The sequence below is a fragment of the Ceratotherium simum genome, chromosome 27 (assembly GCF_057802395.1).
Source record: "Ceratotherium simum simum isolate JZ-2026a chromosome 27, ASM5780239v1, whole genome shotgun sequence".
NCBI lineage: Eukaryota > Metazoa > Chordata > Mammalia > Perissodactyla > Rhinocerotidae > Ceratotherium > Ceratotherium simum.
In genome coordinates this window covers 9031348-9608063 of record NC_141926.1, presented here as the reverse complement: position 1 = coordinate 9608063, position 576716 = coordinate 9031348, and the positions used below count along the sequence as shown (strand labels likewise).

Genomic DNA, 576716 nt, shown 5'->3' with positions numbered 1-576716 from the left:
ATCTTCTCCCTGTGTCTCCACATGGTCTTTCCCCTACATGTGTTTGTGTCCAAATTTCCTCTTCTTATAAGTCACCAGTCACATTGGATTAGGGCTCACCCTAATGACCTCATTTTAACTTCATTACCTCTCTAAAGACTCTGTCTCCAAACAGGGTCACATTCTGAAGTACTAGGAGTAAGGGCTTCAACATATGAATTTGGGGGGACATAATTCAGCCCATAACAGTGGAAAATCAATTTGCTCTAAGCTTTCCACAACCAACACCCAAAGGGAAAGCTAGACAATTATACAAGTTCATGTCCATAATCTCAGGAAAAACAGATCTACCTTGTTGCTAGCACTTAGCCCAGACAGGGTTTCCAGGAGCATTCTCATAAAATGTGATGCAACAATGTGCTCAATACTTCTGTTACAGCAGAAACAATGGTAAGTTACACAAGGTGGCTCTTACATCTGTTCTCAGTATCGGCCAGTGGTCCAAGACTGGAGAGAATGGTGATTCGATCAAGTTTTCTCCTGAGGCTTATTAAATGAAGGAGTAGCCACTAGACAAGGTGGCTATCAAACTCTGGACCCATCTTTCCATTAGAATGGTTCAATTTCTTTGGACTTTAAAGGTGTTTTTATTATCAGGAATTTTCCATTAAAATGCAGCACGATGGTTGAGAGCCAATGAAGGTGAGAATGACCTGAGCATGCCTACTGAAGATCCCAGAGGACAAAGGGAGAGAGAAGCTTCTAGACAAGAGATGACATGTGCCAAGGGCCAGTTTCCTCTGTTTCACATTTTAGACGAGATATACCTTAACTCCACAGCATTTTTCTCCTTGTATAGTGGACATGTTTTTGGTGACTTGCTCCCATGGCCACTCCTAAGGGAGGATAACCTTGGAGAGGTCCTCTGTAGACAGTGTCGACATGTCAACAGTGACCCTCCTCTTCCTGGTCTTAGCTGACGGTTGACTGACCCGGAGGCTGTCAACCCATATATCAGCCAGCAACCCATGACATCTGGCTTGGCACAATAAGATGTGCTCAGCCAATCAGATTCTCTCTCTCTCAGAGGAAATGGACCTGAGGCTCGTGGGAGCTGCTGTTGTAAAGTTGGACCAGAGCCCTCAAGTGTTCAAGCAAAGACTGAAATTATGGGGAAGCAGAAGAAGCCATAAGGCATTAAAAATAACAAAGCACACTTCACACCCATTAGGAACAGAAAATACTATCAAAAGAACAGAAAATAAGAAGTGTTTGTGAGGATGTGGAGAAACTGGAGTCCTTGTGCGTTGTAGGAGGAAACGTAAAATGGAGTGGCCGCTGTGGGAAAACAGTATGGTAATTCCTAAAAAAATTAAACACAAAATTACCATGTGATCCAGCAATTCCACTTCTAGGTATATACTAGCCAAAGGAAGTGAAAGCAGGGACTCAAAGAGATACTTGTACACCAACAGCAGCATCATTCACAACAGCCAAGAGGTGGAAGCAGCCCAAATGTCCATTGACAGGTGAATGGGTAAACCAAATGTGGTATATCCATACAATGGAATATCATTCAGCCTTAAAAAGGAATGGAATCCTGACACATGCTACAACATGGATGAACTTCAAGGACACTACGCTGTGACATAAGCCGGGCACCAAAAGGCAAATATGGTATGATTCCACTCGTATGAGGTACCTAGACTAGTCAAATTCATAGAAACAGAAAGTAGAATGGTGGTTTCCCAGGGGCCGGGGGAAGCAGGCCTATGAAGTTAGTGTTTATGGGTACAGAGTTTTTGTTTGGGAAGATGAAAAAGTGCTGGAGATGGGTGCACAACATTGTGAATGTACTTAATGCCACTGAAGTGTACAATTCAAAATGGTTAAAATGGAAAATTCTATGTTATGTATATGTCACCATAAAAAAAAATAACAGAGCAGAGCAGCTGAAAGAAGCAGATTCCAAGGTCCAGACCAGCGAGCTGGGGGGCCATCCCCAAATTTGCCTTTGTGTCTGAACACCTCCAGGGCCACCTCCCTGACTCCAAATTCTCAAAACAAACACCCCGTTCCCTCCAAGGCGTTTGTGTGAAGTTTTTTTGCAGGGACAGTCCGAGAGAGGGAGACCTCTTGTGCTGCGATGGCCTTCCCTGCCTGCACAGCGGCCGCCCTGCTGCTCCACGTGAGCCTCACAACCGCGGAGGAGGGGTTATCATCCCTGGTTACACTGGTCCTCACTCCCGCCACTGGGAAATCACAATCACAGCGTCCACTGGTGGGAAGGTCAGAGAAGTCAGGAGCTCATAAATGGCTGAGAATCTCAGGGTCTGTGTTCAGGCCACAGAGCGTGACATAGTGGCTGAAGTAGCCCCAAAGAAGTAAATATCAAAGAGTAGAGATTTCAGAGGAGTCTGGGGCCGGGGGGGAGGGGGAGGAAAAGCCAGCGATGGGAAGAAAGGCTGAGAAGCAGTCTATAAGAGCAAGGCCTTGGGTGACGGATCCCAGGGAGGTCTGGTCTGTGGGCTGGACGTCTGATCCAGGGGCAGAATGCGGATTGGCATTAGAACCCACAGCACCACTCCCTAGTGTGCAGTCTGCCCGGACAGCACCGATGAGAAGGTGTCGCAGAACAAGCAACAAGCAGACCACAGAGCCCCGAGATATTTTGATAATACAGAAGGAGGCAAAGGGGTAAGTGGGGAGCTTGGTAACAAATCATTGTGGCAAAGACAAAAGGGAGAAAGCATAAAATGAACCCTCCACCCCTCCCTGTTGTCTGGTTTGGGCTGTTCGTTCCTCATTCAGCGAGTATGCCTGAGAGCCTGTGTGTGCCAGGCCCTATTCTAGGCCCAGAGGAACCAAACAGAAGGAGAATCCTGCCCTAGTGGGGGAGACGGACAACCATAAGATAAATGAGTAAACCACAGGGCGGTGTGGACACTGGTACATGCTGAGGAGAAGAATAGCACAGGGAAACAGAATAGGAAGGTCGGATGCTGTTGGACCTTTAGAGAGAATGGTAAGAAAGGCCTCACTGAGAAGGTGGGGTTTAGATAAAGACCTAAAGGAGAGTGGGACCAAGTAGTGAGGGTGCTGGAGGAGGAGCAGTTCAGCCTCAGGGAGCAGCACGTGCAAAGGCCCTGAGGAGAATGTGTCTGGCCTGAGTGTCAGCAAGGAACAGGGTGGCTGGATAAAATACAGGACACTCAGTTAAATCTGAATGTCAGACAAAAATTGAATAATTTTTTAGTATAAGTATGTCCCAAATGTTGCCTGTTGCAGTCTTCTTTGCTGACCCTCTAAGAGAGCTTAGGGAAAGGCATACCTTTTTGCATGTGACACAGCTGAGATACCCCAGCAGTCAGGAGTGATGAGGTCCGTCTCATTCCGGCTGCGTCTGTGCTATTCCAGCCCAGGGAACTGCTCTCCCACCGAAGAGCACTCGGGGGACGGCAGCACCAGGAAACCCGCCTGGCCCGTCTCGCGCAGGCCTCCTCACTTTCCTGCCTAGTTTCCTGTGAGCAGCCTTTGACCTACATTTCCCAGAGTGTTCTCTGAGGAACACTCGGCCCAAAGAACGCTCTGCAAAAAAGGGTTCCATGGGCAGAGTTTATAAAACATTGCATCCTCTATCCTGCCCATTCAAGGCTCTGAGAAGTCCTTCAGGAAAATAAGCCCTGTATAATTCTGCTGAACTCAGCCTTTCCTAAACTCATTTGAGCACAGGACCCTTTTTATTGGGTGGTGCAGCACATTTGCAAACATTCTTCCTACGATGGTTAATTTTATGTCTCAACTTGTCTGAGCCACAGTGCCCAGATATTGGGTCAAACATTATTCTGGATGTTTCTGTGAGGGTGTTTTTGGATGAGATTTATGTTTAAATTGGTGGACTTTGAAAGTAAAGCAGGGGCCGGCCCCGTGGCTTAGCGGTTAAGTGTGCATGCTCCGCTACTGGTGGCCCGGGTTCGGATCCCGGGGGCGCACCTACACGCTGCTTCTCTGGCCATGCTGAGGCCACGTCCCACATACAGCAACTAGAAGGATGTGCAACTATGACATACAACTATCTACTGGGGCTTTGGGGGAAAAAAGGAGGAGGATTGGCAATAGATGTTAGCTCAGAGCCGGTCTTCCTCAGCAAAAAAAAAAAAAAAAGAAAGTAAAGCAAATTGTCCTCCATAATAAGGTGGGCCTCATCCAATCATTTGAAGGCCAGAATTGGCCTCCTCTGGGCAAGAGAGAGTTCTGCCAGCAAACTGCCTTGGGATTAAACTGCAACACTGGCTCTTCCTGAATCTCCAGCCTGCTGGCCCACCCTGCAGATTTTGGATTTGCCAATCTCCATAATTTCTTGAGCCAATTCCTTAAAATTATCTATCTATCTATCTATCTATCTATCTATCTATCTATCTATCTATCTATCATCTATCTATCTATCTGTCTGTCTATATCTATCTGTCTGTCTATCTATCTCTCTATCTATCTATCTATCTATATCTTAAGGAGAGAGAGAGAGTTATTATAGGAATTGGCTCATGAGATTATGGAGGCTGAGAAGTCCCACAGTCTGTCATCTGTAAGCTGGAGGCCCAGGAAGCCAGTGGTGTTCCAGTCCAAGCCCAAAGGCCTGAGAACCAGGGCAGCTGCTGGTGTAAGTCTGATTATGTGTCCGAAGGCCTGAGAACCAGGAGCACCAATGTCCAAGGGCAGAAGAAGATGGATGTCCCAGCTCCAGCAAAGAGCAAATTCGCCCTTCTTCTACCTTTTTGTTTTATTCGGGCCCTCAGTGGATTGGGTGATGCCCACCTGCATTGGTGAGGGCGATCTTCTTTACTCAGCCTACCGATTCATATGTTAGTCTCTTCTGGAAACATCCTCACACATACACCCAGAATAATGTATTAGCAGCTCTCTGGGCATCCCTTAGCCCAGTCAAGTTGACACATAAAATTAACCATCACAATATATAAATACACATCCTATTGGTTCTGTTTCTCTGGAGAACCTTGACTATTACACTCCCAACCAGCATCCACAGAACACAGCTGAGGAACATCAGTGCAATGTCTGTGGTCTCAGTTAGATGAAAGTTCCTGTGGTTGATGTGGTACTAGCCTCCAAGGCCCCGGCAGGCAGGCGATCATGGAACAGAAAGGCTCACAGATCAAGTCAAGTGCTCAAATCATATGGTCTATTAAATCAATTCAAAACATGCAGCAAAAAAAAAAGGGGAGATGGGGCCGGTCCAGTGGCGTAGTGGTTAAGTTCGTGCACACCACTTCGGTGGCCTGGGGTTCACAGGTTCGGATCCTGGGGTGGACCTACACACTACTCATCAAGTCATGCTATGGCAGCATCCTACATATAAAGTAGAGGAAGATGGGCATGAGTGTTAGCCCAGGGCCAATCTTCCTCAGCAAAAAAGAGGAAGATTGGCAACAGATGTTAGCTCAGGGCTAACTTTCCTCACAAAAAAAGAAAAAAGGGGAGAGATCTGGGGTCGGTTGACTTGCCTAGGATCAGGTGCCCAGGGGAGGACCACACCCCTGAATCCTGGGCTGTGCAACATTCACACGTCCCGTCTCTCTTTCTGCCGTGTGAGCCTTCCCCACTGATGGTGTGGTTACTGGGACCAGTCTGATAGTCGAACAAGGAGGCTCAGCAGATGACAGGTGATGGCAGGTGTCCTTGCTCTGTTGACGAATCACAGGAGCAAGTTCACTTGGCCAAGAGATGTGGCTTGCCAGCTAACCTGCTGAGTGGCTGTGGGTTTTATCTACATTTCTTGGGCAGAGCACATGTGAAACCAGAGCGGGTGGTGCCAATAGGTGGCTGAGTTAAGGCTTCGTGAATATCGAGTTCCTCGTGTGTATTTACTTCCGTTCCTTCCAGCTCTGCTCAGCCCACAAACACTCTACCTCCTTGATCCACGGCTAACGGATCCCACAAGCTAATCGCTTCTGTATATGGTTTCATTTATTCTCCTTACTCATTTATCCTATAAGAACAAACGTATATTGCAGATTCAATGAGAGATGTGATGGTGACACTGCTGATTTGCCCAATACTTTAAAAAAGGCTCTATGCAAAGATCATTGTATATTTGTTGCCTCAAGTAAATGCCCTTGATTAGAGACACAGGAAAAGCAAGTGGTTTTTCCTTTCATGAAGGTTAGAATCTGCTGTTTTCAATCTACACCAGAAGTTGTGAATTAAAAAATGAATATCATCTTTTAGCAGAGAGAAGACACTTTAGGAGGTTACACATTTTGATGAGAACAATGGAATGTACTGGGCAAAGGAAGGGAGCGTGCCACAGAGCACAGGTTGGGTGCATTTGCGCTCCACCAAGGACTCACAACGGGCAGGCGGGGCGGATGCAGAGGTGTCATGGGAAGGAGAAGGAGGCAATGCAATAAATTTAAAGAGAGGGACAGATGCATATGTAAGTTATAAATCTCAGAAAAGAGAAATAAAAGATTAAGAGTGAGAAATGGGAAGGCTGAGAGGTGTTGTCTGAATGAATACATTGAAGGAAGGAAAGAATTTCACAATAGGATTAGATAGAAAAATGCAATTTTCCCCTTGAACCAAAGAAGCAAGAACTCGCAGAGGGAATATATCCTGCTTGAGAATGGCCATGGCAATTTTGCAGCAATAGAATCAGACATTTTTTGGGGAGAAACCTAATAAATGGCCTCTATCTCAGTGGTCAGGAAGTAGGATGGAGAACAGATGGCAAAGGCAGGCAACGACTCCCCAGAGGAGAGACGATAAAGCTGAGATGAGAATCAGGCCAGCGCTGGGGGCTGAGGATGCAAATGTCCAAGGTCAGATTCAGCCTGCTACTCTTTGCCTCGCGTCCACACAAGGCCTGGGTTCCACGAGGCAGCTCATCAGCCCGCCAGGGTGTACTATTGTGTCTCCATCCATTCTGGACCCGACACGCACCACTTCGCCTCAAACCAGGAATTTGACACAAGTTCTACCTACGACCAAGTACTACCTGGAAAGGGTCTTAAGTCTCCAGGAACAGAAGCTTCTCGTTACAGTGCATTCCAGTACCTTGAAAATCAAACTTGGTAATGACATAGCAAGACCTGCAGCTCGGGTCTCCTGTCCCCAGTCCTCCGTGATGTCAAGAGTGACAGCAGAGCACTTGGCTAAGGCCTTGAAGGGGCTGTCAGCTCCTCAGCAGCATCTAGAAGGATACCAGGGCATCCTATAATGATTATCCAATGATCCCAAAACCCGACTGGTCCACATGGGGCCTTCCCCTGCAGCCCCTTCCCTGCCCTCATGTGGTGTGGAATTGCTTACAGAGTCTTAGCCAGGTTTTCCTTCCCGCCAAAGGCTGTGCCTGGGAAGAGAGTGGGGGATGCTGGACTTGACATCATGGAGGGCTGGGGAAGGAGATCTGAGCTGTAGGTTTTGTTATGTCATTACCAAGTTTAATTTTCAAAGTAATAGAAGGTACTGTAATGAGAAGCTTCTACACGTGAAATGCAGGGAGAACAACCTCAAGGGTCCTGAACAACCTCTGGGGACCTGCCTGCAACTCTTCACAGCAGCCCAGATCAATTCCAGGTATTTCCACAGACAAATTGCTCCAATCAGGATATGGTTGAGGGACTGGGGAGAGCTGTGAGCATCTAAGAGATGTGGGTTCTCACTAGAGGTTAAGTCAAAGTTCATCCCACTCCCTGCCACCAACCCATACAGGTCCAACGACACAAGATTTTTGCCATTCATTCATCTTCTCTCCATCAAAGACAATCTACCTCCTCCTGCCTTGAGGGGCCCGCATGGGTGGCTACATGCCGGAACTTGCCCTTCTGAAGGCTCCAGGGGAGAATCCTTGCTTGCTTCCTCTAGCTCGAGCTGTTTGCTGGCAATCCTTAGTGATACTTGGCTTACTGCAGCATAACTCCTGTCTGTGCCTTCATCCTCACATGGTGTTCTCCCAGTGTCTCTGTGTCCACATTTTCCTTTTCTTACATGAACACCGGTCATATTGGATTTAGGGCCACCCTAATGCAGGATGCCCTTATCTTAACTTGATCACATCTGCAAAGACCCTATCTCTAAATCAGACCACATTCTGAGGTTCCAGGTGGACATGAATTTTGGAAGGATGCTTCTCAACCCAGTACAGTAACTTAAGGGTAAAGAATGCCAGAACTTCTGACTTTGTAGGGATAGCCAACTTTAATTAGAGTATCCCATTCTCTTCCCCAAAGCACTCTGAAATGACCATGGGATGGGTCTCTCTTTTCCATTCTGTAAACCTGGTCTAACACAGGCAGGGCTCAGCTCACAAACAAAGGAGTTTTCCAGAGCTACTACAGGCAAGATCATGTGTTAGCAGTGTCTGCTGGCCGGGCCAGGCTGGCGGGGGATGGCAGGACTCTGGGAAGCCCCTCAGGACTCCTTCCAAGTGGGGGAGCTCATTAGCATAACTCCTGGTTCTCTCTGCCCATCACTCACTCCTCTTTTCTGATTGGTACGTTTGAAATGGGAAACAGGCCATGAGCAGTGAGGCCCCACTTGTTGGTTTCCTCTCAGGAGTGAGCTGTACCCCCAGGGGTGGGCTCTCCCTGTGGGGTGGCGGTGGGGGCCTGCCCAAGTCCACCACACACCCTTGCCTAAATTTGGGCTTCGGTATTCGGGAGCTTATGTGTCCACAGATATAAGCCATATCCTCCCACCTACACTTTATCAGTTAGGAAGATGATCTTTGGGTCACCTTACTCCCTCATCTCATTTCTCAGCTGGTTCAGAACTTGGGTGGGGAAGAGCATGCCATTTAGTGGGCACCTCAAAGACCTCGGCAACACGCAGGGCTCACTTTTAACACCAACTAACTTCTCAGCACTTGACACACAATCCATTCATGTCAGCCTCATTCCCTTAACACACCAAAAAACATACCTGAGGCTGAAAAGGAGAGTGCCCAACCCAAGGCAAGCTTGAACTTTCCAGAAAAGGCCAGCGAGAGAATTGATTTCTCCTCTGGTATTATTACCCCACCGATAGCCAGTATACATTCCAAATAAGGCAACAAAGGAGCCAGGCCGAGCTGTGGAAAAAAGTCGAAGTGAAAATCTTCCAACACCAAAATCTCAAACGAGAGGAAGTAGCTGGTCACCCCCTTGGCTATGGTTCGTTGTAACAGAGCCTGTTTCTATACAATAGGCTTCCACGATTATTTGCAGAAATGTACAAACACAGCCAGCCTACTCCGTGCCTGTGGACAGACCTGGATCAATACGAGTAACAGAAGAACGAAGAAAAGAGAAAAGAAAAGATTTTATCGAGCCTATTTGCTTTAACGATACCTTAAAGACCTGCACAAACACACCTGGTTCTTCAGCGCAGAGCAAACACCTCTCTCCTTTAAAAGAAATGTGTGGAGAGAGAGACATTGTAGCCGCAAAGCCAGTCACCCCAGGAGGGGTTACATCCCAGCAAGTGAAAGTTCAGCAGCCTAACCTTCAGATCAAAATTTTAAAAAGTGAGCCAGTAATCACTGTATGATCAGGGTTCTGAATTAACCCTACCGCACACTGGGGACAGTGGTGTGCTGCGGAATGTTTAACAACTGGATCATCGGGGGGAAAGAACCCTGATTTGTAGCATCTGCCGATTTCTATGGTGTAAATGCTCCCACAGTAGCTGATTTCAAGCTAACTGTGACTCACCGAGGGGAACTTCGGAAGAGACGTGAAGTAGCATGCCGCGTGATACAATGTTTCCGCTCTACAGATACAAGAGATGCAAACAACGTCCGACCGTAGGTAATAGTAAAATGTACTACAATAGTTAGGAAGAGATGAGTTTTGAGGATTTATTACCTTCGTTTTAAATATAATTTATTTAATTGTAAGTTTATATTTTTAAATTCTTAATAATGACTTTAACGATCAGCTCACAAAATTCCCCCCAATTTAAAAACTGGCTCAAGTCGGAACAAGCTGCTCCAGCCCATACTGCCTGGCGAGCTTTTTAAGAATACCAAAAAACCCCCTCTCTCTTCCCACCCCACAACTGCCTGAGGCCGGCTGAGCCAGAGTCCCCCAGAGCAGGGACCACGAATGCATATTTAAAAAGCTCACCAGGCTGGTTCTAATGGACATCCTCAGATGAGAGATGCTGATGCATCTCACCTCTCCATTGCACAGAAAGGGAAACTGAGGCTCAGAGGTTTAAATATCCTGTCTGTTGGTTAACATTTGCAAGCTGGGGAATGACTACTACCTAGCTTCTTTTTCTCCCCCCAGTTCTTCCCACCCTGGTAATGCTCAACTTTGGATCTATTTTTGAAATATCAAGCCTTGTATTAGGATCCATATAGCAAGACCTCATTCCTTTTTATTTATTTTAACAAGAGCTGCACTAAGTTTACATTTAGACCATCTGTAAAAAAAAAAGGCTTAACATGGAAATTCATAGGTAAGGGAGAGTAAAAGGAGACATCCATGTTCTCAAGAAACTTTTGAAACCAGCTTTGCATCTGTTTTTATATAAACTATTTGTATATTAACGACCAATGACAGGGCACGATCTTCTGAGCGTCCCTCCCAAGCTGCTCCCAGCAGGAGAACTCAGCCTCTAGGTCCCACGGATATGGAAACAGTTCCCACGCAGCAGGTCCCAGGCCTGTCTCTCTCCTACTGTTTGTTGAGAGAACATTCCATGACTAACTGTGAACTCATCCCCCGAAGATAAGAAATCTGAGTTTCAGTGAAAACTGGTCCAGTTAAGCCATGTACAAATAGAACACACCTAAGCTAAGAATGAAGCCTGCTGATTCCAGCATCTTCCTTGTCCTCTCTTGCTGTGTGTTGCTGTGTGTCGGGGCGCTAACAGGGGCTTCGCCTCCCTGACCTGAAGAGAGGCTGCTGGGGACCCCGCTGAGTGCCCTCGTTCACCCCACAGTTAGAAGAACACCCCCATGGGTAGGAGCCAGCTGTAGACCCAGGTCTTGAAGGGGACAACCTTTTCACTAGATCTGTGGTTTCCTGAACAGTCCTCGTGCTCAGGCTCCAAGGAGGGGGTGACAGGGCCGGGAAGCTGAGGGCCTGGGACTCTGGGTGCTGGGCCGGGCTGGAGGCATCTGCCAAGCGTAGGCCTGCACTTTTTCTCTTAGAACAAGGGCACACATCTTACCCTTTTCTCTGCCAAGTGGGCCAGAATCCTCAGTGCAGGAAAACCTGAAAAGAATTTTCTCCTCATACTCTAGGCAGCTTCTGGTTTCTGCAGCCACGCAGACCTTCACCCCTTCTCAGCCTCTCTTGCTAACCCCCAACTCTAAACCAGGCTCTCTCACACTTGGTTCTTCCTGCGAGAAGGCCACGTCAAGCAGGAGCCTGTCCCACCACAACCTTCCATGCCTGACCTTCCCGACACACCTCACCAAGCCCTGGGGTGTGGCGGCTCCCGTAGACTGTCATGGGGAGAGTTGTGTCATTGGCCCCTCTCCTGCCCCTATCAGATGTGTGTCTGGAGGGGAGTCACACGACCACTTAGCACCTCAATGCCCTCACTGGCGAGCTGGGGATAATGATGTCCACCCCATGGATTGGCGTGAGCATTCATGGGGCTGCCGCATATGCAGAACTCTGCAAATGGCAGGGCCACTCCAATGCCAGAAACGGTCTCCAAGTCCCCTCCCTGCAGACTCCTCCCCTGAGTCCCCTCAGTCCCTATGCTGGCCCACCCAACATGTCCCTATGGTCTTCGTATAATCAGTAGGGTTCCAGATAAAATACAGGACATCCAATTAAATTTGAATTTCAAATAAACAGCAAATAATTTGTAGTATAAGTATGTCCCATGCGATATTATATTTGCTAAATCTGGCAACCCTAATTTAATGAGAGAACATGCTTCGTGGGGTTGGACTCCAAACTTGATTCATTTATGCTCGCTGGCCCCTCCTCCTCCCCACCTCGGCACACTCCTGGCACAGAAGTTAGTATCCAATAGACATGTGGTCCTCAACAGGGGCAGTACTGCCCCCTAGGGGCTGTTCTGGAAATTGAACGAGGCATTTTTGATTGGCACGATTAGGGTGGAGTGGCGAGGGGGGGTCCTGGCATCTAGAGGACAGGAGCCAGGGACTTGCCAGACACAGAACAGTAGCTCTCAATGGAAAATTGTCCCTTCTCCCATGTGCCATTCATGTAAGGGAAAACCTGCTTATGAGCGTCTGAGCCTAGAAACTAACGTCATATGAGTAAAGTGAATTTTGCACTGTATTTTCCAGGACTGCAACAACGACTGTGTACATCGAGAGAAGACTGTATTTTGTTTTGTTCATAATCAAGAGATCTTCATTGTGTTGGATATCATTGCATCTGTGGTTTTGAGAGGGTCACTGCGTTTATAGCTGGGTCTCATGGCTGCCCTTGGTGAAAAGCACACACTTCTCTCCTCTTCCCTCTCTTTTCATGAATCTTTATTTCTTCAACTCTGTCCTCTTCGTGCCTCTTCTGTACCTCTCACCTTCCCTTTTCCTCTCGCTTTATCCTCTTTGCCTCCCTCTTCCTTCCCCATCCCATGGCAAAAACACCACCATCTCATCACCCTGATGGTTAGGAGGATTGGTTGAGTTATTTTTTGGTAAAATACTTAGAACAGTGCATGGCACATAGAAATAATACTATGTATAAGGCTTAATTCAATAAATATATAGTTAACTTTTTCGAAGAAAAAGAAATAGAAGAGGGTCTGTAATTACCCAAATAGGAGAAGCATGAGATCAGGGTGTGAGACCGGTATGTGATGCTCTTCTCTGTCGGGGGACCCAGCCCTGGAGGGTCATCAACTCAGTGGTGTGCCCTCCCTCCCTGAGGAGGGCTAGGCTACCCCTGCATCCCTCGCTTTGCCTAAGGGGCCACCTCCTCCTTACCAGGCAGAGGGTGAAACCCTCAGAGACCTCCTGTCAGCTGTGGGTGGAAACTGTCCCGTCAGATACTGAGGCTACTGGACGGACGAGGAGCAGCTTGTTTGCGGATGGCCTGTGGCTGACCTCTCCTGAGACATTGGCACCTAAGAGCCCCGTCTTCTGAGGACCCCCAGGTGACTGGGATTAAAGGGCCACACATTGTAGAGTTTCCGCTGAGACCTGACAGCTCTGAGGGTTCTCTGATGCCGGGTGTCCCTGAGACAGCCCTGTGTCCTTCCTCTTGTAACTCCCACCTCCATCCCGCATGTCCAGGCCAAGTCAGCAACCACACGCAGGCCTCTAAGGGCCCAAGCTTCCTGCAACAGTCCAGCTGGGGAACCTGCGGGGCTCTGTTCTTGGCTTTTTTCCTCTCTGTTTCTATGGAAACGACCTGCCATATTTCTTTTTGTCTGTGCTCCTCAGGTAACCTCACAGCCCAGGAAAATGCCTCATATCTTTCCATTATAGGTGATGCCCCTCTTTACTGCCTATAACAGGTAGTAAATTTTTTCTGCAAAGAGCCAGGCAGTGAATATTTTTGGCTTTGCAGGCTATCTGGGGTCTCTGTTGCAACTGCTTAATACATAAGTGAATGGGTGTGGCTGTGTTCTAATAAAACTTTATTGGCAAAAACACGCAGTGGGCCAGATTTGGCCTGCAGGTCATAGTGTGCCAACCCCTGGCCTACGAGGTTAAGAGCGGAAGCTTTTCTGTTGGAGTCCCTGAAAAACAACACGGGCTCATTTTCTATTTTCCCAGACGAGGCTCTTGGGCTCTTCCTAGCCTCTACACCCCAAGGAAGGCAGCTGGCACTTACACTGCTCTGCTGGTCACAGTGGCCTCCAAGTCTTGAATGCTGGCAAGACTGGCCGTTTCTCATTCCCGGCAAGTTCCTTAGAGCACCACTTTGCTCGTTAAAAATCCAGAACCTCATTGAGGGAATGTGCTCCTCTCTGATGTGCTGTTTATAAATTCTCAGGAACTGGCCCCATTTTGAGAATGTTTTATTACTACCTTTTGCTGAGTGAATGCCAAACCTGTGAAGACGCAGAGAGAAGAGATTCTGTTCATTTTGTTTTATAGAAAAGAACAATGTCTCGCCTGATGAGCTCTTGTGCCCTCCTCCATTCTGGTACATTCTTCAGTGGCCCAATAGAACCAGCTCCAGTGGCTAACCTAACTCCAATGATGAAAAAGGACCTATCTCTGGGAAAGAGACAGGGCATCTGGGGATCTTGTTATGACAGAGGCAATTCCAAATGCAAAGGATCCCTCCGGCTTTATTAATGCATTTTCTGACTGTTAGACAAAACAGCAGTGTCTCAGAACAAAAGAAACAGGGGATCTCTTCCTAGATGATCGATTACGTTTTCAAGAGCGAGAGTTTGGGTCTCGCTTTAATTTATCCAATGAACAAAGTTATGAAGCTGATGTTTTTCCCTCAGAGCAAAGATTCTTTCAGAACAGGATTTTCAAACCCCTTCAAGTGGCTCAGAGAGAGATTTTTCTCTGAGTTAAAGAGTGTATTCAACATTCACTAAAGGTGCTGGGTTTCCTGAGTAGGTGATAGCCAGCCTTGAAGGAGAAGCTGAAAAGTCAGTAAATGATGCTTTCTAAAGGAACTCTGAAAAGATACACAAGGCGGGTAGGGAGTAGGAGGGGAGGAAAGGAAGGCAGGCAGGAGGGAGGTAAGTTTCCACTCCCAACCTTCTTGTATTCTTTTGATTATTGAACTGTGTGACCTTAGTACCCAGACCAAAAACAAAAGTTAATTTAAAAATAAAATATGGGGGCCGGCCCGGTGGTGCAGTGGTTAAGTGTGCACGGTTTGCTTCGGCAGCCCGGGGTTGGCAGGTTCGGATCCTGGGCGTGCACAGACGCACTGCTTGTCAAGCCATCTGTGGTGGCGTCCCAAATAAAGCAGAGGAAGATGGGCGCGGATGTTAGCCCAGGGCCAATCTTCCTCAGCAAAAAAAGAGGAGGATTGGCATTGGATGTTAGCTCAGGGCTGATCTTCCTCACACACACACACAAAAAGATATTTCTAAAAAAAAAATACAAATGATGCTTGTTTATTGCGTCTCCACCCCACCCGGGTTTCGTGGCTACCGACTTGCTTTTCCTCCTCTGCCCTAGCCATGGGGAGACTCTGGTCCTGAAAATACCCACAGGCCTTCATGGGCATCGTGGTGAAGAGCAGTGCCCCCTGGCAGATGAGGTGGGTCCTGCCTCTGGTCTTAAGACACTGCCTGGACCCATCACAATTCCCGTAAAGTGTATCACGGAATTTTCAGAAACATTTGAGCTTACTGATTTATTTGTTAAATGAGTTAAATAGCACAGCTAGAAGAGAAGCCAATAGTTTCAGCAGGGACCATGGGCGTCAAGGGGGTCTTAGAGCCATGCGGACTAGACAAGGAACTAGGAGCTTCTGGGCCTCGGTTCTTCATCCATAAAATGAGGAAAGATCACCAGCCTCGTGGGATGGTGAAGAGTCCCAAACCAGTGTACTAAAGCCCCTAGTAAAGTGGACCATTCTCAGTAAAAGATAGTCAACATGGACAACCATCCTGGGAGGGAAGACCCAGTGGAGGAGCCAGGCCATTGCCACCCCCGCCAACGGCTCCTGCCTCTTTACCTCCTGGGCTTTCCTACTAGAATGGCCAGTGGGCTGCCCCGCTCTACCTCCTCTCGCTCCCCAGGCCATCCTAGACTAGGGGGACAAACTCCCTCCTTCTCTGCTCCCGCTATGACTAGCACTCCATCCACCTCCCCGCCTTCACCAACAGCACCTTGGATTGTTTTTCCTGGGGAACTGCCCTCGCCCACGCAGGCGACCTCAGTTGCTGGTCAGAATGCTCTGCCCAGACCAAGAGCTGGGCACAGGATGGGTTGGAGCTGGCCCATTGGAGTCTATCTGGAAATCTGAATTTTGAGCGGTGGGCTCCAAGATGGAAAATGGTCCCCTTCTCCTTGGCCTTCCCCTTCCACCCATCCAACACAGTTCCCGGCACTCACTGATCCCTTTCCACCTACATGAAGTCTGCACTCGTCCTCCAAGAATGCCCCCTTCCTTGTGAGGAAGATTCCTGTCCTCCACTCTGATACAGCCTGCAGGTTACTTCTTGGGGTGCTGGCTCTGACTCCCCAGGCGGACGGATGCCCCGCTGCACCGTGAAGCACCCCCCAACGCTATTGCTTCTTGTTAGTGTGCACGTCTGCCTCCCACTTCATTCCACGCTCAGGGAGGCCTGGGGCTGTGTGTCAATTATCTTCACGCCCCAGCTTCTAGGACATCGTCTGGCCTGCAGGCCCTAAAAACTGTGCTTTGAATGAGGAGGATTTAATGAGGTGGCCCATTGGCTCACAGGAGGGCCTTCCAGAGCAAACCCACCAAGACCTCACAGCCTGGCAAGCGCGGCATCCATCCCCAGGCAGGAGATCTTCTCTGTGTGGTCGTGACAGAGACAGCTAGTCCCAGGGAATGGAGACTGAGCCCACCGTGCTCGGTTTGCATCTGGAGAGCTCATAGAGGTGAGTGCTAGGGACCCACCATCCTCCCTAGAAAGAAGCATCTCCTGGAGGGAAAGGGGGGACCACCTGCTTCTGATTTGACACACAGATCAGGCGTTAGAGGAAGCTGTGACCCTGGGCGCCCATCCCTCACACCAAGCCCCACAGGCTGTGAGGAAACCCAAATTGCTGCCGGAGGAGGGCCCAGCCTGGCTCCTACCACCCTAGCACCTCAAGGGTCCAGGGACATGGAGAAGGGACACACCTTCCACACATGCCCCCAAGACTTGACTCCTAGGCATGAAGCTGAGCGGCCTCCCAGCCCTCTGTCCTGCAGAATGCTCACCCTCGGAGGCCCCACCTTGGTGTCCCCAGAGCCGGGAGGGACCGAGGAGGTCTGTGTGGGCTCCCAGACCTGCCCACACCACGCCCAGGGCCCTGCAGAGTCCAGGCCGATCTCCAGATGATTCCGGCAGAAACTCAGCCACAGCCAATTGGTGCTTAGGAAACAGAGGGCTTTTGACCTAATTATTCCCAATTGGTTGTCTCCATCGATCACATTCTCTTGATAATTGCCCGACTCCCCAGTTCCAGGCGGGGGTGCAGTTCTCGCGTGGGATAAATGGGGTGTGACGCTGAGAAACGTGCAGGCCCTCACTTTCCACACACTGGGCCTTTGTGGAGGAGGGTTTTGTTTACTGCCATTAAAACGAAAGGAACACCGCCAGGGAGCGTGTGGGGGCTGGTGGGGGGCAGGGGCTGGCTCCTCAGGGAGGGAGCGGGCTGGTGTAAGCTGAGCTTGGGCCCGGCCCCCAGAGGGACCCCCGCCATCTGGCCCAGACCCCGCTCACTCAGTCACTCACTCGGTGTTTGCAAACCCTGATCCTGTGCAGGACCTCCTCATGGTTCCCTCCCTGACTGCATATCAGGACCTCGGCCTCCTGGCCTGGCATTCAAGGCTCCTGCATGTCGCCTCTGCTCTTTCTCTCCATTTCATCTCCCACCAGTCCCCCAAAATGACACGCTGCTCCATCCAAGTTCCACCACCATTTCTGGAAAGGACAATGGGAATTGCCACCTCAGCCCCTTTGCCTGGCCCCTGTGTCCCACCCCGCCCCGGCCTTCCTGTTGTCCTCAGAATGCTCACACTCTCTCCAGCTCTACACAGCCTTCAGGGTTCACCCAGCCCCTGCCTCCTCCAGGGATGCTTGCCCAGCCCCCTCCAGCTTCACTATCACCTCTTCTCCAAACTCCTCCAGTGCCCGCCCTCTGTGCCACTTGATTGCATTTGCAATTCATCAGCTTTCCCCTATTGCTATATCCTGGCTCTGCAGCCAGCCTGTGAACTCCCAGGGGCCTCCTGGTTTGGTCTAGGTCCCAGCACCTAGAGTCACATCATGCTCATACAGAGCTCAGTAGATGCATCTGTTGGTTGATAGAATAATTGGGCAACAGATGCATTCCACTGGTGCTTATCCCACTGGAATCCGCTCCCTTTAAAGAGCAGGGCCAGCCTTCCTTATACTCGTTCCCAGGCCTTCCTCTCTAACCTGCAGGGACCCACCAGGCTCCCATACTCTGAAGCGTGTGGGGCTTCCAAAGCCAGCCTAACCAGAGGCTTCAGCGAACTTGAGCCTCACTCTGACTGGTGTCTGATTCCTCGGTGCCAACAATTACATGGAGGGTTGCACTCTCTGAAAAACAAATGCAAACTAAGTGGGTTGGGACTTATGGGGACGTTTTCATCTAACACATTGGACAACTTGCAAACTGACCTCTCCTTTTTTCTGCCTTTTCCCCACAGTCACCAAAAGCTGAGCTGATTAGACATCCTGGCCATGTCTGTCACTCATGTCAACCTCTCCCAAATGCCCATCCCACCCTTAGAATAGGAGTTGTGAGCTTCGATGAACCTCATAACTTCTGTTATAACTTCTATATTCCCCTAAATCTGTGGTTCTCAAGCGGGGGTGATTTTTACCCTCCAGGGAACATTTGGCAATATCTGGAAACATTTTTGGTTGTCACAACTGAGAAGAGGACATGCTACTGGCACTTAGTGGGTAGAAGCCAGAGGTGCTGATAAACATCCTACAATGCACAGGACAGTCCCCCCGCAATGAAGAATTATCCGACCTAAAGTGTCAATAGCGCTGAGGGTGAGCAGCCTGCTGGGGTTCTGTGGTACATTTAGGAATGTATCATGAAGGGCATCTTCTAGAAGCTGGGTCTACTTGGTTTCAACTGTGAGTTGACGTCTTCTGCTGTTCTTCCTTGTCCAGGGAAGCTGTCAACACCATCCCAGAGGAATGAAGAACTAGAGGAGACTTCTAACTTGGAGAGGAGACAAAGGCACACGACACCCACAGTAAATGAGAGTGAAGGGAAGTGCAGGAGATCCAGGTGCATTTCTGGGAGCCTCCGTTTGAAATTCCAAGTGCTCAGTCAATCCAGCTCACAGGAAGGCTCCAGACGAAAGGTTGTTGAAAGATGCGTAAAGAGAGCACTTTTGTTTCTAAGCATACAAGGAAGGGCGGAGAATTTTTTAACTGAGCCAAACCACACACACCTCTATTGGGCCATGAAAAATGTGCACATCAAAAAGACAACATAATGCATGTGACTCAGCTTTTCATGCTCATCGCACACATGGCTTGCCACATGAAATGGGAAGGCTTGTTTGTTTAGTGGAAATTCTCAAATAATGGCTCTGCCTGTTGCAGCAGGTAAAACGTGTAGTCGAATTGTGCTGGAGTTTTTCAACACAGGATTTCTCGGTTTGACAATATTTGAACAGATGGTGTGTGTGGCAGCACCTATGACGGTGAGATGCCCCAGTGGTTTCCAGCCTGAGACCCGGATCCAAATATCTCCCATTGTTGGCCCATCTGTCTATAGAGCTCAGAGCATTCAGAGACGCCTTCTGCATTACTTAGACTCCACTGGTCTTATTTTGCAGGCACTCCCCCCCACCCCCCCCCCCCGCCCTGCCCAACCACAGTCTATTGATTGTATCAGTTAGGATTGCTTTCAGCTGCAAGTAATGGCAAACCCATCTAAGAGCGGCTTAAGCAACAAAGACAATTGATTGTGTCACGTAACAAGAAGTGAGAAGTAGAAAATTCCAGGGTTGTTCAAGTGTGGCTCAGTGATGTCGCTGAGGGCTCTTACTCTGCTTAGGTCTTCTCAATAAGCTAGATTTTCGTCCTTCAACTCTTCACCTCATGGCCATAAGAGGCTTCTGTATCTGTAGCTGCAGACACAACAACGTCTCAAACAGGAAAGAATGCCTGGGGTCAATGCCTAGGGTGACCAACCAGCCCCCTTTGCCCAGGACTGAAGGGGGGTTTCCTGGAAAGTCACAGGCAGACTGGGACAAGTTGGTCACCCAATGGCCCTCTTTTATTAGGGAAGGACAGCTCCTCCAGAAGCCCCAGCACATTTCCCTTGTGTCTTCTGGACCAGACCTAGGTCATGCCCTCACCACCAGGCCAGTGAGTAGAAAGAGGCCTGGGATGCCTGTCATGATTTATCGCCTGGGGCTGTGGAAGGGCCTCCCCCAGGGCTTGCCCAACACTCAACAGAGCTGCTGTTCTATTAGCCAGGAACCAAACATCTGCCAGAGTGCTCATGGAAAAGTGTTATTTTTCTATTAACCAAATCTCATCAACTGAGCAAAGTCTTAAGGACTGCTCATCCATTCATTTATTCATTCGTTGAACAAATATGTGTCAAACCTTACTATGTCAAGCCCTAGGCTGGGTGCTGGGGTTATAGTCTCTGCTCTCCAAAGCTTCCAACCAAGTGAGGAAGTATCTGCACTGAACGTGTAATTTCACGTGTGATGAGTAGTTCCAAGACTCAGAGTTCTAGGACAACGTAACAGGGGAGCTAACTAGCCAGGGGGATCTTCCTGGAGGAGGTGATCATGAAGAGGAGATCTCAAGGGTGGATAGAATTTGCTAGGAGATGGGGAAGGGAGGGAGGCAGCAGAGGAAGAATAAAGGGAAGACAAGCATCCACTGCAGAAAACAGGGCCATTTCCCTGCTCTGGGTGGGAGGATGGGTGGGCGGGTTTATGTTGGAGGTACCTAGAGGGCACCTGGAGGGAGGCCTGAAGGACACCAGAGAGGGGCCAGGTTAGGTAACTATAACCTAGAGCCCTGGGTGTGGTCTCCTCTGCCTGCCTGGACCTGAAGCAACTTCATTGCTTCCTCTCACTCCCCAGCCTCCTGCAGAACAGGCCTTCCTTCCCCACCCCCCAGGTTTCCTGTGCTCTCACCCCACTCCCCTTCTCCTCTCCCCTGGAGAAGGAGTGAGTTCCCAGAGAAGTTGGCTCCCTCCCTCTCTTCCTCTGAAAAACCTGCGTCCTGTGAGCTAAGTTCTTTTGCGCTGCCAGTGGACACCTTCACCCAGTGCTTCTCAGACTCTAAAGTGCAAATAAATCTCCTGGGGCGCGGGCATTCCTAACAAGCTCCCAGGGATGCTGGTGCTGTGGGTCCTGGGGCTACGCTTTTTATAGCAAGACCGTAGTCTGACAGTAGAAGCTCATTGCTGTTCACATCTGCCCAGCCTTGACCAAGAATAGCCATCTCCAAGATCTCTACTCTCCTATCTTACCTCCTATCTCCTCAATTGCCGTAAAATTTAGGGTAGGACTCTCCTTGAACCCCAACTACCATAAGAAATCAACTTACATTGGAGTATTCATTCATTTAACGAATGAGTCCTTTCTATGGCCACTGAATAATTGGTGGAACTGTGGGACTACACAGGGCCTCTGTGGCCATGAACAACTCGGTGAACAATGAAACAATCCATCTAATGATTGAGTCCTTACTATGTTCTGGGTGTTCTTCCAGGAGCTGGGAATAAAGCCAAAGACAAAAATATCTGCTCACATGAGCTTACACTCTGCTGAAGGAGACAGTCCAAAAAGAGAAAGAATTGGTATGTGCTAAGGAAAAAAATATAAGGATGGGGAGTTGGAATTACATGTAAGGCAGCCAGGGAAGGCTCAGCAAACAATGTAGACTTTACTGCAAATTGTGTGGAAGCGGGGGTGGGGGGGGGGCGGTGTTCAATGTGTCACACAGCACAAACACCCTTTGTGGTCCAGTAAAATCCCCATGTCCCTCCCTGCCAAGCATAGTCCCCAGGGAGGTACAGCTAGGCCATCTGCCTGTCCCCAAGGGACGTTCCCCCAGGCAGGTCAGCCTTGCTCAGTTTCCCTGGAATTCTGAGGAAGACAGTTGTCTCCATTTTGTTGCAAAGAACTATGAGCTTTATCATTAAGGCAATGGAAACTGTTGAGGGTGGTAAGCAAGGGAGAGAGAGAGTCAGATATGTGTCTTAAAGTCATTCTGGCCTCAGTGGGGAGACAATAGTATCTTGCTTTCACGTACCACTTTATGCCCTTGACAAAGCTGCCTTCAAGCCTTTTCAGAACAAGACGGCTATAAAAAAATCACATTTTTTTAAAAGGGCTTTCACACATTATCTTAGTTGAACTTCAAAATAACCTTATAAAGGTGCAAATCCTTGCACTATCTCTTACTAGATGTGTGACTTTGGCAAATTAATTAACGTCTCTGTTCTTCAGTTTTTTCATCAATGAGATGAAAATTACTATACCTATTTCGTAGGATTGTGGTGAGGATGAAATAACACAAATAAAGTTGGGAGAGGTTGCCTAGCACGTAGGAAGTACTCAATAAACATTAGTTATTACTGCTTTTAGTAATTATAAAACAAGGCTGCAAACTTTTTTCACTCCTGCCTTTGCAGGTGTGGGGGATGGGGAGAGCAAGTCTACACCCGCTCTGCCTGAATCTGGGTGGGCTCTTGACTGCCTTGACCACTAGGGTACAGAAAAAGTGTGAATTCCGAGGCTGTGTCATCAAAGGCTGTGCCCCGTCTTCCTTGTTCACAGGGGCCACTTCCTCTGTGAGCCACCATGCAAGTAGATGGACTACCTTGAGACAGGCCATGTGGGGCACTGTGGCCCACAGTCCAGCTGAGCCCAGCCTTCCAGCTATCCCTGCCAAGGTACCAGACACCATGGGCCCTCCAGACCAGCCTAGCTGCTAGCTGAGTGCCAAAGACCTCCATCCATCAACACCATGGGCAACAGAATCGCCTAGTCCAGCCCTGCCTGAATTCACGACTCACAATATCTGGTGCTATAATAAAATGATTATTTTAGGCTGCATAGCGCTGGGGTACTTTGTTATACAGCAACGGACGACTGGAACGTATTAGTAATACTGTCACCACTATTATCAGTATCAGCATTAAAAGATTGATAAGGCAAGTACTATTGTGCCTTCCTAACAGAGCAGGAAATAAAGGATAGAGATTTAAAAGTGTTTCACCAGGCGAGTTATGAACACAACTATTCTCCTGGGTTGGGTGTCCCTCCCACTGTCTGGCATGGCCTCTCCGTGGAGTCTTGTGCTAACCATTTCTGGCTGGTAAACTGCCCTTTCGGAAGCTGCAGAAATATTTCTGTCAACTATTTCTCCTGGACTCAGCCTCCAGGAAAATTATTCGTATGATGTGACCTAGCCCCAAAGAACTCAAACTCTGTATATGCCCATAATCATCATTAAAAATGCTGCAAAATCGCAAGCCAAACCAAATGCCAAACTAATAAGCACTCCTCACTTTTTGAATTAAAATAATATAAAATATAAATTCCTGGTTTCCCCTGAATATAGTAGAGGAACTTTGGCAAATCTGATCCTTGTAATATACCAGCCAAAGGGGAAAGACTCTGATGACCTCATATTCTTTCTATCTTTCAGAGTGAAGGAAAATGACACAGTGCTTTTAATCAATATTTATGTAACACTCACCGCAGCTGCACTTGCTGAAGTAAAATATAACCTTTCTCTCTTTAAACACCTTTTACTTGTTATTCAAATAGGAATTTATTCTTTCAGAATTAGCTACATCTGTCAACCCAGCATTCCTGACTGCCACATGCAAAGTTCTTACCACATCCCACCTTCTCAATAACTTTCTCTTTAGCTTAGATTTTATTTATTTTTGACAACTCCCTGGGGTTTCCTGACAGGAGAAATCTTTAGGACTGGGGTAATATGGTTTTTACATTCAGGGCTCCATTATTTCTTTTTATTAGTGTTTTCACCTCAGAATAAGACAGTGGGACAAATCCACGCCCAGTGTAGTCAGTTTTTTATTAATGTTTCCACAGACCAACATTTATTTTAAGCCTTAATGTTCCAACTTTCTTGTCTCCTTTGTCAATTTAAGTGGTACCTGGTGTGTTTTCAAATGTCTTTTTGTTGGATTGGTGTAGGTTAGAGCGCTTTGAGAGGAAAGCATGGGTTAAGTAGATGAAAACTCGTTGGATTCTATCTTTGCAAAATTCCATGCACTCGCTTCCATTGTTTTCTCATGAATGCATAAATTGATCAGGATGAAACTGTCCTCTTTCCACCATTGATCAAGGCCTATAATTCCTTATCAATGGATGGGTTCTCCAGCTTTAGGCTTTGGCTGAAAAACACACAGATTATTTCCTTCTGCCTTCTGCCCTGTGTCTAACCCAGTACCCATGGCTTTCCCATCTACCGTGGATGCCCCTTCCTCTAATACTGTCACCCAGTGACACAGGATTAGGTTACTTTTACCACTTTCCAACAGAATTTCACCCCTCGGGCAATTTTACCCCTTGGGTGAAGATTTTTTTTTTAACTATTTTTTTTTTGGTGAGGAAGATTAGCCCTGAGCTAATACCTGTTGCCAATCTTCCTCTTTTTGCTGAGGAAGATTGCCCTGGGCTAACATCTGTGCCCATCTTCCTCTACTTTCTATGTGGGATGCCTGCCACAGTATGGCTTGATAAGCAGTGCATAGGTCCGCGCTCAGGATCCGAACCTGCAAACCCCAAGATTTTCTTTATACAGAGGGCCACAGTCTGGCTCTGGTCGAGGGTGGCCCCAGAAAAGGAGGGTGCTCCATTTACAAGAGAATGGATTTGACCGATCAGGCCTCAGAAGCCCTGATGGCTGCTTGCCTGCGGCATTCCATCAGCAGACTCTCTTTGGGGTTTTCTGGATGTCATTTGATCGAAGTGGAAGCCAGGAGTTAGAAACAGAGTTCTCTAAAGACTGAAAGCAAATGAATTGGGTGAAATCTTAACTCTGCTTTTTCCTTTTTTAAAAATTTGCAAACCAGGCTGCCTGCCACACAGACAGAACCATTTCTAGGTTCTCTGTTGAACACCTATGGCGACTCGGGCCCCAACTAGCTGGCTTACTGTGATATATTCCAGATTTAACTTTAAAATATGCATTATTTATTGTACCGTGCCTTGTTCCAGAAAGAGTTTAAGGCAGCTAACTGAAATATATAATCATGAAAAGCTGATTCAACTTCTTCTTCGGTTCAAGACGTCCTGCTGTAAATGGAAAAAAAGTTTTAAAATCCCTTTTTTCTTTATAAAGTGAGTTATTCAAGATGATTACCTTATTTTACAACAAACAGACTTTCCTAGTAATTGAATACAGTTAAGTATCTGTCCAAAAATTTCCTTTTGACCTTGTAAATTATGGCTAATACATAGTGTTTTCATTTCTTCCGAATCACCCGGAACTCTGATGTCATCGTGTAAATTATGCAGAAGAAACGTTTTGCATGAGGAAAGCCGGAAGATCACAAGGTTTGGATCAGCTCTGATGTCAATGGCATGGAAGGTCCTCTGCTCTGATCCCTCTCAGGATGCTTCCTTTTCTTATTTTAGTTTATTTCATTCAACATCACTTTCTAAATTTTTTCCTTCTGCAGGCCATTTGGAATCTCACGTTTCTGGGATTTACTCAAATGTTCAGATGTCATTCTTTTCTTTCGAGTGTCTGCCAGTCTCTTCCCAAACAGCCCTCATCGAAGGACAGATTCTGGAGAAGGAAGGAGAGGAGAAATGCTTTGCCATCTGGCGTGGAGACACCTGCTCCAGCCTTTCTACCTGGGTGCAGATACACGTGGTGCAAACTCCTCCCTCCAAGACCTTCACGCAGGGCAGCAGAGTGGTTCCCTCCAGAGAGGAAGTAGTTCACGTCGGTGTCAATCATTTCTATGCCGGGCATTTCGCAGACCTTGGCTTTTCTTGAGAAAGGCATGCAGAGATATCTGGTGCCTCCAGGAGCCCAGAACACTGCGGTCCTGGCACCTGCCCTGGTCTTCCCGCCACAGCAGCATCTTCTGGGCCAAACCTGGGGAAGCACAGTGACCTCTGATCACAAAGGAAGTTGGAGGATCAAACAGAACCACTGTGGAGATGTGTATTTGGACTACATGGTCCCACTTAGCTGCCGCTTGGTGGCCAGGATACACTGCTCACCAGCCCTCTGGTTGACTTATTGCCTCACTGGCAACACCAAATAAACCAGTTTTAATGATGAGTGTGACTCATGGGGGAGAGGAAGCTCATTCCCCTCAGTGGGTGTCAGGCCGATTGGTGCCAAGGGCAGAAGGGGGGCTTGGAGATTGGTCCTCATTCTCTGTGAGGGGCTGAGGGGGGATTGTGGGGTGGAGCTGAGGCTGAGGCTGAAGAAGAGGTGGGTGTGCCCACATCCGACCACACACAGGCCGCCCTGAGACTACAGGAGCCTGGACTCTGGACCCCATATCCTCCAAGGTTGAGGGGGATATTTATTTTTATTTTTATTTTTATTTATGTTTGTTTAATAAAAGACATAACAGTACATCAGGGAACAAAATGGAAAAAGAGAATGGAATCATAGGAGGTACATTCTTTTTTTTTTTTTTTTTTTTTTGCTGAGGAAGATTCACCCTGAGCTAACATCCATGCCAATCTTCCTCTATTTTTCAGTATGTGGGCTGCCAGCACAGCATGGCCACTAACAGAGTGGTCTAGGTCTGCACCCAGGAACCAAGCCTGGGCTGCTGAAGCGGAGGGAGCTGAACTTAACGACTAGGCCACCGCGGCTGGCCCAGGAGGTACCTTCTTTTAAAAATCACTCCCTATGTTTGAGCTCTGTGGGGCAGGGCATGTGCTGAGTGACATTCACACACAGGATCTCCCTGTGGAGGGGACACTGTCACTCATGTTTTACAGATGAGGAAGCCAAGACTCAGAGAAGACAGGATGTTCTAAAGATGTGCCTGGGATTTGTTTTAATGAGAAATAGTAAGACGTGCAAACCCAGAAATGGCCGTCACGAGGGAAGGAGTTTATACTCACAGCTCCCTAGAAACAGGAAGCACAGAATGCCATGCAGGGCCACATGGGGAAGCACCAGGGTCGGTCAGGGGACAGAGGTCAGGAGAGGGGAAAGCACAGTCACAGCCTTTACTGGGGTTTTTGTGGGAAAGCAAGGCAGGGCAGAGTCAACAGTTTAGATTGGCAGTTTGAATAATTACGTCAGGCTCTGAGCCATAGGGCCTTACTTACTTGTCTGTACCTGGCCTGGGGTGATTTAGGGCAGGGGGGACGTTGACCTGGCACATGAGATAGAGGAGATGGTTAAGGTGTGGGCTCTGGATTGGTCAGTTTGTACATCAAAGACATTCATGCAAGGGAGTTGTTTGCTATCTCGAGGAATGAGCTAGCCCTGGGAGGGGCAGTCTCTGCAGGCTCAAGGCACGAAATGCCAGAGCATCAAGAATACAGAAAATAAGAAAATAGAGTCAATACACAGGAGTTGGCTTAAGTGCATGCAGCTAATAAGGGACTGAGCCAGGCTGCCCAACCCCAAATTCTTCATAGGATTCAACCCTGTGAGATGTTTCTCCCGCTCTCCTACCCACAGCGGTTAACAAGAGCACAAGAGTCAATTAAGGTGGCATCCTGCTCTTGGAGCTTGTTCTGATTAGGGAGTGGAAGACAGACAGAGACTCAGACACCAGGTTAGGATAACCCTCCCCTGGATAAGTCACCACAGCTGATCGAATGGTATTTTAAACGCCTAGGGGACGTTCACGTTCTCAAGGAGCCTTATGATTCATCTTTTCTGTAACTTAACAATCCACTTTTCCTGCTTTCCTACCTCTTCAGACTCACCTGTTTCATGCATCTTTGGGCTGGTTAGTCAAGTTTACTTAGAATACATAGAGTAATAGAATACACACATAGAATAAATATTGGCTAAATAGATGTGCTCTATTTTATGTGTCCGATATTTATGTGCACACCCAAGAGATTTCTGAGCAGATGAAGAAGTGGCTGTCAGAGCTTGAGGTTCCGGAAAGTTCTTGCACATGTTGGAGAACTATTGCCCTGGGTCTCTTCCACACCATCGTGCACAGGCAGGCCCCCCGTGGTGCATTCCCAATACGCCAAATGAGAGGTGCAATGAGAGAAATAAACTCTCATGGTAGATCTAGACCAGCGCTGCCCAATAGAAGTGTAATACACACTACAGAGGTCATTTTAAATTCTCCAGCGGCTACATTAAAAAGATAAAAAGGAGCAGGTGAAAATAACTTTAGTTATCTATTCTATTTAACTCAATATATCCAAAATATTACCATTTCATCCTGCAATCAATACAAAAATTATTAATGAGATATTTTACATTACCTTTTTTCTTACCAAGTCTTTGAAATCAGTGTGTATTTTACATCTACAGTATATCTCAGTTCGCACAGGCCACATTTCAAGTGCTCAGATTTCGCATTTCATGGGGCTGATGGCTACCATCCTGGACAGCACAGATACAGACAGACAACTACGAGGCCATTTGTTCTCCCAGTTTGTATGGGCGGGAAAGGAAAGGATTGTGGTCCATCTGGATATAAAGGACTGTGGTAGACAGCTGGGTTGACTATGAGCGTTAGAACAAAAATGAGACAGAAGAGCAAGAATGAGACAGAAAATGTATTAAAGAGGAAAAAAGAACAGGCAGAAGAAGCACAGAAGAAGAAATGAGATGCAGACACGCTGCATTCATTGCGTTAGTCCGCTGTGTAAACACAGCACCAAGCTCTTATCACATGTCACTCAGGAAGTTCTCATGACCATCTCTTTGTCATCTGAGGAAACTGAGGCTACTGCACACGTACAGCTCACAGCTAGGAAGTCGTGATCACAGGATTCAAATCCTCATTTGTGTGACTGCAATGTTGCCCCAAAGTTTCAGTAACGTGCCATGGGGATCATGTTTGCACCAAGATGGAAAATTTTCTGCCGGAAAGATTTATGAGTAAGTTACTGTGGATCCAAAGTAACTTGCTGTGCGTGGTTTTCACCCCAATATAGACCGGAAAAATAAGGCAGGATGACCTCCTCATTGTAACATGAGGCCAGGAAGCCAAGACATCACTCAGAGGAGACTCTAACGCTCGAAAAAGCTTTTTTTTTTTTTCAGAATAGAAATAGCCTTATTGTTTTATTTTTAAAGGAAGTGCATGTTCATTATAGAATGTCCAAAAACATAAAAAGAATTGCAGCTCTGCAATTCTCCTCCCCACTCGGCAAGAATCAGGGTAGGTGGTTGTGTATAATTAGAATAAAGAGAATCCACGTGGTACGTACCACTGTGAACCTGCTTTTGTCAGTACGCACTGTCTCTCCGAGGTCTTTCTACGACAGCACCTTCCCATGCAGTTTCTTTAGGGCTGGAGAGTGTTCCATCAATGAATGGACCCCGATTTAACAATTCCCCTTTGATGGGCATACAGGTTGTTCCCAATGTCGTGATACATCAACAACCCTGCAACGAGCATTTCCCTAATGCTCGTACATCTTCACGTGTCTTGAAGTATTTGCTCAGGACAGATTTATGGGGCAGGTTTTAAAAGACTTGTGTCACCATGCATGTTATGCTGGGCCATATCCACTGAGGGTTAAAAAGCCACATCCCAGTAACAATACAACCTGCATTCTTGGCTTTGCCCATGCTTGCCATTGGAGTACCCCCAATCCCCCTTGAAGCATCTCTCTAAAGTCTACACCTAGGGAGCGGGACACGGGCCTCTAGGCCATCCTGCAGCTTCCTCCACTTTCCGCCTCTCACCCCTGCACCAATCTTAGGAGATGTCAACAGTCCAGTTCCCTGTGCTGAAGACCTGACTCCCCTCTCTGGTGCTGGAAGCCTCCAGCTGATGGAAGATGGCAAAGCAGTCCCCCAGCTCTGTCACATATGGTCCAAGCTCAGCACTGCCCTGGCTCCCACTATCCCCTTCCACAGACACTAGAGCATAGGCAGGTTGGAAGATTCGAGAACATGCATGCCAGGACTGTATTATTATGCTAAGCTGGACTGGAAGATCTGCTGGCTCTTACATTTGGATGGGTTCTTTCCTAGGGGGCGTCTCAGGCCTCCAGACCACTAGCCTCCTGGGTCAAGCACCCACAGGCTTTGGAAATGCCCAAACCAGTCAAAATCCTGGAGCGAGCAGGCTGAGGTTCTTTTTGTGTCCCCAACAGGCTGTTGACCCTCAGTCTTGGGAGGGTGATGAGGGGCCACTTGGAGACTTTGTGGGGAGGAGTATCATGGGCATCTCACGTGCAGGAGGCTGCTGATGGGGAGACTGGAGGGGACAACTCAGGGCGGTCAGATGCATTTAAGAATGTTGGGGTCTCAGAGCTGAAGGGGACCTGAGCTGGTGTAGTAGTCAGCGTCACTGCAGTAACAAACAGCCCTGAATTCTCAGCGGCTACAACAGCAAGCACATCTATCTCACTATGATACGAAGTCTGCTGCTGTGGCCCCGATCCATATGTCTTCTCACTCTGGGATCCAGGCTCAAGAAGCAGCCCTGTTCTGGCTCTCAAGGCAGAGGAAAAGAGCTGAAGAGTGGGCAGAAGTTCCCACAATGCTTCCTAGATAGAGTTTTTCTCACACGTGGATTAAGTCCAATGCACGCTTGTTCCATTGGCTGAGGCATACCCTGTGGATAAGCCAATAGGGCAGGGCTATATAATCCTTCAACAGGGAATGGGGGGGTGAATAATTGTGAATACCAACTCAACTACTGCAGATGGCACATTCCTAACTCTGTTATACACCTGGAGAAACTGAGGCACAGTGAGGGGAAGTGGCTTGCCCAGGGTCCACAGTCCAGTTAGCAGCAGAATCAGGGCCAGCACTGAATCTCCTGGCAGTCAACCCAATGCTCTTAATTGTAACCCGAGTGTGTCCAGAAATGTGTGGCAAGAGATAATAATGAGAGTTTCTATTTTAAGACATCTCAGAGCCTTTAATGCCATTAAAATTTATGACTCTGCAGGTCAGGGAAGTGGGTTCTAGCTTTTCCTGATTTTTCTGACCACAAAATTCACAGAACCAGCTGAAGTGCAGCTTGTGGAGTTGGTGCTACTGGGAATCCACTTTGGGTAACACAGCAGCACCACACCAGCTAATCCAATTGACTAATTCACCACCAGGAACATGAAACTTCAAGTTTTATGTTGCTATAAGGAATGTTTTAAAATAACATAACCGTCATATAAATTCTTCACAGCTTAGAAATAGACACTGCTTTCATTTTTAGAAAGTTCACATCGCTTTGTAAGGCCATCATTAATTTTGATTATTTTTTTCCACTTTCTTCTCTTTTTCAGCTGCAGCTGAAAATGTAATAAATGTAATGAAACAGATATTCACAAAGTTTTTGGTGGATGGATCATGGGCATCTGGAAAACGTGTTTGCCTCTCTAATACAAGTCTTGTCTTCGTTTTTTTTCCTTTGATAAAAACAACAAACATTACATGTCATTTCTCAACAATAAAAATATGTCTTAACAATATATTTAAAACCTGTGCTTTGGTGTGATCGTGTTATTCTCAAGACATCTCAAAGGGCCATAAATGGCCTCCGGTGGGGGCCATGGAACTATTCTGAAAAAAGCTACAAGAATTGGATAATCTCAGATCATTAGGGCATTTTTTTCCATGATGATCCCTTTGGTCTGTAACATATGTGAAATTAAAATAAACTTCATATGATCTTGGATTTCCCCAAACCTTCCAAAAGTAAAACCCTATTCAAATGGCTCAAAAATAGAACTATGAAATACACTCCAGTCACCTTTCAAAAGGATTTTCTGACAAGCTGGAATAAATCCTAACTGATGCCAGGGGGTCGGCTCCCTTCCAGCGCTCTCAGGCAGGCGGCCCCGCAGACCACTCTGCTCCTGGGTTGGCAGAGGCCTGAAGGCCACCAACCGGCTCATCTAGGGCCTGAGTCTTCTCAGATGTGTCCCTCCAGGTTACCGCACAGGCCACGGGGACAGACTCCTTCCCTGGGATAGGTGGTGTGGTACAAAACTGTCCTATATGTGCAACCAAAACACACTTCCCCGCAATTTCCATCTCTTGGAGAAGCAGGAAATGAGTCTAATTCCTCTGTTCCATGACGGTCCCCTTCAAATATTTCAAGTCCGTCATCCTTCTCTCCTGGAGAGATCTCCTCTCTTCCAGTCCCACATCTGCAGTTCCTGGGCTGTTCCTGGCGTGAACGTTTCTGGGCCCCTTCAGCTGCTGGAGACGGACATTGGCCTAAAGCAGCCACCTGGGCCCATGATACCAAGACTGGGCAGAGACATCCTAGAGCTGCTGTACCCCAGAAAGTGGAGACAAGTGGAGGGCAGGTGGCATCAGAGCCACGTGGGACTGGAGGGCCTCGTCTCCTTCATTGCACCGTGACACCATGACTGTGTCCCACACTGCCAAGACATGGCCTTTCTACCCAGGGCCAAACACTAAGAATTTGGGCTATTTGTTCCTGCAGTAACACTAACTAATACACCACCAGTGTGTGTGTGTATATAGATATAGATAGATAGATCACTTTCATAGATTTGCATAATATTTCTATTGCCATTTCAGGATGAAGTGGCTTGTCATTTTTATTAGTAGTCTGCACTAAATGTGAGATTTCGGGTTGTTTTCCAGATAGCATTGAAAATATATTTAAAATAATATAAACCTTTTAGACGTGGTGTCAAAAGAAAAGTCTACCCAAATTCCTGTTTCACCAGATCACAGACTTCTTCAACTAATACAGGGTTTTTTTTTTCTCCTCAGTGTTCCCTTTCGCATCCCATTTAATCCTGCTTCTGTGACAGGTTGAGAGAAAGAATAAAAATAGTTGGAGAAGTGAGTTTGGTTAGTCCTCTTCACCTCTGTCCGGGCCTGCTCAGGTCACCTGGTGGGTTTTCGTGCTGTGAGCCCAGGGGCCTGGCCTTCCCACAGCCACACCTGAGTGAGCTGGAGGCCTCCCCTAACCGCTGGGGTCTGTCCACTCCTCGCCTCGTTGGGGAACAGTGAGCCATTGTTTTGTGAAGGAGAAAATAATGTTTTAACGAGCACGCACACGCCCTCAGCCTCCTGTGCTCATGGTTTCCTCCTGGAGGACACACTCCTGGGAATGAAATGCAGTTGTGTTGGGCAGCCCCGAGGAGCCCACACACCCCAGGCCACAGCTCTCCCCCACTGTCCCCACTCCTGCAGGTGTTGCCCTCAGATCTCCAGGGGCACCGCCCTCCTGAAATTGGGCTCCACGGGACAGGAGTGCTGGGTGTTTTGAAAGCAACAAGCATAAGCCACTTGCTTTCTCTCACTGCTGGAGGGGAAGCAGCCACAGAGTCTTGCTGGAAGTCACAAAATGCTGCAATACCTTACGGATAATTATCATTATCACAGCAGCTACTGTATCAGCAGAACTCTGAATGCCCCTAAGGTGATGCCCAGGGTGCCATCTGCACGCTCCCGGTCAGCACATCCATTCTGTTTCAGTAACAGCAAAGGATACATAAAGCAAACTGTGCTCAGTGTGGATTTTTCTAAGAGGGCAGTAAGAAAATACTTGCTACCTGAGATATTTCCGTAAGTCAGTGAGGCAAGCAATCCACATGTGGGTTGCATTATCCTCAGAGCTGAGCCTGGCTTTCTAACACACACTCACCAGGCGTCTGCAGGAGGGTGAGTTTAATAAAAACTGCAACTTCCACTAGTGCCTGTAGGCAATAAAGCTCGAGCATCTCAGGTGCTTAAGGAGAGGCTGATTGCTATGTTCCTTTGTCCCTAAAGGAGGGTCGTCCCAAAAGATGAATGCAGGGAGATGAGCACGCTGCCAGCATCCGCCTGGACCAGCCTGGGATGAAGCTTTTGAAGCATCAACACACACGTGTGTGTGGAGGCTCTGAAGCTATGCTCCCGAGGAATGCTTTGTGCAACTCAGGAGGCCCCAACCATCTGCTCGGCTACACCTGGCGATGGTCTCCAGTCCTAAATGGATTTATGTCCCATCCCTTCATGACGCTCGCTTACAAGGAATGGGGTCCCCTACCTGGACCCCAGTAGTTTGGACCTAGAAGAGTTGCTTCAATGTATTCGAGTTTATAGCTATGCCCTTAGATTTTGTGTGTGTGTGTGAGGAAGATCAGCCCTGAGCTAACATCCATGCTAATCCTCCTCTTTTTGCTGAGGAAGACGGGCTCTGAGCTAACATCTATTGCCAATCCTCCTCCTTTTTTTTTTCCCTAAAGCCCCAGTAGATAGTTGTATGTCATAATTGCACATCCTTCTAGTTGCTGTATGTGGGACGCGGCCTCAGCCTGGACAAGCAGTGCGTCGGTGCGCGCCCGGGATCCGAACCCGGGCAGCCAGTAGCAGAGCGCGTGCACTTAACCGCTAAGCCATGGGGCCGGCCCCTTTGCCCTTAGATTTAATTGAGGTCATTATAAGAAGCAACTGGATGAAGATTGCTTCTGTATTTGGGTTGAAATCATTGTCAAGGGCGGGGCTCATTTTGTCACCTGGGCGCCCCAATTGAGGATCCAAGGAAAGTTTTTTTTTTTTAAGAATATAATGCCACAAGGGAAAAGCCCGTTAAAAGATTGCTGGCTGCCCTCTTTCTGATAACGAATATTATGCAACCCAGTGGCTGCTAGGATGTTCAGAGCCGAATTCAAGGGTAAATCTCAATCATGACCCAGGCTCCGCTTACATTATTTGCTTCCTCTTCCTGTGCACGGTCTTGGTTTTTTTGTTGCATTAACATCGCCATATACATTATTTGGCTTGTTTGTAGCAGTTTCCAAGGCTTTTTGGAAAGAGATGAAATATGAATAACTAATGCTAGATATTGCTAGCTCCATAACAAGTTGTGTTCTCTACTGCAAGAATCACCTGTTATCTTCAGGTCCGGAGACACCGGTCCCCACTAAGGAAGGTCTCTAAGACATTTGCAAATCCTAGAAATGTGGGGAGAAGGAATTTCTGTTAACTGAATGCAGGAACTCCCTGATTTTGTGACTGGAGGGCAAACACCAGCAAGTCTTGAGAATGTCAATTTCCCCAGCCAATCCTGAGAAAGGATGGTATAGGCTGCAGTGCTTTCTATAAGAAATCTTTTCTATAAGAGTGCACCCTCACCTCACCCCCTCTCCAGAATATTCATTAAAAAAAAATCCTGGTTAGAAATTCAACATTGTCACTGATTAAGAAGAAAAATGATTTCTAGAAGATAGTTAGCACACTAAAGCGGAACCCTCTCAAAAAGGTGATTAAAATATTGTGGTCTCTCCTATTTTCTGTGACACCACCTAATAACTAACCTATTGTTAACTACACCCAGGGGCTGAGGAGGAGCTTAAAATTAATCCCACCCTAATTTAAGATTTTTCCAGTTAAGGACATGAGGAGGCGGCAAGGACCACATTCTGCATGATGTTAAATTATCCTTGATGTTCTGTTAGCCAAGGATTCTAGTCCCGGCTTTGCCCTTAGAAGCTCTGTGACCATGGGAAAGTCACTTTTCTTCTTGGCCTTGTTTCCTTATCTTTGAAATCAGAGACATGTCTTAGATTATCTTCAAGTCTCCTTTCAATCTGAGCCTACTGCTTCCTCTTAGAACCAACCATTCTTGGAATTGCCAGCACAAGCCTTCCCAAGGGGAAGTAGTCAAAAACGTCCACCAGGGGGCGGCGGACTCGCTGCAAACAGTGGCGGGGGTCCGGACAAACTGTGGACAGGTGGGGTGACCCCAGTTTTCCCATCCAGTCCTGGAAGGATTCCAGACATCGAAGGATGTGAGGTCCTCCTAGGGGTCAGGCTAGAAACGCACTATCTCCTCTACCAACCTGTTTTGCAATTTATTCACACCTCCGAGCAGCTGGTCTGGACATCTCTGTATTTCTGAAATGTCTGGCATTTGGTAGTTTGGGGCCAGCTGCCTACGTGGGAAACGTCTTTTCAGTTCGTTCACTTACAATTCCAGCAGAAGCCAAGAAACTGAGAGCTGTTTGAAGCTGAAAAAAAAAAAGTCTCTGTCTCTTGCCCTCAATCCCTGGATGCTGAGAACTGGCATGGCCAGCATGACCACCGTGAGGGTGGTCAGGGAGAGTCCCGTGTGGTGGGAAGGGGACAAGGACAGAGGGGTGGGGAGGAGTGTGCTGGTGCTATTCTCCCAGGATGTCCTGAATGCCTCTCCTCTTATGGAAGCTCTAGTCAACCATGGATAAAATACGCTGTATCGCCCACTGCTACTTGTTGCTGGGATCTCATGCCAAATAGGCATCCTCTGGGTGTAATTACACTCAGACACCAGATTCCTCTGTGCCTCCAGTGAGGCTTCTTGGATTCTTTGGGGTGCTACGTCTAAGGCTTTTGCAGAACTTCCCGAGCTCTGTAGAACATGTTTGTTATGGGTTATGTGTTGCTTAAAAAATATGTTGAAATTTTAACCATCGGTACCTGCAAATGTGACCTTATTTGGAAATAGGGTCGCTGCAGATGTAATTAGTTAAGACAAAGTCATTGGCGTGGGCCTTAATCCAACATGACTGGTGTCCTTATAAGAAGAGGGGATTAGGACACAGACACAGACACCCAGGGAGAAGCCATGGGATGACAGAGACAGAGATTGGAGTTATGCTCTACAAGCCAAGGGACACCAGAAAGTGCCAGCAACACCGGAAGCTTGGAGAGGCAAGGAAGGATTTTCTCCTGCAGGTGTGAGGTGCTGACACCTTGATTTCAGACTTCTGGCCTCCAGAGCTGTGGGAGAATACATTTCTGTTGTTTTAAGCCATCCAGTTTGTGGTACTTTGTTATAGAAGCCCTGGGAAACGAATTCAATGTTGAAAGTGAAATGGGGGTAGAAGTGTTTACATACAGCATGATGGGGCACCCCGTGTCACCATAATTTTGCAAAAAAAATTTAGCAAATGTTTTGGGTTTTTTCCTCAATCAGTATTGCTTTGCTCTTGCTAAAGCTGGACACAAGGCAGCCTCATCATTTATTCCCAAAATTGCTCCGAGTAAGGATGTGTTCCTCAGTTATCCCCCTCTGCTTCCAACCTCTTCCACCTTTCGTTCTCCTCTCCTTCCTTGGCACTTCCAAACAAAGACTGAAACAGATCGTTAACTTTTATATCTTTTTTTCTCTTCTTTCACTCTCAAAAGTGTCAGTCTATGATGATATTGAGTTGAATTGTGGTCCTACCAAAAGATACGTCCACCTGGAACCTCAGAATGTGACCGTATTTGGAATAAGAATCTTTGCAGATGCAATTAAGGTAAGGATCTCAAGACGAAATCCTGAGATTTCCTGAGCCCTAAACCCAATGACAGGCGTCCTTGAAAGAGTCAGAAAGGAAAAACACATGGAGGAACACAGAGAAGAAGGCCAGGTGTAGACGGAGGCAGAGCTTGGAGCAATGCTGCCACCAGCCAAGGAACGGCAGAGGCCACCAGAAGCTGGAAGAGGAGGGAACAGTCCTCCCCTAGAGCTGTTGGAAGGAGTGCGGCCTGGCCTGCACCTTGATTTTGGACTTCTGGTCTCCACAACCATGCGAGAATAAATTCCTGTTGTTTGAAGCCACCCAGGTTGTGGCAATTTATGCAGCAGCCCCAGGAAGCTGATACAATGGTCCCCATGAGCTGCTCCAAGCTTGGTCACTGTCCCTCCCTAAAATACTCTTCAAACTTGGCTGTGAGGCTCTGTCCCAGTTTTCCTACATTCACTAACTAAACATTTATTAAGCACCTACCGTGTGGCAGGCACACTACCAGGCCCAGGGCTATGACGGAAATGGTCCCTGCCTGGGGTGCTTATGACCTTCTGCTAATTCGTCTCTCCTCTTTCCTTCCTTGTCCCATCAACTGAACGTGGGGTCTCCCAGGTTCCATCACTGCCCATTCTGCCTCTTGAAGCTTCTATCACAGGAACAACCCCCAAATCTCCAACTCCATCCTATACTCGTGTCTCCTCACTTCCAGACCTGCCTTCAGTTGCTGCTCTGCTGTTCTTCCGGGGGCCTCCTGCTACTGCAAATGCCTCCCTCCCTCCAAGCGTCCCTACTCCCATCAATATAACCACAGTTCTCTGGGTAGAGTGCCCCACACGGGCAGTCGCCCTTGATGGCTCCTCTGACTTGGCCAAGCCCAGGCCCGGTCCCCACCTCCTCCCACCCCATTCCCTCCACCTTCTGGCTCTGCTCCTGGACCCCAGGGCTCCTGGCTGCCATTGGCCCATCTCTTATCACCCTGATCTGTCTGTGACACTCTGACATGGATTGGTCATCTGAAGGCCTCAGTTTCACACACACGCCTCACACTGAAAACCCCTGATGGCACTGGCCTGACTCCAGAATAACGTCCAGCTCTGTAGCAGGGCAGCCATAGCCCTCCTTAAGGGGATCCCAGTGCCACGTGCCCCTACAAGTTTCTTGGCTTCTGCCAACCTGGGCCACTCACCATCCTTGAACACACCCCAGCCCCGTCCTCCTTATTTCCTCCCTTACTAACGCCCTGGAGCTTCCCTAATCCAACCCTCCCAACCGTTGGCCCAGCGTCAATCTTGCTTTCCTGGAGAACATGTCCTCTCCTTCTCTGGAATGCTTGCGGGGTTCTGGAGCAGGCTCACACCTGTCAGCTGCACAGCACCCTGCCTCCTGCCTCCCTGTTCTTGGGACCTGAGCCACGGTCCCACCAAGAATGTGGAATCGAGACAGGAGATTTCAGCTCTGGGGGCATATTTTATCCTCCTTCAAGTTAAACATGAATCTCTTTAAGAATAGGTGGAAATGAGGTGACAAGCTCAGCGCGATGAGGAGCAGCTGTCCCCGGGACACGCGCCCCTCCCCTGGTGACCCCTGCTGTCAAAGACCGCCAAGGCTCTCTGCTGCAGGTTCAAGTGTGCCCCTCCCCCAATCTCATATGTCGGAGTCCTAATCCCCAGGACCTCAGAATGTGACCTTATTTGGAAATAGGGTCATTGCAGATGTAACTGGTTAAGATGAGGTCACACTGGAGCAGGGAGGGCCCTAATCCAAAATGACTGGTGTCCTCATAAGCGGGGGACATTTGGACAAAGACATGCAGAGAGGGAAGACAATGTGAAAATGCAGGAGAAGACGGCCATCTACAAGCCAAGGAGAGAGGCCTCAGAAGAAACCAACCCAGCCGACACATTGATCTCAGACTTCCAGCCTCCAGAACTGCAAGACAACACATTTCTGTTATTGAAGCCACTCAGTTTATGGCACTGTGTTATGGCAGCCCCAGCAAACTAATACACCCCATAGAGAAAACCCCTTCTGCCCACCAACTCCTGCTCCTGGGAGTCAGAGGATAGGCTGGGAGGGAGGTGAGGAGGGGAAGGAGGGGCAGGGGGTGGTGAGCACAAGGTTGGCTCTGGGAATTACGTGGCATCAATTTGGTAGGAGCAAAGGATTCCTGAAAGGAGGCGGCAGATCACGTTGGGAAGGAGTTATGGAGGGACACTTACCAAATGCCCTCAGAAATCTCCCGATCCTCTGCCCTAAGGACTGCATTTGCCCCCAGTACCCTCAGCCAGAGAGGTACTTACTTCCCAAAGAGCAGTTACTCAGGTCCAGTGGGGTAATTACTCTACTTTTCATGGATGGGTTGAGGCAGGCTGGTGTGGAAAAGCGCTGTCCCTCTCTTCCTTCTCTTCTCTGCCTTTTTTTCTTCCATTCCTTGGGCATTTCTCTATCCAACCAACACTTCAGGAAGACCTGCCACGGGCAGACACGGTGCTGGCAGCTGGCCCACATGTCCCACTCTGACTTTGAAAGGATTTCAGGGCACCTTCTGAACCTCAGTGTGGCATCCTCACATCTGGCTGGTCAGTGGGGGAGAGCCTCTGGAACCTGAGGTGGGCCCTGGAGTAGCAGTTGCCCGTGAGAACACAGATCTTTCTGGGTGCACAGCATTCAGTATAAATATTCTAATTTCATATTGTTCTTCAAAGGAAAAGAGAAGACCCCTCTTCTTGGGACTTCCAACCCACTGAGGCAAAGAGCGTGCACCATTTTCCCCAAAGAATGAGCTGTGGTTCATCCTAGGTGTGCTCCCGGGGCCATGCAGCTGTTGGCAGCTCTGGTTGAGGGTCTTGAGACTAGACTTGATGTGCAGCTGGACAGGGCCAGGAGGGCTGAGCCCTGTGCCCCAGGCTGGGCAGGTGATGAAGGGCAGACAGGCCCCAGAGCTGGAGAGACAGCCAGCCCGGAAGCAGAGTGTACTGTGCACAGAGCCAGGGATGGGGGCAGTGCAGGCCAGCAGTCAGAAGCCCAGCCCACCGCTGTGCAATACTAGGGAACACTGGTATGAGACCCAGGAGGAGAAGGGAGTCCAGGATCCAGCGAGGCAGGCAGCAGGGCTGGGAGAAGGCCATAGCAGGCTGCAGGCTGCAGGCTGCAGGCTGCAGGCTGCAGACTGCAGATCAGGAAGAAAACATCAGACCTAGGCAGAGCGGGGGGTGACGGTGAGCTAGGCCAGGTCTCCTGAGGATAGATTGGGAGGCTCACCAGCGCAGGGGCAGCTGCCCTGGGAGCACAAACTAGCATCCTGGCCTGGATCCTACAGAAGAATTGCATCTCTGAAAAAGAGAGAGAAGCCCATTTTCAGAAGTGGACTAGCAGAAGGAGCAATTTGAGAAGCCAAGCTGCTGAATGTAGGGCAGGCGCCCGTGCCTGAGGTCAGGACCCAACCAGGATGGGTAGGGGTGCCGGTCTGAAGGGGATGGGGGAGGGGACTGCATGGAGCCGTGGAGGAAGGAGGGCTGGGGCTGAGCCTGGGTAGGGCCACCCCGAGAGCCTTGCTTTTGGGAACCAAGCATTCCAATGGTCTTTTGCACTGTCCCCAAAGCGGTTGACATGCCCAGACACTTCATCGTCTTAACACCAGCTCTCAGATTGCCTTCTTCACCTGGACAACAATCTTCTGAGAACCATGGGGTTTGGAAAACACTCTCTTGCTGCCTACGGATCTCAGATTGGAGAGCTAGCTGGTTGGCAGTCAACCCCTTAGCGAACACAGGGCCGGCCTGGGGGTAAGCCAGCGCAGATAAGGAAGGAGAAGTCTTATTTGGTCTCCATCAGAGTTCTGGGAGAGACGGAAAGGAGTGCGTGGTTGAGCAGCTGACGTTGGAAATTGACCTACGTTGATGTTTGAGTTGCGCAAACCGATTAACAAGAGGGCTAATGTTTAGCTTTCTGCGCCATTGATAAGAGCAGGGAGCTTAGAAAAGTCTCACCTTTTACCATTTCCTAAGCTGGAATAAAAATAGCTCCTTTGTCTCCATCTGTAGACAGACAAATTTGGGGTTTTATCCTTTAGTGAGTTTGATCAACTTGAAAATAGTTCGTCTTTCCCTTTGATTCTAAAACGAACAAACAAAAAGGCCACAATCTGATACCGAAAGGAAACGTGTTGGCAGGAATTGCCTGTGTTTTTGCAATATCTCTCTTCTCCTTCTCCTACTCTCTGCCCACTACTCCATTTTGGAGTAGTACTGGCAGGGGTGACTTCTCGGGATTATAAATTCCGTGGACTCATAGCTCCATAGTCTCAGCAGACAGCACTGAATAGGTGAGTAGATGAATGACTGATTCTTATTAAGTCGGAGTGCCAGAAACATGAGAAAAATGGCCCCTTCTGCTTCTGGAACTGATTGTTTGTGGAACTGGGCAGCCAGGCCGACAGCAGTCATGCCTCACCTTCCCCTCGGCTGCGAAGGCCGGCCCTCTGTGATGACAAACACGTGGAGGATCTAAGACACCTGGTCGCTGCCCTCCTCCGTCAGGTTACCCAAGCAGAGGAGCCCAGGTTGGTTTTGGTCACCTGGGTAATGCAGAAAAAGTTTAGCGTGAGACAGAGACAAGAACAATGAGAGTGTTCTGCTGGGAGTTATCTGAATAATAACTGCATCAGGGCTCTGGGTTGTTTTAAATATTTTTTTCCCGAGAAGGGCAGAAGCTACGGGCAGGGGAGAAGATCCAGGAACCTGACAACGTGGTCCCAGAAGGTAACCCCAGGCAGGAGACTGTGGGAAAAGAACTGCATGGTTATCTCAGGCTGTTCTTGGACTCTTCACCATGGGGGCCTCTGAACCACAGCCTGTGCGGACTGAATGTTCTGGAATAGTGAGAACACTCTTTCCTTCCCAAACCCACTCTGCTGGGAGGCCTGCACCCATCCAGGCTCCACCTGCCACTGGCAGGAGCAGTGAGTCCAGGGCCTTCCTCGCTCTCCTTTCCCACGGCGCTCCCTACAGATGGCGGACAGTGGATGGCGGGCTTCCGCACACTGCACAGTGTGTCTCAATTGAAACCCAACCCAAGGCAGGTCCATGGTGTTGGGAAAGTAAGTTTTTGTCCCAGAGGTGCCGGGAGAAGGGCTGACTTCCTGGCCCACTTCATGGGCCCCAAGCCCTGGCAGAAGATTCTAGGTGGGTTACTGGTGGGGGTGGGCCAGGCTGCTGGGCATGAATGGCTGCAGTTCTCAGCATGTGTCCCCCAATGCCCGTGAGTGCTGTGTGACCCAGCCATGCAGAAAAGGTACCTGCTAGAACAAAACCCTGTGGGGAAGTGGGTGTGGGAAAGAAGGAAGGAAGGGGAAGCCTGTCCTTCCTGGTGGCAACTTAGCGACACCATTCCCAGGAGGTGGCAGCCATGAAGGTTCTGAGCGATAGGGGTGCAGGGCCAGCCACACATATCCCATCAGGAGAACGTGGTCCCTGCTGGCCCTTGGCTCATCCACTCCCACCCCAGGTCTCCTTGGAACCACACGGGGCCGATCTCACCTCACCCCCACACCTCACATCCCACCTGCCCGCCCTGGCCCAGGCTGACCCCAGGAGAGCAGAGGAACCAACCGGTGTTGTACATAGACGGGCCTTGGGAAGGAGGCAGGGGGCAAGTCACTGAATCTCTCTTAATTTCAGCTTCTCCTCCTGCACAATGGGGAACACCAGAGCCACTTATATCATGGTAAACCAAATGCACAAAGCATGTAGGAGTCCTTCTTAGAGTAGGGTACAAATAGAAGGCTTCCCTCTTCAAAGGTGGAAGGGGGTCTTGGCTTCACTGCTTCTTAAAGCTGGGTCCTCCAGGCTTGTCCTCAGAATGCAGAAGATGGCGGGGATAAAAGAATTAGGAGCATCCTCTCTCGGGGTAAATTTTACCCCTTTGTGTTGTTCCGAGCATCCCTGTTGGCAGATGGATATTTCGGGCAGGCCAAAGCAAAGGCAACCAACAGGGCCACATTTTAAATTTTAAATTAAGTTTCAAATGTTAAATCTCACCAGCCCAAGACCACCAGGAACACACTTGCAGTCAGACATAGTTGGGTGTCTCAGCTCGCAAGGGAGAACACGCAGGAAACCGAAGAACACCTCAGGTGGAGGAGTCAGGAAGAGTAAAATTATAGGAACCAGCAGACACTCATCCACGGGCTTGTCATGGGATGGTCTTGGGAGGGTCAGTCAATTTGTAAATAGATGAGTTGCTGGAACAGCGTCATATCTTTAGAACACACGCATCCAAGCAGAGTTACCAGGAGATCAGCATGTCCATGGTCTGGTTGAGAACATATCTGAGCGAGGTTGGTTTGTCACATGTCATGGTTTGGTAAGGCTTATAGTTCAGAAGTCACAGCACAGTTCTGGAAGTTGTGGCCTCTGTTTCAGTTCTGTGTCCTCTTGCAGCCTAGCTGCCCCCGGGTTCATTATTGACTTTATCACATATAATTTTCAAAATGTTGCCACATTAAATTTACAGGACCTTTTCTTGATTTATCAACTTTAGACCAAAATTTTATAATTTATAGCTATGAAAGGTGAATGATTTAGCTTAATTGTAATATCCCCAACACCTCCACCTCCTCCCAATTTTTGGTGTTTTATTTTATTTTTAGTTCTTCTAATGATTATATTTATAACTTTAAACCAGTAGTTCTCAACTGGGGACAATCCTCCTGGGTGTATGTGGGGGGAGGGCATTTGGTAATGCCTGGAGACGTTTTTGGTTGTCACAACTTGAGGGGTGCTATTGACACCTCGTGAGTGGAGGCCAGCCAGGCTGCTAACCATCCTACGATGCACAAGACAGCCCCTACAACAGGGAATTTTCAGCCCAAGCCGTAACAGTGCCAAGGCTGAGAAACAGCACATTAAAATCTCTTGATCCATCAACTTTAGACAATGTTGGATTTTGCATCATCTATGGTGAAGAAATATGGCCTCTTCATTCCATCTCCCCTCTTTTTTAGCCATGTCAAGGTTTCATCATCCACATTCTATTTAGAACAGTAAGTGAGAGTTTGGTCTAAAGATTGGATCTAAAATCCAAAACTCAATAAATACTGTGTACAACACCACAGTTATGTAAATATTGATCTGAATCATGTGATGTAACTCAACCCATGGGGAAGGAAATGTGATCCTCTGCCACCAGTGTGGGCCCCTCCAAGGAGACGGGGCCATGTGTCAGGATCAACTGGATTCCCTCTTCTTATACCTCACCTGTAGCTCCAATCATGCTCCTACTTTGGTTTGCTTCACATTTGAACCATGACATCCTTGTACAGTTTTTTGGTTTTGATGGAGTTTTTTACTTATTTATTTAGTTTTTAGTGAGGAAGATCAACCCTGAGCTAACATCTGTGTCAACCTTCCTCTATTTTGTATATGGGTCACTACCACAGCATGGCTGAGGAGTGGTGTAGGTCCGTGTCGGGATCCGAACCTGCGAACCCAAGCTGGTGAAGTGGAGCATGCCAAACTCAACCACTACACCACAGGCCAGTCCTTGATGGAGTTTTAACTGTCTTTTTAAACGTTTGTTCATGAAAGAAATGTATTCCTTTGCCCCATCATAAGATCATCTAACTTTCTTTTTTTGTTTTTTTTTAAATGAAATACCCCGTGAAGCTTCAGTTCCCTTCTTTTTTTTTTTTTTTTTTGAGGAAGAGTGGCCCTGCACTAACATCTGGTGACAATCTCCCTCTTTTTTCTTTTTCTCCCCAAAGCCCCAGTACATAGTTGTGTGTCATAGTGGTAGAGTTGTAGCTCTTCTATGTGGAACACCACCTCAGCATGGCTTGACGGGTGGTGAGCAGGTCTGTGCCCAGGGTCTGAACCAGCAAACCCTGGGTCTCAAAGCAGAATGTGTGAAATCAACCGCTATGCCAACAGGCCAGCCCCTCATCTCACTTTCTTAATCACACTATTTGTTAAGAGAATCTAGTTTCACCTTAGAGCTGTACTTTCCAAAGCCTGCTCTTCTTGTTCTAATTTGGGATGCTTGTTTCCCAGATCTGCTGAGTAGCTCTCATCCTGGAACACCTTTTCCGTTTTCTCCTGGGTTGGAGTCTCTGCAGCCTTGCCTTCCCTTCCCTTCATTGGATCCTTTCTAGCTCCACGAGGTGATACATCCTGGCGGTTAAGAGCCAGACCGGAGCCAACTCTCGGTGCAGCTCCCAGGGCTGCCACTTAGTAGCTGTATGACAGAAAATTACCTAATCTTTCTACGCCTTTGTGTATACAATGGGGATTATGATGATAAAAATAGTAACCTAACTCTGAGTAGTTGTAAGGGTGAAATTAGTTCTTTTGTACTGTTTAAAACAGTACTTGGCATTTAGAAAGCTCCAATAAGTGCTAGTGATTATTGTCATTATTTTGCTGGAGCTTATCCTTTTCCTTTTTTTTTTTTTTTTTTTGCTGAGGAAGATTAGCCCTGAGCTAACATCTGTTGCCAATCCTTTTTGCTGAGGAAGATTGGCCCTGGGCTAACATCTGTGCCCAACTTCCTCTACTTTATGTGTGGGATGCCACTACAGCATAGCTTGATAAGCGGTGTGTAGGTCCACGCCCAGGATCTGAACCTGCGAACTCCGGGCCACCAAAGCAGAGCCCAAGAACTTAACCACTACGCCACTGGGTGGGCCCTGCTGGAGCTTATCCTTAAGTAATTTTTCCAGACAGAGTATGCAGAAGGTAAAACCTTTTGAGTCACTTCATGTATGAAATGTCTTTAGTTTGCCTTCTCATTTGATTGACATGCTGCTAGATATAAAGTTTTACGTTTAAAATCACTTTCCTTCAGAATTTTGAAGGCATTGTCCTGCTGTTTTCTAACATCCAGTGATGCTGATGAGAAATCCAATGCAAATCTGATTCTTGGCCCTTTGTACATGTCTGTTCTTTGTATTTGTGAGTTTTTAGAATATTCTCTTTATGTTTGGTGTTCGGAAGTTTCACAAGGATGTGTCTAGTTGTGAAACTTGACCTATTCAACTTACCCAACATTTAGCTAAGCCTGTGTTTCTCTTCAGCTCTGATAGACTTTTTAAGCTCTGGTAATTTCATTCATTTTTTGTTTCCTGAATATTTCCTCCTTTCATTTTCCTCTTTTGTATTTTTGGAACTGCCATGTGGTAAAATGCTGGACTCACTGAATTGATCCTCCATGTCACATATATTTTCTTTCATATTTTTCATATTTTTATTCTGGAAGATTGCCTTTACTTTATCTTCCAGGCCTTTTATCAGAGGTTTTATTTTGATAACAATATTTTTAATTTTTAAGAACTCGTCTTTATTCTCTAAGTGCTCCTTTTCTGGAGCAACCATTCTCATTTTATGGATGTAATATCTTCTAAAATTCTTCTAAGATACTTATTAGAGGTTTGGGTAGGAATTTTGTTGAGTTCTTATCTGTTGCCTAATTTTGTTGAGTTCTTATCTGTTGCCTAATTTATCTACGCTTTCTCTGGCATCAATTACTCTGTTTCTCATCTTGGTCCTCTTATTTGGGGGTATTTTTCCTTTTAATGTGTGGTGATCCTTGATTGCCACTCACCTTTATACACCAAAGACAGGACTGATCAACACAGGCAGCTACTTTCTCTGTTATTGTATGGGTCTGACCAACTGCCTAGATGAGCTCGTTGGGGTTATGAAGCATTTGTTCTCTACCATCTCACCTTTTCTCCCTCTCCCCTTCTCCCCACAGAGACCACTCTCTCTTCCCCTCCACAGGATTCTTTCCCCAGGCAATTAGCCCATCCAGCAACTCCAACAAGTCCACACCTACAGCGTGAGCCAGCCTAAAATATCTCTGCAGGAGGTCTGGCAGCAGTGGAGGAAATCCTCAAGTCTACTGCCTCGGTGCCAGGTTTTTGCACTTCCCAGGTGCCCGATACCTGTTGCGTGTCCAAAGTATGTACCAGCTTTTTGTGGACAGGGTGTTAGAAGCCCTGAAATTAATGCACCCAAGCAGCCCAAAGCAGCCTGTACAGTCTGCTCGTGTCTACACATATAACTCATCTGAATATGTGACAACATAACCAACCAAGATAGGTAGTTCATTTAATATGGTGGCCCTGGTGAACCACCACGGCACTGTCAGATTGCTGTAGAGTCACCCACGGATGTCAAAGCAGATCCTGGCTGTTGAGACTTAAGGCTCTGGCTTGGAATTTAACAATATTCCGTAGTCTTCGATTCATGCCTGAAGCAGAAATGCTATTTCCATTTTTTTTCTGCTTTTTGTATATAATGGGATCTCAACAAACTGAAGGCTGGAGATGGACAGAACTGTTCCTGGAAAACAGAAAGCTATTTCCAGCAGCTGACACATTGCTGTGATTAACATGAAAGATTGCTGGATGCATTTTCCACTCTGAGGGGTCTGCAGTGGGGCTTGAGTACGGGTCGTTTACTATCAACTAACCAGTTTACTATCAACTTTAACGTGGAATTACGTTACAGCAGAACCATGAGAATCAAGAGAAAGGATGCTGCTCAAGAGGGATTTTCCAATGAAAGAGTAAAAAAAATTACTTGGGGGGCCAGCCCTGTGGCGTAGTGGTTAAGTTTGGGGAGCTCTGTTTCGGAAGCCTGGGTTCATGGGTTCAGATCCCGGGCACGGACCTACACCACTCCTCAGCCATGCTGTGGCAGCAACCCACACACAAAATAGAGGAAGATGGGCACAGCTGTTAGCTCAGGGCAAATCTTCCTCACAAAAAAAAAAAAAATCAATTGGTTTCAAAGTAAAACTAGAATGTTTTGAACTCTGTGCAACTAAAGAATTCATGGCTGATCTGTGTGCCGTGTCCGGGTTGACCAGTTTTCCAGCTAAACTAGACACGCTGGAGATTGAACCAAAAGTCAGAGCTGTATCTGTGCCTCGCTTAGTTCTTTGTTGTGACTAAAAATACAAACACTTTTATTGACTAATTCGTGGGATCTATTTGACCACTATTGATAAGTTTTACCACTCATTTTTTGAAAGAATAGGTTCAATTTAATTATTCTGGGTTAAATACATTTGGCTCTCAATGTCTTCTAGAAATTGGAAGTTGAAGAATCCTCTTGTTGCTCTTGGTGAATAACTGTATTAGTTTCCTAGAGCTTACATAACAAGCTACCACAAGTGCCTGGCTTAAAACAACAGAAGTGTATTCTCTCCTAGTTCTAGAGGCCAGAGGCCCAAAATTAAAGTGTTGGTGGGCTTGGTTCCCTCTTGGGGGCTCAGAGAGAGAATCTGCTCCATGCCTCTCTCCTACTTTATGGTGGTTCCTGGCAACCCTTGGAGTTCCTTGGCTTGCAATTGCGTAACTCCAATCCCTGCCCCGGTTGTCACATGGCTGTCTTCCCTCTGGGTGTCTGTGCCTTCACATGGTGGTCTGTCTGTGTGTGTGTCTCTGTGTCTATTCTCCTCTTCTTATAACTTACACCTTAATTATATCTGCAAAGATCCTATTTCCATGTAAGGTCACATTCACAGGTACCAGGGGTTAGGACTTGAACATCTCTTTTTGGGGGGGCACAACCCACAGCTACCTACCAAGTCCCACAAACTTTGGTCTGGTATAGTGCAGGAAGTGGGGATCCAGAGCTATCAGACAAAAAATCCTACGTCCTGATCCCAAGTTCTCAGCCTGTGACTACACGTGCTATTTCTAACCATAACATCAAAGGATACTAAAGGTTGTTTGAGTTGAAATATGCCAAAGACCTCTAACCCTAAGACCCAGAGACCCCCGGGAATCGAAGCTCTCAGTCCTGGTCCCCAAAGCAGGCCATCTTCTCTGCCACTAGGATGTGTGGAGACCTGCCCCGATGGTCTCCTTGCCACAGTACCAGCAAGCACAGCCTTCCTCTGCTTGCCTGCAAAGCCATCCGTGGCATATTGCTCTGTTCTGAGTGTCTAACAAAGGGCACGATGTGGCTTTGCATGGTAGTTCAAAATGATCAAGAAAATACATATTTACCAAAATATGAGCTGAATTAGGATGTCCGGTTGCTGAGTGTCAATCCACAATGGATCAGTGTTTAACACCCGGGGCAACAGGCCGTCTGTTTCACAGGGCTAATTTGAATAATGTCTCCAACTGCAGAGGCGATGCAGGAGAAAGTGGTGCACCACTTGGCTTACAGGGAAACATAGAAATGAAGGGGGAAAGAAGAAACCAACCCCAGGGGAAAAAAAGAAAAAAGGCGAAGAGGAAAAATAAATGTACAAGTGTACCTCTTAAGTCCCGCCAATCTGTAGGGATTTGTAACTCAGGAAAACCGTACAGTGAAACACAAATCAGAAAGTGACCAAGAGCCATAATCCACATTCCTAAATAAGTTGTCTTTTCCGGTAATGAAAAAAGAATACGACTGTAAATATACAATATCGCTCTCCGCCATTGCAGCTTCTTTCATTTCTTTCTTAAAATATTACAAAGCAAACAAATCCTGCATTCTAATCCATTATAAACCAGTTCCGTATCTAATCAACTTGAAGCCAAAGCCATATGGACTGTGCAAACATAAAAAAAAGTCATTCTAAGATAAGCAAAACAGGAAATTGGAGGTTGATGATGATGAAACTGATATCTGAATGGTAATCTGAGCTGTAAAGTCACTAAACCCTTCCTGTACCATAAACAGGGTTTCTTGGGATGTGTTTCATTTTCCTTCCCTTGAGATGTGGCAGTAGGCTGCACCAGTTAGTGCAAATCATCGTCTTTCTCTTTCTTATCCCTGTGTCGGCAAACTGTGCACGGGCTGCAGGATCTGAGTGCACCAGGCGTTCCCATCTGCTCCCCTGAGCTCTGGGTGGTCCACCCTTCAGCCGAAGCTGCCACCGAGGGAAAGGGCAGATGGATGCACCTTGTCTTCCCAGTGTCTGCGGCAAAAGCCAGTCTGCCCGTCTAGACGAGAGTTCTCGACCTCTCGCTCCTCACATTTTGGCCCCAATCCGTCTTTGTTGGGTGGGAGTGGGGGGCTGTCCTGTGCCTTGTAGGATGTTAACCGCATCCCTGGCCTGGACGCACTAGATGCCAGTAGCACCCGCTTTAACCGTGATCATCAAAAATGTCTCCAGACATTGCTAAATGTCCCTGGGAGGGGGAGGCAAATTGTCCGTAGCTGAGAACCGCTTATTTGGAAGGAACTTTTGCTGGAAAGAGCTCAAATCGTGCATTTTCAGACTGTGTTATGTCATTAGCCTTCACAGAGGGAATTAGTTATGACACTTTGGACTTGAATGTCCCCTTCTCTGTAAGGGCGCCCCTGGCCACCCTATTTGTACTCTCCTACTATTTCTGGTGTTTATTGATCATGTTTATTGTTTAATATTCTTTCTCCCCTGCTAGAATAGATGCAATTCCGGGCACATAGTAGGTGCTCAAAAAACAATTGTTCAATAAATGAATGGATGAACACCAAACTCCACATGGCATAAGCAATGAAGAGATACATTCTTCACGTAACCAGGGTGCTGGGTGAGGTGGCCCCGGGGTTCGCTGACTCCGCGGGGCCACAGCCACAGGCTCCGGGTCGTCTCCTGCTCTGCTTCTCCCCCGGATGCATCAGTACCCAGCGGGAGAGGAGGTATGGTCTCCCCCCCATCTCTTCAAAAGCAAGGAAGCTTTGCCATAGCCCGTAGGAGTTGCCCCCCCCCCCATATCTCATTGGCCAAACCTGAGTCCCAAGCTCGTGCTTAACTCAGTCCTTTGCAAGGGAAACGGACTGACCTTAATCTGTGCAGAAAAATCGGGTTCACGCCTCAGCTGCAGATGGAGCGCTTTCCCGAAGAGTGGAGACCTGAGCAAAAGCACAGATGTGACAACAAGGAGGAAGAGGGAGGGGTCACCAAGCAAGGTCAGGCTCACTTCCAGGAACAAGGGGACAGAAAAGATCAGTGCTTGTGCACATCATGTGGCCGACAGAGTTTAGTCCTGAGCAGATCTTGTCCGTCTCTGGGCCCTGCCCCCTCTGGCTGCCCTTTCATCTTAGCGCCCATCCTATGTACTCTTCCAGGGCCGGGGAGCCAGCGGTCACTAACCCTGACCCTCAGGTAGCAATGGCTCATGGTGTTACCTTTCCCTGGGGACCTTAGGACTTTCCTGGGAGCCTCAACCTCTTAAAAGTATTTTACATCAAAGGAATTAATCTCTAATGGACAAACATTGAATTAGTGGGTATGATACGCAAGGACAAAAGGATTCTCCAGGTGTCCCTCAAAGCACCCCTCGAAGGCCCAGCCCCCTCTACCACTTCATTAAGTCAGCACAGAGTCCCCGCTCTCTGTGGTCAAGTTCTCTGATGCCTCTCTGGGTCCCATCACTGCCGTGTTCCCACAGCACCCTCAATGCCTGGTCCACAGGACACACTCAGTATCTTGTTGAGTGAACGGACCAACTCTCTTTTCTGGAGTCAAAGCTTTTCTAGTGCAGTACATCATAGGACACGACATATTAATGTTTCCTGCTGTTTCCAGGATGTGTGGTACCTTGCTGGAACCCTCTGGCCCTATGGCTGGAAGGAGACAGGGTCTGATACTTGGGAAAAGTCCAGATCCCTATCACCAAGGCCCTTTCCATCCCTGTAAAAGGGCAGCAGTGACCACGAGGAGGCTGACAACTTGAATCTTTGTCCTGGGGGCTATACATTCCCCTTTCCAGGCACCCCAGACAATCTGGAGAAGATGCTCCTGCTGGAAGATGTGGACAATGACAGAGCCTTGGCCTGGAACCAGTGAGGGCCCATCACCCCGGAGCAAGCAGGCCTGCATTGTTCCAGTTGAAAAAGCACCACAGTCCCCTGGCACATGCTGGGGCCACGTGGTGAAGTAGAGAGGGTTTCCTATGGGGACCCAAGCCCACAAAGTTACAGCTTCCTAACTACCTGGGTGGACTAGGGCTCTCCAGAGAAATAGAACCAATAGGATGAGTGTGTGTGTGTCTATGTGTGTGTGTCTAGATGTGTGAGAGAGAGAGAGAGAGAGAGAGATTATAAGGAACTGGCTCAGGCAGTTATGGAGGCTGAAAAGTCACATGATCTACATTTGGCAACTAGAGATCCAGGACAGCTGATGGTGTAGTTCCACTCTGAGAGCTGGCAGCCTCAAGACCCAAGAAGAGCCTGTGTTTCCATACAAGTGCGAAGCCAGGAAAAGACCCAGCTCAACGCGGTCAGGCAGGAGGAGTTCCCTCTTATTCATGAGAGGGTCAGCCTTTTTGTTCTACTCAGACCTTCAACTGATTGGATGAGGCCCATCCACATTAATGAGGACAATCTGCTTTATTCAGTCTACCTATATCAGACCTTCAACTGATTGGATGAGGCCCATCCACATTAGTGAGGACAATCTGCTTTACTCAGTCTACCTATATTAAATTGTTAATCTCATCCAAAAACACCCTCATAGAAACACCCAGAATAATGTTTGACCAAGTATCTGGGTGCCCAGTGGCCCAGTCAAGTTGACATATAAAATTAACCATCACACTGGGTGACCTTGGGCAAAGGAGCCTCAATTCACTCATCTATAAAGTGGGCATAATGACACCCATTTCAGGGGCTGCTGGGGATTAAATGAGATCATAGGTACACGGTGCCTGGCATCTGAGAGGCATGCAGTAAACACTCTTTCCCTGCCCTGCCCCTGCCCTGCTTTATCCAGATAGAGCATCCACAGGATCTTCTCTGACAGTCTCTCTGCTGTATGGACTCCTTGGGCCCAGGCTGACACTGCTCTGCAGATGGCCCGAGGACTTGATCTTAGCAGCCTCTTCCCAGTTTGCCCTGAGGCCTGGGTTCATGGTAACAGACCCAACCTGCCAGCCCAACCCCTTGGCTGCCGGGTTTGTGAGCTCAGGCCACCTAACCCATGCACAGCTGGACTAGGGGTGGAGCCCCTCCTGCCACCCTCAGACGTCCGAAGGTGCCTGCCTTCTGTGATCCATGTACTTTTGTCTTTCTACAAGCATCTCAGTCTAAGGGAAATTCTAGTATCCAATCTGGTAAACTCCATATGTCGTGCGTGCATGTACTTTCTTAGACCCTTGGAGCTCCGTTGTCCTAGTGCACAGCTTCTCTGTCAGCTGGGGTAAAGGTAAGCCCTTGTGACTTTAGACCGCAGAAGCTTGTCTCTTACAAAGCTTTCCAGGTGGCTCAGGCAGCTCGGCTCCACACGGTCACTCGGGAACCCGGGTTCCTTCTCCTCCGTTGCTCCCCTGTCCTCTCTGGCTTTCTCATTGTCTACATGCCTGAAGGTGAGTTGACACCAAGTCTGAATTCCAGCCAGTAGGAAGGGGAAAGAATATGGAGGACATGAGATCTGTGCAGGGATGCTGATCCCAGACCCAGAAAAAGCACTGATGTCCCCACTCACCCTCCATTAGCAGGAATTTAGTCCCATGGCCACACCTCACTGCAAGGAAGGCTGGGAGGGGCAGGAAAAGGGGAGATGCGATTCTGGTGGCCAGCCAGCCATCTTCACCACCCTTCTTTCACTCGTTTCCTGAGTGCTGGGCCCAAGTAGAAAGAGGGACAGTGCTATGTGGCTTTGTGTTGTGTCCCTAGAGGCAGCTGTGCCTCTAGGGACCTGGGAGGAAGGATAGGCTTGCTTCCTGTCATGTCACAGCCGGTGACATGGTGGCTGTGTGACCAGCACCTTCGTCTAGGGTTTCTCCAGCTGAGAAATAATAATGAGAATACGAAATCATAAATAAATTATTTTCTTAATAAATAAGAAATAATAAAAAAAAATAATGACACCAAACCATTATTTAGTCACGAGACATTTAAATCAACTTCCAATTCCTTAAATCTCTCTCTCTCTCTCCCCCTATATATATATATAGGGAGATATATATATATGTCCTATCGATTCTCTATATATCCTATGTATATCCTGTATCTATCTCTGTATATATCTTATTGGTTCTGTTTCTCTGGAAAACCCTAATACAGATGCCATTTCTATTTCAAAACTTCCCTCCAAATCAAAAACAAAACTGACACGGATTTTTGATGATAAATCGTTGCTACTCATTGATAAACATTTTCTTGTCCTATAAGTTTAAAATATTATCTTTATTTTCTTATGACCCTGAGTTGGCTGCCAATGAACTAAAAATTATTCTCCTCTTATGGCACACTAGAAATTGTTCTCCTAAAACTTCCTTCTAGATTCAAATGCCTGGTAAACTCTGCAGGCACACTCATGTTCCAGTTTAACAAGGAGAATGAATAATATTGCACCCAACTTCCAATGTTTGGTCTAATTCAGTGTGACATCATATGTATATCTGGGTGTCTCCCAAATAAATGTTTTTTTAAAGTTAGCCAGAACTGAATAAACATGGTGAATTCACTTTGAAAAATTCCTCTTTGGCCGTGATACCACAGCTGCGCAATAACTCTGTTCCCTCTGAGACGTACTCTGGCACTGGGAAGGACATTCCATTGACCCTTGATGCCATGTCCCGGGAAGCAGGGAATTGTCTGAGGATGCTCACAGCTGGCCACCCAGCCTCCATCCTCAGGCCTCCAGAAAATTCCAGAGGCTGGACCTAGGCTCTGATCTGGGGGAAAACGGAGAGGAGAGTGGTTGAGGGCTCCTTCTTCCTGTGGGCTCCGGGAATCAGCCTTTTCTAGCTCTTGTGAGCCATCCACGGGATTCCCATCAGGAACACTGTTTGTCACACGGAGACTAATTGTACTGTTTTTTTCCATTTTGGCTTTGGCTTTGCAAAGAATCGGCCTTGTCGCAGGGACACGTCCTTACAGGGGAGGGCCTGTAAGGGGTTACAGAAGGCAACGTGGGGCTCCTTACTCCCTGTTGGGCTGCTGAGCCTGGCCAGACTGACTTCCATCTGCGTGACCCTTCACTTCCCCTGCCCGGCTGGCAGGGCCTACTGCTGGTCAGGTTGAGAATGTCCACCCTCGCCATCCCCACGTGTGAGCAGATGTGAAAGGCTTACAGAGCAAATACCCGGCCTGCTAGAACCAGGACAATACTGAGACAGCCGAGCAGGAAGTAGCGTTCATTCCTCTGTCGGCATTTATTAACTACCTACTGTGTACCAGGACCTGAGCTGGGTGCCGAGCAACCACGGCCCATGCCCTCCAGGCGGGAAGCAGGCATGAATCATGGTTATTTGGGGTAATTTAATAGTCTCAAAGTCTTGTCACAGAGCAAAGATTCAATAAAGATTTTAAACTGTGTGTGAGTGAGTGAGAACAAGAGAGAGAAAGAGGGAGAAAAATAGACAGTCAACTCTTGACGTGCCCAGTAGGAACCATTAAAAAGCAAACCTCCATCATTAGTTTCTCCAACAACCATCTCAAACACTTCATTAGGGAGAAAAAACAACTCATTTTCCTCTCGAGGGTCAGTACAGTATTGTTTTTCAATGTTTCGAATACGTAAACAAACATCCCCATTTATAAAACCCCGTTTTACTCAAGAATCGTCTGTCTCCATCTCAAACGCACATTTATGCTTCTTGGTCAAAAAAAAAGAAAAACACTAAACACACTTTAGTGACCATTTCATCAAACCTGAGAGGACAGAGGGGCTCAGCTTTCAGACTTTATCAATGTTGGAAGTGGTTCCTGCTCCTATGTTATCTGATAGCATCTCCAGAGCACAGGAAACACGGTCAGCTGGGGACAATGCGGGGAAGGCTCATGAAGGAAATTTCGAGCAGGAAAAGTTGAGTAAAATCCTTCATTGTCAAAGTGAAATAGTGGGTTTCATTCAAAGTGAAAAAGTGGATTAATAACAGCCTTACAAGTAGTCCAAAGTGAGGAACCCTCCTTCCCAATGAGAAAGACTATTTATTTACGTAATTCCACACCAGCGAGAGAGTTCCCCAAATAGTTTATTTTAGGAGCACACCCCAAGAACACTAACTGAATTACCTTTCCCCTAACCTGCTCCAAATATATTTCTCTACTGTTTTCTTAACTCTGCAGGGTCAAAACTCCATTCATAGCGATGGACGACCCACAAGTTCAGAATGCCTCCATCACAAGCCTCACTAGCAGCACAATTTTACTCTTGTTCCAAATACACTCTTTGCATGCTGCTGCAGACGTGTCTTGGCAATCTTATTCTTCCCTGTCACAGTTCCAGAGTGTGGGTGGAGGGGAGTTTTGCAGTGGTGCTAAATCACTTCCCATCCAGGGAGCCATCTTTTACTGTGTTCATAAAACCAGCCATAAGACAGCAGCAACAAGACTTCCCGGTCACAGAAAACCAAAGTAACAGAGTCAAAGCAACTTCCTAAAAAAGAAACCACGTACACTCCCTATACACAGAGTGGAATATTATTCAGCCATGAAAAGGAATGAACCTCTGATACATACTACAATATGGATGAACTTTGAAGCTACTGTGCTGAGTGAAAGAAGCCAGACACAAAAGACCACATATTGTATGATTGCACTTATATGAAATATTCATAATAAGCAAATCCATACAGACAGAAAGCAGATTGGTGGTTGCCAGGGGCTGGGAGGAGAGGGGAATGGGGAGCAACTGCTTAATGGGTTTCCTTTTGGGGTGATAGAAGTGTTTGGAAACTAGATAGAGGTGTGGTTGCACAACACTGTGAATGTACTAAATGCCACTGAATTTTTCACTTGAAAATGGTTAATTTTATGTTCTGTGAATTTCACCTCAGTAAACACACACACACTCATTACTTGCAACCTAAGAAGAGGCCATGAGTTTAACCTTCTAATTTCACCCGGATATCTCTTGTAAGTTGTACTTACACCTTAGTGATAAAACTCCTTTCCAATAACAGACAAGACACATTCCTGGATTTTGATAATAATTTTTTTTTTTTAAAAGGGTGTAACATCTAGGGCCGGCCCTGTGGCTTGGTGGTTAAGTGCGCGCGCTGCGATGCTGGTGGCCCGGGTTCGGATCCCGGGTGCGCATCGAGGCACCACTTCTCCGTCCATCCTGAGGCCGAGTCCCACATACAGCAACTAGAAGGATGTGCAGCTATGACATACAACTATCTACTGGGGCTTTGGGGGGAAAAAATAAAATAAATAAAATCTTAAAAAAAAAAAAAAAAAAAAAAAAAAAAAAGGGTGTAACATCTGGTGTAGGGGGCCCAGCTTCTAATTCTCTATGTGTAGTAGAGTCATGCATTGAAAAGTCTTGACGAGGATAATTTGCTTGTGGGGGGAAAATGGCACAATTCAGAACATCTGGATCTAGGAGAAACATCATCAGCTCAGAAATGGGGGTGTTTACGGAAGAACATATACTTTTCAGGTGTTCTCGCCCAGCCTGTGTCCCCGATACACATCCAATGTCCCTTTAGTGGAATGTGACCATAACAACATCCTCCTTGGGAAGCCACGCTCTGCCTGTTGGCTTCCACATCTGTGTTAGAGGTTGAATGACATGTAGTTTCTTGTTTCAGTGCTTGAGGTGTGACATGGGACGTCAGATGTCACAAGGCATTAAATAAAGCCGCACAGAGATGGAAATTGGTGCCGTGTTTATTTGGAAGTGCCAGTGGCTGCTTAATTGCAATTTGTGGAAACAAGCTGTTGGCTGAGAGTTGTTTTTGTCGATCAGGTTTTTTGTTTCTGCCATTTCCAGAGTGAGCCTCAAGTACTGAGACCTGTCCTCTGAGGCTGGCATCATTGCCCAGTCGGGCGTGGGGCTGACGGCATTTGGTGAGGAGCTGAATCACAGGTGGTTCCACCAGGGACCCCGCTTTGCCTCACTGCTGCCCCACAGGCTCCTGCCCTAAGTCACTCCAAAGAAACTCATCACTCAAATCCCCGTGTCACATGAGGGACCACCACCAACTGTCTAGTCTCGATTTTTCCAAAGCAGACTTACCCAGTCTGGGATTAATTCAAGGCTTTTGCTTCCTTTCCCTTCCCCTCTCTCTACTCCCTTTTGGCTTGACAGCATCTCTGCCAGAGGGCTCATGCAGGTCAAAGAAAGGCAGAGAAAACCAAAAGAAGCCCATTTTGCTGCTTTTCCCTCCAGGAATGGGAGGAAATTTGAAGAGGGAGGGAGGCTACATAACTTGTGGGGCCCAGAGCTAAATGACAATGCAGGGACCCTTATTAAAAAATTATTAAGGATTCCAAGATGGGGACAGAAGAGCTTTAAACCAAGTGTGGGGCCTTCTAAGTGCAGGGCCCTGTGAGATTGCGTAGGTCTCAGCCTGTGAGGCTGATTAGGCCATAGGGGGTGGTGGGAAGGTTGAGATACAAGAAACTCTATCCAAGCCCCATCCTGAGTGAAGGGGCCCTAAGTTCTAGGAACAATACTGAAAATTGGATGGGTTCATCTATCTGTGTTGTAAGCCCAGACTTCCACCCCCAAATGGTGAGAGAGGGCAGGTTTGGAGAGGAGCTACTGGGCGGAGAGTGGAATAGGCTGAGCACGAGGCAACTATTGGACATCCCAGTGAAGAAGGCAGCTGTGGGGAACATAGAGCACAATCTGGAGTCACCCAGTAGCCCCAGAGCCCATCCTCCTGGCACAGCAAGTCCAGTAGAAAGAGATAGTCTCCCCAATTATCTGTAGAATGAAACTCCCAAGGGACACTGATGGACGCAATTCCAGTCACACGCCCATCCCTGAACCAATCACTGTGCCAGGGGACAGGATACTGATTGGCCAGATCTGGGTCATGTGCTCCATCTATGTGGCTGGGAGAGGATGAGGCACCTTGATTAACAGCTCTATCACACCACAGGGAACAGGGGCTGGGTCCCAAAGGCAAAGCAGGTGCTGCTAATAGAGGGCAATGGAAAAGTGTGTTGGACACACAACAAACAAAGCAAATAAAGCCAGCTCCAACAATTCAAGCTAAGTTATACAAAAAAGGAAACTTGATTTCATGGAAAATTGGGAATTCCTAGAGCAGAGCTAGCTTCAAAGATTCCAGAGACCCACATGTTATCACCAGATCTCCTATCTATCTGTCTGGCTAACTACTCATCCATCCATCCATCCATCCATTCCTCCATCCATCCATCCGTCCATCTGTCTCTCTCATGGTCCTGCTTCTCTCTGTGTATTGTTAAGGCACAAGACTCTGAAGCCAAACTGTTGGGGGTTCAAGTCTAGATTCCATAACTTATAGCTGTGTGACCTTAGGGAAATTTACTTAAACTCTTTGTGCCTCAGTTTCTCCATTTGCAAAACAGGGAAAATAACCTATCTCATAAGACTGATGTGAGGATTAATTGAGATATTCTTGTAAAGCTCTCAGAACAGCTCCTGGCACCTAGTAATTGCTCCATAAATGTCTGCTCTCACTGTCATTACTGCATAAGGCTGTTTGGGTGTGGTTGGTTTGAGTGGGGATGGGAGAGGGGTGAGGAATAGCCACGGACAGCTCCACCCCTATGCTTTTCCATCTCAGCAAACCTAAAGGACAGAAAGAGCCGCACTCTTCCCAGCATCCATATATAAAACCTCAGGAAAGGACTCTGGTGCCCTGGCCTGGGTCATGTGCCCATGTCTGGGTCACTCGCTGTGGCCAGGGGCTGGGGTACTAGGATTGACCAGGCAGGTATCATGTGTCCATTACTGTGCCCAGGAGTAGGGTATGTGATTGGCAGATTCTCCAGAACCACAACAAGGGGGTGGCTGTTACCAGGAGGCAAGGAGAAAGAATTCTAAGCAGACTAAAGCCACAGACGTCCCCTACACAGGTAAACCTTTTAGGGGGACTTCAGCACCTCTTATAATGTTTGTGTCTTGATGGAGTTATATATGACTGTCATCCTTTTCGGTCAGAAAGAAAATTCATAAATAGCTACAGAGTGGACTGTGATGGGCCATTATTTTAGGTCCATCCTCCAGGTTCCAGAGCCTTCCATACCCTGCGCTGCTTGCATTCTCCCCAGCCCTTGGCACAATGGCTGACACACGATGGGCCCTTCTCCTCACTGACTCTGCTGCTGACCCATGCTTGTGATGTTTCCTCTCAAGTCCTAGAGTTGTTATGATCTTATTTTCATCTGGGATTATTTATTCTGAGGGGATTCTTTGTTGCCTGACCTGTAAATTCTCAGATTAAGAATTACTCGCCACACAACTGAGGTAAATTGCTACTATGAATAGTGTCTGGCTTGGGCTTAAAGTTTTAATTTCTCATAAGATAACTTTTTTCCACCACTCAGAGCCTTGGATGGAAAAAAAACTTTCTTGGCCTCTGAGTCTTCCATTCACAGAGGGCGTTGCCTTTGGAGGGTCTTAACTTTATGCAGGAGGTCTGAGTTCCAGGTCCCCTGTCCTTAAGTAGGTGTTAAAACCAAGTGCAAAGACCTAATTCGGGTGACTCCCCCCTGGGAGCCCCAACTTGAGTGACAGATGGCTCCCTTTTCTTCTGGCTTCCATTTCCCTCTGTTTCTAGCACTGAGATTTTCCCTTTCTTTCAGCTATGACTTTTCAAATGCTTTAGTTATCCAGCTTTTATAAGCATTTGTATCCGGAGGTGTTCCATATCAGCCTGATCCACGATGTTGTCAAAACCAGAAGTCCATTGTAGACACTCAATAAAATATTGTCAACGTTCAGAATAATGGAGAAATGCACCAACGACCCGTCATCTCAGAGAAAATGAGGAGCAATGGCTAGGTTGCCTGCCAGCACTATTGTTCTCCAACTATTTGAAAGACAATATAAAGAATATTACAGGTGCCACTCAGCTTTCTCTTTCCCACTTGGCTAATGAGTGTGCCCTCATCAACTAAGAGATAAGAGTAGCCCAGTGTCACTGTCGTTAGCAACAACAGATTGTCATCCTAGACAACAATTATTCACCATGCACCAGACTGTGGTAAGTGCTTTATATGCATTATTTCATTTGATTTTCATTATCATTCTGTAGGATAGCTGCAGTATCATCGGTCACACTTTACAAATGTTGAACCTGTGTAATCCAGAGAAGCAAACCCACAGCTAGCAAATAGGTGTGCTGGGATTAAACTCAGGTCATTCTGACTTCAAAATCTGCCTATTTCCAGTAAAGAAAAATGAAAGAAAAATGGCAAAGTGGGTGGAAAACACTGGATCTATTCTGACTTACATTTCATTGGCATGCACCGACTCCATGTTGTGAGGACACAGCGCCCTGGTTAATTTAGCTCAGTCCTTCTGCGTCCCACTCCCACCTCCTTCTTCTGGCACAGAACGGCATTAACATTTGTGGATGATTTCCTTAGCTCCCCCTCAACTCTACCTCACCCCTTCTTACCAGCTTCTTTTCCCTGCCTGAGATTCAAGCTTCTGAAGCCCATCATCTCCCATGCTCTGGTTCATGAGTCAACGGTTCATCACTAGAAACTTCACAGGGTGATGAATATCAGCAATGCCTTATTATTTCCCCCAGTCTTCCACCCCCTCCTCCAAGTCCAAGTCTAGCCCAAGAGCCAACCATGGGTTCTTTGTCTGCCCTGGAAGGTAAGTTAGATCTTGTGGTATGCCCTTGCCCTGAGTGCACACATGAGTGGGCCTCTTCCCTTTGGCACAAACACAGAATTAAGTTCGCCTTCCAGAGACCACAGTACCAAGGATAGGCCAATGTCAGAACCAGATTTCACTACCTGCCTTCCCTGGGAGGGGGTGGGCTTTATACTACAGTAGTCGAGAGCCCAGTCAGATCAAGGGAGACCTCACGAGTACCTGTTTGGGAAGTTTTAGGGAGTTGGATAAAGGGGGAAAGAGAGGGGACCCAAAAGGATCTTTGTGCCAAATCATTCCACACATTGACTGGAACCCTATGGGCACACGTCCTTCTGTTGGCCACCGTCATCCCCACCCCCTCTTTTCAGGTGCCCAGTCTTCTCTTTTTCAATAATTTTCCCCTTTCTGGATTTGTTTTCCCCTCCAAAGCTTTATCCCTCACCCCATTGATGTTGCAGATCTGAATCTAGAAGAAAGATGCACAAACATTTCTTCTTCACTTCCGCAGCAGCACCCCTCCCCCAACACACACAGCTAACAACTGACAAAGGTAGGCATCTTTGTTTGTCATTTAGTGGAGACCAATGGCATTTAAAAAGGTTACTTCTCTTACAGTAAACTGTATAACCCAGGGACAGTCCCCTTGTGAGCTTCTTTATTCATGAATCTTCACTCTTCTTCCCAGGATTGATGGGTGACAGCTCCTTGTTCTGAGCCTTTCTTATATATATTTACAGTAGTTTTCGAAGTCATCCTTAATCAAAGGGGCCATGACTCGTTGACACATCTTTGGAATATTACCGAGTAACTCATTAAAATGTTAATAGCTTCTGTCCAGATGTATTGATCGTGATGTCAACTATTCTTGGAATAATAAATAAAGTTGAGTCTTTAAATTTTATCTTTCAACCATGCTGAGTGATAAGCGAGCCAAGGAGTGTCTGAGGGGAAATAAGTTACCTTGGAGTCCTCCAGGTGAACTGGGATCAAATAAAGAGGGATCCATCAAGCTCTGTGATGAAAAATGCCATGGCAGACAGAGTCAAGCTCAAACTCAAATACAGAGTAGGGGAAAATACCCAAAATCCATGCACCATGGTTTTTCCCCAGGATGTTTCTAAGTGAACCAATCAACAAGGATGATTGTGAATCAACAACCTGAAAAATATCTCCTGGCTTCCCCAAGCTTAGCAATGGAGGCATGGGTGACTACCGATTGAGAGGAACCAGCATTCCAGGAGCCATTTTTAGTTTCCCAAGACTAACAGCCAGGGTGGGAGTCCTTGCTCTCTGGCTTCTTCCACACTAAGCTGTCTACCTTTCTGGTCCTTGAACACACCACATTCATAGCTCATTGGCCATTCCAGCTCTTCCAGCCTCAGATGTTCATGAGGCTGTGGAAGGCTGGCTCCTTCATGTCAGTCAGCTTTCAACCTATCTGTCCCTCTTGGAGATGCCTCCTGGACTTCCCATCCTGAAACAGCACCCTCCACCCCCAACCAAAACCCTTCCTAACTTGGACCTGCTTGACTTTCTGTGACCCATCCCTCTCTGAAGTCATCCTTGTTCTTTGTCAACTTGTTTTTTTGTGTCTCCTCCCAGGAGAATAAGCAGGAACCATGTCTATCTTATCCCTCACCACAACCCCAGCATTAGATCTGTGTCAGGCATATAGTAGGCATTCAATAAATATTAGTTGAATAAATGAATGAAAAGTTCCCTAAAACAAGGAAGGGATCCTGGGATGCCCAGAGGGAATTAACCTGCAAGGGTTTTGCTAAGAAAAGCAGAGGAGAGGCTGGGAAAGGACCAATGTGGTAAAATCCCCAGGGTATGTTTCCTGCTCAGAGGATGGGGAGGAGGAAGGGATTTAGTTGAGAGTCACATCTAAAACTCCAATTACTACTTGGAGATCAATTCAAGGCCGAAAATCCTTTACATGGCTCCGTGACTCAGGGCCCGAGTGCCACGGTTTAAGGACTCGCTCAAGCCCTAAGTCAACGTTTCCAGAACAAACACTCGCAACCAGAAGTTGCCACAGTTGTCCACAGCCAGGGCTGTGGACACATCACACCATGCTCTCGGGCCGGGCTGAGTCCTGTTAGGAACATGATTATCATTCCTGACGATCCGCCATCCCGGCCCTGGCTGCTCTGATACCCCATCAATGGGCCCATTCAGATGGAGCCCGTTTTGCATATTATTCTTAATAAACATTCATAGTACAAGCCATAATGGCCCTTTCAAGGCTACTGCTTTGAATGCGTGTTAACAACAGAGTGCCTTTGTGTACTTACATGTAAAAATACACTGGCCATCCTGTTGATATGCGGCATATGTATTTATAAATATTGATCACCGAGTCATGGCTGACATTTTCAAAATGCTGCATTTGAACTAGATCTCTTTTTTTCTGTCTCCCAAGCTGAGAGGCCAGACGAGGTTAATTAATCCAATTTTGCCTAATAATGTGCGGCGTAATGATCTCCATGCCCTGGTTTTATTTGTCAAGGGGGAGGGGGCTCCAAGGAAAGCCCTCTGTGACTCAGAAAGGAGGGGTTTCCTGACTCCAGGCTTGATCTCAAGCCAGCCTGGGGTGATGGAGGCGTGCCCACAGCACCTTCTGGGGAAGCAAGAAAGAGAAGAAACAAGTCTTAAATGAAATCCAAGGTTCTGGGCTTGGGTTATATCCCCAGGGTAGGGGATCAAGTGGTGTAACCAGCTTCTCCACCAATTCCATCCCCCTCTCCTGCCCAAGCCCCTGGAAGACCCTGATGATTCAGAAATGACATTCCAGATGCACTCTGAAGGACTGGGCTGGAACCCCTTGTTCTTAATGCTGTGGTTGATAAAACACTTGCTGCCATGCCTGTGGCAACACAAGTATTGGACCTGATAAGGATTGGCCAACAGAAATACCAGGTCTTTAAAAAAGTGATGAGGTGCGTGATGCAAACACTTTGACTTCTTACATTGGGTTGGTTTCACAAACCACCAAGCACTGAAGATTCCTATGCTAACTTGATCTCTCTTGATTATCCCAACAAGAGCCTCCTGTTGCATTTTGACCCATATTCAGACTCGTCTTCTAACTCTTGAAGCTGGGAGCCATCCAAGCCAGGACAATATTTCGAAAGGAGGTCTTGAAACCATACCTAAATTCTCCGAACCTCGACTTGTCTGTACTCAACTCCAGTTGGGCACTCAGCCTTGCCTCGGTGTTGTGGATATCTCTCTCTTCCCTGCAATGGCTCTGGGTGTCTTAGGAATCTTGTAGCCAGCCCCTGCTCTCCATCCCCATGTGGCCTCCCAGGTCGTAGAACAGACCACACAGATGACTGCTCCAAGCTCATCCTGCCTTGTCACCTCGGGGCTTGTCCCTCTCCAGCTCTATGGGGCCAGGAAGCTTTCCCATCCCTCATGGCCCTCCACCCCACACTCACCTTCACCCTCTTGTCACCTCCATCAAGCAAACCTGGGCTGCCAAATCCCAACACGCCTGTCCTATTTAACACTTATTCAAACAAAATCTAAGGAGGAAAGTGAATCTACTTAAAAAAAAAAAAAAGTCAGATGCAGGCCAGAACCCATTTAGATTTTAAACCATCTGTTCTTCGGATCACCTGTGTGCCATGGAGGCTCATGTTGCAGACCCCTCACTCAATAGACCCGGCTAAATGGCTTGGTTACCAAGTGGGCATCACCCTATCCATGTTCACTTCCTCATACCCTACAGCCAGTAAAACAGCAACGGATTGGAAGTCAGAAACCTGGAACAAAATATCCCAGCTTTGCTGCCTGAAAGCTGCATGACCTTGGGCAAGTAATCTAACCTGTATGATACAGTGGTCATAAGCTTACTCCACAGGGCCATGGTGAATACTGAATGAGACAATTATGAAAGCCCCCAGCATGTTGCCAGGCAATAGTAAGTTCTCAGCAAATCTTTGTTGAGTCAGTGACTGAGAAAGTAAAATCTAGAAATGCCTTTATTTCTGTTACTTAAAATGGGGTTAAATAAAACCCTGATGACTCCAGCAGCTAAGACTTCAAACTCATAAAGCTGATAAGCCCTTGTAAACTTGTGAATGTTGCCAACATTTTAAAAAATGTTCCCCCTCGCCTGGCCCCCGTGACATTTTATTTGTGTTTGTGGGTGTATATCTCATGCCAGGCTGGACTCCCTGGAGGAGACATGTAATTGATGCCCTGGTGTGATGCGTCCTTGTAGGTCCTAAGCCTAGGAGGCGTCAATTACTATTTATTAATCAATATGTGAATGGGCTTGTGCATTGGATACACCTCGTGTGCCCCTCAGATTCTCTCAGCCTCCCTTTCCTCCTAGGCTTCCTAGCTGCATGCTTGGCCTCAGTGGCAAACCAACTTGGGCCCGTGAGGTTCTACTGCCTGAGGTCAACCAGCTCCATGCCCAGAGTCTCCGGCTCCTCCTGAGCCCTATGGACTCACCGAAGAAGGATGCAATCCACACCACAGGGCATGGGGTTTGACTTCTGCCTGACTGGGAAGGAGCTGAATGAGACAATTGATAGGACAGGGGAGTTAACTCCTCAAAGGGTCGACTTGGGGCGAGGGGAAGCAAGAGATTGGAGGAAGCCAGGGAGATAAATGTCTTCTCTCTTTCTCCCTCAGAAGGACTGTTCTTGGACGCAGTGAAGTCCCATGGAGCTGACGAGTACATCTCTCGAGCAACTAGTTCTGTCTTCGTGGCTCGCTGCATCGCTTCCCATCCTTCTTGCCTTGGCTCCCCTTTCCCTCACTCTCTTGCCCTGGGATTGCACCTCCCAAATAAGGCATCAGCACTTAATCCTTGCCTCGGCGCTGTTTTCTAACCTGGACCAAGACAGACCATTTAAAAGATGCACAAGTTGAAGAACAGGGGAAAAGGCTTCTGAATTGAGACCACATACAAGACAGAGGCCAGGATTATTAATAAATCCACTCAGTGGATTTCATTAAACTGCCTGGCTAACATGGCGCTATGGACTGAACGTTTGTGTCCCCCCCCAAAATTCATGTATTGGAATTCTAATCCCCAACGTGATGGTATTTGGAAGTGGGGCCTTTGGGAGGTGATTATGTCATGAGAGTGGAGCCCTTATGAATGGGATTAGTGCACTTTTAAGAAGAGTCACAAGAGAACTTGCTTCCTCTCTCTTTCTGCCGTGGGAGGACACAGCAAGAAGGCAGCTGTCTACAAACCAGGAAATGGACCCTCACCAGGAACCCAATTAGTCAGCACTTCTGGCCTCCAGAACCGTGAGAAATAAATTTCTGTTGTTTAAGCCACCAGTCTCTGGTATTTTGTTATAATAGCCAACTGACTAAGACACGTGGTCAGGCCAGCTGGCCCCTTGGAGCTCAAGTCATCAGAAAAGCAGAGGCACCAGGCTTTTCCATGTAAGTAAGGTGGGCTCCATGTGCCAGCTCACCTTACTGGGCTCTGTGCACCCAGCAGAATAGTCCAGAAAACACTGCTTCCAGTCCCTTTGTGTCTGGGGCTGAATCTTCTGGCTCAAACTCAGCAAAAAAAATTCAATCAAGGGCAGAACATCAGAACATTTTCTCTTCTTCGCCTTGTGTTACTTTAAAATAATTAGTACAGATATGGTCACATAGAAAAGTGTTGTGTTCTCGTGTAATGATGAAAATACGGTCAGACAAACGTAGCTGAGTCAGTTGGGCGAGCAGAAGACCTGCCCTCTGCGCACACCTGCTCTCTCTTTCTCTGAAGTAGGCTGATCCACAGCAAGGATCTCATCTTATTTTTGTTCATGGCAGAGTCCACGAGGGCACAAGCCCAGCTGTGCTCCTTCTTGACCAGGCCCTGCTCACCATCCCACAAAAAGAGGGAAGAGTGTGGCTCCTTTTAAAAGATTCTAATGGAGAGCTTTCATAAGTAAAGTATCAATTAAACCCAGAAGCAAATAATCATTACTTTAATAATAAAAACAGTAAATTAGACATGTAGCATCGTGCCATTTTCAAAATTCTTTTCGAGGTATCCTGCAGTTTGGTGATAACTGCAGAAGCCCCAAACCTCTGTAGCAGCATTATGTTACGGTGAACCACATGAAATTGCCAGTTTTGGAAGTAAAAAATGGTTGAATATCAGTAGTTTCATACAGTTCAAGGTATTCAACAGTGTAAGCCCACAATCTGGAGGAGAAATCAATGTGAGTGAGCAAGAGGCCTCGAGAAGGTAAGGGCTAGAAGAAGAGACACAGAAAGAGTGGAAAGTAAGAGAAATGGGCGTTAAATTAAACTGTACCAACAAAGACCACTTTTCTTAGTAATAAGAGGTCAGTGCGGTTTTGAGGTTGGAAATTCAATCTGTATTCTTTCAACCAAAGAATCTTATTCCTACAATTAACACATTTAAAAGTAGGTATTTAACAAGTATTTGCTGACGGATGAATGGATTCAAAGGTCAACGTAAAGAAGAGAGCTAGCAGCACCCCAAAGTGAAAGAACAAAGAATAAAAACTCGGTTTGTTTGCCTAAGCAATAGTGAAGCTTAAGCAACCGTGGTTTCTAATACGGAATAATTTGTCAGGTGACCTTGAATGAGACTGTTAACCCTCTCTTTGTTGCCATGAGAAAGGAGGATAATATTTATTCCATACAGGGCAGTGCTGAAGGACGGTAAACATGATTGATCGCTGCGAGTTTGGGGAAGGAAGACGGTATAATAAATACTAATTATAATAACCATTCCTGGCTTCTAAGAAAAATGCCTTTTAAAAAACGGAAGGAAGGAAAGAAAAATTTCTCCAAAAGAGGGCCTCATGGGGCAGCCTTGGGGTGTCACAGCCTTCGGCTCGTCTGAATGTATCCAAAGGGAAAAAGGCTTGGGGACAGCTCACGACAGCAAGAGCAGGCAGAAAACCTTATTTAAAAAAAATTCTTCTTACGTAAATTAGTTTCATGTTTCGATTGTCAACTTATCACAATTTCAGATTTATATGCTTGGGACCATCTTGCAGGTAAGTATACATTTCTTCACTTCATTTATGTAAATGGGAAATGTAAACTTTTAAAATGTAAAGGTCTTGGGCCGGCCCTGTGGCTTAGCGGTTAAGTGTGTGCACTCCGCTGCCGGCGGCCCGGGTTCGGATCCCGGGTGCGCACCGACTCACTGCTCCTCCGGCCATGCTGAGGCCACGTCCCACATACAGCAACTAGAAGGATGTGCAGCTATGACAGACAACTATCTACTGGGGCTTTGGGGGAAAAATAAATAAATAAAATCTTTAAAATGTAAAGGTCATAGGTTGTCCCCATATAATAACTCTGATATATATAATGATGGATATTTCATCAGCATCCCTGGGCCCCTAGCAGATGGTTGTATCCTGGAGGGAATTTCTTCAGTTCTCCATGGCTTCATGACTCCAATCCTATGAACTGTAACAGCCCATAGCGCAATCTTGAAACAAATGGGAACAAGTGCCTGAATTTGCAAGATGCATTTTCCAATTCCTTTGTCCTCCCCCCTTGGTTCTCTGTTTCCTCCCTGCTTCTCCCCAACACACACACAATTTACAGTGTTTCCAGCCCAAACAGAACACGCTCCTCGGGGAAAGAGGCTGATTGGTTTAGTTTGCAGGCAGCCCCGTAAGGGGTGGTAATTGACACTTTAACGTATGACATGTTGCATTCCTTCATCTCACAGCAGTAATTGAATACACATGAACCCCCCCTGCACTGGTGACCCCGGAGTGTGCCACACACCTGGAAGTAGTGAGGTTCAATTAATGTGTCACCGCCACTAATAGCGGCTACCAGTGAGAACCACCAGGAGCCGTGGAAAAAAGCAGAGAGCAGAGTGGAGTAAACCCCAGGAGCAGCTGCTCCCCAGCAGAGCTGCCCTGGACCAGCTCTTAAATCTGGTTTTCCCAGGAAAACTATTTGCTTTTAATTACTCCAATTAATTTCACCTAATGGCTTTGCTCATCTCTCACTCAGAGTTATTTTTGTGCTAAAATACCAAAATAGTTAACTGAAAGGAAATGACAATGGCCCAAGTAAATTCTTGTGATAACGCTTTTAAGAAAAAAAACAGATGAGAAATTGAACATGATCTGAAAGGCAGAACTCAAATTAAGGAAATGCAGAATTCATATGATGAATTCCACCTTTTCATTCTTTGGTTCATTCCCTGAGTATTTGCGCAGTGCTTACGACAGCCCAGGGACACTGCAGGGATTAGTGCTAACTGGTCCCCATTGTCCCAGAGCTCAGGACTTGGGGTGAGTCAGTGCAGTGTGTGGGACCGGTGCCAAGAGGCAGAGGAGGGGCAGTATGGCCACGAGGAGCCTTAGCAGTGACCGGCCTCTTGTCTACAGACTCAGGAGGCTCCGGAGGAAGCGGCTTCTAAACTCAAGGAGAACAGGAGTTAACAGGGAAGGCAGAAGGCAGAGGGACGAGTGCTCCAAGCAAAGGTGGGGAGGCCACAGAGAAAGTGAAAGAACTTCTGAGGGTGGTTGTGGAAGAAGGGAGCCAGGCAGGGGGTGGTGAGACCTTTGGAGGAAGAACATGAGAAGGAGGACCCAGCAGAGAACTACCATCTCCCACTCTTCTGGAGAACAGGAGTTTGGAGTTCCGTTCCAGAGTCTAGTTACACTTTTTCCAGAATCAAGAGCCTTTCTCATCATTAAGCACACACACACACACACACACACACACGCATGTACACGCACACGCACATACACACCCACACACACAAGAAAAGGAAGAGAGGAGGAAGCATTAGTATATTAGAATTCACAAAAGGGGTGAGACTACAATTTTGGCATATTCTTGGAGGAAAGAAAGGAAAATTACATCGCGTTTTATATGTGATAAATTCCATTTAATTAATTAACAAAACCTTGCAGCAACGACTGAATGACTGGAAATACACCATAGCTGAAGGGCAACCTTGTTGCACAAAATTTAACCACTTGTTCTGCCTGACCACGCCCAGACCTTATTCTGTCTGACCAGCCTAGATCTTATTCTCTCTGACCACGCCCAGTCCTCGTTGGCCCTGGCCACGCCCCTACTCGTTCTTCCACGTCCACAACCCTGTCATTTTGCCTGCGCCACTGCCTGGCTGTGGGACGCAGGGGATTGCTTTGGTTCTCTGGGCCTCAGGCTCCCCTGTGATACGAGATGGTTGTGACTTAGGTAAGTGTGCATCTTAGCATTTTGATTGGCCTCCAGGGAGAACAGGGGCCCTCCAGGTTCCCCACTGCTCCCTCCCCGATCCACTCCTGGCCCTTAAGTCCCACCCCCCAGGAGGAAGGCTTCCTCCATATAAGAACCAGTCTAAGCTATTTCTAGATATTGAGATCTTGTAGGTGGGCTTCTGGGTAAACTTAGCAGCTGGAACATGCACGTGTTTATCTCTGCACTCTCCTCAAATCCCGCTAAAGAACAAAAGGTCAGGAGAAGAAGCCTCAGAAGAGAAATTAATAATATTTTGAAAGGTGAAAACTTGAGTGGACAAATGGTATCTGATTTAGCAGGAGGGAGAAAGATGAACCCTACCTGTAGGAGGGAGGTGGAGAGAGTGAGATGGTTAAGAAATGTGGAAATTAATAAAAGAAACCTTAACTACATTGGAGTAGGGAAGGCCTGTAGGCGGAGCTCTCACATCCTATCATACATTATCAGTTACTCCAAACAGGAAGAGGGCCAGGCTTGCATCTCTGACAGGAAATACAACTACTTTACTACTGAAGGAAGATTTCTCTCCTCACCTGGCAACAGCCCAGCCAATGAGAAACACTGCAGCTCAGCCAATGAGAAGCTGTTGCCGCCCTGAACTGTTACTTTCCCCCAATGGACTTTCCTTTAGAGCAACCCCTCCCCACTCCCCCCCTTTTCTCTATAAAAGCAGCTCCTTCCTTTGTTTTCTGGATTTGCCTATCACAGGTTCCCCATAGCATGCAGGTTTTGAATTGCAATTCTTTTGGCTATTCCCAAATAAGCTTGTTCTGGGGGTGAAATAACTGGTGAATTTGCCTTTTAAGTTGACAGAAACAAATTATCCATGCTACAGAGCCACAGAAAGTCTCAGGAATTGGGGACGGTGGGTGTTTCTGAAGTCACACTGAAAACAGGAGGACTGGTTGAACCATAGTCCAGGAGTGAGAGGGATCCTCAGCCCCCTCCTCCAGTGCAGGGTTGTTGTTCTGCACTCTGAATGGCGTGCTCCTCACCCTCTCTCAGAATGTCTGCTCCCTGCCCACCCTTCAGAATGCTAGAAGTTTCCTCTCTGACAAGTCCAACCAGAGAGATTCAGGGCACTGGACCCAGCTGAGGGCAAGACAACTGGAAAGCATGCTTTCTGAACAGGGAGACAACCCCATCCCATCTAATGATATTGCAAAGTGGGGTGCAGTCTTGGAGGAGAGAGGCATTCCTAAATTTGCAGCCTGGAATTCATAGTTTGGCCCCTTTCAAACTGGTGAGCTGGATGTTCTTCTCGTGTCGATCTCCATGTGTTAACATGCATGAGAGCCTTTTCTACCCTCTGAGGGAGGGAGGAGCTTTGTGTAGGTGCTTGCGGGACAAAGGAACATGAGAAGGATGAGGAGAGGTGAGGACCCAGCAGAGAACTACCTCTCCCAGTCTTCTGGGCTGGTTTGCATTCCAGTGAAGAGGCTTGTTGAGACTGTAAGACTCAATGTGGGCAGTGTGGCCTGGTTGTGTTATTATTCTAAGTATTTACTGCCCTCACTATTGGAGGATTATACTTCCTCGTCCCATTGACATTCAGCTTGGCCAATGGAACGAGAGTGGAAGTGATGTGCAACACTTCTGAGCTGAAGTTTTAAGAGCCATTGCTTTGTGATACCATTTGCTCCTTCCCTTCTGCCACAGAACCAGCTTGTCCTGGAGGGAAGCTGGGGCATGGATCTTCAGCTAGGGACCCAGGATGAGGACAGCATGGGACAGAATGAACATAGTGTGCATAAGAAGTAAACTTTTATTGTTGTGAGCATCTACAATTGTAGGGGTTGTTTGTTACCACAGCATACCAGTAGCAGAAGCTGACTGCTACAGCCTCAGTGACAATTGCAGCCAGGAGTGGCAGAAGAGGCATTCCCTGTCTCCTGTGTGGAATGAGCATCCTTCCTGGCTCCTCAAAGACAGTGGGAGGCACCCTTGGCCCCAGGTGTGGCCACCTTCGCAGAGGGCACCAGTAGTAGCAGCATAAAGAAGCACCTCCCTCTAGTGGGTGGTGGGCTGCAGATGGCACAAGGAGGCCAGAGTGGGAGGACACAAGTAGAACATCTCCCTCAGGGAATCCCAGCCATGCCCCACAACTTTGCAAGACCTGGAGGTCCTGTGTAGGAAGGTGGAAACAATGAATCACCCAGTAGAAATTGGGTCACCAATTGTGCTAATTATTAAGCTTTTCTCTCTCAGCTCTAAACCTCTCTTTACACTGTGCTTTTTGAATCTGGGACAGGGTTCTGTGGATTCCACTGCTTCTTGGCCATGTGGCTCTGTCATGCTCTGCTAATAGGACACTAAAAGGCACCAAGAAGGATGAGGGACTAGTTCCTTCCTGTTTGCTGTTCCTGACAGCACTGCGTCAGCTCTTCACCCTGGTGACAGCAGTTGGTTCCTGCCTTTTCCATGCTCCCAGGGCCAGCTTCATCATACCCACTCCAGGGGACAGCGTTGGCAGACAAGCACCCGTCCTCAGGGCTCCGAGCTCTTAATTCACGGATCCCTCCTCTAAGCTTCTATTCTCTTATCCCCTCCCTGTCCTGCTTTCCTGACTGGACCCTGCCTGGTACAGTAATGCTGACCCCACCTGTAGCCTCGGCAGGGGAGGCCAGGGAAACCTGAGAAGCATAGATGACCACCTGGAAGGGGACCCTTCTGTCTCAAGCCCTGTGAGCCAGAGGACAGATCCAACAAGCAGTTTTTGAGCACCTGTTACACACCCCAAACAGTACTGGGTGTTGTGAAAGATAGAGGATGTTTAAACTATGGTCCTGCCTGCCAAAGAGTGCAGCTGAGAAGAAAGGCTCTCTGGTGCCACGTGCAGATCCAGGGAAGGGACAGGTTGTGAAGGCCAGAATGGTCACATAGCTCACCAAGACTTCTTTCCCCACAGGCTAATTGGGCTTAAACCAGCAACTCCCGGCATCTTTGGGATAGACAGAGTTGCCAAGTGTAATCTCCTCCATTTCCTGATGGAGACAGAGATACGGGGAGTTCATTCCTTCTCCGAGATCACAGAGCAATTAAAGATGGCTGAGGATTGCGCCATATTTCTAGGAATGGCCAATCTTTTATTCCACAAAGAGAATGGCTAAAATTTAAAGGACTGACAATATCAAGTGTTGTCAAACAGTGGAGCAACCAGAACTCTCACATTGCTGTGGGAGATGTAAATTGTTACAACTATGTTGGAACATGTGTGGCAGTATCTACTCAGGCTAAACCAATGTATAGTCTATACCTTGGCAATTCCACTCCTGGGCATATACCCAGGGGACACAAATGCTTGTGTGAACCAAAATATATGTGCAAGAAGGTTCATAGCAGCTTTATTCACAATAGCCTGAAGCAGGAAACAACCCAAATGTCCATCAATAGTTGAAAGAATTTTTTTAAATTGTCTGATAATGGAATATAACATAGCAGTAAAACATAGCAAACTATTTCTACAGGCAATAACATCTCACAGACATGATGTTGAACAAAAGAAGCCATACCCCAAAGAGTACACATTGAGTGATTCCATTTATATGAAGTTCAAAAGCAGGCAAAGCAGATCTATGGTGATAGAAGTGAGACAAGTAGTTATTTTTCAGGATGTTATTGACAGTGGGGTGGGTGAGTGAGCCTGCTGGGCATTAGAAATGCTCTACAACTTGATCTGAGTGGTAATTAAGAGGGACATATAAATAGAGATATTTATCGAGTTGTTTGCTTAACATTTGTATACTTTGCTATATGTAATTTATACCTCAATTAAAAAAGAGGGAGAAGGGCCAGCCCTGTGGCTTAGCGGTTAAGGGGTTCGGATCCCGGGCGCACACTGATGCACCGCTTCTCTGGCCATGCTGAGGCCACATCCCACATACAGCAACTAGAAGGATGTGCAGCTATGACATACAACTATCTACTGGGGCTTTAGGGGAAAAAATAAACAAATAAATAAAATTATTAAAAAAAAAAGAGGGAGAAAAAAGAAATGGCTCAGACATCCTCTGTCTGGTTTGGGTTCTCCTGGTGGCAGATCCTGAGATGAGGATTGGAGGCACGTGATTTATTATTTCAGAGGTACAAGAGCACTGGAAGGAAATAGAACAGTGACAAGCAAAAAATAAAAGGTGCCCTGTGATGCCAGCTCTCATGGTTGGAGACTGGGCTTCATTCCACAGGGATGCTTGGGGAAATTTGCGGAACACGCACCTCAGAATTATCCCCCGCAACAGGTGAGGGAGCTGGGGTATTAATACACCTGCTTTGGAGAGGCAGAGGTTGAGGGCAGCCAGAGAGGAGTGCAAATGTCCTGGCACTTCTGGCCTGAAGGCTGCTGGGGCCGGGGAACCCTCTGGCAGCTGGAAGTCAGCCAGTCACCCAGAAAGGACACAGGGGGCACTGACAGCATCTGTCACACACTCATATGATACAAGTCATACTTGTATGACTTGTACCAACCAATACTAACCAATGGGTAGCACCCATTGGTTAAGAGAACTTACCATGACAAAAAGTCATCTCTGAATTCCCAAATAGTCTTGAAATAGTGTGTATTTAATTCTGTCACCATCTGCACACATCTGAAAACCAGAGGCATTGATGTGCTTGTGAGCGATATCATTCATGTGGATTCTCAGGGCCCTTGCAATGACCAGGACCCCATGGAGGGTCTCAGTCCCCCATAATCCAGTGTATCAACCACTAGTGCTCTTTCAGTTGTGGAGGGAGCCAGCTGCCCTCCAGGCCCAGAGCTGTTAGGACTGGGGAGTGGGGCCCCCGTTTTGATGGTTTGATGGCTCTGTAAAACCACCTTATTCACCTGAAGATAAAGTCACATTTTGGTATTATCAAAATCTGGATTAAATGGATACCCAATGTGATTAATGCTAGATTGAGGAGGAGAAAAAGTGTTCATTATGTATCCACTTTTGCCCTCATTGGTACAGAACTGTTACCCATTGGCTCCAACAGGACCAGTCTCTGCAAAGGCCACGGCCACCATCCTCACCCACCACTGCTGCCATGCAGGACTTTTTGTGTGGCCGTGTGGATACCCCATCAGCCCTGCTACAGGGCTGTCTCTGAACCACTGTGAAAACCTGAGGACTTCCTCTTGTCTCCCCTGATCTCAGACCCAGCCGACAACCTGCCTGCGAGCAGGGCAGGGCTGCTCCGAAGGGCTATATATGAGGCTTGTGCAGTGAGTATAAGATCCCTGCTGACACCTTGGTTTGGTTTGCAGTGGGGCGTGGGGAGGCAGATTTTCTTTTCTCTATAACTTAAATCAGCTCTCAAGCCCCTGTTTCTGCTGGTGGCAGGATATATTAGTCTTGCCAAGTCAAGGTAAATTTCAGGTATTTGGCACTTAAAACACACTTGCTTTGAAGTAACTCTTCAGATACTTTGGAGTTTTCAGGTCAATTCCAGGCTTAAGCCTGAGGCAATTCCAGGAGCCTCTGCTTCTTGTCTGCCCACTCTGGTCACCCCCTTTCCTGGCATTGGTGATGTCCCCCAACAACACCACCACTGTTCTGACTGAGTCTGGCTTCCAAGCCATCTCACAGCCCATGCCCACGGGGCCCCTCTCCTAAGGGACCTTGTGGCCAGCATTGTGAAAACCTCCCTCCAGGCACCCAGAAATACCCACTCCTCGTCCACACCCTGTTGGGCTGGGGAGGGGACATCTAGGGCCCCATTCAGGCCTGGGTGCAAGGTCCACCTTCTCTTTTGCGCTGCCCCGCATCCCGGGGGCTTCAGTGTTTCGTCTTAAGAGGCCATTCCTTCATCTGGTTTTGTGGACCAAACATGAGACCCCAGGAGGGGCCCCACAGTTAGACTGTATCCACATGGGTTACATATGCATGACATGGATCCATCCTTCATCTAGCAAAATTCAATTTGAAAACTGCTTAAGGTCTTTTCTCTCTAATAAGTGTTTTCTTCTGCTTGTCATGTCCAAAAAGAACAACGTCCCTGGTGCCTATTTTGTCTGTTAAAGAATCTTTTTCTCCTTCCACTTCCCAATTCTCTATCCATGTGCTATAAAACTAAAGGGAATTTCTCTTACTATGTCTAATCAAATGCAGAAATAGGAGAGAAATATTGACCCCAAGGGGGAGCAAGATTGAATATGCAATTAAGTAAGATGGAAGAGAATATATATGCAAACACAGGGACAAAAGAAAAACAGAAAACGCTGCTGTAGCAAATTACCACAGACTGGATGGCTTAAAACAACTGAAACTTATTCTCTCACAGTTCTGGAGGACAGAAGTCTGAGATCAAGGTATTGGCAGGACTGCGTTCCCTCCCTGGGCTCTGAGGGAGAATCCTTCCTTGTCTCTTCTAGCTTCTGGCAGCTACTGGCAATCCTTGGAGTTCCTCAGCTTGTGACTGCATCACTCCCATCTCTGCCTCCATCTTCCCACGGCTTCTCCTCTGTGCACCTACCTAATCTCCCTCTGCCTGTCTTATAAGGAAGCTTGTGATGGCATTTAGGGCCCATCTGGATAATCCAGAATGATCTCCACATCTCAAGATCCTTAACTTAATCATATCTGCAAAGTCCTTTTTCCAAACAAGGTTACATTTACAGGTTCCAGGGATTAGGACATGGACATATCTTTGGGGGACCATTTTTCAACCTACCATCCTATCCTCACTCTCCTGGTTGGAATGTACAGCAGGGAGAGAGAAAGGAAAACAAATCAAATGAAATGCTAACTTCACCACCCAACAGTTCAATGGAGAGAAAAGTGTGGGCAGAAAAAGTGCTGGTGTTTCCATTTCTGGTGCCGTCTGTGGCACAGGACAGATCCCACCTTCAATCTTCATGTCAACACGTGTTATTTCTTCCTTGAGAGAAACAAAAACAAATAACCCAGGATTACTGAGCAGAACAGCTCGCAAGTGGAAAAGCTGGGGCTGGCTGTGCCCCCCTGGCTCGTGGGGATGCGATCTGCCCAGCCAGCCCCTCCCTTGCCTCCCACCAGCTCACTTTGGCTCCTTTGGGCCAAAGGGCCCCCAGCCCAGCCATAGGTGGAGTGAAACTGTCAGTGCCCCCATTTAAAACCCATTTGTGACAGTCTCATAAATCACACCCTCGGAAAACTCACTCCTCATTATAACTCAGCAAAGAACAACTCTTGTTCAAAAATGTAAATCAATGTGAGTGTGCAGTAAGTTGTTTGTTTTTTTCAGCAGGGCGTCATGTGCAAGAGGATTTTGCATCATATTCTTTCAGCTGTTCATATTAATAAAGCCAGGAATAATGATAGACATTTCTCCAAAAGTATTGGTCTCTATTGTTAGATCAAGCAAGTGGCGCTGAACACTTAGTGTGATTTCAGGGGAGCCAGAAAGGCTCAGCATCCCAATACCCCTCCCCTCTGACCCTGCAAAACAACCAGGTCAATGCCACAAATTCTACAATTAGAGCTTCCTTCCTTTGGACCTGCCCCTGGGCAAAATTCTAATATCGCTGGAAGGGGTCGCACTTTAAGCACGGTTTTATTTATACATTTCTCCTAGCATTTTCTCAGAGCAAGTGTTCTGGTGGGAGTGCAAGATAATCCACTGGATGGCATAAGGAGACCCTACTGAGGCTGAAGATGAGTAATCAAAGGCAAGGCTGAGTCCAGGCTATGCCTGAAGAAGGTCTCTGGTGATCCTAATTTACAGGTGAACTAAAATATATGCAGTGCCTACCCTGTGCCCAGGGATGTGTTCTTCCATAAAGATCATTTCATTTAATCCTCACACCATCCCATGAGGTAGGCACCAAAGCTCCTCCATGTATGAGCAGGATGGGATCTAAGAGGCAGTACATAAGTCCATTTGTTCCCATCCAAAGTGACACCAAACAAGTCACCAAAGTGTATATGTCCATGTAAAGTTAAGTTTCACAAAAGAACTGTCTCCCGACCATGAGAAAATAAGTGCCTCGGGGTGGCTTGCTCCACAACAAGATCTCAGACAAGACATATTCCTGGAGGTGGAAGAGGTCTCCAGAGAGGCCACAAAATAGACAGACAGACAGAGGAAAGCTGAGTCTGAGAGAGGCCACAGAAGAAAGAAGGTAGATGGGGGTAACCAGGTTTCTGTGACCAGAAGCTGAGTGGGAATCACCAAAGACTAGAGCAGGAATTCTCAGGAGATGGCTGAAAGGCAGGGACAGGGCCAGAGTAACCAGCAATCTGAGTGGCAGGAACTGGCCTGAACCTATGGCAACAGGGAGGGAGTGGGGCTGCCCTGAGATAGGGTCTCATAGGAGGATCTGAATATGAGATTCTTACTCTAGAAAAAAAATATTTAAAAGATTCTGAGGTGATCTGGTATGGAAGAGAGGGGTCTTCCCCGTCTATTGGCAAAAGCAGATGTAGAACCTCTTTGAAGGAAAGGTTCCCCAAGTTAGTCTGCAAGAATCCCACAAATTAAAATTAAGCATGACCTCACAAACAAAAATCAACAAATATTTGGGAAGGCAAGTCACCCAAGGACCAAAGATGTTTCTATTATAGCAACAGCATGCAGAATTATGAAATATAGAATATCTAAGGAAGAAAGGACACACATATAGTGTATGAATAAACAGCAGGAAACCATTGGGCATGAATTGGTAGAATCGAGGAAAAAACAAACAGAACTTCTAAAAATTAATAAGATAATTGTTGAATAAAAAACTTAATGGATAAGTTAAACAGTAGATTATACTTGAAGAAAGTATTGAAGAGTGTTAGAGAGAGAATTAATGAACTGGAAGATATATCTGAAGAACTTATCCAGAATACAGCAAAGAGAAAGAGATGAAAAGATGAAAAAGTATAAAAGATATGGAGAAAAGAATGAGAAAGTCTAGCACAGGGGTTGGCAAACTATGGCCCATGTGCCAAATCCAGCTGGCTGGCCACCTGTTTTTGTAAATAAAGTTTTATTGGATCACTGCCATGCTCATTTGTTTTTGTATTGCCTATGGCTTCTTTCAAACTACAATAGAGTTGGGTAGTTGTGACAGAGACTGTATGGCCTCCAAAGCCTAATATATTTACTCTCTGTTCTTTTACAGAGAAAAAATTGCCCCTGGTCTAGTATACATATGACTAGGAACCCAGGAGGAAAATATGGAGAAAAAGGAAGAGAGGTAATATTTTAAAAGATAAAGACTAAATTTTCCAGAACTATTTAAGACATGAAGCTGCATATCAAGAGAGTAAAACATATCCCAAGCAAAAAAAATAGAGTTATGCTTGCTGTATGGGTTGAATTGTGCCCCTCAAAAAGATATGTCCAAGTCCTCATCCCCAGGACCTGTGAATGTGACCTTATTTGGAAATAAGGTCTTTGCAAATGTAAGCAAGTTAAGGATGTTGAGTGAGATCATCCTGGATTTAAGGTAGGCCCTAAATTCAATGACTGGGGTCCTTACAAGAAAAAACGGGAAAGAAAGAGAGAAACGGGAAGGATGTCAGTGATACAGAGACACAGGGAAGAAGGCCATGTGGAGACAGGCAGAGACTGGAGTGATGCTGCCACAAGCCAAGGAACGTCTGAGGCCATCAGAAGCTAGAAGAGGCAGGAAGGATTCTTCTCTAGAGCCTTTAGAGGGAGTGCAGCCCTGCTGACACCCTGATTTTGGACTCCTGGCCTCCAGAACAGTGAGAAAATAAATTTCTGTTGTTTTAAGCCACCAAGGTTGTAGTAATTTGTTATGACAGCCCCAGGCAACTAACATAGATTTTGTTTAGTGTGGTAGAACAAAAATGATTCCAAGTTTTTTGTCATTCCCCACAATAAGTGATGTTACTTCCCCCTCCTCTAGAATCTGGGTTGGCCCATGACTGTTTTAACCAAGAGAATATGGCAGAAGTGATGCTGTGCCAGTTCCAGGCCTAAGACTTCAGAAGCCCTGGTAGATTCTGCTTTTACACCTCTGGGAGATTGAGCTGCCCTACGAGAAGTGCAGCTACCCTGATGAAGAGAGCACATGGAGAAGCCATAGGAGAGAGAACGGGGCCCTGGGACTCCATGGAGAAAGACAGAAAGGCCAGGACATCCAGCATTCCAGCCAGTCCAGCCTTCTAGACATCTCTGCCACACAACACTTTGGAGCTGGCTTCCATCCAGCTCTACCTCCCAACTGCCTCATTCCACGGCCTGGTTCTCAGGACTAGAGCCCCCAGTGCCTTCTCAATCCCGGGCACTCCCCCAGAGGCAGCTTAGCCTCGACCAGTCCTGCCCAGGGGGCCCTGTCACATGTGGGTGAGTCATCTTGGATGTCCAGGCCCAGTCGAGCCCACAGATGACTGCAGCCCCAGGCAATAGCATGTGCGGCAGAAGGACCACCCAGCTGATCCCAGTCAACTCACAGAATCATGATCAGGCGAGGTATTGACAAACTTGAGAAAGAAGATGTCCTTACAGATGTAGGCACTGCAGGCAAAACCAGGCAGAAATGAAAGGCTGGTTCTTGCTTCCTGTTCTCAGTAGATGAGCTGACAATAATAAATTCTTTAGACAGGTATGAGTAAGAGATATACAGAGCATCCAGACAAAAGTTGACTCTTAGGTCTTAGGGTCATATGACGCTAAGTGTGTTACCCACATACAAGGAGTGTTGCTGCTGCTTACTATTAATAATTAACACTTCTTTTATACCTACATAAATAAAACTACTAGTCAAATAAAACAAAACATCAAACTAATAAATATTGAATTTAAAAAATCATAAGAACAGGGCCGGCCCCGTGGCTTAGCGGTTGGGTGCGCGCGCTCCGCTGCTGGTGGCCCGGGTTCGGATCCAGGCGTGCACCCACGCGCTGCTTCTCCGGCCATGCTGAGGCCGCGTCCCACATACAGCAACTAGAAGGATGTGCAACTATGATATACAACTATCTACTGGGGCTTTGGGGCAAAAAAAAGGAGGAGGATTGGCAATAGATGTTAGCTCAGAGCTGGTCTTCCTCAGCAAAAAGAGGAGGATTAGCATGGATGTTAGCTCAGGGCTGATCTTCCTCACACACACACACACACAAAAATCGTAAGAACAAACTCATGTGGTTAAATATGTGCCTTAGGGCCAGAAGCTTGACCAGTAGGTAGAAGTGTAAAGGCAAAATGGCATCTCATTTATTGGCAATCATGCACATCTTATCCCATAATCAGCAAGGAAAAACACATCACATCTGAGACAGACAAACTAAAACAGGGTCGGCAAAATACAGGAAATCTTCAACCTTTCCTGTAAGTTACTAACTCCCTAGCAAAAACAACTTTATCCCAGACCTTTGAAATGGTGCTGTTTAGGGATCTGTCAGGACCTTTGTGGATGTGATAATCATGTGATAAATTTGCTGTTTTTCTGCCATGCGCAGACTAACTGTAATCTCAGAGGCTTGGTAATTTTGTGGATTTTTTTTTCCTTTAAATACCTGTCGTACTTTCATTTGGTGACCCAAGTCTTTCCAACCCCTGGATGTTCTTGCAGATCTTTTTCAAGTACACTTCTTTTCTAAACGCTTGTGTCTCAAAATCTTCAGAAGCCATGAACTCAGAGAGAACAGGCAGAATGGAAGGTGGCAGTAGGGCACTGGGTGGAAAATACGAGAATTAAGTGAACGTGTACACACTGAACAGCCATGTTCTCCCAGTCAGCTCCCAGAACACTGGAAATGAGCTGTCTTTTCCCCAGGTGAGAAATTGGAGGATTTGTCCTGCAGAAACTAAATGGCCCCAGTAGAAAGACTTACAGATACTAATAGTTAGGCCCCCAATGAAAAAAACAGATAGCCTTTCAATCTCCCTCCAGGGAAGACCAACTACCCATGTGTCCTACCAAACTCCATAGGGCTTCCAATCAGACTCCTCCTCTGACATGTGCACACCAGGATCTTTCCCTTTTGTTTGTTTACCTGTTTTGTTCTCTGTTCTGTTTTTTATTCTGCTTTATCATATTAGACATCATCCTCTAGCATCATGTTAGAAATCTTTTTTCTAGCATTCTAACATGAGATGACTTCTAGCTGATAGGCAGAAAACAAACAGAAAAAAAGAGACAAATGTGGGCAGCAGAAAACAACTTCAAAAATTATGAGCATAATTCTCAAAGGAAATATAATGTATTCCTGAAACAAGAATAGGATGATAGAAAAAAGGGCACTGTTAGAGAACAAGAGTGAGGTTTGGAAAGTAATGATGCACTAGCTAAAACGAAAATTTCAATAGCCCAGTTGGAAGATGGAGTTGAAAACATATGCCAGAACAAACGTAGAACAAAACGTAGAACAAAATGACAAGGAGATACACAAGAAGGGAAAGTAGGAATGAAAATCAGAAAATCAATGCAGTAGTCAACATCCAACAACAGGAGTTCTATAGAAGAGAGATGATACAGAGGAGAAGATAATACAGAAAAAGAAATTATCAATGAAAGAATACCCAAACAACTGTCACCACCAAAGAGCATGATTTTCCAGATTGAACAGGCCAGAGAGCACCCAGCACAATGAATGGGGGGAAAAGCCCCCATTCAAAGATTTTTAAATTTTTTTTAACTTTCAGAGACGAAAAATAGTTCAGGTTTTTAGAAATTCAAATGACATCAAAATGTCAAAAATTTGACCTCCAATGCATCTTTTCTCAGAAAGCTAATCAAGGATGTTCTTCACCAAATTAGAAACAAACCAAGCAAGATAAAGGGGTGAGAGGGAGAGAACTAACATGGGAGGCACAGTAGGGTTTGATAAGGAACAGGGTATTTACATAGTCTCAAAGCACCTCCCCCACAAAATACCTATTAATTACATAGGGAATAGGATTAATTTACAGTGGAGAAGCCTGATAGGTATCACCTTAATCAAATGATCAAATGCAACATCAACAGTAACGGGGCGATGAATGTTATGTACCATTTGGTAGGATGCAATGAGAACGTGGCGCTAACGCCAGCCATGCATTCATTACCTGGAGCTAATCCTGAGGAACGTCAGGCAGAAGGGCTGAGGAACTGTTTCAGATCAAAGGAAACTAATGAGACATGATGACTAAATGGAACACGTGATCCTGGATTGGATCCCGGCTCCGGGGGAAAAAAGTTATAAAGAACATTATTGGGAAAATTGATGAAATATGAGTATAAACTCTGGATTAAACAATAGTAGTGTTACAACAGTAAATTTCCTAATTTTAATAATTGCACCGAGGTTATATATGAGAATATTCTTGTTCTGGGAAAATACACACTAAAGTATTTGGGGGTTAAGGGGGATGATGACTCCAACTTATTTTCAAATGATTCAGAGAGAGATCAAGAGAATGAATAATCAATGGGAGGAAATGTAAACAATTGGTGAATCTGGGTAAAGGGTATAGAAGAGTTCCTCATCCTATTCTTGCAACATTTCTGTAAGTTTGAAATTATATGAAAATTATAAGTTACAAAAAGCCTCACTCATTTAGTTAAGAGTTCACTTCCATAGAAGTTTGCATTTTGTAGTTTAAAATGTGGTTTTACTAAAGGAAAAAACAAACTAAAAGGCAATGTAACAGAGAGGTTAAAATAACTCACTTTCTTGAGCCTCACTTTCCTCATCTATAAAATAGACTAGTACTAGTACCTATACTATAGGTTTCGAGGATTATATCAGGTGAAATGTGCACCATCCACACCACCTTATCAAAAAGCTCACTTTGAGAAACATACCACTATGGACATAACTGCCCCCTAGCTCTGGTAGCTCAGACCTCAGCGTGCAAAGCTCATATCGTGTGGCTTATTCATGCAGTTTTTCCTTTTATATGCCTGATGTTAAGATTTTGTTAAGGATCGTATGCAGGTAAAAGGTAACAAGAGCCTCATGTAGCTCTGATTTGTCCCACTACTTACCAAGTCCTTTTCCACTATTTCTTTACCTTGCAGAATCGTCCCTGCCCCAAGCAGCCATAGTTACAAAGAATAAAGGTGAGCTTATAGGTGTGTCTCTAAATACAGTAAAAAGGAGAGGGAAAACTAAGAGGCACATCCCTCAGTAACTGGGTTTCCAAAAGCAACGCACCTGAGACATTCACCTGGCGGTCTGGAGACAGGAACCTAGAATCAAAGAAATGCCATATTTGACTTCTATTTCTATTTATGAAGAAGTATCATGGCAAACTTTGTACTAAGAACAACTATAAAAGCTGGATAAAATGCAAAAGACAGCTGCCGAGTGCCTCAGAGAACAACGAAGGCATCCAGGGCGTAATCCTGGAGAGATCCTGGAGTGGAGGGAAGTGCACTGAGATGTACCCCACACTAGCTACTTTTTCCCTTGGAACATTTGCCAATTTGAAGCGCAGGCCATAGAAGACGAGTGAAAGCAGCAGCCTGAAGTTTGCATCAGTCTCATTCAGCTGGGAGGAAAAAAATTTTGAGTTTAGGACTGCCATGCCAGCCAGTACTCAAGGGGCAAAAATCCCAGGAAAAAAAAAAGAAGTGCAGAGATATGAACTCGACATTCTACGAGGCGTTTGCTTGAGTTATTTGCTGCGCAGAGCTGAAATACAAATCAGAAAGTTGCCATAAAGAGATTAAAAATTGAAGCAGAATTTTCAATAGTCTTGTTGTGGGTTGAATTGTGTACCCCCCAAAATTCATGTCTTCCCAGAACCTCAGCAAGTGATCTCAATTGGACATGTAATTAGTTAAATATCTTGAGATGAAATTACCCTGATTCAGAGTGGACCCTAAATCCAACGACTTATAAGAAGAAATGAAGACACAGAGACACACAGGGGAAGACCATGTGACAACCAAGGCAGAGCTTGGAGTGATGCAGCCTCAAGCCAAGGAAGGCCTGGGGTCACCAGAAGACGGAAGAGGCAAGGAAGGATTCTTCCCTAGAGCCTTCAGAGGGAGCGTGGCCCTGATGACGCCTTGCTTTCTGGCCTCCAGAACTGTGACAGAATAAATTTCTGTTGTTTTTAGCCACCAAGTTAGCGGTAATTTGTTATGGCAATCCTAGAAAACTAATACAAGTCTCATGGTTCTAGAGATGCAAAAATTAGAACCCAGGGCCTGCCAGAGAGGAAGAGCCCAGGTAAATATCCCAGGTTTTCAAATGAGACCCCAGAAGGACTGTGCCTAAGAGAAAAGGAAAATCAGATTTTGTCTGAACACCAGACTAAATCTTCTCAAGGATGAAAAGTACAGAAAACTGCATATGTGACATGTGGAACACAATGTAAAGATCTAACATAGGTGTAATTGGAGCAGACAAGAGATGATGGAGAGAATGGGGAGAAGCAATATTTGAAGATGTACTAGCTGAGAATTTTCCCAAACCGACAAAAGACATCAAACTACAGGCTCAAGAAGCTCTATCAACTCAAGCAGGATAAATACAAAGAAATTTATTTCTGGATACATCAGTAATAGTAACAGAAACCAAAGACAAAAAAAAAAAAAATCGTAAAAGCAGCTAGAGAAAAGAAAAAACACATCACATTCAAAGGAGCAACAATTAGACTGCCATCTGACTTTTCAACAGGAACAACGGAAGCCAGAAGATAACAAAATAGGAAGGAACCTGCTTAATCTGGAAGAAGGAGTGTCTATGAAAAACCTTCAGCAAACATATTTAATGGTGAAATATTGAAAGCTTTCTCCTGGAGACCAGGAATGAAGAAAAGATGTCTGCTCTCATCATATCTCCCCCCCCCCCAAAGCCCCATTAGATAGTTGTATGTCATAGCTGCACATCCTTCTAGTTGCTGTATGTGGGACGCGGCCTCAGCATGGCCGGAGAAGCGGTGCGTCGGTGCGCGCCCGGGATCCAAACCCGGGCCGCCAGCAGCGGAGCGCGCGCACTTAACCGATAAGCCACGGGGCCGGCCCTACCATTTCTTTTCAAAATGGCATTGGAGGTCTAGTTAGCACAATAAGGCAACAAATAAATAAAATGAAAGATACAATGATTGTAAAGCATGAAATAAAATTGTAATTATTTGCAGACAACATGGCACGTTCTTCAGGCAACTCAGCGGAAATGCCGTGTCACCCATCCCTGATGTAGATACCAGTGCATCCTGGTGCAGAGGTTATAATTCTTTGGGGGTCGCCCATCGGCCGTGGGTAGGAGAGATGCCTGGCTGGACTCAGCTGCCTCTGGCCACAGCAGTGTGTATTGGTCTGGTGGCTGCAGGAGGGGGAACTGGGCAGCTGGTGGGCTACAAGCAGGTGCATTGAGTCAGGAGGTGGGGCCCTAGAACACCTGTGAGGGTCTGTATTCGCCCTGAAATCATCCTCATGCCCGAGGGAAAGTGACACTAAATAGCACACACACACACACAAAAACCCACAATGACAGGTTGAGAAAGAGACTACAGAAAAAAGGAAAAAGTTTTCTGTTTTGGTACTTCCAATGTCACTTTTTTCCTGCTTTTTGAACAAGAGGCCTCACACTTCTATTTTTCACTGGGCCTTGAAAATTACATAGATGGCCCTGCTTCCCTTTATACCTCAAGGCACAGCTTGGACCAGATAAGGTCTCCATGATTACAGAAGAGAGAGGGAGGAGATGCAAAAGGAAACACACCCCTGAGACTGTCCCCTTGAGGAGGTCAGAAAATAACAGAGCTGGATAAGTCTACTTTGCAAAAATAACGGAGCTGGATAAGTTTACTTGCAGCCCTGGCTTTGTCTATGATGCACTCCTGAAATTGTGCACTGGGGTCAAACATGAGAAGTCAGAACAATAGAAGTACCTTTGGGGAACTAAAAACTCTTATAAGATCCTAACCTACACCTTTTTCTTTAGATACATTTTTTTAATATGTAAATAGTTCAGTATGGACTTCTAAAAGATAAGAACTCTTTTAAAAAATATATTACTACAATATCGTTGTCATACCTAAAAAATTGACACTTATGCTTTGATAGCATCAAATATCCCATCTCGACATTCCCCTGATATTCTCATATATTTTTTACAGGTGATTTGCTTGAATTAAGATGCAAACAAGGTCCCCACTTTGCATATGATTAATATATTTCAGTATCTTTTCATCCACAGGTTCCCTCCCCGCCTCCCTCTTTTTTCCTTGACATTTATTTGTGGAAGAAACTGAGGAGTCTTTCCTACAGTTTCCCACATTCTAGATTTGCTGGTAGTGTTCCCTGATTCATTGAACATACTTCTCTGTCCCTGTATTTCCTGAAAACTGGTAGTTAGAATGTCTAGCTAGGGACTGAATCAGATGCAGAGTCGATGTTTTTGGCAAAACTATTTTATAAGGGGTGTGTACTTCATCAATAGGCATGTAAGGTCTCTGAATTATTCTGGAGATTTCTCTCTCTCTCTCTCTTCCCCCTGCCCCTGAGGTTAGCAGCCATTGATGATCAGATAATCATTGATGAAATCCATAATTTCATCAGAAGTTTACAAAATGATGTATCCTAATTCTATTCTCCCTTCTTTTCTGTTAGTCAGAATACTTCTATAGAGATAAAATTTCCCCTATTAACTATTTGTTTACCCTTAGATGTAATTCTAATGTTGTATTTCCAGCATTTCATACATGTTCTTTACTATTGTTCTTTTCCTTCACAACTGGATCCACAGTTTGGCAGTTTAATTTCCTGGGGTGTCTCGTTGAGTCTAAAGACCCACACGTTCACAACATCCTGTGATTCCTTTCTAATTCTATTGTCTTGCATTCACGAGGTCTACAATTTCCTTTCTTCATTTTCCACTGACTTTTCTAAATTAATTAGAATTAGGAAATTCTAATTATGAAAGGATGCAATAAAATATTTAAAGAATTATGCAAACCTCACCGAACAAACAAAGAACACAATCTGCTGAAGCTGTCCTGTGGGCTAGCGGGGACCACCAACAGGCAGCAGTTCAAATGGTCCTCCATCAGCAGACACACCTGAGGCAGGTGTCATGGGTCATATATAGTGTATGAGTAGACACTGCACACAGTCAAATGCATGAGAGTCAGGGGCTCCCATAATCTGGTCATGTAAGGAGCACAGATCCCCCAAGAAGGTGCACAGATCCTCTTATGCATCCTAAATCTGTGCTCTGATGGAGAGTCCTTCTGTCCCCAGTGACCCCAGGGCAGCTGCAAATGGCAGCTGAGATATTCTTCCCCCTGAAGCACAGGCATCTCCCCTCAGCGTGGAACTTCCTCATTTCCTACCAGAATACAAGGAGGAAAACAGGGTAGACATGGAAACCCCTGCAGATATACACTTCTTAATTCAAGTAATTGATATTCAACCCATGTATCTTTCAACTCAGAATATCTAGGGACATGCAAGTATTTTGTTTATTTTATTGCTATGGCCTTTTAGCATTTGACATGGCAAGTCAAACTCATGTTTAATGCATGAGCTATGGGAAAATTTAACTGATAGGATAGATTGCTAATATTTTTAAAGAATAGCTTACAATGATCAGATTAGACACAAAACAGTGGAAATTTTCTCCAAGTAAATGTGTAAGCAGTAAGTCTCTACAAAATGAAAACACACCAAGTACTCTAGAGAGAAGGAAAGCTCTCCGAGTGAGTAATCTTGGCTTTGGCTCATGCTTCTCCTGACCCACTAAAGAGTACAAGGGCATCGGTCATTGAAAGCTAAAATTAACAATTCATGGGTCTTGCCAGAGAGTTCGGATATCTCCAGTGGGAACTTTCCATGCTCTTGTGACAGACCAACATCCATTGGTGTTGCCATGGGAAAAAAATAAGAATTGAGTTTCCTGTCTTGGTTTTTCCAGCAATTGCCACGTGGGCAGCCTGCTTGGCCTTTGGTGATAACCCCACTCTGGTCACGTTGACTCCACAAATATTTATTGACCATCTGCTATGTGCCTGGTACAAAGCTGGATGCTGGGGGTAGAGAGGTATGTGGGGCAGACAGATCATGTGCCTGGCCTCCTAGACCAGCCCCAATACTCACTGGCCACGTGGTTTGAGGCCAAGTCTCAAAAATCGTGTAGATGCTTGGTACTGGAAGAGTTCCTAGTGAAAGCAGCATGCCACACCAAGTTAGTAAGAAGTGGATTCGATCCCAGCTCTGTCCTTTACCAGCTGTGTGGTATGAACCTGTGGTCATTTAGAAATGGCCAGCAAGGAAAAGCAGAGCTGGAATGGGAGGGTGTAGGGAGATCTCAGGGAAACCACATGGATATAATTTCTTTTTTTCTTTTATTGGGTGTAACTTGCATATAGTTAAGTATAATAACATACACAAGTCTCAAGTATACAAGCTGATGAATTTTTCACATGAATCCCATGTAACCACCACTAGATCAAAATGTAGAACATCTCCAGCACCCCAGTAGATACAGTTTTTAATGTGAAAACACCATACGTCAAATCTCAGGACTTCTGTTAGGTCACCATAATCAGTCCCACTGGCATCAGAGCTGTTTCCTGAGGAGTGGAGATAAATTTATAGTCTCTCTTCCCATCCTTCTGGTGACCAAGATTACCACTTATAGAAAGGTCTGTGGACATAGGGGTACAGATGGAGGCTGTAAATGTGGCTTGGAACAGAATTTTACTGTGTCCTAAGCTAATTGGCCAATCCAAGAACAAAATCTACCATCTTGCCCTCTTTTTAACACCAAACTCAAATGTACTAGTTACTCAAGCCAGATTTTCCTTGTTATAAAACTTACTAAATATTTATCATAAAATTGCTACATGGTCAAAACAAAAGGCAGAGGGACATAGCAGCATTATTCATAATAGCCAAAAAGTGGAAACAACTCAGATGTCCATCAATAAAGGATAAAGAAAATATGGTCTAGCCATACAATGGAATATTGTTTGGCCACAAAAAGAGTGAAGCACTGACACATGCTACAACATGGATGCTACAACCTTGATAATATTATTCTAAGTGAAATAAGCCAGACATCTAAGACCAGATACGATATGATTCTATACATATGACAGTCAAGAACAGGGAAATCCGTAGAGACAGAAAGTAGATTGGTGACTGCTTAGGGCTGGTGGTGGGGGCAAGAGGATAGCGATTTCATAGCTAATGGAATTTCTTTTTGAGGTGATGAAAATGTTCTGAAACTGACAGTGGTGATGGTTGCACATATTTGTGAATATACTAAAAAACACTGAATTATACATTTTAAATGGGTGAATTGTATGGTAGGTGATTATATCTCAATAAAGCTGTTTTTAAAAAATGGAGGAATGAAAAGCAAATTGAAAGATCATTCGCAGTCTTACTGCCCAAAGATACTCACTACCCAACTTTGAGGCATATTCTTCTGCTACTTCTCTCTATATAGTTTTGTTGTTGTTTTACCTAATTGTGGTCATACGATATGTAGAGTTTTATGGTACTGGCATGCTTTCCAACGTACATCAGTCAGCAGTTAGATGCCAATAACAGAAATTGCTGTTTTAAGCAGAAAGAGATTTAACAGAGGGATCTCAGTGCTTACAAAACTATTGGAAGGACTGGAGGAGAGGCTAGAGGATGGCTCTCCAGGGATGGACAACACTGCAGGACTGGCCAGGGGCAGCTGCTAGCATCACCAGTCAGGAAGGTGGGGGACCAGGAAGCTGCCACTGTGACTGCTGAATCCAGCGACGCCCTCGTTAGCTTCAAGCCAGGGTTGGGAAAACCACCACTGAAACTGTTGGCATCATGGCAATGCCATTGGGAACTCTGCTAACTCTGCCACACACACACGCACACACACACACACACACACACACACACCCCGAAAAAGTCCTCATGGATCGTGCCTACCAGCAGAAACCACGAAGGTGGCAGAAATGTGTCTTCCACTTTGCTTCTCAAATAAGTGCATCTAAATGGCCATGCTTAATTCACATCAGCAACCCTAGCTGCAAGGGAGTCTGGGAAATATGATTGCCAGCTCTCCAGGCTGTACTCTAAGAAGGTATTACCATACCAGTTGTCATAAACTTTTACAATCTTTTTAATAGCTGCAAAACTTTTCACTGAATATATATACTAATACTTAATTCATCACCCTCCACCCACTTAGGATAGTTTGTTTCCAGAGTTTAATAATATTAATATTCCAAAGCTTAATATTATAAATAATTCTGTGATACGCCAATAATAACAGCTACAGTTTATTGAATATTTCCTTCTTCCAAGCAGAGTGCTAGGCCCTTTATATTCATTATATTTGTCATTCATTTTTTAGTTAACACTCATATCCTCCTTATGAGGTAGCTATTATCCCCATCATACAGATAACAAAACTGAGGGTTAGAGAGAAGTCAAACCCAGACTTGACACCAAAGCTTGCACCCATAACCATTACCCAAATACTCACAACAAAAGGCTTTTTTCATATTAGAAATGATTTCCATAGGACAAATAATCAGATACAGAATTACTGATTCAAAAGCTGTGAACATATCTGAAGCCCTTGACACACATTAGCAGGCCAGGTTCTCAGTCAAAGTCACTATCAGGCCTCAGAAAGCCTCAATGGTAGGAACTCACTTTTATCACTCGAATGCCTGGCTGAGCACTTGGCACACTGTGGCCACCCCATGAATGCTTCTTGGATGAGTAACAGCACATGTGCAAGTAGGTGTGCGTGAGGACTCCCCAAGTCAAAGAACTACATTCCTTTTGATGCGTGAATTACAAGCTGCTTCTATGTCAGTCCAGCTCTAGACTGCACATGAATAATGTGTGCCCGGAACACGCAACCCTCAATCTGTTGGTTTTAGCCACCTTCACATGCCAGGTGACTCACCACCCAGGCCCATGATTTAGTTGACTGTGAAGAGGTCTAAAATGACCTAATAAGTCATGCCACAGTGCATTTGAGCGACCACGCACAGGGCTGGAAACTGCATTTCTTCTTTTAGGTACGCAAATGGGAGCAATTTTTTAGCAAGTGCAACTTCTTCTGTTTGGATTATTTAATAAATTAACTGCCATTAATTATTAAATGCCAACTCTCCATATAAATATCAGCAACTGACATATATTGTCAGAGTCCACCAATGCCCAAGGTAAGTTAGACTGAAAACCCAGGGCTTCGGAAGCTGCAATAACTGCATAACTGGTGCAGGCCACTAAATTGCCTCAACAAGTCCTGCCCTACTTCTCCACCGGGAATCGGTTTGTACCCACATAACTACCAGCTGAAGAGGTTTGTATTGCTAAAACCTTGAGACCTCAATGTACTTCTTTTCCCTGCAGAGCAAAGTTTGGTGGCAGGATGGTTTGTCCGGGGAATTTCACCACTAAGGGGCCAAAAAACTTGTCGAACATCAGCTGGCCTATGAACAAGTAGGTCTATGTTCCAATGGGTTCATTCTGCTTTTCAGACTATCACATGGAGCTTTCCACAGTCTTTATTTCCCCTAAAAAGGAAAAAAATCCCTAAAGTTATTTAAAGATACTCCCTTTACTGCTTCCTTACCCACCTCTTAGACTGGACTATTCAGGGTCTTTAAAGGGATGGAATTATAACCTGCATTATCAATATAGAAAATAGCTGGAGAAAATCTAGATTTTTTTGGCTCATGTCCCACAGGCTGCTCTCACATCTACGAAGCTGTATCAGGTCCTCTGGGCACAGTCAGAGGAAGCTGGGAGACAGTATTACCCAACCAGAGCTTAATGATTTTATTTATTCCACATGGCCTAAAAAACATATTTGAACATAGCTTGCCATAATTTTTTCTGGTGATTTCTATGAATCACTTTTTAATTATGAATAATGTTTTTGGAGACACTCCTGAGAAATTTTACCCAAGGTTCCCTTGACAACCATCCCATAAAGTATCTGAAGTGGAGCGCCTTCCACGACCAACATAGAAAATCTACTTTAAAGCATGGATTCCTGAAAGATCCATTAGTCATCTTCGCTGAGAAGCAATCTCATGATTCGCACATGCAAACGGTCGCTGAGAAATTCAGATCAACAAACGTAACTGGAAAAACAAATTTATCATCAAATAACATTCAAAGGATTTTTGTACAAATATAAACTTTCTAACTTCACTTGGAGCATGTTTTTCTTGTCTTCTAGCTAGGAATTTTCTCTGTGTGTCTAAATTATTGCCTTTCTATCCTCAGGTGAAGGTTTTCAGCTTTTACAGGATTGACTGTGGCTATGGCAGGAAGGATCCTTGCCTTTTGGCTCAATGCAGGCCACTCAGAAATTAAAATGTTTGTGCAAGGTAATGAGCATGAATTTCCATCTCTGGGATTTACTTTCAGAAAATCCAACTGCTGGATCTCAAACAATCAAGCAGAGTCTAAGCACTCTTAGAAAAGAACAGATGGGAGGGGTTGGCCCTGGAATTCCACCACTTTTTCGCAGGTGCGGCTCTCCCGGCTTCCACTTTCCTTCATTTGTCAGAGTTGACAGCTTCTCCAAGAAACGATGGCGTAGACATCAGGCTAAACAGAAATATAAGTCAATTCGCTTTCAGTGGAGCACCCTTCATGTTGCTTCAACAGGAAGGTATTTTCTGGTCAATTACTTTAAGTAGATTTCAATAAACACTAAAATTACTTGGGCATGCGTAATAATGGCGCTGATCTTTTTCCTCCCTGCTCCCAACTACCCAGGAAGTAAAGCAAATTCACATATGAGCTTTCCAGTACTCAGTACCTTGTCTAAAGTGCTTAAAAAGTGTTTGAGCTTGTCGCTTTCAGTCCAGACAGCGTTGAGAGCTCCGAAACAAGTGGAACACGACGCCTGTCGGCTCGCCAGGAGCAGCCAGCGTCTCTCTGGTCGCTGAAGCGCGTTCCTCCGCGGACGCTCACATCTACGCTTTTCTCCCCCACACCCCGCTTGTATTTATTCAAAAGTTAGATTTCTCAATAAACTATCCACCTCTCCCGTCCCCCAACGCCCAGCCCAGAGTCTAGCAATTGGTAGGTAGGTCTCTCAAACCGCCATAATAAAGCGGTTTAACCGGCTTCGACGTTGGGAACGGAGCAGAAGCCCTTGCACAACTCCATTAAGCCGTGCTCACACTAGCGCCCTGACCACGCTTCCGTCAACAGGAAAGCGCCGAGAACGTTCCCCTGAATGTGAAACTGTGCACCCAGCGAGGAAGGCGCTCCAGGCCTCACCCCTCCTGGTCCAACAGCTTCTGGGAGAGAAGCACAGAGAATTCCGTAGTCAGATTAAATAATGCCTTTGTCTACACCCGCAGGGCGAAAAGAGCGTGGGTGCAATAATCAAGATTATTTTGTTTCTACACTCTAAAAAATGAAGATAGTGCTGGAGTTGTGGCCAAAAATATTCACAAACTGCACAGTTTGAATCTACCCTGTAGTTGATCAGCTCACCTAGATGCTTTTGCCAGGGAAACTATTCTTCAATTGAGAAAAAGTGCTAATCTTAAAAGTCTTTCGTTTTATACGAAAACGTGCTCTGCCCCGTGCCTCCTCCTCGGGGTATTTGCTCTGGCACCTAAACGGAATTCCGTCTCGGGGCACTTACAAGAGGGCAAGGGGCGGCGGAGGGGAGTTGGACCTTCTTCTTCCCCAATCGGGGACCACGCCGGGTCCCCCACGCGAAGGCTGAGCCGCCAGCGCGAGAATTGACTCCGGATCCGGGCTAAGTGCTCGCGAGCTGGGGACGGTTCAGGGGGCTTTGGCGAAGTCAGATGAAAGCAACAGCGTCTAATTCCCAACCAGACATCACTCCATTCACATGCACCGGGTCCCGCCCTCTCCTGCCTGCCCCACTGGCCCCCGCTAGCTCCCTTTGGTCCCTACTTCCCGCTTGAAAAGAAGGGGTGGGGGGAGGGCGCGTTGCAGAGTGGAGGCCGAGCGACTGGAGGGGGAGGTGGAGATGGGAGAGGGGCGCCGTCTTCCAGGGTCAGGCCCGGGACAACGCCCGCACGGCCTCTCGCATCCACGTGAGCGTCACGCACAGCGGCACGCGCCCCAGCACCCCTCCCGCCCGGTGCGTACCAAGACGCTCCAGGGTACACTGGGCTCCCGCCGTGCACATTGAGCGGGCGCGTGATCTTGAGCCTCTCACTCCCTTGTGCCCTGCGCCACCTCCCCTCGAGTGTACTGACATCCCCTCTCCCCCCGTGCTCTGATCTGCTTGCGTTCCCCCTGAGCCCTCCACCCTCCATGCTTGCTGAGCACCTCACGCGGCCGTGCGCATTGCGCCCCCTTCCGCCAAGCTTCCCCGGCCGCGTTTCTAACCACGCGGGCGGTCCCGAGACTGCGCGCGCCGTCTGGAGACTGCGCGCGCTGGAAAGTAAGTCTGAAACAGTCCCCTTCTGAGCCCCCACCCAGCACTGGGAGTAGGAGTCCTGAGTCTTTTCTGCGGAATTAAAAAGACCTCCAGCGACCGGGAAACCTGCCCCTCGGCCCGCTCTGGCCGCTGGTGTCCCCGAGTGTGGCCCTCAGCTCCCAAAGCCGGTTTTCCGCCCAGGGCGGGGACGGCTGGCGAGGGGGCCCAGCCACCGCCTCCAGATGGGTGTGGACCCCACACAAGCGTGGCTCCGCCGCCGCTCAGATCTGAAGTCCGGCTTTGGCGCGCCCGGAACCTCTGATGCGGGACTGTCCTCTGCTGTGGGCGTCGCCTTTTCCTCCCGGCAGGGCAGAGTGTATTCCGGGACATACACCTCTCAGGAAACCCGCCTTTCACGCTGGCCTTTAAAAGAAAAGAAAAAAAATAAAAATCCGCGCGAAGCGGGAAGATACTCATGCCTGGGTTTGGGGCGGCCGCACGAGGGCTGGAGGGGGCCAGTTCGGCCCTCGGCCTTTCTGTGACTTGCTCTACTAAACCTCGAATGAATTAGCGTACCTCTTCCTACGGATTTATTTAGATTATGGAGAGAATTCCCCAATGTTCGCTTTGCTTTGCAAATAGCCTCCTTATAATTAAATGAACCGAGTTTGTGTCTTTAAAGTACTATAATAGCCTTATATTACAGTCAGTCTTATATTAAGAAAATAAGCTCATCACGTTTATGCTTTCTTTGGTGTGCAGAAATATTTGTCTCTGGTGGATAGGTTTTGTGTTTCTATTTTTTTAAGGAAAATTTTGGATGTTTTTGAAAGGCGGTTTCAGCGCCGTCGTTAATGAACTAATTGGTTTTCAGATTTCAAGGCGGTGGTGTATAACTGATACAACCACTGAGGAATTTCAGTGCACACTAGACTATTAAAACTTCTCCAGCTCAAGGGCTTCCAGATGCAATTCCAGGCTCACTTGGAGGCGAAAAGCCGAGCTTTGCCCGGGAGCGGATGGGCTGCCTCTCCTCGAACTGGGATTTGGAGGCGACGTTTCCGTTAAGCCGGGCCGAGAGCCCTCCGGTAGAGGACCGCGGAAGCTCCATGCGGCAGGGTCGTGGACGAGTGGGAGGAGGTCGGCGTGGAACGCTCGGCTCCACACTGCCTCGGCCCCGGATCCCTGGCCGGTCCCTCAGCGCCCATCCTGGGCGCCGGGCGCGGGGTGCTGCCTGCGTTCCTGGGGGATCCCCGCCCTCCCCGGAGGACCCTGGATGTCTGTGTGCATCGGGAGGGGCGCGCCGAGTCCCCGGGCACCTTCTAGAGACGGGGGAGAAAGCGGGGCCGGGCTTGGAAAACCGGGAAGGAAAATGCAGAGGAAAGGCTATCCTCTCACCCCCAGGTAAAATTAGAAAAAAACGCGTGGCCGCCATTTACCCAAACCTGGCGCGCCTTCGATGGCTCCCTGTGGCCCTCGCTCAGGGACCTTGCTAATCACTATAATTAATTACAGTGGCACTGTTTTTGTTCTTTTAAATGCATTGCCTTGAGAGAGAGGAGATAGCAGCTACTCCATTCTTCGGCCAACGCCGGCCCCCTCGAGCCCCCAATCCCAGAACCCGAAGTTGTCCCTGAAAACTAAGTCCGGGAAGGATCGCGCTCTTTTCGGAATCCCAGAGAGCAGAATCAGCCTTAGGCAGGCCTGGATAGGCTCCCGGGAGGTGGGAATAATCCCCCGCTCTGGAGTACTTCCTTCCCTTGCGCCCCAGCCGCCCCCGGGGCACCCCCGCCGAGGGCCGAACGCCCAGGCACGAAGGGGTCCCCGGACCCATTGCAGGAGTGCAGATCTGCCCTAATTCCTGCGATGTAATCAAATAATCAGAGAGACGCTGCCACCCCAAAAGCAAACCCTTTCTCCAAAAGAGTATCTTCCAGTGAAAGAATTGATTGAAAACAAAACAAAAAGAGAAATAAACTTCTCTCCCTCTGCTACTGGGAAACGAGTGAGCGGAGCCGGTTACTGTCTTGACCTCTGGAGGACTGACTCGTTACGAAATTGCTCTGGATACCTGTAATTTCTTTTAAACAATGAGTAGTAATATAGTAATTATCGTCTGATCCTTTCCGGGAGTAACAATGACCCCAGGAAGAGTTGGTGGTATCTCCATGTGGCTTACACAAGGACAGGAGAGAGAAATCGAGGTGCTCGTTTAGATACCTCAGACCCCAAAACCCTCCCAGCCGTGTCATAGTCATATACGTGATACTGGATGCAAGCGGGATTTTCTGTAGTAACCATATGGTGCTAATTGCCTGTGTAGACAAGGGCTTATAAAACGAATAGGTTCGAATCTCTGTAGTCCTGGATTTTCTGTTGCCTTGGCTTGCTCCAGCGGTTGAAGTTCTCCTTAAACACCACTTACAAGGCTCGAAACCCCCTCCCCCCAATCTCGTGCTCAGAATGGGAGAAGTCCTCCCCCCGCCCCCACCTCCTTAGTGACAAAGTCTCAGATCCCCTTCTGCCATCGCTGCAGCGTCTCCGGGAGCCCATCTCAGGTGGAACATCTGCGCGCTTCCCTCTTGATCTCACGCGAAAGTCGGTTTCCGCGGGGGATGGGCCTCAGGTAGGCGCCGGGCGCGGCCGGGGGGAAAAACAGTTGCGGAGCATCTGAAGCGGAAAATCCAAGCAGATGTGGGGCGGCCTGGGCCCGCCCCTTTCCTCTTGGGCCCTCAATTTCTTCCAGATTAGTTTCCTAATGGAAAATTTCTAAGAGGTGGAGGGTATGCGGAGGCGTGCTCGTGCGCCTCGAGGTGCACCCAAGCCCTCCTCCAGGGCCCAAGCTCGCGGCCACACTGCGTCGGACCCCTCTTCCCACCAGTCCTCTTCCTGCCCTCAGCTTCCATTCATTCTAGATTCTACAGGCTCCTTCCCCGGGCCAGGAGGGGAATCGCCATTTCTGGTGATGCCCTGACCAGGGGTCATTCGTTGCGTCTGTGCCTCTCCCTTGGGTCCCAAAAGGCCGGTGTCGATGCTGTGTGAGGTGCTGGGCTTTAGGCCCAAACCTTTGCCAAGGAGGTACTCCTCGCACCAAGAGACCAAGATCGAGGGACATGCAGCAGGTGTTCCAACCCGGGACCACGTGTTTAGTGCTTTTTCCAGTTCACACAGAGCTTCTAGCCTGTGAGTGTCGTCCTAAATGTCCTGTTCCGAGGGAACCGGCCTTTCCCTCCTGTAGGGAAAGCCCTGGTACGGCCATCACCAGGCGCAGGGGTTCTTACTTCACTATTCCACAAGACACCACTATCCTTCCCACCTGGGAAATTTCGAGGTCTGCGCCCAAGTACTTAGTGTACTTTTAGTGGTGCAGTCGGAGAGCCCAGGCTCATCGCCGTGTGTGTGTGTGTGTGTGTGTGTGTGTGTGTGTGTGTGTGTTGAATGAATGTGTTGGGGTGGGTATACAATGACCGCTTGGCATCTGCTGGGACAGGCTTTGGGCCTGAAAGTGTCCCACACCCACACATCTTCTAGTCTTTAAACACTTTGTTATGGTACCTCTCAAACCACGCGAGTCGAACCTGTCTGGCCGATGGGAGAACAGCGGCTGCAACTATGAAGACCTGGTAGCGAGATCTCAAGTACGCTTTCCCGAAAGTCCGGGGAATTTGGTTTGAAGAAAGTTTCTGTTCTTGTTACTTGTCGGGTTTCTCCGACTTTCACTTAACCATGTTTCTGCGATCTGGGTAATCCCTTCAAGCCCAGGAGGAATTCTCCTGGGTCTATAATTGAGGATCGGAAATTTTGGGGGTGAGGGAAGCGTTAAATCCTCCGCAAGCCAGGGAGGTGCGGCAGCGCACTCGGGGGCGGCCTGCGCAAGCTGCGGTGGGGCCTAGCCGGCAGCCCCTTCCCCCTTGGCGTCCCTTCTCCGGGAAGCCCCGAGACGACAACTGTCGGCGCAGCCGGGCGCGGGATTCCAGGCGGGGAAGCGGGCCAGGCGCGCTGCGTTTGGGCACTGCGTAACGTTCTGCAGAAAACAGGAAAGCGCTCCTGTATCCGAAACCCCAAGGGAAAGTGCCGGTTCCTTGGTGCTCCAGGCGTTTGGTGGGGGAGCACCGACTCCAAAGCTCGAGCGGCTTCGTGGTTTCAGAGCACCAGCCCAGCGAGACAAGGCCAGGGCTGTAGGTTCGGCAGGGCTTGGGGGCAAGTGGGGGTCGAGCCGGGGTCTGCGGACACTGTCCTGCCCACCGAGGGAGCTACGACGACGCCAATCGCCGTCATACTTATGATCGTCAAAGGGGTCCTTGAAAAACGTTAGGAGCACCAGCTGCAGACAAGGTGGTCGTAGGCCAGGCCCTCCAGGCGCTGGGGAAGGAGGCGGGTACCGGGTCTTCGTCACACAGTGAGTGTGGGGAGCAGCAGGCTCCTCCCGGGCGGGGAACAGAGGTGGCACCAAAAACCTAGATCCTAGCTCTAGGCCCCGCGGCTCTGGCGTCTCACCTCCCCGCGCCCACCTCCAAATGAGGCGCCCCACGGCCTTACAGCCTGCGGCACACCGCCGAGGGACCCACAGGACTCCTTGCCCTGCGTCCACTGCGGCTGCTCTCTGACCCCGCGCGCCTGGGAAGCTGGCGTCCTCCCAGCGCACGAGTCTGCACCGCATCTGGAGAGTTCAGACTCCTAGAACGGGTTGGGGTTTGTGCCACTGCCCCGGCCGGTTGTAAGGGGGACCCTCCGAGACTGCAGGAGCGGGGAGTGGGGGAGGGGTACGACGGGACGGACAAGAGGACTCTTGCGGTCCAGAGTGGCCCTGAGGCACGCCGGACGCCCTACCGCCGCGTCTCCAACTGCGCCTCCCTCTCCAACTGCTTCCTGCCCTGTTACCTCGGCTCGCACCAGCGCTCGCCCGATGACCCCCGCCCAGAAGCGCCCACCCCGGCCGCGATTCCCCGAAATGCCGACTACGCTAGGTAGGGGTGCGAGACCCGGGGCTGTTGGGTCCTGTTCCCGCTGCCGCCCTGAGCGAGGCCTCGCCGCTAGGCTTGGCACTCTGGCCCCCTCCCTCCGTCCGGCCCGCGCGTCCCCGCGGCCTCCGGCCCCTCCGGGTAAGGCGCCAATCTCCTTTCGCTCTCGTGTTTCGAGGAGCGAAAGGGCAGAAGGGTCACTTCCGAGCCTCTCTCGCGCCGTTTCCCGAGAGGAGGGTCTTCCCTTCTGGCCTCCCCCTTTCGGCTTTCTGACCTGCGAAGAGGGGACGGTGAGGGCGCGGCAGCAGCGCGGGCTCGGAGGACTCGGTCCTCCCGGCAGGGCACTTGGCCGGCGGGTCGCACCGCCTCCCCTCGGCTGCGCCCGCCCGCGACCTGCCCTGGAGCCACGGAGGAGGTCTTGGCATCCCTCCCTCCCTCCTCCTCGCCCCTCCCCGCCGCCGTTCCCAGCGCCCGGGACCCGCGACCCGCTCGCCGGAGCCGGGCCCCCCGGCGCACCGTGTGCACTCACCGCGACTTTCTCGAGCCCGGGAGCGCGCGGGTCCCTCCTGGGAGAGTCGGAGGCAGCGACGCGGAGGCGCGCCCGTGACTCCGGGGCCGCGGCGGGGTCGGGAGGCGAGATTCGCCGCCCCCGCCCCCGCCGCGGTCCCTCCCCCCTCCCGCCCCCCCTCCCCGGGCCGCGGCGGCCGAGTGCTCCGCCCGAAGGCGGGTCCGCCATAAACAAACGCCGCTCGGTCGCACGTGGAGCGCGGAGCTGCTGAGCCTCGCGACAGATCGCGGGCTCCGGGCGCCGCGTCTTCAGGCACAGGGAACCGCCAGGGAGGGCAGGAGAGCGCGCCCGGGCCCGGCCCCAGCCGCCTCCGCCCCAGCTCCCCTCCGCTCCCCTCCCGCTCCATGGCTCCGCGGCCGCCGCCGCCCATGCCGCCCTCCAGGCCGGAGGGGCCTCGCGGCAGCGGGTACGAACACTTGGTCAAGGACTAAACTGCATCGCCGGCCCCTCTCCGCCCTCTAAGGAGAGCCAAGGCGCGGGAGACAGGAGGGAGAAAGGAAGAGCCAGCAGAAGCGAGCGGGAAGTCGGGGCTCTCGTCGCCGCGGGACAGTCCAGCCCGGCGGAGGCTGCGTCCCGGGCGGCGCGGCTGGGTTGCGCCGAGCTCCGGGCCCGCGGCTGCAGAGAGGCGTCTCAGTGCCCCAGGGCGGCCCCGCGCACCTGCCGGCGGCCGGGCCCCAGACTCACCTGGCCCCCGGCGCCCCTTCCCCATCGCCACCGCTGCAGCCGGAGCGGGGCTCCGCGGGCCTGGAGCACGGCCGGGTCTAATATGCCCGGAGCCGAGGCGCGATGAAGGAGAAGTCCAAGAATGCGGCCAAAACCAGGAGGGAGAAGGAAAATGGCGAGTTTTATGAGCTGGCCAAGCTACTCCCGCTGCCGTCGGCCATCACCTCGCAGCTGGACAAGGCGTCCATCATCCGACTTACCACCAGCTACCTGAAGATGCGCGCCGTCTTTCCCGAAGGTGAGGCCATAGGTGGGCGGCGGGGAGCGCTGGGGAGCCCGGCGAACTTGGCCCCAGCGGGGAGCTGGAGCCAGACCCGGAGGGGCCGCCTCAGCCGCCCGGCCAGTGCCAGGCCGTCTCGGGGAGGCCGCGCCAGGGGCTTTGGCTCCTGCTCGAGAGAGAGAGAGGCCAGGGCCTTGGCAACCCGGCGACCAGACCATTTCCCGGCCCAGCGCTGGGCTGGGGCGAACCAAGAATTGTTCTATGTTCATGCTAGTCCATTCTGGTCTAACTTTCTTTTCATTTCTTTAATTCCCCCTTTCATTTTTTCCTTCCTTCGTTCCTACCTCTCTTTCCGTAGAGGCGAAGTGTGTGCACGCCCGCAGAGGTGAAGGCCGCTCCCGGCTGGGAGAGAGTGGAGTGCCCCGGGAGGCCCAGGCCCTACAGGCCCCGCCGCGGAGCAGAGCACTTGTGTGGAGCTCAGGCCCCAGACTCGGCCTCTCAGGTCGCCTTTTCTCCGCTCGCCTGCCTTAGGGCTCAGGTGTGGGCAGTCAGGGTAGGAGAGAGGGTGAGTTGGTGAGGCCAGACCCGGCAGGAGAGAAAGGGAGATTAGTTAAGAAATGGCAGGCAGGCCTGAGCATAGTCTTCTTTTCCGGATTGGAATTATAAACCCGGAGGGGCAGGTGTCATGGTGGGCAAAGGTCACCGGGACCCACCAATCCAGCAGACCGCAGTGCTCAGATATGGTAGCACACTGGGCGGGCATTCCCTGCCAGCACAGGGCCTGTGGGTGACCCTGGCTGCCAGACCAGGCACCTCTGAGCAGCAGAGCTGGGGGAGGCCAGGTCACCACTGGGTTTGCTTTTGGTGTCCCTGTGGTTCTGAACTGATCGCCTTCCAGTGTTTCTGTCCCCTGCTGGAGTCGCTGGGGCCTGGCACCAGAGATTCTGACACTTGGCCTGATTTGTGCCGGAAGACCTCCAGGCTGAGGAGCCACAGGGCTTCGTCGGCCTCTGGAGCCCCAGAAGCCCGTGTGGGAGTAGAGAGACAACTTCAGCTCCAGGGCTGAAGGTCCTGGAGGGTCGCTGCAATGTGGCGATGGCAGGGCACCTCACTTAAGGCAGTCCCCTGCCTGGTGATCCACCCAAGGTCCCTAAGCTTGACCTTTTGTGGTCAGTGGCCCTAAGCCTGTTATTTGTAACCGTCTCTGGGTCTGGAGCTGCACTTCACACCGCCTCCCGGGTGGAGCGGGGAGGGCCTGTCCACCAGCTCGACATCTGGCTCTGCAGCACTGCTAGTGGGAGAGCCAAGCGCCGGAGGACAGGGGGTTCTGGACGTAGTGGCGGGGTCTCTCAGGGGGCCTCCCAGCTGGGCTGTACAGCCCCCAGGGAGCTTTCCTCCCGGGCATGAGAGCCCGTGGCCTGCCCTCTGGAGCCCAGCCCGAGTTCTTTCTCTTTCCAGCCTGGATCAACCAAGGTCCCCTCTTCAGCCCCTCCCACTGTGAGTTTCAGCCCAGTGGTCCCTATTTGTCTGTCCACGGGTGATCTCTCCACCAGAGAAGAAGAGATGATTACTCGTCAGCTGAAGTTTCAGCGAAAAAAGAGAATTAGGTTTTATAAGGGCCAAGTCTCCTTCTCACCTGGGGAGGGGTGGTGGTCACTGGTTTGTTCGGAGGAGCTGTTTCTTAATCCCCAAGCTACAAAGCAGGCGTGGAAACCCAACAGTACACCTGCCTCCTCTCCCCTCAACATTGGAAATAGAAACAAATGAAGAAATGATCAGAAAATTAAATGGTGTGTTACCCATGATTTCAAATAAGCCAGAAATTAGAAAGGGAAATCTGGAGCAACAGGGTTAATTGTAGGCCATTTGGTGTGGGGGGGATTTCTAGGAAAGCCTGAGAAAAGTTCTGCAGATATTTAAACTGGGTCTGTGCATTTTAGCTCTGGAAAGCCTGTCTGCAGGCCTTTGGGCCCTGAATTGCTTGGCCCTGAGCCCGTGGCAGGGGTGGGCTGGCTGGAGGTCCAAGGACCATTGAGCACCATGCTCGGGGTCTTTGTTTGGTAGTAGCCTGGTTGAGGGGCGGCCTTTGCATCTCTGGGAGCTGACCATCCGGGTTGGAACTCTGGTAGGGGACAGGAGGGAGCTGTTTGGCCCTAGAGTCTGGGAAATGGCCCTGAACCTGTGGGATCCCCATCGATCCGGATGGGCAGGAGGCAGTGGGCTTGTCCTGGCACTCCTGCAGCGCTGGAGCGGGAGCGGCAGGCACTGGCCTGGAGCGATGGACACGCAGCCTGTGGACTTGTCCCTGCGCTGAGAGGCCTTCGGCCTGCAGGTCTGGGTGGCAGCACCGTTCCCCTCAAGTCGGTCTGGGGCTGAGGAGTTGAGAAGCTGGGCGCCTGGGGCAGAGGGAAAAAATGCATTTAGAAAGACCTGAATTATGCAGAATAACTTGCTGGCCCCTCCGGGGAGCTCCCAAGGGCGGGGGCACGGAAGTGGCACCTTAATTGACTTAACCTGTTCTGGGGGACTCGGATCTGCTCGAGGGATGTGGTGCGGGATTGGGATGGGGCCTGGCGGAGCCGCTGGGGTCAGGGAGGTTTTAAGGCGAAGGCAGTGCCGGGCGGCGGCGGGAGCTCCCGGATCTGCTCCGGCTCTTGGCTGCGGACGGAAAGAGACCGGGCGGAGCCGACGTGCCAAGTGCGGTCTCGCCGTTCGATCACCCCGGAGCGAGCGGGATCCCTAGGTGAAGAAGGATCTAGAAATCAAGTTAGGACTTTGGGAGTCAGAAAATGAATAGCACAGTACGAAGGGGCCACAGGAATCACCAGACTAACGCTTCATACCTGAAAAAATTGAGGCTAGAGAGGGGCGGACCTTTCCCAAGGTCCCACAGGCGGGGCAAGCGCAAGCCCTCGCGGCGGCGGCAGGCTAGTGGGCCGCCTGGTCTCCAGCTGCGCAGGAGAGGCCGCTGGCCTCGGCTCCTTTCATCTGCGAGACTTCCCTGGGCGGGAGGAGAGAAAGCAGCTCTGAGGAGTCGCTGCGCAGGAGCAGAGAAAGGCGACCAGAGCCGAGGTGGACGCTCCGCAGGGAGGCCGGTCCGCCGGCTTGGGGATGCTGGCAATTTTTACAGCCGGTTCAAAACTCGGCTCAAGCTGTCCCGGTGGGCCTCGGTCTCATTGTCTGTTAAATGGACCCATTAGCAACTCGGCCACTGCACAAGGTTCCTGGGATCAAGAGAGAGGAACCAGGCGGTGGAGGTAGAACTCTAACATGTTCTTACTCCAGTCACTCCTTTTTGTGAGCTCACCACGTTTCTTGGGCCAGATGTGGCTTCAATAGCTGAGTGCCCCACTCAGTGGACCTCTGGGGACTTACTGCTGGGAGCTGGAAGACTGGCTGTTTTCTGGGTCCCCACTTGCTGAAACTTGGGAGACACAGAAGCAGAGGTGGGGAGGTGAGGGGGCCGACTCTGCTGCTCTCCGGCCACAGCTGCAGGGTGACCACACCAGGCAGGAAGAAGGGCAAGTTCCGCCGTACTGTGATCAACACTGGGTCTCAGGAAGCCACAGTCAGAGCTGCAGGAGCTCCATGGCCAGCCTCGCTGGGACTCGTGCGCCCAGTGGTGGGGCAGAGGGGGGCTTCCTTTCCCTGCCCTTGCATGCACACAGCTGGCAGGAGAGACTGGCACGAGGTCTGAGCTCCGAAATGGAGTTGGAAACTGAGTCTGACCGTGGAAAAAACAGAGCCTCTCCCTCCCTTTCTCCCAGACCTGAAGACTCAAGACAGGTGTAGGTGAAAGAGGGGAAAGGGACCAGTGACATTTATCACAATCCTTACTTAAAAGAAGTGAAAACGTCATTCATACACAAAAATAAGTGGGATTGGAGGCCTGAATTATTCCAGTGTCCGGATTTGTGTGGCTTTAGATTCTGGCAGGGACCCCCAAACACGCACACACCTGAGTACCAGGAGAAGGGGGGCTGTTCTAGAAATTGTCGGGAACGGAAACGCTTTGATTTAGAGGGTTCGATGAGGAGGAACTCGCCCTAAACCGACATGGGATCACAGATCTGAGGTCTTTCTCTATCGAAGCCCGAAATGTAGATTTTTTAAAAAAATAGACTTATTTTTTAGAACAATGTGGATTTTTACAATCCTTTCGCCATCTCGACTTGGGAGCCTGACGCGCTGTGCGCCTGGGGTCCAGGGGAAAGCCCACAGTCGCTGAGCAGGAAGCTCCGGGCAGCGGTGAAGGGAACTCCCCCGGGGCCTGGCGGTTGCAGGCGAGGAACCAGAGCGCGCGCGTGTCGCAGCTTCAGCCCCGGGGAGCCAGCGCCCGGGACCTGGCCCTGGGCGCGCGGCGCGCTCATTAGTGCGGCCCTGGCCGTGGCTCCATCCCATCCTACAAGGTCTAAACACTAGGCGTTGGGGTCGTGGGGACTTCTATCTGTGGTCGGAGCACGTACAACGCCGGCGCGCGGCCAGGCAGGGCCAGGCTGGAAGACCCCTCCGCTCGCCCGCCCCGTCGGGCCGAGCCAGGTCTTCTTGGGGCGTCCCTCCCTACCACCACCTTCCCAGCCCTTCCCCAGCTCGCTGTGCGAGCACTGGTTTAGAACAGGGGCTAAGGGCTGGGCCTTTCAGGGACCCCGGAGAGAACGAAGCATTCCAAGGCCGGAAAAGGGCTGTAGTGCGCGGAGGAGCCCCAAAACCGTGACAATTTCTTGGGGTCCAGGGGTCCAGAGAGGAGGCTTATTAGAGGCGCAGGCTATGGGCTCACCTAGAACAGCGAGGCAGGGGCTCGGCCCCAAGCTCCCCCCATTACAACCTTGCACTGGCTCCTGGAGCCCGGTAGCCCCGAAGGGAGCCCCTGAGCCTGCGCCCGCGCGGGTGGTTGTGCTCTGAATTCCGTGTTGTAAACGCCGTGGTGACGGGCATTGGACTCTGGCTCCGCAGTGGGCCCATTCGGGACGTGCGCCTTGTGTGGGGAGAGGAAAGCTCGGTGGGGAGAGAGCTGAGTAGCCCATCCTTACTCTCCCCACCCCCACGCCCCACCCCCACCCCTACCCCTACCCCTTCTTAGTTTTGGAGTGTTTTGCAATCAGCAGGCGTGACCTGTGTCCTCAAATGGCCCACGATGCACAAGCGGCCACGCTTCGCAGTAACACGCCCCCTCCCCGGGCGCGGGGGTAGTTATTGGCGGAGGGGAGGCGGAGGAGAGAGCTAGAGGCAGAGAAGGAGGGGTAGGGCAAGAGAAGCTGGACCAAGGTGGTGGCAGCCTGGGCAAACCCGGAGGCCTCCTGCTGGACCGAACTCTTTGCTCAGCGCCCCGGAGTTTAGCTCCTTGAATCCTCCAAACAACCCCATTTTAGAGATAGGAAGTAATGGTGAGCAGTCAGGGCACTTGCTGGAGATCAGACCATCCAGACTGGCCCAGCTGGCATCTTAAACGTGGGAGGTGGAGGCAGGAGGAGGTGAGACCCTGCATGTCCTCTCAGGGGCTCCAGACCAGTCTGTCCTGGGTTTTTCTCAATCCCAGGTCCAATTCTTCGTGGAGGGGTGGTGGCAGGGTCAGGCGGTCCCCTCTTATTAATTAACCTCACTTAATTTTCACAAGATCCCTTTGAGGAGTCTTTTTGTCATCAGTTTAGATACCCAAAGTTGCCCTCAGGGAAGTATGATATCCACCATCCATCCTGTGTGTTCTTTTCAAAGTCCAGACTCTTTCTCCAGAGTGGGACCCATCCGTCACTGGCCCTATGAAAGTCCTGCTCCCAGGTCCAGGAGAAGCAAACTCCTTTAGGTCTCAACTCCTGTGTCCCCTCATCTGAGAGGGGTGACCCTACCTCACAGTGAGGGAACTCCTCCACCATCTCCCCTTTGATGGGAAATCATCTTATTTGTGTGGGTCTATGACCTGCATCTGGAGGGTGAGGCCCTGGGCACAGCAGGCACTCAAGAGCTGTTTGTTGACTGACTGAGCAGCCACAGAGGAGGGACCGTATTTAGATAGCTTCTGTGGCAGGCAGGGTCTGGCAGGGTTTAAACTACACAGCCAGCTGAGTGTGGATACCAAGGCGCAGGCGCCCACAAATCCTCAGAGGCAGAGAGGGAGAAGGAGATACCGGGCTCCCTTTCGCTCTGACCTAGTGGCTGACTCCCACGCCCACGACCTACCTGGCCATCTGGATTCCCAGTAGCAGGGGGTCCCCATCAGATTCCCCTGCTGACACGTGAAGGACCAGCTGGACCCCAAACCCCTGCAGGAAGCCACAGGCTGGGCTTGGGACTCCAGGGTGTTCCCCCAAAGTGGGGGGTGGCTTGCAGGATCGGGTGAGACAGACCACCAACGGCTGATAACCTTGGAGGAGCTCAGCCCAGTCTTATACTCCTCTTATTTTTCAAACAAATAAAGCACTTTGTTAGGTCCAGATAAGGGCCACATGCCCAGCGCCTCACTTCTTCAGGAGTATATATGGCTTTACAGTACCTAGACGATTGTTTTTTGTTACAAATCTTACCTTTTTTGGTCTCTGCGTTCAGCCCAAAGTAGATTTTTATGGGCTGAGTGAAAAAACCTCACCCACAGTGGTTTCTAATGGAAGAGCTGGCAGCACCATCGCCCTGGGATGAGGTGGCATGGGGGCAGGGATGCTGGAGGGGAACCTCCCCCAACCTGCCACCTCCACCAGGTCCAGAAGGGGCTTTCAGACCAAATCTCTGCCCCAAAAGTGGAGGCTTTGGGAAATTATAGGAAAAACTACAATGATATAAGGGAACAAGGCTCTCCTGAAGTATCCGGGTATTTGAATTATATGGAAAATTGTCCTGTGTACCTAATGCACTTTTGCATGCGAGGCAGGAGCCTGAGACAAAGCTTTTGGGAGAGCCGGCCAGGAGACTGGTCTGGGGGTCATTACCGAAGGTGTAGATTTCCCCAGGTCACTCAGCCCTAGACTCTTCTAGAAGCCAAGGCACTGTTGGCACTGAGGCAAGGATGGCTTGGCCCAACTGGGAGAAGGACCCAGGAGCAAAGTAAGGACAGTGACCAGGCGCATTTGTCCATTTTCAGAAATCAGAATTCCTGGGTCCTTATTAAATTCTTTCTTCATTCAACCCCTGGGGCTTTTAAATTTTGGTTCTTGCCATCTCTGGTTAAATGGATTCAACTCAGCCACCGCCAGGCCGGCTGCCTGGGTGTCTGGGAAGCAAGGACCCATGGGTGAGAGCCAATGGCTGGCTACTGTGGTCACTGTGGTCATCCTGGGGCGTGGGAGTGGGGCGGCCAGTGACTTCCTGGGGTTAAAGCGACACCACGGTTCACGTGGTGGAGGCTGAGGGGCTGCGATCATATTTGGGGGATGGGGATATGTGGGAATTAGCCACTTCCTTATGGGGAGACCGGGATAAGCTCCTAATTCCTAGAGCCCAGGAGGAGAATTAAAGGTCGTCCCTCTTTTAGCCGCCGAACAGTTTGCCTGGAAGTGTCTCCAAAGCCTCTGGGGGATGGTCCTGGGCCCCGAAGTGCTCTGGGCCGGGGCGGTTTCCTCGCACTAGAGGTGCGTTTTCCGCCTCCTGGGTTCGAGGCCTCCAGAAGCCAGGATGCCCCGGGCGCCCGCAGGGACAGTAGGGGACCCAGGGTGCCTATGCGACAACTCTCCCGGAACCCACTCGCCGCCTCCCGCTTGGAGGGGCTTTGCGGTCCTGGGAATAGTCCCCGAAATTCGCCGAGGCTGGGCAAGGTTCCCGGCCCCTCGCGTCCGGTTCTGGCCTCTGGTCCCGCACTCCCGGCGCAGCGGGCAGGGGACCACTCTGGCCTGCAGTTCTGGGCGGAGGAGAGGCGAACACGCCAGCGGGGCCGCAGCTCACAGGGTTGCAGCCCGGGGTGGGAGATGCACGAGTGGGCCTGGAGCCGGGGGCGCGTTCCCCACGGGGGAGGGGGGGGAATGGGGCGCAGGCTGAGACAGCGGTCACCGGCCTTTGCCACCTCGCGCCGGGAGAGTTGCGATCCAGGTCCCCAGCGGAAGGACTCCAGGCAGCGGTGGGAGGTTCTCCCAGCTGACGCTAAGCGCCTAGCGCTGAAACCTTACTCGGCTTTCTAGCTTCCTCCCTAGTGTGCAGAGAAAAGCCTGGGATCTCTCGGGTCACAACAGTTGAGCCGAGGGCGCAGGAGAGGGAGGTCTGCTGGGCAGGGCCGCCTTTCCCCTGGTGCGCTTTCTGCAACACTGCTGGCCTTCGGGGAGGTGGTGGGGAGCAATAGGAGGCCTGGGGAGGGGCCAGTTAAGCGGAGGGGCTGGGGGACCCCAATTAAGTGACGACAGATACTACCCAGTTACCGCCGAGTATATACGCGGCTCTGACCGCCTTCGGCCCATCCCCCGCCCCGCCGCTGGCTCGTTTGGAGTTTGCCCTCGGGAAGCCCCCAGGTAAACTCTTCCCAGGCTATAGCTCTCGGATTGGATGAGGGTCGGCGCTCCCGGGGCACCTGTGAGGGCTGGGGAGTCCGAGAGATTACGTGAGGTTGAAAAAAGATCTTTTTTTTGCGCCAGAAAAGCTGCCTCCTGGACGGCGAGGGCTTTTCTTCTGTGGTCGCCTTTGGGGAAATGCATGGTTGCCGGCGACGCGGGTAAGGGAGGGTTGGAGTGAGGTGCTTGGGGAATATCTACGGGTCAAATCGATATCCCCGTTTGGCTGCGAGGAAGGCCGATTTCAAAGCAGATTAGATTACTTTGTGGCATTTCAAAGAAAACAGCAATTTCAGAGCCGTGAGCACGTGGGCGACCCACGAGAGCCTGGCAGCCTCAGTGCCCGCCACGGCGCCTGGACCCGAGGCTTCGGCGGGAATTTCTCCTCTGGCCTTTTTCTTTTTAATCGAGGGCAAAGGAGCGACGGTGAGGGTATATACAGACGGTGGCCTTCGGGGCCCGGGAGGCGGCGGGGGGAACGCTCGGGACTCGGGGGCGGCCGGGTCGCCGGGTGCGGAGGTTCCGCGCGCCCTGCCCGGCGCCCCGGCCTCTGGCTGAGCGCTGCCGTTCACCGATTTGCTTTATTCCCACGTCCAGGTTTAGGAGACGCGTGGGGACAGCCGAGCCGCGCCGGGCCCCTGGACAGCGTCGCCAAGGAACTGGGATCGCACTTGCTTCAGGTAGAACCGCTGAGCCGGGGGAGGAGCGCCGCCGCCGCCAACCGCCCTGGCCCGCGCCTGGGTGGGGGCTCCTTTCCGACCCCGCCACCCCAGTCTCCAGGTGTCCCTCCCCACGGAGCTCCGGGCGGATCCATAGGCCGCTCCAGGCTGCAGCGGTCATCCCGAAGCGAGAGGCACCGCCCGGACCTCGGGGCAAGAGGCTCCCCCACCCCGCTCGGAGGGCCAGACCTTAGTGTGCACTCAGTTCAACCAGTGCAACCTCGGGCCAGCCCCAACCCCTATCCCCCCACCCCACAGCCCCAGGGCTCTCTAGCCCCCGAGATCTAGGCCAAAGGGCGCCCCAGGGCGTGGTTAAGTCCTTTCCAACTTTACTTCCCTCAGCAAACTTGTATGGAGAGCTTGCTCCGTGCCAGACGCTTCGCCAGTCGCTGGAGCCAGAGAAGGATCAGGACGCTCCGAGCCAGAGCGCCGCAGCTCTAAAGCGATTGACACTTGTGTGTGTTTGGAGGGCTTGCAATAAAGGAGAGACAGCGTCAATAATAGAATATTACCAGTTGTAATTTATTGAGAGTTTACCAGGGGCCAGATTCTGTTCTAAATCTCACTGTATCTTCCGGCTTCATCATCCACCTAGAGTGGATTTTATTTTTAGCTCCATTTTTTTTCAGAGGAGAAAGCTGAGGCACAGAGAGGTTAAGCAATATGCCTGAGGTCACACAGCAAGTGGTGGAGCCGGGTTCAACCCAAGTGGTTCAGTTCTTGAATGGTCAAGCTTATGTCGTGGTGTGGCCTCTGGGGTCACCTGGCTTAGGGAGGGTACCCTTGCTTGGTTTGTGGTCCGCCTCTTTAGCGCCCCAGCCCAGAGCCATTCAGTCCGCCGTTGGTAAACCGCCCCTGACCTCGGATTTCCCCCGCAGTGTTTGGGGCGCGGGCCGGGTAACCGTGCGCACGAGTGGCCACTTCCAAGTTGGCGGCTGGCGCGAGGCGGATACAGCAAAACCTCGTGCCTCGGAATCTTTCAAATGCCCCTTACAGAGCCTCATCAACGACCCGATTCATTCCGCCCCTCCCGTCATTTGTCTCTGCCATCGAAAAATGCCTACCGAGAGCTATTTTGCATTTCCTCCTTCTATTTTGTGTTTTCTTTAAAAGAAAAAAAAATTTGGCTGCGGGACGCTGTGACTTGGGTCAGGGAGTCGGCCTTGAGCTCCGCATTTCGAAAAAGCAAATCTTTTCAAAACCTTTTGCCCCAAATGCCCTAGTGTGGTTTATTTTTTTTTTTTTAATGCATGCGCTGGGGAAAAGAAGATCCCGGGGAATGTTTGAAACCCGAAGCTTTACAGCATAAAGCGAGCGGTGTGGGAGCCGGGCCGGGTAATGGCGCTCTTGGAGTCTTTCCCGCGCGCCCTGCGCTCTCCCCCAACCCTGGCTTCCAGCCCCGCGCGGTATTCTGCATGTTTGATACTCTTACATATTGTAAGTGACACTAATATCAGGGACCACTAAGTGCCTGGGAACTCCAGTGAAAACCTGGTGGGCAAAGTCAACACCCCTAAGTTTCTCCCACTGTACATTTAATTAATTCTGGAGTGGTTGGTGTGTGGATGGGCGTCTTTGCAGTTAATATACATGCAAGCGCATTAGGTAATTTGAAGCTATGAGGCATACCCAACATTTTCCATTAAGAATATTATTTTTTTAGCTACTGCCGGCAACTTTCAGAATTTAATTATGATAATTTTTTTCTCTTTTACTCATATGGCTAGCTGTCAGATAGTGTTTCATTAAATGTATCTCTTTAATGACTTGGGAGTTAAGCAAGAATACAAAATGTGCCAAAACGTTTATAACTTTAGAAATTGCTGTATCGTTTATATTTTTGAAACGGAATTTAGTTGGGAAAATATTTTGTAACTGACTTAGAAACGTGAAAGTAAGGCTTATAATCAAGATGTTTAATTTCAATCTCGGCATAGGGAAAGCTAATGATAATTTAGTTGGCAAAGAATTTTTGCAGCAAAACTGTTTGAGACAAGAGAGTGTAAGGGTATCTTTCAAGTTTCATTTCTACTACATTCTTTTTAGGCCCCCCTCCAAAAAGGGGGTGGATTTAGAAAAACCCAAAGGTAATCTGGTTTCAATTACATGCTGTAAAAATAGAATTTGTGGCCAGAAATTAATTTGGAATATTTTTTATGGGGGTAGCATTGTGGGTTGTATGGGTCTTTCACCAACTTTATTGCTTTTCTTTGGTTCTGGATCTAAAATATGAATGGGTAAATAAAATGCAGTTTCCTTTTTCAAAAAATAATTTAGTCTTTTTATCCTTGCCACACATAAATATAATCATTACTTTTTTACTTGTCTTAATTACCTCTTATGATTTTACTTTATTTTTTTGAGGGCTAGGCAACTTAGGCAAAATCAGAATATCATTTAGGTTGTTTTAATTTTTCAGAAATTGATACTTTTTCCCCTTGACTTTTGCAAAGGTTATTTGGTCTCTGGCAAATTCTAAATAATTAATTCTGTAGCCATAGTCAGTTAAAATAACCGGGTATTTTATTTTCTGGGGAGTGGTAGTGTTCAGAATTTATTATTCGAATGGTACTTAGGGGTAACTAGCAAGTTGTGGCAAATAAAGCTTATGTCCTAGTGGTACGAACGACGGCCAATTATGACATAAAGTGGGCTGTGTAGTGGTAGATTTTCCCCTAAGTACCATAGAACTCCGGATTTGTGCTAAGTGCTAAAATAACCCCAAACAATAAAGCTACTACATTTAAACTGGGCATGATAGGAATTCTCAAACGTTTTGCATGGTTTTTGTGATGTGGATGTAAGACTGTTTTTAAAGTGCTTTAAAAGCATTTGAGAGCCTGGCCCCGGGAACTCAGCCTTGAGTATTGTAACCTACAATCCTTCCCGTGGCCCTGGGCTCCTTTTTTGCATTTAACATTTTTGCATTTAACAAATACGTGTTGATGATAATATTTTATACATTCCTCCATCCCGATGACAGTACGACTATCAGATTTAGCTCTAATGTGTAACTATCATCTCTTACCCTGATACTTTTTCTTTTACAGACTTTGGATGGATTCGTTTTCGTGGTGGCATCTGATGGCAAAATTATGTATATATCGGAAACAGCTTCTGTACATTTAGGCTTGTCCCAGGTAGGTATTGCCTAATTTTACATACAACCAAAATATTAAATTAAGTGTTGGTGGATCTTGACAGGCTTACCCAACTTGGAAGTGAGTCTGTTCAAGCATCTGCTTTTGTGTATGCACATAATCCAAAATCGCAAAATCATCTTCTCAGGCCATCCCTCGGGGCTTCTCTTCTCCGTGTTACATTTCACTTTTTTCCTTTCTTATTCCTTTGGGATTAATGACCAGTATATCCTTGCAACAGTCAGCCTTGTTCTAAGATTCTATCTGATTGCCTGGATTCTGCTTATAGGGTAACACTGTCTGCCACTAACAAGAGCTTCACAAAGGAGATTTCTCAGTCCACACTTGATGGTCTGCATGTGGTATTGTGAGTTGCTGTGAAAGTGAGGGGAACGCTGGTGCAGAACATGGATTTTATGCAGAATGGGCTTTGGGGAGAGAGAAGTGGGGTAGATTTATGAGTGTTCACATGGAATTCAGGGTAATTTTTCCTGAGTTTTTCCAGTTCAGTGGTTGTTTCAGTAAAGCATTTTATATGCTTGTGATAGAAACTCATAAAACTCAGTTTACTACTGTTTTGCACAGCAAGGTCCTGGTTTCTTCAGAACATTTAAATATTACCGATTTTTCTGGAACGCTCTTCTAAAAGGAGTTCGTCCCTTAGAGGCAAGTGGTGCACTCAGCTTTTTCTCTCCCCATCATGCTGAGGGTTTGGTGGAGCATTTAGCTTCTGTCTGGGCCCATCCCGATGGGGGGCATCTGACTGTTGCCATTCACATTTCTGATTTAACGAGCACGGATCATAGTTCTAAAAGTCTCATTTTTTATACTTATAGGGACTAAATGTTTCTTTACGTTGTGAATTATCAGAGTGCTTTTTTTCATCACAACTGAAGACATACTAGAATTAATTAGATACAGGAAGTGGGCTCCTGGGAGGCACATGAATAATCTGTGTTGCACCAGCCTCCTTCAGAAGTTAAGCCAAAATAAAACATGCCAACTAACATGGCTTGGGTTTTCTCATTGAAAAACTGAATTACCAATTTGGAAACCTGCATCTGATCTACTCCTTTTCTTTTTCTGCCAATATGTTTTTTTAAAGTTGCCATTTATTTATAACCTTCTCTTCCAATGCGTGTATATCCTTACGCATGTCCAAGTAGGTTTCTGTGCCTATGTGTTTCTTATGCAAAGTTCTTTAAAGTGAATCTCATATTAAAATTGTTTGGTGTTTTCTTTTTTCTTCCTCTTCTCTTTCTTAATGAAACCAGGTCTCCCAGATAACATTTACTAAAGCTTGGCTCTTACATCTATGTGATTCACAGGATTAGAGTACTTGTAGAATGGGAAATGCTGTTGGGAACATAACATTTACTATTTTTATATTTCCAAAGTTATTATTCTCTGAATTTCCACCTTGCCCTATTTAGAATTATATAACCCCTTTAGTTGTACCCAGCCTGGTTTCTACTCGACTTGATCTGTGGCTGAGTAACCTTAACCAGACTACTTAACTTTTTCCATCGTAAGTTATAAAACCTTGATTAGTCTGATAATAATGTCACAAACAAAACAAAATATTTCACATATTTTTAAAATGGCTGGTGAAACATATTTTAAAATAGGTACAGGGCCGGCCCCATGGCTTAGCGATTAAGTGCGTGTGCTCCGCTACTGGCGGCCCAGGTTCGGATCCCTGGTGCGCACCGACGCACCACTTCTCCGGCCATGCTGAGGCTGCATCCCACATACAGCAACTAGAAGGATGTGCTACTATGACATACAACTATCTAATGGGGCTTTGGGGGAACAAAGGAGGAGGATTGGCAATAGATGTTAGCTCAGAGCCGGTCTTCCTCAGCAAAAAGAGGAGGATTAGCATGGATGTTAGCTCAGGGCTGATCTTCCTCACACACACACAAAAAAAAGCACAGTCACTGTCATCAAATATTAAATTTATATATGAGCTCCCTAGCAGTCAAAGCAAAAAGGGAAATGAATTCAGTTATATGGTTTTCATTGTCTGATAGGGAATGGTAACCTCCATGAACCATAACTCAAATAATAATGCCTCCTCTACCCCTCTTTCAGGATCATGGTAAGAAACATATCAAAGTGCCCATTTTATGTGATTTATAAACTAGAGAGAGCTACACGAAAGCCAGGCATCACCACCGTTTCATTAGAACTGTACTTCAAATAGCATCCGTTGGTGGGCACATATTAGGGCTATGTAGACATTTGGAATGTCCTGGCACATCATAAGGCACTGTACATGTACCAGGACATTCCAGCTCATTCAGTCAAGCTGCTCAATCTAGCATCCTATGTCTCTCAGTCATTTTTCTCTTTTTATGTGGGAAATAAAATTGTTTATGAACATGATAATTAAAAACAACCAAAATATTGGATAGGTGAAAGATATGCCTCCTGTTCATGATTAACTCCACAAAAGGAAATCTAAGCAGAATCACAACGAAAATGATATCTCCTTTTGGTTGTAATGCAGAAATAAAACTTTGTGTCATAATTTTGAAAGGGGAGGGAGTTATACACTATCATTTTTTAAGAAAGTTGTACAGATGCCTTCTATCTATATGTTGCCAGGTGAAGTGTCAGTTTAAATAAAGATAAGTCTGGGGCCGGCCCCGTGGCTTAGAGGTTGAGTGTGCGTGCTCCGCTACTGGCGGCGGGGTTTGGATACCGGGCACGCACCGGCGCCCCACTTCTCCGGCCGTGGCCATGCTGAGGCCGCGTCCCACATACAGCAACTAGAAGGATGTGCAGCTATGACATACAACTATCTACTGGGGCTTTGGGGAAAAAAAGGAGGAGGATTGGCAATAGATGTTTGCTCAGAGCCAGTCTTCCTCAGCAAAAAGAGGAGGATTAGCATGAATGTTAGCTCAGGGCTGATCTTCCTCACACAAAAAAAGATAAGTCGGACTGGCCGTCAGTGTAGAGCAACAGATTTTGTTCTGATCTCTTGGCGGGACTGTCTTAGTGTCAGTCTCCAGCTACGAAAACACGTTAATGCAGACGTGAGTTCTCGTTAGTGTCTGGGGAGTGTTCCACGGTGAACTGTTTAAATAAGCAACAGCAGTCTTTCCTCTCGAATCTGCCTCCTGTTCACCATTAACTCTGCAGAAGGAAATCTAGGCAGAATCACAATGTGTATTTTTTTCTGTCTTCTTTACTTAAATAGTAAAATGAAGTATTGAATAGGATGTCAAATACCCGACTTCTCTTTTCTTAAAAAAAAATTTTGCACCTTTTAGATTATTTTTATTAGTAGTAAAAAGTCAAGCAAATATGTCAAACACAAAAACTTTATTAAAATAGGCTTAAAGATATTTTTTTAAATCACCAGAAATAAAAGTGTTAGTAAAATTTTACCCAGTAGTCAGAATAACCCTTTAAACAAGTTTTCTGGTGAATAATGATAGGAGTAATAGCTTATATTTACAAAGCACTCTTCCGTGTTCCAAGAACTTTCAATTACCCTCAATAACTATCTCATTAAGTAACAATATCTTTCACATTAATTCGGGGTTAAACTCTATGTTAGTAGCTCCTAAGGAACATAAGCTCCTAGGTTTGCTGTAATTGTGTGATAATTCACATCGAAGTGGTATTTTTTTTTTAAATCTGCATTGTCTAAATAACTACCTGAATTATCTGAGAGTATAAAAATGATTCTTTGTGCATTATAAGGTCATCCCAATGCAAAGCCTTTTATTGCACTTTTTTTTTAAACAAATGTTGGATTAAGAAATCTACTTCATATGGGAGAGTTTATTAGTTTATTTTTGCTTTTAAATTAGTAAACGCAGAGATCCTTGCTGTACCAAAAAGTGAGAGAGACAGCACCAAAATGCAAGTTGTATCCTCAGCCTACAGTCTGAGTGTTGGGAACTAAAGTAAAGCTTCTGGCTTGAAAATTCTATTTGGTGTATGCACTCAGAAATAATACATAATAATTCGTATAGTCAAATTTATATCTATTTGGAAGGGATAGAGTTGGGAAAGCACTCTTTAGCCACACAAGTTTATTAAATGACTTAGTTCCAGGGTTAATGTAATTGACTGACTTATATTTGGAAGAAAGCCCTATGTGTGTCTGCTGTGTATTTCCGCAGACATTTTTAAGTATCCTTGTAGTTTAAATTTCCTTACCAAAGTTGCATACATTATATAGCATCTAGGTAACTGATATACATTTTCAAATAAATATTTGTATGAAATAGCTGTTTATGAGACACATCAAGGAAAATGTAATATTCGAGATTATGGCCGGAAGCTCGCCCGTAAAAATAGCCGTGGCGTTGTTCGGGCCTTAAGACCTAATCCTTTCACTTTTGAAATAAAGAGAAAGGAGAACGTTTTATGTTTGTTGACATAACTTGAACCCTGAAACTCAAACCATTTTATTTTAAATGCTTAATTTACCACAGTCAGCAAAACACCCAAAGCAGAATGCTGTGCATTTTCAGAGTTCTTGGTGACTTTCTCCTTCCGACGACCCAGAATATATCCATTTAGTGTTGTATTTATCATATGTAGTTTTCTTGGCAGGAAGAAAAACTATTCAGCAAAACATTAAAAAGCTCTTAGCAGGAAAGCAATTCATTTTGTAGTTAGCGGGGTTTTATAAATACTAAAATATCACATTGAGGGTCTGTTTTAATAAGGTTGATGTATGAGACCTGGGGAGTTTTAAGCAACAACCGTAATTTTTTTTTTTTTTTTTTTGGTGAGGTAGTCACATTTCTTTCATCATTCAAAAGCACGAATAGATATGTAAATACAGGAAACACCATGTCAACCATAATTTTGAGTCAAGGTCAACACTGTTTTATCATTCCAAAGTTTGTTCTTTAAAAACATTTCCGTTATTTGAAGACTGTTTCACTTCCTAGACAGCCTTAGAGTTTTATAATTGACCCGAGTATTCAGAAAATCAAGCCTTTTAATTCATAGACCTTCACTCTTATTCTTCAAACACACGTGATGAGAATGGGATCTTTGAAAGGAGATGAAGCTACTTTGGGATTAAAACAAGAACTGAATCCCTACAAGCACAGATGCGAGTCTTTTGGCAAGAATATGATGTTTCTCTAAAAAGACATCATTTTTTTCTAAATAAGAACTTGGAGGTAATCAGAATTATCATTTTTCCCTAAAAACGCGGGTCAAGGAGAAATGATAGGCCAACACACACACGATTCTATTTTGTTATTTTTTCATTTTAAAAATAAGCCGTTGAAATAGTGAATCAATGAAAAATATGCTGCCTTATCTATTAGCCTCTGTCGCCCGCCACATGACAGAGCCTCAGAAGGAATGCCTATGGTGCCCTCAGGGAAAAGGAGATTGTCCTGTCCCAAATGGCTGACTTAAATGTCGCTGGTTTATTTAAACGTTTTAAGGATTAACAGGAATGACTTGAATGAAGAATGTCTAGTTTTTATTCTTTATTTTTTTTTACATGAAATCTGGTAATAACTTTATTCATAGGTGAATATCCATTTGGGTCTTTAGGAAAGTGCCAGGTTTGGGAGGTGACTGTTAAGTAGGGAGGTAGGGAGGGTTTCCGTAATAGGATTCCCTCCGTTGCTCCGTTTGCATAATATTGGAAAGAAACGTTCCACGAATAATGCAGAAAATGGAACGGTGAAAGCCATATTAGGGACAAGATTACTTAGCAGGCCCGAAACATAATTTGTTCTGAATAAAAAGACAAGTCACACATCTTAACAAATTGGAAGAACTGGCTGAGAGGAGTGGGATGAATTACTTCACCTCTCGATGGCCCCTTGGTCCCAAGTAAAGAGCTGATGGCCTTGATGCTAATTTGGAATGGTGGCTCCCAGGAGAACTTCTCCATTAAACCACCTGGCTGGGGTTGTCCTGCTGCACGAGGTGGCATGGTCAGGGCTGCCCCTTGACAGAAGATGGTGTTGTCTCTGCTCTGATTGAGAGGAATGGGCCTCCCAAAGAAACAGGCAGTGCCACACACTTAAAACTAACGGGGAGGTGGTTAGGGACAAGGCACTCGCAAGCCTGTCTTTGCTCTCTTAGCTTGCCCTCTCCCCTTGGGGTAGGTCTGAGAAAGAGTTCTGCAGACCCGCCCAAAGGTCTTTGCCATCTAAGGACAGTTTCTCATGCATTTTGAGTTTCTTCCCACACTGGGCTCTGGGGCTCCTACTGGCTGTGATGGAAGTACCATCACTGCCCCGGGGCCCCCTGGTCAATACTGGATCACTGACTCATTGTCCTTGTCTGCAGTATTATATCTCTAAAATAGGATCCATCCACCCCTGCTCAAAAGGCTGCTCTGATGGTGGTAGTTTCTGGAACATTCTATACCGTTGGCCATCTTAAGATGGGTGAGAGGGCTCAGGTCTTGAGAATCCCTATCATCTCCTATCATGGCATTTGTGTTTGGGAGAACAACAGAAAGGTTCTCCAGGTATTGAGTCACTGGCGTCCAGGCATTGAGTCACCGGGGTCCAGGCATTGAGTCACTGGGGACCTCTCTGTAAAGATCATAACTATGGTGTTTTCTCAGAGGCCCCATCCCTGCAAAGCAGGGTCCTGTCCAACATGGACGTGACCTGTAGGCCTGCCATGGTGTCCTCTGTGGGGTGTGTCTGGAAGTAGGTGGTGTCTGAGTGTCAGGGTGGCCACCTCAGGAAATCACCCCATGTCACGTGGCTATCTGGAGTGGGCCCAAACCTTCCTGCAGGTCATGCAGCCACCCTGCCACACCTGTGGGTGGGAACCATGGGGTTAACACAGTCATCCTGGACTAGGAAGGCCAGAGACACGTTTCTGGCAATGTGAAAGAGGCCTGGCAGTGCCTGAGAGGCACAGCTCAGAGCTGATGGAGAAAGGTCAGGGTTCGAGTCCTCCTCAAGCTCACTGGAGCCGCCGTGGCTCCGGCCCTCAGCCTCTGAGTGGATGAGGCTCTCGCAGGGACCACACTCCAGACATGGCAGCTGGTCTCCCGGCTGGCCAGCCCCCTCAGGCAGCACTCGAGCATGGGCAAAGGACCTGAGGCCCCGGCTCGGGTCTGATTTAAGCTGTCTCCTTTATGAAGGATGCTGCCCAGGCCATTAGGGTCCCCCACCTCCATGGCACACCTTTTTCCTCCTTCCCTTTCCAGTTCCTCCTGCTCGAACACTCTTGGCTTTCAGCTCGAGCCTCCACTCTCTGGCCTTGTTGGAAAGTGTGGGAGACAATTCAGAGCGCTGCTTGCAAAAAGACTAATGTTTCTGTGTGTGGAGAAGGTGTGGATTGGAAGCAGAGGTCTAAGTCCTGCCCCTGGCGGGTGCATACCTGTGATACACACACCTTCCCCCCAGGTAATCCTGGAGAGGATGTCTGACCCTTTCCTTCCCTCTGCGGCAGGTGGAGCTCACAGGCAACAGTATTTATGAGTACATCCATCCTTCTGACCACGACGAGATGACGGCCGTCCTCGCGGCCCACCAGCCTCTTCACCATCACCTGCTCCAAGGTATTTCCTCCAGACGAAAAGAAAACAAGATGATGCTCTTCACTGTGACCTGAGGTCACATTTGCTTCCCGCGCTGCCAAGGGGAATCGTCACTAGGGCTGCCCAGCCAGGCCTTTCCAGCAAACACGCGGCATCCACCAAGGGGGATTTGCTTTTATGCCTCTGTCCTTTACAGCAACACTGTTGATCCCCTTTCATGTTCCAAAGACTGGGATAGGTGCTGGGTAGGAGATAAAGAAAAGTCAAGACTTCTTCCCTAATGTGCTCTGGCTTCAGAATTCCAGCAACACAGGTCTACACCTGGGCTTCTTAACCAAAGGGTCCAAGGATAGAACTCAGGGGGTCCGTGAAACTGCATGGGGAAACTTACATCTTTATTCTCTCTCGTTGAAATTTATCATTCCCTTTGCTTATAGGTTGTAGTCAATAAGCCATCTTACTATCAGTAGTACCTGTGACTTGGCCAACAAGGGAAATCATAGACATTTTTTTACCACATTACAGTTGTTGCAGGTATTTAAACATACGGTTTGTGCTACTTCGAAATTTGAGGAGTTATCAGGCCTGCTCTTGGATCTTGTTATTCAGTGTGTTAGTAAAGCAGCACGTTTGTAACCACATCACCACTTGTTTTAATATTTTGATAACTGGTTTTCAATACAGTTGGTTCCATGTGTAATCTCATATATTTTATTTTATGCACTTAAAAAGGTTATCCTGAGCAGGGATCTGTAGGATTTGTGGCCTGGCACAAACCGGTTAAGAAGCCCTGGTCTAGACAGAGGCAGGTCCCTCCCACTAGCCTGGCTCCATCCGGGGACACGAGCCTCTTCCTGACGGTCCCATCATTTAACACATATTGATTGAGTCCCTACTGTGGTGTTAGGGCAGGTGTGGTGTGACTGTCGGTGGAGGATGTGGAGCACATCATTACACAAATGACTCTAAATTGCAATTTCGATACACGCTAGGAAGACACAGAAGAACTTATTCCAGGGGCCCTGGCCTTGGAACTCCCTCTGACAGTCCGATAAGACTAACTAGCATGTTGACCAATGGGTCTCTTGTCTACTTTGGATTATGGTATCCCAACTTGGCCAAAATTCCCCAGTGGGACAAAATGCAAAAGAAGAAACTTCAAGAGTGATGAGAATGGGGTAGCCAACCAGAGAAAAAATTGAGTTCCACTCTTACTGCTTCCTCCCGGGAAGGGTCAGTCTAAGGGTAGGAGGAGCGAATACAGAACAGCACGCTCAGTTTTAAACCCCTTGCAGATACAGCTCTGTGGCCCCTGAGTTCTAGCTCCAGAAATAGTCACTGTGAGTCTAATTGTTCCTTCCCAAGGAGAGAGACTGGTAGGTTGGTTTCTGAGATGACATGGGGGGCTTAGCTGGTGCTAAGGTCTGTGGTTCCTAAGTCTTTGGAAATGGTCTGGCTGCATAAATGAAGATGAATAAGACTCTGAAGAAGAAATTTCTAGCAAAATGAGGGCTAGGAGAGAACACTGCATCTGAATCTAATTCTTTAACTGCAGGGTTGTTTAAAGCTGGACCAAGACAGCAGGAGTCTTAGAGAATTCCTCAGAACATTGTGGTGTTATTGTTTTAAAAAATTACACAGTGTGGTAATTGCATGAGACTAGGCTTTCTCCCATTATCTCTGGTTTTATTTTACCGTTCCATGTCATAGCCCTAAAAAGAGTGTTTAGGGGCCGGCCCGGTGGGGTAGCGGTTAAGTGTGCGTGCTCCGCTTTGGCGGCCCGAGGGTTCGCAGGTTCGGATCCCGGGCGCGTACTGACGCACCGCTTGGCAAGCCATGCTGTGGCGGCGTCCCATATAAAGTGGAAGAAGATGGGCACAGATGTTAGCCCAGGCCCAGTCTTCCTCAGCAAAAAAAAAAAAAAAGAAAAAAGAGGAGGATTGGCATTGGATGTTAGCTCAGGGCTGATCTTCCTTACAAAAAAAAAGAAGTGTTTAGAAAAATGACAGCAAATGAATCGTGAGAATATCATGAGACCCTTCCATCCCCGGTTTCTGTGGGGTTCAAGTCTGAGGTGTAGCGACAGGACAAGAGGAGAAGTAAAAAGATCTAGGAGAGTTGGGGTCGCCCGCTGAGTCATCTCCACAGCCAACCGAGTGTGCAGGGTTTGAGGGTCACAGGTGCTCGGTTTTTTCCCCAATTTCTCATCTGCAGAGTTGGTTTTCTGTGTCTGAACTGGTCCCATTGTTTTATAGTAATTGTGTGAGAAATGGGCTCTCCCCAAAACTGGATGGTTAGTTACCAGGGATGTTTTTTAGACCTGAGTGCTTATCTGGAAGCGGGGCGGGTAGGCAGCCATGTTAACGGGAAGCCCTATGCCCCACAGACCCCAGCCTGCTGCAGAGGAATTGTGGGTAAACATGGCAGCTTGCCCAACTGGGGGAAGCGGGGGCCTCGGAGGCGATTCCCTGGCTTTCACCAGGCAGGGCCCTCAGGGAGGGGTGGAAGGCCTTGCCTCCATTCCTAGTGGTAACCTTCCTTTAAAAATTAATTTATTAACCACCATCAAATGGCTGTTTATATAGGGTGGAGTGACCTCACCCTCACCCGGGGGTGCAGACACTTTGCCATTCCTGCCTCAGAGAGCTGGTGTGCGCTCACTGAAGAGAGGGTTTCCTTAGGGGACTTGTGAGGAGACTGAGTGGGGAGGGTGAGAGCCCCTGAGAGAGGAGAGGGTGGTCCGTCCAGGGCTAGGAGAGTGAAAGCCATGATCTGGCTGAGTAGATCTGTTGGGTTCTGTTCCCCATTCCACATTGCTAGGCAGTCTCGGTGCCCACGGGCACAGCTGGCAGGAGATGCCCTGGGGCTGGCTCCCTCTGCTGGAGAAAGCGGCTGCCCTGGTGACTTTTACTCAGAATCTACCACCTGAGGGAAATCAGATGCTTCTGGGCCTTCCTGGCAGGCTCGGCCACCTGCTCCAGGGCTGGCCAAGGCGATTCTCCTGGCACGAGGCCTCTCTGTGGCCGCCACGAGGGGACCAGGGCAGGTCGTGCACAGATTGGCATATCCCAAGTCCTTGCTCTGGCCGTGTTTCCGGCTGCCTTCCTCTGGAGCACGTGGCAGCCAGGCCAGGACCGGGCCAGTGTCCCCGCCCCACCCCGGCCCTGGCCACAGGCGGAAGCTCTCTGGGTCAGGGTCTGGGCACGCTGGGACGAGGCCTCTGGCTGCCTGATCTGGTCCTCAGAGTTTGTGGATGCTGTTGGGATCAAGATGGGAACATCATGGGGCAGTTTGCCAATCTAACCTCACTCCTGCTTTCAGAGTATGAGATAGAGAGGTCCTTCTTTCTTCGAATGAAGTGTGTCTTGGCGAAAAGAAACGCGGGCCTGACATGCAGCGGATACAAGGTACAAGGAGCGGAGGGCGGGTGGGAGAGAAGGAGAAGGCGGCGGCGGGTCTCACTGTGTTTTATATTTTGCTTCACACTCAAGAACATCAGCAGACAGGAGGGCACGGGTACCCAAACATGTCACACCACCTACTGTAGAACTTTCTATTAATGCTGCTCGCAAGGCAAGTGTGAGAGCTGGTGTTTGACAAGGGTATTCCAGGCAGACAGGATTTCATCATATGAGACCAGGAATAAATGTGGCTCAGGGTAGAATTTTACCTTGGCAGCTACAGGTTCTACTGTGCACACAGGTCAGTCCCACGGGAACAGCCGTCCCTAGAGTTTACTGAGAATCCATATTCCAGGGCGGGATCCTGGGGGCGGCAGTGAGTATTCAGAGCGCAGAAATGTCGCTCTTGCCTTCGGAAGGTGCGGCCAAATCCAGTGATGATGACGATGATGTGCGTGACAGTAATAATAGAGCCCACTCTGAGCGCAAAGTAGGGTTTCATCTGGAGCCTCTTGTTTAGTTTAATCAATAGTCATAGCAGCCCTCTGAGGGGAGTATTATGGCTCCATTCTTAATCAGGGACACGAGCTGAGAAGGAGAAGGACCAGCAGAAAGGCACACAGGCCAAGGGGCAGAGCTGGACCTCCGAGCCCGGCCCTCGCTGCTCCTAGCTGCATTTCTCTGCCAGACACGCTGCTTGCTCTGGCTAACTCCAGAATCTAGGAGTGGGTCACCTAAAGACCCATGGACCACCCTGTGACTCAGCATCAGTCAGTCGCACCCAGACCCCAGATGGAGGGGCAGGTTGGGGGAAGTCCACGCTGAGTACCCCTTTCAACGCTTCCCACCCCTCTCTGAAGCTCCCCACCCTTCTCCCAGGACTCTGCGCTTTGCTGTTTCTCCCGCCTCAGAGGAAAGAGGTCATGTGTCCATCACTCTGGAGCTGGAGACTGGAGGCAAATGGGAGCCTTTGTGCAGTAGTATTTGCCTGTTAGAGAAGTGGGGCGGGTTGGGTGAAGAGGCGTGACAGTTTTGAGCCTCTGTACCTTTGTCCTCTCTGGAATGCCCCTCCCCTCCCCCCCATCCCAGGGGCTGCCTTCCCCTCAGCCTCCTCCCCATCCCAGGCTCTGCCTTCCCCTCAGCCTCCTCCCCATCCCAGGCTCTGCCTTCCCCTCAGCCTCCTCCCCATCCCAGGCTCTGCCTTCCCCTCAGCCTCCTCCCCATCCCAGGCTCTGCCTTCCCCTCAGCCTCCTCCCCATCCCAGGCTCTGCCTTCCCCTCAGCCTCCTCCCCATCCCAGGCTCTGCCTTCCCCTCAGCCTCCTCCCCATCCCAGGCTCTGCCTTCCCCTCAGCCTCCTCCCCATCTCTAGGGTTTGCCTTCCCTCAGCCTCTCCTCAGTCCCCTCCTTTGAGCCCCACTCTGAGCTCTTCTCTTTGACTTTACCTCACTGTTTTATAGTTTAGGGGATTCCTTTCTTATTGCTGTCCCAGACTCTAAGCCTCTTTGGGACAGGGTTGGGGAACCCCAGCACCATCCTGCACCCAGTAGACATTCTTCAGGAGACTTGGGTCCTGAGTTGTTTCTGCCACTTATTAACTTGTCTGTCTAATCTTAAGGAAAACACATCACCTACCTTGTCCTCAGTTTCCTCATCAGTAGAGGAAAAATCCTCAATAGACTAGAAGGATTTTAAGATTTGATCCAGCTCTAAAGACTGTGAACACATTCAGAAATCCTAGAGAAAAGTTTTTGGAAAGTGAATTTAAGACTTTGGCTCTTCATCACGGCTGTTATAAAGATCATGATCCTTTCAAGATTTTAGTGACTGTAACTTGTGGAAATGCTTCAGATATTGAGGCTCAAGGCTGTACAAATCGTCCTGTTTGACATTTGGAACATTATCCATTCTCTCCTCTATGGCGTTTGGCTATGATAATTAGAAGTGTTTCTACAGAGCCACTTTGGCTTATTGTTTATTACAAAGGGATAAAATCTTGAATTGTAAATAAAATTAAAATACATTAACAACAAAGACTTTTATTTGATTCAACTGAAAGAATTCTTAATTTACTGGAGTGATATAGCTTGTCAAGTGATATAGGTCAAGTTAACAGATGTCAAATTCAATCCCATTGGAAGATGATGTGCACTGTGGTTGCTGAAGTGAGCATTATGGAACGATGGTCAGCTCCCCAAAATGCCTTTGCTGTGCCAACTAATTGCAACTTGGCAGTGAGTTAATTATGTATAAATCCATCATATATTAGAGACCCTTAACTTGTGGAGTTAGTGGAATATAGTCAATCGGATATGACAACCCTTATATTTTATTACGATACTGTTTCCTAAGAAAGAAGCACAGCTTCATTTCTTCTGAGCAATGAATAACGCATTTGGGCACACAGCTCAGAGGAGGGTGGGCTGGAGAATATTCCAGCACATTCAAGAACATGAGCAGGCCGAGAGCCGGGAGGAGCGGGTGCCAGTCTAACACCTGCGTCGCCAGTGGCTGACCCTGCCCTCTGCTTTCCCAGGTCATCCACTGCAGCGGTTACTTGAAGATCAGGCAGTATATGCTGGACATGTCCCTATACGACTCCTGTTACCAGATCGTGGGGCTGGTGGCCGTGGGCCAGTCGCTGCCGCCCAGCGCCATCACGGAGATCAAGCTTCACAGCAACATGTTCATGTTCAGGGCCAGCCTCGACCTGAAGCTGATATTCCTGGATTCCAGGTGAGTTTGCACCTGCTGCTGCTGCAGAGTTCCGGAAGATACCGATGGTGGAAAGTGGCCCTTGAAATCCACACAATTAAGGTAAAACGTAACAAAGAATGAGTCGTCCTAGGAATGCGAATTAGAAAGGGATTTAGAGAAACCAAGTCATGAACTGAAAGAATTAATGTCAGCCTTAGTACTTACGGAGTAGGCAGCTTCTCTAGCTTATGGGTATTTGTTTCATTTATTTATATTTTCATCATCTCACTGGAGTTTGAACTGGAAATATGTTGGGAGCACAAGTTAGCCTCTTTGGAAAGCCCACAATGTCAGGCTTCTCCCTCGTATCTCTGTCAAGTTGGTAGGACTTTAAAACACATGGAAGGTTTCCACACTGAGGAGTGTCTGTGGCGGGGAGGCCTTCCACCTTGGGCTGGTGGGAAGCCATTCAAGCTGTGACAGCCACGGCAGGGCTGAGGCTGGAGCAGAGAAGTGGCCTTTCCTGGGGAAGCTATGACCACAAGCTCAGCAGGTGCCCTGTCTGGGTCTGGGCTGGGAGGGTGAGGCTGCACTGTCCCCAGAACCGCCTCTCCCAACCGTCCTTTCCTCTCCTACTTGGGGATTCTCGCCAACTTGAGATTCTCTTCAGAGAGAGAAGGGAGATCAGATGAGGCAGAAGCGCTGATTCCTTGTTACCTAGGCCTGGCGAAGCCAGCTTGGGAGGGGAGGTTTGTGCTGGAGCTGCCCTGGCCCATCCTCCAGGGCAGGCCCCGCCCGCTCTGGAACCACAGGGCTGTCAGGAAAGATGACATTAGGTCATAGATGTGAAGCATTTGTAAAAGTAAAAAGCCCGATATGCCTGCAATGTGAGTCCCTTTGCCTCTTGGCCCCTTAGAAGTTTCCTCAGCTGTACAGACAAGAATAAGCATTCAGAGACGCCAGTCCTGACTTTTGGTGTGTGTGGCTGACCTTTCTTTGAGAAAGGATAGAGATATGTATTTGTTTTTTTTTTTTTTTTTTTAAAGATTTTATTTATTTTATTTTTTCCCCCCAAAGCCCCAGTAGACAGTTGTATGTCATAGCTGCACATCCTTCTAGTTGCTGTATGTGGGACTCGGCCTCAGGATGGACGGAGAAGTGGTACCTCGATGCGCACCCGGGATCCGAACCCGGGCCACCAGCATCGCAGCGCGTGCACTTAACCACCAAGCCACAGGGCCGGCCCTAGATATGTATTTGTTTTCTGTATGTTCCAAAGCTAGGATTTATTGATTCTCTTTTTTTTTTTTCAATTTTTCATTGTGGTAAAATATACATAACATAAAATTGAGCATTTTAACTGTTTATTGGAGAAAAACAAAGACACAAGTTAGTCTAGTTCATCATTCATGTACCTTAGAACCAGCCAAAGGTAGAGAAATGACAAAAGTTGGTATCACAGAGTTGCCATTATGCTCCCAGAAACTCCAAGCAAAGAGTTAATATAACTCTTCAGGGGAAGGATGCCAGCTCCTCTTGGGATGGCCAAACGCTGCCGAGTGCCATTTGCCCACAGTGACAATGGGGTGACCTGCAGGGAGAGGAGCCCTGGGCTAGCCTGCTGCCTCGAAGCCTGGGGCGGGTGCGGTGATGAGAAGTGATGGCACACCATCAGAGGAGTTCTTTCCAGATTCAGGAGCCACTTCTAAAAGTAGACTGAAAGAAAACCTGCTGTCCAAGTTCATTATTTTAGAAATTTAGGAGGATATGACTGGTTTCTGCTGTGTTTTCCCTCCTAGTTTTTCTTTGGCTATTCTAGCAAAACCCCCTAAGACCTGGTGAATTCTTTAGAGGAGGAAAGAGGGGTTCTCCCCAGAGGACAGATTTCAGGTCTTCTCAAGTTGTTCAATCCCCACAGCTTTGAAACGCGAGGGGCAGATGGAGGGCTTTACAGAAGAGGGTACATGAAGTTAGATCAGAGGCCAGACTGCTCCTGAAGGGAGCCTCAGACATGGGCTTTCTCAAATGCCAACATTCCTCTACTTCAGGGTGTCAGGGCCGTGCCTCTGAAGTGAGTAGAAAAGAAAGATGGTGATCTTGAGGAAGACTTCCTGTCTCCAGAGAATACTCTGCAGTTCTTCCTGCTAAGTACCAGGAAGAAGCTTCTAGCAAAGACTTGAGCTTTCTGAGCTCCAGTCATCTAGGAGGTGCTTGAGGGGGTCAGAATTGCGCTGGAGAATTCTTCACTCTGGTCTTTGGTCTGTTGCAGCTCTATGGTCTTTGAAAGGTCACCCGGCTGGCCCAGCACTGGGAGGTCAGCAGAATGACCCGGCGGGGTGGGAGATGTCAGCTCCTACATTTGAACCCAGGAGCCATGGCGTAGGGTTGGCCTGAAGCCCAGCAGCCCCAAAGTCACGGGGCTGGGATGGCAGGCCTTGCACCATCAGGACCTCACAGCTCAGTGTAATCCCAGACACAGCTGAACTCGGCATAACCTGAAATTTGGTTCACAGGGGTTTTGTGGTATTTCACTTTGAAACCGTAGCTGGTTCCTTTGCTAAGGATGGGTGAACCGAGCGATGTTTGGGGTTTGGCAAATCCCTCTGACAGGTCTTCAGACACTAGAGGGTTAGAAAAAACAGGGAGAGCATGCTGCCAAACCCTTCTCTTCCCCTTTAATTTTTAAAGCCAGTGTGTACTTTGATGAGAAACTTAATACATGTGTTTCTGATTCATTTACACGTTGGGGGCTGCTGTTCTGTAACTTTACATCCAGAGGGTCTGGGAAGCCTCTTTCATCCCCCCACCGTAGAGATGCCTGGTTTTCTTTTGAGGGGAAGCCAGACATCTCAGTTTTCCTGCCACACAGAGTCAGACTCTGATGGGGCCTGAAGTTCTAGGTGGCCTTTAGACAAGTCCCCCGAGCCCTGAAAGGCTCTGGCCTGCACGAGTTCACTTTCCACCCACCTTGAGCCCCCTCTCCTTCCTGCCCTGGAGGAACACCATGGAAATGTGTACACCAAATAGTGAGCGATTCCAGGGAAATATGAGGCTCTCAGAGATTTACGACCCGAAGCCCCTGAAGAACTCAACTGAAAGGGGAGCGGGTTAAGGAATGAAAGTGAGGTCAAGTTTCCCCTTTTAATTTACAGCTAACGTTTCAGATCCGGGCCAGCAGGGCCCCTGGTCCGGGCCGTCCTCTGTCCCCACCCCTCGCCCCCTAGCACTGACTTCTCACCATAGCCTCACCTCCTTTGGAATCCCTTCTTGTCCCCCTCTTTCATCTGTTCTTGCACATCTGTCACCAACACGTTTGGGCCACCTCCTCCAAGGGCATGGTTCCCAGCCCAGTTGCCCAAGGCCTGGGAACTGATACCATTGCCACATGCAGTTTTCACCTACGGACGGAGTGATCCAAATGCTGGTGATGATGTGGTCTTGGGTGTTGAGAGCCACTTTTCTTCAAAGAGCTGAAGTGGGAAATTAATATGCCTGGGGCTTGATGAGAATAAAGGGGGAGTAATGTCATGTAAGCACTGGGAACATGCTTCCATTTCCATAGCGAGCTTAAGGTTTACTTTCTAGTCACAATATTTTGGGGTATTATTATACTATTGTCTGGGGGCTCTAAAACAATCCTCCACTGATATGAGGCTTAAACGTCTCCAGTTATTCCATAATTCCCATCAGTAGGAATCGCCCAACCAGAGCATCATGCCGAGACCAACCGTGCCAATTAACAGTGTCCAGTGTGGAATGGAGACGTAAAGGCTCACACGCTCAATAGCCAGGATGTAGAAACAACGCAAGTGTCCATCAGAGGATGAATGGATAAACAAAATGTGCTATCTACATAGAATATTATTCAGCCATAAAAAGGAATGATGTTCTGACACATGCTACGGCACGGATGAACCTTGAAGACATTATGCTAAGTAAGAGAAGCCAGACCCAAAGGGACAAATATTGTATGATTGCACTTAGATGAAACATCTGGAATAGACAAATTCATAGAGACAGACAGTGGAATGGTGGTTGCCAGGGGCTGGAGGGAGGGGGAAATGGGGTTATCATTTAATGGGGAGAGAGTTTCTGTTTGGGATGATGAAAAAGTTCTGGAAATGGAAGTGGTGATGGTTACATAACATTGTGAAGGTAGTTATTGCCACTGAATTGTACTCTTGAAAATGGTTAAAATGGGGGCCGGCCTGGTGGCCTAGTGATTAAGTTTGCATGCTCCACTTCGGCAGCCCAGGGTTCAGAGGTTCAGATCCTGGGTGCAGACCAACGCAGCATTCATCAAGCCATGCTATGGTGGCGTCCCACATATAAAGTAGAGGAAGATGGGCACAGATGTTAGCCCAGGGCAAATCTTCCTCAGCAAAAAGAGAAGGATTGGAAATGGATGTTAGCTTAGGGCTAATCTTCCTCATACACACACACAAAAATGGTTAAAATGGTAAAGTTTATGTTATGCATATTTTACCACAATAATTTAAAAAAAAATTCACACGGGACTGTCCTCCCCAAACCCCCAGAGAATGGGTTCTTTCTTGCCTTGGCAGCTTTCTCCCACTATAGGTATCAAAGTTCACTCTCAAGCATCCTCAGATAAGCTTCACCTTGAAAAGGGATAAAATTTGCAGCCATCGCAAACATTCTTCTAGCCAGTGGTTTCAGAAGAACATTCCTGCTTATGAATAGTGCTACATCCTGCCCTGCGCTACAGTTCAAAGACTTTTTTCTTGTAAAAAAGATCACTCTCAGTTTCCAAAATCAACATGGATTTAAAAGCCTTTTAGAAAAGGCTGCCCCCAGCCTTTTAGCTCTTGATTAGTTGGCAAGACCGATATTAATTTAAAGGAAAGGCAATCTGCAGAGCAGTGTAATTCACAGAGCCGCCCTGCTCCCCCAGGGTGACAGAGCTGACTGGGTACGAGCCGCAGGACCTGATCGAGAAGACCCTCTACCATCACGTCCACGGCTGCGACATGTTCCACCTCCGCTATGCACACCACCTCTGTGAGTACCACGCTCACCCGGGGGGTGGGGGGAGCGTCCCTTTTGTGGCACAATAATCGCCCACAGTGTACACACGAGTCTTAAACCTCAAGTGTGACCCTGTCCGCCCCTTGCTTAAGGACAGCTACTTGCTGTCATTCCTCAAACATTCAAGCTCACGCTCCCAATGAAACGCTGGCAGGTGCGGGATGGCGCAGAAGTTGCTGGATTCTAGATTGTGGATTTGGAACCTAAATTTCTGTCTGACATCTGGACGCCAGTGGCAAATAACGGCAACAGCAGTAGAAGAACCCACACTTACAGAGCCCTTACCACTGCCAGGCGCTAGTTTAAGTGATTGAATATATTACCAACACAGTGAGGGAGAGTCTCTTGTTCATGACGCTCCTTTTGCTGTTGAGGATGCTGAGGTTCAGAGAGGTGAAGCCACTTGCCCATAGTCACACAGCGAGGCGGCGGCAGAACTGGGAGCCAAACCCAAGTAGCATCCAGCCTCCGACCACTGTCCACCATCTGGGAAACTCAGGGGAGACCCCAGGTTCCCACGTTGGGAGAAGTCAGCATGGAAAGAGTGAACAAACAGTATTCGATTTGCCAACAGAGGCAATTTGGGGAACATCTGGATTGGGGGGGTTCTAGTCACCGAAATGTTTAAAAGAAGTGACGCTTTTCTTCTAGAATCCAAATTGAGGCAATGAATAATTGGGTTGGAGTGGAATAGCTCATCCTCCCACCATCTAGCCCCGCCATGCCCATGGCTGGTCCAGCGTGCTTGTTAAGGTGGTGCAGATGGTGGGAGGAGCCGGATGGCATGTCCTCTGTTCGTGCTCTGCTGTGCGCTGACCAAGAGGCACTAGAGGACAAGCTGCTGGTGTCGAGTTGGAGGTGGACGGTGGGTCCAGGGGCTGCTCGATCCTCGGCCACGTTGTCTGCTTGGCAGTTCAGTGTTGACTGGGACCCAGTGAGCACGGCAGTTACTAGGGCACAGCTGTCCTGTTCTCCCGAGTCACTACGGGCAGCGACTGTGACAACCAGGACACGGGCTGGGCAGACGCGGACGGCTTCTTCCTGCTCCCTTTTAATTCGCAACAGTGTGGAAATGTCTCTGTGCATGGAGAGACTCAGAGTTGTGATCAGCCTTTTTATTTCTTTTTTTAAAGATAGCCAAGTCATGATCTCATACAACCATCCCTGTCCTTCTCAAAACCAACCTTGGTAGGGGAGCAACCGCCTAGCATTTGGATGGGAGCTGCAGGTCAGCGTCTCTGATCTGGGAGCTAGAACTTCTTCTTGTGCCAACAGAGTGGAAAGTGTCGATTATAGAATTAGATCTTTGGGAGACTGGGATGGGCAGGTGATGAGAGGGGAAGGTGTGCTCTGAAGCCATGAGAGAGGTCGGGAGATCGGGAGTCTGCTTCCAGAGTATGGAGTAGCACTGTGCACCACAGAAGTCTGGAAGGGAGAGCAGTGGGAATGGAGAGCCGATGTGAGGGTTCACACCTTCATACGTCCCAGAGGGCCGTTCTCTGCCACTGTCAGGGTAGAGAGGGCTGCTCTGAGAGACCCAGCCCTGGGGGTGCCCAGCCCCCTTCGTGGAGGCAGGACCATGTTTGGGAGTTTCTAGTTGAAAGGAAACCTCTGAAGTCCACGAAGCAAGAGTTGTTCAAAGCAGGGCTGCAATGTGGGAAATTAGGCCTCAAAGCACGGAGAAAGAAAACATAGGGAATTAAGTCTTCATTTTAGATAGCATTTCTTCTCTCTCACACTGCCTGGCTAACAGAGGGTAGCAGGGATTTTTTTCAGAGGCAATAAATACAGTTTGTGTTTTGAAAATGTAATGAGGGCCACAGTGATGACCAGTCGGAGGCTCCTGTCCCCCAACATGGACTGGATACTTTTCATGTGTCCACTCTGACCGTTTGTCAGTGCAGGGAGCTGGGCTGCTCTGTGTGCATCTCCCAGGTGAGCGAAGCGAGGCTCAGAGGTGGGGTGACGTGTGGGAGGGCAGTAGCCAGGGTAGGCAGGACTAGAGCAGTTCCCGCCACACGATGGGTCTTAAATGTGGAGATGTGGGCCAATCTTTGTCCACCGGGAGCCCCAATCTTCCCCAGCTCATCTGGCTTATGAAACCTACAAGGAAATTTGATTTGAGAGGTCTCTTGCAACTTTTATGATAAATTTGCCTTATCTCACTTGGAATTTTGAATTCCAGACATTTCCATTATCTGAGGGAACGCTGAAAGGCATACACAGTCTTCCAAGGGACACACAGAAAGGGCAGAGTGTTTAGAAACCAGAGGGAGCACGGCTTTCTTTTCCAAATGGACTAGAATTGGTAAATCAAAGAAACAGAAAACAGTGATATTGACAATGATTGCTCCTATGCCGTGACTCTGACCTTAACTATAGTCGAGAAGCCACCGCAGGGACAAGAGGCACAGAGCACACCCCGGCCAGGCTGGAGGAGGCCAGCGTGGCCTCAGCATCCCCCATGAGCCCCCAAGTCTGCCTGAGTCTCCCCTCTGCCAGCTTTCCCAGATATAAGGCGAGAGTGACCCCAAGAAACAGCTGAGGCTCTGATACACGCAGAGTTAGTCTCCCAGAGCTCAGACTTCAGCTCCAGTGTTGGACGTCCCCCTCAGGGCAGCCATGACATTAACCTGGATGTCACTTTCTCCTCCAAAGCTGGAACTTTCAGATGAAGACAGTCAACAACCAGAGCATGGTTTGGGGAGGCGGGGTCTTCATGGTGTGGAGCTGGGGCAATTTTGAAACCTCTCCATTGTGTGGTACCTGAGGCCTCACGCTCCTTCCTGGGCACAGAACTGGGGCCAGAGGGGCCAACTCCAGAAGCTGACCCTGAGCCTGGAGTTCAAGTGCAGGAGTTTATTTGGACAGTGACTGAACCATGGATGGGGAGAGAAGTGGGCCCTGGAAGGGAAGGAGCCATAAGAGGGGGGTTGTCTGGCTGGCTATTGCGGTGGGTGATCTACCCTCAATCCACCTGGGGACTCTGGGAGCCAGTGCAGGACCCCTGCCTCAGTTCTGGTGCCAAGGGGAAAGTGAGCTGAGGTATTTATACACCCGTGCCACCGGTCATCAGCTGAGGGCTGCTCTCAGCTGTGTTAATTCCTCTGCTTACCCTGCATCTGTCAGAGTGGGCTCTGCTGAAGAAAGGCCTCAGGAGGGAAATGGGGTGCACTCTGTGGTGGGGGGGTGCTGTGAGGAGGCACCGACCAGAGAGAAGCCCCTGCTCTCCACAGCCTCTCCTCAGCTCCCTCCCCTCCTTGGCCTCCAGGCTGCATGAAGGCATTCTCCAGCCAGCCCTCCCTCCACAAGCTGCTCCTCGGCCCCAGCCCAGTCTGTCGTCTTTGCCTTGCACACATGGGTCACCTCTCTGGTGGGCCCTGTCACCCTCACTGCCCAGGGTCCCTGTTGGCTGGCCAGAGTGTCCCCCAGACCCAAGCTCCTGCCTTGTGGGGGCTGAGGAAAGCCTCCCCCATGCTCTCCAGTTCTGTTTCCACTCCCGGCTTGATGCCAATGGCTACTGCTTCTCCTCCTGGTGAGGATGGTGTCCAGCTGCAGCTCAGCCCCTCCCAGCCCCACCCAAGGACCTAAGTTCTTGTGTCGGGACAAGGCTTCACCTCATGCTGTTCAGATAGACCCGTGTGGGGACGATGTTAGCCCTCTTGGGCTGCCATAACAAAATACCACAGACTTGGTGGCTTACACAACAGAAATGTGTTCTCTCACAGTTCTGGAGGCTGGAAGTCAGAGATCAAGGTGTCAGCAGGGCTGGTTTCTTCTGATGCCTCTCTCCTTGGCTTGTGGATGGCCCTCTTCTCCCTGGTCATCCCTCTGTGCATGTCTGTGTCCTAATCTCCTCTTCTTATAAGGACACCAGTCGTATGAGATTAGGGCCCACCCCTATGACTCCATTTTACCTTAATCACCTCTTTAAAGGCCCTATCTCCAGATACAGTCACATTCTGAGGTACTGGGGATTAGGACTCTAGCATAAGAATTTTGGGGGGACACAATTCAGCCCAGAACAGGGACTTTCTTTACTATGTCTGTGTCCTCACCCAAGTAGTGGGCACAGGCCCTTTCCCACATTTTAGCTGGACAGGCTGGCTTGGGGAGGACAGGTGAGCAGTCTGTGAAGGCAAGATGCATATTTGAAATGTGACTTTTCAGTCCTATCACATAGTGCTTCGGTGACTAATGGCAGGGCTCAGGGGCCTGGCCCAAGGGAGGGCAGTGGGGCCGGGGCTTCCTCTTCCAGCCTCCTGCCCTCCAGGCTCCGCCCGGATCCCCAAAGTGGCCACTGCTGACCTGGGACTCAAGTCTTTCAATTCGATCACAACTGGAGCTGGCCTGGGGGTTGTCCCAGGAGTGTGGGCCCACAGGGCGGCCTTTGCTGCTTCCCTTCCATCTGCCACAACTGAATGCTGCTGGAGGTGGCCAGCGGCTCTGGTGACCACCCATCTGGGCCCCTCAGGACTCCAGGGCCACGGAGGAGCCTCGCCTCCTCTCACAGCGAGATGTACAGAGGGGTCTGTCTTTGCAATTGATGAGGTAACCGAGCGCAGGAACAAAGCAAACAATGGCCAACACCCGGGACCAAAGGGAGGTCACTGGACTATCTTCCAAGGCCAAGCTTTCTCCACACTAGTGTCCAAAACCAAGGAATCCCTGGAGATGGGATGAAGGGCTCTGCCAGAGGCCTAATTGGATGCAAGAAAGTGGTGATTCTGGAGAACCAAAGTCAGCCAAATGGTTTTCACACATTCTTCAAAATATTATCCTAACCGAGAGCAGGAGTCCACAGGGTCCGAAGAAAGCAGAGCCCCTAAAGAAAGAGAATTCAACACCTTCCAGGTCAGCTTCATGAGGAGACGCAGGGCCAAGCAGTCCGGTCTTTGGAGAGCACAGGCTTCCAGAGGTCGGCAAGATGGGGGCTGGGGCGGCCCTGGTACCTCGACCTCTGGGTTGGTGTGGGCCTGGGCATTTCCAGGTGAGCTCTCTGAGTCAGACTGTGCCAGGGCTTTCCCCAGAACCTTCTGTAAGGAAAAGCGAACACGGATCCTCTAGGGAATGCCTTTGACCCTCCCAGCCCGTTCCCCACTCATGGCCTTGTGGGCTGAGGGCAGGCCCGGCAGCCCTGCCAAGTGGGCGCCAGCGCATGATACAGTCACGTGGCCTCACGGAAAGGGGGCCCCGGCTGGGGCCTGCTTCCGTAGTCTCTCTGCTCTCCTTGTGAAGTGTTTGGGACACTCTTTCTTGTATGTGGGGAGCCAGCAGAGGGTCCTGAGGGTGGGCAGGGGGCAGCCTGATGCACAGGTGGGGAAGGGATCAATATCGGTAGACTTGACCATTTGTGTTGAGGACACTGGGCAGATTTCTTGAGGATGTGATGTTTTGGAAGAACCGTGGTATCCATGTGGCCAATCGTCCAAGGTAGTAGAGAATTTCACCCTACTCTCTGGGTAGGCCCGACTCCAGAGTGGGCCAAGCCCAGATCCCAAAGAAAACACAGGCCGTGTCCAACTATCAAAACATTTCAATGTCACAGAAAGGCTTCAAAGCCTGAATATGTGGTCTACAAATTTCAAGCCATAACGGTTATAACAAAATTATAGGACAGCTGGTATAGACCCATGGAGAACACACTCTAAATGACATGCAAGAGTCACAAACTCAAAATCTTAAGGGGCCAGGCATATAACATGAATGTATGAATGGGCTAGTGTAGGGCAATAGGGAGTGGTAGAGCCTGTGGCTAACAGGAGACCACATGACCCATCCAAAGGCATTCCGAGTACAACAATATGCCACCCACAAAGCATGTCTGTGGACATATGTGGTACATGGGATACCAGTTTGCAACCACTCTATAGCACCACTATGGAACAGGGACAATGGTCTTGAAATAGAAGTCAATTTGAAAGGAGTTTTAATTGACATTACAGGGGATGCTAGCTTCCACAGCTGGCCTTGCTTGCCTCTGGACTGGAAATGGATGATGGGGTTTAATTCATACACAGATCCTTTTTGGATGCTGCCCTCCAAGCAGAGTCTGGAGGTAAAGGCAGCTAGAAGTGGCTTTGTCTTGCTGACAGAGGTGTGAGGAGCCGGCACATTAAGGGGGAACCATGAGCAATGACACAGTAAATAATCCAGACAGTATAGTTCGATCTACACATTGTCCTGATCCCTGGAAGCATTCTTGGACATTTATAGATGTAGATTGTTCCCTCTGCTCAGTGCTCAAGGGGACTTGATGGGTTGGGCTCAGCCCATCTTCCATGGTCAGTGTCCCTTTGGAGACATTCCACAATGTGGCCCTTGTGGAAATTCTCCCCTAAGGTGCTTCTCTCTTTCCCAGCGCTTTCCACGTCTTACCAACCAAACTGCTTCCGGCAGCAGGTGTAGAGCGTGGGGGTGGGGGTTTGTGTTGAGGATGTGCAGGCATACTGAGATCTGCTCCCCAGAGGGGCACATGGCTTGTCTTCAATCTCACCCACTGCTCTTCCCCAAGGCCCCACCTGGCAGAGAAGACGAGAGCCAAGGGGAGCACAGGGATTGCATTTGCCATTTATCCCCATGGGGGATAGATTAGTCCTGTGGCTACCATAACAAAATACCACAAACTGCGTGGCTTCAAACAACAGAAATTTCTTCTCTCACAGTTCTGGGGGCCAGGATTCCAAAACCAAGGTGTTGGCAGGCCATGCTTCCTCTGGGGGCTCTAGGGGAGATTCTGTTCCTTGCCTCATCCAGCTTCTAGCGGCTGCTGGCATTCCTTGGTTTGTGGCTGCATCCTCCAGTGTCTGGCTCCGTCTCCCTCTGTGTCTGTGTCTTCTCTTCTGTCTCTTATAGTGACACTTGTTATTAGATTTAGGGCCCAGCCTAATCCAGCGTGATCTCATCTTGAGATCCTTAACTTAATTACATCTGCAAAGACTCTCTTCCCAAATACAGTCACATTCACAGGTTCTGAGGGTTAGGACAGGGAACAGATCTTTTTGGGGGCCACTATTCAACCCATGACAGGCATTTTTGGCGTCATTTTCAGCTCTCAAAATTCAAAACAGAAATAGAAATTATGCTCGAGGCCAAGGTTTACTTTCCTCCTAGAGGCTGGCTCGTAGCCATGGCTATGCCTCCAGGAGGAATTCCAGAGGAACCAGGAAGGCCACCTACTCCTCTGGATAGCATATTGATGGAATTAGAATTTCCATCCCAAGAGGCCTTGGGAAACCATGGCCACTGTCTTGCAGCTAGGCACGGGGCACCCTAGTTTCAGAACAGCCTTAGTCCATGATGTTGGAGATGCCACAGCATAAAGGTGCAAGGGGCAGGGCCTCTGCCCCCAGGATCTTACAGCTTAGGGGACATCTCCTCCCTCCCCTGGCATCACCACCATATGCAGAGCCTTACTTGACAGCGCTCTGGCCTGGGGTCATTTCAGGCAGCTAATTAAGAACGACAGACTGGAAGGGGAGCTAGAGCAAACCGGAGAGCATTGTGACTAAGTCTCTAGGATTTCAGCTTGGATCCATACGTTGACCATCGCCATGGGTCATAGAAAAAGCAAAGAAAAAAAAAATTCCATGTCCATATTTGTTTGGTCTCTATATCTAAGCCTCATCATTGCAGAGTCAGGGAGGGTCGGAGAAAATAAAATCTCTACCACTTCTGCCATTTGAGTCTAATATAAAATATTTGGAATAAACTGGCTTCACTGTAGCCAGATTTAAGAGGATTACAGATGGGTTTTAGGAATGTTATAAGAAATAAGAGGAAGTATAAAACACAAGATAAGAAAAAGGAGAAGTATGCGGTCTTATTCCTAGGGGCTTTACAGACGCTGCTAGGCATAGCTTTCAAAGTTGAAGAGATGAACAGCCTTTCTCTCGAAGAAAGAAGGGACCTCTTGGGAAATCCACAGGTGGGACCTCAGTTTGATCATATTGCATCTCTTTTGGGGCCATAAGCAAATTGGTTAACTGAGTCTCCCCTGAACGTTGGCCCACCTCCACTCCCATATGCAGCTGCACCCAGAGAACCTTCTGGAGGCTGCTGCCCCCTCCTCTCACAGTGGCCACGCTGAGCAATAGGAGACAGAACACCTGAGCTTGGGCCCCAGCTGAGCTCTCAAGATCTGTTTGCCCCACTTTCCCGCCGATGTCGACCTCCCACGGTTGTCGTGGGGGTAAAACGAGGCAACGTATGTGAAAAGGAGCTGGAAATAGAAACCGTGTATGTTTTCTTAAAAAGGCAAACCGCCGAAGGAGAAGCATCGTAAAGCCTGTCTCTTTCCTGCTACCTTTGTCCACGCTCTGTAGCATGGGGTCTTGTTCCTGCCAAGTGAGTCTGCTGAGGTGTAGATGTTAAGCCAGGGCGGAAAAGAGCTGCTCTCTGCACTGTCCCAGAGAGACCCTCCCCGCCCCCCTAGGTGGGATGGTTGTTGGGGGGCAGCTTCGTCCCTGGCTTCATCCCTAGGGGGTGTGGGGCCTGATGTCCGTTGCATTCCCACTTCCCAACCCCCATATGTACTGAGTGCCCAGGGAAAAATGAACTAATTTCTCATTCTGATTATAAAACTAATACCTCCTCATTGTTGGAAAGTTAGAAAATCAAGAAAAGAAAATGAAAATGACCTGTAACTGTATCAGTGTGATAATGAGAGTTAATATGCACTGAGCTGGTCACGCACATCTGCCACTGTTCTAAATCTTCACATGGGTTATCCTCACGACAACCGGGTGATGTAGAGACTATGATTAGTCTCTTGTTGTAAATGGGGAAACTGAGGCATGGGGGATTAGGAGCTTGTCCGAGATCACACAGTGAGTTGAGGTGTGTGTGTGTGTGTGTGTGTGTGTGCGCACACGCACTTTTTCCTCATTAGGATTATACTCTTTGCAGTTCTGAATCTTGCCTTTTGTTCATTTAACATTATATCACACACATTCCCCATAATATTACACATTCTTATTAATCCTCATGTTAATGGCTGCATAGTACTCCATAATTTATTTGCCCTTTTCCCTATTTTGGACAGTTAAGTCTCCCCTCCCTTTTCTCCTGAATTATAAGCAGGACTGCGATGAATCTCTTTGTACATGAGTCTTTGTTTGCGTTACTCATAATTCCCAGAGGATCCATGGGTACAAGCTGTCAAACTGCTTTCCAGAAGGACCACACCAATTCATGCTTCCATCAGCACGACAATGCCTCTCACCATAGATGAGCCAGCATCGCCTGTTGTCATTTCATTATTTTTTGAGATAAAACTCACCATTTTCAGTGGTTTTTAGTATATTTACAATGTTGTGCAACTGTCGCCTTTACCTAATCCCAGAACATTTTCTTCATTCCAAGAAGAAGCCTGGTACCCATTAGCAGTCACTCCCGGCCCCTCTCATCCTCCAGCCCCAAGCAACCACTAATCTGCTTTCTGTCTCTATGGATGTGCCTCTTCTGGACATTTCACATAAATGCAATCATGCAATATTTGTTTCTTTTTTAACATCTGCTGATTTGATGGATGGTATCTAGCTTTGAGTTCAACAAACAAGTTCAACATTGTTAATCATTTATGTTTATTCTTTGGTGAGCTGTTTGTTCATGTCTTTTGCCCGTATTGCTTTTAGGGTCTTAGTGTTTTTATCAATCTACATGAACTCTTTATATATTAAGGCTAATAACTCCTTGACTATCACATTGGCAGCAGTTTGTCTTCTGCACCAGACTATTTTGCTGCAGGTGTTAAAGTGGATGATAAAGAGGCACCCTGAACGTGAAAAGAAGCCACAAAAGGCGATGCAGAGCCCAGGGAGGGTTTGGATGGAGAGCAAGGAGGCTCTGCCTAGTGGTACATGATGGGGGCTGATTTTCTGTGTCTATGAGCCTCCAGTGCCAGCTAGTGCAGTCACAGACTCGGCCTCCTCCCCAAATCCTTGCTCAGGCAGCTGCTAGTTAGGGCCCTGGGGCCAGCTCTGCCTTGAGAAGCAGGAATGTTCTGTAGCTGCAGCTGGGCATCCAGGGGTGCCTTTTTAGACTTTCTCTAGCCTTCCCTCCCTGGAGAAGGTTAACTCGGGCTTTCTCCTCGCTGCTGCCCACCCCAAGCTTCTGGCACTTTTCTCACCCTCCAGCTTTCCCCCACTGCTCCCCTGCAGGCCCTGAGCGGGTATCAGTGTGGTTTATGGGCACACGGAGGCTTTGGGGGCGAGCTGCTGGGTCGCCCAGAGTTTGCACCCATGCGTAGAAGATGGGCCCATAGGCCTAATTTTCAGGAACTACACAGTTAAGCAGAGGTTTTTCCTACATGAGCAACAGAGGAAATTAATGGGCTCAAAGAAAACTGGGGTTAATGAGCAGAAAATATTAACGGCAATAGAGTAACAAACAGGTTCACTGTGAATACACACATGTTCCAGGGAACAGCAAATATAGGCAACAATTTGACGCTTAGTTGAATGCACTTAACTTACTATTTTGTTTAAATAAGTACATCACTCCCCCCGCCTTCCGCCTCCGCCTATTAAGGGTTTGGGGGATAATAACATAATAGTGGCATTTTGGAAACTTAAAAAGCAAATCCAAATTGATCACTCTGCCAGGTGCAAATGTTGTTCAGGGGCTAATTGTTTCCCCCAGTGAAAGCAGTGACTATTAAATTAGAGTTCTTAACGGAGGAGGGAGGGATTGCTCTGTGGACCCCTCGAAAGGCTTGACAAACATCTTATCTTGCATGCGCGTGCGTGCGTGTCTGTGCGCAGGCACGCACCTCGCGCAAGAATGCACCTTCCTGCGGGGAAAGCACACTTGCTTTGTCAAGTTCTCCAAGGTGTCATTGACCCCAGAAAGGTCCAGAACCAGGGCTATAGTTCATCAATGGGGGCAGCGTCGCCAAAGGTGGGGCCTGCTAATTGTCCCTCGGGATTCGTGTCACCTTGTGCTTGCAGTGCTGGTGAAGGGTCAGGTCACCACCAAGTACTACCGGCTGCTGTCCAAGCTGGGCGGCTGGGTGTGGGTGCAGAGCTACGCCACCGTCGTGCACAACAGCCGCTCGTCCCGGCCCCACTGCATCGTGAGTGTCAATTATGTCCTCACGTAAGTCAGACGTATTTGTTTCTCTCCTTCTCCCCTGTCCCTCCTCAGATGGCTCAGATAAGCTCCATCACGCTCTCTCTTTCTGGAACTGTTCATTTGTCTCCTGTTTTGGTTTTATTTGAACAGTCTGGTCGTTTGGGAAGGTCCAGACTGTTTCTGTGCTGACATTGAGGGCCAGGTGCTAGGCTGCGGTGGGAACACAGGAAGAGAGGGGCATAGCTTAGGATTGGATTGGACAGCCCAGGTGAGGGGTGTGGGTGGGCAGAGGGCGAGCGGGGCCTGCCCCCCACCTTGAGCAGGTAGAAATGGGATACATGGCTCCGACTAGGAATACAAACTTATGCTCTCCCACAAACATTTGGGTCATCTTGTGTACTCCATTTGGGACAGCGGATATCTCCCATTTTTTCCCTTGTCTTCCTATATAGCCTCTTGCAAATGATGGTGACTGTTTGGCCCCTTTAAAACCCCAGAAGGTCAATTTCAGTCGCAAATACTTTTAAGACCAATAGAAGCAACAGGACCTAAGTCTACCTGGGACCATATATTACTCTCCACCCACCATGGCTATTGTATGTTAAATCACCTTGCACCCAGCTCTGGCCCTCAACTTGAGATCCTTGCACTTCCCCCACCCCCACCCTGAACAGGTTCTCATGTGCCTTCTACTGCAGTGAGAATTTAGGCTCTCAGTTCTTTCACAGAATGATTGCCAGGACTCTGGCTTTTGTTTTTAGAAGTGGAGTGATTTTAACAAAACTGTAGGGGAGAAAGCATTTTAGCTTTCTTAATGATTCTTCCTGAGCAAACAGGTGTGGGCTGGTACTTTGGGTGACTTCCCCTCCCATGAATGTGACCCTGCCTAGTTGGCTCTTTAGGGCAGAAATGAGCCCCTAGAAGCCAGGCTCTTGGACCCTCAAAAGTTCTCCCACCCACGCTGGATGCTAAATAGAGAAGCAGCCAGGCCACAGATACTCATTGATCAATAGTGTGTCTTTCCTTTTTGCCCTGACACCCTTCCTGTGGCCCATGGCATCCCCAGGAAGTGTGTTTGGGGCCTTATGGGACCGGAGAGAGCTGCCCCAGCCTCCCTCGATCCTGCCAAATAGCACTCACCTAACTCAGCATTTCCTGAGGTCTCTGAGCCCCGGGGCTGTGGAGTGGCTTTTATGATGAGGGTGAGCCGTCCTTTTCTCAAACCCCACCCACATCCGAGCTCCGTGAAATGATACACTGAACGAACCCGCTCAGGGGATGGTGCCAGGGAAGCCAGTCTCCACCACAGCCCGCTGGACATGACTTGTCCCACTCTTGCTTCTCAGGGATATTGAATACAAGGAACTACAGTTGTCCCTGGACCAGGTGTCCACATCCAAGTCCCAGGACTCCTGGAGGACCGCCTTGTCTACCTCACAAGAAACTAGGAAATTAGCTAAACCCAAAAATACGAAGATGAAGACAAAGCTGAGAACAAACCCTTACCCCCCACAGGTAACACACATGTCCTGCAGGGGCGGGCGTGGCTGACATCTGTCCGGGGGTTCAGGACGCCCGGGCACTTTAAGGAATGACGAGCCTCTGATTGCCTAGCAGGGGTCTCCCTGCCTGGAAGATTCCCTGTGGAGTGAAGCAAAGTCCCTCTGGCATGTCTTACCCACGCGACATCCGGGCATAGCTGACATCGGGGTGGACCAGTCGGATTTAGGAAAAAGAAGACTAAATTGGGAAAGCTAAAGTCCATATAAATGCGGATCAGAACACCGGTGCATTGTGTTTCTACAGCACTTTTTTTTAAATGAAAACCTTCCCTGTTTTTTTTCTTCTTTTTTTAAGTAGTTTGCAAGCTCTCAGAAATAGGAAGTGGCTACGTCTATCTGGTGTGTTGTGAGCTTGGGGTGGAGAGATCTCTTTCCACCCAGGGTGTGGGTCACTGGGGTACCGTTTGCCATGCACCTGTCCCCAGTGGGACCTCGCAGTGGTGCCCGGGGTGGGTCCAGCCCTGGGATGCGGTTGGGCACCATAGGATCAGATCTTGTGAGCCTGGAAGGCAGTTTACCACGGGCCCCTTCACCCGTCTTCTCTGCCCTGCAGCAGTACAGCTCGTTCCAAATGGACAAACTGGAATGCGGCCAGCTCGGAAACTGGAGAGCCAGCCCCCCGGCGAGCGCTCCGGCTCCCCCAGAACAGCAGCTCCATTCAGAAGGCGGCGACCTTCTGTACGCTCCGTCCTACAGCCTGCCCTTCTCCTACCATTATGGACACTTCCCTCTAGACTCTCACGTCTTCAGCAGCAAAAAGCCCATGTTGCCGGCCAAATTCGGGCAGCCCCAAGGATCCCCGTGTGAGGTGGCACGCTTTTTCCTGAGCACGCTACCAACCAGCGGCGAATGCCAGTGGCATTATGCCAACCCCCTAGTGCCTAGCAGCCCGTCTCCAGCTAAAAGTCTTTCTGAGCCGCCGGTGAACACTGCTCGGCACAGCCTCGTGCCAAACTACGAAGGTGGGTCATGTTTGCACGGGGGGAGGAGGCAGGACTGTGAACAGCGGTGGTGGCGGCGGTGGGTGGCAGATGGAAAAAGGATCCTCACGCTTTGGGCAAACTTTTCCTTTTTCTACTTCTAAGTAGGAATTGCTATACTTTCCTGCTCTCAGTGCGAGTGCTTCAGCAGACTGATTCAAGTTGGTTGACCGAGTCCGTGTGCCTCGTGGGCACTGGTGACAGTATAAAGGGCAGAGGAAATGGGTGTTCGCCACCCTCCATAAAAATCCTGGCCTTGCTTGCTCCCCAAAAGGCAGACAAAGTGGTTTTCAAAACCAGCTCCCAGGTACTGAGAATGCCCCGGCTGCATTTATTTCACAAGATTACTTTCACTCCACCCGAAAATGAATATGGGAGGCTATTGGTTTTCTTCCCACGCCAGTTTTCAAAGTGGGGAGAACTGTGGTGGAAATTCATGGGCTCAGGGACAGAAATGCCACTCACCCACCCAGGCAAATAACATATCCTCCCAGGACTCAGTTTCTTCATCTGTCAAATGGAGTCATAAGCCATGGGCTAGGCCTACCCCAGGGCTTGGCACACCGTAGGTGCCTGCCCATTACATGCTAGTTCAACAGAGACAGGAAGGGCCCCTCAGCCAGCTCTTTCTGGTGGCAGGCAAGCAGAGGTCCTCTGTGGAGGTGCCACCAGCTGCCCCAGGCCCAGACAGACCCCTGTTTGCTCACTGGACCAACCCCAGGCAGAAGGTGTGGGTTGAGGGTTAGCTGCAAGAGGTGTATTCCTGTTTTACCCAGACCTAACTCCTGCTCAGAGTGTAGATCAAGATGGTGCAAATGTCCTGCAGGGGCCACCAAATGCCAGGTAAATGTTACGTGCCCCAGAAAAGAGTCACCCACTTAAAGAAGAGAGCTGCCTGGAGTCTCCCCTTCCCGCCTCTTTCTTTCTCTCTTTGGAGGCAGGTAGGGCTCTACTCCTCCTCAGGCTGCTTTGGGAATCTCTTGCTCTATGCTGTGACCCAGTCTTTACAAGGCTGTGAGATACATTTTGTCTCCAAATATGAGTAGAGGGATAGAGCATGGGGGAAATCTAACCCTCTCGGAGATTGCCAGGACATGTTTCTCAAAAGCAGCTAACTTAAGACAAGAGCAGACCAGGGGCCCCAGCAGTGCAGCCCTGCCCTTTGGCCTGGATCTGTCCCAGCAGCCACTGATTCCTCAGATTTGGATTCCCAACACCCATAGTGCAATGGATCCCTCAAATAACCAAGGAATGAATTTCCCCAAACAGCCAAGGAAAGACAAAAGGTTTTGATAACGCTGAAAACATTATCCACTTAAGATTGACTTGAAACATTTATTTTTCTTTGTGTCTGGAAGTTAGCCAATGATATAACACACGGTATTTGATTTTTTTTTTAATTGCCATTTTGAAAGTGAAAGAGGTTAATAACACCTCCTTAGTCACACACGGGGAAAAATGGACCCAAGGTGCTAATCTGGGGCAATTTGTGATCCACTTCTTTAGTCTTTTTGGTATTAAAGGAAGACAAAGGTCTTAAGGTAAAAAAACCATAGGGAGCTAATTGATTGCAGGCATCTAATTAGTGAGGGTGGTTATTACTTTCATTATGACAATACTAAAGGGGCAGGGTGATTATACTCCACCCAAAATAGATCAGGGCCGACTGTGGCCACCTAACACTACGCCCGTGGAAGCCTCTAGACCAACGCTGTCCAGTATGGTAGCCACTAGCCAGGTGTGGCTATTGAGCACTGAAATGTGGCTAGTGCGATGAGATGTCCTTTAAGTGCCTGCACTGCATTTCGAAGAAACAAGGAACAAAATATCTCAATAATTTTAAAATATTGATTACACACTGAAATAATATTTTGGACATGTTGCATTCAATTAAGTGTATTATTCACATCACTTCCACCTGTTCCTCTTCACTCTTTAATGCGGCTACTAGAACATTCCAAATTGCATCTTGCCATTGGACAGCGCGGGCCTGGGACGCACGAGGGGCAGGGGGATGGCGGCTCCGTGGGTGGAGCGCGCGGGCGGCGCAGGTTGCTGGGGGCCGAAGGGTGGTGGCGGTTCCCAGGCCCCCCGGGTTGGTGTGGCGTTGGGCATGTCCCCTTCCTGCCCCGCGCGCGGGCGTCTAACCTGTCGCCTGTCCCCGCAGCGCCCGCCGCCGCCGCGCGCAGGTTCGGCGAGGACACCGCGCCGCCGCCGCCGCCGCCGCCGAGCTTCCCGAGCTGCGGCCACTACCGCGAGGAGCCCGCGCTGGGCCCGGCCAAGGCCGCCCGCCAGGCCGCCCGGGACGGGGCGCGGCTGGCGCTGGCCCGCGCGGCGCCCGAGTGCTGCGCGCCGCCGGCCCCGAGCCCCGGGCGCGCCGGCGCAGCTGCCCTTCGTGCTGCTCAACTACCACCGCGTGCTGGCCCGGCGCGGGCCGCTGGGGCGCCGCGCCCGCCGCGCCCGCCCTCGCCCGCGGCCCCGCCGGCGTCCCCGAGGCGGCGGCCGGCGCGCTGCGGCCCCGGCCCCCCGGCCCCGCCGCCGCCTCGCCGCCGGGCGCGCCCCTCCCGCACTACCTGGGCGCCTCGGTCATCATCACCAACGGCAGGTGACCCGCCGGGGCCGGACCGCGGGGTCCCGGGGCCGTCCCGCCGCGCGCAGGGCTGCCCGCACGGAGAAGCCATAGGCCAGGCCTCTTGGGCTCCTGTTTTCCCAAGTCCAGCCGACTGGAGAGGGGCGAGCTGTATATGCACGATTTAAATTAATTTATACAGAGACAACTATTTTAATAGAACTCCGAAGCCAACGTTTAGATTTTTACCGTAGAAACCATAAACGCCGCTGTGGAGGGCTGAGACACGGCGATGCTGGGGGACACGACCGCCAGACCTTTGTTCTCCAAGAGCCAGGTTTCTGAAAGGGCAGAGCTGGGCGTCCCCCACTTCCCACGTGTGACCTCAGACTACCCCGTCTTTGGGATAGTTTCCTCACCTTGAAATCAGGCTCGCGCCCCTTGCCTTGTCCCCGATGCTCAGTAACAGGCCTACCGGGGGATTGAAGGGGTTTCCACTCCACAAATATCCTCCACTTGAAGGAGGGAACCCCACCCTGAAGTAGTCAGCTATGCCAGGGGGATGGCAGACCTCCTGGATTGAGCGCCCTTTTAGATTCTGAAGTCAAGGCAGATGTGATGAGTTACGTCCCATGAACAGACAACTCCCCTGTCTTTAAAAGTCATTCATGAATCTCATTAAAAGTTGTTTTTAATTTAACCCTTTCTTCAATACAGAAAACAAGCCAAGACCAAGGGGGTGGACGTGGTTGTGCTTCACAAGTACATTTACAAGCTCTTACTTCCTCCTAACCTATGAACTCTTGATAACACCAAAAATAGCACCTTCAGAATATATTGAATAGGCATTAAATGCAAAAAATATATATATAGCCAGATATTTTATGAAAATGATGTGGATGAGTTAGGCGCCCAATGCGATTGGCTACCCCTGTCAAGTTTGATTACAAGGCAAAATTCCCCTGGCCCACACAGACCTGTAATTCTCTAGGCTCGTGTTTGCTACAAGTAGTGCTAATAAGTTAGTTAAAATGCATGTGCAATATGGAAAATTGTCAATGGACTGCGCCTCGTGGAAGAAAACCTGCTAAAGGGATGTAATGAAAATGATGTGTACATTTTCTTCAGCATTTTCTGCATTTTATACCTAGCAAGAAAACTCCGTATGAACGTGTCATGTGTGTAACAGGTAAACAGATCTTTTTATAAAGCGCCAGCAGTGTTTTAAAAATAAACCTCCATTAATTTTTATTTTTATATTTTTGCCTCAAGATTTCACCATTTGAAAATCCTATCATGGCTCTGAAGCGGATCGATGCATGGCACCACCGTCTTTCAATTTGCTCCACACTATAAACACTCCATCATTCTGCCGCTTTTTCAAAAATGGTTTACTTTCAGGAAGCTCCACCTTTCTGAGTGGAAAGGCTTTTCACAAATGTTTTTAACTCATCGTTCTAGAATCAAAGTGCACCTACATCGACTGTTCTCAAAATGTGAAACGATCCGTTGCCAAGCCAGTGTCATATGAGGACCTGACCCGTGCCCTCGCGTGGTATCAGTTGCCTTATGGTACAATTTGCAAATTTAGGCACATGCGCCGTGCAGCGAAGGGGCTGGGTCATAAGAATCGGATGCATACACCTCTATACTGCACATAGCTATACCTCATTAGCAGCTGTTTGAATGTGTACACACAAAATAAGCCTGGGGTATTATTTTTTATGCTCACGAGTCTCGCAATTAAACCATGATTTCTGGAAAGTGCAGGTTTCATGAGCAGGAGATATCGACTGTCGTTTTTCAATAAAGTACCGCAAAATGCTTTTGTGTCTACCTTGTTATTAACCATTAAGGGCCGTATTCAGTAAATACAAATCCAGAAGGCTTTCAGAGCAGTTTAAGATCCAAGGTTACCGTGTTTACCGTTATAAATTTACAAATGATAACGTAACTAGGCTTAACACGAGTGTGTATGTACTGGCAAAATGTGTACTAGAGAAAACTTCCTTGTTTAAAAAAAAATCACAGTTTTCATAGCCTAGAACGTGAAGGAAGATTCCTACACAAGCCGGCTTCCAGACGGCCAGCCGCTCAATGCAAAGTTAACAGGAGTTACTATGGTAACCTAATATTGTTACCTCCATCTTTAAGACGCTGCACATTCAAGCTGGGGACGTCGTTTCTCGACTTCTGTGAGGCTCTGGCAGGGGAAGAGGTAGCATTTTTAATAAATATGCCTCCCTTTCACAAAAAAAGAAGAAAAAAATTGTAGTGAGTCCTAACATGTTGACAAAAATGCCAGATCAAATGGATTTGAGAAATAAGCCCAGTTCAAGACTGGCTAGGCCTTCCATGGGGCCTCCCAGGGAAAGGAATTCCTTTATGTTCACGGAAGCCCTTTCTAGAAAAGCCATTCCATTCATACCTTTGTAGAGAAGTGAACAGGGTGTGAAGGGCTGTTCAGAGCCCACTCCCTGAACCCCCACCTCTTTTGTCCTTTTAAAGTCCTATGGGCCACCCCTTCCTCCCTTGCACCCTAACCCTAAGGGTGGGAGAGGTTTATACGGTCAATCCTGTATAAAGTCCACCTGAAGTTGTAATTGATTGTAAGACAGTTAAGGTAGACTGTGGGGCTGCCATGGATAAAATGCAATAAAAAGAACATCTTCAAATTAACGCCAGAAAATTACAGTAGCTTAAAATTGTAGTGAATCGTAGCCTGTGGGTTATCAAATGCATTATTCAAGCTGTTCCTAAACTTAAGTGTGATATCTAAGGTTAAAGTCTTGGGGGAAAAACTGTTGAGACAAAAGTCAAGCAGTTTTCACAAAAGAATAGGAAAAATTCTACAAGAACAAAAATCTGTTCTTATATTAAATTTGTTGTTACATTAAATTTATTTTCAAATTTAAAAACACATTAAATTATGATTAAATTTATTTCTCACTTCAGTTAAAAGGTTTTTTTTTTTTTACTTTTGGGTTTTGCTAACTTTCATTCTTTGGAGTAATACGATTTCTCTTTTGTATGATGCATAATACATTTGTCAAAAATACATCAAAAAGGAAAAAAAAAAGCACCCGGCTTCTTAATACTTAGAAATACATACATATTCCTTACTATGTAAAACTATTTATTTTGTAAAAATGTTTAAATATGAATAAAAATACTGTAACCAAAAGTAGTTGCCTATTTTTAAAAATGAAATTTGCGGTAAAAATAAGGAGGAGCCCAAACTATATAGAAAGTCTTAAAGTTTATTTTGGTAGACCTGCTTTTTATAGGCATTGGCTTAAAGCAACTGCTTTTCAGAGATGAATCTTTGAAAAGCTAAAAATGCAAAGGTTTACACTTTCTTTTATTTCAAATATGCATAGTAATTACCCAGGAATAAGGTTTCTCAGTTTTCTCCCTGTTAAAAGCAAACAAATCTACAGAATAAGCCTAAAATGCCTCCCTTTTGCATTCTCAAAGTGTTGGGCAAGGCTGGCTTCTCTCTCATTCCCAGACTCTAGGGTGGGGGGTGACTACGTAGGCCTTCCCGTGTCCCCATGTGTATATCTGGGGGGTGGGGGGTTGCAGGCTGCAGGCTTCCCCCACCTGGGCCTGTGCACCCACCCCTCGTCCGGCCACTTGCTCCCATGTCAGGCAGTCACAGTGCTGGACCAGCGAACCCCACCGACCACTTTACACCAAACACAAATCCTTCCTACTTTGCCCACGCCCTGAGAACACAGCCAGGATGCCCAGTGCCAAGGAGCACTGCTCTGGTGGGGAGCCACCGGAAGCCCAGCTGTTGCCGTGTCCTGTTTTAGGGGGCATTTTTCCAAGAGTTCCTCTGAAATCTGCTATCAGCCCAGAAGGGAGGATGTCTTGCCCCTTACATAACCTGATAGATGCTCAATGCACAGCCTCTAAACTGGGGGATAATTCAACATCCTGAAAGCACACGCCAATCTTGTGCTTAGTTTAGTTTAGTTGCTGTGTTTTAAAGACTAAGAAGAAAATGCAAGGTTTTCCATTAAGACTTGAAAGCTCCTTCAGATCACAGATTGCTGGGTGCATAAACTCCAAATCCAGGAGTGTAGTGTAGCAAGGAGATAGGTTTCCCTAATGCTAACAGCTGTAAGTAAAATGCCTTGATTCAGCTGTTCTATCCGAAGCAGAATTTCAAGTCTTTGGCAAAATCAGGTTTGTGAAAAATGCAGCATCTGCTTCTAGTCCATTCTGTCTCCCTTAAGACAACTGGATGTCAGCACAAGTAAGAACAGTCTTAAAAGCACAGAGGCAAAGCGATCCGCCCGGAACATCTCCATCTGCTTTGACATGGCCACACGTCATTAGTTTTAATTTACAGAAAGGAAATTAAATGATAACATTTTTTTCCCAAAGCAGAACTGTCTAGAATAGGACTTCAGCTTAAAACAAAACATGTTTTTCATTAAATAACCCCCCAAAGAAATTCAGAAAGTCTTGATGGCAGCTCTGAGAGATGACTTGCCTTATATTACAAAGTTTGAGAAATGAAACTTGCAACATTAGCCTGGAGATTTTTCTTCTCGATGATATTTTGCAGATGCCCTCTCAAGGGTGAGTCCATTTTGTAATTTTGGGGTGGTGTGGACTTTTATTTAAACTTGTCACTAATTCCACAGGAAGATTTAGGCATTTTGGAGGGTGATTTTTTTTTTTTTTTTTAGAAAAATAATTCTAATTGAAGGCTTATTTGCAAAAATTACTTTTGAAGTTCTTTTAAAGTTACATTTCCAAAAAACACATATTGGGTTGGTGTACTTAACTAAACACGTTATTTTTTTCCTTCCTATGGGGCTGCCTGTGCCTGGCTAAAGGTAGACAGATTTTATACTGAAAACCACAAGTTTCTAGAATTAGCCTGACTGGGTAAGAACTGGATAAAGATGGTGCTGGTGTACAATGAGGGGATTTTGTTCAAAGCTGAGAGCTCCATCAAGTTTTCTTTCCACTCATTTCAGTTGGGACTGGCAGGAAGAGAGAAAAGTGGACAAAAATGGGCCTTTTGAGGCTGAAAAGTAATGTCTATGATTCACAAGTTCAATAGAGATAGGAGTTACATGGAAAAAGCATGGAGTCCATCTGGAAATAGCAAGTGTGTATCAAAAGGCTTCCTTTCTTTTGTTTTTCCTCGGAGACAGGGCATCAGAGTTTGAACATCTTTTAAAACTTCATACACACACTCACTCACACACACACACACACACACACACACACACACACACACCCTCCCTCTTAAATGATCGCATTCAGTATCAACATTTTCTTTCTTGGCAATATAGGGAAAAGGGGCAAAAAATTAAGACTTACAAATAAAATGCCATGTACTTCTATATTCTGTGTACCGCACAGTCTGGCAGGAATGCTCCACATTTCAAAGCGAGCCTTAAACTGGCTTAAAAGCTCTAAATCCTCCCTTGCGTGTGGTGTGAGAGCGAGGCTTCATCTCCAGCTGTTAGAGCCAGATCATCCACCCCCACATCCAAGCAATGCCTAATCAACGCTTTAAGGATCTTGAACTTGATCCCATCACTTCAGAGTATGCAGTAAATTTAAACTTATGAAAGGAGAGCTCATAAATTAATGTCAAAGTAATTAACTGATTTCCTTGACAAAATCATTGTAAGCCGTACCAGCTAGACGCATCTCTGTAGCCATTCAGATGTTGTTATTGGACCACAAACCAGGCCGAGAGTAACTCTTAAGAGGTCTACCTTCTCTTTTCTTTGTTAACAAAAAAATAAAATGACGACTAAGTGCCGATGTAGGTTCCTGTAGGAAAACACCTCCCTGGATGCTTATAAACAGTGTTACCAAACCTCTAATTCACCACTAGCCTAGGCTGGAGAGCTTTTTTTGATTTCTTTTTTAATAGTCTAGGGATAAAGGTCTCCACTACTGGGAAAACATTTGAATTATTCCCTTGCTGTTTCCATGTGAAAACTTTTTTTTTTTTGGCCAATAAACACACATCTAAGCTCAAGAGGCAAGAACAATTTTACACCTATGGTGGGGCTTTACCTGAACTAAATCTTCCACTTGTCAACCCTCCACTCCAGAACATCTTCAAACACCAAATAAAATGACAGCAGACAGAACAAAATTAAAGAATTAAACAGATGAATTGGAGAGAGAAAAAATTTGCCTACAACTCTAAATTGGTTTTCCAAATCCATGGGCTAGGAAAGGTGGCAGGAATTGAACTGGAATGCTTCTGCACTTCCGTCAGCCCCAAGTCATCTCAGCTGCTGATCCCTATCCCACAGCCCAAGCATTGGGCCCAGGGAGCGAGGACCGCAGGCCCCAGGCTGTCTTCCCGGCGACAGGGCTACCGCTGTGTGGGGATGATGAGGTTTCTCAGCATGTCAAAGGAGTTGCCATCCGGATGCACAGTCACCACCTCGCCGCCCTCCTGGTGAACCAGAAGGAACCCAGAATCATCTAGGCCGACTATCGACACCATTGGCCCCTCAGTGCCTCCCAGCCGGACTTGCTGAGCGCTGAAAATGAAGAACAGCATACGGTCACTGGGAAATGGAATGCAGTGGCCCGAGACGATCAATTAAGTAATTATCCACTATGCAAAGGGATTTGGGGATTTGGGAGAGGGCTGGGGCTAGATGTGGTTAAAATGCTCTAACTTGCACTGCTCCTGCATGAATGGTTTTGAAAACCACTAGAATAACTAGGATGATGGAAAGTCCAATAGGGAGTTAGGAATTTCTTCTCTTATAAACGATGTTACTCCTCCTAATTCTGATCATCTGGGATGGTGATCTGACCACTTCCTCACCTTCTAGCACTTTTAAGAAACACCATACAACTCTCTTGGCTGAGACTGGGGAAAAAGAAGCTGACTTGAAAAGACAAGTTTTATTTTATAAAATAAAGTTGGGTAGCATCAACTATAAGTTAAACTCATTCTAATACTACTTCTTTTGAATATTTTCCAGCTGTGCTTCTTGAGTTACATCCTAGTTAACAATTTTTAAAGTACAGAACTCCCACCCCCCAAAATTTTTATTTTGAAGAATTTCAAGCTTACAGAAAAGTTGAAAAAATAGTACAATGAACCTCATATTCCCTTCAGTTATATTCACATCAACTGATAACATCTTCCATACTTGCTTTCTCTCTTCACACACACATACACACATATACACACACATGCATGCTTTTTTACTGACATTTAAAAATAAGGTGCAGGCAATCGTGACACTTCATACTTAAATACTTCAGTATGTATCTCCTAAGAATAAGAACAATCTCCTACAAAACCAGAATGCCATTATCACCCTCAAGAAATCTAATCTTGGGGCTGGCCCAGTGGCGTAGTGCTTAAGTTCATGTGCTCCGCTTCAGCGACCAGGGGTTCATGGGTTCAGATCCTGGGCGTGGACCTACACACTGCATATCAAGCCATGCTGTGGCAGGCATCCCACATATAAAGTAGAGGAAGATGGGCACAGATGTTAGCCTAGGTCCAATCTTCCTCAGCAAAAAAAAAAAAGGAGGACTGGCAACAGATATTAGCTCAGGGCTAATCTTCCTCACCAAAAAAAAAAAAAAAAGAAAAGAAAGAAATCTAATCTTGATACAATAACATTATCTAATTTACAGTCCATGTTCAAATTCCCCCACTGTCCCATTAATATCCTTTGTCACTACTTCCTCCCATCTAGGATCTAATTATGAATCACATACTGTATTTAACTGTCATGCCTCTTAAGTCTTCCTTAATCTCACACAATTCTCCCACCTTCTTTTCATTTTTTGTTTTTTAAGATATTATGAAGGGTAGAGGCCTCTGGGTATATGTTAGTGCTTCTCAAACTTTCCGTGCCAGAGAATACTCTGGAGCATTTGTTGAAACATGAACTGGGCCCCAGCCTCCGAGTTTTTGATTTAGGAGGTCCAGAGTCAGACTCAAGAATCTGCATTTCTAACAAATTCCCAAGTGAGGCTGCTGCTGCTGCCGCCTGGGGATCTCACTTTGAAAACCGTCGTTATCTAGAATGTTCTACAATTTACATCGTCTGTTTCCTCACATTAGATTCAGCTTAAACATACTGGGCAGGAAAACTCTCCAGTGATGCTGTGTCCTTCCCACTGCATCCCCCCAGCAGGCACAGGATGCCAGTCCCTCCCGGTACCCGTGATGTTAACTTGCTCAAGGTGGTGTCCCCCACCAGGCTTCTCCATCAGAAAGGTAAAAAATAATTATCTAGACTGGTGCTTAGTTTCTCGTTATAAGACACTGAACTATTAACATAATAAGGAATGTTAAAAGAGCGAAGATGAGCCAGCACTGACCTGTGTACCCAGTATTTATAATAAAGGGGAAGAATGCCATTGGGCCCTTTGTCCTGAAATGTATCAATCAGTTTCTCCAGCACGGTCACAGTTCTAGCGATGAGACAATCAGCTCTTAAGGGCTTCAGGTCTGCCCCGTGTTGCTTGTTGTACTCTGCGATGAGATCGTTGATGCATATGGTAGGGTTACTATTAGTCACGTTAAATCCACAGCCTGGACAAAAACCAACAAATAATTGAAAAACATGAGCAGTTCCACCTATTGATAGCAGCACACATTCCTCTCAACCACGGGGAAAAAGTTACAGCTTTTACTTTCAACTTCCGGCTTCCTCTTCCTCGTTCCAAATTGATTGTCTTGGCCATGAAAAGCGTGATATAGCTTTGAGACATCTTCCTTTTCATCTTTCATTTATTATCCTTGTCTGAGCTAGAACCATCCCAACCTTACCGCAAATAAGTTGGAAAAAGCAAGCCACGTGGGATTCAATGAAACAGAAGCTATGAATGGGACAAAACCTCTTAGAGTCGCTTCTGAAACGATGACGCCAAGAATTGTAACTCCACACTGAGCCCAATATAAAATAAAATCTCTTCTTTCTTTTCCTACTTGAATAACAGAACACATGCTTGAAGATAGAGAATTTTATTCAGGTCTTAAGGAGTAAACTCTGGATTCAGAGATTTCAAACCTTGCTGAAGGCGTAACCCAAGAACACATCTTTTAATATTTTATCCTTGGAAGTCTTCGGTGCTAGGGTTACGCTGTTGGCAAGGGGCCAACCCATGTTCAGTGGTTCTTTTACGGGCTCCTAAACCAAGGCTTCAGGAGAGTGAGTTAGCAGCAGTGGGGTCTGAATAGGCTTATCTCTGCTGTTACTTAACACCACCATCCTCTCTGGGAGAGGCTAGAGTATTCAGAGAAGCCAAACCTCAGTTTTCAGCAGGGCCCTGAATCAACCTCAAAGAAGTCTTCAATAAGAAATGAAACACTGCAAGAACTAGGCAGTAAGACTATTGTATCTTTAGTGCCTCTGAGAAAAAAAATTCCCCAAATACTCGCCTCAGATGGAACGATGACATTCACAATAACGGTATTCTTTTTTAAATGCTCTGAGCCATTTTCAGGGTGAAGGGAGGGACTGATTGGCCTCAGATTTTTTTTCCCCCAATATACTGGCTATTAAAATACAAAGCAATGTAAATTACATCTGGAAAAAAACAAGTAACTATAGCAACAGGGGCTATAGTTGTCCATTTGTTCATTCACTTGACAACATACACAATAGCTGAAGGACCTATGGAGTGTAAGGCATTAAATTACGTGTACATAGCGCTGAAAAATCTCCCTTGTATTGAGAAAATGCAATGTCTTGGGGAAAATAGCAACACTGACTACTGTCAACTTAGGCTGTGTCTTTCCAAGGACCAGAGAGCACTCCTGCAGGTGACTCAATCTTTCCCCAAAGATGCCCCATCACCCCCTACCACCTCCCATGGCCTTAAAAATTTAATAAAAGTTACGGATACTCCCCACAGGAAAATGTTTATTTCCCCTACACTGACAGAATTCCCTAGCTCCCTGAAGCCATCCCTAGGCCTTCTCAGTATCTGTGGGCCCTACTTAGAAATCTCTGCATCTGGCACAATTACTCATTTAAAGATGGGAAACAGAGCTCTGAGGATATGAAGCAGCTTGCCCAGAATAATATTGCCAGTGGGTTGCAGACCTGGAACATAAGCCTTGTGTTCTTTGGCTGGCACTTCCAACACACGGTTGCATGTTTTCAGTCTATTACTGATTTTTGAACACCAATCAAGTCCTCCTGGGCATTAGGGAAAAGCTGACGCTTGGATGCCCAGGGGCCTAAGAACTTCTGAAACTGCTCTGAATCCATTTCCTCGCCTGATACGGATGTGCTGAGATGAAACGGCCATTCTCTCTACCCTACCTTGACCAGCCTGGAGCTTCTTCTGAAGGTTAAAAAGAAGGCAACTCTTTCATGGCCTGGGAAGGTCAAATGAAGAATGCAGGACCAGCAGGAGACTCATCCTTGAAATTAACTTCCTTTTCTTATTACAAATTGGTACATTAAATGTTTATTTTCACCACTTCTAATTCAGTGAGAAGCAGGAGTGTGGAGAGGTATAAGAAAACGCCTATTTGATGTGAAACCTATTTGGTGGTTTCCATGGCCATAGATAGAATGCCAAACCCCTCGAAGTGCTTTTACCCAATCTGGCCTGTTTTGCATACATATTCTGTTCTATAACTCAAGACTCACAGAAAAAGTAATCCCAAATGATAATCCACTTCCCCCCATGTAGCCATGTATAAACCATTTTTATTTTTATTAATCTAAAAATGCTGGGGAAAAGGCTTTAAAAACTTACCAATAAGTATATAAAACGTTTCTCCCATAAGCGTAGAGTTAACCAGAACTCCACCAAGCTTCATAAGGTCACTGTAATAAATATCGTTGGGCCACTTCACTCGTAAGTTGATATCCTAAAGGAAAATCTGCATATTAATCAATCACAGGACACAGAGAGACCAGGTGAGGTCATCTAGGCAGAAGGAAGATGTGCAGAATACTCTCGAAACTAATGGAACATGAGGGCTCATCCTCTCTTCTCTTTCAGACAGCTGATCACTTCTTTGGGACAAGCCAGGTTGAAGTACCTCTTGGGGCTAGAAGGAGAGAGACCTAAAGAACATATGCGGCATAAATCCCAGCATTTTTCCCACCCCCATCATCATCAAAAACACTTTCTAAAGATGCCTATCTTGTGGATTAAGTCCATTACCTCACATCAAAACAACCGTCACCATGGAGAGTACCTATCACCTCATGGAGTACCCCTAGTGGGCAGGGAGAGACTAATACTCTCAGGGTTCTTTTCCCTTAAGGAGCTCATGCTTGAAAGACAAGATGGCCCTGAATTAACCTTTCATAAAAGGCAGGTAGAAATGTCCAGAGTAGAATGCTATGGAGATACAGGGGAGGAACTCGTTTAACTGAGTGATCAGAGAAGGCCTCGAAGAACTGCCAACAGTCAGCTTGGGTAACAGAAGTGGACTTGTCCTGGAGCCCACTGCCTCTCCATCCTGAAGGGTGTGCCCCAGTCACAGTGGAATGATCCAAGGGTGGACACTGCCTTGAGCTGGGCCACCCACACCCCATCTCTCGCCATGACTCTGAAGTTGGGACACACAGACTAGGGGAGACCCAGTAGGCACCAGAACTGGCAGGCCTCCTGGGTGTGGGGCTGGCAGCCAGGTGTGGGTAGAGGAAGCCCATCTGGACTCATGAGGCTGGAAGGAGACACTTAGCAAGATAAAACGGAGACCAGAGATGAGCTGATGGCCTCCGAGTCCCATGGGGCTGGCACGGCATGCAGCCCGGACTCAGCACTGGTCTGTATGTTACTTATACCACACCCGTGTGTTGGTGCTGGTGTCATCCCCATGTAACAAGAAGAAACTGCAGCTTAAAGACACTGCCTGGCTTGCCTGAGGTTACACCACTGGGAAGCGGCAGAGCTGGGATTCAAATCCAGGGCTTTCTGACACCAAGCCCCTGGGTGCTTAATACTATGCTGTGTAGCCTGCAGCTTCCCTGAAATCCCCTCGCTCCCGCCAACAGGCCTTCTTTGCACCCGGGCCAGTTAGAATACGTTTCTGTTCTTTAGAAGCTCACCGGCCCCGGCACAGCGTTCTGGGCTGAGAGAAGAAATGCAGGAGGACAGAAGAACAAAAGTTCAAATAAAACATGGGGGGTTCACCATGACCTGATCTGATAGGCTCCCTGGGTCTAGAATAGGGTTCTCAGTGAGGGGTGGCTTTTTGCCCCCCAGGGGACATCTGGCGATATTGGGCGACATTTCTGGTTGTCACAGCGTGAGGAAGTCCTACTGGCGTCTAGTGGGGAGAGGCCAGAGATGCTGCTCCACATCCTTTAATGCACAGGATGACCCTCCAGCCAAGATGTGGGGGCCCAGACGTCAATAGTGCTGAGGTTGAGAAATGCTGGTCCAGAAAAGCTGGACTTGGAGACTTTGGTCTTGGTCACTCTCCCAATTCCCCTCCTTTCTCCTCTCTTGCCTTCCCGTGTCCCACTGTGCCCAGCAGCAGCCCTGCCGGAGCTCAGAAGCAGCTCCTCCCCCACGGGGGCAGCCGCTGACTTCTGCGCTGGCCCTGCTCTCCGTTTCACTTCACGTTGTCAGAGCTGGTTAGTCCACGTTGCAGCTGATGCAATTCTGGGTTCTCAAGCAGGTAAACAAGGACATTTATTCCAAGACGAAGAGAAAGGCTACATGCTTATTTTTCATTGTCTCAATCATGTATTCAAACAGCTGCTGTGGGCCTCCCATGTAGAAAGCACTGTGCTAGGCTCTCTGGGGACCAAAATAAAACCGATTGTGCATTTAAAGAGCTGGTTCTTTTGTAGGAGATAGGACAGGAGCACACATAACTCTGCTTCTGAGCAATCCCTGGGAGACACCATCAAAGAGGCTTAGACATTTAAAATACCTTAACGTGTTATAGGAGGGAGAGTTTGTGGCTAGAAGGTTCCGGGAATGGCATTTGAGCTGGGCCTCCCAGGGCAAAGAGGACTTCAAGGTGCAGAGAAGGGAGCAGAAGCAGGAGTGTGTGGGTAGGAAGAGGGCTACAGGAGGCCAGCAGGACCTCGCAGACAGAAGACGCAGCAGGAAGAAGAGCAGGCAGCCCACCGGGGGTTCTGGAAGGAATGGCGAGTATTCTAGTGATGCTGCCTCTGGTCCAGGAGACTGGGAATGATTTGTGCACTGGCGGTGACATCTGGGCAAGGACAAGTCAGGGCCCAAGTGAAGGACATAAGAAAGGCGAACTCTATGCAACTGGGGCCTATTTCACCGATCCTATAGTTGTACTTGTACGCTAATTGGACTTTGTTAAAAATAGAGAGACTATGAGTTCTCCTAAAAGTTCTCAACACAGGGAAAAAAAAATTTTTTTTGTAACTATATGAGGCGATAGATGTTAACTAAACTTATTGTGGCAATCATTTCGCGGTATATGGAAGTCATTATGCTGTCCATCTTAAACTTATACTGTACTGTATAACTGTATCTCAGTAAAATAAAATAAGAATAAAACCAAAGTCATATCACACAAGTGAGGCTGAGCTGGACAACTGTGGAAACAGGATAGGAATTTTGCTGGGAGCCTATTAAGGAGAACGGGGGACACATGGCCTCGGGTGCACTTCTGGGGGCAAGCTTCCCACCTCCCATCCTGCTGCCCCCAGCGCCTTGTGCAGCCTTCACACACAGCGGGCACTCAAAGAATGCTCGCTAAATTACCAGGTCAAAATCAAAGCCATGAAAAAGCTAAGAAGACTAATTTTAATTTTAAATTTAAATTTATTTTCCTAAGACGAATTAACCTGTTGCTAGGGTTAGAAATCTTTTCCCCCATGACAGAACTTTATCTTCTCCATCGCCTTCTACAAAGCCAAATGCCCAGCTCAGGGGCTGCAGGCCAGGCCTGTGAAGGTCTGTGACAGTCCGATGCCCAAGCCCATCAGACACGGCCAGGATGCTGAGTGCCTGGTAATAAATGTCACATTTCAGCGTGCCAGCCGGTAACTTGACATCACACGGAAACACGTCCCCCAGTCCTATACACAGTGACTATGAGCATGTGGACGCGTTGGAGGGGCCTTACGGGGCAGTGGAGAGGCTGCTTCTGTGTTTAAACACTGATGATAGGCCTCCTTTAAGAGTCATGATCTTAGCATCTGGTTTCAGGAATTAATACAACAACTGTTTTTAGCCTGACAAAAGAGCTATAGGTGGGGGAGGCGGGGAGGAACCCCCTCTTTATAGCCATGTGAAATTCTTCCAGGAAAACTGAGGAGGGGGATATGGGAAGTGGAGGCCGGGTATGGGAGAAAAGGCTTCAGCCACTCTGTTAATCGCTCTCTCTTCTTTGTCTTCTTCATAACGGACACCAAAGCACCCGACAGCAACAATGAAGCAGGCACATGTCCCTACAGCCGGGACGGATGGCTCCAAACGAGCCTGCACGTTGAACTCGGACAGCTGCAGACAAAGGATGGCTCTGCTGAGCACGGACTGTGGTAAATGAAGGTAGGAGGTGAGAAGGCTTTTTGAGTCTATAAAATAAGCCTTTTCACCAGAAAACACAGACAAATAGCCCCACCATCCAGGCCAATGTGCTTCAATTAAAAAAAAAAAGGCTTGCCCTTATTAGGATGTTTGAGAAATCTGACGACAGGACAGAAAGGGAATTCTGGGGAATAAACGCATTCCAGCGAGGCTGAAGCAGCTAGAAAACCTGACGGTGCTTTTCAAACTCCAGGAGCACTCTGCTGCCAGCTTTGCAAAGAGCAGCCTGAGGCTCTCCACACAGCAAGCATTCAGAGGGGTACTACAGACAAACCTGAGCTGAGGTGTGCACGCACAGTGGGGACGTAATGGTGACGAAACTGCACATACCTGATACTCAGGAATGGACCTGACCGCCTCCACGACAGCCAGGGACATCAGATGCTGGACAAATGGAATCCTCTGTCCCAGCTGGGATCTCAGCGGGATGGAGATGAGCAGGGTAGAAAGAGCGCATCCCACGGGGCTCAGCCAAGCGTTCCTTCCCCGCCCTGGAACACAGGCCCCGTCAGGAAACCCCCACTTTGCCACATGGACGGACTCAGATTCACGCTGTGCCAGAAAACGTGCTGAGGACTCAGCACCACACACTGAAGACAAGACGTGTCCCACTTGAATAAACCTGGACTGATAAGGACGCTCGGATATTCTGGGGTTAACTCGGTGAAGCTTTTAAAATCTGAAGCTCTGATGTTGAACAAGTCTCTGATAATTAGCATAATGTTCTGCCTCTTTGAGCATAATTTATGCGCTGATGATTCAAAGTCTTACAGTGTCTGAACATCACTCTTGGCTTAATTCTCACCATATGGTAATGCAGGCAAAAGCAGAGACAGTGGGAAAACTGGACCGAATCTATACTGGTCCAGGAGGGGTCCTGGAAGCCACTTGTTAGAAGTGATCCCTATTGTGGTGATGGTCCCACAACCCTGAAAATATATTAAAAGCCACAGGATCGTACACTTGAAATGGGGGAACTGTGTGGTATGTGAACTATATCTCACTGTTATAAAAAGAAAGAAAAGGAAGCAAAATTTAAAAAGTGATCCCTGATATTAACTCTTTGAGTTATTTTTCTTAAAATAGAAGTCAAGAAAATAAAACAATCAAAAGGAGAGGTATAATCAAAGTTCTTCTATGTCTTTTTTTAACCACCATATTGACCCCCACAGCTGTGGATAAAATGAGTTTTTTTTCCTCTTTATGTTCAAAAGACACGTTACAGAGAAAGAAGTGGAAAACAGTTGATGTGTGATTTCGTTGCTTTGTCTGAGGAAGGCCTAAGAGCCTCTGAGAGGTAAAGCGTGTTTGGGTCGGCCTGGCACCGGCTGGGGGTGGGGAGGGGCAGGGGCCTAGTGCCTCCTGCACCACCACCAAGCACAGAAGCTGCTCTGGCCAGACCCCAAGTGGATTCTGGGAGGATGCAGGCTCTGGCCTCTGAGGGTCAGCAGGTGGTGGAAGCTCTGAGCAGCCCTAGGCCATTCTGTGGTTACGTTGTGAATGAGCATTGACCACTGATTGAGTGCCCACGCCATGCAAATTCCACTGCCACCTGGGGTGGGGGGTAGCATATGAAAAGCCCCTCCATGTGACATTCAGTGTAGACACAGAAGTCACCTCAGAGAGAACCTTCAGGAAAATAAATGTCTCTGTAACACAGTTAGGATTCACACACTACAATGCCTAGAACGCGTCAGAAAGTAGAATTTACAGGATGTAGGTAACCGAATCTTACCACCATCACAAGCGAATGTCAAGTGATTAATAAACATCTCAGTTTGAGAGACTGCTTTAATTCTACTAAGGCTCAGTCTTCTGATCAACTTCCCTCCCTCTTCCTCTGTTTTAGGGGGTGTGACAACAAACGACTTCTAACTCGAGGCGTCTCAGCGATTGGCACACACACTCGGCTCTCTGGCCATGAGAGTCACAGATTTCAGAAAACAAAAACAACAGAAACAATAACAAAAGATGACTGACCTTTGCCCTGCGTTTGGCGGGCTGCGATGGCTATTAACCCCATTTCCTGCGGCATCTCAAACATCAACCTGTGAACGGTGGGAAAGACTGGTCAGCCAGAACAGAGACGGACATGAGAACCAACAGCTCAAAATGAGGGACATTGTTTGTACTCATTTGTGACTGTGTGGGTAAGGAAGGGCCACCTTCCGGTTTCAAGGGATACTGACCCCATTCCCAGCCTCTGTGGTGAGAATGACAGAAAAGGGACAAGAAAACACCATTTAATATCAAAAAAGATTGGGCTGGGTGGAGGTGGGGAGGGGCATGTGTACCTGCCTGAGCTGTTAGTTCATTTAAGACGTTGCTAGATTATATTTCTTTGGAATATCCTATCAAGTTCTTTATTCCCCCTCTGATGTGGTGTCCCTTCTTCGAGTGACAACTAGCAGTTCCTCACATTTGTTTCTACTTACGGTGTGTTTCTGTCCGAACACTAGAACATAATCATAACAGAAGTTTCTGATTATTCACAAAACCAATATGGTGGCAATAAAGCCGTTTAAAAGATACACTGTCCCCTGAGAACTAATTATGTTTTAACTGGAGTAAATAAATCTACACCTTCTGAGAACTCAGGAGAACCTGGGTCGTTTTAGGCTTGAGTTCTGCTTTTAAAATGGTTTCATTTAAAAGAATACAAACTTCCCTTTGGGGGATAGTGAGAAAAGGGCACTATATCTCCACCCAGCGAGTCAACATTTTTTTCAGAAAAGGAAAGGAAAAAAGTCCCGCACTCTGAGAATTTCCTCCCTGCTACGTTCTACATATTTTTACTCCGAGTGAGGAAGGTTTTCCTCTGCATGCCCGGGTGGTGCTGATACGGGACTCAGCAGGCATAGCTCGTGGCAGGATTTACTAAATAAAGCAAAAGTCAGGCTTGCCCACTGTCAGTGCAGCTGCTGGGGCCTCTCTGCAATACTTTTTTGGGGAGGGAAGTGACAAGCACAGGGATGATGGAGAGATGGTATTTTGTATAAACATCAAGTTTCCAAGAATAGTTTCTAGGGTTCCGCAGCACCCCTGTGCTGAGAAGAAAGGACTCACAAGTCCATGCTCTGAAAGCTCTTCATCCCCTCCTCCGGGCTCAGGGAACAGGGAGGAACTTATACAAATGGGAAGAGAAGAGAAATACTTAAAAGCCGAGAAAAACAGCCAGTGTCTCTGTGCACCAGTGGCTCTCAGAGCTCTGCACCGGTGTGTGTGTGTAGACCCCAGTAAGGAGGGGCCCAGAAGACCCTTTCCTTGCTGAGAAGAGCCAGGCCATGTTGGGCAGGGGGCTGGGCTGGGTCTGACGGGCACAGGGCACTCCCAGCGAGCAGGCTGCCCTACTGCCCGGGTGCCAAGCCCACTTCCATCTCACATGAAATACAACTCCAGAAGTATTTCTCTTGGACACCATGAATAACCCATTGAGATCGACTGTGCCTATACGCTGTTGGGCTCTAAGAATAAAGCGTCCTTTTCCTGTGTTGGACCAGCAGAAAATCCTAAGAAGGAATCTTTGTCCGTGCAGGGAAGTACCATTGTCTTCTAGGAACCTCTTGCTTTCCAGAGAGCTGCGGCAACCCTTCACCTGGGCTCCTAAGGCCGCGGGCTCAGGCTCAGGGTGGGGGGGACAGCTAACAAACTTTTCCATGGGAAGCGGGGGACGATTTAGCACGTTGTGAGCAGATTGTGAAGGCTCTCTTGATGGCAGGCAATCTAGGATGTTCTTTAAATAAACACGTAGATGGTAGATAGTCATGTCTATAGCCAGCGATGGTGATGGTGGAATTAGGCTGGGGAGGGGGGGTGAGGTTCAGAAACCAAACACAGACTTCTAGAACAAAGAGAAATGATTAAGGGAACATATGCACTAAAGTGCTGGAGGTTTGGCAGCAGTTAACAAGGCATATTGATGAGAAGACTGAGTTTGTGCTGCTGAAGGCCAAGAGGAAATTCTGCAAGGAGGGAGACAACGGGGGGAAGGAGGTACTGCTTAGTTGGAGACAACTGGAAGCCGCCAGATTTATTTGTGCTATCTGAGATAACTCTGGGGGCCAAACCACACCACTCACGGTCAACAAAGAAGCATTTAGAACTTCGTGCATTTTGCATTTCTGAAAATGAAGTCGCTAGAGTTTGCTTGAGCAGAACGGAGACACTGTAAGTGCATTTCCATCCTGAGTTGATGATGTTCTCACAAAAGGAAACAGAAAAAGAAAAAAAAGGAGGGCGTTCCATAATGATTACCTCCCTGCCTCTGTATATTTTCTTTCCACATTGGCAAAGGCTGTGGAATAAAAGGTTTCTGTGAGTGGCAGCCGAGTGCGTTGACTGTAGTACCAACAGGGCACAGAAGAAAAGTGTTCTGTTTTTGTCTGAAACATCCAGAGCTCCATATGGGTCACTTTGCAAACGGGACAGCAATCTGACCACTTTGGTTACTAAGGACATCATAGCAGCTACCGGGTGCTCAGCCAATGGGAACGTCCTGAATTTCATGTGGTCATTGGAATAAAGCTTCAACAATTAAGACAAATCTAGAAGACAGGGCAGTGTGAATTAGTGAAAATTCTGAATGAACAAAAATTTTAATTCAGCCCAGTCATTTACTTTGGGGATTCAAACCTAAGGAAACAGTCCACATTCACCACGGAGCTATAAAAGTAAAAATTCGGAAATAACCTAAGTGTTCAGTAAGGGAATGGGTAAGTAAATTATGGTACATGAAGTCAAAGGAATAATTTGTAGTCATTAAAAATAATAGTTATGAAGACTATAGCAACATGGAAGAAATCCTTGCAATAGAACATTAAGTTTAAAAAGCAGGATACAAAAACTACATCCATTTTTATTCCAACTACGTCAAATTCATAGAAAATGGAGGGAGATTTGAGAAAACAATAATGGTGATATTTTTTCTTTATTTTTCAACTTTAAGATGATTGGTTACCTTTAATTTTAAAATTATTTTGAAAAATTTAGGGGAAAAAGAATGGCTTTTATGTTCAGATATATTTGTAATTAACTATTCATAAATATTTCTAAGAATAGGACAAAAAGATCTGCTTTAAAAATAAATAAGAAAATAACGATTATCTGCAGCACCCATTTTATGATAACCAAGGAGCAAGAACTTATTTGAGAGTAATTAATGAAATTCTTAAAACCAGCCTGTTCATATGCAATGAGAGCTTTAAAAATTTTATACCTTCTGATTCAGTGACTGTACTTGTAAGATTGAATCCTAAGGAGTATTCAGACAGGGAAACAAACTAATTCAGTGGCACAACTATTCATCACAGCATTACACTGCAAAAAGTCAGAAACAATACAAATAGTCCATAATAGAGGAATGAAAGAAAATCACAGCATCCCTACAGGAAAGAATATCACGTAGCCATCGGTGATACAGGCAAATGCCCACTGGACACCAAGAGGAGATTTAATCAGGATGCAAAAGTCTATATACAGCATGATTCCCATGATGTTTTAAGATATACTTTAAAAATTTTTAGGAAATATAACAAAATATTAGCTGTGGTTATTTTGAGTGTAATTATTTGAAAAACATAGAAAATAAGCCATCCACATAAGTCTTTCTTCTTACTAAAAGTGTATATCCGTTTAGACTTTTTCCCCATTAAAAAAATACACATAGGGGCTGGCCCCGTGGCATAGTGGTTAAGTGCGCGCGCTCCGCTGCTGGCGGCCCGGGTTCGGATCCTGGGCGCGCACCAACGCACCGCTTGTCAAGCCATGCTGTGGTGGTGTCCCATATAAAGTGGAGAAAGATAGACACGGATGTTAGCCCAGGGCCAGTCTTCCTCAGCCAAAAAAGAGGAGGATTGGCATGGATGTTAGCTCAGGGCTGATCTTCCTTGCAAGAAAAAAAAAAAAATACACATAGATATATTTTACAAAATACGTTTATGACGACTAGAAAAATTCCTTATTTTGGAGCTATTGAAATGATGTTGTAGATGTATAGTTATGGAAGTTCTTATTATGTTGATAATTAAAAAGTAAGGCTTAAAAACAGCATTATTGATCCCATTTATGTAGGCTACGTATTCCTGTGTGCATTTATAGAAGAATACAGGACACCTATTAACAGTGCTTATCTCCAGAAGGTGGAGGCAGAATTATATGACGATTTTACTGTCTTCTTTATGTTGTTCTATGTAATCTCTGGATGTTAAGATTTCAAGTAGTTTTTATTTTCCTCTTTATATTTTTCTGAATTTTCCAATATTTCTAGACTTGAAGTACATTGATTTTATGATCAAGGAAAATGCTATTTAAAAAAAGATGTATTTAAACCCAACTTTTCTTTAAGTAGGTTAAGCATGCCCCCGCCAGCTCACACGTTGGTAAACAATCTCCCCCTCTCCGAGAGATCACAGACTCACAATGCAACGGCAGCCAACTGTCTGAGCTTCACCAGGCTTGCTGTATGAATTCTCCCTGTAACTCACACAACACACGTATGGCTACGCTTGTCCCTCATACTCGTCCCCTGGTGGAGCATGTGGCCTGTGAGACAGTGGCAGGCAGGGTCCCGGTTCTGGTCCTCACAGAGACTGCCTCTGGGCTGGGGAGACGGCAGGCACTGGCTGCCAGCATCCTTGGGGTCTCCATCCCGGGGGCACAGACAAGCTTCACCAACTCACGTTCTGGGTGCGCATGCTGTATCTTTTCTTTGATGTCTTCTCCCCCCAATTTTCTCAGTTTTGACTTCTCCCTTTTCTTAGCTTTCAGAAAGACATTCTCAGATGGCCCCCTCATGTTTTCTGTATGTGAAAAAGAAACCTAATAAGGGGGTAGGGGTGAGGCAGGAGGAGGACGACCCAGGAAGTCAGATTTTAAGGCTAACTACTTATTTCTGATTTTTAAAAACTTTCCTGGAAGATGAATTCTCACTATTCATAACCCTGTTGACTTCTGTGTAGTTCAAAGGGAACAGCGCTGAATTTCATTTCAAAAACTATATTTTTAAATGTATTACATTTGAACACAACCATTATTTTTGGGTGGCACTTTTTAAAAAGTTAAAAAGCTAAATATTAAGATATTTTATTTTTTAAAAAGTATCACTCAGAGCAATATTTCTTTTAAAAAACTATCTTCTGTGCAAGAATGTATAGTATTTTTTGAAAGAAAATGAGTAGTGGTTTCTGCTGACAACAACACATAAAATGGAGCAAGGAGCGTGGGAGGGCCCTGTAATGCATGGGGACATGGTCTTGGGTGGAATGTGCTGGACTCTGGCCAGTGACTTCTGAACAGGCAGCTAGGCGTGTGGGCGCAAAGATGAGGCTGATCGTCCCCATGAAACACAGAGCTATCCAGGGACTCTGGGGCTATTGCTCCTGGCAGGAAAGGCAAGTTCCTGAGGAACTTTAGAAACATCATGGTGGAGCAGAGACTCAGACAGGGAATCAGACAGACCTGAATTCAAATCCCAGTGTTGATATGAATTAACCTCGAGCACGGGGCTCCATGTCTCTAAATCTCTTCAGTCACCTATGAAATGGAACTTGGTGCATTTTTGGTAAGAATAAAAGTTGCAACACATAAAGTGGTCCAACATAGGGTAGGTGCTTAGATATAGCACTTTCTTCTTGTTGTATAGATCCTAGAATTTCTTTCTGCCAGAAGACAGGAAAGGCCTCCCATGACGTCCTCCTGGGGATAAGGAAGGTGGTCAGGGAGAGGGAGGGAAGAACAGTGGTGGAACACATGTGTGTTAGGACTCTTCAAAAAGTCTAGAGGTAATGCCTCTTCTCTGTACCTCTCCCCCATCTCTCCTCTATCTCTCTTACCTACACACCCGCTAACGTGATCAGAACCTGGACCTAAAAAGCTTTTAGATTAACCCTAGTCATTGGGGTTGCAAAATCTTTGCTTCCAGTTCTAGGCTCTCTGAACCCACTAGGCAAAGCTATAAATAGTTGGTTGAACTAGATTTTGGTTGACTTTTTAAAGATGGCGCTTTCTTTAGGTTATTGCTTACAGATAATTTTGGTCACTGATGCACACAGGCACATAATACAATAGTTTTATTAATATGTTCTTCCATTATCTTCTGGATTTGACATTTAGAGCTGGAACGACCTATCATCCATCCATCCTGTCGGGATGCTGTTGGACAAGAAAGCTTTAGATCATATTCCCTTCTTCCTCTTCTGTTGTATAACAAGATGAATATTTCAATTAGGGGCAAAATGGGAATGTGGAATGCTCAAAAGCAGAGCCATCACAACTCTCCCCCTCAGTGTTCACAGAAGCAGAGGCCCCACCTGTACTTCTGTTTTGAAGGATGCCTGTGGTGGGACCCTCTGTTAAAGATGCCTGTTTTATTTCCATATCTCCTAGCACACAACCTATTCATAGGTTTTCAGCTAATCCTTCCCATCTCCAACATCATAATAGCATCTACACTACTGCTAAATCATTTCATTGGTCATGGGGAAGGAGTCCTGTGGATTCACTTTCAGAATGAGGTACCTTCCTAGTAGATCAAGCATTTATTGATGTTAGTCTGTATTATTCAATCAAGATGAACACAAACCACTGTTTCTAACCCCTGACACTACACCATAAACATTGTATGCCTGAACATCACCTCCTTCTACCTTAGACCAGCGCAGTTACAGAATTCGCAGATGCACAACTAAACTTGTGTAGATTGAAACAGTCATGGCACCCACAGCTACCTCTGTGGCCATGCCTCACTGACAGTCCTGATCCTAGATCTTTGCCTTCTGGAGGTGAGCCTTAACTATACCACCACCTACGGGAACTCAGACCATGTCCTAACCCCTCCACTAGGAGTCCCCAGATCACAGGGTCTTCTCAACCCACCTCTCAAGCTGATCGGAGTCCATCATCTTCAACTGGGTGTGGAGGGGCTCCCTATGGAGAGTGTTCTACTGCCATCCCCACGAGTCACCTACCCCAACAGAGGGCCTTCTGTTGGGAAATGCGGCTGCCATTTTGGAAGATGGACACTGACTCATCGTGACCACAGGGCGAGCAGACATCTGGGAACCATTTTCCTGCAGGCACTGGGTAGACGTTTCAACTGGTCACTTGGAATTGATGCCGATTTTTTGTGCTACAAGTGCACTTTACGTGCATTATCTCATCCAAGTTTTACAAGTCAGACGGGGACTCAGTCTTGGAAAGGTGAAACCACTTCAATAAGGCCATAGAGCCAGGAAACCAGGAATTCAAATCAAGTTCTGGTTGTTTCTAAGGCCCATGCTATTTTGTTTTTAACCTTTTACTATAAAATCATCAGACTTACAGAAAAGTTGCAAGGATAGTATAAAGAATTCCCTCACGCCCTTCACCCAGCACCCAGATTTCCCAAATGTTAACTTTTTACCACATAGGCTATTCCATCTATCTGTCTCTCTGCCTGTCCATCCATAATTTTTTTTCTGAACCATGTGAGAGTAAGTTGCAGCCATAATGTCTCTTTATCCATATATACTTTGGTGTATCTTTCCTAAAAATGAAGGGTATTGTTTTACATAATCAGAGTACAATTATCAAAATCAGGAACTTAACACTGATACAACACTATTTTCCAAGCTGGGAGTCAGCAAACTTTTTCTGTAAAAGGCCAGATAGTGACTATTTTAGTCTTTGTGAACTATATGGTCTCCGTTGCAACTATTCAACCTGCCGTCCCAGTGCGACAGCAGCCGGAGACAATACGCAAACGCACAAGTGTGGCTGCATTTCAACAAAACTTTATGGACACAGAAATTTGAATTTCATATAATATTCATGTGTCGCAATAAGGTACATTTTTTAAATTAATAGACTTTTATTTTTTGAGCTGCTTTAGGTTTATAGAAAAACTGAACAGAGTTCCCATACGCCCACAAAGTTTCCTTATTATTAACATCTTATATTAGCGTGGTGTATTTGTTATAATTGATGAACCAATATTAATACATTATTATTAACTAAAGCCCATAGTTTAATATTAGGGTTTACCCTTTTTATTGTATAGTTTTATGGGTTTTGACAAATGTATAAAGACATACATCCACCATTACAGTATCACACAGAGTAGTTTCACTGCCCTAAAAATCCCCCATGCTCCACCCATGTATCCTTCTTTTCCTCCCCTCGACTGCTGGCAACCACTAATCTTTTTACTGTCTCTATAGTTTTGCCTTTTCTAGAATGTCATATAGCTTTGGTTCTTTTTGAATTTTTTTCCAATCATTAAAAAATGTAAAACACATTCTGAGCTTTTAAGCAGTACAAAAACTGGCAGCAAGCCAGATTTGGCCCGAAGGCTTAAGTTTGCCAATCCCTGATCTCACTTTTAGAATTTATTCAGATTTCACTCACTGTCCTAATAATGCCCTTGACAGCAAAATACAATCTTCTTTCTAGTTTACGCTCTAATCCAGGATCATTTGTTGCATTTAGTTGTCATGTCTCCTTAGTCTCCTTTAAGCTGGTTCAATTCTTTAGTCTTACTGTCTTCCATGATCTAGACTTTTTTTGAAGAGTGTATTACAGTTATTTTGTAAAGTGTCCCTCACTTTAGATGGTCTGAAATCTCCTCGTGATTAGGCTCAGGTTAGCATTTTTGGCAGGAATACACATTAGTGAGGCTGTATCCTTCTCAGTGCATCGTATCAGGAGGCACATGGTGTTGCCTTGTCCCAGTATGGGTGAGTTAACTTTGATCCACTTGGTTAAGGTGTTGTGTGCCAGCTTTTTCCACTGTAAAGTTACTGTTTTCCCATTGTAATTAATAAGTACTTGTGGGAAGATAAATATCATGTTTCTCATAAAATTTAATCTACTAGTTTTAGCATCCATGGATGATTCTTGCTTGAATCAGTTATTTATTTGTTAGTTGCCAAATAGTGATTTTCTGATTCCATCATTTCTTCCATGTTTACTTGTTGGGATGCTCCTATAAGGAAGAGCTTTTTCTTCTCCCCCATGTATTTATCTTTTTATTTATTTATTTATTTATATCAAAGTGAAGTTATATATTCTTATTTTATTCAATAGATGTATACACTTCCCTATCGTTATTTATTTTGATGTACAGATTGCCCCAGATTTGGAAGTGAAAGCTCCTTCAAGCTGGTTCCTGTGTCCTACTGACATGTCCCTGTCATCTTTCAGCTCTTCCTTACTTTCTGGCATAACAAGAGGTTCCAGGCTCATCTTGAACTTTCTCAGCCTCAGCCCTGGAATCAGCCTTTTCTCCAAGGAGCTCTGGTTCCTTTTAGTGGAGAATGTTATTTATAAAACAAATCTGGGTGCTAGGAAAGAGCTAGGAAGTATGTGTTTCCTTCCTTCCTTCCCTCCCTCTCTTCCTTCCACCCATCTATCCATCCATCTACCTTAAAAACCATGGGGAATAAAGTCAATAATATTGTAATAACTTGGTGTGGTGACAGATGGTAGCTGGACTTATCATGATGATTAGTTTGTAATGGATAAAAATATCGAGTCACTGTGTTGTACACCTGAAACTAATATAGTTATTGTATGTCAATTATAATTAAAAAAAAAAAAACAAACAAACCACGAGTTCACTAAAAACTTCAATTCCAATTCAGCACCACAAAGTTCATTCTATTCTCCCCCTTTCCATATTTGTAACTTCCTTCTCCAATAATGAGAAATCTGGCTCCCATTATCTCAAATATATTTACTTATTGGCTCAATACTGTAATAAATAGAAAGTAGTTTCAGAATTGCTGACCCATGCTACCATGAAAACAAACTTACTAACTAGGGTTCAATATTTGTCTACAGTTCTTTCTGTCTTTCGCCTGAGGGTATATAGTCAAATATTGGTTTAAAAGTTCCTTGGGCTCGTTCTTTTTTGCTTTCACTTTAGTGTGGTTATGTGATTCATCTGAAACAACGTTAGGCTTAATTGTGCTTCTGTATTCCATTATAGGGTCCTCCTCCAATCTTTGTTTCTTTTTTATTTTTTAACTTGATTCCAGGAGTCAGAACTGTACGGAAAAGGATACTCTGAAAAGTGTCACGCTCCCCACCCATCCCTTCTACCTGGATCTCCCCCTCTAATTCCTTTCTGTGAATAACAATTCAACTAATCTCACTAGTTTCTGGTTTATTCTCCCCATGTTTCTTTCTGCACAAATGAAAAGATACATGCACATTTTCTTATTTCCCTTTCTTCCTTACAGAGAGTTTCCGTTTTGTCGATACCCCTTTGCCCTTTGTTTTTTTCACTTAACATAACCAGGAAACACTCTTTATAAGTTCATAGAGCTCTTCCTCATTCTTCTCGAAAGCTGAGTTGCACCCCATTGTGTGGCACAGCTTATTCAAGCACTCTCCTATGCGTAGGCATTTAGGTAGTTTCCAAAATGACAGTCTGATGAATACCCTTGTTCACATGTTGCTTTTGTATTGCTGGAGGTGTATCTTCAGGGTCATTTCCTAGAAGTGGGATGTGGGGTTAGAAGGAAGATGCACATGTAGCTTTGTTAGATACTGTGAGACTGCCCTCCATTACTAATGAACCAGCCAGGTATGGGATACCTGTTCCCCATAGCCTAACCAATAGAGCGTGATGGCACACTTTTTAGTTTTTGCCAATCTGATATGTGAGAGATGGTATTTCAATGCAGTTATAATTTGCTTTTCTCTTATATGTGAAGTTTTCATATGTTTAATGGCCATTTATATTATATATATAGTGTGTGTGAATTACCTGTTCATGTCTTTTGCCTATTTTTAAGAGTTCCTTATATATCAAGGACTATTAGTGCTTTATCTGTGTCATCTTGCCAATATTTTCTCCCAGTTTGTTGTTTGTCTTTCAATTTTGCTTATGGTGTTTTTTACCATGTAAAAATTTTTGATTTTTTATTTTTATGTAGTCAATTGTATCAATCTTTTCTTTTATTGCCTCTTGTTTGTGTGTCATCAGAGCCTTTCCCTACACCCAGGTTATACAGGAATTCTATTTATTTCTAGTACTTAGAGTTTCACTTTTTAGATTTAGATCCCTGACCCATGTGGAGTTTATTTTTATGTATGGTGAAAGGTATGGATCAGATTTTATCTTTTTTCCCAAACGTCTATCAAATTGTCCCAGGACCATTTGTTAAAAAGTCGACCTTTGGCCTAGGAATTTCAGATGCCACTTTTATTATACACTAAATTTCTATATGTACTTGGGTCTATTTCTGGACTTGCTATTCCTTTCTGTTGTCTCTCCATTTATTCATGTGCCAATATCACACTGTTTTAATTATAGAGGCTTGATAGTGTGTTTTAACATCTAGCAAGGCTAGTACTATCCCATGGCTTTTCTTTTTCATTGTTTTCCTGGCTATTCTTGCATATTTATTTTTCCAAACAAACTTTAGCATCTAGCTTAATGGTAAAAAAACAAACAAACAAAAAAACAACTTAATGGTATTTTCAGTCCAAGTGCATTAAATTGGGGAGAACTGACATCTTTGTGATGTTGAGTTGTCTATCCATGGGCAAGGGATGTCTTACATTTGTTCAAGTATACTTGTGTGTCTCTCAGACACATTTTAAAGTTATCTCATGTAAAATGTGCACATTTCTTGTTAATTTCATTCTTAGGTATTTTACCTTATTTGTTACGGTATGCAATACCATAATATCCTTTACCGGTTACTATTTGTGTATATAAAGACTACTGATTTCTGTACGTTAATTTTATATCCTCCTCCCTTACTGAATTCTTTTGTTACTTGAGTAAGAGAATCATTGATTCTCTAAGGTTTCCTATATCATCTGCAAATGGAGACGGTTTTTCTTCTTTTGTTATTATGTCTCTAATTGACTTCTCTTCTCTATTTGTATTGGCTAATACCTTCAGTACAATGTTAAGTACAAGTGGAGATAGTGGGCATCTTTGCCTTGTTTCTGATCTTAATGGAACCCCTAGTTTCAAGGGTTTCTCCACTGAGGAATATGCTATCTTTAGGACTCATGTACACACACACACACACACACACAATCATATTAAGAAAATATCCATTGATTCCTATTTTTGGAATGTATTTATCAAGATAGGATGTTGGGGGTCAGGCTCGGTGGCTTAGTGGTTAAGTGAGCACGCTCCGCTACTGGCGGCCCGGGTTCGGATCCGGGCGCACACCGACGCACCGCCTCTCCGGCCATGCTGAGGCCGCGTCCCACATACAGCAACTAGAAGGATGTGCAACTATGACATACAACTATCTACTGAGGCTTTGGGGAGAAAGGGGGGGAAAAAAAAGGAGGAGGATTGGCAATAGATGTTAGCTCAGGGCCGGTCTTCCTCAGCAAAAAGAGGAGGATTAGCATGGATGTTAGCTCAGGGCTGATCTTCCTCACAAAAAAAACAAAAAAAGACAGGATGTTGAATTTTATAAAATGCTTTTTAAGAATCTATGGAGATAACCATATGCTTTTTCTCCTTCAATCTATTAATATACTAATGAACTAATATATCTATAAATATATTAATTTTTTTCTATTATTGAACGAACCTTGCATTCCTGAAAAAAAATATTTGATCATAGTATTTTATTTTCTTAATGTGGTGTTGGATTCTATTTGTGGATATTTATTATTTCTGCATTGATGCTATAAGTAATATTGGTCCGTAATTTTTTTGTATTGTAACAAATTTAAGTATCAACATCATTAACTTCATTAAAAAGAGTCTGAATTTTTTCCTTCACTTCCTGTGAGCCCATGCTCTTTCTACTGAAGTACTACCTCCCAACAAGACTAAAATAAGTTTCAGCCACTGATCCTGTAGGACAATTCCAAGGGAAACCTTTTTGATTTCTTCTCGAAATAGCTTTAGTATCCCTGGTCTGCATCAAGTCTCTGCACCTGCACCTCTGTGTGAGTTATTTACAACATGTGGGGAACAAGGCAATGAGTCCAATTAACATGGACTGGGTTAAGGAATTTATGCCTAAGAACTTGAACTGAGGCTGCACCTTCACCCCAGACAGTAGACTGGATGGACATCAGACTTTCTCAAGAGGGGCTAGACCAGGTCTGATAGAGATCAGCCCAAAATGACCAGGTCTCTTCACATTCCAAAAAGCATTGCTCATGTTTAACAAGATGGGGGTCACAAAGGAAGCCGTTTTAAGACTCTCCTCAATCATCTCCATGAAAACTTCAGAAAAAAATGAGAACATAGTTAGATATTTTACGCCGTACTTTTCACTCAATTTTAACAGATGACTCACTCTTGGCTACAAACTACCAAGCTCAATAAATGTGAGTTCCTGACCACAGAATCAAGGCCACAGAATCAGAGCTGACTCTAGGGCAAGGTTCTCTAACAAATCTGTGCATCAGAACCACCTGTGGAGTTTTAAAAAACAAACAAAACAAATAGATGCTAAGGCCCTATCTTAGACCTACTGAATCCCATTCTCCAGAGCCAGAGCTTGGGTATGTTCTAGGGACTAGAATGCAGCTGCTCCAAAGGCTGGTGTTCTGAAACCATTGCACCAAAAGCTATTTCTCAATGCCTTTTTTTTTTTTTTTATAAATTTTTATTTATTTATTTTATTTTTATTTCCCCCAAAGCCCCAGTAGATAGTTGTATGTCATAGTTACACATCCTTCTAGTTGCTGTATGTGGGATGCGGCCTCAGCATGGCCGGAGAAGCGGTGCGTCGGTGCGCGCCCGGGATCCGAACCCGGGCCGCCAGCAGCGGAGAGCGCGCACTTAACTGCTAAGCCATGGGGCCGGCCCTCAATGCCTTTTAAAAAAACTATATTTCTTGAAAAATCTTGAGAGCTACAACATCAAGGAGTCAATAATTCTCCTTTGGCCACCACAACTACTGAAATAAAGTATTGCATTCTTTTTATGTCTTCTAGAATAATACAGAAACAGTCCCACAAATGAAGAGATTTTATTTTCTAGAGCTAAGGTGGTGATTGGAAAAGGGAAAAGGGGAGAAAGAAATACGGTATTGGCAGCTGAACAGAAAGTGTATACCAGAGAGCGCCACTGTATACAAGATGGTGACTTGGTAATGTTTAATGTCAGAGTTCCCTCTTAGTGTTCTGTTCCCCTACAGTGGCTTCATTCATAGTCACCAGTGTCAGGCCTGAGTAGTTTAGCCCCATGCAGCATGTCAAGGGCTGGGTTGCGCGCGCGTGCTCGCTCTCTCTCTCTCTCTCTCTCTCTCTCTCTCTCTCTCTCACACACACACACACACACACACACACACACACACACACAGCTCTACTTCAATATCACAGGCTTCCCACAGTGAGTACACCAACCAACACAGCACCACTTTTCCACTCACTTTAAGATTTCTCCAAGGACTTGTGAACTCATTAATGAGCCATGTATCTTCAACAACAGGTAAAGAATGGGATCTTTGGGTCCTCAGTAAGTACCATAGGGTTCTAGACTGCATATAACCCAATGGTACCATTTACTGAGCACCCAACCATGTGCTGGGCCCTTGCTATGAGCAATTTTCTCACTTCAACACTCCAGGAACTCTTGTGATGGTCATTGCCATGTGGTCTCATTTTACTGATGAGGAAGTGGAGGCTACTTGCATTAAACGGCCTGATGAGGTTCCAGAACATTTAACCAGGTTTGCCTGGCTCAGAGGCCCACTCTGAGTCACTACCAAAGCATCTCTTCCTTTATCAAAACAAAATCTGAAGGTAGAAATGCCACCAGTCTCTCAAAATGCATTTTCTAGTTGTGTAAGTTTGACGGTCCTGGGAGTTTTACATTTTTCTGGAAAGTTATAAAAATTTATACCCAAAGAATAACATTAAAATGGGGTTCTTGCCTTTTTTTGGAATTGAAATCGAGTCATCTTAAATTTTTAAAAATTAAATACCACCACACTTGTGCCAAAGTTCAACAGCTCGGCCTTGCTTGTCTGAGGAGGTGTTTTCCCTGCTCTACAGACGTTCTGTTTCAAATATGCTGATCTGTCCTCACCAAATTTACATAAAATGCCATAATAAGCAGTTTCTTTACCTACAGAGCCAAGAAACGTCTGGGCAGACAAAGCATGAAGGTAATGGATTTCTTCCTCTAGAAAGGGAAGCTCCACCCTGCCACCCAGGCCCTCACTGGGCCCTTTTTCCCTCCCCAATGCCGTCGCTGCTTCAAGGGTAATTATGACGAAGAATTTCCTGCCCCTGCCAGCTGGCCTCAAAACCACTGCTTCTTTCACCACCTTGCTGCCCTGGGTATCACCCTTCCTCTTTGCCTCTCACAGCTCAGACCTCTCTCCAGAGCCTTCTTTGCGCCCCACCCTGCTAGAGATCAAGCAACATGCCAGAGCTTGCTCGACCAGGAAGCTTAGCACCAGCTTAACTCTTCACTCAGTGGGACAAGGGGCCTCTTTCTTTAATGCAGGGCTTTGCTCCATGCTATGCTGGGTTTATGGCCCCCAGGAACTAAACCTCGTTCAGAATCCAATTCTATAACAGATTTTTGTTCAAATGGTTATTTTCCAATCCCCCTCCCCAATCCCATTTTTTACCCCACTCTGTTGACCCCTTGAGGCTGGCTTTTGGTGGGGCTTCATGCTGGCAGGACATTTTCTATCCTACTCCCTTACTGAATTCTTCTATTGTTCAGTTAGTTTTATCACTGATTCGCTAAGGTTTCCCAGGCATACTACCATATCAACTTTAAAGAGAGATGGTTTTACTTCTTTTTCAATGTGTAGGCCTCTAATTGACTACTCTTGTCTATTTGAAATGGCTGATATCTCTGGGATGATGTTAAACAGAAGTCGAGATAGTGGACATCCTGGCCTTATTCCAGGTCTTCATGAAAACGCTCTTAGGGTTTCCCCATTAAGTGGGACAACAGCTTTAGGACTCAGTGGGTCTTCCTCAATCTCTCCCAACATTGAGCCTCGGTCTCTACTCTCACGGACTCTCCAAGGGGCTCTGGAAAATACTACATCCTTCCTTGCCTCTTCAAGCCCAGGGGTGGCAAAGGATTCCCCCTGTGGCTGGTCTCTGTAGACACCCCCATTGTGTGTAGGGTCCTATCACCCTGCCTTCACCTCTGTAGGCTTTCCCTTTATCTCAGCTGGATTCTGTCTGTGGCTCTGATGGCTGCAGGTACCAACCACGTGCCCAGTGCAGTTGGAAGTGTGGTACCCTCGCCCTATTTCAACAGGACACTTGTGTGTGGAGAGCAGGATGAGCACAGATGAAGAGTCAGCTTTTCTGGGGTTTCCTAAAACACTTCTCTCCTGGTATCTTTGTCTTCCCCCAGCCTTCTTCTGCCTCTTTTAAAAAGAAAGTGCTTCCCATTTGTTAATTTTTGAGTTTTTACTGCCCTTTTATTTTGCCGGACATTTTATAATCAATCTGCTGTATATGTTTATATATGCTTTTCTATTTAAACTTTTTTTTTTTCCAAATCTAAAAAACATAGTACCATACCGCCGAAGGTGTCAGGAAACACGCTCAAATAAGGACAGGCTCCAAAGACTGCCCTGCCAGCAAAATGCCAGTAAAATCTGAAACCCGGGTTCAGACACACTGGGAATGTTCCAAAATTTAAAACTTAAAGAACTTCTTTATTCCAGTAAATCAGCTTCCCTGCGAATACCATCAAAATCCTACGCTTTAATGAGTGAGGGAATATCAGAGGAAGGGGTGGAGAAGGAAAGGATTTGGACGAGTACGAAATTTAATTTAAAAACTATTATGAGAAGTTTAATTTCCCCCTCCCCCAACCAAATACATAAATCTTTTCCATGCGTTTTCTTTGTTTCATTTTTCTTAAAAAAAACTTTTTTAAAAGGCATCCTGAACCATCTGAAACAATGACAGAGTAAGTCAATGGGGTGGAATTTTTAATAACAAATATTTATTTACTGGATTCCTATTAATTAAAATGCCATGTTAGATATATGGGAGAATGCAAAGAAATCTTAAGCAAAGTTGCCCGTCTCATTGGATGTTTAATCAAATGCGGAAAAAAAATACATGGACAGGATAGATAATCAGCAATACCAGGCCATGTGGCCACTTAGGACGAAGGGACAATAAGAGGTATCAGAGTTCAGGGGGAGACGGCTCACTTCACGGAGGAGGCGGGGGTCGAGGTCAAGGCACAACAAATGCTGAATTGCATTTAAAGATGTGAACGCATGTGAAAATAAGCTCGCCTTTGTAGTTAATAATTTCATCTACATATAGCATGCATTCAGCCATTTTTCAAAGCTGGAACTTATCAGGGCCAAGAAATACTTAACAAATCACAAGAATACGGATTTCTCAGATTTTTCAGTTGAGGGTGTGTGTGCAAGCGCATGTGTATACACATGTTGGTTTGCTTTGGACACTTTCACTTCCACTCCAAGTCCTGGTGTAACCTAGTTTTGGATGCTTTTCCAAGAGCGTCCCCCAGGGCCACAGTGGGATGAGGTACCACTTTCATCTTACCAGGAAATTGGCAACCAAGTGCCTATCTTTTGGAGAGGGCTGGGCCATTACAACAACCACTCAGCAGCCACTTGCTCCATCCAGACTGAAGGGTTGGTGGTTCAGGGAGCCTCTGCCACAGCTGGGGTCGCAGAACACCCAGTAGAGGTGCTTTCCTGGGAGCGCCTGTGGGAGGGGTCACCCGCCTATGTGGAGCCCCAGTCTCCTTGTAGATAAGACTGGACCCTACCCCTTAACTCACAAGGCCTCGTGGAACAAATGTGTCACCCTGGACAGGCACCCTGAGGTGCCTCTGCCCTAGTTCCCTCTCCATGCTCAAACTAACATGATGGAAGGCTCCTTGGCGGTATCTCTTCTAGAAGAGGAGGCAGCTCCTACATTCCAGAATAGGCCATTTACAACAGGGCACACTTCACTCTGGTCTGAGGTGCTCTATCACAAGGATATTCTGGAAAAAGAGGAATCACCTTGTCCCCCCATCCTACCTCACACGACTGTTGGGAAGATTAAGAGAAAAGGTGAAAACACCTGATACAGCCACCAAGCGCTCTGTTAATACTGATGGTTGTTACTGTGGTTGAGAAATGCCCGGTTCGTTTCTGCTGATAACCAGGCTGGAAGCTGCCTCGCCACTGGCCTATCCACCGGATTGTCAGGGCTCCTTGGGGACACATCACTGCCTCGTGCTTATTTCCTTTGCTTGTCATCATCCCTTGGGTTGGCTCGAGTTTGATCACAGGTTTATTCCGTTTCCATTTTGCTAGATTCGCTCAACAACCTCAAGCTTCTAGTAAACTGTTCATGACCACTCCCCGGAAAAGATAAAACTGTGGCAATTCCTGGAGATGGCACTTGGTCTTCCTGAAGCTGTACTGTGCACGTGTCCCCTTTGCCCCCATGCTAAACGCCTGGTGAAACGTCCTGCAGAATGTCCCTGAGGGGCACAGCTAACTCCCATGCAGGACGTGCTGGGTTCACGCTGCAGCTGGGAGGCACACACGTGCGCAGAGCCAAAGCGACACAGCACAGCCACCCTTTGTCAACAGGGGGACCTGGGTGGATTCTCGGGGAGAATGTGGGTACGGACACACCTCTAGACCTACTGCTAAACGCTGTCCCAGTGAATGACCCTCATGAAGCCAAAGACAGTAAACAGAGCTTAACAGTCTAATGAAATCGAGATCGCTGGGTGTGCTTTCACAAAATGAAACTGCCTGGAACTTCTCATAACGCTTTTTACGATAAGTATTAAAATGCACAGAGGAAGATGAAAGTTCCTGCTACAGACCAGGTCTATAATGAGGGAGGGAGGGAGGACGTGTGGGCGGGGACTGTAAGAGAGGTTTATGCGCTGGACTACAGTTGGAGATTATTATATAAAACGAGTGTGTTATTAAAAGGATCCTGAAGCTATAAAAACTCAAAGGAATTTTTAGCGAGGATGAATAACTTCTTTGGTAAAAATGAATAACGCATATTATAATACTCTGGAGCATGGGGGAGCCCTGAGAGCAGTCACTCCATTTCCTATAGACTGGGGTACTTTCATTGCCAGTACTAGTTGGGTTTTGTTGTTTTTCTAAGGTGCTTTTTTTTTTTTTTGAAAGATCAGAACACATTCTTTGATTAAGAAAGTTCTAGTGTATAAGGAGAGTGCCTCCAGTTAGCAAATGAGTACCGTGATTATCTTATTAGAAAAAGGCAACAGAAGACCCATCTCCCATACCCACGCAAGCCACCCGACACAATTTGTTCTTACGACTTCTTAAACAATACATACCACCTCATCCATTCAGTGTCACAAAGACAGTGAAATCACTGAGTCAGACAACTGTACTCGGACAGTGGTGAAAAAAATTTTTTAATGCTTTTCTACTTCTTTCAAATGCACTCAGATAATTAAAATTATGCTAAAGTACGACTTGCGGCTTGAACTACTCAAGTAATTTAAACATTTGCCCTACATTTTCTCTGTGCCCATAAACAAAGGAAATTCCCATTTAATCTCTGTCTGGATAATCATAAATTCTAAATGAGTGGAGGCTAAATTAATGTTTTCCTTTACTATGGTCAGAAAATGTAGGATACTTTATTTATGAAAGTAATCATACTATACTTTGGAAAACAAATGAAAGATTTAATCATTCCTCCTAACACAACCATTACCACTTTTCCATATTTTCTAGTCCTTTTTCAGATACATGTTTTAAGATTTTAATCTACTATTAATTTAACCTGCTTTTTAATTAATCTAAGTATTTCTCTATATTGTTAGTCTTTCTGTTGATGGATAATATTACATCAAGTGACTGCATACAATGCATTTAGTTATAAATCTTCATGAGTATGGGTTTTCCCATATATCTTATTATTTCTTAAGAGTAAATTACTAGAAGTAGGATTATTGGGTCAAAGGATATGAACTTCTTATGATTCCTAATGCCTACTGCCAAATTGCTTTTCAAACATTCCAATTTACATCCCACCAAGGCTTAAACAAGGTTTAAGAGTACCTGTTTCATTATATCCTTGCCTATCTTGGATAGTATCACTAAAAAAACATGTTTTTTGGCTAATTTAGTGGGCGAAATAGTGCACAACGAATTGTGAAGGATTATGAAGTAGGGTCCTATGAAGTTATCTTGGCCTTCATATTCAGAGTAAAGACATAAAAATAATCATAAAGACATATTCTGTATTTGGCTGCCTCTCTGAGTCTTATGTTTCTGCTCATCCACAGAGAAAGACCCAGAAGCCAGCAGGAATGCTCCAATCCGGTCTGTCAAGACTCAGACAGCAAGGGGGGGCTGTCTGCACTGGAAGGCGGGTGGGGCGCCGCCATATAACCGTTCTGGCAGGGTGTCATTTCACTCAGCCTGCAGACCACTTGAGTCTCCGGAAGTAGGAGATGGTAGAATTTTGGTGTTCTCTCCATTTAAAAAAAATTACGAAGTCAGCAAAATTTTCTTAAGTCATTCCTTTTGCCATCATTGCCCATCTGTGTTGATCTGGCACCCGTGTGGCCTCTGATTCTTTTTAAAGCAAGGAATTCGGGTGTTGAACAATGTGCTTTGTAAATAGAATGAAATGAAATAATAAATTAAGGCGTGCCTTAGTTTGAGCTTGCTTGTATTTACAGTGGGTTAAATATGACTTATCGAAGATCTTCTGGAACATGAATCATTATAGAACAAGATTTCACGAGGGGAAAAAACAGCAGTGCGTGGGCTTGTCCAAAACAAAATCTATACACACCTCCCTGTGCCTTGGGTAACCCTAAAAAGCACTCCTGATTATAAAAAATTTCAACCATACAGCAAGCAGCAAGATTCGTGGAAGGAACCCTCCCATGCAGTATCAGTGTCAACAAGCAGTAAGCCCTTTGATACACGCAGACTGGGATGCAGCGGCCCCACCACCCACCAGCTCTCCTTGCCCACGCAGCCAGTGACTCCCAGCAAGGCAGCTTTTAGCATTTGCGAGAAGCGCGCAGCCAACTGCCAAATTCCTGCTGGGTCGGCCAAGAGGTATGAACCAAAAATGAAAAAACATGAAGGATTCGTTTTTTAAAAGCAATACATCAAACATAAAAAGAGCCCTTTTGTGTGAACGTTCGGTGTGGGAGCCAGAGAGGAGAAAATCATTCTGCCTCCTGGGAGGAAGCAGCGTGACCTCACCTGTGACCTTTCTCTTACGGTGTGGATTTTTCTCACCCCATTAAATGTAACCTACTCTAGGTGGGTTTGTACCGTAGGAGAGAAATAGAGAGTGATGGGGAACACGTGATAGGCAGGCTGGGGCTGAGACCAGCACCGAGTGCCCTGGAAGGCAGGCCCTCATGAGCCACATAAGTTGGGGCCACAGGGCCAGAATGGGGGGGTTAGGGGTGGGCAGGCCTATGTGGAATGAGGCTGTTTCAAAGTGGCCTGTTTGCTAGACCACAAGGATTAAGTTTCTACGGTTTCAGAAAGTTTGGGGAGGCACCCCAAAACACACTCTTTGCAAAGGGAAAAGAAAGAGGAAAAAAAGAAAAAAGATGAAATACCAGGTTAGAATGGGGCGTCCTCTCACTACATAAGATACGGGCTGGTAGCGATGAGCAGGGCAGGTTTCACACTGTGAACCCCAAAGGAAAAGCCAAGGAATAAAACCAGTGTTCTAACAGGCCTGGGCCAGCCACAGAAACGGGAGTTCACGCGCCTTAAAAACCCAGGCGGGGGATGCGCTGCCTGTCGTCAAGGCACCAGGCCTCTGCTGCACAGAACAGGAAAAGACAGTCGCGGCACCAGGTCCCTAAATCCCCATCCCATTAACCAGGTGCCGGGAGTGAAACCTATAAGAGGACCCTGGTTAAATCACCTGGTGGCCGCTCAGCAGGCTCCCAGTGCTAATCCCTGGGGACAGGCAGCCTTTTCTTCTGTCACCCGGCAGGAGAACCAGCTCACTTTGGCATCTGTGTGACCAGGGACAGTTGCCATGTGCTTACAAACGGTTCGTTGTCCTAGCGTCAGAGCAGAAGTGTCGGGAGGAACAAGATGAAGTGGCCGACATCCCAGGGTTTCAGACCTGCACACATGGCACCTGCGATTCCAGCTGAGGAGAAGCATCGTCAGCTGATTTATGACGTCACCCCGTGGGAGCTGCTGCTTGGGATTCCACTTACTCCTTGGGACAGTGCTCCAAGCAGGGGACTGTGACAACCCCATTTGTAGATGAAGCTTCGACTGAAGTTACTTGTCCAGGGTCCCACAGCCGGTAAGGGGCGTGCCCAGACCCGCGACTCACGACTGCTCCCAAATAACACAACCAACAGCCAATGTCTTATCTCAGAACCACGGAGCTGTTGAGATGTGTGGTGCCTCCCAGAACTGCAGCCAAGAGCAGGCAAAGGAAGATGCGGGAGAGACCCTGGGGAGAGAAGGTGGTGCCGTGCCAGCCCCCCAGCCCTTTCAGAATGACTTAGACCCACAACGCTCTCTACACCTGAACTATGACAGTCATTCTGTCAGCTTGCTTTCATTCTCGTTTATTTCCTTTCGAAGTAACATGCTAAACGTCCTTCCTGGTAACTGCCTGTCATTATCCAGAACGTGGGTCCGCTTACCAACACTAGACGTTGGGGGGCAACGTGTAGCAGTCCCTCTCCATTCCACCATTACTGAACTTTGCACTCACTTCCAGGCCCTTGTAGAAACGTCTACAGTCGGACTTGAATGTCTAAGGTACTTTTATCTCTGATTAAATGACCTATTCACGGGCTCAGTAGGTTTCTACAAAGAGGAGAAACCTTTACACAAACAAAAGGTGAAAGTTGGTGAGACCTTTAAGTCAATTAATTACCCTTTCTAAGGTTCCGTTCACTTCTGGACATTTCCTTAGGTACAACTACGTTTCCCTAGAGCCCCTGCTTCTCACACGAGCTTTCAGAACATCCAGAGGCTTGCCCATCCGAGGGCTCAAGAAACACAGGATAACAGTGCATTCTCACTAGAGCATCAATTTCACTCGGAGAAGCAAAAAAGCTAAGTAAGCTGATAGGTTAAAATATTATTTTTATATTAAAACCAATACGCGTGAGAATTATGGGGTGGAAATTATGCACAATTTGCAAGAATGTTAAAGATAAATCAGACGTCAAAGAAATGTGCCTGTAGCCAGAAGCTACTGCTAGAACAAGATGGTCTGTTTCTCTCGTCTCCAACATATTCCAGCCGAGAACTTTGGGCAAGTTACTTAACCTCTCTGAGCCTTAGGTTCTTCATCTATCAAATGGGGATAATTCACTGTCTCATTCACGGGGTTGCTATGAGGGTCCACTGAGTTAGGACCTACATGGAGAGCTGCTTAGAGGCCCCTACTGCCCCTGTGAAAGGCAGGATGCTTCTCCACGGAGTATGTGCGGACTCTCCCTGGACTCTCAGCTTCGGCGAAAGGGGTGTGAACTGAGCCATGCAGCCTGGACTCCTGCGAGCAAATTTCCCAAGGGACAATCTCTTTAAGTTCCTTGGAACATGTCAGCCAGGTTACAGATAATTCAGTGAACGTGTGCGCTATGTGCTAGGCCCTCATCTAGGCTCTGGGGTTGTTACAGTCAAAATGCTCTGTGTCTTTGCCCCCAGGGAGCTGGCACTGTAGTGTGGCAGGGGTTGGGGGGCAGATAAACAGGTGAATACATGAGGTGTCAATGCAGTGAAAACAAAATAAAGCAGAGTAAGGGGGATAGAGAGGGACAAGGAATGGGTGTGGATTTTGTGTTGAGCAGTCAGGGAGTCTGTCCTTGGTAGGACATTTATTCAGAGAGCAGAAGGAAGGGAGAGAGTATTCCAGGAGGTATCTGAGACAGGAGTGTTCCAGGCAGTGGGAACAGCAAGGCCAAAGCCCTGAATGGATTTGGGGAAGAACAAGGTGACCAAGGAGGCTGAGTACCTTGTGTGTGTGGGGAGGGCTAAAGGAATGTGGGTTGAGGGGGCAGATTTAGGGCACTGAAGGTCTGGATTCTGGGTTTTATACTGAATGAAATAAGAAGCAATGCTGGCCCATTCTAAGCAGAGAGATGATACAACCTGACCTGCATTTTAAAAAGGATTCACCTGGGCTGCTACGTGGACAACAGCCTGGGGGGCGGTGGTCAGAGGGGGACCAGATGGAGGCTCTGCACTGATGCAGGTGAGAGGCGAGGCTGCATGGCTGAGGTGGGAGTGCCTGAAGCTGGGGGAGTGGATGCGCTCTAGACGCTCTGAAAATGGAACCAATGGGATTTGATGATGGATTGGGTTCCTAAAAGAGACAGGAGTCAGAGGGAAGTCCAAGATTTCTGGCCTCCACAATTGGAAAAAAAGGATGTGCCATTTGCTGAAGGGAGGAAGCCAGGAGCTGAGCAGGTGGAGGGTGGCATCAGATGCTGGGTTTGGACGTGGCAGTATGAGATGCCTACTCTGCGCAGTAGTCTGGAGTCGAAGGGGGAGGTCTGGGGAGGCTATGCATTTGGGAACCCTTAACCTGGAGGTGGTACTTAGAGCCCTGGGACCAGGTAAGGTCACCTAGGGAATGAAACGGACTACAGAGGGAAGATGCCTGATTAACTTTACTTTGCCCTCCGGCAAAGGCATCAGGTTAAGAATTCAGAAACCCTCACCTCCCGATTTCTTTTTCAGAAACACGGAGCAGGGTGACCATGCCATGTCATTACACCTGAGCTGCAAACACTGAGAAAAGGCAGAAATGCACCTCCTCCTCTTCTAAGAGACACGGATGGTGCTCATTAACAAGCACTCGAGTGTGCAGAGCAGGGCAGGAGGGACATGGGAATAGAAGGGTCCCCTCCTGAGAAGCTCATGCCTTCAAACGCTTTTTTAATATATTCAATATGGGAGTAAATGATGACAATACGCATCTTCCAAAATGCTGACGACCTTTGACACAAACTACTAGAATCGATTTCACAGTTTCTGTGCACACACATTGCCTAGCATATAGATGGTACTTTATAAATATTTGATGAATGATTATGTATATTTCTTATTGAAACTAGAAAATCTGGGACTGTGATTCCTTTACAGCTCAACAAATATGCAAAATTACTATTCCGGGAAAGAGAAATGTCTGAAGGTCCCAAGTGGTCCAACCCCTTCCTTTCATAGAATGAGACATGCTTTCTTAGGAGAACAAGCTCTGTTTCCCTTCTGGAAGAAATGAGGGAAGGACTCGTGCCATTCATTTCTCCCCCAGTGCCTGCGTTAACACCCTCTCCAGAGCAAATGCCCAATAAATCTAAATGAATGTCAAATGAATGAGTGAATAAATATTCATTAAAAATTAACTGGACAGTTAATTCAGGTCACTCACTGGAAAAAAGAAAAACAGTGAAACTAGAAAAGTATCTTTTTAATTTAAAAGGTTAATTAAGGACAAGGTTTAAAAAAAATATTTTGGTGGCTTACGTAAACCAAACACAACTGGGGTTCTAAACAGCTGCAATTTTTAACTGAAAACATTCCATTATGTTCCACAAATTAGAAGAAGAGGAAAACTCATCTGACGTGTTTCATGATTCTAGTATCATCTCAATTCTGAGTATGCAAGAAAACAAAATAATAGGCCCTCTTCACTTATAAACATAGATGTGAAAATCCTAAGTGAAATGCTAGCTAACTGAATTCAATCGTGCTTCTTATGTATAATACATTATAATCAAGTAGTGTTTATCCTGAAATGCAAGGATGGTTTAACATTAGAAAAACATATCAAGGTAATGCATCACATGACTGGGCAAAATGAGGAAAATCACGTGATTGTCTCAATAGCGGCAGAAAAGACATACGATAAATGTCAGTGGATCTAAGTCAGTTCTCCAAATGACCTAGTAGTCAGATGATCAATTTCATGAATTTACAAAATTTTCTGATTCCTAAAAGCATGTTTCTTTATACTATTTAAAATATTACAGCACTTTATATTAAATGTACTGGCAGGGCCTGTGAGAGCTGCAGGGAACCAGGACTCAAATCATCTGGGACACTGGAAAATGAAAAAGCCACCCCTCTCCAAAACCAGGAAATAATCCGCAAGCACATTTTATCCCTTCAGTCTTCCCACAGAACCCATCAACCTGACCGGGGCCACTTACAAGGAGGGAAGAAAAACCACTCCAAGCGTCATCTCCCCCTTTGACTCTTTCTCTGGAGGATAAGTGCTGGGTCCGTGCTAACAAGCAGTAACTTCCAGAAGGAAGAATTCAGGAATGGGGGAAAGAAGTAATGCAGCATCTACAGAAAAGATCATCAGACCTAAATCAACAAGTTTATTACATAAAGGTGACTTCTGATCACAATCTCTCTTAACACTGTCCCTACATAATTTATGGCTGTGCCATCCAAAGACAGTATTTTGTGCTAAGTCTAAAATCTTCCCATCTGGCAGTAAAACAAACAAATCTTCAGCAACAGAAGAGAGTGATAATGTCAGTAAACAGTACTGGTTCACAGTTATTTTAACAGCATTTAAGTCCAATATCTTATAAATACTATTAGAATTATTTTCTATTAGTTTTGCCTTATATTTTTGTTTTTATAATGGGGGGGTGAGAAGGACTAATAAATAATCAGTGTGCTATACATCATTTGAGAAGTTTTCTGTGTAAAAAGTTCTATTTTAATACCTTTGAAAAACGTTGAGGATTTCCCAGCTAATCTATTTGAATATACTAAGTGAGGTATTAAATGCATCTGCACTCATTCCTGGTGTGCATTTCACCAGTTTTTGAGAAACGGAGTCAGCGCCTATTTAGCACATGAATGAATGAGAAGGCAAAGGGGAAAGCTGCTAACACGGAATGCGATGGTATCTTTACAAGGCACACGCGATCTGAAGTTTCATCCTATCCTCCTGCTTGCATTCCTAATTTTGTACGTTCACATATTTACTTAACAGTGATTTAGTGAGCACTTATTATGTAACACTATTCCAAGGACCAAGAAATATAGCAGTAAACAAAGCAGGCTCACATTCTGGCCAGAGGAGGCAGATAGCAAACAAAAATACAAATACATACATTATATATTAGGTAAGGGTGTTAGGGAGGGAGTAGTGGATGCTGTTCTGTATTTTGTAAAGGATGGTTAGGGAAGGCCTCTCTAATATGCTGACTTGTGAGCAGAGACCTGAAGGAAGTGAGAGCAGGAAAGGTATCTGGGGGAGGAATGGTTCAGGCAAGGGGAGAGCAAGTGCAAAGGATGTGAGGTAGGGAGTACGTGCTTGATGTGTCTGAGGCCCGACACCCAGGCGTGTGTGCATGCATGTGTGTGTGTGTATAGGTCTGTGAGAGAGGAAGAGGGGGACAATCATGTAGGGCTTCCAGTAAGAACCACTGATTTTCACTTAGCATAGTTTTCTGAAACCTACCCATGATCACAGGCATTAATACTTTGCTCCTTTATAGTGCTGAGTAGTATTCCAGCCATTTGTTTATCCATTTACCAATTGATGAATATCTGGGTTGTTTCCAATTTGGGGCTATTATAAATAAAGCTGCTATGAACATCTGCATACAAGTCTTTGTGTTAACATATTTTCATTTATCTTGGGTAAATCCCTAGGAGTAGCATTGCTGGGCTGTATAGTAAGTGTAATTTTTTTTTGGTGAGGAAGATTCACTCTGCACTAACATCTGTTGTCAATCTTCCTCTTTTTTTGCTTGAGGGAGATTAGCCCCGAGCTAACATCTGTGCCAATCTTCCTCTATTTTGTACAGGGGTTGCAGCCACAGCATGGTTTGATGAACGATGTAGGTCCGCGCCTGGGATCCGTACACAAGAACCCAGGCTGCCAAAGTAGAGCATGCCAGACTTAGCCACCATGCCACAGGGCCAGCCCCTAGTGAATGTACATTTAATTTCATATGATATCACCAGACTGTTTTCAGAAGAGGCTGTACCATTTTGCATTCCCACCAGCGATATACGAGAGTTCCAGGTTCTTTGCATCCTTGCCAACATGTGGAATTGTCAGTCACTAAGTTAGCCCTACTAATGGATGTGTTGTGGTATCTGGTTGTAGTTTTAACTTGCATTTCCCTGAAGACTAGTGATATCAAGCATCTTCCCATGTGCTTTCTGGCATTCATATGTTTTCTTTGATGAAGTGTCTTTTCAAATCTTTTGCCTTTTTTTTAATTGGGTTGTCTTCTTAATATTGAGTTGCAGGGTTCTTTATATATTCTGGCTACAAGCCTCAGTTCTGGAATTTGGAAAAATGGCAATTCAGCATCTAGCCAAAATCACAGGGCTGTTTGTGAGCAACTAACAGTGAAATGTAGACCTTTAGAAATAGCCTCATGAGGACAATCCAGCCATCTTTCTTTCTACTGAGGGGTGTCTGAGTTTCATACAATTCATTTCCATATTTATTAACTGTGCTTAATATCAGCTGCAGAGAACATTTGCTAACAATTTCTGGACAGGTCATCTTGACCCAAATGACCCCACAGACTCTGAGTCCAGCTTGACCCCATCGCTACATCATCAGAGGATCAGGGTGAGTGCCCGAAGACTCTGTGCTGATGTGGCAGAGGGCAGCACAGCAGAGTGCTGCCTACTGAAAGCAGACAATATGGATGTGGACATACTTGAAGTACACTCCTTGCACACTGTCCAGCACACAGCAGGTGCTTCATAAATACCTGGTGCACAGAGAGAGACACACCAAAACAATAGACATTTGTACAGTAAGCTGAGAAAACAGAGGACCTGTAATCAAGCTTTCCAGTGAAGTGAAAACCGACATTACACATGGAACAGATGCGGCCATAGCCACGCCAATGACGAGAGCAGTGGGGTGCTTATTCCCTGTGGGGATTCATACGAAATGACTCACTAATCTTATGAGGTAGTGCTATTATTAACAACATGTTACTCATGAGGAAACAGAGGCCGAAAAGGGACTATAATTACTCCCACCCTACAGATAAGGAAGCTAAGGCCAGGGCTGTACCTGAACCCATGTGATCTGGCTGTGGGGTTTCCCAGCCACCATGCTCGTCTTCAGAGCGTTTCCTTCACCTCAAGTATCAGACAGTATCTGAAAATTCCTTTTGCATCATTTGCTATCTTAAAACAACCTAACTCACACAATTTCAGAACACGAGCCCAGTTATTATGGAACCCACCAAGAATAGTGAGTTCAGCACTGGTGCTATTTCTTTACCTTGGGGTGTGAATTCTGTCCACTCAGGTTTAGGGGTGGAGAGTGGTGCTGAAGGAAAGAGATAAAATTACAAACCTGAAGTCAAGTCATCATAAAGCATTTGTGGCTGCTAGGACCTTATCATCAATGGCAGTATTTGCCTTGGTGGACACTATATTGTGGATATAACTCTCGGATACTTAACGCAGATGGATGAAACATGCAGGAAACCGTATCTTGCTGGACAGATTTACGTAGGCCAACTACACAACAGACTGGTAAATCACTGGTAAGCCACAAATGTCCCCGAATAGTTATTCTTGTTATTCACACCCACCAAAACACACCCAGTTCACAACAGAGACACATGTCATTTTTCAACCTGCAACAGTCCAACTGCCAGAAACTGATTTTAGTGGTTGCCTGCCCTATGACATTTAGAGATCAGGTTCTCATACATAATTAGCTCCCCGGCTCAATTCATCTGTGCCACATCCTCTTATAACAATGGGGCAGGGGTATGACAAACTAGAAAAAAACAAGCTTTGTCTCAGAATTCAATTTTAACAGGTATAAAAATAACTTGAAAGAAAAAACCAAATATCTCATTTCAGACACATGCCTATCACATATGCAAAGTTCTTAGCACAGTAGGTCTGGCATGTGGCAAGTGCTTCATCAATGGCAGTTAATCTTCTTTTATTATTGTTAATGTTTCTAGCAGGAACTCATCTCTTAGTGAGTCTATTAACTTTCCTTTTTGGTCAAGATATGAACAAAAACTTAGTAAAACTTAAGATAGGGATTTGCTTCATTGTGAGCAATTATGTCCTATTTATAAAGATTGCAAATAGGTTGATTTTCATTTGCACTTTCATTGTATATAACATGATATAAATAGCCTTAAACAACAGTAGGTTGTATTTATGATGTATATAATGTAATGCATTTACTTAATATACTAACAGTAGCAAACAATATCCTTTTCCAAAAATGTGATTCAGCAGGATAGGCTAACATTAGGTGAAGTAACCCCAAGGGTAGTGGCCCAAGTCCACAGCTAGTCAGTCGGCTCTCCTCCAAGTCGTGACTCAAGGACAGGCCTCTTCCAACATGTGACCCAACCATTTTCCCACATGACCTCCAAGATGGCAATGGAAGTGGAAGGGTGAGCAGGCGAAGCTCATGGGCCAGGCTTGGAAGATGCCTACTTCACGTCCATCCTGTCCGTTGGCCATCCATGCAACACCAGGCCAGCTGAAAGGGGGGCTGTGTGCCAAGGAGGAAAATGAAGCGGCATGGGGAATCATATGATAGGTTCCTCTTTACGTATACAGTTAACATTTGCCTTGTATCTTACAAATGTTTGCACAGCACTTTTCATTATGTCTTATTTATTCATTACTAGAAAAAGTTAAAAAGTTGCTATTGTTATTGCCATTCTCCAGACGAAGAAACTGAGGCTTGGAGGAGTCATTTAGTGTCCAATTAGGCACATTAATTCCAATTAGGAATCAATATGGCAACGATCCCCAAATCCAAACTCTAATAATTCTGGAGGTCAAAGACATAGCTATAGATGCAGGTAAGTATGGTTAAATTGAAAATTAATGATGTGAAAAAAGAACTCTGCGCAATCAGGGTCAAGTTCCTAACCCTATACCCTTAACTGAAAGTGAACCACTGTGTAACACTGGTTGTCATGGTGACAGTGAGATGGATGGAGCTTGAAGACGGGTCAGCACACACTGCTAGGAACTCAAGGTATCCCAAGCTGGCCACGGGAGTAGCTGTTGGGCATACCCTCCATCAACAAGATGGCCTTGTGGATAGGAAGAGATTCAAAGCACAATCTTAGCTAGGGCCGCACTTGCTGGCCAGGAACAGGGCAGATCCCAGCTTCCTTCCCCATGTTCTCTCTCTAGCATCAATATTTCCATGTTCAGGATGGAACAGACTCACCTAACATTTAAAGTAATGATTTTCTCCTTTCAAAACAAGGAGGAATGTGCACTATTAAATCTGGGTTCCAGAAACCCTGGCATAGGGTGACCTTGTGTCCAGAAGTTTATTGCCAAGGTTCCAGTTTATGCCCACGAGACCTGGAGCGAGGTTCCAGATGTGGCAGCAGCTTCTGGCTCCGACCGATTTTGGCTGCAAGAACTATCCAGTAACTGATTTACTCCTCAATTTCAATTCTTTTCTCTCCATCAAAATAATTCTACATGAATCACTTCCATGTTTCCACAGCAAAAGTAGAAAAAAAACAAAAGCCTGCAAACAGGGCTGGATTTGCTATCCAACATCCATTTCAGAAGACCATCAGGTGGAATCAGGCAATGTAATGGGCAATTTGGTCTCGACTTCCCCATCAGGAACAACGCCTGCGCGAACACATATACACATCCATTCCCAGGTGATCCCCCGCACCAGACCATGAGCTTCTAGTAAGACCGAATTCCCCAACAGAGGGCAGTTTCCTTTTTGCTATACCAACATAATGCTTCATTACACCAAGACATAGCACTCTCAATCTGCCAGGCAAAAAAAGAGCGAAGGTTAAAATTTACAGTAAGCTTTAAAATGCTAAGCATTTCCACCTTAAATGAATGTGCTCTACCAATCCCTTCCTGGCCTGCATGCGACTCTTCCCGTGGCTGAGGCTCCACCGGCCTTCCACGAGGCCCATTAGTTCCTCCTGGCTGGTCCCCTGTTCAATGCAATGCTCCAGCAGGAGCTATAACTCCCCTCATTTATCCCCTCAAGTTACACTCTGCCTCACTGACAGGGCATGGGGAGCTGCCTCCACTTCTGTTTGGTGGGCTATTTGATCACCAGAAAGAATTTCAAGCTACTTGCGGTAAGCAAATCCAGTTCTTCATCTGGGTCAGGGAAGATGCCCGGTTTGTCATGTGCCATCAGAAGCCGTGCTCGCCCAGAGATAACCCAGGGGTCTGCTCTAGGACTCCGTGGTGGACCCAAAATTACCCGCCATGGACTAGGGAACTGACAAAATGACACAACCTACCTTCAGTTTCCCCCAGTGAATGGTGCCTGGAGGGTCTCATGACCAAGCCAGATGTCACACTGAGCTAAGAAACTCTCTCCCTTCCTCCTCCTACCATACTGATCCCTCTGTCTGCCATTGTCCCCTACATGCATTGGAGTCACTTGGCCAGAACTTGACGAAGTGCTTATAATTATTTGCTATTTATTAAATAGCATTTCTAATAAAGTATAAAACATCTACAAAGAACGCCAGGTTTTGGTGCTCTCTCTCTGTGACCATTAAAATACACACCTACCTTGGCTATAATGAATGAGTCAACTAAAAGCAGTAACATCATCTCAGATTTGTGTAATGTGTGACAGTTTATGAACTGTTTCTATATTTGATCTTCATACCAGCTCTGCCAGGTAGGCAGGGCAAGACCATCACCTCCATTTTGCAAACCATTTGAACAAACTGCACGTGGAGAGATGAAGCAAGGCCTCAAAGCTAGCGAGGGATTCTGCCTGTCCACCACACTGGGCTGTCTCAATACACACTGTTAGCACCAAGAGATGCCAGAAACGGGACAACATGATATTGTTTTAATAGCAAAGAAAGCAAGCCAGTATGATGTCCAGCTTGGGAAACGTGAAGTCGGCAAAGACAAAAGATGCTTCCAAATCTTTAAGGGGAAACAAAAGAATCTCTCGGTTGACCCTCACCCCTCTGTCAAAAATAAAAGCAACATTTGGGTATCCCCTGGACATGTGTTGGCCCTGGATCTGCACTGTCTTCCTTGTCCTGGGCCACATGGACGTCCGAGCCTAGCTGTGGGCCCCGTGTTTATGAGAGGGCGGCAGCAAGGACATGACCACCTCAGCCCCGGGGCGGGTTAAGCAGCCTGATTGAACGTTGCTGCTAATTAAGGGCCCCTCTTGTCTGGCAGGACCACCGGGGTACCTTCTGTACTTGTTCATGACCACAGCATCTCACTCAGAAATTAACTCTTGATGAGTGCAGACAGGGGCCCAGCTGGTGCTCCTGAGTCCTCCCAAGTAGATAAATGAAGTGTAATAAGAATGCCGCTGACTGCCAAGGGAAGAGGGGCTCTCCGTGACCTCTCGGTAAAATCCAGAGTATACTTTTACTGGGACTTAATTCTCTTCACTGGGGATACTTAATGCAGCCAGGAATGGTGTGAATAGGCCGACGGCCACAGGGACAGCATTGAGAAGTCCATCACCAAATGTCCACTTTATTAAGTATGAGCTAAAAGAATAAGGAGGCAATGTATGAGAAACTAATTTTCAATTGGCAAATATTTTCATTAGGTGAGATGTGCTATTTTTCCCCATAACTCTTCGCGGGTCTAGGGACAACGGTGGCTTCTATTATAGTCTGCAAATTGTACAATCATTCTGCTCAGGTTTAAAATATTAAACGCTCTTTTTCTATCACTTATAGAGGAAATATTTCCCTAAAATTCTGTTTAAGAAGAGGAAAATAGGGGTTATTATTGTTCGGGCCTTCCAGATATAGAAATTAGATAGAAAGACCTGGTTTAGATAGAAAGAGCTTTTCTGGTTCTCACAGCAAAGCTGCAGCTGAGATGGGACTAGAATCCAGGGGTCTCGATACTCAGTTGAGTGCACTCTAGGTCAGAGAATTTTCCTCCATTCTGTCTCAGTTGGTCAACATGCAGTGGATGGGGAGGGCTTAGAGCTGGGAGACTGTACACCATGCAGGGTCAGAGGGCATCTTGTTGCACTGGCCCACAGTGAACAACTCGAGTGTGGCTTCTGCGTAGGATGTCCTCCTTGAGATGTGACAGAGGGACAAAAAGCAGCCATCAAACCACTGCTCTGGGCTCTGGTCACAATGAAGCCACATCTTTCTATGACTTTTGAAAGGAACAAGGGAAGTGTCCAAAGAAACAGATTAAATGACAGCAAAAGCCAGTTTGTTATCTTTTGTTAACATGGCAAAAAGTGGTGACTGGGCTGGAAGCAAGATGGAAAGATGAAGAAATGGGCAAGAAAGGCATTTGAGGCCTTGATGAAAAATTTAAAAAATTAAAGAGTGCCATGGAGAAACTGCAACAATTCCCCAAGGACAAATGGTGGGAGGGATGGGGTGAGGCGGGAAAAGTTAGTAAAGATACCCAATTGCTCAAGAGAGTGTATTAGTCACCTACAGCTGCATAACAAATTAACCCAAAACTTAGCAGCTTAAGTCAGCACATTTATTATCTCATAGGTTCTGTGGGTTAGAAGCTGGGTATGGCTCAGCTGGGTGCTTTTGGCTCAGGGTCTCCCACAGGTTGCAATCAAGGTGTCAGCTGGGGCTGTGCTCATCCCAAGTCTTGACTGGGAGAGGGTCCACTTCCAAGTTCACTCACACGGCTGCCGGCAGGCCTCAGCTCCTCATGGAAATGAACGTCAGTTTCCTGCCGTATGGGCCTCACAGCACACAGGGCTATTCACAGCATGTCAGCTTGCTCCTCCCAGAGCAATGGCTCCAAAAGAGAGAGTAAGAAAAGGCAAGCAAGACAGAAGTCACAGTCTTTTTATGACCTAATCTCAGAAGTGACATGCCATTACTTTGCCATGTTCTATTTGTCAGAATTGAGCCAACAGGTCCAGCCCACACTCAAGGGAAGGGGCTTACAGAAGAGCATGAATATCCAAAGGCAGAGATCACTGGGACCATCTCAAAGGCTGTTTACTGGAGAGATTCCATATTCCTTGGATAAACCTGGAGATTGATCTTCCATAGTGAGCCTCTTCAAACTACAGAACTGGGCTATGTATCAGCATTATCATCTTCACATTCATCATTTATTCTCACATAAGGATAACATCTTCCTCTAAGGTATGGAGTTTTAAATATTAGGAAAACCTATAACACACATGCCTGACTGATGTCATTTTTAGGTACAGCTGCCCAGAACTGGCCCCCCTGAGGGCTGACTGTTCGTGGCTCCTCCTTCCGTGTGATCTGCCCATAGACTAGTGTAGCTTTGCCCAGGGCTCAGCTCTGCACACTTCCAGAAGAAAAATAGGTTCTAAGATACATCCTGGATACATCTTCACAGTAATAACCACTAACATCTGTTGAGGGCGCATGATGGCTAAGTACTGAGTCAAGATTTTACATCCATCATCACATTAATCCTTACAATGAGCCTGCTCTATAGATGAGGAAGCAGGGATGTACCCAGGAGGTGTAATTCCCTATTGTTTGGGATCCACTGATTAGTGAGATGAGTGCCATTAGCTCCTGGGGATTCTCTGTTGCATTAACTAGGCAGTCAGACATTAAAAGATCTCACGACTGAATGGTTATATTATGTGCACATCATGACTATATGTCTAGAAAATCTAAAGGAATCAGAGAAAAGCAATTAGAATAAAAATATACCTAGTGAAGTACACAAAATGAAAATACAGAAAAACTGTTATTGTATGACTATATACTAGCAATAGCTAAAAAATAAATTTTGTGATAACTCATGTTCATTGTAGAAAAGTAATACTAAGACATTAAGTCACCTATGATTCCAGTAAAAATGTCCTTCAAATGCCACCAAAAGGCATTTTGGTTTATATCCTTTAACCTTTTTTTCCCATACTGTGTGGGTATGTGAATATATCATCCTATTCTTTTTTTTTTAAAGATTTTATTTATTCAGTTTTTTCCCCCCAAAGCCCCAGTAGATAGTTGTATGTCATAGGTTCACATCCTTCTAGTTGCTGTACGTGGGACTCGGCCTCGCATTGGACGGAGAAGTGGTGCCTCGGGGCGCTCCCGGGATCCGAACCCGGGCCGCCAGCATCAGAGCGCGCGCACTTAACCGCTAAGCCACGGAGCCGGCCCTATCATCCTATTCTTAAAAAATTCTCACACTACAGTGGCTGAGTGTCCTGCTTTCTGGCCTTAACATGACATTGGCAGTGTTTTTCCCATGTTAATAAATGTTCTTCAAAAAACTCAGCTTTAAATGGCTACCATCGTATTACTACAACCTAATTTTAAAAAACTGTTTCCTTTTCCTCATTTAAAGAGTCAAAAGCAGTCAATATTTTGTTCCTCTGTTCCTCATTTCCTGCCTTAAAAAAATTATTTGAATATCCATTTCAATTCTTCTATTGCCTTTTCAGCTATGTTTCTTTGCATTTTTAAGTGGCTGCACCAGGGATTACAATATATGTCAAAACTTTTCATAGTCTACCTACAGTCAAAATTGTACCACTTCCAAATACAGAAATCTTGCAACAATAGAGGTCCATATCTACCTTTTCGTTACAGTTATTATATGTACTGTATCTATAAATCTTATAAGCCCCACAAGACAGTTATAATTTTTGCTTTAAATAGTTATATGGTTAATAAAGAAATCGAGAGAGAAAAGCACAAAGAAAAAAGTAGTAGTTTGCATTTACCCAAACATTTTCCAGTTCCAATGTTCTTCATTCTTTTTCAAGGATCTGAGTTCCCACCTGGTATCATTTCTTTTCAGCTTTAAGAAATTCCTTTAGCATTTCTTGAAGTGCAGGTCTGGTGGTGATGAATGCTCTTAATTTCCTATATCTGAAAATGTCCTTAGTTTTCCTTCATTCTCTTAAAAACATCTCTTTTTCATTGTGGTAAAATAAACATAACAAAATTTACCATTTTATCCATTTTCAAAGGTACAATTCAGTGGATTAAGGATATTCACATTGTTGTACAACCATGACCACCATCCATCTCTCAACCTTTTCCTCATCCCACTCCCTTCATTCTTGAAGGACATTTTTACTGGACATAGAACTCTGAGTTGAAAACTGTTTTCTTTCAGCACCTTTAAGATGTTCTATTCTCTTCTGGCCTCCATGGCTTCTGAAGTCAGCCATTAATTGGATTATGGTTCCTTTGTATTATTTCTCTCTTGTTGCTTTCAAGGTTTGCTCTTCACCTTTGCTTTTCACTGGTTTGAAGGACTCAGCAAGGGCTTCTTTGTATTTACTCTGCTTGAAGTTCCTCCACCACCTTGTATCTGTAAATTTCTGTTTTTCATAGAATTTGGAACATTTTTAGCTATTATTTCTTCTAACATTGTTTCTGCCCCATTTTCTCTCTCTATCGTCATTTCATTTTGACCGTGAAGTCCACCCGGTGAATTTTTTATTTCAGGTGTTGTATTTTGCCCTCTAGAATTTTCCTCTGGTTCTTTGTTTACCATTTCTATTTCTCTGCTGAGATATCCTATGTTTCCCTTCACTGTGAGCACACACTGTTTTACTTCATTGTGATAGCTATAACAGCCACGGCAAAATCCTCTTCTGTTCCTTCTAATACCCGCTTCATCTTGGGGTTGTGATTTTCCTTTTTCCTGAGAGAGTGTTCTATTCCTTGGTTCTTCAAATGTTGGGTATTTTAGCTGTGTACCCTAGACACGATGAATGTTAAATTGGACAGATTCTGGATTTTGATATTTTTCTTCAATGAGTGTTGGTTCTTCTGTTCTGGTTAGCAGTTATGTTGGCTGAACTGAACTGCAAACTCTGTTCCTTTGGGCAGCAGCTTCCGTCTCAGTTCACATCTTCTGGCATCATCTGAGGTGCATTTAGTCCATTCCCTGCACATGTGGTTTGGTGGTCCAAGTTTTGTGTAGATGGAATTTGGGGATCCCCTCTCTGGCCCTTTCCCTCCCGGGATTCCCCCTCACTGCACGGAGCTCACTCTGTACAGCTCCTGTCCTACCCCTTCCAGGGAGGACTCCCCCCAGAGCCTGCCTGCCTCTGTTCATTCTGGCTACTTCAGGTAACTGCTTTTTGCATTATGCTCAGTTTTCATAGATATTTTCAGGGGAGGGGGAAAAGTCTGGTCAGCTCTCGGTCCACCATTCTCAGAGGAATTTAAGGATCTTGGTTTTTAAAAATCCTTCTCCACTAAAAGGAACCAGAGTTCCTTGTAAAAATGTAAAATGTAAAAACGGCCAATTCTAGAACCTGGTGCAAGGTGTGCCTGGGATCTTGTCGGGCCAGAGAATAAGGAAGCACTCGAAGACAAATGAGGGGACACAGGACTCTAAAGGACATGCGAGCCCGCTTGAAAGGGCTCTCATTGACCAAATATGGGACAATTTAGCAGAGAATAAGGACTGTAATTGATTATAAAATAATAATGCATAAGCCCAAAGTGCTGGCTGAGAGAGAAAGAGAAGTAAATCAATCATTTGCTGCTTCTGGAGTGACTATGACATCAACTTCGACTCTGATCCTTTACCGAATAATACGAGCTAATAAATCCATTAGGAAAACCAGATAAGAAAATTCACCATTTTGCAAACCTTAGAGAATTGATTCAGGCAAGGATCACAAAGGTTACTAGAGAAAAGAATATTGCCTGGTGCCAGAGTAACACTCCATAGATTATTCACAGAAAAAGACAGCCCTTCACAATGGAGAGAGCAGGCAGTTAGCATCTCACCAAGTGATCAAACTTACTAAGAATGGTACCATATGATGTGATACAGTATGAAGTAGACAGTATCACCTAGGAAGCTTTCTTGCCCAAAATATTTAACCTGAATCAAATCAAGTTTTTAGCACTAACTTCCAGTTTACAAGAAATCCAGGGGCCAGAGGGACAAAAATGTCACCACGAGGAACGGTCAAATCCAGAATGTGGGGCATTCTTTAAGAGAACTGGCCTGGTCTCTCCAAAAACTTAATATCATTTTTTTTTAAAAAGAGATGAAAGAAACATAACAAGTACAATGCACAACTGTGACTGGATGCTGGTTGAAAATGAACAGCAACACAAGACATTTTTATGCATTTGAGGAAATCTGAATATGAACTGGATATTACTGAATTAAAGTTTATATAAGAAATACTAGTATTGTCCTTATGTGCTTACCAGAATCTTTACTGGTAAGAGATGCATGTTGATGCCTTTAGAGGTGACGTGTAAAGATGTCTACAACTTACTTTCAAATGTTCCATCTAAAAAAAAAAAGGAAAGGACGAAAGAAAAAAAAGGACAAAATACAAACAACTGCTAAATCCAGGTGTGGGACATATTGGTACTCATTGTGCTGTTTTTTCAACTTTCCGGTATATTTAAATTTTTTCACAATAAAAATTTTGGAGAAAAATTTTAGTCCACTCTTTTGGATGGTTTTGACTCCAAACCAGGGATAAAATTCAGATGAAAGTAATTTTTGTGGTCAATCTTGTAATGGTATCTAGGTGACAGGCTAACCACTGCCACACTCCACTCTGAAAGTGGCTTAGAGGAGAAGAGTGGTTGGTAGGTACTACCTGTCCCTCCATGGTCAATAATTTGTTGACCCAAGACATTGGGAAAATCAAATACAGCACCTCTGAGAATAAGGTTGGCTGGGAACACGGGATAAAAGTGAGGTTTCAATGCTATTAATTCACATATTCACAATATTCACATATTGGCCTACAATAGGCCAGATGCTAGGATAAGCAAAGAGGATATACCCCAGCCTTCAAGGAACTACAGTCTAGTCAGAGAGGGAGAAGAAAACAGGCCATTACAAATCAGTGGAATAAATAGGATGAAGAGTCAAGTAGAGTATTGTGGAGTACAAAAATAGAAGGGGCAGGGGAAAAAAAGGGAACACTGTAGTGGCCACGAGGAGGCACCACTCAGACCTCCTTCAAGAGAACCTGACAGCCTCCAGTCTCACTGCCGGGATACAGTACAGTTCCAGGGCCTTATATTAGGTGCAGTCAGTGTTTAGTAAACAAATAAATGAATCTCCATTATCCATGCTCTCCCTGGTCCCCACCAGCACTTCAGATAACTGTGATGCTCACATAGGTCTGGTTCTGGTTATCTAGTGCTCCATAACAAACCACCCCAAAAGTTAATGGCTTGAACAAGCCCATCGTTTATTTTGCTCACAGATCTGCAATTTGGGCAGATTTGAGTAGTAGTGTCAGCTGGGGCAGCTCCACTGGGTGGAGAGGATCTAATTCCAAGATGGCACAGGCACACAGCTGGCAGGTTGGTGCCAGCTGGGAATTCAGCTGAAGCTGGACCAGTGGCTTAGTTATTCTCCATAGAGCTGCATGGGCTTCTTCACAGCATGATAATTGGGTTCAAGAGCAAGTTTTCCAAGAGATAGGAAGTAGAAGCCACCAATCATAAGGCCTGGTTCCAGAAACCAGCAGTAGCACTTCCAGCATATTCTATTGGTCAAAGCAGTCACAGACCCCACTCAGACCCAAGGAGAGGAACACGGAGTCCACCAACCCATGGAAAGATCAATCCTAGCCACATTCTCTCATTTTGAAATAGGCTGTTTAAGAACTGAAAGGGTAGATGTACCTCAAACCACAGTACACACACACACACACACACACACACACACACACACCCACCAATATCCATTATGTACGACATTTGTTAGCTGGAGCTTGGTAGCAAATCATGGGGTCTCCTTACCAAGTCAAAGAAAGCTTTGGAAAAGAATGTACATTGTCTTACAGTGTAAGAACAAAACTGACAAAAATCTCCTTAACTAAATCCTATGTTGATTCATTTATTCAACATTTATTGAGCAATTACTATATGTTGTCTTGGGAGCTGCAGGGAATACAAAGATTAACCAAATATGGTCATCATTTTCAAATTGCTCACCATCTAGCTGGGAGCCAAATACATATACAATTAACTCTGATGGGATAGAATTCAAGGATGCCAATAACGAGCAAAGCTCAAGGAGCCAAGAAGAGAAGGGAAGGAAAGGTAGAGGGGATAAACATTACTCACACTCACCCTAACAGGTGTCTACTTACATCCTCATTTCTCTCTGTATCTCCAGGTGGGCTCCCAGCCCAATGCTCTAGCCACATAGAGTTCCAAACTCCAAACATATTCAACACAGGACCCCTTTAAATTATACATCCCTAATTAAGTCAATATAATTTGAAAAATGACTATTAATTTTATACAGTAGTCAAATTTAAAAAAATCTATTGGCTAAAACAATACACGCATGCATGAAGTATAAACCCCACCCCATGCCTTCAGAATAGTAGCTCTGGCCTTTTCCAGTTCCTCATCCTGGTCTCGTCACCTTCCAATTACAGACCTGAAACCAGCTCAGAGTGTTAACATCTGACCGCCAGCCCCTAAATTACATTTGGCTCAAATACCAAAATAACACCCAACTAGAAATTGACATTCATGTGTTTCTGAGAAGACCGCTTACTACCCAGGAACTTTGGTTGATTTCAGGAATCAATGAGAAGAGCAATATCCTAAAAATCATGATTACTATCATCAGGAGAGGTCAAAAAGCCTAAAGATTTTACTCCTGAAGATTTTAAGTACTTTATTTTTGTGACTAACCTTAATCTTATCTCTCTATAAGACCTCCATCCACTCCTTCTGTCATTTAAAATGTTTAAAAGCTTTGTTGCAGATTAAGGATGGCCAGAGATTCCTTGACACTCCTCCCATCAAGAGGTGGGGGGTCTATATCCCCTCCCTTTGAACCAGTGAACGCTCTGACCAATAGAATACAGTGGAACAATCTCCCACCCAGCCCTGAAGAGATTGACAGCTCTCACTACCTGTTTGTTGGAACACTCTGGGAATCCTGAGCTGCCATGTAAAAGTTTGAGAACCCTGAGACCACCATGCTGGAGAGGCCAACAGTTCCACCTGACCACAGCCTTCCAGCTGCCCCACCAAGGTGACAGACATGTGAGTACCGCCATCTCAGTCCCTCCAGACCAGCCCACCCACCACGAGCATCACCACATGACCTCAGCTGACACTACACGCAGCAGAATAACCCAGTTGAGTCTTGACCAAATTTCTCACCCAGAAAATCACAGCATATAATACCACTGTTGTTGTTATATGCCAATAAGGTTTGGGGTGGTTTGAGTTGCAGCAATAGATAAGTGGAACAAATTTTAATTTTGACACTAATCACTTCGGTTAAATGTATGCAAAACACAATAATGTAATCACACTGGGACTATGAACTGAATATTATTCTCACAGCTGAGCCTGGTAGCCAGGGCGCACAGGTTAGCTCCTGTTTAAGAAAGCTTGTGACAGATTCTAAAATAATACATTTCATAGACTCTGCAATGTAACTGCATTATATTTTAATAAATTATCGCTTTAAATGCCATTCATAATGTTTTCTAGTTTTCACACTTTTAACCACCAAACATCTAGTCCCTGATTTATTGGATTCCACCCAGAAAGAGCATACTTTCACTCTTTTAATGGTATAACTGCCATGCCCTTTAAAATTTTATTCTAGTCTATCATAGCTTAGGCTAGTAGTGACCTGCTTATCTTTCAGATACATGAACAGTGTGCATCTCTTCATTTTTAGAAAGTGATCTTCAAAACTATAACCCATTGCAGGACAGGTGAGACCAGAGAGGCAGAAACCTCTGCCTTCAGTGGGTTGGATCTGTGTCTCAAGGATTGAGGAGCAAGGAGAGCCCAACCACTGCATTGTTACTGAGTCAGAACACCCTTCCTACTGCCACTATAATAAACTAATCATCTAGAGTGTTAGGAGAACGAGAGTCTCAGCTTTACAGTCTGGACACTGGGAGACAACATGGTTTGCCTCTTATAAAACTGAGTATGAAAATAAGATTCATTTAGTAGAGGTCCTTAGAGAAGTGTGGTTGAAAGCCAAATAATTTACAGAGACCTCTTTCCCACTTATGACACCAATATATCAATATATTAGTAATAATTAATATCTAAACTTTCAAAATGCCTGTTTTCTGTGCTCCACATGCTACTGAACATTATGCCTGAAGAAGGCCAGCAGCATGAGATGGTGTGAGAGAGTGAAAAGGGCACAGGACCAGGAGTTGGGAGCCACAGCAGCTAATGTGGACCGGCTGTTAACCAGGTGAGTAATTGGAGAGAGATGACTACACACCACTGAGTCTTGGTTTTTTAACTTGTAAAACCAGAGGGTTGGGGAAGAGCTTGCTAAGGTCTCTTCCTTATCTGACATTCTGTGATTCTATATTGTTCTATGACTGGCTGGGGCACCTAGAACACCGGACAGCTCCTTCCACCCCACTACGATCATTCTGTTTAAGTAGGAAACAGCAGGAGACACAAACTAGCCTCATGAACACAAGAAAAGTTGTCCTTCTACAAAGGACAAGGTGTTTGTATAGCCAGGTCAAGGTGAAAACTACTGAGATTTTACGGAATCAGCTGCGCATCTAAACTCTACTTAGTAGGTATTTCCTCCCTCTAACCTTCTTAGGAGGTAATGGATTCCCAATGGATTTCATGGAGAGAGAAGAAAATATCGACCTCCTGTGGTATTATTTATAATTTTTATAACACACAGATCATGCTAACTAACAACATTTTAAAGTTCCATACCCTTTATATCATTCATGCTATACTTTATCCTTTGATTTCTGATCAACTGTTAGTTGCAGGATAAGATTGCCTAATATGGAACTCTACCAATTATGTTTTAGAATTTTAATTTTTCAAATAAATTTAAACATAATTGTTATAGGAGACTCCATAAGCCCCCAAATGTAGCTCTCATTATTTTGACTTCAATTGTTTATTTAAATTTCTAGGAAAGTTATTTCCTCAACAAACAAATACTATTCATTAAATTTAGTAAGTGAAAAACAAGAAATTATATATCAAAGGCCAAGCCACAGACCATGTACAGAAAATATAGAGAAAGAAAAAATATTAAATTTTTCATCTCTGATTTTTCTTCCCCTCAAAAAAAAATCAAACATACAAGGAGTCTTGAATTCCTGTTTTCTGGCAATATTATGCTATACATATATGCAAATACATAAACAACATGGATGATTTTGCTGCAACTAGGAATATTTCTTTACCAGATTATAAATTTTGTCAGCATGCCTCTGTACAACCTACTTTATGAAACTAAGCAACGCAAACACACTGCCAAACAACCAATGTTTTAATATTCTAACTTCCATTTCTTCCACCACATAATTTCCTGTAATAATCTCGTTCATGCCTGAGGTCCACAGACATTCTTATATATGCTTTCAGGTCAGTATGCCAATAGCAAGAAGACCTGTTCTTGAAAGGTTGAGCTTTTCAAATGAGTCCTGAAAGAATTCTACCACCATCGCATATTTCCCGAATAGGGAATAAGGTAAGAAAGCAAATTTTAAGAAAATCGTTCTAATGTCATTTTCAGTTAAAAGCAATGGGAGATTTACAATAATCAAGTAATATGCCAATTTCTTTCAAATGTTGCCAACATTTGATGCCAACACAATTACAAGTTGGAAAAATGTGTAATGAATAAGGCAGCTCATAATTTCCCTTAGAATATGTATGTACAACTTATTAAGAGGCATTAAAAGCTAAGAGTCATGGCAAATGTTGAAACCTTAAATCTGAGTTTCATTGCTTTGGGGCATTTGAGTCAAACTCCATCATCTGGAAGTACCTAACAATAAGAAATATTAGGTCACAAGCTGTTCTAGAAACACCTGCAATACCTTCATCTAATGAGGTGAATAAATGAGAGCTTCATGTTCTCATCAAACAAGAAAATTTAATAGTTAAATCTGACATAATAAGCCCCAACTTGAACCCTGTATAAATGAAAATACTCACATGGAGGGCATTTTCTAGTCCAAACTTTGCTGTTCAACTTTGCCAGCTCCCTTACCTAAAGCCACCTGGTGGAAAAAAAGTGCCCCCAATTCTAGGTCAGTATGGGTTTTTCCATTGATGGCTTAATTCATTTGATAGTCTTTGCAGGCTCATAAAGAATATAGTTTTCTCTTGATGTCCCTGTCCTCTTCTTCCCCCCCAAACACAACCCACACCCACAACCTAGGTCAGGAGAAAGATGACACTGATATCTCATTCAAAACCCCAAATCCCATCCCTTTCAAAGCACTAGCCAGGCCACAGGTAGGAAGGTGAATGGAGGACTCTCCAGGCTTCCCCTTTTAAAATTGCTTGTTTAAGTGTTGGAGAGGATGTAGAGAAAAGGGAACTCTCATACACTGCTGGTAGAGTGCAAACTGGTGCAGCCACTATGGAAAACAGCATGGAGATTCCTCAAAAATTTAAGAATAGAAATATCATATGATCCAGCTATTCCACTGCTAGGTATTTATCCAAAGAACACAAAAACACAAACGTGTCAAGACATATGCACCCCTGTGTTCATTGCAGCATTATTCACCAGCCTAGACTTGGAAACAACCTAACTGCCCATGAAGGGATGAATGGATAAAGAAGATGTGGTATATATACACAATGGAATACTACTCAGCTATAAAAAAAGATGAAATCTTGCCATTTGCAACAACACGGATGGACCCTGAGGGTATTATGCTAAGTGAAATAAGTCAGATGGAGAAAGTCAAATACTATATGATCTCACTCATAAGTAGAAGATAAAAACAACAACGACAATAACAAACACATAGACACAGAGATTAGATTGGTGGTTACCAGAGGGGAAGGGGGAGGGAGAAGGGTAATAGGGGTGACCGGGAAAATGTGTATGATGATGGATGTTAATTAGTCTGGGTAGTGAACATGATGTAGTCTACACAGAAATCAAAATATAATGATGTACACCTGAAATTTACATAATGTTATAACCAATATTAACTCAATAAAAATAAATAAATAAAATCACTTACCTTTTATACTATCACTTTCTCCCCAAAAGGGTTATACTTTCATTTTCTTCCAACTAGGGTTGCCAGATTTTGCAAATAAAAATACAGAATGCCCAATTAAATGTGAATTTCAAATAAACAACAGGTAATTTATTACAGTATGTGCCAAATATTGCACAGGATGTCCTTATACAGAAAAATTATCTCATTCATCTGAAACTCAAATTTAACAGGGGGTATTCCTATATTCTCTGTGGCAAATCTCTACAGAATATTCATAATATCGAGAAAGAAATTAACATCTTTTCCTCTTTCTGACAGTCCAAGAAGTAGAGAAAAGGCAGCCACGAGAAGGAGCAGGGAGTAGAGGTGAGGGAAGGGAAAATGTAAAGAGGAAATAAGGGCTTTAGTAGACTTCCACGTGGTGCTTCTCCAACTTTAACGTGCATACAAATCACCCAGGGATCTTGTTAAGTCAACATGTGGACTCTGGTTTGGCAGGGCAGGGGACCTGGAAGTCTCCGTTTCTAATCCCATCCCAGGTAACAGTGATGCTGCTGGTGCAAAGACCACACTTTCTGATGCCCTGCTAGACCACGTGCGGCACATGCAAATGGAGCAGATATGTGGTTGGTGAGGAAGAAAGGGACCAGCAATTAATGAAGCTTTTCTAGCAGTGAAGGTTAAATACAAAGATCTGGTTTCTTCTGAATTTCCTTCTAATGCCCCACTGTGAGAAATAACCATTATCATCATACATACTAGGAAACAGGTTTTAAGCAAAAAAAAAAAAGAAAACACAACAAAAGTGTCAAACCATTTTAGACATGCATGCTTCTCATATTACTGTTGAGAAACAGCAGCACATTTAAGATTCCCGCACAAAAGCCTTGCCACATTTAGACAACTCAGTAAAAGTAGGGTATAAATTGTGCAGAATCCATCAAATCGGTGCTCTTAAAAACTGACTTGAGACCTCAGGTTCTGGCCATCGTTTGGCCCTTATGGGAAGGCCTCTGGGGGCTGCCTGGAAAGCCATCTGAGTCTCTCTTTGCACATAACTTGATGCACATACCACCACCCACCTCTCCTTTGCCTCCTGGAAGACAGGTGAGGCCTGGCTCTCCAGGGAACATCTTGCGCCCCCGACAGCAACGAGCCTGCTTTGTGTCTGTTCTGGACTGCACTGTACCGATATGAGCTCTCAGGAGGCAAGGACTCCGTGCCCCGTCCTCTGGCCACCCAGAGCCATGGCCATGTATGAATGCATGAATCAGTGCACACATACAAGTGGCCAGAAAAGACGCAGACATTCTCTAAATCCTCCTTATGTCTTTTTTTTTTTTTTGAGGAAGATCAGCCCTGAGCTGATCCTCCTCTTTTTTTTTGCTGAGGAAGACTGGCCCTGAGCTAACATCTATTGCCAATCCTCCTCCTTTTTTTCCCCTTTTTCTCCCCAAAGCCCCAGTAGATAGTTGTATGTCATAGTTGCATATCCTTCTAGTTGCTGTACGTGGGACACCGCCTCAGCATGGCCAGACAAGCAGTGCATTGGTGCTCACCCAGGATCCGAACTCGGGCCGCCAGTAGCGGAGCGCACGCATTCAACCGCTAAGCCACAGGGCCGGCCCCAGTCCTCCTTATGTCTTAATTAGGAAAAATGCCCCAACATGTAAACTTCTGATGGTGTAACTAGGCAAAGGTGAGCGTTTTATCCACACTAGGTCTTTTTGCAGATCTGGGCATTGTTCAAAAATGTTTGTATTTATTTGGCTTCCTGGGGGTGAGGGAGTAGGGCTGCTGCTGTTTTGGAGGCAATAACCAGAGACTAGGGAAGATCAGATGTGCCAGGACTGTTAGGACATGCACAGAGGCAAGAGCGTATACACACCAACATGAGCACACACGTGACTTTCCAAGAGCCATTTGGAGAAAAGATTTTCTTTCAGTCCGGGGGCTTATTATGCTGGCCAGGGGTGGACAACAAAGGCTCCAGGGGCATATATGTATGTGATTCTTACAGTGTCCCTGATGCCTTTGACTCAAGACAGAAAAAAAGCCACTGGGAAGCTGGAGAAACATCAGAAATCATTCTGGTCATCCACAGAAGGCCACAACTTCCCTACCCCCAAATTAAACTACTCAATTCATTGTTTGCAATGAATAGGATGTTTCTATTAGTCATCCATCTGAACTGGGACACTTGTCTGGGGTTTTAAGTTTTTGGCAACTGTTTTTCCTTAACTCAAAGGGCTCAAAAATGCGATGGTCAAGAATACCAGGGTCACAATGCTGTTCTAAACCCTGGCTCCAACACTCACCAGTTGTACCCAGGTTACACAGCGCTCTTAGACTCAGTTTCCACATCTGTCAGTGGGTTGCCGTGAGGGATAAATTGAAGAAAAAGGAACCAAGTGCTTAGCACAGTATCTAGGAATAGTTCAATAACCTCCTCTGTTATTATACTAGCATTACTATTGTTGTAGTCATTGTTGTTTTGGTACTTTGCGTGAAGTTCTGAATCGCTAAATAGTATCCTGAAACCATGGACTGGTCACCTAAGATTACGTCCTCCCATTTAGCCCGTCCAGCGAGAAAGCCAAGTCTCCAGCTGGGTCCAAGGACGTACAGTTTTATATGTAAGTTGATGCAGCTGGCGAAACGTGTTGACAGACAGAAATAATGATCTATCTCAACTATTTATTCTGAGAAGTGGAGCTACACAGCTCTGGTTGGTACACACAGAGTCCTGGTTCAATAAACCCTAAATGCAGACACATACATTTATTTTATTATAAACAGCCTGTTTTTCCACACATTAGAATTCAATGTTCCAGAAGCAACTGATGACCCAGCTAACTGATTTCAGAAACAAGTATTATTTTATCCAGATGATGGAGAGCTCTGTCACTAGCACATAAGAGATTATGTCCCAAGAAGAAAAGATGGCAAGAAGCACAATTAAACTTGGTTTATCATTAATCACCCCCACAAAGAAGAGAAGCAAAGCAGTGCTTCCCAAAGTTCCCGTCCTTAGAGACTACAGTGATGTAAGAGACAACACCAGGACCTTAGCTGACCCCAGATGAGGGTCAGCACATTACTGCTTTCTCGTGTCCTGCAATGATGTTGCCAAAGTTGGGAAGGCCACAGCCACCAGTAATCTAAGGACTCCCCACTCCCCACTTTTTGCTTTATACCCACAGATGTGAGAGAAATAGGTGGTACTATTTCCTTTTCCATGGCTAGTAACCTTTAAAAAAAAAAAAGCCTGACGATGATACTAATTACTTAAGCCAAGGATCAGAGAAATCAGCTGTTGCCACTGCTCAGCTCCTGGTAAGACTTCCATTAGCAAAAATTAAAGTTGGTTTTCCTCTTTCCTGGCAATCACTCGGAGCAACTTTGTTTGGCTGCAATACACCATGGCTGTTGTAGGAACTTTCCAGAGCAAAGAGTAAGCATTCGATAAAGATTAAGATTAGATTAAAATGAGATTAAGCATTAGATAATAGGATGCATTACATATGCATGACATATATTTTCAAAAAGAAAAAACACTAATGTGGAATCCTCCAATGTAAAGGCAGATGATAAACATTGATACCATCCTTTTTACTTGCATTTGGAATTACTCTGGTCTTACCATTTGTGTCTTTGCTCAGTCTGGACTTAATTGGTTTCTCTGCCCTTCCCTATAAAATTGAGCCATTTCGCCAACTGATCTCGCCTTTGCCTTAGTTTGATTTTCTGGGTTTACAGTGTTTTCATCTTCTAAAAACCATTACTTATCTTGTGGCACAGTTGTGATCAGTTCTCCAACATTTGTTGGACTATGGCTCAAGATTTAAAAATTTAAAGAGAAAAGAAGAACTTAAATCTCTTAATTCTCAGACACCAATTCTGCACCCACAGGGTACTTCTCTCCCTCACCCCACTCCTCCACCTCCCTCCCCACCCACCGCACTGGGGCTGCTTGTCTTTGACATCCTGCAATTCCCTGAATAAAGGAGACTGGAGTTTTGTTACCAGTGAGACGAACTTTACGTTAGAGATATCCAAATTGTGTGGATTTGGTATAAGCTTCTTTCAAAAAGTACTATTCCATTATTGGGAATGTTTATGCCTAAAAAGAAGATTCTGTGTTCTATTGTGTCAGAAGCTTTCAAAGTGCAATTGTTCAATTTGCAAACTGCAATTGGTTAACCAAGCTAAACTTAATTAGTCCACCGATCCTCTAGCCCACATCAAACCCCACTGTTTGATGTATTCTGCGAGGTGTCCAAGCCGCCTACAGCTGTCTAAGTGGCACAATGAAAAGGCAGCCAGGCTTAGGTCTGGGGACTGAAATGAGCTGTTCTAAGTGGAGCTTTTCTTCCATTTTCTGAGGCTGCACCGCTCTGACCTTCTCCAAATCAATCCTTTGCGGATTAACATGTAAAGCAGTGTCGAATTAATTTCAGAAAGGGAATATGAGATCAGCCTAGGATCATACAAAACATCTAACTCCTAAATACACTAATGCTTCGAGCCATTCAATGAGAAGCTGTCAATAAAGGGAAAAAAGTCGGGGAGGGGGGCGGCCAGAAGGATTTGAAGGTTGGAGCAATCTATCAGACTAGTTAGCACATTGCCTGCTTCTGTGGCATGGCTAATGCATTCCTCTAGAAGTTAATCCTATTTCTAAAGACCCTCCCGCCAGGAGCACATAGGCCGTGATGAATGAGAACTAAAATGCATTAAAATTCTCAACAACTTCACCAAAAGGCACACTATTAGATTCTGAGTGTCTACAATAAGACGGTTCATTAAAAGTGCAGGTCTTAAAGAACCCGCTTTTGTCCCTACACGCTGGGGAGAGAGGGTCCAGTGTGTCACTTGTGACACCTGCAGCCAAAATATTTTTACATTAGGTTGTCCAAGGGATCACACGAGAAACGCGACATGAAACGGCCAGGGAAGGCCCTTTTTCACAAGCTAGCTTAAAGACTGTTATTATGGGCCGACACTCAGGGGAAGATGTGTGTTTCCATGGCATTAGCCACACAACAGTGTCATTAAACCCACTTTTAAAAAATCAGACATGAAAGAGCGCTTATTCAATTTCCCTTGAAGAAGCTGCAGTGTTTGAACACTTCTCCTTTTCTCCCATTGTATTTTGCTTGTACTCAATTAAGAGATAATTGAGCCATTTATCAAGATGTAGTTGGGGCTGAGCATTTATACAGGCATTCGGTACAGCTTGTCTTACAGGCGAAAATCTGTAACTATCTCTAGAAGACAGTTAATAGTGGTGGGCCTAATATTGACTGGAAATTACATCTTGAAGAATTAGTTTTTAGTCCCTGTCAAAGGCACGGGGAAAGGCTGGACTACTCTCAAGAATGACTGTGACAAATTATAAAGCAATGTCGATTCTAACAACAGAAATGCCGAGAAGGAAACACTTGAGACGCTATGGAACTGGCGGGAAGCAGCAGATGAGGAGCCTCCGAAAGAAAAAAAATACACAGGAGGGAAGCGCATCTAGGAATGGGGGGGACTCCATGCAGAGTATTTGTTAAATGAATGAATTAAGGAAAGAATGAACGGAGTCGGATTTGGCCGATGGGCTCATGTTTTACAAAAGTTCATTCTCAACGGGAAACACAAGGCTCAGCAGAGCAGGTCCCTGGGGAGGGGGATGGGCGAGAGGAGGGGGATGGGGGATGGGAGAAAGCGTAGACGGAGGTGTGATCATGCCCACTTTGTTTCTGTCCTTCATAACTTACATTTGTGCTGCATTTATTCTTTTGTATGAATCAAATATTACACTGAAAAAATTTGAAGATAATATTCATTCCCTCTGACCTTTCATTTCTACATCAGCATCTATCACTTCTTTGTGATTTAATCAAACCCACTCTAAATCATTTATCAGTCTAAACTATGTTGCATCTGAACATAATAGTAATCACAGTAATGATACTAACTGTACCATTTATGGAGAGCTTCTAATATAGCATCTATTTTATATATATTATCTCTAATCCTCACAATCCTTCAGGTAGGTGGCATCTTTGTTTTACAGATGAAACACCTGAAGCTCAGAGAGGGCAAGTCCGCTGTGAAAGGTCACAACGCTAGCAGGCAACAGAGAGAGGATTGAAGTGGCATCTGTCAGATTCCAAAATCCAAGCTCTTTCTACTTCTCTATAAAGAAAAGACCTGTCCGTTGTAGAAAAATAAAATACGGAGTAACAGAATGTTTTAAAATCACTGGTAATTCTACGACCTCACATAAGGATTTGAGTGGAACTAGACTGAATCCCTCACCCCAAAATATCTGCCATCCACCATGTCTTAGATTCCACTCCCAGACTTCCACTTCTTGGGTCTCAGCAGCTTTTGTCTTTTCGATGACCCTGAGATACCCAGGGAGAAGGCAGCCAAAGCAATGAGGAACCAGAAGCAGCCTTGCAGGGCGCTGCCCAGAGGAGGAGGAGGGACAGGAGAAACATTCACCAGAAAGTGGGATGATGAGGGAAGAACTGGGAGGCGACATCACGGCTGGACCACGGCCAGCACTGGTGCCTGGGACGTGAGGGTGCTCCAGCAAGTGTGTGTAAAAAGCAAACCAATCAGCACTCATGGAGGCATGATCCCCATGTGAGAAAGGGTGAAATGAACCACACAGTCACTTAACAGCACAAAGGATTGTGAACTGGGACACAGTCCACTTGGCTGTTAGTTTTATTTCCCTCTGCTCTTACATCACCTTGGGAAGGTGGGCACTGTGAGGGGCAAGCTGGACACTGCACCCAGTAGAATTTTTCCTTTGGCAGATTTGCCTTAATTTCCATCTGTCTTTTGTGTATAGTAAGAGCACATGAGGATTAGGAAGAACAGAGAAAACCACTGTATTTCAATGGTTTTGTTGAACCACTGCCAAGCAGACTTATAGAAGTCAGTTGATTTAAATTGCCAGAACATACATTCAGGCATTCATTCATTCGTTCAGTTAACTGGCATCCCCAGCTAAGAAGATCACTGTTCACACTCACCAAAAAAGAACGACCAGGAGATCTGGCCTTTGCCAGCTCTGCAGAACCCTCCTCTCCAGATCCCATATTTTGCACTTTGCTCTAGTGCGACCTTGATGTTACGATTTTAAAACAAGGTTTCAGTATTTCTCTAACTTGAATGTTCACCTTGTCACCTCCTGGCCACCTCATTAATGGCTTATATGATATGTAAGCATTTGTTTAAAGAAAAAAACCTCAAGAATTTAATCTGAATAGATTGAAGACCTGTTGCTGAGTTTTCAGTACAAAAATAGTCAGTGATTATCCTTCTAAGATAGGCTTAGAAGAAGGCTATAAAAAGAAGCGAGAAGAATTAAAATATATTTTTAAAAATGAGGATGTGACCAAAATGAAGAAAGGGAAGAGAAGGGAGGAGAGAGGAAGAAGAGGAGGAGAAGAGATTGGAGGAGGGGGTGGGAGGAGGGGATGCAGAGGAGAATCTGACAGCTGGGTGCAGGATCCCACACAAGAACCATCAGGCAGCCCTGATGAGAACAGAGAGCTGAAGCTAGTTGTCCTCACCTCCTACGTCCACCAAGGAGCACTGTCAGGCCACGTGCAAGTAATGTGAATTACTGCGGCTATCTTTCTTGTAAGTACTATGTCCTGATAAAGGGTCCTGCCTCATCTAACGGATGAAGCACAGACTGCACAAAGCATACCCATCTGATCTGATGGGTTTTTTTAAATAAACTTCTGATTTTGGAATAATTTCACATTTACACTGTTTCTTAATGCCATGGCAACCACAGTGGTTTTCTCTGTGATGAGCTTAGCGCGTGTAATGCCTACCAGCACTATACACATGCCCTCCCAAATCAATCAATCAATGACTTTTTTGGGGACAGACAGATAGAGACGCAGATATAAACGTAGTATCTAGATAATCCTTACCATGAATTTTACCTCTTGTGGTCTTTCAAAAATATGGCTATTATGGAGGCCATTATCCACGCCTGGAAAATGCTCAGAAAATGGAAGAACAAGAACAAAACAAGATCTAGCTGTTTGTGTTGAGTCATAGCAGGATAATGATTTTAAAAGAAGTCTAACTATTAAAAAAAAACTAATAATAAAAATAGTATTTAATTCAGAGTAAGGTTAAAAGAAATGAAAACACCTGTGTATAAGTTAATATATCACTCACTGGACTAACCTATTCTGTAAGGTCAGGGCATAACCACTCAGGTTTTCTTGAGCTGTGAGCCCGGACTTCTCCGCTACTTTTTTTTTTTAAGCACTGCCAAATACAATAATGACTAACAGCTTTTTTATCTAATCTAAGACACCAACGATCGTAGTACGCATGCCAGTTTCAGAAGTGTTAAAATGTATTTCTGAACTGATGAAAGAGTAATCAAATTAAGCCCAAGCCAACCAAAACTACACTTCCTATTTATTTGGATAATGGTGCACAACGCCAGGCAGAGAGTGGGAACTAGGTAAATACTGACTGAATCAATGGACGGCCTAGGAGGTGATATCCATCTGTTAATACGGAATTACTTGCAGTTTGCTGAACACCATCTTCTCTCCCCTCTGCACTTGCCTACACCCAGAGACACCCCTCTCCCAACTCCTTCATTGTAAGGAACAATCATTACAGATGCCTCTTCACTATACGTGATAATTTCCATGTAAACTAGAAATACTAACTTGTTAACCTCCTTCAAACTTTCAAGAAGACTCATCGAATCCTTTCACGTCCTCCGGACTTGCAAATATGTGTATGTGTGAACTTGGTCTACGATAAGACTAACAGCAGTCTGTTTACCAGCTTCAGACATACAGGATGTGTGTGCGCTCATCTTCTGCCTCTGCCTTTCTCCGTTTCTGCATGGGTCAGGGAGACGGTGTGTGTGCAAGGACGCACAAATGGGCTTCAGGGCAAGGCATGTGCTATGTAGTTTACTTTATAGGTCTCCTACCACCAGATGCACAGAGTCAGGGTCACCTGCGTTAATTAGACCCAACTGGGTTTTTGAGTTTGCATTATCTAGATAAATATTTTTCTGCATTTGAACCACGTAGGCCAGGCCTGTTGAGCTATCTCCCCCTCCCACCCGTGGAGGACAAAACTTAACTTACTGTCCTCAGAGGTTCTCTGTGTACCTAACACTATGACATTAAGAGAAACGAGAGTGCTGATGCCATGCTTGCCAGAACACCAACAAGGAGGGTAGAGGACAACGAACAGAATTAGTACCAAAATAATGTCAATTATCAATAGAAACAACAGAGAAAAAATCAGGGGATTAGAAACTCATTAACACAGGTAGCGCAGGTGGAGAAATCTTCTATAGTATAACCATGCAAACCATAAATTATCGATGAAAGCTCATTAACAAGGCATCAAAGAAGTATCTCTGCAAACAACCCATGGACTGTTTACCCTCTTCCCTCCTCACCAGGCTTCCCTGCCACGCTGTAGGATGCCACCCAGTGTGGTCAAGGCCAAATCTGACATCACCTCTGCTATCTCAAGCAGAATTTCTGCTTCTTCTAGGTTTTCTTCTGCCCATGCTCTGTGGAGACTGCCTACACCAGGAGACTTTATGAGAACCAGAACCAAAGGCCAAACCCAGGTGAGAGGTACAAACACTGCAAACAGAATGAAAACACATGCTCAACCCTCCTAACCACGAAACACAAATTGTTATTAAAACAATAAAGGATGCCACATTTTTCTTCTATTCAAGGGGCCAGATTTAAATCACTGAAGAGACAGCGGTGGGATGGTTACACTCACATGTTGGTGCTGCTCTAAGTTAACGCAGCCCTTTAGGGAAGTGAGTTGGCAGTAATGATCTACAGCCTGTCATGAACAGGTTTATAGTCTTTAACTCGGTGACCTTACTCCTTGAGGTTGTCCTAAAACTTCTTTTTAAAAGAAAGAAAAGACTATGGCATAAAAATATTCAATATAATTGCTTCAGAACCACAGAAATTTGAAATTACCTAAAAATCCAACAGCACGGAGATCACTAAGGAGATCATAGTGTGAACAACTTAGAGGGCCACTCTGCCAACTGTTTCAGCTGCAGCCCTCCCCAGAAAGGATCCTGAGGAAGGGCTTCAGCGCAGGTGGTTTATTTTGGAAAGTGAAGATGAGTTGGAACTGGGACGACTCTTCTGAGGAGCTGTCTAGAACACGCCTCAGACTCTTGTGCTCAAGGATCAGAGAAAGAGAACGTTTACCTCCCATCGCTACTGGTCAAGGCACGCCCAATGGCAACTCTCTTCCCAGGCACGCCTGTATGAATGCCAGGTGGGCTCCAGCAGGGTCCCACGTTACTGGAGTTTGAGAAGCAGCAGGGCACAAAGCAAGCTGTGGGAGGTGCAGTCAGGTCACACCTGGGCAAAGCTGGCCACCACAGCAATGGCCTGAGGAGAGGTGGGCACAAGAGGAGTCCAATACACCTTTGCTGTAATTTTTAACTTTGAAGGCGATGTGCCAACACTGAAACATGTTTCTAGTATAAAATATGGTGAAAAATAAGCAACACAAAATTCTGATCACATTAAAATTCTAACACCATAAACTGATTTTTGCCTATGGACTTGGCCTGGAAGAGCTTTTGGAAAAATGAAAATAACTGATGTATTAACTTGGTGTGATAATGGAATTTTTTCTTTTATGTTATTTTCATTACAATATAGTTTGTACAATAAAGATGAAACATTAAAAATTTAATCAACAGGGATCTCTAAGGACTGGTCTAGCTCAATGATTCTGAAATTTTACAGATCCTGGAAGGTTTCCGAAATGAGTGTTTCTGATAATCTCTCAACAATTTTAATAGTAACTGACATCACTATTAATCATCATTACTGCCAACATTTATTGAATAATCAGCTGTGTTCAGGCTGTGCTGGGTGAGTACTGTGTCTGCATTATTACATTTAATCCTCATTTCAAATGAGGTAAGTACTATTATACCTTTATTTGTCAGATAAGATGACCGTGGTGTAGAATCAATAACTTACAGCTAATAAACAGAGGTACTTCCACTTGAATACTGGTTATGTGGTTTCGTTAAAAGCTCTTAACCATTCTATTATGTAACCCGCGGTGGGTGGGGGGACTATCTGGTTAACACTGAGCTTAGACTGGCTTTGTAAGAGCAGAGGGTAGCGAGGCATGGTGCATATACCATGGTGCTGTGCAGGACAATCTAAAATGACACGAGAACTTTTGAAGACCAGCTGTCAAAGACCACCAGGAACCCATCTGAAGTCAGAGTGGAGATTGTTCAACTTGCCGAAGGGACTGCAGAGAAGAACTGTGAAACATCCCCATAAGAGGGAGTTGGGAGCCACCGACCACAGAATTTAGGCTTGTGTGACTGAGTCCCTGGGGCAGTGATGGGTAGAGCTGTGTCCCCCTCCCCAAAAACACATGTTAGAGTCCTACTCCCAGTACCTCAGAAATGTGACCTTATTTGGAAGTAGGGTCTTTACAGAAATGAGTTAAAATGAAGTGATTAGGGTAGACTTGAATCCAATACAACTGGTGTCCTTATAAAAAGGGGACATTTGGACGCAGAGACAGACACACACAGAGGGAAGATGAAGTGAAGAAGAGGGAGAAGAGGTCATGTGACTAGAGGGACGCAGCTATAAGCCAAGGAACACCAAGGATTGCCAGCAACCACCAGAAGCTGGAAGAGGCAGGAAGGATTCTCCCCTCCAGCCTTCAGAGGGTATGTGGCCCTGTCGATGCCTTGATTTCAAACGTCTAGCCTCCAGAACTATGACACAATAAATTTCTGTGGTTTTAAGACAAAAAAAATTAATCAGCCATTATAAAATTCTGAAAATGATACTGCCTAGATTTCAAATTCCTTTAGTTTGTATTAAAAATAATTTTAAAAAATAGTAAAATATCTATTATTATTAATCTTAAAAAAATAATAATAATTACAGCCTCCGTGTCAGGGAATTCTTCAGATTGGTTTGGTTCTGATGTATGTGTGTGTGTGTGTACGCACATATGCATATATATTGTTCTAAGTGATTTTTAAAAGATGAGCATCATTTGTTTTCCATATCAGTTAGACTTATTGATTAAATTAAAATGCAGCAGGTGGTTCTGGCTCTATCAGTGTTGCTTGGGATCTGTTGGAGTATCCAGGTCCCTACCAGCCCCAGGACTCCATCATTCTATGAGCAGAACTAGAGAAACTGAGAGCACAGACCTGTGATCCTGATTGTCATCTGCAGGCTGCATCTGTAACATCTGTGATGCTGCAGTACCACTCTGGGGATTAGGCTACTAGAGAACAAGTGGCAAGCTGGGAATCAGAACTATTTCAAGGATAATAGAGGCCTGCTGATGAAACATGCCTTTAAACGATAAAGACAGAACCAGAAATCTGGCAGGCTGCCAACCCTGGCCTCCGAGCGCAGAGGGAACGAGGAGCACAGAGGGACATCCTCTCCAAACTGAGGACTGGAAATACCTGGAAGGGAGAGGGAGCTTTTCCACCCAGGACAAGGAGTTAGTATAAAAAGTGATATAAAAATATTAGGAAAAATGAAAGAATCCTACCAACTTCCATTATGTAGACTATGATTTTAATATAAGAGGGATAATGATGGGAAATTGACCAAAAACCACAATTTTGCCTTACAGTGCACACCTCATGAAATGATTCTTGACCAGCCTGGATGAATTTCACTACTTATATGCCAATATTTAAAATACATAATCGCCTTTTACTACTATTGATTTAAGTACTTTTTCCAATGAATGAACCTTTTAATCTTCTTCTCCCCCTCTCCCAGCCCATTCTTTATTTTCTCATGTGCTTAGAGTTCCAGGAGTTGAGATTTCCCCAAAGAGGGGCTGGCCACAAGACAGAAAGAGCCTCTCCGATTATCACATAGTGGGTTTTTTTTACTTCTTGATCTTTAAGATTTGGTGTCTGTCTTTGTACTTAATTCCTCTATTTTCCATTCTACTATGTTGCTGGTGGGTTAGTTTTTTCCAAATACCTTAAAGGCATGTGCCAAGCACCAATTTTAACTTTTTAAGGGACAAACAAATCAATCCTATGCAAGTTTATTTATAGTTTAGCATGAAAATATTCACTAAAATATAACTGAAAAAAATAAGTAAAATGGAGTGTAACCCTTACTGACTGTGATACAGAGGGAACACTGGTGCTGGGGGGGAAGCTTCCCCAGGAGAGGGGTTTCAGGAGCTGCAAAGGCTGTCCAGTGGGCTGATGAGGAAGGAGCATTCCAGGCACGTGAGGATGCTGTTTTACGGAGAACACACAGGCAACAGCAAGCAGGCACAGGAAAGAGGCAGTAAGTGGTCGAGCCTGAGATGAAAGGAAAAGCTGGGCTCATTTTGCAAAGGAAGAAACACAGGAAGTGACAGATCTCCAGTGCCTACGTGAGGGGTCTTTAAAAACAAAAAGAGGAGCTTGGATGTGGTCCAGGGTTTGACGGACGATCTCTGTGGTACTTGACAGAGAAACGAGCTCAGAAGGGTTGAGGATGAAAGTGAGGGTTCTAGAGTTAAGAGGCCAACAGGAGGGGCCTCTTCTGAAGACGAACTCTGGAGCCAGAGAAGCCGGAAGAGGAAGGACTTGATCACCAAATGACATGGAGAGAAACAGGATGGGCTAAGTAGAGACAATCTACAATATGTCCCATTGATCCAAATCCTGTTTATCCCCAAAGACCAAGCCAAAGCCCTCCTTCTCTAAGAAGCCTTTGCTGACCCCCTGGGCACCCTAAATCCTTCCAACTTCCTTCTAGGGTGACTTCCTGTCTTGCAGAGGCTGAAAAAATTTAAAAATGGCATTCCCAGACTCCCTACAGGTAAGGCTTTAGAGGGAACTGACATATGTTTGCCAATTCAATGCACTCACATGAGATTTAGAAGAAGGAAGAGGGGCAGAGACCCTCTCCTGCCACTCAGGCTGCTGTGTGTCCAGTCTCCAGCTTGGTGGGAGCAGCCAGATCGAGTATCTCAAGGCCACAAGCTTGCAGGCTGTTGCAAGCAGCTGCAGCAGCAGTGAGGACCTGACCCCTGGTCTCAGCTACAGGGTGTGCTCCTGAAGTCAGCAGTCCCATTGGCTCCCCTGATCCCCTTCCTCAGCTGAGGGCCACTTCAAGGGCTGTTCTCTAGGTCATTCTCGGAGCTAGCCCAGAGTCAGCGCCTCCAGCCCTCTCATTGATCTCCCAAGTACCCAATCACCTGAATTCAATCCCTTTCTGCTCAAAAGACCTGGAACCAAGCCCTGACCACCATGCCCATAATGTGTTCTCCCTCATCTCCAACTCATACTAGAAAAACAGTAATGTTCTATCGCATGGGATTTACTAGAATGGCTACATCAAGTTGCACATCATGCCATGTACTGTTAGTGAATTTTTCACAACACCATGAATGAAATATGTAATATCATTACTGCCATTTTACAGATGAGGAAGTTTGTCCAAGTTTACAGTTAGTAGCAGAATTGGGATTCCATTCTGCTATACTGCCTCCCAGTAAAAGTTTCCAGAGTGAACACAAAACAAATATTTAAATGAGAGAAACGGGGGAAATGGAGGCAATAGAGAGTCCAGTGTTGGTTTAAGAAGTATTAAGATGATCTGGGCATGTTTCTAGGCAAAAGGAATAAAGAAGAGCAAAAAACAAATAGTCAAATGTGTGACTAAAGAGAGTGCTAACAGTAGATCTAATGACTAAGACAAGTGGGAGGGAGTGTTATGGACAGCAGGGATGGTGCACTAAGCAGACCTATGAGATGCAGGAAAAACAGATGTCTGCTGGCAGGTTGTGAAATGGAGGTGCCTTGTAGAATCCATGAGGAACTTACATCTGAAGTCTGTTTTGAGGGATGAGGGGCAGAAAGTTAAGAAAAGTACTCAAGGTCACCAAGGGTTCTTCAATGAACGTAACTGCGAAGCGAAAAATTTTGCCTTGCTGGAAGAGACGAGCATATAATTCCCATGGCAGAAAGAAACTCAGGGATGAGTATTTTTCTCAGTTCTTCCATGTTCTGAGAACTGGAGAAAGGACATCAAATTTTGCTGTGGGTGCAGGTTGAGGTCTGATTCAGCAGGTTCAGAAGGATTGAATAAAACCAGGTACCAGGGGAGAGCATACCAACAAGAGTGGAACATTAGTAATAGGCCTGAATTTCTTGAGAGAATATTCATACTTGTATCTCGAAAGAGTTCAGTACTTGGTACACTGATGGTACTGAGAAGTTTGTGGGATGAATGAATGGTTATGTTTCACACAGAGTAAGCAGGATCAACATGCTGGAAATGTTAAAGGATGTGCTGAATGGGACTCTGCTCAAGGGGAGGGCTTTCCTTCCTCCATTCTCCTTTTTTACAAAAGGGTAATGGCCTATTCAGCAATTCTTTTTTTTTTTTTCCTGACCATCACAGACAACATAATACCATATTTTCACTAACAGCAAAAACAATTCATATTAGAAGGGGTTCTTCCATCCACCAGAGTTAATTTTTTAAGTGGATAAGCAATTAAAGAAGCCAAGTAGATTAAAATTGATCCCTAGCATAAGAGTTGTGATCAATAAAAAACAATCTGTAAATTTGATTGCATAAATCCTTTTACTTAAGTCCACCATAAGCATAATTTTCAGGATCACTCTTTTGATCTCACTTACTGAGAAAGAAAATGTAATAAAAATATTGCTGCGGAACTTAGTTTTCAGAAGATGGCAAAATAACTATTTTAAAATTTTGAACCACTCATGGAAGACAAATGTGCCATTATCGCGCCATACTGCTAATCACAGAAAACATGTGATTAAAAAGCCCCTTGGGATCCAGCCAAGCTCCTGAACTAGTACAAAAAATGCTCTCAAAAATGCACCATGCTTTATTTAACTGGTTCCAACAGCCCCTTACTGGCTTTCGTGATTTGGCAACTTTATCCATTGTCTTTGGCTTCCTGTGATGAGGATTCAAATCACCTACCATCCATCTCTTGTCCCCCTCACTTAGACATCATTGCCAGTTCTTCTACTGAACTCCTGTGAAACTTCAGATAACATACCAAAAACCCCACTTAATGTTTTACCTACTGGACAGTATGTCTTGCTGCTCAGTTTGTGAGAGGAGCACGTCAATGTTCAACTTTTTTTTTTTTTTGGTGAGGAAGATTCGCCCTGAGCTAACATCTGTTGCCAATCCTTCTCTTTTTGCTGAGGAAGATTGGCCCTGGGCTAACATCCACACCCATCTTCCTCTACTTTCTATTTGGGACACCTGCCACAGCATGGCTTGGTAAGTGGTGTGTAGGTCTGCACCCGGGATCTGAACCTGTGAACCCCGGGCTGAGAAGTGGAGCGTGCAAACTTAACCATTACGCCACCGGGAGGGCCCCAGTGTTCAACTTTTCACAGCACTTCTCATCTGCTTCCTCTCCCTCCTCTGTCATCCATTACATTATCATATCTAAGGACATTTATACGTGGTTCAGTAGCAACTGTGTTATCTTTTGTTATCTGTCAATAGGTTCATTCTAAAAGCTGATACACACCAACTTTTATGTTATGACACAAAATTTACATTATTAACTATATAGGTATCATTTGTTATGGACCCAAATAGTAAGCTAGGATTACATTTCCTTCTCAATGGGTTCACTGTGCTATCCCCAACGGAGAATGTTTCTAGTAGCAAAATTACAAAGATACTCTTTTTTTCTATTCTATCAGATACCGTTACGTAGTGGATTGAATGGTGGCCCCCCAAAAGATATGTGCATGTCCTAATCGCTGGAATCCGTGAATGTTACCTTACTTGGGAAAACATTATTTGCAAACATAATTAAATTAAGGATCTTGAGATGAGATCGTCCAGAATTACGTAGGTGTGCCTTATATCCAACAACAAGTGTTCTTATAAGAGAAAGAAGAAAAGACACAGAGACACAGAGAAAGATGAAAGTAGAGACTGGAGTGATGCGGAAGCCTAGGAAGCCAGCAACTACCAGAAGCTGGAAGAGGCAAAGATCAGGTTTTCTCCCTAGAGCCTCCAGAGGGAGCACAGCCCTGACGACACCCTTGATTTCAGACTTCTGGACTCTGAGAACTGTGAGAGTATAAATTTCTGTTATTTTAAGATACCCAGTTTGTGGTAATTTGTTACAGTAGCCTTAGGAAATTAATAAACATATCCAGGTTTACTAAACTCTCAATCACAGTACACACACCAGCAATTTCCTTTTTCTTCCAGAGACTTTCCTCCTGGAGGGCACTGTCCTATTCCACTCTGAATGGGTTAATCTAGGCCTCTTTTCTAATTGTCTTCCCAGGACTTCCTTAATTGTTTTTATGGGTTGCACCTACTGTTTCTTGGATCCCATGTTTTCATCTTTCTTGGTTTCTTTTCTTGTTTTGCTAGAGTGTATCCTCAAGTAACTTCCTAAGAAAGGATATGCATGAAGCTAACTTTCTGAGTCTTGAGGGTCCCCAAATCTTTTTATCTGTCTTCAAATTTGATTAATTGTTTGGGTAGAAACATAATTCTAGACTTAAAATCATCTTCCCTCAAAACTTTAGCACTACTAATTCTTACACCCTTGCAGATATCTGTATTTATCCCTCTCTGGAAGTTTTCAGAATATTCCCTTTATCCTTGGTTCCCTGAAATCTCACAATGATATGTCTAGGCATACGTTTTTAAAATTCACTCTGCTTGGCTCTATGTAGGGCCTTTTGACATGAAGAGTAATATCTTTGTGTACTATTTATCTGAAAACTCCCTCCCTTTTGCTCTACTCTCTCTTTAACCCTTACTGGTTTCCAAGGCTATCCAACAGAACTTGCTGTAATGATTGAAATTTTCTATAAATCTGTACTGTCCAATACTGTAACCACTAGCCACAGATGGCTATTGGGCAACTGAAATGAGACTAGTGTCACTAAGAAACTGAATTTTTAATTTCATTTAAGTTAAATTTAAATTTAAATGGCCACATTCAGCTAGTGGCTACTGTATTAGATAGTGCAGTCAGACCTTTAGGACTTATCTTCTGTCTCTCCTATTTTCTCCCATAGTCCCCATCTTTTTATATTTTTAGCCCTTATCTAGAATATTTTCTTGACTGTATCTTTACTCTAGCCTCTTTATTGATTTTTTAAATTTGGCAATCATTATACATTTCCAAAACTGTAACTCTTTAATAGAATCTTATTCTTGTTTTAAAGATGAAATATTCTTGACTGCAGATCCATACCCTAACTAGATGTTTTTAAATTCTGTTCATTTCATTGAATTAGCTCTTTTTCCTCAGTAGTCATTTTTCCTGTTTATCTTGGCCTTTTTCACTGTAAGTTTTAATAACATGCTTGGTAATCCTTGGTTTTCCACTCATATTCAAACTTCAGCAATAAAGAGACTGTTGGGTGTTGGGAAACAATTCTCCAGGAGTATTTTCACGTTTTTGCACAGTCCAGGCATTCATAGCAAAGAGCCCTGGCCAATGTGATTAAAGGATGACTGAATAAAACATATGCATTGGGGGCTGGCCCGGTGGTGTAGTGGTTAAGTTCAGCACTCTCCGCTTCAGCGGCCCGGGGGATCGCAGGTTCAGGTCCTGGGTGCGGACCTACACACACTCATCAAGCCATGCTGTGGCGGCATCCCACATAAAAAATAGAGGAAGATAGGCACAAGATGTTAGCTCAGGGCCACTCTTCCTCAAGCAAAAAGAGGAAGATTGGCAACAGGTGTTAGCTCAGGGCCACTCTTCCTCACACACACAAAAAATGCCTTGGAAACTAGAGCTAGTATATTGCTCCAGAGAGATTTAGAAGTATCTCCCCTGGAGCCATCTGTTTACACTTCAGGTTAGTAAAACCCTAGTGACTTTCCTCTCTTCTCCTCTGCTGTCCCCTTCTCCCCCCTCCCCAGAGAGGACTTGCTTATATTCCAGAGTCAAGTGTCTTTCTCTTTCTCCCCAGAGGGGAGGAGGGGCAGATGCGCCAGCCACCCTGTATAAGCCCCAAGTCTCATAGTTCAGGAAGTCTTCCTCTATGGTACAACCCAGTTGCACACGCAGGGTGTTACGGCTGAATTGTGTCCCCTTCCCTGCCAAATCCATATGTTGAAGTCCTAACACCTAGTACCTTAGAATGCAATTATATTTGGAGATGGGGTCTCTACAGAGATGATTAAGTTAAAATGAGGTCATAGAGTGGGCCTTAATCCAATATGACTGGTGTCCTTATATGAAGAGAAAATTTGGACACACACATACAGAGGGAAGGCGATGTGAAGACACGGGGAGAAGATGGCCATCCACAAGCCAAGGAGAGAGGCCTTCCCTCATGACCCTCAGAAAGAACCAACCTTGCCAACACCCAGATCTCAAACTCCCAGCCTCCAGAACTGTGAGAAAACAAATTTCTGTTGTTTAAGCCTCGTAGTCAGTGGTACTTTGTTATAGCAGCCCTAGGAAACTAATACACAGAGTCACATCAGCCTCTTACTGCGTCATCCCATGGGGATTGGAGCAGTAAGAAGCTCCATGAGTAACATAAGGTCTGTTCCCTGATTCAGAAATTGCGTGTTTCTCATCAGAATATATCGATATCTATATATATGCTTCTCTGAGGTACCAATACCATACTAACTGCCCTCATTATCACCAGAAAGTCATTCAATTTCTTTAAAGATAAGAATCAGATGAATATTTTACTTGGGGTAAAACTACCTACCATTCGGAAGTGGGGGCAGAAGAGAGGGGTATTGACAACTGATATTTCCAGCCCTCCGCAGTAGACACATCCCAAGGTTGGAGCTCGTGAGGACTCTGCTGGGACTCCCTCCACAGCCGCAGATCTCCACGTGTACCCTAGTCTCCACCAGCCATCATCCTTCCATCTTCTAGAAAACGGTTTACATCTCACCTGCTGATAACTGCCTCTTATTTTATTTGATGTTGTAGATGTTGCAACTTTTACTCTCACACAGTTGCTTTAATGGGGGCTCAAGAAGGAGACAAGATAAACACACGTGCAGATTGTCATCTCTAACTAAAAGTGCCAATAGTTTCTCTTAAATATTGTTTCCTGATATTAAACCAAATAAGAGACTCAGAGTTATTTTAACTACAACTAACATTCTCAAAGAACTAAATGAACACATAAGTTATACAAAACAATTTTTTCAAGCTCTATTGAAAATTTTCAAGGAAAATTGGAGAAACAGACATCTTTGAGGGTAGCCCAAGGGAAGGAAAGAAGTTAAAAGTTTCAGAATATAGAAATAAAGTTCTTGTATCAAAAGAGCTATTTTGTCTGGAAACTGAAAAATATTATGATATTTAGGCACTGAGTTTTTTAGCCTCAGGTGTTCTTTGTAGGTAGAAGGGAATATATTTTAAACTTTTTAAAAATATAGTTTCTCATATTCTCATTTCCAGAACTGGTTTCTGAATCACCGATTCTCAGGAATTTCACTAGTAATGCTCCCAGATGACCTGCCCTCATCTAATAGCATCGAGATAATTGATTAGACATTAAGACAAGCAGCTCAAAATACAGGACATAACCAAGCTTTTACAGCTCGGATTTTCAGCCTTTCTACAACCATAGTGGAAGGGAAAAAACTCCTCTTGATTCCTGGAGGGATGTGGTCTTGCACAGAAATTGGCATTTAGGCTCAATTAGAAACCAAAGACCTGGACCTTTAAAGCCAAGCGAGAAAGTCCCAGCCAGGCAGGTTACTGCTACTATCCACGCATCAGCACCTCTCACCTCTGTCCTGTCTGCTACTTGGCGAGGGGCCTTCTAGCTTTTATGTGCTCAGAGCTATAACCTAATGAAGGGCAAAAGGGTGAAAGAAATGTCTGATGAGGAGGAAGAGGATGGGAAGAGAACACAGCACCTGCCATACTGTCTCCTTGCCTGGAACCCCAGCAGGCAGACTATCACACTGGAGAATCTCAATGAAGTATCCAACGTAGATCACACAACTGGGAAACTTTTCTCCTTAACAGATGACTCAATGTCTGAAGAGAACTGGTTAAAAACGAAACTGTAAAGCAAGTGAGGGCCACAGCTCCCTGACCTCACTTGCAACCTAGACAAGGATTCCTGGGGCCATAGGTAGATTACCACGTGCCAGGCACGATTATGAGCACCTTACAGCCATTGCTCATTTAATACTCACAGCACATTATCCTCGCTTTACAGATAAGGAGAATGAGGCACAGAGAGGTTAGGTAACTTGCCCAAAGTCACAAAGCTAATAAGCGGCAGAGCCTCAGACCTAACATTGACAGTTGTTCCCTAACTCCTTGTTCTTTGCCAAAACATTGCCTTGAAATTGCTTTCTCTCATTGAACAAATGAATATCACGCTAACTCAAGAGTCAGCAAAATGTGTCCTCAAAGGTAGGTAGGAAAAAAACATGTTCCCTCAAAAATAGCATGAACTTTGAAGACTCCCAGGTCGACAGCCGCCTCCTTTTAGCGCCTGACTTTGGATGACTAAGGGGAGTACAGGAATTTGCTCTTTATTTTCCAGTTTCTGGAAGAGCCAAAAAAGTGAACTTTCTCCCTCGGAGGAGGATACCATGAGACACAGAGGGAGCAAAGAACCCAAAAAGTAGGAAACCTTTTGACAAACCTTTGGAAACAAACATACATAAACATTTGATTTGGATGCTGATTCTATAAGGAGATTTCAATACTCAGTAAAGGCAGAATATGATACAGAAATAGCTGGTATAAAAAGAAGGGAATAAGGCGGTCGCCAAGCCAGAGGGAAAAACCAGATTAAACAAAGGGGAAAGTTTCAAAATAAGAAAAAAAGTGATACAGGATCTGCAGACTCCCATACCAAAATTATCACTGAGATAACTGCAGCTTGGAAATATTTCCAGTGACAAAAATTAGCCCACAAACTGTGGACTTAAAGAGAAGACTCTCCTTCACGTGTTTGTCCAGATTGAAGGGAGTCTGCTCGTATTTAGTATTTGTCACCAGACACATTGTGGCTCTTCATTAACACTTGGCAGTCACATTATTTCTCCACATCGAGGTTCTGATTCCAAATGTGGAAGTGAATTTTCTTCTCTAATTGCGAGCTGGTGTAGATGAGAGAAAAAAAGAGAAAGCACTGAGCATGCGCATTGCCAAGCATGAGCTCACCGAGTATCACCGAGGCCACGGGCCAGAGAGTGACTCAGAGAGGGAGCGCCAGAGCAACCAAGAGTGAGTGTGACCCGTCGCGAGAAAGACCAAGTGTGAGTGACCTATTGCGAGAATGACCATGTGCAAGCGTGACCTCTTGCAAGAGTACCCACGGCCAAGGGCGAGCGAGACCTAGTATGAGCACGTCTTAGAGCTGATGGTCCAGCAGATTGAACTAAGTATGAAAGGGTCTTCCAGCAAATACTTCTAAGGCTTCATATTCTGAATTCAAAAACAAATTTTCAGGGGCCAGCCTGGTGGCCTAGTGGTTAAGTTCGCGCATTCCAGTTCGGTGGCCCGGGGTTCAAGGGTTCAGATCCCAGGCACGGATCTACTCACCACTCATCAAGCCACGCTGAGGTGGTGTCCCATACACAAAATAGAGGAAGACTGAGACAGATGTTAGCTCAGGGACAGTCTTCCTCAAAAAAATTAATTAATTAAAAAAATAGATTTTCAGATTGAGAAACAAGAACAAGTTCTTAAGAAAACAGCAATTATCAGACAGGAATTGCACGGGGTCAGAAACAGGCAGAGCGCTGCCTGGCCCACTGAAGTCTTCTCAAGGAGACCGCTCTGGATGCCCGGATAAAGGTCTTCAGCCTCGTCTCACCCATCCCCAGTGTCCGGGCCTCAGGGAACCCCATAGGGAACCCAAGGGTTGGGAAGAGCCATTTCCAACAGAGCAGGCAACAGCTTCCAAAATTTAAAGCCAGGGGATTTCAAGGCGTTAGACTCAGATTATCAGCAAAGCAACTTACAGTTTTGTCTTTCCTACACACTATGACAAAGACTTTAATTTCATATTATGTCAAGAGTTTTATGGCACCAAGAAGCATTCCAGGACTGAATACTCCTATATGAGTCCCACAGAAACCGGGCGGCAAAAGCAGCAGTCATAACTATCACCTTTTGGGTCAAAATTTTGATTAAAACCAACTGTCAACTAAAACGTATTTTATTAGCAGTAAGATTAAATCCAGAGCATGTGTCAAAACTGTAATATGAAGTCACAACTTCTCCAGATTACAGTTGGAAGCAGTAATTTTATAACTCAGCAGCTCTCTAGCCCATAAATCCAAATGGAGTTCAGATAGCCACTCTGCACTGCAGGGCGAAATCCCACTCAGAGCAAGACCCAGGGGAGGCACTCTGCTCTCTAGGCCCTCATTCCCCCAGCAGGGCCACCCGGGCTCCCTGCTCTCCGTGTTTATGGACCTGGGCGTGTCTCCCAATCCAGGGCTGGGACCAGGCGTAACCAGAGCACGGTGTCCTGCACACCCTGGATCAGCTGTCCCCAGACAGACATGCCACCAGAGTGGTCTAATTAGCCACTATAAAGATGTCATGTTTTGCCAGCCATAAAGTACCAGGACATTTTTAGACCCGAAAATATCCCTTAAGGCATGTCGAGGTGGTGCTCTCTTTCTGTAGCTTTCTGTGGGCCTCTCCGTGCTTCAATCACAGCCGCAAAGAGGTGACTGCCTTTTTTTCAATCCAACCAGGAGTCACTTGGTTTATATTCATCCTCTAGCCAGCCCTGCCCACACCTAACTCATCTTCTTACTCAATAGTGTCATGCAGACATGCCCATGAGCCAGCCTTGGTGGCCGAGTGGTTAAGATTTGGCGCTCTCACTGCTGCGGCCTGGGTTTGTGTCCTGGTCAGGGAACCACACCACCTGTCTGTCGGCTGTCATACTGTGGTGGCTGTGTGTTGCTGTGATGCTGAAAGCTATGCCACAGGTATGCCGCAGGGTCACCCATGGTGGACAGGTTTCAGCAGAGCTTCCAGACTAAGACAGACTAGGAAGAAGGACCTGGCCACCCACTTCCGAAAAAACTGGCCATGAAAACCCTATGAATAGCGCCAGAGCACTGCCTGACATAGCGCTGGAAAGTGAGAGGATGGTGAAAAAGACCGGGCAGAGTTCTGCTCTGCTCTACACAGGGGTGCTAGGAGTCAGAATCGACTTGACAGCACTAACAACAACAAATATGCCCATGGCCTCTTCCCTACTCCTATCTCCAATGCCACTGTCTAAATTCTCATCTGTATCATAGTTTGCTTGCATTAGTGGAGATAGTCTCCAAAAGCTTCCCCTGAGTCAATCCACCACTGTCAAAGATTGTTCTGGAACACAGCTCTGCTTATGTAGCTCCATGCTAGGAAAAGCCAACAGTCCTCCACGGTCAACCCTCCTATCCAGGCAGATTAATCTGCTTCTCCCATTGTAAAACAGAAACAAGAACCACGCTCACCCCGAGGCTATAAGAGGACTACGATTTTGCTTACCACTATAGTGAAAATCCTGATGTAAAAGGAAAAAAAGGCATAAGTGTCAAGGAATGATCTAGGCTTCTTTCTCATGTAGTAAGAACTGCACCAAAAATGTCTGCTGAATGATGATAAACACACACAAACTGGATGGCCCTGGATGTTCTCAGTATTGGGATCTGACCTGCTTATCGTTCAGAAAGCTATTTAGAAAGGTTTTGTGACGAGACAGAGCATTACAAAAACTGTGCAGTGTTATATAGGTTTATATATATATATACACACATATATATATAACCTGAAGATCCTTTTAAATAGAAACCTTTACTAATAGGCAATTCGAAATCCCCCCAAATACACACTGTGTATCTTGGCAACATCCATGCCAAGGAAAAGTCCAAACAGAATGAAACTGGCTGAATTATAAGTCCCAGCCAAAAAACTTTATTAATCGAGAGAGAATTAATGTTTAACTTATCTAGTGGGTACTATTATCACTACCCCTTAATATCAAGCTCACAAAATTATCAGCAGGAATAAAATGATACTTGTTTTTTTTAAAAAGAAAAGATTCTTTTCCCAGTAAGGTTAGTCCATAGAAGGATAAACCTAAGTAAGATCCACAGTGGTCAAATGTGAAGAAATGAGTGGTAATTTTCACACACTGGAAGACCTGGTTTTTCATATAAGTATAATTTTAGAGAAATGTGCAAGTCAGTTCCAATCACGAACCTTGTATCAAGCTCAGCAATGAAAGCCACTTTTGTCTTGGTGGGCTCAGTACAGCCCAGTCCCCGTTGAAACCCTGATATGCTGTCCAGCTAACCAACTTCTTACACTGGGGGGTGGCGAGGGGTGCAGAACAAAACAGAAATTGAAAACAAAACGAATAAGTTTCCTGAAACAAAGCCAAAATCTGAATAATCCTTAGGTAACGACCATTTATGCAGTTGATCGTTTCTCAAATTTTTCTTTCCCCACTTCTTAAGTAACATAGGAATCTGGGCCAATTTTAAAGCCAGAGAATACTTAGGAACTATTTTTAGGTCATTTGATCCCATTTTTAGTTGACTGGTGTAACTTAGGTGGCAGTTTGATTTCAAAGCAGCAAAGGAAGGCATGCGTGGACTCTCCCTGTGCCCAGCGCCAAGGGGCAAGCCTCCACCCTCCCAGGACACTGGCCAGTGATAGTCCATCACCATTCCTGCCATCAGCTTCTTACTAATGTGAGTCTTCTTTTCTTCTGTAGTGGGTTGAATGGTGACACACCCTCTCCCTGCAAATATATGTCCATGTCTTGATACCCAGACCCTGTGAATCTTTCTTATTTGGAAAAAGGGTCTTTGCAGATGTAATTAAAGATCATAAAGTAAAATCATCCTGAATCCCATGGGCTCCAAATCCAATGACGTATGTCCTTACAAGAGACAGAAGAGAAGACACAGACACACGGAGGAGAAGGCCACATGAAGACTAAGGTGGAGATTGGAATGATGATTCTACAAGCCATAGAATGCCAAAAACCAGAAGCTGGAAGATGCAAAGAACAGATCCTCCCTAGAGCCTCCAGAGGGAGGGTGGCCCTGCCAAAACATTGATTTCAGACTTCTGGCCTCCAGAACTATGAGAGAATAATTCCCTGTTGTTTTAAGCCACCCAGTTTGTGGTAATTTGTTTCAGCAGCCTCAAGAAACTAATACATTCCAGATACACAGATATACTATTCTCATTTCTAAGCAGCAAAGAAACATCACTTAAACAGTAACAAGGACCAACTTCTCGTCTTTAGAGCAATCTAAGCATCTGGTCTCTACCATTAGATTAAATGGGATTGAACACGGGCACTGCTTCACATATTCATTGCTGTGCAAATACCCATGGTTGAAAAGACAGAGAGGTCAGGGCCGGCCCAGTGGCCCAGCGGTTAAGTTCGCACGCTCTACTTCAGCGGCCCAGGTTCGGATCCCGGGCGCGGACCGACGCACCACTTGTCAAGCCATGCAGTGGAGTGTCCCATATAAAGTAGAGGAAGATGGGCACAGATGTTAGCCCAGGGCCGATCTTCCTCAGCTAAAAAGAGGAAGATTGGCAACAGATGTTAGCTCAGGGCTAATCTTCCTCAAAAAAAAAAGACACAAGAGGTCGATGGACAGCATTAGCATGTCCACTTCAAAAAAAATGACACATTCCAGTGTTGCTTTAGTAACTACTAGATTGAAAGGCAGAAGGTTGTTTCAGTCAAATGTGGATGGCTATCTTTCAGAAATGAATCTGCCCATCTTCCTTAGACTCACATGTTAGGAAGTAGGCTGGGAAGACGCCCGACTCTAAAATCTCTCTCACACACATTTTAATGACTCACTATTTTGTGAGAATTTGCTTTGCTTTGTATAAACAAAAACAACCACATTTCAGCTATCCTCGAAAGGAGGTAGACGAGATAGGTAGCTGCCCAGGGAAGAAAGGACTGTGGGAGAAGAAAAGGTAGCAGGGGACCCCTGAATGCCTGAGAAGTTGAGATGGACGTGACAAGATGGAAGAACTTCAAAGCCAATGCTCAAAATACGGGCACAGGAAACTAACAGGCACATCACAGAAGAGATTCAAACGGTCAAAGTTCACAGGAAGATGGTCCAGCTCACTATTAATATCTTACATGCATTTTTTTTAAAAATTTACAATGTTTAAGATACAGGGAGCCTCCTCAAACCCAAATACGGATCTGTAATGATGTTATACCTGTGTTTTCCAACCCAACTACATTAACACAAGTAAAACTCAAGACGGTAGCACAATCCTGCCTACTAACTTGAATGATAAATTCTAAAGTTAACATTTATTTCACTGGATGCCAAAACTACTGAATAACAAAAGTATTACTTAGCTTATAAATGGTCCACTTGTAATTTACTAGCACAGCTTGAGAAATGCTTTCCAAGAGGGGGAAAAAAACTCAAAATATAAACAAACTCTAATCTTTACTAAGACTCCATTCCTCATAATAGAGGTTAAGGATGTATCTTAAATAGCTCATAAACAGAAAAAGTATGCATGGACTGATTTAAGAAACTTTTAACATCTTATAGATTTACTTATCCTATTAGGAATTTCATCACTAATTTTTACATAATCATAGAACTGAGATAGGCTATTGCCTAATAATTAAATTTGGTTTAAGGCAAAAATTACTAGTCCTAAATATAAAAATAACCTATTTCTAGAAAAAGTGAGTAGGTTTTTTTTTTTTTAATTCAGTCTACCTTAACAGTTGAAGTAGTATTGCTTTCACAACTATTGATGGGAACTCAACAATACCCTCCATGGAAAAATAATCAAATATCTAAAAAACAGAGTCATCTGAATCTTAATAATATATTCAGATATTATTGGTTAATAATTACATATTAATGATTTCCTTTGAAGTATTTTTAGATTCCTTATAGTGAAATTATGACATGTAAAAATGATAAATATCTCTCATATTTTAAAATTAAAACTAAGTAGTGACTTGTTGTCATGGTAAAGATAGGAGGAGATTATAAAATAACATTCCTAAATGATGAGAAGGAAATAAAGGCTAAATTACAACACTTAGATTAAATTTTTAATCTTCATTAAAAATTTCCGTTAAGATTTTCATTTTTCACAGAGGGATGGGGAAGAAATATGAAGATAAAACTGTATGGAAAGGGTGAATTTTATAGTATGTGAATTATATCTCAGTAAAAAAATGAGACAGGCTTAGGCACACACATACAAAAAGTGTTTTGGGGGCATTTATATATTTTCCATCTTACTTCCATAAATTAAAGGTGTTTCTTATTTTGCCAAAAATATTTAAACTCAGTTGACTTATACTTAAGTGTTAATGGATTGAATGTGTCAACCAAGGGTATTCTTTTGGCTTTGGAGGTAACTGTTCCATCTGCAAACAAAACAAACAAAATAACCATTGTCCAAATATTAGGAACAATTTTCAACACGTGTGAACATCTAGAGTTCCTAAAATTTGATAATAAATAGCCTCGAACCATTAGCACATTCTTTACTCTTACTACAGTAAAGCAAAATGGTATGTACATTTGAGGCCTGAATAAAAGATAAAGATAATGACCTCCCTGTGTTATCTAGAAGTCACATAATCCAACTTCTCTGGAAGGCAAGAGGATTTAATCAGCCCTTGAATATGGCAAAGGCAAGGGCTGTGCAATATGGCAGCTAAGAGCACAGAGGAGTCAACAGCTTAGGCTGGGATTTGGGTCTGTCCTTAGTAGTCTTATGCTGAACAAATTATATCATCTTAATTGTAGTCTTCTCATCTGTAAAAGGGCAGGGGGGAATACAATTTATGATTCTTGTGAACTAATGCATGTAAAAGCACCAGGCACAATGCTGGGCCCATTGTGGGCAATTACAAATGTCAGCTGTGTCCCTTAGTTGGCCTGGCTCTGTTCCACAGCCACAGGTTAGGCTGGGCATCCTAGAAATGCTTCTTGTTGATAACATGGGGTGATCAAGTAAGAATGCTAGCGTTGACTTTGAACTCTCATATGTGGCTGGCTGGAAAACCATTTGGCAGGTTAAGTAGAAAACTACTCAGGCTGATATGTGCACACCTCACAACCCAGCAATCCTACTCCTAGGTATACACTCAACAGAAATGATTACGTATGTTCACCAAAAGAACCAGATTGTTCATAACAGCACTATTCATAAAAGCCCCAAACCAGAAATGACCCAAATGCCCACCAATAGTAAAATGAATACACAAATTGTGGAATATGCACTCAGTGGAGTATTTGACAGCAGCGAAGATGGACAAACTAAGCATATATGACAATATGGATGAACACAAAAGAGTCTGTGGCATATGTTTCCATGTACACAAAGTACAAAACCAGGTGTCAGAAGTCAGAAGAGTGCCCCTCAGAGAGGGACAGGACTGGAAGGGACCATGATGGGTGTGTCCAGGGTGCTACACCACCCCATTGCTTGATCTGGTTACATGCATGAGTTTAGTTTGTAAAAACTCAAATGTTGCACCCTTAGGATATGTGGACTTTTCTGTATGCATATTACACTTGAATAAAACAGGTTTTTGGGTTTTTATTTGCTGAGGAAGATTCTCCCTGAGCCAACATCTGTGCCAGTCTTCCTCTATTTTGTATGTGGGTCCCCACCATAGCATGGCTGCCGACGAGTGTTGTAGGTCCACGGTCAGGGAACTGAACTTGGTCTGCCAAAGCAGAGCACACCGAACTTAACCACTAGGCTACCGGGGCTGGCCCCCATAAAACATTTTTTAAAAATCCACCTCCACAGCTGATAAAAACAAAAAGTCTGTGCCCTGCTCAGGGCCATGTGCCCAGGGCAACCCACACCACTCTACTCCCGGCCCTGAATACCCCAGGCTTACACCAGCCTCACCACCTGTCAGGAGGGGAGACAGGCCACACGTAACGCCTTCTCTCACCCACGATCTCTTCACTCATTTCTAAGCCTGGCATCTCTCTGTTGCTGTTCACATTTGAACCCGGGCACTTTTCCTGTCCTATTTCTTCTCTTTTAGACTTCAGCTCTCATCTGTATGGAAGGAATCTTCAGGTAAAAGACACACCTCAGGATACAGGGCTGAAATGAACCTATTGATACCCAAACTCTTCCAAGCCAACACATCTGACCTCAGGCAAGTCATTTAAAACAAGTATCCACAATAAAGATACAATTTTAAAGAAATAATCCTTAAAAGAATAATTTATTTGTAAGCAATTGAAATGAATGCTAGCACTTTATAGAATTTTCTAATTATTATGTGTACATCATACCACATCAATGTTAGTCAAATTTGTAAGGTATATGCAATGTTATTTTAGAATATGAAAGCAGGTGAAAAAATTAAGTTCTCTGAAATTTTGTACATTCAATTCTAAAACATCAAAATGACTATTTCCTTGGACCACTATGCATAAGAAACAATTTCTTTTTAAAGTAAACACATCCTCACATAAGAATATTTCAATCAGTAATGGTCCCTCTCATAGGCAGAGCATAGAGGATTTTTAGGGCAGTGAAACTATTCCATTTGATACTGTGATGATGGATACATGTCATTATACATTTGTCCAAACCCACATAATATACAACGCAAAGAGTGAACCCTAATGTAAAGGATGGACTTACAATTAATAAACAATGTATCAATACAGGTTCATCAATTGCAACACGTGTACCACACTAAGACAAGATGTTAATAACAAGGGAGCGGCCAGGGGGAGGAAAGGGAATATAGGGGTTCTCTATACTTTCTGTTCAATTTTTCTATAAACCTAAAATTGCTCTAAGAAATGAAGTCTATTCATTGAAAAAATAAAATAAAATAATACTCCCTCTCAGCTTTTAAGACTTCCACATCCCACTTTGCTGCTTTTGCGGGAAGTGCCTATTCACAGCACAAAAGCAGCAGCAAAGAACAACAGCTTTCACACATTTTCAAGGGTTGACAATTGTGCACGCAAGCATTTCTCACCCACTGCTAGTGATAACACAGACATGATTTTAAAAATTCACTATGGAGAATAACTATCTTGAGTTTTTTTGTACTGGGCTGGCATCCTGTTCTTCTGTATGAGAAAATATAATGCAAAATGTGTTCAAATAAAAGCAAGAATGAGCGCTGACTTGAATACCTCCGGGAGAAATCCGATCGATTGGGTCCATAAGGAAAGATGTATGCATTAGGCGCTCCCTAATTATGACTGCTTTGGTGGGCAGCAGCGTTGGTGAAACAGATGTTGCAGACCTATTAAAGAAGGGGTTTCAAACATCTGCTTACAATTTCAAGGCAATTGTAAATACAGCGGAGAAGGTCAATTGGGCCAATTAAGGCCGATGTGCAAATCCACCAGTGCAGGTTTCTTTTCAAGCTTACATGGACTTGATTTTTTTATGCTTCTACTTTCTTGAACCATAATTTTTTTTAAAACACAGGAAATGAGTTTAATAACAACTTTTGTCCATTTTGATTGTGATTTTTTTCAAACAGCAACACACTTGCTGCTCAAGGCATTAACTGCACACCATTTCCTCCACGACGACTCGTTTTCCCTCCCGTCCCCCTTCCACCTTCAGAGGCTGCTGCTCAGCTCCTGTGGAGGGGGGGGGTCTGCTGTCCCAAGTTACCAGGGAGGTGAGGGATAACCAGAACGAACAAGAGTCAGCGTCACCTCCAGAAAAGTCAGTACTGTGACATCAACTGAACAGAGCTCTTAGCTGCCGCTGAAGCTGGGAACATCTGCTATTTCTACCATAGGCATCTTCATGAGCCTTAATTGAAAAATCATGAAGTTTATGACCAGTAAAAAAGTGGCAAACGTGACTCTCCCTAATCTAAGTATGCAAAAACTAAAATTGTCCCACGCTACGAAAAGCTCACGCACGTCAGAGCTAACAGTGGGAACTCGCTCCTAGGAAACTCTAGGCAGTGCTCCCAGGACCAAGACCCCTTTGCTGCTCAACAGCTGGCGCTGGGGATGGAGTGAGACTCAGAGGGAGGCGCGGGGTCAGTGAAAAGGCGGAGGTGTCCACCCCAAATATTACTGGGTAATTTTTCTTAAAGCTGAAAGTTTAATAGTTTGATTTTTAGGGTCACTAAGTACGTATCAATGTCCCAAGTATCCCAGGCATCAAAATGGCCTGCTTGACGGGGTAAGAAATAAGCCTGACCTACCTTCTTTCCCAAAAGCAATGGCCACTGGGGGGTATTTTGCCTTTTTCTGGTGGCCCAAACCACTGAACTATTCTCTTTATAGAGAGGGAAAAAAGCAAGGCTAGACAGACCTAGATTCAAATTCAAATTCTGCACATTCTAGCTGAGTGACTTCAAAGTGTGTTTCACCATCTATAAAATGGAAATATTGCCACCTTCTAGAGCTTTAAAAGTTGATATACAGTAGGCACTCAATAAATGTTGGTTTCCCAAAATTGTACACAGTAGGCACTCAATAAATGTTGGGTTTCTGTCCTCCTTCTGAGACCCTCAGGACTTCCACCAGACACTTCTAAAGAGCCTGAACTCATGTTCCTGACCAAAGGGGGACAATTCTCTTGAGTTTGTATTTGTCTGTTTATTTTGAGGGGAAGCTCTACTCAGTTTTTGTGTTGTTGATGCTGCTGTTGTTATTATTTGCTTTGTTTTCCGTGAAACAAAAAAGAGACTGGGTAATGAAAGTACGTATTAGGTTCTAAAAAAAGAATCCTTCAGGCAGCAGGGTGGGAAGAAATAGCATTACAAACAAAGAAAATTCTGAACAAAGTCAATATAACACAGAGAAATCTAAGTTGAGAAAGAACTTTTTCTTCTTATGTTCCCTTTTTACTTTTCAACCTTGAGGCTCAGCTCGCTCAGGTCTGAGCAAGAATAAAGAGTCCTGCTTGTCTAAACAACCGCTAAATCTGAGAGCAAACAGCTCAACTCCATGTGGTTCTTCAGCAGCATTCCTGTCAATACACCCTGTCTTTGCTCAATTGGTCCAACAATGCCAGACTTAGAGCCGTCCGCTCATCCTTCATCCTGCAGGCAAGGGGATTTTCAAAAGGCCATTCCAAGAACAGCTCTCGCAATTTTTGTAGCCTTTTCAAAAACACAAAAATCTAATTCATTTGGCTCACTGTTTCGGCGATCCAGCTTAAACTAATTTTAAAATCCCCCCTTTTGTCAATAGTGATGTTTGGAACACCACCGTTGCCACAATATAAAATGATTGTATTTTTCTCTTTTACAACAAATTACCATAGTTTTATAACTGAAAAGTTTCAGGCAGAAACTGTAGGGAATGGCAAAACTACCCGGGGTTCAGAATACCCAAATGGCACCGGATGATGGGAATGCCTTTAATACTGAAACGAAAGTTTGGAGGGCAAAATTTCCTTCTTTTAAAGTCAAGTTTAGCATATGACCTGGTATAAAAAGTGACAATAAATAAGAGCTGGTAGTCACAGCAGCCAGTAAACTCAAGATCATCTGAGTTCTAGTACAGGCTCATTTCTGCAAATCATTTAAAAGGAATTTCACAGTGCCAACAGCATCAGCACAGAAAGTTATAGTAAGCGTTAATGGTAAACATAAATATCTCTATATATTTTTTATACTTTATATAGCAGCTATAAATAGCATCTATTTACTATCATATTAATTGGTCTCAATTTGTTAGAATTGCATATAAGCTAAGGAACTGATATTCAACGTACCTCAATAAAAAAATTCTCAAAAGTAATTTTTATTTAAAATACTGCATATGGTAAATTGTAAAAACAAAATAACATTTGGGTCAAAACTCCAGAGTTGGGATATCACAGAGCTAGAAAAGAAAAGAACAGCATAAAGAGAATCCTCTTCCTAATGTTCCATACGCCAAAAACATTGACACTCTATTGCTTTCAATAGGATTTACAGTTTTTTTCTTCCTGTTTTACAGCAGGAATACATAGTCCCAGAAGAAACTTTAGAAAGTTCAGAAAATCACAAAGAAGGAGGAAAAAAGTCCCCCATAATTCTATCCCCCCAAAAAACTGCCTTTAATGTATTCTGGTCAACTTTTCTCATCCTCTTTCAATGCATGCACAAACCTTTTTATTTCTTTACTTTTTTAAAACAAAAATTGGGTCATACTGTGGATATTGTTTTTTGATCTTTTATAGTTTTATGGTTTTTAACAGCTATACTAACAGTTATCAAATGGATATAAAATTTGACTTCCTATTATTAGACACACTGAGACTGTCTCTGTCTTTTTATATTATAAACAGTGGAGCAGTGAACACATAGACATATATATTTCTTTGTGCCTACTTCCACTTCTTGGGTTAAACTCCTGCAAACTGAACCGTTGACTCAAAATATATGCATATTTTAAGGTGTGTGTTACATAAGACACACCAGAAAGGCTGTATTAATTCTGCACCAACAGTGTGAAAATACCCTTTTCTCCACACTTTTGCCCAAATAATATTTTCATCTTCACAATTTAGCATGCAAAAAATTATATTTTTCTATTTTTATTAATAATGATATTCAGATATTTTTCCACATTTTTACTGGCCACCTGATTGCTTCCATTGGGAACTGACTGCTCACTTCCTTTACTCATTCTTCAATTGTAAAACTTTTTTGTGTACTGAAAACATTAACCCTTGCATTACTATTTATGTTCCAAGTATTTTTTTCTCCATTGGTCACCTGACTATTTCATAGCATTGCTTGACATAAGAAATTTATTACTATAGAGAAGCCTATCTTTTTCTTTTATCATTTTTCCTTGGATTTTTAAGCTTAGAAGGGCCTTTCCTATCCCGAGAGCAAATAAACAATCTTTTTTTTTTTATGCAATTTACCATATGCAATATGTTTTACATATTGAACTAATATTGGGAGGGCACTGATTTTGATTGCAATGATTGAGAGGGCAAAACATAGTTAAGGAAAGAAAGAAGTAGTCCCGAAGGAACAAGAGAGAGGTGAGAAGGCTTCTAAAAATAACATTTGGCAGACATCGGCCAAATGCAACTCTAATTTGCTTCTTAGCTAATGAAGGAGAAAATGGAGATGGGGAAGGAATAAAAGGTCCATTCTAGAACGGTTATAATAAAATCCCCTCTGAAGACAATAACAACATTCTTGTTATACACGGGAAATCTAACCCTAAAATAATAAAGAATATATTGATATAACAGCACTGTGAATAAATTCCATTTAAGCTATGTTATTTTAACAATGACCCAGAAAATGTTGAACTAAAGTAGTTTGTTACACGCCCAGTTTGGGGAGGATAAAACCCACTTAGAGAACCACAGGTTCTCAGTAACATACCCGGAAAAGGCCTTTTTGTGTGCAATCAATTAATCAATAATTGTGTGCCAGTAGGCTAACTTGTATATTGTTTCCAAACAGATTATCTACAAATATATGCGGATATACATATAAATTTTACTTATTTCAAAAGGCAAAAAAAAATCTATTAAATTTGGTCCATTTTTCCAGCCATTAGACATAATCATAATCTCATCAGAGTCCAACAGAAAAGCAGGGCTTTGGCAGCTCTTGGCCAAGCCCCGGCACCTCCTTCCTGTGGGTGGAGATGGAGCCCCTGGGAGCGTCTGGGTGGGAGGAGGCCACAGAGGCGGAGACTTGCTCGCCCAGACCCCAGGTGCTGGAGAGTCTAGAATCCCTGCTGGGGGGAGGGGGCAGGAGTGCCCAGCAGCATCGTCCCCAGACCCCACCAGAGCTGCTACAATCCTGGCTCTGCCTGCCTTCACTTTCTAACTTGTTTTCCCAGCCTCATCCCCCAACTTTCCCCTTAATCTTGCGAGCTACCCAACATCCAGCCTCCAAGACATTTCTTTTCTGCTCAAGTTACCCTAGTTGATTTCTGTTGCTTGCAATCATGAACCTTGAGTTGTACAAACTCTTAGTAGTTTCCGACACAAAGTGAGAGCTCATTTTGACGCAAAATGCCCTCAGCCCTGAAGTACGCATACTCTATTTAAAAGCTGCCTTGGGGCCGGCCCCGCGGCTTAGCGGTTAAGTGCGAGCCCTCCGCTACTGGCAGCCGAGGTTCGGATCCAGGCGCGCACCGACTCACCGCTTGTCCCTCCATGCTGAGGCCACGTCCCACATACAGCACCTGGAAGGATGTGCAACTACGACATACAACTATCTACTGGGGCTTTGGGGAGAAAAAGGGGAAAAAAGGAGGAGGATTGGCAATAGATGTTAGCTCAGGGCCGGCCCTCCTCAGCAAAAAAAAACCCAAAAAAACAAAAAAGAGGAGGATTGGCATGGACGTTAGCTCAGGGCTGATCTTCCTCACACACACATACACAAAAAGCCACCTTGTTCCATCGCTTTCTTTCCCTGTACATCTCACAGGGTCTTACTCTTGATTTTGTTCCTTTCACTTTCTTATCTTCATGCTCAACTGCCCTCCCTAAAATGGGTCTGGTGGGAGAGGAGAGGGGAGAGGGCAGAGGAGACAGAAAATGGGAAAGTTGGTCACTTTTCAGAAAATATCTGTATGGAGGCAGCAGCTTTTCCTGGAGCTATCACTGTTAGAGGCTTAAGGTTTTTTTTCCACCTTAACATTACTGTTGAGGTTTCAATACCTGTGTATTCTCTCTCAGTGCAATGAACGGACTTGGAGGAGGCAATGGGCAAAGAGATGACGTGGCAGGGACCCCGGGGCAGCCCACCCCTCTGGCCTCATTACCCCTGTGTGGGGTTTCCTTTTAGAATGGAGCAGGCTGTGAAACAGGTGGATGCTCAGTGCTGTGGGACCCCCACCCTGGTTGGGGAGCTGGGAAAATAGAGAAGACCACCCTCTGCCCTGCAGCTTGGAGCTCTCAACCCTCCCCAGGTCCGCGGGGGCATCCCAGGAAGCCCCTGCCACATGCTACACAGAGGGGACACATGCACACCCCTCTCCTCAGCACCCTGACCATTTAGGCCCCGGCTCCTCCCAGCTCCCTTCCTCATAGAACAGCGCAGGGAAGGGAGAGATGCCCTCAGAGTGGGTTTTGTCTGTGGCCATCTCCGGAGATTCTGGGACCAGGGGACAGTGGGGTGGTGTTGATCGACAAGTATTCAAGTCCTGGTTGAATTCCTGCCCTCAAATGTCCTTGCTGCATTTTCTGTGTCCCTTTGTCCCCCAGCTCCAATGAGGAGTCCCCCATCCCAGGGTAGTTAGATTCTCCAGGCTGGCCAGGAACCAGGGGAAGGAGGAGAAGGTGACTCCCTAGGACACCCCTCCCTGCACGTTTGGGTGTTGGCAGCTCCCCCCACCCCGTGAAGATGTGGGGATGTGCCGGAGCTGAGGGGTGCGCTTCTATGGCCACGGGGTGACGGGTGGGCAGGGAACCATACAGTCCCAAACTGATTGTATTTTCTCTCAGCTAAAGCTTTTCTGTACCACCCCGTCCCCTGACCCTCCTCAAAACCAAGGTTGTGGAGTAAAGCAAGATATTTCAGCAGTTAGGTTAAGAGCCTTCTACATTTCAAAAAACACATATGTGAAAAGTAAAAATTAGAAAAAGTGGAACTAAATTTACCACATTTTTTTGGTATTGATTCCTAAGTAAACTGTAAGGAGTTTTTTCCACCTAACAGATTATACACTACAGTGCCACCCTGTGAAACTTGTGATTGTTCCTACTGTAAAGATGCTTCTGAGGACGCTATTCACTCTCATACAGCATTCTTTTATGAAGATCCAGAAGAAATTCCTGTCTGGTCTCACCTCTAAGAATAATGCTATTTTTTCTAAGTGTTTCTCTGTTTTTAATCTGTGACTTATTTAAGGGACCAGATTTTACCCTTTACATTGGCTGTTAATAAATTAAAAGAAAAAATGTATAACTGTGGTAAGTAGGATTATTGGAAAATTACCCATGAGCTCCCTCTGGGCTATCTGGACTATAAACCACATGGGACAGGGGTTCCTCCCTTCTCTCATCTTCCTATGAGACCAGAGGTCTCCTCTCCCAGCAGAAAGGGCTGCCCCCAGCCTCCTGTGGGCCTACAAGTTCCCACGTGTAAGGCAGCTGGATTTCCTAGACAACTCCTGCAAACAGCCAACACCCTAGGTCCTGCGGCCTGGTACCAGCACATCTGCTGACCCTCTGACTAGGGGGCTCTCACTTGTCCTATATGAAGTGAGAGCAAGAGGGGAACAGAGTCCTTCCCCAGAATGTATACCCACTTCATTCCTGCACAGTGCCCAGGGACCCGATCCTTGGCTGGTAGGTTTCCCTCTACAGCCTGTTTCCTAAGCTATACCCTGTAGCCTTGAGACCCCTTCCAAGTCCTGGTGCACAACAGGTGCCTTCTGCAAAGGGACCGCCATACCTGACAATAACCCTTGAGTACAGAGACCTAAGTCTTTATTCTGTGCATCATTTTTATTCATTCCTCCCATTGCTTTAGGTATTTTCCCCACCCCTGTGTCTCTACCGTTGCTTCTCCCTTTGTCCCTCCCAATTTTAATTCAGGATCTGATCGATTCTAACATCCTTATAAATTGCCTTAAATAATTTCTGGGACAGAGCAGGGCAGAAGGAGGAGAGGGAAAGAAGGGAAGAGAGAGGAAAAACACGAATTCTCTAACTTTCAAACACAAGCACATCATTCTTACACATTCTCTGGCTTTCTAGGACTCAGTGCACACCATCGCTACAAGACGCTCACAATTCATGAGGATTGAAAACGTCCTGAAATACAGCCATCTTCAAACTGGGGCAAAACGTCTTTCCAAGAGGACAGGCAGGAACAAATAGTTTTAAGGGAAAAAAGTCACAGAGCCTCAACTTTCCATATGCAAGTCTATTTCAGGATGGGCTTGGAGTCCAGGCACACACAAGCTCTACTCTACCTCCCTTATATAACTGCCTTCCTCCACGTGACAAGGAAAGGAACACCTCTCACCCTGCCCAGGTCTAACTGTGAGCACAGCCCGGGATGTAAAAACCTCCCATGGGGTACCAAAGGGGTAATGCAAAATGCCGCTGACAGCAAAAACGATCCTTTCATCCAACACCATGAACCAGAGATTGTTCCTCATCCTAGACACATTTTGATAATGCAAAGGGTGGCACTTAGAATGAGGTATTTTGATCCATGCTGCATCATTCTTGATTGAGATGTATTCTAGGGGCGGACAGAAGGAATGCAGACAACTTTCATTTAACAATCTTACCTCTTCCATGACCCAGCTGCTCTTCAAGAATGCTTCACTCCCAGAGAAACACCAAAGAGAACTATTTAAGATGGGGCACCTTATTTCATCCAGGAGACAAACTGCATGCCTCATTTATCCATCTCAAATTGGAATGAAGAAGTGAGATACGGTCACTGGGGCATAAATACTAACACGTCTGTTTGAACTGAAAAAGGAAGGTGGACTTTCTAACAGAAAGTCTGATTTGGCTACTCGGTTTGCCAGTGAGGATTGGCTTTGCCAATTAGATTACATGGCAGGTACTTTCCAAACACTGGAAGAGCTAAATCTGCAGCTTCAAGGTTTATATGAAAGTATACTTAAAACATGGGATAAAAGTATTTTGTTTAAAAAATGTATTGTTTTGATGAGGATTATTAAAATTAACTATTTCAATTTTCTCAACTATTTTTAAGTAGATTAAACTAAGTGTCTCTAAATAAAGCATTAATCGGTATAATTACAACAATTTGATAAGTCATAGTAAGGTCTCTTAGGTATCCTTCAGATATTAATAAAGTGAATGACTCTAATGACTAGTAACAAAGCCGTTCATAAATCAGGTGGTTTCTAGTTCTTTGCAATCAACAAAATTGAAGGAGGACCTAATTGATTGGTAAAAATAATTATTGATGAGGGAGAAATGTAATTCTTAGCATATAACTTGAAAACATTTCAAAAAACTGAGTGATAATGCTATATAAGAAGAGGAATAAACTCCTTTCATTCCCATCTACTTTTCTTTGTGAACAAAGTTTCTCATTGGTTACATATATAAAAAAGACACTTCATGCTGAACTGCCTCATTCTGTCAATAAGTCATGTTCATCCACAGATAAACGAACTAATTGAAACAAATGACCCCATCCATCTCATTCAGAGGTATATTTCCAATAAAAAATTAGTTATGTTTAATAAGCATCTGTCAAAATTTACAACGTATTTGTTTTGGTATATTGTATACTGTTGATAATTATAAGAAGAACTCAATTCCAAAGAATTTTTTTTATGCTTAGAGCCTTATGTTCACAGAAAATTACATGTTTTTGTTGCAGAGAAATATCCTAGGGTGATCAATAAGAGACTTTCAAGCATAAAAATGGATTACATTAGTATAAACTTCTATGGGGCAAGTGGGATGGAAATATGAGTTCAAGAAGATAAAATAACATAAAATTTGACTATTAAAGAAGAGCTTCATATAATTTTTAATGGGTGATGGTAGGCCTAAAATAAGTATGGCATTTAGATTCACTGGATAAGTTTTAGAAAGAGATGCTACTCTTTTGAACATCAATATTTATCATATCTTGAAAATTACATCCTTTGCAATTATCTAAACTTTTTTGTGTGTGTGAGGAAGATCAGCCCTGAGCTCACATCCATGCCAATCCTCCTCTTTTTGCTGAGGAAGACTGGCCCTGAGCTAACATCTGTGCTGATCTTCCTCCACTTTATGTGGGACGCCACCACAGCATGGCGTAACAAGCAGTGCGTCGGTGCACGTCCGGGATCCGAACCCAGGCCGCCAGCAGCCGAGCACTTAACTGCTATGCCACGGGCCGGCCCCACGATTATTTAAACTTTTGATGAAAATTGCGAGATGTCAGCTTAAACATGAGTAAGGAGATTTATAGATTTTCAAAATTATTTTAGGGTACACAAGTGAGAAAGTTTAAAAACCACTGTTATAACAGCATCCCATTACACTCCCATGGAGACAAATGCTCACTGGGTTCCCACCCAAGCCAGGCACACCTCATGGGCTCAGTGAGGAATCTTTAGGATGATGTCCATCCATATCCAAAGATAATTTATAACCTGGAGGATGTCCACATCAAAAGACAATTTAAGGGCCGGCCTGGTGGCATAGTAGTTAAGCTCATGTGCTCTGCTTCGGCGGCCTGGGGTTTGCAGGTTTGGATCCCAGGCGCGGACCTACGCACCATTTATCAAACCATGCTGTGGCAGGCATCCCACATACAAAGTAAAGGAAGATGGGCACGGATGTTAGCCCAGGGCTAATCTTCCTCAGCAAAAAGAGGAGGATTGGCATGGATGTGAGCTCAGGGCAAATCTTCTTCACCAAAAAAAAAAAAGACAAAAAAAGATAATTTATAACATGCAACAGTCACAGCAAGCATCAAAAGGAGATGCAGACTGTACGGATCCTCAGAGCTCTGCAGGAGTGACTTCTTAGGATTGGTCTGATGTCGCAACATTTCAGAACAGAAGGGGAACTTAAGCGGGACCTTTGGGAATGGACGGGCAGGGAGAATCAGATAAGAGTACTTCCTTTTCACCAGGCCTGAAGAAGGTATAAGCTTTCCTCCTGTTTATGAGAGTATGGCCAATAATTTGAACAGTTCAAGGAGAAAAAGAAAGCTTAAGTAATCAGAGACACTGCATTGATGAAGCGATGTCACAAGGTAAACCTCAGAGGAGACGTCCTCTATGAGTGCAGGACTGCCCACTAGGGGACATTTCAGAACTCTATTTTTTTGGTTGTCACAATGACTAGAATTCAGTGCTTAGGGGGCCCAGGGACACAGGTTGTCCCACATCACACAAGTCAGCCCTGGACAACCAGGCTCTCCCTGCTATCAAAACAAACTTTTTCATGTCCTGCTGGTCACTCATATAGATGAAAAATCTGTTCATAATTATCTGACGTGAGAACCTGATTTTATTTTTTACCTGTAAACAAAAAGTACTTTCTGTGCAGTTTTAGTATACTCTTAATTTTCCAAGGATGTTGCCCACCATATAAATCAAGAGAAGATGGGTCATGTCTAAACAAAGCACAGAGTTGTTTCCCATTATGTAAAATCACGTCATCTACGGCAGCACCATTCGTGGCATCTGAATCACCCAATGCAATACATCTTTACGAGTCTGTCTGGCAGCTGTCACATTCATGATTTTATATACAGGTGCAAGCATCTAACTCATTCATTGTGAATCCCTGAACAGTCGGATATGAGCACATATTAAGATGCGTGTTATTTTACTTTAACTACTTTCTTTTTATTTCTGTTTTATTATGTTTAGAATATATTGATTTTTTTAAATTATGTGTGTCAATCGGTTATATAGTCTATGAATTTAACTTCAAGAGGTTAAAGACGACAATACAAAATATTTGTTATAAAAAGAGGTATGGACAAGAATGAACCTTTCACTTATGCTAAGCGAAAGAAGCCAGACACAAAAGGCCACATGTTGTATGATTTCATTTATAGGAAACATCCAGATTAGGCAAATCGATAGAGACAGAAAGTAGACAGCAGTCGCTCAGGGCTGGGACGGGGAAGCGGACGGGGGGATGGGAACTGACTACTAATGGGTATAGGGTTTCTCTTTGGGATGATGAAAACGTTGTAAATTTGATTGTGGTGATTGGTTGCACTAGAGTGAATATACTAAAAACCACTGAATTAACTGTACACTTTAAGTCGCTGAAGTGTATAGGATGTGAATTCTATCTCAAAAGAGCTGTTTAAAAAAAATAGCATGGGTCTCCTTTGGTTGGAAACCACTACTCAATTTAGTGTTACTCACATGGAGGAGAGCCGCTGGAGAAAAGGCAGGCCAGAACATCCTGGTGGGATTCCTGCAGAGTTAAAACCAGCTTGAAGTGACAGAGCACTTTTGGTATTTAGATTGTGGACGGCTTTAGTTTTAAAGGACATACAAATGGCAATAATCGTAGGTGAGACTTTCTAAAATAGAATCGGTCTCAGATTACAAGTAAATACCATGGCTTCCACGGGTCAGAAAGACATAAATAACACATACCATACCAAGAGTCGTCCTTTGAAACCCTCCAGACCCAGTTAACACACTGAAAAAGCATTAAAACGTCACCCATTCTAGGAAGTATATCATCAGGCAATGTAACACAGTCCCCAGAGGAACAAAAAGAAAAAGAGAAGGAAAAAAATACATGAATGCCCAAATAGCACCCTCCACCAATAATCACCTAGTTAAGAGAAAACCACATCTAGGGATCGTGTTCCCTCACTCTCGTTATGAGGTGGGTATGAGCTACAGCATGAAATGGCTAATGTATTTTGAAATCAGAAAACCAGCGCAAAGGAACTAAGATTTACTAGCATGTGAAACCACACATACACACACACGCGCACGTGCACGCGCGCCATGTACTTTTCCTAGGTGGTGTCAACCTTTGATGACCTTAAATTTATTTATTTATCAACAGGAGCAGTTCTCACTTCGCATGGTTCCACGAACTGAAACTCACGCGTATGGGAACGATGTCCTCTCAAACCACGCAGAGCAAGGTCACTGTTCTGACATGCACGGGTTTCAGTTACCACGGTGCCATGCAAAGCAAGGAATGCCTGTACTGAAAATAGGTCAAATGATGTTGTTAAAAGTCTTCATAAATATGGGAATTCGCTTAAAAACCCGTCTCAGGGTGGCTTCTCTCTTGTTCCTGCCGCCACTTCCTACCCGAGGTCACAAGGTATTCCAGTTCTATGCTCAATGCTTCAGCGTCACTCCCAAACAAGATGAACAAACCTCTAGATCCTTCCTTTAACCTGTCTTTCTGTCTGACCCTATCCCTAAGCTGGAGATGGGAAGGCAGAGGGCAGGAGGAGGGTAAGAGAAAGAGAGAACCCTTGTCTCCTTCTTATGCCCTCCCACCACTAGCCCTGTTCCCAAGAAGCCCATAATGATCTGTGTATCCCTGAGGGGGTCTAGCCACGTATCAATGAGACCAGCCAGTCTGGAGAAGGCCTTGGAAAAACGGTGAGCTGTAGTGTCAAGGCCCTGGCATCAACCCTCCTTGCTCACCCACCCCAAACCTCCAGGGCCCTCCCTGGGGCTCCCTGGCTTCTCAGAGCTCCCACTCCAGGTTGGCATCTCAGGGGCCCACCCACGTTCTGGTTGCTTCATACAAGCTCCCCTAGTCAAAGCAGAGTGGCCCTGTTTTCTCCACAAAACCCCAGTTCTTAGCTGGCTGTCATTTAGTCTGGGGCCCTGTTTATTTATTTATTTTATTTATTATTATATTTTAAACATTTTCATTAAATATTTGAAGTCATTAACAGTTTCTATAAAAATCTCCTTCATTGCCCTTCAACTTAAAAAGTCTTACCTCATCATAAGCATGGCTAAATATCCATTTATGGTCTTCTGCTTTCTCATGTTTTTATATTTAATTCTCTAATTCATCTGGAATCTATTTTGATCCATCTCCAAAAGATAGAAAATTCCAAAAGTAGTTGCTAGCTAAGCATAGCTTGAAATATAAAATCAGGACTCTCTCTCTAACCACCAAGCCTCGTTTCTAAGAGGAACCACGACTGGTAAAACTGAGGTTGGAAAGATCAATGTCCGATAAAACAAAACAAAACAAAAACAAAGGTTTCAGGGAAACCATCAAAACAGCCCTGACTGTGTTTTCAAAATGTGTCCACTCATTGAACAAGCATTTACTGAGCCCCTCCCTCGCCCAGGCTCGGGGGACACAGCAGTAAACAAGTTCCCGACCTCGTGAGGGTTAGGTTTGAGAGGGAGAGAGACAGTCAACAGGGTAGGAGGCCAGGAAGAAGCGTGGACAGAGGGTGCCTGGGGTGAGGCGGCGCCTGCTGTCATCAGGATGGTAGCAGCCGGACCCCCATGGGGACATCCGAGCAGAGGCCCTCAGGAGACAGAGAGCAGGCCATGCACGTGTGTGGAGCAGAGGCTTTCAGCGAATGGACAGATGTGCACTGCACACCACAGGTCTAAATGACACCCATCTCCCCAGTGAACCTGCTCTGGAAGCCTCCTCTTGGACGACCCTCTCTGGATTCAGAACACCTGCCAAGGGCTGTGATCTGCCAGGGCCAGTTTCCCACTAGGTTTGTAATCAACTATCGCCCTTAAGTCACCCAGCGTTTGGCTTGAACTTGATTGTCTCTTGTTCTCGCATTCTCCCGAATCTGACTTTGTTTGCCAACATCTCAGCAAAACATTCATGAAACTCTCTGGCCTCTCTGGCTTCTGGGTCTGGCTTTGCATCCACAGCTCTCCCCTTGGGAACCCCACGGACACCCACATGGTCCACAAAAGGAGGAAGACCGGGCAACAGCTTCCATCTTGTTCTTTTGCTTAAATGGATTTAAACTTCGCAAAAGCAGAAAGATTGAGGATTTTAATCTCAAAAGTTTGTCTCAAAACCGTAGATGGAAGGGCATTACTGCAACGACTTCTCTGTGTAACGGCCCTTGGCATTTTATTAACTGCCTTTAGTACAGGCTGTCTTGTGTTTAAAGAGCATCCAACTACAAAGCCAACATTATCCCTCAACCTTTTGAATACAGTTTAAATTGAAATTGTAAAGATTTTGAATAAGGAATATGAGTGGTCTCAAAGTGGGATTCATGAACCACCTGTCCCAGATGTGCTCGTGGGGAAGCCTCCAGCAGCAACACTGCTCAGAAGCCAGCGTTCCAGTACAGTGACAATGAGACAGGGAAGATGGTCTAGCAACCCTCAGTCACGCCATGGAGGCTGGTGGCTGCCTGAGGACGAGGCTGATGCTGACCCCATCCTAGAATTGTTCCTTGTAGGCCACATATTTATTCAACTAATATTCCTCCAGAACTCACTGTATGGCAGGTTTCAGGTCAGAATTAGCAGGACAAGAATGCACGAGTATCTTTGCATGTGTGCACACATGTGCCCTACATGTAGCACTGTCAGGGGAGGGGTTAATTTTCATTGAGCACCTGCTTTGTCCCTGTATCAAATTTAATGGTTGATTTCATCTTATTCTGAGTAGCTATTATTATCCCTGTTTTTTCATACAAGGAAACTACGCAGAGAGAGGTCATATAACCTCCCCAAGGTCACGCAGGTAGTAAGTAGCTGAGTAAGCCAGGTAGTAAGCCACACCCCTCTGGGAAGCCACGCCCCCTGGGGAGTCATGCTCCTTCCCCGAACTGGCTACCTAAGAAACAGTTTGAATTAATGAAATGGGAAGGACCAGTCAGGCCACTGTGCAGGGAAAGCTGCTGATGTTTCATTGTTAATAGACCCCAAATCCAAGTTTTATTTGGAGATACTCAATTTTTAATTTTAAGCTATTTTTAATTGAGAAAAATACGCTATAATGCTCCTATTAATTTTTGCGTACGTCAAATAAACTAAGCCAAATTACAACTCTAGCTTTATTTTAGAAGGAAACGAGGCTGAAGAAACAGGCAATAAATAAAAAGGAAAAATTATTTCTCTTAGAAATTCACCTGATATGGGGATTACTGCATTTTTTAAACCATGTCTAGTTTACACATGGCACATCTGGTGTGACAGATGTTGTGTATGAATGGAAACAAGTTTAGAGTAATAAATGTTTCCCAGTGTTAAAATAAACACCTCAGTGGTTCAGACTGTGGCCAGGCAATTTCTCCACAGTAGGGGGCACTTATCTACTTTCACACTTTGCTACTTAGAAATTATCACTCAATCAATTACCATCCACATGGGTTTATTTTTACAGAGAGCTTCAATAAAATGAGTGTGAAAATAAGTTAAACACATTCTATTCATTTTCTCAATTTTTCACTTCTCCCAGTGGTGGATATGTTGACAGAAAAATTACCTCATTTTATTTCAAGAGACATTTATGGAATGCTGACCAGGTTCTGTGCTAAGGGCTCAGAGACAGGATATGACAAAGAGGAATGAAATGTGGTCCCCCATCGTTAAGGAGCACATATAACCTACCTTATATAACGGGCCATGTCTCTACAGTCCAAATGAAAGCAAATACAAGGAAATTCTGGGCCCGGCAATCTCAACAGCCCCCCATTCTCCCCTCAACCTAAAACCCTCTGCAGTTTGCCCAGATAATTTACCTGAGTGGTTATTCTATGTGGGTTGTCAAGCTACTCTCAGCTGCTTCCAGATGTGGAAATACTTTTTCATCAAGAGATGTTTATTACATTTTATTTTTAAAGAGTTTTTCTGACATATGCTTCTGAATTTCTATGCTACCTATTTTTTTTTAACTAACAGCTTTATTGAGATATAATTCACATACCATAAATTGATCCTTTTAAAGTATAAGATTTAGTGGTCTTAGTAATATATTCACGGAGTTGTACAACCATCACCACTGTCTAATTTCAGAACATTTTCATCACCACAAAAAGAAACCCCTTACCTATCAGTAGTCGCTCCCTATTCCCCCATCCCATCCCCTGGCAACCACTTATTTATTTTGAATCTCTATGGATTTGTCTGTTCTGGGCATTTCATATGAATGAAAACACACAATATGTGGTCTTTTGTGTCTGGCTTCTTCCACTTTGCATAACATTTTCATGGTTCACCCATGTTCTATCAGGTTTCAGTACTTCATTCCTTTTTACGGCTGACTAATACTCCATTGTATGGAAAGACTACATTTTATTGATCCATTCACCCATTGATGCACATTTGGGTTGTTTGGCTATTGTGAATAGTGATGTGAGTGCACAAGTTTTTGTGTGGACATACGTTTCATTTCTCTTGAGTAGATATCTAGGAGTGGACTTGCTGAATCATACGGTAACTCCAAGTTTAACCTTTTGAGACTGCAGACTGTTTTCCAAAGTGGTTGCAACATTTTACATTCCCACCAGCACGGTACAAGGGTTCCAATTTCTCCACATCCTCACCAACATTTCTCATCATCCGTCTTTCTTGTTTTAGCCCCCCCCGGTGAGGCTGAAGTGGCATCTCCCTGTGGGTCTTTAAAGCAGTCAATATCATCATGTCCTGCTGCACTGGAGAAAGGAAGGTCTGTCTTACTGGAGGATGAGAGGTCTTCCTCCAAGCTCCAAAAGCTCGTGCCCAGCCTCCCGATTCTGATCGATTACTTTTCCACCAAAGCAACTCTGTCTCTGCTTGGATGAAGGAATAAAGACATGCATATGTATAGATAGGTACTTAAAGTAATTTGAAATATTGGTTGTGATCCTCCCATGAGATAAAGATTATATTTCTTCTCCACGGTGCCTTCTACATAATCTTAAACTGAGCACGCACAGTGTGCCAGGCCTTGTTCTGGAATTGTACGTAGCTCATTTAACCCTTATGACAATTGCAAATTAGGTATTCTTTCTCTAATTTACAAACAAGAAGACTGAAGCACAGAGAAGTTAGATACTCCCCCATCCTGCCCCGGTCACACAGGGAGTGACCCAGGCTGCAGTGCTGGGCAGCCCAACGCCACAGCCCCAAGGAATGGATGAGCCATCGACTCCTACTGCTAATTCCAGGGGGCAGATGCAACCGTGCTGTTAAAGAGCTGGAAACAGGGACAAGCAAGAGGGAACACGCAGGATGCACAGAGTGGGATCACTCTCCAACCCTTTCTCGGCCTCCAAAAAGCTCATCTTGTTTTGGATTTGCTTCAAAAAACTACAGGATGGAGGCTGGAAATAATGTTAGAATACAGATGAAATAAGATTAGCCACCAGCTGGTAACTGTTGATGGCAAGTGATACATACATGGGTGTTCACTACGATATTCTGTCTACTTTGGTATATATTTGAGATTTTCTATGCAAAAAAAGTAAATTATGGTCTCAAAATACCTCCCTCAAAAAATTTATTAATTACGAAGGGAAAAATAGTAAGGTTATGGTGGAGAATCCTGGCAGACACCACCCTGGCCGTGTGGTCAATGTTAATATCATGTAAGAGATAGACATCACGTACCCCTGAGATGATACACTGAGAAGAGTCTATCACCTCTGCGGTGTTCATCCCAAAAGTGCACAAGCTCAATCTAATCATGAGAAAACATCAGACAGACCCCAACTGAGGGATATTCTACAAAATACCTGACCAGTACACTTCAAATGTGTCAAGGTCATGAAAGACAAGGAAAGATAGAGGAACTGTCACAGATTGGAAGAGATCAAGGAAACATGACAAAGAAATGCAAGGTGACATCCTTGATTGGAGGTGGAACAGAAAAAGGACATTAGTGGACAGACGAGTAAAACCCAAATAAGTTCTACAACTTTGGTTAATAGTTGTGCAGAAAAGAGTTAACATAGCAGGCCTTATGCTACCCTTAGAAAGGCTTGCTTGCTTACTGTGCCTACACTGTCTGTTCAAACAACACGGTGTATGCTGATTATCTGCTTTCCTCTGGGAGTCTAAAACTTTGGCATGAGCTAGGCAGAGGGTGCCTACATGACCATCCCCAATAAAAACCCTGGGCACCGAGTCTCTAACGAGCTTCCCTGGTAGACGGCATGTATATCAGTTGTCACTGCTCACTGCCGGGGGAATTAAGTGTGTCCTGTGTGACTCCACGGGGAGAAGACTCTCGGAAGCTTGCCCCTGGTTTCCTCCAGGCTTTGCCCAGGTGCGTTTTCCCTGGGCTGATTTTGCTTTGTATCCTTTCGTTGCAATAATTCACGGCGATGAGTACATGTCCTATGGGTCTTCCTAGTGAATCAGTGTACCTGGGAGTGGTCTTGGGAACCCCCAATACAGTAATTGTACCCAGGTTAATTTCTTGCTTTTGATAAATGTACTGTGGTTGTGGCAAATCTTAACATTAAGGGAAGCCGGGCGAAAGTTTTACAGGAATTCTATTTTGGCTTAATCCATAGTTACCTCAAAAAAATTGTTAAAAAAAAGTGAATTACAGGGCCGGCCCCGTAGCGTAGTGGCTAAAGTCGGTGCACTCCACTTTGGCAGCCCAGGTTTGCGGGGTCAGATCATGGGTACAGACCTATACCACTCACCAAGCCATGTTGTGGAGGCATCCCACATACAAAATAGAGGAAGATAGGCACAGATGTTAGCTCAGAAACAATCTTCCTCAAGCAGAAAAAGAGGAAGATTGGCAACAGATGTTAGCTCAGAGCAAATCTTCCTCACCCAAAAAAAAAAAAAAAGTTAATTACACTTTTTCTTACTCTGCACGTAATTCACGTCTATGGTACAAAATTTGGAGAGCACAAAGGATAAACTAAAAATTCCTAGGACTCCTCCCTTCACAAGAAAAAGTCAATTATAAAAACAACAACAACTCTTCTCCCTAATAGACTTCTCACCCATTAATCGCTTTCCCCAAAAGTCCATGGAGAAATAGTTTGGGATAATACTGCAGTAATGGCTGTGGGGAAGCAGGTTTCAGAAAAGTTATGTCGGACTTGAAGGGTCTCACTAGCTGCAATCGTCACACTTCAGCTGTGGATAACAAAATTTTTGTTTGATGGAAAAATGAAATGTAAACCAACAGAGCATATAAAGATGCTACAGCATACTGGGATAGGGAGTACCATAAAATAAGACAACTTATTTTTAAACAGGGATTGATTCTTCTTGTGCCAGAAAACAAGGAACGATTCAAGAAATGGTGCAGCTCTGTCAAAAGGACACAGGAATTACCTAGAAGGGGCTGCCATTGGGCAGATCTGGGACACTTTGAGCACCAAAGTGAATAATGACATCTAATGCATTATAATCCATTGAATAAAATAAAAATCCACGTGTTTGTACTGACCTAAATAAATAAAGAACGAGAAAAGCCTACTTCTTACAAAGAATGTCAACAACTAAATGTCAAAGGAATAAAAGAGTTAGAAGCTTGCCATTTTGTCACCTGATTCAAATAAGAATCATAACAAAACTATTGGGTGAAAGTTTGAGACTAGCCTCAAAGCATCTCCCCATAGATTACTTATTTATTACTAAAGCAAAACGGTGATCTGTGTATGCCACCTTCACCAAGTGATGGAAATTCACCTCACCGGTGCGGGACGACTGGCGTCCTGTACCTCCTGATGTGCTGCTCCAAGGACACAACACCACACGTGTTGTGTTCCTGCTCAAAATGGCCTGAATCGAATCCTGTATTCTTCAAGGAAGGCTAGGGTAATGCTCCAGATTAAAGGAGACTCCAGAGACATGGCAACTAAATGCAATCAGTGGTCCTGGAATAGGGGGAAATGACCCCAAAAGACATGATTGGGACGACTGGCAACATGAATACATATTACTGGATAACAGCCTTGTACCAATGTTAAATCTGCTGAATTTTATAATTGTGCTGTAGTTACATAAGAGAAGGTGGTGTTCTTAGCATTTAGGGGTAAGGGGCACGATGGCTGCAACTAAGTCTCAAATGGCTCAGGATACATAGGTACATATACATACACACACACACACACACACACACACGTGTGTATGTATCTATTTATTCATTGAGTAAAAGACAGAAAGCAAATGTAGCAAAATGTTAGCCACTGGTGAATCTTTATACCTGTCTTTATTGCAAAACAAAAAGGATCGCTATAACTATTGCAAAATGGAAATGGAAAGTGGAAGGCAATGAGGTCCTCAAGAAGATCGCCGCGCTGTCCAGAGAGCCTCAGACTCTAGTCATACTAACAGCAGCTCCCTGCACGGGAGCAAAAGCAAGATGGAACACTGGTGAAGAGAGCGCTTGCCGAAGACCAGATGGGGTCAGAGCAGTGGGTACAACATGGAGACACAGGATGGAGAATTAAGAGAGTCAAAGACAAAAGGGAGGAGGAAGCATGAGGCTGCTACCCGGAGAGACCAGCACCAGCTGCTACAGAAAGCCACGGGGGCCATCCCAGAGAAGGCGTGAGCCACCCACCAACCCTGGCAGAAGAGGAGAATGGCAGGGATGGCGTTCCACCAGGTCAGCGGAGAGGCCCAGATCTGGAAACGCCTGTGACTGAGACTTGCATCGCTGGAAGGGCTCTGTGCCCTGGGGCAGGAGGGTAGAAACTGGGGAAGCATAATTATTAATTGTAAGAGATGAAGCTACTTAACTTCTCTGGCTTCATTTTCCTCACCAGCACAACAAGGGGGAAACAGGAGGCATGAGAAAGCCCCTTAGTACATCCAAGTGTTCAATAAACATCTCTTAACTGGCTGACTCCTGCAAAACTAGGGAGGATGCCAAAAAGGAGTATGCCATGGGATGCACGAAAGAGGGGACACAACAGAAGAGACAGCAAAGTATTGTCCCAGGACAGTGGCAAAGGGGATGGCTCCAAGTGACAACGGTGGAGCAGGCGTAGAGGAAGAAAGTTGCAGGAAAGGAAAACTGGAACCAATAAACGCATTTAAGCATTTGGAAAATGACATTGATTAGTTCATGTGGGTGTATGTGTGCATGTGTGTACATATACACACACAATCCAGTGGTTTCTTGTATATTTTCAAAGTTGTACAACCATCATCACTATCTAATTCCAAAACATTTTTATCAACTCCTCCCAAAATAACCCCATACCCATTAGTGGTCAATCCCTGTTTCCCCCAACTGCCAACCCTGGCAACTACTAATCTTACTTTCTGTCTCTATGGATTAGCCGATTCTGGGCACTTCATATAAATGGAATCATACAATATGCAGTCTTTTGTGGCTGGCTTCTTTCACATAAACATTTCATTTATCCATTCATCTACTGATGGGCATTGGTTGTTTCCACCTTTTGGCTACTATGAAAATGCTGCTGTAAATATCCACGTACAAGTTTTTATGTGGACATACAGTTCATTTCTCTTGGATAGATCCCTAGGAGTAGAAATGCTGGTCCTGTGGTAACTCTATGTTTAATCTTTTGAGGAACCACCAGACTGTTTTCCAAAGCTGCTGTACAATTTTACATTCCCAGGAGGGTTCCAATTTCTCCACTTCCTCGCTGACACTTGTTCCTGTGTGTCTTTTTCATTGTAGCCATCTTAGTGGGCGTGAGGTTGTACCTCGTTGTGGTTTTGATCGGCATTTCCCTGATGGCTAACGACGGTGGGCATCTTTCCATGTGCTTATGAACAGATCTGTTTTCCCTCACAAAATTTTCTAAGATTTTATGTATTCTTTCAAATTTCATATTTTGCCCCACCAGTTCAGAAACACTCAGCATCCGCTCCTCTCACCCACCTGTTCTCTGTGATGTGCTTGCCTGCCTCATAGTCAGGGCCAGTGAACCCTTCAGAGCCTATGGTCTCAGCTTTCAGACCTGGAAGAGGATGAAAGAACCTCTAATCAAGCACTTACACTTTTGACAGGCCCGGGAAGGAAGCAGAGGCAAGGCTGGGTGACTCGCAAAAGCAAAAGCAATTCACTGATGGCTGAGATGGAGCCCCAAGGGCTTCTAGACTCTTCTTTCCATCAAGCCATGCCACGCCTATAATTCAACACTTGACACTTCTTAACTGCCACAAATTCCCCAAATCCCATGAGCCAAAACTGTACACACAATCATAAATATCAGTGCCCATTATTCTCCCAGGCCCGATGTGGTACAAGCGGATCACTAACTCTGCCCCTGGGTGTGCACAGTGGGGAGACATGGCATATGGCACCAGAGTAATGCAGACACGTACAGGTTCTAAGGAGGGAGCTACTGACTCAACCTGGAGACATGAACAAGGCATCCAGAGTGGAGAACTGACCGAGATTGTCCAGTGGGAATGAATCAGATGGAAAATGGTGGGGAAAGTATTCAGGCAGCGGGAACAGCACATTCAAACATCTAGCTTCAGGAAATAGCAGATGTTTAGTGAAACTGAAACAAAAAGTCTCATGGTTATGGGTAGGGTCACGGGCAGGGAGGGTCACAGGTAGGGTCATGGGCAGACCCGAGGCTGGAAAGAAAGGTTGGAGCCGAGTCGTTGAGTCTCCCCTGGCATGTGAAGGTTGGGATTTTGTAGTTAGGAAATGTAAAGCCAGAGAGTTTTTGAGAAAGGAAGGGACATGATCAGATTTGCACTTAAAGAGCCCACTCAACCGACAGTGTCCCTGATCATCGTACAGATAGATTTTTTCAGCAAAGTTATGAAAACTGAAAATTACTGTGAAACAACACCAAAACTTATCCAAGACTCTCTTTGTATTATTTCCTCTTGGACAAGTCTTGCTGCTCAAGACCAAACAGCCCATCTCAACCCCCTATCATGGAGGTAAGAAACGCTCCAATGCTGTGTGGACCTCTGCTATAGTGCCCCAAACCAGTGGTCTTCAAACCTTTGGTTTGCATATCCTCTAAAAGAATTACAGGGCCAGCCCCGTGGCTTAGCGGATAAGTGTGCGCGCTCCGCTACTGGCGGCCCGGGTTCGGATCCCGGGCGCGTACCAACGCACCGCTTCTCCGGCCATGCTGAGGCTGCGTCCCACATACAGCAACTGGAAGGATGTGCAACTATGACATACAACTATCTACTGGGGCTTTGGGGGAAAAAAAGGAGGAGGATTGGCAATAGACGTTAGCTCAAAGCCAGTCTTCCTCAGCAAAAAGAGGAGGATTAGCATGGATGTTAGCTCAGGACTGATCTTCCTCACAAAAAAAAAAAAAAAAGAATTACAAAAAAGCTATGAAAGCCTTGTGTATTTTTAAGTTGATATAAAGTTTTTCAAGTTAAGTTTGGATAGTTGCAAAGGACAGAATTTCTGGCTTAGGGTAGACATTGATATTTTAAATAAAACTATTACATCACTCTTGTAAATGTATTCAAAGGAATCAAAATACCATAGAAATGTGTTATCCACCATTATCTATTTAAAAAGTAGATGAACAGGGGGCCAGCCCGGTGGTGTATTGGTTAAGTTTGCATGCTCCACTTTGGCGGCCCAGGGTTTGAGGATTTGGATCCCAGGCGCGGACCTACACACCACTCATCAAGCCACGCTGTAGCGGCGTCCTACATACAAAATAGAGGAAGACTGGCACGGATGTTCGCTCAGGGCCAATCTTCCTCACCAAAAAAAAAAAAAAAAAGATAAAAAGTACATGAACAGACTTCTTTAGTCAGAAATTTTCATTCCTTTTTTTCCATCAACAAAATTCCACTTCACCCCTGGAATTTCATCCTAATAAAATCATTTTACACTTAAAAGTCTTAACCTCCCTGTGTTATTTGTCTACAATAAAACTTTGTATGTCAAAATTGAAGTTTTATTTCCTGTGACCATAAAGCTCTAAGTATTAAAATTTCTTTATTGTGAGTTGATTTATAGTTATAATTATCAATAGCACAGAATTGGTCAAAATATAAATGTTTCAAATCCTGATAAAAATATTAGACATGAAAGCTTGAAAACCATTGGAGATTCATCTCCTAATGAGATGAATGGGTCTTTTTTCTTGTATCCAAGGAGGAATTATGGCTAGAATGAGACAGCAGTCAACATCAATTCCATTCCTACCTTCCATTTTTATAGATGCAAACACTGAGAAACCTTGTTCACGTACATAAGTACAGGAAAAGAAACGGAGTTTTATTATAGCAATGTCACTCAATTCTTTAAACTCCTTCCAGCATAAGTGCCAAAATCACACCCTTATGTATCATCGAAAAGTCTTTTTTAAATGATCCATCAGCTGACAGATTGGTTAGGTCCTCCTTCAATTTCACCTAAAGAACTGGAAACTACCTGAGGGGCAAAAGGAATTGCTACCCAGTGTCATTCGCTTCCTCACACCCATCTTTCACACTGTCCTTTTGTGTGCCAGCCCAGAGGTTGCTCCATCTCAGACAAGGCTCCATCCATAATGAGATTATGGTTTGGTGCAAGGGGCATTTTTTTTTTTTTTTGCCGGGAAAGATTTGCCCTGAGCTAACATCTGTTGCCAATCTTCCTCTCCCCCCACCCCACCCCCCGCAAAGCCCCAGTACATAGTTGTATGTTCTTGCTGTAAGTCCTTCTAGTTCTATGTGAGCTGCTGCCACAGCATGGCTACTGACAGACGAGTGGTGTGGTTCTGCGCCCGGGAACCGAACCCGGGTGGCCAAAGAGGAGCACGCCGAACTTTAACCACTAGGCCATCAGGGCTGGATTAAAGGGGCAATTATGAAGGGGTGGCGGAGGGTGAAATAAAACAGGCTGATGTCCCATCCCATGCATTTGCTGGGGCAATCAGTTTCAGGAAAGAGTCCACATGGAGGTGAAGTGTCTGAAAACAAAACCCTCCCCACATTTGTACCCCAGAAGGCGCCCCCAGTTTAAAGACCATTGTTCCAAGGCACATGTATGCAGACCCCCGGGTCTACCACTTTGGTTAAACCTTGAAATGGAGGCTTGTTCCTATTAACCCCGAGATAGGACGGGGAAGCAGGAACAAAGCAAAGATGGAAAAGGATGAAAAGATAAAAAGAACAGCTTTAAAAAAAAACAGAGAAAAGCTCTACCAATCAGAATCCTGCTGCTTGCCCTATACACAGACCATGAAATTAAGGCGTTTCCCTTCTTCAGCTCTCCCCTTCCCCTTCTTCCTGCTTCCCCCTAAATGCATTCACAGCATCTCTTCAGACTTTGCACATGGTTTTTTCTCTTGTTGTTTTGAAAGCAAAAGGTCATTATTTCAAGCCTAGTTTTTCCAAACAAACAGTAAAACATGACAGAAAATTCTGACCATTTCACCACCAGTGATCCTTACTATTCTGATATGGTCTAATAACTCAAAATTATTCCCTATCATATGCACTTTATATGACATCAGCTACCACACAAGTTTTTAATACACAGTAAGCAGGTGGCCCCAGCAATTTCTCTTACATCTCACATCTGGTATTGTACTCCATACAGGGTGCTGAGTCCGATTTTTTAATAAAAACATGGCCTGAGCTTGTAAAAGTTCAAGTAAAATATACCTCTAAAACTGCTGTATTTCATTTCCAGTCATGAAAGTCTAAAATTATTGTAAAATAATACTCAACCTTTTTCATAGATCCGTTCAATGAAGCTTAAAACTACTTTCCTTTCAGAAAGGAAAAGAGCTTCATAACTAACAGCTTCTTGAATTCACATGTGCTATCTTACTTTTGGGGGCCTGAACTGTATAAATTTTATAACCTTTCAATCTGGACAAAATTAGTTTGGTTCGTAGTGCAAACTAATAATGCATTTACGTTTCTGGTTGGGGGAAGGGAATAGTAAGGGAAAGGGCAGAAATGCTGAAAATTAAATCAATAACTCGAAACTTGGAGAAATTCATCTTTTTTTTCAAAAATGAAATTTAAGATTTAAAAGGAAGGTGCACACTAGGAAAGAAAGATGCCAACAAATGCATGAATGATTATAAACATTATCTTACAATTAAAGAAATAACCATTTCAACCATGTTGTTACACTTTATATGAGGTTGGTGTAAAAGTGTGTCTACAAGAATGATCCAGATTTCTGCAAGGTCAAACCTATAATCATGTATATCTGCCTGGATATACATTGCTGCATTAGCACTACCTCTTCCCCTCTGGTCTATGGGAGGCGGAGTCCCTCTAATTTAGATGACAATTTTCATGATTTGAGCAAATCCATAGCGGAAAGACAGGGATCACATTCCTTCGATCATAAATTCCTCAAAAGTAATCTTGCTCTAAGGCAGCTGGTTCTAAATCAAAAGGTAACTTTCATTTCCTTTAAGTAACTCGGTTTCATCTTGAACTATCATCTTCAACCACAGATTTTTATATTGTTACTAAATTGGGTAACTAAGTAGAAATAAATTAGTATTAGATGCTGGCTATAAAACAAAGCCAAGAACTTGAGTGGTTTTTAAAAAAGCATTCTCCTCTAATGAATATACTCAATAATAAATATTTCTCCAAAGAATTTTCATACTAGTGTTTCATTTTTCTTTTGGGGGACTGGGGGAGGGGAGTGGTTAATCTCGCTTGTTGTCAGAATTAAAATGCAAGAATCAGCCTACAGATTGTTGTAGGGAAACAGGTTCTCTCAAATCCCAGGGGCTGAAGTGTAAACTGGTATATCCACTCAGTTTGACAGGCAGTTTAACAAAAAGCATCCAAACTAAAGACACATCCCTGATGACCCAGTTCCCACAGGAGAGAAACATCGCACCTGTCCATAACAATCAGTGTGCCACAACAGGCACAACACTGATTCTACCAGCAAATGTGGAAACCAGCCACCTATCCATTAAGAAGGAAATGGCTAAACGGAGTGGGATGTTCTTGCCGTGGAATATTACGCAGCAGTTAAAAGGAATGAGCTACACTGATATGCTGTAATAGGTAAGTCTTCAAGATGCATGGTTGAATGAGAGAATAATGCAGTAGCAAAGATAGAGAGCAGTCACCCAAAACTATCCTCCCATCTTCCTGGCTGCACCGTGCATCTCCTTGCCTCCCTCCTTTTACCCGGGCTGGCCAGGACCAGGCTCTTGCCAGAGGAAGGTGAGTGTGTGCCACTGCAGCCTCACTTGTTTATTAAGAGGAAATCTCTGCCCTCTATCTCTACCTTTTGCCCCTCCTGCTGCTGAAATAATGACCAGATTAATCTAGGAAGCCACATGTTAAAGACGCAGAGCCACTGTCAGCCTGGGTTCCCGAATGACTACATGGAACACGGCAGCCCAAGGACCTAGACCCTCACACGAGGCAAAACTAAATGCCTTTCTTTTAAAGCCAAATTACAGTTGGGTCTCTGGCAATATAGCAACTCAATCTTTTACCCCAATATAGACACATACAGTAAGACATCTTGTATATAATACTATATAGAAAAGTCCTTGAAAAAGACAGATCAAACTCCCAACAGAGATTACAGAGGTGGGAATGAGGGATGGGAAGGGCAGGGGCAAAGGAAAGAAACAGGATTGGGGTGAAATTTAACATTAGTTGCAATTTTTAATTTTATGAAAGGAAAATATATTCATGTATTACCTGTACAATTGAGAGCTGACAATCACCTTTAGGATTTTATGATTTGGAGGACCAGTTCCATTTTTCCTCTAAATTTCACATTGAGATTGTATTTTGATTCTAATGTAACTCTGGTAAATACATCTTTCCACAAAGTAGAAAGAAAATGACAACCAAAATAAAAATTGTAACAGAAACCAAGAGAACATTGATTGCCCACCACCCACACCCTCCAAAAGGGGACAAAACAATTGTGCAGCACAACCAGAGAACTTCGTCTCGATGGAATGCAGTCCTGTACACGTGTCCTTCCTCCAGCCTACCATATGAGCCTTGACAGTGCCCTCCACTTCAGCATCTCCAGAACCGGGAAGCAGCTCACTCCCCTAGGCCAGGAGAGCACTGGACTTGGCCAGGATTTGGGGTGAAAGACCAACAGTGCCCTGCCTCTGCCTCCTGCGAGTGGCGAGCAGCCCTTCCCCGCTCCGAGCTGCACTTTCTGACCATGAAAAATGGAGAGACTGGATGGGCTTTGTCTGAGCTCTAACTCCTCTCATTCAAGCCTCACCCGAAATGTTCTGAGAGGAAAATCACAACTTTTCTTTTTTAACGACTTGAGTCAATTTTTAAAGACGTTTAATTTTAGATGAGTTTCTTCCAGCCATCTCATGATGTGCCAGAAAAGAGATTTTCATGTTCAAATCTCATTTCTTTCCTAAGGATTACCCATGCGAACCGCATTTTGAGTTTTCAAAACGTCCTTTGCTTTTCAAAAAGCACTGTGGCAAGACATGCTTAAGAAGTTTCATGGTACCCAAAAGAAAAAAATTCTACCTTCAATAATTCTCATCTTTACCAGGTTCACTTAGCCTTATTCAATTATCCACCCCATAATAAGGTTTCTTTCTGATACTATATCCTAATTTTGTTAATCCTTCACTTTCAATTTGCTGACATCCTTAATCTTGTGTTTATATCAGCTGAGTTAAAACCCCAGACCCTCAGAACTTCAGCTCTACCTCAGGGATCAAATCCAATGCACTTAATTTAAAAAAAAAGGATGGGGGCCAGCCCGGTGGCATAGTGGTTAAGTTTGGCACGCTCCACTTCAGCAGCCCAGGGTTCACAGGTTCAGATCCCAGGCAGGGACCTATACCACTCATCTATGCTGTGGTGGCATCCCACAGACAAAATAGAGGAAGATGGGCACAAATGTTAGCTCAGGACCACTCTTCCTCACCAAAAAAAAAAAAAAAAAAAGGAATGGAGGTCTTCCCACCTAGAATCATTTCATGAACAATAAGGGAACTTAATTTCTGGAGAAACCCTAGATTGCTGCTTTGGAATCTTTTAGGAGTGGCACAGGTATAGGAACAGCAGAGAACCACCTCCAAAATAAAACCTGTGAGCCCTAGTTAGCACACCCTCAAACTGCAAAGAACCCGAAGAGTCAAAGCTGCTTGCCATGATTCTAAAATTAATTCCACGCCAAAGCATGTGTGCTTTTCATTTAAGAGACTTCAGAAATTGATACTGCAAGACCGTCAGTGGCGTGCCTGGCTGCTTTCGTTCTCCACCCCTGAACTTCAGGTAGGAGCACAGCCTCCGGCCGCCCCCAGCCTGCACCCAAACCCAGGGGCCCCTCCCAGGAGCCACGCATCTGGACCACTGCATCTCCTCGGGACCCCCTTAGGGCTTCTTATTACCACAGGGGGCATGGGGAGGAGTAAAAGAGAATATACGGAAAGTTCTTATCAGCAGGCCTCATACGCAGTCTGAGCAAACAGGCACTCTCATGCTCGTTAGCTACTAACTCATATTTTTATTAGTTATTACTCGCAATGATTTTCACCTACAGGAGCACACTTCTTCCCATTTCTTAAAATATCCTCCCAAATAACAGTTCATTATTAATTTAGGAACTAGATTATCAATACATAGAAAAAAGCTGCATTACTACCTACGTGATCATTCCATCATTTATTGGTAAATTTGCTAAATTTGGAGATAGGAGAATTTTCATCTCAGTCCTGCTACCAGAGGTCATGGCTAAGGAATTCAGTTGAAAGTGTCCTTTAAAGTAAAAGGGAAGTTGTAAAGGGGGGATTCAGGACAAAATATCACATTAGGAAAAATATCTCAATGACTGGTTAACAAGAAGAATTTTCAAAAAAATTATGAGCTAGAAATATCAAAGACTAAAATCCAAACACTAAGAGAAGAAAGCTAACTCCTCACGGGTCCAGTCTGTTTTAAAGGACCTGGGCAGAAAGAAGGATCTGGAAAACAGTATCTCAGGAGGAAGAGAATTTGGCACCTACCCCCTCATCCTACCTCCAGCTAGGACCTTGGAGAGACTCTGAGCAATTATGGAGTAAAATTACATCAGAATATACATTAATGAGAATATTTTAAATAATAAGAAGCTGCTAATTATATCTTTTTTTAACTCGAGGTCCAACACTTTACAGCAACCCTGAGACCCGCCGGGTGCCCAGCAGGGAGCCTCCTATTCCGCACACACTTGTAAAGGCCAGGACAGCGGGCTGGATGATATGAGGTGTGAGAAATGAAAACTTTATGTGCAGACAAATTTAGATTTTTAAAATATTTTCACTAGGGGCATAAATAAAGAGAAATTGGGCCATTGGGATTTCGGAAAACGAAAATACAGACTGTGATTTTTGTTTTACATTTTAGTACTCAGAATACCCAATACCTAAGGAGTAAATAATCCAGCAAGTCACCAAAAGTAACACTTCAGCTGTAACTCCACACTTTTCATATACTTTGAGGTATTTTGTCCAAGGAAGGAGAGAAAATTGTGTGCATTTAAGCAACAGAAAGAAGGGAGAAAAATGGATGAACGTGGGAAACACCATACGTTTCCTTTTATGATGCAGCCTTCATGTACATATACAACTGGGGGTACCAAAAGACTTTACTTTTTATTTTTATTTTTTTGGATTTTACAAAAAAAACCCAAATCCAAAAGTCTAAGTTTTGTAAATTTATTTTAAATATACTATCATAGCTATTTTTAAAAATCTTCCACAGTGATTTACATATTATAAAAATATTGACACGCTACAGCAAAGATGGGTGTTAATACCCACCACCTAGATCCTACCATTAATGTTTATTATATTCGCTTTAGCGCATATCTACGGGCCCATCTATCCATCCACTCATTACTGTATGCTTTCCAATGCATAGTGCAGATACGTGCCCCCTTAATACTTAAGCCTGAATACCATTTAACTAGAGTTCAATATTTTAGTTTTTATGTAAAATTTACCTGCAGTTAATATCCTAAGATCTGCTGGGTTTTGACATACGTATATATCCGTGTAACCAAAACCCCCATCAAAATAAGAAACATTAACACACAGATTATTCCTCATGGCCCTTTCCAGTAGATCTCCACCCCCATCCCCCAGAGACAACCACTCTTCTGATTTCCTCCCACCATACATTAGATATACCTGTTCTAAAATTCATAAAATGGAATCATACAGTATGCACTCTTTTGTGGAAGGTTTCTTTACCATGCATCAAGTTTTTGAGATTCGTGCAAGCTGACACATGTATCAGTAGTCCATTCTGTTTTATTGAGTGCTGTTCAACCATATGAATATGCTACAGTGTATCCATTCATCTGTTGATGGACATTTGGGTTGTTTCCAAGTTTTGGCTATTACAAGTAAAGCTGCTATGAACAATGATGTACAAGTCTTTGTGTAGACACATATTTTAATTTATCTTGGGTAAATAACCAGGAATAAGACTGTTGGGTCAGAAGAAGGTACATATTTACTTTTATAAGAAATTGCCATGCCGTTTTTTTCAAAGTGGTGTACCATTTTATACTCCTTCCAATGATGTGATGTTTGCAAACTGTGGTTGTTCCACATCCTCACCAATATTTGGTGTGGTCAGTCTTTTTATTTTTAGCTACTCCAGTGGGTGTGTAGTGGTATCTAAATGTGGTTTTAATTTGCATTTTCCTGAAGACAAAAAACGTTAAAGATCTTTTCACGTGCATCTTTGGCTGCTGACATCCTTACTTTGTGAACTGTTGTTCAATGGTCTGTTTGTCATTTTATGATTGAGTTAAGTTTTTTACATATCGTAGATATCAGTTTTTGTCAGATATATGTTTTGCAAATACTTTCTCCCAGTGTGTGATCTGTCTATTCATTCTTTATGAGTATCTTTTGATGAGCAAAATACTTCAATTTTTATGAAGTCTAATTTATCAATTTTTTTCTTTTATGGTTATAGCTTTCTGTAATCAGTTTAGGAAACCTTTGCCTATTCCCAAGTCATGAAGATATTCTATTTTCCTTTAGAAGCTTTATAATTGTAGCTTTTGTATTAAGGTCCATGATCCATCTCAAATCAATTTTAGTATATGACGTGAGGCAGGGGTCAAGATTCAGCTATTTTCCTAGATGGAGCATATATCTAATTATTCCAGCACCATTTCTTGAAAAGACTTTCCTTTCTCTGTTGGATTGCTTTGACACCTGTCTCAAAAATCAATGGCCAATTAAGGGCAAGTCTATTTCTGGGGTATTGTTCTATTATCTATTTTTTGTTAATGCCAAAACCACACAGCTTGGATAATCATAGTTTTATAGTGGTCTTAACGTCAGGTAATATTCCTTCTCCAACTTTGTTCTTGTTCAAAATTATTTTCTGTACAGTAGGACCCTTGCATTCTTATGTAATTAATATGTAAATTTTAGAATCAGCTTATATATTTCTACTAAAGCTCTTGCAGTTGATTTTGATTAAACTTGCATTGAACTCATAAATCAATTTAAAGCAACCTGGCGTCTTAACAATATTGAGTATTCTGATCCATGATCACAGTATCTCTATTTATTTAGATATTCTTTAATTTCAAAGGATTTTCTAATTTCTCTTGTGATTTCTTCCTTGACCCATGGATTATTTAGATGTGTGCTGTTTAATTCTGAAATATTTGTGATATTCCTAGATACATTTTTGTTATTGATTTCTTAATAATTCCATCATGGACAGAGAATGTACTCTACATGATTCCAATCACCTTACGTTTATGGAGACTTGAGTTATGGCCCAGCATACAGTCTACCTTGGTGAATATACCATGTGCACATGAAAAGAACGTGCGTTCAGCTGGATGCAGTGTTCTATAAACATCAATCAGGTGAAAATGGCTAATAGTGTTATTTGGATCCTCTATGCCTTTCATGGGTTTTGCTTAGTTCTTCCATCACCTGTTAAGAGAGTGCTGTTAAAATCTCCAGCTGTGATTCTGGACCTGTCTATTTTTCTCTTTACTTCTGTCAATTTTTGCTTCATGTATTGTGAAGCTCTGCTGTTAGCTAAATACACATCTATGATTGTTATGTCTTCTCAATGAACTGACCCTTTTATCATTATGAAGCATCCCTCTTTACCTTTTATAATGCTTTGTCTTGAAGTCTGTTTTATTGGATGTTAATAAAGTCACTCCAGCCTTCTTAAGGTTACCATTTGCATTGTATATCTTTTTCCATCCTTTTACTTTTAACCTATCTGTGTCTTTATAATTAAAGAGTGTCTTAAAGAGAACATATACTCAGGTCTTGATTTTTTTTTTTAATCCATTCTGACATTCTCTGCCTGTTACTGCAGTGCTTAGTTCATTATCATTTAATATAATTCTTAATAAGGCTGAACCAGGTCTGCTATTCTGTTCATTTTTGTTTGTTTTTTCCTTCTATTTTTTGTTTCTCTATTCCTTTTGTTTCCTGCTTTCTTTTGGATTATTTGGATATTTTAATTTATCTATTGACTTTTTAGCTATATTTCTTTGCTTTATGTTTTTAGTGGTTACTCTAGGGATTATGGTACACATGCTTCATTTATATATCTACCGAGTTTATATTGTACCATTTCAGGTTAGATGGTAGAGATGTTGCAATCACACAGGTCCATTTCCCACCCCTCCACTGTCCTTCATGCTAGAGTCGTCGTATGTATTACATCAACATACGCAAGATTATGAAAAATGATATTCTAACTTTTGCTTTAAACATTCATATATATTTCAAAGAAATTAAGTGGTAAAATATATTTTAAATTTCCTCAGATATTTACCATTTCGTTCCTTCCTAAAGATCCAAGTTTCCAGGTGTATTTCCCTTCACCCTTTGGAACTCCCTTTGGCATTTCTTTCCAGCAGATCTGCACCATGACAAATTGTCTTAGTGTTCTTTTATCTGAAAATGTATTTTTTTTACTTTCATTGTTGAAGTATATTTTTGCTGGGTACAGAATTCGAGGTTGACAGGTTTTTCTTCTTTGGGCCCTTTAAAAATATTGTTCCACTCTCTTCTGGCCTCCATAAATTCTGATGAGAAATCTGTGGCCATTCAATTCATCCTTCCTCTGTATGTAAAGTGTAATTTTCCTCAAGTTGCTTTCCGTGTTTTCCCGTTATCTTTGGTCTTAGCAGTTTGACTATGATTTGTCTAGGTCTATTTTCATATTTATCCTGCTGGGGGTTTGCTGAACTTCTTGAGCCTGTCAATTTATGCCTTTCACCAAATTAGGGGATCATTTGGCCATTATTTCCTCAAATAGTTTTTTCTGCCCCATTCTCTCTTCTCCTGGGAGTCCAATTATACACATATTATTCATTTTGATATCATCACACAGGTTCCCGAGGTTCAGTTTATTTTTTTTAATCTTTTGGTTTCTTCTTCAAACTGGATAATTATTATTGTTTTATTTTCAAGTTCATAGAACTTGAGAACATGAGGAAATATAATTAAATTCGTTATGGTTGGTCTTTGAAGCGTTATCATAAACTAGACGAGCTAAAAGAAATATATCATTCTAATTTTCAAAGTAAAATGTACTAACTAGAGATGTCCTATCCCCACCGAAATTCAAGGACATAAGGAAAGCACTACTATTGAGCGTCAACACAGAACAGGAGCTATACTGGCAGTTTCATAGATACCCTACTATTTAATCCAGATCACAACCCACTAATATAAGTATTATCATCCATATTTTACAGACAATCGTACAGAGGGACAAACAAGTGAAGTAACTTGTCCCACTAGGAAGCTCAAGAACTGGGACTTTAACTTAGAACTCCCATTATAGCTCTTTCCAGCACACAGCTTATTTAAAAAATTAAGAAAATCACCAAGAACTAGACATGTCAGCTAACCTTTTGTGACAAGATTAGTATATACATGGATGTTGCAAGTATGGGGGATATAGTGTATTAGGATTCCAGCAAAGCATCTTTTTATAGTACTAGGGGCTAAGAATTAAGCCTCTTGAGAGAAAGAAATCTTTTTTTTTTTTTTGTGAGGAAGATCAGTCCTGAGCTAACATCCACCCCAATCCTCCTCTTTTTTGTTGAGGAAGACTACCTGAGCTAACATCTGTGCCCGTCTTCCTCCACTTTATCTGGGACGCCACCACAGCATGGCCTGACAAAAGGTGTGTCGGTGCATGCCCGGGATCCGAACCCAGGCCGCCAGCAGCGGAGCGCATGCACTTAACCGCTGCGCCACGGGGCCTGCCTGTGAGAAACAAATCTTTTAAATGTGGCTTCCATCATTTAAGTCTTTACGTGTCTCTGGTCAAACCATATTCAAGCGATAGCTCCTTCACCTCTTAATATGGGAACTATAATGCTACCTATCTCACAGGGTTTGGTAAAGACTGAAGGGGAAAAATGCACATAATGCACAGTACCTGGCACATAGTAAATGCCAAATTAGTATTAACTGTTATTATTAAGGCATGACATTTCTGTGGACAAAAGATGAAATAATGTGAAATAATTATATAATAGTGATGAAATGATACAAAATACTGTAAACAAATATTAGCCTCATCCTGTTCAACTTGTATCAATGTTTGCTTTTGTGTTATAATTTTCCAATTATCTTTTGGAAAAGAAATATTTTAATGGGGTCACTAAAGAATTATACAGAACTACTAGCTCAAAAAGAAATATGCTTATTATTTATAATAGGAAAACAGTGGAAATGACAGGAATGCATTCATAGGAGAACACTTAAATAAATTATGGTCATACAATATGCACCCAATAAAAGACATGTTTTTAGCAGACCATTTGATTGCATGGGAAATGGTTATCTCATATACAATATAATCACAATTTTACAGATGTTGTGTAAGAGGAACAAAGACTAGGAGGAAAGACACCAAAAGATTAACATGATCTTTTATATGTGGTGGGGTTATAGATGATTTTCATTTCCTTATTATTCATTACTGTACTTCCAAATTTTCTATAAGGAACAAGAAATCCTTTTATAATTGAAAAATATTTTGAGAAAAGTAAATTTGAATAGTTTTATGTACACTGATTAACTTTATATTCAAGTTTTCGGTCCTTCAGACTTAAAGTTTTGATCTCCCACATAGGGATATGAAGAAATGTTTATTACTGGACATGCTTAGAGAAAAGATGATATGGGGATAAAGGAGGCCATAATAACTATCTTCAAATATCTGAAACTATCTTAACTAATTAACAAATATCTTAACTATCATTTGGGAGAAAGTCAAATTTTCTCTATTTGGATCCATGGCTAGATTTCCTTTTTGGAATGGGGTGGGTATAAAACGATCCATCCTGGCAAAGAGAGCTATCCAAAGACAACTGGAATAAGCTGCCTCAAGTTACAAGAGCTCAATAGATATTTGTCAACTGAACAAAAGGCCGGAAGCTGCTCGCCACCAGAGTGCTCAGACCCATCCACAACACTGCGGAGGGCATTTGGGCAGCAGAGGGGGACTGGCCCTTCAGGCAGCTCCCAGATCTAAGAGGCTATGAGAGTTTTGGTATACACTGCTGGTCTGATTTCCAGTTTAGTAGATGTCAAATCCTTCATTCGATCCCAGTTACGACAACAATGTGCTGGAAAATTTTGGTCTGTTGTGTGACAGTTTTCTAGGTGCCACGGTAAAAAAGTAGAATTGCCTGTAATTTAATAACGGTGCTCTATCTCCATTGACCTGCAGAAAGCTCCAAGAAGGTCTCTGCGGACCTTCAACAGGTGGGAAGCACTTATACTCTCCATCAAAAAGAAGACAGGAGAAGGGAAGGCAAGGCAAGAGAATGGAAGGAACAGAAACTAAACCAAAAGCTACAGGAGGCATTTTAATTGAGCTTCTAAACAAAACAAATTCTTGTAAGACAAGCTCCACATCAGAGATCCACAACTCTGGTTGGCAACATCCAAGTTTCTTGTATTACCTCCACAGATATCACAGAATGTTAAAAATCAAATTACATTTCATTTTGTTTACGTTTAAAAAAGGGAAGCTGCCAAAGGATATTTTCAGAAGTTGGAAGGATACTGAAAGATTACAAATAAAAATTCTAGGAGAGGAGAGAGAAATCTACAATTTGTATAAATCCTCCACCTCAAATTCTCCACCCTTGTTCAAGCATACGCAACCCATATTTCGATTCCAGGGCAAATTCTGCATTTTTTGTGTCAATGAGCCAAGAAGATTGAATGAAATTTCAGAATCTAAAATGTTGGCCAAGACCTCATATAAGACAAGTACATACCAGCCCAAACTCCCCCTCAACTGCCACCACTGCCTCTCCACCCACTTTACCCTCCCAGCGCACTCCTAAGGGTTCTGTGAATTGAGGGGCATTCTCCACCCAAGCTGAGTTCTTTATCCATGGTATCGTCCCCTCTCAGATGCTGGGTGTTTGGACTGGAAGCAATTCCAGCAGAGATTATTCCTCTCAGACATCACCCATCTCTAATTGGAGACATTTGAATAACCACCTGGAAAATCACTTCCGAGACAACAGCTGCTTAGCTTAACAAGAGCATGGAACCCATACAGGTTTCCCTGGGTTCCAGAAGAGAACCACAGTTACTCAGTCATCATTATCATTAGTCTGAACAAGTCACAAAACTCTGAATGATGTTGAGTTTTATGAATAATATGCATATAGCTTTGACATGACATACAACAGCCAAAGAAACACACCGTATTCCATTTTGATTGTGTGGCACCTACAGGAGGCAGAAAGAACTTACCTTGTAACAGATCAACTTAAATCCCTATTGCTTTAAATCTTTTGGAACAAGGCAGAGTATATAAAGAAATAATCCAGCCAGTCAGTCAGACAGACATTAAAATATAAGAACTGGCCCTAGTCAGCTGGGCCTGAGTGTCTGAGTTGGAAGGACCATGGCTACCTTCTTGGCCAATGGTCTTGACATCCACATCCTGAGGAACTGGGCTCTGAGAAGCCTCTGCAGCCCTATTTGTAGAGTGGGATTTTGTTTACTACTTCACTTGAAAAGGGGCTTTCTTGCTTTAAAAATAAATTTTAAGCCATGGATCTAGTACAACCCTCTTATTTTACTGATGAGGCAACAGATCCTGAAAGTTTGGGTGATTCACCCAACATCACAGCTGGTGTGTCAAAATGACACAAGGTAAAGTTACAGCCTAAGTTTCCAGGCTCACTGACACCACCACCCCTCCACGCAGTTTCACCTTTAGGTAAATTCTATACACTCATATCATCCAGTTTTAAACTGTGAAAACTACATTAGCATCCAGGTGACCTCGGGAACCAAAAGACAGGAAAAGAGGTAGGTATAGACCTCACCATAATTCCTACCTCTTCTCTTGTCTCCTCTACCCTTCCCACATCCCAAGAAAATACTTCTCTGCCAGGCAATGACTTCATCATTTTCCTTCTCGCTAATTTGAATACTCTTGTGGGAGAGTCAAACAAAAAATGAAAATGATGAATGACTCCTTGTGCAATGCAAAAAAAATGTGGCATTTGGGATCTCAAAGTGACGGAATACCCCTCATGCAGAAACAGAACATGCTTCTTTCCAAAACAAAAAGCAGAAACAAGGATAGTTCAGAGCACGAATATGTTTGGCCAAATGGTAGGTGTGTAAAAGACTGTAAAGGGGCAGATGAAAGCAAATCAACCCTCACCTCCAAAGCAGGTAAGTGTTTTAGTTGAAAGAAAAACAGAAGTTTTTCTAAGTGAGTCACAAAGCTAAGTCAGGGGAGAAATGGAAATGGAGGAGAGGGATGGCTAAAGAGGGAGAAGGAAAAATATCCACTTGATCATCCAACACATTTACAGATTTTTACTAAAACACATTTTTTTAACCCAGAGCTCAGCCTCTGTCTCCTCACCACATGTATACAGGTGAGTGGCCATACTTGAATTATCAGGAACACCAAATTCTAAGAATATTTTAAAATTTTCCACATAGAAACTAATGTTAATTCATAAACCAAGTGTTGGCAATGCTGTTCTCTTACCATATATTTCTTACTGCATCAGAACCTTGGAACACATTCTCAGTCTTCATTTTTGCAGTTTCCAAGTAGGTGGCTAGCTCCTGCCTCCATTTGGGGAGAGCACTCATCGTAGTTGGCAGGCAGAGGAGATTAAATCAGCACTTACTGACCACCCGCTCCCCGTCAGAGACTATGCGATGGGCTTTACATTTCTTTACTCTCTTTGATCCTCAAGACATGAGTGACATTCCTATGAGCAGGCATCACTACAGTCTGTCCACTCTATGATGAGAAGTCACAGAATTCACCCCATACCAGTAGCCAATGAAGCTCCAAGGCCTGTGTGCTGTCAGTGTGCCATGCTGCCTCACCCAGTGTAAGCCAGATTTCTAGTAAACTCACTCCCGGTACTCCCAGGTCATTTACATGGCCCTGCTGCTAAGAAATAGCTCCCTTGCACTCTATAACTAGAGCGAAAACATTCCCAACCACCAGAGGACTCAACTCCCTTCGAGACTACAGTTAATAATCTTGGCTTTCTCTCTAACATAAATCTGAACTAGGGGAAAAAACATTTACAGAATTCCTTGTCACCATCTTTATTGATTGTCCTTTCTAGCCCCAAACCTTGCTTTATTACGTTTTGTAGTCTTTCACGACTTGTTTAAATATAACAGAGGCATTTGACATAATGAGTATCAAATATAGTATACAATTGAGCAATTCAGCAGAGTAATAAATATCTGAGATGCTTAAAGAAATTCAAGAGAATGAAGCAATATCGAACCCATGCATTCTGACTGGCACAAAAGGTTTAGGGGTCTCAGGGAAGATGTGGGTAATGCACGAGGCATATCCACGGGACTGATGAAAACGTTCAAATCGTTGAAGACTTGGCTCTTTCACACTGACTGTTGTTACCCAGGAAAATGATGGATAAAGTGTTACAATTTAAATAGAGAGTAACTTTGATGAAAAGAGAATTGGCTCCATATATTCTAAGGGAAACATGAACATGGATAATGACTATGTTTTCTCATTTTTCAAGAATAGCTGGACTCAACACATTTTTGGCAAAATAGTAACCACTGACGAGCCATCGTGTTTCTAGGATGACGAGAAAAAACTGTCAAAATCTTCAACAAAAACTCCAGCCCAAGACAACACATATCACGATCCCAGGCAAAGACAAGGCACTTGTCTTTTTTGTTTCACGGACATTCATAGCACTGCCCTTGAAGAACGCACTGTGAAGGTCGAAAAGAAAAAAAGAATCACATCCAAACTTTAAAGAATAATGAGAGTTCGATAAACATGAGCCATGTACTAAGAGCTTTGCAGATATATTTCAATACACCCTCACCCTATCCTGGGGTGGGATGCAGATCCTTACTGGGTCCCAGAGCCTAGTACAGTCTGGCACAGGGCTGGTGCTGAAGAGAAATTAGCCAAGTGATTGAACTTGAAAAAGAAGAAGAAAAAAAGGCAGAGACTATTACCAGCTACATCATACAGATAAGGAAATAGAGGCTTGAAAGGCGACTGATGTGCCCAAGGTTACTCACGTAGTAAAAAGCGGAACTGGGTTCCAACCCAGGGCAGCAATACCCCCTCCCAAGAGCTAAGCCCTTAGGTCAAAGCAAGATATTCGATCCTCAGTAATGCGAAATGAATGAACCGTGGGGAACTGTGCACAGTTCTGCAAATAACTCCCACAATGGATACCCATAGTATCTAGTTGTTTTTTTTTTTCTAAAAGTCTAGTATATCTTCAAAAGATTAACACCGCCACCACTGAGAACATGCAAAAGACTGTGCTGTGGGTTTGGAAGAAGACTGCAGAGGAAGAGCTTCCACTGTGTTTTGAGCACAGCAGAACAACCGCCATGGCTGGGTGGCTGGTCCCACGTTCCCCTGAAGCAGATGGTGCCCATCGCTCCCACGGCATTGGCTTGATGGTTACATTCCCTCTCTCTCCTCTGTCCAGTAAAAATGGGACCTTTCGAGTTGTCCACTAGTTAAATGTTGTTCAGCGTTGAGAGAGAGACAGAGAACATGGTCCATTCTAATGAAAATGCCATCTAAATAGAACACACTGTAACCATCATAAAATGGCAAACATCACAATAAATTTACCCTACTTTAAAAAATCCGTTACAAAATGTAAAAATAAACATCCTTGAACACGAAAGATTAATGTGGAGGCCTCTCTGGAAAATAACAGGCCACTACATAAATTCAATTCCAGGAGCCTAGCATGTAAAAGGTTAACTTATTCAGGTGTTGAATTGGGACAAAAAAAGCATTTGATGGAGAATTTGCCAGAATAACCCTTCAGTCATGACTGCCAGAGTCAAAGGCTGAAGTTATATTCTAAACCTTAATTTAGAAGTAAACATTAAAATGAAGGTTTCTTCAAAATTCTCCCATAATTTTCACTTTAAACGTACCAAATTGGCCCATAAAAAAAAAGCTGACGCTAATTATTCCAAAGCAATCAACTTCTTAAAAACCCTTTATTTCACAATTACGCTAACATCCCATTAATTTGGGACACTTACCGATGTATTTATTCTTTGCTCATTACCTGTATGCACATTAAGAGTACCCCAATAACACAATACAGGCATTAATATGTAAAACATCAACAAAAGCCATCTGGAAAGCTAATGAATAATCAAGGGATTTCAAATTAAACTACAGAATTTTCCCTTAGAATCTTTAGGACAACACTGTCAAGTTCAATCTATTCACTTCGCCTCCAGAATCAATTTTTCAAACTTTATGACAGGTCTAATCGCTTCCACCTGTGTCTCTAGCTTGACTCTTGACTGGCATGCTACCAGCCAGGGTGGAAATGTAGACAAAGACCCCTATTAGGATCCGGCTGTTTCTCTACTGTGAGGTCACTCAGCCATTAAATTAGTTCCAGCCCAATTTCTGTCCTCTCAGGCCTCGACTCCAGGGGAGGAGGGTGCGCAGTAGAGCACGTTAGGGGAGCAGAATCAGAAGAAAGGGGAAGAGATGTTTTTTGGGACTGACTAGCCACACACGCAGAGAGGTGAAAAAGCTGGAATTGGCCCCAAAAATTGTGAAACAAAAATACTATCTTTCTTAAATGATGCTGGCTATTTTCCCCAATGCAATCTCCCCCAAAATTTTTTAAAAAGCGATTTAATGGGATTGTTTTTCCTCTTCTTTCCCTTTGCTTGTAGAACATCAACGGTCTTTCATACAAGGTTTCCTCAACTAACGTGAGGCTAATTCATAAAACTATTTCAGCCATCTAAAAGCTTCAAGGTTACTGAGAGACAGAAAGGCTGGCTGGGTATAAGATTCTGATCATTCGATCAAAGGAGTTGAGTTGAAGGTGCCTGGAGAGCATCTAGAGCCCCAGATCTCACAGCTGAGGAAAGCAAGGCCCACGGGGGTGATACGGCCCAGGTTACAGAGCTGGTTAGTGATCAAATCTTCAGTTCAGCATTTTCTCTACCAGACTGTGAGCTTTACAGTGTCAGGAACGATGCCTGATAAATAGTAACTGCTCAAAAGAAGAAATCACTGACTAGTCTACCTCTCTCCCTGCTTCATGTTATCCACCGCGCCCACCTCTCCTTTCTGCCTGAACTCCCAGTGCTCAGACCAAGAAGGGTGCACAAAACTGTATGAACTGAATGTGCCCTGGGATCTGCTTCCTCCAATGCATTGTAAGGCAAGCACAGTACCTTCTCCATCATTATCTCTCCAGTGCTAACACAGTGCCTGGCATATAGGAGGAACTCCATAAATGCTTATTCCATGAATGACCAAGGCAAACTTGAGCCTGATTGAGGCCTGGCTTTCTGTAGCTTGAGAGGTAGACCTTGAATCCATTAGGAGCTGTATCATCATAGGAAATAGCTCTGAAAATTCAAAATGTCAGTGTTTGTCAGTCCTTCTTGACACTCTTCATTGAAAGAATGCCAACTACTAGAGCTGCCCAGTCTCAAGACAGTGAAAAGAATACAGATTTGGTGAGAGATGGGCTCTCTGTGGGCAACCAGTAATCTAAGTGGGAGCCTGTGGGGCTGGCCCTGCAGGGACAGATGCTTCACCACAGACAGTCCAGGAGCCTTGTGCCAAAGATGTGATTAAGGGCCCAGCCTTTCACCCAAGCCCACTGTTTCATTCGGCCCAAGGGAGCCGCCACCAAATTGAGAGAGAAGAGGATGGGCAGAGCATCGAGGTCTTTAAAAGACCAGAGTCTTGGGTGGAAAAACTCTCCGGATAAGATCTTTGATGGTTATTCCCATGGAACCATCAGAAGCAAACAGGTTATGGGTCTACTAAAGCTTTGAGAGACTTCTCTCTCCATAGAAACCATAAGGCTGACCTACAAAAGGCCGTGATAGTTCACCCTCCAAACAATAGCTAGACCTCAAACCCTCAGAGGGAGCGGACCTCAAAAGCCCATCCTCTCTGATGCCCATCTCAGATGTGGTACAGTTAAGACCCTCCCAAAAGGCAAAGCCATGACCCCAAAGGACACTGGGCAAGAGAGCTCTTCCTGGAGAGGAGAACTTAGGCTGCCAGATGCACAACCAGGGAACTTAGCTACCACCAGCACTGGGAGTCTTTCCTCTCCCTGCCCAATGGTATCCCATGGTTCCCACCTCAATCACAGCGGCAGTACACAGGGGCGCTGGGGGCAGAGAGTGTATCTGTTTTAACTAAGAGATTGCCAGACCTCAATGAGCCACATCCAGGCCTGAGAGAGAAGACTGTGCATCCCCAGAGATCCTGAATCTGATCGAGAGGAAGTAAAGGAATAGGATATGAGGCTGTCTTCCTGGAGGAGGCAGTGAGAGTTTTGTACGGAGGGAAAGAAAGATGCAACACAGATATTTGCGACTTTGGCAGAAACTGAAGATTGTTCCCCACTATGGACTTTCCCCTCCTTTCTCTGGAAGAGAACTCCCAATTTTTAGCTGCTACAAGTCCCAAGGGGCGAGAAGACAGAGAAAAAAAATTTTAGAAACCTTATAATAAAGATCTATATTTAATTTAAGTTTCACTTCTCTTCCAGTCCTTTAGGTTTTGAAAATTCTTCTTGCCCTGCCTAGTTGACCCATTGATGTGACGTACCATATAATTATTATAAACATTCAGAAACAGAAACAATTACACATACAGAAAATTCTGCTACCTAGCATTCTACACAGCAGTGTGACACTAGAGTTTGACTTCGTTCCAATCATGACCCTAGGCACTAAAAGATGATGTATGAAATTGGTCAACATGTGTAAAGTACATAAAAGCAGTGTCCAGAAGATAAAAGCTTTCAATACATGTTAGCTATTATTATTGTTGTTTTTACCACAACAGTAGATTATGTTTCCGGTAGAATAGCTCATGTAGCATCAAATATAATATTAGCTGTAGAAACGCTTTTGGTCTTACTCTTGGAAAGTAATACACCACATATTTCATTTATCTATCTCATGGTCCCGTTGTGGACAATTTTGGGTCCTTTTGGCATCAAGGTGACCTCTTCAAGCTCCTTCTTCTAAAAAAGGTTATAGCCCAGGAACTTCTCACCAGGCTCGCTGACTCCCTAGGCTGCAGTAAGTGACTCTATCTCTTAGTGTTAGGAGGGAACCCACACGCGCAGCGGAAGAGCACATCTAGGATCAGGTATGATGAGCAACAACTACTGATTCAAAATCTGCGCTGTGCCAAGCAGAGGGATGAAACATTAATCCTCAAAGCCACTTCACTCTCTGCATTCTGCAGAGACCAGACAAAAAGAGAAACAAAGAAGATTCCTAAACGCTCTTGGAAAAGCTAAAATATTTCTCTCTCTTGTAAAAGTAAAAACTCTTCATCCTACACAAGGTTCTGACTCCACTATCATCAAGGTCAGCTACACGTATCAGCTTCAATATCTCTAACATGCTTTTACAGATCCAAGTTGCTTAAGACAGAATTTTTATTTTTTTTTAAAAGTTAAATATCAAAAAGGAACTTACTGATACTCAAGGCTACAAAAGGAGTATATTTACATGGCATTTTTTTTTCATCTTAAAACACATCCGAAAACACTTTTTTTTATCATCCTGGCTGGGCTCACCAGGGTATAAGGAAACCCAACTATCTGATTACACAAGAGCCTCAGTCTGTCCTCTCTAGAGGGCTCCAGCCTCTTGGTAATGCACCACCCACCCCACAAGCTCAGAGACCCTAACTCCAATGTTTCAAGATCGTCCCAACACAAAACATTCTTCACTATTGTCCACAGAAACAACGAAATGGTCTGGGAATGCCGATATTTTTCTATCTGACTTTCACCTCCCAAATCTTTTGTTAAATATCATATCTGATTTTTTATTCAGAAAATATAATTATAATGGGTCACCCTTCAGATATAATATAGTGTTTACTGAGTAACAAAGGATTATCACAGAGTTTATACAAGCAAGTAATGATTGTTCCATCTATAGGAACAGGCTTTCTCCTTCTTTACTGGGGATCGAGGGATTGTGAGTGGGAAGCGAGTGGAGGCAGGAGAGGCCGGGAACATTGGAAAAAACTACCAATGACAACACAAAATAACTTAGTAAATAAGAATTGGTCATTACCATGGCTCATATTCCCCTTCCCGGTCTGATTCCTTACTCTGCCAATTCCCCTACAACTAATGCTCTTTCTACATCCTCTACATACACAAAACTGCCATTTCCATGACTTTGAGTATGAGAGTCAAGAAAATCCTAAAGTTATCTCATCATTTTAAATCAACATATTATCAAATTCCAGGAGTTATTATTAAGAAAAGCCAAAATACTTCCATTATGTTGAATTACACATCTAATTTTGCAATCCCACAGATGAAAATGTCTAGAAACTGTGAATCTAGGTTTTTTTTGGAGTTTTATATCCCTTAAATTTTAGTCCCAGGTTGAGGGAAGATGCTTTTCTTATTCACTCGCTCCGTAACTCTATTTTTTAAACTATCTCCACATAATATAAGAGTGTTAATTAATAGTGACTAATTTGGGAGTTAAAAAGTTCCTTTCATCTGTTTTCCATTTTTTAACCTTTAATCAAAGTCCATAAAACAGAAGGAATAAAAAGGAAAACTTGCCATAAGAGTAAATTTTGAACATCCAAATGGGATTACAGAGTGCTTAAAAAATGTGTTGGAGAGGAACACACCAAAACAGATTTTCAAAATACAAAGCTCCAATTTATTCCAATTTAACACAGCTTACGTGTCATTCAAATTTGCTATCCGAATGCCCCTGTGAAATATCTTAAACTAAATGTTTAACACTGGTTATAACAACACGAAAGTAAAATGATAACTTGAACAATAATACCACCTGTTAAACATGTTTTTTCATAACATTCTTTTTTCCAAGAACATTCTGAAAGGCCTGATTAAAGGAAGGGAGTCAAAAGGCACAAAAATCCCCCATTCTTTAAAACACACATCTTTGATCAAAGAACTTTAATTTCTCTTCCTACATTTTAACTCTTCTAGGACAAGGGTACTCCCACCTTGCCAATGGGTTTATTAAGATTCTTGTTCTGTATCTCTATCCCTTCTCCCCCAGTGCTAGTTAGAGAGAACTATCAACATAACTGGATTCCTCCAGGCAGGTACAGAAGGAGGCCTGGCCAGAACTTACCCATCCAGGAGGTCCATCGTGGTGGGTGTCACTTCGGCAAACAGAATTACTTTTCCAAGTTGCTTTGTCTGCAAATTTTGTCGGTAGATCTCTAAGCTAAAATTTTCTGATGAGAAGCCCTCCGTGTCAGTCACCACAGGTATGGCAGATGGGGTGATCTCTATTTCAGATGTGCACGATGAAACAAACTTAAGGGAGAGCTTGCTGGATTGTATTACTCCTTCAGGATTCACATGTTTCCTCAGCCACTGCATAAGAGGATCCCGGATTTCCTGTGTCATAAAGAAAGAAGTGGAAAGGTCGTAATTTGGCATTACGTTAGATGATGGTAGCTTTTCCTTAAAATGCCATTTTGGTAATACAAGTACTTCCTAATTCATGACCAATAAAAGCTAGATTAACATATTCCATATATTTGAACTATTGTACAATAGAGAAGAAATATACGAAGTATGCTTATACTTCGTATAAACCATGCAGAAACCAGGATCCAAGGAAATAAGTACAATTCATTCTTGTACTTTCTATCCTACATTATATCCTAAATTCTTGAAATCTTCCTCTAGCTCTAGAGTTCATCAGTAATTCTCTAGTCCTCTGTGCATTTCACAGAAAACTTATAGCTCTATGCCTTTGCGCCACATGGAAATTCATTATCCTATCTGGGGGGAAGAAACCTAGGTGAAAGAAGTCACAGAACACAAAGCAAATCTTACTTATTATAAGATAATACAGCACTCAGTCTCGGCCTCTGGAGGACCTCCACCTCATCTTGCAGACAAAGTAAACACCACCAGCCACTGACGGGTCACCAACAGGGGAGAATTTTCACACAGGGAAAATAACGGGGCACCCAAAAGCTGCTTTCTTTTTGCGCCAAATGTAGGTCCAGTAAGGGGAAGGCAGAGCCTACATAACCTAGAGCAAAGGTCTCTACTCCACCCTTGAAACTACAAGGAGTCTCGGAACCTCCCAGGAGGCTGCAACTTCCTCTCAAACCCCGGAGGGCCCAGGGGCCACTCTCTGGGGTGGGGCATCGAGGCCCTGCGGGGTCGGGGGAGTCATCATCCAGAGCACAAAACGTATTAAAATCTGTCAGTCACAGTAAACACAGATTCAGGCTCTTAGTCACCTTCATGCAAATGCCAGGCCTTTCAAAAGAGAAAACACGTCCCTCTGTTAACATTAGAGGTTTGTATGTCCCAAAGCTCCATGTGGTTACAGAGAAGCAGAGTCAAAGACAAAATTTCATTTAACTAAATTCAATTAATGAAACTTTAAAACTCACTTCCAATTTGCAGGAAACACAGAGGATAGAGGAACAAGTTAAAGGACTTCACAAGGAAGCAATCAGAAGAAATCCAGAAGGTGAGACACTTTACAGCACAGGCATCTTCACAAAGACAATGTCACAGGGGAACAAGGCAGATGGGGGTGGGAGGGGGAGATCCAGTCTAGATGAGAAGGGACTTAAGAGATATAATCAAACACAGTGAGTGGCCCTTTATTGGATTCTGGGTTGAAAAAACTAGCTGGAAAAGACATTTTGAGAGAATTAGGAAATATGAACATGGACAGTATATATTAGACAACAAAAAGAACGACTGTCAGTTTTCATAGGCATGATAATGGTACTGTGGAGATATAGGAAAATGTCCTTAATGTTGGAAATGTATATATGTCATGATATCTATCATTTACTCCCAAAATAGATGGAGCAGATAAGGCAAAATGCTAACAATCATTAAATTTACTCAATGGGTATTTGGAGTATTTATTACGCTAGTCTCTCTAATTCTTCTCTATGTTTGAAAATTGTCATAATTAAAAGTGGAGGAAAAAACATAAAAAAGGTAAAATAAACATTAGCTATTATGAAAACAATAGATTCAAACTAAAATATTTGGGCAACCTGTTCCTTCAACAAATATTATGGGGTGCCTATGTGGGGAATCAGAATTGGCCACCTCAAAACATGTCTCTTTGGGGACGGCCCGGTGGTGTAGCGGTTAAGTTCACATGTTCTACTTCGGCAGCCCAGGGTTCACTGGTTCAGATCCCAGGTGCGGACCTACTCACTGCTCTTCAAGCCATGCTAAGGCGGTGTCCCACATAGAAGAACTAGAAGGACGTACAACTAGGATATACAACTATGTACTGGGGCTTTGGGGAGAAAAAAAGAAAAAAAAAGGAAGAAAATTGGCAACAGATGTTAGCTGAGGGCCAATCTTCCTCAAAAAAAAGAAAGATGGCATTTAGGAATACAAATTAATACACCATTCTCTCACTCTTTCACCTTTAAAAAATAAATAAATAAATAAATAAGTCTTTTTTCCTTGATTATTTTCAAGAACAAACGACTCTGAAGGAAACTTCAACCTCCCCCCCACTAACTGCCTAAAAGAAATTTAAGATAGGTCTTCACCACAGATAACTCTGGGTATCAATAGACTGGGAGGGTCCTTGCTAAGCCCATTCTTATCAAAGTTCTGTTTACCAAACATTTGCTTTCCCATCTCCATGTGAATTGCCTTCCTCCCCTTTGAAGTCCCAAACCACTACCCCCAACATCCTCCTCTGTCTTTAGCTGAAGATGCTATTTAAGATGAGAACCTCCACCATTTTGTTAAGTTACCCAGTTTTTCCTGGGTCTCTCCCATGCATACATGTTATAAAGCTTTGTTTGATTTTCTCCTGTTATTCTGTTTCATGGCAATTTAATTCGTGCCCCAGCCAGAAGGACCCAGAGGGTAGAGTATTTGTCTTCCTCCCCTACACATACCATACAGCAGACATTCTTGTGGGCTCTGAGGATTCAGTAGTGAACAAAAGGGCCAAAGTCTCCATCCTCAAAAGGTTTATATTCTAGCATGGGAGGTAGATAATAAAAAAGTACCTAAGCACAAGACATAGACTGTTAGACAGTCACAAGTGCCAAGGAGAAAAAAGTAAGCAGACAAGAGAGATAGAATTGGTGGAGGCAAGCCATTTTAGGTAGGGCAGACAAAGACCTTACTGAGCAGGTGATGTTTAAGGAAAGATCTGCAGGAAGGAGGGAGGGTGCTATAATATAATTTGTATAAACATATCACTTAGGGCCGGCCCCATGGCTTAGCGGTTAAGTGTGCGCGCTCCGCTGCTGGTAGCCTGGGTTCGGATCCCAGGCATGCACCGACGCACTGCTTCTCCAGCCATGCTGAGGCCGTGTCCCACGTACAGCAACTGGAAGGATGTGCAGCTATGATGTACAACTATCTACTGGGGCTTTGGGGGGAACATAAATAAATAAATAAAAATCTTTAAACATATCACTTAGATTTATTTATATAGAGGGATCCCAGGAAGAGCAAGGGCAGAGGCTCCAAGGGAGCAAGATGAAGGAAGTGTCAGGAACACAGAGTGAGCCAGGAGGAGGACAAGGAGTGACACGGGCAGAGAGGTGGAGCAGGCCGTGGTGCCCACACCATGTAGGGCCTTGAAGGCCACAGTGAGGACTGGGGCTTTCACTCTGGGAATGACAGGGAGCCCTGGGGAGTTCTGAGGAGGGGAGTGAAGTAACCTGACTCTGTTAGGATCACTCCACTCTGAGGGCCATACTGAGAGCAGATTAAAGGGGGGCACACTAGTGGAAGCAGAGACCAGTTACAATGCCACTTAAATTACCCGGGAGGGAGGTAATAATGATGCCTGGACTGGCGTGACTGGCATGGTGAGAAGGGATGGGATTCTGAACATGCAGTCATACGTCACTTAACGACGGGGATACTTTCTGAGAAATGCGTCCTTACGTGATTTTCTCGTTTTGCAAACATCACAGAGTGATGCTTTTACACAAACCTAGATGGTACAGCCTACTACACACCTAGGCTACATGGGACTAATCTTAACGGGACCACCATCATGTATGTGGTCCGTCCTTGACCCAAACATCATTATTGGCATGTGACTGTACTCTGAAGTACAGGCTACAAGATTTGCTGACAGATCATATCTGAGATGTTAGAGGAAATGGGGAGTCAAAAATGAGCCCAAGATTTCTGGCGTAAGCACCCGGAGGGATGGAGTTGCCGTTGGGAACATCGTGGGAAGAGGAGGTTTGGAGAGGAGGAACAGGTGTTCAGCTCTGAGCGGGTCACGTTGGAGACAGTGATTAGAAATCCATGGAAACAACAGGCAGTAGGACACGTGAGTCATGAGTTTAGAGGAGAGGTCCATGCCACAGACATCACCAGACCACAGATGATAATTTGAAGCCAGGAGACAGGATGAGAGCAATAAGGGAGTGACTGTAGATAAAAAGAGAGGTTGTGCTGGTTTCCTGGGGCTGCCATAACAAAGTGCCACAAACTGTGTGGCTTAGAACAACAGAAATTTATTCTCACACAGTTCTGGAAGCATCTGAAATTAAGGTGTCAGCAGGGCCACAGTCCCTCAGTAGGCTCTCAAGGAGAATCTGTTCTAGGCCTCTCTCCTAGCTTCTGGTGTTGCTGGCAATCCTTGGTGCTCCTTGGCCGCCATCGTGTCACATGGCCATCTCCCCTCTGTGTGTCTGTGTCTTTTGTCTTCTTCTTACAAGGAGACCAATCATATTGGATTAGGGCCCACCCTAATGACCTCATCTTAACTTGACTACACCTGCAAAGACCCAATTTCCAAGCAAGGTCACATTCACAAGTTCTGGGGATTACGACTTCAGTGTATCTTTTTAGTGGACAAAATTCAACCCACAACAGGTGTGAATGCTTAGATGTCGGGGAGAAGAGGAAGAGTCTGCAAAGGAGACTGAGAAGGAAAAGAAAATCAAGTATATATGTATGTGTAAGTGTGTAAGGTGGGGGAAGTGTCCTGGGAGCCCTGGGAGTCCAGTTTTGCAGGCGGCGAGAAGGTGGCTAGATAACAGAACAGTAAGAAGAGGGCTGATAAGTAACCGCTGGGCTCATCACAGCAGAGCCTGTCTGGTGGAGGCAAAGCCCGACAGGAATGTGGAAGAAGAGAAACTCTGACAAGGAGTTTCCTCTAATGGGAAAAAGAAGAATGGCGCAGTGGCTACAGAGGAACAGGGTCAAAACAGGTTTCATTTGGTTTGTTTTAAACAAGAGAAATAATGTCATGTTTTTTATGGTGATGTGAATGGTCCTATCCAGAAATGAAAACTGGTGAACAGGTGTGGGGAACCTAACGCTCAAACAGAGAGTCGGCTTTGGGAGCAGAGCTGCTCACCCATCGGGATGGATGGGGCTCACATCCCTTCTGAGGACACCCAGTCCTGCTTCCACACTGGGTCACAGCCCTCCCTCCCCCTTTACTGGCCACACAGCCCTCCAGGACAGCCCTGGGAACTGACCTACGCTGCCACCCCTCCACTCCAGGCGGGGAGGTGGGAGTCCTAGTGCTGGAGGTTGGTGATGTCATCTTCTGATTCCTTCTATTTTCTCGGTAAATAGGAAGCAAGAGCATCAGCTAAGAGTGAAAAGGAGGAAGGAGGTGTTGGAGGTTTGAGAAGGGGGAGAAAATGAAGGAAGCAGGGAAAATAACTGGAAATAACTGGAAACATTCAGCGTCCACTTAACGTTAGTGATTCTGAAATCAGAGTAAGCAGTCGGCACGATTTTCTGTTTTTATGCAGCCACGTTCAGCTCTGCAGCTGTGGTGGCCAGGCAGAGAGGAAGCTGAGGGGGGATATAAAGCAGCGCTGTGACTGACCTACGACAGATGAGGCACCGATGGAGACATAAAGAGAAATACTGGGATAGTCCTGGCCTAGGAGTTCACAACTCAGTGGGGAGCAGAGAGAGAGGAGCACCCCAGGACAAAAGAGGACAGAAGAGGTCAAGCTGAAGGGAGCTACCAGAAGCCATGGCGCCAACTTTCCATCTTTGCACAAAGAACCAAGACACATTTTAAATGGAATATTCCCTGTTCACCAGCATTTCTTTGATATACACTCTACTGGAAGAAGAAGACAGAATGAATAAATAACATACAAAGGTAGCCCCCCGTTATGGTCTGAATGTTTCTGTCGCCTCAAAATTCATGTTGAAACCCTAATCTCCAAGGTGATGGTGTTAGGAGGTGGGGCCTTTAGGGGTCATTAGGTCATGAGAGTGGAGCCCTCATGAATGGGATTAGTGCCCTTGTAAAAGTGACCCCAGAGAGACCCCTCGTGCTCTCCGCCAAGTGAGGACACAGCAAAACAGCCGTCTACAACCTGGTCAAGGGCCCGCCCCAGAACCAACCATGCTGGCACCCTGACCTCAGACTTCCAGCCTCCAGAAGTGTGAGAAACAAATATCTGTTGTTTATAAGCCGCTCAGGCTATGCTATTCTGTTTAGTAGCCTGAATTTACTAAGACACCCCCAAAGCTCAAATCTGGCCATTAGTTACAACCTACTCTGCTCCTAACTTTAGTCAATTCCCTTGAGGCACAAAGTGAACAGATCTGAATTTCTTTCATCACAGTCTCCAGGGCTGTTGGAGATCTCACAAGGGTACCAAACATGCTAAAGATACATATCGGTGAAGAGCTTAAATCACAAAAGCAGAGAGGTAAAATAATCTAGATGACTAATGTTTCTCAACTAACTCAGTTTCATCAACTCGAGCAGAGAGTTAAGTGGCTATTCAGCAGGTGTGGGCAATGTAATCCCCCGTTCAAAGTCACTGAAAACCAGGATGAAACCAAAAAGAAACAGCCAGTGCCAGGTAGAACTTTCAGAATGGGAATAAGGCAGGGACTCTCCTCCAGAGTGAATTACCCGACTGGCCTTCTATACACCATTCATCTAAAAAACATGTATGGAGCACCTGCTGTGTCTCAAAAATAGTACCAGAGTCAAGAGAGGAGGAAAGACAGACAGGCATACATACACACAACTACAACAGCGTATGACGAGTGCTAAGAAAATTCACTCCAGCTATTCAAATATACACTTCCCTTTGGCAGAGGGGTCAACCTGACTTGCCAAAATTAATCATCTATTCTTATTTGCATACAAGATGGGAGCCAAATTCTCAAGGAATTACATTATCACTGTTATGTCTACTAATTACTAAATATTCCAAATTATTTGTTTTTGAAAGCAATACTTAGAGATGCACAAATATGCAAAATAAATTAAAATTGATGAATGCAATGCACCTGGGTTTTTTTCTTATACCTCTTCCACATAACCTTTCAGGACCTACTCAGAGCCAAGTAAATTATGCAGAACAAAGAGAATCTAAAAGATATAAAATGATATATAGAAAACCCTAAAGAATCCACCAGAAAACTTTTAGAAGTAATAAACGAATATGGTAAAGTTGCAGGATACAAAATCAACATACAAAAATCAGTTGCATTTCTGTACACTAACAACGAAGTAGCAGAAAGAGAAATTAAGAATACCATCCCATTTACAATTGCAACAAAAAGAATAAAATACCTAGGAATAAACTTAACCAAAGAGGTGAAAGATCTGTACACCGAAAACTATAAAACATTTCTGAAAGAAATTGAAGAAGACACAAAGAAATGGAAAGATATTCCGTGCTCTTGGATTGGAAGAACTAACATAGTTAAGATGTCCATACTTCCTAAAGCCATCTATAGATTCAATGCAATCCCTATCAAAGTTCCAACAACATTTTTCACAGAAATAGAACAAAGAATCCTAAAATTTATATGGAACAACAAAAGACCCCGAATAGCTAAAGGAATCCTGAGAAAAAGAACAAAGCTGGAGGTATCACACTCCCTGATTTCAAAATATACTACAAAGCTATAGTAACCAAAACAGCATGGTACTGGCACAAAAACAGACACACAGATCAATGGAATAGAATCGAAAGCCCAGAAATAAACCCACACATCTATGGACAGCTAATCTTTGACAAAGGAGCCAAGAACATACAATGGAGAAAAGAAAGTCTCTTCAACAAATGGTGTTGGGAAAACTGGATAGCCATATGCAAAAAAATGAAAGTAGACCCTTACCTTACACCATACACAAAAATTAACTCCAAATGGATTAAAGACTTGAATGTAAGACCTGAAACTGTGAAACTTCTAGAAGAAAACATAGGCAGTACGCTCTTCGACATCGGTCTTAGCAACATCTTTTCAAACACCATGTCTGACCGGGCAAGAGAAACAATAGAAAAAATAAACAAATGGGACTACATCAAACTAAAAAGCTTCTGTACAGCAAAGGAAACCATCAACAAAATGAAAAGACAACCTAACAATTGGGAGAAGATATTTGCAAACCATACTTCTGATAAGGGCTTAATCTCCAAAATATATAAAGAACTCATGCATCTCAACAACAAAAAAACTACCAACCCAATTAAAAAATGGGCAAAAGACCTGAACAGACATTTCTCCAAAGAAGATATACAGATGGCCAACAGACACATGAAAAGATGTTCAAAATCACTAACTATCAGGGAAATGCAAATCAAAACTACAATGAGAGATCACCTCACACCCGTCAGAATGGCTATAATTAACAAGACAGGAAACAACATGTGTTGGAGAGGATGTGGAGAGAAGGGAACTCTCATACACTGCTGGTGGGAGTGCAAACTGATGCAGCCACTATGGAAAACAGTATGGAGATTCCTCAAAAAATCAAGGATAGAACTACCATATGATCCAGCTATTCCGCTGCTGGGTATTTATCTAAAGAACTTGAAAATGCCAATGTGTAAAGATACATGCACCCCTGTGTTCATTGCAGCGTTATTCACAATAGCCAAGACTTGGAAGCAACCTAAGTGCCCACCAAGGGACGAATGGATAAAGAAGATGTGGTATATATACACAATGGAATACTACTCAGCCATAAGAAACGATGAAATCCAGGAATTTGTGACAATATGGATGGACACTGAGGGTATAATGCAAAGTGAAATAAGTCAGAGGGAGAAGGTCAAATACCATATGATTTCCTTCATTAAGTAGTAGATAATAACAACAATAAACAAACACATAGGGACAGAGATTGGATTGGTGGTTACCAGAGGGGAAGGGGGGAGGGAGGAGGGTGAAAGGGATAATTCGGTACATGTGTGTGGTGATGGGTTGTAATTAGTATTTTGGTGGTGAACATGATGTAATCTATGCAGAAATAGAAGTACAATGATGTACACCTGAAATTTTTACAATGTTATAAACCAATGTTACTGCAATAAACAAAAAATTAAAAAAAAAAAAAGATATAAAATGAGACCTGGAACCTCTTAAGAAATATAGCTGTATACAACCTATAATTCTCCTAAATGTTTATATTCACTACAGTCGAAGGCAACTTTACGCCATCAAGTAAAACTGAGCACACACAGGAAGCCCTTAGCCTCCTCCTCATCCCACCCCCATTATCCCTGGACAGGAGAATAAAATTCTGGTTGCAAGACATATCAAAATTACTACCTGTTTGATGCAAATCTGCCTGATATGTCCTCTCAAATGCACTCAAGGTATAATGACTTAAGAGCTGCAGAAGTTGGGCCGGCCCCGTGGCTTAGTGGTTAAGTGCTTGTGCTCCGCTGCTGGCGGCCCGGGTTCGGATCCCAGGCGCGCACCCATGCACCGCTTCTCCGGCCATGCTGAGGCCGTGTCCCACGTACAGCAACTAGAAGGATGTGCAGCTATGACATACAACTATCTACTGGGGCTTTGGGGGAAAAAATAAATAAATAAATAAAATTAAAAAAAAAAAAAAAGAGCTGCCGAAGTAGCTGCTAACACATGCAGGGAAGAGGAATTAATTCATGATTCTTGGCTTAACTCCACTAATGACCACTAAGGCGGTGTGGAAACGCTATTGAAGAAAGAAGTTTGGATCACCTATATCAAGGCAAATGGGCTGACATAAGTAGTATACCCACCCCCCACCCCCAAATCTCTCTAACTCTCTGAACTCAACTACCAGAGTGTAGCAGAAATGTCACTTCCTTAGGGAAAACTTCTCTGACCCACAGTCCCTCCCAATCTAGGTAAGGATTCTCTTTCACAAGTGACTAGTGACTTCATAGCACTTATCAAATTGTAATTCCATAACTTGCATGACCATTTATTCAATGTCCCACTGTCTTGCTAGAATGTAGTCTCCATAAAGTCAGCATTTGTATGTTTCCGTCTTGCTCCCAACTATATCCATGGCACCCAGTACCAAGTCTGGCAACTAGTGCAGCTTATTAAGCATTCACCGTATAAATGCACATTAAATTCCTCACCAAGAAAAACACAAGTAACAGATGGTCAACTTAAAAAGCAAATTTAACCTGCTATTTTATCTCAAAGTGAGTTTATTTGGGAATAGCCAAAAGAATTGCAATTCAGAATGTGCACACTATGGTAAACCATAGGCAAACCCAGCAAACAAAGGGGAGCTGCTTTTACAGAGAAAAAGGGGAAATAGGGAGGGGCTGTTCTAAACAAAAGTTCATGGGGAGAAACTAACAGTTCAGGGTGGCAACAGCTTCTCATTGGCTGAGCTGCAGCATTTCTCATTGGCTGGGCTGTTGCCATGTAAGGAAAGAAATCTTCCTTCAGTAATAAAGTAGTTTTACTTCCTGTTAGAGATGCAAGCCTCCTCTCCTCTCGTTCAGTGTAACTGAGGATGTATGATAGGGTGTGAGAGCTCCCCCTACAGGCCTTCTCTACTCTAATTTAGTTAAGGTTTCTTTTATTAATTTCCACAAGATACATAGGTATATCAAGAGGTTAAGCCCAAAAACGGCAATGATAAGAGATAGTCTTGATATGAATCCATAAGCATCAAAAAGAAATCGGAAATCTTTGAAAGCCAAATCATTGGAAACAAAACACTACTATCAAATTACACCACGATGAAATTCATAAAAACCTTCTAATTAATGTTATTTTTTTAAACTCTGAACTTCAAGGATTTAATATTTACCTTTCTCTGAGATTGCAGGCTAATTAAACACAATTTAGGCGAAACCAAAAACTGAATGTTTTATAGCCACATAAATGCCCCTTTTGAATTAGCCACAGCACTAGTGAAATACTAGCCATTCTCAACAAAGGTAAATGTGTGTTTGTTTCTTATTGGGACATGTTGTACATAACATGAAAACCCCAAGGAATCTACAAAAAAAGTACCTGACTAATAAGTGAGTTTAGCAAGGTTGCAAAATACAAGGTCAATGTACAAAAACTAGGTGTATTTCTGGGCCGGCCCTGTGGCTTAGTGGTTAAGTGCACGCGATCCGCTACTGGCGGCCTGGGTTCGGATCCCGGGCGCGCACCGACGCACCGCTTCTCCGGCCACGCTGAGGCCGCGTCCCACATACAGCAACTAGAAGGATGTGCAACTACGACATACAACCATCTACTGGGGCTTTGGGGGACAAAAAGGAGGAGGATTGGCAATAGATGTTAGCTCAGAGCCGGTCTTCCTCAGCAAAAAGAGGAGGATTAGCACGGATGTTAGCTCAGGGCTGATCTTCCTCACACACACAAAAAAATCTCTAAAAAAACTAGGCGTATTTCTATATATTAGCAATGAATATTTGGAGTCTGAAATTTTTTTAAATACCATTTTCAATGGCATCAATAGATCTGAAACATTTAGGGATAAATTAAACAAAATACATGCCTGACTTGTACACTGAAAACTACAAAACATTACTGAATTAAAAATTAAAGAAGCCCTAAATAATTAAGTGATATACCATGTTCATGGATCAGAAGACTCAATACTGTTAAAATGTCAATTCTGGAGCTGGCCCAGTGGTGTAGCAGTTAAGTTCTCGCGTACCGCTTTTGTGGACCGGGGTTCAGCAGTTCGGATCCTGGGTGCAGACCTACTCACTGCTCATCAAGCCACGCTGAGGCAGCGTCCCACATAGAGCAACTAGAAGGATGTACAACTATGACATACAACTACGTACTTGGGCTTTGGGGAGAAAAAAGAAAAAGAGGAAGATTGGCAACAGATGTTAGCACAGGGCCAATCTTCCTCAAAAAAAAAAAAAGTCAATTCTCCAAATTGATCTACAGATTCAATGCAATCCCAATCAAAATCCCAGCAGGCATTTTTTATAGAAATTGATAACCTGATTCTAAAATTTATACAAAAATGGAAAGGACCTAGAAGAGCCAAAACAATTTGGTGAAAAAAAGAGTTGGAAGTCTTACACTACCTGATTTCAAGACTTATTATAAAGCTCTAGCAATCAAGACAGTAGGGTATTGGCATACAGACAAGACATACAGATTACTGCAACAAAATACAGTCTAGAAATAGGGCCACACATATATATTTAATTGATTTTTGACAAAAGCACCAAAGTAATTCACTTGAAAAAGGATCATCTTTTAATACATCATGGTAAAACAACTGGACATCCATATGCAAAAAAAAAAAAAAAATCTTGACCCTTACCTTGCATGTATAAACCTAAATTGAAATGAATCATAGACCTAAATGTAAAACTATGAAACTTTCACAATAAAATATAGGAAAAATACTTCCTGACTTTGGTCAGGAACAGGTAAAGCTTTTCTCAGATAGAATAAAAGAAGCATGAACCACAAAAGAAAAAAACTGATAAACTGGACTGCATGAAAAAGAACTGCTGCTCTTCAAGAGATAATGTTAAAAAAAATGAAAAAACAAACAACAGACTGAGAGAAACTACTCTCAAAACATATATCTGACAAAAGACTTGTATCCAGAGTATAAAAAGAACTCTTAAAACAGAATTATAAGAAAACAAACAATTCCACTCAGAACATCAATGAAAAGATTCGAATAGACATTGTCCAAAAGAAAACATCAGATGGCCAATAAGCACACGAAAGAATGTTCAGCATCATTTGTCATCGGGAAATGCAAATTAAAACCGCAACGAGATACCACTACACACCTACTAGAATGGTTAAAACTTTAAATTCTGACAATATCTAGTGTTGACAGAGATGTGAAGTAACTGGAACTCGCAAACATTGCTGGTGGAAATATAAAACAGCGCAATGATTTTGGAAAACAGTTTAGCAATTTCCTAGCAAATTAAACATACAGTTCTCATATGACCCAGAAATTCCATTCCTAGGTATTTAACCAAAAGAATGAAAACACATGCCCACACAAACACTCGTACATGAACAGTCATAGCAACTTTACTCATAATACTCAAAAAATGCAAACAACCCAAATGTCCACTAACGGATGAATGGATAAATAAGTTATGGCATATCCATACAATGGAACACCACTTGGCAATAAAAAGGAATGAACTACTCATATATGCAACAACATGGATGAATCTCAAAAACATAATGCTGATTTTAAAAAAAGAAAGAAAGAAAAGACACAGAAGAGTATATACTGTATGATTCCATTTAGATGAAACTTCAGAAAAGACCAATCTAATCTATAATGATAGGAAGCACATCAGTGACCGCCCGAGGCTGGGCATGGGGGTGGGAGAGTGGACGAGGATTGACTGAGAAAGAGAACAAGGGAATCTCGTGGGATACTGGAAACGTTCTGTATCTCGACAGTAATGGTGGTTACTGGTGCGTATACATTTATCAAACTTTACACGGAAATGAGTGTATTTTCTTGAATATTAATCATACCTAAAGTTGATTTTTTTTTATTTTGAAGTAGCACTGGTTTATAACATTATATAAATTTCAGGTGTGCATCATTATATTTCAACTTCTGTTGGCTGCATCGTGTTCACCACCAAAAGTCTAGTTGCCATCTGTCACTGCACACGTGCCCCTCTATCCCTTTCACCCTGCCCCCCATCCCCTTCCCAAAAGTTGATTTTTTTAAATGCAAATAGCAACAAGCTCACGCAAAACTAAACAATAACTAAAGTCCATGAGACTCTATATTCCCTAATGTCCAAAAGAACACCAGTATCCCAACTTCTGAAGAAAAGAATGCCTGAAATTATGTTTAGTGCAAAAACACAGAAGTGGCTACTCTACTGTTAGTTAACATACTGTAACATCTGCTACAGAGCGTGCAGCTGAGATCAGAGACCTACAGCACAGTGTCCTGTCACGTTAGAGCCATTCCACCCTGTCACTTGTCTTATCTGCTAAATTTAACCCATCTAACAAGATTCCCTGGGTGAAACATAGCCATACCTCTAATTCAGCATTGGATTCAAAATTTTTGTTACCACCTGTTTGTGTTTTGGTGCTCCTTTTCTCAAGAAACACCAAATAACTGATCTTAACCTATAAAGGTTTTCTCTCTCAGAGACACATTTGCCTCATTGTAAATAATCAGATTAGCTGTGCTTCAATCATAACATTGTAAGTTGCTAGGCAACCAAAAGTGGGTAAATCAGAAAACGAATCCACAAAGACACGGAACACAAGCTCTTTTTATGGGTGTCTCATTCTCAGTGAAACATTCTCAAAGAAACAGGAGCAGACATTCTTCTACTCTCATGGAATTTACATGAAACAACCCAATTCTTACTTTTAGTATTTTAGAAACAAAATATTCACAGCCAATTTCACACAACATTGAAGACTCAGCATCTTTACACACATGATGAAGGCACACAGCATAGCAGATCTTTTTAATCAAAGATGACTGGTTTTGGTCCTGACCTGATTTAAGGCAGGGATTGCTCATGTGGCAACCCTTCGGGTGGACTTTTATTCAGAGCAACAGAACCAAGCAGAGCAAAGTGTCGGGCAGGGTTTGAGACGTGTCTGTTCCTCCTCACCTGAATGGTCCTCTATGCAGATGCGTCTGTCCCAGCCCCACTGGGCCCCCTGCAGTCTGACCAACCCTTTCCTCACTTCTCCAGATTCCTCCTTGGACGGTACAGCATCCCAGCTTGGGTCCCCAAGGCCCCTACATTTCTGCTTCCCCTAATATGCTCAGCCACTGATCCCAAGCACCGTCACCACAGAATGAATGGACCTGGAGGGGTTTCCAGCTTCAGTGACACACTTTACTGAAACCAGTCCATCCCCACAGACATCCGGGTCAACCATCACCAACAGACATCTACGGGCCAAAATGAACCCAGGACGTGTTTTATTTGGCCCACTCATTTTGAACTAGCTGCTAACACTTAAAAATTATGACATTTCACCTCAAATTTTCTGCTCCTTTTGAAGAAATGAAAACTCTTTCCCCACAGGCCAATAACTGGCTGGGGCCAAGTAGCACTGCCCTCATTGCCTGGGGACACATCACACTCTCCAGGTGGACTCTTGTGTGCCACGTCTTCCGCCCCGTGGGCATCTGGGCTGGAGATCACTCATCTTGGCCCTGGTATCAAGGCTGGGACCAATCCAGCAAGATCTCCCATGGGGCCTTTGATGATATTTCTTTCTAGTTATCTCCATCATAATTCATCAGAGCGAGTCTAGTGATGCTGACTCTCAAAAACAGAAGGGGTCCAGTGTGGTAGTTCCTCAAAAAGTTAAACAGAGGATTAACATATGACCCAGCAATTCCACTCCCAAGTATATATCCAAAAGAACTGAAGGCAGGGACTCAAACAGATACTTGAACAGTAACGTTCACATCAACATTATTCACAATAGCCAAAGGTGGAAATAACCCAAGTGTCAACAGATGAATCAACAGAGAAGAGGACAGAGAAAATATGGTTATGTACCTACAATGGACTGTTATTCAACCATCAAAAGGAATGACATTCTGATATATGCTACGATGACATGAATGGACCTTGAAAATACTATGCTAAGTGAAATAAGCCAGACACAAAAAGACAAATATTGTATGATTCCACTTACAGGAGATATCTAGAATAGGCAAATTCATAGAAACAGAGAGTAGAATAGAGGTTACCAGGAGTTAAGGGGAAAGAGAAATGGATAGTTAATGATTAATGGGTACACAGTGTCTGTTTGGGATGATGAAAAAGTTCTGGAAATAGATAGCGGGGATGCTCGCACAATAAAATATAAAATTTGCTATTTTAACCATTTTTAAGTGTACACTTCAGCTGCATGTATTTTACCATAACAAAAAAAGAGAGAGAGAAAGGGAGAAGGGGTCAAGGCCTCAACTCCTTTACTCCCCAGAAGCTCCCAGTCCTCTCTGCGATCGGCCCACTGCTCCCCATCGATTGGCCCTGCATACACAGAGGAAATGGAGGGGCAGCCTGTGTAGCCCCCCAGGGGCCTTCCGATGCTTTCCTCAGGGTTCCTCCCTGACCTATCCACACATCACCAAGAGGGACCACTCAAGTGACTTCTGAGAATAAGTCTTTTCCCAAGTGACTTTCCACCTAGACAGAGAAGTGATTGGCAATGCCTCTTGCTAAACAATGTTAAGCTCTGCTCCGTCAGGCACCTGACTATAGCCACGGTATGAAAGCTACCATTTGCTGCACACCCACTCCACATGGAGCACTGTGCCAGGCGTCTCAGACCCAGGACCCCAATCCTCATCAAGCAACACCTCTGCAATACAGCACCATCCACAGAAGAGGAAATGGAGGCCCAGACAGCATTAACGATGCCTACACCACACAGTCACAGAGCTGGAATTTGAACCCACGACACCAAATCTGCTGGCTCCCAAATCCTTGCTCTAATTCCTATCAGACAGTCCTCAGCAGGAGGACGTAACCCAAAAGGAAGCAACATAGACAATGTCTATCTACTGTCATCAAAATGCCAAAGGCACCACAAAGAAAGATATTAATAAAATGGATGTGTGTGGCTTGAGCTGCAGTGGGGTGAGAGGGAGAAGGGTCAAGGGCAGGGGAAGGAGTAGGATGTTTGGTAAGAGAAACTTAAATCTGAAGCTTGGGTCTACCATTAACTAACTGTGTCTGCTTAGGCAAGCCCAGATGAGGACAATTCACAAAGAAACAAAGTTTTTATCATTTAAGTGAGTTACCACTCACCACTCTCTGGTTAAAGCCAGAAAGAGAGGGCGTACTCAAAGGGGTTCAACAGAAGGACTACTTACAGAACTGTGGGCAGGGACAAGGGAATCAAAGAGCAGCGATGAAGCAGCAGCTGGACCAGCGACAGGCCTGAAGGAGCAAGAGGACGGAGCCGCCCGCAGGGGCTGTACGCCATGAGGGCACAGAGGAAACCATCCACCTCTCACCTCCTGCCCGTCAACCTCGTGCCCACACAACCTTGTGGCTGAGAGCAACCAGAGCCCGGGAAGAGGCAGAGAACAAGGGGACAGGGTACACTGGGCAGCAAGCAACACCAGCCGAGAGGGAACCCAAAGCTGCTCGGGGCCAGCAGGGGAGGCTCGCTCTGAAGTGACCACCCCTCACATACCAGCCCTGAGGCACAACTTGGGCCCAGCAACGGATGAATTTCTACACATCCCCACCCTCCACTAGTGATGGACCAGACCTGGAATGGTAACTCTGCAACTCCAACAGATTTACGACAGATGGCATCAGATATCTAAGTCCTAGGAATAGGAGTCCCTCATGAGCTGAACTTGTCATAGTCATTTCTAGGTCCCCAATGCCTGGGACACAGTAGGCACTCAATAAATGTCTGTTAAACTGTACTTATTATGTAAAGGTATGGCTCAGGCTCAGGCTCTGAAAGGCCACGGATTTACTGCATTTTTTCTTACCTGCCAACTAGTGAAGACCACAAAGGGCTGGGGTGGACCAGTAAAACGGAGGTAATGAATAAGTCATTTCTAATAAGGCTGGTTTTACAGGCATCACACCTCCGCTGGGCCAAACGGGCTCATTTTAGAGGTGAAATCTATTCTGCAAATGCGGAGACCAAAAGAAAGCCACGGACGGCCCTAAAAGAGAGGGAGGCTTTACGGGTCCGAGCTCAACCACAGCTTCTACTCGAGAGGCGCTAACTTCCACCGACGGGGCTCGTGGGTTTGGGTTCAACATCCGTAGGAGTCTCCAGGGCCTTCGTTAAGCCTGCCTGTGTAAAACGCCCGCCATTTGTCTCAGGCCAACACAAACAGGCTTCTGACAGAGCGGGGACGTGGGGTAGGAGGCCAAGAAAGCTGTGTGTTGTGAGCCCAGGGTGTGAGTGGGCACGCCTGTGGGCGGCCCTGCCCAGCCCGCCCTGAGGTGGCACGTCCTGGCTCACACACACACGCTCACACTCATGCACACGCACCCACACGCAGATGTCAACGTCCACACGTCCACAATGCCGAGCGAGCAGCAGGCCTGGACCTCCAGGCACAGGATGGATTTTGAGTACATCGCAAGGTCCCATCCATCCTAAACTATTTGCCCATCACCTGTGGGCCTGGCCTCGACCTCCCTGGAGCGCTGCGCGTGGAGGCAGGAGACCCCAGCACAGAACGGGGTCAACAGCTCTGCTACCGACCAGCTGGGAGGCACTGAGAGGCCCTGCCTGTTCTGGGCCTCAGTTCTTTCATTTCTAAAACGAGAAAACTAGAACATTCCTTTCAGCTTCCACATTCAAGATGCAGCTTCAAGATTTATTGTTTAGCCCCAAATATTTAATGCTCAGTTAAAATTATAACATCATCTCTAGGATTCCAAAATTAAAATATACATGTTACCTGAAAAGAGAGAAGTGGCTACTAGGAGCAGGATTCAGAGAAGGCCAAGAGCTTTCTTTTCTAGTCCACTTATTTTAGCAAAGGTTCATCTGTTCAAGTGGCTGTCACCATGACACTCAGGAAAGTTCAGAGAATCTCAGGGAACACCCTGTTTCCCTAGCAGGGCGGCAGGGAGGGGCATAGGACACTGTACAAGGAGAGGGTAGATCCACATGCAGTCATTCAAAGGAGATAGTCTAAGAAGTCTGTGTTCCAGAAAGTACTACTAGTTTACGGGAAGGAGCAGCTGATGACCAGCGTGTATTTGGTGTCGTTTCTAAACTGGAAAGCATGTTAATAACGGATAAAACTATTCCAACTTTCTCCTGAAGCTCCATCTTGTCAGTCCGCCTCCGGCACATCAACAGCTGACTCTTAAACTGTTTAACATGGTTGTTTACAAAATACCCGTTATACCTGAATAAAAGGTGACAGACCTAAACTGGACTGGGCAGCCAGTCCAAGCTGGGTGGGCTGTTTACTGCATACCTGTCCCCCAAGGCCCCTCGGGTCCCCCAGACACAGGAGCAGAGGAAGTGTTTCACAACACATTAGCGGGAAAAGCCAAAACGCTTTTTAAGTGTTCCAACAAGACGCACTTACTAAATGCCTACTATAGGAAAATACTGGAAAAGAGATACAAAGATTAACAACATATGGTCCTTGCCTTCAAATGCTCTTGTATTACAGTTTAGTGGGGCAGAGAGACACTCACATAAATAATTCAACGGCATTTGTACACTATTACAGTGTACCAAAAAAAACTCTTATGGAAGCCAGCAATCAGACCTAAGCTTCCAAGTCACCACGCTTGAGTTAGAAAGTTGAAAGAAAAATTGTAAATCCTATACTCACGACGTGGTCATTGGTGGAATTTTCCTAGATCGGGGATAGAATCCCTTTTTTGGGCATAAAAGATCAACTGGTTGTGGCACTAGGATGTTTTATGTTCCATAACTTAGGACTTTTAAAATATGTTATATCGTAAGAATTTTATACACACTGGACCATGTGAAGATGGGATGTGCCCATAGCCCAGTAGGGTGAAGACCAGACATCCAGAACCATTATGAACCAGGAGGGCTACTGGTTTTACTTCAAATAACAAGCCCAGGGCCAAGTGGAAACAAGTGCCACTCTCTTGCCAACTCCTAGAAGCAAAAATGCCGAAGCCTCACGCTCTCGTAAACAACTTAGGATAATTTCTGTGGTTTGTGTTTTACTTAAAGGCAGTAACATATGCATCTTTCAAAAAACCAAACCTTCTTTATCAAAATGTGGCAAAATATTAACCAGGGGTGAATGCAGGTGAAGGCTCCATGGGATCTGTGTACTATTCTTTCACCTTTTCTTAGGTTTTAAATGTTTTTTTAATAAAAACATGGGGAAAAACAAAGGGATTGGCTCCAGAAACTCTCTCTAAGGCCCCTGCCAGCTCCAACATTTGCTGTATATCTTTGTTCTGCTGTTAATCCTGGAATCATCAAAGACACAGCTTTTGTAAAAGAAAAAAAAAAAATCAAAAAACTAGCACCCACCAAGAACCCCTTTAGTGTTTCACATCTGGTTGGGTCAGCACGACCCTTCGGGCTGTCTGCATCCGGGCAGGGTTGCTAAGGCCATTTCAGGCAAGAACACCTTCCTGAAAAACCAGACTTCGATCGCCATGGATTGTTCCTCCGGAGGCCCGGATCTTGAACAGTCCAACGGCAGGCCGTACTTTCCCCGAGCACAAACCCCAGTGCGCTCCATGAAGCTTTTCAGTATATGTGCAATCGGTGTATTACTAACAGCTTATTGGCACTGAATGAAAAACACACAAGTCTTAATCTTCAGTCTTGAATTGAGTCCAGGTTCTACGTAATACCTGGCTGGAAGGGATACGGCCGTAAGCATGCTTGGTGACTGGAGGCTGTGTAGTGAGACCTGAGTTTTGAAACCAGGTTTGGTAGCTTAACAAAATTTACTGGTTGTAGAAAAAGTAAACTTGCCTCTGGGGAGGTGAGCTCAGCCACACCATTCTGACAGCAGCCCCTGGTGGCCAGTTTAGTAAAAAGTGTTGGCTCTGATGCTGGAAGTTCTGACCTTGCCTTAATGAAGGTCTTGGCGAGCAGACAGGCCATTCTAGGTAACAGCTGGGGGGGTGATTAGATAAGCAGCAAAAATTCAAACTAAGGTGTGCCTTTGAGTCACATAAATTACCAAGTCATTAGGATCCCTGTCACTTGCATTAAAAAAAAAAGGCAGTACTGTCTTTCAAAAGTAGAAAAAAATATGAGAATTTACTTTAAAAGGGCAAGATAATAATACAAGATAATACTTACCTTAGTTTGAAAGTTACCTCCTTTCTTAATTGTGTAGAAAACCTTTAAATATTCAAGGCACATGGATTCTTACACAAAATAAAGCATGTTCTGTCTACTTTCCTATACAACACCACCCGGCACACTAATTTCCACATACATATAAGGAATTACTCCATACGGCAGAAACTTCTAGAAAATGCTGGTATCATTCGTTCAGAGAATAAAATAAGACAGTCAAGATGGTAAGTGAGGCCTGATTTCTGGTGGCACAGATTCACACCACTTCACTGGATATAAATAGAAGAATGTTCAGAGGCTGACAGCCGGCTTCAAAGGCAGGGCGCCATAGGAAGGAGAAGCCGCAAGCCGACTTCTTTGTAAGGTGCACTCTGTCCTGGGCCATGAGAGAACAATCTGGAAACAATCTGCTGGGCAGCTGCTCTCATCAACAAACTGTTTATTGTAAGAAAGTGGTTGGGTCAAAGGCTAAACATCAACCCGAACCAAAGCATACAGAGCAAAAATCAATACCGTCCCTGCTCAAGAAACCAGGACTTCGCCTGCAGAAAAGAGAGGGCGGGAAACTCACGGCCAGTTCTGAAAGGGCGAGTCGGAACAAACCTCCCGTATTTCAGTGTGCAGGGTTGTACTGTATATTATTACAACTGGTTATTTGCTGCCATTTTCAGAATGGCCTGATAACACGAGCTAACATACGGCACTCAAAACAAGCACAGAAATCACCTTTCTAAATCACTTGCCCAAAAAAGTTACAACGGTTTATATCTCGGTGCCTCCTTCTCGCCTTAGTTTTATAAAGGGACCGAAATGCTTATACACAATGCATGGATAATACAGCCCATCTTTAAATATGTCCAGTTAGAAACTGGAACACTGACTGGATAAGAGATTATACGAAGGAATTGTTTTATTTTAGGTGTGACCATGGTATTTCGGTGACGTTTTTAAACAGAATTCTTATCGTTTAGAGACAAATACTAAAATATTTACAGATGAGAAATTGGATACAATACCTGGGATTTGCTTCAAAATAATACTGGAGGAGCAGTGGGTGGGAATAGATAAGAGTGGCCAGAACGGAAAACCATGAAGCAGAGTGATGAGTACACAGGGGTTCATTACGTTATTCTGTTTATTTTTGTATATTTGTAATTTTCTATGAAACAAATTCTTTACTTGTATGTACAGTTCAACAGTTACTACAAAAAAGAAAAAAAATGTTTTCTTAAATATAAGAAAAATATTAACCCACCAACACAAATTAATTAATTCCCCATAAGGACACATATATACACCACGGTATTACTAGGTGCCCCACATGACTGTGTTGGAGCAACATCTGAAAATGAGCTGTTAAATTCTGAGTCGAACACTGGAGAAGTAGAAAGAGATGCTCAGCATGTTCCCACTGCGTCTGTGATCCACCAAGCCACAATCTGTCAGAAACGGTACCACAACACGGCATTCCATGGTTTAATTGTATTATGGAGCATGAGGACATATAGGAGCTGGTAAGAAAACCCAACTGGCAAAAATAACAGGGACCAGGCTTTTAAAACAATTTAGCACTCAAACTTTGAAAACACAACTTGTTTGTAAATTTGAGGCTCCTATATATCACATTGATAATTTTTAAATTAAAAAACTTGAGTTAAAAAAAAACTTGAGAAAGAGCCTGAAATAAATAAAGCAGAAAGCAAAACATTCTTTCATGGTGCTTAAATTAACTATGTAAAGGTACCTATCAATGATTTCAAATTGTTCCAGTATAAACAGGAAAACGGTAACAATCACAAATTCTTACAAAAGAATGCATCCAGAGGAACTGCTTAAAAAGTTAAAAAAAAATTTTTTTTTGAATCTCATTGCTTTGCTGGGACCAGCATAAATACAACAGAGTCCTACAAAGGATGTGACAAGTTTCTCATTTACCCTCTCCCAACAGAATAGAGAAGGTCTGGTCATGAGAATTCAGTAACAGTGGGCTGTCCTTTAAAAAGCCATCTTCTGTGACAAACTCATTCATCTAATCTGAGGCACCACACCTAACCCGATCACATGGAAGGAAAATACACACAGAGAGGAGAATCTTCAAAATTACAGACCTTTGACCCTTAAAGCATTTTGCAGACTGAAAAAACAGAGAAAAACTTAAATCATCACATAGATCAAGGCTGCCTATGGAAAGCAACAATCTAGAATAACAATCTAGGCAATTCTAGGCAGAGAGAGTCTGGAATTCCCCACTCCCCAAAATAATGAATCATCATTTTTTAATTTATGAAACCACGGCTTGATATTTTCTTTTAAGAGCTATATTTCCTTTTTACTGAGATTAAAAATGGAAAGGGAGATTAGTGGTGCCATTATTCAATTACTCTCTAATAATTGCTGTACGTGGAATTCATTTTTGCTCAAAGACAAGAAAACAACTTGTCAAATCTTTCCTATGGCATAGAAAAGCAAACCTCTACAAGTTTTCTTAGAAGAATATTCACTTTCAATTTTAATTATTTTTCAAACTTTTACTTTGCCTGCAGGAGGCAAGGAGGTTTACACTCAAAGTTTTTACAGCTCAGCGCTCAGGAAAGACGAGTGGTTTGCGACACAGACAAACAGTCCGGCGATGCGTCTGCTAGGAATCGGGCAACCCAGCTGACTGGTGATGATGCCAGTCCACTTTTGCAAGAGATTCTATTTAGAATTTGAATTTAAATCTCAGAGGTGCAAGAGCCAAGTGCTAACGCAATCCTTCTCTTCACCCATAACCCCTATCTCCCCACACTCAGACACACACACAGGAGAACTTCCACCTCCACAACAAAATTATGTTGTAAATCTCCATGTGTCAATGGGAAAGTACACTTCCTTTTTAGCAAAAATCTCTAGATATTATAACCTAAGTCTTCTCTCATCCTCAGGGGTAAATGGGAAAAACACCGCTCCACGAAGAGAGATTCTATTTCAGCAATCTTACAGCGTTTTCCTGAAGTTTTAGTTAAAGCAAACATATGAATGTGTGTGTGTATATATATAATTCGTGTTAAAATTATAAACACTCGGGGCCGGCCCGTGGCTTAGCGGTTAAGTGTGCGCACTCCGCTGCTGGCGGCCCGGGTTCGGATCCCGGGCGCGCACGGACGCACCGCTTGTCTGGCCATGCTGAGGCCGTGTCCCACATACAGCAACTAGAAGGCTGTGCAACTATGACATACAACTATCTACTGGGGCTTTGGGGGAAAAAAATAAATAAATAAAAATTATAAAAAAAAAAATTATAAACACTCAAATACCACTAAAAAAATCAATCAAAACAAATATTCTAAAGACTCTAAGTTGTTTTCATTTAAAGCCATGTTCCTCAATTGATCAAACGGGGTCTGATCTCCAGAATTTTTTTATGAGGTATAGTATCTCCAACATTGAATAAGAACCAAAATTATAATCTGTACTCCAATATTTCTTCCATGGATTATATTATTAACCAAAGCCTGAAAATATTTTAAGGAAGAAAAATACAACACAAGCAGAAGGATAATGTAGAATTGTTCTAGAAACATCTAGTACCTGGAAGGCTGTGTAGCCAAACTAGGCACAGCAATGCCTGGAAAGATGCATCCACTCACAGGCAGCCCCAGGGGCCAAAACAAGAACAAAACTAAGGAAGCAACTAGCATTCTCTTCTTATGTCTAAGAGAAAGAGACTGATGGACAGACAGACAGACTAACCTTGGCTGAGTTTTCCCGCCGCCAAGCTGGCCTGCTTTCACGAGGAAGCCTAAGAAAGCTTCGCCTCGTCCTGACCCAGCCTCACTGTTGAGCTACAACACAGCAACACCACCAGCCTGGCACCCCGGCTTGTCTCTAACCTTCCCGCTTGGGCAGGGGAAACGGAGGATTAAGGACCATTCAGGTCCACAAGTTGAATGTGAGTTTTGAAACCCAGAAGCACTATAAACGTTTTTTCAAGACAGCACAATTCTCGGAGCCACGTTCTCAATTAGCATGAACGGAAACAAAATGTGCTCCCGAACTATCACATCCCCCAAAACTGAAGTATAACATTTATCAAATGGCCTTCAGGTCTCAGACCCCAACATTCCTGAGCTGACACGACAGCTCCACAGTTGGGAGAACCACGCTCCAAATGATTCTGCTGTCATCACGGGGCGCCTCGCCGCCGTGCCCACCTCAGTCCCGGCCCTCGGCTCTGCCCCCATCACGAGGGCCCTTTGATCGTGCCCTCTAACCTGGCACCAGCGTGGACGTAGTCCCTGGGATGTATTTTTCGGACTTGGGAGACAAAAATCTGCTCTTAAGAACGTTGTAAGACTTCCTCGAGACAGCTTCAATCGACTTCCCTAGGAAGTAACGCCATAATCCATACCCGCTCACACATGGCAGCTATTAGGGAGCCGGTGCAGAAGACAAAAAGCATTTGGTCTTAGAGGATTTTTTATTCCAAAAGAGCCTGGTTCCCATCCACAAATCTGTGACTGCATAAGCGATGGATATAAATAGTCTAAGGAAATAAAACCACCCTTCCTAGATAGTGTGCTACCCCAGAAGGACACTGCTGGGAAAGATGCTCCCTCTTGCTGGAGACACACTTACCCTTCCCCAGCCAGCAAGAGCTGCAACAGAGATAAAACCAAAATCATAACACCACCAATTAGAAGTGGAAAACAACCAAAGTCGTGTCTGTTTTTCCCAAGCATATTATCAGTTTCTGCCTCTGTTGTCATCCAGAAGTACCTACTCTGAAGGAGTCACTTTGAAATATTCTTGTGGCAACAAGATTCAAATAAAAATACACTACATACAGTAGCTGAAAAGCCTCTCCTCCCCCAAAATAGGATAAAACAAAGGCAGCTAAGGAAAACACCCCAAGTATTATTTCTTTTGCATTTCAATGTCAAAACTCATCATGTCACCATGGCCATAGGTATTATGTTTGATAACAGGAAGTCAGTTAAAATGAACAAAAAATTTCCAGTTTAGGTGAAGGGTAAAGGAAGAAAGAAAGGAGAGAAAGAGGCATATGAAAGACCCTTAAAAACATTCATAGCTATAAAAGCTTTTAAATGTTTGCTTTAATCTGCCAGCTGCTCCGTAGCTGGTGTGGTATTGTAAAATACCCCCACAACACCATGTCAGCCACATGTCAAAAGCTATTCAGGGCGCACCTGGAATTCTGAGTTTCTCTCTAATTTGGATCTCTAAAAATTATTTTTTAAGTTGTATCTTAGAGTAACACTAGAAGTTTCTCTCTCACCGTACATTCAAGATTCAGAACTAGGAGTAAAGGTGGAGGGAGGGAGGATTCTGTGCCAAAAAGAAGCTAAAAAAAGGGAAAGCGAAGATTTTTTTTTTAATTAGAGAATTCTAATTAACTCAGAAAACTACATGAGACTCTCCACTGCTCCACAACCCTGTGCTCTTCTGAGGGGTGAGGACCCCTCCCCCGCCTTCCCCTCCCATCAGGGCCACTGCGAGATCCAGATGACATCTTGACACCTAGGAAGGCACCTGGTTAACTAGAAAGCATGCTACAAAGATGAGAAATTATCTCTTGCTTTCCAGAAACTTCCGCAGCAAGGTCTCACACTTAGTAGGCGCTTGGGTGTAGGATAATGAAGTGTTCAGTTAGAGGACGAGGAGTAAGAGCCATGTGGTATGATTTTGCCCAAGTTTCTTCATAAAGCAATCACACCCAAAAAGTAATTCCCTGAGTGGAAGGGACTATACGGGAGTTTTTTGACACGTTTACGAATACCAAAATTATCCTTACCAAGGATACCTGTTGGAGGAGGGAAAAAAAAAGTCTCATGGAAAATATTTGGGGTTGAATCAAAATGAAATGTTATACTAGTCTTTGTTTTTACCCTTCCCACAACTCCCACACTACCAAAATTATACACGCACAACATGGTGATTTTTGCCCCACTGTTTTAATAACAAACCCAGTTGTCACTTCTTGTTATGGTTACATCTTGACCCTGAGGCAAAGGAACCGCAGACCCTCTCGCAGGACTCCTGCCAACGTCCTGCCTGGGACGTTGCTTCTTTCAGGTCACCCGTGCGTCATTAGCTACCAGCCGCAAGGAACGCCCGACAGAATCCCAGCTTTGGAGTTTCGGAAAGAACCTCGTGCTCTGCAGGCAGGAGCGGTGATGTCCCAGGGTAAGGGAGCACGCTGGGCGGGTTGTGCACAGTCCCACCCTCTTCCTCCTCCTCCAGTCGGGCTCGGGGCATCAATAGGGACCCGCCGGCAGCCTGCTCTGCAGGGGTGGGGTGGGGGCTGAGGCTCCGTCCTTACATTCAGGTACCCGTCCAGTCCGTCCAAATGAACCAGCTGCCCCGCTCAGTGCAAAGCCCTCATGGCTCAGCCGCACGCCCTCTTCCTTTCTCCACTTCTCTGACCGAGATAAAAACGGACACAGAGCCCAGAGAAACATAAACAGGAGGATGAGTTTCTCATTTGGACTTTAGGTTCTGCAAGGGAAAGAACTGTGGTTTTTCTATAAAATCAGCGTCACTCACAGTAAAGACATATTCCTGCTAAGGTCCCACACCACCAATGGTGGGAGGTCAATGTGGTGGCCATCCAGCAATCTCGCTCCACAGAACCCAGCGGTCAACCGTGTAACACGCTCATGAGCCTCTCGCTCCACCCACGCCTCCAGAAAGGAAGTTATCTGTCTGAAAGGGCTCACCGTGTAGACGTATGTGGTCCTCTTAGAGAAACAGTCCAAGGGGATCCATCAAAACACCGCCACATCCAAGCGGGGGCGGGGGCACGGGCACTCCAATTATGAGCTTCCACCAGGAGTACCTTCCACCCACAGGAGCAAGTGGATGGCTGCGGCCCTGAGGCACCCACATACTAACACGAGAGCCACAAATAAACCTAATAGTCGGAGCTATAACTGGTCCTTCACCAGAGTAAAGTCATTGACTAACAAAGCCAACGCTTTTTAAATAATATGGATGTCGAATATCAAATAAACTATTAATGTCTACACGAGAGTGCTTTTTCACATTCAAGTTTTGCCCATTTATGGGATGGCTTCAAAGTCCAACGACATAGAGTAATTTGTTTTTTTAATTTTTAATAACCGGTTTTGCTCACTATAAAAATAACACGTGTGCATTACAGAAAATTTGGAAAATACAAAGAAAGTTTTAAAAGTTTACTAAAATCACCCTTATGCCCACCACCTAGAAATATACCTTATATGGACTGTATTTCCTTCCAGTCTTTTTTCTATGGGCAAACACCTGTGGTATACGTGTGCTCGCATTGTTTTATGGTTTGCTTTAACATGTGGTAATTTTGTGGAGGCTCGAAATTCAATCCTGCCCCTGGGAGGTGTGATTGCATGGGAAGACCCTCTGGTGAGAGAAGTCCAGCTCAGCCACCCAGAGCATGCACCTCAGCTGAGTCTTGCTCCCTCATGGTGTCATGCACAGTGACACTCATGAAGTCATATGCGACTGGATTTTATAGTGGAAATCACGTGCCACTGTGGTGTTTGGGTGTCGAGGAAGGTCTCAGAACACATCCCTGGCAAACGCCAAGGGTCAACTGACTCTGTGTGAGTGTTTTCTTCTACTTGGATCACTGTACTATTCTATTCCATTTATATCGCAGTAACACGGCAGCGCATAGGTGCCTCATAAATCTTCTGTGCTATTTGCTATAAAGAGCGAGTGTCTAGGCACCAAACTGTATAAACACAGCTGCTACGCTGTAGAACTATTTAGATAACTAGTGTGTTTATTTTGTTCTTTCATATTCCATCCTATAACAGTACCTAGTACACAGTAAATGTTTAATGAAAGATGAATATTAGTAACTGTGACACTGAAATAACTTCTACAGGCCCAGAAGAAAGTGCCACCAATATACCGGAAAACTCCTAAATTGTACTATGTGAAACTGATGTAGAGAGGAAAAATTAAATCTCTGAAGAACTGCTTTGTAGTTCCAGGGCGTCTGTTCTCCGGGCAGCCTAGCTCAGCAGCGACACCGTGTGGGGAGATCTTTAATTCACAACAGCCCGGAGTATCTTACAGGAAGCAGGGAGCAGAGCCAGGGCAGGCAGCTGATCCATAACATAGGTGATGAATCTAAAGATGGGCCATGTATAACTGATGACGGATGCCGGGAGGCCAAGATCCTCTCCTCGTAACTTAATTCCATGGGGATCAATGAGATCTATTAAGAAGGCTGCAGGAAACAAAACTAAAAAGAAAGTATGACCCAATTCTATTCCCAATCTGTCATCTCTATCTATAACAACTGAGCCACCAGCACAACGGCTAGAAGGTGTTCCAAAATGTCTCGGCCTCGGCATCAGGAGAAGAGCAGGAGGAACTGCCCAGCTGCCTCCAGAAAGACCACCACAATCAGTGAGCAGCTACCTTCACACTCATTTGCACGCTAATTTTTCAGAGAATCCATATTCCAAGAAAACGTCCTCTAAAACTCTGAATTTTTACATTTCCTTCTACAGCAGATTCAAGGTCTTCTAAAAGAAGGTAATAAACAGCAAGAAATGAGCATCCACACAACAATCATACACTCACTCAGTTCCTTGGGCTCCCAAAGTAAAATGGAATTCAGAGAGAAACAGTTGGGAGGAAAAAGTCATCCACAGTATAGATGGACCAAATGGAGGACCCGAAATGAGACGTGAGCATTGCCAAAAATTACTCTTTTCCAAAGTTATTATGTCATAAGGGGCTTGGCAGTCTTGGAGTCTGTGTAGAGTGTTTGTGTATGTGTACATAGAACAAATATTTGCTTACATCTTGTTCAAGCACTTCATTCCCATGGTTTGTAAATGGGGGTTGCCAATCAGGAGGGGAAAATGTATGCCCCCACCTCCAGGCAGTTTACAGAACCGGAAGGAGAAAATATGAAGCATCTACTGTGTGTGTTAATATAAGCAGACACAATACAAAGCCCCTGCTTAGGTATTCCAGGTTATGCCCGTCCTAAAGAAGACACAGGAAAAGCCCAGAGTTCAGACCTCTGCTCACAGGAGAGTAACCTGGGGTCCTCTTTCCTCTCCATTGCTACGTTCAAGAGTCAAGAGGTGCATGTCCCAAGACCAGTGTGGCCAGAAGAACTCTCGAGAAAGGTCAAGGAGCACTGCCAAGGGCAAGCCTGGGTCCGTCTCGCTCCCTGACCTTGGGAGCGAGGCTGAGACATGTCCAGCCTCAGCCTTCCACGCTCAGGAAAGGAGGGAGAGAGCAGGTCTAGGAGAGTGACAGTCACATCTCCCCTGGGGACCAGAAACCCTTACCCACATGGCTCTGCCCATCCCTCCAAGGAGGGAGGTCTAGAGGTGGGTCGTCTATAAATGTTGAGGCTCTGAGAACCAGCTTTATTTTGATGCTTTTTCATAAGTCACAAGACAGAGCTGATGCTTTTCCTTCTATTAACTGAACACATAAAACAGAGATAAATGACATGGAGCTTCGAGTTCCTGAGACGAAGGTGCAAACAAGAGTCATACCATTGAGTCCCAAGAGCACCCATTAAAGAGAGTGCAAACTGGCCAAAAACTGTGTACTGAAAATGCAACAAAAGAATGTTTCCTAAATGAAAAAAAAATCATCCATTGCAATATTATTAACTTTTCAAATTAAAAACATTACCTGTGGTCTTTTCAGACTAGGCACCAGGAACTTGTTAGTCACAGTAGACACCTGTAACTTATTCAAACTCTCAGTAATCTAATAATAATAATAATAATTGCACTATCTTTTAAATAATACAGTTAACACAGACCTTTCACATCTATTATTTCATCTAGTCCTCAAATAATCCTATAAGGTATCGTAATCCTAAATGTTCTCAGATTTTATATCTGCCTTCTCCAAGTGAGCACATCCCACCCAGAGAGCTCACAGCTCTGCTCTTCTCTGAAAACTAAGTTTGCCAAGGGACAGGGTATAACCCAAAAGAGAACTCCTCCTCTTTTAAAAATGCTGGGTGGGAGGTATAATTTGTTATTTTCAAGGGAAAGCAGGTAAGTTTGGTGTTCAGAGTCAATCGGACTATTAGGTATTTGCTGAAACTGCAGTTCCGTCCCTATACTCACAAATGTCCCTGTTTGGGGGTGACACCAGAAATAGGCCCACAAAATAATCTACCATAATTAATAAGAAATTGACAGCTCAGCAAAGCAGAGATTAGCGAGAAACACACCTGGAGAATCTGGCAACCTGCCCAAAGCAGGTATCAACCAGAGGCATCAAAGGCAGACACAAGGCCAGGAAAATTCCTGAATACATTCCCAACTGCACGGGCATTTTCCTTTTGGATACAACTACAAGATGCAAACTGAAATCCAGAGCCCCTTTGCCGCAAGACGGCAGACGTCAGCACAAAGGAAACAAAGCTGGTGGTTCTCCCTTCCGAAGATGCGCTGAGAAAGGCCCAAATCAAAACAAGGTTTTTAATCCCAAATGAATAAACCGTGGTTTCCAAATATACGCTTGACACATAAAACAGTGACCTTTGCCCCCTAAAGTGGAAAGAACCATAACCTTAAGACTTAACATCTTCTGAACTCCATTCTCTCCCTCTCTTACATGCAAACACCAAAAAAATTAGTTCTACTCGGATATCTTTAAACCAGAAATCAAAATCGAAACCCACGGCAACGGAACGATTGAAGAAAAGGGTTAGTTTTGAAGAAGGGCACCCGAGGTGCTCCCCTCCTGCTGAGCGCACCCACTCACCTCAGCCGTGGACAGTAAGTAGAGAGGCGTTAAGGCAGGAACTTGTTTGACGTCACAGCTGAGGCCAAGGGTTCTCAGGATCTCCTTAAGGACTTCGTATCTTCTCATATTGCTCGATTTGAGCAGATTAAAATCTTCTTGAGTTTGCACTAGTGAAGAGCTGGGAGGTAGTTCTAAGTGTACCTGGGGGAAAAAGACACCACTTTATAAACCGGGACACTTAGCAATATTAAGAAAAAAAGTGTCTCTACCAGTTTTTCTGAAAACTTGAACATGAATCCTTCTAATTATCAACAGCATACGAACTCTGAACTTGAATATTTGGAAAGTAATGACAAGCAGGAAAAAGATTCAAAGGAGCAGATTAAAATTGTGGCTGTCAGGCTGAGGGGTCGTGGCGGAAAGGACCTTGGAGAGTAATCGAATTCTTTCCGGTTCCCAGCTCTTATCACTAACCAGTCATTACCTTGGGCAAGTCACTTAACTTGATTATACAACTAAAACATTTAGAAATATGGTCGTGCTGAGAACCAACTAAAGTCACTACTGAACTCGGGCAGACACAATGGGTCATGCTTGAAACTCCTGTTCTCCCTATTAGTCATAACCACCGGGCAGCAGAGGAGCCTTACTCACCGTTTTAAGTGTTTGCAGGAATTCAAACAGATGAGTGGGGTTTGGGGGACCCCAGAAAGGCCTGCCTCCCCCCCCATTCACATGATTGAATTTTAAGATTTGGAACTTCATGCATTTAGTTCAGGCTTTGTTGTCCAGTTAAAATTAATAGCCCCACCTATCACTAAACAGTCTGTATCTTAGTATGAAAGAACATACTAGAATGTCTAGCTCCCTTGAGCTAGAACTTTCCAATCAGCGGTGTGTGTCTTGGTATAAAGGAATGTACTAGAACTTCTAGCTCTCTTGAGATCAGATTTTAACTGTGAGTTACAGCCTAGAGAGTGCCAGAACACTGAGTACCGAGAAAAGCAACCTGAGCATGCTTGCTTTATTTTATTTTGCTTTTGCCACAGGTCAGCTGTGGGCTTCTGTTGTATGTAGAGCTCCTGACCTGATGTTATAGGAGCATTATGAAAATAAGAAGCATGGTACCAGCCTCCAGGCAACTCAAAATCCCTGACGGTATCTGAATCCTACAGAAACTCCTATCCCATTCTTACCCTAAATGTGTGCCTCTCCCCTGCAGGGGACAAAGCACCGCAGCAGGTCACGTTTAATGCACGTGGCTATCCTGGCGATGACCCCCGACAGGTGGCAGAAACGAAATGAGTGAAGTTCTAACCCCACCCGGGCCCAGAGGAGAGGGGGCAAGCGTGATCAATGGCACGTGTCCCCCATGGACTGAGTGAACACACAGAAGACCCAAGAAGCACACACAGGGAGGTGCACTGAACCTGCCACCACACATGAGCGACGCCGAGGAGGAAAGGCGTGCTCGCCCCACGAGCAGGCCTCCGGAGTTCCAAGAGGCGAGGGAAAGGACGGCTACAGACACTGCTAGGAGAGCTCGTGTCGGTGCCAAGATTAGGTGCTTCTACAGCGGAAGCGAGGAGAGAGGCCACCTCTGGCTCTGCACTTTGATTCAAGGACAGAAGGGCAGGCCAGAGCGTGTGTGCTGGATTTGCACTCCTGGTCCTCTGTGGTATCCGACACATGTCTCATCCTCTGGGCTGTAAGGTGTTACCATAGTGATGGGCCCATTTCTGTAACTTGGCTTCTTCTAAAATTAAGGCTTTTTGACTAGACTGAAAGCCAGAACTAAAAATGCGTCCAGTCACCAACAGGGGGAGGGGAGCGCTAGTGGCCTCTAGTGGGTAGTGCTAACACCCCATTACAATGCACAGGACGACCCCACAACAAAGATGGATCCAGCCCAAAATGTCCACAGTGCTGTGGTTAAGAAAGTCTACTATAGAAGCAGAACCATTTCTGCCAGATGCTAAGTAAGAAAGCAAAATATTGGGCCGGCCCTGTGGCTTAGCGGTTAGGTGTGCACGCTCCACTGCTGGCGGCCAGGGTTCGGATCCCGGGCGCGCACCAATGCACTGCTTCTCCGGCCATGCTGAGGCCGCGTCCCACATACAGCAACTAGAAGGATGTGCAGCTATGACATACAACTATCTACTGGGGCTTTGGGGGAAAAAATAAATAAATAAATAAAATTAAAACAAAAAAAAAAGAAAGCAAAATATTTTTAAATCCCTTTTAGAGACTTTATTTGGACAACTTCATGCCAAACTCCTGGTCTATTTGATAACCAAAAGTCAGCATTAATGCATAGCCTGAAATTTTCCCTGCAAACCTGATCGGTACAGCAAGTACACCAAAATTTCCTTTTTCTTTATTTTGATAAATGGCCAAGGCACCAATAGGCAGCTCCTTGGCCGTGAGACCACCACCTACTGTGCAGCTGTGGTTTGCCATTGAAGTACTTCGTCTCCTCTTACTGAGTTACATCATTACTCGATTTACTACAAAGACAAAGACTATGAAATTGAACAGGGAAAGAGGAAACTAACCAGCCTGTGATAATATTTATTGGTTGATCTCCGCGGCGAAGTATTGTAGAGACACAGGCCTGAGGGGAAAACAGTCACCCTGTCACCGAGACTGGAAGTCATTTAAAATCAAAAATGACATTCTAATCCTCTGAATCTGATTTTTGAAGCTGCATCATATTGCCTTTTTTTCTAGGGCGATGCACGCAGTATCAAATTTTACGACAGTTATGGGGTCAATTTAAACGGTGCAGCAAGCAGATTTGCTGTGTAACTCAGAGAAATGGATCGCGACAATGCCGAATCAATTTTCTAGTACAAGTCTGTGCATTGGGGTGGTAAAATTCGCTATTCAAAACTGAAATACAGCTCTAGGAAGTCACATTTTCAAGTGGATTTTCTGAGAATGCACAGTTCCTATAGTTACCGTATTTGCAGACAAAAAGATAAGAGGAATATTTATTAGGCCTCCAAAAACTAATTCGTGTGGTTTGCAGCCTACATGAAACCTGCTTGGGTTGTACATGGTCGCGGGTCCTGATGTCCAGATTTCTTCATTGTATGCATCTTTGCCTCAGTATCAGCTTAAGAACAAACAAGTGGGCTTTAGATAGTAAAGAAACAAATTTATACCCCCTCGAAGAATATTTGGTCAGAAAACCCAAGAGACTTAGCTTCTAGGAGGGCTGGAAAGAGGCACAGCATAAGAAATGAAAAGAAACAATAACAAAAAAAGGAAACAGTTCTCTAAGTCATTAAAAAGATCCCTATAATAAAACAAAATCTGTTACACTCATCCCGGGAACTATTCTGGGCAAAACACCTACATCTACTTAGTTTTCTCATTAGATCATCAAATCCTGAAGGATCAGTGTTCACCTAACAAAAAACTTTTGCCCTCAGATATTAAAAGCTTTGCTGTAAATGATCAGAAATTCTGAAATAGTCTATTCCGCTACCATTTGCTTCAACAAACAAAAAGCTAAAAGAAAAAAAAGGTGGGAAAAAACCCAACAGATGAGCCAAAGGCCCCCCTAAGGATGGGAAGGGAAGTTGCATGTTCCTGTCATCTCTTTCCAGTTTTTTCTTACCTATGTATTAATATGCCATAAATCTAAATCGCTTCAATATTCCCTTATTTGCAATTTTTCTCAGCACTTAGATTTTACGAGTGACAAATCATAAAGGAATGGAGGATTTGGAGATGTTTTCAACACTCACCACCCCAGCAGTTGGTGAGCATTCACACAAATCCTGGACATCAACTACAATACTTTCACGTCATGGTCACTAACGTTTGGTTACTAACATACGCACTCAACCCCCTACATTAAATAAAGGTTCGATTACACTAACCAGAGTGTGCTTTGAGGCAAGAGAGTAGAATAATGTATTGTAGAAAGATTATTACCAGCATAGATCAAAACAAGAAAAAATTTTCTGACTAATCCTTGGCTAACCAGCCATCTTTAATTAGCCATAACACCTTCTGCTTCATTCCTCCATCACAAGTATTTTGGTGAAACTGGATATTCATGTGACAGGAAAGCCCTGATCTAAACCTTCAACTCACCATCTGCAAAAATTCCCAGCTGAAGGCCAAAAGTACCACAGCACACAGAACCTTTCAATGTACAGCCTTCAAGAGTGTATTCCTGGTCAAAGATACACAAAGATCATTGCATGGATGCCAACCTCTGTACCTGGCAAAGAACAGCTTCTCCTCCACATGTTCCAAAAGGCACTTGCACAATCAGCCTATCCTTGTCCTCATTCTCCAGGCGGCCCTGGAGCTTGCCCAGGCTGAGCTGCTCCCCAGGGCCCTCCTCGTAAACGTAGCCACTGCTCAGGACGCTGAGTTCCACCTGGCTCTGGTCAGCCCCGGAGAAAACCAAGTTCTGGACTGTCTCCTGCAGTGTGCCCTTGCTCATCACCTGGAAGCCAGCAAATGTGAAGGATGAAGACAGGCCCAACACCTTCCCTCCCTGAGAAAGATAGGCCATGAATTTCCGGGACAGGTCCTCGGGAATAGACTCCCTGGTGGCAATGACCAGCAACAGACAGTTGTCTGACCACGGGTCTCTGAGAGCACTGTCCTCTGGCAGGTGGTAAAGGGTGTAACTGTCAGTGTCCACACAGTCGGCCAGAACGTCCCGGACCTGCTGGAACCTGCCCTGGGCTTCTGGGGAGTCGGAGCCCACATAGAGGAGGATGTTGGGTGCCTTTCCCGTGATGTTGACTCTCCTCCCTTCTCTCTCAGGGCAGACGTCATCAGCAATACTCTCCAAACTGCCACTGTAATCGTATGGAAGATCTGGAATGTTCTCTGCAGATGCAAACTTGACGGATTCAATGGTGCTGTTCTCAAGCTCTAAACACTCGTGGCAACTAGACAGATGGAGGTGACAGAGCTCAATGGAGCCCACTCCTCTGTCACCCTCCCCGGCAGCCTCGCTCCCAGAGGCACCGCCTCTCCCCTGTGTGGGTTCTGCACCGAAAACCTTCAGGTCATCTTGGCCAACGTGCTCCATGATGTCCAGCTCAGGCTTACTCTCAACAGAAGACTCAGGGTTCGGCTGTAGGATTTGGGCTTGCTTGTTTAAGGCCTGATCCTTAAGTTCCTTCAGAGTAGAGTCCTGCAAGTGTACCGCTAAGGCATGAGCAGAAAAGACAGTCAATTAATTCTTCTGCTTTGTCATGCAGCTCAGCTCAAAGCCCCAGGGCACTCTCCATACTCCATGACGTACAGTCCATGGCAGCCTACCTGCACAGCTCTCAACCGCATCCCCACCTCAATCTGAGGCACCCTTCAGATCCATATAATCGCTCCCACCTCCTAGGAGGGTGCCCCTGACGGTCCCTAGTGGAACTCCAAGTTTCCACAACACCTTTCCCATACGAATTGGAAAACCTCAGATCCCCTTACAGACTGGTGAAGAAAGTAAGATTCAGGGATGTGATTTTGCCTACTTACTTATAGATTCAATTTTTTGGGTGTCAATCTCCTATATAAAATGAAACTAAGAAACAAAAAAGGCACATAGCTAGAGTCTATCCAAGCACACCCCAGGAAAAACTCGTTCTCTGGACACTTCATAGGATGAACCGGGGAGAAGGGTCTTTCCATTATCTTGTCTCAGGACTGGAATATAAGTGTACAATCACTGATGCAAAAAACATTTATTGAACATTTGCCATGCATCTGACATGGTTATTAGGCACAGGCACACGGCAGATGGAGAACTTAAGTGGTTTACACAAATTTCCAGACCTGGTGACACTCATTTGCTTGAGATACAAATGAAGACTTTCATGACAGAGAGAGCCTGCTTTTAAGCCTAATTAAGGAAGAACATCTTGCGTGTTTCCTGAAAAAAGATGTGTCCCAAAATATTGTGGTACGTATATTTTAAGTAAAAACCTGTTAGATTTAGAACTTTGTAGTAACGCTGGCTATGCTTTCCATTCAATCAAACTATAGTCTAGAAACTAGTTCTACTGTATTAGATTGTGTGAAATAAACATTATATGGGTTCTAAATTTGCATGCCATCTCATGGACAATGCAATTATGGGAAATCCTTGTTTAAGAATTTAAAAAGCACTAACGATATACTCAGGAATAAGCACCTCAAAAAAACATGACGTGCGTGAATTTTATACTATTATGGCTATATCCAACCTGTTGATTGAATTAAACTGAAAATAAGCATTGCTGTGAAGTCATACCAAATAGGAGGGCTCAACAGTCCTTAAGCTAATAACCTGCGGCATCCTGCTGCGATGGAAACACTTTCTAAAGTTACTCACAAACGATCCTTTGGGGGATCAGTCCATTAGCGATCTGGAGCCTGTCTTCCATGAACGCCACCCCCAGCTTGCTGAAGTCGTCCACACTCGCTTCGGCGATTAACTGATATGGATCCCCAGGTCTGCAAGCCAAGGGCAAACAACAGTCTGACCACTTCACGATCTGCGGAGAAGCGGGCGAGGGAGGAGGAAGAAAGAGAGGGTGAGACTTTTCTTCTCTAAAATAACCAGATACCTTATTTCTCCCTTCAGCTCCCCACCACGACCTTCTGGTCAAACATAACGAATTAGTGGACACCACATTTTATTAACCGCAAAGTTGCTCCGGCTCGAACACTCATTTCTACCTGACAACAGGGCTTACAAAGCACTAAACACAACCCTCTCATTTAAAAGTAATTGAAGTCTCAACCGCTTTTCGAGGAACTAAAGGGGGAAAAGGCCATTCCCCACACACTGGAAACACATTAAACTGGCCCTTTAGTAACAGGAAAAGGAGAAAACAGCAAGTCCACAATATCCGGTAATTGACAATGTAAGCAGCAGAGCAGCTTTCCTCAAAGTGGGGTCCAAGTCCAATTGCAGCAGAAGTCCCGGGGAGCACAGGAAAACCGCAAGCTCCCGGGCGCTCCTCTCCACCTGGTGCTTCGGACTCTCTGGAGCTTCAAGTTTAAACACACTTCCCTGGTGACTCCTGAAATGTGAGAACCACGGGCGAGACTCACCCGGGAGCTCCCACCTGTGCAGTTCCCACTGCCACCACAAGGGGGACAGCGAAAATGAGAGCAGACAGAACTCGGCGCTTTAAGCCTGCCAGGGGTCACACAATAAGAATTTGAAACTGGGACAACAAGGGGAGCCCCCTGGGGGTGAGGGCCTGGAAGGTGAGGACCCGAGTCTGGGTCAAGCTCAGCTGGTCACCGCTGTGTGTCCCTAGGCAATCTTGAACCTTCTCAAGTCCCAACTTCCTCATTTGCAAAACAGGAATAATGATAATATTAACACCCGTCATCTCACAGGTTTGTCGTGTTAATGAAATCAGAGAGTACACGTAACGCTTGGGACAGAAAAAGTGCTCACTTCAAGAAAGCTGCTGTTATTAATTATTACAAATCTGGCTTTAAAAGCAATAGTGAATATAGAGGTCTTTTTTTAAGATGCCATGAATAATTTCCCTACTTCCCAAAAGAAATCTTCTCAGGGATATACGGGCCTGAATTTCATAATCAGAGGTATATACTTCTGAATTCCGGTTTTTATATTGGTGGGCCAGGTTTTTAGAACTAACTCTTGCTGAAAACAATGAAAAATGCTGGATAAAGTTTTTTTAAATCATCTTAAAAAAAATAAATAAAACATCATCTTAAAAACGTCACTGAAAGGCCGGCCCCGTGGCTTAGCGGTTAAGTGCGCATGCTCTGCTACGGGCGGCCCAGGTTCGGATCCCGGGCGCGCACGGACGCACCGCTTGTCCGGCCATGCTGAGGCCGCATCCCACATACAGCAACTAGAAGGATGTGCAGCTATGACATACAACTATCTACTGGGGCTTTGGGGGAAAAGTAAATAAATAAAATTATTAAAAAAAAAAAAATCACTGAAGAACTAACTAGATAATGAAGAACTGTCAGGCCACACGCTGGGGTAAATCCTGGACCTACAGAGGTAAGTAAGGGGAATTCCCACAAACCAAGCCACTTCTGCCCTGAGCGTACCTGCTCGTCCAGGAAAGTTGGGGTTCAAAAGTCAAGGTCCATTTGGCATAAGGATAGACATACAGATCAATGGGATAGAACTGAGAGTACAGAAACAAACACATACATTTATAGACTACTGATTTTGGACAAGGTTGCCAAGACAATCCAATGGGGAAAGAATAATGTTTCAACAAATGGTGCTGGTACAACTGGATATCCACATGCCAAAGGATGAAGATGGACCTCTCCCTCATACCACACACTAGGTGCAAATATTGACTCAAACTGGATCAAATCCTCAACATAAGAGCTAAAGCTACAAAACTTAGAAGAAAACATAGGCATAAATCGTCATGACCTTGGATCAGGCAATGGTTTCTCAAGACACCAAAAGTACCAACAACAACAACAATAAAATAGATAAAGTGGACTTCAAAAATTTTTGTGCTTCAAAGAACACTTCCAAGAAAGCGAAAAGACAATCCACAAAATGGGAGAAAATATTTGCAAATCATGTATCTGATAAGAGACTTGTATCCACAATATACAAAGAACTCCTACAATTCAACAATAAAAAGACAAATACCCAATTTAAAAATGGGCACAGGATCTGAACAGACATTTCGCCAAAGAAAATATACAAGTGGCAATAAGCACTTGAAAAGATGCTCAGTGTCATTAGTCATTAGGGAAACACAAGCCAAAACCACAATGAGATCCTTCACCGCTACTAGGAGGGCTATAAACAAAAATATGGACAATAATAAGTATTGTTGAGGATCTTGAGAAATCAGAACCCTAATACATTGCTGGTAGAAATGTAAAATAGTGCAGCCTCTTTGGAAAAGAATTGACAGTTCCTCAAAAAGGTAAACACAGAGTTTCCAAATGACCCAGCAATTCCCCTCCTAGGAATATACCTAAGAGAACTAAAAACATATGTCCACACACAAAACTCATACACAAGTGTTCACAGCAGCATTATTCATAATAGCCAAAGAGTAGAAGCAACCCAATTGTCCATCAACAGATGAAGGGATAAATAAAATGTGTATATCCATACAATGGAATATTATTCAGCCAGGAAAAGGAAAGAAGTACTGATATATGTTACAACGTAGATAAAACCTGAATACATTATGTTAAGTGAAGGAAGCCAATAACTAAAGGTCACTTATTATATGATTCTACTTATATGAAATATCCAAAACAGACAAATCTAGAGAATTAGGAAGTAGATTAGTGATTGCCAGGGGCCAGGGACAAGGGGAATGGAAAGTGACTGATAATGGGTATGTGTTTCTTTTTGGGGCAATGAAAATGTTCTGGAATTAGATAGTGGTGATGATTGCACGACTACTGAATTGTAATTGTACACTTTAAAAGGATGAAGTTTATGGTACGTGAATTACAGTTCAATCTTAAAAAGAAAAGAAAGTTAAGGCAGTTTTCCAGGATAGCCTAGATAATAAGAGGACTCCAGAATCCGACTTTCCAACTTGAATCCTGGCTCCTCTGGCTAATAGCTGTGTGACCCGAGGAAGTCACTCAACTCTTCTGTGCTTGGCTTTCCTCCCTGCAAGGTGGAGACGATCAGAGCACCTACCTGGGAAGGTTACTGGGAGAGCTAAACGGGGTAATGCAAAAAGCACCTGTCCATAGGGGGCACTCTTATTATTCCAAAACAGGGAGTCCGTAGAGCAAGTATTCTCAGCAGCAACCATATCACCCCCAAATGGGCAAAAATTGGTTCTCAGGGAAGGGGAGAGGGTGAAAAAAGTTCTAGATATTACAACAGTTTGTAGCCCTCCAAGGCTCACCCCTACCCCACAAAATCTTATTCCTTAGTATTTCATTTCTCTCCTTAGAGAAAGGTCAAATTGATTTTCATTTTTCTCCTTAGGGAAACAGTAATTTTAAAAGCTGAGAAACACTGTCTTGGAGGGAAAAATAATAAATGCAAGTCTTTATACAGTCAAAAAATTGAAACTCACTAATCAGTCTAGAATATTTGGATAAAAATAAACCTCAGAATTTTCTTTCAGTGCTCCTTTTTCCTCTACTTTATCGCCTTCTTCTCCCACTTCCTCCCACACACCCAGCCAGAGGGAGGAGGATTCATCTGGAGGGTCGGGCCTGACCAACGTTCTGCTAGGACTCCTTCGCAAACACATCTTTGGTCCAGGATGAGAGCTGAAGCTTACAATGCAGACAAATATTTAGTTGATTTCCAGCTCTGAGGAAGGATGTCAGCTCAGGAGGATGAGAAGATAAACTATCATCCCGGCAAGAGCTGACTCTTCAGATGAGGGTGCACGGGAAACGTGAAAAGGACCAGCGTAGCCTCCTGCACGAAGCTAAAAGCATCTTTGTTCTCAGCGCCATCGCTGGCCATCAAAGAATGAGGAGAAAGACTCAGCCAACAGAGACCAGCCCAGAATTTAGCTGCTCAAACGTTCATTTACCACCCTGCTGGACGTATGCCTCAGAGTGAGCACTCAGTGTAACAGGAGCCAATAATTAAATCCTCACACCCGTCTGAAGGGGAGAGACGCAGGAGGTAAACAAAGCAAGGAGAAGGGCAGGAAGCGGCCAGAGAGCAACATACACACGTCCCTGATCAAGTTTCTCAACCCCGCCAGCTGTTTCCTCACCTAGGTGCATTTCCTTTTTCTAGGAACGTGGTCCATGAGCCACAGACCGTGCAAACTTCCTCCAAGCGGCTGTGCGCTCCGATCAAAGCAGAGCCTCACCGTCACCGATACTCGTCCAGGGGTGTTGGCCGTCCTAAAAGCAAACAGGGCACTTCCAATGTGCACTTCCAGATAAAAACAAAGGGGTCGAGAAAGAAAGGGGAAGTCAAGCGAAAAGCTCACTCCCAAAGATCAAAGCGAAGGAAGCCCAGGTCAGCCCTAAACAAAGGGATTTCCTCCTAAAAGCAGTGTGCAGAAATCCCTTCCTTCACCAAAGCTCCTGACTTGAGATTGCACTGATTGCAGCAGGCAGTGATGTATCTGCTCCACTCAACTCAAAAGGCACTAGATTAAATCGACAGGGTGGCTCTTCAATGAACTGCCCTTCCCAAGGCTGCCTGCGGCATGTGGGGAGCTGAAGTTCTGCAGCAAATGGGGAACAGAAGTCTCAACAACCAGTTGAGTCATGGTCAATCTTATGTGTCAATTCGGGTAGGCCATGGTACCTAGATATTTGGCCAAACGTTAGTCCAGATGTGACTGTGAAGATATTTTTTAGAAACGATTAACATTTAAATCAGTAGACTTCGAGTAAAGCAGATGATCCTCCATAACGTGGTGAGCCTCATCGAATCAGTTGAAGGCTTTATGAGAAAAAGACTGAGGTCCTCCAAGAAAGAGGGAATTCTGCCTCCAGACTGCTTTCGGACTTGAGCTGCAACATCCACTCTTCCCTGGGTGTCCAGCCTCCTGGACTGCCCTGCAGATTTTGGACTTGCTAGCCTCCACAATCACATGAGCCAATTCCTTAAAATAAATTTTCTTTCTCTCTTTCCATCTCTCTCTCTCTCTCTCTCTCTCTCTCTCTCTCTATACGGTCATGTGCCACATGTTTCATTCAATGACAAACTGCATATATGATGGTAGTCCCATAAGATTAATACCATGTAGCCTAGGTGTGTAGTAGGCTATACCATCTAGGCTTGTGCACTCTATGTCTAAGTGCACTCTAGAGTCTAAGTGCACTCTATGAGTTTGCACAGTGACGAAATCATCTAACACATTTCTCTGAACGTATCCCTGTCATTAAGCAACATGACTGTATATATACACACACATATATATGTATATGCGTACACATACACACACACACACTCATCTTATTGGTTCTGTTTCTCTGGAGAACCCAGACGAGAAAAAGTTACAATCGGTTACCAAGTCAGATTATTGATGTTGCTAATTTTTCTGGCTCTTGCTTCTCCTCTTACAAATCAGGTTAATTTCATGTTAGGTTTTTTTAAACTTCTAGTAATGAACTGGATGGAGGGCCAAGCACACAGAGATGTGAAGAATATGAAAGTACGAGAGTAAAGGGAGGAGTTTATTTTTGACGTTCAATCGTCCTCGCTGCCTTTCAGGTTTGGAAACAGAGAGGATAAAGGAGCACCACAAAATTCATTTCCAGTCTCTATTACCTAAAAAGACAATATGCCCTACGGCACCTTTAAGAGAAGGGTATTGGAAAACCGAGTGACCGTGTAAGGAATATCACATGTCCATAGCAAGCAACAGCTGAAACAATAAACTGGGTCAGGTGACATTTAAAACCATGACTGAGGAGCCGGCCTGGTGGCAAAGCGGTTAAGTTCTCCCACTCCGCTTCGGCATCCCGGGGTTCACTGGTTCAGATCCTGGGCGCGGACCTACTCACCACTCATCAAGCCATGCTGAGGCGGCGTCCCACACAGCAGAGCTACAACTCTACAGCTATGTACTGGGGCTTTGGGGAGAAAAAAAGAAAAAGAGGAAGATTGGCCACAGATGTTAGCGCAGGGCCAATCTTCCTTAAAAAAACAAAACAAAACAAAAAACCATGACTGACCAGACACTCAAGGAAAAGTGTGGTCTAGGTATTTTAATTTTCTGAATAACCGACTGTTAACCAGAAAATAATAAAAATACCCTTGTTATCACAAACTCTTTTATATTATTTGTGTTCTTTAGATGCCCCATGAGCACCTGAGGCCCACGGTCTAAAGTACACTATATTGGCACCTGCAATTGTTCACTGCCCACTTTGTACGCCGACTACACTGACGTTGGTAAGCTGAGGAAGAGAGAAGTTTTAACAGACATCTCAAGTGTTTTGGTTATCCATCACTGTGTAACAAACCACCCCAAAATGTCACGGCTTAAACTAATCATTTATTTTGCTCACAAATCACAATTTGGGCAGGGCCTGGCAGGGCCAGCTCAACTCTGCTCCACATGGCATCAGCTAGGGTGGCTCAAGAGGGCCTGGATGACCCACTTCCAAGAAGGTGCCCTCACCCAGCTGGCAAGTTGGAGCTGTCTGTTGGCTGCGAACTCAGCTAGGACTGTCCACTGAGGGCCTCAGGTCTTCTTCACGTGGACCTTGCCACAAAGCAGCATGAGCTTTCTCACATGGGAGCTGGGTTCCAAGGCAGAAGTTGCAAGATCTCTTATGACCTATGAGTCCCAGTTCTTATGAATCCCAGAATGTTACTTTCACCACATCCTACTGGACAAACAAATCAATCTACTGAACTGAGTTTCTGCCCGCTCTCTCACTCCTCCCCTCTGCATGAGATGTCCAGAGGTGGACATGCTCCTTCAGCCTGCACGAGAAAGATGCACGGAGCAGGGGCCAGGGCAGAGTCACGGCTTGAAAGAGCAGGAGCCAACCTGCTGAGCCTACATGCTACACGAACAAGAAACAAAGATTTGTTAGAAGACACTGAGATTCTGAGGTCGTCTGTTATTTCAGCAAAGCTGACTAAAACGATGTGCAAAACTATGCTCCTTACCTTGGCCCCCTCCACCAGCCCTTCCTGCCACATTCTCATCTCCACAAAGGATCCACCATCCACCTGAACCCCTCATCATCTTCCAAAAGCCTCGTACATCTGTCTCCAGCTCACCCTTCCTACCAGTACTCTTCAGGCCTTTCTCATTTCCCATGTGGAGAACAATCTGTTCCAGGTTTGCTTTCCTCCGACCCACTCGCTCCAATCTGCCTGATCCTGATTTTTCAAAAGCACAAATCTGATCATTCGGCTTTAAAAAGAAAAAAGGAGTTTTGGCCTACTGCCCCTAGGATAAAGTCCAAATCCCTAATCAGTGCATATAAACCTTATTCGATCTGTGTATTATGTGTATTTGTCATACTATTAAAGAATATTCAATTCTACTACATAGGAAGCAAAAACAGCATGGATGAAACTCATCAGATACATTAAGTTGGTAACTAGTAAGACATGCTCAAGACAGATGAAATAAATGGAACGTGTGTGTGTTGAACAGAAAAGGACAGAACAAAAGAGAGTATTACTCCTAGGCAGAAAGTCATGGACAGACCAAATAAACTGTAAATATTAGGAAGACACAAATCACGCCACCTCCAGACTGACAGTTATGCCGTCCCTAAGTCGGCCACCCATTAGGGCCCCACGTATATTCTGCCTAGAAACAGATAAAAAGCACTGCTTCTGAACAGACCAGTGGGAAGCCACAGATCTCCCAGGCACACGTGTCCCAAGTGTCTCCAAGAGAGCAAGTGTGCCGGCAACGGGCACCCTCCATCTGCCGAGCCCGTGTTTACCCTCAACTCTGGTCCTTATAACCACACCCTTGCCAGGGAAGGCTGACACAGCAGAGGCAGGACATGTGAACACTGCATAGCCCAGGACTCAGGGGTGTGGTCCTTGCATCCCTCAGGCACCCCATCCTAAGCATTAACCTACCCCAGAGCTCTCCACTTGTTTCTTGCTGGTGTTTTGAATTGATTTAATAAATGGTGCGATTTGAGCATCTTCGCTTGGTCTGCGAGCCTCTCTCTTCTGTGACGGCTTGGATGGCCTGGCTGGTCATGTTCCTGGAAGCTACCACTGCATCAAGGTCATTTCCCACACAATACTCCAGCCCCATCTTTCCCCTCTGGCCTTACCTCGGGCCATTCCCCCAACTCATGTTAACGTAGACACTAATTGTACCAACCATGTACAGTTCCCAGGTGCAAACACTCTGTACCTGGGAAGCCCCTTCCTCCCTCTTCATCTAATTCCTGTTTTTCCTTTAAAACTCAGATTATTACCTCCCCCTGGAAAGTCCCTCCTGACCTCACCCTATCTAGATGGGTTCGCCACCACTCCCTCTCTGTGCCTTCCCAGGGCACTTGTCATGGTGAACTTTAATGGTTCATTTACTTAGCTGTCTTCTCTCCCACACTGTGAGCTCCTTGAGATGACAGGGACTGTCATCTCTGAACACATCTTTCATCTCCATATGACATGTACCTCCAGCCCTAGCACACGACCCAGCATATAACGGCACACAGTAAACCTTGGATGAACGCATGAATGCCTTGATAGAGTACAAGGAACATAAGTGAACTTTCTACAACAAAAGAATTGTGTAAGTTCTTTGGGTCATCAATTCTTACTAAACAGGACTGCTACTATCAGTACCAAAGATTTTGAAAACTGAGCTGAAGCTGTATTCAACTGAGCTGAACTGGTATTTATTATGGCACCTAGCAAAACAACTGGAACACAGCAGATATTTAATAAATATCTGTTAATAAATGAATAAGTAAAAATATGAATATGTGAATGCTACATTTTTTTTAACTGAATTCCTAAGATTCATTTATTTGTTGTTGGTATCTGTAGAGTGATCACTAATGAAAGCCATTTGAGATATTCAAAATTCAAAAGATATCACTTTAAATATCTGTACGAGTTCCAGTCTAAAGACATGAAAGAATATAAGATCTCATCAAGTTCGAAAGTCTTCCTTACATATGTATTTTCTACTTAATATCTTAGGATCCTGTTAAACTCAAATGACTTCAGAGTTAGGTGAAAAATACATACATAGATTCAGAAGAGCCCCACAAAATGCAAATGTTAACTCATTTATCATAAATAAAATGAGTTAACCAGATAGTAGCTGTCTTCCTTGGTGGGTAGGCATCTTTCTACCCCAGAAAATTAAGAATTCAGTAATTGCTATTAAGCAAGATCTTGATTAACTTTTCCTTAGAACATAAGTTAAATGAGATAACTGTGGCAGAGATGTTCATTAGCCCCCAATATCTAATCTTGTCTTTCTCCCGTATAGTAAGAGAACTTCAGGTTTTCGCTGACCCCACAGGTTTTCGCTGACCCCACAGCTGTCCAGCTATGGACTACATTTCTCAACCTCCCCTGCAGCTAAAGTGATGGGAGCACAGTGTGAGCCACAAACCCAAGCCAAAGGTGGTTTTGAATTTTCTAGCAGCCACATTAAAAAAGAAAAAAGAAAAAAGAAAAAAATCTCTTTCAGAGGTTAAAAAAAAGAGGGAATACTTCCCAGCTCATGTTATGAGTTTCTGTATCCTTGATAATAAGACAAGGACAGCACAATAAAGTAATATTTTTATAGGCCAATCCCACTAGAGAATTTAAATATAAGTCTAATCACAAAAAAAAGTAAAAAGAAACAGGTGAAAGTAATTTTACTAATATTTTTTTTATTCCAAAACATCCAAAAAAGAAGGGGAGTCGGAGTCACAAAGGCTGGGAAAGAGCACTCATAAAAAACAAATTCAGTTTTGATTAAGACACGGTTTCCTTATGGTACACAAGTGAAAAACATGTTACTCACAGTTTCTGAAGAGGAAGATGGTCTCTGTAAATTCTCACCTTGCACCCAAATGCTCTCTGTCACAAATGCTATGTGTTCGGCCTCAAGTATAAAAGGAGAAACAAGAAATAGGGCCCATTTGTTCAAGTCATCAATGGACTGGATAGAGGGAAAGAAACAACAAAAAAGGATTCAATACCACTCCTAACCACAACTGACACTTATATCAACACCCTGGACATCCCCTCCTCTGTAATTCCAGGCAGGATCTAAATAAGGTTATCTGACTCACTCCCATAGAGCACGTTAACCCTGTGTTTCTTACTGAGCTGGAACTATTGCAACAGCTGCAACATCCCCTCCATGACTCAAGAAAGTTTTAACATCTCTAGATATTTGTCATCAAGCAATGAATTCTGAAACTTGGCTTATCCTCCCCAGCCCTCACTGCTCAGAGTACGTAAGAGCTTTCCAAATTACAACTGGGAAGCACACTTAAAGATGAGGAGGCTCAGAAGGGCATACTGGTTGACAGAAGCCTGACTAACAGAAGCCTGAAGAGCTGTTCTTCCATTTCCTCTGGCCATTATAGCATCGAGATGGTTAGCAGACTGGATATGTCCATTTATCTCAGCTCTCCTTGCTGAAATCTCTCTAAAATGACAGTAATTCTAAAAGGCTTTAACCCACTAAAAACAAGGCACAGTCAGAGCAGAAAAAGCTGAAATCTAAGGCTGTGGGGGCCATGCCTTATCACCACCAACAAAAAAAAAAAGGCATTTGGGTCAGGCTCCATAGTGTTGCTGATCAGTTCAAATCTGCCCTTGCTGGGAAGATCACAAGCTGTTTTCACCAGGCCTAGTAACCCCGCACATGGTAGATGCTTAACAAGTATCTGTGGGAATAATGAATGAATGAAAATTTGGAGAAGAAAAAACTCCTCTCCATGGGTAAACATAATTAACAATATAGTAGTTAAAAACAAAAAACAAATTGTCCACGTAAACCGAAAATATATATATATTAAACAAAAAGATTAAAATTTCCAGTTTGTTTCAACTATTTTTAGTTACACTTATCAATCATTGTGGGACCTTCAATTATATAAACATACACGTTCAGTACTTACGCATCTGATTTTAAATATGTAAAATATGGAGACAACAAAGGCTTAAGATTCAGTTTTGTAAAGTTCCTTCAGTCCAGGTAGACTGGTAACAAGGTACCCACTGACCCAAATCAGCAGCCCCATGATATTTTACATTTTAAAATAACAGCAGCTAATCACAAATAAATTGTCAAGCTTTCCAATTGTAGGCCTTAAACATCAGAGTTTAAACCCAACAACCACTAAACACTCCTTCATTCACTGAAATGCTGAGCAACTATTACAGGTCAAGCTGCTGAGCTAAAGAGACCCAGTTCCAGGGGAGAAAAAGATAAAGACTGGAAATCTGAGCTGTGATTTAAAGTCTATGAGGACACAGAGCAGGGCGGTCCCCTCTAGTCTGGAGACCGAGGGAAAAATCTCTGTGAGAGTGATGTCTGGGCAAAGATCTAGGGTGAGGCAAAGAACTTCGCAAAGAGCCAGAGCACAGAGCCTTACAGAACCCCTGAAAGCCAGGTTTGGCCAGGGTGCCCCCGAACCAGGCTGGAGTGAAGCATCAGTTATGGTTAACAGAAGACCAATCAAGTCATGGAGATGCTCAACTTCCAAGAAAATGAAAGGCATTTACATCTCAGTATTTTTGAAAGTTCAAAATTTCTACGCTAATCTAAACCTTAGAGGCTATCTTTTAAGTAAATGCACCCAGTTTGGAAACCACTGCAATAGAAAAACCCACCCCGCCATTTCTCCTTACTTTGTTATCTTTCTCAATCAGGGTTCCTTGAGAGAATTAAGCCCTCCTGCCCTCAGGCTCCACTGTATGTAATGAATGAACGGCTTCCCCTTGCGTCTGGGTGGTACTAGAGACGCACTCTCTCAGAAGTGAGAAAACAGTTACTCATTTCCTGTTTGTGATTGTATACTAGCAAGTAAGGGTATTTCTGATTTGCTGGCAGCACAGTATAATCCCATACCTGAGCATAACCTCAACAAAATATTCAAACCAGAGATAAGATTTTAATTCCCACACGGGCGTTATGGTTTTACACACACAGAAAAATCTCACTTTAACGCTAAAAGTGAGCCAACTTTCCAGAAGGAAGAGGAAAGGGCAAGAAACCGATCGAAAGCAAAACACTAAAACGTTAACGAAAATATTAGTGATGTCGATGGAAATTTGCACAAAACAGCACTGTGAAGTCAAGTCCATTTCCAATAGCTGAATGGAAAGAACTGTTGTTCCCTTTTACAGAAAGAGAGCAGAGGTTTTGCAGGGGTTAAACGATCGGCCCAAGCGACACTGTGGGTGACACAGCCGGCTGAACTTGAGCCACCAGGCTAAATACTGGGCCAAAAAACAAAGCCTGTGCGCAAACCGAAATAAAAAAGATGCAAAGGCAATCAGTGGGGTGCCCTGGGTGGTAAATGTCCCACTGACACAGGAGAGGGGGACAAGGCAGTTTCTGTCACCCCGGAGATATGTGCCAGAAAGCTGAGGATTTAAGTTTCTCTGAATTCAGCCAAACTCCAGCCCACAGCGGAGGCGAGGATGTCAGGAAAGGGACTCTGGGTGGGCACCGCACTGGAGTTCAGGCGCTAATCGCCATCGCCCAGGCACACAGGTACACGCCCATGTGGAATGCCAGGAGCCACGCGTCTATACACTCGCCATGGAGAGGCGACCCGGTCGCCGGTCGGTTTCGAATCTCTGGTCCCCTCCTCCGGGCTCCCGTGGAAGTCGCGCGCGGGGGAGCCCGACCCTCCCGGGACCCCACGCCCGCGGCCCGGACAGCCCGGGGCGGAGCCGCGGTGCCGGCGGGCGCTTCCGGCTCGCCCCCCGCCCGAGGCCGCGCCCCCCGCCGGCCCCGCCCCGCCCGCGCCCCGCGCCCGCCCACCTGGCTCTCGCCGACGCAGAAGACGCGGCCGCCGCGGCTCAGGCACACGCGGGCGCCCCGGGGCCGCGCGGCCGCGCCGCAGAAGGTGAAGGAGCAGCGCGAGGCGCGCAGCCGCTGCACCGTGGTGCGCACGAGCGCGGCCGGCCGGCGCCCCCAGCGCGCCCACAGGTACAGGTAGCACAGCGTGATGAGCATGGCCGGCCGGCCGGCGGCGGCGGGCGCGGGCCCGGGACGCTCGCACCACCGACCCGGCCCCGCCCCCGGCGCCCGGCGCCGCCCTGCCGCCCGTCCCCGCCCTCCCGCCGGCCGGAAGAGGCCGCGCCGCCGGGGAGAGGCCGCGGGGAGGCGGGCGACGGAGGGAGAAGGGAGGCTGCGGGGGCTGATGGATGGAGAAGGGAGGCCACGCCGAGGGAATGGGGGCGTGATACAGGGAGAAGGGAGGCCGCGCAGGGGGAGGAGAGTGGCAGGGGACAGGGAGAGGCTCCCCGGGGTGGGGGTGGGGGGATAATGTGATGGGGGGAGAAGGCAGGCGATATGGGGGGGGTGACAGGTTAGGGACCGGGGTGGGTAGGCCAAATGGCTGCCTGGCCTGTTTAAGCCAGAGTCCAGCCTCCCTTCCTTGAGGAGTGGGAGGCAGATTGAGGAAGGGGCTGTGTCTATGTTTATAACACTAATTAACCAGCACCATACCTGGAGTCAGTGGCCTAACACACACAGCCTCTCCCAGGTCCACTTGGGAAAATAAGATGAAGCTGTTTTCATTAGATGATACTAGGCCTTCATGCAAAAAGGATTTTAAGATAAATTCATACAATGCAATAATATATATATTTCTAGACTCAATATATTTTAAAATAAGGGCAGGAAACAAGTTGAAGACAGATCATCACTAAAAAGGCTGCCTGTTCTTGTACATGTGGGTCACCAATTTGACGGTGAGCATCCTAAGACCAGTAGAAAAAGGGAAACATCAATTATGATTCACAGTATTCTTGTCCCCTAAGAGAAGCTTAATTATTCCTCATGCCGACATGAGATCTCTCCCGTGAAACCTCATTTTTTTCCAAAGGCAGTATGTAAAGAACAATGCCCTCGTCAACTCTGAAGCAGAGCAAAGATTTTCACTGAGTTGCTTCCTATACTGGCCTTTGCTGTGAGTGAGTGGCATAATGCAGTCAGAGCAATCAGGTACATCACTCCCAAGTCTTATTTAATTCAAGGACAGATTTTTAAAGTACCCTGACATTTATGCATCTGCTTTAAGATGGCAGTACAGAAAACCCACTTCAGAACCTCAGACTTCTTGTCAGATGACATAATAAATTCTCCCCCTTGCACATAGCAATGATAGATTTAAAAAGAGAGAGAATCCAAAAGAAATAATTGGGCTCAAAAACAAAGTAAGTATCACAGTGGACCAGAAAGAGAAGAAGGACCAGAAGCAATGAGCAGAGCTGAAGCCATATCCTACACTTCCCTACAGGACAGTGGCGGTTGGGAAGTGGGTTCCTGCATGGTAACAAGACTTAAAATTGTGTCACTGGAGAAATGAGGGAGTCCCCTCGGGGCTCAGCCCCTCCCTGATAACACTGGGCTACAAGTCAGGAATTAGATGATGAACAAACTTAACAAAATGATAATCCCTATTGTTTTACTGGACAAACCCTTCAGGTAGCATTCTTGGAGTTTGCTAAATTATTGCTCTAAAGAACGAGTCTCTCCACCCCTGCTAGGTATGGAGAGGTCATCTCTTTACTTGAAGGTCACAAGCATCTCCAGTTTTTCCAAGTCCCTTAAGAGCTTTGCAACCTCACCTTCCCACAGACACCACAACTCCATCTCGCCAGGATGGGAACTTTCCATGTTGGCCCTTAGATGCTTCAAGATGGCATAGTCTCAGAAGACATGGGAAAATGTGGGAGTCAATCCTGTACACCAGTTCTGGGTTGTAAAGAATGGGGACCACAGTGCATCAGCATGAACTGAGAAGGGGGTGAGGTCCCTTCCTGACCCTTGGATTGAGGAGCACTGATACCATTCACACCCGGAGAGAATATGGGAAGGCAGATAGAAGGGGAGGAGTAAGAGAAGTTAAACAGTCACATGACAGGCTGTTTATGATCCTACCTAAAATGATGAAGGCTCAAGGATGGAGCTTAGCTTCATCCCCAGACAGCAAAGGAAAAGGGGAAGGATGCAAAAATAAGACATGAGGAGATCTTACTGTGTGTGACCTGATTCACATCCTGTAGTCCCTCGCTACTTAAAGTGTGGTCCTTGGACCAGCAGCGTGGGCATCACTTGGGAGCTTGCAAGAAACGCAGAATCCCAGGCATCACCCCAGACCCACTGAATCAGCATCTGCAGTTTAACAAAACCTCCAGGTAATTCACAAACACAAAGTTTGAGAAGCACTGCTAAAGACCTGTCATTCCCTGGGTCTGGGATGCTCTAGACTGTTAACAAGACTCTTCCAAATTGTTGTGGAGAATAAGACCACAGACTAGGAATTTAAAAGCAAGACTTCAGGGGCCGGCCCCGTGGCTTGGCGGTTGGGTGTGCAGGCTCCGCCCGGGTTCGGGTCCCCGGCGCGCATCGGCGCACCGCTTCTCCGGCCGTGCTGAGGCCGCGTCCCGCATACAGCGGCTGGAAGGATGTGCAGCTGTGACATGCAACTATCTGCTGGGGTTTTGGGGGAAAAAATAAATATAAAATTAAAAAATAATAAAATAAAAAAAATAAAACCAAGACTTCATTATTTATAAGAAAGTCAATTCAGGAAGGAAGGAGCAGTCACCAGCCAGCCACTGAAAACCACCTTATTACCCCATCAAAATGACTGGCTCTTTCCAGGAAAAGCCTTCCCTGACTCACAGTCTCTAGTCTCCCGCCCGTAGGAGGTATGGCCTGGAAATGATGATTTGGGCACAAGGCGGTGTTAACCAAAAGAGTATCACTCCCCTAGTGGAAGCTGTCCTGCCCCCCATCAGATGAATGACTGCTCTTCCCCAGAAGAAGCTTAATACTGACATTAGTTCTGTCTGAACGTGGAAAGTATTCCGCACGCTAATCTAATGGTCAGAGCTGGGAAGGACAGTTTGTTTTTGAAACAAAGAATCCCAGTCTAGTAGGAAGCATTGAGTAGATGCTGAAATTTAAATAGCTGTAACTGTAAACAGTTCACTTTTAGCAGTTAAAGTATATAGTCTCTGTTTTACAGATAAAAGAATTTATTCACTCTACAACAGTGTTGGAATGTTAAAAACAAATGATATTCAGAGATCCCAGGGTCTCAAGAATGACCGTCTGTTTGAAAAAGTGCCCGATGAAAAAATAATTTAAATAGATACTTAATTGAAATCATGAGGCTTTTGTTGGTAAAAAATATAAAATGTAAAGAGCTTTTCTTTGAATATTTGATTGTCTGTGGTATGTGTGTTTATTAGCCAGAAAGTGTCAGTGTGATTATCTGCATATGTAGTTAAAAGTTAAGTGAGTTAAACTATTTTAAACCAATAATTTTTTTTTTATTATTTGTTTAAACTCAAAAAGAAAAATGCAGTTTTGGACTGATGGAAGCAAACTATGAGAGAAAGAATAGATTAGAGGCTTGGGCACTAATCAGGGCCTCAAAGGGGGAAAAAGTTGTCATTTTAAATCTTGCTGACTAGCAAATGCCCAGGCCGTATAAAAGTAGGGATGAAGCCAACCACCACTACCCTCGGTCAAAGATTAATTTTGGAATCCCAATTTTTTGTGTGTGTGTGAGGAAGATTAGCCCTGAGCTAACATCTGTTGCCAATCCTCCTCTTTTTTGCTGAGGAAGATTGGCCCTGGGCTAACATCTGTGCCCATCTTCCTCTACTTTATATGGGACGCCGCCACAGCATGGCTTGATAAGCGGTGCGTCGGTCCCCACCCCAGATCCGAACACGCGAACACCGGGCCACTGAAGAAGTGCACGAACTTAACCGCTACGCCACCAGGCCGGCCCCTGGAATCCCAATTTTTAAAAGCATTTATTCCAAATGGGAAAATTTTATATTAAATTTTTTATTTAATTGCATTTTATTTTGATAAACTTTGGTTATTTTTCTATTATTGCTTTTGGAAGTTTTATATTTATCAAAAGGACTCTGAGTTCTACACCAGAGTTGTCTGTAATTAAAAATATGGATTATAGTAAAGGCAAGATGGGAATTTTGACCCAAAAATTAAAAGATGCTTTCGCATAAAACCTTCAGAGCCTATATGTAATGTGTCATTATTTCTTAATTATATGGAATGCCAAAATAATAGCTAGCTCCCTGATCTCCCTGCAGTAAAAGTAAACGTCGACTCGTCAAGATAATGCTAACTGAGAGAAATGTTTGAATGTATTCACTATAAATCTTGGTATAACAATATGTAACATACTATATTAAATTGTTAAGAGACTGTTACAGGGGCCGGCCCCGTGGCTTAGTGGTTAAGTGCGCACGCTTCACTACTGGCAGCCCGGCTTCAGATCCCGGGCGCGGACGGATGCACCGCTTCTCCCGCCATGCTGAGGCCGCGTCCCACGTACAGCAACTAGAAGGATGTGCAGCTATGACATACAACTATCTACTGGGGCTTTGGGGGAAAAATAAATAAATAAAATTATAAAAAAAAAAAAGAGACTGTTACATATATTTTTAAAGATCTAGGTTTTTGTTTTTTTAAGATTTTTTTTTATAATTAACTTGCTTAACTGCAATTTTTATTTATTTATTTTTTCCCTTTGTCTCCCCAAAGCCCCAGTAGATAGTTGTATGTCATAGTTGCACATCTTTCTAGTTGCTGTATGTGGGACGCCGCCTCAGCACGGCCAGACAAGCGGTGCGTCGGTGCGCGCCCGGGATCTGAACCCAGGCTGCCAGTAGCGGAGTGCGTGCACTTAACCACTAAGCCATGGGGCCAGCCCTAGATCTAGGTTTTAAGACTGGATTGAGTATAGTTAAAATATATTTACCAACTGTGTAAAATGTGTGCATTCTAATATCAGAAATTAAATAATAGGCAGAACCAGTCTGGCTAGAGATCACACATATATGACTCTTTTAACCATGTTTTAAGTGACAGTAGATGGACGCAGTAGTGATGAAATAAAACTTTTACAGAATGTTGTAAAATGGCTGATTTTAAAACGGAATGGCAAGACGGACCCTCCTCTCCCCTCCTGCCGTAATTCAGCATCTGAAGGGGTCTGGGGACTGCTTGCTAAATTCTACCACCTTCTAAGGACTTAAAACTATCTGCTATTATAATACCACCAGTACCCTCAAGTTGAAAGCAAAATGAAACTATGGAACTGAACTCTCCATCAGATAAATATTTGAAGAGCTGCACTGAATGAGAGATGATGAATTACTATATCCTTACTGGGACACTGAGAACCAAAGGAACTGGGCAGAAAACCTGGATCTCTACTGAGTAGCTTTAATGATCATATTAATATCACATTGTTTTAGAACAATCATATTGTCAAATCAAGCAAAAAGCAATTTTATTATTCAACATAAAGAGAAGATAAAATGAGAGGATCAAGAGAATTTTAAGTTAGAACACCTCAAACTATTGAAAATAGTTCATGTGAACTCATGTCTTAAAGAGAAAAAGAAATAGCTTTTCTAGTTTTGTTCACTGAGGTGGCCTCAGAGTAACTTTACCCCAAAATGCACCCTAGTGCTCAGATCCTGGTATGCATGCTATTTTTTTCCACTAAAAAAGAACCAGAGATCCTTGGAGAAATGGCCAATTCAGGTGTTAGGGGAGGTGCCTGATAAGCCGGGACACCTCATGCTAGAAATCAGGAAAGCTTCAAAGAAAAATAGGGTCATGTCAAAAGGATACTGGACCCAACCCAAAGGAACCCCCACTCGCCAAATGAGGATAATCTGAGTACCAAATTGAAATGCATCAAATTTATGAAGAGCCGTGAGTCCATGATGAGCCACAATAAAAGTTTAAGTATTGTCCAAGAATGTAGAATAAAATATCTTATGGTTGAGTCTTATTATCTGGTTACGTTTGTATTATTGACTCATTTATTATATTGGTGAAGATTAGTAAATTGTAAATTCTTCCTTTAGAAGGCTGTTTCTGACCCAAAGGAGCACCAGTACAAAGACACCATAAGCTGTGTGCCAAAGCAGAGAGAGCCATGTGACATAACCGGAATTCAGTCAGATCTCGTTTTAAGGCTGCTGAAGAACTAGATGGTCCTAACACTGTGAGAAAGTACAAGATGTCATGAGGTCCAGAGATCTTAAAAATTCAATGTATCTTGAGAATTGATCAGCCTGTGTGGGAGCTGCAGGCTGCTCTGAGCAGGCAGAAATAAGTAATGCTGGGACCTGAATCCTGAGAGGGGCTAAGTGATCATGCTTTTTGAGATTACACGGTCACTGACATATTGACAGTAGGTGGCAATTCAGTGTCTCATTAATGACTCAGCAAAAATCTCCAATGATAAATGATCTCAGTCAACTGGGACAGTAACCGTTTTCTTAAGGAACAGCCAGGGGCCAGCCCAGTGGCATAGCGGTTAAGTTCAAGCACTCCGCTTTGGTGGCGCAGAGTTTGCAGTTTCGGATCCCAGGCACGAACCTACACACCACTCATCAAGCCATGCTATGGCGGCAACCCACATACAAAATAGAGGAAGATGGGCACAGATGTTAACTCAGGGACAATCTTCCTCAGCAAAAAGAGGAGGATTAGCTCAGGGCTAATCTTCCTCACCAAAAAAAAAAAAATAAAGCATCCATCTCCTAATCCAATAAAATTTTGAGTTAAGTATAGAAAGGCTTGGAAGAGCCAAAACCATAGATTTACATTTCTGGATTAATAAGGTATCTATGAGTGTTTGGTATTTATACACCTGAAATGTGTTAGAGAATGTGGCTGTTTTAGACAGCCTTGTAACTTATTTGAAACAGGTACTTGCTTTTAAACTGAAATCTTACTAAGTTTCTGAACAGTATTGAAACATCTAAGAGAAGATCAGGTTTGCCATACTGATAAGTTTAATTTGCTAGGTTTATAGGAATTCTTTAATCAGGCAATTGAAGTACCTGGAAAGGAAATTTAATTTAAGAACAACTTGTGGTCTGGCCCGGGTGCTGAATATCCACTGCAGGAGGACCCTTCCCACCTCTCACCCCGGTCCATCCCTCTTCTAATGAAGGAGAGCAGTTATAGACTCTGGAAAAGCGTATCTATGAATAGACAGATGTAAGTGTGAGGGTGTTGTGTCCACAGAGGAGGAGGAAATTTGTCCCTCCATATAAGACAGTACTACGTGTCAGTCATTAGAGAAAGGAAAACGCTCCAGAAAATGACAGATCCTAAATGTTTTTCTGGGCAAACACTATGACCGCTTTCAGATAGCCTATTGAAGTCTCATGACCACAAGATCTACCTTTCCCTCCCTACTGTGCATCATGAGGTCCCCTCTCCCTTACCTGTGTCACAAGGTGCCCCTCCTTCCCTGCTGGGCCCCTCCTGGAGAGAGGTGAGGCCACAGTCGTGTGCAAAGAACACCTGTGAGGTTGACGTGTTCAAGATCTGGGGTGTGCTAAACGCAAACCCCTCCTTCCCTCCTACAGAGTAGTTTTTGCTTTTAAATCAGATGTGTAGTTTATTTTCCACAATAACCCAAAATACCAAACGTAATCAATACAAATTGAAACCTAGATTCTGCAGAGTGGAACTAAAGACTACCAAGGAAAGAGTCACTCTCCAAAGTTACCTGAGAAAGAAGACAGATTACTTCCCAAGTTAGAGCAGTTGGAGAGAAGACAGTGGAATAATAGCTTCAAAATACTGAGAGAAAGTAACTCAGCCTAGAACTGTGTATCTGCCCAGACTATCATTCAAGTTGAGGACCAAAAAGAAGAAGATGTTTTTAGAAATATAATGACTTCAGAGAGTTTACCACATGCAGATCCTCACTAAAGGATGCACTTTAGGAGGAAGAAAAGTTAAAAAAAGGAAAAAGGAAAGAGATGGGGAAGGTGTGGCATACAAGAATCGAAAAAGTCCAGGAATTGGTTTTGCTTTGTTTTTTAACAGTGAATTGACTTTGTTCCCTTTATTTCAAAAAATCTTGTGGGGCCGGCCCAGTGGCATAGCAGTTAAGTGCACGCACTCCACTTCGGCAGCCCGGGGTTCGCAGGTTCAGATCCCAGGCACGCACCAAAGCACTGCTTGTCAAGCCATGCTGTGGCGGTGTCCCATGTAAAGTAGAGGAAGATGGGCATGGATGTTAGCCCAGGGCAAATCTTCCTCAGCAAAAAAAAAAAAAAAATCTTGTGACTAAAAAACAAAAAACTATAAAGTTTTTTAGAATATAGAATCTTTGTGATCTCAAAATAAGGAAAGACTAGTTAATCAAGATACTAAGAACACTGATTTTAAAGGAAAAGACACATTAAAATTAAGAACCTCTGTTAAGAGACACTATAAAAAAGACAAGTTCTGGGCCTAGCCCCGTGGCGTAGCGGTTAAGTGCGCACGCTCCGCTGCTGGCAGCCCGGGGTTCGGATCCTGGGTGCACACTGATGCACCGCTTATCAGGCCATGCTGTGGCGGCGTCCCATATAAAGTGGAGGAAGATGGGCATGGATGTTAGCTCAGGGCCGGTCTTCCTCAGCAAAAAGAGGAGGATTGGCATGGATGTTAGCTCAGGGCTGATCTTCCTCACAAAAAAAAAGAAAAAGACAAGTCTGGAAGGAGAACAGATAACATGATACATGAGAAGGCATGGAATGAGAACATGAGGACAGATAACCTTTATGAGATAACACAAATAATTGATAACAGATCCATATCTAGAATACAGTATATAAAGAACTCCAAATCAATAAGAAAAGTCAGAAAAAAAGAGTGGGTGCTAACGACTTGAATAAGCACTTCAAAAACAGTATACCCCTTTTGCCGATAAACATGAAACGATGCCCAATCTCAAAAGTATGTACCAATTAAAACCTTAGAATTGGTATAAACCCATCAGATTGACACAGATCCCCTTCTTCATCCCTAGAATTGTAGCTTCTACCCTCATTGCTCCAAGATCTATGTCCAGTTTTCATCCTTCCATCTTTCCGCAGCATTTGCCTTCCTGGCCGTGGTGTCTCCAGCAGTCAGGGAAACAGAAACCACTCTAGATGTTCAAACAGGGGATTTAATATTGAGAAGTGGCTACAGACATGATGAAGAGGCTCACACACCCAACACTGGACAGCGAAGTAGCGGAAAGCCACTACGCACAGCAAGGAGGTGGAGCGACCTCAGCCTAGGAGCCAGGGTCAGCTGGTGGAAGCCGCAACCTCACAGGTCTGTCCTGTGGGAGATGGAGCCACAGGGCAAACAGCTCCTGCTGAGCCCTGGCCAGAGCTGGAGAGAAGGGGGAAATTCCCCTGGCTTCTCCATTCCTCTGGCCTTCTACCACCCCCTTGGCTGAACCTCACTGGAAGACAAACAGCAGAGGATCCTCAAAGAGCCTCCTTCCTTGTGAATCAGGAAAAAGGAAGAGGCAGTGGGTGAGTGGATCTGAGAAAAAAACAGGCCAGGAGCCAGCCCCTGTCCTTTCTGAAACTCTTCCCTTGGGTTCTTTCAAAATTCATTATCTGTTTCTATTCCTGAGTTATGGGCTGAATTGTGTACCCCCTCCCAAAATTCTATTATTGACATCCTAACCCTCAGTACCTCAAAATGTGACTGTATTTGGAGATAGGGCCTTGACATTGGTGATTAAGGTACAACAAGGTCACATGGGACAGGCCCTAAGCCAGTCTGACTGGTGTCCTTATAAGAGATGAGGACACAGAGGGATGACCATGTAAAGACACAGGGAGAAGACGGCCATCTACAAGCCAAGGAGAGAGGCCTCAGGAGAAACCAACCCTGCTGACCCTTGATCTTGGACTTCTGGCCCAGACCGTGAGGAAATAAATTTCTGTTATCTAAGCCCCCAAGTCTGTGGTACTTTGTTATGGCAGCCAGAGCTGACTAATGCATCCTAGTTCTCAGTAGCCCTTCTCTGTCTCTGTGACCCTTCTTTGAACCCCTGGGCATGAGTGAGTCTTTGGCCCCAACTTCTGGCCTCACCCATGTTCTCTCCCTTGGTGGTTCCATGTACCCTCTCGGTTTCAGTGGCCACCCTTCTGGGCGTGATGCTCAGATTCTCATCGCCAGCTCTGGCCTCTCCCAGGCTCCAGTGCCACAATCATCGCTTCTACTTGGGTATATCTGTTGGTATCTCAAATGCAACATGAATAAAACCAAATACATTTTCTTCCACAAATTACCTCTATCCTGATTTCTCTCTCTGCTGTTAATGACATCACAGTCTCCTTTTCACCTGGACCTAGAATTTAGTCATCGTGGAGTCCCTACTTCTCTGCATCCTGCATCCTGTTTAGTCCTGTATCAGAGGATGGCACCTCCACACGGTCTCTCGAGAGCCTTACTTTTCCATCACCACCCCTCCAGTCCAGGCCCCCATTCTGCTCTCGTCAGACCTAACATGATAGCCCCCCGTTTCCCACTGCTCTGCTTAATCTAGCACACCTCTACACTTGACTTGATAAAGTGCAGCTCTGATCCCATCACTCCCCTTCTCAGACCCTTCAGTGTCTGCCCCTGCCCACCAGGAAGTGCAGGGGGTCTTGCCTGGCATTCAAGACCTTCCATTGTACCTCCCTAGCCTAGTCTCCCCTTAGTGCCATCCATCCATCCATCCAACCAGTCATTCCCCATCTGCACACCAAGCTCTGTGTACCTTCTTTCATTTAACCCTCTCAGTGACTCTGCAGGGTGGCTATTGTCCCCATATTGCAGAGGAAGAAATTGAATTTTACAGCCACTGGGAGACTTGGTCAAGGTCCCACAACTAGATGGGGAAGCTGGGGGCTGAATTTATGTCTTTCCGGCTCCAAAGTCCTTTACTAGATAAACGAGGCACCTGTGAGCAAAGAATGCTCTAGGCACAACAGTAATACATTGAAATGAGACTCAGGATCCAAGGGGAACAGGAGCAGAAGGTTCCGGGTGTGCCAATGCCAGCCCCGGGACAGCCTTCCGTATCCAGATCAGACAGGCTGGGATCGTCCGGAACTTGGACACACCCAAAACGCTGCAAGTGAGATCTCATGGAGATCACCCCGGCAAGCAGCTGGCTCTGAAAATGCACAAAGCATACTGGAGAAGACAAAAGAGGCTTGTGATACACTGTATAACAGCTGAATGTCACCATTCGTTACTATTTTAAGGAATCTCAAGAATAGGAAAACCCAACGTTAAAAACTACATGTAGGGTCTAAATGAAAATGTGGTATCTTGGATTGGATCCTAGAACAGAAAAAGGACTTCAGTGGAAAAAGTGGGGAAATGTGAAGTCTGTGGCTTAATCAGTATTGCACTAATCCATGGTTGTGTAAGATGTGAACATTGGAGGACGCTGAGTGAAGAACTCTGCACTATTTTTGCAATTGTATTTCACTGTTTTTTTTCTATGTCCTTAACCAGCACATCTCAAGCACATCATTTCATTTCTCTGGATCCCCGGTTTTCAACTGTTTAAAAAAAGAAGGAGGGACACAAACCAGATGATCTCTAACTTCCCCCTCAAGCTCTAACATTCTGGGATCCTAATACATTTACACGTGATTCCATTTACAAGGATGTGATTCGCAGTGATCTCTGACTCACCTGCATATCTCTGGTATTAGGCAGTGTGCCAGCACATCACAGGTGCTCCAAGTTTTTGAAACTAAACTGGCTCATACCTCCATTTGTAAAATGAGGTAAAATGTTGTCTCTTTCACCCAGTTGGCCACTAGGGAGCGAAGTGGTCATAAAATTTTCTCCATTGAAAGCAAACTTATCTCCCTCCAGCAGAGGGGAGTGGTCCTTTACCGCCCAGGCGTGTAAAAATTCCTTCCTGGTAGGGGGAGGGGAGGCACCCTCTGTGAGCAGTTTCCTGCCCATCAGACAGGACCTCTAGTTGTGGCAATCAGTACCGTAAGCTTCCAGAAGATCAGACAACGACACACACACACACACACACACACACGAAGCACTCAGCAGCCTCAAAAGACTAAACCACCTCAATGGATCAGAGACTGAACTGCAAACTGGTGAGCCCCTGTCCCTCCGAGTACATGGAGTGCATCATTGTTTGTCTTCCTAACCATCCGGTCGCATTTCCCAAAGGTATCACGTTTAAAGGGCGGATTATGGAGGTCAAATGAATGAATAGGGAAATTGACTAAAACCTTTACAACCAAAATGAGAAAAAAGCATTAGCAGCACATCCCTGCAGCAGCTCAGGGCTGAGCCTGTGAGCTGCAGTTTGTATAGTGAAACTATAGAGGCCACAGTCTGGAGGCAGGCATTCAGGGTTCAAACATTGCCCCAGACCCCCAACTCCCTGCACAGACACATGAATGCATTCAGTGGCCATGTGACCCTGGGCAAGGGCCTCCATTTCCACAGCTCTACTGTGGGAATAACAGCATCCACAAGGATGTGGCTGTGTGAATGAAGAGAAAGGATGGGCAAATGGCTGGGGAGTAACTGCTCTGATCAAGGAACAGCCCACCTGGACCCAGTCAATAGGAAGGGAATAGATGGCAGGGTGCTTTCCTTCTATCCTCGTGAGAACTCTGTGGGGTAGATATTACCACCTGCTTTTAACAGAGCAGGAAACTTGGGCTCTGAGGTCTACACAAAGTGAGGCTCCTTTCCCGTAGACCCCATTGCCTTTCTCAGGAACAGAAAAGCGTGTTTACCTAAAAATTGCCCTCCACAATCACAGTGCCTGACGTCCCTACCACTTGAACCACTCCTTCAGGTTAAGTCATTGCATCTCCCAAAGGAATGAGATTTAAACTGAAGTCCACGTCCAGTCCTGGGCTGCTGCTTTAAATAGTTTCCATCACATTAAGTTAGAAAATTCAGAGTAGGATCCCCCAGGGTGTAGGACGGAGGACAGAAACATTTTCATAGAACTGTAGCCTGATGATCTGCTGGGTGGGATTGTGGACAGCACATATCTGAGCCCGGAGAAGGAGGCAAAAAAGACCACAGCGACAAGCAGAGGGGCATCAAGAGACAACTGGGACAGTAAAGGGACGGAGGGGTCAAAAGCTGACAGGGCCCTCAGGCAGAGTGCCCTGGGAGTGTGGAATCACCCAAAGCACAGATGACAATACTATCAACAAGGGGACTCAGCCTGAAATTACAGACACTGCGGTAACACCCAGCACAGATGCATCCTCGAAAGTGCCGTGACAAGGGGCTGATGAATCACATCATAACTGAACTTTCTCTTCGCCCACTGCCAACTTGCACATTTTTTCCTAGGAACTGAGGCTTCTGTGCTTAGGGAAAGCCAATCACTGCTTAAAAGGAAAAAAAAAAGTCGGCTGTATTATATACCTTTAGTACTGGAAATTACATGGGTCTGGAAAGGGAAGTTGGTGGCAAGAATCGCTGGGTGAACGGGAGCATTGCATACAGCCCCTTACATTCCCAGCCCATGGCTTTGCTTCCTTGTTTTCACCTAATTATGTTTCCCTAGAGGCACCAGTATCGTCTCCAGGAAGGGGTGCATTGAAGCTGCAATGCCCCTTGTTGATGTCCTGGCTCTGCAAGTCAACCTGTGATTTTTACAGTGCGTTTATGCAAACCCTGCTGCTTAGCTGCAAAAGCATTGCAGGCAGTTTATAATAAAATAACAGTAAATCTGGTGGAATAAAAACAGAAATTCAGACTGTGTAAAAGGAAGAAGCAACTCTGTTGTAACCACAGGGCCAGCACGGTCCGTGTGTATGAAATGGTAAATAGCCCTTTCGTGGAGAAGCCAAGAGCGGATGATGCAGCTGAATTGGAACTCTGCGTTATGCAGCCCGCTTTGAACAAGATTTCAGCCCTGGAAGGGTGACTGCATCCAGCCCCCAGTCAGTCATCTTGAATAAGAAAAAAGCGAAACCAGAAGAGCAAGCCGTGATTAAACTATTCGTTTCTATAAAAAACTCCCCCTAGGGGGATAAACAGGATCAAAGCAGGAAACCCGAGCTGGAGAATCCGGCCCACCCACCAGCGTGTGCCTGGAGCCGCAGCCGGGGCGCCCGGACCCCTTACCTGGAAGACGGAGCCCCGGGAATCGGCGACGCAAGCGCCGGTGGGCCGAGCCGGGACCCCGCGGCCGCGCTCCCGGCCTCCGGGCCCGCACCTGCGCCCCGCGCCGCACCGCGGTCAACCGAGTAGGCGGTCGCCGCCGAAATGCACCCGAGGGGCGGGGGCGTCGCCGCCCAGGACGGAGCAGCGGGCAGCGGGCACGTGGGAAACAGTGGATGGGAAAGGCCAGGTCAGGATACCCCTCCGTGGGGCCCCGCTGCCGCGGCGCACCCCCAAATCCTGACCGCGCTCCAGTCCGCTCCGGCCACCGCTGGCCACACTGGCCCGGGCTTCTGGCTCGTCCAGAGCGCCCTTCTCGCTGCCCTCCTCCACTTGGCTGCCCGGAACACTGCCTCGCCTGCCCCAACATGCGCCTACCTGTGCTTTAGGTCTTGCCTTAAATGTCAGAATGTCACCTCCTGGGGATGGGGCTCCCCGACCCCTAGGCTAAGAGAGGCCCCCTCCCAGCCTCCCTCCCCTGCAATAACACTCACCCACTCTGTAAGTGCTTGTACCCTGTGTGTCTGCTTCCCTTGGAGACTGGAAACCCTCGGGGGCAGAGACGGGCTCTGTCTTTATTCCTGGCACAGAGTGAAGATGGCTGAAGGTTTTGCTGAGTAAGTGAGGGAAAAGTCGCCAAATTGGGCTACTCTTGATAGGATGTTTGGTCAAGGAGGTGCAGAGTGTGGGCTTCGGTTGTTTACAAAGTGGATGTCTTTCCCCAGTGTTACTCCTTCCCTCAGTACAAGGGTAACTGAGATCTGGACTTAACTCTTACTCGTCCTTTACTAAGGGCACCACCCGATTTCCACGGCTACCCTAAGGGTGGATGGATGGAGTCTTAATTCTGCCATCTGAACCCTGAAGCCTTCAGTTTCTGCACAGCAATTTCAAGCAAGGACTTGAGGCTTCTCCCTCGGTTTTGGGAAATAGGGAATTCATTATTCTGTAGTGGGACCCAGACTGACCCACAGTGTTATTACAATACTCCCCCACAAAGAGGGGGAAATAAACAGAAAGACTAAGCATTTGGGGGAAAGAATCATGTCTGATCTCTGGGGAAGTGCTTATGGATGGTCTCCAGATTAACTCCAGGTCAGAGAAAATCGCGAGTTGAGATTTCCTATCACTGCTGAGGTTTCTGGTAAATAGGAGAGCTGAAATCCAGCAGTGACTGGAATTGACATCTTCAATAACATGATTTCTGGCAGCTACAAAATATTCCACTTTTGATTGTTCCCTAATTTGTTTTGCCATTCTTCTGTTGTTGGAAGACTGTTGTTTTTTTCCCCCAAGTGTTTGCTGTCATAATGCTGAAGAGAATAGTCCTATACAAAACTTCCTAGCCACCTTTCTGGTAATTGCTTAGGATATATTCCTAAGCTCCTGTGAATGAGGTTAATGGGTGAAAGTACATGAACCTTTCTAAGACTATTAAAACATGAGGCCAAACTTCTTACCTCAAATGTTGTACAATTTTATCTTCTAGACTGAGGGCTTCTAAAAGACTGAGATTTTAGCACACCCTTGTCAACATCAAGTGCTATAATACAAATTTTTTTAAATCTTTGCTATTTTAATTAAGGAAAAATAGTCTCTCTTTAAAAGATAAGTTTTTCTTTCCTTTTGACTTATTAGAAAAATTTATTTTTTCCAGTTGTTTTACTGATCATTTGCATTTCTTCATCTATGAATTATCCCTTCATATCCATTGCCGTTTCTCGATTTTGGTGTTAGCATTTTTCTTATTGATTTATATGGGTTCTTCATATATTAAGGATATTAATTCGTAGGCTGTCATATTTGTGGCATATTTTTATCCCAGTTTATCATTTGCCTTTTAATTTCATTTTATATGATTTTGGTGCACCATTTTAAAATTTTAATTAAATAAAACCTCTCAATTTCTCTGTCATGACTTTTTCCATTGATTTTATATTTAGAAAGTCTTCCCCAATTTCCCAAACTATAAATATTCCTTAGTACTTATGATTTTTAAATGGTTAAATTTCAGATTAGGTCTCATCTTAAAGTCCTCTTCCAGTTCTAAATTTTATGGTTTTCTGATTTTATCTACATTGCTGTTTTCAAATGCAACATACAGAAACAGTAGATACCAGTGATTTTTTAAAATTTAACATATTATTCAATACATTCAATAGAATTCCTGTAACCTGTGAGATACGAACTCTAGTAATAAAATACCCCGGACATAGAAGTAGAATACTGCCAAGTGAGTTTGACAGCTTATTGAACTTGCATTCATAAAAAATTGTAAAGACTTTCCTTTTTCTAAAAATCACTAAATCTTATTCTATAATTGTGCTGCTGGTATTTAAAACCAATGTGCGATATTTTTATTCCTGTAAATTGCATCCTGTTGACTGTACCCCTTGGGTGCAGCCAGCTGAGATCTGGCATCCTAAGTATTAAATAACCAGAATGTTGCAAGTACTTCTTGTCTGTCCCATCCCCCTGGCTCCTCATCTTCAGTTTTACATTTATCATTCTCTTGCTTTAAAAAATAAATCTTAAATACAAATGAATATTATCCCTACAAAGTACACTGTTTTGTTGTTTAGCTTTATAAAAATACTGTTATTCTGGGGCCAGCCGGGTGGTGCAAGCAGTTAAGTGCCTGAGCTCCGATGCGGCGGCCTGAGGTTCACCGGTTCGGATCCCGGGTGCACACCGACGCACTGCTTGTCAAGCCATGCTGTGGCAGCGTCCCATATAAAGTGGAGGAAGATGGCCACGGATGTTAGCCCAGGACCAGTCTTCCTCAGCAAAAAGAGGAGGGGCAGATGTTAGCTCTGGGCTGATCTTCCTCACAAAAAAAAAAAAAATACTATTATTCATTAAGCAGACTTCTGAGCCTTGCATTTTTTCCACCCAGTGTTTCTAAGATTCACACATATACAATTGGGCATAGCTGCACTTTATTCATTTCCACTGCTGTATAGTATTCAATTGTATGATTCTACCATCATTTGTTTAGCCATTGTTCTGCTGGACATTGAGTTATTTCCAGTTTGTTTGCTCTGGCAAACAATGCTCTGAACATCCCCTTACTTGTCTCCGGGGCCGTGGGCAAGTATTTCTCTGGGTTTGGACCTAGAAGAGGAATACTGGTTGAGCTAATGTTCAGTATTAAAAGATAATGCTGGGGGCCGGCCCCGTGGCTTGGCAGTTAAGTGCGTGTGCTTCGCTACTGGTGGCCCAGGTTCGGATCCTGGGCGCGCACCGACGCACCGCTTCTCCAGCCATGCTGAGGCGGTGGCCCACATACAGCAACTAGAAGGATGTGCAACTATGACGTACAACTATCTACTGGGGCTTTGGGGGAAAAAAAAAGGAGGAGGATTGGCAATAGATGTTAGCTCAGAGCCGGTCTTCCTCAGCAAAAAAAGAGGAGGATTAGCACGGATGTTAGCTCAGGGCTGATCTTCCTTACAAAAAAAAAATAAATAAAATAATGCTGGGGCCAGCCCAGTGGCGCAAGTGGTTAAGTGCACGCTCTCCACTGCAGCGGCCCAGGGTTCGCCGGTTTGGATCCCAGGCATGCACCAACGCACCACTTGGCAAGCCATGCTGTGGCGGCAAACCATATAAAGTGGAGGAAGGTGGGCACGGATGTTAGCCTAGGGCCAGTCTTTCTCAGCAAAAAAAGAGAGGATTGGCAGATGTTAGCACAGGGCTGATCTTCCTCACAAAAAATAAAAATAAATAAATAAATAAAGATAATGCTAAACTGTTTCCAAAAGTAGTTATACCAATTTATACTCCCATTACCAGTGGTTTTTCTTTGTTTTCAACTCAGTATCTTTTAGGCCAAATACTTTTTCTTTTCAATTTTAGATTGAAATTTTCACAACTGCCTTGGAGAATTAGGGGGTTCTCGAACACAAAACACATTGTGGTTCTTAGGAGAATCCTCTAGAGGCAACGAGCCAGCTAACCACAAATCTCTATTGTCCAACATCTAAATTTAGGCCACAGTGGTTTGGATTAGACCCCTGGGTCCTAGGACAATGGCAGGGGTGTTAGCAACCTAAAAAGTCTGCTGTAAGCTTAGTGTGGGAGTTCTTCTAACTCGAGAGTCCTTTGCACAATAGCGTGAGCAGCTGCTTTCAGATCGCCTGCTATTTGTAGCTCTCTGCTCTCACCTCCCGTTTTACATACAACCTTCTATTTAAATCAACCCCCTCTTGGCATCTTGAATTACTACTCTCTTCTTAAAGGCCATAAAAACATTGACACTCTTTGATTTGGTATTCATCATTCTGGGCATTTATCCTAAAAATGGTAACAAAAGAAGAAAGAAATTGTATTTGTAAAAATGTTATTAGCAACATTGTAAGAGTGATTTTTGATTTTTTATTTATTTATTTACTTTTTTGTGTATGAGGAAGATCAGCCCTGAGCTAACATCCAATGCCAATCCTCCTCGTTTTTGTTTTGCTGAGGAAGACTGGCCCTGGGCTAAACATCCATGCCCATCTTCCTCTACTTTATATGGGATGCCGCCACAGTATGGCTTGACAAGCCGTGCGTCGGTGCACGCCCCGGATCCAAACCTGGGAACCCCAGGCCGCTGAAGCCAAGTGTGAGCACTTAACCGCTTGCGCCACCGGGCCAGCCCCATAAGAGTGATTTTTTAAACTGAAATGTTTAAATATTCAACAACAGGGAACATATTATGCAAGTTGTGGTATATCTACTCAGCAGTATAAGGTATAACACAGACTTTTTTTCTTTCCTGAACTGTTTCAGATTAAGTTGCAGAATTCATGACTCTTCACCCCTAAGTACTTCAGGCTATATTTCCTAAGAACAAGAACATTCTCTTGCGTAACCACAGTGCAGTGATCAAATTCAGAAAATTTAACATTGATCCAACGCTATTATCTACTATTCAGTCCATATTCACATTTTGCCAGTTGTCCCGATAACCTCCTTTATAGCAATATTATTTTTTCTAATTCAAAGTCACACGTTTCATGTAGTTGTCATGTCTCTTTATTCCCCTTTAATCTGGAACAGTTCCTTAGTCTTTGTCTTTCGTGACTTTGACATTTTTTAAGAGTCAGGCCCACGATTTTGTAGCTCGTCCCTCAATTTGAGTTTGTCTGATGTTTCCTAGGATCCAATTCAGGTTATGGGTATTTGGCACCTGACCCCTTATTGGTGATGCTGACTTTGATCATATGGTTCAGGTGGTACCCACTGGATTTTTCCACTTCCTTCTTTACCTTCGTAATTAATCATCTGTGGAGTAATACTTTGAGACTGTGGAATATGTTATTCCCCAACAGGCTTCCACCCAGCGGTTTTTGCATCCATCTATGATTCCTGCCTGAATCAGTTATTGCTGTAATAGTTGCAATGCGGCAACTTTTCTCACTCTGTTCAATCAACGTGTATTAGTTGGCATTCTACTGTAAAGAAGAGCTGTCCCTTTCACCTCCATTTGTTTGTAAGTGTATTTGCTTTTTAGTATCACTCTGGACTCATAGATTCTTTTCTTCCAATGTGAGAGTTCATTATTGTCCTTACTCATTTTGATGCTCAAATTGCTCCCAGTTTGGCCACCGGAAGCCCCCTCAGGCTGGCCCCTGTGTTCTCCTGCCCTATCTCCATCATTCTTTGAGTGCCACCTTGCTTTCAGCTGGCACAAGCTGTTCGTGGCCCATCTTCCACTTTCCCTGCCCCTCCCTGAATGAGCCCTTTCTCCAAGGAGCTCTGACTTCTTTTAATGGAGAATGGTATTTAGAGACCAAGATATGGACACAGGAATGCTCATGGCTGTTGGGGTGCCCTGCTCCCGAAGCTGTTCCAGCAGACAGATCTAGGAAGTGGATGCCAATCCACAAAGCTCTTCCTTGCCTTCCCTTTCTGCATCTCTGTATCACCCTTCTCCAATAGTGAGAATCCTGCCTCCTACCGATATCATTCTATTTACTAATTTGCTTAATCCCACAATACACAGAACATATTTTCAGAATTGCTATACCAGATCACTAACAAGTAAGTGAAGCTCAAAATGTCTTTGTAGTTTTGTTTGCTTATTTACACACAGAAGGTATATAGTTAAAGAGCTGTGTTCAGAAGTAACTTGATTTTCTTTCGCGTAGTTACTTTACTATACAGTTTAGTTCATTTGTTTACTTCTGTCTGTATTCAATTTTAGGTCTCTTTTCCCCCATCTTGGTTGACTTAATTTTATTTTTTTTTAATATTAAAACATTCATGTTTCCAAAAGTTGGAACTACTAAAAAAAGTTATGCTCAAATAAGTGTCATTTCCTCTTAGCCTTTCACACCATTCCCACCCACCCACTGTAAGCAACCAATATATTAGTTTCTAGTTTAGTCATCCTGAGGTGTTTTTTTTTGTGCAAAAATAAGCAGATACTTGAATATTTTACTATTTCCCATTTTACACAAAAAGTAGTATAATATATGTACCCTTTTGTAGTTAGCTTTTTTCACTTCTCAATATATGCTAGATGGGCTGGCCCCGTGGCTTAGCGGTTGGGTGCGCACACTCCGCGACTGGCGGCCCGGGTTTGGATCCCGGGCACGCAGCGAGGCACTGCTTGTCTGGCCATGCTGAGGTGGCATCCCACATACAGCAACTGGAAGGATGTGCAACTATGACATACAACTATCTACTGGGGCTTTGGGGAGAAAAAGGGAAAAAAAGGAGGATTGGCAATAGATGTTAGCTCAGGGCCGGTCTTCCTCAGCAAAAAGAGGAGGATTGGCATGGATGTTAGCTCAGGGCTGATCTTCCTCACACACACACACACACAAAAAATATATATATATATGCTAGAAATCACTCCATATCAGTTCACAGAGGTCTTCCTCACTCTTTAACAACTGCATAGTACTCCATTGTGTCCACGTACCAGAGTTTATTCACCCAATTGCAGATGTATTGGACTGAGATTGTCTCTAAAATTTTGTGGTTGCAAACAATGCTGCAATAAGTAACCTTGAACATATATATACTTTCATATTGGTGTAGGTGTTTCTTGAGGGTGAGTCCCTAGCTGTGAAATTGCTGGGTCAAAGGGTAAATACATACCAAGTTTTATTACATATTGCCAAATTCCCCTCTATTATAGGATTATACCATCTTGCGTTCCCACCCCCAATGTTTCAGAGTGCCTGCTTCCCCAGAGGCATTTGCATTTTTTTTGCAAATCGTATTGGTTAGCAGTGGTATCTCAGATAACACTTTTGTGCATTTCTCCTATTATGAGAGGAAATGAACATCTTTTCATTTGTGTAAGGGCCAGCTTTATATCATTTTTTGCATATTGTCCATTCATGTCTTTGCCTTTTCTTAAATTGGATTTTTGGTCTTCGGTTTTCTCAGTCTTTAAGAGTTATTTATATTTTTGGAATATTAACTCTATCTGTGAAATATGTTGGCAGTCTTATATTTACAGTAGGCTTTTGTTTGTGTGTGTGTTTGGCTGTACGGTTTTTGTTTTTCAATGTTGCCAAACGTAGCAATCTTTTTTTTCTTGCATCTGGACTTTGGGTTATTAGAAAGCCTTTGCCCACACGCAGGTTATAGGGTGCTTTCTGGCGCGGCTGGGCGGGTCCTGCTCTTTGCCCCTAACACTGGCATCTGGGAAACCAGCGCCCGGGACGGTGCCAGGAGCCGCGCGGAGGCGGGCAGGCCGCTGGCACCGAGGCGCTCAGCGGGCAGCGGACCGCGCGTGCGCACTGGCAAGCAGGCCGAACCAGCGGGGACCCAGCGGGGAGGAGCGCGAGGGCGGCGGCGCTGTCCGGTCCCCGAATCCCCTTCGCGGCCCTTCGGAAACCCCGCCCCCTTCTCACCGGCTGGAGCGGGTCTCCCAGCCTTGCCCGTTGCAACCCCGCAACTCTGACCGACGATGCGGCCCGGCCCGTCCAACCCCGACCCCCGCCCGGACACGCGGCGCCGCGACCTACTGCGGAGGCGAGGCCGGCGGCCCCTCCGCCGGGGGGTGGGCCGCGTGTCCCCGCCGCGCGCTGCGCCCCCTGGCGGCCGGTCCAGCCTCCGCGCAGGCTGGGCTGGACGGGGGCCGCGGGCAGGGCTTGCACTCACTGGGGCTGCTGGGCGCCCGGAGGCTCCTCCAGCCTGAGACGCTGGACCACACTGTTAGGGGAGACAGACAGCCCTTCGATGCTTCTCTTCTCTCCCCCGCGTGGCCCCCTGTAGACCCATTTGTTTTTCTTTACCCTCCTTCATGCAGCCCTTCAGTCTCTCAGGCCCTTATTACTCCAGACTTATAGATCCATATGTCAAGATGCTCAGCAAAAATGGGGGCCCTCCCCTCCCCCTCTGGTCTTCCTCCCAGAGAGGTTTCTTCCTCCTGATACGAAACACATGGTGTCTTTTCCACCACCAACAACCGATTCTCTGCCCCCTTTTTAGACACCAGACGCAAAAGGGGTGCCCAGGCTACCCACGTTTCTGCCCAGCCAGCTACATATTCATGGGTTCCCGCAACCTACCCCTCAGGTTTGAGAATTCCCTAGAATAACTCAAAAGAACTCAGGAAAGCGCTTTACTTCCTATGACCGGTTTCCTGTAAAGCGTACAACTCAGGAACAGCCCAATGGAAGAGATGCATAGAAGAAGTGGGGGCTGCAAAGCTTCCACTCCCTCTCCAGGGGTCCCACCCTGACAGCACCTCGCTCTAAACCCCTTTGTTTATGGGTTTTTATGGAAGTGTCATTTACCTACGTGGAAGGGAGAGGCAGCGGAAAATTCCAACTCTCTAATCACTTGGTTGGTTCCTCTGGTTACCAGCCCCCATCCCAAAACCAACCAGGAGCACACCAATTATCACTTCATTAGCGTAAGCTCAGATATGATTGAAAGGGGCTCATTATGAATAACAAAGAGCTCTTATCAGGAAATTCCAAGGGTCTTAGGAGCTTTGTGCCAGGAACTGGGGACAAAGACCACATATATTTTTTATAATACCCCACTCCCCCAAACCCATAACCCCATCAAATCGTGAGAAAAGTATCAGACAAATTCCAGTAGAGGAATGTTCTACAAAATACCTGGATTCTCAAAACTGTCAAAGTCATCCAAAAGAAGGAGAATCTGAGAAACTGTCACAGCCAAGAGGAGCTTAAGGAGATGGTTAAGTGTCACGTGGTGTGAGGATGGGCTTGTGGAACAGAAAAAGGACATTGGGGAAAAAAAGGACGTTAGAGGAAATATGAATAAAGTATGAACTGTAGTTAATAATAATGTAGCAATATGGGCTTATTAATTGTAACAAATATACCATACTGATGTAAGATATTAATAATGGGAAACTGGTTTAGGGGAACTCTGTACTATCTTGCAAAGTTTCTGTAAATCTAAAACTATTCTAAAAATAAAATTTATTTTTAAAAAAACTAAAAAAAAGGTCCTTCAGTTCAGGACCCACCTTCTTGAAAAGGCAGAGAGAGCAAGCCAGCCCTGATGGCCTACCGGTTAAAATTCCACGTGCTCCACTTTGGCGGCCCGGGTTCAGTTCTTGGGGGCAGAACCACACCACCCGTCTGTCAGTAGCCATACTGTGGCAGCGGCTCACATAGAAGAACCAGAAGAACTTACAACTGTACACAACCATGTACTGGGGCTTTTGGGGGGAAAAAGAAGAAGAAAGGAGGATTGGTAGCAGATGTTAGCTTAGGGCGAATCTTCCCCCCACCCCAAAAAAAAAGGCAGAGAGAGAGAATTTGTAAATGACTACCTTGTTGCTGTATTTATGGTCAGTGTGCTGGCAGGTGGGAAGAGAATACTAGAATGGGAATATTGAGCTCCCATACTGAAGCATATGTATCATATACAAAGGGATGTGTAGAGGAGGTAATGCTGACCTGGTCCCTCAGTGCCTCAATCAGAACAAGAACATACAAGGGGTCAGAGTGTGGAGAGAAGGGTAGGGGTGAGATTTCTTTGGGGACAGGACTGGTCTTGCTGTGAGATTTCATCTCCTGACCCCTCTATCCCCCAGGAGAAACCCACAGAGATTGTTAGCATGTGTCCCGCAGTCAGGGGACCCCTCCCTGGACACAAGTCTGACGTCACCTGGGAAATCCAGAGAAGAGATGAGCTGACCGATTGCTTTGGTGGCAAGGCTAGGAGCACGCTGCCGCCTGCACTCCTTGAATCAGATGTGCGCCACCGGGGAGGAAAGGGGAGGCACACAATGGATCGTTGAGGGTCCTGTCCAAAACGGATGCCTGGGGCAGAGGGAGGAAAGCTGGATTTCTAGGGCTGAAGAAGAAATTACAAGTTAATTCCCAAAACCAAGTTGCATTTGCCAGAATCAGGAGATCCACAGCCAAGAAGTCTCCAAGATGGAAAACTCCAAAGAAACCCCCAAAAAACCCATAAGAAGAAAAGAACAGTTGTTTTTTTTTCGGGAGTCAAGATGGCGGCGTAAGCAGACTCGGAACTCACCTCCTCCCGTGGACACAGCCAATTTACAACTACTCGTGGAAAAATTACGCCTGAGACAGAACTGAAAACTGGATAAGAGGAACTCCTGCAACAACAGACAATCCTAACTGAGGTGGAAGAGGCAGAGACTCCCTTCTGGAGAGGAAAAAACGCCGCCTTCACAAGCCGCCAGCGTCACGGCCGCCGGGAGCAGCGCACAGGTACGCAGCCTCCCTGGAGGCGCGGGGCCCTGAGCCGGGAGCGCCCCCGCTGTGGGCATTTTGTGGACCCAGCACAATCGAGACCAGCGGCATAATATCTGACTGTGCCTGCTACTAAAACACTGGGGAGCACCCCCAGAAAACCCGCTTCACAAAGAAACTAAAACTGGCTCTTAAAGGGCCCGCACGCAAACTCACCCATTTCAGAAAGCATCCTAAAATCACAAGAAAGGTGCACAGTGCTTCGGTGACAAGAGACTCACCTAATAGGCCCTGAGTGCATCTCGGTGAGAGGTGAGATCTCTCCAGGGACTGGGACATTGGCGGCGGCCATTGTTGTGGCCTGGTGTGGGCGTGCTGACACAGACGCCATTGGAGTTCTCCCTGAGACCTGCTAGCCCAGGGTCTGCTCCACCTGCTAGAGCACCAATTTAATCCAGCTCAGCCAGGGCAGGCAGCCCACCCTAGAGACTGGCCCCACCCAACAACAAGCCCTCAGGCAACTTGTGGGCCTGCATAGATTGGTGACTGGATTCTCTGCAGCCTGGCAACTGAGCCGACTTGAGCGGGGCAGGGTGTGCACAAGGAGCGGGTGGAGAGTGTGGGGCAGTAGTGGACTGTGTGGGGCTCCCGCCGTGGAGAGTGTGGGTCCGCTTGGAGAGGTCGGGGCGCTCACACGGGGCAGGACTGTGTTGACTGTGTGTGTGGACCTGTGGGTGGCAGGGCTTGTCAGCTGCAGAAGACTTGTGCTTCTCAAAGACCCACATAGGAGGTTTGCTCCACCTTCCAAAGCCTGAAACAATTGGGTGCTCCTGTGCCTGAGGCCAGCCCCACCCAGCTGCAATCCTCAGAGAGCTGACAAGAGACCTAATAGGCTAGAGGCTTATAGCAATTGTAAGGCCCTGAGCCTAACAACCTGCCACGCTGGGGGCCTACTCACTTAAAAGAAATACTGCAACACAAATGTGGTATTAGAACTTGCAGCCAACTGTGCTGGGGCTCCCCACACCTGATAAAGAGACTGAAGGGCCCACAACAACTACAAGCAGCTGAGCATTACAACAGCTGGCCAGGAGCATAACTTGGCCTCCCTGGGTGCCTACAGGGAGAGCAAACAGGCCACAACAGAAGGACACACGTAGCCCACATAGGGGTCACCCCTGGAACATTGAGAACTGAGGGAAGCACACTGGAAGCCTCCTAAGCCATCACTTACATAAGGTCACCTATCCAAGAGCAGGAGACGTAGCTGACCTACCTAATACATAGACACAAGCACAGGGAAAGAGGCAAAATGAGGAGGCAAAGGAATACATTCCAAGTAAGGGAACAGGACAAAACCCCAGAAAAGGAACTAAGTGAAACAGAAATGAGCAACCTACCTGACAGGGAGTTCAAAGTAAGAGTGTTAAGGATGCTCACTGATCTGGGGAGAAGAATAGATGAACTCAGTGAGAATGTCAACAAAGAAATGGAAGATATAAAAAAGAACCAATCAGAAATGAAGAATACAATACTGGAAACGAAAAATTCATTAGAGGGACTCAAAAGCAGAGTAGAGGATACAGAAGAACAGATCTGCGAGCTGGAAGAAAGACTAGAAGAAATTACCCAAGGTGAACAGGTAAAAGAGAAAAGAATTAAAAAGCGTGAGGACAGTCTAAGGGACCTCTGGGACAACATCAAGCGCACTAACATGCGTGTTATAGGTGTCCTGGAAGGAGAAGAGCGAGACAAGGGGGCAGAGAATCTATTTCAAGAAATAATAGATGAAAACTTCCCTAACCTAAGGAAGGAAACAGACATCCAGGTACAGGAATCACAGAGAGCCCCAAACAAGATAAACCCAAAGAGGCCCACACCAAGACACATCATAATCAAAATGTCCAGAATTAAAGATAAAGAGAGAATCCTAAAAGCCGCAAGAGAATGTCAAGTTACATACAAAGGAAACCCCATAAAGCTATCAGCTGACTTCTCAGCAGAAACCTTACAGGCTAGAAGAGAATGGCATGATATATTTAAAGTGCTAAAAGGAAAAAACTTACAGCCAAGAATACTCTACCCAGCAAGGTTATCATTCAAAATGGAAGGAGAGATCAAAATTTTCCCAGATAAGCAAAAATTAAAGGAGTTTGTCACCAAGAAACCAGTGCTACAAGAAATGTTAAAGGGACTGATTTAAGGGGAAACGAGAAGATCACAAATAGGAAAAATTATCTATTTCCATGATTAGAACGTAATGGATACAAATACACAAAAAGGTTAGATATGATATCAAAAACATAAAAGGAGGGAGGAGGGGAGTTAAGAGTACAGCTTTCAGACAGAGGTCAAACTAAAGTGACCATCAATTCTGTATAGAAGAAGAAAGGAACAGAGAAGGACTACTAAAACACTGAGAAAAAAAAAGTTAAAAAATGGCAGTAAGTACATACTTACCAATAGCTACTTTAAATGTCAATGGACTAAATGCTTCAATTAAAAGGCATAGGGTGGCTGACTGGATAAAAACAAGACCCACATATATGCTGCATACAAGAGACACACTTCAGACCTAAAGACACTCACAAACTGAAAGTGAAGGGATGGAAAAAGATACTCCACGCAAATGGCAATGAAAAGAAAGCTGGGGTAGCAGTACTCATATCAGACAAAATAGACTTTAAAACAAAAACTGTAAAAAGAGACAAAGAAGGGCATTACATAATGATCAAGGGAACAATCCAACAAGAGGATATAACACTTGTAAATATCTACGCACCCAATGTAGGTGCACCTAAATATATAAAGCAATTATTAACAGACATAAAAACAGAAATAGACAGTAACAATAATAGTAGGGGACTTTAACACTCCACTTACACCAACGGATAGATCATCCAAACAGAAGATCAATAAGGAAACATTGGCCTTAAATGACACACTAGAACAGATGGACCTAGTAGATATATACAGAGCATTCCATCCAAAAACTGAAGAATACACGTTCTTTTCAAATGCACATGGAACATTCTCCAGGATTGCTCACATATTATGCCACAAAACAAGTCTCCATAAATTTAAGAAGATTGAAATAATACCAAGCATCTTTTCTGACCACAACGGTATAAAACTAGAAATCAACTATAGGAAGAAAATCAGAAAAGCCACAAATACGTGGAGATTAAACAAAATGCTACTGAACAACAACTGGGTTAACGAAGAAATCAAAGAAGAAATCAAAAAATACCTGGAGACAAATGAAAATGAAAAAACGACATGCCAGAATTTATGGGATACAGCAAAAGCAGTTCTAAGAGGGAAGTTTATAGCGATACAGGCCTATCTCAACAAACAAGAAAAATCTCAAATAAACAATCTAACAATGCACCTAAAGGAACTGGAAAAAGAAGAACAAACAAAGCCCAAAATCAGTAGAAGAAGGGAAATAATAAAAATCAGAGCAGAAAGAAAAGAAAGAGAGACCAAAAAAAAATAGAAAAAATTAATAAAACCAAGAGCTGGTTCTTTGAAAAGATCAACAAAATTGACACATCTTTAGCTAGACTCACCAAGAAAAAAAGAGAGAAGGCACAAATAAGTAAAATCAGAAATGAAAGAGGAGAGGTTACAACAGACACCTCGGAAATACAAAAGATTATAAGAGAATACTATGAAAAGCTATATGCCAACCAATTCGACAATCTGGAAGAAATGGAGAAATTCTTAGAATCATACAACCTTCCAAAACTGGATCAAGAAGAAGTAGAGAGTTTGAATAGACCAATCACCAGTAAGGAGATCGAAACAGTAATCACAAACCTCCCCAAAAATAAAAGTCCAGGACCAGACGGCTTCCCTGGTGAATTCTGCCAAACATTCAAAGAAGACTTAATACCTATCCTTCTCAAACTCTTCCAAAAAATTGAGGAGGGGGGGAAGCTCCCTAACTCATTCTACGAAGCTGACATTACCCGGATACCAAAACCAGACAAGAACAACACAAAAAAAGAAAATTACAGGCCAATATCACTGATGAACATCGATGCAAATATCCTCAACAAAATACTAGCAAATAGCATACAACAATATGTTAAAAAGATTATAAACCATGATCAAGTGGGATTTATTCCAGGGATGCAGGGATGGTTTAACATTCGCAAATCAATCAACGTGATACACCACATTAATAAAATGAAGAATAAAAATCACATGATCATCTCAATAGATGCAGAGAAAGCGTTTGACAAGATACAGCATCCATTTATGATAAAAACTCTGAATAAAATGGGTATAGAAGGAAAGTACCTCAACATAATAAAGACCATATATGAGAAACCCACAGCTAATATCATCCTCAATGGTGAAAAACCGAAAGCCATCCCCCTAAGAACAGGAACCAGACAAGGATGCCCACTGTCACCACTCCTATTTAACATAGTACTGGAAGTCCTAGCCAGAGCAATCAGGCAAGAGAAAGAAATAAAAGGGATCCAAATTGGAAAGGAAGAAGTGAAACTGTCACTATTTGCAGATGACATGATTTTATATATAGAAAACCCTAAAGAATCCACCAGAAAACTTTTAGAAGTAATAAACGAATATGGTAAAGTTGCAGGATACAAAATCAACATACAAAAATCAGTTGCATTTCTGTACACTAACAACGAAGTAGCAGAAAGAGAAATTAAGAATACCATCCCATTTACAATTGCAACAAAAAGAATAAAATACCTAGGAATAAACTTAACCAAAGAGGTGAAAGATCTGTACACTGAAAACTATAAAACATTCCTGAAAGAAATTGAAGACCCAAAGAAATGGAAAGATATTCCGTGCTCTTGATTGGAAGAATTAACATAGTTAAGATGTCCATACTTCCTAAAGCCATCTATAGATTCAATGCAATCCCTATCAAAGTTCCAACAACATTTTTCACAGAAATAGAACAAAGAATCCTAAAATTTATATGGAACAACAAAAGACCCCGAATAGCTAAAGGAATCCTGAGAAAAAAGAACAAAGCTGGAGGTATCACACTCCCTGATTTCAAAATATACTACAAAGCTATAGTAACCAAAACAGCATGGTACTGGCACAAAAACAGACACACAGATCAATGGAATAGAATCGAAAGCCCAGAAATAAACCCACACATCTATGGACAGCTAATCTTTGACAAAGGAGCCAAGAACATACAATGGGGAAAAGAAAGTCACTTCAACAAATGGTGTTGGGAAAACTGGATAGCCATATGCAAAAAAATGAAAGTAGACCCTTACCTTACACCATACACAAAAATTAACTCCAAATGGATTAAAGACTTGAATGTAAGACCTGAAACTGTGAAACTTCTAGAAGAAAACATAGGCAGTACGCTCTTCGACATCGGTCTTAGCAATATCTTTTCAAACACCACGTCTGACCGAGCAAGAGAAACAATAGAAAAAATAAACAAATGGGACTACATCAAACTAAAAAGCTTCTGCACAACAAAGGAAACCATCAACAAAATGAAAAGACAACCTAAGAATTGGGAGAAGATATTTTCAAACCATACTTCTGATAAGGGCTTAATCTCCAAAATATATAAAGAACTCATGCATCTCAACAACAAAAAAACTACCAACTCAATTAAAAAATGGGCAAAAGACCTGAACAGATATTTCTCCAAGGAAGATATACAGATGGCCAACAGACACATGAAAAGATGTTCAAAATCACTAACTATCAGGGAAATGCAAATCAAAACTACAATGAGATATCACCTCACGCCCGTCAGAATGGCTATAATTAACAAGACAGGAAACAACATGTGTTGGAGAGGATGTGGAGGGAAGGGAACTCTCATACACTGCTGGTGGGAGTGCAAACTGGTGCAGCCACTATGGAAAACAGTATGGAGATTCCTCAAAAAATCAAGGATAGAACTACCATATGATCCAGCTATTCCACTGTTGGGTATTTATCCAAAGAACTTGAAAACACCAATTTGTAAAGGTACATGCACCCCTGTGTTCATTGCAGCGTTATTCACAATAGCCAAGACTTGGAAGCAACCTAGGTGCCCATCAAGGGACGAATGGATAAAGAAGCTGTGGTATATATACACAATGGAATACTACTCAGCCATAAGAAACGATGAAATCCAGCCATTTGTGACAACATGGATGGACATTGAGGGTATAATGCAAAGTGAAATAAGTCAGAGGGAGAAGGTCAAATACCGTATGATTTCCTTCATTAAGTAGTAGATAATAACAACAATAAACAAACACATAGGGACAGAGATTGGATTGGTGGTTACCAGAGGGGAAGGGGGGAGGGAGGAGGGTGAAAGGGATAATTCAGTACATGTGTGTGGTGATGGGTTGTAACTAGTATTTTGGTGGTGAACATGATGTAATCTATGCAGAAATAGAAGTACAATGATGTACACCTGAAATTTTTACAATGTCATAAACCAATGTTACTCAATAAACAAAAAATTAAAAAAAAAAAAAAAAAGAACAAAAGAACAACAATAATGGTCCCTGAGAGCATGGAGCCTCCCAGCAGATCAGACCTGTCTCCTCCATCCTCCTACCTCTCCCACTCTGGAAGGAGACGGAGCCCGTGGTGGGGTTGGAGGTCAATGTGCAGGGCACCAGGGAGGTCAGTGGAGAACGGAAACCTCCAACCACACCCCCTTCCTGCAGCAGGCAGCTGCCAACCCTTGACCGTAGTTGGCCTTGCAATGGAACTTGAAGGACTGATTCATATCTAGGACTGGACAATCTAGTTTCTGAATTGAGAAGGAGCTTCTGAATTAAAATGACCCTAACATTGTCTCCTACCTAAAGGGAGCAGAGAAGTTTTGGGCCTATGTTATGGGTTGAATTGTGTCCCCCCCCAAAATAGATATTTTGAAGTCCTTACCACCAGGACTTTAGAATATACCTTATTTGGAAACGGGGTCATTGCAGATGTAATTAGTTCGGATGCAGTCACACTGGTGTGGAGTGGATCCTAATGCAATATGACTGGTGTCTTTATAAGAAGAAGGCCATGTGAAGACAGAGACACATAGAGAGAACACCATGTGATGGTGAAGGCAGAGATGAGAGTGATGCAGCACACTACCAAAGCTAGGAGGGGCAAGGAAGGGTTCCCCTACAGGGTTTAGAGGAAGCATTGCCATGCCCACACCTTGATTTTGGACTTCGAACCTCCAGAACTGTGAGATAATAAAATTCTCTTTTAATCCAGGTTGTGGTACTTTGTTATGGAAGTCCTGGGAAGTTATATAGCCTATTAGAGTTTTCATCTGGGGAAGGTGAAGATAATTTCCACTGGAGATATATATATATATATATTTTTTTTTTTTTTTTGCTGAGTAAGATTCACCCTGAGCTAACATCTGTTGCCACTCTTTCTGTTTTTTTTCCTTGAGGAAGATTAGCCCTGAGCTAACATCTGTGCCAGTCCTCCTCTATTTTGTATATGGGTCACTGCCACAGCATGGCTGACGAGTGGTGTAGGTCTGTGCCCAGCATCCGAACCCATGAACCTGGCTGCTGAAGCAGAGTATGTGGAACTTAACCACTATGCCTCAGGGCCAGCCCCTGGATATATTTTTAAAAGATGGTAGAAGATAAAGTTGCATTCATTATGTCCCATGAGTCATGCATACAACATACCAGTTATTCCAACTGTCCTGTGGAGTAAATCTCTCCGAGGGACCAAGGGAGTGGGACAGGCCCCTGGCACAGAGGCATAGGCCCTTTGGTGGTACCAAAGAAAGGGAACCTGGCATAGTGGTGAAAAATTCAGGCACCACTTCCAGGAACTTACACTGCAGATAGAGTCATGTATATGCAAAATGGTATGTGTACAGATAAGGTTATTCATTGAGGCGTTGTTTGTAATAACAGAAGATTGGAAACCACCTAAGGGTCCATCAGGTAGGGACAGTTACAGAAATGTTAGTACTTCAAGTACTGGAACATTGCACAGTTCTTAAAAAAAAAAAAAAGGAAGGAAAAAGCGAAAGGAGGATAAGGAAACTTTCTGTGTATTGATATAGAAATAGAAATATCAGAATATAGTAATCTACCTTTTGTATAAAAGGCAGGGTGGCTGATAAACAAATATAACTATTTTATTTATATTTTCATAAAGAACCCTGAAGCGTGCACAAGAAGCTTTGAAGAGTGGGGACAGGGGATGGAGTGGAGGGGAGGCAGGGTGGGAAGGAGACTTTTCACTCTGTCGCTTTTTATGTTGTGTTATTTTTGAGCCATGTGAATACATGATCTGCTAATAAAATGAATAAGGAGAACATCCAGACAGCAGGTTTTCTAGAGTCAGGGATGGATTGGATATATTGAATAGCAAGTGACTGTGGAAATCCTAGATGCTAAGAGGTTAGGAACTGATCAGAGAATCATCCAATGTTTTGAAGTAGGACACAGAATCAGGAAAAATCATCTCAAGGCAGTGTGTGGTGTAGATGAGAGGGAGGAGAGACCCAGATGGGGAAGATGTGGCACCATCCAGGAGTGAAATGATGAGAGCTGGACCAGTGGTGGCAATGGGACTGAAGATAGAGGATTTCAGGAAAGATCTAAAAAGAGACATTCCAGCTGAACTTCTTGCATATCAAATATTGCTTGAAATAAATGGGTCCTAGTCATCCTAGTCATAGAAGTTATTTTCATCATATGAGTGTATTTACTCTAATTGTTTTTGGCATATAAAATACTGCTGAAGGCTGCGTACGTTTTAGACTTTTATTTTGATCTGGATTTGGAATTTACAATGACACCATAATGTATATTTCACCTTCGCTCAGTTTCTGCTAGCTAGTTTGAAGTTTTTTCTCTATGTCCTTATGTTTAGGTACAACTTTCTTGAGTTGTTTCCTCAGGTCACAAAATCTAACAATATTTTCTGTTGTATTCAGTGAAAATCTTTGGCTCTATATATGGTAAATATTCCAACTTACATTAATAGAAAGTTACATGTTTCAGGTGTATTTTTAAAATTAAAGATCTTCATCACGCCCTGGAACATTACTATTATTACATTCATATATTCTTAGTTGATAATATTTCACGAATTCAGCAAATATTTATTGAGCATCTGTTATGAGACGTGGGATGACAAAGATTTCTAGCTGTCTCTTAGTATCCATTCTCTTCGTCCTCCATAATAGAATTTTTAGGTGGATGAACAGTAGTCCAGAATAATGACTGTACTGTACTTCCCAGCCTCCCTTGCACTTGTGTGGCTACATGACCAAGTTCACCATGGGATGTGAGCAAAAGTGATGTGTGCAACATTTGAGTCTTATCCCAAAAGGGGAGAGAATGCCCTTCCCCTCCCTGTCTCCATCTTGCTACTTGGAATGTGGACATGGTGACAAGCCACCTTGGATCATGAAGATGATGGCAGCACTTGAGGAAGATGGAGTAACAAGACAGAAGGATCCTGGACCCTACACAACCTCACTGTGTTGAACCACCTACCAGCTCCCGGCCACCTCCCTCCGGACTATTATGTGAGAAATAAATTTCTATCTCGTGTAAGTCACTGTTATTTCGGGTCTCTGAAGCGCAGCTAAACTTATATCCACACTAATACACAGAGATTGTTCTGGGTTCTGGTAATACAAAGCGAATAATACAGTTCCATCCTACTTGAGAAGATAAATGCTTTAAAGTATAATACAATTTGTTCGTTTAAAAGACGTTTATTGAGTGACAATTATGTACCAGCCACTTGTTTTAGGAGCATCCAGCCAGGGGTGAAATAATGCCATGGGCTAGAAATGAGCAAGGTCATTTACCAAGGATGTAAGGGGCAGCAGATGTGCAATGGTTCAGGACAAATGGCTCCAGAGGAGACAGGGACAAGGAAAGACGCCAAAAGCCCTGTTTGCTAGGTTTGCCATCACAAGTACTGCAGACTGGATGACTTAAGTAACAGGAATTTATTTCCTCACAGTTCTGGAGGCTAGAGGTCTGAGATTAAGGTGTTGGCAGGGCTGGTTTCTTCCGAGGCCTATACTCCTTGGCTTGTAGATGGCTATCATCACCTTGTGTCCTCACTTGGTCTTCCCTCTGTGTGTATCTGTGTCCTGATCTCCTCTTCTTATAAGGGCACTCATACTGGATTAGGGCCCACCCTAGTGACCTCTTTTGACATTAATTACTTCTTGAAAAACGCTATGTCCAAATACAGTTGTTTTCTGAGGTACTGGGGCTTAGGACTTCAACATATGAATTTGGAGGGGACACAGTTCAGCCCATAAAAAGCCCCCCTCCTTTTTTTGTGTGAAGAAGATTGGCCCTAAGCTAACATCCATTGCCAGTCTTCCTCTTTTTGCTGAGGAAGATTAGCCCTGAGATAACATATGTGCTCATCTTCCTCTATTTTGTATGTGGGACACTGCCACAGCATGGCTTGATAAGTGGTGCATAGGTCCATGCCAGGGATCCAAACCTGTGAACCCTGGGCTGCGGAAGCAGAGCTGGCAAACTTAACCACCATGCCACCAGGCTGGGCCCTAAGAAACCCCTTTTTATGGGGTGCTGGTTGCATAGCACAGGGTCATGGCTGACACCCCATACAGATGGGACAAGAAGAGGCCATTAAGGTGGGCTCGGGGGAGCTGTGAAGACTCTCAAGCATCATGTGTACAGTCCTCCTCCTGGAGAGCCAGGCCAGGTCCAGGTGGCACATAGCTGGTTTCATTGTGGAATCTGGGGGCTGGAGACATGTGGGGTGGGCAAGTTCCTAGAGCCACCACGTGGAGACTTAGCCCAGGGGCGAATGTATGACAGTGTCCTCAGGAGAGAACAACAGGAGCAAAGCGAAGGTGCCAAGTCAGTCAGATCAGAGGAGCAGGACCAGAACAGGCAATGGGGACATCAGAAAGGACTGGGGCCAGGGATACAGTCTTCATTCAGGTTGCATCCACGTCAACAGAAAAATAAGCCTTCAGGTACAATCAGCTCGTGTCATGGAGTCCTATGATGATCTCAGGTCACGTCCTTCGGGACAGAGCCCCATCTTCCTGTGCACCTATAGGCACATCAGTCCTTGGGGTGGCCATCTCCCTGACCACGTGCCTGAGCTCTTGCGTGCTGGGACAACAATGAATGGACTGGTGCCTGTTCCAGGTGCAAACCCTGACTCGCCTAACTGAGCTGAGCAGCGGAGACCACTCCGAGGGTTGCAAACACTTAGTTGAAAGGCTATGCCCAGTCTCTGGACTGCCTCCTCGCTCTTCAGCAGAGGGAATGGGCAGTGAGCAGGGCAAGCTTACTCGTCTCTCTTTCAAAGGTTAGAAAAAAATTACTGTCCATTTCCAGGAGCCCCAGATGCCTAAGATTGTCTTGCTTTTTCCTCCTCATTTTCCCCATTCCTCTCCTAGCTCCATTAAAATATATATACACACAGAAAAGTGTTTTCACTTTCAACATCATAAAAACCCAGAGGGACAGAGGAAACAGGGAGGGTCTGAATTTCAACTTCTCAGACTAGAAGCAGAATTTCAGCCTAACCCAGAGCCTGGATGGTTTCATTTGAGAATGACCAGAATGAGCTATACAGGTCTTGCTGCCATCGGCCATTCACCTTCCCAACACAATTTATCTTCACAAGGGTAGCGCCCTAGAGAGCCGGTGTGGCTGTAAGGTGAGATCAGTTCTAACAGGTGACTGACAGGTGACAGGAGTGCTGTCTTCCACAGAGCACGCTTGCTAAGCCCCAGACGCTGGAGGGAGCCTGCCTGGGCTCGTGTCCTAGCCCGACTTTCAGGGTGATCTTAAAGTAATGATTTAACGTCTCTGTGACTTGGTTTCTGCAAAATATGGCTAATGTTCCTCTCTCCCTTACACATTTGTGAGGACTGAGTGAACTAATATCCGCAAACCGTAGTGCCTGATACATAATAAATGGTCAATAAATGTTAGCTAACATTATTGTTATTACATTAGTTATTATCAGCGTAGTAGGCAAGTCACTTCCTGAGCTTCTGTTATCGCATCTGTGAAATGGAGGGGAGCCAGGAATGACACTGATGGTCACTTCTAGCTCTGGGATCCGGGGTTCTGGCTTCTCTGATATTGGTTGGTCCATTTCTTTTTTTTTTCCAGACAACATTGCAAACAACTAGCTGATTAAAATCCTAATAGGAGTTATCTTGTCCTCCTTTAGATACAACTAGAAGAGTGAATCTCATTACAGGATAAACTCAGGGACCAGTTTAGATACAACTATAGCGGGTGGATTAGTTCCCTGTGGCTGCCGTAACAAATTACCACAAACTGGATGGCTTAAAATAACAGAAAATTATTCTCTTGCAGTTCTGGAGACCGAAAGTCTGAAATTAAGGTGTCTGCAGGGTTGTTTCCTCCTGGAGGCTCATCCATTGCATGCCTCTCTCCCAACTTCTGAAGGCTGTGGCAGTCCTGAGCATTCCTTGTCTTGTAGATGTATTATTCCAGTCTCTGCCTCTGTCTTCACATCTCCTTCTTCTCCGTGTGTCTCTGTGTTTCAAATCTCCCTCTGCTTTTCTCTTATAATTTCTCTCATAAGGATACCTGTCCTTATAAGGTATAATTGGATTTAAAGTTCACTCTAAATCCAGAACAATCTCCTCTGGATTTAAGGAAATCCTTAACTTAAAAACATCTGCAAAGGCCCTTTTTCTAAGTAAGGTCACATTCACAGGTTCTGGGGGTTAGGACCTGGACATATGCTTTTAGGGGCCACTCTTCAACCCCCTCCTCTGCAGGTGGACTACCACCCTGCTTACTTTGGGGACAGCCTGAAGTGAGAGCCTGTTACTTATCACGTGCCACATGTGGATAAAACATTCCGCTTTCCATATTCTCTCATTTGGGGTGTTAAATCAAAGTACATAAGTAAGTTGGACAACTCAAAAATACTTCTTCATTTTCTTCTGAAGCTAACCGTGGTCACAGCTACACACTCTCCAACACCTACTGGGCACCTACCATGTGTAGATGCTGTTCTAGGCACCAGGATACATCAGTGAACCAAAACAGACGAAAGCCCTGTGCCCATGGGGCTGACATCCTAGTGGGAAAGGCAGACAGTAAATGAAATAAACAGATAAAAAATATAGTATGTTAAACGTGATAGACACTTTAAACAAGTGTCCAGGGAAGGCATCATCCTTAGGGGACACTTAAGTAAAGAGACCTGAAGAAGGTAAGGGGACAAGCTATGCAGATACCTGGAAGGACAGTGTTTCGGGCAGAGGCCCCAAGAGAGACGACTGTGTCTGGGATGATCCTGGTCCACAAACAATCCAGAGGCCAGGGGCTCTAGGGGGAAGGATGGACGGGAGAGCAGGAGATGAGATCCCAGAGGTGAAGGGGGTGGGAGGGAGATCAGGGAGGTCATTGCTATGGTCCTGGCTTTAACACGGGGAGTGTCTGTAGATGGTTCCAGTGTCCAGATGACAGTCATCATGGGGTTAAGCTATGGACATCTGCAGTCAGAGAGAAGCTTGGTTATGAAACATACACAATTTCTCCATCTTTCACACCTTGAATATAACATTCAGGTTAAAATTTTTTTTTTTCCCAAAAACAAACTCAAGCTTTAAAATAATTTTTCAAAACCAAATATATTTAATCTAGTTCATGGCTGAGTATATACCCAAAAGAATTGAAAGCAGGACTCATATGAGTGCTTTTCATAGCAGTATTATTCACAATAGCCCAAAGGCGGAAGTAACACAAGTGTCCATCCACCAGGATGGATGACTGGATAAACAAAAGTAGTCTATCTATACAACGGAATATTATTCAGCCTTAAAAAGGTAGGAAATTCTGGCACCTGCCACAACATGCATGAACCTTGAGTACATTATGCTAAGTGAAATAAGCCAGTCAACAAAAAGACAGGGGCTGGTCCAGTGGCATAGTGGTTAAGTTTGGTGCACTTCACTTTGGTGGCCTGGGTTCATGGGTTTGGATACCTGGCATGGACCTATACCACTCGCCAGCCAGGCTGTGGCAGTATGCCACATATGAAAACAGGAAGATTGGGCACAGATGTTAGCTCAGGGCCAATCTTCCTCACACACACAAAAAAAAAACCACAAAGGAAAAACACTGCATGATTCCACTTATACAATGAACCTAGAAGAATGAAACTCATAGAACAGAAAGTAGAATAGAGGTCAGCAGGGCCAGAGGGAGGGGGAAATGGGAGTCATTGTTTAATGGGTCCAGAGCTTCAACTGGGATGATGAAAACATTCTGGAGACGGATGGTGGTGATGGCTGCACAATAATGTGAATGTACTTAATGCCACTCAACCATACACTTAAAAATGGTTAGAATGATAAATTTTGTAGTATTTGTATCTTACCACAATTTTTAAAAATAAAATTAATTAGTTATAAAAAACCCAAAAAACAAATATCTCTTATTCCCATGGAACAAATGCACTTTTTTTTTTTTTTGTCTCCAAAAATTCTTTCAGAAAATGACCACCTCAACAGCAGCAACATCTCGGTATCTCCTGACTCAGCTTTCAAAGCTGCAGAGCGCTTTGTGGCGTGATCACAGGAAATAGGGTCTGCCCAACAGAAGGAAAGGAAGTGGTCATTTCCCTGCTTGTCTTCAGCACTGTTTATGTAAAAATATTCTGCCCTCTGAGATGTTTTGACTTTTGGTATCCTCCTCCTAGGCAAGCCGGAAACCCTGAGGGTTAACATCTTTACTCTTTGTTTCTAAGCAATGACAGAAAGTCAACTTTTGAAAAAGAAATTTTTAATGAAAGAGAGCAGAGCAAGAAATAGCACTGCAGTTTTATCCGCCTCCCTCACCACCTCCTTGGCAGGAATTAACACACTTGAAGTTATGCAATTTTTTCCCATTTATAAACCATGGGCGTCATTAAGTTTCTTAAGATTTCTATACCCTTCACCAAATTACTTCCTGTATCATAAAAATCTTCCTTGGACCCAAAAAAGTTTACGAAATAATTATAACATACGTGGTAACACAAAAGGCCTTTGAATTCCTAACTATCTCAATAGCAGTTTATTTCTTTTCCTGTTTTTTAATTCATCTACCTGCAGAAAGAACTTTAAAAACATCTTTGTTCTGTGTTGCCAATTAATTTATTTTTCATTAAATACATTTGCACCAAAAACATGCATAACTATTGATTTCATTAATGGTTTGTGGAGTGATACTTAACCTCCTCAAAGATGGAGTGTCTACATAAATTTGGAATTCTTCAGTTAAGGAGACTTGCCTCTTCGCATTTATTCACTTATTCTACATTTATTGATATCAGTATGAGCTCACTGATATTTATTTTATACTTTGGGTTATAATCCAATACTACTTTATTATTATTATTATTATTATTACTATTATTATTATTTTGGTGAGAAAAATTAGCCCTGAGCTAACATCTGTTGCCAATCCTCCTCTTTTTGCTGAGGAAGATTAGCCCTGGGCTAACATCCGTGCCCATCCTCCTGTATTTTATGTGGGACCTGCCACAGCACGGTTTGATGAGTGGTGCGTAAGTCTGTGCCTGGGATCCGAACCTGCAAACCCTGGGCCTCTGAAGCGGAGCGCACGAACTTAACCACTATGCCACCTGTCCTGCCCCAATACTACTTTATTTTGTTGCTCAAATTGTCTGAGCTTTGGCTATGTGGTCTTACGTGTGCTTGGCAGAAGGAAAAACAAAACAAAGACAAAACTGAGTGTCTACTGTGTGTGGTGTTGTGTTGGGTCCTTTCACTCTTTAAATTTATTTTTAGTGGCATTCAGTTTCCAAAGCCCACGTACAGCCTCAGGAACACAAGTCCTGGCTCTCAACCAGATGGTGACTTTGCACCAGTTACTTAATCTCGCTGAACCCCAGTTTCTTAATCTGTAAAATGAAGATAATGCCTATTTGCAGGGTTGGGGTGGATTAAATGGATAGCTTATAAAGTTAATATATGCATAAAAAGACAAATTGTCACCGATTAATTGCCCCAAGTAACTCAAAGGAGGCTTCAGAAGCACTTAACTGTTTTTTCAAAATGATTTTTTTAGGGGCCAGCCCAGTGGTGTAGTGGTTAAGTTCGCCCACTCCACTTAGGCAGCCTGGGTTCCCAGGTTCCGATCCTGGTGCGGACCTACACACCACTCATCAAGCCGTGCTGTGGCAGCGTCCCACATGCAAAAATAGAGGAAGATTGGCACAGATGTTAGCTCAGGGCCAATCTTCCTCACCAAGAGAAAAAAAAATTCTTTTTTTAGTTATGTTAAGAGATGTAATCACCAACTGCTCTGAACTGGTCCAAACCCCACCTCAAGAGTGACACCTGCGCAGACCAACAGAGAAGTGCCCAAGGGATTACCTTTGCTTCATTTTAATGTTAAGATCTCCACCCCAGGAGGAGCCTAGGCCTTATTACCATAACATGCGACGCATGTGGAAGCATATTTTCCCACCGCACCTGCGTGAGCGAAAACTCACCTCTGCATGTGATGGCAAAACCTCCCTTTTGAATATTCATTTCCCATCTGAAATAAAAGGTCCCTGCTTTCCCTTGTTGTGAGAGCCACAGCTTTGGACATAATTCCCTGTGGGTTCCTTATTTGCTGCAAATAGATCTTACTTTGTGTGACACCTACTTTTGGTGAAGACTTTGATTTCAACTCACCAAGTAGTAAACCCACTTTGGTTTGGTAACAAAATCATTCCAATTATATGAGGTGTCTAGAACAGTCAAATCAATAGAGACAGAAGGTAGAATGGTGGTTACTCAGGGTTGGGGAAGGAGGAAAGGTGAATTAGTGTTTCATGGGTACAGAATTTCAGTTCTGGATGATGAAAAAGTAGTGGAGATGGGTGGTGGTGATGGTTGCACAACAATGTGGGTGTATTTTTTTTTTAATAATTTTATTTATTCATTTATTTATTTATTTTCCCCCAAAGCCCCAGTAGATAGTTGTATGTCACACCTGCACATCCTTCTAGTTGCTGTACGTGGGACACGGCCTCAGCATGGCCAGAGAAGCAGTACGTTGGTGCGCGCCCGGGATCCGAACCCCGGGTCGCCAACAGCGGAGCGCGCGCACTTAACCGCTAAGCCACGGGGCCGGCCCAATGTGAGTGTACTTAATACCACCGAATTGTATTTGAAAATGGTTAAAACAGTAAATATTATGTTATGTATATTTTACCACAATTTTTAAAAAAGTAATATATACTCGAAAATTCAGAAAACATTTAAAAAATGTTTTAAATACTTAATAACCTCAGTATCAGGGGTCACTTCTGCTTTGTCATTTGTAGCCTCTGTGTACAGGTTGAATCCTACTCATACAATTTTGTCCTTTTCACATTATATCATGAGTATTTTCCCATGCTGTTCAAAACTCAGTAAACATTTTTATTAGCTGCATGATATTCCGCCCTCATTTATTTAATCATTGCCATATTTTTAGACCTATTTTTCAACATTATAAATAACACTATAATGAACATCTCTCTGTGATTAAATATATCTTCATTCCCATTTCGAAATACATCTTCAGTACAGACATGGAACTAGAATGGGCCAAGAGGTGAACCTTTTTTTTTTTTTTTTTTCCGGTGAGGAAGTTTGGCCCTGAGCTAACATCTGTTGCTAATCTTCCTCTTTTTGCTTGAGGAAGATTAGCCCTGAGCTAACATCTGTGCCCACCTACCTCTGTTTTGCGTGTGGGATGCCACTACAGCATGGCTTGATGAAGGGTGTGTACGTCCACCCCCAGGATCCAAACGCAGGAATCCCAGGCCACCGCAGGGGAGCGCGCGAACTTAACCACTACACCACATGGCCCGGCCTCGAGGTGGACATTTTAAGGCAAGTGATATAAGTTGTTATACTTTCTCAGAAAGGTGCCCTGATTACATTGCCACAGGCTACCTGGAAGACACCCATTTTAAGACACCCACACCAGTTGCCTACTATTCCTTCATAAAATCCCCTCTACTTGGTAGCTTAAATACGGTATCTTGTTGCAATGTTGTCTGTTAATGTTCTTTGCCTTCCCCTACCCCACCTTTATACTTAGCGTCTTTTTAAATCATTTGTAGGAAATTTTATATAGTAAGGTTATTTATAAATTTCTCCCCTCTTTGCCTTTAATTGGGTTTAATTATTGTCCAAATCTGTTGCTCTTAAAGAGGGTGGAAACATTTTAATCTCTGAAGTTCTTTGATTTTTTTTGTTTTTTATCCATTAATTTAAATTACGTCAAGTAAGCTCCAGTCTCAACCGCAGCGTCAGCGGGGAACTGAGGAGCAGATCCTGTTTAAGAGAGGGGCCCGAGTCCAGGCCCGCGGCCACCAGCGGTGTCGCCCTGCGTTCCTCCCGCTCTGACCCTGAGCCGGGGACGGTGGCAGCCGCGCCCCGGGGCCCTCCGCCAGCCCTGCGGCCGGGGGAAGCGAACCCGGGCCGGGCACCGGCGCGGTCGCGGCTCAAGGCGCCTTCTAAGCGGGGCGGGGGGCTCACCAAAGGAAAACCCCACCCACCTCCATAAAGAGCCACATTCTTTTCCACGGCCCCCGCTGGGGGGAGGGGGGGAAGGGTGCCCTTGTCTCGCGCTCCTCTCCGCAGCCTTCCACCGGCTGGAAGCGTCGCTGTCGGGGCGTCCTGGGCGCCCGCGGTCCAGCACGGAAGGCAGGGCGGGTCCCCGGACTTCTGTAGCCGCCCCCCTAAACCGCGCGGCCCTTTTAGCGAGGTGGACGTGAGAGTCTCCGGAAATCGGGAGACCTAGATGCTCGCGCTGGAACCAGAACCCCGAGGGCTGTGGGGGACCCCTCCTCTCCCGCATCCCCAACCCGGAGGGAGCGCGCCCTACGGAAACGCCCACGCCCCTTGCCCCCACGTGTCCCCTTCTCCGGGCTTCCCGTGTCACTTCCCGCCGTCCCCTCCCCGAGCTTCCTCGCCGCCGCCCCAGCGACCCTCCCAGGGTTTCCTTTGTCCCCTCCACACCCTTGCCCTGGGCTTCCCGAGTCCCCTCCTGGACATCGCCCTCCCCATCCCACCCCACCCCTCACGCTCCCTCCTGGAGAATTTCTTGTCCCCTCCCCCTCCCCGGTTTCCCGTGTCCCCTCCCCGCCCCGCCCCCGTTTTTAAACCTGGCGCCGAGCGCACTGGTAGGTGAGCGCCCTCGCCCAGCGGTTAAAGGCGCGGCCGAGTCGCTGGCGCAGCTGGAGGGGCGCGGGCTCCGCGGGCACCATGAGACCCGAGGCGGCTGCCGGAGCCCGGGAGGCGCGGGAGCGCGTCTGTCACTGTCCCGGGAACGGTCCCCGGGAACCACCGCCGCCGCGCGGGCCCGAGAGGTGAGGGTGTCCCCGCGGCCCCGCTGGACGCGTCGAGAGGCGCGCGGTGCGGCGGTGCGGGGAGCGCAGAGCGAGATGCTCCGGCTCCGCTGAGCCTCCGAGCCCGACGGCGACACGGAGCAAGTTCCTTAGCCAGAGACAGGGGCGCAGAGTCCTCTCGGTTCCAACGCACAGTTCTGAAGTGCGGAGGTCCAGGAGGTGCCCGCCAAGGAAGTGGGCCAACGCTTCAGTTTACAGATCTGAAATTCACCCGGGTGGGAACGTTGAAGTCTCGGGGCTCCGTCGCGAGCTTTGCAGGGGGATCCCCTCAAATTGGCTGTCACACTTTTGGTGACAGTCTTTGTTTGCCCCGTGCTTTGGGCTCAGCGTTCGCTGTCCCCGGGCACCAGCCCTTTGTCAGGTAGTCAGGTTAAAATGGAATTAGCCGGGGAGGCGTGGAAGGGGCAGCCAGAGAGGAGGAATGGATTCCCCCTTTTTGCATGGTAGAACTCTAGAACCCTCTCTGTAGAGTCTAGATCCTTCAATAATTGACGTGGGTGCTGTTGAAATCGCTGAGCGACAAAGTAGCCACCGACAGTGGGGAATCTGGATTGAAGGACCCAGCCAGGCTGGGAGACGAATCCCTCAACTAATGTGTCCCCTGATAATTGTATCAGATGAGGGACTTCCCAAAGCCCAGTGAAGGCAGAGAACTGGGGATGTGGCAGGAGCAGAAAACACAAATGGCACTGGGTTTATCCAGAGACTGAGAATTTGAGAGGACATCCTGGATGTCCAGTGACTTTCTCAGGCAGACTTTAGAAATTATGAGTGATAACTCTTATGATATAATTTTAAAAGACAGCAGAAAATGCCGAGGTTCACTCTTGGTTCCTGCCATTCCAGCCCCACACCCTGGAGACCTTGGATCCTGACACCCCAAGATGCTGAGCCGAACAGAACTGGAAGCCGGGTAAGGTTAAGGTAGGCATTGTAGGTGTCAACAGTTCAGCCAGAAAGTGATACCATCTCTAAAATAAAGGGACCAGGAAAGGCCTCCCCGGCCTGTCCCTCCCTTAGTTATCTAATGCAGAAGTGCCTCCGGGTCTGGGAGTAGGAGCCTATGTGAGCAAGGTGTTGATCAGATCTGAGTCACATGTAGATTGGGTTCCTGTTTGCTTGTCCTTTCTTGAGAAGCAAAGCCACCTTGGCAGAGCTGTTTCATGGGCATTGTAAGAGATTTCTTCCATGTTGAGTTTTTTTCCTGCAAACCAGCCGGTAGAGAGAGGAGGGGAGAAGGCAGCCTCTGTCCCCCTCACCTTAGAGAAAAGCTGAGTGCACCATTAGTTCTGGGCTGGTGCCACAGAGCAAATACCGGCAGAGCCCTATCTGGGGTGCCCAGAGGTGCCGTTAAAAGCCCCCACCCCCTTCTGACCCTTTCTGAAGCACTTTCGGCCCTGTCTGCAAGCACTCCTGGGGTAACTCATGTTGTCTGAGCAAATACACTCCAGCCGAGGGCTTTGTGGGCAAAGATTAATCGCCACCACTATTCTTTTGTCTCCTGCATTGGTAACCGCATTGCTTTATACTTACTGAAGTAATGACTTGCTTTCAGAAAAGTTACCTTTCCTTTGTTTATTTTAAAATGTAAATTGATGACTTTTAAAATGCTGAAGTTAATCAGGCTGGGAAGGACCGTGTATTTACTTTACATAACATTTGAGGCATATAGCTTAGTGTGTACTTATTTGTAATGTGATAAGAAACTCAGGTGCAGGAAAGCAGACTTTCACGGTATTTTTGTATTGAGACTACTTTATTTAATTAGTCTGATAAATGGGTTTTAATTCAGTGACTATTTTTTACTTTAAGAGTGAGGCAAATAAAATCTAGATCAGATTAACGAGGGATATGGTTTATTAGCCCACATTATTCTTACATGCAATGTCTAAATAATGGAAAATAATTCCTTCTTTTGCATTCAAACTTTAGTTCTCAAACCTAAGACTTAAAGGTGCTTGGGGGAGAGAATATGCAGAAGTTTACAATTATCCAATTTTCTTTTAAATGAAATGTATGTGGAACCTATCAGTTGTTTGCAAGTATAAAAATACTATAGCCTACTTGCTAATGTAAGGCAGGTGTTTTTTTCCTATTATGATGAGAAGGCCATTTGTGAGAAAAATGGAGTGCTTGCAGAAAAATGTTCTAGTGGATCGTCAGCACGGCACACTGGAAGAAGCAGATGTGTCCGTGGATTTTTTTAGCGGGGAGGGCGGGTGTTCCGTGGGGCCTGTAGAGCTCGCGAGCTCGCTGCCCCGCTCTCCCTGGGCCAGCTCCTCGGAGAGCCCGGGTGGCTGGACAGAGAGGTCCACGGCCGGCGACTGCAGGCCCCGCGCACCGCGCACGGTCCCCGGGAGCCCCCGCGGGTTGAGCGCCACTCTGCGCGGGGAGGTACCGCTTCTTGCTCAACAGCCCCCTCTCCCGACAAAGCGGGAGAATTCCTCGGCTCCAGAGCCCTGCTGAGTATTTCTCAAGAAGTGTCATTGGCGGGGAGCGGAGGGGGATGAGGAGGGGATACTGCCTGGTGACCTGTGCCAGGACGGCCGGCAGGAAGAGAAAAATTAGAATAAAATCTCAATGCGAGGGAAGGCCTCACGGCCCTGTGTCTTGAGCAGCGGGGTCACCCTCATCCATTTGGTGCCCTGACCACCCCTGGGAGCTGTCTGCCTCCCCTGCCTGGGAAAAATGAACGACAGCCTAAACCTCTGTTGACCTCTGTTCCTTTTCCCTCCTGGCCACTTGCCGGCCCTGGAAGGGAGGGGATTTCCTGGAAAGAGGTGTCAGGGACTGTGTTCTCCTTGGCACCTCCCTTCTTCCAGGCTTCCCACATCTTAGCTTTAGGGACGGCAGGCATGCACAGAGGGGAGAAGGCGAGACCCTCACGAAAGACTGTTTGTGCCTGTTCTCTCGCTCTCGAGAACACACACACACACACACCTTAAACGCAGTGCTTAACTTGTATACGTTTTTGTTCCCCTTGCATTATCAATTGTGAACATTTAGACATTTGCATCATCAGAAAAGGATCTTTTATTAATAAGAGGATATTTTGTAGCATAAAGTTTGTGTATGTTTGTGGGGTAACGTTTTTAAAGTTTATAAAGGTGTGCCGTGGGGCCAGCCTGGTGGCCTAGCAGTTAAGTTCACGCACTCTACTTCGGCAGCCCGGGGTTCGCAGGTTCTGACCCCCGGCACGGACACGATGCACCGCTTGTCAAGCCATGCTGTGGCAGCATCCCACATAAGGTAGCGGAAGATGGGCATGGATGTTAGCCCAGGGCCAATCTTTCTCAGCAAAAAGAGGAGGATTGGCGACAGACAGTAGCTCAGGGCTAATCTTCTTCACACACACAAAAAAAAGATGTGCTGTATGTTTCACAGAGTCTGGTTAGAACTAATCACTTTAAGGAAGCTATTCTTTGTACCACCGAACACTGCCTTTTGGTGCCCACTGAAGTTTGCATTGTTGCTTTAGACCCTCTCCCATCACAGGGTGTGAGATCACCCCTGGCAGCACAGGATTGCTTATAGTTGTAGGCTGAACCTCGTCAATTTGGGGTGTTTTATAATTACAAACGGAGCTAACACAGAAGTGAAACCTGGAGCCCCCAAAGAGTGAACCTCATTATGGAAAAGATTTTGTTCCAAAGAGCTTCATTTTAACTCCCTTAGCCCCTCGCAAGGTATTACAAAAATATGGCTGGTAAAAAGGGGATGACATTTGCTCACAAAGGTCACACACAGAAACACACCAAGGTCCCCTACAGGATGGAATGGCATGGTGATCGTTGGTGACAATCATTGGAATCCTTCCGTGTCATGCCCTCGCAGGTTTTGTCCCATTCCCCATCTGGTTCCTACTAAATTCCATGGAACCCAAGGGCTTGGGTTTCTGATCCCTTGCCCCAGTCCATTTCAGCTCTCTTTCAAGTTGTCCCCGATGGTCCATCCCAAGGCATCCCCCTCCGCACTTTCCACAGTAACTAAAGCTCTCTGAGATCTGAGATCCAATGACGGTTTCTGGCTCCTCAGCCCCTCGGGTGACTTAGCCACTCTTCAAGCCAATTCCTTTCAGGTCCAGCACCTCAGGAGTTTGGGCAGAATGGAATCAACCCTGGACAGGCAGAATGTGACTGTCCCTTCGCCTCCCTCATGCTCACGCCGGTCACAGTTAGCACAGACAAGCCTGGCTCTCTCTCTGCTTGTGTCTTGTCTCCATCCGTCAATGTTGTCCTTAGTCGCCTGGCACTCAGACTACCTTCCCTCTCTACGTTTTTTTTTCGGTGATTTCCTTTGCTGTACAGAAGCTTTTTGGTTTGATGTAGTCCCACTTGTTTATCTTTGCTTTTGTTGCTTTTGCTTGTGGTGTCAAATCTGAAAAATCGTTGCCAAGACTGATGTGAAGGAGCTTACTGTATCTGTTTTCTTCTAGGAGTTTTATTGTTTCAGGTCTTATGCTCAGGTCTCTAATTCAGACTGAGTTGATTTTTGTGTGTGATGTAAGACTGGGGTCCAGTTTCATTCTTTTGCATGTGTTCAGTTTTCCCAAAACCATTTATTGAAGAGACCGTCCTTTCCCCATTGTATATTCTTGGCTCCTTTGTTGTAAATTAATTGACCATATATGCATGGGTTTATTTCTGAGCTCTCTTCCGTTCCATGGATCTATGTGTCTGTATTTATGCCAGTACCATACAGTTTTGATTACTATAGCTCTGTAATATAGTTTGAAATCAGGAAGTGTGACGCCTCCAGCTTTGTTCTTGTTTCTCAAGTTTGCTTTGGCTATTGGGGGCCCTCTCCTCCACTCTTGATCTTCAAGTGGTCTTGGGCCTTGGGAGGCTAGTGAAGCGTCCTTGGAATCCATCTTTCCTTTCCCTCTGGTCACTGGTACTTGAGCTCAAATCTTGATCACCTCTTGCCAGGTGCCTCCAAGCCTTCACCTCGCCAATCTAGGCCATGTGCTGCTCCCAGCGGCCACCGTTATCCTTAAAACACAGATCCGATTGTTGAACTCCCAGCTCAAAAAACAGTAATGGTGTTAATGCCTGTCTCCAGAATGAAACTCAGACTCAATAGTGGGTACTTAAGGTGTTCTGTAATCGGTACTCAGCTTCCCATTGGAGCCCTTTTGCCAACACAGCCTCTCATTCGTTCCACCCTGGGCTCCACACCCTTCTCCGCCTGTGCTCTCTGTTTTCCTGCCTCTCAGGATTTGATGCTCACCTCCTCCAAGAGTGGTTTCCACTTGGCACACCCAAGTGCCACTGATGCCTCTGCCAGGCCCTCCAGGAACCTTTCCCCATCCTCCTCCCTGCTTAGGGTCGCTAGCATCTTACTGTACGATGCTCTGTCGTGTAGTTATTTGCCTACATTGGTCTCTCCGTGTTAAGCTTAAAACACCTGAGCTGAGCAGCTGGGCTGGACTCATCTTTCCATCTTTGAATCCCTCACAGTGCCGACAACAGTAACAGGAAGAAGGGCTTATCAAATATTGCTAAAATCGGTACTGATACCGACAAGTGCAGACGACTTCAATTTTATTTTTTTATGATTATTATTTTTTTTTTTGCTGAGGAAGATTAGCCCTGAGCTAACACCTGTTGCCAATCCTCCTCTTTTTGCTGAAGAAGATTGGCCCTGGGCTAACATCCGTGCCCATCTTCCTCTACTTTATATGTGGGACGCCTGCCACAGCATGGCTTGATAAGCCATGCACAGTTCCGCACCCAGGATCCAAACCTGCAAACCCTGGACCACCAAAGCAGAGCGCGTGAACCCAACCACTATGCCACCGGGCCAGCCCCTTGATTTTATTTTTAAAAACTTCGAGATGCTGTGTTAGAGGTTCCTTGACTGTATCTGTGTTTGTATATATCTGTCTTTACAGCCTGAGCCTGGGGGTGACCAACAAACTTCTGGATCAAAGGGAGCCTTTGGGTTCCAGCATCCTGTAAGGTAATATATGACTTCACAGGAAGAAATATGTCATTTCCTTTTAATATAAGCATTAATATACTTAGTGTCTTCAACTGTATGCATTTTCAACAAAGTGGAAAATAAGGTAGTCTATTCTCCAATATTATTGAGTTATTATTATCCCGAGGAACTTCAAGGGTATTTTGTTAGATTTCTGGGATCCATTCATTAATTCTGTTTTAATTCCAAGTTGGAATTGGCTTCTCTTTTCTTTATACCTTTTGTTTATACGTCTCATTGCATATTATGCCTTGTGTTAAATTTAATTGCATATTAATTGTATATACATATATACTTAACTTAGATATTTAGATACATTTCTGTTTTTCTCCAAGCGTATAAGTTAGTATGTTGCTTACTGCAAAGTAGACCTCCAAAACATGTGTGTTGAATAAATGAGTGAGTGGATGGATGCTCCAGCCTCTCTCAGTAGTGTTTTCATGGTCCTGCTGGTGATCAGGACCCTCACTGCTTATCCCTCATTTCGGCCATTTTAGGCAGGTGGCTCATGCTTAGGATTTTCGTCTGTCTCCCTGTCTCCATCTGTCTCCTATTTCTCTCAGTCTGTTTCCCTCTCTCTCTCATTTCTTTCAGCAAAAGGAACCAACCTATGCTGCCACCTCTCAGCAGGGTATTTTTGCCCTGGCTATCCTGGAAGACTGGAAGCCTTAATGAAACCCAAAGATACTAATTGCTAGAGGTGAAATTTAGAGCCCCTCAGGCTGGTCAAAGAGTGATTTTTGGAAAAGGGAAGCTTTCCCGGCATCCCTTACATCATGGTCCTCAATCCTCATAGGATCCCTGGAGAAGCTTTAACAACACAGACTCTGCGTGGCTCCTCTGGAGGTTCTGACACACTTTTCTGGGGAAAGGCCTAGGTATCCGTATTTTTATAGGCTTCCCAGGTGATCCTAACCTGCAGCCAGGATTCAGAGCCACCACCCTCTCATGCCCTGTAAGCATTCGCCTGCACCACCTCCCCCAGGCCTGCCCTGCACAGACTCTCTGCTGTGCACCCCAATTTTTTTTCCGGCGGGGAAGATTGTCCCTGAGCTAACATCTGTTGCCAATCTTACTCTTTTTGCTGAGGAAGATTGTCCCTGAGCTAACATCTGTGCCCGTCTTCTTCTATTTTGTATATGGGAGGCCACCACAGCATGGCTTGATGAGTGGTGTATAGGTACGCGCCCAGGATCCAAACCTGCAAACCCCCGGCACTGAAGCAGAGTGAGCGAACTTAACCGCTATGCCACTGGGCCAGCCCCACTCCCCAATTTTTGATTTACTGAAACTGTGGCGACTGGGGAGGTATGAGCTGCATCTGTGTAACTGTGTATTGCAAACTGAATACACAATTTTATTTTATCTTTTTATTGCAGAAAATTTCCAACACACACAGGAATGGAGAGAATAGTACAATGAACCCCCATGTGCCCGTCACCAGCCTCGATAATGATCAATTTTCTTCAGATCTGTTCATGTTTATCACTCTCTCTAAATCATTTTTTGTTGTTGTTGTTAGAATATTTTTAAAGCAAATCTCAGACATCCTACAAATTTGCCTATAAATACCTCAATATAACACCTAATTTTTAACATTTTAAACTCTGCCTATATTTCTGTCTTAGACATATATCCCTTCTGTCTGTTGCAGAGTTTCTCAACCTCAGCACTATTGACACTTGGGACTGGAGGATTCTTATTGTGGGGACTGTCCTGGGCATTATAGGAGGGTTAGCAGTGTCCCTGGCCTCTACCCACTAAATGCCAGTAGCTTCCCCTCAGTTACAACAACCAAAATTGTCCCCGGACATGGCCAGATGTCCCCTGGGGTTGAGAACCATGGGTCTATCGGCAATCGTAGCAAGTTTGAAATTGTGATGCATTATTTATAGCAGGGTGTTTTCTCTCTCCTATCCAAAAAGGGGAGAAATTGAAATCAGCTTTGCAAATAAGCAGATCAATTGATAATCCCTTTCAGTTCCTCAGAATACCTCAGGGAACAATGCAAACAAATTAGTGAGTAAAAGGTACAAGGATAAGAGATTAAGGGGAGGGTGGGCAGTATTTTTAATACTTTCCATGTATAACTGGAATCCTAAATTCACAAAACCTGGATTTAGAGGTTCCAAATTTTATATATTAGTTATTTTTCTTTCCTTCTTTTTTTCCTTCCTTCCCTCTCTCTCTTTCTTTCTTTCTCTATCTCCCTCCCTCCTTCTTTCTATCTTTCCTTCCTTCCTTGCAGACAAACAGCCAGGGTTGCCATTTTCTGTTCTGGCAAAGTGATGGACCAACCCCTACAGCTTCTCTACAGCAACATCCAGAAAGATTAGCCACTCAGGGTATCAGAGTCAAGTTTCCTCCAGAGGCCAAAGGGTCACAACATTCCCCATGCTTGGGGGTGTTGGGGGGTGGGGCCTAACCTAAATACAGTCATGCACCACATATATGACAGTGGTCCCATAAGATTAGTACTATAGAGCCTAGGTGTGTAGGAGGCTGTACCACCTAGGTTTGTATAAGTACTGTAGGGGAGGAAGAAATTTTCCTCTACCCTTCTAGGTTCTTCTGGCTGATCTAAGAATTAAATTGACATGAGACAGATTAACAGGAGAAAAACAAACAAAAATTTAACAACATGTATACATGGGCGAAACCCAGGAAAATCAAGAAACTTGCCAAAATGGCCAAAGCCCTCACTTTAAATACCATCCTCAGCTAAAGACAAAAGATGTTGGGAATGGGGAGAGTCAGGCACTTCAACAGGAAGTCAGGCAATTCACAGGTAGATGAAAAGGAGCAAACATTTGGAAAACAAGTGTTTGGCCACACAGAAACAGAAGAACACAGAGGGGAGCCCAACAAACAGGCTTTTCTAACTTCCTCTTTGTCCGCCACCTAGTTCAGGTTATGTTAAGGAGATAGCTTGCCTCCTGAGACAGACTTTTTTCATTTTTTGATTTATTTATTTTTGTGAGGAAGATCAGCCCTGAGCTAACATCCGATGCCAATCCTCCTCTTTTTTTGCTGAGGAAGGTTGGCCCTGAGCTAACATCCGTGCCCATCTTCCTCCACCTAACTGCTTGCGCCACAGGGCCGGCCCCTGAGACAGACTTTTTTATCCGAATTCTTTTAGGCAGTTAAGGGAGAGGTAACAAGAAAAACTTTCTGAATCTTTTCTTTCTTAAAAATAATCAGCCTAGGGGCCTGCCCGGTGGCGTAGCGGTTAAGTGCGCACGCTCCACTTCGGCGGCCTGGGGTTCGCAGGTTCGGATCCGGGCGCACACTGACATACCGCTTGTCACGCCATGCTGTGGCGGCGTCCCATATAAAGTAGAGGAAGATGGACACGATGTTAGCCCAGGGCCAAACTTCCTCAGCAAAAAGAGGAGGATTGGCATCGGATGTTAGCTCAGGGCCAGTCTTCCTCACACACACACAAAAATAATCAGCCTAAAATAATCCTCCTGTTAATGAGACAGTTGTGGTGGCAAATTTTGTTCCCCCTTCAATACACTCTATGATGTTCACACAAGGATGAAATTGCCTAAGGAATCATTTCTCAGAACATATCCCTGATATGAAGGATGCGTGACTGTAGGACATTTATTATCTGGGATGAACCAGGTCCTCCATTCGATCAGAGTGAGCCTCTTAACCTTGAAACTCTGTTTTAATTTCCTTTTACCTTCATGGAAGCCCACCCTTTTTCCTGTTTTGGTCTAAATGGAGTTGCTCACTCCGATTATAGCTCATTTCTGAGCCAGTGTGGCCAGGTTCCTCCATCTGCCCACAGTTTTGTGTTCTGGTAACTTAAAAAAACTGCTGTGTGCAGCGAAGGCAAAATCAGAGACAGAGATTGGGAATTAGCTGCTTCAGGGAAAAGGATCCTCTAGATGGAGTTTAGAACTATTTTCAAGTTGATTAATGGTGTATTTGTTTCTTAAATGTTAGACTTTATTTACCCATTTCTAAGAGTCAAGAATATCTGCAGAGTTCCGGGGAAAAAGTGCTGGCCAGTTTCCCAGTGCAAGCCACGATTCACTTCTACAACGATGAATCCGATTCAGATGAGGAGGAGCAAGAGGAAGAAGCCCAGCCCCCCGACCTTCAGTGCCAGGGGACAGAAGGTCCGGTGGAAAACGGCCCAGGGGGGAAGGGCAGAGACCGACTGACAAACCCAGGATGCAGATCCGGAGGATGTGGTGGCCTCGGTGGTAAGGGTCCACTCCCCCACCGTTATTCTCCAGGGGGTGCTGAGTGCTCCTCATTCAAATAAATCAGGTCTCTCTCCCTTGCCAGACTCACCTCACATACACTCTTGGGTTCAGCCGTTCCAGGACACTTTGCATTTCTGCTGTGTCTAGGGAGTTGTGGCTGTTTTGAGTATCTCTGGTCAGCGTTCCACTCATGGCAAGAACTCAGTTTTCACTTTTCCTGGTCCTGGTGATTCTTCAAGGCACTCACGAATTGAGAAAGGATTCTAGGACCAAGAGAAGGTTTGTGTCAACACGGGTTGTTGTTGGGTAGGGCCAACTTTCAAAGCACATTGGGCATTACTCTCTGCCGATCAAATCATTATTCCAACACAGATTAATAACCCACCCATGCCTCTCACTTAACCTGAGACTCATTATTTGGCTATTTCTGCTTTTGTAAAAATGATTTAAATAATCCCCAAGGGTTGATGTGGTTGCTCTGTGGCATTCTGAAAAACTTTATTTATGAAAAACAAACAAAGCAATGAATAATTTCCATAAGAGTAACAGAAATAAAAAGATATGAATTTTTAGGGAACAGTTCTGGATAAAAACTTATATGAATCTTGTCTAAGGGCCGTGTGTATGAATAGAGAGAGAGGGGAGCCATAATCCCTAGTTGGGAACAGCTTTGGGCTTGTTACTTGAATAGAATAACACTTTTCAATCGAAGTATCAAATGTAAAATTATTTTCAGTTTTTTATATTTTGATGACCAAATGAGTGTATTCCTCGAGGTTTTTTACTTAACTATCTTACATGTGGTTCTCTTCCCAGTTTCCCCTTGAAATAAATGTTTTGAAAGAAAAAATGTTTGATAATCACCTTTTTTGTTTAAGACATTTTTAGATTTAATTCATTCTTTAAAGTTTTAAAAAGTTTGTCAGGATGTTTTTATATTTAACTCTTTCAATGATATTTATCGTCTTTAAGAATGTAGAAAAAGTATAAAAAATAAAACAAAATGGCCTATGACCTCAATGCCCAAATAATCCATTAACCTTAAAAAATAGGAGTAACACATGCAAACATTTTAACAATCCAAACAGTATAGAAAAGTACACATTGCAAAGAAAAGTCATCCTCACCCGTCCTCCTCTTTTTCTGTCCAAACGTAGCTAACATCAATTGTTTTTTTATTGTTCCACCCCTTTAAAAAATAACTTTTTTTTCTTTTTTTTTTTTCTTTTTTTTTGTCTCTTTCTTGTTAAAATTTTTTGTGGCAGGGATGGCCCCGTGGCTTAGCGGTTAAGTGCGCGCGCTCCGCTACTGGCAGCCCGGGTTCGGATCCAGGGCGCACACCGACGCACCACTTCTCCGGCCATGCTGAGGCCATGTCCCACATACAGCAACTAGAAGGATGTGCAGCTATGACATACAACCATCTACTGGGGCTTTGGGGGAAAAAAAAAGGAGGAGGATTGGCAATAGATGTTAGCTCAGAGCCGGTCTTCCTCAGCAAAAAGAGGAGGATTAGCATGGATGTTAGCTCAGGGCTGATCTTCCTCACCAAAAAAAAAAGAAAAGAAAAAAACCACAAAAATTTTTTTTTGGTGAAGGAAGATCAGCCCTGAGCTAACGTCTGTGCCCATCTTACTCTATTTTGTATGTGGGACGCTGCCACACATGGCTTGATGAGCAGCGTGTATGTCCGTGCCCAGGATTCGAACCTGTGAACCCCAGGCTGCCGAAGTGGAGCACGTGCAGTTAACCACTACACCACCAGGCCGACCTCTTATTTTTCTTTTTTTAATCTTTTAAAATTATTTTATTGTTTCTTTTACTTATTTAAAGTACCTTTTTTTTTTTTTTAACTGTTTTTACAATTTTATCCGGCCTTATTTCGGAAAGGATTTAAGATGGGCTCCTATTTTGCTGAGTTTTAACAGGAAAATTCTAGAAGTTTTACCCTTGCTCTCCCTTCATGTGATGCTTGGATTGAAGCTTAAGCCATCACATTTGGCTTTGTTTAGTTTTATTACTAAATCAATTTTACTGAGAAAAAAGATCTGGCCCAATAGCCACTTTACCATTGAGAAACCAACTCCAGTCCACGTGCTGATGGCACCAGAACTTTAAATGTGCTGCGTGGTATGCTTTCCTTAAATTACTTAGAATTTGGCCAGCTTAGTGCAAATTCAGGAAACAGGACGCTTCAGCCATGGCCAGCGACAGAATCGCAGGTACTGCGAGTCGAGCATTTGTGACGGGGAGACCGTGAGCTTGGGGCTCCTCGCCCCTCACTGGTTATTGTGGTTGCATGGATTGGCTTTATAAAAGCCCAAACCCGTGCAAGCTCCACGCTTTTGATCATGTCTCCCTATCATTAAAAAAAACCTGAGCCTGGGCCGACCCAGTGGCATAGTAGTTAAGTTCACATGCTCTTCTTCGGTGGCCTGGGGTTCATAGGTTCGAATCCCGAGTGTGGACCTAAACACTCACTCATTAAGCCATGCTGTGGTGGCGTCCCATATACAAAATAGAGGAAGATGGGCATAGATATTAGCTCAGGGCTAATCTTCCTCACCAAAAGAAAAAAAAAAAAGAGGAAGATTGGCAAGGGATGTTAGCTCAGGGCTGATCTTCCTCACCAAAAAAAAAAAACCCAACGCACCAAAAAACTAAACCTGAGCCTGCACCCTAACATATATTCACTTATAAACTATACCTTATGTTGAACCATTTGAAATTGCTGATGTTCGGTTGTTTTGACCCACAAAAACGGCAATTTCATATGACCAACCTACGGGTACTATGGGGCTAATATGTCATGCACATTATAAAATATACACACGCTGTGGATTTTAAAGGATAATACAAATATCAAATAACCATTTTAAACATAATTTGAATTAACAGCTTTAGAATCCTTTTGCTTTCATTGTTTGTGTATAATTTAATAATATTTAAGCTATCTCACAGAGAAGCATAGATTCAAATGAAAGAAGCACATCATGCATTTATTAAATCACAATCTTTGTTTTCAGTCCCATCCACCAATTTTGCAGAAGTTCTTGTTGAAATCTGATGAGTAAATTTCCATCTTCTCATGTCAATTCACTGTTTTGTTTTGTTTTGTTTTGTTTTTTAAAGATTTTATTTATTTTATTTTTCCCCCCAAAGCCCCAGTGGATAGTTGTGTGTCGTAGCTGCACATCCTTCTAGTTGCTGTATGTGGGACTCGGCCTCAGGATGAACGGAGAAGTGGTGCCTCGATGCGCACCCAGGATCCGAACCCGGGCCACCAGCATCGCAGCGCGCGCACTTAACCACCAAGCCACAGGGCCGGCCCACTGTTTTTTGAACCAACTGGGAGATGTTGGATTTTGTGTTTTTATTTAGCTATGCAGTATATTTATGTATTAGACGAAGGATTCAAAAATGCACTGAAACTTCTGAATATTTTTAAACAGTTTAAATGTTTTTGTTTTAAGGTATATAGACTCGGTGGGTTTTTTTAAGGTAACATATCAGTTTCAGCAAGAAAAATCACCCAATGATAGAAAAAATTCCAGACATCCACTTTCACAAGGCTCTTCATAGCATGAGTTTCTTTTGATTCAACACTTACTTTTCCACTCACTCTTAAGAATATCATCTTAGCATTGAAGAAACAAAGGTTTTTTTCATGTATATCTATTTTAAATTTTTAAATATTTGCTAACTGGCATATTTCTAACAATCACTTAGCCCAAAGAAGGTCAGAAAAATGTAAAAAACTTTTAAGTTTGACATGCTTAAGTACTTTGCCAAATGACAGCTGGCTGCCTTCTGTTTAGTTCGAAAGACTCTGTGGTCACTCATGTGACGACAAAAGCTTGCAAAATTTCCCTACTTTAAAGGTCTTATTTTTATAAAATGAACCACACTGTCCAACCTTTCTGAAGGAGTCGGGGGGCTACCACTGGCTTATGCTCATCCTACAGTAAAAAGAAGTGAAGAGAGAGAGAAAAGTCTTCAAAAGACTCGTTTTATTTTCCTATCACATGAGCTTTACAAATCAGGAAATTTCTCTTTAAAAATCTGCGTCTCTGGCAATGCTTGCCTGTGTTCCCACATGGAACCAATCAGCTAGAGCTGAGTAGAGGCTGCTTCATTAAACAACCTTACACTCTTCAGTTCTCCACAGTCTCCACCATTCCCTATCGCTCATACCTTTTATTTCCATTCATTTACAAAAAGAAAAAAAATCACTTTGATAATATTTTCTAAAACCTACATTTCTCCTTCAATTTATTTTCTGCAATAGCTTGCCTAATAATGATGCAATAAATGGATTTCACATGTGGTGCCATGTCTATACCTTTTCTCTAGAGTCTTGAAAATTCTCATCAAAGCAGCCACTCCAACAATGGTTACACTTAATCATAAAATATATTATTTTGAATAAGTAATTCATGCTTGAGGCTGACTTCTCTGACACATCTTTCTTTTAGTGGCTCACAAAAAGTAGCACCAAATGAATTTGGTTATTGAAACAGAATCTTTCAAATCCCACAAGCTGAAACATGCTAGAAACATTTGTACTTTCACCCAGGTGCATTGCACACCTCCCACACTGCCTAATTTGTTGTAATATTTGTTTCTCCAAGTCTCCCATTTTCGTTGAGTCTTCCGACAGATTTGCTAATAAAAGAATGCATTTCAATTTATTGCTGTAGTGTTTCCTTGCTATTTTAACCGGTTTTACTGTGGTAGGAAGGAAAAGCGTTCTGCCAGTAGTGTGTTTCTTTTTGAATTTTAGTTTTAAACGAGAAATTGCAAAACAGTCCGCTAAACGATTATCAAGTTTGGTGAAATTTTGTAAAATACTATATTTAGGATCACATGATATTAAGCATGTTGTCAATAATATCTGAGGTATAATATATGCTTTGCTTGGGATTCAATGACAATATGTTAATAATTCAATTATTTTTCTTGATAATTTCAATTGTGTCTTGCTAACTTCCCATCAGATCTTTTTTACTTTGTTTTGTGGCTGATGACAAGCTTGTAATAAAAGCAGAGATTTCAGCCTCACCATTTTCTTGTGGTTTTCTTGTGCTTGCATTACCTGTGTTATTTTCAATCCAGTTTCTTGGGCAGAGATTGTTTTTATTGCACTATAATTCCCATCCTATAAAATTCACCTTTAAAAGTGTACACTTCAGCAGTTTTTAGTATAGTCACAGAGTTGCACCATCACCACTATCTAATTCCAGAATATTGTCATCACTCCAAAAAGAAGCTCTGTACCCATTAGCAGTCACTCCCTCTTCCCCCTCCCCCCAGCCTCTGTCAACAACTAATCTGCTTCCTGTCTGTCTGGATTTTCCTATTCTGGACATGTCATATAAAAGGAATCATATAATGTGGCCTTTTGAATCTGGCTCCTTTCACTTAGCGTAAGGTTTCCAAGGTTCATCCATGTTGTTGTATATCAGTACTTCATTCCTTTTTATGGCTGAATAATATTTCATTGTACGGATAGAACACATTTTATTTATCCATTCCTCCGTTGGTGGACATTTGGGTTGTTTTCACTTTTTGGTTTTTATGAATAATAGTCCTACGAACGTTTGTGTGTACATTTTTGTGTGGAGGTATGTTTTCATTTCTCTTAGGAATATATGCGGGCGTGGGATTGCTGGTTCAAATGGTAACTTTATGTTTAACTTGTCAAGGGACTATCAGACTATTTTCCAAGGTGGCTGCACCATTTTACATTCCCACCAGCAAAGTATGAAGGTTTTAATTTTTCCACATCCTTGATAACACCTGTTATTGTCTGTCGTTCTGATTATAGCCATCCTGGGGGGTCTGAAGTGGTATCTCACCGTGGTTTTGATACTGGCCCTGATATCAGTTCCCCTACATTAAGCCCAGAATATATGGGGTTAAAACCAAAAGCACTCATCCTCTTTCCCTGCTTCTCTAAGTTATATTCATGTGTAAATAAATATCGTTTTTTTTAAACCTTTGTATCTCTGAACTTCACAAGGCAGACAGAAGATACAAATTGTCCACCATCCACCACAGAGATGGTTGAAGGACACCCACCTGCAATTCCCTTATCTCGCCGTACTCCTCTCTGCCAGCAGCCTCACAAGGCCAAACGCAGGCTGTTGGGAAAGTGCCGACCAGCAAGGCCACCGGCTCCCCCTCCCTACAAGCAGCCACATTCCTCACAATGTTTAAAACCCCTTGCCTCCCATCTTTCAGAGAGACAGGACAAATTTGAGAGCTCTGGTCTCCCGGCTGATGTCACCTGAAATGAAAACTCTTTCCTTGCCATAAACCTGGCTTTCCAGTTTTATTTGGCCCCTCTTGTATGGCGCGTAAAGAACCTGGGTGTGTGTCTGGTAACAAAAGGAGACATTTAATCCCTTAAGATCCCGGAGAAGAAAGTCTAAGAACTCTTTTTTTGCAGGTTCCAAGAAGTTTCCAGGAACTTACTAAGGTTTCAACCAAGCTCTTGAACTCATCTCATCCCTTTACATACAGAGAAAATCCAATTACAGAAAGAGTCAAATCTGAGAAGGGAACCGACATCCCACAAGACGCCCTCTTCCCAGCACTGAACCTGGGCCCCTTCCCCGCCTCCCGCCCCTGTAACTGGGCAGCTTTGATCATGGGAATTATTCACACCGACCACGGGCAACACGTCTCTTCTCTCGACTGTTTCTGTTGCACATCCCCACTCTGCTAATTATATCGACTCTACTAAGATTTTTCCATCATTTTATTTTGGACCCTGAACAATGAACTGAAGTCACAGAGAGTTTTTGTTTGTTTGTTCTAGAGGTTTATTTTTATCACCTATTTTTCTGTGATAAGAAGATGACAAATCTAAGCAAGAGAAAAACTGCCCTGTACAGAAACACCAGAGGGAGAATTTAACAGTTTCCTGTTGGGCATGAATTGTCTCTGCCTGACTCACTTTTACAGAATTGCCGGTGAAAGACCAATGTATAAATAGGTACTTTTTATGATGATCAAGAAAATGATGGATGTTTATAAAAATAATTTCAACTGGCTTAGAGGTTGCTGGGCAAATCTAAAATACAATATTATTTTGATATTCTATTGTATTATTACATAGTAATCCTTACAAGCAGATTTTATTTTATAGTTTCAAATATTTAAAAAACATGCTTGACAGATTGATTGTTGATCAACTGATCGTTAAAGAAATGCAAATTAAAACCACAGTGAGATACCGTCACACATCTGCTAGAATGGTCACAATTTTAAAAAGAAAGATAATAACACATATTGGCCGAGATGTGGAGAAACTGGAATCCTCATACATCATGGTGGGAATGTAAAATGATTAAAGTTTGGAAAACAGTTTGACGGTTTCATTAAAAAGTTAAACATAAATTTACCATACAACCCAGAAATTCCACTCCTAGGAATCTACTCAGGAGAAATGAAAACATTTGTCCACACAAAGACATGCACGCAAATGTTCCTGGCAGCTTTATTCATAATAATCCCAAACTGAAAACAATCTAAGTGTACAACAGCTGGTGAATGGATAAATAAAATGTGGTTTATCCATGCCACAGAATATTATTCAGCAATAAAAAGGGATGAAATGAAATATTAATACATACTAAAACATGAATGGACCTTGAAAACTATGCTAAGAGAAAAAAGCCAGACGCCACAGACTACACTGTATGATTCCATTTATACGAAATGTCAAGAAAACGCAAAGTTCTAGTGACAGAGTACTTAGTGCTGGGAGTGGGGGCATTCTCACCATAGGGATTAACTGGAAATGGGCACAAAGAAACTTTTTGGGGTGATGGAAACATTCTAAAACTGGATTATGGTGATTGTTGCACAATTCTATAAATTTACGAAAATTTTGAATCATACGGTGCCAGTGGGTGAATATATAGTATACAAATTACAGTCCAATAAAGCTGTTAAGAAAGTTTAGACTCTTCTATTAAAAAAATATTGTATCTTTTCCTTTAGCCACTGAGTCATTAAGAGAATAATGCAATCTTTTCTTGGCATGACAAAATTTAAATTTCTAAAAGTAACTCAAAGGGAAAAATTCTAAAGAAATCCTTTGGGTTCTTCCCTGACACTCTTACTTTTTGACTCTCCTGAGTTTATCAAGGTCTGGTCTTCTGCAGACTTGCAGTGACCTCTGAGCATCCATCATATAAAGGTGAGGAGGTCCCAGGTATACTTCTAGGATGATGGCTTCAATTCCAAAGTAAGACATGAAGGGAAACCCAACTTCAGAGATCCAGGTCATCATTAGACTAGATCTCTCTGTGGGTATCTTAAAGTACTTTAAACTCCAAGATTATGTTCTCAAACAATGTGGTAGGGCTGATATCCAGATTTAAGTTGGACATAAGACTTGGGGCTTCAGTTATCAACAATAATGGTCACACTGTCGTAATCTGAGCTCTCTCCAGGTACATCAAACACTCTACCTGCAAATTCAGAAGGTTTACATAGTTTTCTACAACAACATACTGGCCCTTTGCAATAGTTACAGCTACCATATAGACAATTAAGAGGTTTTTTTTTTTTTTTTTTGGTGAGGACGATTAGCCCTGAGCTAACATCTGTTGCCAATCCTTCTCTTTTTGCTGAGGAAGATTGGCCCTGGGCTAACATCCGTGCCCATCTTCCTCTACTTTATATGGGATGCCACCACAGCATGGCTTGATTAGTAGTGTGTAGGTCCACACCCGGGATCTGAACCTGCAAACCCTGGGCCGCCGAAGCAGACTGCGCAAACTTAACCACTATGCCACTGGGCTGGCCTCAATATATTTTTAAAGATTGATTTTAAAATACATTTCTTATTGACATACAACAGATATAAGAATGTGAGCAAATAATAAGTGTTTGATGAATTTTAAAAGATAATACACCCTTTAAAATACCAGTCAGGTTCAGAAACAGAAGATTATCATCACCCCAGAAGCCCCTCTTATGCCCCCTCCCAGCTACCACCCTTACTCTCCTCCCCAAGGATAATCTCTATTCTAACTTTTCTCGATTTTGAACTTTATACAAGTGGAATCATACAGTATGTGCTCACTTGTGTCTGGTTTCTTTTACTCAACATTGTGTACATAAGAGTCAGCCATTGTTTATGGTATTCTGTTGTAGGAATATAGCACTATTCATTTAACCATTCTCCTGTGAATGGTCATTTGGATTGCTTCCAGGTTTTCGGCTATTATGAATAATGCTGTGAACTTTTTTGAATATGCTTTTTGTGCATATATGTGTACCTTTCCTTTGAGTACATATCTAGGAGTGGTTTCTGAGTCATCGGGTATGTGTGTGGTTAGCTTTAGTAGAGATCATTTTATTTTGCTAAAATCTAGAAAGCCACTTGAAGTGATTTAAGAGTAAACATACCTAAATGCAGAAATTTTCTAAATATAAATACACATTCATTCTTCTTCAGAGCTGACCTGAGCAAACACTGACGTAGGCAGGACAATTGAATATCAGTCACGAAGTTACTGGAGTGTGGTGTCTCACAAACACGACTTCTGAAGACACCATCTCCTGGGGGTTTCAGCCCCCCGGGAAATGAGCCCGATGTGAACTTTCCGGCATTTCTGCAAGCTCCTGGGGTGAAGTCTGGGTGAGCGTGCCTTGTATCTCTGCCTTGGCTTTGATCCAAAAGAAAGCATTAAGTTTGTTCAATTTCCCCCTACAGTCTGGAAATCTATTTATTTATTACAGTCCGAGGTAATTATTAGCACAGGATACCAGGCTGAGTCTTTCTGTTCCTAGACGGCACTTCTCTGCTGTTTCTGGAGCTCTGTGGCTACCTTCCGGGAGGGCTGCATGCTCTTGCCTATAACCAGTTCTTCTGGGGTGGCTGTGACTCATAAACTACCCCATATCATAGCCCATCCCTGACCTGCCACCTTGATATTTGAATTCAAGCCAGGAAGCCCCAATTCATGCACAGTGCCTCCAGGGGGAGGTTTTCATGACATAGGTTAATCTTAGCAATCCAGAGGAAACTACCCAGGGAGTGTCTACATCAGTTTCACTTCCTGGTCTCTGGACTGGGTGTCCAGCCAGGTTTGGGGAAAACTTTCTCTGAAAACAAGGGACCCTCTGGCTTGCTGTCTGCCCTTGGGAAGTTGAGGGGCTCATCAGAATTCCCAGGCCTCGGGGGGTTTTTACACCCTAGAGGACCAGGCTGAAGGGAAGTCTCAATTTTGTTTTCTTTCAACTTTCTTCCTCTTTTTATTTGGCATCCTTCTGTCATTGCTTGATCTTCTCCAAGTCTCTGAGGTACTTAGTATATAGAAGGAGCAGCTTCTTGCATGGTGACCATTATGTCTTTGTGTTTAGATGGTAAGCGGTGACTACATCCTTCATTTTTTTCCGCCATACCCTAGTGTCCCAAAGAGAGCAGCTGTGACCCTAGCTTGTAGCATTAAGAGAAGTTACCATATGTTCTTAACTATCTTTTATTTGCTTTAAAAATTGCCACAATTTTTGTCATTCTCATTTGCCATCGGCAGAGCAGAAATTATATTCTCCAAGCTCAGATGGGCTTCCTGAATTCAGTCACACTTTTCACGTTTTGATAAACTGTGGTCGTGTTCTAAAGTTCTACACAGGACATGTTTTGTGAAAAACTTGTTATTTGAAAAACAGCAAATATTCACTACAAAGGGGTATAGGACAACTAATCACCTACTTGCTTAGGTTTATGAAATGGAAAGAAATTACTTTGGAACCCGTATTTTGGGATGACATAACATTTTAAAAGAATTATATGTCGCATAAGATGCAATACAATGAATACAAATTCAGTCAGCATTAGAATTCTAGTTTGGCAATATAAGAGTTTGGAAAGGCTTTATCAAGAGACCAACCCAGTCAACTAACGCTTCTCAGTTTTTCATATGTTTGGAATCACCTAAATATGGATGACTTAGACAGCTTTTTTTTTTCAACCAGTTTTCATCCATCCATCCATTCATTTTTGTGTGTGTGTGTGTGTGAGGAAGATCAGCCCTGAGCTAACATCCATGCTAATCCTCCTCTTTTTGCTGAGGAAGACCGGCTCTGAGCTAACATCTATTGCCAATCCTCCTCCTTTTTTTTTTCCCCCAAAGCCCCAGTAGATAGTTGTATGTCATAGTTGCACATCCTTCTAGTTGCTGTATGTGGGACGCGGCCTCAGCATGGCCGGAGAAGCAGTGCGTCAGTGCATGCCCGGGATCCGAACCAGGGCCACCAGTAGCAGATCCCATGCACTTAACCGCTAAGCCATAGGGCTGGCCCCATCCATTCATTTTTTAAAGCAGCTTTATTGAGATAGAATTCACATACACTATAATTCACCCATTTAAAGTGTACAATTCAGTGGTTTTAACATATTCACAGATACATGCAACTGTCACCACAGTCAATTTTAGAATATTTCATCATTTCAAAAAGAAACCCCATACTCTTTAGTTATCGACCCCCTCTTCTCCCACCCTAGCCCTAAGCAACCACAAATCCACTTTTGGTCTCTATAAGTTTCCTTATTCCAGACTTTCACATGAATGGAATCACATAGTATGTGGACTTTTGTGACTGGCTTCTTTCACTTAGCATAATGTTTTCAAGGTTCATCCATGCAGTAGCATGTATCAGAACTTCATTCCTTTTTTATGGCTGAATAATATTCCATTTCATGGATAGACCATATTTTGTTTATCCATTTTTTTGTTCATGGACATCTGGGTTGTTTCTCTAGATAGCTTCTTAAAGTGCATCTTAGCCTAGCGATCCTGTTATTCTTAAACATGAGACCATTCTTTCCAAGAGTGGCATGGATTTAGCAAGAAAATTGTAAACAGAGTCGATGATTGTATGCTTATTTGGCTTTTGCCAAAGAAAAGCATTCTGGCCCAACACTAGATGCTCATGTGTATTCCTTTTCTAATTGTTGAATCGTAAATAGAAACAAATGACACTTGCTCCCTTATTTAAATGAATCCCTAAAACCGTTAACCCTTTCTCCTCTTCTAAATGCTGCTAGCTCTTCTAAATGAAAATAAAATAGGAGAAGCAGGGAAGATTTCCTTAATCAACCATGAAAATGAGCACAATTATTATTTTTTTTTATGATTTTTTTTGTGTGTGTGATTTCTTTTTTTTTTTTTAAAGATTTTATTTATTTATTTTTCCCCCAATGCCCCAGTAGATAGTTGTATGTCATAGCTGCACATCCCTCCAGCTGCTGTATGTGAGACACGACCTCAGCACGGCCGGAGAAGCGGTGCGTCGGTGTGCGCCCGGGATCCGAACCCAGGCTGCCAGCAGCGGAGCGCGCGCACTTAACCGCTAAGCCACGGGGCCAGCCCTGTGTGTGTGTGTGATTTCGATGGTAGTCTTTATTGATGTTTTAATAGTTTTTAACATTGTGAAATTTTGGGTTGTACATTTTTGTTTGTCCATCACCATATATATGTCTCCCTTCACCCCTTGTGCCCACTCCCCACCCTCACTGCCCCTGGTAACCACAATACAGTTTTCTCTGTCCATGTGTTGGTTTATATTCCACACATGAGTGAGATCATACAGTGTTTGTCTTTCTCTGTCTGGCTTACTTCACTTAACATAATACCCTCCAGCCCCATCCATGTTGCTGTAAATGGGACGATTTTGTCTTTTTTTATGGCTGAGTAGTATTCCATTGTATATATATACCACATTTTCTTAATGCAATCGGCAGTCGAGGGACACTTAGGTTGCTTCCACATCTTGGCTATGGTGAATAATGCTGCAATGAACACAGGGGTGCATAAGCCTCTTTGGATTGTTGATTTCAGGTTCATTGGATAGATTCCCAGTAGTGGGATAGCTAGATCATAGGGTATTTCTATTTTTAATTCTTTGAGGAATCTCCATACCGTTTTCCATAGAGGCTGCACCAGTTTGCATTCCCACCAGCTGTGTATGAGGGTTCCTGTTTCTCCACATCCTCTCCAACATTAGCTGTTTTTTGTCTTGGTGATTACAGCCATTCTAACGGGCGTGAGGTGGTATCTTAGTGTTGTTTTGATTTGCATGGCCCTGATGATTAGTGATGTTGAACATCTTTTCGTGGAGCACAATTATTTTTCTGCACACAAGGGAAGGCCACAAAGCTCATCTTCATAGCTGTTTCATTTGTCAGTTATTTTAATTACCCCAAGTGCTTTCCAGCCTGGTTTGAACTTCCCCAAGCACGTCACCTCAGAAAAACTGTCACGATGGTCTTTATCATCTTTATCTCATACATTCCACAAAATATTTGAAATATAACAGGAAGATAACATTAGAAACAGGAAAAGTAACATAAAAAATTTCAAAATAGGAGCCGGCCCAGTGGCGTAGTGGTTAAGTTCACGTGCTCCACTTCGGCCACCCAGGGTTCGCAGGTTTAGATCCCGGGCGTGGACCTACGCACTGCTTATCAAGCCACGCTGTGGCGGGTGTTCCACATATAAAGTAGAGAAGGATGGACACGGATATTAGCCCAGGGCCAATCTTCCTCAGCAAAAAGAGGAGGATTGGCAACAGATGCTCGCTCAGGGCTAATCTTCCACACCAAAAAAAAAAAAAAATTCAAAATAGCTTCTAAGTCGTCAAGCCTCCAGAGATTAGGGTTGTGTCTTCTCTTTATCACAGTCTGCCCTGGTTGTTATTTGGAGAGCAATCTCTTCAAAATTTAGGTCCAAATAAAAGAAAACATTGTTTTGTATTAGTCAAAGAGGTACCTTGATTTAATTCTACTGGTAGTGATGTCCAAGCTCACAACAGTTTTTTGCTTTTGCAACCTCTCCAGAAAGGACAGAAATTCAACCGTCAACAGTTTTTTGCTTTTGCAACCTCTCCAGAAAGGACACTAATTCAACCATCATTTTGACATCAGTGTGCAAGGAATTCCTATTAATGCTCTCTTTTATCTTATAGCAGACACCTTTGGGGGGATACGCCCAGCTCAGAATTATTTCCCTCTTCTTTGGGGACCATCCCCCAGTTCACAAGGGAAGCCAGCCTAGGAACATGGGGGATGGTCCATAACATGAGCATTTAAGAGCTGCAGGTGGACACGCCACGTGGATTGCAGAGTAGAGAGGGTTGATTTGCAGAGAGACACAAGATGAAACAGATGGGGTTGAAGGAACAGGGACCGGCAGCCGAGAGACCTGGTGGTTAGCTAGTCCTTTGTTCCACTGCATTCCTGATACGCAGTTTCATTTCTGCCCCGAGTTGCATGAGAAACTCTGTGTCTTTTCAACAGTGACAATAATAATACTATAATTATATAACACTGATTGAATCCTTACTATGTGCCAGGTGCTGTTCTAAGAATTTCACTTATTTCATTCTCACAAGGATGCTATGATGTAGCTACCGTTACTAGCCCCACTTGACAGCTAAGGAAACTGAAGTGTAAGAGATTAATCACATATTCGGTTCTCATAGGGGACACTTGGGGGCCAGCATCTGAGTCCCTGAGGCTCTGCTGGTGGTGTGCAGGAGAGATGGCCCTGACAGAGGATGCTGAGGGAGGAGCAGGGACTCCGCAGCTGTGGATCAGCCTGAGGGAGGACCCCAAAGGTGGGACGAGAGCACGTTCTTTCGTCTCCAGGTGAACGAGTGTGTCCCCAAGTCAGCTTTAGCATCACTGTTCTCTCCCACTGCCACCCACCGTCCTGACATCAGTGGGGAGGAAAGGGAAGATCTGGAGCCAGAAAGGGAGGTGAGATCACAGCTTCTCCCATGTCAGGCTGGGGTGAGGGCCTACTGGCATGGGGAATGGGGCCGAGGGTGCTGTCCCTCGGACAGCCGGCCCCTTCCCACTGACACTCTGCTGGCAGGCCTCTGCAGACGGAACGGCAGGCGGTTCTGGGGCAGTGAGAGTGGGCATTCCATTTTCCAGCGGTGCTGAGGGTGGTTGTTTCCACTTTACACAGTGGCAGGAGTGGGCAGCCTCATCACACTCTGAGAGGTTGGACATTTAGTGTTGGGCTGCCCAGGGACATCAGAGTGGGGAAAAAGTGACTCACTAATCTGATTAAAACCAATACAGACTTACATGTCATAGACTACAGACATTGCACTGGTGGCTAAGTTTACACTGCTGTGTTCACAGTCCAGTCACATGGGCCACTTCGAGCCCGGTACCCTCCTGAGAGTGGACTGAGGACACCTGGAGGCTTAGCCCGGAGACCCTCCTCCTGCCAGAGAAGACCCTGTCCCTTTGCTCTTCTGTGCCCCCCTCCTTGTCACCGTCCCTTTCCTCTCTGCTCTGGGGTTACAGTTGCTTTCCCTCTTTGTTGCTGCCATCGCCATTCTGGTCCTGGGGCGGGCTCTACTCCACACCCGGGACTGGTTGAGGAAGAAGTTCGTCTCCTAGCTCCCCTCTGCTTTCTGTCCCGGACCCACCACATGAGGTGGAACCACGTGAAACAGCCGGTATTCGACCATTTTTGACTTACAAAAAGGGCACTTTCACATTGGTCAACCTAAATGTTGGCTTTCTTTATTTGGAACATCTTACTGCTAATTGTGTTGGGCAAATAATCAGAAAGAAGAAAATGAAAATATTGGGCTCGTAGATTCCCTAGAGATTGCACAGGACGGTTTTCCTGGCTGAGTTGGACTTTCCCTGGGCCCTTTACTGACAGTGAATTTTAAGGATGTCTCCCAATGTTTCCACACAGTCTGACTTGGATGTGGGACCAGACGGCCCAGCCTCGGGGAATTCCCAGTGCCTTTCCACCCTGAACCCTCACATCTCGGCTCCTCTTCTCTCTTCTTCCCGCTGTGCTCTCATTCTGCAGCTGCCTGTTGGTCCCACCCTGGTGCCTACCCCGCCATGAGAGAGAGGCTGGCTGCTCAGGCTTCCTGTCTGACCTCTCCATCACCTCCTCCTCCTGTTCCGAGGCCCCTGGGTCCAGCCCCCTCCCCTTACCCATTTCTCTCTGTCCGGTGTGTTTTGCCCACAACATTTCTCCTGGCCAGGCTGATAAGTCCAGAAGAGTTCAGTTTCCTTATCTACATGGTGGGTTTATATCTCAGCCTACTCTCTCTTGAAGTCCTGTGTCCCTAAAGAGCAGAGGCCAACCTTTGGAAGCCCACCAGGCTTGACTCAGCCGCCTCCAGTCCCCCTCCTGCCCCCAGTCCCTGCAGATTCTGTCTCTCTTTCAGGCCTGAGTCCCTGCCTGCCTGCCCACCCCTGGGACCCTATGTCCAGGCTGCGCATTGCTTTGGCGCCTACTCACAAGCAGAGGGCTGATGACCGCCAACCGATCCCACCTAAACCTGACTCCCCAGGGTCTCTCTGAATCTCCCCTCAGGTAGCTCTCCACCCACCCAGGTCACGTCAACAGACCTTGAATGGAATTTCCACCTGGTGTCCTCACAGGGAATCTGGTCAGAGATCAGAGGGGCCACCAGTCAAAGCGTGGGGGGCAGGCTGAGCCGAGCTGTTCTGGGATAAATCATGGCTGTTGCATTGGCAACGGCCGCTGCCCCAGGCCTCTCCTGACCTCCACGGGCCTGGGCAGTGAAAATGCTGCCAAGTCACCCCTGGGCCCCTGCTGGTCCCCCATGATGGTTGCAGACTTCACCACGTATACCCAGCCAAACCCCCCAGTGGAACCCTTTTTGCAACACACCCTCCCCTATCAGTGACTGGTTGTTTGTTCAAGCACTCAAGTCATTCAATAAGAACGTACTGAACACCTACTCACATGCTAGGTACCCTTCTAGGCCTTAGGGATAGGTGGTGACTAAGACAGATGAGTCTAGTGGAGATGAACCAATGATTCTCACAGTGGGGTCCCACAACCTGTGTGTTACCAGGCTGAGACAAGGTAGCACAGCAGTTGAGAGAAATGTTTAGAAACTTCTATAGTGATTTGACAGAGTAATTTTATGTTTGTTGAGTCTGGTAAAAAAAAAAAAAAAGTGAGGCTTCTGTTGTTTGTCTTTTTTTCCATCTAGTTTTTCTATTAATTCACTTTTATTCTATTTTATAAAAGTATAGATCTGTAATGGACTGGAAATTTAGAAAAATTCATCCTACACCCCAGAAAGTTTGGGAAGCGTTATTCTAACCTACAAATTGCAATTGCCGCCAGGAAAAACATGATGGAGGATAATGGGGGAAAACCTGGTCTAAGGAGGGTGGCATTTGATGCAACCTCAAGGGTGAGGAGGAACCAGCCAAGCAAAGAGCTGGGGAAGGAGCTTTCCAGGCACGGGAACAGCCTGTGCAAAGGCCCTGAGGTAAGCAAGAACCTGGAGGGCTGAAACAAAAAGGAAACCAGTGGAGTTGGAGCAGAAGGAGCGAGAGGAGGTGGGCAGGCAGGCATAGGCCCCATCATGTGCATACAAAGGGCAAGGAGAAGATACTGAAGTGCTTTAAGTGGACACATGTGGCATTGGCACTTCCTACCTGGCCCTTTCCAGTAACCCGTGCAAAGTAAAGAGCAGCGTCGTTCTCCATCGGGAGGGCTTACTTGTCAGATCCAGAAGGGCATCATGACAGCAGTATCTCAACTAAAGTCCGATACAGAGACAGGAGTTTTCAGAACAACTTCCTTCTAGGGTCTAGCATGCAATCTCTTTTAAAGAAACTTCTTGTGCCTTGGGCACTTACTGATTGAGACAAGGCATTGCCAAGATGGAACTGGATTTAAAGAAGGATTTCCTCTAAACTGTCTTTGGCAACTAGGAAAAAAAAAGCTAAAGAATGGAAAAGAGAATTCAAATTCATAATTTCTCTGAGAGATGAGAGTAGGGACTGAGTAAGAAAGCTGGTTGATCTGGCCTTCTGTCAATTGATGTTTGTGTGCTTCAACAACTGAGTGACAATGGGTGCCCCTGACAATGATGCTCAGGCTCTAAAATTTTCTAAAGTCTCTTGTAAATCCTCAAAAGGAAAATGACACGATTTAAGCATAATTTTAGAATTGTGGTTTCTGTATTCTCTTTTTAACCATGTGGTAAGCTGTGGTTGAGACCTATTTAACAGGACAGTCTGTAAGTCTTTAATAATTTGCTTATGTCTATAGTCAGATCACTGTATTTCTTCTCTTTGCATTCTGTTACTTCAACAGAGAAGAGTTTGCTAGGCCACTTTCATTGAGGCTGAAGGTCTTTGTATATTACAGAAAGTTGCTGCAAATTGTTTACGAAAGTTGCTTTAGGCAGGTTTAAACTTTGAACCAGCCCATAACCATTTTTATTCTTACAAAATAATTATTTTGGGGCCGGCCCCATGGCTTAGCGGTTAAGTGCGTGCGCTCCACTGCTGGCGACCCGGGTTCGGATCCCGGGCGCGCACCAATGCACCGCTTCTCTGGCCATGCTGAGGCCGCGTCCCACATACAGCAACTGGAAGGATGTGCGGCTATGACAGACAACTATCTACTGGGGCTTTGGGGGAAAAATAAATAAATAAAATCTTTAAAAAATAATAATAATTCTTATCATTTTGTATGTGAAGGGAATTTTCTAAATTAGTTTCAAAGTTTAACTCATGCCATAAAAGAAGCGATTTCTGCCTCCTGGGCCTGCCAGGAAGCTCTTAATACAAATTTGCTTATTAAATAAGTCTAAGTAAATTCCTAAGAAACCAGGGCCTGTCAACTCTCCAAACCACACTTTGTAACTTTGAACTTATTACATTATTCTGAAAATAATTATAGAAGACCTACTATCATTTTCTTGAATAATTAAAGCTTAAAATACATATTAAATAAATAAATTGGTCATTAATACAAGCTTTACTGGCAATTGAGGCTACCTTCCTGGCAATTTGGCAATAGGTAATAAGAACCTTTAGAAATTTTATACGCCTTACCTTTCTATAAATATTTCCTAAGGATATAATTAGAGACAAGGACAAATATTTTTATACTGTATTTGGTATATAAGGCTATAAGAATAAATATATAAGGATATTTGTTATAATAATCTTTATAAAAATGAAAACTTAGAATCATCCCAAAAGTCCAATAATAGAGAATTTGTGAAATAAAATATGGCGTGTCCATATGACACAATATTATGTAGTCGTTAAGTGTTCACAATATAATGTTATTTGAAAAATGAGGCAAAATTATATTTACAGTGTGATCTTTTTTTTTTGTTAAACACACACACACTTCCTTAGAAGGGCTTATACAAGACTATTAAGAGTAATTATCTTTGGGTGATGAATTATGGGTGATTTTAACATTTTTTATTGTTTTCTATAGTTTTAAAATTCTCTGCAATGCATATGTACTACTTTAAAATTAAGTGGTACTTACTAGAAACAATGAAAATATTTAAAACATCAGCCATTAGATACCATTCCATATTCATTACTTATGCAGATTTAAAATTCTATAATCATGAAATTACCTTAGCCAAAATCTTGCAGACTTTTAATCAGGAGTATTTCTGATATAGTCTATTGATTCATAGAATGTGTGGTTGATGGCCTCATCAGTATCTTTCAATCACATAAGTTATTTGGCTCATGGCATTTTCATGATTAATCCAACAGGAAAAGTCTGATTTAGCCCAATGCACTACCTACCACTAATCTTATTGGTGACAAGAGGCTCCGGATAAGGATGGGTTAGAGAGGTGAAAACAAGGGCAAGTTTTGGGATTTAACTTCACTGGAACCGTTTTCTTTGAGAGATTGGATATCTGATCTGATTTTGTTTACTTCAGATCTTTGAACAAATCACTACACAGGTATGTTTGGGAGGGAAGGAGTTAAGTCCAGAAGCAGTGTATGATTTAGGATTTGTTTTGGAATCACTTATCTATTGGGTTGCTGACAGCGATAAACATTTTCTAAATACCTAGAGGAATGAAAGTGGATGGTCTTCCAGTAAGAAAGTGGCAGATGAAACTTGGTTATTCTTCCATATTCATTCAGATGAATGTTTGAACAACAAAAAAAAAACCCCAAACCAAAACAAAACAGATAAAAGTTACCTTTTCAATTCGTCACGCGTCTGTACACGGTGTGTGGCCCACTCTAACTCCCAAGATGGCCTGTGAAAGATATTTATTTTGTAAAATAAAGTTCAAAAAGGCAAGGATATCATCGACTGAGACCAAACATTCAATAGCTCCTGCAAATGGATTGCCAATAGCCCCTGACACACATTCCTTATTTTAGCCAGGAAGGGGTAGCGTTATTCTCAAGGTTAAGTAAAGGTCATCTCTCTCTGCCAACTGCCGCTCAGCAGTGATGGAAAAGCAAAGGCTGAAGTTGGGTGCCTGGAAATTTCACTTAAGAAACAAATGGCCCCAGTCTGTCTGTTCACTCAGGTCATTTCTGTTAGCTTTCCCATAATTGTACTAGATCAGTAGTCAAGCGAAACAACAGATTCATCACTGATAGAATCTCTGTCCTGGGTTGACAATTCTTTAATTTGTGTGCTTTCATGGTCAGAGCCCATTATCTCTAATTGCCTTTTCATCCTGCAGCAGTTCATCTATCTTTCACACACATTAAATTTAATCTTCACGCTACATAATGACGGGGAATTTGGTCAGAAGTATCTATCGGACTAGTTTCATAAACTTGAGTAACTTCAGAAAAAAAATCTTAATGGACTCATCAAAATTTGAAAGTAGTAAGCAAATAATGATGGCTTTCTAGTAATTTAAGGTTGTTACAAGATCTCCACATTGATAATTCTAAATATTTGAGTCCTCAAATTATTTGACTCCTTAAAATACGAAAAAAGGTTACACCTCTCTCATTGTACTCTCAAAACAATGTGTGACACTTCTGATGATTCCATATAGAAACCTCTGAACTTTTTCATTGCATTCAATGACCATTTACTTAGCTCCTCTATGCTAGGGACTGGGGACCCAAGATGAATCAGACAAGTCCTCAAGAAGAAGAGTAAAAACCACGCAGTATGTGTGCCGACCAGTGTGCAGCATGGAGGACATCCAGAGAGAGATGGAAGCACATCTGGGGTGCCTGATGGGGTGGGGAACACTTAGGGAGCAGCAGCGAGAACCATGGGCTAGGCTCTGTGATTCTCAGGGCTTCACCCACTCCACCGGATTCAATCCTCAGGATGATCTCTAGGGAGGTGCACCCATCTGACAGATGAGAAAACAGAGATTTAGGGGGTGAACGCTCCAAGGCTTCCCAAACCGAGTAGGAGGTGAAGCCAGGACTTGAGAACTGCATCCAGATCTGCTCTGATTCAAAGCCCAAACTCTTAACCACACTGGCTCTGTTCCTGAGGAGAGGGGCAAAGTTGGAAAGGGCCCCAATGGATGAGGTAGTCCAGCCCAACAGGGGCGACAGGGGAGCAGGTGGGGGCAGGAAGAGAGAGGGCAGGGGAGAGACAGGGCAGGGACAGAGAGGGCAGGATTTGTTGTGTATAAGCATGTTGGGCTCTCTCTCTGTTTCACAAGAGGGATTTATCATCTAACACAGTCCAACTATGGCACTGGGTTTCTCCAGGTTTGGGGTACTCAGTGGTGTAACTTTGCTGATGAGGACACAGGGCTTCCTTCTTTGTGCTGTACCATCCTTAGCATATTGGCTTTTGTTTTGTTTTTCTGAGATGAATTTTAAGCCATACTTTAATATATAAGGATTGGAATAAGGCTGAATAATGGCCCCCAAAGATATCAGGTCCTAATCCCCGGAATCTGTAAATGCTGCCCTGTAAGAAAAAAGAGTCTTTGAAGATGTGATTAACTTCAGGATCTTGATGTGGGGAGATTATCCTCGATTATCCAGGTGGGCCCTAAATCCAATCACAAGTGTCCTTATAAGAGAGAGGCTGCAGGAGATATGATATACACTTAGAAGAGAATACCACATCTTAGTCCGTTTGGGCTGCTATAACAGAATACCATGGACCGGGTGGCTTAAACAGCAAACATCTATTTCTCACAGTTCGGGAGGCTGGGAAGTCCAAGGTCAAGGCGCTGGCACATTCAGTGTCTGGTCATCTGGCCATAAATGGCCATCTTCTCCCTGTGTCTTCACATGGTGGAAGGGGCAAGAGAGCTCTCTGGGGTCTCTTTTCTAAGGGCACTAATCCCTTTCTTGAGGGCTCCACCCTCATGACCTCATCACCTCCCAAAGGCCCTATCCCCTGATGCCATCACCTTGGGGATTAGGATTTTAACGTATGAATTTTCAGGGACACAAACATTCAGTCCATAACACCATGTGACCATTGAGGCAGGGACTGGAGTGACGTGGTCACAAGCCAAGGAATGCCGGCAGCCACCAGAAGCTGGACAAGGCGAGGGACAGATTATCCTACAGAGCCTCAGCGGGGAGCTCAGCCCTGCCGACACCTTGATTTCGGCCCAGTAAAACTGTTTTCAGTGAGAGAATAAATTTCTATTGATTTAAGCCACTAAGTCTGATGTAATTTGTTACAGCAGCCACAGGTAACTAATATAATGGTGATGAGAATTGGAGGAGATGAAGCACAGATTCTAGGGCAGTGATCACCATGAGCAAAAGTGTGAGATATAATAATGATTAGCATTACCTAAGGGCCTACTGTGTGCCGGGTACAGCTTTAAGTGTTTTATATACTCCATGTTTCCCTATACCCTATAAAATGGGTATTGTTTTACAGATGAAGAAACTGAGGCTCAGAGAGATCAAGTAACCTGTCCAAGGTCACAATGGCAGGAAGTGGCAGAGCTAGGATTTGAATTCAGGTATGACCAATACCAAAGCCCATGTCTTTTTATCTTTGCTTCTTGGAAGTTGACCATTTTAATGTATATTTATTCACTATTTGTATAAAATATTAAGCCTTATTAGTATTCAAATTTGCAAATTAAAACTGCATGCCGTTCCTTTACTTACTATATTAGCCAAAGTGGGACAAGCGGGGATTACTGGAATCTTGCTCATTTTTTGCTGCTACAGATTAACCAAGGAAAAAATGCAGTGTCTTCCTTTCCACCTCAGGAAGGACAGACCAGCCCAGGGTCGAGGTTTTTTTGATGGGGATGGTGTGCGTGTTTGTGTGCGTGTGTGTGTCTCAGGGGAGGTAGCGTGGAGGGAGGACAGTAAAAAAACTTTTCATGCAGAAAGAGGAGACTTTGTAGCCTGGAGACCATCCCTCCCCAGGCTTTTGGTTTCAAAGGCCCACTATCTCTCAACATGTGGTCCACAGCCTATCCCCATCAGAGTCTCCAAGGACGCCTGTTAAAAAAAGCTATAGTAATCAAAACAGCATGGTATTGGCATAAAAACAGACACATAGATCAATGGAACAGAATAGAAAGCACAGAAATAAACCCACATATGTATGGTCAATAAATTTATGACAAAGGAGTCAAGAGTATACAATGGGGAAAGGACAGTCTCTTCAATAAATGGTGGTGGGAAAACTGGACAGCCACATGCAAAAGAATAAAACTAGATTGCTATCTTATACCATACACAAAAATTAACTCCAAATGGCTTAAAGACTTGAATGTAAGATCTGAAACCATAAAACTCCTAGAAAAAATATAGGCAGTAAGCTCACTGACATCAGTCGTGGTGATGATTTCTTGGATAAGACATCAAAAGCAAAGGCAACAGAAGCAAAAATAAACAAGTGGGACTACATCAAATTAAAAAGCTTCTGCACAGCAAAGGAAACCATCAACAAAATGAAAAGGCAACCTACTGAATGAGAGAAAACATTTGCACATCATATATCTGATAAGGGGTTAATATCCAAAATATATAAAGAACTCATACAACTCAATAGCAAAAAACCAAACAATCCAATTAAAAAATGAGCAGAGGAGGGGCCGGCCCAGTGGCACAGCAGTTAAGTTTGCACGCTCTGCTTCGGTGGCCTGGGGTTCACTGGTTCAGATCCTGGGAGCGGACCTACGCACTGCTCGTCAAGCCATGCTGAGGAGGCGTCCCACATAGAGCAACTAGAAGGATGTACAACTATGACACTATCTACTGGGGCTTTGGGGAGAAAAAAGAAAAAAAAGGAGGAAGATTGGCAACAGATGTTAGCTCAGGGCCAATCTTCCTCAAAAAAAGCACAAAAACAAAAACAAAAAAACAAAACAAAACAAAAATGAGCAGAGGATCTGAAGTGACATTTTTCCAAAGACATACAGGTGGCCAACAGGCACATGAACAGATGCTTAACATCACTAATCATCAGAGAAATAGAAATCGAAACTATAACGAGATATTACTTCACACCTGTTTAGAATGGCGATCATCAAAAAGACAAGAAAAAGCAAGTGCCGGTGAGGACGTGGAGAAAAGGGAACCTTGTGCACTGTTGTGGAAATGTAAATTGGTGCAGCCACTACGGAAAACAGTATGGAGGTTCCTCAAAAAATTAAAAATAAAACTCCCATATGATCCAGAAATTCTACTTCTAGGTATTTATCCAAAGAAATGAAAATACTACTTCGAAAAGATATACGCACCCCTATGTTCATTGCAGCATTATTTACAGTAGCCAAGATATGGAAACAACCTGAGTGTCCATCGATGGATGAATGGACAAAGATGTGGTATATATACACAATGGAATATTCCTAAGCAATAAAAAAGAATGGAATTTTGCCATTTGTGACAACATGGATGGACCTTGAGGACATTATACTAAGTGAAACAAGTCAGACAGAGAAAGACAAACACCATATGATCTCACCTATATGTGGAATCTAAAAGACAAAACAAACAAACAAAACTAAACAGAAATCTAAGGTCATAGATACAGAGAACAGAGTGGTGGTTGCCAAAGGGGGTGGGGGTGGGGACCAAATGAGTGAAAGGGGTCAAAAGGTACAAACTTCCAGTTATAAAATAAATAAGTCATGGAGATGTAATGTACAGCATGGTGACTATAGTTAATAATACTGTGTTGCACACTTGAAAGTTGCTAAGAGAGTAAGTCTTAAAGTCCTCGTCAAAAGAAAAAAAATTTTTTGTAACTATGTATGGTGACAGATATTAACTAGACTTATTGTGGTGATCATTTGCAGTGTATACAAATACTGAATCATTATGCTGTACACCTAAAACTAATATAATATGTCAATTATACCTCAATAAAAATGCAGATTCCAGGGCCTTTTGGACTTACTAGAGATGGGAACCTGCATTTTAATAACTCCTCAGGTAGTTCTTGGCCACATCAAAGGTTGAGAATAGACATCCAAGCCCACTCTGGCAATTAGCAGGATTATCCCAGAAGGGCACAGATGACCACAGATGACGTCTTGGTGCCTGGACACTGAAGGGAAGTGTGTTGTTAGGCTTAGGTTTGGCTGTGATTGGACAATCCAAAATAATAACAATGGCTGAAACAAGACAGAAGGAAATTTCTCTGTCATGTCCACATCTAGACGTAGCCCATCCAGGGCTGGTATGATGTCAGGATTCGGGCTCTTTCTATCTTTTGTTCTGCTGCTGTGTGATTTCTATTCCTAAGGTCACTTCATGGTCCAAGGGGGCATCTCGATTTCCAGTCATTAAATCTGCACATCAGGCAACAGGAATGAGGAGGGCTGAGGAGGGGCGTGCTCCTTCCTTGAAAGACATTTTATAAAAGTTACATGCACTCCTTCCCCTTCCATCCAATGCATGGCTCAGAAGAGACTGAGGTCATACTGCTTTGCTGCAAGGGAGAGGGAGCTTTATTCTGGGTCACCACGTGCTTCATTAAAAGTGAGGAGCCATTTCAAAAGAAGCCAGGGAGCAGAACACTGGGGGGTGCAGAAGCCTCTGCCACAGGGTGGGTGCCCAACCCCAGCAGTGATGCCTGGGTGTCGTGAGATGGGGTCAGAGGCACGGAGGTCTGAGAGTTGGTGTGTGGGCCTGTGGCAGTCTGGGGAGTGGGGGGAAGAGGTGGAACATTGGGCCGTATGGAAAAAGCACAATGGCAGCAGCAGCAAACACCATGGACTGACAGCTAGTATTCTCTCCCGTTTTCTTGGAGAGAGTAAGCATCAACAGCCCATGGGGGGGTGAGGTAGCCCCCAAATAAATGATTGTGAAATTCTTGTCAACAATGGACAGTGGGAAATCAAAACCTATTTAGTAAGATTTAGAAAAAGGGAACACTGTGACTCTCATATGCTCCAAATGTGAGGAACACTTCCTACCCAGCTGTATTAGCGCTCTCCAGAGAAACAGAACCGATAGGATATATAGATATATAAAAGGAGATTTGTTTTGGGAATTGGCTCACGTGATGATGGGGGCTGAGATATGCCATGATCTGCTGTCTGCAAGCTGGAGAACCAGGTGGTATAAATCAATCCAAGTCCCAAGGTCTGAGAATCTGGAGCTCCGATGTCCGAGGGCAGGAGAAGATGGATGTCCCAGCTCAAGAAGAGACAGAGAGGGGCCGGCTCCGTGGCGCAGCGGTTAAGTGTGCACACTCTGCTGCTGGCAGCCCGGGTTCGGATCTCAGGTATGCACCGATACACCCTTGCCCGGCCATGCTGTGGTGGCGTCCCATATAAAGTGGAGGAAGATGGGCACGGATGTTAGCTCAGGGCCAGTCTTCCTCAGCAAAAAAAGGAGGATTGGCATAGATGTTAGCTCAGGGCTGATCTTCCTCACAAAAAAAAAAAAGAGAGAGAGAATTCGCTCTTCCTCTGCATTTTAGTTCTATTCAGGGCCCTCAAGGGGTTAGATGCCAGCCCACAATGGGGAGGGAGGATCTTCTTTACCCAGTCTATTGATTCAAACGCTACTCTTTTCTGGAAACACTCTCACACACACACCCAGAAATGGTTTATCAGCTGTCTGGGCATCCCTCAGCCCAGTCAAGTGGACATAAAACTAACCAACACACCAGTATAAGGTGAGCTACATAGTACCCAACGTTAGTGAGCTACAGGGAGTGTGTTAATTGATATAACCTTTTTGAAGATCAGTCTGATATCATATATCAAGTGTTTTAAATGTTAAGCCCTTTGACCCTGTAATAATTCCAATGTCAGGAACCTAGCCCAAGGACACAATTTCACAAAGCTTATCCACAAAGATGTTTGTTGTATTGATCGTTTAAAAATAGGGGAAAACAGGAGACAACCTAAGTGCCCAGTGTAGGGGAACCATCGTCTTTCTCCTGTTTCTGCCTCAGAGATTGAAACACTTCTGCCTTGAGGAAGGATCGGAGAAGACTCTCCTGCCATTCTCTCTTACCCCATCCTCCCTAACACTCATGGGGAGTGGTGTAACTTATCTGATGGGTGGAAATGGGCAAAGGTGACTGCACACGAGTTGTCTGCCATCTGCTTGGACCTCCCAGGTTGCAGATGGTTGGGCCAAGTCTTTAGATCTCCAGGCCCAGCCCTCCTCACATCAGATTTAAGGAAGAAGGCTTGGTTTTGGCTTCAGATTTATGCAGCACTTGAAAATATGGCTCCATCTGTAATAAATACTGCATTTTAATTCCTGTCGGGTGCTTGTCCATCACAGAATGGTGCCGAAGAGTGATTGTGCTTCCCCCAGAGCATGCCAACCCATGGCGCCTTAACTGAGAACGGTCAGAAGAGGGAGTGCCAGAAACCAAAGAGAATAGGATGGAACCTCTGGAAGCGGCCACAGCAGCTGATGCAGGCTGACTCACAGCTGTTCCTAATATGCGGGGGCCACGTACAGGCTTGACACAAGCGGGCCATTCTGGCAGACTATGGCGTGACTGGAGTGTGGCATTTGAGTCACCATGAGGCTTTGGCTGGTGTCATTCAGCCCTGGCCATGTGACCCTCTGTGACTGTGACCTACACAAGCAGAGCTTGGGCACTCCGGATTTGCAGAAATAGCCTGAGACAGGTATTGAATTATTGGAGAGGGTTTTCCCTCTTTATCATGTGAAACAGATATAAATCTTGGCCCATAAACGCACTTGTTCAAGAATTACGCCATCATTTCTGTGGGTCCCTTGGTCTCTGAGGTTTCCATCCCATCTCTGGCACACTGGGACTTACGTGGTGACAAGGCGTGGAGGGAGAGAGAACATTTGGTCTTCGGTCATGAGTCCAAACAAGTGACCACTGAGACATCAGCTGTCCCTATCTACGTGTCCACATTCAGATTTGTGATTTGGTGGCTATTTCAAAGTGCTATTCTTTGAAAAATGAACCTTTGTTGTGTTTTGACTTAGACTATCCTGACTAGAAAAGGTGGGTAAGTCAATTTCTGCCCATTCCGAAGTAGTAAATGGTGCCACAGCTAACCCCATTGAATTTTACACCGAGGGACTGAGAATCTTGACAACTGCCTCAGGCTGACCTGCATTCTGGAAAGACAAATCAAGAAGAATCTCTCTTTCCTCTGGATCTTTCCTTTTCTGCCTCCCTTTCCCCACATTCCATCCAGTCTGCACCACAGTGATTGGCTAGTAGGGGGTCTGTAGTGTCCAACATAGCAGGTTCTGGGACAACGGCTGTAGCAGTTGACTTAGTTGGGTTTTCTCTGTTCAGTGGGCATGGGGCTGGTAATATGACATTGTGTGTCCCACTGAGTCTTTGAAAAAGTGGGACATACAAGAAATTTTGGATTGGATCAATTTGCCTAAGGAGTGACACCCATTCTAACGAGAGCCTAGGCAGCAGCCTGAGGAAACCCAGGCACTTGATTGAGATCCTCCTGACTAAACCAGGGCAGGTCAAGAAATTAGGGAGGGCAGAATTTTGGATTTGAATTCTGTTGGCTTATTTCATATACGTGATTTCACATTTGGACTTTTAATTCTCACTGAAAATCTAATTACTGGAGGTTTTGTTAAAATTGGAACATTTTTATATTACTGACATTTTTTATTTAGACTATTTTATGCTATTAGTTGGGCTTATTGCAAAACACAGTGTTTTTCAAACTTTTTTCTTAATTTACGACAGGCAGTAGTGAAATGCAGTATACATCATGGCCCTATAATTGAAATACAACGTACAAAATAAAAACGTCTCAGCCTGGGTTCCCCTGGAAGCAGAGCCTGTGACAAAGGCTTGTGTGTAGGCAGTTTATTTGGAAAGTGACACTAGGGAGCAGGAGTGGGAAGCAAGAGGAGCGAAACAGGACAGACGAGCCAACACAGCGTGCGTCAGAGTTCACCATTGCCATGGTGACGGCGCTCCATCTCACAGGACCGCCTGAGCAGCTCACGAAATGAAGCTCAGAACCATCTCCTTGGGGGATTGACGCCTGCCCCACTCTGGGCTCCACCGTGTCCTATGGGTGTTAACTCCCCCTCCTCCCAGGGTGCACCATCATGTGGCCCCTGTGTGGACTTGCTCAAAGCAGCAGGAATAAGAGGTGGAACAGGAGGACCTGAAGTGGCCACAAGGCGGGTTTAATTAAGGTGTTTACCCTTACCAAGTGCCATGCACTCTGTATATTGTATTCTACTCTAGTTCACACACACACATACACACAAACACACACACACAAGCTAGTTGAGGCCCACTAGCCAGTGGTTCTCAAAGTGTGGGCTGGAGACCCTGTTTCAGGGGGTCTGTGAGGTCAAAACCATTTTCATAATAATACTGAGATGCTATTTGTCTTTTTCACTCTCATTCTCTCATGAGCATGCAGTGGAGTTTTCCAGAGGCTTTGTGACATGTGGTACCAGAACAGACTGAATGCAGAAGCAGATATGAGAACCCAGCTGTCTTCCATTAAGCCAGATGTTTAAGAGATCTGCAAAAACGTAAAACTCTACTCGTCTCACTAAATTTGTTCTGAAAGTTATTTTTCATAAATATCTTAAATATATCAAAATGTAATAGGTTATCATTTATAAACAAATATTTAAAAAATTTCTATTTTAATGTCTAAATATAATCTGCATACACAAAAGCTCTTTCAGGCTCGCACTCTTTATGAGTATAAAGGAGCCCTGACATTAAAAAAAAAAAAGGTGAGAATCGCTGCACTAAACTGATCACGACCCTCAAAAGAATTGCAGCACATAGTCTGAAAAACAGCGGCTTCACCTCTTACGAGCTATCAGGACAACACGGCTGGGAAGCAGAATGAAAAGTTAATTTGAGGTTTAAAGTGCAGTGCAGTACTGGAGTTAATTAAGGTCCTTTTGCGACCCACTTCAAAACCTTCTTGGGCCCATGACTGGCCCTAGGGGAATACAAAGGGATAACGTTGATCCAGGCAGGAGTCTCACAGAGGTAGGAAGAGGACTGCTTTGACAACTGCCACCTTCTCCAAAGTGAACCACCAGTCCCCTGGGTGACCACAGACTCAGTTAAGTCCGATCGATTAAGGCAGAAGTTCTCACCCCTGCCTGTATGTTATGTGTCTGGGAGACATTAAAAATTCCCCTGCCTGGACCCCACTCCAGACCAATGAATCAAAATTTCTTGGGGTGGGGCACAGGTGCTATTCTTTTCACTGATGTATAACTTACATCAAGAGCACAAATCTTAATGATATAACTCTTATTTTTTCAAACATGTTATACCCAGGTGACCACCACCCAGATCAAGATATAGGGCATTTCCAATGCACCAGCAGGCTCCCTCATGCCACCTTCTAGTTAATACCACTATTCTAATATTTATCACCACAGATTAATTTTTCCTTATTTTGAACTTCATATAAATGGAATCATACAGTACATATTCTTTTATGTCTGGTTTTTTTTTGCCCAACATTACGTCTGTGATAGTCATTCGTGTTGTTAGGTAGAAGAGTAATTCATTCTTGTTTGCATGGCTGTGTGGTTTTCCATTGTATACACAGATCACAATTTATTTACCTTCTACACTTGATGGAGTTGGCTGGTCCCCTCAAACTGCTCTTAAATGAGGTGACATGTCATGCTCTTACCTTAAAAAATACAGGAACTGGGACAAACAAGGGAACAGGAACAGCAGATTTGTGTCATCCATCTCACGCTTACGGGGCAGGGATATGGGGATTGAAATGGAAGTCCTAGTTTTCCCAACTATCTAAAATTATTAGTTTCTTTTTCTTTTTTTTTTGTTTACAGAAGGTATAGTTAAATTTGCATAAGTTAAAATGTGTGGCTTCACTCCTGTGTAGAGATTTTGGGTGTCAAAAGTTAGAAGGCCTTGAATGCTAGATGAGCTTGGCTTTGGTTCCACTGGTGAACTGTGAGTATACTCTTGCTAAGTTACATATGTTTGTTTTTTCATACTTCTATTTAAACTTCTTAATCCTACATGAAACACACGCAGATATTAATAAGGCAAAGTCATTCAAACTAATTAATATACCAAATCCTCCAGCCCTCTCAACTGCCTTCCCAAATACTCTCTGATTCAGTAAAAGGCATAACCCTCCAACCTAGGAATGACCCTTGATCACAGCCTCTCTCAGTAGCCCGCCTGCCCTGCACAACCAGATCCATCTACCCAGTCAGCTGTGTCTCCAACAAACGCTGCAAAGCCACTCACTCCTCCCCAGCTCCACTGCTACCGCTCTGCTCTCCACGGCAGGCACTTCCTGCCCGGACGAATGCGATAGCCTCCTCACTGGTCTCCTTACTTCCATTCTCACCCCAACCTCAACCCCCCCCCCCAATCCTTCCTCCACCCACCAGCCAGTGGCTTTTTAAAAACATAAATCAGGCCATGTCATGCTTTTCCTTAAAGTCTCCCAATAGCTCAGTATCTAAAGTTCCTCAGACTCATCACACTGACACTTAAATTCAGACTTCCTACACCGGCCCACAAGCTCACCCCAGGTCACAACCACACACCACACACCCAGTATGCTCTAGGCCCCCTGCTGGCCTTCTGTCTTTAGGACACACCAAGCTCCTTCCCACCTGCAGGTCTCGGCCCTACCTGCTTCATACCTGGAAGCTCTCCCCACCTCCAATCTTTATATGACTGGCTGCTGTTTTGCTGATCAAATCTCAACCTCAACTGCTTCTCTGTGAGCAGTCTTCCCTGACCACTCAATCTAAAGCAGTCATCTCTCTACTTTCTAGAATACTATACCATCTTAACTCTCTGCATAGCACTCATCACAAATAATATTTTCTTGTTTATTTGCTTAGTCTGTCTCAATCTGCCTTTAAAATGTAGGCTCTTTGAGAGAGAATCTTATCATTGCTACATCCCCAGTGCCCGGTACACTGTAAGTACTCAATAAATACTTGTTCGTGTCTTAGACATGAATCTGATGGCAAGGACACACACAATAAACACACCCTTCTCCCAAATCTAAGAGGTGGAACTCTGGGGCTCTGAGAACCAACAGCAGGAAGGACACAATTGCACTTTGAAAATTACAACATGAATGCCTCTCTGAAGGCACTTCTTGCTTCTTCTGATACTTATTTTTTAAAAAGTCTGCTATATGGTAACACAATATTTTATTTATTCTGTCCCTTAATAATTAATATTTGAGAACATTTACAATATTAATGAAACAATATAAGAGAATTTCAATGTACATCTTTTTACATTTCAATACCAGGTATTAATAAGAGAGGTAGTCAAAATAATTATGGTCAAAATTATGGTCAAAAACTTATAATAAATGTTTGGTGTTAGTCCACACACAATTCAGTTTTTGGTGTAAAGTTCTTTGCCTGCAAGAAAGAACATTTGGTTTACTTCACTAATAGGAATATCTCTTAACGCTGGGATGGCCTCTTCTTGGTATTTCTTCTGCTGTTGATTTTTAGCATAGTTATCTGTAAGAAGACAAAAGGCTCTTTTTACTCAAGCAATTTCTTCTATGGTCTCTGTGGTTTATGGAGAACCAACACATAGTTTACTAGGCTAACGTTTGGATAATGACAAATACCATGTTTAACATAATTAAAAGACTACTTAAGTTCTCTCTTTAGAAGAAATGTCCCAACTAGAATAAAAATCAGCAAAGTACTTTTTCCATCTCTAACTTGGATAAGAAAGTAATATTTCTTTCAACTGTATAATGATGATTAAAGTTACATTTGCACATTTCTCATCAGGACAGAATTATACGTAGGCTTAGAAAATATATTTAAATCAACACCCCAAAACTATTAAACCATTTGGTACAATCATTTATGCAAACTTAACGATTTCCTCTCTTTGCACAAATTGTTTATTTGCTGTAATTCCAGTCAAGAATGCAGGGGATACAGAAGACTATCAGAGAATAAATATAAAAATACTATAATTGATTTTCAAAATACATTGTATGGGCTCACAAAAAAAGCCTCTGAAAAGTTAAAAAATCATACCAGGGAACTTAAAAAGTCCTTCGCTTCCTAGAATCTAAGCAACCTCCGGAATCTAATTTATTTTAATCTTTAGACTTGAAATAAAAGTCAAGTAGTTTTGTAGTTCTTACTTAAAAAAAAGTAAAACTACAAAAACATGCTGTGACTCGTCTATCCACTTAATTGGGGTCAGGTGTACACAGTGATCCCGCGGATGATACACGCCCCCAAATCCCTCTCCTAGACAAGGTCTGCATGGACCTATTTGCCATCCCTTGATCAACACCGCCTGTTTAAGAGAAGTTTTTCTCAGGCAAAGTTGCCGAAGAACATATTCCACCTGTGGTTTTTAATGGGAAAATACACCTGTTAACCAGTGCTACAAATAGCATATTCATCAGAACCTATTTCTGCCATGTAAACATTTCCACTGTTATAACTTTGTATTTATTTCCCCTAGTGCCAATGTGTGTCACCTAGTGCAGCCTATTCTTGGTTGCTTTTCTTGATAAAAGTGCTGATACCTCACTCCTCCATCCCCCAGCACTTCCTTTTACATACATTTACCTGTGATTGTGTGAATGGAGTTGAGTGGAGAGGTACTCATCATGTTTATTCCGAATAAGAGTACATAACCGATGACTATAGTAATGAGGAGGTAGACAGGCAACGCAACCGCCCAGTATCTGCAGAAGAGAATATTAAAGTAAGTAACAGACTTCCTAAAAAGTTGTAATTCTCAAGAGTCCATCACCAAGTTAACACACTTTTAAAATTTCATTTTCATTTTTATTAAAGTAATACATGCACATAAAAGACAGTCAGATAGTTCTACAAGGCCTATAATGAAAAGCTGCAATCATGTAATCCCACCTGTCCCGACCCTGGAGTCTTACTCTCCAAAAGGAAACACTTCTAGCACCTGAGCTGTTTCTTCTGGTATTTACTTCTGCATTTCTATACAATGTACTCATATTATTATTTCTTAATTCTTTTCAATTTCAGACATTTTCTGTGGACTACCTAATACGGAGATGAGGAATTTGCTCTTTTACACCCTGCCCTCTCACCTTCTTCCTATCCTCTTACTATACTTACATTACAATTTCTGGTCTTTGCAGTAGTTTTTAAAAATTATTGACTATATAAATAATGTGCACCTTGGTATATTATTATTACTATGTTTCCTTGTACAATTTTTTGCTTTCTTGGATTTAGTAATTACATCCTTTTGTCTGTTTGCTTGGTTTCCCATGTACCTATCAATACTCAGTCCTCAAATTCTCTGACAAGACTCTATCTAATACGCCTCCCAGTACAGTTAAGCACATCAAGTGCTCTATGCTGGATGTTTTACTGGGTGCGTTGTTTCTTTAATAATTTCCTCCTTACTGTTTTCTCTTTCTGGAACTTTTAAGAGTTATATTTTTTGCCTTGTTATACTTTCCTCATCTTTTCTCTATTTGCCATTTTGTTGTCTTTTGTTCTACTTTTTTTTTTTGCTGCAGAAGACTCGCCCTGAGCTAACACCTGCTGCTAATCTTCCTCTTTTTTTTTTTTTTTTCCCGTATGTGAGCCGCTGCCACAGCATGACCACTGACAGATGAGTGGTGTAGGTCTGTGCCCAGGAACTGAACCCAGGCTGCTGAAGCGGAGCGCATTGAACTTAACCACTAGGCCACTGGGGCTGGCCCTGTTCTACTTTCTGGAGATTACCTTTGGTTTATCTTCTAACCCTTCATTAAAATTTTCATTTTGGCTATCATACTTATAATTTCTAAATACAGTAATTCTCTGAACGTTCCTCTTTTTATAGCATTCTGTTGTTTCATAGTTATAATCTTTTCTTATCTAAGGATTTTATTTTAAAATTTTATTCTGTTCCTTGCATTATCTTCATTTCCTTCAAGTTCCCTTTTTTGCTTTTCTCTTTTGTATTCCATTTTAGAGGCTTTCTTTTAATGTCTGGTAAGTTATGGCTGTCCATTCATATTTTAAAAATGAAGTGCTTAACAAGCTAATTGGAAGCATTGTGTACACGTGGGCAGGATGGCCAAGTGGTGAGCCGCACTGTCGGAGGCCATTCACTGGAGGACCTCCCAATGTCAGAAATTAGAGAGCCTTTCTCTTGGGCTGGCCAACGTCCTCAGGGAGGAACCTCTCTCTTTCGCTGGGAGAAGTAGGTATAAGCCTGGCAACCACAAGTCTGAGAGCCCAGCAAGGGAAGGTGTTTGGGGGGAATCCTATCATTCAGCAGATCTGTACTTACTCCCATTTTCAGTAAGGTGCCTCATTTCCACACTCATTTAGACCTAGTGTCCCCAGGCTAGAGACTCTCCTTCAACCTTTCCAGAGAGTAAAACGCTTGTCTTCTACAGGGGAGAGCTGGTCTCCTAGTTTTGAGGGCTGAGCAGGGGGATTTTAGTCTAATGCTCTTTTTTTTTTTTTTAAAGATTCTATTTATTTATTTTTCCCCCAAAGCCCCGTACATAGTTGTATGTCATAGCTGCACATCCTTCTAGCTGCTGTATGCGGGACGCGGCCTCAGCATGGCCAGAGAAGTGGTGCGTCGGTGCGCGCCCGGGATCCAAACCCGGACCGCCAGCAGCGGAGCTCACGCACTTAACCGCCAAGCCACGGGGCCGGCCCTAGTCTAATGCTCTTTAAACACTGTTTTCAGCCCAACCCAGAATTACCATGTTACAGAGGTACCTCCAATATCTGAGCCTTTCTGGAATACTAGGGCACAAATATTCTTGTTGGCTTCTCTCCTTTAGCAATGCGGAAAAGGGGGAAACTAAGTCAGTCACCTCTCACCTGTCTGCAATCCACTTTCCAAAATGTTGTTGACACTTCTTATCTACAATTCCATTATTTGTTCCCGTGGGTTTACACATTTTTTTCTGTGGTGTCATTTTAGCAAGATGTTGGAAGGAAATGGAGATAAAGATGTGTGTTCACCCCACTATCTTTAATTAAGAGGTATATCAGTAATGATCTTTAAAAAGCTTTAAATTTCTATATGGTTATTTATGGATCTTAAAAGAATAAATATTTAAAATTTGGGTAGTCTTAAGGAAAAATCTGATCCTTCAAAGCAGCATTAATATACTCTTATTTTATTTAAGAAATCCATTAAACTTACTTTTGAGGCCAATAGGTTAAGCCTAAGGAGTTTAGCCAAGATTCAGGAACAAAAGCCCACACAAGGTATAGTACTATAGAAGACAGGGAAAAAAAAAAAAGAAAAAAGTCAGTAAGGCATACGTTTAATCTATCAAGGTTCAGATAAAACAAAAAAGCTTCTTTGAGGATTCCCTTATTCAGAAATGATTTTTCCATCCTTTCCGTTCTTCTAGCTCCTTATTTGTATCATTCTTGTAATACTTATCACAATTATTTTATATTAGTTATCTTTTTATTGTGGTAAAAAAATAAAATTTAACCATTTTTTAGTGTACAGTTCAGTAATATTAAGTATATTTGCATTGCTGTGAAACAAATCTTCAGAATTTTTTCATCTTGCAAATCTGAAATTCTATACCCATTAAATAACAACTCCCCTTTTTCTCCATTAGTCATTTTTTTAAATGTCTTAACTTATACTGTATTTTAAGCATTGAAAGGCAGAAACTGTGCCTTAGCAATTGTTGTAATCCTGATAGCACCTAGCAATTTGCTTTACGCATAGTAGGAGTTCAACACTTCATCCCCACAGGGTTGAAATAATTATAGACATTTAGTTGCTTACAGGTGAATTTATTAGCCCTTGTTCTGATCTACCACATGGTGGGCTTCTGCCTTATCTCTCAGAGCATAATCTTATTTCCTTCAATCCAAGTCTTTGGGGCATCCTTTACCATTGTCCCTATGTAGAAAAAACAGCTAACCTCTGAGCACTCACTGTGGGGTAAGCACACTTCAAAGCACTTTACATGCATTATTTCATGTAATCCTCAAAACAGTCCTATGAGTTATTATGTCATTTTTACAGATGAGGAAACAGAGTCTTAGAAATGTTACATCATCTACCCTAGGTAAGTGGCAGAGACAAATTTCAAACTACTTATATCAGTGATGATGATGAAGGATTAACATTTTTCTCAACAAATATGTATTATAGAATTCTGTATGTCAGGAGCATGAGATACAACAGTGAACCCAAAAGAGAAGGCCTCTGCCCTCCCTCAGCTTAAAATCTAGTGAGGAGTAGAGACAAGTAAATTGATATTTTCACTACAGTGTGATAAGTGCTAATGAGCGAGTAATAAAAGATGATATAGGAGCAAAAAGATGATGTAGGAGCACCACTGGTGGTGATGGAGGCAGTGTTAATTGTCAGGAAAGATTTCCTGGAGGAAAGTTGGGACCTAAAGGATGAGCAGGAGGTTAGCCAAGGCAGTAAGGGGCCCCACCAGATTCGGTGGCAAGAGTGGATGAACGAGTTAGGGGGAGTTTTCAGAGTGGGTGTCTAGTAATTTCAACCTGGAAGAAAGAAAATACTTGAGCAGTCATTCTCCACACAGCATTGAGTGACCTTCCAAAAATATAAATCTGACCATATCACTTGCCTGTTTGAATTCTTCAATGCCCTTAGAATAAAATCCAAACTCCTTACCAGGGCCTGCAAGGACTTAAATGACATGGCTCCCTCACACCTCTCCAATGTCTAGTGGTCACGCACTACGCTCCAGCTCCAGACAGTGTCTCAGGGCTACTGCACTTGTAGTGAGTGCCGGCGCTCACTTGGCTCTTTCTTCCCTTGGCTCTTTCAATGGATGGTTCCTTCTCTTCCTTCCTGTCTTAGCTCAAACGTCACCTTCTTAAGAGAGGCTTTCCCTATCACTTGCTATTCCAACTGTGGCCCGTGCACCACATCCTCATCACTCTCTATCATTTCCCTTTATTTCCTTCAAAGTTATTTTCACAAGCTGTAATCACTGTTATGGACTGAATGTTTGTGTTCCCCCTCAAATTCATATGTTGAAGCCCTAATCCCCAATGTGGCAGTATTTGGAGGTGGGGCCTTTGGGAGGTAGTTAGGTTTAGAAGAGGTCATGAGGGTGGAGCCCCCATGATGGGATTAGTACCCTCATAAGAAAAGGAAGAGACCAGAGCTTGTGTGCGCAATTTCTCTACTACGTGAGAACACAGCAAGAAGGCGGCTGTCTGCAGCCAGAAGACGTTCACCAAGAACCCTGATCTTGCATTTCCCAGTTTCCAGAACTGAGAAATAAACATCTACTGTTTAAGCCACCCTGTCTATGGTATTTTGTTATAGCAGCCTGAGCAGACTAACACAATTACCTGGTTTTTAAATCACTAAATATCTCAATGTACAGAGAATCATGCAACCCTCCTGTACCCACCACCTGGTTCTACGTACTGGCCTGGCCTCCTCTATCCTAGTACTTTCTGCCTCACTTCCTCAAGCTTCAACCTTACTGACATCCACCTGTTTCTTGAACCTACAGGCATGCTTCTTCCTAAGGGTTTCTGTACTGGCTCTTCTCCTCTGGAAGGCTCTTTCCCCAGACTGCCATATGGCTTTCACTTCTCACGTTTGTGCTTAAACCTCATCTCTCACTGAGGCACTTCCAGACTGCTGGATTTAAAACAGCAACCTCCTCCCACTCCTTATTCTCCATTTTTGCTTAATTTCTCTCCATGGTACATGTTATCATCCAACATTGTACATGTGTTACTTATTTAATTTGTCCATTGGCTATCTCCCCCCACAAGAATTAAAACTCTATGAAAGCAGGAAGTTTTTGGCTATTTTGCTTCTCCTTTGCCTATAACAGTGCCTGGCAGGTGGTAAGCACTCAAAAAGTTTTGGCTGTGGGTATTAGTGGATTTAAGTCTTAAAGTCATTGCTTTTATTTATTTGTATAGTTTCTAATCCTTCATACTCTATAAAACAAGGATTTACAAAAATGATGTTGATGATGATAACTACAGCACTAACATTTAAGTACTATTGTTCCTATGCATTTTTTTAAGTGTTTTGCATAAATTACTGTAATTAATCCTCACCACAGCCACAAGAGGCAATAGAGTGAAGTCAACCCAGTGTCTGGGTTCAAATTCTAGCTCCTTCATTTACTGGCTGTGTGACTTCGGGCACGCTGCTTAAACCTCGTGTGCCTCAGTATTCTCATCTGTAAAATGAAGACGCAACAATATCTACCTCACAAGACTGCCTTGTGCCTAATAAGCATTCAAGAAACATCACCCTTTTACAGAGGAAGAATCTGAAGGCTCAAAGAGGTTAAGTAACTGGCCCCAGATCACACAGCTAATCTGTGGAGGAGTCAGGATTCGAACTCAAGTTGTAACTGGTTCACTCCACAGACTCCCCTGGCTAACAGCCTGGCTGGCTACACCGATGCACTTAGGGTTTAGAAGCACTACCACTCCCCTGCGTCCCCCTCCCCGATTTCCACAAAATTCCACAAAGTTGGACCGTGGGTACCCAATTTTCTCCTTCTCATTTCCCTCATAATTCTCAAATCCTTTTGAGGAGAGACGTGGGGCCTGCTGTGTGACTCCGGGCATCTTAGTGTCTCAGTGAGCATCAGTTTCCTTATCCGTAAGACGGGATCTTACGGAGACTGAGCAAGATCTGGGATGTAAAGGCCACCTGACTTCTCCAGCCTAATTCCCTTCACTCCCTGGCTCCCGCAGGCTGCACTGGAGCCATACCAAATTACCCACTTCCAAACCAAATTACCCACTTCCAAACCCTTCACTCAGGGCCTTCCTACTTCTGCCTTCCCATTGTTGGGGGGAAAACTAACTCTGATTTCCCAGCTTGATTTCACATCTCTTCACTGGGCTCCCATGGCACTTGTCACACTGAGCGTTAACTGCAGATTTACCTGTCTCACCCACAAGACCATGTCCACAGGGACCAGGTTTTATTCACTTTGCAATCCTGCCTGGTGCTGCAGAAATATTTGTTGAGACTAAATCTCTTAAGCTAGTGTCTGGCACATAAAACCCTCAGGTTTCCTAAACACAGGCTCCCTTCAGGTTCTCTTAAAAAGAGACATAGATACAAGGAATCACAGTGCACGTGTGCACGCTCCAACAACAAACGCAGTAATTTCCTTGTTCTCGAACGCCAGACAAAGGCCCTGGCCATCCCTCAGCAAAGTACTTACTGAAGCCAAACTGGGAGCTTAGGAAAAGAACAAAGCCATAAATCGCTCTTTCTGGCAATGGCGACGGTGAATTTTCCACCATTTTCCCTGTGGCTTTAGACAATCTGTGGGCAAGAAACACAATCTGCCGTCAGTGCTTTACTCCCCGTCACCATTGGTCTGTGACAACCTCATCGCTTTGCTATGGGCACAGCCTCTGCAGTGTTTTCCCACCCCAAACCACTGCGAACTGCCATCCTGCGCGCACACCTCCAACACACACCCGCTGCCACGCGCGCACACCAGCCCCCCCCCCCAGCATGCGCGCGCACACCCCGCAGCGGAGGGGAGAGGGCAGGTGGGGGACGGCCGCCGCTGTATTCTGCAGGCTTCGCTTCCCTTCGGGAAGGGCAGGGACCTACCCAGGCCGGGGCCGCGGCCCTGCCCTCTCGTGGGGGCTTCTGTTTCTCGCTCGAGGGCGGGTGGGGAAGCCCTCAACCTTGTGTCCTTCATGCGCCCACGGGGGCCCCTCCCGACCGCTCGCCCACCTCAGGGCTGAACCCCCAGCGCAAGCGCCGACTAGTGAGCCGCAGGAAGCGAGAGACAAAAACCTGAAGGAAAGTTCTAGTCGAGAAGGCGCCCACCCACCAGGGCGCAGGCGCACCGCGACCCCCGTCGGGCTGGAGCGCGCAAGCGCGGGACCGGTGGGATCGTTCCGCTCGCCGCCGCGGAGCGGGGGCGGGGCGGCGCGACCGCGCACGTGCGCTGCGGCCCACGTGACGCATCTGCCGCCCCGGCGCCGCCCGCTCGCGTCCGCCCGCTGGATGACGTGGAGGGCCCCAGGCGGCGGCGGCGGCGGCGGCGGCGGCGGCGGCGGGCAGCGTCCGAGGCTCGCGGGCGGCGGGCCCCGGTGAGTGCACACCTGGCGCGCGGCAGGGCTCCCGGATGTGTCACCTTGTCCCGCTGCAGCCGAGATGCCCGGGGAGAGGGGCCCTCCACACCCCCTCCGTGGGTGTGTGGTGAGTGTGTGCGCGTCGCCCCGCGTCGCTCGCTGTGGTGCCTGCGGTGTGTCTGCGTGGGGTGCGGGTGCGCTGGGGGGTGTGGCCGCCTTTGTCGGCCCCAGTGGGTGTGACCTCTTTGTCTGGTGTCCCCCTTCTGCAAGCCCGGACCCCTCAGGGTGTCGGTGCGGGTGAGGGTGCAGGCGCCCCTTTGTGTGCGCATCTCCCTGCCGCCCGCGCATACTCTCCCGGGTCCGGGCGACGGTGACATCCCTGCTAGGCGAGGGGTCCCCCGGCGTGATCGCGCGGGCCCGCGCCCCCGTGTACCCTCCTGGCCCCTTTGTGTCCCCGCCAGTTCTTCCCAGCGACGGCGTGGGCGCCCCGGCTGTGTGGGTGGCTCCCCTTTGTGTCACTGCTCCCTCGGGGGGGGTGTGCGTCCCCCGCGCTCCGTGCCTCCTTCAGTCGTGACCCGGCCCCCCCCCCCGGAGCATCGCCCGCCCGCTGTGCGTCCTCGCGTGTCCCGCGCGCGTGCCGCGCCTGGGTCCTGTCGAGTGCCTGATCTCGGTGGTGCGGGTTCTCGTTCGGGAGTGTTCGTGAACATTCGTGCACGCCCCGTCCTCTGTGTTTTGTGTTCCCTGTGTCTGCGCCACCTGTTTTCGTGAGCATGGCGGCCGAGTCGGGGCCGGCCCCTCCCCAAGGAGGGGACCAGGAGGTGGGGAAATCAGCCCAGCGCTCCCCCCGCCGCTGCGCCCCTTCGGAGCATCCTCCCTCCCCCGGCGCTTCAGAAACCCGGGACAGCAGCGGGTCTGGCCAGCTGCTCCGCAGTTTTACGATGTCTTGTGTTGCCTGTCGAGCCAGCCTGTTCTGGGGACGGAATTAGGGGGGACAAGGGCCAAAAATGGAGCCAAGGCGTAGGTACCAGTGCGGCGAGCGTTTTTCAGAGGCGCCCTAGATGCCCCAAACCCTTCAATTACAGAATTCCTTCTAAAATACATGCACACGCCAACTGGGCAAATACATGCTAGCCGACCCTGGGCGTTCTTGGTAATACTTAATACTTGGTATACAGTATTCATATAGTGTTTTATGGCGTTCAGATAAATTATTTCTTTTGATTCTGCCCTGCATCCTGGCGGGAAGCGAGGTACACGTCTCAGATTTCACTCGTCCTCCCCTGGGAGTGGTTTTCTCGTAGTTACAGCTCTAGTTAGGACTTTTTTATTGCAAGAAATTGCATTTTATCCTAACGGAAATGGAATTTCTTATAAGGATACAAAGAGAGAAATTTCAAACCCTTTAGGAACCCAGCTGCTCCTCCTCTTGCTCAAAGGTTGGTGCTCTGCGCTCAAGGGCTGCATTTTGGTGTCTTCTCTCTGTTCATTTGCTCGATTTTCTTACTCTTGCCTAATTTTCCTTTTTAATTTTTTGAGTGTTTCAAATATAAAATACAGAGCGGGATCTAACCAGTCCGTGACTCAGATTTACAGATGTAATTATTTGTCAAATTTACTTCAGATCCTCTTTTTTTTTTTTTATGAGGTAAAATTGCAGGTATTGGAGGTACTCTCAGTTCCTCCCCCTCCTTCCCTACAGGTAGCCACTGTGTTCAGGTTTGTGTATATCCTTCTCGTGCATATTTTATACTTGGATCACAGTGAATCCATAAACGATATATAGTGTTGTGTGTTTCAAACTTTAATGGTACTAAACAATATATGTCTTTCTGCCACTTTTTTCCGATCAGCATCACATTTTTGAGATTTATATACGAATAAATTGGATAATTGTGTTATCTTTGGTTCATTCATTTTAATTGCCGATATAGAATTCCATTGTATGAATATACCATAATTTATCCATTTCCTTATTGATGGACTTTGAGGTTGTTTCTGGTTTTTTACTCTAAAAACAATTCTGCAATAAACATCTTTGTACTCATTTGCTTGTGCACACATTTGGAAGTTTCTCTAGGAAGTACACCTAGTAGTAGATTTGCTGGGTAGTAGGGTATGTACATCTTCAACATGACCAGATATCACAGAAGCTCTCCAAATGGTTGTGCTAATTTTCACTCTCACTGGTATTGAGTGAGGACACCCATTTCCTCACATCCTTGCTAACACTTTGCTATCAGACATATACATGTTTGTCGTCTCTTCACTAACCGGCTTCCTTATAACTTTAGCTTGCAGCCACCTCGGCTTCTGCTCTAGCCCTGTGTCAGCCTATGGGTTCATCTCTCACAGCTAACTGGCTCAGTCTATCTCATTTGGTCCTCATAAGATTAATTCCAACAAACATTTATTTTGTTTATAATAATAAACATTAGTTTATAACTAATGTATGTCAGTTCCTATGGTTGGTGTAAAGATAGTAATTTCCATGGTATGTTATATGTACCTGTCTAGAGGCAGGTGAGGTGATTTAATTAAATGCTTTTTTTCATATAATGATGGTTTTTTAAAATATTTTTTCTTTTTTACTTAATGTAATATTTGGTACATTCAGAATATATGTAACATATATGCAGGTTGTGAAGCAAAACAATAAAATGAAAACCTGTCAATCCACCACTCAATCCAAGAATCAAAATGACCAATACTGAATGTGCTCACCTCCAGAGTGACTATCCTGAATTGTGTGTCATTCCTTGCTTTTTAAAAATAATTTTATCAGGTATGTATACATCTCTTAACAGTGTATTGTATGGTTTCTGTTGTTTTTGCGTTTTTTAAAAAAGGAATACTGGACACAGTTTTCTGAGGCTTGCTTATTTCTCTCAATGTTATGTTTCTAAGTCACTGTTAGTGAGTATAGATGTCAGTCATTAATTTTCACTGCTGTGTAGTATTCCATGGGTGAATATAACAGTGTATGCATTCTTCTGTTGATGGACATTTTGGTTGTTTCTAGGTTTTGCTATTATGAAGATTCTTGTACGTATCTTCTGGTACAGAGTTGCAAGAATTTCTCTAATTTTCAGCCTGGGGTATATGAACCCTAGGGGAGTAATGAAGGATTTCTGAGTATTTGGGTACAGGTGATATTAATGAATCAATTTCTAGATCATTAAATTCCATGTGTACTCTTTCCTAAAATTGGCAATGCCTGAGGCTTATGCTAGTGGCTTCCTGCTGGTTCTACTTTCCCACCTTCCCTTTGACAGTATCGCTTCAACCTTAGGTAAGGAAGGCATACCACTCATCCATATGGAATCTTACTAGGGCAATGCCCCAAGTGGAAAAACTCCTCAAGGAAAACAAAGAGATAATTTAAAATACGGTGTATAGTGTTAGGGAAAGCCTCTTTTAGTCCAGGTACTTCCCATCTCCTCAAGAGCTGCATTTCCAATAAAATTTCAATTTTTATGTTTAATTATCAGCATATATGGTTATTTTTTGATCAACTTTATACTATAATAATTATGACATAATTTAAACCAAGGTTATGTCAGTTTTATTTTAAAATGTCACTGTGATACTCCAGAAATTCATCCTTTGCAATTGTTTAAACTTAGGCTGAAATTTTTTAGATGTTATCTTAAAAAGTGAAGAGTATGTCATTTTTAAAAGCATTTTTGTTGTTTGAGTAAAAAAATGGTTGGAATACCACTGTGGTAAGCTTTTTGCTAGAAGTAGAATCGGTGGGTCATGGGGTATGAATGTTCAACTTTACAAAATGATACCAAATTGTTTTTCGAAGTGGTTGTAACAGTTTATGTTTTGGTTAGCAGTTTTGTCAATACTTTGATCAGCAGTGTATAAGAGTTATAGTTGATCTATATCCTCTCCAACACTTCTCACTGTCAGACTTCTTAATATTAGCCAATCAATTGGGTATGAAATAATGTGTCATTGTGGTTTTAATTTGCATTTCTTTGATTATTAATGAGTTTGAGCATCTTTTCGTATGCTTATGAACCATCTGTTGCCGTTTTGTGAAATATCTGGTCATATCTTTTACCCATTTTTCTATTGGGTTGTCTTTTAAAACTAGTAAACTGGTTACACCAATCTTTTTATTGATTATACGCATTGTAAATATCTTCTTCCAGTTTGTGGACTGTTCTTTCACTCTTTATGGTGTATTTGGTGAACAGAGTTCTTAATTTTAATGTAATCTAATTGGAAACTTTTCCTGCTCTGGGGTTATAAAGACATTCTCCTGTGTTTCTTTTTAGAAGTTTTAAAGTGATGCCTTTCACATGTAAGTTCATAATCCATTTGGTATTGATTTTTGTGTACAGTGTGAGGCAGTGATCCACATTCATTTTTCTCCGATGTGGTGACAGTTGTCCCCATACCGTATATTGAATTGGCCCTCTGTTCACCGTCCATCTGCTGAACCACCTCTTTGACATGTTTAGTTTCTATATGCATGGGTGTGTTTCTGGCTCATCTTCCTGTGCCACTTGTCCACTTGTCTGTCTCTGTGTTGATACCACACTGTTGTAATTATTAATGCTATAGCTTTGCCAGAAATCTTGATAGCTATGGGGGACTCGAGTCTCAGCTGTTCTTGGACCTTTGTTCTTGTTTTAAGAATAAGGTTGTCACGTGACATGAAAAACTCTTTGGGAATTAATTGGAATTGATTGAATCAGTTTGGGGGAGAATTGAAATCTTTAAGATTTTGAGCCTCCTGTCTGAGAACATGGTACGTATTTCCATTTATTTAGGTATTTAATGTCTTTTAATATACTTTTGTAACTTTGTCCATACAGATCTAACACTTTAAATGTTGATTCCAATGTTTCTGGTAGTTGTCTTGCTATTATAAATGGTGTTTTTTTTAAGATTTCTATTTTCTGACTGTTTATTGTTAGTAAATAGAAATGTAATGGATTTTTTTACATTGATCTTTAGCATCCGCTTGATAAACTCCTATTATTTCTAATGTATTTTCTGTAATTCTTTTGGGTTTTCTATGTGGATAATTATATCATTTGCAAATAGTGACACTTTTGGTTCTTTCTTTTCAATTTTCCCTTTAAATTTTTTTTTTTGTCCTAATATGCTGGCACACTTTTAGATCTATGCTCAATGGAAGTTATTATGGTTGTTTACTAGAAGTGGTTATAGTGGGCATACATGTCTTGTTCCTGATTTTAAAGGGAATGTGTCTGCATTAAAAATAATGTTTGTTATGAGTTTTTGTAAAGTTGGGGAAGTCTTTGTTTGCAATTTTGTCACATGCTTTTCTGCATCTGTTGAGAATATCATGTGGTTTTTCTCCTTTGATCTGTTAAATATAATGGATTCCAATTTATACATTTTAAAATTCTTAATTCTCTCTTAAATTTTTTAAGATAAACCCAAATTGATTTTGATGGATTGTCTTTTTATGAACTACTGGATCTTGCTGGTATTTTATTTAGGATTTTTGTTATCTATGAACGACATCACCTATCATTTTTCTTTATGGACTTTCTTGTCTGATTTTTTTTTTTTTTTTTTTTTGTGAGGAAGATCAGCCCTGAGCTAACATCCATGCTAATCCTTCTCTTTTTGCTGAGGAAGACCGGCTCTGAGCTGACATCTATTGCCAATCCTCCTCCTTTTTTTTTCCCCCCCTTTTTCTCCCCAAAACCCCAGTAGATAGTTGTACGTCACAGTTGCACGTCCTTCTAGTTGCTGTATTTGGAACACGGTCTCAGCACGGCCGGAGAAGCGGTGCCTCGGTGTGCGCCCGGGATCCGAACCCCGGGCCACCAGTAGCAGAGTGCGAGCACTTAACTGCTAAGCCACCGGGCCGGCCCCTCTTGTCTGATTTTGATGTTAAGGTTACACTGGCCTTATACCAATTAGAGAGTAGTTCTTGTTTTTCTGCTCCCTGGGAGACTTTGGATTGGAATGATTTATTTCTTAAAAGTTTGGTGGAATTTACCTGTAAGATCATTTGGATCTAATGTTTTCTTTGTGGAAGGATTGTAAATTGTTAATAATTTAGTAGTAATTAGCAACTGAATAGTGATAGAACTTCAGGTTTTCTATTTATCTTAGTCAGTTTTGGTCAGTTTTAGAAATTTGTCCTTTCAACAAAAGTTTTAAGTTTTTTGGCATCGAGTTTGTGGTGTTAATTCCCTTTTTAATCTCTGTTTTATCTGTACTTAAGTTCCCTTTCCTTATGTTGAATATTATTGGTGTACAACTTCTCTTTTTCTCTTGATTAATCTTGCCAAAAGTTTGTCTATTTTATTAGTCTTGGCAAAAAATTAATTTTTGGCCTAATTAGTCCTCTCTACTATATTTTTGGGTTTTAGTTCATTGATTTTTTTTCTCTTTAATTATTTCCTTTTAGGTTTATTCTTATATTATTTTTCTAACTTATATTGCATGCTTAACTTGTTAATTTTCAGCCATTCCTATTTCCTAATATAAGCGCACAGGGCTATAAATTTCTTCAAAGTTCATTTTTGCTTTATTTAAGTTTAATTTATAGCGTTTTTGTTAGCTTTCAAATCTAAGTATTTTTAAATTTTCATTTTGATTTCCTCTATGACTTATGTTTTTAAATTTTCTTTAAAGTGTCTTTTAAAATTTTCACGTGTATCATCTACATTGTTTTTTTCTTTTTGTTATTCATTTTTTAATTGTGTTGTCAGAGAATGTGTACTTGTGAAAAGTATATATTCTCTAATTGTTATGTAGCCATTAGATCAAGCTTGTAAATTGTGTTGTTCAGACTATATTAATTTTTGTTTGTTTGACCTATCAATTGAGAGATGAGTCGCAATCTCCCACTATTACCTTCTAACAGACTTCCTTTAGTTCTAACAGTTTTTCTTTTTATGTATTTTGAGACTATTTGATTAGATAATACAAATTTAACATTATTTTCCCGGTGTATTGAAACTTTTCTATTATGTCGTAATCCTCTCCATGCTTAATTTTGCTTTTGTCTTAGAATCTGTTTTGTCTATCTCACCTTTCTTTTTGTGGTAATTTACTTGGAATATCCTTTTTCTTCATTTTACTGTCACTTTTTTTATGTCCTTAAACTTTTGATGTCTCTTATAAAGAACATATTAATGGATTTTTCTTTTAATCCAAACAATTTATGTCTTTTTTTTTTTTTTTTAATTTTTATTTATTTATTTATTTTTCCCCCAAAGCCCCAGTAGATAGCTGTATGTCACAGCTGCACATCCTTCCAGCTGCTGCACGTGGGACGTGGCCCCAGCATAGCCGGAGAAGCGGCGCGTCGGTGCGCGCCCAGGATCCGAACCCGGGCCGCCAGCAGCGGAGCGCGCGCACTTAACCGCTAAGCCATGGGGCCGGCCCCAATTTATGTCTTTTAATTGGTATTTTTAGAAGATAGTTCAGGTCTCTTGGTGGATGACTCAGTTTTTATCTAAAATTATTTTAATTTTACTCTTGTTCTTGAGAGATAATTTTGATGGGTATGTAGTTCTAGGTTGATAGTTTATTTTCTCTCCACATGGTGAAGATATTATTCTGCATGCAAAGTCTGCTACCAGTTTTATTTATGCTTCTTGAAGAAAATATTCTTTTTCTTTTGGCTGCATTGGATTTTCTGTCTTTGATGTTATGTCGTTTCACTTCTAAGTTTAGATGGAGATTACTTTTTCTTTATCCCCTTTGGATATGCATGTGTCCTGATTCTGAATTTTGTGTTTCACGACATCTAGAAGATTCTGAGCCCTGTGTTTTGTTTTGTTTTGTTTTCATATTTTATTTTATTTTATTTTTATTTTTATATTTTTTGTGAGGAAGATCAGCCCTGAGCTAACATCCATGCTAATCCTCCTCTTTTTGCTGAGGAAGACCAGCTCTGAGCTAACATCTATTGCCAATCCTCCTCCTTTTTTTTCCCTGAAGCCCCAGTAGATAGTTGTATGTCATAGTTGCACATCCTTCTAGTTGCTGTATGTGGAACTTGGCCTCAGCATGGCCGGAGAAGCGGTGCGTCGGTGCGCGCCCGGGATCTGAACCCAGGCTGCCGGTAGCAGAGCACGCGCACTTAACCGCTAAGCCACGGGGCCCCCGAGCCCTGTGTTTTTTAAATATTGTCTCTCTTTGACTTTATCTGTTCTGTCCATCTGGAAGTTTAACTGGATATATATGTATTAGACTGTTTCCAGATTGCTTAATTTTCATCTTTCATGTTTTTCATTTCCTTATCTCTTTACCAGAATTTACAGTGCTGGGTGATGTCATCAGGTGCATGTTCTAGTTCATCAGTTTTTTTCTTCAGCTGTGCCTAATCTTCTCTTTAACCTGTCATTTTTTTTCTTTTACTTTTAGCAGTTATATTTTTAATTTCTAAAAGTTCCGCTTGGTTCTTTTTTAGATATTCTCATTTTTTATAGTCTCATATTGCTTGCTCATTTCTTTGAATCCATGGCTATTCTGTAGACTGTGTCTGGCAATCTTAATGTCTAATGTCCTTAGGGGTCTAAATTTATTGCTTGTTTTTTCTGTTGTCTCTTCCTTATGATGGGTTGTCACCTCCTGTGCTTGGTGATCTTTGATTATGAACTCTTATTTGATCTTTCTTTGTGGAAATCTTGAGAGTCTGATTTGGGGATGCTTTTCTTCTGATAGGATTTGTATCAGATTTGGTTGGGGACCAGGGGGTTTCGTGGGACCACTTTTCAGTTCCCTCACTTTGCTTCTGGCCCAGGGCCCAGAGTCCTGCTGCTCTTAGCATGACTACTTATAGCTCTTGACTGTCAGAAGTTTGTTGCTTTTTGGGGAAAAGAGTGACTTTAAATGTTCCCTATTTCTATGAGCTCAGCAAAATTTTTAAATTTTTGTAATCTGGGATCCACTTTGTTTTGGAGTGATAGAGTCCCCCATTAGTTCATCCTAACTGATGGGATCACAAGTCCTTTACTTTAATATTTAATTTTAGTAGTATATTTGTTTTAGTTTGTGTTAGGAAAAAAAAAATCTGCCCTACCAAATGTAAGATTTCTTGGTGATACCAGATTTTCTATTAAAATAAATTTACATCTAAGTTAAAAGTTGAGTTATCCTAAAGAAAAATATTAAATAAATAACAATATAGGTGGCAAATGGATTTGGCAAAGTTTTCTACTTTGGGGAATGGGAATGAAAAATAGGGGAAATGCTGAGCTAGGGAACCAAGGTGAGTAGGGCACAATGTACCCTCTGGACCCATGATGAACCTACAGAGATAAACCTATGATGACCGATCAGTGTGGAAACTACTGTCAAAAAGGTATGGACAGGGTGCTTTGGGCTTACAGAGAAGAGGTGCAGAAATCAACTTGGTGGTAGTGAGAAGATCAAGAAATGCTCCCTGGAATTGATTATTAAGGATTGGTAGGCATTAGGTGGTTGCAGAATAAGGTTTGTTTAGGAATGACAAGCAGTTGGGTATGACTGGCTTCTAAGTTGGTTTTCATGGAGTGACTGGAGATAAAAGCAGGAATAGGATTTCAAAAGGCCTTCTATGCTATAGTAGGAAGTTTGGACTTCATTCTGAAGATGTAGGGAAGCTATTGAATAACTTTAAGCAGTAAAATGTTATGATCAGAGTTTTAGAGGATGTCAAGATTGAAGGCAAGTCACCAGTTAGGAGACTGCTTGTTAAGTTCAGAGGAGAAAAGATGAAGCTACAACTAAGGCCGTGGCACTGGGCATGAAGAGGTGTATGTGTGCTAATTTTAGATATCTTAGGGGAGTAGAAATGACAAGACTTTGTGGTCAGTTGGATAGGAATGTTGACAGATACTGGGGAGTCTAGATTGACCCCCAGATTTCTACTTTAGGTAACCAGGTGGCATGTAGAGTAATTAACTGATAGCATACAGAAAGAGGCAAGAACTTGGTTTTATTTGTGTTTTGAGGAAAAAGATGTTTGTTTTTGAGCTTACTGAATCTGAGAGGCTTGTGGGACATCTTGATTAAGATCCAGTAGCAGTTGACAGGGAGGGTCTGGAAGTCACGAGACACAACCCAGCCAGGAGAGATTCGAGAGTCTTCAGCATTCCGACTTCTCAGCTATTGTTTGCTATGGTGCAGTATGAGATAATTTAAAGTGGTACATAGATAAACACTTGAAAGTTTTTTAATAGTGAGAAATTTGATGTGTATGGAAAACATAAGTTGTACGTTAGACCTATGATATCATGGATATTATCACTTAGGCCAAGTGAGCCCAATAAAAGAGAAATATTAAGTAAGTAAAAATACATGTGATATGTGGAAATGGGAAAAATCATGGTGAAACTATGCAAATGATGGAAGTTCAGAAAGTGCTATTTTAAGCCATAAGTATGGTGGATAAGGTCACCCAAAGAGAGAGTAAGTGTGAAAAGAAAAGAGAGTTGACATTTGGGTGGCGGGGAATGGAGAAGAAGAACCCATGGAGACTGAGGAAGAGCAGCCAGAAGAATAGGAGGAGAACCAGGAGAAGATGGTCTTTGGAGCCCAAATGAAGAGTTCTGAGGAGGAGGAAGTGGTCAACAGCGTCAAGTAAGTTGTAAGCTGAAAAGTACTCTTTGGACTTGGCAGTTAAGGTAGCCATTTAGCTAGAAGCATCCAAACCAGGTGGATTTTTAAAAATACTCATCTGATATTGTTAGTGATAGCTGATATTTATAGCATTTCCTATATACCCATGTCTTATTCTAAGCACTTTAAATGTGTTAACTGGTTAATCAGTAGGTAGTATTGCTATCCCATATGATATGAAAGGAAACTGAAGCACAGAGAGATTAAATAACTTGCCCAAGATCACACACTCAGGAAATGGGAGAGCCAGGATTCAAGCCCAGGCAGTCTAGTTTTGGAGTCCATGCTGTTAACCGTTATGCCACATCGCCTCCCTGGTTAAAACCAAATAGAAAATAAAGATTACACCACTGTCGTAATTACAATACAGTTGGTGTAGGATGTGGGATCAGTGAGATCTGCCGGGCTGTGAATGACCCATGTCACGGTGACTCGGTCTGCTTGGTATGAGCACGTTAATCATACGCCATGATGGTGATGTGTGGGCTGTGACAGACAGTTCTTGGCTCTTTCTGGATTTATGTACAAAAAACGTTTGTAAGACCAATGAGCTTAAAACTGTATATATTTCCGAGGACAGCATATGTCTCATATTACGTGCCATACTTTGGGTGCTAAAATGTCTTTTTATTTTTTCCATTTAACTTTTCACTTTTGGACTTAAATTCTAAACTCTGGAGATATTGTTCATCCAGAGCGGGTCAGGTCCCAGACACAATAGATAACCAATCTATTGTAGAAGTTCACTAACGACCTTATTGAGAGTGGTTTCCTTTGAATGGTAGAAGTGGAAACCCAATTGTAGGAAAGTGAAAATGAATGAGAATGGAGGCTTTGAATTGGAGAAAAGGGAAGAATTCTTGATGAGGTTGAAGAATGTCTGTGGTAGGAGATAGGGGAGACGTGGGCCATAATGACTCTTGGCTGTGGTCAGAGAGGAGCTAATCAGAGGTGAAGATTTAAAAACTGATGTAGAGGTGAGCAGTGATCTGAGGTGTGGCCTTGGGAAGGAAGAATCTAGATGAGGTGGGCAGTGAAGTTCATTTTAGTTGAGGAGGTAAACTGCAAGGCTAGGGTCTTGAAGGGGTAGTCCGTATGGGCCTTGATGTGGCTGGGATGATGATAGAATTTGGAGGAGAGAGAGGAGAACACTGAACTGGTTACCAGTGTACCGGTATTCTTAAACGTGACAGCAGCCAAGAGGTAACTAGGTGGCAGTCACAAGGGAAAGTAGATACTATAGTGAAATACAGTGTTTGAGAGTAGAGACTATGGAATCAGAGGACCTAGGTTTGAATCCTTCTTAGTGTGGTGACCTTGAGCAAATTACTTAGTTTTACCAAGAATATTTCCCATCCATGCAGTGGAGATGATGATAATCGGACCTGAGAAGAATAGCTGTGAGGATTCATGAGATGATGCATGTGAAATATTTGGTATGATATGTGACAAATAATACACATAGTTTGCTAGGAAGATTGTTATTGTTCTTCTGATATTTTGAGGTTTTCATACAGCAAATTGGACATGATAAGAAGGATTAATTAAAGAAACAGATTTGTATTTCAAGGGCTGATGGTGGTCTTGCTTAGGAACAAAGAAGCTTGGTTTGTCCTGACAATAGTGGTGAAGTGAAAACATGTAAAAAATGATGTTAATGAAGGTGCTGGTGATGATAGGAAAAGAAAGCCGTTGCTTGGGCAAGAGTTAGAAGTAATAAAATGCTGCATTTTTCAGTGATATTTAGGTTTTGTAGTTATTCTCTGATAGCTGTAAATCTTAATTATTGAACTTTCCTCAGGGAAAAAACTTTAGTCTGAAACTCCAGCCCTACTTCCCTTTCTCTTCCATTGAAATAATTATTTTTAAAACATAGTCGTTGATAACGTGAGGGTTTTTGCCCACCTTTGCAATCTAGCAGTACTGACTGTGTGTCATAGTAGTTGTGAGAGTGTTGAGGGCAGCGATCGTTAGGAGGATGGAAGGTCTGGATGCGGCTCTGGGGAATTGGGAGATTGACAGACTCACCCTGTACCACTTCAGCTCTGTCCCTTTGCCCAAGACAGAAACACACACTGAGGGATAGGTAGGAGAATATGAGCAGCTGATAGGAAACCGTTTCCTCGGTGGAGTCAGGGTTTAGTTGCAGCCGGGAGGGTGAGGATGTAGTCGAGTTTGTGTGTGGTGAAATGGCATATTTCACAGGATGCGGGAAAAGCAGATGGGGTAAAAGGGCAGCAGTGGAAAGTTGTCTTTTGTTCATTCAGCAAACTCTTGTTTGAGGGCTTACCATGTACAGGGCACATACAGGTGAATAAGATGCTCTTAATTATCTTCCATCTGAAGGAGACATGTAAATAGATCAATTCAGAGCAGAGATGGTGACTGTGTGAACCTAATGAAAAGAAGTAGATTAAACTGGTATTTGAAGAGACTCAGGGGAAAGAAGAGCAGAATGAGGATGAGAGTCTTCCAGTGTTCAGTGTTCTTATTGGAGTTATTTCCCTGAGGCATAAGTTCCAAGTATTTTTCTAATATATCACAGAAGCCAGGAAAACTGCTCCTTGTATCATCCCAAATGATTTAATTACTTATTTGGGTTTGTGTTGTTGTCTTAGGATGGTGCACCATGGATGATTTTGCCCTGGGAGATTTCACTGTAGCAGATTATGGCCTGTTAGAAGATTGCCCTTATGTGGACGATTGTGTCTTTGCTCCTAAATTTATGTCCAGTGATTATGTTCGTGTGACTGAACTTTACTGCGATGGGGTGGTAAGTAGATTTGTTAACTTTTTTTTTTTTTTGGTTTGTTAACTTTTTGTTTTTGACACTGTCTTCTTAAAGGTTTTTTAAAATTTATTATTTATTTTTTGAATTGTCTTTTTAATTTATTTTTTATTCAGATAACATTGGTTTATAACATTATAAATTTCAGATGTGCATCGTTATATTTCGACTTCTGTATAGACTACAGTGTGTTCACCACCAAAAGTCTAGTTGCCATCTGTCACTGTACATGTGCCCCTTTACCCCTTTCATCCCCCCGCTCACTTCTCCCCCAACCTTGTAACCACCAATCTATTCTCTGTATCTATGCATTTGTTTATTTTCCACATATAAGTGAAATCATACTGTATTTGTCTTTCTGTGTCTGACTTATTTTGCTTAGGATAATACCCTCAAGTTCCATCCATGTTGTCGCAGATGGCAAGATTTCATCTTTTTATGGCTAAGAAGTATTTTGTTGTGTGTGTGTGTGTATGTATACCACATCTTCTTTATCCATTCATACATCTTTGGGCACTTAGGTTGTTTCTAAGACTTGGCTATTGTGAATAATGCTGCAGTGAACATAGGGGTGTATATATCTTTTTGAATTAGTGTTTTCATGTTCTTTGGATAAATACCCAGAAGTGGAATAGCTGGATCATATGGTATTTCTATTTTTAATTTTTTGAGGAATCTCCATATTGTTTTCCATAGTGGCTTGCACCAGTTTGCATTCCCAACAGCAGTGTATGAGGGTTTCCTTTTCTCTACATCCTCTCCAACACTTGTTATTTCTTGTGTTTTTAATAATAGCCATTCTGACAGGCATGAGGTGATATCTTATTGTGGTTTTGATTTGCATTTCCCTAATAATTAGTGATGTCGAACATCTTTTCATGTGCCTATTGGCCATGTGTATATCTTCTTCGGAAAAATGTCTATTTAGATCCTCTGCCTGTTTTTTGATCAGGTTGTTCATTTTTTTGTTGTTGAGTTATATGAGTTCTTTATATATGAGTTATTTTGGATATTAACCCCTTATCAGATACATGATTTGCAAATATCTTCTCCCAATTGGTAGGTTGTTGTTTCGTTTTATTCATGGTTTCCTTTGCCATGCAACAGCTTTTCTGTTTGATGTAGTCACGTTTGTTTATTTTTTCTTTTGTTTCCCTTGCCTGAAGAGACATGATATTCAAAAAAATACCTCCAAGACTGATATCAGAGAGTGTACTGCCTATATTTTCTTCTAGTAGGTTTATGGTTTCAGGTCTTACATTCAAGTCTTTAATCCATTTTGAGTTAATTTTTGTGTATGGTGTAAGATAATGGTCTACATTCATTCTTTTGCATGTGGCTGTCCAGTTTTCCCAGCACCGTTTATTGAAGAGACGAGACTTTCTCCATTGTATGTTCTTGGCTCCTTTGTTTGAAATTAGCTGTCCACAGATATGTGGGTTTAATTCTGGACTCTCAGTTCTGTTCCATTTCCTCTGTGTGTTTTTTTCTGCCAGAAAGGTTTTTTTTTTTTTAATTGAGATATGGTTGACATGTAACAATATATTAGTTTCCAGTGTACAACATAATGATTTCATATAGGTATGTATTGTGAAATCACCACAATAAATCTAGTTAATATCCATCACCACATATAGTTACAGTTTTTTTTCTTGTGATAAGAACTTTTAAGATTTACTTCTTAAAGATTTTTAGATTTAGAGCTGAGTAAAGATGTTTTTGTGCTATGTGAGGTTTTACGAGGAGGTAGGTGCTTTTGAAGAGGTGATTTCAGAAGGGAAAGTAGGCAGTGCATCAACAACAAGAATGTGCAGTGCCGGAGAATGAGTGATGGTGAAGGTTTTCTGACTGGAGATTAGAAGAGCCCTCAGGGAGAGCCATAGAAACAGACTCAGGGGTGGGCTGGCCCCCTGGCTTAGCGGTTAAGTGCGTGCGCTCCGCTACTGGCGGCCCGGGTTCGGATCCTGGGCGTGCACCGACGCACTGCTTCTCCGGCTACGCTGAGGCCGCGAGAAGCATACATACAGCATGCTGTATGCTCCCACATACAGCAACTAGAAGGATGTGCAGCTATGACATACAACTATCTATTGGGGCTTTGGGGAAAAAAACGGAGGAGAATTGGCAATAGATGTGAGCTCAGAGCCGGTCTTCCTCAGCAAAAAGAGGAGGATTAGCATGGATGTTAGCTCAGGGCTGATCTTCCTCACAAAAAAAAAAAAAAAAAGAAAGAAAAGAGACTCAGGGGAAACACTATGAAAAAGGCCTAAAGCCTCATTTGTTGAAGATGTATTCAAAGTGTATAAGTAAATGTGCACTGAAAGTTTTTAGTTTAGTACTGACAATTTTTACATTAAAAATCAAGAACTGTACTGTGCATTTTACCAGATACAAATCAGAATAATTTTTTTTTTTTTAGGGTAGACAGTATAAAGATTATACCCAAAGTGAGAGAAACTTAGGTGAGTACATTGGTATTTTAATTTTAATTTGTTGAAAGACTGTGGAGAGGTTCATCCATTCATATCAACGTTAACAGACTTAGATATTTTTAAAAAATCGATTCTTACTATTCTTTTTCACTAGAAACCAAAACCTTTCTTTGTTAAAATAGAGTTTTAACTAACACTGAAATATGCTTACCATCTAATGGGTTAAAATATTTCATCTATTCATTTCTTATCTTCCCATATCCATTTTTGCCTTTTCTCTATTAACAGAGTTGATTCATTCCAAAATGAGGCACATAATATTAATTTAAAACTTTTTTTTTAATTAAGAATTTGACATCTGCAACATGTGGTGTAGTAAACCAATTTCTGTCCTGCAAGATTACTGTGATGCCATTAAAATACATGTCTTCTGGCCACTTCTGTTTCAACGTCAGCATAGTTCTGTAATATCACGGCTGCACCCCTGTGTGGAGGCCACGTAAGTTACTACATGTTACTCATTTAGTATGAACAGTGGTAAGCATGTTGCCCAGTACTGAGGAATGTCAAGTATAATGGAAGGCTTATGTCTCCTTCTTGTATGCTCTTCAACTTTACTCTTGTTTAATAGGGTGGAAAAAGTTAATACTTGCGATTTGGGTATGAATGAATAATCATGGTAACATTTAATGAATGAAATTCTGAAGAGCGTTAGATGGTAAATTTGAAGCTGAGTAAGGAAAAATTAATATGCTCGTTTATAAATATTAGCATTGTGGTACAGAAGAAAGGAAAAAGTGCAGTATTTTATCCACTTAACAACTTATTGTTACCTAGAGTAATGAAATAGAGAAAATTTTTTTCAAATAGTTTAAATTGAGGTATAACATATAGTTAAGTATAAAGCTTAATGAATTTTTATGTATGAGAACCCACTCTTAAAAAATAAATTTGTCTTTAAGCACTTCTCATACTTCTGAGATAAGTTTGAAGAAATTACAACATGTTGAGTTGATGGAAGATATTGTGGATTTGGCAAAGAAAGTTGTGGTAAGTGGTTTTTTCCCGCCCTCTATTTAAACAATATAAATATTTATATGGTGTCAGGCTCACATTACTAATTTTTAGTGGTTGACAGGTAATGGTTTTAGTTTTAGTTAACCTAAGATTATTCTACTGTCCATGGTTTGTGCTGTGTATTTGAGAGATCAGGGAGATGGCTGTTTTCATGGTCCTGGCATGACGATGAGAACCAGGACTCCTTATCATTAAGGTTAGAAATTGGAATTTGTCATGTAGTGTACTCCTGGTTCACAGAAACCTCTGTCACAAGTTCTGAAAGTGATGGGTTCTATCTTGTAAAATAAAACCAGGCTACTGTCACCACCACCACAACAAATATTTTTTCTTTGAGGTAAACTTCATCATGTGAAATTTGAGGAGGTGTACTTGTACTACAGAGGGTTTTTCTTTTTTCTTTTAAAGCCATTTGATAATCTTTCTTATTTAGTTGGTTATGGATCCAAATGTTTTTCTTGGTACTATTCTAATTGCAAACTTAAATTTAGAAAGGGCATTCTGATGTTTATTTCCTGCAAGTAATCCTTTGTGGTAACTTACATTAGCCAAAGCACTTTTATAAAAAAATCTAGGTGTAATGAACTTCAAAATCCATACATCTAAAAGTTACACTAAATCATTTATTATTAGAACCCTTTGTAAGACTATTTCTGAATTCTTGTTTTAGGGTCCTTAAGAGGTAAATTGAGCATGAAAGTGCTTGTGGGAAGTGGACTACTATGTACATATAGTACTATTTCTAAAATGTAGAATTTTTTTCCACTGGGAAATTCAAGTATAATTGACTGAATAAGGAAAAAAAATGTTTTTGTTCTTTTTTTGTTTTGCAGAATGATTCATTCTTTATTGGAGGCTTATTGAGAATTGGTTATAAAATAGAAAACGTAAGTGTTAATGTGGAAACTCAGCGCAACCACTGTGAATAAATGACAGTCCTCTCACTGCTCGTTGCCCCGTGTACTGAGTCCACATAGTCAGTGTTTTATCTCTACTATTTGGTAGTATTGACTTCCATCTTTTGCTTAAGCAATCTCCTTATTCTGGGGGTTTGCATCATTTTCATTTTTTCCCATATATATAGCGTAACTTTGAGCCTCTTTTACAAGTTGATTCTTTTTTCTCTTTTAGAGTATTTATGTGGCATATGTTCTCCCAAATGAAATTATTAGGTCCCTGGTATGAACATTTTTTGATATATAATTACTAGGTAATCTCCAGATACAATGATAAGCCAATTTTTAATGCTACTGTTAACATAAACATCAACATATTTCCCTTAAGCCTGACACTAGCATTGGTAACTCCACTATTTAATTTCTGAAGTCATTTCAGACACTAGAAGTACGGATAACATTTCTGTGAACTCTTGACTCTTCATGAAGATCACTGCACTGAGTGCTCATTTGCCCAGCCACGCTCTCCTCGTGGTGTTTATCTCCTTATTCTTTGATTTGCCACAGGCCATTTAAAATACATTGTCCCATTGGTGAACCTTAGTCTATACCTTTAACCTTGAGCTGTGGGTAGAAGCCCTAGTTGAGATGGAATCTGATGAAATCTTGAGATGAACCCCTCGTTCACCTTGTATTATTGCACTCTCCTGCTACCCAGGGCAGCTTCTGGCCAGGTTTTAGACCTCAACTTCCAGGTCTGTAATCCTTGCAGTAGCATCCTGAGCTCTGAGAGTAGCCTGAGGTTGCCTGAAGATGTAACATATGTGAGTTTATGGTATCTGTTAACTTGTATGTTGGGTCCAGCTATTCCAGCATGCTGGAGTAATGAAAATATGAGGTTGTACAAGTTTTGTATTAAGAATCTAAAATACTGTATAAGATAAATTTATAATGCCACGTGTAAATTTAGAATTAGTACCTGAATCACATTCTTCGTCCCTCTTTTTGAAACAGAAAATCTTGGCAATGGAAGAAGCTTTGAATTGGGTGAAATACACAGGAGATGTAACAATTCTACCTAAATTAGGAGCGGTTGACAATTGTTGGCCTATGTTGAGTATTTTCTTTACTGAATGTAAGTATAAATGCTTTAAATTGTTACTTGACTCAGTTTTTAAAGGTATTATTTGGGAAATGGAATGTGTAGTTACGTAATTTCGTAGGATTTTAAAAAATGTTTTTCTCTTGCAAGTAAGAGAAAAGCCTGAATAAGAGAATTTTAACATCGTAGTTAGTTTTACTCTGTATTTCCTGTCTTAATGATTTTTATGACGTTATACTTTTTAAAATCCTACCAAACACCAGAGAAAGAGACCACACCTGGGGCTCGTGTATTCTCATTCATAAGAGAAATAAGTAACAGAGCTAAGATTATAATTTTCATTTCCCTGATGAATCTGTCATTCTTATGTATGATGAAACTACCTTATATATTTTTTTACTCTGGAAATATTTTTCCCTAAAGCATTTGGATGTTAGTAGTATTTTTATAGTATAATTATAGGAATCTTGAAACAGGAAATATTTGACTCTTTAGCTGATGATGACCAATAATAATTTGGCATCTTCCCTGAGAAGAAGGCAAATTTGGTACTATTGACCTAAGTATTAGAGAGAAATTAAGCTTAAACACAAAGACAGGTTTTTCTGATAGGTTTATTAGATGCTGGGCTATATTACACCCATAGAAGCGGTTCTCTTCGTTGTTCTGTTTTAATTATAGGCTAGATTTTATGATAGAAGTAGAGGACCGATATCATGTATTGGGCACCCATGTGGGCTCGTTTTTGACTCTCTCTCTCTTCTTTATAATAGCCCTGCAGGGTAGCTATTGTTCCTAATTTGGAAATGAGCAAACTAAGGCTTTGAGAGGTTAAGTGATATTTCTACAGTCTAGTAAGTAGTAGAATCTAGATGAGAAGTCAGGTCTCTCTGATCTCAAAGCCCAGGTTTTCATCCTGTAATCTTGTTCTGTCTCTTAGTATTACTTTTAATTTATTTGGTGACCTTCTCAAATCCTTTCTTGAATCTTACATTTTAGGTACTTCTTTTGCCTTGGAAATGAATGTGTTTGGCTAGAGTTGTAACTATAGTTTTGTTAATTATTTAACAAAATAAAATTATTTACCACGTAAAAAAAAAAACCTTTTTTATACAACAGCTTAAAATTCAGAAAATGAGGTCTGATAAACTTTTAACATAAATTTTGGTTATTACCTACCACATTTTAATTAGTTTATTTTTATAAGAATAGCATTTCAAATAACATCTCATTTTAACATTTCATTCATGAGAGTCAAAATGTTAAATTAAGAGGCCAGCCCCAGTGGCCTACTGGTTAAGTTCTGTTCAGTGAGCTTTGCTTCAGTGGCCCAGGTTCAGTTCCCTGGCCTGAACCTACACCACTTGTCGGGGGCCATGCAGTGGTGGTGACCCATATACAAAATAGAAGAGGATTGGCACAGATGTTAGCTCAGGGCAAATCTTCCTCAAGCAAAAAAAAAAAAAAAAAAACAAATGTCAAATTAAGACATTTTAATTTCCTCATTTGTTATATTAGATACACTTCAGAAAGTAGTTTTCCTGAATTTTGTTTTCAGACATTTTTATTGAACATTGTGCCTGGTACCCCTTGGTGCCCAATAATGTTTGTTGAATTGAGTTGAGTCATTATGCGGCCTGTTTGGAATGTATGACAGAGCGTTTGTTGTAACTACAATTAGAACTAATGTAATAGTAAACAAGTATTTTTTTAATGCTAGAAATAAAACTTAGATTCATAGCAAGCAATGAATCTAATGTTTTCTGAAACATTTTATTATTTATTTTAAATTATTATTTGATTCACATAAAAGATTATAAGAAACATGTTATTTAGAAAGTATAGCAATATAGTGAACTTTGTGGACTTACCTACCTAACCTAGGAATTAGAACATTAACAATATCAGTTTGTTTTTTTTTTAAACAAATGTTTTCTCACTCTCTCCTAAAAATGAAATTTAGACAAATATCACATAACTAAAGTTGTAACAGAAAACTGCAATTTGCTTGAAGAATTTAAAACTCAAAATTGTGCGGAGTGTATAGAGGTGAGAATAAATATTTACTTGTAAGTATGTTTTAAGATTTGATTGTTAGAAGTTTTATTAACACTCAGGAATTTTAATAAAACTGCTGACAGCATACAAGGAACTGTAAAATTCTGTTACGTTTGAGGGAAAATTTTAATAAATTTTGATTGGAATATTTTTTTTTTTTGGAAGAGGAATACAACATCTTGATCAGAATTCTCTAATGTTACAGATTTTGAAAGAGTTAATTGAAAATTGAAATTTGATTGTTTTTTTAAACTAAAAGGCTTTTAATTGAGGAAATGATGTTCTTTGGTAACAACTTTATTGAGTTGTAACTCACATGCCATACAATTCACTCATGGGAAATACGATTTTAACTAAATTTTTAAAAAAAGATCTAGGAAAGTATTTAATGTTCCATTTAATTCTCTTACTAAAGCCATTGATATGATCCAGTGTATTTTAGTTAATTTGTTTATTTTGAAAATTTGAGTGACGTGAAAAGTTTCAGTTATATCTGTAGCATCTTTGATTTCATTCTTGCTAACTTTGTTGCCTCATTTTTTGGGGGACAGTTAACCTAATCAACGTTGCGTATGTGTTATTGATTTATATATTGTTTTTTAAGCACTCAGGTTTATTAAATAATATCACATTTTCTAACCTAAAATTAAAATTCTACCTTACATCTATTTTTTTCCCCTCCATATGGCAGCCTTCATAAGGCATATTTAAAAATGGCCTGTGAAATACCGTACACAAGGGGATAAATTGTTAGTAATTATTCATAATGCGATGGTTTTATTTACTTTTTAATATTTCTTTAACAGAGCTTTGAGTCATTAGAGACAGTTTTACCAAAATATTGGATATTGCATTCTCATTTTCTACATAAATAATCCCCCAGGTTACTTCTGATATCAAAGATAGGAACCTAGAACCATTTTTCCTAGGTGTGGGGGTTCTTGATTGTTTTTTGATTTGTCTTCTTTCACCTTGGTTTCTCAGCAAGGAGAACTAATGAAAATGAAAGGAAATGAAGAGTTTTCCAAAGAAAGATTTGATATAGCTATTATTTATTACACCAGAGCCATTGAATACAGGTAAGAGCAAAATAGAACAATGAAATACTTTTTATGTAGCAGATCAAGTTAGAATGCTAGTCAGGAGAAATAAAAGCAAGATGAGGAATTGGAGAATATCTTCAACTTGCTATGCAGGATAGATTTTCTCACCCTCAGGCAGTAGAAGCGTTAATGATGGCCTGAGGAGATGAACTGAACCAAGTGTATAACTGAAGCAAGTCAGGCAAAATTGTGAATTTGGTTCGACCCTGCCCTATTTTCTTGCATGGTTTCCAGTGCAGAGTCAAATGTTCTTTCTTGTTCTCATTTTGCCTTCAACTGACTCCTTCCAAATTATTAACTGATCAAAAAGAGTTAGTTACTAATACTTAAGATGTCATCCATTCAGGGATTTTTTTCTTTCTAAGAGGGGACCTTTAAAGGATAATAGTTGGAATTGTTGAGAGAATTGTTGAGAGAATGCATGTATTCTCTCTACTTTGTCTTCTGTTTGCTCAGCTGCTAGAATTTTGTAGCATTCCCGCAAGTGTGCCGCAGACTTGGCTCTTACTGACCTTTTAGCTGGGCCACCTGATAATTGCTGGCTTTCTAATGTGTCTGATTTGATCCTCTCATCTCCTTGTGATCTAGGCAGAAAAAGTAGAATTATCTTCATTTTGAAGACAGGGAAGTTTAGGTTGATTTGAACAAAGTTACTCAAGTAGGAAGTGAAGGAACCAGGACTTAGCCAGTGAGGACTCCAAATCCTGTTCTTTCTGCTCTGCTGCACAGATGTAAAGTTTTTGTAAATTTTTTCATGCCTTGTCTTTTCTGTGTGATTTTTGTTTGTTTCATATGTAATATGCTTTGCCGACTAAATATTATTTTTTTTGAAGACCTGAAAATCACCTCCTTTATGGTAACCGAGCTCTTTGTTTTCTTCGCACTGGACAGTTTAGGTAAGTTGGTTAGAGTACCCTAATCACTGAACTGTTATGCTAAATACTCATTTTTGAGAAATATTTCTGTTTTGCAGGTATGCAAGAAAATCCTTCAATAGTTCTTTGGCAGAAATAGTTAAATGGTTAAAAGAGGGCTCTGTAGGCTTTATGTGTAACGACGACGACAGCAGCAGCTTACTCTGAGGGATAACATACGTTATGCATTATTTTAAGTATTTTACATGTTGTTTAAGTCTCACAACACACCTAATAGGCAGGTAATGTTATTCTCCCCATTTACATTTGGACAAACTCATACCATTAGTAAGTAGTGACGCCAAGGTTTGAACACAGATCTTATCTGATGATGTCAGAGACTGTGTTTATAACACTTATATTACCTCTGTTTGCTATTAATTAATCTATATAGTTCTGGAAGAAGAATTTTTGCTGTATTGGTTTATCTTGGTATAAAAAAATTAAGTAAATGTCCTTCACAAGTGAAAGAAAGAAAAGACATTTAATGGTTTAACTATGGGAGTGAAATCGTAATTAATTCTTAGTTCCTTATGTTGAACTAAGCTTTTATTTGTTAGTTGAGAAAGATTGTTGACACTGTACCATGATTTTGTTGTCCATAAGTTTAAAATTTTTAGGACATAAATTATAAGCATTAATATTGAGCACTGTAGACTGTTAGATTTAATTCTGTCCTGCCTCGCTGTAAGAAGGGTACAGGGTAGCTTCAAGAATATTTGGCTTCTTCAGTCAGTAGAAGAATATTAAAAACAAAACAAACTAAAAAAACCAAGTTATAGCTTGGGATCCTTAGAATAAAGCTGCATAGACATAAGGTCCTGCTTAGTTATTAGCTATAATTCATATTTGCATCTGACCTTTCTGTTGCCCAAAATAAAAAGAGAAAAACCTGACAAGTTACTTAATTCTGTCTGTGAAGAAAGAGGATACCAGTTGCTCAGGTGAAACAGTGTTTTCCTGGTGTTTAGTTGTGGAAGAAATTTCTTAGATGGCTTAAAAATAACATGAATTGAGTGATGGAAGAACCTCAGCAACCTCAGAAGTTTTCTCGTGAAAGCAGAGTCTGATGTCAGTTGTTTTTCAGTGAAAGCACTTATGTTGGGCTGTGGGAGAGTGGGAGTGGGGAAGATCGTATATTCCCAGTATGTAGCTTTTAAAAATAACACTTATGTTTTTCTTTTATTATAAACAGAACACATTCTCATGGTAGAAAATTTGGAAAATACGAGAGTTTAAAAAGAAGAAAATAAAAATCACCAGTAATCCAACCACCTCGGAGAATACCGCTGTATTAACGTTATGCAGCTTTTAGATGGCTTAAGCCGTGGATAGACCGAGGCTATCTAGACTAGAGGAATGGATGGGCTTGACAGTCTTCCATCAATACCACTGTCCTCAACTGATTCTGACAAGAAATGAGCTGCAAATGTCTTTAGGTTATTGCCTCTGGCTAGGTCCAGAATTGCAGATATCCTATGTTGTTTGAAGGTGAATCTGTATGCTTTCAAGATGAATAGGTTGGCAGCTTGGCTAGCCTCTTGTGAAAACTGAGGCACCCACCTGAAACCTTGATTGGGCGGAAGGTCATCCACTCTGCATAGGGGAGCTCCGAGAGCTGAGAGGCAAACCAGGGTGTTTCTGCCCTCTTTCACGAGTGTTGAATGCTAGACACTCAAGGAGGATCCTCCTGAAACTCTGCTGCAAAGGAGATGCATCAAAATAGAAATACAGAAGCCAGGTAGCCTGGTGAGGTAAAGGTCAAGAGCAGGGTTGTACATCTGTGCTTGTACCTCGTTCCTCATCTAGTTTGTGGTTCAGCACCATCGAAGTTTTCACTACAGGCAGGTCAGCAGCATGTCCTTCTTGGGCAAGCACCGATATGTGTTGGATGCCTGTGTAATGTCAGAAGCGTTATGCCACACTGGTTTTGCTGGTGTTTCCCAACTTCTCTCACATTGTTTATATGACTTGCTCAGTAATGTAGGGATAATGTTTTCTGAGTTTCCATGGTACATATAACTCCTGATCAAGTGAGTAGGTGATGTGACTTCAGAAAAGAACCCATTGCCAGTGATTCAGACATGCCATTGGCACAGGAGGACCCATGCCCTTTAGCTGAATTACCAAGGTTGAGATGTTTTGAAGCTCTCACATCTGAGGGTTGGTAGATGTGTCATGGGAATCTGGCTGAGCAGCTGTGGGGACAGCTGGGGGTAAAGCATCCAGCCTTCCTGGCGCTGTTCTGAGCACTTTACATGTATTAACTCATAAAACCCTCATAACCCTGTGAGGTAGGTGCTGCTGTCTCTCTATAGATGAGGCAACTGAGGCATGAGGAGGTCAAGCAAAATGTCCTCGGACACTAGGTGGGCGTGATGGAGCCAGAATTTGAACCCAGGCAGCCTGGATGCAGAGTCTGTACTATCAGTCACCACGGAAAGGTGATGATAGATATATCAAAGGGTAATGTGAAAGTTGAAAAAAATTAAAAATTAAAGATATGGTCCAAATAGTCAATAAACATCATTATTCTTGCAGGACATGCAGATTCAAAACTATGAGTCTCTCTTTTATATTCATCAGATTGGCAAAAATTAAAAAACCTAATAGTACCAAGTGTTTGAGAGGATATGGAACACAGGAAACTTTCATACTCAGCTGGAGAAAGTGTAAATTGGTGCAATCACTTTGGAGAGCAATTTGGCAAGGTGAAGACGTGCGTACTCAGCAGCTCACTTCTAGGCTCATACCCTCCCAACTCAAATGTGTACCCAAGAAGATACGTACAAGCCTTCATAACAGCATTGTTTGTAAAAGTAAAGAAATGGAAACAACCTAAATGTCCATCAGTAGGAGAATGGATAAATAAATTATGGTATATTCATACAATGGAATTCTACACAGCAGTTAAAATGAATGCAATGTTGAGTGAAAAAGCAAGTTGCAGAATGACTTGTGTGGTGTGATGCCTTTATATAATGTTAAAAAATATGCAAAATGATATGCATATACATAATTAATACATAGTATGTATTAAAAATGTTTTAAAAATGCATGGGCATGTTAAATACCAGGGGGAGTGACTATCTCTGGGGAGGGAAGGAGGGAAAAAGATTGGAAATGGGAAAGATGGTACACAGTGGATGTCAACTGTAACAAACTTATGCAAAAAGATATGAAGTAAATACAGCAAAATGTTAAGATCTTGCTAAGCTGGTTACATGGGTGTTGATTATGTTAATGTTATTCTCTGTACTTTTATGTATACTTGAAATATTTGAAAAAAAGTAACAGTGTAATTAAAGATGCACATGATAGGATGAAAAAAAGAAACAATGATCACTAACATCGAGCATAAAATAAGTGAAAAATAGTCTTGAAAGGAGAGATATAAATATTTTAAGACCAGTGGCGGGGAGCTTGAGGTGAGGTATGTGTGGGGAAAATGCTTCATTCAGAAATGGTCAAGGTGGTGGTTGTGGTGGTGGTTTTAATGCCAAATAGTCACACAGTTTGTAAATCAGACCACCTTTCGGTGGATATAGGTGAGGCCAGAAGCCAATCAGAACTCTTATCATTCGTCAGCGGTGTGCACCTGCAGGCCTGCAGGTGTTGCACTTGGGAAGTACCCAGCATGGGGTTGGAGTGAGGGAAGGGTGGGTGGAAATACACTGCCTCCTGCTGCAGCTTCTCCCTACCGAATCTTTCAGGCTGAGGAATGTGTGCAGTGTATCCCAGAATGCCTGGTTTGGATGAGATTTGTCCTTTTTATTCTGGTCTTCCAGAAGTTCGCTCTTCAAATACAATTTGGTAGTAATAGGACATTTTAGAGTAATAGTTTTAATTGAAATAATTAGAAATTTTCAGTTTAGAGGAGAATCTAGAAAAATCAATCAGGCATATCTATAGCTTCTGTAGTTACAACTGGATATTTACTTTGACTTTTTGGTATTTAACTGCTTGCCCATCATATGATGATATTTCTTCTATTAGATTTCAACCTGTGATTAAGAGCAGGCAGAGAGACTTTAAATGACTTCTCTTTTTTTTTTTCCTGAATTTCTCTGAGGCCAGAGGTATAAATCAAGTCAATTTTATGTTTCTGTGAGAATTTAAAAAATCTTTGTGTGTTTAGCTTTTGTGTGAGTGTGTTGGTTTGGTGAGTTGTTCCTCACTCTGCTCTGACTTGTGTGATGTCTTTATTTTTACTTATAAGCTGCTGAATTTGCTTTTGAGGAAAGTATTTATTTTTTCAATCTTCTTTAGGGTGCACCCCCCTCCCTTTTTGTATTTTGTGAGGAAGATCAGCCCTGAGCTAACATCTGATGCCAGTACTCTTTTGCTGAGGAAGATTGGCCCTGGGCTAACATCCTTGCCCATCTTCCTCTACTTTATGTGGGACGCTGCCACAGCATGGCTTGACAAGCGGTGCATTAGTATGTGCCCAGGATCCAAACCTGCAAACCCCAGGCCACTGAAGTGGAGCACGTGCACTTAACCACTGCACCACCGGGCCGGACACCCCCCTTTTTAAAAAGCAGTAACAAATGCACATCATGGAAAGTTAAGAGTACAAAAGAATAAACTCAAAACTCTTGCTTGGCTCAGACCCCTGCCTTAATTCCTCTTGTCAGAGCCTAAGGTATTTCTATTATTTATGCTGATACAAGCATTTATAAAGTTGAACCAAATGGAATTGCCATTTTTATAAGTCAGAATATAGGCAAATTCATTTGGTTCAGTGTAATGTATACATCTTATTTTTTCTTAACATGGGTAGGAGCATACTATACACTGTTGTACATCTTGCTTTTTTCTTTTTTGGCTGAGGAAGATTAGCCCTGAGCTAACATCTGTGTCAGTCTTCCTCTATTTTGTGTGTGGGTTGCCACCACAGCATGGCTGATGGGTGGTGTAGGTCTGCACCCGGGATCCAAACCCACAAACCTGGGCCACTAAACCAGAGCATGTGCACCGAACTTAACCACTAGGCCATGGGGCTGTCCCCACATCTTGGTTTTTTTTTAATATTTAAGTCTGAAACTTGTTGCATATCAGTGTATACAGATATCTACCCTTGTTCTTATTCATGGCTCCGTAGTCTTTTACTCAATGGATTACTCATGCTTTAGTTAGTTTGTATTAGAATATAGATTATTTCCGGTTTAAAAAATTAGCTACAGCTCTGTAATGATTATCCTTTTTCTTATGTTCTACTCTGAGGTGCAAGTATATCTGTAGGATAAATTCTTAATAAATTTCTTTTACTTGGATGAAATAAATTATATATAAAATTGTATAATTTTAATTCCAGACACTCTTGATTTAAAATGTGTGTGTGTGTTCAGTCAGTGGTTATTAGTTACTGTATATTTGGCGGTGAGTGACCATTACATCTGAATCCTGCTTTTGTTGCTTCATTGAGATCTAGAAACTTGGGGAGGAGTAGTAGTATTTCTTTGTTGGTCTGGTCAGGCCCTGAAAGTGATGATTTACAATGGGGGAGAAAAAGTGATAACCCTTTTATGGCTTGCAAAGTTCTTACATACTTAATTTGTGGTTTGCAAGAGTCAATAAATAGCATCTTCTTCCCCTCCCAAGTCTAGAATCAGTTAAGAGATGGAAACAGAAGACAGGCAATTGGCAATCCAGTCTTGCCTCCATTACTGATACAGTTGTTGGAGAACAGAGCCTTAAGTCTGATAGCCAAGGGACTTGGTATTAGTTCACCCGTGGTCACAGAACCAGGCAACAGGGGCCCTTGTGAACTTTAAGCTTGGAGGAAAAGGGAATCGGGAGTTATGTTGGTGTTTAAGATAACATCCCAACCAGTGAGAAAAAGAAGAGGCTGAGCCACATAAATGATTAGGGCCCCTCCCCCACCATTAGGTAAGTTATTATTCATCCCCCTGGGAAAAGTTAGGGGTGGGGAGAGGAGAGAGCTCAGGAGTGATTAATCTAGCAAATCCACATGGAGGCTAGAGGAGGCAGATAAGTGTTCTTTCCTAACATATTTTAGGGTAAAATGTAGCTTATTGTATATGAGGAAATAGGTGGGTGGGGGTAGGGGGTGGAAAAATAAAACACCTTGCCGTGTAACATGTAATAAGTTGGAGAACTAGGCTGGAACTCGTATTTCTTTCCCTCCATTCAGTACTGTCACGATTATGTCACATAGTTTTCAAGAGTAAATAACCATTTGTATCTCTTGAGTTTTCCCATTTTCATAGATGTATTGTGCGGGGTATTGCTTCTGCTAACGTCATACCTGCTCTCCAGAGTATTTAGACCCCAGGCTGCAGTAGTTTGGATGGGCAGTAACACCATGAAATTTACTACACCCACTTTTTTTTAGTAGTAGTATGTGGTCATATGCTAGTAAATGTGAAAATATGTTAATATACACATATATTAATATTGTGATATTTATAATGTGATTGTAACAATATAATACTATGTGTTACAGATATTATAATAGTATTGCATATTATAATGAATATTAATTATAATGTTCAATATTCAACAAATATTATTGGGGTTCTTTTTATAGATATGTCAGAAATGAGCAAAAACAAGACATAGTCCTGGTATTCTAGACAGTGGGCCAGCAGTGTGAACGTCTGTGGTGGGAAGGAGCGTGTTGCATTCATGGAATTAATAGTGTGCCAGGTGACCTGAATACAGAAAAGGAGGGGGAGAAGTGGTCAAGGGCTAGACCAAAGAGGGTCTTCTAGGCTACATTAAGGCTGTTGGCCTTTGAGAGCATGGAGAAGAGAGTCAAGGATTTTATTTTTTATTTTTTATTTATTTTTTTTTTTGTGAGGAGGTCAGCCCTGTGCTAACATCTGCCAATCCTCCTCTTTTTTTGCTGAGGAAGACGGCCCTGGGCTAACATCTGTGCCCATCTTCCTCCACTTTATATGGGACGCCGCCACAGCATGGCTTGCCAAGCAGTGCGTCGGTGCCCGCCCGGGATCCGAACCAGCGAACCCCGGGCCGCCGCAGCGGAGCGCGCGCACTTAACCGCTTGCGCCACTGGGCCGGCCCTGAGAGTCAAGGATTTTAAACTGAGGGGACAGCACGATTAGTACCTTAAAAAGATCAATCTAGTTGCAGTGAGGAGAAGAGGTTTGGAGGGGATGCAACATGAATGGGGTTAGGAGGCTGTTGCGGTACCTAGGTCAGATGATGGTGGCTTGGAGCAGAGTAATGACGGTGGAAGTGGCGATGTGGAGGGATTCGAGATTGTTACAGGTAAAATTGACAGAAGTTGCTTATGGTTTGGTGTTGGAAAGCGAGGGAGAAGGTGGTGTTTGGAACTATTCTGAGGTTTCTGCCTTCAGCAGCTTCATGGATTATAGGACCACTCCTTGACACTGGGATCACTGGAAGGGAGCAATTTATAGGAAGTAGAACTTGACTTCACTCTTGAACATACTGAGTTGAAGTGCTCTTGAAGGATCCCAGTTGGAATGTTGTGTAGGCAGTGAGTTACTGTGTCTGGGACCCAGTAAAAGAGGTTTGGGCAAGAAACAAATATTTGGAATAGTTAACCTAGATGATTTAAAGTTGTGGGTGGGATTGCCTAGGGAAGTGTTTCTCAGCTCCTACTGCATGTTGGAATCACTTGAGCTTTGAAGAAATACGCCCGAACCCAGAGATTCTGTTTTAATTGATTGGACGTTGGGTTTTTATAAGCCCTCTAGGTAGTACTAATTTGCAGTCGAGGTTGAGATCCACTGGTCTGGAGAGAGCATGAGCCGAGATTAGAAGAGGAGCTAGAACTCAAGGAGGGACACAAATAGTGGCCAATTAGGGAAGTATGAACCTGCATGGGAGACTGTTAAGAGATGGCCAGAGAGGTAGGAGGAAAGCTGGTAAGTGTGGTATCGTGGAAGTAAGAGAAAGAGTGGCCAGCAGTGCCTGTTGCTGCTGAGAAGCCAAATGGGATTTGGATTGAGCAGTATGGACATCATTTAGTTACCATAGAGAGAGCTGTCAGTGGGAAGCTTGGAACAGATGCTGGATTGGAGTGGGTTGAGAAATGAGTGAGGAAATGGAGATAGCTCGCATAGGCAGCTGTAAAAGGTATTTGGGGAGAAAGGCAGTGAGGAGCAGAAGTGTGCCATTGTATTAGGATGTTTTGGCTGCAAATAACAGAAAACCAGTCTGATTCAACTGGTTTAAATGGTGAAGAAAACTTATTCAAGAGTTTCATAAGAAGTTGACTTTAGGGTTGTGAATTTAGTGGCTCAACAAATGTCATCCGAGCCCTAGGTTTTTTCTGGCCCCACTGTGTGACTTGGACCTCAGGCTGCCCCCTCAGGATGGCAGGACTGCTGCTGTAATTCAGACATCAAGCTGGATGTTACAATCTCCAGCAGAAGGATTTTTCTCTTGTAATCTTAAAAAAAAAAAAAAAAAAATTAACACATATACTGAAAAGTGTATAATTCATAAGTGTATGGGTTGAATTTTCAGAAAGCAAACAACTGTGGCCAGCACCCAGATCACAACCCTTGTACCCCAGAAGTCCCCCTTGTTCCTCCTTCCAGTCACTACCCACCTCCACCCCCGGATAACTGCTATCCTGTCTTCCAACACCATAGGTTTTGCGCTTTTGTGCAATGTAAACAGAATCATACGGTATGTGCTCTTTTATGTTTGGCTTTCAGCCTTCTTTTTTGAGATCCATATTGCATGTAGTTGTAAGTGTTCATCTGTTGCATGAATATACCACATTTTATCCATTCTGTTGTTGATGGGCATTTGGGTAGTTTCTAGTATTTGGTTTTACTGATAGCGTCATTGTGAACATGTATATTCATTTCTGTTGAGTATATAATCAAGGGGTGGAGTTGCTGGGACAGAGGGCATGCTTATATTCAGCTTAGGGCATAATTTCCAATGTGGTTGTATCATTTTACACTCCTACCAGCAGTGTATGAGAGTTTCAGTTCCATGTCCTCACACTTCATTATTTTGTATCATTTCATTCAGACATTCTGGTGGGTGTGTAGTGACATAGTGCGTGATTTTAATTTGCATTTCCTTTAGTTGATTAAGGATATTTAAGTTGAGCATCTTTTCATATGCTTATTGGCCACTTGGATATTCTCTTTTGTGAAGTGCCTGTTTGATGAATCTTTTAATATTTTTTTTTTCTTTTGAGTTGAATGCCTTATTTATTAGTAGGAGGTTTTTTTTAAAAAAAAGTCTGGATATAAAGTTATTGGTCAAATATATGTATTACAAATATCTTCTCACACTCCGTGGCTTGCCTTTTCACTCTTGATGTTTTCACGAACAGAAGTTACTGGTGTTAATATAGTACACATTATAAATTTTTTCCGTTATGGTAAGCACTTTTTGTGTTCTGTTTATAATCTTTGCCTGCTCTAAGGTCACCAAAATGTTCTGTTTATTCTAAAAGCTTGATTGTTTAACTTTGATATTTAGATCAGTAGTCCATCTGGAGTTGGTTTTTGTATTTAGTTTGAGGTAGGGTTCAGGATTCATATGAATGTCCACTTGACCTAACACCATTTCGTAAGAGTGTATTTTCTACATGCACTGCAGTGTCACCTTTGTCTTACAGATCAGGTGACTATATATGTAGGGGTCTGTTTTTTATTTCTACATCCTATTCTGTTGGTCAGATCATCTATCTTTAGATAGCTTTTTTTTTTTTAATATATATATAGCTTTTTAGTTGCTATCTGATAGTATAAATTACCTCGTTTTGTTCTTTGCGATTTCTTTTTAAGAGTGATGAGTCCCCCTCAGGTCTCATTGGCCAGCACTGGGGCACATGACTACCCGTAAACCAGTCAGTGGAAAGGAGCGTGGGATTGCCATGATTGGCTTAAACTAATCAGGAGTTACCTCTATATCTTGTACTAGTGAGGTAGACCCTCACAACAAAAGTCTAGTAACCAGGTAGAGGAGGGGGATAGCCGTTGGGTAGGCTACCAACAGTGTTTGCTTAGGGTTTAAGATATATTTATTTTATTTTTTTTTTGAAAATGAGTGAGATCTGAGTATATTAAAAGTTGATGGGAGGTTGCACAACAGTGTGAATGTACTTAATGCCACTGAACTGTTCATTTGAAATGGTTCAAATGGTAAATTGTTATGTATATTTTACCACAATTAAAAAAACTGATGGGATAGAATCTTGAGAGGGAATGGTTGATTTTACAGACAAGAGAAGGGATAATTGATACTGTAAGGATGGAGGAATTATATGGCATGGGTGGAGAAACTGGCTGTATAAGGAAGAGGAGGAATATCTTTATTGTAACAGTAAAGGAGGAAAGGGAGGGCTGGATGTGGGTTTGTCTTTGTGTTTGGTAGTAGGAGATTGAGAGTTCTCTTTGATGTCTCCACTTGACTCATTGAACTGGGAGCAGAGGTCATCTGCTGAGAGAGACGGGGGTTGGAAGTTTGAGGAAAGGACACAAGATTTGAAATGATCATTTTACAAAGTTAGAGAATAATTTGATCTAGAATGATTGCTTAACAATGTTGAAAGCCCCTTTGGGTTGTAATTGTGAATAGTGGTGCTACCCATATGCTCTGCTGTGTAATTTTCTCCAGCAGTACTTGGCTCTCTTGATACAGGCATGGAGAAAGCAGAAAGGAGGGTGGATACAGAGTTGGGGTTGTGCCATAGAGCGAGACATAAATGTAGGGACAAAGAATCATAAAGACCTAGTATGCATGTGAGTGTGAAATGGTGAACCAGCGAATCTTAAGCTAGGTAAATAAGGAAGTAAAAAAAAAAAGAGGGTGGGCCGGCCCTGTGGCTTGGTGGTTAAGTGTGCGCGCTGCGATGCTGGTGGCCCGGGTTCGGATCCCGGGTGCGCATCGAGGCACCACTTCTCCGTTCATCCTGAGGCCGAGTCCCACATACAGCAACTAGAAGGATGTGCAGCTACGACACACAACTATCCACTGGGGCTTTGGGGGGAAAAAATAAAATAAATAAAATCTTAAAAAAAAAAGAGGGTAAGTCAGTGAGTTGGGCACCCTGAGGATATGGTAGGAATAGTTGAACAAGTAAGGTGGAAGGAGCTAGGTTATAGGGGGAGAGTGGGATGCCTGAATTAGTGATTTTGGTGTTTGAACAATTTTGAGTGGTGATAAGTTCTTTGGGGAGGGCAGTGGTGGGTGGCTGAGCTGGGGTCGGGGAGGAAGTCACTGATGGTAAGGAAGCCAGGAACCTGGGAGACTAAGTGTTGGATCTGTTAGTACTTGACAGTTTATAAAGTACTGTTTTAATGTAGTATCTAACTTAGTATCTACCTCAAAACAGAAAGGGCAGAATTATTATCCTTATTTTACAGATGAGAAAGCGGGCCCAGGGAGGTTAATAAAACTTCCTGACAGCCCCACAGAGAGTTAGTGATTGAGTGGACTTAAGCCTTGTCTCATGTCTTGTCTCTTGTCCCAACTTTCCCTGCTCTGTCCACTAGAACTTAGCTGATGTGTTGTGTGAAAGATCTGGGAGTTATATTTTTGGAGATCAGAAGTCTTGCTGACGTGCAAAAATAGTGCAAAAAAAACCATACAGATAATAACAAGAAATTAGGCATACCTAGATAAGGTGTAGAGAAGACGTGCAGGAAATACTCTAGAAATATTAAAAGTAGTTATTCCTGGGTAGTTGTGATTGTGACTCTCGGTGACTTTTTCCCTTTGTTTTACTTTTCTGTATTTTCCAAATTTCCTATAATGGATATATATTATATGGATTTTTAAAAATTAAAAAAAAATGTTTTTTAACTAGGTTATATATGGAAAATTCAAAAAGTACAAATAGATAGCAATATATGATGCCTTTATTAAAAAATAAAAATGCTTGAATGTTTTATTTCTTGTTTTTTTTTTAGAAATGCACTCGGTGATGGAAAGAGAGCCATTATTCTGAAGAATAATTGGACAAAGGTAGGTTTCTTTTATATTTTACACTGGGCAAATAGTGCCGTACAACTTTGTGAAAAATCTGTCACGGGATGTAAATTTGTACATAAAAATGCTGGATAAAATTATGCAAAGCTCAAGAATGACAGGTTGAATCTTCAGTTCCACAATCAGAAAGGAGACAGCACAGCACTGAGAGGCTGTATGTGTCTGAGGAGGTTGAGCAACCGTGGGAGTCTTGAGGCAGTTTAGCGACTGAGGTGTAAGCCTTACATTCTGGATGGATTAAAGACCTAACTGTGAAATTTCTAACTGAAAACTTAGAAGGAACTGTAGGAGACTTTCTCTATAACCTTGAAGTGGGAAAGGATTTCTTAAATAACACACAGTGCACAAATCAGTGGGAAAAAAACCCTGATAAGTTTGACTATATCAACTTAAAAACTTCCGTATGTCGAGACACTATGAATGAAATTGTAGTCTGGGAGGAGATAATTTGTCATATATCTAACATATATAACTGATAGGATTTATGTCCAGAATATGCAGAGAACTAAAATAAATAAGAAAGCCAGTAGAATATGAGCCAATAAGATAAACGTGTGTTTCACAGAAGGGGAATCCTGAATGCACAATAGAAATAAACTGTGTTCTATTTCCCAGTAATTAAAATTGTACAGACATAGAAAAGCGAAACCAAGATAGTAGGATAGAGAGCCTCCTAACAGACCCACATGTACATGAGTAAATAAAACAATGTGATATTGTTGGGGTCCTTCAGACTGGCAAAAATTAGAGAGACCAGTAATCCTGAATATTGGTGACTGTGTGTGCTAATAGCAACCATCCATAATCCAGTGGGGTGAGAATTGGTTACAACCAACTTGGAGAGCACTGTGATGTACGTATGCCATAATTACTTGATTCTGAGTGTGTGTACCCCACAAACATTCTTGCATATGCGCACGTGGTAAGATGTACAAGGTTGGACATTGCTGCGTTGTATTAATGGCACAAAACTGCAAATACCCAAATATTTGTTAATAAAGCCGTGGATGAATGTGATATCTTCATTTGGTCAAAGTTGTTACTGTGATCTATCTGATCTGTCACCCAGCATATCAGATGAACACCCATTATTTCTCCAACCTCACTCCTACTGCTTTGCCTTATTCACTCTGGTGTTGGCCCATAGGCCTCCTCACTTTTCCTTAAACTTGCCAGGCCCACTCCCGGTCTGTACTTGGTCTTCCATCTACCTAGAGTTATAGTGTCGTTTCCCAGAGCTTGAGCTAGCTCTCGTATTACCTTTCATTGTTTATTGCAAGTCCTCTTCTCCCTGAAACCTACCCTGGCCACATTACTAAAATGCCAGACCTACCCCTTCATAGACATTTGCTGTCTTCTTCCTGCTTTACTTTTTTCCCTCTTAGCATTTATCACCACTGAACATACACTAGATATTATTTAAGTTGTGTTTAATGTGTGTCCTCCAGGACAATGTGAGCTCCATGAGGACAGGTGTTTTTGTTTGGTTCACTCTTGAATCTGGACTGCCTGACAAGTTGCCTGGCCCATAGCAGGCACCCATCAGTAAATACTGGTTGACTTAGTGAATCAATCGAATACTAGATTGCAGTGGAAATGAGTTAACTGGCTTATCAACATTTATAGATTTAAAAAACAGAGTTGAATGAAAAGAGCAATAAAAGCATAGTGTAGGCTAGAAAGAAAGCTATGAAACGTATTTGCTTCTGGACAGTGAGAGGGAAATATTAGAGAGGGTGCAAAGGAGATTTCAGCCATATACTTTCTGTATAGTTTTATTTCTTTCATTAAAAAAGAATCTGAAGCAAATATAACATAATGTTAACAGATAGTTCTAGATGTTTGTTATATTAATCTCTGTCTTTTCCTAAATCATAAAAAATCTGAAATTCTTTTTTAAGTAGAGCTTCAAGTAAGACACAGAAAGACACATGTTTCAGACTTCAATCCTGGCTTTATATAATGTGTTTTTAAACCAGAGCGAGTAGAATCATAGCATTTTAGAGCCCCCAAATTGTGATTAAGGTGGCCTAGGAGTGTATCAGAGTCGGGCGATTGTAAAATTCCCTGGGTGGACCTCCACATCCAAATTTTGGAGTCACTTTTTAAATGCCTCATTTTATAGACTAAGCAATTGAGTTCCAGAAAGGTAAAGTGACTTTTACAAGGTGTCATTGCAAGTAAAAGGCCAGACTGGGTTCAGAATCCAGCATTGGATGTGCTTCTATTTGAGGGTGATCAGTTTCTTGCTGTTCTCATTATGAGTTTTCGTGCTTGAAACAGAAGCTTTGCTGATCACTGAACCTGGCATTTGGCAGGTGCTCTATAAGTATTTACCACATGAATGGATGATGAATTCTTAATACTGAAACCCAGACCATGATAACTGGTTTTCCAGAGAATACCTTTTGCTATTTCAATCTATTTTAAACTTAGAAAAAGAGTACTAAAACTTTCTGAATTACTTTGAGGACTTTATGTAGAATGTTTATTCCTGGCTTAATTTATCAAAACATAAAATATTCACTCTTTATTCTTAAGAGTTTTTTTTTAGAGCAGTTTCAGGTTCACAGCAAAATTAAGAGGAAGGTACAGGGCCGGCTCCGTGGCTTGGCAGTTGAGTGCGCGCGCTCTGATGCTGGCGGCCCGGGTTCGGATCCCGGGCGCGCCCCGAGGCACCACATCTCCGTCCAACCCGAGGCCGAGTCCCGCGTACAGCAACTAGAAGGATGTGAACCTACGACATACAACTGTCTACTGGGGCTTTGGGGGGAAAAAATGAATAAAAAAAAGTAAAAAAAAAAATCTTAAAAAAAAAAAGAGGAAGGTACAGAGATTTCTCATAACCCCCTGCCTCCACACATGCATAGCCTTCCCCATCATTAGCATCCCTCAACAGAGTGGTGCATTTGTGACAATTGATGAAGCTACATGGACACATAATCACCCGAAGTCCGTAGTTTATCTTAGGGTTCACTCTTGGTGTTGTACATTCTGTGGGTTTGGACAAATGGATAATGACACGTATCCACCATTATGGTTCATACCGAGTATTTTCACTGCCCTAAAAATCCTCTGGTCTGCTTATCCATCCTTCCCCCCAAATCCCTAGCAACCAATGATCTTTTTACTGTCTCCATAGTGTTGCTTTTTCCAGAATGTCATATACTTGGAATCATATAGTATGTAACCTTCTCAGATTGGCTTCTTTACTTAGTAATATGCATTTAAGTTTTCTTCTTTACTTAGTAATATGCATTTAAGTTTTCTCCATGTCTTTTCATGGTGTGATAGCTATTTTTTAGTGAGGAATAATATTCCATTGTCTGGATATACCATAGTTTATTTATTCATTCACCTGAAGGACTTCTTGGTTGCTTCTGAGTTTTGGCAATTATGAATAAAGCTGCTGTAAGTATCTATCTGCAGGTTTTAGTATGGACATAAGTTTTCAGCTCCTTTGGGTCAATACCAGGGAGTGTGATTGCTGGATTCTATGGTAAGAATATGTTTAGTTTTTTAAGAAACCGCCAAACTGTCTTCCAAAGTGGTTGCACCATTTCGCATTCCCACCAGCAATGAATGAGAGTTCCTGTTGCTACGCATCCTCCTCAGCATTTGGTGTTGTCAGTGTTCTGAATTTTGGCCATTCTAATAGGTGTGTAGTGGTACCTCGTTTTTGTCTTAATTTACATTTCCCTGATGACATATGATGTGGAGCATCTTTTTATATGCTTATTTCCCACTGTATATCTTCTTTGATGAGGTATCTGTTAAGGTCTTTGGCTCATTTTTTAATCGATTGCTTGTTTTCTGATTGAGTTTTAAGAATTCTTTGTATATTTTGGGTAACAGTCCTTTATCAGATGTGTCTTTTGCACATATTTTCTCCTGGACTGTGACTTGTCTTCTCATTTTCTTGACATTGTCTTTCACAGAGCAGAAGTTTTTAATTTTAATCAAGTCCAGCTTATCAATTATTTCTTACATATATCATTCCTTTGGTTTTGTATCTAAAAAGTCATTGCCATACCCAAGGTTATCTAGGTTTTCCCCTATGTTATCTTTTAGGAGTTTTATAGTTTTGCATCTTACATTTAGTTCTGTGATCCATTTTGAGTTAATTTTTGTGAAGGGTGTAAGGTCTGTGTGTAGATTCATTTTTTTTACATGTGTATGTCCAGTTGTTCCAGCACGATTTGTTGAGAAGACTGTCTTTGCTCTATTGTATTGCCTTTGCTCCTTTGTCAAAGATCAGTTAACTATATTTAATGTTGGTTCACTCATTTTTTTTTTGATTGGGATGTTTTGTGATGATTGTAAAAATAGGAGTGTAGATAAAAACACAACTTCTAGTAAGTATTTGAAAGATTTGGTAACTCTATATCCAGGTCATTTTTCATTTTGTTTTACCAGAAAGCAATGCTCATTGAAGGATAGCTTGAGCTTCAAGAGCAAAAGTAGACTGTGCAGGGTACATTCTTTATTTTATAAGAATCCTGTTACTTAAGAATTAATTATGAGCCTGAGTCTGTTGAGTCATACCTTTAGAATATAAGGCTGTATAGGAAGGTACTCTGTAGATTTCTGTGTGAGGGTGGCCATTTTTTCTTCCTTCTTTCCAGATACAGAAGATGGGTACAATGTCAACTGTCCTAGACATGCTTTCAGGCTTAAGAGAGGATGAGTCACGGTATCCTAAAGAGTGAGAATTTTTATGGTATAGTCAACAGGTATTTATTGACATTTCTGTTGCATTGCCTTGTGATGTTGTTACACAGTGTGCAAACCAATAGCCTTACAAATGTCCTCAAGAACCTTTTAGTTTTGAGGGATATGTTAGGATTCTTTTGTTGTGAGTGATAAACCCTAACTTTGATTTGGCTTAAGTAGAAAAGGGAACTTACTGGCTTATTGTAATTAAAAATCTAGGGGTTAGCTTCAGGCATGGTTGGATCCAGATCTGTACACATTTTTCTTGGTGCTTCTCAGCCGTACTTCCCTGTTTGTTAGCTTCATTTTCAGTCTTTTTTCTCTTTTCTCTTTGTGTTTCCTTTTACCTAGGTTCTCTATTGTTTTGTCCTCAGGTTCACTGATCTTTTCTTCTGCAGTGTCTGATCTGCCTTTATTTCCATCCAATGTATTTTTCATCTTAAGTGCTATAGCTTTCATCTCTAGAATTTCAATTTGAGTATGTCTTATATATTTCATGTCTTTACTTAATATGTTCAGTCTATCTTTTAGCTTTTTGAGCATACGGAATATATTTATAATATCGGTTTTAATGTCCTTGTCTACTAATTCTAGCATCTGTGTCATTTCTGGGTTGTTTTCAATTGATTGATTTTTCTCTGCATCATAGATCACATTTTCCTTCTTTGCGTACCTAGTAATTTTTGCTTGGATGCCGGACGTGAATTTTACCTTATTTGGTACTGATATTTTTTTGTTTCTGTAAATATTTTTGAGCTTTATTTTGGGGTGCAGTAAAGTTACTTGGAAACAGTTTAACTCTTTGGAGTCCTGTTTTACCTTTGTTAGGTGGGACCATAGTGGTATTTGGTCTAGGGCTAACTTTTTCTCCACAAGTGAGGCAAAACTCTTCTGTGTACTCTACTTGATATTCCATGAATTATGTTTTCGTCTCTGGTCGGTGGGAGCAGGAATTATTCCTGGCCCTGTGTGAGTGCTGACTGTTGTTCCCTTGTAGCTTGTGAGGTGGTTCTTTCCCTGGCTTGGGTAATGCCCCACATGCATGCACTGATTAGTGCCGAGCTGAAGACTCGCAGGGACCCTCTGGAGGTCTCTGGAGTTCTCTGTGCAGCTAGCTCTCTCTTCTCTGGTCCTCTGCCCTGCAAACTTGAGCTGCCTTAGCTTTCCTGGACTCACGACTCTGTCTTTCTCACTGAGACTGTGGTCTCTGCCTAGGTTCTTTCTCACTGTTCATGGCTTAGACGCTCCAGTCAGTAAGCTGGAGCAGTCATAGGGCTTACTTGGTGTTTTTCTCATCTCTCAGGGATTACTCTCTTTTGTTGCTTGATATCCAGTGTCTTGCAAACCTTTGTTTCATATACTTTGTCCTTGTTTGTTTGTTTTAGGCAAGAGGGTAAATCCAATCCCTGTTATTCCATCTTGACCAGAAGTGGCAGTCAGAGTCTAGACTCTCTTGGCTTCATTTTGAAAAAGATTTTTACCATGTAGTGGGAGCTCCAAACTGATATCCTTGATCGCTGTTAATTTTTCAGAACCTCTTTTAGTATCTATATAGTATACCTGAAGGATGCCTCCTCAGACTGATCCTGAGTGAGCTATGTGCCCACCTGCAGATTGATCGCTATGACCTGGGAGATGGTGCATTTCAATTGGCCAGTCTCCTGGGTCACAGCTACGCTTCTATCCTACCATCCATTGTTGAGATGGGGCACTAGAATTGACAGTCCTGCTGTTACTATGTGGAGTAGGGACATGGTGGCACCCAAAAGGGGTGGATGCTAGGTAGATAAACAATAGGGAATTTCCATGTGTGTCATACAGAATGAGATGGTGTCAAAGAGCAAAACTTGCTATTGTAATTGGGTTCAAGAAACTCTCTGAGATACCTTTAATTTAAGCTTCATTCAAACAACTTCAGCAAAGATATCTGAATAAACTCCTTTCTCAACCAATAGATGTTATTACTGAGTTTTATAGAGTTTAGGGAAAAGGACCTAGTAAAAGATGACAAAGTTGGGGGGAAAAGAGAAAGAAAAAGTGTTTTCTACAAATTTAGGAGGTATGGTTTATAATCTATCATAATTTCCTGTGCTGTGATTTTTTTTTTTTATGCAGTTATCTAACTTTGAAGTTGACATATGCCTAGGAGATAGGATTTTGGTCTTGTAGCAGGTCTGAGAGATTGCTTTATCTTTTTATGCCTTTGAGGAGAAGCAGAGTTTAACCAAATGCAATCTGAATTGGGATCTTTGATCTGAGCCTAAATTATCTGGTTAAAAAAATGCTCTAGAGCTTACAAGTTGGGTTGGTGCACCAGAACAGGATTATATATGCACTGAACCTGCATAAACAAAGGTCCTCGTGGTTCTTTTTGGCTTCTTTTAGTGAAAAGCTCATCTTAAAAGGGTCACTTATTTCTCATTTCATGTTTTCTCATAGAATCAGAATGTTCTTTGTAAAATGTGCGGTAAAGAGAAAAGAGCTCAAGACTCGGAGTCATAAGATTAGGGTTCCTTGGTTTGCCTCCAAATAAGTGTGACATTAGGCCAGTTTCTAGCCTCTTTTACTTGTAAATCACTTCTGAAGTGGAGATACTGTGGCTGAAATGGGAATTGGGTTTGTGAGTAGCTACAAGTGGGGTTGGTTGAGTTAGCCCCAGGCTTGGTGATATTAGCTTTCTAGATTAAAGAGTTCATCCTTGATATAGAAGATTTCTCAAAATGCATGAGTGGGGCCAGCCAGGACTGTGGCTCTGTAGCAAAAAACAAAACAAAACAAAAAAACCTAATCATTGGAATTAAGGGTAAATCAGTGGTTTTCGAACCTTTTCTTAAGGTCAAGAACTACACTTAGAGATGAAATAATGAAGAGCTGATTAAGAGAGCTGGAAGGAAGACCTAGCCTAGCTGCAGCCCTTACCTGTACCCGTGCGTGTCAGAGGGTTGGGAAACGACTGCACAGGCTGATTGTTCTTTCCAGCTCTAACATTCTTTTGATTTCCAAAGTGTAGGGAATGTAATAACCTAGAGACTATTACTGCCTTAAAGTATTTTGAAAAAAATTGCTTCTTTATAATGAATGATTTTTGTACTTTATTTGGTATAAGATAATATATTTCATTCTTTACTAGTAAAATATAATAAAGGTTGAATTCTTTGGGGGGTACGAAAATCTCTTATGCAAAAATACTGATCTCTGGTCAGTTGCTAAAAATTATTATGAATACTATTTATAACTTTTCACATAGCTCATTTAGGTAAATTTTATTTCCTGAGAAGTATTAACATTTTTATTTATTTTTCATTGATAGGGTCCTAATCAGTTTAAGTAACTAATCAGTTTTAAAGCAAAATATTTTCTCCTTATCTACTTTCTTTAACTTAAGCATATTTTTGAGAAAGAATTAAATTTATCTTTTTGGAACAGGGTCATTATCGTTATTGTGCTGCTCTTTCTATGCTGGGGGAGTATGACTGGGCCCTACAAGCAAACATAAAAGCTCAAAAACTCTGTAAAAATGACCCTGAGGGAATCCAGGATCTAATTCAGCAGCATGTAAAGTTACAAAAACAAATAGAAGACCTGCAAGGTATTTCACCTAAGATTCTTTTGGTTACAATTGAATTCCCTTTAATACTTTGAAGGTGGGTTTCTTGGATTAATGGAGGACCATAAATCAATTCTCAGGTGATTTGTAGTAATTGTGTTATGTTGGTCAGTTCACTTGTTTTCCATTTCTATCTGTATAGAATTACGTTAGTGTTATATTCCATTAGCTAATTATAAATGATTTGTATTTTTTATTTGAGGCAAGACAGCAACAGATTGTTACTTATTCTTCTGTAGAAAAATATGCCTTCTTGAAAGTTTGAATAAAGTAAAGCTTTTTGAAACAAAAGTGTGTAAGAACTTTTCTTCCATTACTATAGTTATTTCCTAAAGAAAAGGCCCTTCAATAGAGTTATTTGATGTTTTTGCACCAAGTTTGTGGCTAATTCTATAGCGTGCTGAGTGTATGTACATATATAAACATATATATCATATATATACGTGTGTGTGTGTGTGTGTGTGTATATATATATATCAGAAATTGGCTGTGTAGGCTAGGAAATCTAGATTTTCTTTCTGCCTTTGTTTTCTCTCCTAAGTCATTTTGCTTTCTCCAGTGCTTAAACTTCCCTTACTCTACACTTGCAGCATATAGGTCTTGCCTGTTTTTTCTTCTTTGGGTATTTAGTGTCTTAAAAGCTGAGCTGAGCAGTTCTGTTTCACCAGCAAATGTTGTCATCCAGCATAACATGATTGTAAGATTGTGAGCTCCTTGAAGACAGGTACCATCTCTGATTCAGATTTATATATTGCTGCCTCTAGTCAAAGATCACATGTAATGGGATGTCAAGTAAGGTTGTATAACATTTTGTTGGCACCATCCTAAAACTAAAAACATCTAGAAATGTAAAATTGCTTAGGTTTATTTTTCAGTTCTCTAAATGTGATGTTCTTATTGTCAGCTTAAAGGAAATTTGAAAATCGTTTATGCTATGTGTTGCCAATCTACTGATTACTATGTGTGTGTGATTAATTTTTATAGGTCGAACACCAACCAGGAATCCAATTAAAGCCTTTTATGAAAATAGGTGAGTTGATACCAATCCGTTTAGTAGCTGTAACTTGGAATGGCTTCGCCCAGTGAGTTTAAGAATCGCTTTTGTTTGACACTTTAGTAGCTAAAAGCAACCACAATAAAGTTGGGGATGGATGGAGGAGAGGTGATTTTTAAAGTGTTGGTGTGTAAGATCAGGTGACCTGTGAATTGTCAGATTTGTGTTGCTGAATTATTTGCCCATGTATATGTTGGAGATCAGTAGCCTAAGCCTATGGGAAAAGAAGAGTGAAATGTTCCTTAGACGTTAGTGTGCCTGAAGGGGACCAATTTTGGCCATGAGGGTCCTGGCAACAGAGAGCAGTGGCACAGCCTCTGCCTTTTTTTAAAAAAATTATTTTATTGAGGTCATAATAGTTTATAACATTGTGAAATTTCAGCTGTACATTATTTGTCAGTCACCATATATATGTGCCCCTTTACCCCTTATGCCCACCCCCTAACCCCCTTCCCTGGTAACTGCTCTGGTAACCACTAATCTGTTCTCTGTGTGTTTATCTTCCACATATGAGTGAAATAATGCGACGTTTGTCTTTCTCTGCACAGCCTGTGCCTGTTTACCCTTCATCTCTGTCCTGGAAACATCTGCCCTCCAGCCTCCCAATATCTTTTCAAAAGCTAAGACACTTCGTATTAGAAATCAGCAACAGACTTGAGGATGCTCACAAGAAAACAAATAGCAGCCAGGGTTCTGAGTTTGCTTACTTGGCGATTAAGTTAGATTACGCTTTTCCCCACATGCTTCAGATACCTAAGCTATTGAAGCTGTGGAATTTAAAACTTATTTTAATATTAAAAAACAGAATACATTTCTTGAACTGTTCTTAATCTCTTTTGAGTTTTTAGTACCAAATTTAAAATAATATTTATGTATAGAGCCCAGTTTCAGAGGTAGAGATTCTTTTTAAAACAATATTATCTTGCTTTCACGTTAAAAAGGCTGTAATTGCTGAAACCTGTTTGTTTGAAGGATAACTTTTTTAAAATGTACTAATCAATAGAAATAAAATGATTATTCCTTTTACCCTCCCTCAGGGCCTACATACCTAGTTTATCAGCACCTGCGTTTAGTACTTCACTTAACTTTGTGGAGACTGAAAAAGATTCCAGAAAAACTAACCACGAAATGGCAAACGGTGGTAACCAGAATCCAAAGGTAAGCTCAATGAAAAACTAAAATTAAAATTATTTCAAGTATAGGTAGTCTCATATTTTTACAATAATATTTTGGTGATAATGGAAACTAAATATTTTGGTGATATGAACCCCTTTTTGCCTATTGATATCAAGAGAATGATTCTCTCTCTTTAATATATAATCCGACTACCTCCTACAACTACATTAAGACAATACTTCATCACCACAGAATTTCTTTTGAAGTCACATTTGTGTGTTTTCAAAATATTTTTTTCTAAATTTCACGTGGCCACTTGGATAGTTCTCGTTGTATGCCTTCCTTTTACGTGTCTCCCAGTCAGACGATCACTTGGGAATGAGTGTCAGTGGGGTCCGATGGCTAAGTTACCCCACCCCTTACAATGCTTCTGATTTTTCTGTTCCTCCCTTTTTCGATCTACTTGGCTGCCTGGCACTGCACCAGCCCACTCACCCAACTTGTGCTACGCTGGGCCTGGGAGGCACCCCATCCCCTCTCTGCCCAGGGTATTTCTGCAGCCTCTGTTGCTCTTAACAGCAGTGGTCCCCCCAGGCTTTGATTCATTGCTGTGCTCAGCAGAACCTTGGCCTGCTGGCTTCTTCAGAGCACCACTGAGCCTCTAGCCTGACTTTTTTGTGAGGAAGATCAGCCCTGAGCTAACATCTGCCAATCCTCCTCTTTTTTTATGCTGAGGAAGACTGGCCCTGAGCTAACATCCGTGCCCATCTTCCTCCACTTTATATGGGACGCCGCCACAGCATGGCTTGACAAGCGGTGTGTTGGTACACGCCCCAGGATCCGAACCCAGGCCGCCAGCAGCAGAATGCACACACTTAACCGCTATGCCATGGGGCCGGCCCCCTAGCCTGACTGTTGATCACTGTCCCTGATGATCTCTATCTGAGTTTTCTTCTGCACTGTAGTGTTCTCAGAGCTCAGCAGGTATCAGCAAGTCCACATTTATATTTCTCTCCAGGGCTTGAGGGGAAAAAAAGAAAATAGTGTTTTGGAGTTAGATGGGTAGTAGGCATTCAAGGGGACTTTTCCAACCCACTGTATAGTGCTTTTGTTGTTAATAATGAAAATCTCAAAGAGGCTGTACTCAGGGAGAGGAGCATAAAGAAAGATGTGATGGTGTTAATTCAATATAGACACTTAACGGAGCAACTGCCCTGTCAAGCATCATATGAGGTGTCAGAAATAGAACTGTCATTCGACATTTTGTCATATCATATCATAATCTCTTATCATTAGTTATCATTTTGTTTGATTGTTTATTCATTTAGGCTTAATAACCAGTTGAGTTTTTTAGGTGCTTGGATAAATTCTATCCTCTTTTATTTAGCTGTTGAATTCTTCAGGGCTGTATTTTTATGAAAATCTCACTAATTTTATTTTCATGGGTAGGTGGTAGATGAGGCTTTGAAGGTAGATGATTGTGACTGTCATCCTGAATTTCTTCCACCATCAGGTGAGTTTTTTTGCTTATGTAAATTGTTTCTGAGTTAATGTAGTGTTGCCTCAGAATTTCTATGCCTTAAAATTTGCATGAGCCTCACTTATATTTGCTGTCGTTCTCCTTTTACTTTATAATGCTTGTATGTTAGGAAAACATTGAATATTTATTTGAAGTCAGTGCTCAGTCTTTTCATATTATTTAATAAATTTAATTTTGGAAATCCAAATAAAAGGAATGGAAAGGCAAGATGAAGCTCTCTGGATCTGCTACCTTATTTCCATTAGGCCAGTGTTTCTCAACCTTTATTTCATTATCTTCTCCCCCAAAGAGCCTTTTTAGATTTTTTTTTTTAATAATTTTTTTAAATTATTATTATTATTTTTTTTCCCCAAAGCCCCAGTAGATAGTTGCATGTCGTAGCTGCACATCCTTCTAGTTGCTGTATGTGGGACACGGCCTCAGCATGGCAGGACGAGCGGTGCGTCGGTGCGCGCCCGGGATCCGAACCTGGGCCGCCAGCAGCGGAGCGCGCGCACTTAACCGCTAAGCCACGGGGCCAGCCCAGATATTTTTTTCCTAATTGTTCTCCTCCCGTGGAATTTTAATACCACAGATACTGTGTGTCTGTTTATGTACATCTATGCATTATATATAAAAAGAGTGATTTTTTTTCATCCCAGTAACCAATTTTCACCCTGTTGGAGGTAATGTCACCCCCCCTTGAGAAGGGATGCTTTATGCTAACACTAGTTTATCTTAAATTGCGTGTGCTTAGTGCATATGTTTATTTATGCATCTAGTAAGTACTCAGACACACAGCAGGACCTCATTTACTTGGCGTCATTGGGAAATGAAGGGTTCCAGAGAAGCGAATATTCACACTTCATTTATTTCTCAATCTCCCTTTATTCTGCCAGATTTTGATGGAAATCATTCTAAGGTGGATTACATGCTTCCCTGCCTTTTAAAACAAAGTCTAAGAAAAACAGATATTCTTGATGACTCAAGCTGGTTGTTACACATAAGTTACTTATCTCGAGCTTTCATGTGTTCCTCTGAGGGTTGTTGTGGGCAGATTGTTGACCTTACTTATATTTAGTGAGCCTGTTACTTTCGTTTCTCTTATTTGTTGGTTCGTTTGTTTTCTTTTCACTGCTTTTGCTTCTGTCTTTTGCTTCCTGCAGTTCTCATCTTCTCTTAGGCTCCACTGCAACATATCCAACTACTTACTGCTGGGCATTTCCATTTGGTTAGCACATTAGCAGAATTATAAAGAGGGGGAAACTCAGCTGATTGTCTTACCTGATGTAACTCTAATAGCATGTGAAAAATCTTTGAGGATAAAACTTCTTTTGGGAAATGGCTTTTAATTTATCAGTATTTCTTAGGCCATTATTATCAGACGGCACATTTAAATAAATAATTTAAATCCCATCTACACTTCAGCATCTACATTCAGGCCAAGAAATTCAGATCTCAGGGTTAGGGTTAAGTAGTTTTACCCTAGATCACACAGCAGAAATCAAACCTAGAACTGTTCTGCCTTTCTAGAAGCCTCTTTTTTTTTCTGAGGCCACCAAAACCAGCTCTGACTTGTTTCTCCCTAAAGCCTCCATCAAATACACCCCGTCCCTATTGCTGTGCTCTCTCCTACACAGCCTTGCGAGTGTCACTCCTCTGCTTGAAAGCTCACTGCTCCTGCCAGTGGGATCAAGGCTGAGCCCATAGATCTGGAGAATCAGAAGCACAGGACCTGTAACACTCACCCCATCCTGTCTTTGCAGCCCCTTCCCAACCTTCTGTCCTCACCAAACTCTCCAGATCACACAGGTTTACTTAGTGGTTCTTCAGATGAACTTCACTCTTGGGTTTGGCCTATTCTATCCAAATCCTACTTGTTCCTTAAAACTAAACACAAATGCTTTATCTCCTCTAACGCTTTTCCCAACCACTCCACCTTAAGTGATTTCTCCCCTCTGTGAGTTATGGGAGCAGTTTTTATGGAATTAGTCACTAACAACACTATCTTCTCCTTAGTGGTGATTATTGTTTAATTACTGCTGTGACTACCTTTTTTTCCTATCTGTTTGTAAATTGCCTGAGAACAGGAACTATAGCCTTTTTCTCTCTGTATCTATTATAAGCCTAAATAATAATAATCATAATTTATAGTAATTTTATAGCATACATAGAAAAGCATCAGCAGTAGCTTCTTTTCTGGCTTACCTGTTTGTAGGTACATTCACACACGATATTGCTTGCTTTGCTCTCTTGTTCCAACTTACCTATTTTTTTTTGTTTTACTTTCAAGCTTATACATTTTTATGTACAGATTTCAGGAACAAATACCTTTGTATTTACAGGTCAGCCTCCAAAATATAAAGGAAAACAAAAATCCCGAAACAATGAATTGGAGAAGTTCAGGTATGTTTTTTATATAAGGTGTTTTTTTTTTCCTCTAATGTCCTCCTCCCAAGAAAAAAGAAAAAGGGAAAAAAAAACTTTCAAGTAGTAGCTACCTTTACATATGTGTATTATGGTGAAAACTAAAATCTCTTTCAAATATCAAAGGGATGTCTTTAGGAAAGGATCATTTTTGGTTAAAGGATTATTAATCCTGGATGTTAATACTGATTTCTGAAAGTCATATAATACGAAATATATCAGTATTAATTTTTTAAAATTTCAAAATACATGCTCATAAGAGGAAAAATTTTCAGGGAAGTATAAGGTGAAAATTAAGTCTTCTTCCCTGTTCACTTTATTTCACCTCTCCCACACTTCCTTCTCTAATGGCTTCCTTCAGGAACTTGCTGTTAACAATTTCTTGGCCTTGTGGAAACTTACTCTGCATACGCAAGCATGGGTATGTGTATATTCAGAGGCTCTTTTGAGTAATTATCATTAGAGGAAAGTATTTACTAACGAAGTGACCACCTACAGCAATAGTTCTACCAAACATCCCCCCCAAAATTAACAGTAGGAATTCTTGTCACCTATCTTTATAGTTAATCCCCTATTACCTACAAAGATAGAAATTGATTGGAAACTGAAATTGTAAATCTTATAATAGATACAGAAGTTCATGAAGTCAATGAAAGTGATGATGGAAAAACTGCAAAGCCATTTCTGCCACAGTTACATCAGTTGTCAGTTTTCTCATCTTCATTTCTTGAGACTGATTCCTTGATAGGGACTTCAAGGAGAATGATGTGAAAATCAAAGCACTAAGAGAAATTAGTAAAGCCCCATTTTAAAAAAATGACCATTTTTTTGATGATGCTACAAAAATTAGATACAAAGCAAGGGCATAGTATATTATGTTGTTCTATTATTTGGTAGAAAAATCCTGAGTTTCACCGCCCCACCTCCCCTCACCACAAAAAAACCCCAAACCACATACATGAACATAATTTTAAACTGTTTTGTTAAAGGTAAATTTCTATTCCTGCTATTTTGTTTCTGTTTTCAAACTGAAGACTTCTTATTTGATTACGTCTACCTCCTACGGTTATTTCATGATTAAATGGGATAACCACATAAAACACTTAGAGCCCTGGAACATGGTGACTGCCCAGTACACTTCAGCTGTCGTTGTTCACTGTCATTTTCATTGTTGTTAGAACCATTCTGGCCTACAGCTTGCTTTTATCTCTTTCAAAATATCTTGCATATCTTCCCATATCAGACCATAGAGATCTATAATCCTTCATTTTTATGGCTGCAGGATGTTTCATAGTATAGATGTATATTTGAAGAAGAAATTTCTAGAGTGGAATTGCTCTGTGAAAGGGGGATGTGTAATTTTAACTTTGATAGATTTTGCCAAATTGTCCTTCCAGAAAATGGGCAGTGTTCACATTCTTCCTAAGCTCTGAGAGGATGTGGTATAATAAAAATATATACATTTAGTGTTTGTCCCCAGTTCCTGATACAGAGCTCCTAAAACCCTTGGAATTTCCCTAGTGATGAGTGTCTTTTGTTATGCATATTGATTCCCTTTCCACCCTACCTGAGTTTATACTAACGAGGTGACTCAAGGCTGGGCGAGGTGACTCAAGGCTGGGTCCCTAGATACCTTCAGGATTGGAGCTGGTCACCAGAAAGACCAAGCACGTGATTGGAAGGTTGGAACTTTTAGCCCCACGCCCTGATCTCCAAGGAAGAGAAGGGGGCTGGAAATCGAGTTCAGTCACCAGTGGCTGGTAATTGAATCATTCGTGCCTATGTAATAAAATGTCGATTAAAACATCTAAAGATCAGGGCTCCAGGAACTTCCCAGTTGGTGAGTACATGGAGATGCTGGGAAGATGGCGCACTCCTGGACGGCATGAAAGCTCTGTGGCACCCTGCTCCCCCATACCTTCCTCTGCATCTCTTGCGTTGCGCTGTTCCTGAGTTTATCCTGTATAGTAAACTGGTAATAGTAAGTAAAGTGCTTTCCTGAGTTCTGTGAGTGTTCTAGGGAATTATTGAACCTGAGGTGGGTCACGGGAACCTCAGGCTGGGCAGAAGTGAGGGTAGCCTGGGAACCCCATTGTGGCTGGCGTCTGAAGTGAGGACAGTCTTGTGAGACTGAGCTTTTAACTTGTGGGGCCTGCGTTAACTCCAGAGTTGGTGTCAAAATTGAATTGAATTGTTGGACACCCAGTTGGTGTTGGAGAATTGGTGTGGAAAAATGACAAGTATTTGGTGTCAGAAAAAGACACACATTTGGTGTCAGAAAACACTGCCTAGAGTACTTGAATCCTCCTAACCCTCACCAGCATTAGGAATCAGACTTTCTGAAACAGTTATATCTTATTATTAGATTTTGCCTTGAGATAGAGCATCTTTGCAATGTCTTTTGGACACATTTCTTGTTTCAGGACTGTGTTATTATTGATGACTATAGATTTGCAGTAACTTTTGATGATCAGCGCAAATCCCTCTTCTTTCTTTTTTTTTCCTCCAAAAGTGGTTCTTCCACATCGTTTTTATGATCAATTCATCTGGTCATCCTCTACCTCTAATTTTATAGGGATTTTTACTGAGATTTCTTTGGATTTAGAGATTAATTTTGGGAGAATCAGCGTCATGGTAATATTTCTATTCAGGAACTTGTGACTCTCCATTTACTCAGTGTTTAAAATGACCTACAGTAAATATATTTTTTTCTTTATATAAGCAGGACTGTTTTATTTTAAAATAATTCAAAACAAACTTTTCTCTTTCAGTTCTAGTTCACAAGGGAGTTTATCAGTAGATTTGAAAAACATCTTGGAGAAGCAGTTTTCTAAATCTTCCAGAGCTGCACACCAGGTAAAGGAAAAGGCTTTTCTAATGGAAAAAGCAAACTCTCTGAACAAAACATTTTTCACATGGATTAAGTCTAATCATGTACATCTCTAAGATTTATTTTTTTTAGATTTTAGTTATGGACATGTAGCTTAATATATGCTTGCTGAGAAACCAAACTATCACTAATTTAGATATTAACTTGATAATTATGTTAACCAGAGATTTAACTAATGGTTAACACTGCAGAATTATTTGCTTTCCATAGATTTAACAGGAAGAAGTAAATCTTCACAAAGATTTAAAGATTTGGGAATCTCTGCTTCCCAAAGTTTTAACTTTTTAGTTAAATATTTTAAGAAGATTTAAATCATTTTAAAAGTTTTAAACACTTGCAGTTTCATTACACCTACTCTAAAACAATTAAAGAGCAAACTTTTTATTCTTTGAATGAGTTAACATTAACCAGATAACTTTGTATATAAAATTCTTTTTATGGTACTTAGTAAGTAATGAAAATGTACATTAAGGGGAAAGAGATGAATAGGCAGAGCACAGAGGATTTTTAGGGCAGTGAAAGTCCTTCACATGATACTATAATGATGGATACATGTTATTATGCATTGTCCAGACCCATTGTACAACACCAAGGGTGAACCCTGTGGTAAACTATGGACTTTGGGTGATTATGATGTGTCAGTATAGGTTCATCCTTAGTGAAAAATCTATTCTGATGAGTGATGTTGATAGTCGGGTATATGGAAATGTCTGTACCTCCCTCTCAATTTTGTTATAAACCTAAAATGGCTCTAAAAGAAAAAGTCTTAAAAAATGCAAGAGATATAGCTAAAAGATTACTCTGAAGGAAATATATCAAGCTAAATGTATGTATTAAAAGAATAAAGACTTTAAATTAATGAAGCATTCATCCCAAGAGCTGGGGGAAAAAAAACAGCAAATAAACCCCAAGAATGTGGAAGGAAGGAAATAATAAAAATTACCATAGAAAATAATGAAATGGAAACTAACATATAATGAAGGATCCAGAAAGCTAAAAGTTGATTCTTTGACAATATGAATAAAATTACACACCAGTGTTGAAACTGATTAAGAAAGAAGAGTACACCATAAAACAATTTCAAGAATGAACCAAGGGTACATTACTACAGATCCTTCAGTATTACAAATATATCAAAATACTGTTATAAACAACATTATACCAAGAAATTTGAAAATGTATGTAGATGAAATGGACACATTCCTAGAAAACTCCAACTTATAAAAACTGACTCAAGGAGAAATAGAAACCTTGATGGAATCCAGAGTTTACAGAACGAGGGCTAGTCACTATTCCAGTCACTGAACACTTGTGGACTGTGACATACCAGTGAAAGGTTGTCAATTTTGGTTAAATGTGATTCTTATGAGTCTCCTGTGACACTTCAGTCCTTTATGTAATCACAGTTATATTTCTTCTAAAATAAAATACTGGATTTAAAGTTCACCCCGAAATATATTCATTAACATGGGATACAATACATGTTTCAATATGGGGGTCATTTTTGAAATTCAGTTAATTATTTTAGGTATACACGACATATATCTTATAAAGGACTGTGGGAATGAAGCTTGTTTCAGGCAGTTTATGAAAACAGATTTCTAATTAGTTGTATAAAAGCATTTTTAGGATTTCTAACACATTTTAAAATTATGTCTTTTTACATTGATTTTACTGACTCTAAAAACCATGAAGGACTTAAACAGAAAAGAACCTGTGAAGATCAAAAGATTATTTAAATAAATATGATAGTTATTTTTGAGCCTTCATTTGTTCATTTGACACACTTTTATATGCAAGGCGCTTGCGTGTGCTGAAGACTGAGAGAGATTGGGTATGTGGCAGTGTCAGTCAGCCTGCTCTCATGGAGCTTTCAATACAGATCATTTATTTGAGAAATAATTTCCAGTGGAAACATGAGGCTACATGGATCTGTTTTCTACGTTGTGAAAGAGATTAAAATGTTCTTTCAAGGCTAATAACTAGTATTTGTGGGGATAGCACATCATCTTCTATTGTTTTTAAAATTCATATCTTAACGTAGATATGGCTGTCATTGAGCCTTTTAAATATTATAGCAATTACCAAGTTTATGTGAGAGCTGCTCTTTTCAAATGTACTCTGGGGGAAAGTTCTCCTAAACTTTGATTCATTAGATGAAAACCAGTGGGCAGCTTTTGTTCACGTGTGACCAAACTGCTTTTCCTTCTGTGCTTCATGCAGTGGGGTCTCCTTTCGGATCTTTATTGTTAGGAACAGTGAGGAATATCACACGCATATTTGCATTTGCTGCTCCCTTGCATGGTGTACATGTATATGGCAAGGAGTGAGGAGGTCTAGATTTAGCTTCTAGTCTTGCCTCTCCAATCTTTATGGACCTTTTGTGACGTGTAGCTATTGCCATGTAACTTACAGCTATTGCCATGCAAAATCTGAATTGAAATTATTATTACCTGCACATATATATTCAAATTACAAACTTTTTTCTCACTTTATTTCAGGGTACATTATAACAATTTTGTTTCTATTTTTCATTTCTTATGCTTTTCTCTTTGCATTTAACCTAGTAATATCTCTTCTGATAATTTTATTTAGTTATGTTCCAGTACATGTTAGACAGGAGTAGAGCTAAAGATCGAAATAGTCATTTCTTGCTGAGAATTAAGGTTTTTCCCGAGCATGAGGGCAGTTGTTAAAATCTGGTAGTGATCAGTAAATTGATTTGTTCTTATTTGTCTGATTGTTCTAATCCTTGTCAAACATTTTACTTATTTAAACAGTGGCTGATGTTCTTCGTTTGTGCTGTTAAAACTTCCAAATACTGTCTGTTTAGTCTGGAGAAGTGAGCAAGGCTTAGCATCATGTAGTGTAAAAGGAACCACCCTTTCTTGTCATGGGCAGCAGTAGAAGTGTCAGAATTAAGATGGGGAAGCAGTACCTTTTAATTTCACTTTAAAGGTGCTGTGTGGAGAAAGGAAACTAATGCATAAAGGGTAGCTTTGGGTATTTATTTACATATTTTATGATCAGTTATAAAATATAGCTGCCCTGTAATGCACTTTGGCATTTTAAATTCTAGACTAAACATGTATAGCTGTGGATCATGGAAATAGAATTTCTTTTTTGCAGGATTTTGCTAATATAATGAAAATGCTGAGAAGCTTAATCCAGGATGGTTACACGGCTTTGCTGGAGCAGCGCTGCCGCAGTGCTGCACAAGCCTTCACGGAGTTGCTCAACGGTTTAGATCCTCAAAAAATAAAGGTAAAATTGCCATCTCATAACTTGTTTATGGATGCTGATACATTTCAGGTGAATGTAGAAGAGAAACAAGATGAATGTAGAAGAGAACCAGGGCTTTAAAGTCATCATAAGGCGTTAATGCCATAGACCTTGCTGAGATGGGCTGAATCTACTCGAGGTTGTGAGAAGCAGCTGATGCTCTGATTCAGCCTTTATGGTTGTATATGGTTGCAGGACTCTTTCCTGGCACTGTAGTTGGTGTTCATTAGAACTCTTGGTTTTTTCTCTCGTTAAAGTACTAAGTCAAGGATTTGGACTCATTTTAATCACGTCTTTTCATCCAGAAAGACGGTATTAGCTAGGTAAATAAATAGTCTAGGCAAGGTTGTAAGAGGGCAAGTTGTTTTAATCTGTAACTAGTACCCACTTATATGCAAAATAATATGACTTCACTTTATTTTAGTCTATTATGAACCATATCTTCAAGGAACTCTGAGGCAGTGATTCTGTCTTTTAAATACTTGATAGAAATATAACTGCATATCTTTGCAAAATGTATTTTGTAATTCTGTTTGGCCTTTATCCCAATCATAGTGATCAGTGAGATTTTATTATACTTCTTTTTCTATTGTGGATAACAGGTTGGTATGATGCAAATTGAGCAGAATTGTGTTTGGATTTGTAACTGAAGCATTTTTTTGACAGCAATTGAACCTGGCCATGATTAACTATGTCTTAGTAGTCTACGGACTTGCCATTTCTCTCCTTGGAATAGGACAGCCTGAGGTAAGATTTGTAATAGAGATAATAAACAATTAAAATATGCCATTGATTTTGGAGAATACTTAAAAATAGTTTTCCCATTTTCACTTATTTCCTTCTGTGTACTTTCTGGATAATTTTTTCTGAAATACGTAAGTTTAATTTAGCTTGTGTTGTTTTTTTGAAGAGAAAATTTAGTTTGTCTTCCCATTACAAAAAAGCTATGCCAGACAACAAGTGGGAGTCTACTTTTTATTTGTATAAAAAGTAAAGGACCTCATGTATCATGATAGATTTCAGAAACATGTTGAGGGAAAAAGGCAAGTTGGAGAACATGATAAACATTGTGATACCACTTATGTACAATTTGGGAAATATGCAGAACAATAGTATATATTGTTTATGGCTGTCTGTGCGTCTTGTAAAAGTAAAAAAAAATGAACTAGCTCTAACTCATATTTAAGATAATGGTTGCAGTTGGTGATGGAAGGAATGGGCCTGGGAGGTTAAGGAAGGAGAATTCAACTTTGTATTATGTTGTTTTACTTAAAGAAATAAAGTAAAAATGATAATGTTACTATCTTTTAGTTCTGGGTGCTGAGCACTTGGGTATTTTGTTATTTTCTAGGGCAGGCTTCCCATAACCACATACATCAGTGTATAGGTGTGAGCACACATGGTTTCCGTTACTCATGGTCTTTCAGTGCTCTCCTGGAAAGCTTATTTACCTGCACTGTTCAGCATTATACTTTGCTTTCCATGGTTCTGAGTTTTTGATAAAGATTGAACTGGCTCTAAAATTGCCTCCGGTATAATATATCCTTTCTACCATCTTGGGCTCCAAGCTTCCTTGGCTAGATGAAGGCTTAACCCCAATTGCTACCTAATAAAGATCAAGTCGTCTTTTACGTTCCACTCTCAGTGGTCCACAGTCTGAGGTTCATCTTCCTTGTGACATGCTTCTTTCCGTTTTCTTGATGTGACAGATGAATGTCTTCCATCGAGGCCAGTCTAATTCTATTTTCTCATAGACTGTTGGAGACAGGACTTCATGATCTCAAGTCTTCTGTTCTTGGCAGAGTAATAATAAATATCTTATCATGTTTTGCCTTCTCCAATTTGAAGAAATAGTTTATTACAGTTGTGATTTACTTCAATCACAACTGTAATAAACTATTGAAGTAGTTTGATTAAAGTAGTCAAACTTTGAAGTAGTGAGACTGATTAAAAGAAAAACCAAGCAAGGATGAAAGAACTTGGCCATGTAAAAGAATTTCGTCATTCAGAGTAGCCCCAGAAGGAAGCGGTGGATTTACTCCCGTGTAGCCCTTGCTGAAAACATTTTTGGAATGCCTCCTTTGGAACTGGCCTCAAAGCTTCTTATTAACTCCATTTTGTAGTGACATTTCCTTTTTCACCCACAGTGGGGTTACCAGTATTGCTTTGAGCTAAGGGTCTTTTGGATTTTTTCCAAACAAAATTCATTCAAAGAACAGAGGTTTCCACTGTTGAGAATATTCAAACGAATGTACTCTAAGCTTTAAAGCTTTTACTAAAGAGCTGTTTTTAAGACAGAGCATTTGTCTGTCTTATGTCACAAGACATTGGGGCAACATCATTGGAATGCCTGTGCTCCCACGGGAGCAGTACTTGCTAGGATATATGTAATGGTGTGTTTGCATCCAAATCAGTCTTTTTACCATCAATTCACACCTTTTAGTGTTGGCTGCTACACACTGGGCCCTCCATGTGTGTTAGTAAATGCTCATTTGGTTGGTTGTCTGATGTGTTCAGTGCCGACTTTTCATCCTGGAGCTGGATCACCTTGGTTGTGTCTTTGAATATCCATGTGGTCAAAATCTGTATAATTGCTAAGAAAGTGAAATGCAGAAGGTGTAATTTTGCCATAGAAATTTTTGGATATACAGTTGTTTTTAACATTACACAAAAAGATCAACCTTCAGATAAAATATGTTCCAGTGTTTCTCTTTTTGTGTAAGTGATCATTGTTTTTATTGCTGCTGAAGGAGTTATCTGAAGCTGAAAACCAATTTAAGAGGATGATTGAACACTACCCCAATGAGGGCCTTGATTGCTTGGCCTATTGTGGAATCGGGAAAGTATATTTAAAAAAAAACAGGTTAGTAGAAACCACACTACGTTATACTCTCTGCTGGTAACTCATTTGAAGTCCAATGTGATGGTGATCTCTTTTCTGGAATTATTTTGATATCTTTTCTGTGTAACCTATTAAAAGTTTGGTTACTTTGAGGACCAGCATTTCAATATCAATATTATTAAAGTAAGGCAATCAGTTGAGCTCCCAGTGCTTCCTATTTTTGAATCTAATAAGAAAGTCAGTAATAGAGCCATTTGACACAAAGGATTTTATATTTTATCTGTTAGTATATGTCGCTTATAAATGGTGACTGAATTGATAGAAATTAATGCTTCACAAGTCTGAAGGTATAATTTTTGGGTTAAATACCTATTTCCCAAAAAACCTGTATGAAGATGGTTTTAATATGAGGTGTGTTCAAAGACCTCCTGAATTAGGAATAAAAATCTTTTCTCTGAACTTGTATTATAGTTGGAATCCTTACCCAAAGTTCAATATGTAGCTCTTCTCTTAGTGTTTCATGTCTTATCTCCCCAAGTTGCCATATAACCTTTAGGGGATGGGATTATGCCTTGAGTTTCAAAAAAAAAACTCCTCTTCCTGCCACTTGCACCAATATAGTATTACTTTTAAAGAAATAATTGTTGACTGGTTGAATATTATTCATAACTTTTAAGTATCCTTAAATTTTCATCTGATTTTTTAGGGGAAATTTTATCAGATCATTGGTACTCTTGGGAGTGTGCCTAGAACCTCCTTTATAGATTTTTAAAGGTTAAAGAAAGTTCTTTTACTTCCTAAAGTTACTGTCTGACCAGACTGAACTATAAGGATTTAGCAATCACCTGTATAGTAATAGCAAATGAAATTAATTTCAAAGCTTTGTGTAAATTGTTTAGGACATACTCATTTAATGCAGTGGTCACATGCAGATTTTCACAAGATGTAGGAAAATAACATAACATGGGGATTGTGGTAAACAAAAAAGTCTTTGCCATTTTGACAGGTATTTAAATTTTAATTTCAAAATAATATAGTGTAGGATTCAATATCTAATGTGTTTTTTTAGTAATGTGCAGTTTCTGGTTTAAAGTCCTGCTGTTTATAGCTGTTTTAGGGTGGATAGTGGTCTAGCTTTTCTGCAGGTGCATTTTTCTATACCCATACACAAAAATAAGTTCTTAAATTGGAAAATCATTTCAAGATTGGAGAAAACAGGAAACTTTCTTTCTTCTCCAGTCTGAAGAGAAGAATAAAGATTTGGTTAACTTCGTAATCCAGGATTTTAATAAAGTCATGCATTGCTTAATGACAGAGATATGTTCTGAGAAATGCATCGTTTGGCAATTTTGTCATTGTGCAAACATCATAGAGTGTACTTACACAAACCTAGGTGGTATAGCCTACTACACTTGTAGGCTACCTGGTATTAATCTTATGGGACCACTGTCGTATGTGCGATTTTTGCCCAAATTGTTGTCATTATGGGGCACATGACTATTTTTTTGTTGAATGGGCTGTGGGAGTCCATTGACTTGATTTTTTTAAACCGTAAGTCAAATCAGTACTAAAACATTTCATATTTATAGTTAAAATAATTTATATACACATTTGTTCTGTTAAAATAATTCACTGCTTTATGGTTAAAGAAAGATGTTCAGAATACACGATGTTGACACCAGGAGATGTTTTCTGGAGAGTGATTTTTACTATAGATGTCCTAATAGAGTCAAGTTGAAAAAGAATTTACCTATTTATGATTAATTAGTTGAAGTGGAGGGTTGCCATTTCTCTACAAGAATCTACTTTAATTAGCTTAGTAAATGAAACAAACAAGAATGGAACAAATTGTTGTTCAATTTTCTATTTTAATTGTTGGAAACTTTTAAAAATAAATTACAATTTTAAAAGGACTAGTGTGCCCCTACCGTAATAAAGCCAGTGTCCAGGCGGGTTTGTGTTTGATTTATATTAGTTTATAGGAAACAACAATAATGCTTTGGGTTTTTAGAGAAAATATAGGTTTACATTGAATATTTGTGTGCAGTAATTTATCAAATGTACTCTTACTAGTAAGCTTGAAATCTCTGTGACCTTTGTGGTGAGGAATGAAAATACATGTCACATCTTTAATACCTTCTTTCTTCATAATTATGACTTTAGATTTCTAGAAGCTCTTAATCACTTTGAGAAAGCAAGAACCTTGATTTGTCGTCTTCCTGGAGTGTTAACTTGGCCCACAAGTAATGTGATTATTGAGGAAACTCAGCCAGGGAAAATAAAGGTAACCATTATTTCTGCAGAGACTATAAGAGCCCATCTGCATTGACTGACTCAGGTATCAGAAGACAGAGAGGTAGGAGCTCTCTGTCCTCAGCTCCCCCACATGCTTTTCCCCTTTAAAGACTGTGAGGATCACTAACATCTGTTGAATGTTTCCTGTGTGCCAGCCACACTCCTTCCGTTACCTTTAATCCTTACAGCAGCCCTACAGGATGAGTACTATGATTAGTCCCACTTCACAGATGAGGAAGATTACATTTAGAGAGGCTAAATGGTGAGCTGCAGGTTAAACAGCTAGGAAATGGTGGAGCTGGGACTTGAATCTAGGCATTCTGACTCCAGAGTGTGCATTATTAAGCAGTATGCTTTACCAGTTGTACTTAGAGAAAGGGGTAGCATCATTGTTTGGTCATAGTTATCGAGATGGTACTTGAAGACTCGGAAAGTATAAATTTAGTCTCATATTCAGAAGCATAGGATGATTTGCTAGTTCTGGAAAGACTAAATTATGTGTGAATTGACTGGGCTAAGTCTTTACCTGTGGTGAACCCTGACATGTACTCAGAGCTTGCTTGTGGCTGAAGCCTTTAAAAGCACAGGGGTCAACTCTTACAACTCACTAATAAAAGACAGTCTAATTAAAAGTACTCAAAGGATGTGAATAGACATATGTGCCACGAAGTTATACAAATACCCATAAGCGTGTGAAAGGTGTTCAACATTAGCCATCAGAGAAATGCAAATTAAAACCACAGTGAAAATTACTGAATTTTAAAAATTATTGAAAATTAAAATTACTGAAAATTAAAACTACTTCACGCCCACTAAGATGCCTGTAATCAAGAAGGAGACAATAAAAAGTTTTGGCAAGGGTGAGGAAATCAGAACCCCCATACATTGCTGGTGGGCATGTAAAATGGTGTGGCTGCTTTGGAAAACAGTCTGGCAGTTTCTCAATAGTTTAAAGATAGAGTTACCCTATGACCTAGCAGTTTCACTCCTAGATATATACAGAGAAAGGAAAACATATGTTCTCACAAAAACTTGTACATAAATGTTCATAGCAGCATTATTCATGATAGCCAAAAAGTGAAAATAGCTCAAGTGTCTATCAACTGATGAATGGTAAGTAAAATGTCTATCCAAACAGGTGAATATTATTCAGCCATAAAAAGGAATGAAGTACTGATACATGTTAGAACATGGATGAACCTGGAAAACATTATGTGAAGTAAAAGAAGCCAGACACAGAAAGCCACATATTGTATGATTCTATTTATCTGAAATCTCCAGAATTGGCAACTCTATATATAGAGACAGAAAGTAGACTGGTGGTTGTCAGGGGATTGGGGGAAAATGGGGAGGCACTCCTAATGGGTATGGGGTTTCTTATTGGGTGATGAAAATGTTCTAAATTTAGATTGTGGTGATGGTTGTACAACCCTGTGAATATACTAAAAACTATTAAATTGTACACTTTAAATGTATGAAGTGAATTGTATGCTATGTGAATTATTTCAGCAAAGCTGTTATAAAAAAATAAAACACAAAACACAGGGATCGATGGATTTTCCTCTTTATACTAGATTGGGATGGGGGCGTAGGAACTATTGATAACAAAAAACTAGCACTGAAAGCATAGCATGAGTCTCTTGGGGGCTTTAGTAGCAATGGGCTAATTCTCTAGGGAATGAACAAGCACAAGAGGTTGATGAATGAGGGTGTTAGGATCCTAGGTCAGGTGATGTTGGGAAGGAGAATAGTAGGGTCCTAAGGGTTAGCCTGCCTCATTTGACTCCCTCTGAATGCTTAAAGGAGATTTCTAAGAGCTATATATTATAAAATGAGGTTTGATGGTCATAACACAGGATAAGATTTTGGAATTCTGAAAATTTTTTCTTCAATCCTTTTTTCCCGATCTTTCTTTCTTGACGTGTCTCTGTATCAGTCTCCTTCTAAAAGGAAAAACTTTAAAAGTTGTGTATAGTTTGTTCCTGGCTAAAAAACATTGTCATTCCTAACCTGAAAATGTTTTGATGGCAAGAGGTTATTGAAATCACAAGTATTTTTATTGACGAATTAGTGTTGTAGTAGTAGTATTTTTATTTATTTTTGTTTTAGGTGCTGTTAGAGAAGTTTATTGAAGAATGCAGGTTCCCTCCAGTGCCAGATGCCATTTGTTGCTATCAGAAGTGCCATGGATATTCCAAAATCCAGATATACATAACTGACCCAGACTTTAAGGTAAATAATGAATGTGCACTAAGACATTAACTTAGGGAATTGCACCTTAAAATGGCTTCAGAATATATTCTGTAAGTGGAAGCACCCAAGTTCTCTGGCTTGCCAGCAGTTTTATGTTGTGTTGTCCACCCCTTCCCCTGAACTTCTTTTAGGTCTGCATCATCTCACAGGGGAAGCCAGAGCCTCTGAAATAAACACTGAGGGCAGGGTGGTGACCTGAGAAGGCAGGCTAGCTAATTCCATTTCCCTGTTCTAGCCACTGTTTCATATAATTGCCTGTTGCTTAAGAGCACAGGAAACAAAATGAGGTTGTTACCTCTGATTTGTTGCAGTTCTAATCTCTTGTACAATTTGAGTCCAGGAATCTAAGGGCCATTGTGATCACTGAATTAGCTCCTAGAGATCTAAGTGTGAGACCAAGTCTGGCACTTAATTGAGTGAATAAGTTACTGGCATTTAGTTTATTCAAGAAGATAGTAGCTGCCCACTGCCCCTGGTTAGTAGATCAGATGAAGTAATGTTTATAAAATATTTGATACATTGTAAAGGATAATACAGCTGTAGCTGTAGAAATGAATATGTCAGTCAAGCTCTGTATCTCCAGCACTGGGCATTCTGGAGTACAGAAGTATTGTACTCCCCCACGAGGAAATGTGATGTCTAGTTACGTCTGCCAGGTGAAGGCAGACAGCTCTGTCTTTCGTGTGTGTCTTGTGAGTGAGTGTGAGAGAGAGAGTGTATATGTGTGTAGACATCTTTACAATGTGAATTAAAAAATTTTTTAAACCCCTAGGGTTTTATACGTATCAGCTGTTGCCAGTACTGTAAAATAGAATTTCACATGAACTGTTGGAAGAAGTTAAAAACAACAACCTTTAATGATAAAATTGACAAGGTAAGGCCAGTAAGATTGTCTGGATTTTCTAGTATGCTTATTTTTTTTTTTTTTTAAGATTTATTTATTTATTTTCCCCCCAAAGCCCCAGTAGGTAGTTGTATGTCATAGTTGCACATCCTTCTAGTTGCTGTATGTGGGACGCGGCCTCAGCATGGCCGGAGAAGCGGTGCGTCGGTGTGCGCCCGGGATCCGAACCCGGGCCGCCAGCATCAGAGAGCACGCACTTAACCGCTAAGCCACGGGGCCGGCCCTAGTATGCTTATTTTACATTGATTTTTTTCCCCCAAGAATCTTCAGAGAATGTCTTAAATGAATATAAATTCCTTCCTATGCATTCTAGACATAATTAGAAAGTTTTAATTAAAACTTTAATGATAAAGTAGAAAATCTGTTTTTGTTTTATTCAAGTATGAAGGCAATACCCATAGAGGCCTTTAATAAATTGTTTAACCAGCTTTTACACTGGGAATATTATGATCAAAAACAAAAATTTTAATGACTAATTTTAAAATATAGGTCTTAAATTACACACTGACAATTTTAGTCCATCAGGGATCTTTCATTTAGTTACTTTAAAGTGATTATGTAGAATTGGGGTCTCAAATTTTTTATTTTGTAACAAAATTTGATAAGATAATTGAATCAAAATTTGTACTATCACTTCTCTTTGGGGTTTCTCTTTATTAGCAAGATAATGATGTGAATTATCATTAGCTAGGTATATTTTAAGAGAAGGCACAATAATTTGATATTTTTTAAATTTTATAAATTATAATTTTATATTTTTTTACATTCATAAAATTTGTTTCTAATCCATATAAGCAATAGACTTAAAAAAAGAAAACCTTTTTCTACACGCATAACCTCATGTAAACCCCTATCCTTATTGGGGAAAAAAATAAGGTGGTTGTGCTAGGTGTCTGTTAGCAATAGGAATTATTCAAGTTTGGTAGAAATAAATTGTCGCATTTATATATTTTCACCTAGTTAACTAAAGATATAATGATATGATCAGATAACCATTGCCTTAGTCACTTCTGCTATGCCTTTGTCTTACCTTAATTGACTTTCTCTAGCTATACATGCTCCCTTGGTGGTCTGAACCATCCCATGGGTTTAAATACCTTCTGTAAATTAGTCAGCTTTCATTAGGATATACTGGTCACGTGCAACTCAAAATCTCTTGTGATTTACAGTTAAAAAGGGTTCATTTCTTGCTTATATTGCTTGTCCTGAAGTTCTGCAGCCATTGGCCAGGGTTGGGCTGTAGCAGCTCCAGTCTGTGTGGCTGTGTTCTTTGTTTCTGTATTGAGGTTGAAGAGTGACTGGAACATGTTCTTGTGGCAGAGGGTCAAGAGCAATGGCCAATCCATGCAGTGTTTCTTTTTTTTTTTTTTTAAATTCCTCCCCCCCCCCCCCCACCCCAAAGCCCCAGTAGATAGTTGTATGTCATAGTTGCACATCCTTCTAGTTGCTGTATGTGGGACGCGGCCTCAGCATGGCCAGAGAAGTGGTGCCTCCATGCGCGCCCGGGATCCGAACCCGGGCCGCCAGCAGTGGAGCGCGTGCACTTAACTGCTAAGCCACGGGGCCGGCCCCATGCAGTGTTTCTTAAAGCTTTTGCTTAGACGAAGTGGACATCATGTCATCTCACCTTGCATTGGTGTGGTCAGCCCTGCATCGGGAAGTATATTCCTCTGACAGGGAGGCTTTAAAAGTCACATGGCAATGAGCAGGGACCTTCACTGCCTCCCTGAAGGAAGTTTTAGACCATATTTTGACTGTTCTTGATGGTTAAAATGGTATACGTGTATAGATTTATTCCGAGATTTTTTTTTTTTTTAATCAAATAGGATTTTCTACAAGGAATTTGTCTTACCCCTGACTGTGACGGTATCATTTCTAAGATTATCATCTTCAGCAGTGGTGGTCAAGTCAAATGTGAAGTAAGTATGTAATAAAGGGGAAATCTAATTAAATTGATAACCAGAATGCTTATTACACCTTTTAAAACATGATTTAAATTTGTGGAAGTTGTACAGTTTGGATCTTGTCTTTTCCAGGAAAGAAACAGTTACTTAATTTAGGAAGATGTAGGAAATATTAGGATGTGAGAATGCTTCTTTGCAATGAAGGATTCTTTTATTTCCTAATAGGAAAAGGAGGCTTTTTATATTATAGTTTTACTGTTTTTACTCTTTTTGGTAACCTTCCTTAATCTCCAGTAAACTCTTGGGTATTGGCAAGGATGGGGGTTCTTAGAGAGGGGGAAGAGTGCCTTGAGGGATTACCTTTAACTTCACTGTATGGGAGTGGCAGGAATGGGCTGTTGTAATGATATTTGTAGTTTATTTGATCTTTTGCTTCCTCTTAATTGTTTTTTTAATGTCTTCCTAAAGTGTGTCTACTCTCTTGTTCCTCTTTTTTTTTTTTTTTTTTTGTGAGGAAGATCAGCCCTGAGTTAACATCCATGCTGATCCTCCTCTTTTTGCCGAGGAAGACCGGCTCTGAGCCAACATCCATTGCCAATCCTCCTCCTTTCCCCCCCGCCCCCAAAGCCCCAGTAGATAGTTGTATGTCATAGTTGCACGTCCTTCTAGTTGCTGTATGTGGGACAAGGCCTCAGCATGGCCGGAGAAGCAGTGCCTGGGTGCGCGCCCGGGATCCGAACCCGGGCCGCCAGTAGCGGAGTGCGCACGCTTAACCGCTAAGCCACGGGGCCGGCCCCAACTTGTTCCTCTTTTCAGTAAATTGTTTTGCTAAAGTTTTCTGGGCTTTTGTCTGGGTCAGAACATCATCACTGTTCTCTATCAAATTGAACATTGACTGTGTGTGCTTCTGAGATGCTTGTTACTTGTGGTTTTGTGCTTTATATCATGGGAGTATGAGACAAATTTTGGATGTCTTTGTTTTATTTAAAGTTTGAACACAAGGTCATAAAAGAAAAGGTTCCTCCAAGACCTATTCTGAAACAGAAATGTTCTAGGTAAGATTTTTAATAATCAATCAGTAGCTTAATGATGTCTTTTAGAATATAATTCTATTAAATGCAGATTTCTAAATTATGCTCGTTTTAGATCAGCTTTGCACACATATCCAAATAAGTAGTTTTTAAATGAGTTTTTTGGATATTTAAAACTTAAAGAGAATTAGCCTAGAATGGTTAAATACTAAAAACTTGAATCAGAAGCATTTAGTCGTTGAATTTATAAGTAAAATTATGACATTTGTTACTGTGAAATGACATGTTTGATTAATAGATTTGGCATTTAGATAAAAATTATATACTTACCTCTCAGTTGTTTAAACTTTAATTCCAAAAGCATGTTTCTCTTTTGTCTCTCTTCAGCAAACATTTTGAACCAATGACTATTTCTCACTCTGAAATACTCAGTGTACTGTCAAAATTATTCACTTCTCTGTATCTTCTTGTTCAGATCAAGTAATTCCAATTCTAGTTTTCTTTTCTTTTTGGTCCTGCTGCTTCTTTTCCATTCTAAGAAGTGATTTTTTTCTTGGTGACCAAGAAAAAGCAAAAGAAAAGATGAACAGAATTATTTGTTGAAGAGAATTCATTGTAACCATATCAACCAAATTCCAGTGGTGTGGGCCATTATTGGGATGTGAAAATAGTATTTTACTGTGGGATATTTCTTTGAAATGAGTGTTGACATGTGTTATCTTACAGAGTAATGTTTACTATTCCTGTTTACCCTAAGCAGTAACTTATGTACACGAAAATAACATCTGTACAATCTCTACATGCCATCTATAATTAGAAGTTACTCGGTCATTGAGGATCTTGTATTCATGAGACAAGTACGCTTATTTTGACTGAGTTGACCACATTTGTCAACAGTTTTTGATATTGAACAGAATATGCAGGCCAACTTCCAACTAAAAAGGAAAACTTGTAACTTATTGCTTGGAAAGTGGTTTCTGCAATAGGCAAAGGAAAACAGTTAATTGAGTTTATAACAAAGGTGAATTATCATTAATTGTAAATGTTTATCAGCCTAGAGAAGCTAAGACTGAAAGAAGACAAAAAATTAAAGAGAAAGATCCAAAAAAAAGAAGCAAAAAAATTAGCGCAAGAAAGAATGGAAGAAGACTTAAGGGAAAGTAGTCCACCCAAAACTGAAGAGCAGAAAGGTATGCTGAAGTCCAAGGCATGATAAGAATAAAATACTCTTGCTTAAAAGTATACATACAAATATTCATCTTATTGGGCCTTATATTAGTTGTTGTTGAATTGAAATTGAAATTTCACTTAGTATTTAATATTGTCACCATCTCCTATTACTCTGAGATGGGGAGGGGGCCGGTGTAAAGAGCACTGAGTTTGGAAGCAGTACATAGGGATTCAGGATGCTGCCCTGCCACAGCTGGGGGCAAACTCTTCGTCAGTCTCCTCATCTCTGAAGGGAAGGTGGAAATAATATCTGACATGCGGCTGTATGTTTGACAGTGCTCTGTAAACTCCACTATTTGGATTTAAGTTCCAAAACGTTTACCTGTAAATTAGCCACTAATTATCTGAAATAATGCCGAGTTCAAATAAAGAAGCAGTTCATAAAAAGTGCCGTAGAACTGAGCTGGTCCAGCCTTCTGTTTACACTCATCTTGTCATCATTCCCCCATCAACATGGGAATGCCTCAGTAATTTTACTGTTCCTGTGGACATATTGGCTGGTATATATATTTACTTTCAGTTTTTAGTTAAAATAAGGTATTCTCATTTTCTGCTATGATGGCTGTTTTCAAAATGAAATATTTCCTCTTGCTGTCTTTATTTTTCATGTAGTATTCCATTAGTGTTTCACAAATCAATCAAAGTTATCTTTGCTACTGGAGAAGTTTTTAGTGACTGTATTTTAACGTTGCATGGCTTTAAGAGGCTAAATGGCTATCCATTAGGGAGGAGCCTGGGTGGGACGATGAACTTCAGAAATATTTTCCAAGTTGGAGTCGACAACTCCACAGGTCTACGATTTCAGGTCCAACAATGAGATGAATAACGTAACAATAACTACCAACTATGAATTGAATTCATAACTAAATAAATGATTCTGTCAACTCCGGAAAATACCCTTTGCATTCTTAATAACTAAACATATTTATTGGATATAAAGTTTAGGTAGTTGATGAGGCTGGGTTAGGATTGTTGAGGGAAGGTAACCTTATTGTAGAGGAACTAAGTTTTTAGGTGTTACATGTGTAGTACGGAGTGATGGAAATAAGGTACTTGCTTTTGATATGTTTGGTCTAATGTGAACTTTCATATCTTTTCAAAGATATTCTTAAATATTTATATTCCTAATTTAAAATTTCTTGAGTTTATTAAAACAACGTAAAGAATCCGAGTCATGTTTTATGTTATTATGTAATGTTACATTATTTCTTTCTGAGTTTATATCTTTTCAAACTGGTCCTATTTCTCACTTTAACTGACCACTGTTATTTATCCTTAGAAACTGTAGACAGTGTTCAGAGTTGCCAGTTCCTTGATGACAGAATTCTGCAGTGCATAAAGCAGTATGCTGACAAGATTAAATCTGGTATACTGAATACCTCCAAGCTTCTCAAGGAATTGCTTTCTTGGAAGGTTTTAAGCACAGAAGACTACACAACCTGTTTTTCTAGCAGAAATTTTCTAAATGAAGCAGTGGACTATATCATTCGTCACTTGATTCAAGAAAAGAATAGAGTAAAGACAAGGATATTTCTGCATGTTTTGAGTGAGCTTAAAGAAGTGGAGCCAAAATTAGCCACCTGGATCCAGAAACTTAATAGCTTTGGTATGTCACTTAATTGTAAGAATGCAGCCTGGTGGAAGGATAAATGTAGGCCTCTGAATCCTTTTTTCATGTTCCTGTCATCATTTATGATTTTTTAAAATATAGGACTACAAATTTGTATGGTTTAAAAATACTATTTCCCGCAACTCACAATCTTTAGGTTATTTTATAGATAGGTTACAGTATACTTTTTCGAAAAGTGTAAATATAAAAAAATTCAGTCAGTAAGAAAATCCAGTCCTGTATTATGCTAAACCATATTTGTAAATGTGTAAACTATGTGAATACTAGTCACAACCGTGGATAAATAGCACCCCCTGGAGTTGGCTGTTTGTGGAATGCCCTTGGGGATTGTGCAGTTCAGTAGTCAGATTGCTTAATGAAAATTTTAGAGATAAGAGTTGATGGAACTAATTGCTTAGGATCACCTAAGGCAAATCTATATCTAAGGATTATGAGAAAAATACCCTGGGGTTGAGCTAGGCTGTTGTGAATCACAGGATTATAAAACTCTGTTCCTCTGTTCTGATTTTCGTAATTTGGCTGAGGAAGACCTCCTGTGCAGGTACCGCAGAAGGCAGCTGCAGATAGAGTTGTTGTCTACCACTAGATAGTGAGTTCTTTGGGTACCTACCAGGACCCTGTTTATCTTGGTGACCATGATGGTAGCTGGCCCCACACAGTAGATGATTCACTTGTCACCTATTGGATGACGGGAGCATAGCAGAGCAGGGCCTTTCAGGAGCAGTCCAGGGAGTGAGCCTGCCAGGCCTCTGCGAGCCACCCCACTGACCTGCCTGAGTTTTCAGAGACGTGGAGCTGTTAGAATTCTCGGGTTGCAGAGAATATATTGATAAATTTCTGTCAGTAGAGACAAAGTAAGGGGGCAGCAAGCTTGGCGTGGTTGATAGCTAGATGTTGCTGCTTTGAGCATAGGTCTTCGTATGTTTCTGGACCCGGAAAATGACTCGTTAGTGATAAGATTGTCGTTAGCATTTGTTAACAATCAGATAAGTACATTATAAAGTTATTTCTTACTTTAAGAGAAGTAGGCTGTCTGGTTATGCTTACCTGGGCAAGAGTGCCTGCCACTTTTCATTCAGGTAAACTGTAGCATTTGAGCCTTACTGCTCATTGACGGGAGGATGTGAATGTGTCCTGATATAATTCACATTTATTCTGAAGATTAAAGGCATCATCTTAATAAATATGTATACATACTATTCAAAGTTGCAGTTTCTATTTAAAGTTGTAAAATGAGTTCAAGCATGTTAATTAGTAAGGCTGTATTCTAGCCCCAATGGAAAGCTCGCACTTCCTCATTAAAAACAAGTAGTTTCCAATTCCTGGAATTTTACTTTCTTCTCACAAAAAGTCTATACAGTAGAGTCACGTCCTTTGCATATTTCACATGAGAGGTCAATTTATATGTAGGGTAGGGGAGGAAATTAACATTTAAATACTGCAAGTGATCTGCTGCCTTCCCCTCACTGAGCACATGCTCAGATGTGAGCCTTAGATGGGAGATGTGAATGTGGTATTTCTTCATTGGTGGTTCCCTTAAAACTTGTATTGTATGAGTATTTTACATGGTGCCTGGTTCTGGTGTTTATAAAGATACTAATTTTTCACGTGACATGAGCTCTGCAAGCCAACTATTTCATCTGAAAGAAACAGCCGTCGAGGGTAGTTTTGACTCAGCAGTCTGCCTCATTTGCTGACTGAGAATCTGTGGCCAATGTAGGTGACCATGCTGTATTAGAGGCCTGTGGGGAGGTAGAACAGAGCTGATCTTTGCTTTTTGGTAGCTGTGTTAGGAAGGAGCATAGGCTCACCATACTTTCAGTGGTAGTGTATGAGGTTGCAGCCACCCCTTGTTTTGATTTGTAGAAGGTAGAATAAAAGTGGGAATAGTGACCACCCTGATTTTTGTGAGGAAGGTAAGGAACCATGATATTTTGGGGGATAAGGAGCAGTTCATAGAGGTGTTGAGAGAGTTTACCCTGTTTCTGTTTTAAAGGCATTTGGGAAGCTTTTGCATGTTATTGATGTTTTGTTACTGTGGAATATATGTAGCAAAGCTTTGTAAAATCTTGTTAGTTTGTATTAATTGGAATGAAAGTCATTATGAATTAGTGAAAAATTGTATTTTTAAAGGAATTTAATGCCTTTTGTCACCTAAGTCTAATAAAAATAACTATAATAGAAGCTTTGGCCCCTCTTCTTCAACTAGTAGATAGAAATTATTATAATTAGCATATCAACATTAAGTGGTGTTTCTAAAATGCAAAATAGCTTGAACAAGTTGGTATTCAAGTATTTAAATGTTTTCACTGAAAATGTAAGCAAACTATAATGGAACCACTTTCAAAGGTGTGAAACTGAATGTGATTTTACGGTAAATGATTTTCCTTTCTTCTCGTTTGGGTTTTCCTTTCACTACAGGCTTAGATGCCACAGGACCTTTTTTTTCTCGTTATGGAGCGTCTCTTAAGGAGCTTGATTTTAGCATCATGACTTTTCTCTGGAATGAGAAATACGAACATAAACTAGGCTCCATAGAAGGAAAGCAACTTGATTATTTCTATGAGCCAACATCATTGAAGGAAGCGCGATGTTTAATATGGCTGCTAGAAGAGCACAGGGACAAGTTCCCAGCATTGCATAATGCTTTGGATGAATTCTTTGATATAATGGGTATGTAGACTGAGTTTCAGTGTGTATCTGATCTTAGGAAAAAATCTGCGAAGGACCTAGCTTATTTCAATACTTAACAAAGAAAATAATGAAAATTATTGTGGTACAGCTGGCTTATTTGGGAAGATTGGGAATTAAGAATAGTGATTTTCGGGGCCAGCCCGGTGGCGCAAGCAGTTAAGTGTGCGCACTCTGCTGCAGTGACCCGGGGTTCGCCGGTTCAGAACACCGCTTGTCAAGCCATGCTGTGGCGGCGTCGCATGTAAACTGGAGGAAGATGGGCACAGATGTTAGCCCAGGGCCAGTCTTCCTCAGCAAAAAGAGGAAGATTGGCAGATGTTAGCACAGGGCTGATCTTCCTCACAAAAAATAAAAGAATAGTGATTTTCTTTGTGTCCTAAAACCTTTTTACTCTTGTGAGCAAAGTGTTGTAGAAATACTCACGTGAATACATTACTTTGACTACGCACTGTACTATTCTCAAACCATACTGTTCTCACCATCTATTCTTAGATGTTTTAACAGTGTCATGGCATAGATTGCATATGAAATGGATGGAATTTATTAGGAAATTGTTTGATTTTAGTAGTCAAGAAAGCATTGGCCTGCAGAAGTAGTTGATGTTTACAGAATCCAGAATAGATAGCAGGTCTGTTGTAGTGGGAAGAGCCTAGAACTGGGAGTCAGGAAAAGTAGACTGTGGCTCTCCTTCCCTAATTCATTTCATTAAAAACCTTGTTTTTACTACTGCGTGAAGGCCCGTGCTAGGTGTTAACAAGGAATTCAGAAATGCTTAGACTAGTCCCTGCCCTCAAGGACCTTATGTTCTACAAAAGGGAATAAGAAGAATATACACGTAACTGTAATATGGGTGGAAGCTCAATTAGAGAGGACCAGAAAAAGTACTGGGGGTTCAAACGGAGGACTGAGCACTTGCATTCTCCCTAGGGAAGGGGAAAGCCTTGGTGCAGGGGGAGAGTCTGACCTGAGCCATGAATGTGGAGGTGGAGTTGGACAGGATGACGTCCGAGCTCAGAGGTGTAGGGTGGAGGGGAATGGGGGGCTTATTTGTAACAGCATGGAGTTTAGTTTTGGCATAATAAGATAACTAGTAGTTAATTCCTTAGCTTCTCTTGGATCTTAGTGTCTTCATCATTAAAATGAGAGGATTTGGAACCAGTGATCTTTGTGGTCTCGTTTTGCTTCAAAATTCTAATATTTTAGATTCTAAATTAATTTTAATTTCTTATCTTTGGTACTACGTGTGTGTCTTATGATAATACCCTCTACTCCCTTTTTTCTCAGTATCACAAGTCTATATATTGTTAGACTTGTAGATTTCATACTGTTTGTTTTAAAGTGTACGTTAAAAGGTCTGGCGTTGTACAAAAGTGTCGCATGTTACGAAGTTCATATGCAATATAAGAAACTGAAAAGCTTACTTTTGTTGTGCTTCTCAGGAAAGAGCACACTCAAATATAGGTGGCTTTATTTTTCCAGGACACTGCTTCATGGCTGGAGGTGACATGCTACTTGATAGCCTGAATTTATTGCCATCAGTTTGCTGCTGCTGGTAATAAAATGCCCTCCTAGGACTGAGCTTATAAAACCCGCTGCATGTTTGGATCACACAAGACAACCAAAAAGGACACGGTTCCCTCTCAGTGTGCATTTTTCCTAATTCTTGTGTGCGCTACCTAAAATATGCAGTCCACCTGACTGTGACTATTTCTCTGCTTTTAGTCAGTCAGAAGCCACCAACCAAATACTGGCCACCAGTTTTCAAGTCCAGTAGCTCTGCCTCAGACCAGACATTTTCGACCTTATCTTCTTTCATTTAAAGGAATGATTATATTTCTTAAAATTTTTCAAAATCCACTGATCTTGTAAATAAGGATATTTGGTAATGTCACCAATGCTATGATAATTGGGAGCCCCAACCTCTCTGCTCAACTCTGGATGCTTATTTCCCTGTTGGAATTTCTGTGTAGACAGCCAAGAGGCCCCTTAAGAGCAATGAGGCTGAACCCACTTATATCCCTAGAGACCTATCTTTCCTAAATTTATCTCAGTTAATACCATTGTTGTATATCTTGTTTTTGTTTTTGTTTTGTGTGAGGAAGATTGGCCCTGGGCTAACATCCTTGCTCGTCTTCCTCTACTTTATATGGGACGCCGCCACAGCACGGCTTGATAAGCAGTGCATCAGTGCGTGCCTGGGATTGGAACCTGCGAACCCTGGACCCGCAAAGTGGAGCACACACACTTAACTGCTACGCCACTGGGCCTGCCCCTGTATATCTTATTTTTAAGCAGGAAACCGTGGAATTAGTCTCAACTCTTCCTTTTCCCTATTACCCCATATCTAATTTGTCATAAATCCAAATAAGCTTTATCCTTGATCTGTCCTCTTTTGTCCATGTCCAGTTCCCTAGGCCAGGACCTTAGTCATCTTTCTATGATTAGACTATTGCAGTAGCCTCCAAGCTGGTCTCCATGCCTCTAGACAGCCCCACTCCAAATCTTCCTCTTATGTTGCCACTAGTGACTCTTCTGCATCTGTCTGGTCCTGTAACTGTCCTGTTTAGGAAACACTTGCTTAGTTTTGCCTCACATTAAATTCACATTGTGTGTCTGGATTCATCGTCACTCTCCCTATCTGCCCCCTGAATATACATCCCACTTCTTATTGTGCTTTCCTGCCTCCTGTCTTTGCTCATGCATTTCCTTCAGCTACATCCCACCCCTTTGTTGAAGTCCCCACCTCCCCAAAGCCCTCCCTGACCCTTCCTCAGGCCTCTCCCCTTGTTGAACCCTTTATTATTCCATCAGCTTTATTTCCATTGTATTTTTATTGTGGCACTTAGCACACTGGGTTACAGGTATTTGCCCGTGTTTGTCTTTTTCACAGAACGTGAGCAGATGGATGGCAGGGACTATTCTGTGCATCTCTGTATTCCCAGCACCTAGCATAGAGTTTGACACCTAGAAGGTGCTCAAATTATGCTGAGTTGGAGTGAAATTTTGTGATCCTTTGTAGTTGGTTTCCCATTTAGCCGTTTGGCTGTTGGTTTCTAAACTAGACTTGTGTCAAAGCCAGATAAGGAGTAGAACATAGTCTATGTTAGTAGTATCTGGAGTGGTTTTCTTTAAGGCTTTCCTGTATTGTATGGCAATGTAAATATTTCATTTCCTCACAAACCATCTGTATCTTTCTACAGACAGCCGCTGCACTGTATTAAGGAAACAGGACAGTGGTGATGTGCCGGTAAGTTATTTGATCACTTTAAATGTTATGTTCTAATTTGTGTTAGCCAAAGGAAGAGAGGAGGACCCAGGCCAGTGTTTGTACATCACAGGTGGCACGCCAGAACCAAAGCTGGAGGACTTCTGGAGAACGGATACTGTTTCATTAGGAAGTTAGTCCCAGTCTTCCTCTTGGAATTGGAGCATCAATCAGGAAACTCTGAGGCTTAAATTAGACAATGTTCATAAAGTTTCACAACTAATAAATGTTAATCTTAGGAAAGGAGTTCTTAAATCATCTCCTGGCATAAAAATGAAACATTATCTGTAATGGTTAAAATTTTAATGTTTTGCTGTGTAAGGAAAACAAAGGGACTTTGTTTTGAGTGGCTCCAGTTGAGTTTCAGTTAAAATAATTCAAAATTGTCTTCCCTAGTAGGTTGTGGCAGTTTTCAAACAGAAAGATGCTTGATTACTGATTTTTAGGATCAAGTCATCTATACTTAAAATTTTGTCTTAATCCACTCCATCAAATATTGCCTGGCTAAGTATAAGAAACACAGCTAACATACCCCATGGGAAGTTAAATGCTTCTTCTCAATTCACTATTTGTACCCCACTGTCTGGCCAGGTACAGAATATCTAGTTTTGCTTAGTAAAAGGAATATCATTAAAACACTATTAGCATATAACTGGAATTACTTTAAAAGTCTGATTAATTACTTGAAATGGCATAAACCTTGTTGAAAATGAGTTTAAAATGTTGGAACAAAAATTTAGTTATAACATTAGGTATCATTAAACTTTTTCTTATTTTCTATTATAAATCATAACATAAGGCTTGACACACTATAGTGTTTTTTTATTTTTTCTTTTTTTGATGAGGAAGATTGGCCCTGAGCTAACATCTGTGCCAGTCTTTCCTCTTTTTTGTATGTGGGACGCCACCACGTGATGGCTTGATGAGCGGTGCAGGTCCGTGCCCAGGATCTGAACCCATGAACGCCAGGCCACCAAAGCAGAGTGCACGAACCCAACCACTGCTCCACTGGGCTGGCCCCATATAGTGTTATTTTTGTTAAACATTTTATGTAATTCAACTTATGACTAGTCTATGAAAATCAATATCGTATCTTTATAAAATATCATAGCCTCGTAATGCCGTTATTTGAGTGTTCAATGATTTTTTTTTTCCATTTTATAGTTTAATTCTACCAAGATAAAAAACAAAGGCAAGAAAAAGAAGCCAAAAGATTCAAAGGTATGGAGTATTTTCTGTATTAATTCTTGTCTAAAATAATTAATTGAATATATAAATTAGAACTGACCAATTCTTGGGGATATTTTGAAGCATTTTGTAGAGAAAGACTTTCTAGGCTTTAATCTAAAGGTATTTTGGCAGTCTTCTTTATTTTGAGGAAATTTAAGGTTCGTATTGTATATAAGTAATTCTTGAAATAGACTCTTATCTTTATTTTCCTTTTTATTGTCTAGATACGTTCGAGTGAAAACATGGTCATAATGTAGGACTCTGTATGGGTGGTCATAGAGCAGAGTGGCCAAGGCAGCTTTGGGGTCAGGCAGACCTGGGTTCATGTCTTGTTTCTACCAGTTATTATTTTTATTATCTGTGTGATTTTGGGTAAGTTACTTGACTTCCCTCTGCCTCACTGTCATCATCTGTATGCTAAGACATGATACCTATTATTGATAACTAATAGAGTTATTATCTAAAATATTCAAAATAAAGATGATGAATACTAATCATAACAGAATCTCAGACTTGATAGGGTGCCTTCTTCCTCTCACTCAAGGCTCTGCTCTAAGCCTATGAGATAACTAGGGCATTATTTTTAAGTCTTACAGTGGATTCTTCGTGGCTCTGTTGTACTTGGGGGTCAGATGTATTGAGGGGTTGAGAAAGTGAAGAAATATTAGGGTAGGATGAGAGCAGCTTCTAAGTTCCAATAAAACTTTTCTTTTTATCTTTGACTATATGCCTTCAGTTTATCTAAAATGGGGGTTTAAACTGAGTAAATCTAAATTTTTTTGGAGCCTTGGAAGGTTACCTAAATGTTAATTTGGGCCCATTTAAGGCTGTTTAAACTTTTATTACTATATGTTCCTGTTCACAAGAAAATTTAAATAAGACTTATGCATTGGCAGTTTGCATGCATATTTATGTAAGCATTCATCAGTTTTAGTGGTAATTTTAAGGTAGAAAATTGTTGTCATTTTTCTGTCTTTTAAACCAGCCTATGTTAGTTGGGTCTGGAACAACTTCAGTAACACCAAACAGTGAGACCATTACTTCAGGTGAAGACCATAAGTAAGTACAATTTTAAAGTTTTTGCTTCATTTTAACTCAAGTATTTTAACTTAGTAAGTGGTGTTAATTTAATGTACTTTAAACTTGTTTTATTTCCCTAATTTCTCTGTCTAAAGATGTACGTCTGTTATGACAGCCTGATGTGACCCATCTTGACTGAATTTATAGCATGGCTTCTCGACATTGAGAATTCATACAAATTGCATTAATGTCACAGGGCCGATGGCATTCATTTGCTAAGTTTGAGAACCTACTATATGCAAGATACTGTGGGAAAGTCTTGGAAAATATGCTTTAAAATGTTCAGTGAAGAGAATGTCCTATTGATAATTACCAGCATATTTGCTATAATAGGAGAGAGATGTTTAGGATGCTATATATGATGTTATGGTTTAACCTTAGATGTTAGTGATTTTCAATGGCATCTGGTTTGTTGAAACTGAGTTTTCAGGAAATAAATAGAAGAAGAAATAAAACTGAGTGAGTAGCAGTGACCTTTTTATGTCACATTTCTTTATGGACCAAAAACCCACAAAATGTTTTGAGGTTTTTCTTCAACGAGTTGTGATAACAGTTGTTTTGCACAGTCATTTTTATGAATTCTTTAAATGGAGGAACTGTTTTGTGGTTTTTTTGGTGAGGAAGATTGGCCCTGAGATAACAGCTGTGCCCATCTTCCTCTATTTTGTATGTGGGATGCCGCCACAGCATGGCTTGACAAGTGGTGTATAGATCTGTGCCCGGGATCCAAACCTGCAAACCCCAGGCTGCCAAAGCAGAGTGCACAAAGTTAACCACTATGCCACTGGGCCAGCCCCTGGAGGAATTGTTTTAAGTTAAAATAATAATAGCTTATACTTAGATAACACTTATGTACCAGGCACTGTTATAAGAGCTTTACATATATAAACTCCACACTTTAAATTTAATCCACACTTCCACCCTAGGAGATAAGTACTATTATTACGTCCATGGGTAAGGAAACTCATGCACAGTGTAGTCGAGCGAGGTACCCAAGAACACAAAGCGTGAAATAACAGAGCCTGAATTTAAACCCAGCAATCTGGTTTTAGCGCCCACACTCAAACTACTGTATCTTTTTGGAGTGCTAGAATCTTATACTCTTTTTTAAAAATATTTTTACTAAGTACCTTTTACCAGTCTCAATCTAACTTGAACTTAAATTTATAGCAGTTATAATAAAATCTTTCATTTTTCTCTTTAACAAGTTAACAATTAAAACACAATTGATTTTTTTAAAACCAAGAGTTTTAAAAAATTTTCTCTGGGTAGCAATAGTAAATAATTAAAAACGTTTACTCAGTAGTCAGTCAAGTCACACTTGACTATGATTGTGGAAAGATAACTTTTCTGCATTAAATTCTCTGGTGGTGTTTTTTGTGTCATAAAGCTGAGTACTATCTTTATGTTTATTTCAGTTTGAATGTTATTCTGGGTCACTTAAATGTTTATTATTCTCAAAATTGTTGTTTTGTCAGCAGACGCAATTCAAATTCTGCAGGCCCATTTGTGGTACCTGACCATCTTCGGCAAGACATAGAAGAATTTGAAGCCCTTTATGAACAGCACGGTAATGAATATGTTGTCCGTAATAAGAAGCTGTGGGACATTAACCCCAAACAAAAATGTTCAACTCTGTATGAGTAAGTAGTGCAACATTCCTACAATTGTTATTTTATACTGAGGCTGCCAGTGGAAGATCTTAAGTTGTTTAACTGGTGTCCTTTATGTTTATTAAAGGAATCATTTATTGGCTCACAAACCATGAGGAAGAAAAGTATTTTTATTGCTTTTGTTGAGTATTACATAAAGTGAGGACTTTTAATTATTAAATTTAGAATCCTAATGATGATTAGTTATGTCAGTTCGAGCTGCTAGTGTAGATACTTTCTACTTCCTAAACTGTCCTGGTATGTCCTGATACGGCTGATCAAGTTTCCAGCCGTAATCTTTTTATCATGAATTCCAAGGTATACGTTTGACAAGGAGTAGTATGATCATTTGATCTCATTGTCCTTATGTTGATGGATGCAGTTGTTTGACATCTCACAAGTCCAGTGACAAGTAATGTAGTTTGGTGAAGTATTACCCCTTTATTGGGGAAGGGATACCAGGATCCTGTTATTACTTCTGCTGAGATGATAGTTGTTCAGCTGGGATGATGGTACAGAAATACCCTGTATCTTTGTATTCTATTGGAGACTTGCCTTCTTGACGTTCATCTAATAAAAGAGAAACAGACTTTTCTTTTAAGTAACTTTGAGTGTACGTTACTTTTGGATTGAAAATGTGAATGTGAAATTAATAAGTCCAGTCTGAGTGGGATGGATAAAACAATGGAGTAAAGCGTTCAGGGAAATCTAGGAAGCAGTTAGCATTTTGAGTTTGGCATTAATAAGTATTGCATTGATGCCTTTCTTAAGAAGAGAAATTGAGGGCTTAGATATGCAGTAGAGAATTAATTTGAGGGGCCGGCCTGGTGGCACAGCGGTTAAGTGCGCACGCTCCGCTTTGGTGGTCCGAGGTTCGCGAGTTCAGATCCTGGGCGTGCACCGTCGCACCGCTTGTCAAGCCATGCTGTGGCGGCATCCCATATATGGTAGAGGAAGATGGGCATCGATGTTAGCCCAGGGCCAATCTTCCTCAGCAAAAAAGAGAAGGATTGGCATTGGATGTTGGATCATGGCTGATCTTCCTCAAAAAAAAAAAATAAAATAAAAAATAAAATTATAAAAAAAAAAAAAGAAAATTAATTTGAAAGCTAACTCTTCTGGAAAACCTGTCACCCATGCATAAATTGGTCATTTCTTCTATTTTCCTCAGTTGCATCATTCCTGTTCAGTCTAGTTATATGCTCTTGGGTCCCTCTTTTTTGGGTTTTTCTTTTGAGTTGAAGTGCTGAGCAAATTATATTTCCAGAGAACTCCTGGATGACAATGTGGAAAAAGCTATAAAACTACACTGGTGTTTCTTAAAATATGCTAGACTTTGCTTCAAGCATCCAAAACTGAAGCTGAACTGTAGTTTTCAGGAGCTTCCCTAATGAAGAATTTATTACAACTATAAGGGGGAAGAAATTAAACAGCTTTATGAGAAAAAAATAGGCTAATTTGTTTGTATTTTGATATAGAATTTATATCTTAAATAGGAGAAAGTCAAGAAGTTACAGGAAGTTACACCTCAAAACATAATTCTTTCTTTGAATTTTCAGAGGCAAATGTGATTACTTAAGAGTGATTAAGAATGATCTCTTATTGGCCAATGGATTAAAAAAAAGAAAAATGAAACTAAACTTTTATATATGAAAAGAGTATAGAGTAGAAAAAATATTAGACAAGGAATCAAGAATACTGGGATAACTGCTATTTTTTCTTGACTTAAGTATTTCACTTTAAAGTAGGAGATTGGCCTGATTTATTTTTAATGACCCCCTTCTGGTTCTAACGTTTTATGATTTAGATAGTTGAAGCAAATTAAATTTCAGTAAGTAGTATTCTGCATTTAGTTTTTCTAACACCTCTTTAGTGGTGTTAATTAATCAGCCAAGATTTATTAACCACTTAAGGTTGAGTACTGTGGAAGATTGCAGAAATAGTAGAAGATATAGTCCTGTCAGACAGCTTACAAATAGCAGAAGAGCTAAATTGATCGTTGGTCGGATCACAGTGTATTATTGCAAATAAAAATGACTGTGAAATGAGAATCATGAGCATGTAGAAAACAGTGATTTTCAGAAGGACACAACCAGAATACTAGGGTGGGAATGCTTTCCAAAATGTTTTTCCCATCCCTGTCCCTTGTCCCTGTGCTTACAGTGACGTGCACTGGCACTATGAAAGTCCACCAGTGACCATTTAAGACACTAATGGTCATCATCCAATTTTGAAAATATATCTGCACGTATAAACATGTACATATATACATAAAAACTATTACTATCTCTGGTATGATTAGCTTTATTATTGTTTTTTCCCTCCTGTCAAGCAGTGTGCCAAGTTTGGTTCTGAAGTGCAGGAACCGTTAGAGTCAGAAACTGTCAACAGGGGCAGATGATAAGGGGAGGTGCATTTTCTAATTTGGCAGAAGTTGAAATGGTCGTGTCACCCTCCTTATCTCAGGTGTATCAAGCATCTTTCATATCTACTATACAGCCACACCAGCACCGTTGTGCAGTGTGTTGATGGATGCATTCTAACCCCTATAAAACACTGGATTATGAATACATCATATTTGTGCTGTCTTGGACCCAATGCTTATCTTACAGAGACTACTTTTCAAGGCTAGAAAACTGTATGAATAGAGTTAAAGTTCATTTTGCATTGCATTTCAAGTAACAGTAACTGTAAAAATTTTATTCACAATATGGTTATAATATTACTTCTCTTTTGGCTAGGGACCCTGATTGAATAAATTTTGTTCTGCTTGAATGTATGAAAAATTCATTGCTACTTAGCCTGTGGAAAAAATGTGGAGGCTCTCTTTCTTTGAAAAAAATTTTTTCTGATTATAAAAGTAATAATATAAGTTATTATGGAAATTTTTTAGAAAGAACAGTTTAAAGGGAAAAGTAAAAATTATGAATAATTCTATCACCCAGACATAACCACAGTTAACTTTTGGTGTGTATCCTTTCAGACTTTTTAAATGTAGATGTGTAAAACATACATTTTAAAATTTATAAACTGATTTTACTATGCACTTAGCTTTGTCATTTGCCTTTTTCACCTAAAAATGCATGGCGAGCATTTTTTCATATCCTTAACCATTCTTCAGGAACACGACTTTTATTAGTTGCTTGGTAATCATCACCAGATCTGCATCATCATTTACGTTGCTAGCTGTTGAAAAGCTTGTTGCTGAATTCCCAAGAATGGTTTCCTTTCATGATATCTCTGTACTTTAGTTATCCCATTTTGGATTTAAGTATTTTAATCCAGGTAGAAAAGCTTTATTTTTCAGTGATTCTCTTTAGTATTCATCATGGATAGCAGAAAGTAAATAGACACCATTCATGAATTGTTCTGCTGCTGCTTAATGGCAGCTAAACACCAACTAGAAGGGTCTCTCCTCGGACAGATGGTGGAGCCGATGTTATTTTGTACCAGTCAGCCAAAATCCTCAACAAGGATTACTGTTCCTGAGACTACAATGATTTATTTCTTTTTACCTCACCCTCCCTCAACCCCTTCTGCTTTTAGAGATTTCTCATTAAAAATGAAGTTTAATGGGAATCTTAAAGACATATTTAACCTGTTACGTTGCAAAACAACATGTATGTAGGGGAGTCTCAATTGTAGAGATTATTCTAAGGGGAAAAATTCATCAAAAAACATTTTAAAAGAGATTGTTTCGTGACTTTTAAGCATTTAGAGCAGCAGTGCTAACAGAGAAGTGGCATTTGGTCTTTATGCTTCAAAGTATCAGTTGCTTTGAATCATTTGCAAAAATTGTCCTATGCATTTATCTGCAGCAGCATCTGCACATAAAGTGGTTTTCTTTTGCTTCGAAGAAGTGTTGGCTTTACTTTCCTCCTAAATAAGTTGTCTTCCTTGTTAGCATTAATTTACTAAGAGTGTTCCTTTGGAGATTTTTGCTGTTGCTCTTGACAAAGCTTTCGTAGTGGTGCATGTTATGTCTTTCTTGCTAGTTATGCCACTGTTACAGACTGAATACCAAATTCAAATGGAAGAGGAAGCCTCTTTGAGCCTGACACAAGAATGGGAAAAGAAAATAGCCCCAGAATGGAGTGAACAAACCCAGTCCAGAGCTGGAGGCAGATTCAGGGATTGGCCCTGTTACTGTGGATCTAGTCCTGCACTGTATTGATTTATTGATCAGACATGATTGATTTCAGTACCTCTGAATCACTGCATATTCCTAAACAGAAAAATGTTGATAGACTCTTATTGGAATCTGCAAATTCCAATAGGATTCTTTTGAAGTTTGATTTCCTCTTCTCATTTGACATTTTTGTTATTGATGTTCTTGTTATTTTTCTTGAATAAATTTTCTTGCATCTCATTGCTTTTTAAATAGATTGTATGATTATATAATTGAAATTTATAAAGTAACTTTTTAATCCCCCCTTTTTTTTTCCAAAAAAATTTTTTAAAGGATTATTTTCTGAGGGGTGACAAAATTTTGTTCATAGTATCATTGATTGCGGTTAGCCTTTCTCAGATTTAACATGAGTATAATACGTTTGTTGGGGAGTGTTGAGATCAGCTAGAAGTGAAATAGTGTTTTGCTTTAGGAGAATTTGGGGGGGAATATTCTTTTCAAATGAACATGTACTAATACTTCCTTTTATAATAACTTAAGTAACTAAATTTTTTCCAAGTTATTTCTCTCAGTTATTGGAGGAACATGGTCCCTTGGACATGGGTAACAAGATGTTCTCTGAAGAATATGAGTTCTTCCCAGAAGAAACTCGACAGATACTAGAAAAAGCCGGAGGTTTGAAATCTTTTCTCCTGGGATGTCCTCGTTTTGTTGTGATTGACAACTGTATTGCATTGAAGAAAGTTGCATTACGGCTCAAGAAAAAGAGAAAGAAGAAGAACATTAAGACAAAAGTAGAAGAAATTTCAAAAACAGGAGAGTATTTGCGAGTTAAACTACCACTGAATCCAACCACTAGGGAATTTAAACCAGATGTAAAGTCCAAACTAGTGTCTGATTTATCTTCACCATCACCTTCTGAGGATGTACAGCCCAAACCCGTATCTGCTGATTCTCCCAAACCAGCCTGTGAAGCCGAGAAGCCGAAACCAACATCCGATAATTCTTCCAGATCAGTTTCTGAGGATGAGCAGCCCAGAGGGGTCTCTTCTGATTCTCCCAAACAAGTCTCTGAGGATGCAAGTCACGAGCAAGTCTCCTCTGATCCTCCCAAACTAGTTCCTGAGGATGTGAAACCAACCTATTGGACTCAACCCCATTTGGTGACAGGATACTGTACATATCTTCCCTTTCAGGGATTTGACATCACCCAGACACTGCCAACATATATAAACATGTTACCGAGCTTGCCCCAGTACACTGACATTTACACACCTCTGGCCAACGTTTCCTCTGAATTGCCGCTGCAAAGATCATTACCAGTGGTGCCGTCTTTTGTAGCCGATGATCAACCAGATAAAAGTGCTGCTGCACATTTTGAGGGTCATCATTTGAATGCTGAGAATGCCCCTGGTAACCAGATCGCCTCTGAAACACAGAGCCTTCAAGACTCTGTGGAAATATTGGTGAAGTCACAGTGCAGCATGGATGGTGCTGATACAGCCCAAAGTGAGTCTATCAGAAATGATGGTCACTGTGGAGATTCTGCCAAGTGGCAAGTAGATCCAGAAAGTACCGATGAAGTAACAAATATTCCACACACACAAATGGTTGCCATACAGGTATGACTTAAAGAGAAAAAAGTCTTAAAACTGAGTACTTAAATACTTAATGCTGAATACTTAATTTTCCTTTTCATTTTTCCTTGCCATTATATTTACGAAAGTTTTTTTAAATGATTGACTTTATGAACGCTTTTGTAGGACATGACAGGTAATCTTGTCATAAGGAATTTTTGGATCTAGTAAATAATACCCTTCCTCCCTACCCAAGTTTTGCACCAGTTGAGAAATAAGATAGAGGAATCAGCAGATGGAGCCAAAACATCACCTTAGTAGTTAATAAAGGCACGATAGGAATATGTGGCTATTTCTGTACAACGTGCATGTCCTAACAATGAAGCCCGCAGCATGTTGGCCTAGCCACCCAGCTGTGGCGGTGCTGGGCCACCTTGGGATGCCTGCCCCGTAAGACTTACTGCATGGAGAAGGAAGTGAAAATGTACTTTCTGCACAGGCAGCTCCCAAGAGAAAGAAAAAAGGAAGAGTTTGGGCTACACATGCCCAGTTTCTCCTACTAGAACAGGGGAGGAATGAGGGAGTTAAGAGACAACCAGATGGAGAGAAACAAAAAGGATGCAAATAAAAGTTCCTTCTTAAAAAGCATTACAGTAAACTTAGGTTCTTCTATAGTTAACTTTATAGGGCATAAATTCATCAAACCCCTCTTACATTATCCACCTACTTATTAAGTTCTCTGTCTTCTAGAAAACTTTGAAAAAATATTAAGAGTAATGAACCAAAATCATTCTCGTTTTTAGTAATTCTGAATGATAGCTCTTTCGTAATACAAATATTTGTAGAAAGCATAGAACATTATCTAAATGGCCAAAAAAAAATTAGGAGCATGTTTTAAAATATTATTACATGATGGATTTATTTTACTAGAGTAATTGAGATAGATTGAATTTAAGTATTTGTTTTGCCCCGAAGGTGTCTTGGAATATAACACATCAAGAAGTCAATACTGAGCCGTATGATCCTTTTGAGGCACAACAGGTGAGTCAAAATTGTATTAAACTGTTTAAAAGTTTAATTTTCATTAATTTAACTACATGGGAATGATGAACTAGAACTATTTTGGAGCCAGCTATTCCATACAAAATGTTATCATGGAATAAGCTGTAGAACATAACAAAAAAGTTATTTTTTTGTTTTTATTGTTGGAATTTGGGAAGGAGAGGCAGAGGAAAAGGTAAGTTTTTTTCTAGCTTATTTATTTCAAAGTATAATAGCTTTATTGTTTAATAATACTGTATAATTAGCCTGTATTAATTTATAAATAAGAGCTTATTCACATGAATAATACAGAAAGTATTATAAAGACCATCACCACTTTAAGAATGATGCAGTTAGAAAATATGTTAATATAATTTACTGTGTCAATATATCTTAAGAGAAAAGTTACTTGATCAACTCCATAGTTACTGAAAAGGTAGTGGATAAAATTCAAATCTCTTTCTTGACTAAAACTCGTAATAAAATGGGAATAGATGAATACTTTTCAACATGCTAGTATCTTTCTCTCTTAAGCCAAAAGCCATCATCTCGCTTAAAGGTGAAACATCATCATTAGTATTTATTATCATCCTGGAGATATCAGCTGACAAAATTAGGTAAGAGGAAGAAATAAGATTGTAAAGGAGGAGATGTAAGTATTATTATTTATAGAGGCCAAGACTGTCTACCTGGAAAAACCAAAAGGATCAACTGAAAACCCAATACCAGGATGTAAGAGAATTCGGAAAGGTGGCTGGATAAAATTTCTTTCCATATACAAACAATAGCTTGTTGCAAAGTATATTAGAAAAAAAGATTCCATTTTCAATAGCCATAAAAAGGTAAAATACTTAAATCTATGAAAGAAAACTTGAAAATGCTACTGAGAGACACACAGAAAGCTTAAATAAATGAAAAAGTGTTCCATGTACTTGAGTAGGAAGACCTAGTATTAAAGAGATTAGTTCTCCCTAAAGCTTTTAATTTAACACAATCCAAGTACAAACGTGAACAGAGTGTGTTAGTTATCTGTTGCTATATAACAAATTACCTTAAAACCTAATGGCTTAAAACAACAATAAACATTTATTATCTCACAATTTCTGTGAGTCAGGAATTGAGGAGCGGTTTAGCTGGATGGTTTTGGATATCCCTTATGAATTGCAGTCAAGATGTTGACCATGGCTCAGTCATCTGCAGGAGTAACTCGGGCTGGAGGTTCTACTTCCAAGATGGCTCACTCACGTGGCTGGCAAGTTGGTGCTGGCTGTTGCCAGGAGGCTTCAGTTCCTTGCCTGTGGACCCCCACGTAGGGCTGCCTGAGTGTCCTCCTGGGGCCTGGCTTTCCCCAGAGTGGGTGATCCAAGGCAGAAGTAGCAATGGCTTTCATGACCTACTTCAGGAAGTCATACTCTATCACTTCTGTATTTTCTTGGTCACCCAGACCAACCCACTAACCCTGATGCATTGTAGGAGAGGATTATACAAGGGCATGAATACCAGGAGGTTAGGATCTTGGGGGCCACCTTGATGGCTGACTATTGTGCAGGATTTATTTGAAACCAGACAAATTGATTCTAAATATCTTATAGAAAAATAAGCATCAAAAATGCCCATGGACGTATAAGAACAGGAGTTGTGCAACCAGATATCAAAAACATAATATAAATCTGTATTAGCACACAAATAGACCGTTAGAATAAGAGTCCAATAGAACAAAAGACTATAGGAGTTTAAGGTATAATAAAAATGATAACTATTGTTGAGCAAAAAAAGTAGATTATTAAATACACAGTATTAGCAGAAATGGGTTGCCATCTAGAAAAACTTAATTTGGGTCTTCTACCTCATTTCCATATACCAAAATAAATTCCAAGTGGATCAAAGATTTAAATATAAAAAATGGACCTATAAAAGTAGGAAAAAAAAGGAAAATTTTTTCCATAAGATTAATAAACAGCATGACAAAAAGTATGTGTGTTTATATATACACACACATAACATGTAGATATATATATGCATAGTGTGTATATATGTATGTGAACAATCTACATGTTATATACTTATATAAAGTTTGTATAACTCCACAAGGAAGAATTAATAACCTAACACAAAAGTGGGAATGGATGCAAATAGACAATCCACAATAAAAGAAATAAAGGTGATTTTTAAACATATAAAAAAAGATGCCCATTGTATGATTTGTACACTGTTGAAAGAATTTAAAAATGTGAATTTCTGGGGAAGGGAATTTGGAATTTATCTGCACTTATGTATGTGTACGGAGACTGTTGAACAAGGATATTTGTATATTTGTTTCATCTGTATTTGTGTCAGCAAAAAATTGGATACAACCTTAATATCCATCAATATTGGACTAGTTAAATTATGGTACATCCATATAATGAAATATTACTCTGATTTAAAAAATATCATTACTAATATGGAATGATTTACAAGATCAGATGTGTAATTAAGTAGGAAAAAGTAAAGTTAGAACTTTGTGTTGGTACTATTGGTACAAATAGTTTTATAGTTTGGGCCAATTATAAAAATAATATAGAGACTTTAAATTTTTTTAATAAACAATACTGAAAATTATGAAAGAGAAATTGAAAGTTATCTATATTCACATCACCCATGTTAATATTTTGATATGCATCTTTCCAGGCCTTATTTTGACATGTAGATTTAAGTAAGCAATGCTTTATAAAGATGGGATTGTACCATTTGTGTTGCATTTGAAATTTTCAGTCTTAATATATAATGGACTTTTTTCCATGTCAGTAAATATAGATTTTTACCATCATTTTTAATACATACTTGATATTCCATTGTGTGGGTGTATGATAATTTGACCAGTTTCTTATCACTGAACATTTAGATTGTGTCAGCTTTTCACACTCACAGATAGTGCTGTAGTGAACATTTTTGCCTGTGTGAGTATATACTAAGCAGAATGACTGGTATTGAGTTCTTATGCCATGCTTACCTTTAAACCAGGTATACTTTACTGTTTAATGAGTCTGTGTTTTTTGACACTTAAATAAATATTTTCATCAGTGTTGGAAAAATTCACAAACACTTTGTTAAATTAGCTCTTAGTTGCAAGACCTTGATGTTAGCAAAGCTGATTGCTGGCTTCTCAACCTGAGACTTGCAATTAATCCTAGCGCTGCTGCTTTCTTCCGGCACTTAGAAGTTGCCTAATTTCTCTAAATCTTGGTTTTCTGATCTATAAAAGGTGAAAATAATATATTTCTTAACAGAATTGTGGTGAAGTTGAAATGTAATAACATAGAAATGGCATATAACTTTCTGCCTGTGTCTGTTGGTGATTTGAGGCATATAAATTAATTCATAATTAAGTTCTGTTCATTGTGATCCTTTTGCTGAACTGAGAATGAAAAGAGAGGTAACTGAGTTGTTAAACTGTAAAATCTTACTCATGGATCATAGTAAGGTTGACCATTTAATTTGTTATTTAAACATGGACTGTATTCGTAGTGCTAAACTTTGAGCCTGGACAGACAAAAACTGGGACGCTCCCGGGCAAACTGGGATGTATGGTCACCCTGGCCGTAGTTCGTAGTTCTCTAACTGATAATTCATAGAATTTCAAAACCTTGATCCCCTGCCTTTTTACACTTGGGAGATGCTAAGGTGCTGGGAGAGGTGCAGGAGATGGGAAAGATGGACCAGGTTTGTACCACTTGGATCGATTTCCACAGCTTGGCTGCCAAGGTCCCTGGTATCTGGGTAGAGCAGTCCGCTGCAGCTGGAGGAGTTGCCAGCTCACACAGATGCTCCCTTCAGACACAGATGTGTGATTGCTGACAGTCTTAGCAGTATGAAAGGTTTTAAAAAACACGTCAATGATGTTTATTGTTGCCAACATTTCACATTACAGTATGGTTTTTGCTTTTTTTTTAAGCTGGTCCATGTGACAGTTACATAATGGAAAACAATTCGTTGATAATATTTTAACTTGCCTTTTTGAAATAATCAGTAGCTATCCATTTGAAACACTTAAAAGTAGGGCCAAAGTTAATATGTTCTGTTCATATCTAAAATATGCATAATATGTACAGCTTTTTAAACCTAAGATAGTTCTTGATGTTAATTGTGGAGAAGGACATTCACATCAAACTGTTGATGTGATACTGAACCCTTCTAAAACAAATAAATATCCAGAACTAATTATAGTACAGATTGAAAAGTTTCATTATGAATTCCAGTAGTATGAATAATTGTATTTAAAAAAAAAGAGCTGACTTTGTTGAACAGTGTTGAGGGGTTTTAATTCTTGCATTATTGTGATGTCTTCCTTGTAAATTTTCTTCTGCCTTTTATTCTCCTTTGTTTATTTTAAAAGACAATTCAGAATAACGTAAGCAATAGGCATGTTGAACTACTTTTAATAGATAATTTTATAATTTACTTTTAGGGGGATATTTCACAGATTGAAAAGGAGTACCAAGTTTTACAAGAGCAGCTTAAGGAAGCGTGTGAAAATTATGAGCAGAGAAAACTCAAAGGCTCAGCAGAGACCAGGGACCTGGAAGAAAAATTGAAAAGGAACTTAGAAGAAAACAAGGTAATCCTATCTGAAACCTCATAATTAGGAGAATTGTGTTTGTGCAGCTCAATTAGCTGCATTTTTGGCTGAACAAAAGATTCTGTCTCATTATTGCCTCGTTCACATTTCTCTATGATATGTTAAAGTGACAGTGTCTGTTGCAGTGTTTTAGAACCTCTACAAGTTGCCATATAAGAAAAGGGCTGTAAATCTGGGTTTTCATTTACCTGTAATTCAGTTTGCTTGATTAACTAAAACTATTTTCTGGTTCTACGTTCTGAGTTAGATTCCTTTTTATATTGAGAGGCAGTGTGACATTAGTTCAGAGTGTGAACCCTCAAGTCAGACTGACTGGATTCAGATCCAGGCTTGGTTCTATACTAGTTCTGATCTTGGACAAGTTACTTAACTTCTCTGTGCTTTAGTTTCTTATCTGGAAAATTTGGGTAATAAAAGCTCCCATTTGGTGGGATTAGATTAATACTTGTACAGTACTTTGAAATGCCTGGTGCATGATAAGGGCCCTGTAAGTATTGCCTGCCACTGTTATTACTACAGCTACTGTTATCATCTTCATCTTACTCCTACGGAAGTGCAGGAGTAACACATGGAGCTTAGGCATCCTAGAACTGTAAAGTCACCCAGAGTATCTTGTTAGACTCTACTGATCTGGAATTCTGTTAGCTAAGGTCGATCATCAGTTACCGGTAACTGCTATTAGAGTAATACTAATTAGTGGCAAGGCCAGATTGAATTAGTGGGAAAATGGAGTTATAGATGTGAGGAAGTCATGGTGCATTTCTTTTTAAAAATAAAGGTCTTCTCTACAGAAGTAACAAAGGGATATCAGTCCATTTAAGAAAGGAAGGATTTATTCCAGAAATCTGGATCAATAGCTGGGGTAGCATAGTAAATAGAAGAAAATTAGCTTAGTGGGACCTTTAATCAAGAAATTCGTTTATCGAGATTTGAGTATACCCAGAAGAAAAGGGTCATTTTGGAAAGATAGCTGTTATTCCTTAGGACTTTTTTTTTACTTGGGATGGGACTGAGGAGATTTGAAGGATGAGAAGAATTAGAAGGAACCAGACTTTCTGCTCAGTTGCCTGGTTGATGAGGTCTCCCTGATGGAAGAGGGAAAAAACGAACAAAAATAAAACCTTGTGCAGTGACTCATCAAGTACTAATTGGAATAAGCTACTTGGGGGGGCTTAACAAAAAATATTTTTATAAACTTCGTATTGCCTCAGGAAAATTCAGTTTTAATAAATCCACATAGGAATGCCTGTGGCCACTTGATTAATGAGGGCAGATTTGGGGACACAGACACTTAAGGTGACATCTGGTGAGTGAGGTTTGTGTCTTTCTGGCAGAGGCTGGTCCAGCTTTATAAACCGCTGGCCTGACTGGGTCCTATAGTATTTGTGCAGTTCATCAGGCTTCTTCCTTTGTACACTTGACCCAGAAATTTACAGTAGATCAAGCACCCAGGGAGGAGGGCTGGGAGGAGGCAGCACCTCTGACTGGTGGGCTTAGGCTCTTGACACGCTTTCTACCTTTGCTAAGCCTCGGGGTCTGGTTCAGGCGGTTGTACTTAAGTCCATATTTTGAAAGAGCCATTATTTAATCCCCCAAATTATAGGCCTGTTAGGTTGTTAGACTTCTCATGCAAGTTATATACCGCTTTCCTATCAGGGTAAATTGCTGATCTGAGTTCCTTTGGTTGTTGTCAACACAAGAGCAGCTGAGGTTTACTGTGGCCATTTCTTTGTTAATCAGGATTATGTTCATAATTGGCTTGTGGAGAAATCTTTTATAAACATAAAAAGAAGTTTATGGCTTTTATTGATCATTCTCTTGGCCTTTGACTCTAGCTCACTGAGGTTATCAGCTAGTATTAAAGTTGCTTGATACCAAATTTGGATGTATTGGGTGCGACATCTCTTCCCCCTTATAGGGAAGAGAGAGAGGCAGGCAACCGCAAACCATGTTTAAGAACGCGGGCAGTGGAGTCAGACCGCCTCAGTGGAACTCCAGCACCACCACTTAATAGCTTTGTGACCTTAGACAACGTACTCAATCTCTTTGACCCTCAGTTTCCTCATTAATATAATCTCTACTTTATAGGTTTGTGAGGACTCACAGGCAGTAGGAAAAGGGTTGGGGGTGGCCAGAGATAATAAGTCTAGTAAAGGAGGAATTGTCCCACCCAAAATGCCAATCCTGCCCCTGTTGAGAAACATCAGTTATTTACAAAGCAGTTGGAACGTGCTTAGCACATACAAAGCATCAGTAAAAATCTGAGCCAGCTGTTGTACATAGCTGATGGGGTTTTATTATCATAAGCTAGGAATGGCCCTAATAGATAATTAGGCCAGTTATCTGGTCTCTGCCAGAGAAAAATAGCTATTCTAAAGCCAGAGTCTCCTGTTGTTTTTACTGTACCTCTGACCTGCAGCTGGCAGGTTATAACTGGTTGCAGTATTGCTCAAGGGTGTATGTTCTTTTTTGTTTTATTAAGATAAAATTCACATTACAGAAAGTTCACCATTTACAATTCAGTGGTTTCAGTACATTCACAGTGTTGTGTAACCATTACCACTAATTCCAGAACCATGTCTCATCACACCAAAAAGAAACCTTGTACCTGTTAAGCAGTCACTCCCCGTCTCCCTTACCTTAGGACATATGTTCTTAAGATGCTTTAATGAGATTTTCCTGTAGCTGATGGGTATTTAGTTGATGTTGGCTCTTAAAACATAGTTAAAATAATCATGGCCCAGAATAGTTTATGGAGTAGAATTTTGGAACTTTGTCCTGTTTCTACATTAGAACAGAATCTTGGACCCTGCCTGCCAAAACTTCTCAGCCCACATGTGTGTAGAGGTGGTATTCTATTCGGTCATGGTCCTTGCCAAATTCAGCCTTTTTTTTTTTTTTTTGGTGAGGAGGATTGGCCCTGAGCTAACATCTTTTGCCAATCTTCCTCTTTTTTTTTTTTTTTTTTGGTGAGGAAGGTTAGCCCTGAGCTAACATCCATTGCCAATCCTCCTCTTTTTGCTGAGGAAGATGGGCCCTGGACTAACATCCATGCCCATCTTCCTCTGCTTTATATGGGACGCTGCCACAGCATGGCTTAAAAAGCAGTATGTCCGTCTGCACCCAGGATCCGAACCTGTGAACCCCGGGCCGCTAAAGCAGCACACACAAACTTAACCGCTATGCCACCGGGCTGGCCCCACCAATTTTCCTCTTTTTGTTTGAGGAAGATTGTCGCAGAGCTAACATCTGTGCCAGTCTTCCTCTATTTTGCGTGTGGGACACCGCCACAGCATGACTTGATGAGTGGTGTGTAGGTCCACACCCAGGATCCGAACCTGCAAACCCCAGGCCACTGAAGTGGAGCACACGAACTTAACTACTACACCACCGGGCTGGCCCCAAGTCAGCCTTTTTCTAATCTAACATTTATGGAGCTCATATTACATATATGTCATACAAATACATACAAATAGAAATTTTTACATATATTAATTTATGTAATCTCAAAACAATCCTAGTGTACCGGTGTTATCGTATAGTACACTGGTATTATCTCCATTTTACTGATAAGGAAATGGAGGCAAGAGCAGCTAATGCAACTTGCTCAGAGTCACGCCAGTACTAAGTGGCAGAACAGTTAGTGTCAGGCTCCACATCCTTTTGTCCTCCCTTAAGAGAATGTCAGTTCCACAACCAGTTGAAAAACATCTCAGCACTTCACTAGCCAGTGTAGGTGTATCAGTTAATTACTGCCGTAATAATGCTGAGTAACAACCACCCACAAAACCTCAGTGATGTATAACAATAAACGTTAAGTATGTGAGTTTGTGGGTTAGCTGATCCCAATTGGGCTTTGCTGGACTCTTTCACCTTTGGGTCAGCTAGTGCTCTGTTGTTCTCGGTTATGTTTGCTCACATATCTGGGGCAGCTGGGTATGGATTGATCTAGAATGGCTTCGGCTGGGATGATTGGGGCCGCTAGCTCTGCTCTACATGAATTCTTTCATCTTCCAGTAAGTACAAGGGCAAGCGAGGACAGTCACACAAGCACTTTCCAAGTCTCTGCTGACATCAAGTCTGCTAATATCCCATTAGGCAAAGCAAGTCACAGATTCAAGGGGTGGGGAAGAGACTGCCTCTTTAGTGATGGAAACCGCAAGGTCTCATGACAAGCGGTATAGATAGAGGGAGGGTGAAGGACGGGGCTGTGAAGGCTATCCCTGTGCCACAGCACATTTACACCAATAATTCCCTAACACTCAGTAATTACCACGAGCTTGAAAACCCTTCTGTGATTGGGCCTGCCTTGTCTTCAGCCTTCTCCCTTACCAGTTCTCTGCATTGTCCTTCACACTTAATGGAGAGCATCTGTCATATAATTTCTCACTTCTGGACCTTTTCCCAGCACTGTTCCTCCTGTCGCAAGTGGCCTTCTTCCCGCCCAAGCCTGGCTCACTCCTGCTCATCCTTTGGGTCCAGCTCAGGCATCACTTTCCTGAGGAAGCAGATGCTGATGGCAGTCTCAGGCTTGGTTAAAAGCCCTTGTTAATGCAGTGGTGATAATAAGCTCCTTACTATATTATACAGTAATTATCATTTTGTTCACATGTTTATTGAGATGTAATTCACATACCATAAAATTCACCCATTTAAAGTAAAGTTCAGTGTTTTTGGTTATATGCACAGAGTTGTGCAGCCATCACTACAATCTAAGTTTAGAACATTTTCATCACCCCAGAAAGAAATCTCGTACCCACTACCAGTCACTCCCCATGCTCCTCCCTCCCCCAGCCCTAGGTAACCACTGATTTACTCTATGGATTTGCCTATTCTGGGCATTTTATATAAATGGAATTATACTATATGTGGTCTTTTGTGAGTGCCTTCTTTCACTTAGCATAATGTTTTCAAGATTCAGTGATGTACGTACATCCATGTAACATGTCAGTACTTCATTTCTTTTTACTGATGAATAATATTCCATGGTATGGCTATGGCTATATCACATTTTATTTATCCATTCATCAGTTGATGGACATTTGGGATCTTTCTGCTTTTTGACTATTATGAGTAATGCTTCTGTGAACATCTGAGTACAAGTGTTTCTGTGGACATATGTTTTCATTTCTTTTGAGTATATACCTAGGAGTGGAATTGGTGGGTCATAATGCTAACTCCGTATTTAACCATTTGAGAAACTACCAGACTGTTCCAAAACAGCTGCACCATCTTAGATTTCTACCAGCAGTGTGTGACGTTTCCAATGTCTCCACATTCTCATTAGCACTTATTATCATCCATCTTTTTGATTGTAGCCATCCTAATGGGTGTGAAGTAGTTTCTCATTGTGGTTTTGATTTGCATTTCCCTAAAGGCTCATGGTATTGAGCATCTTTTCATGTATTTATGGTCCATTTGTATATCTTCTTTGTTTGTTTATTTTTCCCCCAAAGCCCCAGTAGATGGTTGTATGTCATAGTTGCACATCCTTCTAGTTGCTGTATGTGGGACGCGGCCTCAGCATGGCAGGAGAAGTGGTGCGTCGGTGCGCGCCCGGGATCTGAACCTGGGCTGCCAGCAGCGGAGTGCGTGCACTTAACCACTAAGCCACGGGGCCGGCCCTGTATATCTTCTTTGGAGAAATGTCTGTTCCAATCCTTTGCCCATTTATTAGTTGAATTGTCTTTTTATTATTGAATTGTAAGAGTTTATACATATATATATTCTGGATACAAATTGCTTATCAAATACATGATTTATAAATATTTTCTCCATTGTTCCATATGTGCAAATATATTTCTCCTATCTCTGTTTTGTGGGTTGTCTTTTCACTTCCTTGATGGTATCATTTGCAGCACAAAAGTTTTTAATTTCATTGCAGTCCAGTTCCTCTATTTTTTCTTTTGTTGCTTATGCTTTTGGTGTCATATCTAAGAAACCACTGTCTAATCCAAGGTCACCAAGATTTACTCCTGTATTTTCTTCTAAGAGTTTTATAGTTTTAGCTCCTCCATAGGTCTATGATCCATTTGAGTTTATTTTTGTGTATAGTGTAGTAATTATCTTTTATGCATATTTCCCCCACCACACTGTGATCTCCCTGAGAGTAAGGACTGTTTCTTAGTCATCTTTGCATCTCCGTGTACAGACCAGGAGCTCTACCGATGTTATCAAACAATCTGTACTTGGCCCCTGAGGAACTGGGTTTAGTGAGTTGTGTCTTCATATTCTGTGTCAGCCTGCATCAAAGGACATTAGGCCTACACATCCTGTGAGGATTGTTGCTTTGTGTGTAGTTGAGGATATTACCCATTCTCTCATTTGACAGATATCTGTCGGATCATCCCTTAAGTGCCAGGCTCTGTGCTGGTCTTCGGGACTTGTATACAGCATTCCCTTTATGAGGCCCTAGGAAGTCGTGTCTCGCTGCTTTCACTACCTGGGCTGCTTTATGCAGTGGGCTTGTTTTTACACTGTGGATACTAGATTATATAGCTCATTATACTGCCTCTTTGACTTTGTCTCCCAGAAAGTCTTAATTCTCTTTCTAAAGAATGGTTAGGACCTGATGTCATTTATTTTTATATTACTCTCACTTCTCATTTGATATTATCATTTTTATCTTTTTATTCTATTTTCTTTACCTACTTAGCATTCTTTTTATTTTGTCTCTTTAAATCATATATGTATATTATCAAAGGCACCTCAAATATTTGTTTTGAAACAAAGTCGAGCTTAAAAAAAAACAAGTATGGAAACCAAATGTTATCTAATTGAGAAAAAGACCATCAGAAAGTGTTTATAATTATGTTAATAAACTCTGCAAATAGAGGATGCAGTTGTATATAACCTGTTCTTTCTTTTATTCTAATGTTTCAAAGAAAAGGATGCACATCATTCTCTTTCATATAGTCAGAGACAACTCCATGATAGCTGACCTAGTTAGCGTTGTGAGGCAGCAGTGTCATTAAAGGGTGGTTAGTACAAACAGCAGATGAACTCATGTAGCATTTTCCGTGGCTGAGCTATAAGTATGTGTGTGTTTATAATACTTTGTGCCTTTTGATACTTGAACTCCTTTAGGTACTTGTTGCCAAGTAGGTTCTTATGCCCCAGTATAACCTTCTAGTTGCACATCATCTCCCAGCCAAGGGGCTGAATCCGAGGTGAAATCATTGGCTCAGAATAGAAGCACAGGATCGGTGAGAAACAAGGTTGGCTTGGCTACCAGCAGCAAGGCATGCATGTGGACATTGGTCGTGGTAATAAAAGTGAACCAGCTAGAATACAGGATTTTGTAAGTAGGGTAGGCATGGTAGTCACTTCAGTCACAGTAGTGACTCAGAAAATTCAGGGTCAGCAAGGTTGCAGCAAGGAAAATGTGAGTGGACCTGTCCCTGTGCTAGAAGGAATGTCACTGAACTGTCTTTGAACCTCTGCTGCCTAAGAACAATTGGCCTGTGCATCTCAAGGCCACTGAAATCAACCCTCCCCCTGCTGTAGGACTTGGAAGTCTTTAAGGACCTGGACTGATTAGCAAATGTGCCTCCTAGGAACATCGAAAACCTTGGTGTCTAAGGCTGAAGAGTCCTTCCTCTAAGTTAAAGTCGCTTTTGGCTAGAGGGCCATTATTTCCCTGGGACTCCGTGTAGATTGGCTTCAGGGTACATTGTCCTCTCTGAGAGAGAAAGCCCCGAGTTTCTGTAGCTGAACCGTTGTCCCCAGTGTCCTGGTCACGTTCTAAGCCTAAGCAGGAAGTTCAGGCTCCAGGGAACCTGATAGGAAGTGAAGTATTAAAGGTTCCCTAAAGCACAAATGAAAAGTGAGGATTTCATTAAGCAGTCGATATTAGTAGAATTTCAAACTGGAAAATATTAAAATTTAAGCTTCTTTATTTTAGTTGTTTCTTATAAATATTTCTCTGTTCTCTGATTCACATATTAATTATTAGAAATATTCATATAGAGAATGTTTTACTTGTAAATGACTGGTATTTACAAGCATGTGCCCCACCTATACCTTTGCTAGCATTGAATGGATGGCACTTCGAAAAATGATATAAAACTTTTAGAGAATTTGTAGGTTCAGAAAAAGTTTCAAAAAACAGCACCTGCATAAGAAAGCTGACAAAGAAGGCGGGGTCTCAAGTGGTGTTGTACCTAACCTTCTGGGGGCAGGGTAACTACCACTGCCTCAAAATACAGTTCTCCTTGTCACAGTGCCTGAAATTCTGGCAGGTATCCCACCTCAAATGCCTCAATGACCAGGCCAGAGACATCACATTTATATTTTAAAAAGCAAACAAAAACTATTGGACTTGCCAAATAAAACATGTCTGCAGACTTCCTTTAGATTAGAGAATCATTTAGGCTGGAGAGTGAAGTGTGAGTACTTCTAGGCAAGCTGAAGTGGTTCTTCACTGCACCTCACTACACTCAGGTGCTCTTAGCAGGGAGGGATTTGGAGGGAAGGAGAGGAAAGACATTTTGGAAGTATGCACTTGGGAGTTGGGCATCCCTCAGTTGGGGGTGCTTAACTCAGGGGTCCAGTGAAACTTGAGGGTGTTGGTGGGGGAAGTGTCCCCAGAGGGCACAACCAAGTGCCGAAAGGAAGACAGGAGGCTACTGAAGATAGATATGAATCTTTCCAAAACTCTCAGAGGAAATTCTTAACTTTTGTCCTTGTCTCCCCTGTACCACATGTCTCTGCTCCCAGAACCCAGGCTAAGAATGTTTCTTCTCCAGTCAGATAGACTCTCATGGTATGGGAACTTGCCCTCTCAACACTACAGACCTCGCTTTATTCAGTTTACCACTGTAACCGTGAACTTCTCGGAAAGGAAGTGTTGCACATTTAACTGACGTTTCTGACATGGTTTTTTATGGGAAAATGCACTCCAAGTTACAACCAACAAACTGGTAAATGGACTTTGGGATTGTAGTATAGTAATAGGGTGGGAATTGCCCCTATTAGGAAAGGTTGTTTGGGGGAGCAAAACCCACCTGATTTGATGGTAAGCTGATCTGTGCTAGAATAGCCTGCTTGAATAGAAGTACCTATAATGTGGAGATAAACAAGACTTAGAAATACGTTATTCCTGGGGGCCGGCCTCGTGGCGTATCGGTTAAGTGCGCGTGCTCCACTACTGGCGGCCCGGGTTCGGATCCCGGGCGCGCACTGATGCACCGCTTGTCAGGCCATGCTGTGGCAGCATCCCATGTAAAGTGGGGGAAGATGGGCACAGATGTTGGCCCAGGGCCAGTTTTCCTCAGCAAAAAGAGGAGGATTGGCATGGATGTTAGCTCAGGGCTGATCTTCCTGACAAAAAAAAAGAAATACATTATTCTTTTCTAAGTGGTTACTTTGAAAGATTTTGAATTCAGTAGTTTTATTCCTTTGATTTGTGGTCTTTGTCAAACAGTGTAAATTTCTGCTGTGTCCCATCAATGATTGCAGGGTCAAAATTATTGAGTTCTCATATGTATTTTATTGTTTATTCATAGATTTATCTAAACATCCATATCTAGGTTAATTTCCCTGTTTCCCATGCCTCCTAGCCTAGTACATCTGCCATACTCTCCCTTCTTGTTAATAGGATTTTGTTTTGTTATTCATTCAGGGTAGAAACTTACCTTTAACTCTGTCAACTTCTGCTTTACATCTTATATCCAACTGGACTTGTGGTCTTATCAATTCTATTTTTCTGAAGTTTCCTTTATTTCTTTTTATCATCCCTATTATTACCATCATCATCCTCATCATCCTTCACCTGGACTATTGCAGTGAGATTTCAAGAGATTTTACCTTCCTGTAGTATACAGTTTTTAACATTAAGGGTTAAAATCCATAATGGGCTGTGAAATCAATTAAATGATAGTGACTAGAATTGATTTTAATAATTAAATAGAACAGAAATATCAGAAAGTGAGGACAATTTTTTTTTTCAGTTTTATGTGTGTGCCTACATACATATATTTGTATGTACATTTGTTGTGAATTTTTAAAATGTATTTGTTATTTTGGGTCACAGTCAAGAAAATGTGAAGGCCGCTGCTCTCATCTACACTTTCATGTACCCTCTCACCCACCCCTAATCCATCTCTGTGTCTTTCAGAATTATTTTTTCTAAAACAAGAATTTCATTGTCTCACTGGCCCTGCTTAAGAGCCTTCTCTGGCTCCCTGTTGCCTGCAGGATCAAGTCCACACTCCCTACCATGGCTTACAAGGCCCTTCATAATTTGAACCCAAGGCGCCTCGGGTGCCCTTCTCCCTGCCCTGCCTTGCATACGTCTGCCGCGTACTCCAGCCGTGCAGCCCTCTTGCTTCTGTCCAGGTGTGCCTTACTCTTTTATCCTTCAACCTAGCTAATCCCACTGCTTGGAACCCATTCTCCGCATGGCAGACTCATCTTTGAGGGCAGAGATCAGATGTCACTGATTTTGAGAAGCCCTTCCCAAGTATCAGTCTGTCGTGCCTCTGTCTGTCCCTGTTTTACAGCCCCCTCTCTAGCCTGACTCGGTGAGGGCCAAGGCCGTGCATTGTGCAACTTGGTATCCCAGGCTCAGCTGAGGTAGCGTAGCCTGCTACAGCCAGCTCCTGAGTGTGTCCTGCGGGGCTGGACTAATTGATTAAGCTAGGACACCACCATAATCCTGGTCTTTTGGGCTCTTTTTTTTTTTTTTTTTTTTTTTTTAAGTAAATCTTACCATTTATTTAAATACTTTCTAAAATGTTTTTTTTTTTTATTTTTTATTTATTTTTTTAATTTTTTGTTTATTGCAGTAACATTGGTTTATAACATTGTATAAATTTCAGGTGTACATCATGATACTTCTATTGCTGCATAGCTTACATCATGTTCACCACCCAAAGACTAATTACAACCCATCACCACACACACGTGCCGAATTATCCCTTTGGCCCTCCTCCCTCCCCTCTTCCCCTCTGGTAACCACCAATCCAATCTCTGTCTCTATGTGTTTGTTTGTTGTTGTTATTATCTACTACTTAATGAAGGAAATCATATGGTATTTGACCTTCTCCCTCTGACTTATTTCACTTTGCATAATACCCTCAATGACCATCCATATTGTCACAAATGGCTGGATTTCATTGTTTCTTATGGCTGAGTAGTATTCCATTGTGTATATATACCACATCTTCTTTATCCATTTGTCCCTTGATGGGCACTTAGGTTGCTTCCAAGTCTTGGCTATTGTGAATAACGCTGCAATGAACACAGGGGTGCATGTATCTTTACACATTGGCATTTTCAAGTTCTTTAGATAAATACCCAGCAGCGGAATAGCTGGATCATATGGTAGTTCTATCCTTGATTTTTTTGAGGAATCTCCATACTGTTTTCCATAGTGGCTGCACCAGTTTGCACTCCCACCAGCAGTGTATGAGAGTTCCCTTCCCTCCACATCCTCTCCAACACATGTTGTTTCCTGTCTTGTTAATTATAGCCATTCTGACGGGCGTGAGGTGATATCTCATTGTAGTTTTGATTTGCATTTCCCTGATAGTTAATGATTTTGAACATCTTGTCATGTGTCTGTTGTCCATCTGTATATCTTCTTTGGAGAAATGTCTGTTCAGGTCTTTTGCCCATTTTTTAATTGGGTTGTTAGTTTTTTTGTTGTTGAGATGCATGAGTTCTTTATATATTTTGGAGATTAAGCCCTTATCAGATGTCTGGTTTGCAAATATCTTCTCCCAATTGTTAGGTTGTCTTTTCGTTTTGTTGATGGTTTCCTTTGCTGTGCAGAAGCTTTTTAGTTTGATGTAGTCCCATTTGTTTATTTTTTCTATTGTTTCTCTTGCCCGGTCAGACATGGTGCTTGAAAATATGTTGCTAAGACCGATGGCGAAGAGAGTACTGCCTATGTTTTCTTCTAGAAGTTTCATAGTTTCAGGTCTTACATTCAAGTTTTTAATCCATTTGGAGTTAATTTTTGTGTATGGTATGAGGTAAGGGTCTACTTTCATTTTTTTGCTTGTGGCTGTCCAGTTTTCCCAACACCATTTGTTAAAGAGACTTTCTTTTCCCCATTGTATGTTCTTGGCTCCTTTGTCAAAGATTAGCTGTCCATAGATGTGTGGGTTTATTTCTGGGCTTTCGATTCTATTCCATTGATCTGTGTGTCTGTTTTTGTGCCAGTACCATGCTGTTTTGGTGACTATAGCTTTATAGTATATTTTGAAATCAGGGAGTGTGATACCTCCAGCTTTGTTCTTTTTTCTCAGGATTCCTTTGGATATTCGGGGTCTTTTCTTGTTCCATATAAATTTTAGGATTCTTTGTTCTATTTCTGTGAAAAATGTTGTTGGAACTTTGATAGGGATTGCATTGAATCTATAGATTGTTTTAGGAAGTATGGACATCTTAACTATGTTAATTCTTCCGATCCAAGAGTACGGAATGTCTTTCCATTTCTTTGTGTCTTCTTCAATTTCTTTCAGCAATGTTTTATAGTTTTTGGTATACAGATCTTTCACCTCTTTGGTTAAGTTTATTCCTAGGTATTTTATTCTTTTTGTTGCAATTGTAAATGGGATTGTATTCTTAATTTCTCTTTCTGCTGCTTCGTTGTTAGTGTATAGAAATGCAACTGATTTTTGTATGTTGATTTTGTATCCTGCAACTTTACCGTATTCATTACTTCTAAAAGTTTTTTGGTGGATTCTTTAGGGTTTTCTATATATAAAATCATGTCATCTGCAAATAGTGACAGTTTCACTTCTTGCTTTCCAATTTGGATCCCTTTTATTTCTTTTTCTTGCCTGATTGCTCTGGCTAGGACTTCCAGTACTATGTTAAATAGGAGTGGTGACAGTGGGCATCTTTGTCTGGTTCCTGTTCTTAGAGGGATAGGTTTCAGTTTTTCTCCATTGAGGATGATATTAGCTGTGGGTTTCTCATATATGGCCTTTATTATGTTGAGGTACTTTCCTTCTATACCCATTTTATTCAGAGTTTTTATCATAAATGGATGCTGTATCTTGTCAAATGCCTTGTCTGCATCTATTGACATGATCATGTGATTCTTATTCTTCATTTTATTAATGTGGTGTATCACGATGATTGATTTGCGAATGTTGAACCATCCCTGCATACCTGGAATAAATCCCACCTGATGATGGTGTATAATCTTTTTAATGTATTGTTGTATGCGATTTGCTAGTATTTTGTTGAGGATATTTGTATCGATGTTCATCAGTGATACTGACCTGTAATTTTCTTTTTTTGTGTTGTCCTTGTCTGGTTTTGGTATCAGGGTAATGTCAGCTTTGTAGAATGAGTTAGGGAGCTTCCCGCCCCCCTTCAATTTTTTGGAAGAGTTTGAGAAGGATAGGTATTAAGTCTTCTTTGACTGTTTGGTAGAATTCACCAGGGAAGCTGTCTGGTCCTGGACTTTTATTTTTGGGGAGGTTTGTGATTACTGTTTCGATCTCCTTACTGGTGATTGGTCTATTCAAATTCTCTACTTCTTCTTGATCCAGTTTTGGAAGGTTGTATGATTCTAAGAATTTATCCATTTCTTCCAGATTGTCGAATTGGTTGGCATATAGCTTTTCATAGTATTCTCTTATAATCTTTTGTATTTCCGAGGTGTCTGTTGCAATTTCTCCTCTTTCATTTCTGATTTTACTTATTTGTGCCTTCTCTCTTTTTTTCTTGGTGAGTCTAGCTAAAGGTTTGTCAATTTTGTTTATCTTTTCAAAGAACCAGCTCTTGGTTTTATTAATTTTTTCTGTTGTTTTTTTTAGTCTTTATTTCATTTATTTCTGCTCTGATTCTTGTTATTTCCCTTCTTCTACTGATTTTGGGCTTTGTTTGTTCTTCTTTTTCCAGTTCCTTTAGGTGCATTGTTAGATTGTTTATTTGAGATTTTTCTTGTTTGTTGAGATAGGCCTGTATCGCTATAAACTTCCCTCTTAGAACCGCTTTTGCTGTATCCCATAAATTCTGGCATGTTGTTTTTTCATTTCGTCTCCAGGTATTTTTTGATTTCTTCTTTGATTTCTTCGTTGACCCAGTCGTTATTCAGTAGCATTTTGTTTAATTGCCACGTATTTGTGGCTTTTCTGATTTTCTTCCTATAGTTGATTTCCAGTTTCATACCATTGTGATCAGAAAAGATGCTTGATATTATTTCAGTCTTCTTAAATTTATGTAGACTTGTTTTGTGGCCTAATATGTGATCAATCCTGGAGAATGTTCCATGTGCATTTGAAAAGAACGTGTATTCTTCAGTTTTTGGATGGAATGCTCTGTATATATCTGCTAGGTCCATCTGTTCTAGTGTGTGATTTAAGGCCAGTGTTTCCTTATTGATCTTCTGTTTGGATGATCTATCCGTTGGTGTAAATGGAGTGTTCAAGTCCCCTACTATTGTTGTCTTACTGTCTATTTCTGTTTTTATGTCTGTTAATAATTGCTTTATATACTTAGGTGCACCTACATTGGGTGTGTAGATATTTACAAGTGTTATATCCTCTTGTTGGATTGTTCCCTTGATCATTATGTAATGCCCTTCTTTGTCTCTCTTTACAGTTTTTGTTTTAAGGTCTATTTTGTCTGATATGAGTACTGCTATCCCAGCTTCCTTTTATTGCCATTTGCATGGAGTATCTTTTTCCATCCCTTCACTTTCAGTTTGTGAGTGTCTTTAGGTCTGAAGTGTGTCTCTTGTATGCGGCATATATGTGGGTCTTGTTGTTTTATCCAGTCAGCCACCCTATGCCTTTTAATTGGAGCATTTAGTCCATTGATGTTTAAAGTAGCTATTGATAAGTATGTACTTACTGCCATTTTTTAACTTTTTTTTTCTCAGTGTTTTAGTAGTCCTTCTCTGTTCTTTTCTCCTTCTATACAGAATTGATGGTCTCTTTAGTTTGACCTCTGTCTGAAAGCTCTACTCTTTAACTCCCCTCCTCCCTCATTTTATGTTTTTGATATCATATCTAACCTCTGTTTTGTGCATTTGTATCCATTACCCTCTTATCATGGAAATAGATAATTTTTCCTATTTGTGGTCTTCTCTTTTCCCCTTAAATCAGTCCCTTTTACATTTCTTGTAGCACTGGTTTCTTGGTGACAAACTCCTTTAATTTTTGCTTGTCTGGGAAATTTTTGATCTCTCCTTCCATTTTGAATGATAACCTTGCTGGGTAGAGTATTCTTGGCTGTAAGTTTTTTCCTTTTAGCACTTTAAAGATATCGTGCCACTCTCTTCTAGCCTGTAAGGTTTCTGCTGAGAAGTCAGCTGATAGCCTTGTGGGGTTTCCTTTGTATGTAACTTGTCTTTCTCTTGTGGCTTTTAGGATTCTCTCTTTAATTCTGGACATTTTGATTATGATGTGTCTTGGTGTGGGCCTCTTTGGGTTTATCTTGTTTGGGGCTCTCTGTGCTTCCTGTACCTGGATATCTGTTTCCTTCCTTAGGTTAGGGAAGTTTTCATCTATTATTTCTTGAAATAGATTCTCTGCCCCTTTATCTCACTATTCTCCTTCCAGGACACCTATAACACGGATGTTAGTGCGCTTGATGTTGTCCCAGAGGTCCCTTAGACTGTCCTCACTCTTTTTAATTCTTTTCTCTTTTACCTGTTCAGCTTGGGTAATTTCTTCTAGTCTTTCGTCCAGCTCACAGATCCGTTCTTCTGTATCCTCTACTCTGCTTTTGAGTCCCTCTGGTGAATTTTTCATTTCCAGTATTGTATTCTTCATTTCTGATTGGTTCTTTTTTATATCTTCCATTTCTTTGTTGACATTCTCACTGAGTTCATCTATTCTTCTCCCCACATCAGTGAGCATCCTTAACAGTCTTAGTTTGAACTCTCTGTCAGGTAGGTTGCTCATTTCTGTTTCACTTAGTTCCTTTTCTGGGGTTTTGTCCTGTTCTCTTCCTTGGAATGTATTCCTTTGCCTCCTCATTTTGCCTCTTTCCCTGTGCTTGTGTCTACGTATCAGGTAGGTCAGCTGCGTCTCCTGCTCTTGGATAGGTGACCTTATATAAGTGATGCCTTAGGAGGCCTGCCATGTGCTTCCCTCAGTTCTCAATGTTCCAGGGGTGACCCCTATGTGGGCTACATGTGTCCTTCTGTTGTGGCCTGTTTGCTCTCCCTGTAGGTGCCTGGGAAGGCGGAGTTATCAGCTGTTGTAATGCTCAGCTGTTTGTAGTTGTTGTAGGCCCTTCAGTCTCTTTATCAGGTGTTTGGAGCCCCAGCACAGTTGGCTGCAAGTTCTAATACCACATTTGTGTTGCAGTATTTCTTTTAAGTGAGTAGGCCCCCAGCGTGGCAGGTTGTTAGGCTCGGGGGCTTACAATTGCTATAAGCCTCCAGCCTTTAGGTCTCTTGTCAGCTCTCTGAGGATTGCAGCTGGGTGGGGCTGGCTTCAGGCATGGAAGCACCCAGTTGTTTCAGGCTTTGGAAGGTGGGGCAAACCCCCTATGTGGGTCTTTGAGAAGCACAAGTCTTCTGCAACTGACAAGCCCTGCTGCCCACAGGTCCACACACACAGTCAACACAGTCCTGCCCCGTGTACGTGCCCCGACCTCCTGAAGTAGACCCAGTCTCTCCACGGCGGGAGCCCCACACACTCCACCACTGCCCCACACTCTCCACCCGCTCCTTTTGTACGCCCTGCCCCACTGAAGTGGGCTCAGTTGCCAGGCTGCAGAGAATCCCGTCACCAATCTGTGCAGGCCCACAAGTTGCCTGAGGGCTTGTTGTTGGGTAGGGCCAGTCTCTAGGGTGGGCTGCCTGCCCTGGCTGAGCTGGATTAAATCGGTGCTCTAGTGGGTGGGACAGACCTGGCCTAGCAGCCCAGGGAGAACTCCAATGGTGTCTGTGTCAGCACGCCCACACCAGGCCACAGCAATGGCCGCCGCCCATGTCCCCAGTCCCTGGAAAGGTCTCACCTCTCACCGACATGCACTCAGGGCCTATCAGGTGAATCTGTTTTCACCAAAGCACTATGCAGCTTTCTTTCTGGTGATTTTAGGTTGCTTTCTGAAACAGGTGAGTTTGCGCGTGGGCCCTTTAAGAGCCGGTTTTAATTTCTTTGTGAACCACCTTTTCTGGGGGTACTCCCCAATGTTTTAGTAGCAGGCAAAGTCAGATATTCTGCCACTCATCTCAATTGTGCTGGGTCCGCAAAATGCCCACAGTGGGGGTGCTCCCGGCTCAGGGCCCCGCTCCTCCAGGGAGGCTGCGTACCTGTGGGCTGCTCCTGGGCGGTCGTGAAGCGCTGCAGCTTGTGAAGGTGGCATTTTTTCCTCTCCAGAAGGGAGTCTCTGCCTCTTCCACCTCAATTAGGATTGTCCTTTGTTGCAGGAGTTCCTCTTATCCAGTTTTCAGTTCTGTCTCAGGGATAATTTTTCCACGAGTAGTTGTAAATTGGCTGTGTCGGTGGGAAGAGTTGAGTTCAGAGTCTGCCTATGCTGCCATCTTGACTTCTCCCTCTCTAAAATGTTTTTAGATCTCAAAGACAGAATTAGATTGGTTCCTCGAAGATTTGGAAAAGGAAATTAAAAAATGGCAACAGGAGAAAAAAGAAATCCAAGAAAGACTCAAAACACTGAAGAAGAAAATGAAAAAGGTTTTAAATGCCAGTGAAATGTAAGTAACAACTGAAAGGCAGTGAGTTTTATTGTTTTTTTACTTGGGTTTTTTTGGGTTATTTTGACATTTTTTGATATTCAATTTCAAACTATATCAAGTAAAGTGAAAATTTTAGGTACTGTTTTCATCTCATTTTTAAAGAACATCCATTGGGGAATTATCTCACCCAAAACTTTTTCTAAACCTATCATGTTTACAGATAGATTAAATAAAAGTGGGACTTCAAATCAACAAAGAACTGACTTCCTTTTGGTCTGAACACCACCCTTTACTGTGAACGTTACCTTTGACCCTTGACCCTTTTTTCTTATCTGTAAAATGTGGGGGCTAGTCTAGATCTACGGTTCTTTCCAGCACTAAGATTCTGTGATGATTATTATATTTATAATCACTTCCATCCTGAATTTTTAAATTATTAAGATTTGGTCCTGTAGTATGAAGGATTTTGTGTAATATATACAGGTAATACAATTGTCAGATGAGCCAAGTTTGTTTTAAGATTCTCTATGATCGATTACTAACCCCTCTCTTCCCTGAATAGTGATATGTCATATGATTCTTCAGCTTAATTGTTATCCACCATTGTGTAACAAAACACCCAAAACTCAGTGGCTTAAATTAACAGGCATTTTATTCCATCATGGTCTTGCAATCTGGGCTGAGTTGCACTGGGCCATTCTGCTGGTCTTGCCAGTGGTTCCTCATGTGGCTGCATTTAGCTGGGAATTGCCTGGGGCTGGGCTCAGCTGGGATGCTGGGATGTCTTGGCCTCTTTCTCTGCATGTAGTTTCAGGGCTTCTCCCTCTCCATGTGGCCTCTTCATGTGACTTCTATCTATATGGTCTCTCCACATGGTCTCCTGCGTGGTAGCCAGACCCTCGTATGTGATGGCTAAGGGCTTCCAAGAGTGCGGAAGTGGAAGCTGCCAGGCCTTCTCAAAGTTTAGGCCCAGAACTATCAGCATCACTTCTGCCCTATTCTGTTGTTTGAAGCAAGTTGAAGCCTAGTCCATACTGAAGGGCATGAACGATGGGAGGCATGGTTCACTGGGGACCACACTACCCCACTCACCTTTCAGGGCATTTCTGTTTTTTCCATTTGCCATGCCTTATGACCAGATGACTTTCATTAATGAGTCTTTTTTTTTTTTTTTTTTTTTTTTTTTTTTTTTAAATTTTTAAATTTTTTTTTTTTTAAGATTTTATTTATTTTATTTTTTCCCCCCAAAGCCCCAGTGGATAGTTGTATGTTGTAGCTGCACATCCTTCTAGTTGCTGTATGCGGGACTCGGCCTCAGGATGAACGGAGAAGTGGTGCCTCGATGCGCACCCGGGATCTGAACCCGGGCCACCAGCATCGCAGCGCACGCACTTAACCACCAAGCCACAGGGCCGGCCCTTTTTTTTTTTTTTTATCGATTTTGTTTTCACTGACATTCATTTTTCTTTTGTTTGCTTGTGATGTGGGCTGAATGTAAAGACGACAACACGCCTATGTATTTTCAAACATCATGCAGGTCTGTTCTGCCGCAGGGCTTGTGCCCTCTGCCAGATTGCTCTGTCCCGTGTGTCCCCATCTCTCAGGTCTCAGCTCAAAACTCGCCTTCTCTGAGGGCCCCCATGCCCCTAATGAGTCTTGTTAGCATTACATTTGGGCAGTTTTTAGACAGTCCTTAAAAGAATGATGAAATATGAAACATTGCATTGTCATATTTTGATTATGCTCAAAGTAGTTTCATTAGAAGAACACATTTATGGAAATGAAAATGTCTGTAAAGCTCTTTTTTTTTTTTTCTTGTGAGGAAGATCAGCCCTGAGCTAACATCCATGCTAATCTTCCTCTTTTTGCTGAGGAAGACTGGCTCTGAGCTAACATCTATTGCCAATCCTCCTCCTTTTGGTTTTTTTTTTTTGCCCCCAAAGCCCCAGCGGATAGTTGTATGTCATAGTTGCACATCCTTCTAGTTGCCGTATGTGGGATGCAGCCTCAGCATGGCTGGAGAAGCGGTGCGTCAGTGCGCACCCAGGTTCTGAACCCGGGCCACCAGTAGCAGAGCGCACACACTTAACTGCTAAGCCACAGGGCTGGCCCTGTAAAGCTCTTTACCTCTTAATATTTTTGAACAGGTCTAGTCTTAATCATTAAGTTATTCAAAAATTCAGGAATATTTATATTTAATAAATATTTTTTATGTGCTCAATTCAGGCATACCATCAAACTAGTCAAAATCAATGAGGCTGTTGGTGATAAGAAAATTTTTTTTCCGTGCTAACAAAAATTAACCATTTCTGCCAAGGAATAAACGTTTCATTGTTTATTTTTACTTTATTAATACATTTCTTCGCCCTTTTCTGTCACAATTTAAAGATAAGCCGTAGGCTTCTCTACTTTTTGCACTTGCCAAATAAATGCTTTAAAGCTAAATTTTTATATTTAGATTTTAAAGTAAAATTTTAAAACTCTTGGGATCTCTTAGAGAAGCACAAAGATTACGAGGAATGATTTCATTGATTTTTCTACGCTTTACATCACACTTAGCATTCATTAAGAAATGAAGGAGACGTAAGGAGCTCATGATTGGTGCAGTGATAAAAATCACAGATAACTGAGAGAGAAGGCAGAAATTTTATGAAAGAGCTACCCAATATGTAATACGTAGAGGAAATATTTTACAAAAGAGAAGAAATGGCATTTAAACTGGTTCTTAGTGAAAACTTGGGATTTTTAGCAATAGAGATGGCCAAAAAGGCGTGTAGGAGAGCGTGAAAGAAGAGACAGAACCCGTCTTGCGCAGGGCGTTGCTCAGGAGTCAGAGCTTTACCCACCTTGTTTAGAAGGGTTATCAGACTGCGTGCCTGCATGAGTGTGTGTGTGCGTTAACTGGACTTGAAGTTCTGTTCTAAAGAATGGAAGGCTGTCTGATTTTGAATGAGCACCGCTGGTCATACTGATGGTGATCCGCCAGCAGCTGTGCTCCTCTGTCTCGTGTTGCACCACCTGGAGGTGCTGCTTGAAGTGGACTGAGACGGGGTGATCTACGCTGCAAGCCTATGACCTAGAATCAAGAAAAAGGTCATCTGCCTTCGAGGTGTAAAAGGAAAATTTCCCCAAAGGAAAATGACTCAAATTCTTTTCCTATTTAGAAGATATTAGAAATGAAACAAAATGTAGAAACTTATAAAGAATTCAAGAAATGTTCACATGGATATGGGTAGAATTTACTGTGTGGGATTGTGTTTTTAAAAATCTTTGAAAAGTAATTAAAATTTGGTGATTATACATTTGTAGGTATACCCAGAAAAATGACGGAGACGATAAGGAATATGAATTACTTCTGGATCAGTCCCCTAAAATCAGGCAAATGAAGCTTAAATTTATTTTTACTATTTTATTTTACTTTTAATACCAGAGGCACAAGCGCAGTAGACTTATAAATATTATTGTTGCTTGTCTGTTTCTTTGAAGTAATTACGTTTCTCTTTTCTTTATTTCTGTTTCTGTTCTTTAAAATAATATTTTAATAGATTTATTCTTTAAGTATTTTTATTTTACAATGTTCCTACTTTTTTTTCACGTTGTCAGTATAAGAAATGCTGAGTTTGTTGTTGTTGATTACTCCTCTTTTCCCTTGAATTAACTTGAAACTAAAAATGTGTTTTAAAAATTTTTCTTTGCTGTTACTTGAAATAAGTCCCAACTATATTATGATAGTTTGTTGCTCTGTAGTTATAGGTTTGTTAAAGAATTTTTATTATGAACCCATAAAAAGTTTCTTTTTCACTTTTATTGATGGAAATAATATTTTCACATACTGGTAACCAGTATATTCAGTAGTAAGCTGTTGTAGTCCGCTTTTCTCACTTAATATTGTTTCATATGCACATTTCTATTCACATCATGGTCCATGGCCGCCTTTTTTTAGCTGTTATAAAAGTATTGCCTTGAACAACTGTGTGCAGATTGCTTTTTTCCTTTGGGTTGTTTCCTTGTAATATGTGTCAAAATAGAATTTCTGACTCAAAGGATGAAGGATGTTCTATGAAGTTGATTAACATAGTTAGATTATACTCCACCTACCCTCATAAAAATGGTGAACCAGTTTCTCAGCATTCTCAACCAAATACTCACTTTTAATTTCATATCTTCTTTTTGATCATTTGTAAAGTGCAAAGAGCACTTGTGAGTCTGTATCAGTAAAATATTGGGCAAGAAGTCCTCTAGAAGATGTTATATAAGTCTTTTTGTGGCATGATTTCAAAATTAACCTAGCTTAAGTCTTTGTGATCTCACTGGTTAAATTTTTTTCAAGAAGTTTTTCTGTAATATTTGCAGTAATACATTTACAAATGAGAAAATGAAAATAGAAGAGTGTATAAAGAAAGGGAAAGAGCGTTATGAAGAGAGTCTTCAAAGAGCTGTGGCTGCAGAGGTGAGTCCAGGACGCCTGGTGACTGACAGATGTGGCAGGATGTCATTTGTGTGCTTTGTGTTTAATTATGCAGGAGGCATAGCAACATTGCTGGAGGCTCAGGGATGTCACTCATAATCCTGCCTCTCTGAAACAACCACTTTCCTGGCAGATAGCTTTTTAATTTTCTACCCTTATGGCTATGTCGTGTTACATAACTGGTGTACTCATAGTGTACACCAAATTTTGTAACCTGCTTTCTTTATTTAACATTGTAATTTGGTCATTTTCCATGATCTACGCTTTGAATGGCTTCGTCATATTGAATCAAGTGATGCACCACATGGCAGTCAACCATAAAGCATATTTGCCAGTACTAGAAAAGGAACTTGAAAATAATCTACTTGTTAAGAATATACTGTCTCCTCCCCCCAGAAGAATATATACCAATGTCAATATACTATTTGAGAAACTACTGAGACAAAAATCAAAATAATGACCTCTGCCTATATTTTATTGAGTTCCTGAAACATGGTTGCTTTGTTTTTCTAATTGAGAAATAAATATTATTTATTGGTATATGTGTCTATGATTATTCTGGGAAAATAAGAAAAGGCTTAGTTTATTGCAATCTGCAAACGTGAATCCTTTAATGAAATATTGACTACACAGCTGCTTCTAAGGAAAGGAATTAAAAAAAGCCCAAGTACCTATACTTTGTGGATCCTATGCCTGCATCTGTATTCCCGAGCCTGTTCAGTTCTCCCTTACCACCATGTGGCACGTGGGTTTGCCTGGTGGCCCTGTCAAGGTTACTGACACATGGATTAAAACAAGGCAGATTTACATTTCCTGCAGTAACTCTTACAAAAATGGCCAATTGGCTTGTGGGGAAGCCAGAGAGTCTGAATGTTTTAAAACATGCCCTAGAGGCTTTTGATGCCTGTGCTGAGAACAACTTCTCTGAGGCGTTTAAATTTGATAGGGTGCAGCCTTGGGATTATTCTGCTGGCCTCTGGCCCTCTGCTCACCATGGACAGGACCATAGATGATGTATAAGGTGTAAACACACAGGTAACCTAGCTCTGTGCTTGTATATGGCTTAAGCAGTAAGCCATGTGGAAAACTGCATATCTGAGAAAAGTATTGTTTAAGGTACATAATTTTACTGTCATTTTGTTACTGTATTTTCAAATTCAAAAGTTTTAATTCCTGTTTACCTGAGTACAATTATAGCATAATCAAGTTCTGGTGACTGTGTCATCCTGTGTCATTTAAGGAGAAACTCAGAAGTGGTTTATAACTTTTAACAACTTTAAAATAGTTTCAGTTTTTCAGTTTTAAAATACTCAGCATTCTCTAATCTAATGGTAGGTATCTGTGCTTGAAAACTGGAAGGAGACGGAGGTGTATAAGTTACAGATCATGGAATCACAAGCAGAAGGGTATCTTAAGAACCTGAAGCTAATGAGCAGGTACTGTGTGGTGTCACAGGAATCTTTCTCAGCATGTCATTTAGTAAATAAAAGTTAGAGCTATTTGAGAAAAGAACATTTTAGATGAGACAGGACTGTTTTATTTTTAATAGTTACACAGTTAATACATGTTCAATTGTAGAAAAATTAAAACATATAAACAAAAATAAAAATTATCCATAATTCTACATTGAGATATAACTAGTTAATATTTTAGAATAAATTCAGTAAGTATTTGAAAAAAATGACAATTTATATATATTTTTTCACCAAGTAGTATATAGGAAGCTTCCTTTCATATCAGTAATTACATTTCTCCAACCTAATTTTGAAAGGCTGACTAGTATTCCAGCATACAAACGTGTCATGATTTATCATACACCACTGTATGGGGGGGATAGTGGGGTTGTTTGCACGTTTTATTGATAGAAGCTACACTACAGTGAGTAATCTTGTAGCTAAATTTTTATGGACGTTGTTAATCATTTCCATGCAATACATTTCTGGAATGAAGATCACATTTTCAAGGCTTTTAAACAGTTGCCTTCCGTAGGAACAGTTACTTAACCGTCTTAATGGCAAGAGTATGGGAATGTCACTTCAGAAGATATTCACATATGGCCATTTTCTTCAACTCTCCGTAATCTTAACCTGTTTTTGTTTGTTTTGCTTTGTTTTTGGAATAAATTTTACCTGGGAATGCTGAAGAGTCTTCTTCAGTCTTGCATTTAGCACTTTTCTGTGTGGGTTTTCCCACATGGGGTTACTTTTCATCCGGTCCTTTTATCATATTCCATACACAGGTTTTGACTTTTTAATCTCAGATTTTTCATCTTTCCTAGTGCTTTTTGATTTAAATTTCAAACCCTCAGTGTTGCACCACTGTGGGTCATGGAAAATGTTTTAAGGTATAGTTCTTTATTTCTTCATTTTTCGAGATTGTTTTTTTCACCTGAGAAAACCTTTCTGAATACAGGTAAACTAATACGCTGATTCAGATTACAGGACTAATACAGCTGAGGTTGAGACCAAGAGTGTTCACGTGCCTGTGTTCAGCATTCACCATAGTCTGTGCATTGTGGCTCATCTGGGAAACAGAGATTTCTCAGACCTCGTGTTATCTAACAGTATCAACTTCCTTATTAAGCCTCATAGTACACGTAGCTTCTTTCTTAGGGCTTCTGTGCTAACTCTGCCCATTGCCCCAAAGGATAGCAAAAGAGAAAAGATGTAAAAGGAGTGTTCTGTTTTTTCTTTAAGATCTATAATGAGAACTGACACAATCACAGATTGATAGTTTTGTTGATCTTCTCCATTAGGAATAGAGCTTGTCTGTCACTTTCAATAGACCAGATTCATGAGGTGCTGAGATCATAATTTTTCATAGTCTGTCAGGCCCCACCCTTTATTTTACAGTAAGGTGGGGGTGAGGATTTTATTGGAATGTTTTAAATGTTCCAAGCTGCTTTTTTTTTTTTAATGCAAAGGTAGCCTTTGATGTTAAACATGAAGATGTCAAATGAAGAATGGTGAAATCTTCAAATTTGGGGAAAGAAATTAAAATTCAGCAGAATATTTGCTCTCCGCCCACCAGTTTTAGGGGTTTGGTTAGATCAATAATTAGAATTTCCTAAAGTGTTTCTAGTTGTGAGTTTGTAAGATACATAATTCTTTAGAAATAGTTGTTTGTGTGTGTGTGATCATGTTAATTATATCTTTCTCTCATATTTATATGTTTGTTTTTACTTGTACCTTAGTGCTTTTAATTTTTAAAAAATTTCTAAAGTAGACATTAAGCAGTTTGATATTTTTCTACTTTTCCAGTGATTCTGCAGCATATCCTGACATGGAGTCTGACATACATTCATGGGAATCATTTCTTTCTAATGTTAGAAAAGAAATTGAGAAAGCAAAGGTAAGTATAAAATATTTTATAATTCTGTCAAAATCTGTATGATGGTTATAATTCTCGGGAGGCTAATGTCATATTGAAACTTTCTTTTTTGAGCTGATAAAGGCAATATATATTTTTCATTGTAATTATTAAGAATTTTTCATGGAAGTAATGCTGTTTTCTTAGTTAACTATCTTAAGTTCTGCCCTTGATTAATAAGATTAGAGAAATTATGTTTGATAAAGCTGTAGTGTATTCTGATTAATGAGGTCTTATTTTGAACTTGTTGCCTTACAAGAAATAATGGTTTTAATACCTTGTATCTCAGTTATATTTATTAGAAAATTGTTGCCCATTTGTAATGTATAGTAAGAAATATTAAAAAAAAGTATTAATATATAATTGTGGTTTACTCTTGAAATTTGTTAAAAAACTGAACACCTTTTCTTCTACCTACAGTCTCAGTTTGAAGAACAAATTCAAGCAATTAAAAATGGTTCTCGGCTCAGTGAAGTTTCTAAAGTACAGATTTCTGACCTTTCGTTTCCTGCCTGTAGCACAGTAAGTATATCGCATCTTTTTTTCTTTTTTTAGGAAATAAAATAGAAAACTAGTGAAGCACGATTTCTTTCTTAACTGGCCAAAGTAGTTTGTTGTTGTTTTTCTGGGAGTGGGGAAGGGATGGATTAATAATTGCTTTGATGTTTTCATTATTGGTGTTATTGGTTAATCTTTTAAGCTTTATAGCATCCTTATATAAAAGGAAGATCAGTCTTTTCTACATCAGTATCTAAGGACGGGACTGAGGTGAACACACCTCGGGTACATGTTTCTGTCACGTTCACATACCTTAGTCTGCTTTTTTTTTCTGGATGCTGGTGTGTGTGTGAGGGTGTGTGTGAGTGTGAGATAATAATCTAGGAGTAACAGTGCCGGTGATTCAGGCAGGCCCTCCCTACTAATACCACCTCAGATATAGTCTTATTCCTAGATACTTGGGGGCATAAGACCAAAATCTAGAAATTAAGATCTATTTCCTCATCAAATACAGAGTGAAAGCTGCCATACCTGAGACATACAAGGGCTTTGTTGGTCTGCCATATCATACTTTACTGCTAGTTGGAGGTATTTGCAGAATCTTTTGAATAACAGTGATTGCCAAACCTTGTCTTTTTATTTTAAAATATACAATGCAGTAAAGAAAAGCATTGATTGCATTTTGTGGACTTTAAGATATGGCTGGCTACACCTAGTATCACTTTATTGTATTCTGGAGTACATGTTTCTTATTTGGACACAGAGCAGGTGCTCAGCAAACACTAAATTGAGATGAATTAAGCCCAAAGGAGATCAGACTGTAAGAATTTAAAGAAAGACTCTACTCAGGATTTGATTAGAGGTAGGTTTCAGAATGTTTGGGCACAACATTGAAATCTTCTGGTTCTGAAGTTGTCTCCATATAGGAGACTGTTTTCCCCAGCACCTGATTTGCACCTTTCAGCTACTGCCAGACCTTTGCCTGGGCTGTTCCGCAGCCTGGAACACCATCCTCACTCTCAGCGTTCTGCCTCTCCCTGAAAGCCCAGTTGGGGCCGCCCTCGTTTGCCCCTCCCCTGTGACTCTTCTGTCATGTGTTCAGTCTCCTTAACTTAGATGACTCTTAACCTCCTTGACTGCAGGGAGCCTGATCTTGAAGGAGTCTTTTTCTCATCAGGACCTTGCACACTAAGCATTCAAACTCACTGTGCATTTAGCTGCAAAAAATGTTTTGTAAACATTAAAAGGTTTAGCCACCTTGAACTGAATAAAATATTCTATTGAGATCCAAAGTTTTTTCTCTCCCTTGTGCTGAGTAAGAAATAGAATTTTATTTAGAAGTAAATTAAAGATCACTTATCATTTACAGTTCTTCCAAGTTCTTATAGCAGATACGAAGGGGGAAAAGATGTTGGCTCTCAGAATATTTTGCTATTAATTTGTAATTCTAGCTTCTGTAATTTTATAAGTACTCAAAAGAGTTTTAATATCCAGAATCCTGGGAAATCTCAGTGTGCCAAGAGCTTGAGTAAGAAGTATCACTAAAAATCATTTACTTTGTGTCATTTCTCCCTCATTCCTTCATTGGGGATTTAGTGGTGCTCAGGATTAGATGTGGTCCGTGCCCTCCAAGTGTATGGGTTTGGGAAAAGAGAGACTTTAAACCCATAATTACAAGCAAAGTGCGCCAAGGTTTTTCGCAGGAGCATAGAATGCTATAACAGCATGAATTAGGGGACACTAACCTAAGCTAGAGTCTGGGCCTCGGTGGAAGATTCCCTGTTGGAGAGCTCAGTGAGCCAGAGGTCCAGGATGGGAATTAACCAGGCAAAGGAGTACGTAGGTGTGTGTTTGAGGAAGAGTGGGATGGTATGATGTTTGGAGGGGCAGAGTATTCCAAATGGAAGAAACAGCATATTTGGAGGCTCGAAAAAAGAGAACACACTCCTTTCATGGATATAAAAGAAGGTCAGTATGACAAAGAGGGCGATAGTGAGAAACATTATAACAGTACCCAGGGGCCAGAACAAAGGGAGCCTTATTCTGTAAGGCCTATTCAGCAGTTTGGAGTTTTCCTCAGGTCACCAGGAAGCCAGTATAGATTTAAGTAAGGGAACGACATCAGCTTTATACTTTGTGACGGTCAGCTTGACTGCAGTGTGGAGAAATGGTGGGAGGGGGGCCTGAGTGATTTCCAGTCGACCAGTTATTAGCTTGTTGCCGCTGGCCATGTCCTGGATCAGGGAGTGACAGTGGAGTGGGTGGAGGGAAGAGGTATTTAGGAGATACAGTTGAAAGAACTGCACTGCTCATGAGATTAGACTGCAGTGTGTGCCTGTTGGGGAGTTGAGGATGAGTCCGGGTTTCTGTCAGTGAGGTGGGCACCAGAGGAAGAGCAGGGTGAGGAGACTGCACCAAGGCGGGTTTTGAAGACATCGCGTTAGAGTAGCCTTGGACTCGCTCAAGTGGATTTGCCCAGTAGGAAGTTTGATTTGCAGACTTGGATCTCAAGAAAATATTCTAGACTGGAATCTTTTAAAAGGGGGGCATTATCAGGAGCAAGCACATAGTCATCAAGCCATGAGAGAATGTGAAGTGGCCTGGGGAGAGGGTATAGCAGGAGGGATTTGGGCCTCAGACGATGCCATAAGGAACATCAGTACTTAAGGCATGGACAGGCATAAGAACTGCAGGGAGAGCTGAGAGGGCGCCCGAGAGAGGAGGGAGGGAAGCCAGCAGCCTGGAGCCATGAAGAGCTCATTTGGACAAAAAGAAGGTGACCAGTGATCTCTAGGTGTTCCTTGGGCTAAGTGGGATGGAGACTTTGGTGGCCTTGGCAAGGGTGGTTTTGGGGAGTGTTGGGACAGCTGTTTTGATTGATCAGCCCCAGCATTTAGCTGGGAAGGGAGAAGTGTGATTAGGTGAGAGTTGAAGGAGGGCAAGTAGGTAGGTGAAATGTTCTTATTTAGGCAGTTTTTTTTAATTTTACAGGGAAAATAATGAATTATACAGAGTTAGTTAGAAGTCAGAGTCCTACGCTTGTCGTGACAACTAAGAAGTTATGTTATGATCAGTAATTTTTTTAAAAACAAAACCATTTAATTTATTGTATTCCAGTTTCCTGTGAACTTGAACACCCAGGTTTTATTATAGTCGTGTTTAATCGTCAGTCTTTGTCCATGGATGTTTCTCTAAATACTACCGTCGTGTGTTCCTCACAGATTCGTCCCAGGTCACTTCCTGAGTCTGTAGGCCATGATGATCAAGGTCCCTTGACTTCTACGAGTCACGGGACTGGAAGGCAAACAACAGTTCCCAAGGATTCAGGTCTGGCCTCTGCCAGGGACTGCCCAGTGGGGGCTCCCTCTCCACCGCTGCCAGGATCACTCTCCGGTCAGCTGGAAGTCGCCTGGCTGCCAGAGCTTAAGAGCACTGGCCAGGCATCTCAGTCAAAACAAAGCCTCGTGGCTGATCAGCAACTGCCTGTTCCTCCAGGACGTGCTACTCGCTCAAGCCAGTCTCCAAAAAAGCCGTTCAATAGTATTATCGAGCACATGTCAGTGGTATTCCCATGTTACAACAGGTACGAATATAAAATATCTGTGACTGTTAAATTCTTTATTGAACTAAGGTTTCCTGACCAGGTGAAATTATGGCCAATTAGGGGCTGAGTGGAAAGGACTGCATAATTGTTTTACTCAGAAAGACAAGTGCTACATTTCCTTTTGTAAAACATAGAGGTGAGCATTTTTAAATAAACTTCTTAATGTGCCTATCTAGATTGAAAACACTGAACACTGAGTAATCACCACTCATCAGAACCCATGGCAGCTTGCTAAGATTTTGATGAGATTGGGCCGGCCCCGTGGCTTAGCGGTTAAGTGCGCACGCTCCGCTACTGGCGGCCTGGGTTCGGATCCCGGGCGCGCACCGACGCACCGCTTCTCTGGCCATGCTGAGGCTGCGTCCCACATGCAGCAACTAGAAGGATGTGCAACTACGACATACAGCTATCTACTGGGGCTTTGGGGGAAAAATAAATAAATAAAATTATAAAAAAAAAAAGATTTCGATGAGATCAGTTACGTACACCAACGCTAGTTATGGAATCACTAACTGAACTGCAAAACACTAGTTTCGTATCATTTGGGGAAAAAATTACACATATAGCAAAGAAGGCATACCTTGTTGGACAACACCTCTGATTTGTTAGGCATCAGCTGAAAAGACTAGATGTAATTCGACAGTGAATCAGGTGTGTGGGCATGTTACAGAGGGATCCTCGTGAAGGTAGGGAGAACTGCTTTTACCTAAGTCAGCAAGAGTTGTCATTCAGGCACTTCAGTAGTGCTTCTGCATCGACCTCTGACCTCACTCTCCAGGCTGGTGCGAGGAGGCAGAGGTGCTCCTTGTCTCAGCCAAGAGAGACCATGAGGCAGAGGGAGTGTCTCTGGAGTACAGCTCAGAAGAGAAGAATCCACATCTAGGAATGACTCTGCACCTCCCGTGTTATTTCTGTATTTGATACAGTATTAGATAGAGGCTGTCAAATTATACTTTTGAAACAAAGTAGTTGTTAAATTATGATTGGCCAGAATTAATGGTTTGCATCTATCGGTAGAGCACTGCCCGTATGAAAGTAAGTATATTTTATCTGCACATGGGCGTATTTAGCCTTGCCTCAGTTTGAGCAACATAAGTCCTCTCAATAGCAGTTACCATGCCAATGTAAAATGTTGTGAAAATGTTCAAGTTGTAATTGCCAAAAGTACCTTACAAATAAAATTGTTAGCAGTCCTGACTAAACTTGACAGTTTAAACAACCAAACAGAAATACATCCTAATTTTCTGAAAGGTAAAACATTTGGGGTGTTAGTGGTACAATATCAAGTTCCTGTTGAGTAAAGGTATAGTTCCCATCCACTGGTACTTGTGAAACATTCAGGCTGTGAAAAACCTTGTTGTTGGTTAGATTTTTTAGGGGAGGAAGTCAACAAAACTAGTTTCCTCTTAGACAGAGGATTTTATTGATTTCAAGTCAGAACCAACGGTGTCTGATGGTTCAGTGATTTTGCATAAAGCTGTGATCTAGCCAGGCTGTGGGAAGTCAGTTTTCTAAGTAAGATGGACATCCCAAATGGATCTATGAAATTCTATTAAAATAAATATTTAGAAATAATGCTGAAGTTTTCGTAACTCCTTGGAAAGAGTTATTCTGCTGCTTTTTATTACGGTCAATATTGTTGTTTACAAATTAATTTTGTTTGTGTGTATTTGTTTTTGTCTCTTTTAACTGTTGGGTTACTATTGGCACGTAATATTTCTTAGCAGTAGGAAATGCATTTCTGCTCTCATTTATCCTCACCTTCCCTTTCAGCACTGAGCTTGCTGGTTTGATTAAAAAAGTGCGAAACAAAAACAAGAACTCACTCTCAGGATTGAGTCTTGATGAAATTGTCCAAAGAGTGACAGAACACATTCTAGACGAACAGAGAAAGGTCAGTATTTCATCCAGATACAATAAAATGTTCCACTTTATCCTTATCTATTTATAAAAAATGAGAATTATAAAAAAAAAAAAAAAATGCTTCCAACCAAAATGTGGAGAGCAATTTACTAAAGACAGAAGATGGTCAAGCTTTTGGGTAACTGAACTTGCTTCCCACCCTACATTATCTCTGTAGCCAAATCCAGGAAAGGACGAGAGGCCATCTGAGCCCAGCTCTGCTGCTTCTGTGACCAGGGCCTCCCAGGGCCCATCCTCCGTGATCACTGGACCATCACCCAGAACCAAGGGGCAGAAGACAGAAGATGTCCCTGTGAGTGTTGTATGTATGACTGTAGAGTCAGTTTTGTTCTTTTTGATGAACAACAGGAAGGAAACAAAACTGTTAGTGCGTGATTTAGCTTCATTCTTTTCGTTTCTAGTCCTGATTTATTTGATCTTAAAATTAGAAACCAAATATGGGTGTACTTCAGTGTCCTGTTAGAACAGTCAGTGACACACAGGGCAAGGTCATTGTCTCTCTGCCTTTATAAGTGCCGTGGGGCCCCGCGGAGAAAAGCCCTGCACTCGAGTGGCTAGAAGAGCTCCAACCACGTGGTGAGAACTGGGCCTCAGATGGTCAAATGCATTCATTTTTATATCAAATGTGTTATTTTGAATAGTTGAGGAAAGTGATTTTTGGGTAACTTTCTTCTTTGTGACCCTGGGCTTTAGAATCACACAGACTTGGTTCCATCACTTAATAACACTGTGAGCTCGGATCAGATCTGGTTATTCAGCTTGTCTGGGTGAAGTGCCACAGTAGAATCACCAGGGTCAAGCGCTGGTTGGTTGCTTCCCTTCCTTTCCCCTCAAGTGCCTGGGGGGGGCCCCTGGAATGGGCTAAACTTGCCCATTTAATTTGATAGACTGATGTAAGTTGTTTATTGTCCTTTTAGACAATAAGAATGTTACATTTACATAGAACTTTTTATAAAATTCCTTCATATCTGTGATCTCAATTGATAAGGCATTGTATAATAGTCTTTCTTTTCTTTTCTTTTCTTTTTTTTTGTGAGGAAGATCGGCCCTGAGCCAACATCTGCTAATCCTCCTCTTTTTTTTGCTGAGGAAGATTGGCTGTGGGCTAACATCCGTGCCCATCTTCCTCTACTTTATACGGGACGTGGCCACAGCATGGCTTGACAAGCAGTGCGTCAGTGGGCACCCGGGATCTGAACTGGCGAACCCCGGGCCGCCGCATCAGAGCGCGCGCACTTAACCACTGCGCCACCGGGCCGGCCCCAATAGTCTTTATTTTCTAAATGGGGAAACCGAGGCATAGATGACTCACGAAGCTTGCCAACACACATTCCTTGGATTTGAATGTGCAGCATGTAATTCCCTGATCCTCTCTGCACTGCCTGGCCGATGGTGGGACCGTGCAGTTGGCACTGAATGTGTGGTTGAAAGAGAGGCCGTCACCTCTGTGGCTCAGGGCCGTGGGCTCCAGACTGAATTCTGGTGTAGCTCACGTTTTCCCTTTTGTCCAACTACGGTATCAGAGTGTAGATGAAATTGAAGTTGAAAGAGTTACAGGCCCCATACTGGAGTCAGCAGTGCAAGATTGCACAAGAGGACTAGTTTGCTGACTTGAGCTAAACAGTGAGTCTTTTTGTGAACTTATGTTTTTATTCTGCCCGTACATTTTCACTTTCTCCTACCCTTTGGAGATTTTCCACACCACATACACTCAAGTCCCAGAGGGTCTCATCCCTACCCTCACCCCAAAGAGAGAGCTTATGAGCATGCAGAGCATTCCTGCAAGGCCTGGCTAGAGCCCCTTCCCTCTCCCAGGGGTGTCCTCGACTGCTCACGTGCTCTGTGGTCCTCCAACCAGGAAGAATCCTCAGAGCATTCTCATGGACGTGAGTGTATGCGGTACGGGAGCAGGTGTGTGTACACATGCGTGCATGCTTATTGGCCACCTCCACCCCAAGACAGACTGTAATCACCTGGGGGGAGAGATCTTTGTATTTCACAGTTGATGTTGATGATAATCAAGATGTAAAAGCTGACTTTAAGAAAAATATGAATGCAAACTGGAACTTAATTTGATAATTGTAGGTAGTTTTTTAAAAAATTAAAGGTAATTTGCTTTATATTTTTAAATTACAAAAGTAATATATATGTTCACAATAGAAAGTACAAATAAAAAGAGCACTTAAAGAACCCCAAAACCCCCCTCTAAACCAGTATTATCATGTTGGTATACATTTTTCTGAACTCTTTCCTATGTGTGTGTATATGAATTTAGTCAAAACTGTACATACTTTCTGTGTCCTTTTTTTCCCACTTAGGAATATATTGTGCCCATCTTTCCATGCTAGGAAATAGTCAAACTGTGGATTTTTCAAGCCAAGCCTACTTCTGAGCTTTGCAGAGGCCTTAACCTGCCCTTCCCAGCCTCCATTTCTTCCCAAACTGCATCAGGGGCCGCAGAGGATGGAGAACACCTCATTCTACCACATCTGCCCCCTCTCTGCCTAGGCAGCGTCAGTGCCATGGGAAAGACAGAAAACCCCTCTCAGCAGTTCACAGTCTTCAGACCTTCAGGCACTGCCCGCAGCTCCCCTCCCTAACCTTAGTCCCACGGCCAGGACTGCGTTCACTCACTCCCTCCACAGTTTATGGAGCATTGGGTTGGGGCTAGGTTCCTTGCCAGCTGCTAAGGACACAGAAAAAATAAGGCTCATTTCTTGCCTTCAGAGTGCTCAGAGTTAAGAGGGGAGTGAGAGTTGAAAATAATGATGCAGTGTGGGCTAAGTGCTGTGAGCTGCAGGGGGACTCTGTGCCTGGTGTCCTAGGGTGACACTCTGGCTCTGCTTTCACACAGAAAATGCTGTCTGTGCTCACCAGACTGTGAGCCGCTTGAGCCAGAAACCCTCCCATTCATCTCCCGTGTCCCAGCGCCCTGCACAATCCCTGACCGTGGATGTTTGCTGAATGAGCCATCAGTTTGTTTTGTTTTGATTTGCACAAGTAATCCACATTCACAGGAACTTTAGAAAGTAGCAAAGAAAAAAATTAAATCTCTCTTAACCAAAAGTAACCATTGTTACCATTTTCTATCTTTCCAGACTCTTTTCTAGATATCTCTATATATACACATTCTCTTTATTTTTAAAAAATTGAATTATATGATACATGGTGTTTTGTAACCTGCTTTTATTCAGAGGGCTGTAGTGACCAGCTTTCTTTCTGTGTTGGGGATTATGGACTTCCATCATGAATTTTTTTTTTATTGAGGTAACATTTGTTTATAACGTACAAATTTCAGGTGTACATCATTATATTTCAATTTCTGTGTAGATTACATCTTGTTCGCCACCTAAAGACTAATTATAATCCCTCACCACACACATGTGACTAATCACCCCTTTCACCATCCTTCCTCCCCTCTTCCCTTCTGGTAACCACCAGTCTCTGTCTCTATGAGATTGTTTGTTGTTGTTTTTATCTTCTACTTATGAGTGAGATCATACGGTGTTTGACCTTCTCCCTCTGACTTATTTCGCTTAGCATAATACCCTCAAGTTCCATCCATGTTGTCACAAATGGCTGGATTTCATAATTTCTTATGGCTGAGTAGTTCCATCATGATTTTCATCGGCCCCGTGATAGTCCACAGTGTGGATATGTTGTAATTTATGTTACTGTCCCCAACTGTTAGATAATTAGATGAATGATTAATTTGTAATGTTCAGCTAGCACCATATTTTAGCTATGGGGTGGGATAAACAGGCATTTGTAGTATTTTACCTGGGAATCTGTTAACCATATAAAACATTTTTTTCTCTGAGAAAATAGAACTTTAAAAGTATACTTGTACTTTTGTATGTTTATATTTTTTCCTAAGAAATTTTATGAAAAATAAATTGTTCCCTCAGTCTGCTTAGCTGTAATTGGGAATAATTTGCTACCTTAGTGGTGAAAGTGTTTGGAGGCCGCTTGTAGGAAGAGTTCATGTAGCAAAAAGGAATGTAGTTATTCTTTATTATTCAGATACATTTGTTTCCACAGGTGTTGGTTGCAAATTCCTGTGAAATATGCCATGAGGTATTCAGATCCAAAAATGTGCGTGTGCTAAAATGTGGGCACAAGTTTCACAAAGGGGTAAGAATTCTCTTTGGCCATCCTCATATCATGCATTTTGACTGTGAAATATTTTGAAAATAACAAGGGACTTTTTTCCGAGGCATCAATACTACTTGTGTTTTCAAAGTGTTTTCTTTGTAAACCTCTTCGTGTCAATGTTCACTGTCTCCCTTGCCAAAGGCTGGTGCTGTGTGAAGGGGAGAGGGTTCCTGGGCCCTGGGGTGTGTGGCTCTGCAGACTGTCCTTTCCGCCCATCACATCGTGGGTGGAGAAGAACAGTCGGGTCCATCAGCTTACGATGGTGCTGAAATTAAAGCAGTATTAGTTCCTTGAAAGGTGATTTCTTACATACATGGCGAAATAGATACACAGTGCAACATTTGTCAATTTAGTGCAGCGTATGAAGTAAGTTTAACATTTTAGGGGAGGAAAACTAAACCCAGCTGGGTCCATTGCGCCTGACCCTGGGAGACTGACTTGTACCTTTCCAGATTTGTGGGTAACTGTTTTTGTGTTTTGGGTGCTATGAACATTCTTCCTGCACCCCTGCTGCTGGATTAGAACAGATCAGGTCTCTGCTGTGTCAGTTGATTAATCCCTGAGAAAAGGGATAGATATAGCATGCTCACTAGGAGTCGACAGCTTGCAGAGTCTCTTGCATGGCCTGCCTCCCTCAGGTGTAGGGGTGTCATGCCTGGGCTCTCAGACTTCGCACACACACCCAACTCTGTGGCAGCAGCAGGCCAGCCAGGAGCAACTTGAACCATGATATGTAGACAGCCTCCAGTAAAGGCTGTAATGTGTGGGCTGGTGGGCTGTGCAAGGACCAAGACCACGCAGAGAGGCAATGGGTTAAGAACTGGGTGAGTGAGTCCAAGAGCCAAGAAAATGGCAGCCTCTAGAAGTCAGGGCAGCTGAAGCGTCAAGAAAGGAGCTGGGGTGTGGGGAAACTGGAGAGGGGAGGTCCCGAGGTCAGGTCGGAGGCCCCGAGTGTTCATGGGTCAGATTCTGAGGCGGGCTTATTTGTTCCTGAGGCTTGGTCCACACTCCTGGTCTGAGCAGGCTTCACTGTGTCTGAGTGTTGGGAGGCTCCAGGCCCCGCCAGACTTTAAGGTGAAGTTAGCCGTGTCTGCTGAGGAGCAGCACAGGACAGCTGAGGCTCCACATGCTCCTAAAGGCATTAACTGATTTTGTTTTCTCCTTTTCAGTGTTGTAAGCGATGGCTTAAAGGGCAAAGTGCTTGCCCAGCCTGCCTTGACGGTGATCTCCCGTCAGAAGAGTAGCCTCCACCTTCTGGAAGAGGCCAGCCTGCTGTTCTAGCTAGTCACAGTTCACTGAAGAGCAATTTACTGCTTTGTTGAATTGGAAGAATACAGTGTACTGCCTTTGGTATAAAGGCAAACATTTGAGAATTGTTTGCACTGTGGGTCACTGTGCTAATAAATGGCAATCTTTAATATAGTTGATAGTAATTTCCCCACTCTGGTTAAACGCTTTGATAATAGCCACATGGTGGCTAATAAAATTAAGTGTAACCACATTCTTGTATTGTTGAGGCTGCTACAGAGGTGCTCTCTGAGACAGAAGGCTTCTTTTAGAAAGTATTGTGAACGCCTCAAAGCAATACTTGAATTATAAGTATTTTTGACCATTAAAGTGCCCCAGGTTAAAATTTTTATAAGTCAGTGTTCCTAAAAATATGCCTACATTTTTCCTCAAAGATTCTGCGTTTTAAAAGTGGGCTTAAGCACACTACATTTTAATAATCTGTAGTTAGTGTTAAAATATTGGCTGATTTAGACCAAAAGATTCAAATCTCCTTTTCTTGAAACACCATGTGATTTTGATTTTTCATTTCATTGTTTTATTCCGCCTAGCAGATTGGTAAAGTGCTTATTTTTCATCTTCTAAAGATATAATCTGATTTTTGAAAATCGAGTACGAAACACTTTATTAGTATCAGCCAAGCCTTTTTTTACCCCTACAATGGAGGTTGCATATTCATCATCCCAACCCCACAGTTGGAACTTACTCTTTGAATACCTTACTATTCCATTAGTGGCATTTGTCATTCATCATGAGTTAGACAACGAGTGTTTGGGTGTCTCTCTAACACACAACAGGCACTGTGGGAAAAGTCACCACCATCCCCCTTCCTTCTTCCACCCCCAAAAAGAGACATTGTGTAATTAGACAATCCTGTGGTGTCCCTGTTACAGTCACTCTGTGTGTGACATTTGTGTAAAGTGATGCATGCACTCCTGTACTGTGGCCTGAGAAGAAAACTCTAACTGCATTAGAAACTGAAAAATTAGATATCCTTAGTGACTTTATAGTGGTCAGTATAGAAACATGAATTCTGGACACATTCCATTTCTCTCAAACAGGAAGGATCAAAAATGGTTTTCCAGTGTGTTCTTTGTTCCCTGGAAGCTCAGTCCCATGTTCATGAGCTGATTTGGTCGCCTTCCTCTGCCTTGGTTCCCTGTGAGTTTTGATGTCTTAGTGACTTAGTCCATAGAAGCTCACTCCATATTTTGAAGCAGATTCTCCATGCATGTCCCTAAAACATTGTCTGCATGTTCATAATAACTGAGAACTGTAGATACTAAGATACATAGGAGGGACCAGCTTGTAGCAGCAGGTACAAAGGAAAAGAGCAGCTGGAGAGTGAGAGAACGTGTTTTGTACATAACTTCAGATACTTGTGAACATGCTTTACACATGTCCTTTAAGTGTCAAAATAAAGAGCATTCTAAAATAACATTGTTGTGCTGTCCTGCTTGTCCAGTCTTTCTCAGATAATTTTAAAAATGCATTCTACTTGAAAATTCAAGACACATATGTGAACATTTTAAAAAGTGACGTCAGGGGCCGGCCCCGTGGCTTAGCGGTTAAGTGCACACGCTCCGCTACTGGTGGCCCAGGTTCGGATCCCGGGCGCGCACCGATGCACCGCTTCTCCAGCCATGCTGAGGCCGCATCCCACATACAGCAACTAGAAGGATGTGCAGCTATGACATACAACTATCTACTGGGGCTTTGGGGAGAAAAAGGGAAAAAAGGGTGGCGGATTGGCAATGGCTGTTAGCTCAGGGCTGATCTTCCTCACAAAGAAAAAAAGAAGTGACTTCATTTGGAAAGAAGAGCCATGTTATGCCCATGTTTTCTAACCAATGATCTAACTTAGGACATTTGAGAGCCTGGATCAATACATTCCTTTGTGCCTAAATAAAGGATGCTAAACTTAAGTTCATAAGATTGGCTATTTGAATTTGTGAATGGAAAGTTTATACAGAGATGGTAGAGAGTTTCCTGGTTTTGGTTAAAGTAAGCGATTTTCCATGTGAATATACATAAGAGTGTAGAAGTTAATCAAATTGCATTTCTCAGTATTGATTTTTTTTCAGGCATTTGTGGATTCATGGACTACTGAGGCTGATCAGTAGGGTCTCCCTTTTAGAGGACCTTCTGGGCATACTGAGCACTAAGAGATGATTGAAGAAAGCCAGTATTAGTATTTGTTTTTACTCTGATAGCGTTTAATTCAGAATAATGTGTAACTTAAAGCAATGACTATTTCCAAGAGTTTAGATTATTTTCCCTCCTGAACAGCTTAATCTATGCTATAAATAATGGATAATCCAATATACAATTGAAATGGTGCCCCAGCAATGCACAATATTACTGTAATTTTAAGGTGATTTCAGAGACTATATAGTGGAGGCAGGTGGGCAAAGTGATCCACACACTGCAAAACTGAAGCAATGAGACTACTTTGGGTCGTGTTTCAGTCGGCTTACCCTCTCTGGAGAAATGGATTAAAGGAAACAGGTAGAAGAGACAATACCAAAGGTGGAATCTCCTGTCATCAACATTTACTTGCTGATGAGGCTGGTAAAAAGCAAAGACAGTAAAGTGGATGGAATGGTTTGTCAGAATGAGGATCAGAAACATCTCCACTATGACCCTTCATGAAAGAAAAGGGAAATACATTTAGGTGTTATAAACTTTAATCACACTTGATTAATAAACTTGAATCAAATGTCATTAAAAGAATAGTTGTAAAAAGAATTGATCATTAGTCATGTCTAACCCCTTTTTATTTTCTCCTCTTGACTCTGACGTGATCTACTAAGGGGAGACGTCCACCTTCATGTAGCCGTATACCTTCAGTGCTTTGCTTAGGAGGATGGACAACACCTAGAAACCAGTGGAAACAAACGTGTATTGAGTACCTGCTGTGTGCTAGGCATCAGGCTAGACGTTTTGATAGAGGAGTGCAAGAAACAAGGACCCCATGAAACTTGTTTTCCGGTTAATAATAAATACATAATTTCAGGTGGAGAGAAGGGCTTTGAAAAAGTGGCACGGAAGGGATATAGATCAATAATACAATTCTTAAGTGTTTAGCATAGTGCCTAGCATATAAACCCTTGATAAAGAGGAGCTGCTGATTGTTATTAAGATTAGGGCTTGGAAATCGCACAGGGATAGAGTTTAGCGATCCTATATAAGAACAGCTTTGTTAGATTAGGAAGTAGATTTCCTCAGTACAGCCTAGACTAGAATGTGATCGAGTGGAGAAAAGAACAAGAAGAAATCAAATCACCTCAAAGTCATTTTGAAAATTAACGGCTTTGTTCCTGAAATCTCCCTGAGTTGATTTTGGGAACATGATTCTAGCAAAGGTTGCTTTCACCTGTGGCTTTCCCAGATGATCAGTTTTGAGGCAGCCTTTCTGATCACTTTGGGTTTAGGACCAGAGCTCTGTGGTGGGCTGGCTTGGGGGTTTGTACTGGGGGGGCCTGGGCAAGGCTAATCCTCATGAAGAAGGTGTATAATCCCAGCTCCCCAGCCTGGGTGAGAACTGTTCATTCACTCCATCATTGCCTCCAGGTTATCGTCTCTTCCTATTTCCCCTTTAAGAGTGAAAGAACAGAAAAGATAAAATATTATTCAGAAATTAAAGAACACTAGTAAACAAAATGCTAATGAGACAACCATCAATAATTGGGAAAAAAGTTTTTGACTACATCAAGAATAGTAATTTTGGCTATAAATATGGAAAAAAGTGAACCTTGACCTCACAGCATTCATAGCATGAACTCCAAATGGGTCATGGTCCTAAATATGAAAAGCAAAATAATAAAGGTTCTTCAGAAAACGTAGGTAATCTTCTTGGCCTAGGAATAGGCAAGGATTCATTAGGACACAAAAAGCACTAATCATAAGGGTAAAAATCTAATAAATTGGATATCATTACAATTAAGAACTCTATATGAAGTTACCATTGACAGAGTGAAAAGTCAAGCCATGAAATAGAAATCCAATAAAGGACCCCAGAATTTATAAAGAACTGTAGCATATCAGTAAGAAAAAGATTTAGAAATGAGCAAAAGATTTGCATAGGCACTTCACGAATACCCACATGATTAATAGGCATTGATAGTCAAATTTGTTCAGTATCCATCATCAGAAAAATATAAATTAAAACCACAATGAGATAGTGCTAGATATCCATCAGGATGGCTAAAAAAAAAAGACTGACAGTACGAAGTATTAGGATGTGGAGCAACTGGAACTTTCATACACTGCTGATGGGAGTGTAAATTAGTACAACCACAAGAGCAGTATTTACTAAAGCTAATACTGTAGGACTATGACACAGTCCCACTCCCACGTGTACACTCACAATGCAGGGGTACAAGTGTTTTCATGTTAGCCTCATTCATAATAGCCCCAGACGGGAAACAACCCAAATGCCCATCAACAGAAGAATGGACAAATGGTGGTACATCCATACAGTGGAATACCTCAGTAACGAAACGAAGGAACTACCACTACACACAACAACACGGAAGAATCTCACATAGTACTGAGCAACTGCAGCCAGGCAAAATAGAATTCCCATTTATGTGAATTTCAAGAACTGGAGACTATAGTGGGAGAGATCAGAATCATAGTTACCTCTGAGATGATGCTACCGATAGGAAGGGGCACGAGGTTGCACACCAGGGTTCCAGAAATGTGCTATAATCTTCAGCTGGGTGGCGCTTACCTGAATGTATCATTTGGAAAATTCATGGAGCTATATGTTTAAAATGTGTGCACTTTAGTTATTGTTTTCAATAAAAACAATGAAAGGGAAAAAAAATTGATAAACCTGGGCTTGGGAGGCACAGTGATTACCATGGTCCCTGGGTGAAGCTCCTGGAGAGGCTCATCCCCACCTGTACACACAGCCCTCACAACTGTCAGATTAATTCCTATCCTGAGGCCCAAGGCTGACCTACACCCCCCACCGCAGAACAGGTGCACCTTCCTTGGGTTGCCAGCTGCTGCAGCCTGCCAGCACTGATGCCAACTTGTTATTGTTGCTGAGTCAAGAGAAAAAAGCCAGAGACCACACCTTGCTAGCAAAGTGGTGCGTTGCGCATTGTCTTGGAGTTGCCTGGTACTGGCGAGGGGGACCGTCCACTTTGCAAGGACCAGTTTTGCCGTTCTCCTTGGCCCCAGGTGAGGTCTGGGGCACTGGAGTCGGCGCCCTGGCTCCAGTAACAAGAGCTAATTGTTAAACTTTCAGGAATTTTGCAAGCTTGCTGTTAAACACAACTACTATTGAAAATTGAATTAGATAAACTTACACTATTACGTAAATTATATAAAAAACAAAGGCAATTACTTCCTGATTACTACAGTTCATTTTTTATGCTTTTGGGGGTTACTGATGTATATAGTATCTGTATGGTGGGAATACTATATAATGGGATTCTGTGCATCTCTTACCAACTCTGTTTAATGGTGTCACATAGACAGCTTGAAATTGGCTGTGGTGGGAGTATTTGTACCACAGAAATTGGCAAATGCTACATATCAGGGCTCCCCCCCGACCCCAAGAATCTGTGAAGGCAGGGGTTTTGTCTGTAGTGAAAACAGCTGGTCTGATGGTGCTGAAGTTGCCCTTAATGCCTTTCTCATTTCATGTCTGACATGGTGATTAGGGGACTTGAACACATAAATCCTTCTGAGATGATTTCGGCTGCTCTATTTGGTGAAGGTCCTCACTCGCACTGCCGTAGGTGCCTTCTGCCCCCTCCCTGGGCCCCATCCTGGGCCTGCTCCACTGTCACTGCCATCCTGGAAACGAAGACACTGCTCACCGCTGTGCCCAGGACATGCTGGACCAGAGACAGATGCCCAAAGTCTGTCGCTGAGTCAGCCTCTTAGTAATTCCTTCTGAGCCCCTCCCAGCAGCAACCTGCTTCCTCCATCACACCTGCCCTACTGCAGGTCTTCCTCTGCCAAAAACCAAGGCGGGCACCTTTCCTCCCCCTGGCCAGGCCCTGCTCAGGAGCGTGCAGGTAAATCCAAAGCAGGTGCGCTTCAGGGGTGCCAAGCAAGAAACAACCGTGAGGACGGCTCCAAGCCAGAGGCGACTCATCTTACCTCCTGGACGGAGGACAGGGCTTGAAATTGGGCCAGCCCTCAGCCTTGCCACGAGAACCTCCGCAACAGAGCGGTTGGTATTTATTACCCGGGCTTCTGTGGCAGGACACTTCAAAGAGAGAGACTTGCTCTTTCTAACGTGTGCTTTTGTGTCAAACAGAGGTGTCATTGTTTTCAGCAAATACCTTGGGACTTGAGAGAATAAATACCATTCTGTTTTCTAACTTTTTTCCCTTCCATTTTTCAAAAGTTATGTATAAAGGCATTTTGCCTAGTTCCTTCAGCCTTCGTTTTCGGCTTCTATTTATTTGGTGTGATAGAAAGGTCTTAATTTAGATCTCCCTGCTGCCGGTTCCAAGAAATCTGCCACCAGCTCCAAGCTTCGTGTCCTGAAGTGCCATCCCATTCCTGCGGGGTGAGCCAACAGCCTCCAAAAAAAGAAAGCAATTGAACAGATCGGCATTGTGCCTCCAGACGCTGGCTGCTGCCCCAGTGCCAGCAGGACGCCAGCTAATGGGGCCTCACTGGAGGCCACACTGCTTTTGCTTCCAGTTTCAAAACTACCACCACCTCTAAGTTGTCCAGACCTTTGAAAGCTGAGCACAGCACTTGCGACAACCCTTCTCTTTGTGAGACGTGGCCATCAAACCCTGTTTCCTGGGCCTTTATGAGACTGCTGAGCCTACATCTCCTCCCTCCCCTCCTCCTTGTCCCCACTGGGGACCTCTCCTGGGGGACAAGGGCCTTGTCCCTCTCTCCCACCTTCACTTCTCCCAGGGAGGCTCTCTGGGAGTGAGCCACGTGGCCCCGCTCATTTTGATGGGCTACTGAAGTCCAGCACATCCGCTATTCATTTGTTCCTTCAGTCATTCATCAACTCTTTATTGAACATCTAGCACGTGCAAGCACTGTTCTGGGTGCTGGAGATACAGCAGGGAACAGAAGAGATGACAGGCCCGTCCTCAAGTCCTCAACGTTCCAGTAGGGGAGACTGGCGTCAGCTGTGATAGGAAAGTATATAGAACGTCCATCAATGGTAATCTGGAGAAAAATGGTGCCGGGAAAGGGATGAGGCAGTGTGTATGGGAGGGGAGGGGTCACAATTTTAGACAACATTTGAGTGCAGCCCTGAAGGAGACGGGGGCGGGGGGGTGGGGGGGGACCTGTGGAGGTAAGGGAGAAGAGCGAGCCGTACTGCCAGAGTGAAAGCAAGAACAAAGCCAGCCAAGGGAGGGCCTGCTGGGTGCTTAAGGAGGGCGAGGAGGCCAATGTTACCCCTTGGTTTGGTGGGCTGTGCAGAGGTGGGAGGTCCCCAGGGCAGGGATAGGGCACTCGTGGGGCTGGGGGGATGGCGGGGGAGGGGGGCTTGGGCCTGAGACCAGCTGATGCGATGCGGAGGCATTTCGGCATCTGGCAGGCAGTAGAGCTTGCTGGTGAGCCCTCATTGAATATTAGTTCTACGTGTGGCCTTAGACTCACAGGGGACTGGCCCCGGGGCCAGGCAGGGGCATTTCTGACGCAATTTCAACTGTATCCAATCAGCCTCCTAACTGAACCTCTGCTTCGACCCATGACACCCCTGGCCCACTCCTGTTCTGCTCTAGTCACTTGAAATACTGGACCCAATCAGGTTCCACAGATCCCCTTCAGTGGATCTGCCCTCCAGGGCTAGGAGGACACCAGTGGGCCCACATATCCCAGGCCTGAGGCTCTTCACTCACTATCTCCCCACCCCCGGTCATCAGCCTCATTCTCACTTCACCACCTCCCACCTGGTCTTACGTAGCCCAAACCAGCCCCCTCCCACTGCTCCCACTGCAGGCTAAGATGCCCGAATCTCCCCTTCATCTCCCCACATGCCTGCTCCCTGCATCCCTTCAGGAGTGTGGCCTTGGTAAATTATTTAACCTCTTGGAGCCTCAGTTTCCCCAGTCATACAACACGTATTAAATGAGGGTGGCTTGCACATAGTAGCTGCTCAATAAACACTTAAAAAAACCCACCCCACCTGTGAAACAAGAGCCACACACCACAAAGGCTATGGTGGCCTTCAAATCTGGTGCTCCCAACCCCTTTCTGACCTTCCTCACAACCCTCGCACACAGCCCCTGCCCCTCTCCCAACATGCATTTTATGAAGGACCATTTCTCAAGTGTAGTAAAACATTCGGGCTACTGCTGAGTGGTTACAAACACCACAGCGTTTAATTTCCCCAAGTGACCTACAAAGTAGAGATTACTTTTATTCATATTTTACAGATGAGGAAACAAACCTAAAAGGCTAAATAACTTTCCCAGGGTCACCACGTAGCCGGAAAATGTCTGAGTCAGGATTTGTACCTGCTGGGCCAACTCGCTGCTCGAGTCGTCTGTCTGCCGGCCACTTCTTCCCCTTTAGCCAGAGCAGCTCAGGTTCCCACACTGCCATAAAACCTTCTCCAACCGTATAGGCCACGAAATCCTCTTTCACCTGCCGCACGCACCCACGCCATAGCTGCAGTGGAGGGCCCCTTCCTGTTACCTCGTGAAGCCACACGAGTGGCGTCCGATGGTTACATGGCTTTCTCCTCTTCTTTTATTCTGTGCCTTTAGCCAATTCTCCCAGGCTCATGTCCAGCTTCCATCCTAGAATTACCTTCATTGCTATTCTGGATTGGACCCACACCTTCCTCAAATGCATGCTTTTCTCTTACTTGGTTTACAATCCTATTCTCCTGGAGTCCATCTTCCAGAGGCTCAAGGAAATACCAACGCTGTATAAGACAGCTGAGTGCCGAATAACAGGCTGACCGAAGTGTGGCAGATAGCACCAAGCAATAAGTGCAGTATCAGAGAGTGTGGCAAAATTTTAAAATTGTAGCCATTCTAGTATGCATTTCCTTAAGAAGTAATGATGTTGAGCATTTTTTTCCTATGCTTATTTGCGATCCATATATCTTCTTTGTTGAAATGTCTGTTTAAATCTTTGACTCATTTTTAAAATTGGGTTATTTCTTCTTATGATTGAGTTGTAATGGTACTTTATATATTCTAGGTATAAGTCATTTTTTGGATATATGTCTTGTTAATATATTTTTCAAGTCCGTGGCTTAGTTTTTCATTTTCTTAACTATTTTTAACAAAATATTAAAGGAAAAGTTTTTAATTTTGATAATGTCCAATTTACTTTTTTCTTTTATACATCGTGCTTTTTTTCTTTCAGGAAATCTGCCAAACTACCCAAGGCCAATAAGATTTTCTCCTAGAAGTTTTATAGTTTTAGTTCTTACAATTAGGTCTATGGTCCATCTCTGGTTAATTTTTGTGTCTTGTGTTTCATGAAGATTGAGGTTCATTTTTCTTTTGTATACAGCTAACTGATTATTTCAACATGAGTTTTTTAAAGGATTATCCTTTCCCCTTTGAACTGCCTTGGCACATTTGTCGAAAATCAATTCACCATGTAAGTGGGAATCTATTTCTGGATTCTCTATTCTTTTCAAATGACATATTTGTCTATCTTGACGCCACTGTCTTGATTACTGTTTCTTTATAATAGGTCTTGAGATCATGTAATGTAAGCCCTCCAACTTTATTTTTTCAAATTTACATTTGGCTATTCTCTTCTATTTATTTTCATATAAATTTTAGGATCAGCTTGTCAATTTCTACAAAACAGCCTGCTTGAATTTTGATATGGATGGCATTCAATCTATAGATCAATGTGGGGAGACTTCACATCTTAGCAATATTGAATCTTCTACTCCGTGATCCTGATATATCTCTCCATTTATTCAAGTTTTCTTTAATTTCTCTCAGGAATGTCTTGTAGTTTTCACTGTACAGATCTTGCACATATTTTGTCAAGTTTATTTGCAAGTATTTTCTTTTTGATGCTACTGTTAATGATATTTATTTTAATTTCAATTTCTGATTGTTTATTACTAGGATATTGAAATGCAAGTGGTTTTGTATATTTATTTTATATCTTGCTACCTTGCTAAACCTACTTATTAGCTCTAGTAGTTTCCCTATAGATTCTGAAGAATTTTCTACATAGATGATCATATCATTGTGAATAAAGACAGACAGTTTTAATTCTTCCTTTCCAATCTGGATGCCTTTTATTTCTTGTCTTATTGAACTGCTTACAATGCAATGAACTACAATGTTGAATAGAAGCAGCGAGAGCAGACAACCTTACCTTATTCCTCCTCTTAGACTGAAAGTACTCAGTATTTTACTACTCAGTATAATATTAGCTGTAGGTTTTTCATAGATGCCCTTTAGCAGATTGAGGAAGTTCTTTTATATTCCTAGTTTGCTGAGAGTTTTTTTTAATCAGAAATCAATGTTGGATTTGAATGGCTTTTTTCTGCATCAATTTGGATGATTATATAGTTTTCCTTTTTTAGTCTGTTAATACTGTAAATTACTTTGATTTTCAAATGTTAAGTCAATCTTACTTTCCTGGGATAAGCCTCATTTGGCCATCCTTTTGTACTATCATTGAATTCAATTTTCTAATCTGTTTTAGAATTTTTGTATCTATGTCCGTGAAGAATAGCAGTCTATATTATCTTTTCTGGTAATGTCTTTCTCTGCTTTTGATAACAGGGTGATTTTGGCCTCATATAATGAGTTCAGAAGTATTCCCTCTTCCTCAATTTTCTGAAAGAATTTGTGTAGAATTGGTACTATTTCTTTCATAAATGTTTGGTAGAATTCATCATTAAACCCATCTGAACCTATAATGTTATGCTTTCATTTTGATTCAATTCAAAATATTTTTTAATTTTGATTTTGATTTTCAATTTGACCGATGGGTTATTTAAAAGTCTATGTTATTTAGTTTACAAATATTTGGGGGTTTTTCATATGTCTTTCTGTTATTGATTTCCAATTTTATTTCAGGAGTCAGAGAACATACTTTGTATGATTTGAATCCTTTTAAAATTGTTAAGAATTGTTTTGTCACCTAAATGTGGTCTATCTTGGCAAATGTTTTATATGCGCTTAAAAACAACGTGTTTTCTGCTGTTGTTGGGTGCAGTGTTTTAGAAATGTCAATCAACCAATGGCACTGGTTGGTAGTGTTATTCAAGCCTTCTATATTCTTTCTGATTTTCTGTCAATTTATTCTCCCAATTACAGTTGTGAAAACTCTGACTATAATTGTGGATTTGTCTCTTCTTGGAGTTCTGATTTTACTTTGTGTATTTTGAAGATATGTTATTAGGTACATAAATATTTAGTATTATGTCCTCTTAATGAATTGACTCATCTTTATGAAATGACCATGTTTCATCTCCAGCAATATTCTTTGTTCTGAAATCTATTTTGTCTGATATTAATAGAGCTACTCCAGCTTTCTTTTGGTTAGTGTTAGAACAATGTATCTTTTCCCCTCGCTTTACTTTTAACCTATTTATTTCTTTATATTTCAACTACATTTCTTATAAGCAGCATATAGTTGGGTATTACATTTTTAGCCAATGTGACAATTTATGCCTTTTCATTGGGGGTATTTGTTTTTAACTTTTTAAAAAAATTTTTTTATTGATATAATAGTTTATAACATTGTGAGATTCCAGTTGTACATTAGTATTTGTCAGTCCCCATAGAAATGCACACCTTCACCCCTTGTGCCCACCCTCCAACCCCCTTCCCCCTGGTAATAACCAAACTGTTCTCTGTCCATGTGTTAATTTATATTCCACATATGAGTGAAGTCATACAGTGTTTGTCTTTCTCTGTCTGGCTTATTTCACTTAACATAATACCTAATTGGGGTATTTGGATGTTTACATTTAATGTAGTTGTTGGTATGGTTGGGTTTAAATCTACCATCTTGCTTTTTGCTTTCTATTTGCAGTATCTGTTCATTCTCATTTTCCTCTTTTTTGCCATTTTTCTGAGTAATTGTGTATTTTTTCTAATTCTACATTATTTCTTCTTTTTTGCCTATTAGCTCTCTCTTTGGGTTTTTATGTTGGTGGTTGATTTATGACTTATAATATAAATCTTTAACTTCCTTCAAGTACTATTATGCCAGGTTACATATAGTATAGAAACCTCACAACTATATTCTTCCATTTCCCCCTCCTGGCCTTTGTGTTATTGTCGTATATTTCAAACCCTAT

The 576716-nt window shown here is 43.2% G+C and overlaps 5 protein-coding genes across 19 annotated transcripts; 3 read left to right on the top strand and 2 right to left on the bottom strand.

The window, feature by feature from the left end:
• Window positions 1–101961: 101961 nt before the first annotated feature.
• SIM2 (SIM bHLH transcription factor 2) lies at window positions 101962–149577 on the top strand. Its single transcript, XM_087418107.1, is given in 13 exon segments — window positions 101962–102401; window positions 111443–111525; window positions 114615–114704; window positions 122121–122229; window positions 125530–125615; window positions 128144–128343; window positions 133220–133326; window positions 144303–144450; window positions 145773–145941; window positions 146542–146950; window positions 149136–149325; window positions 149327–149407; window positions 149409–149577. Coding segments are annotated over 13 exon segments (2016 nt in total). The 5' UTR covers window positions 101962–102226.
• Window positions 149578–152777: 3200 nt separating this feature from the next.
• HLCS (holocarboxylase synthetase) lies at window positions 152778–366123 on the bottom strand. 7 transcript variants are annotated; one of them, XM_087418104.1, is made up of 12 exons: window positions 339724–340682; window positions 337883–338020; window positions 332177–332309; window positions 327826–327988; window positions 325720–326666; window positions 321501–321683; window positions 289870–290141; window positions 166041–166108; window positions 164391–164551; window positions 160281–160395; window positions 157887–158100; window positions 152778–156073 (listed from the first exon to the last, which is right to left on the bottom strand). In XM_087418104.1, the coding sequence occupies exons 4-12, from the start codon at window positions 327875–327877 to the stop codon at window positions 155902–155904; spliced, it is 2184 nt and encodes a 727-aa protein (XP_087274230.1). In that variant the 5' UTR covers window positions 327878–327988; window positions 332177–332309; window positions 337883–338020; window positions 339724–340682; the 3' UTR covers window positions 152778–155901. The 7 variants fall into 7 exon arrangements, with proteins under 7 accessions (XP_087274230.1, XP_087274229.1, XP_087274226.1 ...); XM_087418103.1 differs by lacking the exons at window positions 332177–332309; window positions 339724–340682 and adding an exon at window positions 366009–366123; XM_087418100.1 differs by lacking the exons at window positions 332177–332309; window positions 339724–340682 and adding an exon at window positions 340865–341079.
• Window positions 366124–384940: 18817 nt separating this feature from the next.
• RIPPLY3 (ripply transcriptional repressor 3) lies at window positions 384941–396268 on the top strand. 4 transcript variants are annotated; one of them, XM_087418098.1, is made up of 5 exons: window positions 384941–385101; window positions 385987–386053; window positions 391034–391101; window positions 391717–391822; window positions 392502–395060. In XM_087418098.1, exons 1-4 carry the CDS (start codon window positions 384998–385000, stop codon window positions 391811–391813), a joined length of 336 nt encoding a protein of 111 aa, XP_087274224.1. In that variant the 5' UTR covers window positions 384941–384997; the 3' UTR covers window positions 391814–391822; window positions 392502–395060. The 4 variants fall into 4 exon arrangements, with proteins under 4 accessions (XP_087274224.1, XP_014642329.1, XP_087274225.1 ...); XM_014786843.2 differs by lacking the exons at window positions 391717–391822; window positions 392502–395060 and adding an exon at window positions 395080–396268; XM_087418099.1 differs by lacking the exon at window positions 391717–391822.
• Window positions 396269–427717: 31449 nt separating this feature from the next.
• Window positions 427718–436437, bottom strand: PIGP (phosphatidylinositol glycan anchor biosynthesis class P). Of its 4 annotated transcripts, none has more exons than XM_087418095.1 (5): window positions 436368–436437; window positions 435741–435844; window positions 431720–431792; window positions 429142–429260; window positions 427718–428058 (listed from the first exon to the last, which is right to left on the bottom strand). In XM_087418095.1, the coding sequence occupies exons 2-5, from the start codon at window positions 435820–435822 to the stop codon at window positions 427928–427930; spliced, it is 405 nt and encodes a 134-aa protein (XP_087274221.1). In that variant the 5' UTR covers window positions 435823–435844; window positions 436368–436437; the 3' UTR covers window positions 427718–427927. The 4 variants fall into 4 exon arrangements, with proteins under 4 accessions (XP_087274221.1, XP_087274220.1, XP_087274219.1 ...); XM_087418094.1 differs by having other exon boundaries at window positions 436331–436415; XM_087418093.1 differs by having other exon boundaries at window positions 436268–436408.
• Window positions 436438–438592: 2155 nt separating this feature from the next.
• Window positions 438593–565910, top strand: TTC3 (tetratricopeptide repeat domain 3). Of its 3 annotated transcripts, none has more exons than XM_087418092.1 (46): window positions 438593–439393; window positions 449841–449995; window positions 452430–452472; window positions 452791–452941; window positions 453405–453492; window positions 454353–454406; window positions 455430–455550; window positions 457481–457566; window positions 458560–458654; window positions 459512–459574; window positions 471490–471544; window positions 479708–479870; window positions 480873–480918; window positions 481980–482100; window positions 483508–483571; window positions 485923–485983; window positions 488776–488860; window positions 492024–492158; window positions 492843–492923; window positions 494927–495039; window positions 497182–497302; window positions 499423–499545; window positions 500339–500440; window positions 502297–502389; window positions 503365–503429; window positions 504459–504595; window positions 505915–506241; window positions 508687–508938; window positions 512160–512206; window positions 513389–513445; window positions 514440–514513; window positions 516016–516177; window positions 520875–521937; window positions 522868–522933; window positions 527381–527530; window positions 545047–545186; window positions 548478–548546; window positions 549522–549618; window positions 550972–551072; window positions 552897–552987; window positions 553426–553527; window positions 556725–557086; window positions 558881–559001; window positions 559188–559322; window positions 563072–563164; window positions 564355–565910. In XM_087418092.1, exons 1-46 carry the CDS (start codon window positions 439309–439311, stop codon window positions 564427–564429), a joined length of 6090 nt encoding a protein of 2029 aa, XP_087274218.1. In that variant the 5' UTR covers window positions 438593–439308; the 3' UTR covers window positions 564430–565910. The 3 variants fall into 3 exon arrangements, with proteins under 3 accessions (XP_087274218.1, XP_087274216.1, XP_087274217.1); XM_087418090.1 differs by having other exon boundaries at window positions 516013–516177; window positions 559188–559331; XM_087418091.1 differs by having other exon boundaries at window positions 438594–439393; window positions 516013–516177.
• Window positions 565911–576716: the final 10806 nt, after the last annotated feature.

Bases quoted from the DNA above. Each gene is read 5' to 3' on its own strand.
- PIGP (XM_087418095.1), bottom strand. From the start codon at position 435,822: ATGGTGGAAAATTCACCGTCGCCATTGCCAGAAAGAGCGATTTATGGC. The intron at 431,793-435,740 runs GTAAGTACTTTG...TGTCTTCTATAG, and splicing joins AAGCTCCCAGTTTGGCTTCA to TACTATACCTTGTGTGGGCT. The intron at 428,059-429,141 runs GTAAATGTATGT...GTCTTCTTACAG, and splicing joins CTCCATTCACACAATCACAG to ATAACTATGCTAAAAATCAA.
- HLCS (XM_087418100.1), bottom strand. From the start codon at position 341,059: ATGCTCATCACGCTGTGCTACCTGTACCTGTGGGCGCGCTGGGGGCGC. The intron at 166,109-289,869 runs GTAAGTTCTGGC...CACCGTTCACAG, and splicing joins ACGATGGACCTCCTGGATGG to GTTGATGTTTGAGATGCCGC. The intron at 160,396-164,390 runs GTATGTGCAGTT...ATTTTCCTTTAG, and splicing joins GGTCCATTCCTGAGTATCAG to GATATCAACTTACGAGTGAA.
- RIPPLY3 (XM_014786843.2), top strand. From the start codon at position 384,998: ATGAGACCCGAGGCGGCTGCCGGAGCCCGGGAGGCGCGGGAGCGCGTC. The intron at 385,102-385,986 runs GTGAGGGTGTCC...CTGCCATTCCAG, and splicing joins CCGCCGCGCGGGCCCGAGAG to CCCCACACCCTGGAGACCTT. The intron at 391,102-395,079 runs GTAATATATGAC...CTTAAATGTTAG, and splicing joins GGGTTCCAGCATCCTGTAAG to ACTTTATTTACCCATTTCTA.
- TTC3 (XM_087418090.1), top strand. From the start codon at position 439,309: ATGACCAATACTGAATGTGCTCACCTCCAGAGTGACTATCCTGAATTG. The intron at 514,514-516,012 runs GTAAGTACAATT...TTGTTTTGTCAG, and splicing joins ACTTCAGGTGAAGACCATAA to CAGACGCAATTCAAATTCTG. The intron at 527,531-545,046 runs GTAATCCTATCT...AAATGTTTTTAG, and splicing joins GGAACTTAGAAGAAAACAAG to ATCTCAAAGACAGAATTAGA.